Raw genomic sequence first — 576,716 nt, forward strand, 5'->3', positions numbered from 1 at the left:
GGGAAGAAGAAAAAAAAAGCAAGCTTCAGATACGCTGTGATTGGAAATCATCGGCATGGGAAGCTAGAGACAGGCTAACTACAAGTCGGGGGGCGTATGTGATTGGTTTGGGGAACATATTTGGCTTTCTCTGGTTGCTCCTGCATTGCAGGCTGACAGTCATTGATCAAGCTCTGAGATTTTTGGACCAGTTGCTGCAGAGCTTGTGGCTTGGCTTATGAGCCTGCTTGCTGCCGAGGTCGTGAATCAGAGTTCTATTGATACATATATAATCTGGCCCTTGTTGGTTGTTTATTCAGTCTCTCAATATGCACCAGACTGATATTCGTGGTCTCTGGGTCTAAATTCCTTATCTGTAATGTTTTATTTTTTTGTATAAGAAGAATACATTTACTCATTTTTTACTTGTATAATTTTTTTAAAATTCTGAAGCAAAAGGGTAGAAGGATGGTAATTGTCATTCCTAATGCCTATGATGGGTCCTATTCTTATTTTACAGTAGAGGGAACTGAGACACTAAGAAGTTAACCTGCCCAAGGCCACATTGTTGATAAAAAGCAGACAGAATTTAATTCCAGGTATATCTGATCCTAAAAGTTACTTTTCATTGTGCCATGCTGCTACTTACAAAAGCATAGTGATTCAAGCATAGTGATTCTAACATTAGAAGAGAGAACAGTCACTACCACTCACACAGGGTAAGCCTAGACATGTTGGATTAGCACAATACTAGCATCTGTTAGTACAATATTAGGATCTATCTATCAGCATGATATTAGAACACAGAAATGGTTGCTGCCCTTTTTCAAATTGAATTTATAAGATTATAATATAATAGCCTTGGATGAATTATTACAGTCTGACCCTTTGTATTTCCAGAAGAGTAGCTTTGGCTTTTGGGAAAAAACAGCATTTAAAATGCAGTTATAACCAATGAGCAAACAGGATAGTATGAAAACTTTATGTATTTTTCAAATAATTCCTTTCAGAGAACAATCTACCACCTACATTGCTGATGAAATAGTGTGTACCAATAGCTCTTCTAGGATATGCTAATGAATCCATTTCTTGTAGGCCGAAAGCAGGATGTGAACCACTTTACTTTTTCATGTGCAAATAGAGCTAACCTAACTTTGATTATCTTGTTGATCAAGAGCTTGTAAAAGTGTTATATTTACCTCTGGCTTAAGGAGTGCAAACCAGTACTTGAAGGGCTGAACTCTTCTCTTTTTTAAAAATCTTTAATTGGAATCACAGGTTATCATGACCTATGAATTAAAAAAAATAAAAGTAATTTTTATATTAAGTAACTGTAGCACTCACCTGAGACAACAGATTAATATCTATAATTTGTTTTCTATTTTTCTGCCTTGAATATTACCTCAATGATTTACACAATAATCCCAAGGTTCATAACATGAAATACCACATTAAAATCATCTGGAGAGCTTAGAAAAGTGTGTCAATGCCTTCTTCTCCACCACACACACATCGAAAAAATTCAGATTTAATTGGTCTAGAGTCTCTGCCTCAAAATTTTTTAAAAGCTCCCCAGGTGATGCCAGCAGGCAGTGTGAGTTGAAATCACTGCTATAGACCAAAATGGTTAATATGAAAAGGATTTCATGAGGCAGTCGTTCAGTTTGTTTGCCAACATCCATCCCTCTGGGTCCTGGAAGGTTGAATCTACCCCTATCCACCCAGAGCCAGTCCTTATGGTGTGCACATGACCCAGTTCAGAGTAATCCAGGGCAGAGTGGAGACCTCCCTGAGAAGTTTCTGACAGTCGATAGAAATGTACCGTCTTAGGTTCAATAGCAGGGGGCCTGCAAATTAGACTGACAAGAGACAGATTATAAGGAAAAAACACCCCGGAAGTTTATTAATGTGTGCATTGCACATACACATGGGAGAACTCAGTGATGACTAACTCAAAGGAGTGGTTGGAAACTGGGCTTCTATAGCATGTTAACAAAAGAGAAAGAAATCTGTGATGGAGAAGTGACAAGACAAAGGAAAAGGGTCTTAGGCTTCCAAAGGCAGCAAACTGTGGGAAGGCAAACACATGGGGAAAACTAAGAAGGCAAAGGCTAGTCAGTAATGTTTGTTATACAGATTCTTCTGGTGCCATCTCTGGGCAGGTAACAGTCTATAATTATCTCCAGTGATTAAGAATTGTTCTGTCCTTCCTAGTTGGAGGGAGGGGGTGTGTGCAGAGAGTTTTCCTGTCTTTTTCTCAACTGCCTTCATCTCAAAATCATCCATATGCCAGATTGGCATATTTTAGTGTGCCATATTCTGAATTCTTTCAGAAGGAAGTCCTCTTTTGTGACTGCGGGCTGTAAGGACAATGTCAGGAATGGCTTACGGCAATTTTATTACCACACGGAGGGATTTCTCACCAATAGAAGAAAAACCATGTTAACATACAAAGACAAACAGAATCTAGAGTTGGAGAAAGAGCCCTGATTTCCATTTAATAAATATTTATTTATTATGTGTCTTGGCTGGTGACAGATGACTGATACTGAGTGCCTGGATCAATCACTAGAGTTTCTACTAGAAGTTCTATAGTATTAGCTTAAGTATTTCATTCCATTTTGAGTCAGGCTTCTATTGCTTGCAATCAAAAGTGTCCAGAAAAAATATAAAAATCATTTAACATTTTTGTAACATCAGAACCAATTTTTGAAGTCCTAGAATAGCTCACCGCTTCCCAACTCCTATTCTTCCAACCATGGCTTTAAAAATCTCTCTTTTTTTTTTCTTTTCAGTGAAATATAACGTATACAGAAAAGTACACAAAACACTATGTGTAACCACCACCCAACTCAAGAAATAGAATTTTATTAGCAACCCAGATGCTCACTTGTTACTGTTTTCCAATCGTTAATCCCTATGCACCCATTGAAGGTAACCAGCGTTCTGACTTTAGTGATAATCAGTTCCTCACATTTCCATATAGGCTTACCACTTAAGCATGGATGCCTAAAATATAAAATTTTGCCTGTTTTCATGTTTTATATGTTGGGAATCACATAGTACGCATGTATTGTGTTTGGCTTCTCTCTACATTTGTGAGATCCATCAATGTTCTTGCAGGTAGTTGTAGCTCATTAATTTTCATTGCTGTGTAATATCTTATTGTATGAATATGTGACAGGTTACTTACTCATTCTACTGTGGATAAACATGTGAATTATTTCCAGTTTTTGGCTACTGTGAATAATGCTGCTGTGGACATGCTTGCGCATATCTCTTCATACTCACGAGCAAGCATTTCTGTTGGGTACGCACCTAGCAGGAGAATCATAGGTGATAGAATATAATTCTGGTCAACTTTAGGAAATACTGTCAACCTGGTTTCCAAGTGGGCATAACAGTCTATATTCCTTCCAGCAATGGAAAAAGAGTTTCTTTTGCTCTACATCTTCATCAAGACTCGACATTAGCTGCCTTCTTAAGTGTGCCTATCTAGTTAGGTTTTCAGGAATTTCATTTTGGTTTTAATCGAAATTAACATCATTACTAAAGAAATTAAGTACTGGTAGTTTACTGACCATTTGGATACCTCTTTGTTCAAGTCTTTTACCCACTTTTCTACTGTGTTGTTACAGCATTTTCATATTGATTTGTATGGAGATGCTCTGTATATCTGAATAAAACCTGTTATGTTGCAAATACATTCTCCCAGTTTGTCTTGACTTTTCACTCTCTTAATGGTCTATTTTGAACAGAAGCTCTTAATTATAATGTAGTCTTACCAAACTTTGCCTTTACAATTAGGGCTGTGTGTGTATGAGTGTGTGTGTGTGTGTGTGTGTGATGTTTAAGAAATCAGTCCCTATCATAAGTTCATAAAAATATTCTCCTTTATTATTTTCTGGAAGAATTGTTATGGCTCATACATTTAGACATAATATCCCACTGAGTTGATTTTTGTGTAAAATGTAAGGAAAGAATCATTTATTTTCTTTTCTATGTGAAAATTCACTTGTGCAGTACCATATGAGAAGACCCATCTTCCTCCACAATACTGCAGTGGCATGTTTTTTTGTAAATGAAGCGCACGTGTGTGTGGGTGTCTGAGATCTCTATTCTATTTCATAGGTTTATGTTGTGCTAACACATAGTAGCCTTAATTACGATAACTTTCTCATAAGTCAAAATATCAACTACACAAGTCCCTCCACCTTGTTCTTCATGTGTGTTTTGGCTATTCTTAACCTTTTGCATTTCCGTATGTATTTTAGAGTCAGCTTGTCACTTGTACTGCTCCCCAGTTAAGTCTCCCCTAAAACAGAGCTGATTAGGATTCTTATTGGAATTATACTGAACCAATAGATCAATTCAGGAAGAAATAACTTTTTTATAACATTGTAGTCTTCCAGTCTATGGGCATAATATACCCTTCTGCAGGACTGCTTTAATGGCTCTAATAAAACGTGATTGTTTCCTGCGTGGTGGGCTTGCACATCTTTAGTTAGATCTAATCCATGGTTCTTTTTAATGATATTTTAAATAGTAACTATTTTATTTTATTTTGATTTTATTTATTTACCTGAGAATTAGCGAGCAAGCAAGCGTGAGAGTGGCAGGGAGCTGGATGGAGGGGACGATGGGGAGGATAGAGAACCTCAAGCGGACTCCTTGCTGAGTGTACAACCCAATGCTCGATTTCCTGACCCCGAGATCATGACCTGAGCTGAAACCAAGAGACCGACACTTAAACAACTGAACCACTCAGGCACCCCTTAAATATTAACATTTTTAAAAATTATTTTTTCTGATTTTTTGCCAGTATATAAAAATGCAGTATATTGAGTGTATATCTAGCAAAGTTGCTAAACGCACCCATATTTCTTATACTTTATCTGTAGATCCTCATGGATTTTCTACAATCACATGCATATTGACTATGAACAATGATAGTTTTAGTTCTTCTTTTCAAGTACTTATTCATTCATTCATTCATTCATTTTATTTATTTGTTTTACTGGCTAGAATTCCAATATAATGTTGAATAAGAGTATTCAACATAAAAGTATTTGACATAAAAGTATTTGACACTCAACATAGTAAAAATATGTGATATTTTTATTTTGTTTCCTATCTAAAAAGGGAAGCTTTCAATATTTTAAATATAATGTTTAACATAGGCTTTTCACTAACGTTTTATCATATGAAAGGAGTTCCTTTTACTTCTAGTTTACAAAGTGTTTTATTCACAAAGAGATGTTGAATTTTATCAAACACCTTTTCTGTATTTATTGAGCTTATGATATAATTAATTATTCTCCTTTATTCTATTAATTTGGTTTTTTATACTGATTGCATTTCTAATATTAACTCAATGTTTAATTCATGAAATAAACCCAGTTTGGTCATCATGCATAATCTTTTGCATTAATATTGATATATTATCTATGTGTGAAGTAGGTCTTTAATTTCCTTTCTCATTATCTGCTTGTAAGGTGTGAGTATCAAGATTACTCTGGTCTCAGAAAACACGTTGGTGTTTCCTCTTTTTGTCTTCTCTGAAAGATCTTGTGTAAGATTGACATATCACATCCTTAAATGTTTGGTAGAAGCTCGACTAGAATTTTCCTGCCAGTATAGTAATCTATTGTCATGCCAAGTTGGCTAATCTTGTTCACATCTTCTACACTCTTGGCGATCACATATACACACACAATTTTTAAATCTGTTCTGTTACTGAGAGAGGTGTGTTAAAATTTTCTGATTTTGAATTTTAGTTTAGTTACATCAATTCATGCTTCATATATTTTGATGCTACATACTTATACATAAATATTTTATATCTTCATGGTGGATTAAAATGCTTAAATTGTGAAGCATACATTTTACTTCTAATAATGCCTTTTACCTTAAACTGTCCTTTCTCTAATATTTTTACCACTACCTTAGCATCCCTTTGGTGTTTGAATTTTTTCTATCTTTTTATTCTTTTTGCATCCTCACATTTTAAATATCATGTTTGTAAATAGTACAACATTGAGTTTCTTTTAATTTAGCTCTTCTACATTTAATGCAATTAATGACATATTTGTGCTTTATGTAGTGCTTTCTATTTATCTTGTATTTCCTTTCAGCCTTCATTTGGATTTTTTATTTTGCTCTCTATATTAACTAATTGACCCAGGCACTCCTATAAATTTTTAATATTTCAACCTCATGAAAAATAATAAGTATAATTGGATAAATAAAGCATGTTAACTCCAATATGTACAAGTCCCTATGTAGCTCTTCTACTGTTTCTATTGCTTTTTTATAATACTTTTTTTTTATCCTGTTGCCTGCTCCCTCACACAAAATTGGTAAAATTGGTAAAAATAACTTAAGGCCTAGGATGCTGTTATCCTCCTCAAGAGATTTACAATTAATTACTCCAAATTCCTGGGAATACTGGCAATCCAGGATCACCTCCAAATGACCACAGACAGATGATTTTTAAGGCTGGTGGTAGTCCCTCAAAATGCTTATCTCCCTTCTAGTTCTCCTTTCTTTCTAAGCTGTAATGCTTGGTTTCTAGGCTGATGATGAACAAGTAGTTCACCACTGTCCCTGCTTGGTGGGCCCTGGATTCTCATCTCTATGCCTTTAAGTGCTTATTCTAGGCTGCAAAACCATGGGCCAGCCACTTCATTTCTGTCCATAGGGTAAAAGCACCCCACTACCTAGCCATTTCCCTAGTTCTCATCCCTCCCCCAGGTCCTAGCCTGGTAATTCATTATTGTTAACTGTGAGATGCCCACATGCTTTTTTAATTCTTAAATAGCTTTTTAAGTTGTCCTAGAAGGAAGGTTGATTAAAATTGTCTTACATATCAATACTAGATGACCGATTTAGACCCAATGTTTCATATGCTTAGAGAAATTCTGTTCACACAAAACGTAAGAACCTCATGGGTAAAAGTATGACTGCTTTCAGAGGAATAGATTATACATTTTAAGAATAAACCCTCCCAAAAACTCAATGTAAATTTTTACTATGAGCACTGTGTCATAGAAGGGACAAGATGCATGTCAATGACTGTTAATATCAAATAAATCAGAGCTACTAGGCTCTCAAATCAACTGATTGCCAAGAGTGAGAGTGAGGATGAAAATGTTCCAGAAAAAGCACTTAGGAAAACACGGCTTTTTCTTTTTATTATCTAATTAATTTTGCATATTTTATTTCCCAGCAGATATGCAGTAGCACAAGCTTCAATTTATCATCAGTCATTTAAAAAAATGTGTGAAAAGTAACCCATAATAATTTTGAGAAAGGTTCTGAGGAGCTTGCTAGGAAAGCAGAAGAGCCATTTAATCCCATGTTCAACATCAGAGGCCCATCAGGGCCCTACATCAGCAATATATGGCCCCTTGGTGAGATCGAGGGCAAAGACTGTTTTGGTATGGCCTGCAAACTATGAATGGTTTTTATATTTCTTAGGATCTTGTGCACACACACACACAAATCAAAGAAGCATATGTAACAGATATCATATATTACCTCTTTACAGAAAAAGTTTACTGATCCCTATTCTATATCATCTTGTCAAGACTTGTGAAGATCCTGAGAATTTTACCCTATTTGCAAGCTAACAGTTTAGCCTGCTATAGTTTCGTGAATGGTGGCAAAAGACATGAGATCCTAGGGTCAGAAAGAAAAGACATATTTCACATGAATAGCAGTCAGAGATAATCAGCATTTGCATCAGTTCTCTAAGCCCCAATTCCCACAAGGCAACATGAAGAGAGCCACATAAAACTTGAACATACAGTGGTTATGTTACAAGAGAGGAATTTAGGGAACCCGAGCTTAAGGAACCTGAACCTTCTATAATGGGCAGTGAGCATACCTGCTCTCTGCTCCCAGGGAGACATTATCTCAATCTTCAAAGGCTGGTTGCTATGCAAACATTAAAAAAAAAAAAAAAAAAAGTCTGCCACAAAGGCAATGTCTCTGTTTGCAGGATATGTAGAAACACGAAGGATCCATGGAGAATTGTCTCTCAATAAATCTAAACTTGGTATCTATAGCTACCACCTTCAGCATGTTATGATAGCTTTATCATTCCGAAAATTGACCTGAGCCAGAAAAGTATTATTTTCAGTATTCTCTTAAAAAGCAGAGGAAATAATATATAGAGAGAGATTTCTAAAGGCAGTTTAAAATCCTAACATTTAAAAAACTATTTTCAGCTACTTTGAAATTTCTAATATTGAGAAGGTTTATTTCTGATAGGGTCCAGTAACTGATAAATTTAATTTACCTTCTAACTAACTTCTTAACTGACTCTTAACGTTTTCTTTAGTGGAGGCACAATTTAGTGTTCAACTTTTAATATTACAGTCCAAATGTTTTTTTAAAGTTATCCCAGAATTTAATGAGAAATACACATTTTAAACAAAGATACTTAAACATGTTTGGAACATTTTTAATATATGATCTAACTGGTATTATAGTTTTATTTAATTTCTAGAATTGGAGCCAAATAAGTAGTTTTTTCACAGCACTATAAATGCAAAGTGTTTAAGTAAAAATTAAGATGCAGTTTAAAAAGAAAAACTCTTGATAAAGTTTTACAAGGCTATAAACTAAATAGCATTTAGTTAAATATTTAACAAGATGCATTTATTGAAAACAATAAGCTTTGTGATATTCAGAATCTTTTAGAAAATCTTGGTCATGTTTAAATGACGGACCTGGGATAGTTACAATTCCCTCAGTCCAATACGAGACGTTCTTAACTACTAAAACCAAAAGTATGACGTCCAGTCTAAATTGGCCTGATGCTTCTATTATATAGGCCTGAGCTGCAGAACTCTGGAGAAAGCAAGATTAGTTTAAGGCAATATGGAATCTCATGGTTCCAGCTAGGACCTCTCTGGTGGCTTTGAGTTCCTAGCCTACTGAACAAAAGCCAAAGATAAGATTTGATGTCATACTAGCTAATTTTACAAAGTAATTTATAAAAAGCTTTAAAATATATGTGAAACAAGAACATAAGCTAACAATGTCTTGCGTGGCTGGTTGCTCCCCACTACTTAATAAGTGTTACTGTTTATTTGAACTTGTTCAATCTCTTAGTTTAATTTGGATTGAACCAGAAATCCTTTTAGCTTAGAACTGAGTCTGAGCTAGGTTCACATAGATTATTTCTATATATGCAAATAATAACTCATTTGGATGTCCTTAAGAGTTTTGAGGATCTTCATATACCTATTATCTTTTAAATACTCTATTAAAATATCTATTATAGGTTTTCTAAGGCAAATATAAAGTCCATAGAAATCAATTTCATTTCATTTATTACAAGCCAAAGTTTATCCATGAATAATTTGTTATAAGAGATGCTGGAACTTCTGACAGTATTTGATACGGTGTTTCAGATGAAGTGAGCACATGAAATTGAAGGACGGTTGGAGAGAAGATACTCTCTAACTTTTTATGGTACATATTTCATGTCTGACAAGATACTGTCCTTTACTAATAGTACTTTCCTACCCATTGACTTTTAGGGCCACTGAAGGAAGAAGGAAATAATAGTCATTTAAATGTTAACCACATTTTTGTTTGACGACCAAAACTGATTAGCTTCATCGTATTCACGATCTATAGTGGTTCCTAGAAGGATGTTCACACATACATCTTTGCAAAAAAGAAAAAAAAGGCTGAGCTATTTGTGAGTTACATTTAGCTGTCATTATAAATTTACAAAGCAAATGACAACATATGAAATAGGCTTCTAAGCAATTTGCAAGTTACCTACAACATGAAAATCATAAGTAAAATTAAAACCTACGTACAAAAAAGTTATAAAGTATAAAAATTAACCACAAAATAGGAAAAGTATTTGCAACACATAATAGACTAAAATGTTAATTTCTTTAATTTGTAATAAGTTTTACAAATTACTGTACTAAGGGAAAAAATGCAACTATCCAACAGAAAAATAGGCAAAGGATATTAACAGGCAGTTGACAGAAAAAGGAAAACAAATGGAATCATGCTCAACTTCACTCATAATTAACTAAATGTAAACCAAATTGTATTTTCAACTATTTGAACAGCAAACATGAAGTATTCGGACAATATACAATGCTGACAAATAGTCATTGATTAAAAGGTAAACTGACACAGCTTTTTAGAGGGCAATTTTGCAGTATATATCACAATTTAAAATGCTTGTACACCATGAACCATAATTCTGTAATTATAAATGTACCCAGTGAATAAGCTCTCAAATATTTTACAAGATATATATATTCCTATGTATTTATGGATCCATCATTGGTAATAATAAAAACTGACGTGCATGATGTAATTATCTATCAATTAAATTAGTCTGCCTGGTTAAATAAACTATCATATACCCAACCAATGCAATATTATTACATTAACAATAATAGTAATATTAATATAACATATATGACACATAATGTATTTTTAAATTGTATTTTGATATATATCATCGACATTGAGATACCTTTTTAAACTAATGCCTGCAAAAGAATTGGTTTCCATCCTTTCTACATGGTATTTTAACTTTTATAATAAAATACAACACTAAAACGTTTGTTTTCCTCACTCAAGAAACTTAGCAAATACCTGAAGAGATGCTAAAGAACCTTAAAAATAATACCATTCTTGGTACAACCACTTTCCTTGGACAACAGTTTGTCCTCTATGGTTTGTCACCTTCTATAGATAGATGATGATCTACCAAAGGTCAAGAACATACCCCATGAACCAGCAATATCCTCCTAAGTATAGAACCTACAAAAACTTACACATATTCACCATGACATGTATACTAAATTGTTCATGACAGCAATGTTCACAATAGCAAAAACAAAAACTACCTGGAAACCACCAAAATATTCACTAACGGTAGAATGGCTACATCAGTTGGGGTATACCAATACAAGGTAATACAACACATACAACAACATGGATCCACTGTATAAACATAAGCTGAAATGAAGCAAGATAAAAAAAACAAAACAAAACCCTGCAGTATGAACCTAATTATATTCTGTCTAGGGATATATATGCATATAAAAAAACAAGGAAATGACTCTCAGTCTATCTGGAAGTAGGATACAAGGGTTGCGAGCTGGAAGGGGCATATTGGGGGCTTCTGGGGGCTAGGTAATGTTATGTTTCATAACTTCGATGGTGGCTTATACAGATATTTGCTTTGTAATTTTTATTAAAAGGTACATATATGTCTTAAACGCTTCCCTATACACACACACACACACATACACACACACGTTACATGTCATAATGAAAACTGCAAAAATAAAACAAAGCATTCAAAACTATCTGCATCAAAACCATGGTTCGCATGGACCAACACTATTCCAAAGGGTATCTTATTCTAGTCGGCAAGGAGTCAAAGGCTTATAGAATGAATTCTAAAGTTTGGGCATTTATAATCCCAAAATAAAGTACAGAAAGACCGAATACAAAACTGTGTCCAAACCATCACAATCAGTACCAGTACTAAGAACAGATTTTGTATTTAGATGAGAAGATAGAATTTCTGATTCCTTCTTCAGTATTAGATCTTTAATATTCATTCCTAAATCAGTTATAGGTCATTCCTTTTTAAGAATATTATATTTCCTGATGAATTTACTTCATAAATTGCAAATCCTCTTAAACAATCATACTAATGTATCCTTTTTATCATCACTGCTCATATTCACCTAGCCTGCACAGAAAGAATCCGAAAGCTGAACTAAAGAAGTACCATGCAGCATATCCAGAGACTTAAACTCATCTAGTTAAAAAAAAAACAAACTCTCTTCTGAATTAATGCACAATATTCAAATATATGGTGGTAGAGATGGTGAGGGAGGAGGAAGGAAAGATATGAATTGCTATAGCATGTGCACAGCACACACACACACACCATTTTAAAAGGGGAAACCCTTTTAAAATGTTAGCTATGTATTAATCTTGTTTCATGTTAGGTACACTTTCAGTTTCCACATTCAACATAACTACCATTTTAATAATAGTATTAGGATGTTTTATAACCTTTTATAATACATATATATGCATATATATATAACATGCATACACACACACACACACACACACACACACACACACATATATAACCAGCAATAAACCCTTTAAAATGCATGTTTCTACCCACTGGCGGGACTCCTCAACATAGAAAATACCAGAATTCCACAGGTTTCGGCTGTCCACATGAATGCCCAGTAAAAGATATTTCCCAACCTGCTATGCATAGTGAAGTGCCTAAATCTTGGTCAACAGGATCCAAGCGTGCATGCATGTGTGTGTATGTGTGTGTGTGTGTGTGTGTGATTGCATGTGCTGTGTGGTGCTAAGGAAGTTGCTTGTTTTCTACTCTCTAGTTCCCCCTTCCCACTGACTGAAAAGTAGCAAGAAGTGAAGCAAGTGCCTCTGACCCAGAGGTGAGAGCCTCCTTCCTGATGAGACGGCAGAGCTGCGCGGTGAGCTTGAGACATAACATTTCCGGACTGCTGTCTGAGTAAAAGATGTATGTCAATCTTATTTAAACATTGAAATTTGAGGATACTGTTAAAGTATATAAGTACGTTAGAACCTAAATACTCAGTTAAATTACTTGTAGAAAATTGTTAAATCATTGTCTCATACAAAAGCAAAAATAAATGAGTTAGGGGATTAAAATTAAAACCAAAAATCGAAAAATGTACATATTAATTTTTTGTACATGAGCTTGTAATGGCAAACACCGTCTAAACATTACATCAAAGGTAAAAACAACAAAGAAAAATAGTGAAATACTTGATAGGAATATGTTTTTTAAATAATTGAATGTCGACGCTACATGCACAAAACTACAATGCAACTGACAAATGGAAAAGAACCAATTTAGTTTAAGGTTTATACATGTGGTACATAAAAAGCTCTTAAAATCGATAAGCAAAAGACAGAAAATGGCAAAGAACGTTGTATAAATACTGTTTGTTGGTTGCATAGGAACGAACTATGGTTGACTTAAAAGGGAAGAACCAGATGCAGAAAGGATAAGAGAAGTAGTTCCAAAGGGTTTTGGTAGCACGAACTATTATACAGTTTTCCCTCCGTGTTGTCACTGGAACAAATGGGCAGGTGTCTGGAAGCAGAGGTGGAAGATGGCATAGAGAAGGCTGGCTGGGGAAGTGCTCAGGAGATACACCCAAAAGGAAATGGGAAAGGCAGGACTGGGCAGAGGGGGAAGCAGACTCACAGTGAGGATGCAGCTGAAGCCTCTGCCAATCCTATGGGGGGGGGGGGGGCGGGTGCGCTCATTAGAGCAATCCCAAATAGAAGCAAGGGCCCTTGTAATGTCCCTTTAGCCAGTCCTGCCTTGGACTGCCCCCAGGCAAGGCAGTTCTCTAGTGAGGGAGGCAGAGAAGAATAAGCAACTAATAGCCCCAGCAACTGGACTTATTTTCTGACTTTGCATCACACCATTCAAAATTAAAAACTCTCAGAAGAGCCAGATGGCACATTTGTTAATGTGCTCTCAATTTGGCTGGGGTAGGCAAGGTTCTTGAATATTATATCCTTCAAAACTGCACAGAGAGGTCACTCCCATACCCCACAAAAAAAACATATGTATGCTATTACCAGAACAGGCAGAATGGAAGCCAGACTTTCAGGATACAGCAACACCCTACTACAGACATCAATAGGCAATTGATATGCATATATGTATGTACATATGAATGATTTATATTATTAATAAATTTTAAAAAGTTCACCTTTACCAGCAATCAATGATTGAAAATTAAACCGTTTTTTTACTAATCAGACTGACAAAGATAAGAAGATCCTTCTCAGAATTTGTAAGGGTGGTGGAAGACAAGCACTCAAGTACAATGCTGATAGAAGAATACATTGATATAAACTTTGGAAAATCAATTTTGCAACGTATGCCAAAAGTTTTATAAATACACATACCTTGCAATTTCACTTCTAGGAATTTATCCTGAGGAAATAATCAATTATGAAGAAAGACATATGCACAAAGCAATTCAGCATTGCTTGCTATATTTATAAAAGAAGGAAATAAACTAAACATTCAAAAAATAGGATAGATTCAGTAACTTACGATAAATCCAAATGATGCAATATTATGAAGACATTAGGAATCATGCAGTTGCAAGATATTTATATACACAGAAAGATGTTCATGTTATTGGTAAGTTTTAAAAATTACTAAAAATAAAAAAATTGTTTAAAACCAAAAGGTAAATATTATTTTAGGATGATGGCATTATATTTCCCTTCTATTTTTCCTATGACTTCTATATTAAATATATATTACTTTTATAATTAGAAAAATAATTAATGGACCTCATAAATATGAAATTTTTAATTTATATTGTAGAATTTCAAGTCTTTGGAAATTGGTAGAAAAAGAATTATACTTTCAGTTAAAATTTCTTAAAAAATTAAAAACAGTTTTTGACTAACCCAAGAGTTAACTTTCGGGGCCAGGTCTGAAGCCTGATATGATAAGCCCAGTTTTAAGTAAAAACATTACTTGTACTGTAAAAATCTGTCTTTACCTTTACAATCATTAGTTGTTGTTGTGGTTTTTTTTAATTGGAATATTGTACCTAATAGTTTTGGCCCACCTTTAAAGGAAGATTAAATTGCTTGGAAAGGGCCCAGAGGAAAGTAATAAAAATAATTATGTACTTAGAAATTGGGCTCTATAATGACATGTAAGAGGAAATCATTTAGAAACTAAAACAAAAAGTAACCTTACATTTTATGGGTTACCATAACCTCTGAAGAATAGGACAAGAAACAAAAATTTGAATTATTAAAACCATAATTTAATTAAGCCATTAGGAAGAATGATCCATTCTTAAATAAGTATTTGAGTGTTTATTACATGTCTAATACTATGGCTATGAGAGGTTGTGATCATTATAATGTGTTACTAAAGAAAAAAAATGTTTTTTGGGGGGGTGCCTGGCTGGCTCAGTCGATGGAGCATGCGACTCTTGATCTCAGGGTTGTGAGGTCAAGCACAGTGTTGGATGCAGAGATACTTAAAAATAAAAAAAGATGTCTTTTTAAAGTGTTGATGGTAGAATAATTATTCTATTTTTCAAAGTAGTGGCTTACTTCATAATCCTTAAGATCCCTTCCATGTTTATGTTTTGTTTTTTTTTATTTCAGGCATCCTAAACAATTTAAAAAAATGCCTCAATTATACTTACAATTTTTTGAAAGTGAAAAATGGATTAATCATTAATGAATAGAGGATAGAAAATTAGAGATTTTTCATGAATAGTGAATTTAGTTATGGGATACATTGCAATATTTGACTCCATAAAGGGGGGAGGCAATTAAACTATAAGGGTGCATATTTTTTAAGTGTTGGTGTGTTATGTTGTTAACCTCTATTTTTTGGAAAGTATAGTAAATACAGTGAATACAGACAAAACATTACCATAGCATACTTTAGTATGTAACATACATTTAGTATATAATGGCTTTAGTAACAAACCAGTAGCTTTAAAAGGGCCCAGTAAAAAGAATAAGTGGCTTTACGGTGAACATGAAACAGATCCTCAGTCTAGGGTATTGTTTGATCTTCCAAATAAGTGGGAGGAAAATGATGCTAACAACTGCTTTAAAATTACAAACTCTGCAACAGAAAAAAGGAGCTCACATACTACGCAAAAAATCACTTAAGGGTGCCTGGGTGGCTCAGTTCGTTAAGCAACTGCCTTTGGCTCAGATTATGATCCCAGGGTTCTGGGATCGGGCCCCTCATAGGGCTCCCTGCTCTGTAAGGAAACCTGTCTCTCTCTCTCCCTCTGCCCACTGTTCTTCCTGCTTGTGCTCTCTCTTTCTCTATCAAATAAATAAAATCTTAAAAAGAAAAATCACTTAAATGCCTCTCAAAAACAAAACAGAAAGCAAAATTTTAAAACTAAATAGGACACACCCACAAAAAAGACATAATTTAAAAGTTTTGACTGAGTACTGTTTCTCTTTTTTTTTTTAATAAAATATTTAATGTTTGTATACATGAGGGCTTAACATGTGTCTGGCACTGTTCTAAGGACCTTACAGGTAGTAAGTGATGTAATCCTCATAAGTCTATGAGGTAGCTACCATTATTATCCCTAATATACATGGGAGAAAACTGAGGTACAGAGGTCACACTAGCCCAAGTCACATGACTAGGAGCCAAGGAAGCTAAGATTCAAATCCAAGTAGTCTGGCCAAGGAGACCATGACTATAACCACTAAGTCATTCTGTAAAAATATTTGCTTCGTATATTAATATTTGACAATTTTGAACTTCAAAGTTTGCAAATGTTCACAGCCTACAGAGTTATAAGTATTAAATCAGTGCAGACAGAAAATAACTTTTCCAGTACAAAATCTGAGTGAAAAAGATTTCCTTGACTAGCTTTATGACAAATACATGCATAGTGGAAATAGGAATGGAAAGAGATTGAGACTACATTCATTTTAAATGTGTTTCCTATGAATGTACTACTTGAATAAGATTTAAATTCAATAAAACCTTGAGCTATCTTTTTTGAAAAATATAACTTAGAAATATAAATTTGGTTTAAAGATTTTATTTATTTATTTGACACAGAGAGAGAGACAGCCAGCGAGAGAGGGAACACAAGCAGGGGGAGTGGGAGAGGAAGAAGCAGGCTCCTAGCAGAGGAGCCTGATGTGGGGCTCGATCCCAGAACGCTGGGATCACGCCCTGAGCCAAAGGCAGACGCTTAAAGACTGCGCCACCCAGGCGCCCCTAGAAATATAATTTTTTTTAATGATTTTTTATTATATTATGTTAGTCACCATACAGTACATCCCCGGTAGAAATATAAATTTTTAAAGAAGAATGTGAGTGAGACTTGAGTAAGGAAACAAAATTATGACATTTACAACATAAACAATCTTCTCTAGGGTAACTTATTTTTCATGACAGGACAATAACTTTGTCAAGAAAAATACCACTAACCTAACCTGCATGCAGAACACCAGCTAGGAAAAAAGGAAAACCATAACCAGGTGGAATATGAGTACACACAGCACATCCAAGTAAAACTCACTGTAAAAACAACAAAAAACTCCAAATGCTGATTTTAAAGTCTCGACATGGTTTTGTACCTCACTTGTTCTAAATCTGTAGATATGAAGAGTTGTAGATCTAAACATCATCTACGTCTCCTTCTAGAGTTTTTAGTATCTGTTAACTGAGAGGCTTGGAATAACAACCTAAGTCCCTTCTAGTCCTAAAATTCTAAGTACATTCAATACATACTAGTAAATGCATTAACACACACAATGCCACAGGCTGACTTTTTGGCAAAAGGGGAAAGTGAGCAAAATAATGGGGGTACTCCATCATGGCACTGACAACTAGTCTGTTCTCCTCAATGTTAGTCTCTAAATTGACACATGGTAAATCTGATAACCAATTGTCCGCTGACAGTGAAATAACAGAGACCTCTCCTGACAGGGTTTCTACAAGTTTCACATGCACATTTTGATTCTATCTCCTGGAAACTTTGCTCTCCCCCATTATCCTCCCATTGCGTTGGCTAATATATGTTACTAAATTCACTATATTATCACTTTTCATCTTTTTTCATCTCTTGGCCCAATTTAAGTCAGCTGATCTTACTTCAAAAATGACTTCCTCTGGTTCTCCTTTCATCCCTCAGGCCACTCCTTCTTTTATCGAGTCTTTACATGTTGGAATTACACAAGGCTGGACTCTAGGTCTTCTTTTTCTCTATACCTATGCTGTTCAGTATGGTAGCCACTAGTTCATGGGACTATTTAATAAACTCAAGAAAATAAAATTATATATTCAGTTCCTCAGTTGCACTAGGTATTTCAAGTGCTCAATAGGCACAAGTGGCTCATGGTTATTGTACAGGACAGCATTGATATAGAACATTTCCACCACTGCAGAAAGTTCTATTGTACAGTGCTGCTCTATACTGTATCCGAGTGATCTTACTGATATTCATGGTGTCAGTTATCATCTATTTGCAGAAGACTCACACATTTGTACTCTGTGACACAAACTTCTCCTTCGAGCCCAAGACTCATGTAGCAAAATAGTTTCTTAACTTTTCCATTTGGATGTCTCAAAAGTACCTCAAGCCCAATATGTTCTAGACCAAATTTCTCATATTCATCTCTAAACCTAGTTTTGGAACGTTCTTTTTCTCACCAATCTAGCCCCAGGTAAACAAGTAGAAAATTCATCTTTTATTCTCCTTCATTCCTTCAATCCATTTCCAAGTCCTTTAGTTACCTCTGAAGAATCTCTCCAATTTTTCCCTTTACTCATCTCCCATGTATCCCCCACAATGTAAAGTTTGATTACTACAGCAATCTCCCTGCATTCAAATCTTGATTTTGGCTGAGTGACTCGGAGAAGTTACTTAACCTTTTCTCCTTAACCAAGTTTTTCATCTGTAAAATGGGGGTAATGCTATGATTTTCTTCATGGTGCTATTAAAATAATTAAATAAGATTATAAATGCAGAGTTTAGCACTGAATCCAGGGCATAGATTCCTCATAAATGTTAGCTACTATTACTGCTATCATCCCAAGTCTAGATTACTGAAATTGTATCTTGTCTTTCTTATTCTTGCTCCTCTCCAATCTTCTGCCCACAATATAACCAGAGAGATTTTAATGAAGTTAAATCTGATCATGTCCCCCTCTATCTCCCTAGAAACCCATTAATGGTTGTATAAGGCTTTAAAAATAGATGGATTCATCTCCTATCCCTCTCATCCCTTGAGCTCTATGCTTTAACCAAACTGGCTACAAGCTCCTTAGTCAGGCCATGTTCAGTCCATGAGGGCTTTTGCTCACAATATTTCCCTTTTTTGAATTGCCCCTCCCCCCTGCAAGTTATCATCCTTCAGACCTCAGCTAAAAAGTCACTTCCTCCCTCACTAAGTCTGGTCCCTCTATTTTGCATTCTCATTGTACCATGTTTCAATCTATCCTAGAACTTCTCAGTTTGCAGTTACCCATTTATATGAGTGACTACTATTTATTACTACACATGTATTTGTTTCCTCCCACAGACATCTCAGACTGAGTTCCTGATATGCCTCCTACTCAAGTCTACTCCATTCACCATCTCTTCCACCTCAGAAAATAGTAACACACTATTCTTTCAGTTACTCAAGCCAAAACCCTTGCATTCTCTTTCACGTTCCACAACTATCAGAAAATTCTATTGCCTCTCCAGAATTCAACCATTCCTCCCCTCGGGGGGGACCCCTGCCCCCTTTTCACTGCTACCCATCATGGTCAAAGCCATATCATCACTTCCTGGATTGCTGAGTTGCCTCTTGACACATCTCCTTGTTTCTTTCTTTGGCCCCACCATTTACGTTCTTGTATATTTACAAGTCAGTTAGATTGATACTTTAAATATATGTCAAATCATGTCATTCCTCTACTCGGATTCTCAAACAACTTGCCATCTGCTAAGTAGTGAAGTGACCTTCCCTCCCAAATCCATATGTGGAACCCCTAACCCATGTGACTACACTGGAAATAGTGCCTCTTGGAAAATAAGATTAAATGAGGTCATAGGGGCACCTGGGTGGCACAGTCGTTAAGCATCTGCCTTCGGCTCCAGCGTTCTGGGATCGAGCCCCACATCAGGCTCTTCTGCTGGGAGCCTGCTTCTTCCTCTCCCACTCCCCCTGCTTGTGTTCCCTCTCTCGCTGGCTGTCTCTGTCAAATAAACAAATAAAATCTTAAAAAAAGATTAAATGAGGTCATAAAAGTGGGGAGCACTGACTCGATGAAACTGGTCCCCTTGTAAGAAGAGGCATCAGATTCCTCTCTCCACCAGGTGAGGACACAGTGATAAGACAGCTGCCTGCCAGCCGGGAAGAAAGCCCTTACCAGAAGCTGACCATGCTTAGACTTTCTAGCTTCCAGAACTTTATGGAAATCAATTTCTATTAGTTAAACAACCCAGTCTATGGTATTGTGTTAGGACAGTCCAAACTAATATACCATCTCATTCAAATTAAAAGCCAAAGTCCTTCCAAAAGCCAAAAGGGTCCATTCTGATCTACCATGCCCTCAACCCCTAAAATCTGACATAATTTCCTTTGATTCTCCCCATCCCTTAAGCAGGCCTGTAGGCCCCACTGGCCTATACGCAATTCTGAGAACAAGTCAGGCATGCTCTCACTTTTCAGTTTTTGTTTTTCTTCTCTTTGGAACACTATTTTCCCAAATATTCCTATCTCTCACTACCTCACTCAAATGTCACCTTCTCAGTGGGGCCCTTCCATGACAAATTTTGCCACCTCCATCTCCCACACACATCCCATTCTCCTTCCTTCACGCTCACTACTAGTGCGCTATATATTGCATCCATTTAACTTTATTGCCGCTCTCCCCCACTAGACGACGATTTCCATGAGAGAAGCGACTGTCTGCTTTGCTCACTGCCATATCCCCAAAATACAGAGCACCTCATAGTAGGTGCTTATCGTTTGTTCAGCTCAATGAATGTTGAATTCCAACAGCTACCAAATTAGCTTCTGTACTACAGAGATCAGCTACTGAGGCGGCAGTGCCCCAACAGCAGCTGTACTGCTTAACGGACCACTTGCTTTTTCTGGCCTCTTCTGGTTTTCTCCTAACAGTAAGCTGGAGAGGGACTTTAAAAATGTGCCTACATGATCTGAGAGTGGTTTCTTCCTCTCTCCATTTCTACAACAGAAATAATAAATTTCGAAGAATTTCAGGTCAACTAAGATCACGGGTGTCACAGTTTCTTTAAAACTGTCTGGTTGCAACTTTCTTCACAGCATTTCCAAACAACTCTGCAACCTCGATGCTCTTCGGTCATACTTCCCGGGTCTGGTAAAGGAGGGTGTTTATCCCCAGAAATAAAACTTTAAAATCCATAAATACAAATAAATAAAAGACAAGTGATGGAAGAACCCATTCGTTGTCGTTATCTGCTTTTATCTAAATAGAATCTAAAAATAGATTCTGCTAAGAAAGTTGCAAAATCACTCTATTCCCCTACATTTCACAGAAGAGAAAACCGGTCTGCAGAAGAGAGGAGGAAAACAGGAATTCTTCACAACCTAAACTGCGCCTAAAGTTCTCTGTCAGTGCTCCACGGTTAGTCATGGCTCTACGGTTAGAAATTGCTGTGTATCCGCTTTTGAGCTGAGCTTCCTATCATTTTTGGATATGCCTCAAGTTAAGAATCGTCTTGAAACGAAACGGTATCACAACTAAGCTCCCTTCTCACCTTCAAACATCACAGCTTTTAAAATAAAGGTGTCATCGAAGTGTGGACACACCCACTGCATCTCCACTGGAGTGTTTCTGGTTATGCAAATCTAACGCGGCCAAGCGGGGAGTCGACCGCCTCAAAGGCGGCTCAGAGGAAATCCTGCCTCCCCCTAAGGCTCAGGCCTGGAGCGAGGGCGGGCAGTTGCCGCCGGCCCGAGCTGCGAGCCGACCTCGCCGGGGGACGCACCTCGCCCGCCACTCCGGAAGCACCTGCGGACCCGACGGGAAAATCCCCGGCATCACCCACCGGAGCGGGGGACGCCCGGCAGCTCTAGCACCGCCTCGGGTACCACACGCCTGAGGTGAAGCGGCCCGGTAGCCCTGCAGCATCTCGCGAGATCTCGCCGGCTCAGCCCAAGTACTGCGAGCTCTTAACTTAAAAAAAAAAAAAAAAAAAAAATTAAAAAAAAATTAAAAAAAAAAAAAAAGAAAGAAAGAGAGAGATTGGAGAGAGAGAGAGCGCTCCTGAAGCCTCCGCTGTGGTGGCAACTGCCGCGGGAGCATCAGCAATCGGCGTGCGCCGAGGCAAGACTCGGTCGCCTGTTCGCCCGCCGGGCCGGGCGCCGTCCGCAGCCTGCTCTGCCCAGGCCTGGGCTGCCGGCCCATTGACGTGCAGCCCCAGGGGCGGGGAAAGAGGGAGGCGGCCGGGGGGCCCGCTCCTCTTCGCCGCAAAGGGGGCGGGGGAAGGAGGTGGAGAGGTGGGAGGAGGGCGACGGAAGAGGAGGTAGCGGCGCGGTGATCCCGGCGACGGCTGTGAGGCGGCGCGCCGCCGCGCCTGCTCTTTGATCACGCTGCTCGTGCTGCTTGCGCTGCCCGAGGCCCGGCACGGACTGGACCGACGCGATCCTCGCGCAGGCAGCTCTCGCGTGGGGTTTGGCAGAAGCCCGGGAGGGCCGGGCCGCCGAGGGAGCGTCTGCCGCGCGACACTGCGGGACCGCGGGTGGGCGGGCTGAGGGGCGGAGGAGCCGCCGACCCCGCCTCCCGCGTGCTGCTGCCGGAGCCGCCACCGCCGTGGCCCCGCCGAGGCTTTAAACAGCGGGGCCCGCCCCGCGCCCACTGCACTCGCGCGCCGACTCGACTGCCGGCGGCGTTTGTGCCGGTCCGGGCTAGCGGCGGCGGGCGGGCGGAGGGGCGAGCGATTCCGTCACCTGGCGTTGCGGCCGCGGACACCGCCGGCGGGGGGCGCGGAGGGCGTGCAGCCCACGACGTCCGCCAGGCTCTCCGAGTCTGCCGGGGGTCGGGCGGCGATGGAACCGGGGCCCACGGCGCCCTCCTCCGGCGCCCCGAGGCTGGCCGGGGTCGGGGAGACGCCGCCAGCTGCCGCGCTGGCCGCCGCCGGGGTGGACCTGCCCGGCGCGGCCGTGCCCTCAGCGTCGGAGGATGCTGCGGCCGGGAGCCGGGGCGGCGGCGGGGTCCGCGGTGAGGGCGCCGCGGCGGCTGGGGACGGGCTGGGCAGACCCTTGGGGCCCACCCCGAGCCAGAGCCGCTTCCAGGTGGACCTCGTTTCCGAGAACGCGGGGCGGGCTGCAGCGGCAGCGGCGGCTGGTGCCGGGGCTGGGGGTAAGGAGACCCCAGCGGACGGGAAAGCTAGCGGCGAAAGTGGGCCAGGCAAGGGCAGCGAGGAAGCCAAGGGCCGCTTCCGCGTGAACTTCGTGGACCCGGCTGCCTCTTCATCTGCTGACGAGAGCCTGTCGGATGCGGCGGGGGTCGGAGGCGACGGGCCCAACGTGAGCTTCCAGAACGGCGGGGACACAGTGCTGAGCGAGGGCAGCAGCCTGCACTCGGGCGGTGGCGGCGGCAGTGGGCACCACCAGCACTACTACTATGATACCCACACCAACACTTACTACCTGCGCACCTTTGGCCACAACACCATGGACGCCGTGCCCAGAATCGATCACTACCGGCACACCGCAGCGCAGCTGGGCGAGAAGCTGCTCCGGCCCAGCCTGGCTGAGCTCCACGATGAGCTGGAAAAGGTGAGCTCTCCCAGCCCTCTCCCTGCAGTCTTCTCATCAGCCCTCCCTCATTCCCCAAGCGCTGGTCCTCGCTGACCGCGCGGGATGTGGCCGCCGGCTCGCCTCGGCTGAGGTGGCGGGAATGGACGTGCACGACTTGTTGGCATCTCTGCAGTCAGCTGTCAAGGGTGGAATTGCGGAGGAATGTAACTTAATCTCTTAGAAGTTTGCAGCGGGTTAAGCTAGTTAGGTAATAGAAGAGAGACTGCATTTAACAACCTTCACCGTCCACTTGTGTATCTGGTGTACGCTTTCTTTCTCACCCACGCTTAACAGTCACCATCCCGCTGAGTGACAGTTGTGCTTGTGGGCCCTGAAGGGAATGTGCGGGAGGTTTAGGTAAGGATGTCTCTAGGGAGAGAGTGGAGAGCACCTACCATCTGTGTCCTTTTTGAAGGTTGTATTGTATAGCTTATGTACACCCATTAGGGGTCCCGAGAGTGAGAACAGTAGTGTTTGAAGGGAAAATCTTAACAGGGTGTGTTTGTGGTCTATGAATTATTAAAGCTCAATTCCTGCTATCTTGAATATGCAAAGGATTATACAAATCTTGGGATTTGCTCTTCCTTATGATAGCATAAATCTGTTTTTTATTATGTAAACTTTTTGGGAGAAGACTATAAAAAGTTGGGGGAAGTGTAAAGTAGGGGGAGGGGAAGGAAAGAGAAACAAGAGAATTGGTTTTTTCTGTGGAGGATGTCTAGAAAGACCTTCTGGGGTCTTGATTAAGTAGTTACACTTTGTGAACAGAAAACCATCCCTAAAACTCTATTGATTTCCATAGTTCTGTTTTTTATGGCCACATCCGATTTTTATTTCTTCAGGATATAAAATTATTATTTTGAGAGAACCTCAGTGCTTTTGAAACTTGATTAATATTTAACTTTTATGAATTGGGATTACATGACGTCTGCTTCAACAAGTGTAAAATGATTACGCTGATGAATTTTTATGAATGCAAAGAGTTGGTACCATGTAGGCTCAGATGTCGCAGCGTGGAAAAGTTTAAATACAGAAAGTATGTAATTTCTTTGGATGTGTTTATTTGGTTTCATACACTTCTTTCATACAAGACTGTACTTGTCTTAGTGTTTGATAATGTAACATTCATACAGTTTGAAATAATTACAGAGGTCCCAATCCTTACAGCTTACTGATTCTTTAAAAGCCTGACATCATTTAGCTTTGGATAATACTACTCCTGTTACTCCATTATGGTATTTTGTCATATCAGAAGAAAAAGAATTTTTAAAACACTTATTTATACTCTTGTACTTTCTTTTAAACTTATTTTATCCTTGCCAAGCTCCAAATCTTTGTAGAGTAGATGTATAACTGGTAATTTCCCTTTCATTATAGCATTTTTATTATTAAAATTATCGTAAGCTGTATTTCAGATGGATTGCACCAAAGCCGAATAGTTAAGTAGTAACGCAGTCTCTATTTACCCACAAGTTTTTAAAAGGGTTTTTGAATTGAAGGATATTATATACCTTGAACTTGTAAACATCCTAGGAAAGTTTTTATTAAATTCCCTGAACAACAGAGCACTTCAGGTTTTCCAAAACTTGAGGGTTTTTTGTTTGGGCGTTTTTGATCAGTTTTCAGTGTCTTAAAAAGAGCATTTGTATTGTTAGCTGTGTAGTTGAAGCAACTACCCAACCTGTGAGCCTCATCTTCCTCGGCTTTCAGGGTTGTTTTGAAGATCAGAAAAGAAAAGGACATCAAGGCCCATGTTCAGTGCCTAGAAAATAATGGCTTGTGTAGTTATTATTTTGATCTTTGTTGGCCTTTCAGAAAGTACACAAACTCTAGGGTTTCAATTTAGATTCTCTTAATTCCTACATGATGAACGTAGTGTATAAAATGTTATGTTCATAGGTCCATTTATGCAACAGGTAGTGTAATGAATTCTTTGTAGTTTTTTTTACCTTCTGCACTTGGGTTCTTTATGGTCAGTTAAAAAGGTTTATTAGATTAACTAAGCATAGAACCTCATATGGAAGATAATTTTTTTTAGAGTTTCGCAAATGGAGTGAAGAAACATTTCGTATTCAGGAGTACAGATTTGAATATAGAGACTAACCGCTGTCGAAGGAGAGCAAGAGAGGTTCTAGTATAGTTAGACTAGATCCCCAAAAGTTGTTCCTCGCCCTGTCTAGATTTACTTCTACCTCCATAAAACCTATTCTAACGCTTCTAGCCCTCAGTGAATCCTAATATTTAGAATTTTGTAACATTTAATTCTAGTAATTGATTGATGTCACACAGTCTGTTTTGATCACTAAGTGCTTCAATATCCACCTTAACTGGATCTAACTCTGTGCTAGGTTCTACAAAAGAACAAAAGAAGTAAAAGAAAAGCACTCTGGAAACTTGTTAGGGGGAAGGACTATATAGTCTTTCTTCTTCTTGAATTCCTTTCTTTACCCGCTACTGTGACTTTAAAGTTTTTTCCTTGAAAATCCAAATGAAGGGCACTTCCATGGTGCATCTTGCTGTCTTAGGCAGCCATTGTAGAGCCAGGACTCATGAGTTTTCTATTTATAAAATTTTTATTGGAGAGAGGTGTTTCTTAAATGTTGGCCACATGGCTGTTGGTACTGTGGGATGATGGAATGGTTAGCAGACCCTATACTGACTTTGTCTAGATATATCTTAACCAAGTGGTTGCACAGATAATATAGTTACAAGCTTTATTTTCAGGGCTATGTGAGGAAAGTGTAGGATACTAGTAAAGATATAAACGACCTAATTTTAATTGGGGCTGGGGAGGCCTTTTTCAAGAAATGTGGCATTGAAGCTAAAACCTAAAGGATAAGTTAATGATAGGGCAGAACAACATTTTAGGCCAAAGAAAAGAGTGTATGTAAATATAGTGAGAGGAGAGAGTGGTATGTCCAAAGAACTATAAGGAGGCCAGGAGAAGATGTTATTATAAATATAGTGGCAAGTTATTGAAGGATTTTTCGTGAGGTAGCAACATGATCTGTTTTGTTACACCATCTCTGGCTGCTGGATAAAGAATGGATTGGCAGGAGCAACAATGGAAGCAGGGAGACCCAAGCTATTACTAAGTTACAGATAATAAGAGTTGATGGCAGAATGAATCACATGCAGGTGGATTGAATGTGGGAGTGAAAGAGGAGCTGATTCCCAGTTTTTGGACTTGAGCAACTGAGTAGATGGTGCTACTATTGAGATGGCAAATACAGGAGAAGGGCTAGATTTGAGAGGGGAAAGAAGTAATTGTGTTTGAGTAGTAGTTTATAAGACATCTTAGTCCAAGAGTCATTTTGAGGGAGGAGTACAGAATACATGTTTTATCTATATAGATGTATGTACGTATGTATATACACACGTACATATGCATGTACGTGTGTATATGTACGGGTGTATATACGTGTATATCTAATACAAAGAAGTGTGTGTGTGTATATATATGTATAGAGAGAGAGTCTAAAGTCTTGGACTTGAAAAATGACTTCGGGAGAATGGGTAGATAACAGAAAAGAAACAGGGTCTGGGATTAGGCATAGAGAATGTGTAAAAGTTTGTTAGAGGTTGAGGAGACACTAGCAAAAGGGAAGTGAGAAGGAGCAGCTAGGCTGGTGAGAAATAGCCAGGATAGCAGTGTCAGGGAAGCTGAGAAAAGAGTTTTAAAGAAGGCAGAAACTCTTCAAGGCTCTTACCAGGAATTAATTTTTTTTAATCTTTTTCAAAAAATAAGTCCAAACTACTGATTCTTGCCCTTACAAGGAGAAATTTAAAAGTGGAGGTCAAACAAATTAATATTTGATTGGCAACTTCAACACGTATAATGGAAAGTATGATGATCAAATGTGGAAAAATTGAGTGGTGGGCAATCCATAATAGCTTCTACAGAATTTAAAGCATTATTAAAACAATTTTAAAGGTAGAATTACCTTTGCACAGTTGTCCTTAGTCAAGGCTGGTGGTATGTCATCTTTGCATATGGCCTCTCTGTTACAGCCTTTCTCATTAATAAAAAGAGAGAGGAACTATATCTAGTGTCTTTTATGTCTCATTGAGCTTGTTGATTTTGCATACAATTCCTAAGAAACAGGTCTTACACATATTTTACTCATGATAAAATGGGTTCATAGAAGCTGAAGAAATTGCTTAATGTCACTCATAGAAAGTGGTACAACTGGAAATCACACCCAGGGTTTTCTGACTCTAATGCCAGGACATAGTAGCTTCTCTTTGCTTTCTCTTCTTCCTACCTGTCCCCTGGACCTGCTCTGAGATGGCAGGGATGTTGAGGAGGACACGTTGGGAATTACCATCATCATCCCTCTGCCCTGACTTCATGAAAGTGGAATGATGATATAACTGAGAGAAATGAGGAGGAACACTTGTGATAATGTAATTAGCGATGAATATGACTGTCGCTTTCATAGGATCTGAGCTTGTATTTTATGTATCTCCGTACATAGACCAGGTACTTAATAAACATTTGTTCACTGAATGTATCAGGGTAGGCAGTTCTTCCTTCTTAAGAAGGACTTTAAATAAAACATTAAACAGTATGTTATCTCCACTAACTTGTGTAGCTGCTTCTTTGAGTGGGCTGTATTGATTCTGGGACAAGAAATTTCACACACTACTAATGACTTTATTACAGAACTTGGGTCCTTGAAATTTCCTGAAGGAAAGAATAGGTCACATCCCGTGAAGGGGGGAGGAGTAGAGGAGTTCCAGGACTGAATAAAGGTAGGACCCTGATAAGAAATATTTGCACATGGCAAAGTCAAACTTGAAAGATTCCGCACTTTTGGCAGGGGCTTCACCGTGCTAAATCCATGCCATCTGAGGTGAAGTGTGTTTTATCCAGAATGCTGTATGGATAGTCGCCCAGGTATATACCAACTGCCCGCCTGGGTAGAAGGAAAAATAAACTTTGGGATTTAAAATGTGGCAGAACTGTACAGTGCTATCATAATTGATGTCTTCTCTATGTGTATTTGTGTTTCCATACTCACATTCCCAGTCCCATGAGACTGGAATAATGTATCTTGGTTCTTATGTGTTGTGTGTTTGTTTTAAATAATTTTTAATTACATGTTTTATATAAGTGTTTGGAAAGTCCAAAGTACTAATCCTTTTGGTTCCATGATGAAGAGAAATGAATTTAGTTACTCAACAAAGCCTTACTGAGCACCAGCAATAGCACTGTTTTATCTGTTGGAGATACAGCTATGAACACAGCCAGGTCATGGAGCTTTCATGCTGGTGGTAGGAGTCAGTAAGCAAATAAGTTAGATGTAAGTACTGTGAAGAAAGGTAAAGGTGGATAGATGGTGCTGGCCAATGTGCTGTATAAGGGTGGTCAGAGAAGGCCTCTCTGATGCTTAACAGACACAAGAAGGGAATGAGGGCTCACCCCTTACAAATACTTGGGGGAGAAGAGGCAAGCGAATGACGAACATCAAGACCCTGAGGTGGAAGCGTGCTGGACGTGACTGAGAAACAAGGAGGCCAGCAAGATGGGAGGAACAAGAGGGAGAGTGATAGGAGAAGAGGTCAGAACAATAGTGAGGAATAAACCTGAGGTAACAGTGTTTGATATGATGAGAGGTGTTGAGATGCTGGGTGTGTTTAAAAGGTGAAATTGTTGGAATTTATTGATGTTTTGGATGAGGGGTATACAGAAAGATTAATGCCAGGGTTTCTCTCCTCTTTAGAATGGAGTTGATATTTATGGAGATGGGGAAGACTGAGAAGAGCAGGTTTGGGAGGTGGACTCGAGTTGGGTTTCGTTCTGCAAATTAGTTCCACTATGGGGCAAACACTAATAAAATGACAACCACTGGTTTGTGAAATAATAGTATTTAGGAAAATGGGTTTTAATTTGTAGCATAAAAATGTGCTTTTATACTTCAAATTTTAGGGAAAGCCATGAAAACCAGTAGTTTGTCAAAAAGGGTACAAAAGGGTGGGCAACTAGTGGGTCAATTCCAGAAGGTGAAAGAGTGACCGATGGACAACAAGGAAGACAACTTAAATGAATTATTCAAGTTAAAAACGTATCAGTGATGGGGCGCCTGGATGGCTTAATGGGTTAAGCGTCCATTTCTTGATTTTGATGCAGGTCATGGTCTTAGCATTGTGAGATGGAGCCCAGCAGTGAGCTCTGCTCAGCAGAGTTTGATTGAGGTCCTCTCCCTTTTCCTCTGCCCCTCCCTCCACTTGCGTGTGTGCATGCGTGTGTGCTGTCTGTCTCTCTTTCTCTTTCGCAAATCTTAAAAAAAAAAAAAAAGTATCCATAGTCTCTCATTTAAAATATGAAAGCTGGGGTGCCTGGGCGGCTCAGTTGGTTAAGCAGCTGCCTTTGACTCAGGTCATGATCCCAGAGTCCTGGGATTGAGCCCCGAGTCAGACTCCCTGCTCAGCCAAGAGCTTGCTTCTCCTTGTGCTTGCTCTCTGGCACGCACACTCTTTTCTCTCTCTCAAATAAGTAAATAAAATCTTAAAAAAAATATGAAAGCTGTCATCTGCCACTGGCTACTTTATCCTTTGATATTTTATTAGAATCTGTATTACTGCTTTTTAAAAGCTATTATGAAAAACTTAGTACTGATGGAGAACTTGAGGATGTCTATTTAGAAGAAATCTGAAAAGCAAAAAATAGCTTAGTGGAATGTTGTCTCTCTGCAGAAGCTAATTTTGGCAGGTGATTTGTAGTGCCCTTGGGCTCTGAAATTTCCTTGCTTTAAATTTTCACTATACTGTTCTTGAACATTCACTAATTAGATATTCACTTAGGTTAAGAATCATAGAAACATCTGGGATGGCTCTTTGTTAGGTTGGTGTGAATTAATTCCTTCAACAATGTGGCTTCTAACAGAGTTCAGTATGTGAGTCATTTTGGAGCATTTGGAAGGTACTTGGCTTTTTAGGGTAGGCTTGATTTTTCCAGTGGAGATTTGAAGGACCCATGTGGATCCTGACCTTCCGCACCATCATTTTACTTAAATCTTGTTAAAGTTACTGGTAACCTCTGCCCTATTATCAAGTCCAGAAAAATACCCTCCCTCCCCTGCCTTGTCCCTCAGCAGAATTTGATTTTCTGTTGATCTTTTCTTTCCTTTGGCTTCTATGGCATCATTTCGTCTTTTAACTTTGTGGCTCTTTCGGCCCAGTGTCTTATGCGGTCTCCTTTATCTCCAAATTGGCCATCTTCAAGGCTTGATTCTGCCTTTTCTCCTTCTCCTGTCTTTCTTTTTCTCTTCCTGTGCTGTATGATCTGTAGGCTAATGAATTCCAAAATTTTGTGTCCTACCCACATCCCTTTGCTAACTTCAGGACATCTGCTGGATTTTTTTGTTTCTTATCTCAAAGACACCCTGTACTCAAAAACTTAGGATTTTCTCCCTCCCCTTCCAAAAGCAAAACAGCCCAGGCCTCTTCCAGTGTGCCCTATGTCTGCACAATGGTACCACTATTCGTTGTGTTACACAGGTGAGAAGTGTATGAGTCATCCTTGATGCTTTTTCTCTTCCTTCCACATCCAGTTTATCATTGAGTTCTTTCTGTCACCTGTATTTCCTAAGTATTTTTTTCATCTTCGCTGCTACCATTCCTAACCCAAACTGTAGCATGTCCCTCTATAGCCTTCTAACTGGGTTCTCTGTATTCACTGTGCTCTCCCATCATTATTGTGCCCAGAGTATTTTTTATTTTTTTATTTTTAATTTTTTTTAATTTTTTTTTATTTTTAAAGAGTTTATTTATTTATTTGACAGAGATAGAGACAGCCAGCGAGAGAGGGAACACAAGCAGGGGGAGTGGGAGAGGAAGAAGCAGACTCACAACGGAGGAGCCTGACGTGGGGCTCGATCCCATAACGCTGGGATCACGCCCTGAGTGGAAGGCAGACGCTTAACCGCTGTGCCACCCAGGCGCCCCCCAGAGTATTTTTTAAAACAGAATTAATATGTTATCTCTTGGTTTAAAACTAGCCCTGCATTGTCTAGGTCTGGCCTACCTCTTCCTGAGTGTTCCAGTTACTCAGTGTCACAGTACTTCCTTTGCTATAGGGCCTTTGTACATGATACTGTCCATGAACTCTTCCTCCCTTCTCCCCCATACACACACTGTTAACTTTTCAGTTTTAAGAGTTTGCTTCAATCCTATTATCCTCAGAGAGGAAGCTTTTATCCTCTAGCTAGGACAAACCACTTTTTCCCTGAGATCCTTTATTTCAGTTAATAATAGTATGTTTATTAATGTGGTTATTTGAGTTGGCTTGTGTTGACTTCAAGCTCCATGAGAAACAGACTGTGTGTGTCTGTGGCTGCTTATCATTATGTGTCCCTAGTACCTTGTATGTAGGCTTGAGGTAGCAGACCCTCAGTCATTACATTTTTAATAATAGAACTCATTCTTTGTAAATTAATGGACTACAAAAGAAAAACTCTTTGACTTACCTTACATTTGTTATTTAGAGTCTCTAGGACTTTGACAGTCAGATTACCCTGATAACCCACATTTGGAGTTTAAGAAGCAGAAGAGCTCAATAGCCTGTCCAAAATCATAGGACTTGGAACTGCCTGAGTCAAGGTTGGAACTTGGAGCAAATGTTCTGACTCTCAGTTGGTGCTAATTCCAGTATCCTATAGTTTAATACTGTATAAATTCTTGTTATTTTGTTTATTGTTTTCTTTTTAAAATATCCATGAGAGTTGTTTTTTTAGCTCATTGAAGATAATGTAGAAAAGATTTGGATTCCTCGGTTTTATTGTATGAATGTATCTTTTTCTAGTCAGAAAATCTTCAAAAAAATTACATAAGGAAGTTTCTTTTTTAAAGAGATTTTAAAAAGATTTTTTTTTAAAGATTTTTTTAAAAGATTTTTTTAAAAAGATTTTTTTTTTTTTTTTAAAGATTTTCTTTTTAAGTAATCTCTGCACCCAACATGAGGCTCAAACTTAGAACCCCCGGATCAAGAGTCTCATGTTCTACTCATTGAGTCAGCCAGGTGCCCCTAAGAAAGTTTGTTATAAATGGAATCTTACTAAGTTTTTGCTTATTTCCTCTGCCTTTCCCAATACATATGCGTCTCCCAGAAGACCTACATTTTTAAATGTTCTAGGGCTGTGCTTTATGATACTGAAACCAGTAGTCATATGTGGCTGTGAAACTAAGTCTAAATTTAAGTTAAAAATTCAAGTTTTCAATTACCAGAGCCAAATTTTAAGTGCTCAAATACCCACATGGGGCTAATGGCCACCATATTGAACCACTGGAGAGCTGGAACATTTCTATCATTACAGAAAGACCAATTAGTGCAGTCAAGGGAAGTGATATTTAAAGGGACTTTTTTTCGTTCTTTCATTCCTCCTTTCCTTTCTTCCACATTATATAGTAACTACTAGTTTAAAATTATTAAAGTCACATTTTCTTGTAATTTTGCACGGGATCCTTCCTGACATAAAGACATTTAGACATACTAGTCCACCTGTGAGGTTTTTGTTGAATCTGTGGAATGTACCTATTTCCATCCAAGAATGGAAATCTGGGTCTTTAATTAGAAAGGCTGTGAAGAATTTCTTAATATTGTACAAAATGTTGAAGTTTCCAAAGCACTCTTAACTTATACATCTATATTTGGTCTTTAGATCTATCTTTGGAGGAAGGTTTTAAGAAGGTCTTAGAGTAACAGTGTGATTTTACAAGACTGTGATTTGCCTAAAGCCCCACAACTAATACTGGGTGAGGCTGAATCTTATTGAAACTAGGTCTCTCTATCCCTGTCCTTTTCTTACAGACCTGGATTTCCAAATTTCTAAAAGAATCACCTGGACAAAAATTACAGACTCCTCTCTACCAAAAAATATATGTAGTTTTTAAAAAGCCTTCCTGGTGATTCCCAGAGAGCCTGGTTTGAGAACCTGGTCCAAGAGCATGTTGAGAGTCTTACGCTTCGGTTATGTCTGTAACAATAGTACATCTGTTACTTTTTGATGTGGTGATATTCAATACTCAATAACCGTATACTGAATTGCATTAAGTTACCAATTATTGGATATCTTCCATGTTTCAGGAGCTTTCTATAGTCTGGGCACAATAAACTTCCAAACCAGGTGAATTATAGATAGACAAATTCAGAGGCTGATAGCAACTTGCCCAAGTCTCATAGCCAGTAAGTGATAGATGGCTGTTTTTAAATTTGGGCATGTTAATGGAAAGCTTATATGTGAGGTATTAGGACAAACATGAATGTTGTTTATTCAGTGGCCTATTAAAATCCTGTAGGGAAGTCAGACATAAGTACTAAAGGTTAAGTCTGAATCCTGAAGTGTTCATGTGGAGTAGTTGGACTTAGATACCACCTCTCTCTCTCTGTCTCTCTCTCTCTCTCTCTCTTTTTTGAAAGACTTTATTTGAGACAGCGCGTGAGTGGGAGGAGGAGCAGACGGAGAGGGACAAGTAGACTCCACACTCAGTGGGGAGCTCAATGTGTGGCTGGATCCCATGACCCTGAGATCATGACCTGAGCTGAAATCAAAAGTCAAATGCTTAAGTGACTGAGCCACTCAGGTGCCCTGTACCTCTCTTTTATAGAACCTAATGGTTTCAGACATAAACACTCAGGCTCTGTTATTTTAGAAATGAAGCTTTATGATAAATTACTTTCAGCACTGAATTACCTGTAAATTTCTAGAAGTAATAATAGGCAAATTTGTAAATTTGTAGGCTTGGAGAAATTATTAAACTGCCTCACCTGTTTCAATCCCAAATATTTGGAAGATTTGCTGACCTGAAAAAAGGCTGATCTCTTAGTTACACAAAGCAACAAGAGTAACATAAAGGCTTTCACATAAGAGGGACTCACTACACCTACACTTGTGGACTGTATAGTTCTACTTTATACACAGTTATAACAAATATGGTGCAAAGTAAATTAGAAGGGAAAATTAACATGGCAGAGGTGGATCCCCAGATAGCCAGCCTGTCACAGAGACAAAAGAGAAGAAAATCATGAAAAGCAGAAACAGAGTTCAGTAAATAGCAGTCTAGAATAGCCCTTTAGAATGGATGCACCTGAGTTTTGGTTATTGTAGCCTCTCCATCCAGCATAGTGCTGGCACAAAATTACAACGGTGTTTTATTTTTTAATTTTTTAAAAACTGTTTTAAAAATACAAAAGAGAGTCAATGAACTACACAATTTTGGGAAATTTCAGTCTCAAGTCATCCTAGAGTATGAAATTTTAAGAAGCTGAAGATTAATCCTTTTTAAAACTAACACTTTAAAAATGTACTCCAGGGACTTCATTTTGTACTTTATTTAAAATGTTTGTTATTACTTCATATGAAAAGAAAGTATAGAAGCTTCGGAAGATAGGGAAAGTCTACAAAATTTTTACGTTTTTATGTGCATTTTAAAACTACAGTTTTTTTTTTATTTGACTCTTCCCACCTAACATTAAATAACTAATCATTAGTAAATAAGTAATCTAAGTTTTCTGTCACCCACAGTAATCTTCTGTCTGAGTGAGTGGGTAATACTCTCATACATGTACCCATATGATTTATATACCGTAACTTGCATTCTCTCTTACAGACTTATTTAGTCCATTTAGGTATATTGCAGTTTGGTTGTTAACAGGCTCGGTATTTTTGATACTTGTTCACTGTTTCCTTATTTATTTTGTGATCCCCTAATCCTCTTTTCCTGACAGTTTTTGTGCTAATCAGATATTTTTTAGTATTCCCTTTTAATTCTTCTCTTGACTTTCCAGCAATATATTTCTTTGCATTATTTCAGTGGTTGCTCTGCTTAGAGATAATACTGAATTTCTTCAGCTAAAATATAAGAACTTTTAAACAATTATTTTCTTAGTGCTCTGGTTGTCATAAATTAGAACCCCCAGTACAGTGTTGTACATTTTGCTTTCAACAACCATATGGCTTTAAAAACGAAAAGAAAAATAGATGTATGGCCTTTTATACTCATTTATTTCCATTTATTTTTATTTCTTCTTGTAGATCCATGTTGCTGGTACTGTTTTCTTTCCTTCAGTACTTCTTGTAAAGGAGGTCAACTGGTAACAAAATTCTTTTTGTTAGTGGGAAAATGTCTTTATTTTACTTTTGAAAGATAGTTTTGCTGGATGTGATCTTCTTGGTTGACAGGGTTTTCTTTCAGCCCTTTGAGTATGCACCTCTACTTTCTTCTCACCGCCATTCTTTCTGATAAGGCCATTAACCATATCATTTTCTGTTTACTTATGACTTTCAGCATTTGTGTGTAGGGCTGTTATTTTGTGTGTATCCTTTTTTGGGTTTGTTAAGTTTCTTCCGTCTGTAAGTTAATGCTTTTCACTGCTTCCTCCTGCTATTTCCCTTCTGCTATTGAGTCCATCTAGTGAACTTTTCATTTCCGGTTTTGTGATTTTCAGGTCTAGAATTTCTAATTCTTTAAAATGCAGCTTCTGTTTCTCTGTAGAGATTCTCTTTCCATTATTCACGGATATCATATTCATCTTTAGTTTTTTAAACTTATTATAGCTGTTTTGAAGTCTTTTTTTTTTAAGATTTATTTATTTGAGAGAGAGCGAGAGTGAGTGACAGTAAGCTTTGGGGGGGGGAGCAGAGAAAGGGAGAGAATCTCAAGCAGACTCCCTATTGAGTGGGGAACCTGACCCTGGGCTGGATCTCCGGACCCTGAGATCATGACCTGAGCTGAAATCAAGATTTGGATGCTCAACCAACTGAGCCACCCAGATGCCCCTGTTTTGAAGTCTTTATCAACTAAATTCAACATCTGGACCTACTTGGCATTAATTTCTAACAATTGTTTTTTCCTAATTATGAGTTACAGTTCCCTGTTTATTAATACTTGGAAGTGAAAATTGAACATGTAGATAATACATTGTAGTGCCTTTGGGTGGTGGTGGTGGTTTTATTTTAAGGATTATTGTTTTTGTTCCACCAGGTATTTAACTGGGTTCAGACTGCAAACTGGTTCCTGTTTCCCAGCTATGTGGTAGCTGATATATCTCTGCTTTGTTTTCTGGTTTTCAGCTGCTGCTTTTTTAGCCTTCCTCCTTGGGGTGGGGAGGGCTCCCCTATACCTGTGTAATTTAATGCTTAGCCAAGATTTTGGGCTTAACCTTGACATCATTCCATTTTTTCTCTGGAGATTGCCACTTAATTTCCAATTCCTCTCTTGGCTTTGGACTGTCTTTTCGGATATTTCTAGTTACTAAAGCTTCCATCCGTTTGAGTTACACACAGTTGGGGAATGGTCTCCATTGATAAAGGCATCATACTGAGGGACTTCACCCAGTGCAGCTGCATCTATCAAGAGTGTATCCTTTCTGGTGTTCGTTTTTTTTTTCCATCTGCCCTAGGTTCTTCACCATGCATGTGTAGTTGAGTTGTCAGTCAGGGATTTAAATCTTGGCCTTTCCACTTCATACTTGTGTGACCCTCAGAAAAAGGACTTGCCCCCTTTGATCCTTGGTTTCCTTCTATAGAAAATGAGAAAGATGATAATAGTGAGAAGTACATGAAATACCAAGTGCACACTGTGCCCTAACTGTAGTTTTTTGCTATCACGTGGTTCTCTATATTGCTTTTCTAATATTTTACCCACGTGCGATGCCACTGGTCATGTACTTTTATCTTTGACAACTTTTGGTCCTTCTTGTTTTAAAAATAAAACAATTTGAAATGTAGATCACAGAGTCATGTTATTAATTGATAGTGGGAGGTATAAGTTTTCTGGTAATTTGAGTTTCAGATTATTTGTTGAAGTTAGCAAGTTGTGTGGGATTTGAAATAATGCATACATGATGCTGTTTTTAATGCACAGTGTTGTAACTCAGTCTTGAATGGCTAGTAAAGAACATGATGGGTTAGGTAGAGTACTGAATTCTTTGACTGTAATCAGCAGTTCTGACTTGGTTCATTGTAAAGTCACATGGTCACACCATCCACTTTTATCTGTGGCACTTGAGTTTTGAGCTTTGCATTAATGCCACTGGATATTAATAGACCATTGTTAACCAGAGCAGATTGGATTCCTGTAAAACAATACTTTGTTTTGATAAAGTAGTCTGTATGGGGAGCATTACACTGAATACACCAATCACCGACAGGACGGATAGGAAATGTTGGTAGCTTTGGGATGATATAATTGGCTAGTACTTGATGAAAAAATTGTTAGAATAAACCCAGCCACTTGGGCATCTAAATGTGCATATATATACATCCATTTTTAGTTACTTATTTGGCTGCTTCAGGATATTAATTTAATACTTTAGCTTATCTTAGTAGTAAACAGATGCTTTTAAATTATATGAGAGATTTTTGTCTTTAAAGTGTCCTTACTAATAGTTCAGAAGTTTGTTTTTAGGATTTAAATTGCATTTTTTGGGAGAACTTCAACGTTTTTTAAATGTAATTTTGGGTTTTATTTAATTCAGTAATCTGCTTATAAACAAAGAATAATCCTTACTTATTAATAGTGTCCTGCAATAAAGATTTTCACTCCTCTGCCTGTCATTAATGATGATTTGATCTGCTTAAATAAAGCCGGGTCCAGAAGTTTACTTTCAGACCATGCTAACTAACATTAACCCTAGTTGATGTAAAGTGCTTATCATTTGTCACTAAAGGAAAGCATGAAGAGAGGAAGCTATCTAACCTAGTAGGCACATTTTGCAGGACCAGGTAAGTTGCAAAACTTTTTAGCAGTTTGATCCTTAACAATCAAAGCCATTATTTGCACTGTGTCGTACTAAGTTGCTGGTGGTGTAGTTGATACATCTTTTACCATCAGGCAGAATGGTGATCCTATTTGTATGTAACAGGTATTGTTTTTTATTTTTTTCTTCCAGAGGTAATTTGAAGCCCTCCTAATACCAATTTATAAGAAGCTATATAGTAGAGTCTAGGTTAATGCTGTTTTGTGGTATTTATTTTCACATATTTGTTCAACACCTGGTTATTTAAGTGTACAACATGGGACAATTGCAGAAATAGATTGCTTATTGGTTGTTTATAATAATAGCCAAAAATGTATTGAGTAATTATTTATTAACGTGAGGCAATGCACCACGCACTTAAAACATGTTCTTTTTGAACCTTTTTTGAAGTCTTTTTTTTTTTCTTTAATTGTGGACCATAGCAGAGGAAAACACAAAGCGTAAATGTATAACTTAATCAAGTAAACACCTACGCAGTCATCACCCAGATGAAGAAATAGAACATCATTGGTATCCCAGACACCCTCCATGCACCCCTTTCAAGTCCTCCTTCCCCCACGGAAAGTAGCTGCTGTCCTAACTTAAGTTGATTATTTCTTTGGGACTTGGTTTTGATTTTTTTCTAAATGCCTTTTATCATCTTTATGTATTCCTGAAGACTCTTAGTCTAGTTTTGCCTGCTTTAAAACTTCCTATAAATAGAATCATACAATGTATTTTTATCTGTTATCTTTGCTCACTGTTATGGTTGTACTTATAATTCATTCATTTTTATTGCTATCCATCTTCTACTGTGTGAAATGCTACAATTTATTCTGCAGTTGTGGATGTTTGGATTATTACTTGTTTTTGGCAATTATTACATAGCTTGCCAAGTGAGATAAATTTGGCAGTTAAACAGTGCTGATACGAACATTTTTATACAGGTGTCCTATTGCATATAAGTATTTTACATCTATAGGGTTGTACCTTACAGTAGAATTGCTGGGTTGAACAACATGCATATTTTGAATTTGAAAAGATAATGCCCAATTTTCTTTTCCAAAGTTGTTTACCAATGTAGGGTACCACCAGCACTGTATGAGAGTTTTTGTGTTCTTTCAATCATCGTGTTTTTTCATTTCATCTTCTCAAACAGTATGGAGTTGGCATTATCCTCTCCATTTTACAGATGTGGACACTGACAGCCAGAGGGTATAATAACTTAAATAACTTGCCAGAGTTTACATAGCTACTGAGTAGCAGAGCTGGAATTACAACCTAGATCTGAATCAGAGACACTTTAAATTTCACATCTACCATTTTAGGACATTATTTGGAAAACAGAGATGGCCTATGAAGACTCATTATTCATTTGCTTTGTCTTTGAATAAAATCATAGGCAGGGTCTGTGCTCTTGTGGATGCTCCATTTTTATTATTTTTTTAAAAGATTTTATTTATTTATTTGACAGAGATAGAGACAGCCAGCGAGAGAGGGAACACAAGCAGGGGGAGTGGGAGAGGAAGAAGCAGGCTCATAGCGGAAGAGCCTGATGTGGGGCTCGATTCCATAACGCCGGGATCGTGCCCTGAGCCGAAGGCAGACGCTTAACCGCTGTGCCACCCAGGCGCCCCAAATGGATGCTCCATTTTAACACATATTGAAGAAGTAGAGGTGGATGCATAGATTACAAGAGCTGTGTAAATAAAAAGGACAGTCACAGAGTGCGATATGTGCTATGAAGACAGCACAAGGGGCACTGATGAGAAGAAACTCTGTTGGACAGCCTAGAAAGGAGGAGGCTACATTTAATCTAAGACCTAGAGGATGTGAGGGGCACATTCATCTTCAAAGTGTGTTACAGGCCAGGGGAACAACAAGCAAAGTGTCCCCCCGGAGAAAGTACTATTAAACCAGTATTTCAGCAGTGAAGCAGTATTATATCACATTAAATATTTTAGTTAGAACCCTGTCAATAATTTTCTCACTTAAAGGATCAAAGTTTGAGGGTGTATAAGGCATGTACAAAAAATTTTAAGCAAAATTAATAGATATAGGAAAGTGGTCTGTGACTGGATAAACAGAGTAACTTCTAAAACCGGCTAATACTTACCTTTTCTTCAGTTGTGTCAACTCTTACACTGTGTGTGGTAACAAAACATGGATGTGTAGGTGGCCCAGGGGTCAAGAGGTTACAATTGTAAAGCATATAAAGGATGAAAGAAACTTGTATGACCTGGAACATTTAACGGAAAGGGGTTGCTAGCTGGAGCAGGCAATGTGGTTTTTAAGTGGAAAAAGGAAGTCCTAGATAATGTAGAAACTGAGTGATAGGCCTATTACCTTCCATACCACAATAGCCTTCAAATACACTTCCAAAGTTAAATAACACACGCAGCTCTATCTAGTACATAATTTCATATTTAAACATTTGACATGCCTTCCCAGATAGATTATGTCTGGATGCTGGCCATTCTTTCTCCTCCATAGGTGGTCCAGTGCAGCTGTCTGTAAGAATCTTGTAGGGCAAAGAGTTTTGTAGATACTGTAGACCCTGAGGGGATTTCTACAAAGCACAAACAGATTTAAATGTAATCCCCTGTGGTGCCATCCAGCGCAGCTTCTGTCTTTGTTAGGAGGAGATGTCAAAAGCTTGTTTAGATTTGGAAAGCAGAGGAAGGAGGGAAAGATGAAACAAGGTTGAGGGGTGAAAACGGCTGGGGAATTGTGAAGTTTGAGCAGACCAGTTTCCTGAGTTGGGTGATTTGTCTGTCTTTGTCCCCGTGCCCAAAATACTTTAATTGGCTCACTGTAATATGTGGACTTCTACCATTTAGAAGATTCTCTGCACTGCCACATTAATGGCTGCATGATTTGGGTTGTGTTAACCTCTCAAAAGACTTTCCTCATTTCTTAAGATAATACTTGCCTCTCAAAGATGTGCCAGTTTAGGGAAATAGGACATATAAGCATTCAGGAAAGTGTCTGACACACTGGTTTTTGGTAGATGGTGGCTGTTATTAAAGTAAGCCAGAGAGGGGGCGCCTGTGTGGCTCAGTCTGTTAAGCATCTGCCTTCAGCTCAGGTCATGATCCCAGGGTTCTGGGATCCAGCCCTGCCAGGCTCCCCTCCTCAGCAGGGAGCCTGCTTCTCCCTCTCCTGCTCCCCCAGCTTGTGCGTGCACGCCTTGTCTCTCTCTCTCTAAGTAAATAAATAAAATAAGTTAAGCTAGATAGATTATGAAGGTCTCATATACTAAGAATTCTTAGTTTAATCCCAAAGGTAATGAATAAACAGGCCTAGATTATGTACAATTTATATTTTATAAGAAACTTTTGTTTGTTGAAAGCAGGAAAAACTGTTTCATTGTATCTGGCACGGTTAGTAGAAAAATTCTGATGTATATGACAGTAGACTTGAATTGATTGGGTTAGATTCAGTGCCAGGGTTCACCTCCCACAATATACAAAATCAAACTATTTTCTTAACCCACAAACCAATTCTCATCCAGAATTGAACTCTTTGAAAGTAATTGGGAAGAAACCATTACCTCTGTTATATTTTCCAAATGTTCATGTGCTTAGAGGAAATAGTAAGGGGATTGCTCAGAAACATAGGGAAATAAAGGGAACTAAGTGTGCTAAGGCTGCTAAGTAAGCTTTTCCATCTTGTTTTGCTTTTAGTGCAAACATTAATATGGGATAGAATTTAAAACTTTTGGAAGGAATTATTGTTTTAGTCTTATTTATGTGAGATCTCCCTTAATATTGGACTTCTGACATTTTTGATGGTTGTAATTAGCAGAATTTTTTAGCATCTAGATGGTGTGGTCTGCCAGAATAATTTGGAATTGCACAACTTAAATAAGGGTAAACATTTTTGCATATTTTTAAATTTCTGTATTGTTTACCCTAGCTACTACACTGTACCTAGCACCTTCTTCTGAATAAGTAATTGTTAAATGCATTAAAACTTAATAGCTGTGTATTGACTGACAACTCCCACCCCTGCCTCCACATTCTTTTCCTGTTCATGTTGCATTTTTCCTGTCACTTTGGATTATTTGGTAAGGTTGGTTTACTTCATAAGAAGGTACATCAGTTGTGATTGAGATCCAAATTTTATTTCATAGGTTAAAATGCTAGAAAGCAGTGTAGTTCCCTAATCTACATTTGGCAGGGTAAATGATTATTTCACTCCTATTTTGTGGCATCAAGAAAATGATAAGTTAGTATATATAGCTTTGTTTTACTGAAAAACTAAAACTCTGTCATAATCTGTTTTTTTTTTTTTTTTTTTTGCATCTTTATCTTCAGTGAATAATCAGCCTTGGGTTTTTGGTTTGTTTTTTGTAAAAGAATACCTGTGTGGGGGCGCCTGGGTGGCTTAGTCGTTAAGCGTCTGCCTTTGGCTCAGGGCGTGATCCCAGTGTTCTGGGATCGAGCCCCACGTCAGGCTCCTCCACTGGGAGCCTGCTTCTTCCTCTCCCACTCCCCCTGCTTGTGTTCCCTCTCTCGCTGGCTGTCTCTCTCTCCGTCAAATAAATAAATAAAATCTTAAAAAAAAAAAAAAAAAGAATACCTTGTGTGATCCTCACATTAACTATGTAAATTAGCATATTATTCTAAGAACCACTTTCTACTTGCAGAGGTGATGCTAAGAACATATTTTGTTCCTGTAAATCAATGGACCTTTACACAGAAACATAGACTCACAATGGGTCCATAAAACATGATCAAGATTTAATGCAGTATGTATTTCAGGAAGGCAGTAGGCAGACAAAAGGAAGAGGATCTCTAGTTGCAAGAGCAGTTAAGTGATGCTCACTGGCACGGGCTTTAGTCTTCCTGTGCTGGGATAGGTCAGAGCTTCTCAACAGGTGCCACGGGAACACTGCCTGGGCACTGAGAGCTTGTGGAATCCTTGGAAACTGCTGCCCTTGCTCTGATAGGTCAATGAGTGTGTAATCTTGTTCTTGTTGAGAAGTGGTCAGGCATTGAAAAACCAGGACACCTAAGAATAAGTTTCCTAATTCTTTTGAAATACATAACTATAGGTGAGTCATAATCTCACATTTCTAACATGGCACTCACATTCAAATTTAAATTGCTATATTACAATCAAGTTGTATCAGCTGGCTTTATAGCCTCAAGATAGAAGTGTCAACTGCTTTCTGCTGTTGCGCTAATAAAAATTGATCATTCTTTAGAAAGCCTCAAGACACCAAGGGGATGGTACTGGTAGGCAGGGAGTATTACCAGTATTACCTCTGTTTTACAGATTCGGAAAGTTACTGTTACAGAAAAGCAGCGACTTGAAATAGGGTTATTATTGAAAAGGACCCTAACCTTTTTTTGACTGAGTTAAAGCATTTAATATAATAGTGGCTACTTTGGTATAGTGGAAAATGCCCCACATTTAAGGTAGAAGGCTTGCTTTCATCTCTAGCCTCTACTATAAAAACAAGTCTAGGAGGGCTGGAAAGTACCTATTATGGTGATTGATAAAATTGATGTATAAATATTTGTTAAATGAATGAGTAGAAGATTGTAATTGTGATTTATGCCCAGAAACAGCTTTTTGTAAATGTAGAATCTTCAAATAACAGAAGAATGTTAAGGGTTACTTTGGACTTTTCAATATATTAAATATAGTTAAGGGATCGGAACATTTCTCTTTTTGTAGTGTCCATATTTGAGCATCCTTAAGTCTCCCTGGAAACAGCATTGTGGCAGCCTTAGGCCTAAAGAGACACTTCAGTCCAGCTTTGCTCTGTTCTTTAAAATACGAATAAAACAAAATAAAACCACAAACATTATCTTTTGATCATTGAGACCTGAAATTATTGAGCAAAGACAACTTTTACCAGGTCTTTACCAGTTTAACTGTAAGAATTGCATTTGTGTTAAAATGAATAGATTGGTAATGAACAGTGCTAGAAATGTGCTTTATTAGTATTTTAACTATATTCAGAGGTTGTACTGTTTAAACAGTCTTGATGTTTCTCTGCCCAACAATAAACACCTTTATCCACTTAACTATGCAAAAAATGTGATCACAACTCATTCTTAACTACTGCACAGTCCTCTTCCATGAGTATTAACATCCTTGTCTGTATAGTTGTAAAGACTACCTATGCTACGTTTTATTCTGGAAATGAAAATTTTATGGATTTAGTGACTGGAATGTCCAAAGAAAGAGAAAACACTGACATTTTAATGTAACGTGAACTAAAGCATTTAACAGTGAGAAGGTCATTGATGTGCACATTTGGGAGCTGAGAAGGATGTACACAGGTAACAGCCTTGCACTCCAGGTTCCAGAGCTAGTTTAAAGCAGTATTAAAGTTTTTAATGGCAGTTAGAAAAAAAAACAACCTGGTCAAGTATTTTTTTTTCCTAAAGCTTGATTTTTTGGTCCAATATTATGAAAACAAATCTGGTTTCGTCGTATGTTGTCTTTAAAAATCTGAAGAAAATTCTTCCATTGGGGGAAGAAACAGTAGCTTGGTTACATAAGATTTTTCTTTTCTTTCTTTTCTTTGTTTTTTTTTCCCTGAGAAATGATCAAACTCAGTGTATTATAGGTAGTGATTTCTCTTTGGTCAGAATCGAAATAGGACATTAGATATGTAAAAGATCATTTAAATGGGTGAATTAAATAACAAGTTTAATTGTTGGAGATGGAAGCTGAACAAATTTCATAGCAATTTTTAAGACATCCATTGAGGAATCTCACATTTACATTATAAAGGATTTTAATTATTAAGACCTTACTGTTTTTCTTGTCAAATTCTTTTTTGATAGTTAAGTGCTCACCAAAACTGATTCAAGAAAGAGAGATCATTTCCTTCTTTTCATTTAGAGGAAAGTTGCTGTTTATAGCATTGACAATTTCTTTTTCTCATTTGGTAAGAATTAGAATAGAAAAAAAAATGTCCATGTGGCAACATCAATATTCACACTCAGGTCGCACACTCAGAGGGTAGATCTGAACTGCAAATGAATAGGAGTCATCCCTCATTACTTACTATATAGATAGTATTTAAAGCTATGGGTTGTGTGAGATGGTGAGATGACTATAGAAAGAAAATACAGAATGAGCAAAGGATCTGGCTCTAGGACCAAGTGTTCCTGTGTAGTTGCTGGGTAGAACAGGCTCAGAGAAAGTATGGCATTTCAAGAAATGTTTCAAGAAAGAGGGAGTAGTCAACAGTGTCATATGCCATTTTGTAAGTCCAGTGGGACAGAGACTGAAAGATGTACATTAGATTTGGCAGCAGAGAAGTCTTGGGATGTCTTAAAACTATTTTGGTGTTGTGGTGGGGTGAAGCCAGCTTGGCAGTCACTGAAGAATGTGGTATAATATTTCAGCAAATTTGGCTGGGCATTTTTTGATGGTAGAGGTGGTTGTGTATTGAAGTCATTGTATAGTAAGAAGTTCACATGGTTAAAGGAGAAAGAATGATCTAATTGAGGTGGAAATTTGAATATACAGGGGAGAAAAGAGATTACCCATACTGCAAAAACTCTTTTTCCTCTACTCTCTGCAAAGAAATAATGGCTGTGGAGGAGGCCAGACTTCCTTTTCATTCTTGTGTTTTCTTTTCCTTTTTTTTTTAAGATTTTTTTTTTTTTTTTTTTTTTTAGTTTAAGACACAGCGCACACAAGAGAACGTGAGCAGGGGGGAGGGGCAGAAGCAGGCTCCCCGCTGAGCAGGGGAGCCGGATGTGGGGCTCCATCCCCGGACCCTGGGATCATGACCCGAGCTTAAGGCAGACACTTTAACTGTCTAAGCCACCCAGGTGCCGCCTCATTCTGCTATCTTCTATATCCTCAGAAAAATGTTCAACTCTTCACACTTTCTCTCTGTGAGTTTCTCTTTTCATTCTGTTTCCATAGCTTACCCACTTGCTCTTTATCCCTGGCCCCTCTCCTAAATTCCAGTCATGAATTTTTAACAGCCTGATAGAACTCTTTAATTGTCTCATGACTCCTCAAATTCAGCATGTCTAACTGAATTAATCATTTCCTTTTCAGGCTGATAATTTACTAGTATCTCTCTTTCTTTCATTTAGAAATGCCTCCAGTTACTGAGGGCCTAAACTCTCTGGATCGTTCATTGTTTTCTCCATCTCTTCCTCACTTCCCCATTCTGTTCATACCCCCATTCTCAATCCCTGCTTAGGAGACTCAGAATCACCATGCTGCTTTTGGAAAGATTTTTCTCCCCAAATAAATCAGATTAATTTGGTTCGTTTGGTCTACCTCATTTAATATGGCATTCCCCATAAAATTCATTCATGTTATTGTTCTTGAACTTTTATCCATTATGTGAAAAACAGGAAAAAACACAAACCAATCATTGAAACCGTTACGTAGGTTGAAGATATTATTTATTTATGCAGCTTTGTATCAACATAATTTTAGTTCATAATTAAAAATGTGAAATTTTCCTTATTTTAAGGTTTTTAAACAATTTTTTTGTATGTAGACAAAATACCACACTGTTTCCTTATTTATCCTGAATTAATGTATTTAAAGGAACACAGTATGTGTATTCTACTTTGGTTTCCTGTTCTTGCAGGAAATTAATACAATTTAACCCAGTTTTGTTATATTTAAATCTATTGATTGAAACGTAAGTAACAAATACTTGATTATAATTTTTAAATTGTACTTTAGATGTTAATAACAAATAGTTTTTTAAATAGAGCTATTGGAATGTGGAGAGGAAGATAAACTTTCATTTTGTGGGGACTCATGTTTATTTTAAAATACTGCTTTCATACGTGCTGGAAAATCTTCACTTCATTTTTTGAATACAGTTGTTTGTAGTATAGTGGAAACTTACATAATTGTCTCTAGATCTTCAGCTTTGTGGTGGAATTCTGATAAGCACCCACAGCAAAAATTTTAAGATGCCTGCATGCTTTTGCATTGTTAAAAAAGACACCCACATTGATACTTAGCCTTAGAAAAGATAGCCTATGATGTATATGCATCTTTAATAGAAATGGGAAGGAAGAGGTCTTTTTGTGCATATTATAGACATATTTTCTTGTAATATTTGGAAGATTATATAATATTTTAAGCTTTTTTTTTTTTTGAGATTTTATTTATTTGAGAAAGAGCAGGAGAGTGGCAGAGGGAGAGAAAGAAGCAGATTCCCCACTGAGCAGGGAGCCCAATGCAGGGCTCCATCCTAGGACCCTGGGATCATAACCTGAGCACAAGGCATATGCTTAACCGACTGAGCCATCCAGGTCCCCCAAGATTATATAATATTTTAAAGTCTTCATTTACAAGTTAAACGCAGAACACTACATATCCTAGAGTGAAAACCAAGAAACTTCTCTCTAAAGTTAATTGAATTAACAGGCAAAAATTTTTATTCTGGTTTTATTTTAATAATTGAACTATTGAATCATCAATGCCCATGAGGAGTCTTTTTTTTTTTCTTTCTTCCGTTCATTTGGGATCGTCACTGATGTTCTGCCATCTAGAGCACCTCCAACAGTGGAAGTAAAGCCAAAGTGGGATGCTCTGTGATTGAACCACATAGGCCCCTGGTCACATATTTTCCCCTACATATACGTATTTCTAACAATTACAGTTACTGATTTCCATGTTTATACCAGATGCTAAGTGAGGAAGAGGGATAAATAGACAGATAAATCAACAGAAATGAGGAGTCCCACTCCGCAGTCTGATATGAAAGAAGAAAAAAAAAAATGACCAGAAGTAGTCATTTCAAAAGTAAGACCTAGCAGTTCCACTCCTAGGGGCATTTCCACGATAAGTGAAAACTTATGTCCACACAAAAACTTGTTCACCAGTGTTCACAGGAGCATATTTCATTGTCGTCAGAATGTGGAATAGGTTCACATGTTCATCAATTGATGCATGGGTTTTTTGTGTTTTGTGTGTGTGTCTTTTTTTAAGATTTTATTTATTTATTCAACAGAGAGAGAGACGGCCAGTGAGAGAGGGAACGCGAGCAGGTTCCCAGCAGAGCAGGGAGCCTGATGTGGGGCTCGATCCCAGGACCCTGGGATCACACCCTGAGCCGAAGGCAGATGCTTAACAACTGAGCCACCTAGGTGCTCCAATTGATGCATGGTTAAACAAATGTGGTATATCCATACAATGGGTTGTTTTTTGGCAGTAAAAAGGAGTGAAGTACTGAAACATGAAACATTGAAAATGTTAGCCTAGGTGGCCACATACAAAGGCCACATATTATATGAGCCCATTCCATGTGTATGACATGTTAGAATAGCAAGTCCATGGAGACAGAAAGTTGATAAGTGATTGCCAGGAGCCCGAGAAAAGGGGGAATGAGAGTGACTGCTGATGGACTTGGAGTTTCTTTTTGAGATGATGAAAATGTTCTAAAATTGGTTGTGGTGATAATTGTACAGCTTGGTGAATATACTAAAAACCATCGACTTTTGCACCTTAATTGGTGAGTTGTGTGATTATATGAATTATATCTCCATAAATCTGTTAAAGTATAGCAGATTGGAATCATTGGAATAAAGTATAGCAGATAATTTTTGTTAACGGAAGTGGATAGTTCCATATACCATAAGCTTGGAGCATTCCTCTTATAGTACAGAAATTATTGATACAGTAGAAAGTAGTTAGAAAATTGTGTGTTAAGGGGCGCCTGGGTGGCGTAGTCGTTAAGTGTCTGCCTTCGGCTCAGGGCGTGATCCCGGCGTTACGGGATCGAGCCCCACATCAGGCTCCTCCACTAGGAGCCTGCTTCTTCCTCTCCCACCCCCCCTGCTTGTGTTCCCTCTCTCGCTGGCTGTCTCTCTCTATCAAATAAATAAATAAAATCTTTAAAAAAAGAAAAAAAGAAAATTGTGTGTTATAATGGAAATTATTATCATTTGTGTCCCTTACAATCTGTTTTTAAAAATCTTTCAACTATCAGGAGTGATTAACATTAACATTCATCTTTAAGTTCTTAGTGATCTTAGAATGGCTTGTTTTCCAAGTGTTTCACATAATTGAAGTTATTGCCATGTCTTTGAATCAAACATGAGGATTAGTTGAAAATTTGATGGTTTTTTCCTTGTCATTAAAAAGCCTTGGTAAAATAATTTTCAAAAAATATAACAAAAGAGATTATTGCATCTAACTTACAGCCTTTCTTCTATGGCTTAAAAATCTAAGAATTAGCAGTCATTTAGCTATATAAATATGGAATCTAAGAGCTGATACATGTTGATACATATAGTACCAATACATTAAATGGACTTAAATGCATGTACTTGGCTAACAGATACTGGTCAAGGGAAAAAGGGAAGTTTGGATTATGATGTAGATTTTTGTCTCCAGCAACACAGAATTTGATATAGCTCATTTCTAAATACACATTAGGAATTCACTAGAGGGACGCCTGGGTGGCTCAGTCGTTAAGTGTCTTCCTTCGGCTCAGGGCGTGATGCCGGCGTTCTGGAATCGAGCCCCACATCAGGCTTCTCTGCTGAGAGCCTGCTTCTTCCTCTCCCACTCCCCCTGCTTGTATTCCCTCTCTCGCTGGCTGTCTCTCTCTCTGTCAAATAAATAAAATTTAAAAAAAAAAAAAAGGAATTCACTAGAGGGTATGAACCACTGGAAATGGTTTTTAAAAAGTATGGGTAGGAAATCTTGATGGTAATTTTCAGGATTAAATAATAATTGATTTAGTTGGCTTTTCTTCATTTAAGGAATGATGTTGGAAAAAGCTGTATTTTGTTCCCTGCTCTTTATATATGGGTAAGGAAGAACTATGGAGGTAGTGTCAGGGACATGATTCTAGATCTAAAACATTTTCTCTGCCCCAACATCTCCCTTCATCCTGGTGACCTGTTTTTTAACACACTATTACTGGTTTGGAAATTTGTCATATATCTTGAGTGTGTTGGGACTGATCAAGAGAACTAAGGGGAGAGAGAGAAGGGGAGAATGTAGAGAGTGAAAAACTAAAAATACAATGAGACATGAAGCGTTAAAACCAGTTCATGTCTGAATCTAAGAAAAATTATGAAGAGAAAAATGAGCACTGAGTGGCTGACTGAATGCAGACATAGAGTGAGTAAAGGCAAGAGTTAGGAATGAATCTTGGGATCCACAGGAATCCTTCTGTAATGGACTACAGAGGGAAAACTGTGTTAATTGGCGATGGACTTCTAAATTATTAATGTTGAAATTTCATTTGTGGGAAGGATGCTAACCAGAAACTATAAAGTTGTGGCTAAAGAGACAGGTCTGAACTGACTTACTTTTAGCTAAGCGTGTACTTATCCATTTGTTCTCCACATACCACTGAAGTGTAGTTAAAATTTGAAATTAAAACGGATTTGTTGTCATGATAAGATTTAAATTTTTTCAATACCCAGTAATTAAGGTTTTCTTCCATTTTATTACTTTACTTTTTTTTTCTTTTTTTTTTTTTTTTAAGGTAAAGTGTACAGACATCCTTGATTCTTGGAAATCTGTATCCTCCTAAACATGATTAAATGTATTTAGTGATATTTGTCTTAATCATGTGACTTTAAACTTTAAATAATTAAGCATAATTCACATCTCCTTTTCTAACCAGGAACCTTTTGAGGATGGCTTTGCCAACGGGGAAGAAAGTACTCCAACCAGAGATGCTGTGGTCACGTATACTGCGGAAAGTAAAGGAGTTGTGAAGTTTGGCTGGATCAAGGGTGTATTAGTATGTACCTATAGATTGAATTATAGACTTACAGCATTTCTATTTGTTATGAAATCTTCCTAATGTTCTCATCATTTCTTAAGAGAGCTCTTCTTTTTTTTATGTGAGTGTTACGAAAGACCAAATTAATAATTTGTACCTTCTTTTCTTGTGAATATTAAATTCAGTAAAGGAAACAGGATATATGTATTAACAGAATCATATTATACTTGATTTCCTCCAAATTATATTTTATTACTTCTTGTAAATCTCACATATTGTCATTTTTCAGAAATTACATATGAAGCTATTGATGGGAGCATCAGAATCAAGAAAGCTGAGCAGGCAGTAAAGCTGAAATATTCCTGCCCCATTATTTTTAGAAGAGAAATGTATGAAAGTTAACATGGAACAGAATGAAGGAGAAATTCTCTTAAGTGTTGAGGTCACTTAACTAGATAGGTTTAGGTGATTAAGTTTCAGATGTACTTCTGTTTTCTGTGTTGGAATAGGCACTAAGGAACTGAGTGGGGGAGACCGGTAGACTAAATGACCTCCCACTGGGATTTTGGGAGCACTTTAAATTAGAATCATGTTGACATTTAGGGGAGAAGCAGAGGGGAAAATCCCAGTTCCAGTAGTAAATACACTGTTTAATCAATAGGGTAATTGTGAAGCTCCAGGTAGTGTTGTTTGCCTGTTCTTAGATTTTAGTGTTTTAAACGACTGTGTTCTATGTATAAGCATAATACGCCATAGTAAAAGTAAATTGGAGAAACTCTCTCAAATAGTTCAGAATTTTAAAAGATGTGTGAGGAGTGCCTGGCTGGCTCAGTCAAAGGAGTATGCAACTCTTGGTCTTGGGGTTGTGAGTCTGAGCCCCACATTGGGTGTAGAGATTACTTAAATAAATAAATAAACTTTAAAAAAAGAGAAAAGGATATGTGAACAATTAGATTTTGTTCTGACATACTTTGTAATACTTAAATCTTCTGAAGAAATCATGAAATAAGGATGTTATTAAAGAATAAGCAAAAATTAAACTTAGTTGCATTGATAAATAGGAATAGGAACTGTTTTTTAGGATTGAAGTATTAAAATATTTCTTTTACCTTGTTCAGTACCTTTTGCTGTTTCAGATCATTTGATGTGTTATTACACTTAAATTGGCTCACATTTCAGCTCTCATTAAGTTCTTTGAAAAAGTATTACAAAGGAAGGATAAGAGATTTAAAATGACTTACTGTAGTTTTAAATGGATGTTGTCCTCCTTTTGGCTAGTTTTGCATTACTGATGTATTATATTTGATCAGTTGCCTTCATCTGGAACTTGTCCTCTTTTCTTACCTAGGTACGTTGTATGTTAAACATTTGGGGTGTTATGCTCTTCATTAGATTGTCATGGATTGTGGGTCAGGCTGGAATAGGTAAGCAAAGTTACATACTGTTTGATTCATTTGAGAGTGAAAAAAAGGAAGTAGCCATGTGCTTTTCTAGGCTGCGAACCTCATAAAATTCAAACAATTGGAATTACTCTAAGCTATTTTCTCATTTGTATCAGATTATTGTCTTAATGTTACTTTTTTCAAAATTTTGAATGGATTTTTCTAAAATGGGATAAAAATAAGGTAATTGTTAAATATAATGTAAATTTTGTATACTAACCAGTTGTAGATAAGGCAGGTTGAAATAAATAAAAGTATTCTCATCTCTTTTCTTTTTCCCTAAAGGTCTGTCGGTTGTTGTAATTATAATGGCCACTGTTGTGACAACTATCACAGGATTGTCTACTTCAGCAATAGCTACTAATGGATTTGTACGTGGAGGTAAATTCAGTCTTTTCACATCATTGTCACCAGATTACTCTTACTAAGTAAATTGAGGGTTAAATTTTTAGATTATTTTTATCTTAAAAAAAGTAACATAGGTCTGTATAGGTGAGAAAGTTGCTACTAAGCACTTTCAGACTAACATTAGAATACAAAATTTAATTTTGGCTCATACACAAACATGTATGCTTGAAATTACTTAGGATGTTCATTGTATTTGGTAGCAAGAATGGAGCTTCTGACCTGATTTCTTCTCCGTTGGACCGTCCCTTACCTCCTTCCTGGTTTTAGCCCTTGGATCAGTAGCATGCATCGTTTATTTGGTCAGTATTATATAGGTGTAACCTCATTCCTCCCCCTTTAGGGAAACTTAGGCAGAGTTCTTTTCCCACGATCTGACAGCTTGTGTGAGTTACACCTGGGACTCTGAATCCACACTATCAACTCTGGCTCTCTTCTTTGGGTGCCCTGAGGCCTCTTTCATTGAAATCCACAAGATCTCCCTTGTGAGATTTCACCTTCCCAGGGAAAGCCCCCAAGAGACCAGGAGAATGGCCTTGGGACCCCTGTGAACAAGAAAAAAAGAATTGTGTTTTCCAAATCAAAACTCATCATTTAGCTGGAGTGAGGACATCCCTAGAGAAAGGAAAGAAAATGGACTTTACCAGCTCCTATATAGGCAGTTGTCAGAGCAGTCAACTGAGAAGAGAATCTACTTGTAACATCTGCCTCACCTGCTTTACAGATGTGTATTTGACATTATACATACACAATTTCTGGTTTGTCTGCACCAGGTTTTTAGAGAACTAGATTGAACCTTTCATTGTTCTTCATTGTCTTCATATTTCTTATATACCAGAAGATCCAGATCTCTGTGGCCCTGGGGGAAGCTGGCAGCAATATGACCATGCTGAGCATGCGTGGCTGTTGGCTGAACTTGTATGTGCGCACGAGTCTAGATTGAGCTCTATTGGGGTGTAAGATGTGGGTATGTCCAAAAGAGTTAATCAGACAACACTGAGAGATTCTTTTTGGCTTCTTATATACTGCGCCCCATGCTTCATATATTTCTGCTGCTGTTGGGGAATGGTAGTCCAAGAAGAAGGGGATGTGGTAGACAAAGCAAATTATTGAAGTATTTCTGCTTATCTTCAGGCTTTCCAATCAAGGTTGTAAGCTGCAGTGGGGCATGAAGCCACTGGTGCCATGAACCCCACAGATTATTCTCCATGTGAACTCAGACTTAGGGGAAGCATAGATTTCCCTGCATTGTGACTAACAAGCCATTGCATCTTTCAATACTACCAGTAGTTTTCATATGTATTCATAAATACATCTACCTTAGAGACTTTGACCACGTACTTTGAAACTAAGCTACAAGGCGTTCATTTTTCACTTGTCAGTTGGTAACTTTGGAAATCTGGCTGATCATTTACAGAATACAAGCAAATTGTATCATCATCTGCAGTGAAAGTTTTTTGGAGACTTTCTTCAGAGACTGTAAGCCCCTTTGTCACCTCTTTATCTGCTTCATGGACTTGGACAGCCCTAATGGGATTTATTTTGGTTTCATGAAAAAACAGTATTTTCCCCATATGAGAAAGTAGATACAGGTCTAAATCTGGCAAGAATATACTGCACTCTGATTCTATAATGAAAGTATTCGTGTGACTTACACATTTTATCCCCCAAAGTGCATGTTGCTTAGTTCTGTATGCAAAAATTATGTATAACAAATGACCAGCCCAGTAGCAGTGAGCCCCGCTAGTACCCACATGGTATATTTTCATTCAGAAGAACCAGAGGACCTTGGAAAAATGATTGGTTCCAGATCTGGGCAGGAAATGTACTATAAGAGCCTAGACATTTTTTCACATTGGAAAGTAAAGAAGGTGTAATAAAGGCTACTAGTTTCAGGTCAAAAGGACCCAGGAGCCAACTTGAAGAAGCTAATGCTACCTTAAGTTTGGATAGTTTGAACAGCAATACTTACTACTAAAAATAACTAATTTAAATGAAGACATAATGTATGATAAAATCCTTAAGTTCACAGACACAGAACCTATTTTTTACCTTTGAAGAATGCTAGGGAGCCAACTTGTTATGAAAATTGATAAATGTGAAGAATCTCCTGTTGAATCAAGTTTTCCTGAATGAAAGTTTCCTTACCTAAACTTAGTGTAATCAAGAAATTGATGAGATTTTTTCTTTCATAATTGTTCTACATAGCAAGAGAAGGAAAGAAAACAAAAATATTCCAACTTTGTAAGCTCTTTACTCAGTTAAAGTATCTGTGGAGTATTGTTTCCCAAGAAATTGAATCTGAATTATATCATGCCTGTAGCTCCAGGGAGCATTTTATAGAACATACAGAGGAGAGTGGAACTTTTAAATAACACTGTAGCATCATGACAGCAAATTACAGACTAGGAATCTCTCTGGAACAAGGAATTTTTTTTTTTTTTTTTAAGTTGTCTCTACACCCAACGTGAGAGGCTCAAACCCACAACCCTGAGATCTAGAGTTGCACGCTTCACTGACCAAGCTAGCCAGGCACCCCAGGAATCCTCCTTGTTTGACATAATTTTCCAAGGAGAAAGAAAGTGTGGGAGTTATGGTTTAAAACAAACTGTAAGAGACTCATTGTATAGGTGTGAGTTTGTTTGCCATTTGTAACAGTAAACTGCTTTGTCTTTTGGTGGGGGTGGGACTAAGAGTGCTAGGTTTGGATCTCCTCTAGCCCAATTACTGAGGACTTGATTTTTACTTCTTTCAAAACGACTACATAGGGAAGAGAGGAATAGAGCTAGAAATATCCACAGGTCAGGATGCCAAAGGCATAGATTGGAGAAATAGAGGGATACCATGGAAATGGTGATGTCTGGAGATCCGTCTCAATTTTCTATGAACTGGAGGTTGATTATTAAGGGAATTAATAAGGAAATATTTTACCTAAAGGTTGTTGCTCTGTATAGTAATTTCAATTTGGAGAGCTCCTTTTGAACTTGCCTAGTTATCTCGTTAATGTAAAGAACTATTTTGAGGTAGCATTCAACAGTTTATGTTGATTCTTAATCATAACATTTATTTGTATTTTATTAATATTGAATAATATTTTACTCTCAGTTTATAGAGTATGTTTCTATCTCTTTGGCAGTATGTGAAATACATACTTTTCCTAGTGCTTTGTGTTTTTTGCCATAGGAGAAATTTAACTTTACCAAGTTACCTTAACATTGGCTTTAACAGTACATTTTAGAGATTAAACAGCAATCTAGAAAAGTGTAGTTGTTTTTTTTATATGAAGTAACTGCCAGTTTGTAAACAAATATAATTGTCCAATTATGAAGTCTAGGATAAAAATAATATGACAACATTCAAGGTTTCTAAAAAAAAATAAAAAGAGTCAACCCTTAGAAAATAAAAGGTGCGTAGTCAGTCTCGATTAGTTTTTAGTAAGGATTTTTGGGTACTAAAAGCTACTAGCAGGTTAGAGAATCATATCGTCAGTTTTCTGCCTGCACAGAAGAAGAATAGCAGTGCCAAGTAACTTTGGCAGGTAACTCTTACCTTCATCTCCGCCATAGTACCTGGCCTAACAGACAGATACGTTCTACAGATGATTGTAGCCTGCTGAGAGCCCAGAGCTCTGTACGATTGTGCAAATCCTTCTCCGTGTTTCTGAGAGCTGGGTTTTACAGAATTCACCTGGGCCACGTGCAGCAGGTTCTCCAAGAGGGTGCTGGCCAGCAGTCACGTTCACTTAGATCTGCATTTTCTAGATGTCTCAGACCAGAGTTCTTCCATCCTTAAATAATCTGTGAATATGGTCTCATCTGTGAAATAGTAAATACTAATTTTTTGAATCGTGTTGTATGTGCTGAGCATTAAGTTGAAAGCAGAGTTAGTATACTTGCAAATAAAAATCCAGGTTACATCAAATTTAGACAGGTAGTTCTGAAAATGTAAAATTAATATAAACCTGTCTATTCCATGACTAAGATGAAATCAGCCATTCAGCAGATAATCTTTGAGCTCCTTGTGATAGGCACTGGATTTGTAACAATGAAAGTCAGAGAAGATCCTGTTTTCTTGGAGCTGTGTTCAGATGAGAGTGGCAATTATTTTTTGAAATCCAGCTGCTAGGCATGCATGATACATGAAACATAACTGTTAGGCATGATAATGTAGTCTTGATATGGATAATCTATCCATCAGACTTAATGCAACATTGTTGTTGGTCACATGTATAATTTGTATGGAGGAAGAGAGCAGAAATGACACAATTATACTCATTTTTTCAACTAATTTAAATTTCACGCAGATTTTACGGGTGGATCTTTTTTAAGTGTATTATGTCAGAATTGTCTTTATATACTTCTCTATCTTTTTCATTTCTCTGAAATAATTGAAGACCTCTTCGTTCTCTACATAGGTAAAATTAAACATTGAAAGTAATACTAATATTTTTTGCATGGATTGTAAGTGACAGAAAGTGCTTTCTGTATTGGTAGAATCAAATTATCATTGATTGTCAGATTTTTTCTTTAGTCCATTATATACTATTCAATCCTGTCATCACCAAGCAAGGAGTTGTAACTTAGAATTTAGCTCCATGATTCTTTCCTTTTATTGCCAATTTCTTTCAAATAACAGCTTTCCAGATCAGTGAAATACTTGAAGAAGCTATAATGAGCAGTTCTTTAACAGTTGTATTTTGAGATTTTATTAGACTTAAGCATAACATTGTGTTTTCAGTTTAGTAAAACACTACTTATAAACAGCAAGTAGTTGTAAATAATTTTTGACTTGGGTTTTCTCTTTGACTTATTTGGTGGCATTTCAATTTTGCCAGCCTTTAATGATTAGAAGTACTGCAACTTGTTTCCGAAATTGTCTGCTGCAGAATTAAGGCAATATGTCCTGACTCTTCAAGTTTAACTTTTTTTTTTTAATGATTTTTTATTATATAATGTTAGTCACCATAGAGTACATCCCCGGTTTCCGATGTAAGGCTCGATGATTCATTAGTTGCATATAACACCCAGTGCTCCATGCAATACGTGCCCTCCTTACTATCCATCACCGGTCTATCCCATTCCCCCACCCCCCTCCCCTCTGAGGCCCTCAGTTTGTTTCTCATAGTCCATAGTTCTTCAAGTTTAACTTATTCAAGTGATCAGTCACAATGATAATATAACCCCCACTCCTAGTCTGAGGATTTCATGTTGGTTAACACATGACGTAATAATGGCAACAGAATAGAGGAAATTTGACGTAATAATGGCAACAGAATAGAGGAAATTTGCCCAATGTTAAGATGCAGACAGACTATTGTATATTGGTAGACCAGGGTATTAGAATGTATTTCCTAGAATGATAACCAGAATGGGTATTGGATCCAGTTGGATCCCTTAGAACTCTGTTGTATTCTCAAAATGGTTCCTTCAAATTTTACACAAGGTGGCTTTGGGTAAACTGTTTAGTGAGTGTACAGAAGTAGGTGGTTTAGAGCTCTAAGAATTCTGGTTTATTTTCTAATCATACTAGATGAACACTGAGCAACAGTTGTTAGTTTATCATTGATACCTTTATTACATTTTTGTTATTTTCACCTTTTCATTTTTTCCTCAATACACCAGCAAAACCTTTATTTTACGCAATTTCCACAGCTATTGTAAAATACATAGATGATTCATATTACGTATATTGATCATTTCATCCACAGGCGATACAGGATGTCTGTCGCAAACTTTTCATTTTTCCCTGTTTCGTGGGTAACAACTTTTTGAGGCTTTTTATTAGAAATTTTTATTTTTATTTATTTATTTATTTATTTTTAGTGTGGTTGACCCACAGTGTTACCATTAGTTTCAGATCTGCAACTTAGTGATTTGACAAGTTGATACATTATGCTATGTTCAGGAGTGTAGCTACCATCTGACTCATTACATCCTATTATAATATCATTGACTATATTCCTTTATGCTGTGTCTTTTATTCCTGTGATTTATTCTTTCCATAACTGGAATCCTGTATCTCCTTCTCCCCTTCACCCATTTTGCCCACCTTACCATTTCCTGCCTTTTGGCAACCATCAACTTGCTCTCTGTATTTATAGGTCTGATTCTGCTTTTTGTTTGTTCATCTGGAGGTTTGGGGGGGTTTTGTTGTTTTTTTCCCCCCAGATTCTACTTATGAGTGGAATCATAAAGTTCTTTTGTCTTTCTCATTGTGACTTGTTTCATGTTGTGCTGCGTAGGTCCATCCATATTGTCTCAAATGACACAATCTCATTCTTTTTTATGGCTGTGTAATATTTCATTACACACACACACACACACACACACACACACAGACTCATAACCCTTCCTTACCCATTTGTCTACTGATGGACCCTTAGGTTCTTTCCATATCAATTCAGTGTAATTCCTATCAAAATTCCAAGGGCATTTTTCACAGAAATAGGAAAAATTATCATGGAACCACAAGAGACCCTGAATAGTCAAACAGTCTTGAGAAAGAACAAAGCTACAGGCACCTGGATAGTTCAGTCCATTAAGTGTCTGCCTTCGGCTCAGGTTATGATCCCAGGGGTCCTGGGATCGAACCCCACATTGGGCTTTCTGTTCAGTGGGAGCCTGCTTCTCCTTCTCCCTGCAGCTCCCCCCCCCCCGCTTGTGCTCTCTTTCTCTCTGTCAAATAAAATAAAATCTTTTAAAAAAAATAAAAAGAGAACAAAGCCAGAGGCATCACACTTCCTGAATTCAAACTATATTTTAAAGCTTTCGTAATCAAAATGGTATGTTAATGGCATAAAAAGATGCATAGACCAGTGTAATAGAATTGAGAGCCCAGAAATAAACTTACGCAGGTATAGTCGTCTAATATTTGACAAAGGAGCTAAGAATGCTCAATGTGAAAAGGATAGTCTCTTAAATGGTGGTGGGAAAACTGGATATTTACATGCAAAAGAAATTGGGCTTCTATTTTAAAAATTAACTCAAAATAGAGTAAGTACTTAAATCTAAGACCTAGAACCATGAAATTCCTAGAACAAAGCATAAGGAAAAACCCCCTTGACATTGGTCTTGCTAGGGTATTTTTTGGATATGACACCAAAAGCACAGGAACAAAAGCAAAAATCAGCAAATGGGACTGTGTCAAACTACAGTCTTTTTTTTTTTTTTTTTAAGATTTTATTTATTTATTTGACAGAGACAGCCAGCGAGAGAGGGAACACAAGCAGGGGGAGTGGGAGAGGAAGAAGCAGCCTCCTAGCGGAGGAGCCTGATGTGGGGCTCGATCCCAGAACGCTGGGATCACGCCCTGAGCCAAAGGCAGACGCTTAATGACTAAGCCACTCAGGCGCCCCCAAACTACAGTCTTCTGCACTGCACAAGAAACAGTCAACAAAATGAAAAGACAACCTATAGGATGGGAGAAAATATTTGCAAGTCATATATCTGATGAGGGATTAATATCCAAAATAGAAAAGGAACTTTTATAACTTAATAGCAACAAACCAAATAATCTGATTTAAAAGGCAAAGGACCTGAATAGACATTTCTCAAAGAAGACAACAAGTTCATGAAAAGGTGCTCAAGGACACTAATCATCATGGAAATGCAAATCAAAACCACAATGAGCTACCCCTAGTACCTTTTAGAATGGTTATTATCAGAAAGACAAGAGATGATAAATGGTGGTGAGGATGTGGGGAAAAGAGAACCTTGTGCACTGTTGGGAATGAGAATTGGTTCAGCAACTGTGGAAAACAGTATGGAGGTTCCTCAAGAAATAGAACTGCCATATGATCCTACAGTCCCACTTCCTTGGTATTTATTTAGAGGAAATGAAATTACTATTTGTTATAGATGTTTGCACCCCCATGTTCATTGCAGCATTACTCAAAATGGCTAAGACAGGGAAACAACCTAAGTGTTCACTGAGAGATGAATAGATAAAAATCACACACACACACACACACACACACACACACACACACACACAGAATGGAATATTATCTAGCCATAAAAAAGGAGATGTTGCCATTTGCAACAGCATAGATGAACCTTGAGGGTATTATGCTTAGTGAAATAAGTTAGAGAAAGGCAAATACTATATAATGTCACTTGTATGTGAAATCTAAAAAAGCCAAACTTCTAGAAACAGAATGTAGAAAAGTGGTTACCAGGTGTTGATGGGTAAGGGAAATGATAAGATGTTGGTCAGACTTCCAGTTATAAGAAGTAGTTGTGGGGATCTAACATACAGCATGCAGACTATAATTAGTATTGTATACTTGTAGTTCCTGAGAGTAGATCTTAAATGTTCTTACCGTAAAACAACAACAAAAAAGGGAATTCTCTGTGGTGAAGGATATATTAACCTTTAATTTTGGTAAACATTTTGTAACATATACGTGTACCAAAACATCACATTGTGTATCTTATACAATGTCATATGTCAGTTATATTTCAATAAAGCTGGAAAAAATTAATTGACCCTGCATATGTAGGTCTATCTCCGGACTATCTGAAGATCTGTCCTTAATCTAATACCATACTATCTTGGTACTGTGGTTTTATAATAATTCTTGAAGTTGGGTAGTATGGCTCCTTCAACTTTGTTCTTTTTCAAAATTGTCTTGGCTATTCTAGTTCTCTTGCCTTTCCATATAAATTTTAGAATTACCTTGTCAATTTTTGCAGACTGTCTTGCTGGAATTTAGATTGAACTTGTGTTGAATATAGAGATCAGTTTGGGGAGAATTAACATATCTTGACTATCAGGGCTTCCATTTCATAAATATCATTTATCTCTCTTTAGTTCTTCAGTTGTCAGTACACAGATCTTGCAGATATGTTTTGATTTATACTTAAAATATTTCCTGATTTTTGGTGCTATTGTAAGGTTACTGTTTAAAATTCTAGTTTCTTACTGTTTTTTACTGTTAAATGGAAATATGATGGGTTTCTGTATATATACCTTGTAACATTTTCATATTAGGGTTATCCAGAGAAACAGCACCAATAGGATGTGTATGTATATATAAGGAAAGATTTATTTGAAGGAATTGATTCACATGATAATGGAATGGAAGCTGGAAGCCCAAAATCTGTAGGGCGGGTCAGCAGTCTGGAGACCCAGAGGATAGGTGATGCAGCAGTTCAAGTCTGAAGGCCGTCTGCTGCAGAACTACCTACCTCTTATCGCTAGGGAGAGGTTTGGTTTTGTTCTGTTCAGGCCTTCAGCTGATTGGATGAGGCCCACCACGTAACAGTGGGCAATCTGCTTTACTCATAGTCTATCAGTTCAATGTAAATCTCATCTGAAAACACCCTCACGAAACCACGTATCAGAGCACCAGGGCCAAGCAAGTGGACACATAAAATCATCCCCTCACAGTGTCACCTTGCTAAATTAACTTTTATTTTTTATTTTATTTATTTTTAAAGATTTTATTTATTTATTTGAGAAAGAGGACGAGCAGGGGGAAGAGGCAGAGGGAGAAGCTGAGCAAAGAGCCCAACACAGGACTTAATCCCAGGACCCCGGGATCATGACCTGAACCAAAGGCAGATGCTTAACCAACTGAGCCACCCAGGCGCCCCCAAATTAACTTTTATTTTGACTGGAGTCCATTACCTACCCTTCAAATTTTACCTTATTTTATATGTGTTTTTCTACCTCATAGTTGTATTAGTTTGTATTTTAAATTGAATTACTTTCACATTACTCTTGGGCAGAAGTTCATTTTGGTAGAAGACGTGTCAAAATTTGATTTTGTTCAGAGTTTCTTACCCATACCTGAGGCACTGAGGATGTGCTAGATCACGTGTTGACTGTGATTTTTCAATATCATATTGGACAGTAAGATTTCTTGTGCAGTTTTTATCAAGGATGAGCAAGAGTTATAATAAAAGGTGAAATAGTTCAAAGGAAATTAACTTGGACAGGTTTGTTGGTGTTTCTAAAGATAAAGTTTTCACATTAATATAGAGCATTTAGTCCATGTTTACAGATAAAAAGAGCAAGTGCTAAATTGAATCACATGTAGCTTTTTTTTCCCTTAGCGTTTTATTGAGAGATAATCAAAATACGGCATCGAATAGATTTAAGGTGTTACAGCATAATGATTGGACTTATATTGTGAATAAGTTTCCACAATAGGTTTAGTTAACATCCATCATCTCACATAGGTATAGGGGAAAGAAGAAAAACATGTTACTTCCCTTGTGATGAGAACCTTTAAGAGCCCTGTGTGGTTTAAGAAATGTCTCTTTTGTGGCGTAATTGGTAGTCAGACATCCAGAGTGCATGTTCAAAAGATACTAAGTACTCCTCCTCCCTTCCTGCCTAGTTGCGTGGGGGGTTTTGTCTTTGTGTATTTTATTTTGAAGGTGCCATTTAATTTGAGTTCAATTCATTTGTTCTGAACGTTCATAATAGCTGTATCTGATAATCCCATTTTCTATAAAGATTGATGAGTAAATGTAATCTTTTTTTTTTTTTTTAAGATTTTATTTATTTATTGAGAGAGAGAAACAAGCAAGGGGAGTATGAGAGGGAGAAGCAGGCTTCCTGCCGAGCAGGGAGCCCGATGCCTGGCTTGATCCCAGGACCCTGGGATCATGACCTGAGCTGAAGGCAGATGTTTAACGGCTGAGCCACACAGGTGCCCCCTAGTAAATGTAATCCTAATCAAAAATTGCTCCAGACCATGCACATTCACATTGATTAACTATGGGTTTTTCATTTTTATGCTTCTTATCGGAAAAAAAGTAAGATAATATTGATTAATGCTTTATAACAAAAATTGGCAGGACAGAGCTCCCTGAAAAGAGGTTTCAAATGCACTGACTCCTGTTTAAAAAAAGAAATAGGGTAAAGTTGATTTTTTTTTTTCATTGTCTACTTTGCAAAAACCTTTGTTACCCTTACAGCATTCATGAAATTCTGTATTTTAGCTAACAGCCGAGGAAAAAGATTTTAGTATTTTGCCCAGATTTGAAATAGAGTTTTAACAGGGCTTTATTTTTCCCAAGGAGTTTTATATTAATTCTTAGAACAGTAAGATATAGATGAGGCAGTCATTTTAGTGATGATTTTACTTGTAGGACTAACCAACACATCACTTTGGTCTTTTCATGGTTTTATCCATCACCTATTGCTTAAAGTCACTACTTATCTGAATCTCTGTGTCCCTATGTAAAATGAGGAGTTTGGCCTGATGACCAAAGAATTGCCTTATAGCACTAGGATTCTGTGAGGATACACCTAAGAACCACAGAAGTGAATGGAGAGGAGGGAGGGTGCTGGGTGGTGATGAAGAATATGGTCACAACTCTGTTCATTTGCAGATGTTTGATGCTAATCCTAACTTGGGTTGGGTTCTTTGTTTTTACAAAAAAAAACATGTAGATGGATTTATGGATTTAATTGCTTTTTTTTTTTTTTAAGATTTATTTGAGAGAGAGGGAGAGAGCCTACGTGCAGGGGTAGGGGCAGAAGGAGAGAGAGAATCTTGAGCAGACTCTCCCACTGAACATGGAGTCCTCCTCAGGGCTCCATCTCATGACCCTGAGATCATGACCTCAGCCACAATCAAGAGTAGGATGTTTAATCTACTGAGCCACCTAGGTGCCCTGATTTAATTGCCTTTTAAGATAAACTTCAACAAAAAAAAGAAAGAAAGAAAGAAAAACTTTGATTTAACACTTGGTCCAGCTTAAAAGTAACTTTTGACTCCTTTCATTATAAGCAGTGAGTTGATGAACTTGCTTAAGACCTATTTAATCTTCTCTTGAAGTCTAGCACATGAATTTTTCTGCTATATCATTTTGACTAGGGTACAGTTTTTAAGTTTTAAAAATGCTAGTTTTTGACCATAGATTTATAGTTTATTAGATCAATATTATTAAAGTAAAATTCACATGTAGTGAAATGCACATATATTAAGTTTACAGTTCTATGAGTTTTGATAAGTCTATAAACCTAACTCAAACAAAATACATACTATTTTGATCATACTGGAAAGTTCTTTTATGATCATTCCCTCACCTCTAGCCCAAGAGGGAATTATGTTCTATAGAAGGTACTCTTTTTGTGTCTCACCACAATATGGTGCTTTTGGGATTCGTCCATGCTGTTCTATATGTTAGTAGTTACAGTGTAGTATTACTATACATTACTCAATTTTATGATTGTCTGCTTGTAGTAACAATAAATTATTTAGTAACTATTGCGGGACATTTGAATTATTTTTAGTGTGAGGCTATTATAAATAAGCTGACAGGAACATTTTTGTACAAGTCTTTGTGGTTGTATGTTTTTACTCATGTTGGGAGATTACCTACAAGTGGATTTGTTGATTTGTGAGGTACTTGTATGTCTCATTTATAAGAAATTGCCAAATGGTTTTCCATAGTGGTTGTACCATTTTATACTACCATCAGCAATATATGAGACTTCATCAGCAATATATGAGACTTCCAGTTTTTCTACGTTGTTACCAACGCTTGTTATGTATTTTTAATTATAGCTATTCTTGTGGATGATTAATTATGGTAAGCAGCTTTACATGTGCTTATGACCACATATATCTTCTTTGTAATATAGTCAAATATTTTGCTGATTTTTAAATTGTGTTATCTTTTATTTATTTGTAGGAGGTTTTTTAAATATATCCTGAATACAGTTGATTCGTCTAACAGATGTATTGTGTGTTTTTTCCCCCAGTTTTTGCCTGGCCTCATTATTTTTATAATTTTCTTAATTTTATTTTTCAGAGTGCAGAAGTTTACTGTTTTAAGGAAATCTAGATTCTTGAGTTTTCTTTTATGGCTAGGGCTTTTATTGTACTGACCTGAAATCTTTTGCTTATCCCAAGGTTTATGAAGATACTCTTTTTTGTTTTTGTCTAGAATCTTTATAGTTTTAGCTGAGGTTTTTGTCTGGTTTCTTTCCTCCCTACCTCCCTGTGTAGGTATCCACTTGGTCTAGCACCATTTATTAGAACAGTTGTCTTTTCTCTTTTGAATTAACTTTGGTGCCATTGTTAAAAAGCAATTGTCTGTGCTGTATGCTGTTCCATTGATGTTTGTTTCTCCCACTTATGGGAGAATTATGGGAGTAATTATGCCGATTACTATTGATTGCTTACCTTTATAATTTCTAAGTTTTCCAACTTTGTTCCTTTTCAAGATTGTTTTGGTTCTTCTAGGTCTTTTGCATTTCTACCTGAATTTTTTATTTAGGTGTACCAATTTCTTCTAAAAAAAACAAAAACAGAGAACCCATAAAATCTTGATGGGGTTTGGTATTTCAGCCTTAGAAATCGTTTTGGGAAGAATGGGTATGTTAACAATATTGAATCTTCCAGTTTATGAAAATGGTGTATCTTTCCATTTATTTAGATCTTTTGTTTCTTACAGTAGTACTTTATATTTTTCAGTATATATATTTTATTAAATTTACCCTTTTTAGTGTTTCATATGCTTTGGTTATAAGTAGTATTTGTAAATTTTATTTTCTATGTATTTGTTTCTTACATAGAGAAATAAAATAGACTTTTGTGTTTTGATACCATTACTCTGTGATCTTGATGAACAGACTGTTACCTGTGAATAGACATGGCTTATACTTTTTCTTGCCAATTTTTAGGATTTTTTTATTTCTCTCTCTTTCTCTCTTTTTCATTTGTTGAATTAGTTAGGATTTCCAGTACAGTGGTGAGTAGAAGAGATGAGAATAGACATCCTTGCCCTGCTCTCATTCTTAGGTAGAATAAGTTCAGTATATCACAACTAAGAAGATACCTGTGGGGTTTTGAAGATGTCATTTGTCAGATTGAGAAAGTTATTGTTCAAAATTGCTGAGAATATTTATCATGAATGGATATTGAATTTTGCTATGCTTTTCCCACATCTTCTGAAATGGTTATATGGTTTTTCTCCCTTATTCTGTTACTTTTACAAATTATATGGGTTTTTGAATCTTAACCTAGCATTTGTGGGATAAGCCCCACTTGCTCAGAGATAGGCTTTCTGCAACATTTTATTTGCTAACATTTTGTTAAGGATTTTTGAGTCTATGATCCTGAGAAATACTCATCTGAAATGTTTTTTCTTTCTAATAACCTTTGTCAGATTTTGGTATCAGGATTATGCTCATTTTAAAAGGGATGTTGGCCAGCATTTCCTCTTCCTCTTTTTTTCTGAAAGAATTTAAGATTGATCTTTTCTCCTCCTCTTCAGTAAAGGTATCTAGGCTTGTAGTTTTTTTGAATGTGTGTGTGTATTTGTGTGTATGGAGGTTTTTATTACAAATTTAATTTCTTAGCTAGGTATAGGATTTTGTCACTTTCCAGTTCTTACCACAGCTTGGGCATCCATTTCATCTGAGTTGTGTTTCATTGCAATAAATTTATTGTATTACCTTTTAACTTCTTAATGACTGTGGGCTTTATAATTGTATATCCCTTTTTTCATTAGTGATTTGGTTTATGTTTCCTTTTTTGTTCTTGTCTTGTTCATTGTCTACCAGTTTTGTTAATGTTTTTGCAAACAACTTTTGGCTTTGTTTATTTTCCTTTATTGTTTTTTTGTATCAGTGGTTTCTGTTCTTTTTTATTACTTTGTTTCTCTTTTAGGTTTTATTTACTCTTTTTTCTAGCTTTTTTTTTTTTTTTAAGATTTTATTTATTTATTTGACAGAGATAGAGACAGCCAGCGAGAGAGGGAACACAAGCAAGGGGGAGTGGGAGAGGAAGAAGCAGGCTCATAGCGTAGGAGCCTGATGTGGGGCTCAATCCCATAATGCCGGGATCATGCCCTGAGCCGAAGGCAGACGCCCAACCGCTGTGCCACCCAGGCGCCCCTCTTTTTTCTAGCTTCTTATTAGATCATTGATTTTATATCATTTTAATACAAACGTTTGAATAAGTTGCTCTGTAATTTCTGCTTTAGGCATATCCCACTAATTTTGATATGTTGTATTTTCATTATCATTCATTAAAAATACTTTTTAACTTCCCTGTGGTTTACTCTTTAACCAGTGGGTTACTTAAAATATGTTGCTTAATTTGCAGATATTAGGGATCTTCCATACATTTAATTTAATTCTGTTGTGGTCAGTAGTATTCACTGTATCATTTCAGATCTTTGAAAGTTATGGACACTTATTTTATGGCCAATAATCCATTGTTAATCTTAGGCTCTTGATTAACTTAGGGTTTCGGTTATTGATGTGAAATTTCGCAAGAGCTATAGGGACTTATATCCCCAAATCAATATGTAGTAAAAATGGAACCTAGTGTATATAGTATCATTACTTAGTCCTCTGGTGTCTGACTCATTTATGTCCTCTACACTCAGGAGTTGCAGTAGTTTATGGCCATATTATGAAACCCCATGAGGAACTTTTTTTCAACATTAACTTCTGTGTTTGCTTGACAAATGATTTTTATTTTTTTAAAGAAAGTAGTTACTGTTGTCAGTTGATGCCTTTTAATCACTCATAATTCTTCATCCTTCTTGTCCTCATTTCAGTGATAACAAAAAGACTGATTTTTGTTATGCATATTGTATGATAAGCACTCTGAGTTTAAGCCCAGTTCTTCCCTGCTGCTGGTATGACCTTGGTCAACTTACTTAACCTCTCTAAGCCTTCATTTTGTCATATGTAAAATGGAAATGAGAATAGTATTTAGCTAGAATTAAGTAAAATGTAATTTTTTAGCAAAATAGAAATTTTATATTCAAGATAAATACCTACTTTATGCTTGTTGGTAAAAATACCGGACCGGTCTCTCCAAGTGGTAGGTGTTTAATACTATCTTTTGATTTTGATGAAAATCAAAAAAAAAAAAAAAAAAAAAGGAAAACTGCTTTTAAAACTGATTGCCTCTAGGAAGCAGGAGTAGAAGTGAAACAAGGCAGAAAATGTTTGCTTTCCATCAAAAGTGTAGTGAGATTAGCAGATACTCTTAGATTTATTATCCATGCACTCTTTATTGGAAAAAAATACAAATCTTTTAAAAAATAACAAAACTAGGTGTGAGGCTTTCAGGTTTAGGTATTTTAAAGTGTAGAAGATTTAAAAATAGTTCTGAAATGTCAGAATTTGCCTACTTATATTCATCATTCCCAAGGTGAATTTCCCCTTCCCGTTATGTTTTGCCATATTAAATGCACCTTAAGATATATATATTTTCTTCTTAGTAATAAAAAGACTTGAAATCAAAACTAAAGCACATCATGAATGAATTCTTCGTTTTTATAGGTTCTATTGGTGATGTTTCGCATTCTCAAGTTGTTTTTTTTTTAAGTTTTTATTTATTTATTTGAGAGAGCGAGTGAGCGTGAGTGGGGGGAAGAGCAGGGGAGAGGGGGAAGTGGACTCCCCACTGCAGGGAGCCTAACTTGGGTTAGATCCCAGGACCCTGAGATCATGACTGAGCCAAAGTCTGTCAGACGCTTAACTGACTGAGCCATGCAGGCACCCCTCATTCTCAAGTTTATATTGTCAATTGTTGAAACATGAGTCATTGAAAGATTTCTTTTTTTTTTTTTTTTTTAAGATTTTATTTATTTATTTGAGAGAGAGAGCAAGCCAGAGCACAGGAGCAGAGGGGAAGGGTCAGAGGGAGAAGCAGACTCCCCACTGAGCGGGGAGCCAGATGCCAAGGCTCTATCCGGATTTCACTTAACCTTTCATAGTGACCTAATTTTCTCATCTGTGAAGTCAGGATAAAAAATATGTAATTCGTTGTGGGTATTGACATTAAATGAAATAGTTTAAATCAATTTTGTGAATATATACGTTAAATATAGTCTTGATATCAGAGTATTCCAGGGATTTTCCTTGTGATTAATTATAATGGATTTAATGTCTTATGTGAAGATCTTTATTTGATATAAAAAATTTGTCCTTATATAAGTCCATTAGAATTTTTCAGTGTTCAAAAATATATCTGGGAAATTCCTAAGCCATTTCATCTGATTAAAAACCATAAGACCAATCATATCAAATGATCAGGTTGCATTTTTTTCTTGAGGATTTCCAAGGTGGTTGAAATTATTAATTGGTGAAATAAGTAACTAAGGAATTTTTGGGTGGATGGATTTAAAGTGTAGAATATTTTTAGATAGTTGATAGAAGTAAGTATAAAATGTACTAGAGTATTTCCAAAATGAAGTTTGCACACTTAGTACTTTATTGAAATATAGGATTTTTTGTTGTATATGTCTTCATTATACTAGGGGAACAGGAGAAATACCAAGCTGTTAAATGGCATTTCATTATATGGTCTTTTTTTTTTTTTTAAGACTTTATTTATTTATTTGTTAGAGACAGTGAGAGAGAGAAAAAAAAACACAGGCGGGAGCAACAGCAGGTAGAGGGAGAAGCAGGCTCCCACTGAGCAGGGAGCTTAATGTGAGGCTCAATCCCAAGACCCTGGGATCATGACCTGAGCTGAAGGCAAACGCTTAACTGACTGAGACATTTAGCTGTCCCTCATCACATGGTCTTAAGAATTAAACAATTCGTCAGTATCTTAAAAAAAATGTATACAATTTCATGTAACTTCATTATTATTAAAACTAAGTTTGATTATTACTCAGAGGCCAGAAATAAATTAGAATTTTAAGAGAATTCTAAGAGATTCCAAGTAAGCATTAGATTGACTGAAAATCATAATACTGATTAATATTTAAGTTAGAAAAATACTTGTTTCGTGATAGTTCATTTAATGTCCTTGTTGACTGTTGCATTTAGGCAGGATTTATTAAAATATTAATTGTATCTATTTAGGATACCATCTTATGCTCGCTGTTCTTTGCAATTTCTTGGGAAATTTTTTTGAGTTTTAGTATTCATGTTACCCACAAATTACCATACCAATTTAGGTTATTGAAATTATCTCAACTGTGATTTTAAAAGTTACATTAAGATTAAAACCATTAGGAGATGATATTGGTATCTATGAATATGAGCAGGCGACTTTTGTCCATTCTAGTTCTAAGCTTTAGAAGAGGGAATAGGGATTTTAAAAACCGGATATTTTATATTTGATACGGGGTGAATTCTCAGGGTGTTGAGAACTGTTAATGAATGAAGTGGGTTGTAAAGAATTCTTTGGGGATGTTTCTTCTTGAAAATATGCTCACCCACTTGCTTATTAATTTGACAGTTGTGCTTACTGGAGGCATGTGCTTTCTGAACTCTTTTGTGTAATTAAAAGGATTGTTTGACATTTAAATTCCTAACTTGAGTATTTTTGGTTTTTTTTTTCCTTTCCTTTAGGAGGAGCATATTATTTAATATCTAGAAGTCTAGGGCCAGAATTTGGTGGTGCAATTGGACTGATCTTCGCTTTTGCCAATGCTGTTGCAGTTGCTATGTACGTAGTTGGATTTGCAGAAACTGTGGTGGAGTTGCTTAAGGTAATTTCCGCTCCTAGACATTGGTTTCCCAAATCTTTATTGAGGGCTTAGGTGCCACTCCCTGTATTGGATCCTAGGAAAGCAGTGATGGACACAAAACATGTCCTTCAAGAAGTTTAGTGTAGAAGATAGACAAAGAAAGTAATGATGATACATTTTCAGAAGTAGGTGGTTGTAGGAGACCTTGGCAACACAAAGGATAATCACTTAACTTACTCCCACCCAGGAGGGGGATCTAGGTGTTAGCAAGCAAGTGGGAGAGGTGGGGTGTGCTGTGAAGGGAGTGGGGAGAAAAGGAAACAAAGGCCTGGAAGGGGTAGAGTATGGTGTGTTTTTAAAGAAATTCTGTAAATATTTCTATGCGATTGGAGCACAAGATAGAAATTTAAGACTAGAGAGGGAAGAAAGGGTCAAATCAGAAAGGTATTGTTTGCTGTTAAATTGGGGTCTTAATCTCAGTTGGAGTTAGGGGCTGGATCATGATCAGATTGGGGCTTGAAGAAACACCTGACCACAGTATAGAGCATGGATCCGAGGGATCACAGGTGGAGAGGGAGACCATTTAGAAAGTTGTAGCTATCCTGGGAAAGGGATGTTGGCATACATTCAAACAATGACCAGTGTGGCTGGAAGATGTATGGGTGAACTGGAGAGATTCTTAAAACGTTAAATGAGTGGACTTGATGATTACTGGGATATGGGAAATTAGAGAAAGAGAAAGGAGGATTTCAGGTTTATATATAGATGTACATATAGAGAGATAGTGTATAGGTTTATATATAAATAGATTTCTGAGTTGGAGGTTTAAGTGGAGGGTAATGGCATTCACTGTGAAATAGCAGCACAGGACAGTGTAGTTTAGGATGTCTGATTGGAAGAACCAGAGGTATATCCAAATAGAGCTGGCCAGGAAGTAGTCGATAATACTGCTCTGGAGTTTAGAAGAGGATTTGTTTGAAAAGAGTCATTGGGATGTGTGTAGTTAAAGCAGTAGAAATGAAATAGGATTCAGCGTTATTAACTGAAAGCAGACCTGAGAGACCCCTGTAGCTGTTCACCCTAGCTTAGGTTGTAACTCTTCTTCTGTGGTCGTATGCCATCCATTAGGAGACGTAGGGTCAGAGAGGGACTGGCACTTATGTTGGCATTGACCTCTGGATATGCCTAAGGGATGGGGAAAAGCAAGGGCTGTAAGAAAGCAAAAGTATAACTATTAAGAGTTAATATTCTTTTGATATTTAATTTAGCATGTTTTTAATGTCACTGATATTAAACCACAAATATTTGTGCTTGTTAGAGTGGGAACAGTGTGTGTTTTTGGACAACTGCATGAACGTGTATTCATCTCTTTTTCTTACGCAACATAAAAGACCATTAAAAACTTGAATTGGCTAATCACAGTAATATGAAATATATTGCTTTAAAAAAATACTGCGAGTCCTGCTTAGGCATATTATGATTTTTATTTGCTTGTTAGCGATTTCATTTTTGATTTATTGAGTCTGTAATTGAATATAGCATTATTAGATTATAGGTTTGATGTCTTGAGTTTCTTGAATAGTGCCTCAATAGTACGTAGTTATTTATTCCTTTTTCTTAGCCTCCCTATTCGTTCCTTACATTGGCATTTATTCCACTTCTTCGTGTAAGAAATTCTGATGTCTCTGTAATGTTTCCAAAACAGTTAAAGAGTTTATCCGAATAGCTAAAATTGTTCATTACATTTATAATTCTGTTTTTCTAGGAACATTCCATACTTATGATAGATGAAATCAATGATATCCGTATTATTGGAGCCATTACGGTGGTGATCCTTTTAGGTATCTCAGTGGCTGGAATGGAGTGGGAAGCAAAAGTAAGTAATGGACTCATTGGACTATCTGTACATATTTAACATATGAACTTTTAAAGCTTTTGTTTAGGGACCACTCTAAAGTGTGGTAATATTTTTAGATTTCGAAGATTCCTTAAGTGGCCATTTTCAGAGAAGTTTATTTATCATATATTTTCTATCTGACAAGGCAAGGAATGTGTGGAGATAACTGTCAGTCTAGCATCCACTTAAACACAGTACTTTCTAACTTCAAACTTCCTGCCCCCTCTCCCTTCCCATCCTTTCCCCTCCCCTCCCTTAATCTTGATTTAAGTTATTTAGAATCACTCAGGTCAATATGTTAGGTAGCCCAAATTAAACTCTGGGTTTTGTAATTCAGTTAACACTTCAATTTCTAAAATAAACACAGGGGCAATAAACGTCAAGCTATTGACGTTTATTGCCCCTAAGAGATAACAGAAGCTCATCTTGCTCCTTGCTCTTGAAGTCTCAGAAATCATGGCTACCAAAGCCAGGGCCAGTGTTTCTGGGGAAAATTGCTGAAGTCACATGTTAACCTGTAGGCAGAGCACCCGGCCTTGTTGCTGTGTCTTTGAGAGAATATTCCTCAGTACAGCTCTGTTTTCCTGACTAATGCATATCCAGAAAGATCCTGCTGAGGGTGTCCAAGTCCTTCTAGGGGTCTTCATGTTTCCTTTTATAAATCATGTAAGAGCACATATTTCTGCTATATATGAACCATGATAATATTTACCAGATCAAAAATTAGGAAAGTTGGAAAGAATATTTTTGCCAAGGTTGTTTTTTAAGTCATTAGTATATAATTAGCATACAATTAAATCATTTACTTACACTTTTAAACATTTGACTTGACTGAAGAGAATAGAATTTCATACTACCTGGGACAGGATTAGCATTTAAGCAGTTTTTATTCCGATGGATGGCACAGGTTTTCATGAGTATCTGCCTAATTGTATTGCAAGGTGAAGAGTGGAGGAGGAGAGGTGGGGGAAGGGGGCAAAACAGTGAAGGGAGTCAAATGTATAAAATTGCAGTTATCAAATAAATGTCACAGGGATGTAATGTACAGCATGGTGACTATAGTTAATACTGTATTGCATATTTGAAAGTTGCTTTTTTAAAAGAGTAGATCTTAAAAGTTCTCATCACAAAAAAAAACAATTTTTAAACGATGTATGGTCATGGATATTAACTAGACTTATTGTAGTGATCACTTTACAATTACATGTGTATAAATATTGAATTGTGTGGTACATCAGAAACTGATAGATTGTTACATGTCAGTTACATCTCACTAAAACAAAACAAAAAGGGAGCAGGAGGAGAGATGGTAGTTCTCATAGATTGTTTCTTCCAGTCCCATTGCTACTTTAATCCTCCACCTGGATATTGTCTTCTTTCTGTACTTATTCTTCTTTTCCTGTGGCTGTCAGACATTCAACATTGTGTTTGAACTTGGTGTAAAACTTTTGTTTGTAGCAAATACGTTCCCCATGTCAAGATGGTACTTCCATTGGAGGGGGGCAGTAAATAATGATAAAGGTTGAAAAGCCTACGGTGTTGTGGAATTTATAGTGCTTTGTGATTTGTGGGATGGCATGCACATCTTTAAGTCATTTCAGAAATATCTGGCAATATCCTTACTTAGGCTATCCGTTTTTTCCCCAGTCTATTGAACATTTTAGGATAGTTCTTTAAAGGTTGCTCATGTAGTGTAAGTTTATTGAGCACCTCAAAAAGCTTTTTGATTTTTTGAGGCACTGGGAAAACAAGACAAATCCCTTCAGTCACAGAAGTTATACGGTAGTGAAACTGAATCAGTGTAGAGACATGAGAGAGCTGATTTTGGTTTTTCATGTTTAAAATTCCAGGCTCAGATTGTTCTTTTGGTGATTCTACTACTTGCTATTGCTGATTTCGTCATAGGAACATTTATCCCATTGGACAGCAAGAAGCCCAAAGGTTTCTTTGGTTATAAATGTAAGTAAAAAAGATAGACTCTCTTTTTAAAGGTGCGTGTTGTAGCATTTTATTAGTAAACAAAGTTAGTACATTGTAGATAATTTGTAATATAATTGATTTTGGCGGAATGACTCACACTAATTGACCATCCAATTTAGTATTGTTTCCTTTATGTATGTTACGGTCAGAATAAAATACCACTTTTATTTACATCTTCTGTTTTTCATTCTTAGCCTCAAAAGGTGATAGAATGTAGAAAAATCAGTGCTCCTGAAGAAACGTGCCCTTGTTCTCTGTTATTTTGGGAATTTGTAATCGAAATGGTGACTTTTATGCTCACATGGTTTTTCCATTCTTTTAGTTGTATTTCAACACAACAGTAAAAGTACCTATACCTGTGAAGGAAATACTCATGGTATAATGGCAACTTCAGTTTTTCTATAGTTTGCATTATACATTGTGAGGATTTTCCACAGTTTTCATCTTTGTGACCTTTTTCATTCTGCCTCTGATTGTCCCTGCTGGTGAAATTTACTTGTCATTTGTTACTTCCTTAAGTCTGTATCTGTATCTGCGCCCCCATCACCATCCCCCGCTTCCCATCTCATGGAACCACTCTGCACCTGTATCTGCACAGGGCGAAATGCAGCAGGAAGAACTCTTGCATTAGCATCAGAGAGGTGTACCACTTAGGCTAACAGATGTGTCTTCAGGTGACAAAAAACAACTCAAGAATCTCCTTGCAGCCCGAGAGGAAGAGGCCTACCTGCGGTATTCCCCAGTTGTTCAGCCCAGAGCTACTCATACAGATCTGTGAAAAGATACAGAATGTACATCAGTGCACTTCTTCCTTCACCAAGTCTTACTGGGGGGAAAAAAATCAGCTGACCTGAACTGTGGATCCTAGAGACCTAGTTGGTTTACATTCTGGTGTAAGCTTCCTAATCTTCTTGCTCACAGTTAACAACATACAGTCCTTGATCATTTGTGAGTAGCACTGGTTTGGCTTCTCTCAGACACTGACTTGCTGCATGGGTAGTTTAGTTTTCTGACAGGAATTGTTTCAAGGTTTATACCTTAACCAGTGACACTCACCCAGTATTTGTGCCTGCTGGTCCTGGGTTGATAGTGTGATATCTGTTCTTATTACAAGTGCTCATACCTACTTCTAAACTGCACTTTAAATCTCTGATTTTTTGGATTGGGGGAAGAGGTGTTTGCTAGGCATGCCAGAAGTGAAAGTTAATAGCATCACTTAAGTAGATATTTTTTTATATTTTATGCTTTCATAAATTATATTTGTGACATTTCTTCTCCTTACAACTTAAATTTTTCTATGTTATAACTTTTTTTGAACATTTCTTTTTGCAACTTAATTTCTAAAAGAAGTGTTAAAAATTATAGGGGATGATTATTTCTAAAAATATTCCTAGTAATTGTATATTTTCTGTTTGTGACTTCAGGTGATTTAAAAATAGCTGCAAATATCTGCTAAACCACATTTTTCATTTCCTTCCCCCCCCCCCCAGATCCCTGGTACCTTATAAAAGTGTTTGCATGGTTATCTAGTTTAGTCATAAATATTGTATAAGTAGCATATCTGGGTTTTTCTCAGTCTGAAGTAAATAAATCTAAATAGACTTCAGAATGTGACTTTTCTTTTTTGGTGGTTGGTATTGCTTTGCTGCCTTCTCATTCATTTTACTAAGGTAGTGAAATACTTAATGGCTCCAGTAGAAGACCTGGTGCATGGTAGTTGTTCAGGGGATCGATGGATGGATGGATGGATGGATGGATGGATGGATGGATAAATGACAGTTAACTGGTTGTTTCAGTATCAGGGCCCATCAGATTAGATGGAAACAATAGGACTAGTTGAAGCTTTCATTATTGTTAAAATGGAAGGGGACTTTACCTAGTTTGCCTTAGCTAAAATTATATGGAAGCCTGATGAATAATTCAGCATCAAAAATTAAGCACGTCACCACAAGGAAATAGAGAACTGTACAGGTAGTATGTAAGTTGGATGTAAGAAAAAAAAAAATGGTTCCAGATTAGTATGATGTTTTTTATTTTCCTACCTCCTTTCCTGCTTCCTTGACTGACCCCAGACATTGAGAAGTTTATCCACACTTTGACTGATATTTGTACTAGTGATAACAATCAAGTTAGAGGTGCTTGAAACATAATTAATAAGGTATACAAAATAGTAGGCATGACCCAGGTCAAATCATCATTTAGATTATAAACTGTTCCCTCATATATGAAAACAGACAATGCCATGCTTCCACTAGGAAGTAGTCAGTAGTTTACCAGTTACTTGAACTGAAGAAAAGCTAGGGATCAAACACACATAACACTCACATATGACCTAAATTATAATGGTCTAATCTGCTTTCCATTAATTACCAAAGATATTTTGTTCTGCACAGCTGAAATATTTAACGAGAACTTTGGACCGGATTTTCGAGAAGAAGAGACTTTCTTTTCTGTATTTGCCATCTTTTTTCCTGCTGCAACTGGTATTCTTGCTGGAGCAAATATCTCAGGTGATCTTGCAGTAAGTATTGCAAAGTACTATATCAACTTTGTGTAAAAAATGGTATACATATATTTATTTTTAAAGGTAGACTTAAAATTTTTTTCTTCTCTTCTAGGATCCTCAGTCAGCCATACCCAAAGGAACACTCTTAGCCATTTTAATTACTACAGTGGTTTACATAGGAATTGCAGTATCCGTAGGTAAATAGCCTTATATTTCTCTTTCAGAAATTTCACGATGTATATACTTTAAATATTTATTTCCATGATACTATATTTTTAACTTTTGATTTCAGAAATATTTCAATAAAAAGATTAAGAGTTGCATATTTTAATTCAGAAAGAGTTTTAAGTAAGCTAGTAGTGATTTTACAGATACTACCTAAACCCCCAGATGCCCTATTGTTTTTTCATCTAGGATCTTTATGAATTAAAGTAAATTAAAAATTATGTAAAGTCTTCTTTGCAAACTCTTAAATTTGACTTAGATATAATTTATAGAAAATATAATTCATATAGTAGAAGTAAATGCATTTTACTCTGTGATCTTCATAAAATTTTTAATATTTTTATTTATGGTGGTTATTTTATATTTGCATGCTAACCTTACTACATATGAAGATCGTTTGAAGACATTTAAGCAAAGCTTGGCATTTTTTTACCAAAAAAACTGATTTTGGTAGACGTGACATTTTATATTGAGTGAAAAGTGTTACTGAAGTCTTAATAAATTGAAGGAACCTGGTTTTCAGCCTTTTCCTGCATTCATGAAATCATAGCATTTTAAATGAACTAGAAAGGACTTAAGTGGTCAAGCAGTCTCTAAATCACTGTTGTATACATGAAGGAGTGAAAGCGTAGAGATTCCCTACCAGAGATGACTGACATTTGATTTCAAGAATTGTGTCCTGGCAAAGAGGGATTTTATTTTGTTTTTTAGTGAATTCTTTAAAGACTCTTAGTAGTTGTTTTTTTTTTTTTTTTTTTTTTTTTGGCTGAAACATTCCCAAGAAAAAGTAAGTATTGATTTACATATAATTTACATGCAGTGACTGATGTGACAGATAATTTTTTTAAAGATTTTATTTGAGAGAGAGAAAGTGAGCAAGAGAGGGAGAGAGAGCATGAGCAGGGGGAGGGACAGGGAGAGGGAGAAGCAGGCTCCTCGTTGAGTGGGAGCCCAAAGTGGGACTGGATCCCAGGACCCTGAGATCATGACCTGAGCCTATACACACAGACACACACACAGACACACACACACGCACGCACGCACGCACACAGGCAAAACTTCTATATATATATAAGCTTAGCAAAAATATTTTTGTGTTCCCCTAAAAGTTTCTGGCTCAAGAAAATTTAGTTTTAATTTACAGAATGATATAACTGATTATGTTTCAAATTGGAAAATAATTAGTCACACCAAATGTTTTCTGTTTGTATCTGTCTCTCTGACTGTGAGCCATCACACTTATTTCATTCTGTCCATATTGGCCCTTGGAGCAATAGGAGTAGCCCTTCCTCCCGAACACTCAGCAGCAGGGTCAGTGTCTACAGCCGTGGATGTGTAATTGGTTCAGAGTAAGGGAACCTTTTTCTCCCCATCGCCTGCGATGTAGAACATCAGAGTAGGAAACACATAAAAGCATAGCTGCTGTAGGATAGACAGCGCTCTTTTCTCCCCTCACCCCAGTTGGTTTCACAAGTACCTTTAAGGATACATGGTTTTGCAAACACTGCTCCGAGAGTTAGATGAAGAAATTTTTGAAGAAAAGAATTTGATACAGTCTGTCTAGTCATTAAAATATTCTGCCTTGTTGCAAACTTAATTTTCTATTTGTTGTTCACTTTTGGCTGCAAGGTTTATAATTTTTACCTCCTATAGGGTGAGACAGGACTGTAGAAGTGCTTCAAACGTCTAAGGAATGCTACTTACGAAAAGTTGCACATCATATGTTGTTCCAAATGATGAAGTGCTTTTTTCCAAGAAAACTTTTTAAATGTCATAGTATGGAAGTTTTCAATTTCGCACCAAAGTAGAGTGCTTTTTCTAATGAACCATCACTTACTTTCAACAAAGTTATAGAAGTAACAGTATATGATTAATCTTGTTTCACCTGTATTCATTCCTTCTGCCCCAATGGTTATTTTTAAGCAAATCTCAGATATCACGCACTGTCTTATTATCAGGATAGACTTACTTGAGCCAAAGGCTTAAAAAGAATTATAATTCATTAATGTTCAAACTGTTTCCCTTCACAGAAGATTGACATTACCGGAATTCTGATCTTTGGCATGTTTCACATATAAAATACTTGGAGTATGGGAAAACATTTCTACCATTTGGAACTCTTCCACACAGTGTTTTTATATTTGCTTGACCAAATAGTTTTGCTCATGACCATTTTCCCCAACTATATGTGTGGGGCTTTTAAGTATGCTTGTGTGAAATACTAGTCTTTGTAAGATTTTGTTTCACTACTTAAGTATTGGGGACCATGATGCTTTTCCAATTCTGTTTAAGGTAAATCTATTTAAACTGTAAATGCTGTATGTAAATGCTAAAAATGTAAATACTGTTAACTAGTTCATTTTCAGTCAGTACCATAAATTCCTTTATAGATATATGTAATTTTGAAATGAATATAAATTTTAGTTGTATTACTTGTTCTTATTGTCCCTTGTCCTTCAGGTTCTTGTGTTGTTCGAGATGCCACTGGGAACGTTAATGACACTATTGTAACAGAGCTAACAAACTGTACTTCTGCAGCCTGCAAGTTAAACTTTGACTTTTCATCTTGTGAAAGCAATCCTTGTTACTACGGCCTAATGAACAATTTCCAGGTGAGCCTCATGTTTATGTTATACCGACATTGTATATCTAGGGGTCAGACTGCCGTCAAATCTGAGCATTCAGAGTACAGCACTCACTTAGAAGGGAGGACCATTGTTACTTTTTACCCAGATAGCTGTTTGGAAAGTCTGTAGATAAATAATTGGGTAAATAGATAAATATTGAAAGGGTAAAATCTGAAGCTGTTCAAGAGCGAAAGGGCTCCCGAAGGTAACACTTTTACGATCGGGTATAATATATAGTATATATACATAGTGTATAGCTTCAGAAAGCAAGGAAGCATCTCACACGTGGTCATATTTGTTGGGTCTATTTCTGGATTCTCTGATCCATTCTTTTGGCATTTCCATCTATCAGTCCACCAGTATCATCCATTCTTGTTTAGAGTAGTTACGTGATAGGTCTTGAAGTCAAGTAGATTGATTCCTCCCACTTTATCCTTTTTCAGAATTGTTTCAGCTATTTTAGTTCCTTTTGCTTTTTTATGTACATTTCAGAATAATGTTTATCTACAAAAAGTCCTGCTAGGATTTTGATAGGAACATATTAAACTTGTGTATCAATTTGGGGAGAATTGACATGTTCACTTTATTGAGTGTTCCAGGCCATGAACTCAGTATGTTTCTCTGTTTATTTAGATCTTCTTTGGTTTCTTTCATCAGCATTGTGTAGTTTTCAGAATACAAGTACTCGACGTGTTTTGTTAGATTTATACCTAAGTATTTCATTTTTATTTGGAGTATTATTTTTTTACAGATTTTCTTTCAAGTAATCTCCACACCCAGTGTGGGGCTTGAACTCACAACCCCGAGGTCCAGAGTTGCATGTTCCACCAATTGAACCCGCCAGGCCACCCCTTAAGTTTTTTAAATGAGTTCAGTACTCAATGAAATGAATTCAGTTTTCTAATTTGAGGTGTCTTCATAATTGCTTTATATTATAACTTCCCTTTTAAAAAAATATTGGTGAGTATCAATTGTGTTAATAGTTAGATAAGGCCATGTAGTCATGCTGTGCTAAACTCCCATTGAACAATAGAATTAAATTCTTAATGGACGCTTGAAAGTTTGTGACCTTTTAGAACATATGAGCTATGTAAAAGATAATACTACTTGTCCAATAGTTAGAGAATATCAATCTTTCTCCTTTTTATTATTACCTCTCTAAGGTTCTGAAACCGAAATGAAATTTTTGTAACATTTATGGGTTTTTACGGAGAGGATTATACTAATTCAAAGTGAAAACTAAAAATTTTGATTCTAGTGTTTTTACAGTTTAGTGTAAACATAAACAGAATAATTGAGAGTTTACTGTATTCTAGAACAATATACATTTTATGTAGAATACTTAAATTTTGTAATAAAATTTGTGACTTAAATTTTTAATGCCTTTTTGTAAATTTTCTCTTTTAAGCAATTGACTGCATTTTCAGTGGTTATAAATATTGAGCCCAATTATGTAATAGAAGTTTGTTTGTTCTAGTCACAAGACTAGGCATAGTCTTAGGAATGAAAGAAAGTATTCATATCCAGCTAATGATTCAGGCCGTTCTGACATTGATATTGTGTATGAAATGCGCAAATGTTGATCTCTGCCCAGTGACTGAAAATGCCAATCAGATTTCTTTGTTGTTACCTTAAAATACAAAAGTGTGTTGTCTTCATCAAGTCCGGTGTGGACTCATTAAAGTTTAGTTTACATAAAGCTGCTTTTCTAATAAAGCTAAATAAATTTTTAAAAAATTTTTTAAATGCTTTCTAAAGTAAGATTAAATGGAAAAAATACTGTAAAAATACAAATTGCTTGTCATTTGATGAAGAATGGTGTATAGAGCATATCTGAGGAGCCTGTAATTTAGAGTCTGATATCGAAATCTATATAAAGCCATACTTGATCACACTGTTTTGCATGTAACGGACTTTTCATACTCAGGAGGAAAAGGGATCTTGGTCACCTTACTTGTCTTAAATTTTTAATTTTACATATATAGTCTTAATGTTTCTGAATATAGTTGTACATTTTCGTGTCCTCTGAAACCTTTAACCCACCATTGCTTAATAGATATTGTGAACCTGTTTGCTCTGTCAGTCAAAATCCTTCATACCCAGACTTACACCCCACTGCCTTCTATCCACACTGAACTCCAGTGGTTGCATGTTTGTACATACACGTGCATACATGCTTACCCTACTCTCTTGGGCTTGTTTTGTTTTGATTTGGTGCTTTACTCTGCTGGGAATGCACCTGCTTTTTTCTTTACTTTTGTCCAAATCTGCCTGCTTTAAAGGAGACCCAGTTCCATGAAGATTTTCTTACACCACAAGTCCTGAACACACACACAAACACCCATACAGAATCTTACTATTCATTTTACTTGCCACTATTCTACCTTTTGTTGGACTTTTGTCTTTTTCCCCCTTACTAAGAGAGAAGACCTGTTTTTGTTCTCTTTGTTTCCACTCTGTATTCTGGACAACACTGGTGTTACCATTATTTACATTTATTATCATTGTCCTTGCTACTCATATTTTATCGCTACATGGTGGGAAATGCAGAAGTTATTGAGTAAATATATAACTAGAAAACAAGAAACTTGGCAAATTTCTAGAAGCATACTGTTTAGAGATGCTAAGCGTAGAGCATTATTTAGTTCAGAGATGATGGAAGAAGAGAAAATGTACTTTTTCCTCAAAACTTGACAGATGGAAGGTTATGGGTACATACAATGCTTGTCGTGTCTGTTTGCCTTAATCCAGCAATGTGTCATGTTCTCTGTTCCTTGCTTTCTCTCTTCATTTATCTCCTGTCTTTGCCCTTATCTTTGAGGTCATTATAGACAGGCACAGAATTTTGTGTTTGATAAGTATATATAGCTGAAATCCAGTCCGCTCATTTTTATCTTGGTCCATCTTATGTGTCCTTTCTAATCTCCTTCCCTATAGACAGGATTGGCAATGCTAATCTGGTATAAACAGCTGTGAAACACAGTGATTGTGAAAAACACATGGCATATACCTAACCACATTGTTACTAAAGGGTTGAATAGAAAATCATCTTTTCAAGATTTTTTTTTCCCCTTGAAATGCTTAGAGAGGACAGTGCTAATGTTGATTAACACCCTTTAATGTATTCTTCATTATTAACACTGAGTCTTTTGAAAGATACAGGGGGAGATATTAAATGGAACAAGGTGGAATTATGTACACTGGTAACCAGATTAATGCATCATGGCCAGGGACTGTGCCTATAGTGAACTTTACATCTGGTTTAAAGTATCAAATTACAGTCAAGTGTAAAATAATCACTAACACCTTAAACCCAATTTCCTTATCTCCTTGGTGTCAGTTGGCACATGGTCTTGGTCAGTATAAATGAAAAGCAGGGCTGCCTGGGTAGCTTAGTCAGTTAAGCTTCCACCTCTTGATTTTGGCTCAGGTCATGATCTCAGGGTCGTGAAATGGAGCCCTGCATAGGGCTCCAAGCTGGGCAGGGAGGCTGCTTAATGTTCTCTTTCTCCCTCTCCCGCTGCCCTTCCCCCCACTTGGTGCTCTCTCTTTCAAATAAGTAATCTTTATATATACATATATATATATACACACACACACATACACACATATATATATATATTAATGTATATATATATACTATATGTGTATATATGTGTGTGTGTGTATATATATTATATGTATATGAAAAGTAAATCTCTCCTAAAGAAGTAATGAATTTAGGTGATGGTCACTGTTCACTACTGGTGAAATTTATAGTGATGGGTCAAGTTGACAGTACCTGAATCCACCATCTTTTCCACCTCAATTTTATTTTTTCACAGTTTTCAAAAATATAAAGGAACAGTGCAGTGAATACCTGTATACCTGTCCCTTCACTTAAATTTACTAGTTGTTTGTATTTTACCCCATTGCTTTATCTTTGTATATATGTATAGTCTTTTTCTCCTCAACCATATGAGAACGAATTAAACACATCATAAAATGTCCGTCAGTTTGAAGTTTTTGAGATAGTCTACATGAGCACAGTGTAGTTATCCCGCTTAAGCAATTTAATGTTGACAAAATACTGTTATCTAAATGTATATTCCATCTTCATTTTCCCCACTTGTTTCAGTAATGTCCCTTACAGCTATTTTTCTTAAATCCAGATGCAATCTAGGTCATGCATGGCATTTAGTTATTATGTTATTTAAAAATCCTTTAATCTAGGACTTTCCAGCTTGCCTGTTTTAATCTTCCACGACATTGATATTTTAAAGAATTCGAGCAAGTTACTTTGAATTTTGCCCCTCAGTTTGGATTTTTCTGGTTGTCTTCTCATGATCTAAGTGATCAGTCCATTTTTTTAAAACTTCATTAGGGAAATGTTTGAACATGTATGAAGATTGAGAATGCAGTGAAATTTAACATACATTTTCCAGCTTTACCAATCACCAGTGCTTGGTTGACTTTGTTTTATTTACAACTTCCTACTTCCCAGATTATTTAAAGACCAATCATAGACTTAGATCCTTTCAGGTAGAAATATTTCCACATTTAGCTTTAATATTTAAGATCTCTTTTTAAAAAGAAAAAACATAACCACAGTACCAATCTACTACCTTAATGTCAAAAAAGAAAAAAAAAAAACCCAGAAAGAAAGAACCTACCTGACAAGAAGTGTATTGTACCATCTTGAAATATTCCTGCCAATAAGTTTGTACTTCAGTCTGATCACCTGTCGGGGTCTATCAGTTGATTAGAAATACAAAGGTGAGAGCAGCAGGTTAAATAACACAAGCCGGAGGTGCAGTCAGCAGAGTCCAGGGTGTGAGGCTTCTACAGGACAATGACCTAAAAATAATAAAATGTAGAGGAAACCAACAGTGAGCCTGTGGATTGAAAAAGACTTAAGAGACATATCAACCAAATTTAAGGTGTAGTCCCTTTGTGGATCCTGGTTTAAACAAACTATTGAAAAAGGCAAGAAAAGATGGACAGGTTGGGGGAATTTGAATGCTAATAGGATATTTGGTGAGGTTAAGGAATTGCTTACTTTTCAATCTGGGACAGCGGCTTTGCAGTTAGAGTTTTTTAAAGTGCTTTACCCATCAGAGGAACGTACTGAAACATTTATGCATTAAGATGTATCTGGGGTTTGACTCAAATGATGTGGGGATTGGTTCATTATGCTATTCTCTCTGCTATTGTATATCTTTGAAATTTTACCAAATAAGAAGATTGAAGGTAAGGGCTCATGGTAAATCTGTTTCAGAAATTTACAATGCACATAACTATTATTCCTGTTCATTATTATCATATTTCCCTGATATTAGTTTCCTTCATTAGCATAATAAAGATATATAGTATTGTGGTTTTTTTAAGTGGTTTGTAAGACTTAATTTTCCATTTTTTTCCCTTTTTTAAGGTAATGAGCATGGTGTCTGGATTTGCACCATTAATTTCTGCTGGTATCTTTTCAGCCACTCTTTCTTCTGCATTAGCATCCCTTGTGAGTGCTCCCAAAATATTTCAGGTAGGTATTTTCACATTACAGTCTTTATTGAAGGGGAGTTTATAGTAATACATACATATGGTAATAAATCTGTATATCTAATTCTGTTACATTTCCTACTAATATTTATGTTTCTTCACTAGGCTCTTTGTAAGGACAACATCTACCCAGCTTTCCAGATGTTTGCTAAAGGTTATGGGAAAAATAATGAACCTCTTCGTGGCTACATCTTAACATTCTTAATTGCCCTTGGATTCATCTTAATTGGTTAGTCATATAAATGGTGTGCTAATATGGATTTTGGAGTATTTACAGTATTAGCTCTAAACATTGAATTATTAAATTATAAATAAAACCTTACTTTGCCTAGTAAACAAAGTTTCTTTGTGATCAATTAAAAGAATATATAGAAAATACTGCAAATAATAGTGCTCAGTACATACTTGCTAAAATTATTACCATTATTAAATCCTCATGAGAGGGAACTTCTAGGTTCTTGTCCCTAAAACAAATGAGAAAATAGCATAAGGGAAAGGATTTCAGAGCCCCCTTCTTCCACTGCTGAAGATGACAGTGGGCTTTTATTGAAAGTCTGAGGATACCACCATGTGTGGAAACTCACTCTCGTGTAACACTGCTAGATATCTATTTGTTAAGGCTACTTTGGGGGAACAAGTTAGCAATGTTGAGTAAAGTTTCTCACAATCCAGCAATTCTCTTTAGGAGTATTTACCCTAGAGAAACTTGAATATATACCCAAAGAGCCATATGCAAAGATGTTTTCAGTGTCATTAATTATAGTAGTGAAAAATGGAAGCAACATGAATAGCTACTAACAGAAGAATGAAACTGCAGAATAATATTCAGGAGTAAAAAAAATGAATAAAATTAACTTTCATATATCTATATGAATGACTCTGCAATATAATAAATTACCAAAACAAATTGCAGAATTATAAATATTGTGTGATATTATTTGTCTAACTTTTAAAATACCCAAAATAGGACTGCCTGCTTGTGGACTATATATGTGTTTAGTAAAACTATATAATATCATTGGAAAGAATATACCAGCTTTGGAGGAGTTGAGGTATAAAGGTTTCCAACTGAGGACCTAAGGTTTGATTCTTGAGAAGTAAAATATACAAAGTATGTATGATAAAATACAAGTCTTCATTAAGTCTGAAGGGTGGATATTCCTTAGGCTGTCATTTAAAAGTTTAAAATAATTTCATTTTTTAAAAAGTCAAAAAATACCTAATGTTTCAATAAATATACGTCGTGTTTCTTTTGCAGCTGAACTGAATGTTATTGCTCCAATTATCTCTAATTTCTTCCTTGCGTCATATGCATTGATCAATTTTTCGGTGTTCCATGCATCACTTGCCAAATCTCCAGGTGATCTTACATTTTTTTAAAATTTTGTAAATGTACTAGTGTCTTTGATTTTAGAAAAAATAAGACTTTAACATTTTAAAAGATGTTATTGTGAATGTTTAGCCCATTAATGCTCAGTCAGCCTTTGCAGTTAGTCAAATTGAGTTTTCGAAGATCTCTTTATCATGAAGTTTCCCAGTAATATACTGTTTCTTGTCTTCGAAGCATGTAAGAGCATTGATCTCAAATTCTTTTTTTTTTTTAAAGGAGAATCTTTTTTTTTTTTTTTTTAAAGATTTTATTTATTTATTTGACAGAGATAGAGACAGCCAGCGAGAGAGGGAACACAAGCAGGGGGAGTGGGAGAGGAAGAAGCAGGCTCATAGCAGAAGAGCCTGATGTGGGGCTCGATCCCATAACACCTGGATGATGCCCTGAGCTGAAGGCAGACGCTTAACCGCTGTGCCACCCAGGCGCCCCTGATCTCAAATTCTGACTAACACTTCAGAAGAATTATTGTCCTTTTCTTTTCCTGTTTTTGTTGATTTCTGTTTCAAGTTCTGAGAACATTATTATGGTATTGTCAACCTGCCCTAAAGAATATTTTCAACACAATAAGTTGCTACTGGAAAAGGTCTCTTGCAACTGAAAAAGTGCCTCAAACACTTTTACTGGGGGCTTTTTGTTATAAACCATAACAACAGTTGGGCATCAGGGAAAGAAGTGAAGGAACAAAAAGCACTTTTCCTTCTAAGGACCTAAAAGCCTCTCAGAACTTTAGGAATATAAATTTCAGAGGTGTCTGTGTGGCTATAAAGGCAGCACAAGGGATGTTTGTACTGGCCTCTTCTTTATCTTGGCAGTATTAATATCAGTATCCTGGTTGTGATAGTCTAGTATCATTTTGCAAGATGTTATCATCAATGGAAATTAGGTAAAAGGTCCCCAGAGTTTCTTTAGACTCTTTTTCATAACTTTGTGTGAAATTGAATTTAAAAAAATATAAAATATATTAAATTATGATTTAAAAATATTTTTTGGCTATGGAATAAAACTTTTAAAACATAGTCTTCAGCAATTTTTTTAGAGTGAGCTTAATTCTTAAATACTTCATCAAAAGTACATTGCTATACTCAACTGTTAATTTTTCTAGCAGGTGGATTAACTTTTAACAATTTTCAAAAATATTCTGTTTGGACTCTTCTGTATATTCATTAGAATAAGGATATGTCTTATGCTAAAATCCAGAACATAAAACCACACTATTAAGAGCTGGGTTTGAAAGCTTCTTTCAGTCTTTTGTAGTTTTTAACCATTCATTAAGATAGGCTGATTTAAACTTTTTTTGTTGAAGAGTTTATTGAATACAGAAACTAGTAACATAGAATAAGACGGAAGTAAAAATATGGGTTCTCTTCATGGCCTTCAAAAATTATGCTCAGTAACGCTCTATGACTTCACTGTTACACATTAGCTTTAGACTTACTATTTAAGTGACCACAAAGAAAGTTATTTGGTGCGTACATATGTACCACTGTCTAAAGCAGATAGGGTATTTGAGTGACTTCAATGTATCTGTTTTATTTGTGATTGTTAGGGTGGCGTCCTGCATTCAAATACTACAACATGTGGATATCACTTCTTGGAGCGATTCTCTGTTGCATAGTGATGTTCGTTATTAACTGGTGGGCTGCATTGCTAACATATGTGATAGTCCTTGGGCTGTATATTTATGTTACCTACAAAAAACCAGGTCAGTAATTTTTTACATTTATTATTTCAAGCTAGAAAATATCTAGAAATTCCTTGTTACTTTTCATATCTAAGCATCATCTTTTGTGTACTTGAAAGGTGCTTTGTAAAACCTAAAATACTTCATTTCCAATTACATGTAGTTTTAGTGAAATAATTACCACAGGGCTTTATTCTCTGGAATTCCTACTTACCCATAAATTAAATTTAACTCTTCCTACTTAAAGAAAAATGAGAAATTTGTATTATTAACATATTGGTGGCCTCAATATACTTTAAAAATTTCTTTGAAAGGATTAGACTTAGTGAAATCGCTCCTGTAGTAGCTGTTTGCCTAATAAACATAATGTGTTACTACTGTAGTCTTAGTACCTGCTGTGTAGTCAGTACCACAGGATTTACAGTGTATTAGAAAGATGTGGTATCTTCCCTGTATAGCAGGGAAGATTTGACAAAGGTGTTTTTAACTGGGAAATAAAGATTACCCAGAAGGTGTCTCACTGATAACTATTGGCTGTATCTCCACATAAGACAATGATACTCGGGAATGTTGGGATTGATCCAGTGTCGTATGGTGACCTCTAACTCTCAGGGAAGAACCAGTGAAAAAGGTTTGACAAGTTTGGGCCCCAAAAGAATAATTTAGGAAGAAATTACAAGAGTGGTTGCAGTGTAGTTATGTGAAACTGTGAGGAAACATTTTGTAATCCAGATATGACACAATGAGGTTTTGGATAAGAGTGCTGGGTTTAGAAATGAAATGGACAAAGAAGGTAATGTTTTAACCATCTTAGAAACAGTTATTTCTCTAAAATAACAAATGTCTAAAATCATATTTGGTGTCCAGGCTGTTTATTCAATACAGAGTGAAATTTGCCTGTTCAAATAACTTAAACTGTTAAGTACTATAAATGGTACTTGCAGAGTTTTAAAATCTTTCAGTCAGAGATCTGCCTCTTTCCCATTAGCCTCTGGCTATATAAACAATAATTTTAAAATTATTTGTGGAACTTTCTTGAGTGGCATGCACGGCATGTCTGCAGCCCTGTCACCTTAGTTCTTTCTGCATACTTTAAAAGCAATTATAGTTCAGATTAGCATTATCATAGTGTCATGCTATGGACTTGAACTATCGAAAGTTCTGAGTACGTTGGTTTATTTTAGCAATTGATTTTTTAAGTCTCAAAGCGCTGTTTACTTCTCTATGTCTCAAATTGGTTATTGATTGTTGGTTAATATTGGTGTATTGCTGCATGAACACTGTCTTCCCACAGATGTGAACTGGGGATCCTCTACACAAGCTTTGACTTACCTAAATGCCCTGCAGCATTCAATTCGTCTTTCAGGAGTGGAAGACCATGTGAAGAACTTTAGGTGAGCAGTAAGGTAACATAGAATCACACCGTAGGTGGCAGTCAGTTCTTTACTTACCATTCAGTAGCATTTTTGTCTGCTGCTATTTCATAAGAAATTTCCTGAAAGCATAGATTATTGTTTTTTGTTTTGCTTGGACTTTGCTTGGGCAGTTTGTTCAAAAAGAAGGATGAGATTTCTTAGTTATCAAAAGTTGACAAAGAGGTGAATTATCTAACTTACAAAAATGTTATGAGAGTGCAAGTGTTGGAAATCTCCCATCTGAAGGCTTTTAAGTGTCAGCTCTCAAAAAGTGAACCGTTTCTTCCTCCTGTGGCCACCGAAGTTCTCTAAGTCTAGAACTACTAAGGAGAGTCGAAGTTAATTTACCATCAGTAAAAATCTTTTGCTTTGTTTTGTTATAGGAATGGGAACATTGAAAAAAAATGTTTTATTCCAAAATAGGTTTTTAAATCTTTATCAGAATTACGTAAACATAGTTGAGAGAGGAAAAACTTGGGTTCGTCATGAAAATCCGTAGTTGCCCAAATTCTTGTGTTCCTCTTTGTGACATACCACAGGCAACTACTTTCAGCTCTTTGCTGATTCATTTAGTAATTACTTGATATTCCCAAACATCATAGTGGTTTTGCCCTACTTTTGATGTTTTAGGCCTTATCTGTAGATGTCCTTCATCCGCATGTGGTTGCACACACATGCACTCTCCTCTCTATCCCATCCTCACAGTGTACTTTTAGGTCATTATTTTGATTATGGTCGTACTTTATATTTTTATAAGTTTTTAAAATGATTCCCGGCTGAGCCATGTAGTAAATTATATTGCTTTTTCTTTCCTGTACAGCTTTGTTTCCTCTGGAGCCTTTCTTTTCTTTTCTTTCTTTACTTTATATGTATCACCATCTCACCCTTGAACAAACTTAGCAAAAGATGTTGTTTTCTTAGCTTCGTAGTTTCTGTTTCTTTGAAGTGTCTTTCTCACTGTTTCCTGTTTCTTTAATTTGGATTCTTAGATTTTTAGCTTTGTCTGAAGTAATTGTGGTCCATGGCTAGCAAAACTCTGCATTCGTAGGTGGGGCTTGTCAGTGAAGCCCTTAATGTAAATTACTGGGGCTTTACTGGTTCTTTGAGAAATTTAAGTCATCTTGAAGACTTTCTTTTTTTGATATGATTAGATTGACCAGAAAAAAATATTTTAATATTGTGCTTGTTGATAAAAGAGTTCTTAGGTGGGAAAGGAGGTCGGGAGATCTCTGGATTCAGTGTATAAATATTTTCTCACTCCTCCCCTGAAAAGTAGCTGCTTTTGCCCTTAGGTGCTGCTGGTGTCTCACAGACCAGAAGCCGCCGCCTTCTTCTTCTTCTTCTTCTTCTTCTTCTTCTTCTTCTGCTTCTGCTTCTGCTTCTTTTTTAATTAAAAAAAAAAAAGCCTTTAATTGAAGTAGAGTGGACATATAATACTGAATTAGTTTTAGAGTCACCTGGCTGGCTCAGTGGGTAGAGCATGATCTCAGGGTCATGAGTTCAAGCTCTATGTTAGGCATAGAGCTTACTTAAAAAAAAAATAATTTAAAAAAATTTTTTTGAAAAATTAAAAAATCTAAATTAGCTTAAGGTATACTACATAGTGATTTTACCATTATATGCATGATGAAATGCACACCATGGTAAGTGTATTATAGTATTATCAACTATTCCTGGTGCTAAACTTTTCATCCCCAAGGCTTACATTAAAACTGAAAGTTTGTACCTCTTAATCCCTTGCACCCATTTTGCTCATCTCCCCAATCCCCTACCCTTTGGTGACCATCAGTTTGTTTACATTTACGAGCCTGTTTCTCTCTTTGTTGTTGCTGTTGTACTAGTTTGTTCTCTATGAATCTGTTTCTCCCTTTGTTGCTGTTCGTTTTCTCTTACCTTTTAGACTCCACATGTAAATGAAATCATATGGTATTTGTCTTTCTCTGGTTTATCTTCCTTAGTATAACACCCTCTAGGTTCATTCTTGTTGTCACAAATGGCAAGATTTCATTATTTTTTATGAACAAGTAATATTCCATTGTGTATATATACCACATATTTTTCATTCATTTATCTCTCACTGGATACTTCGATTTCTTCCATATCTTGACTATTGTAAACAACACTGCAGTAAACAGATGGGTGCATGTATCTTTCCCGATTAGTGTTTTCATTTTCTTCAAGCAAATACCCAGTAGCGAAATTACTGGATCCTATGGTACTTCTCTCTCTGTTGTTTTGAGGAACCTCCATATTGTTTTCCATAGTGGTTGCACCTATTTACATTCCCCAAACACCAGTGCATGAGGGTTCCCTTTGCTCCACATCCTCACTTACTTTTTGTCTTTTGTACTAGCCATTCTGAATATTATGAGGTGATACCTCATTGTGGTTTTGAGACCCTTTCTGGCAAATAAGCCCTAACCTAACAGAATTGGGGAGGATACTTGTTCATCATAGTGATGGAAATGATTTGGTTCTATCTAGTTGTTTCTTGTGCAGAGGTTAAACCAGTGCTTCTTGCTTTGGTCTCTTTACTACATGGCCCCTGCCACTTCCAGAGGTACTTACTACCTCTAACTCATTAGGTATTTTGGTGATTTTTTTTTTTTTTTGGTGTGAAATCAGGTAGCTTCACAGCTTGTTCATAGGCTTTAGGATTTAGCCTCTTCCTGATTTGTCATATCCTTTCTTGTTCTATCTGCTTTCCAGCTTTCAGTATTTCCATACTACTGTGTTTTCTCCTGTCCATATTTTTGTGGGTTTTGTGCCTTAAAAATCCCATTATACAATGGCGTTTTTGGAGGAAGGAGTTAAAATGAAACTGATGTTTACACTCTGTCATCATAACTCGTTGTCATCTCTAATATATTTCGTACTATACTTTTTTGGCATGATACAGCTTTACCAAATTAAGCCTTTGTGATAGATTTACCATTTAGTAAAGATAGGGACTACAAGTTAATTAACTGTAGTACAAGGTTATGTTAAAGTGTACATTAAACTACCATGAAAAAAAGCTGAATTATGCCGCGGCTCTCCAAGACAGACATCACTGTTACGTGATTGTCCAGAGGCGCCTGGATGCTTTATGGCAGGCGGATTTGCTGCACTTGCTCATTCAGGTCCCACATTCCCTGCATCTTGTCAGTCTGCCATTTCCTAGCAGGTGTTTTTGTCCATGTGGTCAGTCATCACCACATCCATGGCATAGCTTACAGGAAAGGGAAACAAAGTGTGGAGGGTAGCCAGCTTCCTTTTTACCGACTTCCTTCTGTAAGTCACTCAGAGGGTCAGTCGTAAGCTACCAGGAAGGCTAGGAATTATGTAATTTCAACATGGGGAGCTATTTAAACTGCTAAAGCTCAGATGGGGAGACTGAGCAGTCTGGGCCATAGGGAATGAGGTCATGTTTGATTCCTCCAAAGCCATTCTTCCAGACAGGACTGGTTTTTCAGATAGCTTGCTAAAATTCTAAATAGGTTAGTTTTTGTTTTGTTCTATTTTTTATAGTCTTTATTCAAGTTTTCATGCTTATTTTATGAGGTTAAGAACTACCCTAACATTTCACTTAGTGGTTAAGTCAGAAGTTTTAATTTATTTACTTTTTGTTAAAGTTCGTTTTAATTATATAAATTCTTATTGTAAAGAATTTTTGGTAATGTTTGAACTTATAAAATGGATGCTCGAATATTTTTTCATAAAATAGCATTGATTTCCATTTCTAGTCAGCTAAAATCAAGAGTTAAGCATATGTGAAAGTCATGCCACTGTCTTGTGTCTACAAAGGCAATTGAATTTAGTTTTGATTTTCATCATAATTAATTAGAATTAAAACTTTTACTTCAAATAGAAACCTTCAAATCAACCGTAGGTGATTTTTTGGATATAACAGCTGTCATTAAAACTAAGCCAGATTAGAGAGGGCTGATATTATGAATTAGAAATCACTATGATGTGATCAAGCTAAAAAAGAAGGTGACCTGTTTGTACATGAAGGTAAAGCCATGCTCAGTGAAAGTTTTGTGAACTCTGTGAAAGAACTGGAATATTTATTACCTTGAGAAGATGAGGGGCACCTGAGTGGCTCAGTTGTTAAGCGTCTGCCTTCAGCTCAGGGTGTGATCCCAGGGTCCTGGGATCGAGCCCCCCACATCGGGCTCCATGCTCTGCTGGGAGCCTGCTTCTTCCTCTCCCACTCCCCCTGCTTGTGTTCCCTCTCTCGCTGGCTGTCTCTCTCTCTGTCAAATAAATAAATAAAATAAAATAAAATTTAAAAGATAAAAAGTTGTTACATATATTTAATATAACTATTATATTTCTTCCTGTAATACCTACCAGAATCTTGATGTATAATATTACCTGTTATTTTAGAAGGACATTTGGCATGATCTGGTTTCTGCATTTCTCCTGTGCTGAGAAACCCTGGTTAAAAGTCCTCTTCTTTTGAGAATACTGTGTCCTGTGTCCTGAGGGCAGTTGCATGAAGGAGATTCTAGTGTAATAATACATTCTTAAGAGAAGCAACTTAGAAACGTGTCCATGTTATCAAAAATCTCAACTTCTCTAATTTTGTTTTATTTTTTAATCTTAAATTAGGCCACAGTGTCTTGTTATGACAGGTGCTCCAAACTCACGCCCAGCTTTGCTTCATCTTGTTCATGATTTCACAAAAAATGTTGGTTTGATGATCTGTAGTCATGTACATATGGTAAGTGTTTGCATTGCTTTTTTATATTAAAACGTTTTTTGCTCTCTATATATGATTTGTAATTTGTGGGGGTTTCTGGGTATGAAATGATTTGACAAGATAAATCTGTTGAGTTTGGGGTTTTTTTGAAGTTATTTTCTTCAAAGTATTACAGCCTCTAAACTGTCTCAAAACCTTATTTTAGAAAAGATTTTAGAATTTTCAATCTTCATTTTTTTTCTTATTTAATAGGAGATTTTACCAAACTATATTTCTCTTATAGAATGGTTTGGCTAAGAAAAGTAGCTTCTTGATAACTAAGGAGTCTAAATGAATTACAGCATGTGTATCTTCTTACTAATATTTCTCATACTTTTCTGAGAACTCTGGGAACATTTACTACCAGAAATAAAAAGAGGTTCGAGGAGGTAGATGAATTGTGGTAAATATCTAGCATCCAGTACGTAAGAAGAGCAGAGTGAATGCTGAATTTCCAAGTTCGAACACTGTTAATTGCCTGTTCATTTGTGTTTTAACCACAAGTACTAACATTATTAAAAATAGTGGTAAACTTTTCACCCAAAAGTGGTTTTCTATTTTTGACATCTTGGCTATTGAAAAGAATTGCTAGATGATGGGTCGCCTGTTCTGCATGAGAAATAGGAGTATTTGTCATATTAGCTTTTGTCCCAAACTGTTCATCTCGTTAGAAATGTGTATTGGATGACCTATGTCTCAGCTCCTGCTAGAGTTGCTCTTACGCTTGTATAGTCGCAAAGTCAAAGCCGTGTCTGGCAGAGAACATGGGGACACTGGCCCCAGGTCCCCCATTAGGACCTGTGAAGTTTTTCAGCTTGTCTCCAAGTTGATCAGTTCAGGTTGGGGTTTTGACCACAAGAAATTACAAATTAGGCACCTCCCAGGAATAGCAAATTGTATTTTTCCTTTACTTTTTCATGAACAATTAAGGCGTTCTCTTAAACCTGCTTTTAGATTTTTGCTTTATATACATTTGCATATGGCACATTTTATGTGTTGCTTGCAAGGATCAAAATAGAATTGGAAGTTGAAAAACCTCATTTCCTTAATTCTCTTCATCATTTAACAGAAGTATGAAGAAAAAAATGCATTTATATTTTACAGCAAACTTGCATTTTCAGTGATATTTTCAGCTTCCTGAGAATTAATAACTCAGACATTGGGGACAAATTAAAAATAAGCTAGGAAACTTCCGGTAGAAAAACAGAAGGCTCTTATTTTTCTCCATGTGATCTCTTGTCCATTTTCAACAATTTCTAATTTCTCTCATTTACTTAGTATATTGAAAAACTTCCTATTTATGTTTCTGTGTGTATTTCTTCCTCTTCTCCCTTTTCATGGTGCCTCCTGTGCTTTAACTCTTCCATTAACCCTGCCTTGTCATCATCTTCAGTGCTATGGAAAGAATTCATTGACATGAAAATGAAATGTTTTGCCATACTTCTCTCCCATCCCCAAGGTTTAGGCAGCTTGTTTAAGCTAGTATAATGGGGTGGTCTTCATAAATGTGGACTGTATTATCTTTCAGTTAAAGGCATAATTAATATTCTTATCCAAAAGGGCCCTCGAAGACAAGCCATGAAAGAGATGTCCGTTGATCAAGCCAAATATCAGCGGTGGCTTATCAAAAACAAGATGAAGGCTTTTTATGCCCCAGTACATGCAGATGATTTGAGAGAGGGTGCACAGTACTTGATGCAGGTAAATACATTACACCTTTCAAATAACAAAATTCGAGTTTTGTGTGACCTTTTAAAACCTTTTGCATTCTAGGTGTCATTCTTCATATTAATAAAAATGGTATATCTTTTAAAATATCTTTATTACTACTAAGATTTGTGTAATCTGAGCGCTTAAGGAACTACAGAGATAATGCGCTGTTAGCTGACAGGGGGAAAACCTGTATGGAAATTATCTTAGCCTATTTCCCTAAGATATTCCCCCCTCATTTTCTGCTATACTTCACTGGGTTTTGTTTTTTTTAAGTGTTAAGTAATGGCAGTCCTTGTGTAATATTTTAAAAATTCTAGTTCCTTACTGTATTTCTCACTATTTATTTACTAAACTTAGACTTCACGTTCAGTTTTGTATATGACACAGTGGTTACATGGAGTTTGGAATTAGTCCTGGATTTAAATGCTAGCATCGCCACTTCCTTAGTATGAATTTTTGCTGAGCAAGTTACTCAGCTTCTCTGAAACTTCATTTCCTCAATCAGCCCTAAAGGTTGTGGGAACAAATAAGTGGGTTGAGATAGTGTTTGCCATCCTATTTTCATAAGAAACCCTTTCTTCAAAGGAAAGCTTAACTGGAAGCCCATTCACCTTGCTAATTGTGGAGCTGCTTTGTTAAAGCAGAGGTGGGAGGCTCAGAGTGCTATCACCTGTGCCCCTTCTGTTTGAAGGTTTCACGTTTCTCACACTTGACAAGCATGAGGGTAAGACTATCTTAGGTGAGCCCCAAGAATAATACGGGGTGGAAGTGGGCTTTCTGTGGCAGATACCCTTATCATAAACTACAGTAATTAAGACATAGTGGTACTGAAGTAGTGATAATTAGATTAATGGAATAAGACAGGAGAAATAGAGCCACTCATAGAGGAAATTTAATACATGACAGAGGTAGCACTAAATCCAGGATGGTCTGGGACAATTAATTATCCATGGAAAAAAATAATGTAACAGATCCTTACAAGGACTACACAAAAACTATTTCCAGATGGATTAAAGACTCAAAATACAGAATACTTTCATGACTTGGACTAGGGAAGGATTTTTTAAAATGAGACAGAGCAAATTGAACTATGAAGAAGAGATAAGTTATTCTTTGGTTAAAATTTAGAACTTTGTGCTTTTAAAAAAACCAAAAAACAAAAACCATGAAAATGAAAAAGGAAGTCACAGACCAGAGAGATAACATGTTACTAGCAAAATAATATGGCCCAAAACATGAAAATGAAAAAGGAAGTCACAGACCAGAGAGACAACATGTTACTAGCAAAAGAATATGGCCCAAAAGTATATATAAAGAAATAGTGTAAATCAGTAAGACGGGAAAAAAGGAGCAAAAATAAAGGAAAAGAAGAGGAGACATAAATGGTAAAAGTAAAAAATCAACACCACAATACACATTTATTCCATACTCGTTAGACTGACCAGAGTTTGTTCTTTTACTTCCAAGTCTTAGGAGCAGTGAGAGCACTTGGCAGTCTTTGCACTGCTGTAATAACAAAGATGGGACAACCATTTTGGTCAGCAACCTGGCATTGTCCTGCAGATTTGAACCTGTGGGCATCCCAGGACGTCCCATTCTTATATGTGTACCTTAGAGAAACTTCTACATGCGTAAAGAAGGTTCTATGAAACTACGGAGTAGCATTATTTGTAGTAGTGACAAAGACCTGGAAGTAACTTCAACAACCATCAATCACAGGTGTAAAGATCATGGTATAATCATGCGGTGGAATTCTACATAGCAACAGGGATAAACCTCAAAAACAAAAAGTGTTAAGGAGAATAGCAAGCTGAAAGATAGCAATGTGGAGATGCTATGAAATTTTAAATTATATATAAATTGAAAAATACATAAGTATGCCTAAATAATAGAATACATAGTAAAAATACAAAGAGGGCATGAGAAGGAAACATAGGGTGTTTGAAGTGTGTTTGTCATGTTTATTTTCGTTAGGTAGTGGGTATATGATTATTCACTTTTCTATGCAAAATTTTTATTATTTCAAGTAAAATCCTACCTCTGGTCATAAGGTTGTTTCTAGTGGGTAAATCTTACTTGCTTTTGTACAATTTATAGGCACATTTCTATAACATTTCTTTATCATGTGTTTAATAAATGTGTAGGAAGTGAAGGAAAATACTTCCTTAGAGCAGTGGTTCCTGAACTTGAGCGTGCATCAGAGTCACCTGGTGGACGTGGAGGACAGAACACTGGGCCCCACCTTTGGAATGAGTTAGTAGGTCTGCAGCGAGTCGGAGAGTTTGCCGTTCTGTAACTTGTCAGGTGCTGATGCTGCTGCTCCTGGTGTGGTCTGGGTCCTCCATTTCGAGGACCTCTGCCTTGGAGGGTTTCTGTAATAAAAATGACACTGTTGATGAGAGTTAGGGTCCATTATCCCCATCACTCTCCTCCACCTAACATGCTCACCTCAGGGGGTCTTGACCATTTCAGCAGTGTGGGCAAAGGTGGGATGCATAGAACAGTGGTATTCTGAAACTGCCCTATAGGCCCGGCATATACAAGCACTTGATGAAGATGCCCAAGAGGTTGACTTTATTCTAGTGGCATAGCTGTCTGTGTAAAATAAATTTACAAATAAGAGAATCACTGACATCATAGTGTAAATTGTCACTGGCAGTATTAATCCTCCTTTGTACCTTCTGGAAATCTGTTACATCAAATGGCAAATGTCTGTATGTCTGTTAGAGGTTTATAATCTTTGTCAAAATAGTTTTTTGTATGTTGATTTGTTCAGTGACTTATGTTATAGTCCTGGAGATGCTGTTTTTAGATGGTTTTCTTAGGCTTTACTATACCTTCCTCTCTAACTTTTCATTTCTCTGTCTCTCTAGTTATCTAGTTACTAGTTACTAATGATAAGCATTTATTTATCTTTAAATTAGCATTTACGATCCAACTTCCACAATAAAACTTGAGATTCACTTTTTTAAAAAGAGGCACTCTACCAATAGCTTGCTTAAGAAGCCCTTTGGCAGTGACACATTAGCACTGCTGACTCGTTTGTGTATTTGGGTTTTTCATTTCTTTTTTTTAATGGCAGGAGCCACTAAACTGTCAATCCAATTTTAAACCTTCATTCCAAAGAGCAAAAATTCATTGTTCTTATTGAAAATTCAGATCACAGATTATGATGGCCATTTAAATCAAGTGGATATCATTCAGAGTCTCATTATAGACATAACTCCACCTTTTTCCGGGACAAAAATAGCCTAGAGGTATACTCTGTAATATGTACTGAGTGTTTCTGGCACCTTTCCCCGTCATCAGCTATATTTTGAGGTAAACAGTAATTTCTTCTAAATTACTCTAAAACAAATAGACCAAAATAATTTCCCATTGCCAATAAGACTATTTGAAATATAAATTATGTCCAGATCCTATAGCCACATCCTAAATATATATTGAGCCATGAGATAATAACTGATGATAATTTAAAGCCTATTAGGTGAACATTTTAACCATCCAGGACATGGAACCAAAACTCTACAAGTTTTCTTTCGCACTGATTTTTAAAGTAATAACAAATCTCACAATAGTACATTTAACTACATTTAAATAGATAACCATAATGTTTGGAAATGTTTTTACTTAATAGTGAAATGCAAAAATAAAAGCCATGTACCACTGTGGACGTGAGTGGTTCTGCTGCCGTAGGAACAGTTATGATAATGTCCAGAAAAATATGATAACAAACTAAACACATTTCTCATCAGCAAATTCTGGTGGAAGATGCACAGAAAACATTGCTAAAGAGTCAAAGAAACAAATAACAGTAATGTTTGAAACTGGAGATGAGCTTCAAAGGATTGCATTCTGCCTAATTGGTTTCAATTATGGAATTCCATAAAAAACCTGATTTTTTATGAACTATTAAAGGAATCTGTTCCAGAGAAGACATATTTTCAGGGATAAATTATTCTTTAAAACACAGGATGTTTTATGGAAACTGAAAACATTACTTCTGACTGAATAGCTACTTTGATTAGAATTTACAAAGGATTTAGGGATGAGTGATACATTTGAAATTTCTTTACTCAGTCATTCAAGGGAAAGTTATTGAAGTAATGAAGTTGAAACAAGAGCCTGAGGGCCGCAGGATGTTATTGTTAATTTTATAAATAAAACATTTTAATTATAATAAGATTGTGGCAAACGTTTGTGATGAAAAAGAAAATAAAAAGAGAATAATAATGATATCATTTTGTGCCATCAAGAAGTTACTGGTTATTTTGTGGCTTAGTTCTTTAAAAAGCTCTAAAACTTAAAGATGTTTCTTGCTTTTCTTTTACCAGACAAACAAACTCAAAACTGTGTGCTTAGTGGCTGTCTTGGTACCTAACAGATAATTGTAAAAAAAAATGATTATTTTTTATCTGTCCTTTAAAGGCAAAGGGTGGTTTTTAATATTGAGTGGAGAAAAAAAATCTTATTTTTTGAAAGAAACTTGTACATGGAGAGAAATTTTTTGAGGATGGATTTAATCTTTATATGGTTAAGAATATTTCTAATTATACCAAGTCCTTAGGACAGTGTCTGGCCAATGGTCAGCACTTAATATATACTTGAATTAAACTAATCTTTGCACAACATGATTTACAATATGTCATGTTTAAAAACTTGAGTGTGGGGTGCCTGGCAGACTCAGCCAGTAGAACGTGTGGCCCTTGATCTCTGGGTCATGAGTTTGAGCCCAGCATTGGAAGTAGAATTTCCTTAAAAAATAAAAAAAACAGAAATGTGACCTCACATCATGCACAGAAATTGACTCAAAATAGATCAGCGATATAGGAGCTAAAACCATAAAACTCTTAGAAGAAAATACAGAGGTAAAATTTCATGACCTTGGATTTGGCAGTGTATTCTTAGATGCAACACCAGAAGCATGAACAACAAAAGAAAAAAGTAAATAAATTGGACATCATCAAAATTAAAAACTTCCGTGCATCTCAAAGGACATTATCAAGAAAGTGAAAGACAACCTACAGAAGGGAAGAAAATACTTGTAAATCATACATGTGATGAAGTTTAATATCCAGGGTATATGAACTTCTAAAACAGGAAGAAAAAGACTGACAACCCAGTGAAAATGGGCAAAGGGTTTGAGTAAATGTTTCTCCAAGGAAGATCTAAAGATAGTTAATAAGCTCATGAAAAGATGCTCACTATCGTTAGTTATTAGGGAAATGCATATCAAAATCACAATGAGAGAACATTACACTCCAAGGATATCTATAATTTAAAACAACCCCTTCTTGCCCCCCCCCCCCCCCCCAAACCAAGAAATCACTAGTGTTGCTGAGGATGTGGAGAAATTGAAGTATGGGCATTGCTGGTGGGCTTGTTGCATGCTGTAGCTGCTGTGTGAAACGGTTCAGTGGTCCCTCAGCACAGCGTGGGGTCTGCATATGACCAGCAATTCTCCTTGACATACAGGCAAAGAAATTGGAGCTGGGTTCAAAGAGATTGTTATTTTTGTATGCCAGTGTTGATAGCGTTTCTTACTAGCCAAAAGGTGGAAACAATGTGAGCATCTGTCAACAGATGAATGGATAAACAAAATGCGCTATTCACGAACAGTGGAATATCATTCAGCCACAGAAAAGAATGTAGTTCTGATAGATGCTGTAACGCAGATGAACCTGGGAGACATGATGCTAAATAAAATAGACCAGTCACCAGGGACAAACACTGTATGATCACACTTACTGAAACATCGAGGATAAGCAAATTCAAGTGACAGAAGTATATTAGCTGTTACCAGGACCTGGAGGGAGGCAAGAGATGGGTAATTACCTCTTTTGTGGTTAGAGAATTATTGTTTGGGGCTCAGAGAGGGTTTGCAAATAGATAATGGGGTTCGAAAATCAGTGTGTTTTACTATCTTACAAAAGAAGAAATTCATGGAATTTGGGGATATGTTAAGCATATTGGATTGCAACTCTAGATGGAGTTGCACAAAAAATAATTTGATAGAAAAGTTAAGAAGAATTTAGCCACTTCTCAGGAGAAACTTGTGCATGATTGGTAGAAAGAAGTCAAAATTTAGTGTTGATGTGATTCAGAACTGCAACCAATAATGCTTGTCTTCCATTTGGACTTTTGCTTCTGGGTGTTAATGGATATCAAAATAGATACCTAAGAATACCACTCTCATTATGATTTATATGAAAGATTAGATATATTCTATTATCTTTTTCTTATTAAAAAAATAGAAATTTTGGCAAATCATGTGAGTATGAAAGTGTCCATTTAGAATTTTTAAAGCATTTATCTTCCATTTTTGTATATGTTTAATCATAAGCAATAGGTGATTAATATATATAGTTTATTAAACCTGCATGTATTGGATGCTCAAGAATTTTTGCTGATAGGGGTGCACAGTTTAAAAATGTTTATAGCCTGTCCATTTGAAGGATTTGATCCTTTAAAAAATGGTTTGCTGAATAGTTTATCTTTAAAGTTGTATTTTTCCTGTATTTTAGGCTGCTGGTCTTGGGCGTATGAAGCCAAACACGCTCGTCCTTGGATTTAAGAAAGATTGGCTGCAAGCAGATATGAGGGATGTGGATATGTACATAAACATATTTCAGTAAGTATCCTTTTAACTCAGTAACTTGGCTCAGAAAATGAAAACTTGAACTGGTTTTTGAAGCCTTCACTTGTTTGTAAAGGCTGTTTCTCATATAGTCTCTTCTAATAGAAGCATAAGAATGAACAGATGGGGTTATCTGGTTTTCGACTGATGAGCTATTAAAATTTTTTGATTGATCTTTCTATGTCTCTTCATACATTCAGACATTCACACACATGTGCACACTCTGGCTTCCCATTTAAGGTAGGAGGCTTTCTTGTATCCTTGTAGCTATTGTAGAGCGGATTTCCTCAGTGTTGTCAGACCTGTCACCTTCTGTTAAATCATTATAATATCTGGAGCTGAGAAAGGCGTATCATCACTGATATCACCCTCAAGGTTTCAGTTTGCTCTCCTCGGAAACTGACTTTGCAGTTAATTGTTTGATTTGTGCATTAGCTCATTTACATTTCTTTTTTTAGCGTACTTATATGCTTTGCTTTTCTACCCTCTTGAGTGTAAATTCTGAGTGCTATTCACTTCATAGTGGTATTTCAAATGAATGCTATTTATCAGCGAGCGTAGTTTTGGTCTACATGACTTCAGCTGCCTTTGTATGGATTGTCTAATGCATTCTTTTTATTTTTTTGTTACTTTGTCTTTTTTTTTCTCTTTCTGATTTTAGTCTGTTTGTTACAGTTGATTTTTTATGAATGTATCTGTTTTATCCACCACAAATGTTTTTTGGAACTGAGTTATTTAATAAAAAGAATAAAACTTCTTTTTATTTTTGCTAGATTTTCTTCTTAATTTTGAAGTACTTCCTTTTCCTAATATTCTGGCATTTGCTTAACAGGTCTCTTTATCTCTTTCATACAGCTTTTTAAAGAATAAAGATGCCCTTTCACACCACCGTTGTTTTTTTTAAGTTTTTATTTTAATTCTGATATAGTTAACATACAGTGTTACATTAGTTTCAGGTATAGCATATAGTAATCCAACAATTCTCTACATCGCTCAGTGCTCATCATGATAAGTGTACTCCTTAATCCCCATCACCTCTTGCTCCCATCCCCCTAGCAACTCCCCTCTGGCAACCCTCTATTCTCAATAGTTAAGAGTCCATCATACCACTGTTCTTTTTTTTTTTTAAGTTCTCTCTCCACCCAATGTGGGGCTCAAACTCACAACCCTGAAGTCAGGAGTCACATGCTCTCCGCACTGAGCCAGCCAGGTGCCCCACACCACCATCCTTGATTGAAGAATAATTTTTCTTACTACAGCTGCTGGTAAAATAGAACTGTTCATTCATCCTTATAAAGTATTCCCTTATGTACAAACAATTGTCCTTTTTTTAAAAAAAAATTATATTTGGCAAAGGAGCTCTTACGACCAGATTCAAATCTTATTTCTCTGAAGTTTGATCTGATTACCCTTAACTCACTCGAGTTACTTCCCTTACTGGAACTCCTGTTGGAACCGTAATTACTTACCTGTACCACATAGGATAGTTTTGTTTTCATAGCTACCTTGAAATAACTTTGAAGGAGTAACCAGATGTCGTACTTTACTTTTTAAAACATCTCTTTGTATTGATTAGTAAAGTATACAATGAGTAAGTTTTCCCAAGTAATTTGTAAATGGTTTTAGTAAAATTAAAGCTCTGTTGGATCTTCAGGTGCTGCAACTACTGTTTAGCTTTGGGGTTATTACTGTTTGTAAGCATGATTTCATCCAGCTTTCTAACTCTGTCCTGTGTATTTTTGTATATATGGGGATTCGGAAAGGAAGGAGAGTGCAAAAGAAAGATTAAGTCATGTGGGCTGTCCTCCATGGGCTGTGCTTTTCCTTTCTCAAGATGAAAGACTAGTGAGATGCAATTAAAAGATAGGTAAAAGAATGCTCTCTGGTTTCCAGGGCCATGGAGACTGATGGCAGTTTTAAAGCAATGATATTGCTTATCCTTTTATCTTGTGACACTTCAGTTTTGGTTGTGATTATAAATACTTTGAGCAATTGAGGTTTACTGTATTTACTGTGCCTAGTGACAGCAATGGAGGGTCTGAAACTCCAAATCAGTTTTTATAGCTTAGAGAAATTATATAGCTTATAGAAATCCCTATAGTTGATAGCAAAAACATTTAGCTATTTTAATCCAAAGGAAACTCAGGAATCTGTATTTCCTGGCTTTTCTTTAATCAAATCGATTTTAATTCACTTGTGATTTAGTAACTATTTTTTAAATACTTATAGTTACTCTTCTCTAGTGTTAGGTCTTTCGATAATACAGCTGAGGTAGGTTAATATGTCCATTAATTTCTTTTTCTAATGAATCTCTTCAGACCTTAGTTAATTCATTATGGGAATGAGGCCAACATTGTCTCCCCATGATTTAAAAAAAACAAAACACCAATAAAAGACCTGTTACAATAGAACATGTTTTTCTGTGTGTCAGTAGGAACCAAAATTTGATTTTTTTTTTAGCTTTTAACCTTTTCTTTTTGCTATATATAACTATAGATTATGTATCACTTTTTTGTATATAATGAATATTCGTTGCTTACACAATTAAAAATAATAATGAAAGATAAAAGTTAAGCCTGTTACACTCTGGGGAACAATCTGAAGTTTAGGAATTTGTGATTCTTGCAGTAGATTTGAGAAGAACTTGCATCTACATGATTCATGGTCTCAACAAAGTTTCCAGCATTGAAGTGTGGTTTTAGAGTTGCTTTGAGGTTTTAATGTACTTTGTGTGTGTTATAGGATGCTCCCATTTGTGTTTAAAAAACTTAAAAGGACATATGAATACATGCCTGCAATTGCATATAAAATCTTTGGACTACTTACTAAACTGTTTTTGTAAAAATGTAAGAATTGCTTTAAAATACACTGGCTCAAAAATTAAAAAAAAAAAAAAATACACCGACTCCTTTCAGAAGTGATCCCTTTGGACTCTCCAACCTGTTCCCATTCTCAGTAGAATCTCTTTTGTCTTCATGTATTTATCTTGACTTTAAGGGTATAAGCCTAAATAAAGTATGGTGGGAATACTAACATTATTTTTCTATAATTTTAGTTTGTTTCTGATACGATATGATATTAGTACAGGCACTGCTTTTAAATGGCTGGTGTGGGTCGAGTATCAGTGCTGTAAAGATCTACACTTAGGAGGTTTTTAAGAGTAGTACAGAAAAAAGGAGAGGGACTGGTATAGGATTTGAAACCAACATCATATGGGCCTCACTGTATTTTTAAAAGCACATTTTAAGCTGAAGGAGAAATCATCTCTTATTGCCTTCATTTTATAGAGGAGGACACAAAAATTTTTGTGATTTTGATTTTTTTTCCCCCTCTTATAGTGACGCCTTTGACATACAATATGGAGTAGTGGTTATCCGCCTAAAAGAGGGTCTGGATATATCTCATCTTCAAGGACAAGGTAAATCTTGCTTGAATCAGTTTTTTACTTTAAAAATAGAAGTGACTTTGTTAGCAAAGTATGTGTCATTCTCACATACCCGTCAAGTCTGTCATGTACTTACTGTATGGCATGTGAAGATCGGATCTGTTTGGCTCCACCAGTTTGTACCAAACTGGATGATGGGTGGTGATTGTTAACGGAGAGAATAAAATTCAATCTAAATCATAAGCTTAAGAGAAACAAGCATTAGTTATGGTTTTAGATTGGCCAAATTTTAAAAGCACGTGATAAATAAAATAGAGGATAAAATGTTAAGGACTGCTGAATCATCATTTTCATGTTCACGAAGGTCATGCTTTTTTATAGAGTTATAATGAAAATCTAAACTTGGTGATATCATTTACTCTGTCTAAAGATAAGACCCTATGAATTATGAATCATTTTTCAACTTTTTCATTTTGAAATAATTATAGATTCATCAGAAGTTAAAAAAAGAAATAGTAGACAGGTCCTGTGTACCCTTCATCTATTTCTCTCAATGGTAACATCTTGCATATCTATCGTTAATATGTCATAACCAGGAAATTGACATTGGGACAGTTTACTTACCTTATTCAGATTTCATCAGTTTTACTTACACTTGTGTATGCATGTGTGCATGAACATGTGTGTAATTCTCTGCCATGTAACACATGTGGTTGATTCATATAACCACCACATTCAATTGCAGAACTGTTCCATCACCACAAAGATCTCCCTTGTGCTACCCCTTTAAACCCCCAAAGACTCTCTGTCTTTCCCCCATCATTAATCCCTGACACTAATCTCTTCTCTAACTATGTAATTTTTAAAGCATTTAAAAAAAATGTTTTTAGATGAAGCTTAAAATCTAATTAAGGTGTACTGGTTACTTTTGCCCACCTTAATAAAAACTTTGGAAAATTCCATAGCCTCTAATGATTTTCTAGTAGAAAATATTTCTAGTAGAAGTATTATAAGCTGAAGAAAACCGCATACCTAATATTTTACCCTTATCAGTTAATTAACTCAATCATCCAAAATAGCTAAGCCTGAATAGCTGAGCGGCACATCATGAACTTTTGTCATTTGTTTATGTATTTAAGCGGTTGTAATCCTCCCCCGCCTCCCACCATTTCAAGGGTATTGTGCCGTTTTGAAAGGAACGCTTTGAAGTCTTTATCCATGTAACACAAAAGTATGGCTTGCTGAAAATGCATTTTCTTCCTCGGGAGTAGGCCTTGCAAAACACTGTTTCCATTCTCTCTTGCACTACCAGTGATGGAGGTTTAGGGTACCCGTTAGCACCACATAATTTGTAGTGTTCCCTTTCACGCTCAGCAGTATCACAGTTTGACTAATAAATTTTATGTATGGTTCTGTCATTTACTGAGATTTCAATGTGACTGGAACTTTAAGAAAATATTTTCGTGTGCTTATAATCATTATGAAAATTGTTTTGAAGTTCTTGTTACTCATCATCAGGATTTGGAGACGGGAATTTGGTTCAGCACAGGAGTAAGAGCAGAGGCTGTGGGGTCAGAGCGCCTTTGAAAATCCCACCTTTTTCTCTTAGTACAATAGTCGTGTAGCCTGGGCATGTCTGTCACCTTCCAAGCCTCTGTTTCCTCATCTCTTCAGACATGATCGCTGGGGCACCTGGCTGGCTTAGTCAGAAGAGGGTGCAACTCTTGATCTTGTGGTCATGAGTTTGAGCCCCACGTTGGCTGTAGAGACTACTTAAATAAAACTTTAAAAAAAAAACCCCAAATTGTACTTACTTCATATGGGTCGCAGTAAAGACACAGCTTGTGAAGTTGTTAGCATAGTGTTGGTACGTCTGGTAATGTCGTTTCTCTTACTTTCTCTCATGAGACACGCTAATCCATCCCGAGGATTACGTGTGGATGGTCCATTGTCATAGGTGTTTGTCTTTGTGATGCATGTTTTCATGGTGGAAGTTAACTGTTGACTAACTCCTTCCCAAAAGATAGAAAATGGGAAAAGTGCTTTAAAAATGAAGAAATGGGGGCTCCTGGGTGCAGTCGGTGGAGCATCTGCCTTCGTGTAGGGTTGACCATAGGGTCCTGGGATCTAGCCCTGCATTGGGCTCCCTGCTCAGCGGGGAGCCTGCTTCTCCTCCCTCTGCAACTCCCCCTACTTGTGTGCTCTCTCATTTTCTCTCCCAAAGAAATAAAATCTTTTCAAAAAGGAAAAATAAAAATGAAGAAATGGTACTTTTACCATGAGCTTATCCTCTGGCTTCAGCTCTCTAGTCCGGAGTATAACTTTTCAGTGTCGTCTGTCACCTTACATGTATGTGAACACTTGTCACATTATACAGTTTTTACATGTGTAAATGACTTTGAGAGTAGAATTCATTCACATTTTATACATCATTCTTTTGTCTAACACATTCTTAAGTTCCTTGAATCTCACTCATTACGAATTCCCCAGCACCTGATTCAAATGTCTGATGCTTAGCCATGGCTCAAGATAAATTTGAGTGAGTAGTCCTTCCAGAACAGATGATCACATATGTTCACATAAGAAATCATTTTTTGTAAACTTACTATTTCATAATAAACTTTGCTGTGAATTGTCATTTAATTAATATTATACCATGTTGCTTTCATTAATGGTTAAAACAAGATTTAGATAACATTTTGATTACTTTCATGTCCATAGAAGAATTATTGTCATCACAAGAAAAATCTCCTGGTGTCAAGGATGTGGTACTAAGTATGGAATATGGTAAAAAATCGGATTTAGATACTTCAAAACCATCTGATGAGAAAGCTGTTACACACAAAGGTAATTTTTATTCAGACGAGAGATATATTCATGGTAATGTTTAATTTTGGGAGAAATGGGTTTTATTATGTAACGTGTCTTACTAAGTAAGCCCTTCTCTAATTTGTACTGCTCATTTCTAGTTGATAAGGTAAAATGGATGGCTACAAAATGACTAGTTATTTTTCAAGTATTAAAGTAGATTGTACAACAGAAAACATGCCAGTTAATTACACTCATTTGTTCTTGTATGTTTTTATTTATACTTTGAACAACTTAGCTTGAAGCATAGGTTAAATTTGAACTTGGAAAGAAATGTGGTAATTTGAGAGTAATGCAGTAGAGCATAAGATAACCCTGAAAGGAATGAAATTGATAAAAATAATCTACCTAATTTTTCCATAATTCAAGATATTTAAATACCAGGGATTTTATTTATTTGCTGAGAAATTCCGAGTATTTTTTACATCTACTGCACCTGGAGTTGTTGAGGTAAAACCATGTAATAAAAAATGAAATGCAATTTTATTCCACATTTAGTCTCTTTGAAGGAACGAGCTGTTGGTATTTGGTTACTGAACCGTTAGGCCGTACTTGCAGACCATGTTACCCGTGGTGGCTCATGTCATTAAGCCACACACAGGTTTCTGAATCTCATGAGGCTTTCAGATAATTTCATCCATATATCTATGTCACGTTTATGGAAAGAGGGATGACTTCCAAATCTTACTCTCCCACCCTCACTCTCCTACCTCTGATCAGTCCAGTATCTCCATCTGTCTTAGCCCCAGCTGGCACACAACAAGAAAAAACTGCACTGTAAATCATCAAACCATATCATACGTTTTTGATTCCTATCAAACAATTACATTCTTTTTCTGAAATCGATTACCTTGGACAAATCCTGTCTCTTTGAAATTGATCTTTTCCAGATTATGCAGAAACATTGCTGTTGCTTTTTATTTCTCTGCTTTCTTACCTTGTATGCTTAGAGTAGTGGTAGTTGAGGCTTTAGTTGACACCCATTTTCCCTTTAAGTTCTTTGCTGTCTCGATTATAATTTTTTCCTCTTTCATCTCAAAACTCTATAATAAAGATTTGATAACTGTTATGTTCCTGCATTTATTTTTATTTTATGGTATACATGCTTTCATTTTCTCCTACTTTTTATTTTTACTACCATTTTCTTTTTCCTAGAATAGTTCCTTTCTTTACAGAATCTGTTAGGAATTGATAGGTAAAACTATGATGGGAAAGGAAGAAGTAGTTAGTACATCAAGCATCTACTCTGTGCCTCCCACATTGCAGTGGGTGGTACCCGTATGTTAGCTCATGACTGCATGTCACAGTCTTGTGAAGTCATTATTGTACAGAGTGGGAATCTTCTTGCCTTTTTATTATAAAAATATAAATACCTTTAATATCTTTAAACACCTTAGTGTAAGTCATTTTTAAGTGTCAGGATTTCCTTGACATTTTTTTGAGCTCTTTGAAATGAATACACAGTGTGCCCATATATTTTTATTATCATCAAAGACAGATAGTATCAAATATCTACTTTATAAGAACAAAAATATTTAATCCTATAAAATCAGATGTAATCATTGAAATGTTTTTGTTCCATCGTAGGCATAAGAAATTAGTGTTCAAAAATAGTATTTATTTTAGTTTGTGTTTTTCTCTCTAGCCAGTTATTTTAAAAATTAGCCTAGAAACTGTAGAAAAGTTTATATAATTTGAAGTCTTCAGACTTCAAGCATTCTTAGTAATTATTACATAATTATAATAATATATATTATATATATATAACATGATATATATTACATGTATTACATATACTATTTGAAGTCTTCAGACAATCATTCTTGTGTAATTATTACATAATACTAGATGTTTGGCATGTCTGTCTTGGTTATTGGGGCACACAGAAGGCAAGGGGACAAAAAGAGTGCCCTTTGAATGCTTACTTTGTGCTAGGCACTGAGATGAGTGCTTTCATGCTTGCAGCATAATGATCTGAAGAGGTAGGTATCCTTCACCTTTCTTACTAACAAGGAAGGTGAGGAGTTAACTAGTTCAAGCTCACACAGCCAGGAAAAGAATTAAAGGTAATAATACTGGAATCCTGGGAGCCACTGACTCAAGAGCAGTGAACTCCTTTCTGTCCAAGTCGGGAGTTCTCTATGCCTCAGACAACGAAAGGAAGCTTATATGAAGAAAAAAACTAGGGAGATTAGGAAAACCGTTAACTCAAGAAAATACTTACAGATATTGAAATATAGATGAGCCAGTACTTGCGTGCATATATATGTATATGCATAAACATATATATGCTTATATTTTATGTATATATATATATATATATATATATATTTGTAGACCTGTATAACCTGGTATTTTATATAAACCAAAAGACTGTCTCTGATCAAATTCCTTATTATTTCAAGTGATTAACTTTTACAAATACCAAGTATCCATTATATGTTTCTAAAATCACTTTTCAGTCATTTGCACAGTGATGCAGTGGCAGTGATTAAAATATAGATATTATCTGCAATGTCCTTTTTTAATGTCATATTTCTATTCTATAAGCCATAGTTCTGAATCTTTTCAACCGATTTCAAGTATGAAAATTTTAAAGTTTAAAAATCCTGTGGAAGTTTTTATCAGTTTTACAGGAATAAACTTTAGGAGTGAGTGTTAATCAGTGGCCCTCTTGGAGGGGGTCTAAAGATATGTTTGCTTTTAAAAATCCTCAACATTCAGTGTAGACAATACCTATCTTCAGTCTTGATTATTTTTCACAGCCTGTCTCTTCATACTGTGCTTTGTTTATAAATGTGCTCTATTTACATTTTCATTATTTTATTAATATAAAGGCAATTAACTTATATTTTGTGTTTTTTAAACATAATCTAGATGAGGAAGAGGATGGCAAGACTCCAACTCAACCACTGTTGAAAAAAGGCAGGCATTTTTCATCATTTTATTTTAATCCCCTTTTTCATACTGTTAACTCTTTAACTCCAACTCTGCTATTTTATTTTTTTACCTGAGTTTTTATTTCCATGGCGAGGTGATGTTACAGTTATTTATTGAATGCAGATTAGAAAAAAATAATCTTTAGTTCACCTAAAAAAGTTAAATCATCCCAGGGAAAGGTATTACATGAAAGAAAAATTATTTTAAATCATCTTAGCATTTCTGAAATACTCAAACCCTGATTGTCAATATTAGTTTTTTTATTTTAAACTGCATGGTTCAGATGATAAGCAGAGACACTGAAATGGGTCTCTTTGCCGGTGTCACTTGCATTCTTTACCATCAGTTGTACCCAGCCAAGCCCTTAATTTTGATACTAATATATTTTTCATTTCAAAAATTACAATATTTCTCACAGCCCTGCTGCGTTTGGGAGATACACAGTCATGTCCCCGTGCATGACTTTTATGAGAAGGAGATAGAGGTGAGAGTTACGGAGCAGTGTGGTTTGGCAGCCATATTATGTCATCATGCAAAATCATTCGTCATGTTTGCGTGCATCATGGCAGCATGAGAAGTGAATGACACATCCTGCAGAAGTGATCGGGTCTCCTCCTTGGATTCCTGCTGTTAAAAATTTAGTGTAGGAGTCTCATAATGGTCATTTGCTTGCTCATAGAGTCAGTGCTGATTTTTTTTTTAATTTTGTAATTCCTGGGACTATAAATGGGAACTCCCTTGGTGTTTTATTCTTGAGACCTGCAGCAGACGGTGCCCTTCCAAGGAGTTCCCACCATCTTTCTGTGCTTCAAAGAAAGATGTGTCGTTACGTGGCTCTTTTCTTTGGGCATCACATACCGAGGGGACAAGTTAGGTCAAGATGAGGGTGTCCTTCTTTATACTTGGAGGTTTCACTGTGATAATCATTAGATTGTATTCATTTGTCTTCCACTTCCTTCTGTCTTTTATATTATTTATAACAACATTATGTGTAAGAAATTTTTTTGATCTTTATATTATTGAGGAACCACATTACAAAAGAAATATGTTCACAGAATAGGCATAAAATTAATTTGTCCAGTTAGCCTAAAATGGCTTCTCAAAAATTAAAATCTAGCAGTCAGTTACAATATTCTTGATTGGTATTTATGATTCTCTTTCTTTCACAATGCTTCAAAATGTTAGAAATTAGACAAGATACTTTGGATGAGTTTAGCTCTTGTAAAGATATATTTATCCATAACCATTTTTCAAAAAGTACATTTAAATTTTAAACAACTGAAAGCTTGTGATGGACTCCATATACAATTATCTGCATTATAAATATTTAAATACACAAAAGTTAGGAAACTATAGGAATTCAGCAAAAGGGGCTTAATATTTATCTCCCTTACATCTTATTTTTCTGTTTAATCCTTTAGAATCCAAAGGCCCTGCTGTGCCCTTAAATGTGGCTGACCAAAAGCTTCTTGAAGCTAGTACACAGTTTCAGAAAAAACAAGGGAAGAACACTATTGACGTCTGGTGGCTTTTTGATGATGGAGGTAAGGTTGTTAATATGCTTTTTAGCAATTTTACATAAACTGAAGTTGTGGGAATGGTATTGAGAAATGGCGTGTATGTTTCAGTCACAGACAACATTCCCCAAAGCAAGAGGATTGATTTCAGAATCAGGCGTCAGGCTTAATTGTTATCTCTTCAGTGTCCTTCACTTTGGAAGTTGACCAGTTCTTCCTTGAGCTCATGACCTTAACATTTTTTTAAATATTACTGACCATTTTTAGAATGTCACTAGATTTGAAGTACCATTTGCTCTTTCATCATAATTGGTTGAAGTTACATCATTTTGGAAGAAATCTCACAGCAGTGATGCCTTGCTCTTCTGTCTGTATTTCGTCAGGGGGCTCATGATGTTGATTTGCCTCATCATTGGTGAAGTTCACTTTGACCACTCAGTAAGCTGGTTTTCACTAGATCTTGAGAATGAGAAGTGACTGTTTCCCTTTGTGTAGTTACCTGTATTAGGGGATGGGAAGGTACTTTGGGGTTATGTAAATAGGCCATTATTACTGCAACTTTTACCACCCACCATCTGTAGCCTCCGTTGATGGTTTTGCCTCTTGCTATTGTTGGTGTGGTGTGTTTGTGGTTGTCAAATGATGATTTTCCAATCCTGTTAATTCTTCCTCATTTATTAGTTGACATTTTATTGTAAGGAAGGAAGAGCCTTCTCCTTATTTCTGTCCTTGCGGATTCATCGATTCCCATTGTATTCAGTAGATGATTTGTCATTCTCATGATTTGTTTTGATGTTCACATTGTTCCCGTATTTGGCTAGCAAGATCCTCTGGAGACTAACTTGTATGTCTGCTTGTGATTTCCCCGTTGTTTTTTATTTTCTGAAATAATGAGATGTTCTAGGCTCACTTTTGTACTTGGCCTACACCAGCCATTGAATCACCATCTGCCCAAGGAGCCCAGATTGCTTTTAGTGGAGAAAAATATTTAGGAACAATGATCATGGCATTAAATACGCTTGTGGCTACTAGGGTGTCCCTACTCCCCCAGGCCCTCTCAGTGGACGGGTCTCAGAAACACACATGTATATGTTTGTATATGTAGGTATAGATTGAAAACCAATTCCAGTTCAACACTGCAGGCTTCAGTCTAGCTTCTCCCTTGTTGTATTTCTCATTTCAGAGAGAAACCTGGCTTCCATTAGGTTCAGTGAATTCTCTCATTTCCTTATTCCTTCTGTATGTGACTGATCTTCTGACTGCCAGGCCACTCTCCCCATCTCACTGCCTTCCTCACATGGGCCTGACTCCATTGGGCTTTCCTCTTTGTTCAGGCCTACCTCATGGCTTTTTGACCGAATTATTAAGAAAGGACGGAAAGAAAAATTGTGTTTAATGCTGAGTTGTAGTAAACGTGTTTTTAGAGATTAAATTGACTTAAAAGTTCTTAATTGAGAAATTAACATATAGTAAATGATTTTTTATTTTTTTGTGATTCAGGTTTGACTTTATTGATACCTTATCTTCTGACTACCAAGAAAAAGTGGAAAGACTGTAAGATCAGAGTATTCATTGGTGGGAAAATAAATCGAATAGACCATGACCGGAGAGCGTAAGTCTAACTTAAATTGAAGAGCATTTATCTTATTCCAGTATATATTTCATTATTGCAGTACATTACAGTATTTATTTGATAGGATAAAACAGAGACAATCCAGAAAATGTCAGTCATGTTGCCCTGTTCTATACCGAAGCTAAAAATTCTAGCTAAACGAATAAAACCACATTCTCTCTCTTTGTGTGTGTGTGTGTGTGTGTGTGTGTGTGTGTGTGTGTGCGCGTGTGTGGAGTAATAGACCACATTCTCTTTAATTTAGTCTTCCTGTTGAAGTTGTAGGTACTTAGTGCTATTGTTTTTTCCTATGTTGACATTTTAGAAAGTACTAAAAACTTGGAGCATTAGACTGTTAAGCACCTTTTTAAATCAAAATCAGGGATGTGCCCCCAAATTACATATTCACATGTGAGATACATTTTGTAGACTTGCAGACAACAGAAACGCAGAATGCCATTGTCACCCACTGATTTCCCCTGTGCTGTCACCATTCTAGTTCTGGTTCCAGAGCCTCGCTAAGTACCCCGTGTCTTGTCTTTGACCTTTTCAAAGCATATATTGTACACACTGCTCCTGAGCTCACATTTGGAAACCAGAGCTCTGATCATATGATTCCTCTGCCCAAAATACTTTCAGTTTCCTCTCTGTTACATACCATCGGAGGTCTGTCCTGTTCCCCCAACTCTGCCTTAGACTTCATTTTACAGTTCTGCACCTGCCCTAAACACGCAATTTCAGACTCGTATTCCTTCCTACTCTTTCCTCATCTCTACTAGAAATAGCTCTTCTCTGTGGAAATGCTCCATCCTTTCACGTCCTGCATTGCTATCACTTTCTTCATAATACCTTTCCTCTTTTTTTTTTTTTTTTTTTTTTACCCATGTCTCCCCATCGGTTATTACCCTACCTTCCTGAATAACAACATACTTGGTACCACTCATTGCGTTCTGGGGCTTATTTTATATTGATTTTCGTATCTTTGATTTGAGGTTTGTGGGCCCTAACACAAATATCTACTACACACGTAGTAGATTTATACTGGAATTCAGCGAAGTGTTATCTCAAACAGTGAAGTATGCAAGAAATAGTAGAAATAATTTAAAAGTTAAACCTGTAGCCAGTCTGTTTTCTAATATCTTAATTTAGAAAACTCATTTTATTGAAGATAGAATCCTGTTTTGCTAACTGCTTTTCCTGTATGTATGTTTCCACTTTCTATTTTTGCCTCCAAGGCTTCACTGCCATCTCTGCCTCCAAAAACATATTTCTTTATTGAAAACTCAGAGGCTTATTGGAGCCCCTTTTTCATGTCTGTCCCAGTCTCCCCACCTCAAAATTCTGTGAACTTTATTTGCCATCAGTTATAGCCTTAGTTTGGCCCCAAAAAGTCCTATTTAGACCTTGAGATATGCATTCTTCATGGATGGAAGAATAATCCAAAAATAATTAAGCTTACAAGTGTTTACTAGTTTTTGCTGAAATCCATATACTTGCCAATATAATTTTGTCTAAAAAAGTCTTTACTGAGGTAGAGCTGACACACAGGGTTACATTAGCTGCAGCACAGCAGGGTGATTCAGTATGTCCGTGTGTCATGCTGTGCTCTCCACAGTGGCCGCTGCCATCTGTCACCAGGCAGCGCTAGGAAATACCACTCACAGTTCCCCGTGCTGTACCTTTCATCCTTGCGGCTTGTTCGTTCTGTAACTGGAGGTCTGTTTCACTCCCCGTGAAAAAAATTAAATTTAAAAACTAGTTGCCATTCAGATTTCATTATTAATGTCTTGCTCTACCCGTTCTTTATTGGATACTAAGATGAGATTCAGAGAAAGTAAAAGAATGTAACAGGAGACTCTACTCAGGGAATTTAGATGTCTACTTAGGTGAACATACAATGTGAATTAAGTCAGATGGACTCTGTTTAGCACCTGATACAGTTTTCCTATAAATCATGCTTTTTCAGATATAGTGATTCAGCCCTAAATAGAATAAAAATACTTGCGTACAGCTTTCGTGTATCTCAATGCTATTCATTTTTGTTTTAGGATGGCTACTTTGCTTAGCAAGTTCCGGATAGACTTCTCTGATATCATGGTCTTAGGAGATATTAATACTAAACCAAAGAAAGAAAAGTAAGTTGTTGGATCAATTACTCTGTGCAAATGTCTGATTCTTTTATGGGTGGCCTACTCAGATATTCCGGTAACAGATCATTCAGCTTCAACTAATTACCTGGGGTTTTGCCTGCTGTTAGTTAGATGTGAAGTCAGCGCTTTCTAATCTGACACTGACGGTTGGCATGCCTGAAGCAGATCCCAGAGGAAGTCTGAAGGGCTTTCAGTTTTCAGAGAATTCAACTACTGTTGTATAAGTAATTTCCGAAAATCCCAATGCCACAGAAATGCCACATGGTTCTTTAAATTTCCACTGTTCATGCCTGTATCCATTACCACCACTCAGTCCCTACTCCATGTTATGTACTACTTTTTACTATTTTGCTTTATTACTAAAATAGGAGAATCTAAGAATTTGCCTATAATAGTTACATTCAGAATTCTCAAGAGTCAAAGAAAAGTATACTCATGGAATATTCTACCTGAAAATGGTACATAGAGGATGTTGTAAATATGTATATATTTATACTAACAGGCATAATTTTAATTATTCTCAAATGAATGTTGAATAAATGATGAAACTAGTGTAAAGAATTAAATAGAAAATAACCAGGTATACTTGGTAAGGTTATGATCAGGGAAGGATTTATTTCCTTTTATAAAATAATATAAACCAGGAGCTTTGTATGAGACTTGATACTGAAAAATGTTTTTCACATTCATAGAGGGTTAGAATGTTGATGTTCTTTTACTCTCTTTTACCCTATTAAGTATCTGGGGACCTAGAGATTAATTCTGCATCTTAAATGTTCAGTATCTGCCCACTCCTCTCTTCAGAATAGTCTAATACCTTTTCTACTACCGTTCCTCTTTATATTCATTGGTACTTAAACTAGGAAAGCTTTTGAGTATTTTGAGTAAAGGAGCAATACAATTTGACATATTGCTCAAAAGGATCACGTTAGCTACTGTGATGGAAATGTACGTAGGTTGAGGACGGTGGGCATAGGAGCAGGGGGTAAATACAGAGAGGTGAGTGTGAGCAGTTGAACTTGGAATTCTATTATGTGAATACAGTTCTAAATTTCTTATCAGTTTGAGAAACTAGCAGTTGCTGTTTTCTGAATAAGTTGCCAAAGTGATGGTTACAAGTCAGGGTAGGGAAATGAGCATAATAGATGGAAAACACTACTTCTCAAGGTCTAATTTAGCATTGGAGATCTTAGTGTTAAGGAATTCAAATTGAGGTTAATTGTCAGTGTTCTTTCTGTTTTTTTTTTATTAAAGTATTGTAGCTTTTGATGAAATGATTGAGCCGTACAGACTTCATGAAGATGACAAAGAACAAGATATTGCAGATAAAATGAAAGAAGATGAACCGTGGCGAATAACAGACAATGAGCTTGAACTCTATAAGACCAAGGTAGCTGTCTCTTCTGCTTTCTTTTCCTTAATATTCCATGGATTTTTTTTTTTAAATAAGGAAGTCGTCTTGTAAGTATCAAGAACTGTCGTTTGTTACAGGAGGAACCAGTTGTGTAAATTCAGTCTCCTCTAAGTTGGATCTGTATGTGAACAGTGTGTATAAATAATTAGTTCTTTTTTTTTTAAATTATGTTAGTCACCATACAGTACATCCCTGGTTTTTGATGTAAAGTTCCATGATTCATTAGTTGCATATAACACCCAATGCACCATGCAATACGTGCCCTCCTTACTACCCATCACCAGTCTATCCCATTCCCCCACCCCCCTCCCCTCTGAGGCCCTCAGTTTGTTTCTCAGAGTCCATAGTCTCTCATGCTTCATTCCCCCTTCTGATTACCCCCCCTTTCTTTATCCCTTTCTTCTCCTACCGATCTTCCTAGTTCTTATGTTCCATAGATGAGTGAAACCATATGATAATTGTCTTTCTCTGCTTGACTTATTTCACTTAGCATTATCTCCTCCAGTGCCGTCCATGTTGCAGCAAAAGTTGAGAACTCGTTCTTTTTGATAGCTGAGTAATATTCCATTGTATATATGGACCACATCTTCTTAATCCAGTCATCTGTTGAAGGGCATCTCGGCTCCTTCCACAAGTTAGCTATTGTGGACAATGCTGCTATGAATATTGGGGTGCATATGGCCCTTCTCTTCACTATGTCTGTATCTTTGGGGTAAATACCCAGTAGTGCAATGGCTGGATCATAGGGTAGCTCAATTTTTAACTTTTTTAAATCATTAGTTCTTTTCTAAATTAAGGGACAGGTATTTTCATTACAGCAAAACTCTTTTAGTTTCTTATTGTTTACTTATAGTTCTGTGAACTACACTAAATTCCGCTTTTCAAATGGTCCAGGAATGACTTTGTCCTGTTTCATTTCAGACCTACCGGCAGATCAGGTTAAATGAATTATTAAAGGAACATTCAAGTACAGCTAATATCATTGTCATGTAAGTACTATCTATACTCAGATTTTCTTGAGCATTCATTTTAGGATCATGCAATTAGGATCAATTTCCATACCAAGTACATACCTATATAAACCCCAGTAATGACTTAACTAGATAGAAGGAAGAAAACGCAGACTTTCGTTAATACGCTTTGCTCTAAGCATATGGAGAAATCATTTAAGGTAGGAGGAAAGAAAAGCAAGAATCTAAGTAATTCTTTATCATAATAGTTTATTCTGGAATTTTTCCTTTATCTTTTTTCCCACCTTTTAAAAATTCCTTGGCTTGAAGGACAGTACAGCATAGGCGTTAAGCATATGCGAGGTATGAGGGCCTCAAGTTAAAATTTGGACCCTAGGGTGAGGTGTAGGACACTTGGCTAGCTCAGTCAGTTAGAGCATTTGACTCTTGGCGTTGGGGTCGTGCGCTCGAACTCCACATTGGGGCTACGTAGATTGTACTTGAAATAATTTAAAAAAAAATAAAATCTTAAAAAAAAGAAAATTTGGACCCCAGCCAACATCCTCCTAGAAGTAATACCATAGAGTTGTCTTGGGGATTAAATTTAAAAAGTGGTTCCTGTCTGAATCTGCAGCCCCATGTTTCCACACAAAAACATTACATACAGACGTTTTGTCTTCCATGTGGATATAGATACTATCTGGCTTTTCTTTCACTAAGTCAGATTAGCTACATGTTACTTGAACCCAAATTTTCTCCATCATGAAGCGGGGGTCCTTAAATAGGTTAAAAAAAAAAATTTCAGGCCTCCAAAAATATGGCAAATGATGAAATAAAGTAATACCAAAGGATTGTTATTTTGATTAACAAAAAACAAAACAGCAGGAAATTTCAAGTGTTGCTGCTGCTGATCAGGTATCTGTAATGTAATATGTTAAAACCTAGAAATCTAGAGAGAAACACTCTCTGGAGCAGCTGATTACTACTACTACTATCTACAGATACAAATGAAAGCCCAGAAAGATAAAGATACGAAAAGCTGAAAACTAATATGTAGAATTAATTATGTTTCAATCTCATTTATCCATGTGTGGTTTCTGCTTTCTTAATTTAGGTAGAAACATCCCTTTCTCCCAGAAGAATTCTGTCCTTATTGAAGAAGGGGAAATGGGAGGTTTAATGTTAGATACCAAATGTGTTGCAGTTTATAGAAATACTCATTTCTGTTCTTATTAGATGAATTTTTAAAAATCTTTTGTTCAAACATGAAAAGGGGGGAATAGTGATATGAGTATAGTGATTGCTACACCATGTTCATAATTTGCCTGCACTCCAAAATAATGTGTAAGCACTGTACTTTTTAGTTACTATTATTCGTGACTCAATATATAATTTTTATTACATTTTATTTTTCTCAGCTTAATGCATTACCTAATTTTCCTTTGCTTTTTGATACCAGGAGTCTGCCAGTTGCCCGGAAAGGTGCTGTGTCTAGTGCTCTCTATATGGCATGGTTAGAAGCTCTTTCGAAGGACCTACCACCAATTCTCCTAGTCCGTGGGAATCATCAGAGTGTCCTTACCTTCTATTCTTAAATGCCCCAGTACAGTGGATAGCCCTCCAGATGGTACTTGAGTGCCTAGTGAAGTCACTGAAATCTTCAAAGACACATTAACATGACAATGGCGAACTGTGACTTTTCTTTCACTTTTTCATTAATTTGAAAGCACACAGGGACGTTGCTCCACTGATATGTGTATGGAGACTTCAGTTCTAGTCAGTTCTGTATTTCAGTCTTAACGAATGATGATGATTCCTCGTTGTTGGACTGAGGCTCACGAGAGTAAAGTTTTCCTTTGCTACTTGAATAGCAATAAAAGTGTGTTATTTTATGATTGATGAAAGAGTACAAAAAGCCTTTAGCCTTGAGGTGCCTTCTGAAATTAACCAAATTTCATCCATATATCCTCTTTTATAAATTTATAGAATGTCAAATTTTGCTTTTAGCTGTTATTTCGTTTCTAGTCTCTCCCACCTTAAAATGAAATGGACACTGCTTTTCTTCTTCCATTGACCAATTAGTGTTGAGTACTGTATGTTTTCTATTACTTTTATAAAGGTATCTGTTAGATACTAAAGGTGAGAATTAGGGCAAGTTAATAAAAAATGCGAAAAAAACAAAACAAAACAATACAAACAAAAATGGTAGCCGAAAGGTTAGGTTTGTCTGGGTATGTATAAAATGTAGATCTAGGGAAAAAAGACCCAATAAACCTTTCTTTTTTTTAAATCTCTAATTGGCTGTTATTTGTATTTTTATTTGAAATCTTAGAGAAGGTTGAAGATTTATTCAGTACTTCTGTATACCATGCTGAAAAATCCCCTGTTGTCATTCTTTAGACCAAAGTCCTCAAAATGATTTGTATCTATTAGAAGAGAGATCTGTCCTAATTTATAGTTTTCCTCAAATCTTGAGGGATTTTTAAGAAATGCTAAAAGATTTTTCTCGAGGAAAATTAGACAAAGCAATGTCATTAAATAGAGTATTTCAATAAACAATATGTGGAATTCCACTATACACATCCTTTATAAATCATTAAAATATTTAGTGTTTCATCAAATGGTTAAATGGACCACTGGTTTCTTAGTGAAATGTTTTTAGGCTTAATTCATTCAATTGTCAAGTACACTTAGTCTTAATTAATATACTCAGGTTTGAACAGATTATTCTGAACATTTAAATTTAATCCATTCTTAATACTTTAAAACTTTTGTGTTAAGAAAAACTGCCAGTTTGTGCTTTTGGAATGTCTGTTTTGACATCATAGTCTACTAGTACAATTTTGACAGTGCATACGTACTGTTACTAAAAGCTTTATATACAATTATTAATGTGAAGTTTTTCATTTTTATTCAAGGAAGGATTTCCTAAAAACATTTCAAGGGATATATGTCTACATATCTGTATGTGTGTATGTATGTGTGTATGCATACACAGATGCATATGTGTATATATAATGACATTTATGTTGCTGGTTTTTTGCATTTAAAAGTGATCAAGATTCATTCGATTAACATGTTTTGGTTTCAGTAAACATAAGTTCAAAATTAGATTGAAAGAGACAGGTTTCACAGAGAACAGTGGTGATCATTTGAAGGGCATGTAACTTCACACAGTTACTGTTCAGGGAGGAACGGAGAACACACCCTTTACAGTGCTGTTCAGTGAGTTCATTGGTATAACTTTCGGTGGTGAAGACTATATGCAGTTTTTCATGAATCTGGATAGATAGCGATAAAATCACTACTGTTGTCAGTAGTGCAGTATTTTTGCTGCGTGAGCATACACGAAATGAATAGAAAAGTGGGGATCTGATAATAATTTTGAATTTCGAATGTTAAAATGAAGTAATTGTTTTTCCAGGTTTTTTTTTCCCCCTACATTATAACTCACAGCGTTGTTCCATTTATTGCAGGTTTTGTAGTGTTTTGGAGGAAAGACAGTAGAAATGTCATCTTATTCAGTAAACAATACCGTGTTTGAACTTTTTAAATGGATAATAGGGCATGAACTGAGTGCTGCTATCTTGAAATGTGCACAGGTACACTTATTTTTTTTTTTTTTTTGAATTTTTCCCATTCAGGAAACCATCATTGTGATCTGTACTGCAGGAACCAAATGTCGTGCATCATACATATGTGTATAAAGTACATAAAATATATCTAAATATGCATAATGGGGGGGTAATATTGTCTGTGAAATAATGTAAGAAACTTTTCACTTAAAAAAAAATGCATTACTTTCACTTAACACTAGACACCAGGTCAAAATTTTCAAGGTCGTTGTAGTACTCTAATAAAGTTCAGCACTTCTTAGAGAGGCTAGCTAGTGTTGAAGCTATTCTAGTTTATTTTGTTTATGCTGAATTTGATTATTTTCATGCCAAAATGTTTTTTTTTGAGTTCTAATCATTGGTGATAACTTGGAAATAAATATGCAATGGCATTTGACAGTTCGTTATTCCTATAGGTGAATACTCATTGGGTTTAGAGAGAATGGTGGTGTTAAGCTGATGATTAACGGTTAATTAAATCAGATATTTATTTGTTACATTATTTCATTTGTATTCTAGGTTTCCTTTTACATTCTTTTTGTATGCTTTCTGACATTACATATTTTTAAAAGACTATGGAAATAATTTAAAGATTTGAGCTCTGGTGGATGTTTATCTACTAAGTTTGAAAATGTCATATTTTGATAATACTGTACTATAACTGTCACACAAATGCTTTTCTAATGTTTTAACGTTGAGTATTGCAGTTGCTGCTTTGTACAGAGGTTACTGCAATAAAGGAAGTGGATTCATTAAAACTATTTAATGTCTACTCTTCTATTTTGTCTGTTTTATAAATCTATGGCAACTTCGTGATGTGCCCTTATTTATATAACTGTGATTTCACGATGTCTGAGTTTTTTAGTGGCTTTTACGTTTAATATGCATACCTTAGAAGGTTGTTTGAAATTGTGCACTATCTCTAAGCCTTTGAAATGATCACTATTGATATTTGACAGTGTGATTGAACCACAGAAGATGCACCTCATTTTGATTTTTTTAAGAAGTGATCTTACTTTCCTAATTCTTTTAAAACTATTTTGGGGCCAAATCATGCATTTAGGAATGAGGAAACTAGACTAAGATGGATCCATAGTCCCTGTCTTTCCTTGAGAAGATTTTTGGCTAAGCTGATTCACGGTTTTATAAAACATTTTCACCTTCTCATTTGAACATGATGGTAGGTGTGTTATATATGCAGGACAGTTACTTTTCTCTTTCTTACTCTTGGGAAAGCAACTTGGAGCAATGTAGGGAATTCCCCGGGGTCATGTGCTCAATCAGTGAAGAATGTTGGCCCAGAGCCCAGATCCTTCATCTCCGGGGATATCTCTATTACGAACTCACGGCTGCCTGATCCATAGTTGAGGGAGCTGCGATAGACTGGCCATTTCCAAACTAGTCATCCAGTATTGCCCCGAGTGTGTGCTCAGGTAATGCGAATTCCAATGAGAAATAGATTGGCTGCAGTCTGGCTTCATAGATCTGAAACCAAAGGTACGCATCCATTGCATGCTCTTTGCTTCTTGCTTACCTTCCAATAATCTATTCAGGCTAGTGGCTTCTTTGGGGAGTTAAAAGAGAATCAAGGGCAGTTATGAATGCGGCATTTCCTGATATCCGAGCATCCAACAGTTTTCAAAACAGAGATGGAGTTCACCTTCCAGCCAGCAGGTATTTTTTGTTCCTTCACCGGGAAAAAAAGCTAAATGTCTCTGATATAATTCTGCCTTTAGGTATCAACAGGATGGTTGTAGTCTCCAAGCAAATACGTGATAGTTTCATGCTTGACTGTTTAAGTAAAGATGGGAGTTTAAGTAAAGATGGGAAATACTCATCAGAAAGTATGGTTTAGTTTAGCTCGTTTAGGTAGGAGATACACAGAATGTGTTGGTGCGTTAACTAGATATACTTGTCTTTGTAGACGACCGAAATACCTAAAAGATCTAAGTCCTGTCGCTCTTTATGGAATCTGGAGACGGTGGTCGGACACCCCTTTCACGCGTGATAGGCATTTCAGGTAGGCTATTAAATGGGAGTGTTGAGAACATAAGCCCATTTTCTCCTCTTGAATCTACCCTTGAATTTTGTGTTAGACAAGAGTGAGCAAGTATTGTTTGAGGGAAAATGTGAAGGCCTCTGAATTGGTCCCCTACCCCCCTCATTGTGCATCCTTACTTGTGGCGGCTCTACTCCTAGATCAGGAGCTCATCCCCAAAAACTAGCATCGTGTCCACACATACCCTTTGTTCCACTCTTCTCAGATACGAATGCAAATTAGCAAGATGTTCTGACCACAGCTGCAAAGGAAAATAAATTGTACTTTTCTGATCCACAGCATAGGATCAGTGATCCGTGGACCCTGAAAGCAAACAGAGAGGCCCGTGACTCAATACTGCTCGGAACCTCATTAGATGACTGAAGTTTTTGGGATGGGGGAGAAACATGGAGCTTTTGTCCTAGAAGCATTCACTTACCCGGTCTGAAGGGAAGCAGTTTACAGGGCCATTCTATGTCTTCTATCTAATAACAGATAAACCAGAAAAGTTTTAATATTAAGCAGACAGTGTTTTTGACTTACATACGATACACATCAAGGCATATTAACCACTTCTGTGAGAGACAATTTTACTTGCTCTTTTATATATACGTTTAGCCCCCAGTTAAACCATTTTTGAAGGATGTAGTTACAGTTTAAAAAGGAGCTATAGGAGTTTATCTGAATGACCAATAAGCCACAGGTTATTTTTATGTTAAGCCTTCAGCATTTTTGCTTAAGTCTAGACAACTCTCCTTTGAGTTCCTAAGAAACTTCACTAGTTAAGAAATTTAAAAGATGACAGGGATAATTTGGGAAAGGGGGTGGGGGAGGGTGGAAAGTTAGGCTCCAAGAAAGATTCAAGGATTGTGAAAGATTGGCCTCTTCACGGCTAAAAGCCTTGCACTCATACTTCCTTCTGGGAAACAGTGGATTGTGAAGAATGGAATTAATTTTTTTCTCTGAATTTTAAAATCCTTTGATCATAATCTGCATCTGTGAGCTACATGGTACCAATCTCAAAGGTATACCCTACATCCTTGGGGCAGTCTGTGACTTTCCCGTCAGTACAGATAATCCTTTGTTTACTGTCTATGCACCTGTGAGTTCAGTGTTATTGACGTAAATTTCACACACGGGCTTTTTTTCAGAAAGTTGATAGTAACGAAGCACAGGTGTATTATGAATTGAAACACTAACTAGAACAGTGGTGTGCTTCAGAATCGCCTGGAGAGTTTGTTAAGCCCTACCGTACTCCTGCCGAACTCCTGTTCTGAGTGAAATTCCTCCCCTTCATATCCTCCGCTTTTCAGGTTAACTCTCCCTTCCTTATGGCTGCCTTTGCCCTTCACGCATGCCCCACCGCCTTTCTTCCACAGGGTACCCCTATTTCCATCTCCCCTCATGCCAGCTGTGATCTCAAATAATGACCTCCCCTCCAAATTCCCCACAGTTTTCCTTTTATATTAATTAGACGTTTGTCAGTAGCAGGAATAGAACACAGAATAGGCAAACAGAAAAGGGAAGGCCAGGAAGACAGCTGAGTTCAGGGACTCCGAAAGCAGAGACTCAGAACAGCATCCTTAGGGCTCTCTCGATCTTTCCTTCTCTCTGGTTGGCCTCTCTAGGCTTGACTTGGCTCTTCAGGTAGTGAAGTCTACTCTTCAGTAGACAGGCTCTTGACTGTCACCATGGAGAGGGCTCAATGGCTTCTGAAAAAAACAAACAAAAAAAACAACAAGAAGTTCGGCAGCAACTGTAGTGGAAAAATGCTATATTGGCAGCAAGAATAACCCCGTGTATGTCAGGGGCCATACTCTCTCCCTTGGGTTTGCCCTTAGAGTCTGGGGTTTATGTGGTCCGGGAACTGAGGGGAGGGCCTCAGATGTGCGCTCTGCCCCAGCTGCCTGTTGCTCCAGGGGCTCGGCTGCCCTGGCTCCAGCAGTTGATTCCAAGGTGGACAGCTCTACAGGCCAAACCCCTGAGCTGCCACCACCTTTACTAGGTTCCCAAAGCCCTGCAGCTCAACGCTTACTATCTCTTCCCTCCCCACTTTCCACCCCAGCCCAGCAGCTCCACAGCCGTGCCTTTGACAACGTGCACAACTCGAAGTGTGTGCTCAGAGGGCGCTCGGCAGAGCATTCCTGACCCCCCCCCATGCATCGCAACTCCATTTGTGGCACCCATTTTTGTCTTTTCTCCTTAGAGTGGTATCTCTCTGGAACTCCTACCTGTGCCATGGGGCAGGATCTCCCCAGCCCCAGAATAAGAACCACCTTTTCTTTCTCTTCCCTTTTACTTGATGAGCCTTCATGAACAGGAAAATGCAGAAAAGCCCAGCTAGTAGTCTCTAGATCACAGAAGTGTTTGCTTTTCCTGCAGCATCTAGAAATGCAATAACCATTTAGAAATGTAATAGCAGACAGTCTTCCCTCACTAAAACAGACAGAAAACAACTGAAAACAATCTGGCTAATTTTCTCTATTATGTTGCCTTAAATCTCAACAGGTCACCTTATTACCCTTGAATACCAAGTCCAACAAATCTAAGAAGCATGGTGCAGGATTAACTTCTCTTTGGGAAGATACTCATTAGTCCCCAGACTGAGGTGGAGAGAGGCAGAAGTCTGAAATGTTTTGGAGAAAAAAAATCAATAGGATTGAGTGACAGGTTGTCCTATGTGTTGAGCACGAAGATGGAGTCACTCTTGGTGCCTTGATGGGTTGAGTATTGTCTTCTTCCTCCTAATTCAGGAAAGGTAGGGGAGAAAAGAGGATTCTCATCAACTGAGCACTCCCCATATGTGACCTCTTTACATATTTTAACTTATTTAACTCTCACCAGACCCCTCTGGAGTGGAAAGTATTCTCCTCATGGTAGAGTTGAGGAGCAAGGCTTAGAGGAGCTGTGATACAATGAGCAGCTGAGTCAGGGCAGGAACCTGGGTCAGCTTCTGGAAAGTCTCCTCCACACTTCCATTTCCTCTCACAGGGGGGGCCTTCCAGTACTTTTATCCTCCTTAACTTCTCTGAAAAAACATGGTCTCCTGTAGTAAATAGAAAATCATATTCCTTTCACTGAACTATACCGATGAGTTTCTTCCAGGTCACATTTTAAAAGTTCAAGAGATTGGGGAGCCTGGCTGGCTCAGTTGGTAGAGCATGCAACTCTTGATCTTGGGGTCATTGACTTTGAGCCCCAAAGTTCAAGAGATAGCTCTTGTTTATCAGTTATTCTAGCACAAGTTCCTCCAACAGAACAGGTCAGCTCTCTGTGCAGCCTGAGCTCAACATGCAGCCTTCTGCCAAGAAGCTCATTTTGTGCCATGGTTTTACAAATAGAAGAGTTACTTTGACATTTTGAATTACTTAAGCCTGTTAGAGGTATGAGCATGACTTTTCCTTTATAGACTGTTATTTGCAAGATAGTGGTATCTTTGGAAATTAATGAGTATCTCCATAGGTTGATACTTTATAGTGTACTTTTATAGGATTGTGAGAAAAAAAATTCCATGTGATTTAGGGGGAGAATTAAAACAGAGCATTGCTTCTCTGCATTTGTTTCTTCAGTCATGACACCTGAGAAAGTTAATGGACTTGTAATAAATACATTCAAAAAGTATGTCTCTTCTAGGAAACAGAAATCCAATCAAGAGATGAGAAAAAAATGTAAAGAAAGGAAAGGAATATATGAAATATATAAATTTTGAAATTATTCAAGCATGCTCTACTTAATTGCTAAAAAAATTTTCAATGCATAGGGATTGACATTTAATGAAGGATTATTAAAATCGACACAGCAAGAAGTAGAAAACTTAAGTAAACAGGAAGCATGAAATGAACTGAACATAATTGAAGTACCGTCTCCAAAGAAGTTTCTGGTCCCACTCATTTTACTGGTGAGTTATTTCATTGGTTCAACAGCTAATTGTCCAACTTCCTGACCCCCATATCTTATGTTAATTCATATTTAAACACCTCATCCTACATGAACACCTTTTCCCAAACCTGCTTGGCTTCCTCCTTTATCCATTGCCAAATTCCTTCTGCAGCTTCTGAGCCTGTCCCATTGTTACTTGATTTCCCAATTAGATTGAGTAACTTCCTTAATACTTTCCTATCTGCAGTGGCTTATCTTAGCTGGGGGCAGTAGGTTTCAATACAAGATTTTTAATGAAAAAATCAGTTATTTGAAGGAGAAGGCTGATGATGACAGGGAAGTGGATACATGGCATTAAGGCATGGAGCCTTACTAGGAATGGAGCTTTCTGAACTGGTGCCTTGGATCAGGGCTCTCCAGTCCTAACAACCACACACTAATGATTTGCCTGCTGGAAAATGTTTCATGTATGCTTGAATTCTTGAGGCCCAACTTAACAATAACTACTATTTCCATTTGTTAATCTGTTTCCTTCATGCTAATCATTAGGATATCATTATTTGAAGAAAGGGTCATTTAATAAGTGGTTATTGATTCAGTGAATACTTATTGGTGGTTTTCTCCCTAATACTTAGCACCCGCCTGGCACATAGTAGGTTGTCAGTAAATATTTATGGAGTAAATGCATAGAATCAACTTGCTTAAAAATAGGGTCTGATTTTCCACTATGTATGTCAATCACTTGTATAAAATGTAATAATAGATCACCCCCTCACTCGAGGTTAAGAAAATGCACACAGAATGTTGGAGCAAGGCCTGGACACTGGCGGTATGACGGGGTCCTCTCCTACTCCCTTTGCATCTCCTCATTCTGCTCCTAGTCTATTGGGCCATTTCCGATCATAAGTAACCTCTAAAGACAAATACTTATACAAATATTTTATGAATTACTCTATACCAAGTAATGTTCCAGGGACATAAAAAGGAAGAGGACACTTTCCCTGTCCTAGAGGAATTCACAGACATCTGTTGTATATAATTGCAAAGCAATGCCAAAATCCAAGAAGAGAGAAGCACATTTTTTTTTAATGCTCTAGAAAAACACTTGCTGGAGAAAAAGGTCACAACTATTGGATATTATGGGACTTAAAATTACACATCGATACCTTTTCCAGCTAGCTGAATGCAAGGAAACAGAGGGGTATGGATGCCTATCGTGAAGGACCTCACAGTAACAGCTGGCAAATTTTCCATGCGTTATCTCATTTAATCCCCAAATCTCCAACCCCCGTTTTACATATGACACACATGCTTACAGATCTTAAGCGATATCCTTGCCAAGGACCCTTATTTCGACCTCAGAGAAAAATTAGGTGCGGTGTACTGCAGGTGACATAAGACGAGGAAGCTCAGAGCCAGCAGCTGAAGAAGGCACACGTGCAAGCCCAGGAACCCGGCCTTCAAGAGGGGCCTTCAAGTTCCCAACACCGAAGCTCACATGGCCCAGGTCAAGCATTTCCGAGGCTGAGCCTCGGGGAGGGGAGCATAACCTTGAGACCCTTGCTGCGCAGCCTTGGGGGAGAGTTGGCCTAGAGCAGGTGAAAGAGCAGGGTGGGGAAAGGAGAACCCACAAGGGAGCTGAGGGGAAGGGAGCAAGGAGGTGGAGAGTGGGGGAGGAGACCCGGAGGAGGAGTGGGGTGGGGAAGAGGATCTGAGGAGAGAGCAGTGGTGGGGTGGGGTTGGGGGTGGTAAGGGATTTGGAAGGGGGAAGGGAGGGATTAACCAGAGAGGTGGAGGGGGGGGATTGGGGAGGGATCCGGCAGAGGGCTGCCGGCGAGGGAGATGAGGGAGGGCAGCTGGTGGGCAGAGGAAGATTCCCTGGGGAAGAATAGGGGAGGGGAGCTGGGGATGGGGAGCTGGGTGAGGGGCGCCCTCGCTGATGTCTTCTTTCAAAGGCCCCTCCCACGCGACGGGAGCCACGAAGCAGGCGCGAAGAGGAAGGTGGGCGGGGAGCAGTGGCGCTTGTGCGCCGCGGCCAAGTCCAGGAGGAAAGGGAGTCAGTGTTTAGCTAGGAGTCTTAAGTGTTTGCTTAAGGGATTAGTCACCTGCTCGGCCAAGTCCAGGCACCGGCTGTTATCTTAAACGCTCTTTAAACGCTCCTCGGTGGTTTTTGTTATTTGAGGATGATTGAACAGTCCCATTTCGGTCTCACAGGTGTCCGCTGTTTTGAGAAAACTTTGCGCCGGGAAGTCCACGAATGGAGGCAAATCCTTGTTTGTTATTAAACCTCCAGTCTTTTGAGAGGTCCTTTTCCGAGACAGGTGACTCTGAGGTTCGACAGAATCTGGGAGTCCTCAATGGAGCGGGGATTCCTGCTTAACCAGGTCACCCCGACTCAGGTGCAGACCAACAGAAGAAATCGTAATGGTTTATTTCCTCCCTCCCTCCCTCCCTCCCTTTCTTTCTCATGCCCTCTCTTCCAGCTACTCAAACTGTAGTCCTGACTTCATTCATTCCCTTCTCTCTGTTTGACGTTTCTCAAGTTTCACCCTTTTGTGTATTTATTTGGGAGGGGGTAGTGTTTTGAAGAAAAGAACGTGACTTGAAAATATTTTCTCCTTTTAAAAACAGTCTTCCTTATTCTGACTTGAGTTTTATTAAGCGGCAACCCGAGGAGGGAGGACTCGACCGGGTGGGGAATGGGTGCGGCGGGGTCCGGGCTGCGTGCTCCGCGGATGCCGGGGCCCTGCCATCCGCGTTTACCCCGACAGGAGCTCCCCCGTGTGGCTCCAGGGGCGAACAACTTCTGTGACTTGAATACTTATTCCGTTCTCATTTCAGGTTGGAAGGCGGGAGTCGGGCCCTCGTGAGCTGACAGAGGAGACGCTCTTGTTCTCTTTTCAGCACATTCTTGCCTCCCTAAGATTAGAAAAGGTTTCCAGCTTTTCTCAGGCTGACATGGACCCTGGCAGAGGAATTTAGTGACGTCCAATTTTGAGTAACCGAACTCCGACCTGGGAAATAATTGGGGGTAGAATGGGCTACTCTTGCCGTGCAAATGGGGGAAAGGGATGGGGTAAGACTTAGGTGATTGAATACACTAGGTGCCATTTTTCATTATTCTTTAATCTTAGAATAGCCCAGCTTGAGTAGGAATTGTTCCATATTAGGGAAGAGTAAATTGAGGTTCTCAGAGGCCCAGGGTCTAAAAATGACGTAGCCAGGGTTCAAACTGTAACCTGACGGACTCCAGAACTTTGCACTAATGAGCGCTCCTACAAGAGGGGAGAGTTTGCTACTTAATTCCCTCTCCCTAGAGATGTCATGCTTGAGAGGAAGTTCCTCATGTTTCAAGTCCAGTAACCTTACATCTGTGTGACTCATCTGAGTTATGCGAGGATGTGGCTTCTGATCTCGGAGTTGCTCAAGGATGCTGCTTTTTCATATTTAATCTTGAGAACAGTGCTAGGAGATTATTTTCTTAATTTCAGCTTTATCGAGGTATGGTTGACAACAAAAATTGTGAGATATTTAAAGTATACATTGTGATGATTTGAGATAACTTTTACATGGACCAAATGATTAATACATTTATCATCATCATCATCACTATTATTGATAGTACATAAAATGAAGTGAGGCTGAGGGAGATTATGACAGCAAATACATTTTCCCCCCATCTAGTTCTGTGAAATCCATTTTTTAAAAAGATTTTATTTTTAGGTAATCTCTGCGCCCAACATGGGGCTCAGACTCACAACCCCAAAGATCAAGAGTCACCTTTTCTACCATCTGAGCCAGCCGGGTGCCCCAGTGTGAATTCCATTTTGATCCTCAGGTCAAGGTGTCATACATCTGCTTTTATAGACTAGTTTTTAAAATTTTTTCTAATGAGGATGTTAGGTGATACCTAAGGTTACATTAGGAGTTAGGGCTTCGACATATGAATCTGGGGGAAGACACAGACATTCAGTCCATAACAATCACTTTAGAAAATTCAGGCAAAAAACACACTTGTCTCCCAAGAGATTCAGCAAAACTTGCGGCTGGCTGGCTGCCATTGGCCCCTCTGGGACCATGAACTTGTTTTTGTACCAATCACTTTGACTAGCCAGGCCAGAGCCATGTGATCAACCCCAAAGCCAGGAATGGGTCAGCTCCATCAAAATGAGAGTGGAAGAAAAGGAAATTATGAGCTCTCATCAAGGAAAAGGGGCAGGGGCAGGGCAAGTGGCAACTAGCCCACAGTGCAAGGCCACAAGACAGGAAGGTTGCATGCCAGGCTCTGTGTGACCAAGGACAAGTCAGCAAACCTCTCTGTGCCCCTGGCATCGCAGGCCAGGTCACTGGGAAGACAAGGGGAGACATAGATGTGAAACCTTAAGAATTAGCACTCATGGAACTGGGTGGAAGGGACTCTTGGCATCAATGCTAATGGTGAAGCAACCATGAATCCTCTTTTTTTCAATGATTTTTAAATTTATTTATGTGATACAGAGAGCAGGGGGCGGGGTGGTAGGCAGAGGGAGAGGGAGAAGCAGATCCCCCACTGAGCAGGGAGCCTGATGCGGGGCTCCATCCGAGGACCCCCGACTGAGCCATGGGGGGGGCACTGCTAAGTATTTCATTCTTATTGATGCTATGGTGAATGGAATTTTTTCTTAATTTTATGTTCAGATAGCTCATTACAAATATATAGGAATACAATTCATTTTTATATATCGAGCCAGTATATTTTTATTAATCTTATAACAGTTGGGTTGTATTTTTGGTACTTGGAACTGAAAGAACGCTAACCAATCTTTTTCTCTACACTATGCCATAACTGGCTTCCCGGAAGGTGGAGATGTAAAACTATATTTAATGGTGTATCCCAAGAGCTTTCATGTGATCTTGTTTGATCCCCCTCATCTTGGGAGGTGTGCAAGGTGGGTATTTTTATCTACATTTTCAGGTGCAGGAAACTGACGTTTCAGAGGCTAAATGATTGAGGCCGGCCTCAGTAAGTTGCAGATCTGGGACTGGAACCCGGGTTTTCTGACCTCCAGTCCAAAGCCCTTTATGAAGTGTGGTCCTAAGAAGCTCACCAGGCTCGACAGACGTGCTGTCCTGATGTGCCGGGAAGCAAGTGCAGAGCACGGAGACATTATCCCACATAATGACGTCGAAGTAGGGCCTCAGAGAATGGGTTCCGACGCAGTTGAAACTCAAGAGATGGAATTCTAGCACCCACCGTAAGGAAATATGATTACTTGTCAACTGCAGAACCTTTTTTTTTTTTAAGTCTTAATTCTAAAATGTATGGAAAATGAAACTTCACCCCACCACTCCAAAATGGGTCGGAATATTTGTGGCAGATAATGTACACTATCTTAGGAACTGTACAGACTCTGAAACTGCAAGGCCAATAGCTAAGGAGGCCAATTTGGCATTGCATTTTTGTAATAAACATAATTATAATGAAAGTTGAAGTAAAGGAAATTCAGAAGAGTATGTGCTGTACTTGGCATCTATTGAAACATTGGAGTTAAGGCCCGTGAGGGAGGTCCATTACTTGGCTTGAATGTTGAAAAATTTCTTTATAATTGCTCTCTGCTGTAGGTCATCATTTTTTTTTTAATTTAAAAATGGTTTCAGCCATGTTTTCAGTAGGGCTATGACAAATATAACCGCATGCATTAATAGTGTCTGTTAACTTAAAAGGAAGAATGGTTACCAAAGTCTCCATCTTACTCTGGAGTCACATTCAAATAGTGGCTCCACTTCAGTGATAAATGTATTTTAATTCTTATTCTTATGGGCATGGCAGATAGAGATGGCGAGTAAGCAGAGCTTACGGTTTTGATTGTCACATCTCCTGTCAAGGGCTTACTTGGTTCACAACTGGAATACAAGTCTCCTTGTGCCTTGCCCAAAGGAGCTGGAGGGCTGTAGGCTATTTCATAATAATTTGTAGTAGGGAGAGGTCAGGGAAGTCCTCATTCCTTAGAGCCCTCCCCTATTGCAACTAGCATTTTCTGATGACTCCATGTCTATCTGAGAACTAGAAATCCCGTCTGTGACTGCATTGTTGTCCATGAAGATTGTAGAGAAGGAAGCTTTTTGTATTATTTAGATATATGTGCACATATCTCTTCATCTCTGTAAACCAACCATCTGTGATGATGGCGGAGGAGGCATAGATAAAACATGAAACCCATGTTGAAGGCCAGGCTAGTACTCAGAGGGACCATCCACTCAGCAAGGAAGTCCAGAGGTCAGGGCAGAAGCCTGAGGTAAAAGAGATAAGCCGTGCCCAATCCACGAGCTGGCAGAGAGAGTGCTTACGCCTCCCCACTATGTCAGGTCACAGTGACAGCCGACCGAATGGGTCAAAAGCTTCCAGAAAGGCCCCCAAACTGGAGTTCTCTTAGGGGGACAGCCCTGGTACTGAGCATGGGTCCGAAGGTCAGGAAACCCTTGGACCCCCATTGCCACCAATGAGGAGTTCCCTCCTTCACCAGTATTGGGGAGGCAACCAGCCTCCTGAGAGCAGAGAGGTGACCTTCTCGCTTACTTTCTCCATCTTCTTTCTGTCCTGTGGGGCTGGAAAAAAGAACCAGAAAGAAAGAAACTTCTTCCCTTAGGTAATCCTCCTCTTTATCCTGCACATAGCAGAGAGTGCAAGCTCCTTATCTCCCCACTGCCTTAGGACAGTTCCTTGCTACAAAACTGATTCTCTATGGATTTTGTTAAGATGAATTTAATCTGCAATCAGTCTTACTCACTGTGCTTCTGTTGACTTTAGGTCAATGACAGTGACAACGTAGGGTGGTTATGTGATGCTTTTCCGTGTAAAGCGTCCACCTCTCTGTTTTTGATCAGGAAGAAGTTATTTCTTGCCTATTCTGAGTATGGGTTAAAAGTGCATTTGGCAGTGAAAGATACTCGGCTCAAACTGGAGAGGCCATTTCCTTAAGAGATCACAAAAGGCTGAGCCAATGGAAAGATCCCTCAAAATTTTTTACATGCCAGTTTACGAGAAAGCAAATGCAAATAATTATCCAGAGGGAAAAAGTCTCTCCAGTGCAAACTCGAATAAGTACAAATTAAAGCAAATTTGAAGTGCCATTTACATCTACTAAATTAAGAAACATCTTTAAATGATAATCAAATATGTTAATGTGTTCGTAGCGAATCTAATTTATTTTTACAGCTGTCTTGGGAAGCAATATGACAATGTTAGTATCTACCAGTAGGGTCTTAGGGAGCCCATCACCACGATATAAATGGTGGCTCTGCACCTGAAAGTGTTTATCTTATAATCTCTGCTCATGGAGTTTTGTTTGGTTTTTTGTTGTTGTTTTTTTGTTTTTTGGGTTTTGTTTAGTTTTGTTTTGTTTTTTCTTCCTGAAGGACATAATGCAAAAGAAGTTAAAAACTGTATGTGAAGATGAGGAGGACTTCTAGCTCTGGTAATATTACAGACCTGGTTCCCTGAAAACCTTCCCACTATACACACCTTGAAATGATAGGTGAAATGTAATAAATACAATAAATAATTAAAATAAATCATGTATCAAACTGACTAAATTTCAAAAATGACTTAAAAATATATGGTATAAGCACACACAAAAAATTGTACACACAGCATGATGACATTTAGGAAAAGTCTTAAATACTAAGTAATATTACATACTGCTTTTGATACCTACATCTATAGGAGAAGTATAAAGTCAGCCCAGGAAGAATACCAAATTCACACTACTGGTTACCTCTTGGAGGGGGCTGGCAGTATTATATCAAGAATGGGCTTTCTACCATGTCTTTAAATTTTCTTTTCTTTTTAATTTCATTTTCTTAAAAACAAGAGATCTGAAGCAATATGGCAAAAAATGTCAAGATTTGACAAAAGTAGGTGCCGGCTAGAAATATTTTATAGTAAAAAAGATATTCGTTCTAGTGACGTAACAATTAGAAACATCCTAAATGTTCAATAAATTTTGGAATGATTAGATAAATCATGTCATTTAAATTTTGAACAGCAATTATTCATTGATTAATAATGAGCACATGAGGCATATGGTGTAATCAAAATAAAACCAGGCAGTTTTGTAAACACAGTCTCCATAGAGAGACTCGTTCAAAGAAGTGTCACTCTGAAATCCAATAAATTATTGGAAAACCAACCCCCATCTTTTCTGATAGCTCTCAAACCTTTATTAAGAGCTCCTCCATTCTTAAGCACGGGAAAACCTCTTAAGACTATCTTTCTGAATCTCTTATTCTTACTGCTTCACAAACAGATTAGCTCCCTGGGAAGCCACTAGCCATCCTTCCTCCATATTTTGAACATGACTCCAAGACCATCTTTTCTTTCACTCTTCCTTAGGTTCTGGGTTTATTTATTTGTTTTCTATTGCCAGTTGTTCTGAGCCCTTTTCAATATCAACCATTCAAGCGTGTCCCAAAGCCTTCCAGTCTCCCTCCTCACCACCCATTGTCTCCATTCTACAAATTACAGGCCCTGGAACTGAACAGTGGCAAAGACAGAATTTTTGACCAGTGGGAGGAGGGGTAGGGCAGAAGCCATGACACATTGAATTCACAGTGTATGACTGTAAAACTATGTTCGTAAAGACGGGGGAGGGACTTGGGATCTACTGTTGGGCAGAGAAAGTTCCCCTATAAAACTCAAATATATTATGGAGGCACCTGGATGGCTCAGTCGGTTAAGCATCCTACTCCTGATTTGGGCTCAGGTCATGATCTCAGGGTCATGAGATCTAGCCCATGTGGGCATCTGGAGCTCAGCGTGGAGCTTGCTTTTCTCTCTCTGCCCCTCCCCCCACTCATGTGCGTGTGCGCGCGCGCACGCACACACACACACTCTCTCTCTCAAATAAATAAATAAATAAAATCTTTAAAAAAGAATTCGAGGTTAGCACTTATTTTTTTAACACGTTAAATATATCATTCCATTATTTTCTGACTTTTATTGCTCTCGTTTAGAAACCAGTTGTCAAGCTATCATTCCTTTCAAGATGATCAATATTTTTTAAGGCTTTTTATTTCATTATATATATATATATATATATATATATATATATATATATATATATATATATATAACAGAAAAATATATTTTAAAGATGGGATAAAATAAAGACATGTGCAGACAACAAAAATTGAGTTCTCCAGCACCAATCCTCATAAAAGAAAATTCCAAAAGTTGTTACTTTGGGTGGAAATAAAGTGAATCCAGAAAGAACACTAGTGTAGGAATAATTAGAGAGAAAAGAGAATGGTTAATATATAGTAAGCAATGACCAGAAAAATAGTAATATCTTGTGTAGGTTTTTTTTTTTTAAAGCAAGACAGAGTTTAAATAAATAATTTTAATAAAAATTTGGATAGCTTCCAAATAGGAAGAGTGAAAAACAATATGAAAAATACTCAAGGAATCCAAAGAAAAGCAAGGATAGAAAAAGAAACTCTTCCTAGAATAGCAGGAACAGATAGAAAACCCAAAGATGTAATTACACTAAAGCTAAATGAATTGCATCCACCAGTTAAGAGGGGAAAAAAAATGCCCATTGGATACACAATAACCCAACCATATGTTGTTTAACAAGAGACATGTCTAAATGATAAGGATAAATAGTAGTTGAAAGAAAAAGGATAGAAGTGTTGTGTATGTGGTAAAGTCTGAAGAAAAGACGACTAGTGTGGCTTTATCGATATCAGACAGAAGGAAGTTGTAGGCAGAAACTATGGTTGTTGGTTCCTCTTAAAAGATAAAAATGTTCAACTTACAAGGGAGATAATAACTTAAATTTTACATGCATTTGATAACATATTCTCATAATACATAAAGTAAAAATCGGCAGATTTCAGAGGAGAAATAGGCAAATCCATAATCGTATTGCAAATTTTAATTCACCTCTCTGTAATTGGCTGAAAGAGCAGAAAACTGCAAGGAAATATGCAAAAAAGAGAATATTGATGGAGTTACGCTTGGTCTTTTCTTTAAAATGCTTTGCCTCACCAACACCTGTTAGCCTGGCTGTTTATCAAATAAACAAGAAACAACACGTATCGGCGAGGATGCGGAGAAAGGGAACCCTCGTGCACTGTTAGTGGAAATGCAAACTGGTGCAGCCACTGTGGAAAACCCTACGGAGGTTCCTCAAAAAATTAAAAATGAAAACACCACATGCTCCAGCAATTCCACTTCTGGGGATTTATCTGAAGAAAAGGAAAACACTAAATTAACAAGATATATGCATTCCCAAGTTCAATGCAGTATTATGTATAATAGCCAAGATATGGAAACAGCTGAAGTATTATAGACAGATGAATTAATAAAGAAGAAATGGTATACATATACATATATACAATGGAATAGTATTCATCCATAAAAAAGAAGAAAAGCTTATCATTTGCTACAACATGGATGGACTTTGAGGGTATTACGCTGAGAGAAATAAGTCAGAGAAAGACCAATACCGTACGATCTTTCTTGCACGTGGAATCAAAACACCACAAACAAACAAACCCAAGCTCACAGATACAAAGAACGGATTGGTTGTTATCAGAGGCAGGAGGGTGGGGGGCATAGGAGAAATAGGTGAAGGGGTCAAAAGGTAAAAATGAGAAAGAAAACCTTCCCCTAATTTAAATTTACAATTACAGTCAAACAAGAAACAGAGGAGCTGAGCTGAAGTGTCCACAGCTTCGTGTCTTAGGGGACTCTAGAAGTTGAGGTTGCCTGTTGCTAAACATCTCAGCATCTGTGAGTGATTATGAGCACGGGGCGGGGATGGGGTGGGGGGGAAGAACATGGGGATCAGGTGTTAGCATTTTTTCCAAACATGATCCTTCCTGCTTTCCCCAATAACTTTGGTTTTGCGAAGTCCCCTGTGCCACTCTCAAGTAAACGACGCTGTCTCCCCTGAGAGTGTGCCGTGGCTTGCCACGGGCTGTGTCCACCTTGATACCGGCTCCAAGAGGGGGATGGCCCCAGAAAAGGGCTGGAATCTCAGGCTGGCATCCTGTCCTGTGGTGGAGACAAACATACTTCCAAAGATGTGAAAAACCCCGCTTGTTCTAAATCATTTTGCTTTCTGCCTAGGATGTGAAAAGTGGTTCTTGTTTTCTGTGAGGTGGTGTGCAGCTTATCCTGGTATGAGGTAAAGGCAGTTTCTATTATTTTATTGTCTGCGCAAAATGAACTGTCCCCTCCCAAAGTATTCCACGGGAGTCTTACAACTTTACTTAGTATCTGAGGAACACAGCCAGGGGTCGGAACAGTTCCCCAGAGACTGAAACAACTCTTAAGTGTGGAAGAGAATCATTCCAAGATGAAAGATGTTTCCCAGTGCCGGGTGAGGTGATGGAAAAATAAAAAGTCAGACAAGTATATACACAAATGTAGAAAGGGCACCTCTTCTCCAACTTCACACAGTACTCAGGGCTTGCTTTTGCAAAATGCCTTTCATACACACTGTTTCCAAAACCACTTTACAGTTAATGAAAAGCTCTGTATTAGTCATTGGTTGGTATGCCATAAAACGTCATGGCAGAAGCAGAGGAAAAAATTACATTCAGGAGATGACACTGCTATCAGCTGTGTGGTGGGGAACAGTCGATGATCCAGGGCTGGGGGCAGAGCTGACCAGCTGGGGCTGATCTAGACCACTGACCGCACTCTTGTGGGGTCTTATGCGGCTGTCAAGCAAGGATATCTGCTTTTCGAGCAGTAACCACAAAGACTGACTTCTCAACGTCTCTCTGGCATCTCCCACCTCCCTGTGCCCCCCGTCTGTCTGATTCGGAAGGCAGGGATACCAAACCACACACAAACGGCCACTCGTTAGGTCAGTTTTGAGTATAGCGATCCTTCCTAATTGGCAGTTTCGCTTCCCTTGGTGTTAATTACCGCGCTCCGGAAGCAGGTGGTCCTCCTTATGACCTATGACCGGGAGGTCAGTAGTAGGCCGACAGCACGTCACAACGCCTGCGTCATTCAGCTCCTGTCCTCCCGCTGCGTCATTCAGCTCCTGTCCTCCCGCTGAGGCGTTTTATCGTCTCCCACCACCACAAGAAGGGTGAGTACAGTAAAATAAGATATCTTGAGAGAGTGACCACATTCACATAACTTCTCTTCTAGTACAGTTGACCATTAAGAACACGGGGGTTAGGAGCCCCGGCCCCCAGCGCAGTGGGAAAATCCTTGGGTAACTTTTGTGTCCCCCGAAACTTAACGACTGATAGCCAACTGTTGGCTGAAAGCCTTACGGCTAACTGAAACAAGCAGCACGTATTTGCGTGTTCTGGGGATTCTATACTGTGTACTTCCCGTGAAAAAAGCTAGAGAAAACAAAATGCTAAGTCCTAAGGAAGAGAAAATACATTTGCGGTATTGTACTATATTTATATATGAAAAAATCTGTGTACAAGTGGACCTTTGTAGCTAAAACACGTGTCGTTCAAGGGCCAACCATATAGTATTGCAACTGTTTTATGATTATTGTTTAGTCTCTTCCTGTGCCTAATTTAGAAATTAAACTTTATCATAGGTGTGTATGTATAGGAAAAAAGATAGTGTATGTGGGGTTCAGAACTATCTGTGGTTTCAGACATCCACTGGGGAGTCTTGCAACATATCCCTTGGGGATAAGGGGAAATACTGTATAACTAAGAGAGTGCAAGCTTTGAGGACAGATACCCATGGTACAAAATTGGGGAGAAGAAGAAATCTGACTAATTTTAGCCAAGACTCATAATCAATCTCGAGCCACCTCGGTCTCCAACAAGAGACTGTCAAACAGTGAACCTATGTAAAACAGTTTATTCTGGAAGCTGAAATAGCAACTAAATTGTTAGTTTTCCAAGCTAGAGGAGTTTTCACGGCTCTAAGAGCAGTTTCTCTTTGGTGATTGTGATATGAAAACGGTAGATGGCGATGTTGCCCTTATTTCGGACGGGGAGGGGGGGGCCCGTGGGCGCCAGTGAACTGAAGCAAGGACTTTAAACCCTGAGGTTAAAATGTTTCAGTTGTGTTAGGAATGTACATATTGTATCCCACTGGAAGCGAAAGACTTTCCCTCAACTTTTTATGAGCTTTTTTGTGCCTTTTTGCAGTGTTGAGGTTGTGTTTTTATCCTGCAAGCTGTGAGCAAAGTAGTTGGTGTGGGGAAGGAATTTATGCAATCCCAGGCCTCTCACTCTGACCTCCTCATATATGCATCAAAGGGGGCAGTCAGCATCTGACAAAAATCTATCCAGCTACCAGTTTTGAAAAAAGTACTCGGGATATTTGTTGGGAAGAAATGGTACACAAATTGCAGAGTTGAAACACCACAATAGCAAATTTCAGGAACTAATGATAGAAAAGCAATGGCCGTAAGGATGTTGCAATATATCCCCCATTTACTGTTTGCTACGAGCTAGGCACTGTGCCAAGGACTGTACTTGTCTGCTATTACGTAATTCTTAGAAAAATCTGTTAAGATTGGTATTATTACTCCCATTTTACAGATGAGGTCACTGACTTTTAGAAAGCTTAAGGATTTTGTCCTGAGGTTTTACAATTAGTCACTGCATTGGCCAGAATTCAGTTTTAAGGCTGTCTATAACTTTTTACTGGCTTCCCTGACCTATAAAAAGAATTTCTTCCCCTTTTTAAAAGCCAGTGAAGATAAAGGCAGGTTTATAGCTTTCAGAGTGAACCTTCAAAATTTAGATATATAAATTTCAGTAATGGGGAATAAAAAAGTTGTGGAGTCACAGGAAATATGTTTAAATTTTTAGAGCCTTCTATATCCTACCAAAAAAGTGTGTGTGTGTGTGTGTGTGTGTGTGTGTTCAGATCCTCCTTGGCCAGGCTGACTAGCCACTTGACCTGTAGTTGAGGTAGCCTCAGACTCACACCTGACCTAAATGGTGTGCTGAGGCCCCTTTCCAAGGTTGGCTGCATGAGACAATCGAGGCGAGTCCAGATCTGAAGCCAGTACATTATAAAGGTCGGTGGTGTATGGATTTTCTAAAGTAAGGCACATCTTTTTTTTTTTTTTTTTTAAGATTTTATTTATTTATTCGACAGAGATAGAGACAGCCAGCGAGAGAGGGAACACAAGCAGGGGGAGTGGGAGAGGAAGAAGCAGGCTCATAGCGGAAGAGCCTGATGTGGGGCTTGATCCCATAATGCTGGGATCACGCCCTGAGCCGAGGGCAGACGCTTAACCACTGTGCCACCCAGGCGCCCCTAAAGTAAGGCACATCTTGCCCTTCGTGTCTTTTAAAATTCAGCAAAAGGCAAAACACACAAAGGAAGTGATGGAACAGAAGGGGAGGCTTCCCGGGGGCTGCACGTTGACCAGTGTTCTGCTTTGGCTTCCTGCTCTGTGAAATGAAAGATCTGGACTCAGCCATCTCCAGGTCCTCCTGGGGCTTGCATTTCTGTGATTCGATCCCCCCCGCCCCCCCGGGCGGTGGCATGGTCCTGTGAGTGGAAACCCTGAGTGCTGGCTGCCGCTGTTGTAATGCCGTTCCCAGGCGGTAACAGCCGGGGTTCACAGCCTCCTTGGAGAGAGGCATCACCTCCCCGTCCTCTTTCCTCTAAGAAATCAGTTGTGTGCCAGACCTCAGGAGGTTCCTTTCACAATCCACAGCTCAGAAAAAAACACAGGCCAGTGGTGACCACAATGTTGAGGGAGCCCAGCAGAGGCTTTGCCAGAGCCCCGCTGTTGATCCTGGCAGCGTTTCTGCCCTGATGTGGACAGGGCACAGCAGACGAGCCTCCCAAACTCTGGCTTGCTGTGCCTGCTCCCCTGCTGTGCAGTCAGGCCTGGGTGTCTGAGACGCCCCGGGGGAGCCAAGCAGCTTGCCTCAGGCCAGAGGTTTGCGGCCTGTGCCCATGGGCTCCTGGGCACCGGCCTTGAGGTGCTCACACGAGCTTGTGCCTGCGGGTCTATGGCGGGGCTGGAAGATGATTGCCAAGTGCGGTCAGACTCTGGGCCGGTCAGGTGTTAATGAGAACTGGAATATTGCAGATCATACCTGAAGTGTATGTCATAACACAAACGTAGCAGGAGCACATGAAGTGTTGGCTTGGATTACCAGCACCTTGCATTGTCCCTGAGGCTAGGGAGGACTGTCAAAGGGAGCTGGAGGACAGAGACAGCAGCGTCTGAGCTTTTAATTGCAAAGCCTTGGGTTCAGGTGTTTTAGGAGCTTGAGACGATCAGCCACAGCAAGTACCCACCTCACCTCCACACCCCCACCCACTAGATAAAGATGCTGCTGGCTGGCTTAAGGGGTTGCTGAGGAGAGAAAGGAAGTGAGAGTTTGAATTGACCATGCACATGGTAGTGGAAGGGGAGGGAGGGCTCTGAACCGGAGTCTACCCCTGTATTTCCTGGGCCAGACCTGGGGAGGGAGTAGTAATATCCCCTGTGGGTTTGGTGGTTCCAGAGGAAAGTGACCCTGTGACTTAATGACCTGAGCTCAGCGTTGGGAAGCAATTCCCTGTCTCTTGCGTGTTCTGTGAGGCCCTTAGACCTGGGGGAGGTTCATGGAATCTCCAGCAAGCCCAGTCTCATCCTTCTAAGTGCTGTGAGAGAGCACCCGGAAGTTTTGGGGGCCCTCTGATGAGGGCATAGTAGAGAGCGGGAGGAGAGAGCCTTCAACTCTTGGGGGCCATGGCTGTCAGGTAAGGCAGGGACAGGAGGAACTGCATGGAGAGGGAGGCCGGGAGGCTCTGGACGTGTCAGGCCATGTGGAGGGCTGGTGGCAGCCGGGTGATGATAGGAGGACTGTCTGCATCACTGGGGATCAGGCAGAACAGCTCAAGGCTGATACATGGGCTGCTGTCCTCTCTGCATGACACAGACCCTGCTCTTCCCTCTCTCATGCCCAGGGTTTTGGCAGTGAGTTTGTGGGGATAATCTTGTATTTTGTCTTAGAACTTTTTGAAAAATATACTTGATCATCCTTCTAGTCCATCTGCCTGATCTAATAACTCCCCTGGCATAAAACTAATCTGGATCTATTTCTTCCTAATAGAAGGTATAGGGACTTGTCACGCTTTGCCCGTGGCTGCAGTTTTTGTTTTTTTTTTTTTAAGATTTTATTTATTTATTTGACAGAGAGACAGCCAGCCAGATAGGGAACACAAACAGGGGGAGTGGGAGAGGAAGAAGCTGGCTTCCAGCAGAGGAGCCTGATGTGGGGCTCGATCCCATAATGCTGGGATCATGCCCTGAGCCGAAGGCAGATGCTTAACGACTGCGCTACCCAGGCGCCCCGTGGTTGCAGTTCTGAGAGAGGAAAAGTCCCACTTAATATTCTGTTTTAAGTAGGTGTATTATCACCATTTTCCCCAGGAAGAAAATGAGGTTCAGAGAAGTGAGGTGCCTCGCCCTGGGTCACACAGCTCTTGGTAGCACAGGTGTACTTCACTCTCCAAGCCTGCCTGTTTGTTTCTCGAGCCTCTTCTTTTCCATCACACAGCACCCACTTCTTTCCGACCAGCCTGAGTCAAACATCAAGTTGTCTATAAAGAGATAATCCAACATGGAGTAACTTTTCAGTGTCTGCACACCTACACAAAGAGAAGACAAGACACAAAGGAGAGACTCCCCCCAATTCCAAACAAAACAGAAAAACTCAAACCCCATAAAATAATAACCAGTTCTCTCCATGCTTTATCCACAGGCACCCCAAATATGTGTCCCACACTGAGCTCATTTCCTTCCCACACCGGCCTGCTCTTCCTCCTGTATTTCTGAACTTGGCTGTTGGCAATACCACCCAAACAAATGTCCCCCCAAATTAGAAACCATGTTGTCATTTTTTTTACTTCTTTCTTTCTAACCTTCCTTTCTGCTGGCTTCAAGTGATCAAGCCTTCAGCATTGGAATCCTTCTTAGGAAATCCTTTCCTTTTTGTTTATTTTTTCTGCTGACTCTTAGAGAATGGTCTTCAGACTCTTATTTTGCTGAATTTTGCTAAAATATCCCCTAAAATGGTTGTGGAAAACTATGTAACCCCCACACATTACCATTGTAACCAAAATGCATTTGGTTACCATGTAACCAAAAGCATTACCATGCTTTCCTCTAAAATGCCTTATCATCCTTTCAAATATTCGCAAAGATCTAATCCAACATATTAGGAATATTGACATTTGGAAAGAAAAGCATTTTGTTACTCATTATTATTCTTTAAAATGTAGCCAATAAGGGGCGCCTGGGTGGCACAGCGGTTAAGCGTCTGCCTTCAGCTCAGGGCGTCATCCCGGCGTTATGGGATCGAGCCCCACATCAGGCTACTCTGCTATGAGCCTGCTTCTTCCTCTCCCACTCCCCCTGCTTGTGTTCCCTCTCTCAGCTGGCTGTCTCTATCTCTGTCAAATAAATAAAATAAAAAATCTTAAAAAAAATGTAGCTAATAAAATTTAAAGACTAGTAATTGGTACTTACTATCATTGGCTTTACAAAGTACATGTTTCAGTAAGTGGGGTTGGTACCACTGGGTGTCTGTGTGAAAAATTGGAAACTCCTGTTTGATGTAAGAAGTAACTCAAAGTTATCAGAGACCTAAATTTAAAAATTGAAAGTTTAAAACTTCTAGGAAAAGGTGTTTGTAACCTTGCATTAGGTAAAGTGATTTTAGATGTGATACCAAAAGCACAATACATAAAAGAGGAAAATTGATAAATTAGACCTAAAATTTTTGTTTGAAACACACTGTTAGAAGGTTGAAAAGACAACTCACTAAATGGGAGAAAATGTTTGTAAATCATATATCTGGTAAAAGACTTATCTCTCACAGCCTTATAATGAAAAACAATAAAATGTTGATAAAGTATTTGGATAGTTCAGCAAAAATAGATACATGGAGGGCAAGTAAGCACATGAAAAGATGCTTAATGTCATTCAGGAAATGCAAATTAAAACTACAACATGAGGGGCACCTGGGTGGCTCAGTTGTTAAGTGTCTGCCTTCGGCTCAGGGCATGATCCCAGAGTCCTGGGATCAAGCCCCGCATTGAGCTCCCTGCTCCGCTATGAGCCTGCTTCTTCCTCTCCCACTCCCCCTGCTTGTGTTCCCTCTCTCGCTGGCTGTCTCTCTCTCTGTCAAATAAATAAAATCTTAAAAAAAAAAAAAAACTACAACATGATGCCATTGTATGTCTATTAGAATGATTAAAATTAAAAAAAAAACAAACCAGATCTGCCAGTCCTAAGTGCTGGAGAGGATGAAAACAGCTGGAAGTCTTATGCATTGCTAGTGAGGATGGAGAGCCGTGGAAAATGGTACAGCACACCATTTGGCGGTGTCTGTTTAAACATGGACTTGCCACATGGCTCAGCAATTATACTTCAATGTATTTACCCAAGTGAGAGGCAAACCTGTGCTCACACAAAGACCTGTATGCAGATGTTTATAGCAGCTTTATTCCTAATGGCCCCAAACTGGAAGCAACTCACATGTCCTTCAACTCAACAGATATACTCAATGGATAAACTGTGGTATATCCGTGATATTCCTCAGCAAGAGGAATGAATTATTGATGAGCACAGCAAAATGACTGAAGTCAGACCCCAGAGGCTGAATGATGCTGTTGTTAGGAATTTTCAAAAAGATAACACTGTAAGGTTAGAGAATACATCAGTGGTTACCAGTGGTTGGGATGGGGGGAAGGAAAGACTCTGAAGGGACAGCACCTGAGAATTTGGGGGGTTGGTGCAGATGTTCTCCATTTGATTGTGGTGGTGGATACATTTGCCGAAATCCATAGACTTGCAAACTACAGAGAATTTTACTGCATGTAAATTTAAATATATATGTATCAATGCACATATATATGGACTGCATCTTCTTTAGTAACTGAAGTTTTTATGTCATTCCTTCTTTTTAAATACTATTTCCATTTTACCCCTTCCACGAATTTTATCCTTATGTAATATATTTTATACTTGAAAGTCTTTATTGATAACCCAGTTATACTTTTCCTTTAGAAATTTAAATTAAAAATGAAAACATTTAAGAATTTTTCATGTGATCATAAGTCTATATGCAATTTTAAAATGCCAGTTAGAGGGGTGCCTGGGTGGCTCAATCAGTTAAGCATCTGCCTTCAGCTCAGGTCATGATCTCAGGGTCCTGGGATCAAGCCCCATGTCAGGCTCCCTGCTCAGCAGGGAGTCTCCTTCTCCCTCTGTCCCTCCCCCCAGATTGTGTTTTTTCTCTTTCTCTTTCTCAAATAAATAAAGATCTTTAGGGAGCCTGGGTGGCTCAGTCGGTTAATTGTCTGCCTTTGGCTCAGGTCATGATCTCAGGGTCCTGGGATCAAGTGCTGTGTCAGGCTCCCTGCTCAACAGAGAGTCTGCTTCTCCCTCTCCCTGCCACTCCCCCCTGCTCATGTTTTTTCTCTCTCTCTTGCTCTCTCTAAAATAAATAAAATATTTAAAAAAATCTTTTAAAATAAAATGTCAAAGTTGTTTCTACCATTAATACTATTTAGAATAGACTAAGCAGTGGAAATATACATTTCGGTAATTAATAGACGTAAGTTTATATAAGAACACATTTCCATAAAAAGCAAACATGTTTTGGAAACGTATCTCCTAATGAGATGGATGTTTACGTTGTGAGCTGCCCTGTTTGCCTCTCTTCCCTCCCTACCCCAAGCCTATTCACTCAGGGACATTATGCCATAGGGAGATTCTAGGGGGTGAGAACGATGCCTGTCTTTCGTGGGATGGGAGAAGGGAAGGTGCGTCAGTGCAGCCACTGCGGGCGTGTTCTCAGGCTGACTGGCTTAATGAAGGTGAACGCGGGAGGGAAGGTCGGCCTGAGGAGAGCTTGGAAAGACTTGGCTGTTTCCTGCCTTAGAGTTCTGCTTTCCCCATGTCTGCCTTGGCCTTTTCTGCAACCCTAGTCCCTGGCTTCCCTTCATCCCTGCTGACCGAGTGGTCAAACTTGTGTCTCTGAGTGCGAGGGCGTTCACTGCCCACATTGCCCCTCTGCCTTGTCCCCCTCTGCTTAGCACACTGTCTTTATCTACTCTCTCCACACTGCTGAGCTGCTGTCTTCGTGAGCTGGGTCCAGTCTGTCCTTACCTGCCCCCACCGCTGCCCTTCTCCCCCGTCTCCTCTTCTCGTCTGAGCATTTTCAGAGCATGCTCCTTAAATTTCTCGGGTCTGGATTCCTGTGCCAGCAGAGAGCCGGTCATGTCCCCGGCTGTTGGGGAATACCAGAAAATTAAAGGTCAGAGAAAGGGAAAGAAGAATACCATTATTTCTTTCCAAATCATCATAAAATGTTTCACTGTGGAGTAGAAAGAGACCGAGAGAGCCTATACCTATCAAACATAGGTTTATAGGACCCCAAAATGATTGGGTCTTGCCTGTGTGGCATTTTAATATTTTTATGAAACGTATACACCAGATGTGGGCCTTGCCTTTTTGGGCTGTAAAGTCTGATTGGGAAGGGGCCACGTGTGTGTTCTCTGCATTTCTTCGTGCAGGGTGGGCTGTACGTATATATTAAATGACAATGAATTGCCAGAGGGTTAGGCTGGTTTGTTAGTCTTGGCACTCGGGTTAACCGTGGTGATGTTAATAATGAAATTCCCTATTTGAACACAGCCCCTTTTCATCCACAATATGACATAATGTGGCTTTGAAGTCTCCTTTCATGAGGGGGAAGACAAAAGAAATGTTAGTTTTAGCAAGTTCCAATACTGTGTTTCCCCGAAAGCATCTCTTAATTGTACTTTCATGAAAAATGTTGAGTTGCAGCAGACAGGGACCTTTCCCATTCTGTCCCGGGAGGAAACGGAATGAAGCGTGTGGATTTGCACACTAGCTTTAGCCTGCCTGGGAAGCCTGCGTGCCGTACCCTGGTGTCTGAATCAAGTTCTTGCCACCAGAAGAGGCCAGCTAGGTCTCAGAGGGAGGAACATGTCATGGAGTGACAGCCTCAGTCCCTGCCTGCCATGGTGGAGTCAAGGTCCAACCGCAGAATGCCTCTCAGTTCGCTGTTGCCCCCACACGAGGCTGATTGACATCCTGACAGTCTTTCAGGTTCATTTAGTATAAAAATCCATGGGTCTTTATTCCATTTGGAGTCTCCATGGGCTCTCCAGGTAATGTGTCACAGACACCCTGAAGGCTTTCGGAAGCCCTGGGGCTTCCTGGCAAGGTGAGTGAGGGAAGCCAGTAACAGAGGCCGCCGCAGGACTGTGTGGGTTCCTAGCCATTGTCAGCCACCTGACGTTCCTGCTGGTCCCACACCGAGAGCTACTCTGGGCCACACAGCCACCGTGGATGTCCCAGACTGCTGGGTCTCAACAGCTCTGAAGGGCTCAGTGCATAGGAGTGCCAATTCTGTCGATGGAATGAGTCTGGAATTTCAGGTAGAGCAAACTGCTGTCTTGGAATGGAGAGGGCTGTATACAGATGGGTAGAATGGGGAGGTGATGCAAGAAAGAGCTGAGTGTTCAGCAATAAAGAGAGGAAAGACTGCTTCCTTTTTCTTCTAGCCACTGGGTATGGTGCAACCTCCATTACTAAATGTCCTCAGGAGAAAGCGAAGGCCACAGAGAGACATTCTAGTGCCCTGCTTTGGCCTTGTGGCAGTGGCAGCTGGGAAGAAAGAGGTAGATCTGAAGAATGAGGGAGGGATGGGAATGGGGCCAGGTTTCCAGTAGGGTGGTGGTGTCACTGCCTTAGCCTTTCAGGGCCCTGGTCTGTGGAAGTAGGGAGGATACCGCTTTTCCGGGAGAGAGAATTGTGCTAAGGGGCCAGGCAGTCCTAACTATATGCCCAGCATCTGCGGGGGATGTGGCCCATTGCTGTGGAGAGAATGGCATGAATTTTTCTTCTGGGCAGCCGTGGCAGGAATAGAACCCTCGCCTGGATCATGTCTGTGCCACCTCTGTGATTTCTACCTCTAACCACAGGTTTCCTTGAGAAAGAATTGTAGCCCTTTGAAGAATTGTAGCACATTACGTATTTATTTATCCTTCCCCCATAGTCACTCTGAATGTCATAGGATACGCTGGTGAAGTAAGCTGTAAGAAGTTGCAAGTTTTGGAGTTAAGGAGTGTAGGACAGAAACTGAGTCGAGACCAGAAGTAGACTTGTACACTTAGGTGATGTTGGGAGGGACCATAGGAGTGATCTGGATACAACGCCTTTATTTCTTTTATTTATACAGACAAGGAAAACAAAATGAAACAAAAGGCTTCTTCACAAGGCCAAAGCAGTAGGACAATCAGAGCAAGAATCCATGCTTAGCAGGTGCCCATTCAGGGGTCCATACTCTGCTGTGTGTGTGCCTGTGTGCACGTGTTGATGAGAGAGAACGAGGGAGGGGTGGAGATGGGTACCCATGGGCGACAGAATACCCATGCACATACTTTTAGACTGCTCTATACTGATCCTTAGCAATGACACATTTGGCCATTGGTGGCCTCTCTGATCTCGTAATACACACAGCGCCCCCCCCCCCCCCCCCCCGCCTGGATGTGGTGAGGGACAAATGCAGCTACGCCTGCTCTTTTGGCCCCTGTGATGAGGCTGACTCAGGGACTTCACAGGCTGCCGGCTAGCTTAGGGAATAGTCCTTTCCCTGGAAGAAGGCACTGACTCTCAGTACAGGCTCGTAATGCATGGCCCCTTGACTTTCGATAGGAGGGACCCAGACTTGTCCCCACTCTGGAACTCTGGGATATATGGTCTATGGGGTGAGCAGCAATGCTTGTTCTTGTTCTGAATGGGACTGTATCATTCTGAAGCTCTTCTGTCCTTCTGAGCTGCTCTGGCCCCACCAATTTTTTGTAGGAACAGACCTTATTTGACATCACGTTTAGGGTCTTGTCTTCCAAAGACAGATACCATGAAAAAAGATGTGAAATGAGCTTATTAAACGTCTATTACCTAACTGTTTAAAAACAATTTTAAAAAATCTCCTATGAACATTTATTAGAGATATTAATGCCGACCCAGGCACAATGAGCATGTGCAGGACCTCACCACGCTGCATCTTAATTATGCTTGGTTTGCACCAAGGAATTGAGATCTGATTCTTTCCAAACTGTGCTATTGGCTGACCTTACCGGGATTAGGTCATTAAACACCAGTAATTCTTCACCAGATCCTCGGCAGACACTACACGTTCGAGCAATTGTTTTACTTTTCCTCTTTGCTGAAGCATCTGTTGTAGGTGGCATTGTTTCAATTCCACTTAATTGACAAATTAAACTTTCCCACGAAGGAAGAATAGTCCCTAAAATTTCTTGAACTGCCCTGGCTTCCTCTGGGCGCACTTAGGAACACAGCCTGGTAAAACCTGAATGGTGACTAATGCTCCCAAAATGGGCGTTCTGAATCTTGCACGGTGGTCTCCCTGGTTTGCACTGGGGGCAGCATCCCACATACCACAAAGAATATGATATGCAGATGGAGATGCAAGCCTCTCAAGGCAGGGCCAACTTGTGGGCATATTGGATAAATGCTCAGAAATGCTAGCATTTAAACCTCACGTTGTCCCACAGCTTATTGCTGGAGCCCCGCAGTAAATACTTCCTCTACTCAGAAAACATCGGCATGCTTCTCATTAGTGACGAGTTAGCCCAATGTCTTTATAAAATGTGCTTTTAAAAGTTAATCTCATTTAGGGAAGTTCTCCCCCTACTTTTTTTTTTTTTTAATAGTGTTTTCTTTTCTTTCTTTTTTTTTTTTTTTTAAAGATTTTATTTATTTATTTGACAGAGACAGCCAGTGAGAAAGGGAACACAAGCAGGGGGAGTGGGAGAGGAAGAAGCAGGCTCCTACTAGACTAGGAGCCTGATGTGGGGCTCGATCCCAGAACTCTGGGATCACGCCCTGAGCCAAAGGCAGACACTTAATGACTGTGCCACCCAGGCGTCCCTTAATAGTGTTTTCTGACTCCAACTCATATGTAAATGCTAAGACATGCATTCCTGCTGGCTTCATTCAGGAACACCTCCTGTTCCAAGGCAAACGTGGCAAATTAGGCTGTTCAGGTATTGTACTTTGGCTTCTTCTTGCATGTGCCTGTTTTTTGGGTTTTTTGGTTTTGTTGGTTTTTTTTTTTTTTAGTTGTGTTTTCTTGTGTTCTTTTTTGTTTTTGTTTTTTTTGTACCAAGAATGACAAGAAAAATAATTTATAATTCTGAAAAGTTTTCAAAATGAACTTTTAAAGCAGAAAGCCCAAACCCACCCTGGACTGACTAAATACCATAGGCTCCCAAGATACATACCTTGATTTCCTTTGATGAAGGTGTAATTTGGGTGTGTCCTTAACAACTTCACCTGTTCTAGAAGGTTTATGGAGGGAGGGGCTGGTAGGACGAGGAAAGGGAGCTGACATTTCTGGGTTGGCAGGGATTAAGTGTTATTTGGCAGCTGTCTGACCACTGAGGTATAGAAAAAAAATTAGCCAAATCATTGACTAAATTAATTTTGACACATAACAGTAAAGATAGCTGGAGGTCACACCAAAAGAATTTGTTCCACCTCCTTTAACCATATGGAGAGAAGTGAGGGACACAGTCATCTGAGTGTCTTGGTGTGAACGTGGTGGAGTGTTAGCTGCAGGAAGGCCCGTGGTGAGCGGGAAACGGAGGCATGGGCTGAGCTCCTCCCCTGTACCTGGTTTGGTGCTACGAATTCTAAATGCCTTATTTCCTCTAACCCCAGCGGCAGTGTTGGGGACATAAATCATCATCTCTTCGTTGTCACTTAAGTGAAAAAATTTGCCAAGGTCACAGAGAGAGCACATGCCATAGCTGGACCTCGAACTTCTCTTGTCTAATTCTGAAGCCCATTGTGTTTGTTTTCTTACTGCTTAGGGTTAGCCCAGAAACAAAACAAGAAACCTCTCTTCATATCCAGTTGAGAAGAACTTCTTCATTCGGTGATGAAGACCATTTAGAACTCATTTTTTCTAGAATGCCCAGCATTTACCCACATGATACCCACAAATTCAAATCATTGCCCCCCCAAATTTAAATAAACAATGTCAAGAGTAGTTTTCATACTTAGAAATAATGCTGAACTATTTCTCCTCCCCCAGATGCACTACTGTAGACTGGATATTTGTGTCCACCTTAAATTCATTTGTGGAAACCTAACCCCAATGGGATGGCACATAAAATAAATTTTACCTTCCACTGCCAGCCAGGAGAGAAGATTGTTTCAGATCTTGTGCTGAGCCAAAGGGGAGCTGTATTTTACTTTGGTTTTCCAGTGACTTCTCCCCAGAACTGCTAAGGAGTTAATACTTTCATGCATTGCTTTTTAATGGTAATTTTGGTGGGGGGCTGGGGAAAGAAAACCATAAAACCATTCAGGAATCCCGTGACAGGTGTTGCACTCCTTTATTTAAGGACCATAATTTCCCAACCGGATCTCTAACCAAGTTTTGGCAGAAAGGCCTCCCTCTGGCCATCCCCCAAAGTGCCTTCCCATGCCTTTGAGTGAATGCTTCATCGAGGAGCTGGGAATGTAGGCAGATTGCTGAGTCTCCTACAACACGTAAGCCAAGTCTTTCTCTCAGAATTTGACAAACGGGGTATAGACTCTTTTTTGCACATGTAGGATACACAGAGAAGTTCTTTAAGTCCCCATGTCAAAATATTTTCAGAACACAAAAACTCACCACTTAAAAAGGCAACACCGCAATGGAAAATATGGTCATCTGTTTCTCGTTATTTTCTTATCTGTGTCTCATCCTTCATTTTGAGAGGTGCGGTTTTATTTTTAGACCCTTGTCTCTCTGACTTGAGGCTCTTACTGTGGTTTTCCGTACATTTTCACCACTGTTTTCATCAGCGTGCTTTTCACGGGGTCTTGTTTGGGTTATTTACCTGGCTGCTCAAGTGTAAGTGTGGCTGGCTTACCCTGCGCCGGCTCTGGGATCAGAGCACGTGCGTGAGGCGTGTGGCATTTGCAAGCAGCGTTTAGGGTTATGGCCGGTCCACTCAGCATTTCCCAAGGGGAACATATTTTAGTATCTTTTTTTTTTTTTTTTTTTTTGAGCTGTCCTTGTGGTAGGTCTGATTCATGACTATCAGAACTGGAGTGAATTTGTCACCACCTCTTTTGGAAGAAATGTCTCTTTATTTGGGAGCAGGTTGGAGGAGGAGTTCATTTTGCTGCTGGTGTAAGATCCAGGATCGGAGAAGAGACATGGAAGGCTATCGGGATAAGTACTAATTACGGAATTACTAATTTGCTTTCCAATACAAGTCCTTTCTCTCTTCCTGAAGTTATGAGTACTGTTTTCTATAATTTGTCTTATTTTGCCCATTCCCAGATCTTTCTGTTTTTCTTTTTCCTTTTGAATGTATTACCACATGGTGGTGATGTTTTTCTCATCCAGATTTCTTGAATGTCTTTTTTTTCTTCCTGTACAGGGTATGGGAAACTGGATGAGTGGTGGCACTTTGTTTCCAAGGGCCTGGTTCATGTTCTGCCTGGGAAATGGATGGCTAGAGCAGGGCATGATTCTGAAAGCAAAATGGCCCTTGGGAAAATCTTGGGTTTGGATTACATTTTCTTTGCTTAATAAAGTTTACGTGACTTTCTAAATATTAAGAATCTTCATTGGAGATGAAATACTTTTTCTCTCCATTTATCAGATAATTTCAATGCTAAATACAATACAAAATAGCAATGCAATGCTAAATACAGTCCAAGCTGTATTTCAGGACAATAGCTTGTTGGTGAGAAGATATATTCTAATGGGACTCAAATCAAACGGATGGTAACAACCATTCAGGTCTCCAGCTTGGAAGAAATCTATGGCAGTTTAAAGAAATTCATTGCACCAGGCCCTTTACCCTTTGTGGAGCTCCCACCAGGGCACCTAAAAAGGGACACACTGAAATTGCCTAGTGTTTTTGCAATGCCACTGGTTCAATGATAGTGAAAGCTGTCCCCACAGGGGAGTTCTGTCCCAGTCCTGACACAGGACCACAGTGGCAGTTTTGGGAAGGTTCATTCGCCACTCAGAGAAGCTCCTTATCCCGGCATCATCTTTGACTCCCTATTTTTCCTTTACTGTCCCAAACCATTCTCACCAGCAGATTTGGTGGACTCTACCTTACATACGTCCAGAAGCATCTCCTTTCCACCATCTCTGCCATGTCCCTCCTCCCCCGGATTACTGCACTGACTTCCTCTCTGGCTCAACTTCTGCCCTTGCCTCTCTGGGGACAGTTCCCAGAGAAGCTAGTTTCCAGGGGAGATCAGATCATTTCATGTCTGCCTTCAAGCCCTGTAGTGGCTTCCCATTTCACTCAAAATAAGATTTAACTCTGATAAAATCCAATTTCTCTCTCTTTTTTTAAAGATTTTATTTATTTATTTGACAGAGAGAGAGAGACAGCCAGTGAGAGAGAGAGCACAAGCAGGGGGAGTGGGAGAGCAAGAAGCAGGCTCATAGCAGAGGAGCCTGATGTGGGGCTCGATCCCAGAACACCGGGATCACTCCCTGAGCTGAAGGCAGACGCTTAATGGCTGAGCCACCCAGGCGCCCCCCAATCTCTTTATCAAGGCTTCCAGGTCCCTTCATCTCCCCACATCTCTCCAGCACCCCCACTTTCTATCTATTTCTCTGCATTCCACCATATGGCCTTCTTGTTCCCATGCACTTGCCAAGCTCAAGTCTGCTTTGAGTCCTCTGCTCTTTTTCTTCTCTCTGCTTACAAGTTCTTTCCCCAGATTTTTGTATGGTTGACTCTTTGTCATTCAGCTCTCAACTCCGCAGCCCTGCCCAGCTATTCTCCCCGGGAGTCTTCACAGAGTTTTCTGCTTCCGTGTCCTTGTCCCTGCCTGGCATTTTCTTGTTTACTCTTCGTAGTTCTGGCCTCACCTCTAGCACATAGAGTAGATGACATTGGGATCTTGGATATTTTTTTCTCACCAGATGCTCAGAACTTAAATGTCTGCACATTGCAGGCTTTTAGTACAGTAAATATTTTTGAGTGAATGAAGAAATCAAGAAAGAATACATTCTCAGTAGCACATGTGGAAGATGGTAAACTGGAGAGGAAAGGTCTTACTACCTTTTACGTACATGCTGCATTGTTTTCTCCAGTCTTCGCTAACGTGTTCACTTAAGAACTGTTTCACTGCTTAGCACGTGCCAGCACTGTTCTAGGTCATGTCAGTACAGCGTAAACCAGACAAGGCCTGTGCCCTCACGGTCATGATATTTTAGACCAAGGACACAGAGAGCCCACATATCCAGGGCACCAGATGGCTGTAGGTGCAGTAAACTGGATTAGGAGAAGGAGTAGTGTCTGGGCAGGCCTGAAGATCTGCTATTTTAAAACAAAGAGTCGTTAGGAAAGGCTTCTCACAAGGGAACATTCAAAGAGAGCAAGATACATGGCTGTCTGTGTGAAGAGAGTTCCCGGCAGGGCTTGTCCGAGACCCTAAGCAGAAGTCACCTGGTAGCTTCTACGAACAGCAAGGTTAGCAAAAGCAGGAATGGAGTGAGCCAAGGGAAGAGTGATGGAAGTCAGAGCGCTAGGCATGGGAGCAGGGCACGGGGCACCTTGGGGGCCTGAGCATAAGATGCTGCAAGACGGTTTGAACGGAATAGAGAAGTGGTCAGAGTTACATTTTTCAGAGGTCGCTTTGGCTCCTGTGCAGGAAACAGACTAGCAGGGACAGGGGTGGCAGCAGGGGGAGCAGCTGGGAGCCTGGGCAGTAATTCCAGTGGCAGGTGGCAGCGGAGTCAGCCCAGGCATTGGCAGAGGCAGCACTGAGAGGTGCGGACGTGCTCACATGGTGAAGTCGGCGCCCACGGGACGTGGTGGAGAGTGTGAGCAGAGAGGAGTCAGGGCCACTCCTTGAATTCGAGACTGGACGGGCTCAGGGGCCCCACCCAGCCCTAAGGATTCATACATACCTGACATGCAGTAGAAATAAACTCTCACATTTGAGAGGTAGACATTGCAAAGTCTCATGAACAATGGAATGAGCGCCAGAATTTATAAACACATTCCCTTCATCTGGACTGCGGGGTTGAGCCCGAGGAGCACGAGAAGTCACACCCAGTTGGGTTCTCTCCAGCAATTATCTTGCTTTATCCCATGGACATTGAGTTCTTTAAATGACCAGATTTACCTTTTTGTGGCTGCTACTGAAAGCGTAATGCTATGTTCTATTGTTTTTGTGACATAACAAATTCCCCCAGCACTTAGTGTCTTAAACATTTTAGTAACTAATCGCTTAGTGGGTCAGCAGTTTGTCCTGGGCTCAGCTGAGTGGGTTTTCTTGCCTGGGTTACGTACGTGGCTACAGTCATCTGGTGGCTGTTGGTTCAGCCAGGTGTCTCCAGCAGACTAGTCTGGGGTTCCTCATGTGGAGGCTGGGTTCCAGGTGGTACAAGAGATCTCAAGAGCTGGCCTCAAAAGTTGGATCATGTCCCATCTTCTGCATTGTCTGGGTCATAGCCAGTCACAGAGCGGCCCTTGAGCTTCTCTTGATAGGATGAACTACAAAGAATTTGTGGCCATTTTTAATATACCATATGCCAAGTATGTGGCTTGGAGAAAGTATACAGGAATTGATTGTACAAATTTTGTATTAACCTCACTTTTGGCTCCTTTTTTGATTCTATGCTTGTTTGCACTTTATTTCACTTCCTGCCTCTTTATATTATCTTTTATACACATTATGAAACTCTCTTTAATACTGTTATTTATCAGACCTTACTATAATTTACAATTGGCTTTTTTATTTCTGTATCTGGGACGCTTTGTTTCCAAGAAGTTTCCCCCTAGCTTTGTGTGAATTTCTGTAGCACTTTCATGTGATCTCACCGTTAGGAGTGCAGGGAGCTGTTATCTGGTCTGGCCAGCACTCTCTCCGAGGGCTTCCTCCACCTTCATGTGATGAAAAGAGGGTGTGCCCGCGTGTCAGAGCGGCAGACAGGAGTTGCCTCCGCATGCGCCATGGGAACACTCTCTGCTAGTTTCGTCTCTGTGATTTGATTGATGGACTTTCACACCCTTGTCCTGGAAAGAAACGAAAACCCCAGAGCTGGAGGGTTTTGGAAGAAACATGATCTTTGTGGTTTGCTTCTTCTCCCAAGTAGCTGGAAAGTGAAACAGATCCAATTGTAAAAATGAACACTGATGTCCTTACCAACTGGAAAGATCTGTCATGATCAGGTTTCTTTGAGGGTTTCCTGCTGCATCTCCTGATGTCGAACCACCAAGCCAGCTTTCGGGGGAACTATTGTGTTTTTGATGACAACCTTCTTCAGTTTCTCCGTTGGCTTTTCTGGGCATGGGGGCCACTGAAACAAGCTCTTTCTCTAACTATAAGAAATGTATTTTTATTTTTTCATTTTTTAATTATTTCTTAATCTGATGTAAAGTCGACACAATGTTGTATTAGTTTCAAGTGTACAACATAGTGATTTAACAACTCTACACATTATGCTGTGTTTGCAGCAGGTGTGGCCCCATCCGTCACCAGTGCTGTTACAGTATCATTGACTGTCTTTGCTGTGAGGTGCCTTTCGTCCCCATGACTTACTCATTTCCATACTTGGAAGCCTGTACCTCCCACTCCCCTTCACCCATTCCGCCCACCCTCTCCCTCCCCTCTGGCAACCACCACTTCTCTGTATTTTTGGGTCTGTTTCTGCCTGTTTGGTTGCTTGGTTGGTTGTTTTTTAGATTCCACATGTGAGTAAAATCATATCTTACTTGTTCTTCTCAGTCTGACTTATTTCACTTAGCATAATACCCTCTAGGTCCATCCATGTCCCAAAGGGCAAGATCTTTCTCTCTCTTTTTTTTACTTTCCTCCTTTTTTATGGCTGAGTAATATTCTATCGTATGTATGTAAGATATATACACATATCTTCTTTAATCATTTATCTCTTGATGGGAACTTTGGTTGCTTCCATATCTTCACTCTTGTAAATAATGCTGCAATAAACATAGGGACGCATATATTTTTCAAAAGGAATTCCTGAATCATATGTTAGTTCTACTTCTGATTTTTTGAGGACCCTCCATACTGTTTTCCATACTCGTTGCACCAGTTTATATTCTCACCAACAGTGCAGGAGGGTTCCTTTTTCTCCACATCCTTGCCAATAGTAATTTCATTTCTCTTTTCTTTTTCTTCCATTCTGACAGGTATGTGATCTCTCATCATGGTTTCAATGTGCATGTCCCTGATGATTAGTGACGTTGAACATCTTTTCATGTATCTTTTGGCCATTGCCTTGAGTTCTTTGGGAAATGTATTTTTTTAATAGTCATTTTTTTAAGATTTGTTTTTAAGTAATCTCTACACCCAATGTGGGGCTCAAACTTACAACCCTGAGATCAAGAATTGCATACTGTACTGTCTGAGCCAGCCAGGCACTCCTGAAAATATTTTTTTTAAAAATCTGTAAAATGGCAGGATTTGGATCGTAGCTCCCCCTCTGTCATCAGTACTTTGGCTAAAACCTCTGCCCACTCTCACCTGAGTTACTACAATAGGCTCCCAGCTGCCTTCCCTACTTCCATCTTTGCCCCCCTACAGTCCCTTCACCTCACTGTAGCCAAAGTGACCCATTAATGGATCCCAGATAACCAGTGTTCTTATTTCTCTCCTCACTATACATTAGTTTTGCTTCTTCTAGATTTTCTATAAATGCAATCATTGTGTGAGTGCTGTTGTCTCTTTCACTCACCATGATATTTTGAGGGCCATTCCTGTCATTGTGTTTATCAGTAGTTTGTTGACTTTTATTGCTGAGTAATATTCCATTGTATGAATATGACAATTTATCTGTTCTCCTACTGATGGGCATTTGGAATTTTTCAGTTTTGAGCTGTTGCAAATACAGATGCAATGAAAAGTCTTGTACGAGTTTTCTTGTGTACATTCTCATTTGTTCTGGGTCAGTACACAGGAGTAGAAATGCTGGGTCATAGAGTAGGTATAAGTTTAGGTTTATTTTTGTTGTTGTTGTTTTTTAAGTGGGCTCTACACTAGACATGGAGCCCAACATAGGGCTTGAACTCACGACCCTGAGATCAAGACCTGAGCTGAGATCAAGAGTCGGTTGTTTAACCGACTGAGCCACCCGGGCACGGCTTTTTCATTTTATAATAGTGTCAGACCTTTACCAATGTGATTGTCACATTTTATATTTCATCCAACAAGTTACAGAAGTCTCATTGTTCAACATTTGGTATTGTCAGAATTTTTTGAATTTTAGCCCCTCAGGTCAGTGTGTGATTGTATCATATTATGATTTTAATTTTCATTTCTCTGATAACTAATTATGTTGAAAACATTTCCATGTACTTACTGGTTGGTTATGTATTTTCATTTGTGAAATGCCTGTTCAAATATTTTGCTCATTTTAAAATATTGGGCTATCTTTTTATTACTGAGTTGTAACAGTTCTTTATAACTTAGGCCTCAGTCCTTGTGCAATATGTGCTTTGTGAATATTTTCTCCTAGGCTGTGGTGTGCGTGTTTATTTTCCGAATGGTGTCTTTTGATGAGCAGAAGTTATAAATTTGGACAAAGTTTAATTTATTAACTTTTTTCTTTTATACTTTTGCTTTATTTTTTTGGCTTTTATATTTAGATATGTGATCCAGTTGGAGTTAATTTTTGACTATGGTGTGAGGTGGGGGGCAAAGTTAATATTTTTAAGATGGCTATCCAGTTATTCCAGGACTATTTGCTGAAAGTACTTTATGTTTCTTATAAAGACTCCTTATAGAAATTCTGAGTAGTTATGTTTATTGCTTTTTTATTGCTGCTGTAGCAATGTATTATGGACTTAGCAGCTTAAACAGTACAGATTTCTTACCTTACAGTTCTGTAGGTCAGAAGATGGGCCCAGTATTATCACCAGATTAAATCAAGGTGTTGGCAGGGCTGTGTTCTTTTCTGGAGGTTCTAGGCGAGAATGTGTTTCTTCGCTCTGTCCAGATTCTAGAGGCCACTCACATTCCTTGACTCCCATCCCTGTCGTGGGTTGAGTTGTGTCTCTCAAAAAGATATGTTAAGTCCTAAGACCTGTACCTGTGAATGTGACCCTACTTGGAAATAGAGTCTTTGAGGATGTGATTTAAATCTAAGATAGTATGAGGTCATCCTGGAGGAGAGTGGGCCCTTAATTCAATATGACTGGTGTCCTTATAAGAAGAGAAGAGACGCGGAGACATACAAGTGAGGACCAGTGTGTGATGACCGGTGGGGACCGAAGTGCTCCAGTTGCAAGCTAAGGAATGCTGGGGATTTCTCGCAAGCTCCCAGAGGCTAGGAAGAAGCGAGGGAGGATTCTCTCTTACAGGTTTCAGAGGGAACATGGCCTTGCTGACACTTTGATTTGGACTTCTAGATTCTGGAACTACGAGATAGTAAGTTTCTGTTACTCTAAGCCACCCAGTCGTGGTGTTTTGCTACGGCGACACCCGGAGACCAGCACAGCCCCCTCCTCCCCCCATATCCAACTTCAGGGCAAACAGTGATGGATCCAGCCCTTTTCCATGGCTTTGCTCTGGTCCTTCTGTCTTCACACGTCCCCGTGATCACAACCAGGAGGCTTCTGTTTCAGTCCCTTTGGGCTGCTACGACAAAATACCACAGACTGGGCGGCTTATAAACAGCAGCGATTTCTCTCTCACAGTGCCGGAGGCTGGAAGTCCAAGATCAAAGTGCCAGCAAAATTCATGGTCTGGTGAGGATCTGCTTCCCGGTTCTGAGACAGTTGTCCTTTTTGCTGTGTCCTCACACAGATGAAGAAGACAGTCGAACTTTCTGGGGTCTTTTTATAAGGGCTCTGATCCCATGTGTGAGTGCTCTACCCTCCTGACCGAATCACCGCTCAGAGGCCCCACCAGCTAATACTATCACCTTGGGGATTAGGATTTCAACATATAAATTTTGGGGGGATACAAACATTCAGTTTATAGCAGATTCTCTGATTCTCTGCCTTTTGTTTTTTTTTAAGATTTATTTATTTGAGAGAGAGAAAGAGAGTGAGCATGAGCAGGGGGAGGGGTAGAGAGAGAGGGAGAGAGAATCCTCAGCCAGGCTCCCCGCTGAGCACAGAGCCCGAGGCAGGGCTCCATCCCAGGACCCTGAGATCATGACCTGAGCCGAAATCAAGAGTCAGCTGTTCAATGGACTGAGCCACCCAGGTGTCCCACAGATTCTCTGCTTTTAAGGGCTCATATGATTACACTTGTTCACCTAGATAATTACGATAATTTCCCGATGTTAAGATCCTCAGCCCTAAGCATATCTGCAAAGTCCTTTTTGACCTGTAAAGTAATCTATTCGCAGGCTCTGGGTATAGACATTTTGGGGTGCTATTAGCTTGTCTATCATAACTTATATTTTTTGAATCTTCTGTAGCAAATTAAAATTTTTTTTTATATTCAGGAATTAAAAACAAATGTCATTTAAAAAAAAAAGGTTCTCATTGGGTTAAAAAAAGGAGCCAAAAAAAACTCTTCCCATGAAACATATAAATTAATATTAATAAGCTTCAACCATGAGATTGCGGTTTCTTTGTTGATTTGTTAATGTATATGAATATTAGTTCAATTACCGTGTTTGGGTTTACCTATTAATCCATTTAATGTTAAGTTTATGATAGTTATATATTTGGCCAAGCATATATTTCAGGGTGTTCCTTAATGTGCTAATTTTATAAAATGTCTTTATTATATGGGATGTACACCCAACAACTTCATTATGAATAAAGTACAGGTTTGGAGAAATTATATCATCCTGAAGTGACTTCAATCAGTAATAACTTTGTTTTTATAAAGGTCACCTGGTAGTTCCCTGGGTGTTTTTGTTTTTTAAGGAAAATATATTCAACACTGATTAAGTAATTATTCCCGCAGTATGATATAATTGGAAGTTTCAGATTGTCTTTTAAAGACAACTTTTTTCTTTTTTTTTTTTTAAAGATTTTTATTTATTTATTAGAGAGAGAGAGAGAGAGAGAAAGCACATATACAAGTAGGGGGAGCAGCAGGCAGAGGGAGAGGGAGAAGCAGACTCCCTGCTGAGCAGGGAGCCCGACTCGGGACTTGATCCCAGGACCCCAGGATCATGACCTGAGCTGAAGGCAGATGCTTAACTGACTGAGCCCCCCAGGCAACCCCAAAAGACAACTCTCTAGCGATCATTTTAAAAAGCAGTTATGGTAATGTCTTTATGAAGATATTGAATATACATCTGTAAGAAGAGTCAAAATAACCAACTGTCCTGACATCCTGCAACTGAGGAGCTGTGGCCTGGGAAACATAATTATAGTACAGTTTCACTCGAAAAGTGCTGGGTCTCAAAACAATTTAGGTGACCCTGGAGACGGCATGCTTTGGAAATCTGTGTTAAATGATTTAAAAAGCGTAGAACACACATAGGTCAGAGACGCACGCAAGACATTTAAATAAAATTGGTTGATAAAATGTGAGTGTGGAGAAACAAATATTAAATCAATATATTATTTTAGATAGGATGCAATTTTAAAAGTTAGATAACTAAATCAATACAGAGAAACTAAAATTTATTGTTTTATACACTTCCTGAAATTTATAGACTAAATTTAGCCCCACACTCACTTGTTCTCTCTCTCTGTAACAGTCTCTCTCCATTGGGAAAGGGGATCTTGTCTTGCTCTTGGGGTTGCCTCATATTCAGGGGTGTGTGTGTGTGTTAGTTTCAGTAGGAGGCGTGATTTGTTCGCCGGCTGGTCAGGTGGCTGCTTTGGATGGAGTTGGGAACAGGGGCTCGGAAACACAACGCCTTGCCTGGCTCGCTCTGATTCCAGCCTGATTGCAGTTTCCTCTTTTGAAGAGGGATCAGGCATTCGGGTTTCTTGCGGTAGAAATAGCGCTCAGGAGGACCCCGGAGGGATGCGCGCACGTCACTAGCTCTCCCTTCATCCGCCGCTGGAAGAAACTTCAAGGAAGGGAGGGAAGTGGATATTTGTAGTATATGGAAAAGATCTACGCCGTCAAGCAAACCGCTTTCATTATCAATAGCAAAAGGGAGCTTAAAGATACATAGGCTTTCAGGGACATGGTTATCTTTCCCCTCTTTTGTTTTTGCTGTGAAACAAATACAAGGGCAAAATAAGACACGTAAAGCAGATAAAAACAAATTTAAAACGGACACCAGAAAGCATTTTTTTTTTTCCTGTTCTGAAGACTGTTGGTGTGTTGCAGGGCCAAGGGGACTAGGGTGAGAATTAACTGCCAGGTTGCTGGACAGAGAGATAGCTGATCCAATTGGCCTCTGGAGAAACTGGTTCTTTAAGATGTGAACTGGCTTTGTTAGGCCAAATGCATTTATTCCTTCAGAAATGTCTTGTGTAATTATTTATTCTACACAAAGCTTCACATGCATGTACTCAGCCCCCGGCTCCGTTGAGCAGAATAGTGCCGGAAAAACAGTGGATGACAGCATGGAAAGAAATTTAATTAAAGTGGCTGACACAGAACCACAGCTTTTGATTCATCTCTCTTCTCCTTAGCTGGGCTATTTTCACTCTTCTGGGGGCTGTTGAGCTTAATCCTTGGGGATCATGAATGGTTTCTCTCATTGCCGTTTTTCTCGGTCCTTTGTGGGACGCAGGAAACTAGCTCCTGGGCAGAGAAGGCCCCACCTTCCTCCGGCAGGTGCTGCAGAGACAAAGGGGCCTGTCTGTGGTTGACATTTCTAGGACTGAGCCCAGCACAGCCCTGCCCGCCGCCATCCTGCCCCAACTAGAGTGGTGTGGAGGGGGTGGGAAATAGTGAAAAGAAGCGGGTTCACAAGAGTTTTGAGTGACCCTACCCTGGCTTAGTAATTCAGGGCGATAGAGGGCACAGCAGATGGACTGAGGAAAACGTCAGGCTTCCTTCCTGACATCATGAGAGTTGGTCTGTTGTATGCTCTATGTCGTAGGCCATGTGCTTGGAGATTTCCATACTTGCGATGCTCATAACAGTCCTAGGAGTTTGAGTTCTTAAGATGCGAGCAATGACTATTCTGACAATGAAAGTAATTGACTGTAAATAATTGCCTATAAGGTTAGCTCAGAAAATTTTGGAAACACTGAAGAACCAGGCTTAGAAGACAGAATGGATCCTGGGATCTGGATGACAGGAGGTGACCCAGAGTTTCATTGGGGGGCCCTTTGGTTGAACTTGAGAACTATTCTTTACTCTTGTTTTGTTGTGGCCAAGGTCACATTCCAAGGAGAGAGACCCCAGTGGTGGCAGGTAGAGACCCCTGACTGTCTGTGATGGTGGCTGGGTAGTGACCCAAAGCGCACCTGGTACTTTGTCATAGGAATTCCTGGGAAAGGGTGATGCAGATGGGGCCACACACAGAGACTTATAAAGCTCAGCAGAACTTGGCTAATTCCACCCAGTGAATGAATGGTGGCCTGGATACACAACCAGTTCTTTTTGCCTGAAAGGTTACCCTTTTCCCCGTCTGCCATGCCACCTCTCGGGTCTGTGGGTGGAAAGCAATAAAAATTGGAGGCTGTGAAGGGAGAAGATTCATTTTCTTAGCAGATAAGCCTCAAGATACTTTTCTCAAATACCTTCCTATCTAGGCAGCTTTGGCACTCTCTTCTGGTTTTACTGCCACTTCTCTACTTTTTCTTTCCCTCAGGTGCTCTGATATTTCCTCTGATTCTATTTCTGCATAGTAGAGTTTCCCAGGGCTTGGTCCTCGGTCCTCTTCTCCTCGTCAGCTCTCATCCATACACCAGGGACCCCTCATTAGCTATTGACTATATGGTAAAGTCCAAATGGTACAGCATGACCTTAGGGTACCTCACACTTGAGCCCCACCCCACCCAGCAATCTTGTCTTTTGTTCTTCATGCCGCCATCATCAAGGTCCACCGGCCTGTCTTCTCCTGTTCCAAAGCCATCAACATTATCACTTCCAACATTTGTGCCTCTTCTATCTTCCAGGTGCTCCTTCCTACTCTCTAGCTTGAATCCAAATCTCTCTTGTTCTCCAAGGTCCAGCTCGAGTCTGACCATCCCCAGGAAACCGACATCGGCAGCTCTGGATTTCAGTGACAGCTCCCTTTGCCAAGATAGAGTCCAGGCCATTTGTCTGAGCTATTCAGTTCGGCCCTTAACTTCATACCAATTTATAATCTTCCCTGCTTGTCTTGTTTCTCTGAATTGACCATCAACTTTTAAGGGCAAGATCCCTTTAGGACTGGATAATAGATGTCCAACAAATATTCATGGAGTTAATTTGTTTCAAACATAAGGACTGTGTAAGCTCTCTGTGAGAAGAGAAGGTAATGGGCTTTCTCTCCCACCCACAGCACTACAAAAGCGGTGGTCGGGCCAGGTTTGGATGAGGACGCCCTCACGGGGAAAATCCAGATGGCAGTCAGCCTTCCCAAAGAGCCTCTCGTTTGGCTCTCATCCTGGATGAGATCCATGAGGCTTCCTAGAAAGGGGCAAAAAAAGCAACATAAATCAAGAAAGTCCTCTAAAGAGATGGGAAGCTATTTCCAGAATGATCTCCAGAAATGTGTTCAGATTGCCAGTAATATCATTACCGTGTAACCACCCCTCCGTGGACAGGGTCCCGTTCCCCCGGGCAGTTCCTCATGGTCTGTGCTGGTTCATTACTACCCAAGGTGGTGGACCCCGGAGAGTCTTAGAGTCCTGCGCCTCCCTTTATTCATTCATTGAGCATGTTCTGGCCTTGGCCCTGTGATTGAACCAGAATGTGACTTAACGAAGATGTAGGCTCATCCCAGGTGCTGGTGCAGGGCTATGGTCCTAGGCCCCTGCGTCAGGTCCGATACCTGCACACACGCAGGCTTGAGGTCTGAATCCACCGCTGTACAAGCAGGCTTCTCAGCAGCACGGGAGTGCCCACGTCCTAGTCGGGTGGCAGGAAGGGGGTAAACCTGGGAGCGGAAACCACGGAACCTTAAGCAGGCCCAGGGGTTGCTTTTCTGACACTTTTTCAGGAGTTGGCCATTCCCGGCATATACCGCTATTTCATTAGTGCAACTCACGCATGGAGCAGTAGTTGTCTGGGGAAGGCTATTAATGTTCACTTTCCCTATGGCTTGCTCTAAAAATCATGTAAAGCGTTTTCCTGTTTTCCTTTGGAAAATGTCTACACTACATCCTGACATTTAATCTGCAGCCCTAACGGGGGTGACTAATGGGAGCTGTTGGTTCTTGGCTATTTCAAAAGTAAGCCAGCTTAATCTAGTAATATCTCTTTTAGGCTCACAGGAAAAGGGGGGGAAATGACAATTAGCTAACACAAGCAACTAGTGTGCTTTCTTTAGGCACACTTCGTAAAACAACTGTGTATTTGTTTTCAAAGTTTTGAAGGCCTGGTTTAAATAACATATTTAACCCTTTGAAAGCCTGGGCTATCGAAGGCTTTTAAGGCAGTATATGGTTTGGGGTGGGGGGCGACTCTGTGGCGGCCAGGGTCTCGGCGTTCTCGTGCGCTCACAGATCTCTGGTCTATAGGAGGCTGGGAGCAGTCGTGCCGAGGGCGGGGTAGACAAAACAAAAACCGGTGTTGGAATCGTGCTTGGAAAACATTTGTGGATTCAGTGCGAGCCAAAACCATGGGAACTGGACTATATCCTCAGGGTTTAAAAGAGATCCAAATGGGCTTACCATGCAGTGGAAATATGAATAGCACCAGACGACAAGCGGGCAGCCAGGGCTCCGGTCTCACCTCCACGGAAACGAGCAATGCAATTAGCTGGGTTACAGCTCCGGGCCTCAGTTTCCTCAGGGGTAATATGAGGAGGCTTCTGAAGGGCTTTCTAGCTCTGACATTCCATGACACTAAATCATCCTAAAAAAGGATTATCCTATGTCTGTGTTCTCTTTCATGTCTGGTTTCCGAGGGCTCTGTAGATGGGAGTCTGGCTGTGTCTGTGGCCCAGGCTTCCAGGGCTGTAGCCTGTGACTCTAGAAAGCAAAGAGCAGGGTGGAGATCATACATACACTCGTGACCACACTGGGACTTCTAAAGATTCCCTGGAGGAGCAGACCATTTAGGAGACATGGCCGATGCTCTCTCTCTGGATGCAGCCCTCCAAGTCTGTGGGAAGGTTTCAGGGCCCTGCTTAGGAAGGAGTTTTGTGTGAAGATGGGGGCACATTCTCCTGCTAGTGGCTTTGGTTGCAGCAGGAGGAAGAGGACGAGGAAGAGCGGCTGACAGTCACTAAGTGTGGGCTCTGGGCTGGGCCCTATGTTGCCCACGTAGCCTGTCCTGTCTCACTCTGTCCCCTCAGCCATGCACGAGGGAAACACCGCCCTAGGAAAGAACTCAAGGCTCAGGGAGGTTGGGTGGTCAGAGGAGAAGGAATTCAACACTGGTGTGCTGAGTGACGTCAGCATCCTGTCTTCTCCGCTTTTATTACCACCAGTTAGACATTCACCACCAAACAAAAGTGCCTTGCACAGGACGCCAGGACACCTGGGGGATTTCTACCCACCAGGGCATCCCTAAGTGGGTCGATAGGATCTCAGAGGGGGCTTCAGATCCAAGGGAGCCAGTGAGCCCGCCCCACCCCCACATGCCAATGTGAAGGTTTCTTTCTTGTACCTGCAAGGTGATTCGGCCTTAGTGGTTGATGTGCTGAATTTAATGAGCTGAATGTACATTGTGTTTTAGGACTCCACCGTTCCGCATTGCTGAAGGGGTTTTCAAGGAGAATTTGGGTCGGAAACACATACTTCTTATTAAGCGAGAAAACCGTAGCTTTGTACTTATTTGAGAGCAATCGTGGTTTAAAAAAAAAAAAAGTAACCAGTGGCTAGATATCGAAGGCAGGCTGGCTGAGATTGCGAACAGGGCTGTCCCTGCTTGCTTCCCGTGCAGTGTTAATGAGTCTCCTCCATGTTTCCCCGTCTCCCAGAAGTAAAGATGCCTAAAGTTCCTATCTATATCTATCTATGTATTTATAAAGATGGTGCTATGTTTCAGTCTTTCCCAGTGGATGTCTTTCTCCCGAGACAGCTTCCAGTAATTGTCAGAAGGTCCCAAAGATGTGTGATTGAGACCCTGTCCAGAGTCTTTGGAGCATGAAAGAAAGTGGATTTGAACACATTACGTATATTCTCTTGTGGACTGTTATAAATCAGGACTACAAATGAGCCACAAGGGACACGGAAAGGAGTGAGTGGAATTGTCTTTCAGAGAGATGGGAAATTTTAAAATTTCCAGTTTATTCTTGTGGAGCATGAATATTTCTGTACCATTAAATTGAACGGTCTGAAATTGCCATCCTGTAGGTCAAACACGGGAAGAGGTCAGCAATTCCTCATGGTTCATTTTAACGTAGGAATTAACCTGCTGTCCTTGAAGCACTAAGGATAGGAATGTAGAGGTTTGTTAGGACTCAGATGGATGCTCTGTCAGTTTGGCTGTACTTTCCATGCACCACCCCAAACATTTACTTTGTGAACGAAGAAAGCAATGAATGCAAACTAAAACCTCGGGTTACTTAGAAAGGACAGACTGTGATGAACGATCCTGTTTGGTATTCCCCGATCGTGCAAAAGGGCAGGTGTTTGAATTTAGAGTAAAATCCCTGGATTATTTTCATTGTTCCTGTGCAAACATGACCGTCCACTTTCATCCGCCACAAGTAGGCAGCCAAATCAAAAAAGTATTAAGTAGAACTAAATTTTGAAAACGTCCAAGTCTAAATGCCGATGGAAAGAGAATTCATGTCTCTCAAGACCAAATTACTGCTTATTATTACTAATAACATGTGCCTACTGGATTCAGTATATATATCTGGGCTTACTTTTGTGTAACTCAGCCAAGAAATTTCTGGGGGACGTTTTATGAGAATGACAAAATGATGCAAAATAGATCATTAGCAGCTGGTTACCAGAGAGACACAAATTAATCACGGCTGTGTCAGTGCTCGGGGTAGAGAATTGTACTAAGGCAGCCAGAGTGCCTGGGAAGGTTCTTCCTAGGAGTGTCTTGGGGTAGTCATTTCTTTCCAGAGTGTTCTGTGGAAAGCCCTGGATGGTCTTTTATCTTTACTGTGTAGAGCGCCTGGTGGTGCGGATTCTTAAACTTCCTTTAAGAGCAGGTTAAAGGGAAACTTAAGAGCGTTGTTGCTCACAGTTCAAAGTTAAGAGTCGAATTTGGTTCCCGGTGATTGCACATTACGAGCACTCCTGCCGTCGCAATCCTGGATGCCAGACAATCTCTGAACGCCTGCGGAGCTAGAAAGCACGCCCTGAGGCCAATCCCTTCCTTGCGGATAGGCAGAGGGCAGCACTGAGATCAGTCGTGATATTTCCTTGTTTTCTCATCCTTTGCGTGAAAAAGTTGAGCACACAGATTCTCAAACTTTGCATTGAATTGACTTCTGAGACATTTCTGTGCTCGTTTCAACAGTGTATCATATCAAAGAAAAAGGGTTCAGTTAAGCGACGTGTCTATCTAGCCACTTACCCACTGAGGGACCTCTGTCACACTGCAAGAGACAGGAAGCTTCGGATTCTTTTGGATGAGATACCGTTTAGCCTGGAGTTTGCTCACTATGTACTCTTGCTGGAAAACTCGAGGAAAAGCGTTGAAGGAGAGAACGTGGTACTTCCTCACAGGTGCTTTAACGCAGTGGGGCTCACAGCCCACATGGGGATGACATGAAGAGACTCTCTGGTCTCTAGAAAGATGGGGAGCTCTGAGGAATCTTAGAATCTGTGGGGAAGGGAACGACCTACTGCCTCGATTTTGTCCTCTGCTTGAAGAGGACTTTACATGGTCGTTGTCACTTGAACACACCTATGTCACAGACTGGACAGCATTCTCTCATTTTCTGGTAATTGTGCCTGGCTCTCGTCGGGCACTTTCATACAGGTCTCCATGGGCAAAGCCCCCAGTGCCTCCCACCAGCGCAGTGGAGGTTGTCGTCTCACAAAACACTCAGCCAGCCAACTACCCCAAAATAAGCTTTATTGCAAGAAAAGTGTCATATTTGATACATAGACCTACAAAAACAAACAAGACCAAAAACCATAAGTTTTTCCTCACAAACACTTGATTACAAATTTACACTGTTTCTTTTTTTAGGTATTAAGAAAAACAAAACAAAACCCCCAACTGGATATAATTGGTTATGAATCTTTGGTCAGCACAGGTGTGAGAGGAACAACCCGGAGCCTGCACGTGCTTTGGCCATTTCACATATGAGGTTTGGTCACTGGTCCAGGGACAGGTTCTTGGGTTGAGAAGTACGCGCGGACGTCCTTCTATTAGCACGTCCTGGTACGGAATCTTTTTAAATGACTAAAGCAAACTAAACATCAATTCATTGTACAAACATCTCTCATACACAATAGGCTATGATAAAACGAGGCATATGGTGTATAACTACAGTATTAATGAAAATTCTAAAAAAAAAAAATGGATTAAAAAAAAACACAACATATATTCCTCGGCTGTACTGCATGATTTGTTTGCACATATGGCAATCCTGAAACAGCTTGAACATCATAAATGCACCATGAATCTAAGACAGCACCAAACACTACAGAACGCCGGGCGTTCCTTTGCAGAGGACCGGCCGCGCCCCGGCGGCCTCCGGGGGTGCGGCCCCCCTGGGCGGGGATGAGGTGTTGTGGGGAGCACGCGTGCTTCCGCGAGGTTATACGAAGGAAATACAGTACGGTTTGGCCTGCAACGCTACTGTTCTCACAAGCAGTCAAGGTATTTTGCTACAGCGGTTGTGCTTCATCTTCGGTTGCCTGGTGTGTCTGGTGATGGGGACGATCGTTGTCACCACGAGCTGCTCTGGCTTCCATCTCCTTTCTGAAGGATCTAATGACCTTGCCGTCCTTTACGTTACTGATTACACTGCCCTTACAGCTCTGGGAGGCTTTCTTTAAAATCATCAGATGGGTACCAGTTGGACCACTGGCAGAAAACCAAAGGAAACCTCTCTTGAATCTACTGGATTTTTAAAAAGCACCTCTAAAAGAAATAGCTCAAATTTATAAATCTAAAGAAAAACAAGTGAGTTTCCCTTTTTGTTTACATAGTTTGTTCATTTCTCCATATATTACTGCATTAAAAATAAATAAACATCTATATTTTTTTTAATTAGCAACTATAGCAAAATACCCAAAGTGTTACAGACTGCTAACAGGAAAAAAAAAGCTCACATTATTTTTGTGCATTTAGTGCCATATGTTGATCTCTTGAACATTTAGTTTTAGTTTCCTTTTAATATATTTTAAAGTGAAGTTATATAAAAAATACAGTAACCACGGTTGCCTTTGTACTCAAATCTTTGGCCATACCAGAGTCTCAATTACCCCTCCCTGTGAGGGTCAACCTTCTGCAGTCTGACACAGGGAGGAAAGATACAAAAGTTGTCTTTTTTTCCCTCTTTGCAATTAGTCACGGATTCTCCGAGGCTTCTGCAGGCTGGCTGTGCAGAGACTGGAGCCTGGAACCGAGTCTGTAAGGATTAATAGAGCTGAATCTGCAGCCTCATTCTGAGCGCCTCTCCCAGCTCCCCTAGGAGGTAGTCATCCTCATTGCGGTCTTCCAGTTTCTTAAGCTCCTTCTTCTTGTAGAGAGGGATGCTAGTGATTTCCAGTGTGTACGTGCCGGGCACGGGCTTCCTCTTGGCCGTGTGCAAGTAGCTGAGCCCATTTCTTTGGTGGATGCGGAAGATGCCCTCGTCGTTCCCTTGGGAGATGACGTAGCGGATGTGGTTGTTTAGGGGCTCGATGGCGGGCATGAGTTCTAGGATGTGCTCCTTCGAGCCAAGGCCAGAGAGGTTGAACTTCATTCTCATGGGGCTGTCCATGTCAACGCTCTCCAGGCTGATGTGTTCAACCTGGAGAAAGAGCAGGAAAGGATGTGGGAAGAGATTGTAGGGCACACGCAGAGGACGGGGAGGGGCTTCCTGCTGGGGCTGCAGCCACAGGGGTGACTCTCTGTGCTCTCCACCCCTGTATGCCGCCGTCAGCCGGGGGCAGAGGTCAGTGCCACAGAGCGTGGCCTGGAGATCTTTACAGCCTCTCATTCACCGATCCAGGTCGAGTGACAGGGCTGAGCCTACAGACAGCATTCACATTTCAAACTATTTTTGATGAGTTTATGGAATAGCAAGCTTATTAATAAAAAAATTATTTATGATTGTAATTTTTTCATTTTAATGTTTTATTATGTTAGTCACCATACAGTACATCCCTGGTTTCTGATGCAATGTTCCATGACTCATTAGTTGCGTATAACACCCAGTGCTCCATGCAATACGTGCCCTCCTTACTACCCATCACCAGCCTATCCCATTCCCCCACCCCCCTCCCCTCTGAAGCCCTCAGTTTGTTTCTCAGAGTCCACAGTCTCTCATGTAATTTTTTTTTTTTTTTTTTTTGGTTGGATCCTAATGTAGATGTGCAGCTCTTGGCCAACAGCAGGATGATCCCCAGGGCGATCTGCACTCTGAAGGCCCGGCTTGATTTGTAAGGCTCCCACAACCATGCGTGCAGTGTGTTTACGGGGAGCCATTAGTGCAGACAGAGCGACCCGCAGAGTCCTGGGCTTGGGTTTGAATTAGGTGGTAAAAAACCAGCGGGGCAGGACCCAGATAAACCAAATCTCACTTGGTCAGAGGGGTGGGAGGTTTTAGAATGCTATTTTTCTTCTTTAAGATTTATTTATTTGAGGGGGGGGGCAGAAGTGAGCAGGGAGAGGGAGAGAGTATCCTGAGGCAGACTCCACGGTGAGCACAGGGCTGGATGTGGGGCTCCATCCCAGGACCCTGAGATCATGACCCCAGCCAGAACCAAGAGTCAGCCGCTTAACCACCACCCAGGTGCCCCTAGAATGCTATTTGTTAGGCAAAAATCTAAAGCTTTGAGTGGATGCCTTTAAGTAGGAACTTGGTTCTGCTGGCACATAAGTGCCCGTCAGGGGGTGTCTGGGTGGCTCAGTTGGTTAAGTGTCTGACTCCTGATTTCAGCTCGGGCCGTGATCTTGGAGTCATGAGATTGAGCCCTGCACTGGGCTCCATGCTCTGCATGGAGTCTACTTGAAATTCTGTCTCTCCCTAGCTCTTTGTCCCTCCACCCACTTGTATGTGTACTCTCTCTCATTCATGGATAGATACATACATACATAAATAAAATCTTTAAAAAAAAGTGCCCATCAGTGATCAGACAGAACCCTGTCCCCAGTATCACAGCGGGAAGGTTTCATAAGCGAAATTTCTGGATTTGTTGTCAGGGATACTTGATGGATATCTGAATCGCCATGTTTAAACAGCAGTTAGTACATCAGTCAACTTAAGGTAAATCTAATACTGGCCTGCTCATTATTATAAAGTAGAACCACAGACATTTTGGCTAGAGAAATCTAGCCGTATAGATCAGAAAAGTTTCAGAGGCCCAGAAAATGAAGCAAGTCACCCAACCCACACAGCCAGTTAGTTGTTGCCTAGAGTTTTTTTGGTGGGGGAATTCTGCAATAATGTTAACTGAAGAGGGAGGTGCCACCCTGATCTTTGGGAAAACCACCACCATCTTTGGATACCAGGTATTACTTGGGGACATTTACTAATGTCAGCCAATGTTCCAGGCGCTTCACAGTGTCAACTCGATTTTCTTGTCAGCCTTCAAAGTATCTTTTTTTGTTTGTTTGTTTGTTTTTTTAAAGTAGGCCCAGCTGGATTTAAACTCACAACCCTGAGATCAAGGCCTGAGCTTCAATGAAGAGTCAGACACTTAACCAAGTGAGCCACCCAGGCACACCCCAAGGTAAGTATTTTTATCCCCATTTTACAGGTGAAGAAATTGAGGTAGAGACAGGTTAAGTGTACATGCCCCATGTGACACGGGTAATGAGCAGGGAGGGTCAGGGAACATTCGGAACCACACAGTCATGGTCCTCCCTTTTAACTACTCAGTTAAATGCCATCAACAGCAAAGAACCACCAGCAGGCTGTTCAGATCTCCAGTTCCTTACAAACACACTATTTGGAGATAATTTTTTTTATGGAAGGAACACTTACAAATGTCACAGAATATGAGAGCTGGTTGGCTTGTCTAGTGAAAATTTAGATCAGCCTAGTGCTACAGTTGTTTAAAACACAACTGGACAAATTTGAAATAACTTGTTTTTTTGAATCATTTCAAAACTGCTATTTCCTAGATGGCCACCTTTTCTTTCTCTGGCACAAATCAAAAACAAAAACATAGGATCTGAAACCGTGAATCTTAAAGTGTTTTTCCCCCAGTCCTTGTGTTCTGAGCTAATAATGCCACTCATTTTAACGTGTCTCTGCCATATTGTGTCTGTAAATTTAGTTATAACATCACAAGAAAGGCTGAACTTCGCTGAGGCTGGAGCCTATGTAAATCCTGTGACGGGACAGAGCGAGGTGTACTCACAGCAGTGGGTTCGGGTTCCCCAACACTTCTCTTCCGTCTGCCGTCTTTCTTAGAGTAGCCGTTGATTTTACACTCATAACATGCTTCCGGGGACAGAGCATTTTCCTCGTCGACCTCTGCATCCAGGGACAGGTACTGCCCTTTGTTAAATCCCACTCCTGAGACACAGTGGCTATGTGCAAGGAGAAGGCATGGTTAGACTTTACCATTAACCGTGACCACAGTTTTCCAATGGTAGAGCAGAGACTTTTCAGAGACAAGAAACTACCAAAGTAAACTCCAAGCTCATGAACATGAAAACCTAATACTCTTGGTAACTCTTTCCTCCAACACTTAATGCATGAGGTTCTTCCTCATTCTGAACGTCAAAATTCTGAGAGTGAGCTCCAGGCTTCTCCAATTTTCAATCCTAATTAGACTGAAACACTCAGGTGTAGTTAAATCAGGAAGGTTAAAAAAAAAAAAAAAAGCAAATTATGAATTTCCAAAGAGAACGTTAAGGGAGTCTCTGTTGCTTTATTAAGGTGGAAGCCTGTGCTTGGGCTCTTGAGAAAGCTCTCTGCTTGAACACTTGAGACTTCTGAGCTCCCGTTGTGGACAGTCAGAGTCACTGAGTTGGCTCTAAAGGGTATTTGTCTGGACCAAGACTTTGGTTATTAGGTACCAGTGGTAGACAGATCAGTCCCCACCCCTCAGTGCCTGACTCACTCACTGCTCCTTCTGGGGAAGGTGACCCTGACTGACTCGTCCGTTCCCATCTTCGGTGCTGAGAGAGCCAGCTGCCTGCATGCAAGGATGCTGGCAGCCAAGAGCACTTGCGACGGCTCACTTGGGAGAGGGCCATTCGCTGGAAGGAACCCAGCTTTGTGGAGACGGTGCCACAAGAACCAGGCACCTCCTTTCTGTGCAGTATAAAGCCAGATGACCAAAGGGAGGGACAGACTCCTTCCTTAGGGAACACTGGGCAAGCACTTGCCTAAATTCATAGAGAAATCTGGGGCGCAGCCATTTCTACTCGTACTTTATAACCCAGGTGTCAGTGACAACATAGGAGCGCCACTTTTAAGCATTTACTTGTCTCTGGCCTTGAGGGATCTGACTGAATCAGTTCAGGCTGTTCCGAGGGGGAAGGCAGTGCTACCTGTATAAGGGGAAGGAGGCAAGGAGGCGATCCTGCTGCACTGACCTAACCCAGGTACCTTCCTGGTGGCTCTTCTTCCCAGACCCTAAGTCCTCTGAGCAGTGCTTTTGCCTCCTGGGCTCTGAACCACCGTTCACTTCCCTGCAGCGCCAGGACCACACCTGCTTCCTTGTGTGCGAGGCGGGGGCGGCCTTACCCCTGTCCCACTCTGTAGTACCCGGGCGGGCAGCCGCACAGGTAGCCCCCTTCCGTGTTGGAGCAGCCATAACTGCACGGGTTCTTGGAGGACGAGCACTCGTTGACGTCGTGGCAGGCACTGGAGAACTGGTCAAAGGAGAATCCTGAGGGGCAGACGCACTTGTAACCGCCCAGTGTGTTGTAGCAGGAGGCAGAGCCGCAGGCGCTGGGGTTGGAGCACTCATTCTCGTCTAGGGGGACAGAGGAAGAAACTCTTACGTGGGAGGCGGGGGGCCATGTATGAAGAGGCTGAGTCTCACAGTGGTGACGGTTTTACGGGGAATATCTCTAGAACTATATTTAGAAAATGTTTATTCTGATGGCTGATTGGCAAAAGTAAAAAACAAAAACCAAAACACCAAAATACCAAACCCCAACAAGTCCGCCTAAATCATGGCTTTAAAAAAGCCATGCCCTACCCTTTTATATTTTCTGTTTGTGCTGTTTCTCAATATTATGGTGGCCCTTGGGGACAGACATTTGTAGTCTCTCTACTGAATAATCTATTCTTTGCACCAAAGGTTACTTCAAAAGCCTGAATCTCAGATCCGTGGAGCTAGAAAGTAGATTACTAGTTTCCAGGGGCTTCAAGGAGGGAGAAATGGAGAATGTCTGCTTGTGGGTATGGAGTTTCTTTCTGGGGCAGTGAAAATGTGGCGGTGATGGCTGCAAACTCTGGTGAGAATATACTAATCATCACTGAATTGCATGCATTTTGAAAAGATGAATTTTATCGTATGTGAATTCCGTCTCAATTAAAAAAAAACCCGTATCTGGGTATACGTATATTCTCCCAGCAATTCTCAAATTCATTCTATATGGGGAGAAAATATGTATAAACATTTAAATATTCTGAATTAAAATAACTGAAAGAAACAGTAACGGGCTCTTTTGACCCAAAGATCTAGGATGCTTTTAGCTACTCGAGAATCCATTAAGGTGCAGACCATGTCTTCCAAGAGAGGTTTGCACCCAGCCATCAGCTGACATAGGTTTTACTTGTTTAATAACTAACCTGCCACTGTAAATTCCTGCCTGCAGGATAATAATAGGTTATACTTTCACTTGCTCTTATTTTTTACAAAATCAGAGCCCGACTGTGCTTTTAACTTTGGAGATAACAATTTTGCTCTTAACTGTCTGTTCGATATATAGCATGTGGCTTGACTCCTTTGGGCTTTATTGTAATCCACATTTCACCCTAGGCACAAGTCACATGTGCTCCGTGGAATTCTTTCTGATTCTTGTGACTCCCCTGGAGCCCAGTGCATCTGTTTACCTAGCATGTGACAGGTTTATGTTTCAGCTCCCGTGGGGAAATGGCCCGTGTGTACGTAGACGACACAGCAGCCGGAGGGAAGCGCCCGTCTGCAGCAGCGCAGCATGATGGTGAAGGATGCAGACCGAGCCTCCCAGCTGCGCGGCTGCCGAGGCCTCTCACACGGGAAATGTGACGTCGTTGAGTCCGGCTCCCAGGTTACTGAGAGGGCGGATATTCTGAGGCAACTTCTGTGTCATGACTATAGTTTCAGAATTAAATTAGGCCAACAAATAGAGAATTCTGGATGTAAAACCTACGATGATTAATTTGTGCAAGTTCTCAGCCTTCATTTCATGGGGAGAAAGTATTTAAATGAATTCTTAATCACTAGGCTGCCTATGCCATAGATATAACTGCTGTTTTATTTCTAAATCCAAAAAAGACTTGGCATTCTGCCACAAAGGCTTATCTGCTCTAACCGTTAACTCTGACATTTATATCCAGGATTCCTCTCATAACCGAGAATGTGAATTAGGTTACAACTTAACAAAATGATCCTGCTATGAATATAGTATTAGACATTGTGTCTAATTATCAGGCAAAACCAATTGAGTAAATGGCATTTACATACTACTGACAAGAACATTTAAAAATAAGTAATGTTTTTCTAAGTACCATGACATACCTCATATTTGTATGTTACAAATGTACATTGTGGTATATTTTTATGGATTTAGGTCATCTCACTTTGAAAATATGTTCATGCTTGATACATACTTTGAGCTGACTCGTGCTTCACTAAGCTGTGTTCAAATTATTTAGAAGTGACCACAGAAGCAAACAGAAGTTAGTGAACACTAATAACCCAAAACTTCACTAATACATAATTTTTCTTCATATCCAAAGGTTAACACTTATTTTCAATTATGAATAATTATAATGCTTGTAAACATCTGAGAAACTATACAGTCTACGTACCAGAATGTTATAAATGTTCCCTGGCAAGTGACTGGAAATACTTTCAAATATTCATTTGAATTAAAACCTTTTTTCAGTATTAACATAAAGAACTGTCATTTCCCTTAAGTTGGCAGTAGTATTAACAACGTAATATTAAATTATCCGATGCATTGATTCTGAACACTTTTGTCCATTTACTAAGAGAATCCAGATAAATCTGAAATAGTTCATTCTGCATTTCCCCCCTCAATCATAGGAAATGACTAATAATATTCACACAGGCAGTAACAGATAAAAATAATTTGTGGTCTTTCAATTTGCATTTTATCATAATTCTTGTTCTTTTGAAAACTCGTTGCTTTTATTATTTCCTGATGGTTTAATTCTATCCCTGCCAGATAGTTGGGTTAAAATTCCAACTGGAATTATGTGGATTCAAAGCAAGGAAGTCAGCAATTAAAGTAGGCACCAGCTAGATTCCTCAGCCCTGCACGGACGACTCTAGAACCTTTCAAAATAAATCCCGGCTGTTAAACTGTGCGAGCTGCTGTGGGGTGACCGCTTTGAGGACGTGCCCACTCAGAGAATTCCCCCCAAGGGGAATTAGGATGTACCATACAGCCTTGATTTTGAAGTCAGACCAATTTAGTGCAAAACGGTACAGCTATTTTTGCACTCCATGTTTATAGGCAGAAGCTTCAGAAAACTTAATACTCCATATGTGCTTTTTTATACTTAGGATCAGTTTAAAAATGAGAATTCTATTTAATAAGCTGACACCTATGAAATATTAGATCACCCTTTTAAGATCCACAGAATTAACCAAGAAGTCCATGTTATTTATGAGACCCTCCACTTTTAGTAAGCAAAGCAATATAATTATTTTAAACTGTTTTAACAGCTGACTACAAATGCACTGTTCTATTCTGAAGAGCGTGCCTATACTGTGTTTATAAATCAATCAGGACATGATGACTCAGCATTTTAATGTGTGTGTGAAGAGAAAAAGTAAACTTATGAAATCATTTTGACTGCCTAACTCATCATCTTGATAATCCCTGGACACGTAACTTCTTGATCACGAGTGGTTGTTGCATTTCCCTGTGCGAGTGTCTATTTGTGGGCTGACAAAGCATCTGTCTTTGGCCTTGCACAAGACCACAGCATCTCTGTGACTTTCCCCAAGTTGGCTTCCCTTCTTTGAAATTCGTCTTGATTTTCTCTTCTCAATTCACTAAACTGTCATTAGGAATTTCTTTTGAGAAGACCACAAAGGATAAAATCAGATTAATTTATCGAGTGGATGCATGGGGTAACTGAAATCCCCGTAGAGGCGCAGGCAAGCCCCCGCTGGCTCCCGGCGGGACCACTGCTCCCCTTCGGGCTCAGCCGTGCGAGCATCTGATGTCCAAGCGTGTAGGACGGCAGCTCCACGCAGTGCATTCAGATGGAGCCAAGCAATCAGGCCTCTGCTAAATAAATCAGCTGGCTATTCAAGTACAGAATAACGTTCTCTTTGATCAGTCTCTCCTTAAAAGGAGAGTTTCCATTGGCTATTATCAATGCCAGGATATTTATTTTACAAACAGTTTTGTCCGGAGACAAATTCAACAGAATTAGCTGTGACTAGGTACTTTTTTCTACCTTCAAATACTTAACCTTCTTCGCTAAATCTGTGCGAATCTGGAGAGCACAAGTGACGGTCCTTATTAAGCTGATCTGAATTCATTTAGATTTATCTGAGGGAGATGGACGGGCAATTCTTCAACAATCTAAAAAGTTATGAAAGTCATCATGAAAACCCCCTGACCTTGGCAGGTGAAGATGATGAATCTTGACACCATCTTCAGAAAGTTAAAATTACATCTAGTAGAAAATTATAATTATGAAGCTTGAGTTGAGTTACCTTTTAGGTACTTAAAACATTTTTATTCCGGATATTTTCAAACATACACAAGTAGAGAGACTAGTGTCACAGATCCCCATGCATCCGTCCAAAGGACTGGTGTTAAAGTCCTAGGATTCAAAGGCTACACTGAAACATCGACCTTTGTTCATTTTACACAAAGATACTTTAAGGTAAGAAAAGCAGATGCTATGTAACAAGTGAGAACTCACCGACACACTGATTCCACTGGTAATGCTGAATATACCCCTGAGGGCAGCCACACCTGTAGCCTCCCAGGATGTTCTGGCAGCCATGCTGGCACCTGTGGTTTCCATCACATTCATCCACATCTGCAAAAACAATCCCGGCAGGATATTTATGCACCCTTTCCTCTACTGTTCTTAAATGTACTCCAAACGCAACCTGGGTTAGCTATTATCAGGGTAACTAATAAACAAACAAGACACACACAGAGGCTGTGAGTTTTTCCAAGTCACATGGTTCTTAGCGGTGATACAAAGAATGGTTCTGAGATAAGAATCCACCTTATTCTATTTTTTTTTTTTTTTAAGATTTATTTGAGAGGCGGGGGAGGGTCAGAAGGAGAGGGAGAAAGAATCTCAAGCAGACGTCCTGCTGAGTATGAAGCCCAACTTGGGGTTCAATCTTACGACCCTGGGATTGCAACCTAAGCCGAAACCGAGGGCCAACGCTTAAATGACTGAGCCACCCAGGCACCCTTATACTGTCCACCAGTCCATCCCCTGTCAATTCGTGAAATAACTTCAGCAAATCACCAACAGCAACCACAAATGTTATACATTTTGGATGGATTAACTGCATATGGTGTGATTTATTTGGTAGGTGATATAAATATATTTGCATTATATATTCCAATAGATTCAAAAGTGATTCGGACATTTAATCGTCATGTTTGAGGGGGCACGTGAGTGGAACGCTAGTTAAGTGTCTGACTCTTGGTTTTGGCTCAGGTTGTGATCCCAGGGTCATGAGATGGAGCCCTGCATGGGGTTCCATGCTCAGGGCAGAGGTGGCTTGAAATTCTCTCTCCCTCTCCCTCTGTCCCTCTCACTTATGCTGTCTCAAAAATAAATAAATAAATCTTAAAAAAATAAAATCCTCATGTTTGGGAGGATGCAAGCACTACAGAGATACCTTAAAAAGTATAACTGTTTTGCATGCAAAAATTTTTATTACCATTCGAAATTAGATGCAAAATTTAAGTACTTAGATATGATGTGGAATTATTACAACATATGGAATTTCTTTGTCCATACAAGCATACTCTTTTGGAATAACAACTGAGGCTTTGAAATCTACCCATAAAGAGTAAAATAAAATTGGCATGTTTGATGTGTGTATAACAAATTTATATGGCTACTTAATACATGGTATCTTACGTGGATGGTCTCAGGCTGAACTCACACGTGGCAAGCAGCTGTGTGTTCAGACTTTAAAAGTTTCAATGACTTGAAATACAAAATGTTAAAATGGAAATCTTTAAAACTGAATTTTTCTTGGCTACAAATTAGATTTATAAATGTCTTATACTTCTTATAAAGAGTATATTAAAAACAATGTATTTCTAGAATTCAGAATCACAAATTTCTAAGAATAATAAAGGGGGACTAAACACAATGAAGACTTAAATTGCAATAGTTTATAAAAATAGAAGGGGACGTACATAGTCTTATAATCTCTGGCATGGGTACTTTGTAAGATTCCAAGTCTTCTACATTAGCCCTCGCAGTGGAAATACTGGAGAACAGTATAATATTTTGTTGAGTATAGACAGATTCTTATTTTATTCCCAGTTAAATATTTCCTGGACTTTATAGGAAATACCTATTGTATTGGCTTGATAGAAAATGCCCATTGTAGAGAAGAGAGTGAATAAGGGAGTTTCAGAACAAATAAGACGGAAATAGCCATCGCTTTCCCGTGCTTTTCATATATTTTACAATTCTGATAATTGTTTTTCTTACACTTTCACATATTTAGTTATGGAACGAAAGTCCACTTTTTTTCTGATCTATTTGTACACTATTGTATGCCATATGAGCTACAGAATTACAGAATTCCTTTTCAGTTTTTTTTTTAGATCAGTAATTAGGTAAAGACTCCAGTTACTTTAAAAGCCAGTTCATATAGAATTTTTGTTCTATCCCACTGAAGTTTTCCTCTGCCCCCCAAATGATATATGAAAATCTATGAGCGAAAATCAATTGCCGAGTTCTATTTTGTTCAATCCTTTTTTCCTTTTGAGATGATCTCATTTCCCATTTAGTGGCTTGGAAGTTAAAATAGTTTGCTATATTCAATTAAGGATTTTTTAGCAAATAAACTCACCTTCACAGTTTAGTCCAGTGGCATCGAGAGAGAACCCTCTTTGGCATTCGCAGCTGAAACTTCCAGGCGTGTTCTGACAGATTCCCTTTGCTCCACAGAGTGAAGGCTGAGATCCACATTCATTGTTGTCTAGCAAAGCAGGAAGGAGGAGTGTCAAGCTTCCGAGTCATTACATGACTCAGATTTCACTACATGAAGTGAAAAGTGAGGCATGAAAGCCTAAGTTCACTTATATGTGAAAACTTGAGGGAAATGTATGCCACAATCCACTGTCAGGTTAGAGGCAAAAGTGGCAAGAAAAATAATATTTCAAGAGAGGTGAAATTAGAGACGATCTGGGGTCAACTGCGTACATGGTTTTTTATGAAGCAGACTCAAAGTCTCTTAACCTTGGTCTTCTAACATAACGTAACCTACCATGTCCATTAGCACGTTCTAAAAATCACAATGAGCCCTTACTCATATTTAGTCTGAACATATATGATTATGTTCCCAATGCAATGTAACGGTCCTGTTTGGAATATGCCTACTGTGCGTGTGCTTGGACCTTACAGTTCTTCCTCTGGATACTGTTCCTAGAGAAAAACACCTACACTATTAGCAACAGTTCCAGACCAGTCATTACGCCATACTGGTTTCAAATGTCAGCATGGAGCCATTCAATATTCTGCCATTTTGAGTACACTTTTTATGCATCTACCCACAGTCTGCAAGCCCTCCCACGTGCAGTTGGGTCTCACCGATGCAGGCCGTGTGGTGCTGCGTGAAACCAGGTGGGCATTTACAGGTAAAGCCTCCCAGCGTGTTGGCACACAGGAACTGGCAGTTGTGCTGTTTGGTCTGACATTCATCAAGGTCTGAGGTGAAAGAGAAGCCAGTGAAAATGGGTGCAGTTGCCTGGCTCTGCGTCCCCGCCCAGGAAGCCACAGGATGCGGGCATGTTCTACTCGGGAGCACTTTGTCTAGGGCTCTGCTGGACGCTGCTCAGGCCCCCACGTGCCTATGGCGAGCAGTTTCTTCTCCCGCCTCGGCAGCGTCGATACTACGGTATCGGGTGGCTACTCTGATACGCAACACAGAGTTCTCTTAAAATAGAAACTGAATGGGTGAGTCACGGTGGTTTCCTTGAATTATTCTCAAGGTGAGTATCCCAAGGTTCTAGTGCTTGCATTTAGTGCACAGCGTAGTACATGGCTGGTCACTTATTTCTCTTAAGGGCGGGGGGCAGTTAAGTAAAAATAAAACAGAAGCTGGAAATTGGTGAAGGTCTGAAAACAAGCACTGAGCCAGGCTCTGAGGGTCCAAATGAACACAGCGCCATGAAGACCAGAGGAGGCAAAATTATAGCATCTGTGATTCCGGTCATAAACGGAACTTAGATTTGGACTATACTAACAGAAAACTCGAAATGTGATTGCAGTTAGATTAAAACTTAATATGGGAGAATATATTTAAATAAATGTACGAGCACTAAGAGATGTATGTAACACTAATTCATGATTTTAAAGCTTAATAAACACACACTGTTTGCACTCACAACAACATGCAAAATTAAACTGACTCATAACGGTTCGCTATACAGATCCAAGAGAACGGTACTGCTTGCTGTAATAATAATAATTATTATTGGGTATACCTCGGAAATAAAACTGCATCTTCTTAAGAATAACCTGTATGTCAAACAGTTAGTTAGACAGGAATTTCCTCAATCCAGTCATTTCATCCGGGTGAGGTTGACAATAAAGCTGAATATATGAGATAGCACTGCAGCTACAGTAATTGTCTAATTTAGTTTGAGAATCACTTTTAATACCTGTGCAAAAAAAAAAATTAAATTCACCCATTCATTTTCAATCTTCTGCAGTAAATGTGTGATAAAGATAGTTGAGAGGAAATAAAATCCTAGCTAAGCAGCAAAAGCAATCTTATTTCAGTTATTTGTTTCAATCTCTTCCCTCATCAACATTTTTTGTTTTATTTAATTTCATTTAATTATCAGTTTGTGTGGTCTGCTATTGAAGAAGCAAACAGCTGTCATGTGGGCTTTAATTCTCCCTGCCTCCTACCATGTGTCCTCTGGTAGAATTTTCTGTGAATGATCAAGTGGTCACTAGGAAGATGTGCTTTAACGAGGGCAGTGCAGGTGGAGGGGTCGCTGACTCGCTGAATTTGGACGCGCAAGGAGGGAGACACGAGGGTCAGGAGTGCCGGAGACGCCTCCCTCACCTTTGCACGTCTTTCCATCCTCTTGCAGGACGTAGCCCCGAGGACAGGAGCACTGGTAAGTCCCCTCAGTGTTCTTGCAGATGAAGTTGCATGGTTTTGGGGACTGGGAACATTCATCAAGATCTAAATGAAAGTGATGTCAACATTAAACTCTTCGTTTCAAGCAACCACTGGTCTCTTTCCTCCCTCCATGTTCTTGCTTCATCTTTTTCCTTTCCACTTCGACTTAAAAATGAAAAAACAGCCAGGGAGAAATGACACACAGAAGTTTTCTCGAAAGTAACACACTGGTTTACTTTGTAAATCAATCTATGGTTCTTGAATACATGTAATACCTGGACCAGGGGTGCAAAACCCCACTGCATTCTGTAGGTGTACTCTGTTTACAGTTTGACGACCATTCTCTTAAAACTAAGAGTTTCTTTCTTCTGACATACGGATCTGAAAGATGTCTCTTAAACTGAGCTGACATGCCGAGCACCGTGGGGTCCCACAGGCTTGCCACCCATGAGTCAGGCCCATGCTGCTCCCGGGCTGGCAGCCAGACCGCACACACACTGTCAGCAGGCTCTCTTGCCCTCTGTCTTCGTCTGGTCTTTATTTCCCTCCACTCCCTCCCTGCAAGATGCTCGGGGTTTTAAATCACTGGATCAGAGGCCACGGGCGCCTTTCAAACCAGCCCTCTGCGCGCAGCTTTCTCCTTGCAGGGTTCAGTAATGTCTCCCTCTTTTCCCCAGCACACGGCACTGTGCCTCGTAGATTTTACAAACTCTGCTCACATCCTGAGGCAAAACAACCCTCCTGAAGTCATCTTCCTTTGAACGTGCTACCTCTTTTCTGCTAAGACTGATGGACAGCAAACCATCTCTATTTCCTCGTCAAACACACTGGTGGCCGCCCCTAGAACTCTGGAAGCGCGTCATCAGTAGCCTGTTCTCAAGGACTCTCATGCCCAACGGAGACAGTCAAATGCTTACTAAGGGTCGGTTTGGTTTTTCTGAACCTTTTCATGCCAGGTGTGTTTATTAAAATAGGTGCTTTAATGGCATATCATGCAAGTTGATTAAATATGGAGGAGAAGAGACTTTTTTTCTTCAATGAAAACTAAGTCAAATGCTTTGTAAAGACTCATCAGACGCAAGCCCCCCACTCCCTGCCCTCAACTGGTATAGAATGGTGGGGGTGAGACCATAAGAAATTAAATTAGAAAAAGAGATAGTAAAAATGTCGAAGTATTCTGTCCTGACACTGCTTTGAAACTGCAAATTTTACATGAGGCCTCACTTGTGTATTTTATGCAGAAAAGCAGCACAGGGGAACAGGCACAAAGCGCTCTCTACATGTGCTAACACACGGGCTCACCGTCAGAAGCCCTCTTCTTTCGTCAAGAGACTGACAAACGAAGGTGCACTTATAATTTTAAATTAAAGTATACAATGGTGAAATAATATTTTTTATAGTTTTTATGCTTCCCGACTGAACACTTTCTGATGAACTGTTCTGTGTCCTACATTATTGGACAAGGACAGCTACTGTGATATCAGGAACCACAGTCCTGAAAGGAACGGCATGACCGCATAAAAGGTACATTGCAATGTTCCACGGTAAACCTACGGCATCGCCAGCAGTGACTCTAGGAAGCAGGAGTTGGCCACCCCCAGACGTGCAGACCCGCGCCTCACCTACACACGAGGTGCCGCTGATGTCCGTCGTGTAGCCAACCTTGCAGAAGCACCGGAATGAGCCCATGGTATTGATGCACTGACCGTTGGTGCAGAGGTTTGGCATCACCTTACACTCATCAATATCTGTGGGCGAGAAAGAAAACCCCAAATAAAAATGAACACACTATATATATATATATATATGCGAGGACAGAACTGGTGAGAACGTAAGAGAAACGAAGGGAGTGACACAAAGTAACTAGCAACCCACATTCACGACAGAGCTCGGTACCTCTTCGTCAGGCCGGCGAACGGCAACACGGAAGGGAAAGTAGAACATTTATGGAAGAGGTCCATAAATGGAGGCTCTCTTGAAACCCCTGCTTCAGTCTACTCATTTTTAAATCTAAGTGTGAGTTACTTTGGCAGGGTGTAGAAAGCCACCTCTCTGACATCCCACTAATCTGGGATTTGTGGTGATTCCCACGCCTGGACCTCACCGCCACACTTGGATTAGACTCTCTGAAGAAAGGGTTTCATGAGCAGAGTAATCAGGCTCAGGGCCAACAGTCTGTACACTAATAGAAGAAAATGTTATTTTATCGGGTGGTTGCACCCCACCCCCCCAAAAAAAAGGAAACAAAGAGGATAATGGATCAGAGGCTAGAATTACCTCCAAGGTCACAGCCTTTAGACATAAACTCCTTAAATGAGGAGTGGACTCAGGGAGAAAAAAAAAAAAACCCGGAAACCACTAACCAACTACGAGACTTGCTGGTTTGTACATATGTTGCAAACAGACTGTGTAATTGTGCACACTCAAATAAGCAACACTTTACTTAAATAAAGCAGGTATAGTCCCGGGGTTACAGACATGGCCGTTGGGGTCAGACAGGTATGTTCCACTCCAGGGTCCATCCCTTAGAAGGGGTGTGATCTCAAGAAAATTACTTATTGTTACCTAAGCTTCATGCTTCAGTTTCCCAATAAATTCTACTCTTAGATTCGGTATGAAGGTTACATCTTTTAAATCTCTCAATCATTAGCAAAAAAGCATACACAAACACATATACATAGAAACATTTTAGCCATTCTATCAGTTTTTCACTTTTCCTTCAAATTAATCTGAATTAATGTTCGCTGCCTTGAAAATGTGCATGACTTTTCCGCAGCTCCTCACCTCTTCCATCGGTGGTGTATCCTGGGCCATGAGGACATATCTTTTTGTACTGGGCCGTTCCGGGAAGCGGGCAAAGCTCACACTGGTGCCCCCAGCCTCGCCCCCCATCACAGCAGCATTCGGACTTCGTGACAAGATTGCGGCTGCTGGACGCCATCTGACACATCGTCTGCAGCACCTCGGCAAAGCAGAGTCCCTGTCGATTGTCTGAAATAACAATGTCGGTGAGAAGCATCAGTGACATGGAATGGACCCTTCATCCTCATCTTCAGATAAAGGACGACAATATTTTTCTTCCCGGCACAGACTTTTTTAGAGGTAAGTATTCTTCCCAATGAACAGCCAGCATACTTCGGACAGCTTCACAGCTACAAAGGTGCTGGAGAAGGAATCCACAGTGTGTTCCTTTACTACAGTTTACTAATTTCAACAGCAAGTGAGATCATGCGTAGGAAATAGATTTTTCTTCAACCCATCAGCAACTAGCTGACAGTAAACTACCATTCCCGTAAAACACACACAAAAACCCCGAAATTAGATTATTTCCCTTTATTTTTAAAGATTTTATTTATTTATTTATTTATTTATTTATTTATTTATTTATCTGTCAGGGAGAGGGAGAGGGAGAGCGCACGTGAGCAGGAGCAGGGGGAGAGGCAGGCAGAGGGAGAGGGAGAAGCAGGCTCCCCGTGGAGCAGGGAGCCGGACACAGGGCTTGATCACAGGACCCTGGGATCATGACCGGAGTCCTGAGCCAGAGCAGACACTTAACCCACTCAGCCACCCAGGTGTCCCAAATTATTTTCCTTTAAATAAACAAATGAGTATCAGGATTTGATTTTGAAAACTAAATCCTGGATGATGTTACAATCTTGGTACACATTCAATCCAGTCTCATCTTTTCTGCATCTGCAAGAGTGTTCATACATTTGGACAAAGCAGATTTTTTTTTCTCTGTACTATAAATAAAGGAATTTCTCTGCTGTAAATAGGCAAATAAATCTATAACATGGTTTTATGAACCATCCTTGTGAAACCTTAATAATATGAACAGAGAAGTACATTACGGTATGTAAGCGGTCTTTTCTATTGCCAGAAAGATTGGTGGTTAGTAAGGGTCTGGATTGAAGACATCAGGAAAACAAAATTTATTTTCTTGACTAACAATTTCCTAGGATTTAATGCAAAGACATCACTTGGAGAAGTCTGATACAGCTGAAACATGCTGTTTTTATATCCAATCAAGTGATGAGTGCTCTTATTTCTCTGTTTGCCTTAAATTTTACTACTCCATACTTTTACACCTGCTCATAATTACCTGAAATGATTTATAATGTATACATTTTAGCATTAAAATACAACATAATGTCCGAGATTTATACTTTCCACAGGAAAATATTTTGTAAAACATTTTTCTGTACCATAAAATAAAAATTAATCTTCACTGCATTTTTGAAATGTGGCGTTTATTTTAATATTACTAATACAGCAAAGCTTACCTCACACAGCAAATATTTTCTTTTGGAATTAAATCATCTCCTGATGTAAGTTTTACTAAAGTCATATTTTCCGTAGAGCTTAATTAATCTGAATTTTGGAAAGACTCTTTAAGATGGCTATTTACATTACACATAGATGTGCATACAGCTCACATGCACAGAAATAAATCATCTGAATAGACGCGTACGTTCAGGAAGAAGTATATGCATTACTCAGAGTGGGGGCTTTTGTAGCAGACAAGAATATGTACGTAGAGCTCTTCTGGGATGACATCATACAACAGATGTTTTATTTACCAGGTAAAATACACTCAGATGTCACTTACCAAGGCATTCGGTGCCTGAGGAACTCGACTGGAATCCTTCATTACACTCACATCTGTAGCTCCCGACAGTGTTCACACAGCGCCCATTTTCACAAATGCCTGGCTTGGTCCTGCATTCATTTTCATCTTTGGGAAAACAAATAGGGTGAATAATGAGCAGACTGTAAAATTACCATTTACAAATTATCCTTGAGTGGGTTATATCTTATTTAAAACGTCCTCATCAAAATACTAATGTGATGGGATAAAAACCAGTCATACATGAAAATGGGTTTATTTTTAACTCCATCCTTCCAGGTGGGTTCTTTCTTAACAAAGTGTTTCTCTTTCTGTTCCCTCCCCACCCTGGTGGGGAAAGGGTGGTGGTTGACGAAAACTGGCTTCCACAAGATGTAAACTTGCCCCACAACACCAGACAAGCTGGGAAAGAACTGTGGGGAAGAGGGTGCTGGTTACACAGCAGGGGGAGGTGTTAGGGAGGGGTAGAGAGTAGGGTAAAAGCCACACAGGCGGGGAAGAAGGGCAAGCTCCCGGACTTTGAGTAAAATCGCAGGAGCAGTTTGGTATGTGAAGGCGACTAACGGGAGAAGGAATTTAGGGTGTACTGCTCTTTTGGTTGGTAATAAATTAGAACAAAACTGCTTCATTAAAATCTCCTTTGTCCTTACTGTATTTGATATTCTGTAAATTTTGCTTGGGGCTTTTGTTTGTTTGAAGCTCTGTTATTATGAGCATAAAGGAGCTCATAGTGAGATATTTTTGATAAACTGCTTTCATCTTTATACTTTTTAAATCTTTGTTGATATTTATTTTGCTTGTGCTTTCTTTTTATCAGCATTTGCCCTCAATGTTTTGTTGATCTTTTATTGTCGATCTTTCTCACATTCTGATTTGGTACCTTTCATACAAAAAGCACCAAACTGGATTTAAATGGAGTTTTCAAAAGTACATCCGCCTTTTAACCAGCAGTTCATTCCTATCTATCGTGACTGCTGATATGTTTGGATTCTTACCTTTTTATTTTGTTTTACATTTACCATGCTCTTGCCCTCCTCGCTCAATATTTCTTACAATAGTCTAGATTTCTATGCCCTCCTCTTATCTCCATCTCATGTCTGGAAGTTACAATCTTCTGTCTTTTCGGTGGTAACCATGAAACAACTTCAGCCATACTCGAATACTTTTCTATAGGTTTCAGAAGTCTCTGGATGAGTTCCTTCTGCTCTCTCCTGGTGCCACCTGCCACGCTGACATGATCTATACTTTGGTTTGCTAGATCTTTTCTTTAATGTGCCATCAGTATCTGTGTAAACCGAATCATGAGGTTTCCTGGTTCCTTGGCTTACCATTGCTTCATGGATAGAAGTCTGTCCTTTTGGATTAATAAGACAAAATATTGGAGTATCTAGTCTGGTAATCACAGAGGATATGTGGGTGGCAAATTCTCTAGAATACATTTCTGACAATGTCTTTTTCATTTTCTTACTAGATTGAGTGTAGAATTTTAGTTCAAAATTATTTTCCCTTAGAATGTTTGGAAAATATTGCTCCACTATTTTCTTTTACCCCATGTTACTGTTCATTTGCAGGAAGTCTAGTTTTTCTCTCTGGAAGCTTTAAGGGTTTTCACTTTGCTCTGAGCATCCTAAAAATCACCATGATGTGTCTTGGTGAAAATTTCCTTCCCTTTTAGGGGAAAAAAAAACTAATTATGGAAATTTTAAAGTATATACAAAAATATTGAGCTAAGTTAATAGATTTAAAAAACTGTGTAGCGTCTGTTATTTCTAGAATCTGAGGGTTCAAGGTCTGCCTTCCTGATCTACTGCTATCCCTGATGTCATTTACCTTTATTTTGATTTGCATTTCATTGTCCGAATTGTTTTTTTTAAGCAGGGCTCTTGTTGGACATACTGACTGAGCTCCTCCCTGTCTGATGGCGTACAACAGAGCTTTTATACTTGGAAGATGGCTAGACAGGTCTGAAAACTTTAGGTTACTTTTGCTCTGCTACCACTGGCGTGAGAATTCGTGTAAGAACTTGAAGAAAGTAGCTTGATTTTTTTACTACCTTGTACGTATTTTCCTACCTTGTACGTATTTTCCCTTTTCAGCCCTGTTGCCTAAAGCCAACAGGTCTTTTCTGATAACTTTTTTTCTTTTTTCTATTGTTGAAGTTTGTAACTTCGTCTCCTTTGTTGAAAATTGTAACACCCTAATACAAGTTAGGGTGTATCTTGGTGTGTTGTTGCCCCACCTATGACATTTTGATTTCTGGCATTCCATGTTTTATCCTTTGAAAATTTCTCGATCACATCAGGACGGCCAATTAGCGACCATGGCATTGTCCACTGCTCTTGTCTTCGTGCACTCAGCTGTCTATTCAGCGTGACACATTAGAGACAAACAGGACAGGTCTTACTTTAACTCATGATTCAAATCTCGAATGGGAACTGATAACTCCCTTGACAATCTTACTGCATTTCTTCGTACATCCGTGCTCCCACTTTCTACAATGACTACTGCACACGGAGACGAGAACTCGTCCATCTCTCCACTACCAACCACCTGTATGGCCTCGCTTTCCACTGCTTGTCTTTTTCCACAAGTTAAAGATTCTCTGGTTTTTCTCAAAGGCAAGTCTTTGCACTTGTACTCTAGATTGCCTTCCAAAGAGTTCACACTTCTCCTTTTTCAATGAGCTATTCTTTCAACACACAATTTTCTCATAACTTCCATCTTAAAAAACCCATCTCTTTTAATAATGTCTTATACCTCTAACTAGTACCTCATTTGTGTTTCCCTTCAGGATAAATTTATTTCCTTCCTTTCTTCCTTCCTCCCTCCCTCCCTTGTCCTTCTTTTTTTTCCTCCTCAGTGCTCTGATTCCTATTTTGTTCTATTTTATTTCCAGCTTTACTGAAGTACATGAAAGGATTCCTCTGTCGAGGACCCATTACCTCACATATTTGCCCTTTTTCTGCGTGAGAATATTTAAGTTCTGTTCTCCTAGCAAATGTCAATTACACAGTACAGTGTCCTCCGCTATCGTCACCACATCACACATTAGATCCTTAGACCTTATTCATCTTATACCTGTAAGTCTGTATACTTTTACCTGCCTCTCCCTGTTTCCCCCACCCTCAAGCCCCTGGCAAACATTTTTCTCCACTACTTCTGTGAGCTCAGTCTACTTACTTTTATTTTTTTAAGACTCCACATACAACTGATACCATGTCTTTCTCTGTCTGGCTTATTTCACTTTGTATATTGCCCACTGGGTTCATCCATATGTTCTCAAAAATGACAGGATTCCCTGTATCCTCTGTACATTTTCTTGATCCCCTCATGCACTGATACACATCTAGGATGTTTCCACACTTAGCTACTGCCAGTAATGCTACAGTGAACAATGGAGTTCAGGTATATTTTTGAGGTAAGGCTTTTGTCTCCTTTGATATATACCCAGAAGTGGGACTGCTGGATTATGTGGTAGTTCTCTATTTAATTTCTTGAGGAAACTCCAAAATCCATACCTAGTGGCCTTAGCAGTTTACGTTCCCACCAACAGGACATCAGGTCACAGTGGACAGAATCCCCTCTTCTCCACATCCTTCTCAACACTTGTTATCTCTTGTCTTTTTATGATTAGCCATCCTAACAGGTGTGAGGTGTTATCTCATTGTAGTCCTGACATTCCTCTACCTCATGACTGGTGATAAGAGGGCACCAAATCTTATTGCTCCTTCTCAATGTCTTGCTCTGTATCTCAGCAGCATTAGACACAAGTGGCCACTCTCTAGCTGCTTGAATAATCCATCCTTTTAATCGTCACGATCTAACACTGACCGGAGAACTTCCTCTCTTGCTGGCCACTCAGTTTCGGTTTTCTAAATATTTTCAATCACACGAGATTTTGGAGTGTTCAGAGCTCAGTCACTGCCATTCCACTCTCTTCGCACTCTTGGTGTCCTCATCCAATCCCGGGATTTTTCAATGATGACCTGTTTGCCAATAATTTACAGCCATGGCTTATGAACAGATCTGTGTATCTAATGTTACCACTTGGGAGGCTCATACGTTACTGACAGTTAAGTTGGTCAAAACAATTTTTATTCTTCTGTGCCTCCAACCACACCTGTTTCTTCCTGTCTTTTTCCTTATCAGGCCATAGTTGCGTCATCTGGTCATTTATGCAAGTAAACTCCGGGGACTCATCTTCTCTACCTCTCTTCCTTCCTCCACCATATCCAATCCATCCGTGCGCACATTCTGTTGACCATCTCCCAGGTACATTCCGAGGCTGAGTCCCCTTAACCACGTTTTTACGGTGTATGGCTTTTATTTGAACTTTCTTCGGCTCTCATTTGGATCAGTAAAATAGTCGCTCAAATGCACCCGGCTTCTACTCCTAACCCCTCACAACGCATTACCCACTAGGCAACCGAAGATCTTTTAGATTGTAAATCAGACAATAACAACAACTAACAAAAGAAACTCTACTATAAGCCAAGCACTGTTCTAAGGGTTTTATATGAATTAACTAATTTAATCTCCCTGACAAGCCTATGAAGTACGTGCTCTCATTATTCCTATTTGTGTTTAGAGGACGAATTTGAGGCACGCAGTGAAGCCAGCTTGCCCCAAACGCAGAGCTAGGACATCCGAATCGAGGTTTCCCATATTCATCATCCATATCCGGGGCCCGCACAGTGCAGGCGCCACACCGGTCTCTTGACCGTGGCCTGCAACGCCTTTGCCTACGTTTGGGCCTCACCTCAGGCCGCTCTGCTGGCACAAGCTCCGGCTACGCTGGCCCTTGTTCCGGCCTCAGATGTCTTTGCTCTTACTGCTCTTTCCTTTTCCTTTCCAGGCCCCAGCTCGAATGTCACCTTGCCAGTGAAGCCGTCCTTGAAAATGTCTTCTAAATTAGCTCGCGTTTCATCATTAAATCTTACTCAGAAAGATTCACTGCTATATGAAATTATCATGTCAATGATTTGTTTGATGCCTGTTTCTCCCTGAGCAGAAGATACACAGCTTGAGAGCACAACAGGGGCATGGAGTCGGGGTGGGGGTGGGGGACAACCCATCCTTCTAGTTTATTAGGGTGTTCCAGGAACTGCACACACAGCACGTGTTCAGTAACGTGTAACTCAGTAAGTGACTGTTCTGTAATAGTTTTCCACGGGGGCAGTGTGTTCTTCTAATATACAGATTTAAATATCTTCTACAAGATACTCATATACTCAAATATATTTCAATTTTTTTTGTACTTTTTTGGGGGCGGACTTCATTTATGCAATGTTGGATTTTTTTTGTCTTACACCTGTATGATTTTCTTATTAATCACTTCCATATCCACATCTTTACTTGTGTTTTCATCCTTTGCTATTTTTTATTAATTCTACTGTGACTAATTTCTGTGATTTTTTTTTTCTGAGCTCTGCTAGATCATTCTCTCTTGATATTGCTTTATCTTCATTTTCAAGCTCTTTTATTATAATTTTTATTGAATGGTGTCTCTGATAGATTATGAGTACAATTGTCCTAAACTTGTCTTCTTCCATTCCTGAGGTGTTTGAGTCTATTTTTGTTTGTATTCCTTTCTTCTCCCCCCAACCCTAGTATATATACCTCAGTTGCACTCATGTGTAATTATCCATCTTTGACTGATTTTCACTATTTCAGCTATTTGCTGAAAAATAATGCAGCAGAAGACCACCCACTGCTGAGCTGGCGTCATCTACAGCTTCGGTTCACTGTTTTATAAGCATTCTCTCACCAGACTGGTTATGTCTCCACCCATGGGGCATGCATACCAAGTTTTTTGGTAATTTAGGAGGTCACTGTGGCTCTGAGTAAAGTTCTTTAAGTCTTAGTTTGTCAACTGTGTTTTCCCTCTTCATGCCGAATGTGGAACTGGGCTTCTACAGAAACATTTCAGGTTTCTCTCATTCACCTGTATTCCCAATCTACTCAAAGACTGCTCGATGATCTCTTAAATTGGGGCAATTACTTTGAAAGAGGTCTGTATTCTGTTAAAGTCTAAAGAAGAATATGTCACTGAGCCTCTTATGTGTTTTTGATTGAAATTTTATAATATTTGAAAGATATTCTTCAGAGTCGGTATTTCAGACCATTCCTCATTTAAATAAACAACCCTCTTCCTTCCTCTGCTGTATTTCTAAATCTTCAGGGGATGGGGGTGAGGGAACACTTTTTTATTCCATCATCTTAAAAGCAAAGCCTTTATTCCCTTCATTAATATTTCAAAATTCATTTTGAAATAAATTTTATTCATTTCAAAATGAAGAGCCAGCAGTATTGTCAAGATCTTCATTAAAATTTGATGCTCTTGGTAAAATTTTTCTATTTATTAGGTTTTTCTATTCATTTGTTTATTTAAAAAATAATTACTGAGCATAGTATATTGCATAGTCAAATTTTGTCTGCTGTATCTTTTAAGGGGTAACTATTCAAAATGTATAAAGAACTTATACAACTCAACACCAAAAAAACAGACTAAAAAATGGGCAGAGGAATTGAGTTCACACTTTTCCAAAGAAGACATACGGATGGGCAACAGACACATCAAAAGATGCTCAACATCACTGATCATCAGGGAAATGCAAATCACAACCACAATGAGGTATCGTTTTACTCCAGTGAGAAGAGCTAAAGTCAAAAAGACAAGAAATAAAACTGTCGGCAAGGATGCCGGAAAAAAAGGAATCCTCAAACTGAGGATTGGTGGGAATGCAAACTGGTACAGCTACTGTGGAAAACAGTATGGAGGTTCCCCCAAAAATTAAAAATAGAAATATTCTATGAGCCAGTAATTCTACTAGTGGGTCTTTACCCCCCCCAAAAAATGCAAACACTAATTTGAAAAGATATATGCACTCCTTTGTTTACTGAAGCATTATTTATGATAGCCAAGATACGGAAGCAACCTGAGTGTCCACTGATAGAGGAATGGATAATGAAGGAAGATGTGGGACATGCACACAATGGAATATTATGCAGCCACAAAAAAGACGAGGACATGCCATCTGAGACAACATGTAAGGACCTAGAGGTTACTATGCTAAGTGAAATAAGTCAGACTGAGAGAGAAAAATACCATATGATTTCATTCCTATGTTGGATCTAAAACCACAATTGAATAAACAAACTCAAAAAGCACAACCAGACCTATAATACAGAGAACAAACTGATGGTTCCCAGAGAGGAGCAGAGTGAAGAGGTTGGGCAAAATGGGTGAAGAGGAGTGGGAAGTATAGGTTTCCAGTTATGGAATGAAAAAGCCAGGAAATAAAAGACACAGAGTCAACGATATTGTCATAGCAATGGTAACCGATGGTAGCTACACTGGGGGTGAGCTCAGCATAATATATAAACTTGTAGAATCACTGGGTTGTATACTTGAAACTGATGTAACATTGTGTATCAAGTATACAATTAAGAAAATATTTCATCTGTGACTGCATTTTTAGTTTTCTTTATAGAGGTTTTAGATTTCCTACGTAATTTCCTACATAATTTCCTCTGTAATTCTTAAGCTTGTAATATTTTTAGTTTCTAATGCATTTGACATTTGGGGGATAATTTTGTTGGATTCCTGTTTCACTGTACTCAGCATTTTTATTGTATTATTTTATGGCTTTATCTTTCATTCTCATTCTGACATTTGTAAACACTTTTTATTTATAATAATATTTTGGCTGTTTATAATGGAATTTCTAACTATAAAAACATGTCTGCATAAAATGGAACTGTGCTACAAAGAGTTTTCTGATGATCAAAGAAAATTCTGCAGAAGGTTCAGCTACCAGCATGGTATCATGAAAAGCCTGAGGATCAGAAATGTTTTGGAACCTGCATCTTCTGCAGCACCTTTTAACAATTAAGAAATTCCAAATGTATAATGCTGCCCTAGGTCTTTTCTTTGAAAAAGCAAATACATGGGATCATAGAATATTAGAGCTAAAACACACCTCCTCCTCCCACCCAAATCATGCAGTTTCTCACTCTATAGAGGAGGAGACAGAGACAAAGAGAATTTAGCCTCTTTTAAGTCACCCAACTCACTTATGGCACATCTGGGACCAGAAAACTGGGTTCCTGTTATCATGACAGTGCCCACCCCCTTGCTCCCAGGAAATGCACAGATAAATGTCATGACTGTATAATATAAAATTCAGCTGGTTACAAAAATAAAAATGTTTTCAGGCATAAAAAATAAAACACATTTTGAAGTATGTTAGCCAGATGAAATTCAAACACACATATGCAATCAAAGAATTAAAAAAAAAAAAGGAAATGAAAATGAATCTCAGGCACCATAAGAAGGCAGGATGGTTAACAGTATCTTTCATACAACCTACTCGTACCCGTTCAAGCATGTTAGCATCCGCACTGTGCGAGACTCTGAGAAACACAGGCGAGTTTGTAAACATGACTCAGGAGTCAGGGTCTATCTTCTAGGTTTTCGGATCTTGGGAGAATAGTGCTTTTGAAGGAACCACTGTGTAACTGTTCCTCTGATGTTATCTATTTTTAGCTTTATTAAGTAGTATATATTGAATGAAATACCTAATAGATTAAGAGAAACTATGGAATCGAACTATAGTCTGATCGGTTGTTGCAGACATTTAAAAATTTATTAAATATTACACATGTAATTTGTGAATTCCACTCTTTTGTAAAAAATTAAAGTTGACAGATAGGGTTGATTGCTTTAGACTAGCACCCTCTAATCTTAGTATCTTCCCTGGAGGTAATTACTTCTGTGAAGTGGGGTTTATCTTTAAAAAAATTTTTTTGTGTATTTATTTGCTTACATACCTACAGAAAACATAGAGTATTACTTATAATTTTCTCTACGATATGACACATTATGTATTATTCTATAACTAGACATTTAGAGTTTTACGTTAGTACCTACACACACACATACCTTACTCCCCTTACCTGCTCGGTGGCATCTCACAGCACCAATATGCCATGTTTCACTGTCTTCCTGTGATGGGCATTTGAGTTGTTTCCTAGTCTTTTTTTTTTTTTTTTGGTAGTTACTATGAACAAAGTTGTAGTGAATATCCTTGTTATCTCTCTTCCTGTGTTAGATTTACTTTTTCAAACAGCTTTTTTGAGCAGATATAATTTACTTACTGTAACGTCTGCATGTCTTAAACACATAAGCCAGTGATTTTTAGTAAGTTACAGAGTTGTGCGGTCATCACCACAGTCCACTTTTAGAAGTTTCCATCTCCCAAAGAGATCCCTAATGTCCTTTTGCAGCCACTCTACATTTTGGCTTCTAGCACCAGGCAATCACTGATAGATTCGTTTTTAAGAAATCTTATTTTGTGATTTTTTTTTCAAAAATAAGAAATTATTCACTATCTTCAAATGTCCCTCCAAATAGCACCACCATTTTTGAGGGACTGGAGGCTAGGACTATAAGATTCTTAATTCAAGGAGGGGGAGCCATCTCCTCTCAAGGAGGAGGAAGACTGTGGACTGCACTGTCCCCGGTGATAGCACCTTGGGGAAGAAGTGCTGAGATAAATGGGCCAGGCGGCCGCAGCCACTGTATGTGACAGGGGACTGTGACATGCACCATAAAACCCGAACATTTTAAACTCCAGAAGACACCTTAGAGATCTGGCCCCACCTCCTCCCTTTACACATGAATTAACTGAGGTCCAAGTATGTTACAAACAATATGGCCAAGTCACAGCGCCATCCAGCCTGTGACACGCCTCTGGAGATGATCTGCCTCTTCCTCTCCTCGTTGATGGAATGATCCAAAAACCAAGAACACGCACTCATACTTTTACTTTGCTAAACAAGCAGAATTGTCTCAAGCAGTTGTCCTATACTTCTCAATTAAGTGCTTTCGATTTACAGGACACAGGCTTCCCTGGGACTGCACCATCCAAACCTCATTCTACCGGCATGGCCCCTGAGATGGAAGAAATCCAGCTATAGCACAGCCTTGAAAGAGCTAGGAGAAGAGTGGGCTGGAAGTGAGGATGGTTTGGGAATAGTGCTGTAACTCTGTGTTGAGGTAGGCAACTCAACTGAGCAGAGCCCGCCCCGCGAAGCCTTACCGACACAGCCCTCTCCGTCCGGCCGTCGGGCCATCCCGGGCGGGCAGACGCACATGAAGGTGCCGATCACGTTCTTGCACATCATGCCTCTGGACTCACAGTCATGGAGCCCTTCGGCACATTCATCCAGATCTAGAAAAGATTTTTAATAGGACAACAAAATTCTCAGGAGCAGGCTACTGTTCCAAATGTTCAAGTCTTAGTTTTGGTTTTCTGGTTCTTAAAACGTTACTGTGTGACAGGGAAAGGAGGAGCCATGTCTCTTCCAACTCTTGACTATATTCTAGATTTATTAAAGTTTCGGCATTGGTCCTAATGACAAGAAGTTTAGGAAAGAACTGAATGGGAAGTCATGAGCGAGGGAGATAAACCATGAGAGACTCTGAACTATAAGAAACAAACTGTGAGGGTTGCTGGAGGGGAGGGGGGTGGGGGGATGGGGTAACTGGGTGATGGGCATTAAGGAGGGCATGTGATGTGATGAGCACTGGGTGTTATACATAACTGATGAATTACTGAACACTGCATCTGAAACTAATGACGTACTATATAATTGGCTAACTGAATTTAAATTTTAAAAAATGTAGTTAAGAAAAAAAAAAAGTTCAGGAAAGGACAATCTTTGCTTTAGTAAGAGCCCAAGAGTGTGACAATGGTGGGCCCTTCAGCCCATCTTATCTGTGACTTGCTCGGGCAGACCATCTAGATGTGGGACTCTACCAGCAAAATGTTGTCAGATACATGGCTGTAAACTCTAGAAGAAGACAGTGGAGAACTATAAAATCATTAAAATACATTCCCAGTGTGGCAAATAAAATGTTAACTGTTCTCTTGTCTTGTCCGTGGCCTTACCTTTGCACATCTTCTGGTCTTCCCTGAGGGCGTAGCCGATCGGGCACGTGCATTCATAGGACCCGAAGGTGTTCATGCAGCGGAAGGCACAAAGCAGCGGGTTCTGGGCACACTCATTGATATCTGATCAAGGAGACAGGCAGGCATGTACTGAGCGTACAGTTTTAAGTGCTTGTTTACACGACACTGATGTATTTACTCGGCTGTCATGGAGAAAGCAGTAAGATAACAGAACTCCCACTACTGGTACGGACAAGTGGGTACCTAATAAACTCATCCTCCAACAAATAACAACTATGAACTCTGAAAAAAAAAAATACAAAAACAACTGCCTGAAGTAGTTTCTAGTGATGGGTTGAAACTCAGCAAACAACAAGCAAGTAATAAGTTCCTAGGTTTTTTCTTTGTTTATTTTGTTATTCTGAAATTACCCTGTGCATGGCCATAGTCCTGGCAGCAGCAGCACCCGGAAGCTAAATCTTCAATGGAAACTTCCCAAGCTTCTATCCAGAGCAGTCAGGGGAGGGAGCTAGGGGCAACCAAGGCTGCTCAAGAGTGAGGGGGAACCCCAGATAGGAGAAGGCCAGAGATGGAGACACACTATTTTTTGTTTTTTTGCATAAAAGCCCAAGTTGCTGACTTAACCATGCATGTGTGGGGCAAAATCAAAGAAGCTAGCCACACTGGGGCTTATAGAACAAACTGAAATCAGAACCACTGTCTTCCACAGGCCTGACACTCTGCTTTTATGTTCATCCAGGTTAACTGCCTGCTAAGACAAAAGCATCAACGTTCTTAGAAGTAGTACAACTGATTCCAGAAGAAATCACTCACAACATCCATGGTATAATCCCAAATTAACCAAAATGCCGAGGGGCCAAGAAAACAGGATGCCAACTTCAAGTGAAAAGTACCACCACAGATGCCAACTCCGAGGTGACTGAGAGGCTGGAACTATCAGACAAGGGCTTTACGGCAGTCACTGTAACTATGCTCACCGGGTAAAGGAAGAGATATTTGTGATGAACATTGTCATCAGTAGAATATCAAAGCAATAGAAGTAAAAGCTGAGACATTAAAAAAAACACTTTCTATAGAAATGATATTTAAGAAAAGTATTACTTGCCTTCACAATTCATCATGGGCCCTGGCTCAAAGCCTTCATTGCAGTTGCATTCAAAACTTCCAATAACATTGGTGCATGTCCCATTCCCACATGGGTTGCCGATCGAACATTCGTCAGTGTCTGAGAAAAGAGGAGTAAGAAAGTGCCAAACGATTTGCAGAGTTTTAGTTTAATATGCGGATGCCCATGAATATCCGTCTGGCTGTCACACAACTACAGGATCTCTACAGGGCATGCCTGACTCTACACTCCTTGGCCTTGGCTGGCTGGTCGGCCTTGATTCAGTGCACGGGAGCCCAAAGGATCAAGTGTGCCAAGCTCTGAGTCCCCAGACAGCCATGTTTTCCCTAAAAGTCACAAACCCAAGAGCTACAAGAGCAGGTACGGAAAGTCCTAACGTAAAATGGACATCTTTCCCATCACTGGTTTTGGCAACTGTCAAGCTCTAGGGTAGGCACACCAGAGTCTGTATATTTGGCTGAAGGCAGAGGTTGGGCAACTCTCTCCATATTCACATAAACCAGACCTACTGGAAAATATAAGATGGGAGAAGAAAAAGCAGTTACTAGCTACTGATACTGGCTCTGTAACTCCTACCACCACCCAGGGTGCCTGGAATATTAGAACCAGAATAGAACTTTCCAAGTGTGTAACGTGGAGGCAGCACTCACCCACACAGCGTACTCCAGTGTAATCCAGGTTGTAACCCATTGGGCATTCACAGCGAAAAGACCCGTCTGTATTGATACACTGACCGTTTGAACAAATGCCTGGGCTCTCAAGGCATTCGTTGACATCTAAAATAAAGAATTATCCATAAACTTCCTCAATATAAAAAGATATGTCAAAACTGTATCTATTCAACAGAGACTTAAAATTTATAAAACATGTGAACATTCCTTTTACCAGATAAATATGTATTGTATTTCGCATACAGTGTAGTCTCGTGATAAATATAACGCATGTTATATATAATACTGTATATATGTTAAAAATATACCATACGTTTTGTAGTAAAATATGACTTAAAGAATGTACAATAATTTACTTATATAGAAAAAGATCATAGGAATAAAATACATCAAACCACACCTTCACGAGTATCATGAAGACTCGGAACCGTCCCGTGGCCGTAAGGACACAAGTCCTGGAAGGCAACTATAGAGAGGAACACAAACTCCCCGTTACTGAAGGGTCTCAGCTATCGGAGAACTTCAGAACTGATTAATGGTATACGTGAAATTAGACTTATTTTTCATGTACAAAACTGCTTTTTAACAAGAGTCTTATTTTACTTTTATGGTTTCCTTCAAAAGCAACACTGCGTCTATTCAGAGAAGGTCACCCAAGCTTGCCCAGCGCCTTCCGGGGTGTCGCCTATCAAGGGCTTCTGGTTCTGTCTGTTTACTCATTTTTTTTTAAGTGATATATATATATTTTTTAAAGATTTTGTTTATTTATATATTTATTTGACAGAGAGAGACAGCCAGCGAGAGAGGGAACACAGTGGACGGAGTGGGAGAGGAAGAAGCAGGCTCCCAGCGGAGGAGCCTGATGTGAGGCTCGATCCCAGAACGCCGGGATCACGCCTTGAGCCAAAGGCAGACGCTTAATGACTGCACCACCCAGGCGCCCCTGTTTACTCACTTAATGCGGAGCGGCCAGAGCCCCTCTGCCTGGACACACGGGCGCTACCTCTGACCTAGAGAGCAAGCCAGGTCCGAGCCTGCTGGGAAGCACCCTGCACCTCTGCTGCAGGAACCTAAGACCTGGGAGGCTCTCGGTCTCATACTGCAAATGGCCCTTGTGCTGACTCAGCTCCTGATCATTTATGTAAGATTCTGAGAGCGGCAGCCCAGGATCTGATCCCCATGTGGGACTTTTACAGCAGTTGGGAATATAATTTTCATCCCCTCCTTGCATCTCCTGCCCTGCATCTCTCAAATTCATTCCTTTCTTTTGTTTTTTGTTTCTTTGTTTTTAAAGATTTTATTTATTTATTGGACAGGGAGAGACACAGTGAGAGAGGGAACACCAGCAGGGGGAGTGGGAGAGGGAGAAGCAGGCTTCCCGCAGAGCGGGCTCACCTGAGCCAAGGGCAGACACAATGACTGAGCCACCCAGCACCTCTCAAATTCATTCCTTTGAAAGCAAACACTACTAACCTCGGCCGGGGGAGGGGGGATGAAGTAACGGGAGGAACTCTACCTGCTCTCACAGGTGCTGCATGATCAAGTGGAGACAGAGTCCCTCAGATGAGGGTGTGCAGGGAACTTTACAGTTTATACGTGAGGGAGGAATTTCACTTTCAAAACACAGTTAAACCTGCGCAAAGCAGTATTCTGCGTGGTGGCTCTCACCTTCGTCATCTTTGGGGCACAGCTCACAGGGGTCCCCCCAGCCCTCTCCCGGCATTTTACTGCAGCAGCATTTGGCCTTGGTGGTGTTGAAAGCTTTGGGTACGGAACACTTTCCATTTTCAAAGTTCGTGAAGCAGAAGCTCTGGCGGGTATCTAGTCAAGAAAGCAAACATCACAGGCCTCCTTACTGGTCATGGAGAAGGACAGAATACTCTGTGTCTAACTGTTTCTGACGGAACATTTCTCATCGGCTGAACACAGGAGGCAGATTAGATTCGCAGCTGAAAGACAGGTCTGGAAAACCTCCGTGGCCAGTTTCACGTGCCCATTTACACTGGCCTGTCTATAAAGTTTGTTGTAATTATTTAAAATGTTTAAAATGGTTTTATAATGCCCCTAGGAAACTTGAGAAATTATGCTCGGTTTTAAAATGATTTCCGTATCTCTTCTTCTACTGTTACACGATAGCCTAACAAAAACATTCTACGTAACTTTCGGTAAATCCATTCACATTAAAAACAAGTCATACACCAGTGTGTATGTAGTACAAAAAAATCTATACCAACAACAAATGAACAGTGAAGCAATAATAATAATAATAATAATAATAAGTGAATAAAAATACTAATTTTTCAGTATGACATTAAAAAATGTGGAAACAAAGCCAAAAATTCAAAGTACCTTAAAAAGTGTCTGGCGCAGAGTTTTGAGACCTATATTTTTAACTTACACGTACCTGCTGCAGACATGTGCTTTGTAGTGACCACCACTCGCATGAGGGTTTACTGCCTAGCTGTCAAGCTCCTAAGGGCAAATGCGGACAGAGAAGGCGTTCACAGCTTACCAAAGCACCTGCGTCCATTATCAGACAGCACGAAGCCAGGGGGGCAGCTGCACTGGAAGCCCCCAGGAGTGTTGGTGCAGGAGCCAAAGAGACAGATGTTGGGATCTTCGTCACATTCATTTATATCTGGACAAGAGCAGGAGAATGTATTCATTTAACAAAATCAATATACTGTTCAGTCTTTAAAATAAAGTTTGTCCTATAACAATCTGCCAGCCACAGATTATTTAATATGAAATGAGAGTACATAATGTGTGTGTATAGCAACTTCTATAAAAGTAAACTATTATCGCTTCCAAAGTCAAAGATTATATCCAGTTCCCATCAACCATACAGCCCAGACAGACACCCAGGCAGAACCCCAGCTCCCTGCAACTCATCCCTGGGGGTGTGTGTGTCCACCTGCTTACCCCACGGGACCAACTCAATATCCGACAGGCGTCACAGCCTCAACGGGTCTCCCTCTCTGATGCTCCTCTCCGCCATCCAGCTTAAGATCCTGGACTTGATTTCTCCCCCTGACTCCAGATGCCCGAAGCATGTGACCTGGCACTTCCACCTCCTCTGGGCTTTCGAACTCAACCTCACCTGCTCCGGGAATACCATAAATCTCCTAATGGACTGCACGTCCCCTTGTCCCCTCACACTGCCACCAGGCTTTCTAAAACACACATCTACTTGAGACTCTGTGCCTATGGAGCCAGGGGGACTCAGACATGGTTTGAGAATTTCATCATTTCCACCTCACCCCAGAAAGGTTCCTTCAAATAAGTATGGATTCCTACCAGTGATATCTGTTTTTTTTTTTTTTTTTTTGGTTTTTTTTTTTTTTTATCATCGGAAGTGCTTATTTGGTGAGTTATTTTGCCAGAGTGAGGAAATATTACACAGTTCCGGCCACATTAGAATGTCAGTTCCACAAGGACAGGACACATCTGTCCCGGTCACTGCCGCACTGCTCAGGCTAGCACGGTGTCAGGCACATACTATATTTTCCATTTATATTTGTAGAATTTTTGTGAGTCATACCGTACCCTTTCTTTAAAACAAAACAAACCCTGCCGTGTTCCACACTGTCTGCGGGACTGAGTTCAATCTTCTGAGCTGGCCACTCATGGCCCCTTACCACACTCTGGTTGCCTGCATTCTCCAGTGGCCTCCTCTGTCCTGTCCCTTTGATTAGTCAATTCCTGTCCAACGTTTAGGAGCCACCTCAAATGTCACCAGTCCTTTGTGATGAGCTTTCTTGACTTGCCGTCTTTTGACCACCATCATCACAGCTTCACCCTGTGCTCCCACAGTCTGAACCCACCTCTGGCACGACATCTGTCACACTGGATTCCAAGGATGTCTTTACAAGGCAGGTTTACTTACAAAATAGGTCTTTTCTTTTATGCAGTAGGTTACCTAAAGGCACGGACTGTATCTTTTTGGATTCCTAGCACCTAAAAGGTGCCAATCGTTCACTGTAACACACTGAAAGGTGTAATGAATTTGTGTGAGTGTGTACATGTGTGATACGTGTATGTTTGTGTAAGTGCTGTATAGTCATGTTAGGCATTTCATCTGGATAAAACTGGTAGAAAAGATTCCAGTCTGAAGAAAATAGTCTTACAGTGAAGTTAAGTGTTAAAGATCATTTTTTTCAGACATGCAAAATAGGAATGTTGCTAATGATGGATAAGGAAAAAAATACTTCTGCAGTTGACTGAAAGGTTACTGAATCACAGATTTTTTTTTCACTGAGAGAAAAGGTAGCTGAGCCTTTCTGATACAGAGAAGTGCATGTATGTCTTTCCCTTCTAATGGCTGACACACTGCTACTGTCATTGTTCCATAAAGGGATGGACTACAGGGGTAAAGAACTGAGATTAAATAGAGAATAAAGAAAATGAAAGAAAGAAAGGATCTTTTACTATTCAAGAAAGTTGTTATTAAGATGCTTCTAGTCTCTATTATTTTTTAAGGATTAAAAACACCAAACAGTTTTACAATGCACTCACTACAAGAGATCAAGAAAGGGAAAAGATATAAAGACCAAACTGGAATGACTTGGGGTATCCATTATATGAAATCATATGGTCTGAAAATAATTAAGTTTGATGAAGTAAACGGTCTCCTTCACTTCTGTCTATCAGCATCCCTGGAAAGCGAACAGTAGAGCTACACAGAACTTTTTTATTTTAATTGGATAACTCAAAGGCAAAAAACCCCTCAGCAATCATTTCATGTTAGAAGAATCACACTAAGATGGTGCTTCTGAATTTCAACAAGACTGTAAAAAATAATTTGTATAAAAGTGAAATTAAGTAACTGCAAAAAGGTCAGCCTTCATCATGTTCACCAGGCAATTCTGGGACCCACTTTTGATGTGGTTACAGCGTTCTTGCATGCTGGAGGAGTTTCAGCAGAAAAACATCTGTTATGACAAATGGATTAATATTTTCTGTTTTGACATGAGGCCTTCCTAAGGAAAAAAATGTCTCAACAGCATGGTCAAGATTTTCTGCTCCACATTTCTAGGACTCTAGACACCTTTAATAGCTGTTTTAAAGTTGGTTGCCAAAGATTACAATTTTTGTAGACTCTCTTTAAATTCCGTAGAAAGTCTCTGTTGACATTTGGAAAAAAGATTAGAGTGCACTGAAAATTCTTTGACTGGTATAACGTTTCTGTTAATGAAAAACCCCACGTCCCTAACTGCTTTGTTCCCACCACTCCACCTTCACATCGATTCTGATGGTTCAGCAAAGCACATGTTGGCAGCTCTGTGCTGAATCCTGGGGTCGGCCTGCTTGCCGTGGTTTGGGTTCAGTACCCTTCCATAGGGTCTGGACCGGGTCTTAGACTCAACAGCTTGTGGACCTGAGAACAAGTGTTAACCTTACCGATGCAGTTCTCGCTTTTCACTTCGTACCCTGGGGGACAGATGCATCTGAAGGACCCTTCCAGATTCTGACAGGTACCGGGAGAACAAGAGCCAGGGAGAGCGACACACTCGTTAGTATCTTTAAAGAGAAATGAGAGAAAAAATGACTTCACTATGAGGTAACTGTTGCCAAATGATGTTAACATGAATTCAACTTGGTCCCTCTGATCTGTCAGGTCACTACAGACAAAGACGCCCTGAGATACTCTTTTGACATCTTGGGTATTACTCATTTGGCAAGAGCCTGACTTTCCCGATTTGTTTCATCTGTCTCCTTTTATGGTGACATGGATAGCCCCGAGCTCTCTTCCAATAAAAACATTTTGGACAAGTCATTCCCAATTGTTGGTGTATTCCTTATACCCAAATTTCCCATGGTATTTTATATTTTGGTCAAGTGATCAGATGATCAAGTGAAATGTGAGAGAGTTTCCAAGTATGTGTGTGGGGGTGGGGGTGGGGAGTCACATCATTATTTAACAAAACAACACAAAGACTGTTTACTGTGTAGAGAGTTACCTATACAATTCTTGCCATCTGGAGTAAGTTCATAACCTTCATTACATAAACACTTGAAGGAGCCAATTTCATTGAAACACCGTCCATTTCTGCACACCTGACCAAAAAAGGAGCTGCACTCATCTATATCTGTAAGCAAATAGGAATGAGCTTTTCAGAGAGAGCCCTTACATATGTATTGTGTTACCTGTTCCAACGTAAAAGCATATTCACCGGCATGCATTTACAAATACGCGTCACTACAATCCTCATCAACACAGAGAAAAATAGCTCCTACTGGAAGCACTGTGTGACTAATAAGGTCACAGAGATCCCTATTGTATTTCAATGCCAAGTTTTGATATTAATAGAACTCAAATTTATAGCCAGATAAAAACTGAAGGTTTATGGTGAAGCTTTCCATTCTTTTCAAATGAAAAAGATTTCTTTCCCTGGAGACCAGAAGGTGTACAGACTTAACCTGATGGCCTAGTTTGCAGATGACTGTACCTGGAGGTAAGCTAACTATATTCAAAGCACAGATAATGGAGCATATTAAATATAGAAAAATCAATTACGTTAAAAATACTCTAGAAATGCTAACATATATTTTGCTGACAAAATACAGAACTTGAAAGAAAAACATCTTCAGTTTCAGTGAAACTTAGGGTTGGCTGCCTTGGAGTAATTACTCTATTAATTACTGAAGGTTTTTGAAGGCTGTGTTTGGATCAGAGCTGTATTGGTGTCTTTAGTTCTTCCTGGTTGTACAAAGGGTCTGAGAAACTATAGATAAGAACGTGGTAGTTGAAAAAAATGTCCAGTCAGCTCCAAATTTTTTCACAGTGGCAGAATTTGGAAAAAGAAAACAAAACAAAATGGGGGTGCTTGGGTAGCTCAGTTAGTTAAGTATCTGACTCTTGATTTCAGCTCAGGTCATGATCTCAGGGTCGTAAGACTGAGCCCTGCATCGGACTCCGTGCTCATCACAGAGTCTGATTGAAATGCTCTCTCTCCCTCTGCCCCTCCCCCAACTCACGTGCGTGAGCAAACTCTCTCTCTCAAATAAAATAAACAAACAAATAAATACAAAAACAAAAACAAAATTGAGAGGAGCATGTGCTGGTGTAAACCAGAGGTCAGAGGTGGGTCTGAGCTGTGCTGATCCCACAACGGCAGGAAGCTGGAGTCGCCATCACATACCTCACAGGGCCCCGTGTGCGAAGGCATGCTGGCTGTGGGCACTAGCACAGTGCCTCATGCGTGCTAAACCACACATATGGTCAGCATTTGTTTGTCCTTCCTCTTGCCATGTCCTCCACTGACTTAAGCGACCTCCCCTACTCACTATTAATTGTTTTAATCACTGTTGTTTAGGGGCAAATGATAAAATTCTGTACAATGCATAGCAGACACTTTCATTTTCCCCTGAAAATTTATGGTTGTTCAAAATTAAAATCAAGCAGGTTTCTGAGGGCTGATGTGGAGACCTGACCCCTAGTCCACCCTTTCTGTGGGAAGAGGCATCCCTGGTTTCAAAGAAAATGATGTTTCAAGACACAACATGTTTTTAAGTTGGAGACTCTGTCAGCATTTGAATATAAATCAAGAATGCATTATTTGGAATGCTTGGAATAGCACTGAAACAATGACAGGTCTATCTTTGATCTCATTTAAGGGGTAAAAGCCACCCTAAACCATAGAGCAATCCCAGCAGATTTCCCAGCATCTGCATGCCTTTCCCCCCCGCATCGACCGGCTGATGGACAGAAGTACTCTACACAGCAGACTGTCTTGTGATTATTTAAACCAGTACTATGACTTTAGTTAACTGGAAATTAGTCAATGTTATTACATATCTTTCAGCACATATTTGTTTTTTATGATAAAAACACTTGATTTAGTCTTTGGTTTTATTCCTTATTTCAGTATATGGTGTGAACATGAAGTAGTAGCAACAAAGGACTGAGTACTTACCCAGGCAATCATTGTTATGAGTGAGTTCAAACCCTGGGTAGCAGAGACAGTTATAGGATCCAACCGTGTTTTTACAAGTTCCATTTCCACATGGATGCCGCTCACACTCGTCAACATCTACAAAGAAACAGTGGCTCCAAGGAATTCAATTTTTAACTAGAAAAACATAGCTGGTTAAACATTTACATTTTTTAAAAATTACTGACTCACTTAGATTTTCCTCATTCAATACTTAGGAACCTGCATTTATTTCAGGGAAATGAGTATGAAATAGAGAAAACTCTAAAACTGTAAGACGAAGTGCTGCTGAGTGACTTATAGGCTCGTATAATACTCAGAGCTCAGCTAAGCAAGCATTCCCTTGGCGTGCATGTTTTAATGAATGGGTCTGCTTGTCAGTTGTAAGGAAACCAATCGTTTGCAACACTAAACAATTTGTTCTATTCAACCATTATCAACACCACTCCCTCAGAAATTTACACACCTTACTTTGATCAGTACAACAAAGGCAAATTTTAGTTTCCTGAATTTTATAAATAGAATCCAAATTGAAGAAGTCTACTAGAACTCAGTATTATTAGCCCTCCAAAAATGGAATTAAAAGTGTGTTTAGAAAGGTCACCCTCACATGAGAGAACAGATTCCCTAGACAATGAATTCTAGGCTGTTGAAACTCTTCTATGCAAAAAAGGGTACTGTTCCTTAGGAAGAAAGCTTTGTTTAAGAGAGAGATTATCAAGAGGTCTCACTGACTTTTACCATCGACAAATTATTAGGCTTGAGGGCATGTTTTCTCCATACGAATTTCTGAATTAAATCTCAAATATTTTTTTTTAGCAAATCATGTTCTCTTTCACAGAGTACAGCCAGGAGAAGCATGTATGAGCAAGCATTCTTAGAAAGTTCATGCAAAGAGGGCTAGATCCTCTATCTGTCCTTCGTACAAGCCTCCCCTAGAGAGTTTTCCCACCACCATGGCTGAGGTCCAAAGGGGAGCTCTTAGGAGGCAGCAGATGAACAGAGACGTTCTCTGCGTGGTCCTTGTGGTACGGATGGCTCATAAAGGAAACCGGTCCTGTGGTCCTGGAATCTGACTTTACTGTTCATACAGGTAGTATCTTCAACACCAAAATAGTAGATGCACAAGTTCAGCTTTTACTAAACTGAGGATGTGTTACTTATAAATACCCAAGTTTTAAATTTAATTCTCCTCTTTTAAGTGCAATGCATGGAGAACTCTTTTGGCTTAGCTACAGCCTGCTGTTGACATCAGACTGAAGGAGTTATGCTGAGTTCCAAGGTTGGGCTCCAAGGTGGCCAGCCCATCTGCCTTTGAAATCTCCTCACGTGTCAGCTCAGCAAGCACTTACTGAACACTATCACTGCTCAGACAACCATTACACGAGCGACTGGGACATTTTAAAGAGTTTTGCTACATTTGCTTCTAAACATGTAAGGAGTTAAAACAAAAAAGCAGCTGGTAAGTCCCATGTATTCTGTGACTTGGGGAGAAAGTGTATAAATATATGTATATGTGTGTCTAAATATTTATTTCAATACTATTGCTCTTACTACTACTACTCCCTTGCATTCTTGCGGCTGGACAGGTTTTCTCGAGTGGGAACAGAGAAGGGGAAAGGGCAGCTGGTGACTGTGGTGACTTCCACAGAACCGTGAGTGTCCCAGAGTGCATGAGAAGCGTGTGAAAGGCATCTGAGCAAAAAGGTTGAAACAGTGAACCAAAGAATATACTGTGGTGTGTCCCTGCTCACAAATTTTACACTGAATAAAGGCATGAGCTAACTTTTTGCGAGACTGTTTCTGACAAGAGACGTGGTAGTTAGTCACAGCAAGGGGGCGACCCATAAGCTCTCTTGGAGTCTCAGTTCCCTGCACTCCTGGAACTAACGTCCTCCCTCTTACCCATGCACATAGTCTGGTCCTGGGAAGCCTTAAAGCCATTGTGGCAGATGCACTGGTAACTTCCTTGCAAATCAACACACAGGCCATGACTGCAAACATTAGGAATTTCTAAACATTCGTTGCGATCTAAAACAGAAAATAAAACACATGTTACACATATCTGATTTTCATTAAGATTCCTTCATTTTTCTCACAGGCCTGTTTCTAAAGCCTGCTATTAATTATTACAGACAGGCTGAAAATGAACCATAACAACAGCTGAATCAAAAGAAGCGAGGCTTGAAAATATCCAAGACTTAAAAAAAAAAAATTGGGCCATTTTTCTATGCTGATTGGTATCTCGAAGATACTATTTTATTTTAGGTCTAATCCTAGGAGAATCCATTGAAGGGATTTCTTTTTTCCTAACAAGTTAATCTAAAATATATGGTGAAACAGACTCAAGAGGAATGAAAAGATTTACTCGGAAACTCTTGTCCAAATTCTGAGAATAGATTTTGCTAGGAAAGCATGGCCAACTGCTCGGTGGAGGGACGGGGAGAAGGCGGCGCGCGGCCTCTCACCTACGCAGGCTCCGTTGGGGGAGAGCTTGAAGCCGGCCGCACACTCGCAGCGGTAGCTGCCCGGGCTGTTGAGGCAGTCCGCGTGCCGCTGACACAGGCTGTCGCCGTTGCTGCACTCGTCGATGTCTGCAAGAGCAAGTCCACTGTAACAATTCCCTTATTGTGTTAGTACTGCCTTCCCTCCACCAGTGTGGCGACCCGCTCCTCAATGCTGTAGAACTGTACTCCCGTACCAATCGGGAGACCGTCAAAAACCCACTTGTGTCCCCCGAACTCGTCTGGCTGGGGCTCACGCATGGTTCAGATTACCTTCGCAGACCAGGAGCAGGTCATTGTAACTGAAGCCCGTGGGGCATTCACAACGGAAACTGCCAATCTGGTTGATGCACACGCCGTTTGCACATATGCCTGGGATCTCTTTACACTCATCAATGTCTGAAAGTGAACAGATTCGGTCACATGGACGCAGTTCTGCTTATTTACCACAAAAAACTTTGACAATGCTACATGTATGCTGGAATGAAAATACACACTCAGCATCACAAGAATAAATTCTAGAGTGGTATGATTGCTTTTTTGGTTTATGAAAGCATACAGGCCATAAGATAGACTACTTTTCTTTGAATAGTGTTGTAGCTGATCCAATATACCAAGGGATTTTAGTGTCAATGTAGCAAATAAACTTCCTAAGGAATCAAGCTTCTGCTTCAAGTTATGCTTCAGGCTCCCCTAATGGCTGCTACTCACCTAACGAAGAAAGCTAAGTTTTCTTAATTTTATGAACTTTGTTACAGATGCATTGACAATGGAGACTTAAAATTATATTACTAACTTAATCTCTGAGGAAGAAAAGTAGAATAAACAACAGAAAGTACATCCAGATGAAAATGATCAGTATAACTAATAATTCTGCAAATTCCTAAGTAGAAAGGGACACTGCAACAATACACCAAAAATGTAAATATATAGCTACAAAAAAAAGCCACTAAAGGGTACAATAAAGTGGACTATTTTGAGTCACGTAATACAATATTAAAGAGGAGGAAAACTAAGGTTTAAGCTTGATATGTAGGAAATCTTGAGATAGTCCGTTGTACATCATAACCCGATCACCAAAGTATGCTGACAGAGTACCATCCTTATTAACACTTGGGGAGAGTCTGTAAATGTGTTAGTTCTTTCTTGCCTAACTATATTAGATCAGAATCCAGATTATTGTATTTTATGGCACTTTAAACTTTAAAAACGCCGAAGAGACTTTTACACAATTTCTACCTTTATGTATTAAGATAAACATAATCTGGAAAAACTTACCAACAGCTTTTCCGGTGTGAATGTCAAAGGTGAATCCAGGGATATTTCCACATATGGTTTTAAAGTCAGCTTTAAAATATAAATGAAGCAAATACACTCTTAAAATTCTCAAACTCCTTTCAAATAACATTTTGCATAAGTATTATTTGCACTGACAAATATATTTTATACTACTCACAACCGGATATTTTAATTTCAGTTGTATTTATTTGGTAATAGTACCAGCTTCTGTCAGAAGTAGATTTTAGACATTCTTTACCATTGTTATCATCACTAACTTTTTAATGCTCTTACAAGTAAATCATTACAAGTTTCAAAATATCTACTGAAGGCATTTTAATTCTTTTGTTCTTTGGATACGCGTGTCTTTAACAATGATCCAGTTTCTACACATTGAAAAACCAGGTTAGAGTACAAGTTTAAAAAGGGATTATAAATTGCACAAAGGCAGAGGCAAGCAAAAACAGTTGTCGTAGTGCGAAACAGATGAAAAATGAATGAATGAGACATGAATTTTGTCTCATCTTTTTTTTTTTTAAAGATTTTATTTATTTATTCGACAGAGATAGAGACAGCCAGCGAGAGAGGGAACACAAGCAGGGGGAGTGGGAGAGGAAGAAGCAGGCCCACAGCAGAGGAGCCTGACGTGGGGCTCGATCCCGCAACGCCGGGATCACGCCCTGAGCCGAAGGCAGACGCTCAACCGCTGTGCCACCCAGGCGCCCCTTTGTCTCATCTTTTTAAACGTAAAAATGTCTATTTTGCTGGAATGTGAAATTTGAGGCATCAGAAATAATGCATAATGGTATAAAACAGATATTCCTATCACATAATTCAGCAAACTAATAGAAATTTAAGAGAATTTTCCTTTTTAAGAAGTAGATTCCTTCTGATGCCCACGGTGACACACGTGAGTACAGCTCCTGAAAACAGTGTTAGGTAAAACACAGAGTGCAGACCGTATGTGACGTGCTATCAGGGAGGGACTGCGTACTTCACCCAGCAAAGCTCACTGAGCGTCCACAACATAGACTGGCACACTCAGATGCTCAATTCTGCAGTCTCCAATAGCTTGGCAATGCAGAAGTTGTGATTTATAGGGATCCCCTCATTTACTGCATAACCATATTAGTTACTGTCATTTTTAATCTACATACAAGGAATCAGGTTCAGAGAGGAAAAATCATCTACATAAGATCAGATAGTTAAGTGGCAGAACTTCAATATAACTACAAACCTGTCCTCCTCTTAAACCTAAGCCCTTTACTTCCTCTTACAAAAAGTGATGTTTAGGGGAGCCTGGGTGGCTCAGTCAGGTAGGTGTTCAACTCTTGATTTTGGCTCATGTCATGATCTCAGGGTCATGGGATCAAGCCCCACATTGGGCTCCCTGCTCAGTGCGGAGTTTGCTTCTCTCCCTCTCCTGCTGGCCCTCCCCCTGTTCATGCTCTCCGTCTCCCTCTCTCTCTAAAAAAAAAAAAAAAAAGAAAGTGCTATTTAATTCCCTAACCCAGTGATCTTCAACTTCCAACTGACGGGAGTTCTTGCAGAATCGTAAAAATGTTTCCATTTGTTTTTTCGGAGCACAGCTATGGTAAGTTAGTTACGAAAATCCATTTGTCCACTGAATTAGAGCCAGCGAGAAAGGCTCCATAGGGCAGTTTTCATGTTTTTCCTTATTTTCATTTCATTACCTCATTACTTATATCATCACATTTGAATCAATATATCCTAAGCAATGTCTGGCAACAAATGCATAACGATTGTTTCTCATCATTTGTCCCATTGGTGCGACACTTAGATTCTACAGCTATTGAAAGTAACTCTCCACACCATTAATGAACCTGAACAGGCAACAGCTTTAGGACATTTATTTTTTTGTTCTTGTAGCTATTATCTTTTTGTTTTTCTTTCAAAAGAATCTGTGCTTGTGAGAAAAATCTTACCATGTACAGACCAGTTTTATTTTCTGTCTAAAAATTTCAGATAAGTTTGGGGAGAAAAGGATGTATAACAAACATGCTGGCAATAGGCTGTTTTCATGTGAAGTCTGCTCATCAAATCCATTTTTTGCATATTTTTCAAGACAGGAACCAAAACAGTACTTACTGAATTTGATGGACTTGAAATTACCACAGGTTTTAAATCAAAATATGACACCTTCCCAGTCAAGCACAGTGACACATGACAGATGCTCAGTAAACAGCTGCTCGATGAGTAACTGCGTAACTCACCAGCACACTATAAAATAACGACCTTCGGCGGACCAGCACTCTGAACGTTCACTCTTTAGCAGTGGGGCTTATTTTCAGGATGCAGATTCCTCCTCAAAAGATATCTCAGAAATTAGCATCTGAATCCCGAAAAGGGCCACTTGGGACACGGAGTCGTATGACGCCCTTGGGTATTCTCAGCACTGAACATGTCTGGTTTTAGCACACATTTGCTTTTGCTCAACTGTCACACATACGTGTCAGCAGCCCAGCCTGCGTGCTTACCCGTTCCTGGGGTGGGGCACGGCTCGCACGGTTTGTTCCAGGCTTTGCCCACATTGTACGTGCAGCAGCACATCCTCTTCGTCACATTAAAGGGCAATTCGTTCTCACAAGTGGTTCCATTATAGCTTCGGTAGCAAAAGCTTTTCCTCATGTCTACGTAACGGAAAACAAGCCAACCAGTCAGAGCGGGAAGAAGCTACTGATGAAGTCCACGCACCTGGAGACACCAGCTTTCTTCTTTAGTAACTCCAGAATATTTCTTGGCCATCTGGAGGCATCTTAACATAATCCTTCAAGTTGAACATAAATCATGCGTTGACTAACCTCGCTCTCTCCTGCTTTCAGATAAGGGGTTTCCATTTATAATTTTCTTGGCAAACAAAACTAACAGATACTTGTTTCTCTACTCAAAGGTATTGATTTAATTTTAAAAGTAATACATATTAAATTTTAAACATTCTCTTATTTGTAAATAATGTTCCCCTGATGTGAATGGAAAACACAAACTCCTTAGGAATAGGTTTAAGTGTCACGTTTGATGATGTTTTGTATCTAAGACTCAAGCTTATGACTGTGGAACTATATATTCAAAGTACAAAAAAAAATGATGCAGAGCCAGAAGTTTATAAGCCTGTGAAATACTTCATCATTCATCAACACTTAGTTTCCAGATTTTCTGAACAATCATTCTGAGACACGAGCGCCCGAGCGCGTGACCTCATCCCAGTCCGAGGCTTCACGTACCCATGCAGTTGTGGCCTCCGTTGACCTGCATGTACTCAGGCGGGCAGATGCAGGTGTAATTTCCCAGCGTGTTGTAGCACGTCCCAGGCCCGCACACACCGGGGTGCGCGAAACACTCATCGATATCTACAACAGGCAAGGAGACCCGTTAAGTCATAAAGCTACTGTTCCATGAATTTATATGATTTAAACTACTAAACAAAACATATGGCTGATTTCCCAAATCCTTATTTAAAAAAAAAAAATTTAGAATTTAAAGCAGTTCTACCGAAAAGACCCCAAAATATGCATTTACATGACACAAAGTATGTCTTTCTTTAAAAAAAAAAGTCCACAATAGCTAAATCGTGGAAGGAACCGAGATGCCCTTCAACAGATGACTGGATTAAGAAGGTGTGGTCCATATATACAATAGAACATTACTCAGCTATCAGAAAGAACGAGTTCTCAACATTTGCTGCAACATGGACAGCACTGGAGGAGATAATGCTGAGTGAAATAAGCAGAGAAAGACAATTATCATATGATTTCTCTCATCTATGGTACATAAGAACTAGGAAGATTGGTAGGGGAAGAAAGGGATAAAGAAGGGGGGGTAATCAGAAGGGGGAATGAACCATGAGAGACTATGGACTCTGAGAAACAAACTGAGGGCTTCAGAGGGGAGGGGGTGGGGGAATGGGATAGACTGGTGATGGGTAGTAAGGAGGGCACGTATTGCATGGTGCACTGGGTGTTATACGCAGCTAATGAATCATCGCACTTTACATCAGAAACCAGGGATGTACTGTATGGTGACTAACATAATATAATAAAAAAAACATTAAAATAAAAAAAAGCCAATATTAAAAAATACAGGTGATCAAAAGAAATTTTTTTCTGAAGTGGCAAAAATAATATGAAAGGCACCCGTATTTTTTTAAATTGAAATTTTACATTCTTCAAATGGAAGCACTTGAAAGCCTGCTGTCCTCTTGTCATTTAAACTCAAGTTTAATGCTGACTTTGAACACAGTTAGGAAAGCCTTTATCCTTTTTGTAAATCTGAGAAGAGTTGTCACACAATGGCACATTAGTTCCGGCTGCACAACTTAGTGATTGGACAAGTTTATACATGATGCTGTGCTCACAAGCGTAGCTACCGTCTGTCGCGTTCCATCGTTATTACCGTATCAGTGACTGTACGCCTTACGCTGGGCCTTTTATCCTGTGACCTCTTCATTCCATCACTGGAAGTCTGTACCTCCCTCTCCCCTTCAGCCCTTGTGCTACTCCCCTCTGGCAACCATCAGTTTGTTCCCTGTAGTTACAGGTCTGATTCTAAGGAAAGCCTTTCTCTGTACAACTCTGTTCAAATTAGTAGCCATTCAGGGATTCTAGAAGGAGCACAGCTGCTGGTTATTCTACTTATTAAATCATATTTCTTCTAGAAACATTTATCTAATGTGTTCTAAAGGGAAGGTCATAATGGAAATAATTCTATTAACATGTTTAATGTTCATTTTCGGAAACACTTATTCATTCATTCCACAAATAAATGCCAACATCCTTCTGTAAGCTAGAACTCACAACTAGAAAGACGACTAAGATGTGGGCCTTGTGTCAAGAAGCCTTGTGTCAAGAAGCCTTGTGTCAAGAAGCTCCCTGGCTAGGGGGAGAGAGGCCCCTAAAAGGATGACTGCTGTGCCACAGGAGAAAGGAGAGGATGGAAGCAAGAAAGGTATCTGCATAATCTTTGAATGTCTTCATACAAAGCTTCCTAACATTTAAAAATTACTGAAAAACAGTAACTGAAGAGTTGCATTGCAGTTTACCTATTTTCTGTATGTAAAATAGAACTCTTATCCATATTTGAACCAATAACTTATTTGATACTGATGTTTTTACACTAACCCAGCTTTCTCCAATTATAATCAGCCCATGCACTCAGAGAAAAATCATAGTAAATTATAGCAGTTAAGCTGTAAATTAATTTATCTATCACCATACAACTGAGCAGCAAGGGTGGGACAAGGTAAAAGCTATGAACCAGGCTAACAGATCCTTTGAAAGAATCTTCTCCTGGCCTGACCGTAACTGTGTTCTAAAGAGTGCTAATAACTTGAAGGTGTCCAAGCAGCTCGCCTTCACAGATGCGGGTTTCCTCGCTGAGGTAGTAGCCTTGTGGGCACTCGCACTGGAAGCTTCCAAAAGTGTTGATGCAGTTTCCACCCTGGCAGAGGCCTGGTAACTCTTGGCATTCATCGATATCTGCAGAAGGAGAGAGAGCTCACTCACAGCAAGTACCGCCATCAAAGACCAGGGTTACTGTTACAGCTCTCCAGTGTGTGATGCTGTATGGCCTGCAGACTTCCAGGCCTTAGGTTTCTTCTGACCATTGATTTTTTTTTGCTTTGTCATGCAAATTTGCTAAAATCTGAGAAGAGTGCTAAAGCAAGCTGGGGATGACAATACAGAGAGTTTCTCTGCAGAGCAATCAGACATCCAATCACTGTCATGGGTCCTATCCAAGTTACAACGTGTTATTCAGCATCCTGGTAACTGACTGTCCCACTGTCATTTTGCAAAATAATCTTGTTTAGGTTGCTCCACACTAACTTTCCTACCAGCTTTTGTCTTTATCTTGTTTAAATCTGGGTGACAATTAGAGGTGCACTCACCTTCTAAGATGATGGTGATGGGGTTGGGTCTGAAGCCCTCACCTCCGGGACACAGTGTGTAATACTCAGCTACAAAACAATGGGAGAGAAGAGAGGTGACGGCAGTTCAGGGGGAGGAGACAATGAAGAAGCATGTTGCAGTTGCCAGACTCAAAACACAATCTAAGAGAAGAGAACTGCATTCTTTAGTGCCCTTTCAAATACATTTAAATGTACATTACATTCTACTTGAAGTAACGTCACTACTTCACAAGTTACACACACATTAGAATAACAAAAACATCTGTTTTTGATTAAAGAAAAAGCTTCAAAAGCAATTTATATTACAACTTTTTTGGCTAGTAAATAAAACCTGACTCAACCATTCCAAAGTTTCATCTGTGTTCGCATCAGAACACACGTTTCAGCTGCAGACATTACACGACTGACCTGCAGAGTACAGCATGTCTATGAACCTGAACTGTAACAATCCCTGAGAAGAGCCAGGAATGGTCTTCCTTTGTGATCCCAAGGAAGACTGGCAGCAGCACCGTTCACACTGGATTGGGGTTAACCATTGTTTTTTCTTTTTATCGTATCATGAAAAACAGTAAAAAGAAAGCATTTCCCATTCCTTTCATATCGAACACTCTGGGTGGGTTCCAGCATCATCACTGAAAGCGTGCAAGGTCACCCTTTTACCCCATGCTGTTGCCCCACCCCCAGCACAAGAAGAAAACAGCAACTAGTCTTCAGCCGCCGCTTTGTTCCCTTCCTCTTCTCCGGCGCTATACTCACTGCTGTTGACAGGGGGGCACGTCTCGCAGGGGTTCCCCCAGGCCTTCCCCAGGGAGCAGCAGCAGGAGGAGCGGCTGACGCCCACCCCGATCTCGGTGTTGCAGGACAGACTCCCGTCTCCTCGAGGCCCGAACTTCAGGTAGCAGTTGCCCACTCGGTTGTCTGCAGAGCAACACAGGACCTTAAACCTGTTCGAGCCTTAGCAAGAATTCCTTTTCAGTGAGAGGCCACGCAAGTGATGAAATTCAGCTTCCACACATTAACGTGAGACATTCATCTTAATCTCCAGCACAAAACAATCTCTTGCTTTAAACATTTTCAAATTGTGTTGTAGGAATTATTAAAGATAGACTTTCCTATATTTAGAAATCCATACAGATCACAGACTAAACAAGATCACGAGAAACTGCTCATTTGGGGAACTTTTGGGCCTTCACTAATAGGAATGTAAGAAATTTTTGTCAGAATCAATCTATAGCATGAGTTTATCAATAATGGAAATAAAATTCCAGATAAGTCTACTTAAAGCTGTGCATCCTATCAAAGAAATATCGACAACCCCATCTCCTTCCTCTCTCCCCCATTATCTGGTTTCATTTCAGTTTGCACAGAGACCTTTGAGAATTTTGGGCAAGGCAGTCAGTAACAATTTTAGAGAGGATACTTAAGATATCAAAGAATTTCAGTCTTTCCCTTGTCTCTATCCATAATTTTCATCTAGATCAATAGTTCCATGACTTTAAATACTGTGCTTTTGCTGAGAACTCTCCAATGTACAGTTCTGTCTTTCATCTCTTCCCCAGAACCCTAGACCATTCTGCCAGTTGCCTGTTTGATTTCTCCCCTTAGAGACCCAACAGTTACTTTAAAGTTAACATATCTAAAATCAAACTCTTGGTACTCCTTCCTCCACATACAAAACCTCCTCACCTCCACTCCTCTCTTGGGTCTTCAGCATTTTCAATAAACACAACTCCATTTTTTTCAGTTGCTCAGGTCCTAAACCTTGGCATCAGTCTTTGACTCCTTATTGTCATCCCGTATTCAATCCAGTAATAAAGTCAGTCACTTCTGTACCTGGAACGTGACCTCTCACTACTGCCTCCATCACCACAACCTGAACCAAGCCACCGCCACCTCTCTCCTGGCCCACTGCAATGGTTCCCTAACTCAACTCTTGACTTCAGGCCTTGACCTGACGACAGCCGACTTTTCCCACCATACCACAGTAATCCTTCAGAAGTACTTCCAACGGCTCACCTTCTCAGTCAGAGTAAAATTTCAAGTCCTAAGTACGGCCTACAGTGTAGTTTTCACACCTGGCAGCACATGAGAATCACTGGGAAAACTTTAAATTTTTTTTTCTCTTTTTTTTTTCCATTTTGTTTTTTGTTGTTGAATCTCAGGTGCAGAGAGATGAGCTAAGTCTCGGTTCTGCTCTTACTAGGTTTGCATTCATTCATGCTTCCTCCTGCCCTCCCTCCCTCTCTCTCTCTTATCCTCGTCCCATACCCAACCATCTGAATGCATTTAATAATCTTTTTGTCTGTGTTCTTGCAAAATGAGTATTTTTGTTTCCATGAGCACATAAATGGTATTTTGTCATAGACGTCATTCCATTTTTATTTATATGCAATTTGTCAATTCTATAGGGTGCCCAATTGTCATTCTTTTTAAATCTATCTCCTCTCCAGAAATGGTTTCTAAGTCCCTGGTACCACAAATAACGTGGCAGTCAATGTCTTTACCCATGTCTGTGTATGGGCCTGTCAGTTCCTTTCTTTGCCGTCTACAGCTAGGGGAGAAACTGCTGGTTCACAGAGTTTCCATATTCTTTGCCCTCAGTATCAGGAAATATAGTCACTATTATTTACCATCTGCATCCAGTGGAACTTTTCAATTTTTTATAATAACTTTGATAAATAATTTATAGGGAAAAAATGCACAGTGAAACAACTTTACTAGAAATTCTAATAACAACTTTTATCATCTCTAATTCAAATTCTTATTCAGGTTTTTTTGGTTTTGGACCAGATTTTCTTGGTTTTGGAGAGATACAAGCCTGAGAAGGTCCTATGAACCTAATTACCTGCCCATCGGCTGCCATGCATGAACCTGAAACATACCCATTTTGTAGAAACTGATTACACATTTCAAACACATCTTTAATAGCTTCTAGCTTATTACTACTTCTTGTTCTTCTTTTTCTTGCATCATTAAAACACAACGTCTGAAGACATTTTTGACAATTGTGACAGCTCCTCATTTTGATGAGAGGACAGCTGTTTGCTCCACAAATAAAAAAAGTTTTCATTTTTAGATTTATCAATTGGATAGTCAGCCCAATGATCTTTCTACATCCCATATTTCCTTTCAATAAGCTTTGTCTAAATACCTGTGCCTTCATCATTAGTCCACTTACGGACCAAATCACTTAAATCCTGGGTATAAAAGAATACAGAGACCTGAGAGGGATGACTCGGGTACTTGCCAAATACTGCATGTTGAGGTTCTTCCTACTGACTAAGAGATGAGAAGACCGTATTTCCTCTGTCTACAGAAGTCTACTATTCACTCACTCTTTGATTCTTGAATTTGAAAAATCTCATCTAGATGTCAGTCTCTGAAGAGTCGCAGCCTGGCATTAGGTTTCTGTGATCAATTTCACCATCACTGTTAGAATCGAGACTGGAGTCTATGTTGTACTCATCTCCTGATCCACCTGACAACTGGGAAATGTTTTTCATGCCCTATTTTCTTCTCTTTCTCCTATGGCCAGAAAGTGAAAACTTCTGAACTCTCAAGTGTGTTCAATACATGCTAAAAGAAGTTTCCAAATATAGTGTCTCCAGTGTTCTTTTACACCTTCTTGGAAGATGATGCCATCCCCTGGGCAACACAGTAGGAAAACTGAAGATTATTGAGATGGTGACTTTTTTTTCACGATTGTGTTAATCCTTCTAGGTGATGGCATGATTTTCCACTTTATTATTTTCATCTTCATTTTTAGCATCATTGGACCTAACTAATGAGTAATGATGAAATAAAACCTAAAATAATGGCAAAAAATTTTAAGACAAAGAGAAAGTAAGATCACTACATCTCATAATGCATCTTAGACTTAGAGGAGGTTCTAATGGGCCATTATGGTATTTGTAAGATAAAGAATGAGTCTCTGTCCTCTGGAAGAACTCTAAGAAAAAAATAAGGCCATGAAATACCACTCCATACAAACAGAACTGCTCTAAAAAGAAACTCAAAACCTAAGTTGATGATATGCTGACAGTTAATCTGGGTACTGTTGTCCAAGAACATTCTCTGCAAGGCTATCCTGATCTCTACTTCTACCATCTACCGGGAGAAGAGGGTTCCTTGAGGTCCATGCTCCTACCAACACTTTACATCATCCAGGTTGGCAAAATTTGCCAGTCTGTTAGGTATAAAGTGATAGTTATACAGTTGTTTTGACTTTTTTCTTATTACTAAAGACTTTGGGCATTTGCTTATTATGTCTGTTCACTTTTGCAGCACTCCCTTTTATCAGCTGCCTGTTTGTAGCCTTCGCTCCAACAAAGTTTTTAAGCAATACTGAGGCCCCAGTGACTCAATTTCTGGGAGTGAAGCAGAATCAGCAGATTTTTACAGCTCCACATGGGATTTTACTGTGCGGCTAGGGTTGAGAGCCACTTTGCCATCTAGGCTATTGCTCCTTCTTTGACGTCTTGAAAGATAAACACAACAAAAGTAACCATGTATATTGGTCATCGGGAGTTTGTTAAGAGAAAGGACTATTTTGTTTTCAAATCAATTGCAGCAAATACTTACCACAGTGCATCACCATGAAAGTGTAAATATTTAACTCTATCAAGTTCTATTTGTTTTACTTACCAACACAACCCACACCAGTGGGGTTCAGCTGGAAATCAGGGGGGCAGTTACACTCGTAGCGACCAGGAGTGTTGACACACAGGCCGTTCACACAGTTTATGGGATCTGCACACTCATCAATATCTAGGAAAAGCATTTAAAATGCCCACATGAACATCTTTACTTTCTCTCTGCATACTGCTGTTCCCAAGAATTTGGTGGAATCTTTGGAAGTTATTAAAGATCTCTGGGAAGTCCTCAGCACAGTGAAATAGAGATCAAATCCTTGTATAGACCTACAACAGGTTCCACAGATCAACCACATGGTATTCAGGATAGTATCATTTAATATCTTTAATAAATGGTAATTAGATGTTGGGATTCAGAGGAAGAAAAAAATGTTACCACCTGCTTAACTAAAATGATGTATGTATTTATGTACATATATATGCACATAGATACATTTATACAAAGAAACAGTTTCCTAGTTTCATGTTAGATGTTTAATATTATTTATATAAAAATGTATCAATTCCATAGTTAAAAATAAACGTGTCAGAATGTAATTTAAAAAATATGTAACACAAGGTATAAAGCAGGCTAAGCAGAGGGCTGAGCAGAAATTTGAGGAATTTTTATACTTAGGAAATTTTATACTTTCACCTCAACTAATAAGAACAGAGTCAAGCCCTTTACTGGCCATACCTGTGCAGTTCCCTCCGGTTCTGTCCAATTCATAACCATCATCACAGATACAATGAAACATTCCAGGCAAATTATTACATGTTCCAAACACACAAATATTTTGGAAAGAGCATTCATCAATATCTGAGGATAGAAAAAATAATAATCTCTTATGTACAAAGACATTTTGATTTAATTTATATAACCTTAATAAATTTTTCTATCTCCCCAGATGTTTTTATGCAGTAAAAAATTTTCTTTTTCTTTGACTAGGTAGACCACATAAATGGCAAACACCTAATGTTCACCTATAGAGCAAAGGTCTAAAAGAAATATTTTACTTTACTGAGCATTTTAACTGTCTTGGGTTATACTATACTTAAAAAAAGAAAGAATTCGCCTAAGGCATAAAAATAAAAAACTAAATACGAACATATCAATGGAAAGAGACTGTAAAAAATTAAACATAAAAAGAATTCCAAGATTCTAATAACTTAGTACAAACATGTTTTATAAACATCTACAACATACCAAGTATAGGACATATTTTAAGTATTAAAGATATCATTAAAACTATTTAACTTTTTAAAAACTTTTTTTACTCTGCAATCTAATCTGTTTTCATAAACTTAGTTTTAAATAGGGAAATAATTTTTTCTAATAGCATGTAATAAGATCAACCATTGCTCTACGTTCTCACAAATTTCATTAAAATGTCTCCATTGAACTGAAGTCATAAATTCAGTTTATGAAACTCTTCCATGAAGCTTTAACTCAATCAGTAGAGAAGTTACCCCTCCTCATGCATATGAAAATGAAGGCATATATGTGTGTGTCCAGCTGTAGAAATAATCTATACTTGTACTCGCAGGAAGAAGATGGACATTTCTGTACACAAATGACCTCAAACTCTGAGAAGGCAGAGAGGGCATGGGATTTTAGGCCAGACGAGATCAGGCACGTTAACACACTGTCTAGAGACAGTTAGGGATGAAGTTTAGAAAGGTCTGCTGGTCATTCATGACAGTTAAGAAATAATGAGTTTCAACTATATTAGATTTCAAGTGTGTTTCAAACTTTGCTTAAAAGACGAACTGATGTATCTTTTCTTGTGTTGAGGCTATAAACACAGTTATTCTCTGCATACAAATGAATAAGTAAGACTCATTATAACTATTTTATAATTGAATGGTGTTAGTCTAGAAGTGGAAATGGAATTGTAATATCAGCCCTCCTCATATGCATTTTACTTTTAAATGAACTTTATTAGAAATAACTTCCATTTAAATAATGTAATACTTGTATATACTTATATGGACACAAATGAAGGTATTTTAGAATACTGTCTTGTTTTTAAATTGATGCGTATTCAGAAATTCAAACTACAGAAAAGTGTTGACAGCAAACAGAAAGCAAAGAAAACAATACGTAAATAAGGTAGCAAAAGCAGAAAATCGCTCAGAAATCCATCCAGCCAGAAGGAATTATCATTGATGAACATCATTCCAAATACTGCTGTATCCATAGGCACAGAGTGAAGCTGAAACAATTTCTATGCAGAAGATCAATTTGTATTTATCTCCGTAGTTTCTAAGATACTTTCTAATGTTAAGAATTGATAAAAAACACTAAAAATTGATGCTCTCTTCCCCTTATGTTAAAATTCAAATATAATTTCGAGACAGTATTGATGGATTCTATTGCCATGAATGATTAAGAAAATTAGCATTCACATATGCTTCCAACTCATTTTTGTTATTTCTATGATTTCCACTTTTTAAATGATTATGGCATTTACCATAATCTCTGAAGTAATTAGTATTTACTCTTAAAGGAATCAGTGAGGTTTTTACTGCAACGCTTACATTTCTCTCTTGAAAGGTTGTGTGGCACTGCTAAGTTTTTTTTTCCCCAAGAAGGGAGGGCCCACAGGTGTTTTCTCTGTGCATTATTCCACATGTGAGAATATGCCTATTGTTTTCATAACTGCTGAGGTAGAATATCCTCACATGTGTCCTCGGGATTTTGTGGGCCTCGTTCTCGTGTCTTCTGGTATTGAATGCTTCCGTTTTGTTCGTGACTTCCCTTTTCCATCTAGAGTCTGAAGAATCCTTCTCTATGACTTAAGTCAAAAAAAAGTAATAAGGCTAAGTCTCTGGTCTTATGATTTACCTTTTTCTCTAACATTCAGTGCTTTCTTCCATTTCAGGGAAATGTCTGGCTGTTCAGTACTTTTTTCTATTCATTTAGTTTGGGCTCTCTACTTCAGAGACACTGATTATACTTTCATTTATGGTCTTCGTCTTTTCTCTCATAGTGTTAACTTCTTCCACCTTTCTTGTTCCGACTTTCCTGTTCACCTCTTTTTGCGCATTTTCTATGCTGGTCATTACGTTTTCACCTCTTACCTTTTCTGTTTTCAGCTGCTTCTATTGAATAGGTATCTAATTTTGCTGTGTTTGTTTCCCATAGCTCTGCAATTTCTCCTTTTGCCTTTTCTTGTTTTTATAATCTCTTTGAACTTGTTCACTCTTATTTATGCTCACATGAAGGTCATCTATGGGATAAAGTACCTGTGGGAAATGTGCTTTCATTCCTTGGGTGGTTTTAGTCTACTCTGGGTTGGTTCTCTCCTTCTTGTGTGTTCTTTTACTGTTCCACATGATGCCTGCAGACTTGCTACTGCTTACTTTCAACTTGTGTACACGCTACTTGGTCAGACCTTTTATGAGTTTTTATATACTCTGATACAGTTTAGATAGAGTGTCTGGACAGCCTCCCCTCTTTATCTGGGTGTTATTTGGAAGAGAAGTTGGGGTACAGACTTTATTAAAGTTGCTCTTCTGTTAGCCTAAGGTGGGGAAGGAGTGAGGACGAAAATGGGAAGAACTGCCCTGGGTGCTGTGTGCTCTTCTACTGATGAACCTGGCCTCTCTTCTCTCTTCATACATGATACCAAATGGTCTGTATCCATGTTTACTCCATTGATGGAGTCCTAGCCTGTCGCTGAGGAGCTTCCTCCAGGTTTTATATTCTCCCATTTTAGGTGGAGAATATTGGCAAACAGCCAACCGCAGCAAGTTTTTGGGCTCTACAGAATTCTGAGAATTCCTGGTGAGAAGTTGATGCTGAGTGGAAAATGCTGATTAGACAGTCAATTCAGAGGGGCATATATTTATAATCAGATGGGAAGAGGCCTCAAGAAATTAACTTAGTGAATACAGGAGAAACTCTAGATGAGACAGGTCTTATAGGGAGAGATATGACAACATCAAGGAGAAAAAGGCAGAACCATGGAACTACATTTCTGGGATCTCAAAATTTGGCATTTAGCTAAAGTGGAGCAGGGTCTCACTGAGGATGAACTACTTGTGTGCCCCTTCTCTGTTGTCCTGGCAGGAGGTGTTTCCCATATGAAGCAAGTACAGTAAGTATAAACTACCTAGCCTCACCTCAGGGAAGGCCTGGGGAGAAGTTCTGGAAGGGCCAAGGCTGCAGATAAAGGAACAGAATTATGAAGGGGAAATTATTAGGCACAAAGAATTAATTTTTTGGAATTTTATGTTGGCCAAAGTATCTGGCTACTGCTGACTTGTTCCTTTTCCCACCAACTCTTGTCAAGTTGAAATGAGTAATAAATCATGTAATCCCAAAACCACATTGACTCACATTTTCTACTAATTAGCTTTGGTGCTTACAAGAAACCAGGACTAGGGAAAAAAATTAAGCTCACTCTACAGTGGCCTTATACGAAATGCATTAGATTCTGCTCAGTCTAACAGGTCAATGCAGAGGCATGAACGCTTTCAGTTTCTAATATCATCTTCTCCAGGGTTTACTATTCATTCTCTTGGTCTGATTCTCTAAGACTTGGTGGGTATGTATTGAACCTTCCATGACCTTTTAGACACACCTTCTTCTTCAGTATCACTTCAGGTAGTGAGTTGGAGACAGGCTGTACTCTGAGCCATTCTAGATTGCATGATTTCTGTTGGGTTGACACTGGGGAACTGTGCTCATGCGTGTGCATGCATATCTGCTATTTGTGTTCATGTGATTAGCCCCTAGTATAGGGAGAGCCAGTAATCTGGTTTCATTTTATAATCTTTGCTGAGCATTTAGCCTGAGTTACTTTCTTAAAGGTTTTCTATGAATCACTAATTTTGTTAAAGCCTTCTGGTTCATCATTGTTTTTAATCTTTTTCCTTTCTTCATGGGTATTTTCATGTTCTCCAAATGAACACAGTGATGGGCCCAAACTCCATATAAAGTGAACTGAGTCTCTAAGAGTAAATCCACATTCTTTTTCTTGGAGAGCTATCACACTAGTCACAAGTCCCATTTCTAGGAAAGGGGGATGATGTCACCACTTAAGGGCAGGACACACTGCTCTTGGGCAAAAGGTGCAGTCCTTGATGAGTCCCTGGGGAGGACTTCCAGTCCCAGACAGACAGACAGACGGCAGACTGAAACATGAAGGTAAATGCCCAACACAAGCTACTGAGGTTTTCATAAACACATTACGTAGCAGTGACTGGGGGAGATAGTATCTCCTATTTTTAAAAAGCTCAATAGTTTTTCCACATGTCATTCATTTAGTAATACAAAAAAAAGAAAAAAAAGAAATGGTTAAAAAGAAAAAAAAAAGGAATGAGCCAAACTTGCAAGTGTTGGCTCTTGGCCAGGAAAACTTCATAAGAGATGAAAGCCGCCTTCATCCTTATTCATTCGGCAAAGTAACCCACGCTTCCCTGAACGACTTTTATATGTGCAGCATGTGCTGTGTATTCTGCGTCCAGGTGGAGCCCGTTCCAGCCCTTTTTGTGGTTTCATGTGCTGTAGCTGATCCAGCTTGGAAATGAGTTAGAGTCGCAGGGACCCACCTTGGCAGGACCTGCTGTCGGAGGCTGGAGTAAAGCCCATCTCACACTCGCAGCGATAGGCGCCTGGGACGTTGAGGCACTGCCCGTTTTCGCAGAGGTTGATGTTTTCTGCGCACTCGTCGACATCTGTGGGAGAAGCAAATGACATCTCTATCAAGCTCCCGGTGTCGTGACATGGCTTTTCCTTGCTCTAGAACTGAGATAACGTTACCGACTTGAGCGGGTGCTCAGGAACATGAAACAACACTCAGTCATAGTCCCCTAAACAAGGGTGTACAACTTGCTAACAGAGCTGTTTAACCAAAACCTTCACATTCAATTATCGCCCGATAAACAGGAAGAGGGCAGGTGTCTCTGTGGATCTGTCTTAGTTCTCTTTCATGCCAAATTGATGCATCAGTATTATACCAACATCACTGACGACAGATGACCCAGAACACTGAAATTAATCTTAAAAGGGCGTCTAAGATTATAATGTTTTCAATGAACGAACAACTTGTTTTGTTACTAGTTCAAGTGTGTTTAAGGAAATTGGAGCTAGTCTAGGAGAGTTTTTTCATGTCACTATGATTGTATTAAAATACTGCTCTCTTAATTATGCAAATAAGCAGGATTCACAGACCTGACAATTTAATCCTATAAAATGGAAAAAGAGGGTAGCGCAGAAAGTAATGTTTACGGAGGCCCAGTATCTGCCAGGTAGAGTGCTACGTGCTTGTGGTGCACGTTTTTGTTTCGTTCACCAACCCTGTGCTGGTCAGAAGAGGAAGAACCTGGGGCGCCTGGGTGGCACAGCGGTTAAGCGTCTGCCTTCGCCTCAGGGCGTGATCCCGGCGTTACGGGATCGAGCCCCACATCAGGCTCCTCCGCTATGAGCCTGCTTCTTCCTCTCCCACTCCCCCTGCTTGTGTTCCCTCTCTCACTGGCTGTCTCTATCTCTGTCAAATAAATAAATAAAATCTTTAAAAAAAAAAAAAAAGAAGAGGAAGAACCTGAGGCTCAGAGCAGCCCCCGCAGCTGGTGCAGCATCTAAGTGTAGCTGCGCCCAGCACCACAGCCATGCCCTTCCCTTCACACCCTACGGCAGAGAAATGCTAAGAAAGATGCAATAAGCTAAGACTGAAAAGTAATGAAACTTTAAATATTACATAAGCATGTTTTCTTAAAGAAGCATCTGAAAATGATGAGTCGGTGTCTTTGATGTCAATAATTAGAAAAAAATTAGAGTCTGTCTTTTAACTGGGGGTTTAAAGTGTGTGCTGGTTCAACTGATAAAAACTGATCTCCACAATCTTAAAAGTATCATACTTTATGTCCAGCAGGACAAGGCAGTCATTCATAGGAGTATAATGAGGAGATGTCTTATTCTTAAGGAATGCAAAAACGAAGAGCAGCTCAGTAGCAGCTAATGTTTACTGAACTCTCAGAATGTGTTTTCTTAAACCCTTCACTTGTGTGATTTCATTTCTTTCTTTCAACACCGTGTGACGACCTGAGATTCTGACGAGCACGTGAACTAGCAGTGACTGGATGGAACGTATATTGAATCTTAAGGCACTGAATAGTTTTCCCTCATGTCATTCATTTAGTGATAAAAATCGGAATGGGAATCCCCTCCCCCTTTAACTACTGTTTTCTTCAAAGAGGGCAATCTTATGGAGTATTCCATGAAAACCATGTCAGAGCACACCTCGGCACTCTCACCCACCTGAGCAGGTAAAGCCATCTCCAGTGAACCCTTCGGAGCAGGCACATCGGTAGGAGCCTGGGGTGTTCACACACTGAGCATTGATGCTACACTGGTGGGTTCCATTTGAACATTCGTCCAGATCTGCGTGCCAAGAGAACAGAGTGATCAAGTCTCAAGTTCAGAAATGAAAATGGATGGGGCGCCTGGGTGGCTCAGTCTTTAAGTGTTTGTCTTCAGCTCAGGGCGTGATCCCAGGGTTCTGGGATCGAGCCCCTCATCAGGCTCCCTGCTCAGCTGGGAGCCTGCTTCTTCCTCTCCCACTCCCCCTGCTGTGTTCCCTCTCTCACTGGCTGTCTTTCTGTCAAATAAATAAAATCTTAAAAAAAAAAAAAGAAATGAAAATGGAACCTTTAAACACAAGATTTTCATTTGTCTTAATTTAAGTGTACAGTGGACAAACAGGATTTGTTTTCGTTTACGTGCAAGGTCACAATTCTAATTCTCTAAGATTTCAGAACCAAAATCCAAAATGTTCGTTCTACAAACAGGGGGCTAAAATGATTAATGAAAGTATTTGTGAGATATCTAATAAGCTAGAATTTTAATGGTTAAAAGGTAAACCAATGCTAGATTTCCTTCTAAATTCTACTAGGCACAGATGTGATCACCGGTTCTTTTAACCCTAAAAAAGGGTCAATTTCTAAATTCAGGGACTGAATTTCAGAGCAGGAAAATTAGCAAAGAGTTTTCAAGTTCCTTTAGCAGATGAGGAAACCAAGATCCAATTCTTGATCTCACAGAGTCTAGTCTAGTAGAAATGACACATGCTAAACACAGAAGTATTGATTATGTCAAAGAGGTTATATGTCCTGTGAAGAAAAGGGAATAAAACGGGCCTCTCATTTGGGCTGTAGGACCAAGGAAGGTCCCACAGGGGAAGGAGTTCTCAGTGAACTTCACACTGGAAGGATGAGTCAGAGTTCGCCTGCTGCCCAGAGGCAGGGAATGGTATTCCTTCTGGAGGGAACAACACATTTTGAGAGGCTGAGGAAAAGAGCTTGATGTGATAAAAGACACTGAGGGAGCCAGAGTGACAAACCACAATGTAGGAGCTGGGGCTGATGGGCGCTGAAGCCACTGGGAGAATGCTACAAGGTCTCGTAAACCCATTTTATCCTAAATTTGAGGATTCAAACGACAACTGTAAAGAGGTCAGATTCATGGGTTAAAAGATCTGTCTGGCTGCCATGTGGAAAATGGATTACAGGACGAGCAAGGCCATGAACAGACATAAGGATGTTCCTTTTGGGTCCATCAGAGAGAGACAGAGACAGGGAGGGAGGAAGGGAGGGAGAATGGCTGAGATTAGAGCAGAGGGGTGGAGACGGAAAGAAGAGAATGAATTTGCATGATGTTTTACAGAAGTACCCAGACACAGTTAAATCTTCTGTATTTTGCAATAGTTGGCCAGAGTGATGGATGGATGGACAAGCACAAAAAAGGCAGGCTGGAAAAGAGAAAACCAGTAGCCCGTGGGGCCAGAAAATAGGAATGGGGATATGGCTGGAAAACAAAACAAAACAGAAAAACACCTGTGAGATTAATGGTAAGAGTGATGGCTGGACCAAAAGTGGGTAGCTAGTGAACTGAATGATGCCATCAGGGAACGTTACTTAACAAAGTTATTTGGAAAGTGTGATCATTTATGTTCACAGTCAGCTCCTATACACTAGGCAAGTATAAAACCACCGAATGGCTAAGAGTATACTCCAGTTAACTGATGTTATTTTTAACAGATCTTAAGGCTCTCCCCTTCAATGCTTACTGCCGACTTACAAGGTTTTAGTGAGTAATCCTGGGGAGGTCAGTTTAGCTGGTTTTATTTTCTATTTTAAGTTGACCTGGATAATTCTAACCAGTTGGAACAATGCTTTGTTGGTAAAGCATGTACAACAGGGAGTGTAGGAAGCAGGCTACGTATGGCAGCGAGGGCGACAGCCAGCCCCCCTGCCTCACAGCCAGAAAAGACTTCAGAGACCCCAGCTCAGCAACTCGAAAGCCTGGAGAACGGCAACTGTCCTTCCAGTCCCCTCTGTCCCAATCAGACCTCCTGTAATCCAGCAAAACCTTTTGCTTTCTCTGGAAGAGGAATTCTATTTTTCTAGTAAGAGGCTGATTATGACCAGGTACAGACTCAGATTATCTGATAAAACCTTTCCATTTCCTTCACGTGTTTCACTGGGTTTTACGTCTCACTGATTGCTGTGTGAAAAGACTGGAAAAATACATTAGTCATTTTTCATCATACATCTGTTTGGATTTCTGGCCACACACCAAATAATTTTTACCGAAGAACAACGCATTAAAAAGCAGATGCTGAGGCATACTGCTGTGATGTGATAATTTATGCCAAGGTTAAAGGAAACTCGTAGGCAGGAATTACCTTGCAACTAAAGATAGTCTTTGATTTTCAAAAGAATAAATGAAAGGCAAGAGTGTATTCCTGTTAAAGTACGTGGGTTAACGACTGTGCAAAGAAGAGCCTCTAAGAATTCTGTGTCTTAGCAAGGATGTTCACATTTGCAAACTCACCAATACATTTGATGCCATTTCCAACCCAGCCTTCTCTGCAGCTACACTTGAAGCTCCCCGGGACGTTGAGACAGGAGGCGTGCATGTCACAGTTGTGGGCACCAATTTCACACTCATCCACATCTGAGAAACCACAGTTAATACGATGAAAATTAAACACAAAGCTAATTAATTCTACTTCCAAGTATAATTCTGCACAGGTAAAATTTTAAAGTTAACATGGAAATATCTAAATTGGTATGGAAAAAAACCACTCACATCATTTTTATTTTTAATTGTGTAGGCACTGACAAGATTTGGAAGTTCATGATCCAAGTCAAACAAGTCTTTCCCTACTAGAGAAAACTGCCACTCACTTTCTGGTAGCAGAGAGATACTCCCCCTAGGGAGATACGTGTGTCTGACCCTCCCCACCTCTCTGCCTGGGCCCAGACAAAACTCCATGCAGAAGGTCTGATTACAAGATGTCAAAAGAAATCGCATTTCCAAAGTAAGACTCTCCTTTCCTATTAATATTTCTCATTACATGTTTTTCATAAAGATGAAAACAAACCTGACTTTTAAAATAAGTAATAATTCTTGTCATTTTTAGAATCAATACAGTATAGTATAGAGTTTTTGAAAACTATCATTTTAGTGTATATTCATCTTTTATTTATTTGAGAATATGTAAAAATATTCCCTGGAAATTTTATCTGGAAAATGAACAGAAGCTTTTACCAGTACATATGTATATACACATATACACGCATAAACACAGACTCACAGGTATATACATACTACATATACGCACACACACATGTGTGTATAAACTACGTAGCTTTGGTTCTCCAGAGCTTTCTAGAATGGAATAATCTTTTCTATCCAGCTCAATGATTACATGTCGAAGATGCTGCAATCCTGTGAGCTCACATACGTGTGCACATGCATACGTGCATGCACACACCCACAGAGCGACAGGCTTTGCATCAACTTTCCTAGCTGTGAACACACATAGCATCCTCTCTTCCTCACTCGCCTGTCCCTAGAGGTGTCAGGTTAAGTGCCAGGCTGTGGTCCAAGCCACCCACCACTTGCCATGAGCAAAATGCTACATGACGGCTTTAAATTGAACAGCGAGGAAGGCCTGGTCCAAAGCACTCACCTTGGGACTTCCCTGCCCATTTTATGCAAAAGCTCAAAACTTATTTAACAGAGAAAGGAAACAAAAGACAAAGTGGATAGGGTGAGCAAAGAAAGAAAGTGAAGAGAGAAAAGAGAGGGTCAAATGGGGCCAAGGCAAGAGGCGGCAAAAGCAAAGAGAAAGAGAAGGGGAAAAAAGAGACGAAAAGATGGGGGAAAGGACGGCAAAGGGTCTAAATGGAAGTCTGCATTAATTTTGTCCAGTTAGAGGAACTGCAAAAACAACAAGTGGGATGGCTTCAGGTCTGTGATACTCTCTCCTTATGTCTCCTGTGTGGGCAGCAGGCCTCCTAAGAAAGCGAATACTCCGAGCGGCAGCCGCCGCTCAGCAGCCACACAGGACCAGACTGCACGCCCCTGCCCTGCTCTGCGGGCGGATGGCAGCCAGCTCTGTGGCAGTGCGGCTGAGACACTGTGCCACCAGAGAAGACAAACCCATCACACGCGCTGCTCTGGGGCAGGTGCTCATCACACAGTCACCCCCTGGTGCAAAGAAACCAATGATGCTGAAGGCTGGCTTCTGAAAGAGGAGAAGCCAAAGCACAGAGGGTCCTAGTTTGGGACCTACCTGTGCATCCTGTGGTCCCCTTCTTCACGGAATAACCCAGCTGACAGTGGCAAATGAAGGATCCCTTGGTGTTCTCACATTCCCCAAACATGCAGATGTTTGAATTTAAGTCACACTCATTCACATCTAGAAAATTTATTTTCAATAGTTTGGTTAACACTTGTTCATCCTAGGAATTTGAAAGATTTCTTTTAAACTGAATAGTGTAATATTGAAATACACATATAAAAGTTAAAACATAATCTATTTGCAATATCATTTTCTAGAATTATTTTCCAATAATTCTTCCATTTCAGCTTTCACATTTTGTAATACAGAGGCTTGAATTTTTAAAGTAACTGAAAAAGCCCCTTCCTCTCACGTCTATATGGATGTGCACTTATGTGCATGCGTGTGTGTGTACAGATGTGTGCACAGCATTCATCCCGTCTTTATGGTACCCACCAATGCATGTTTTCATGTCCATTGACGCCATGAAGCCATCATAACACAGACAGCGGTATTCCCCGGGAATGTTGGTACACTGGCCACCATCACAGATGTCAGGATTATTTTCACATTCATCAATATCTGATGACAGAAAATTAGCATTAAATAAAAACAAGAGTGGCTTTGAGTAAGCTCAGATACTGTATTTCCCGTCCAGATCCACTCCCAACATCTGGAGCGAGAGTTGTGAGGTCACATCAGTGAGTTGTGCCAAGTCTGCACACTGTCCGCTCTGTACCTGCGCACGACCTCCCGTCCGGCATCAGGGCGTAGCCCTCGCTGCAGCTGCACTCATAGCTGCCTTCTGAATTCGTGCACCGCGTGTCGCAGCCTCCATTCATGATCATACACTCGTCGATATCTGTGAAAACAACATTGCGGCCACGTTACTCGTCAGGCCTACTTCCCTCAAAAAAAAAAAAAAAAAAATAGGGAAATTTTCTTCTCTTTAAACAGATAATGCTTAAATGGCTTTGGATTTCTCTCCCCACTATTGTGTTGGTTTATCTTTATACCACTGGTCTTCCTTAGCTCTTTCTACTTCCTTTTAGATAGCATTCTATTGGACGTGTAGCCCCAGGAGCCTAAGATTACAGAACTCAGAAACTGGAGTTCAGGGTGTTTTCCATGATAAAACCAGAGACTCTTGTGCAAAACCACAAAATGATAGCATCCTACAGCTCTGTCCCCATTCTGAGATTCGTGTTTAGCACAAAGGACTTCCATCGGCTTCATTATAATATGTTCAGTGCCAGGAGCTGTCCTAGACTGATCTGAGAAATACAAGTAGCAGACCCGTTTGGTCGACACTCACCTGTACAGCCCTGCCGGTCTGGTGTGGCCTGGTATCCGGGATTACAGGAGCATTGATAGGTTCCAATCATGTTCACACATTTTCCATTTCTACAGAGACTGTCACTCAGGGAGCATTCATTTATATCTATAAAAAGATACACAGCATTAATGTCTTTGCAGTAACCACATCACTCAAAGTATCAAGAAATGCTGCAAGTGACTACTGGTCCCCAAAGTGGTTTGCGTACTTCACGGGGAAGTAAGATGATCTCCTGGGGTGTTCAAAGAAAATACTGGAATCTGTATTACTACCTAAGACAGCACCGTCCAGCAGAACTCTATACACTGATGGACCGTTCCATATCTCTGCTATCCAATACATGGCTGCTATTGAGCATTTGAAGCATGAAAAAAATGATTAAGGAATTGAAATTTAAAAAATGTTTTTAATTTAATTTTTTATTAAGTAATCTCTTTGTCCAACATGGGGCTCAAACTCACAACCCCAAAATCAAGAGTTACTTCGTCTACCAACTCAGCCAGCCAGGTGCCCGAGGAATTAAATTTTTAATGTTACCGAATTTTAATTAAATTTAAGCAGCCGCATGTGGGTAGTGAACATGAGACCATGTGCATGTAGCATATGCCAGATATAAAACTTACTAATACTTACTAATATTTAATATACAAATTTACACTGGCATGCTCACCTGGTCTTTATTAGATGGTCAAGAGTTGCCTGAATAATGTGGAGGATCCTGAGGGAAGCAGGCTGGTTCCCCAAGTCACAGGGCTCAATACTGGGGCCCGCGCTGTCTGTGTGCTTCCATCTTACTGTGTTTAGTGGGCCTCAATACGTAGACCTACATCACCTACTTTAAAATCAACTAACCCTTATAAAATAGGCAGGTGCCTTATAAATAAACTTCTGTAAAGGTCTGTGGAATCAAGTAGTGTTATTAATGCAACTACAGAACAGCAAGAAAACGGGAGCATACAAGCTACTTGTGAGACACAATGTAAAGGTAAAAACAATGACAATATAATCTGGTAAAACAAGACCTTCACCCCAAATTCTCAAAATTACCAAGAAGACTATGTGACATGTGGATTTATATCTATGATCATTAAATACCTATTTCATTAAATGTGCAAAAATAGGCATCTCATATTATATAATACACCTGTAAGGGGTACTTTTTTCCAGCTATAGGATCCATGAAAACTAACAAAATAAACTCAGGTTAGAAACAGGTCTCTGGGGGCACCTGGGTGGCGCAGTCGTTAAGCGTCTGCCTTTGGCTCAGGGCGTGATCCCGGTGTTCTGGGATCGAGACCCACATCAGGCTCCTCCGCTGGGAGCCTGCTTCTTCCTCTCCCACTCCCCCTGCCTGTGTTTCCTCTCTTGCTGGCTGTCTATCAAATAAATAAATAAAATCTTTAAAAAAAAAAAAAAAAAAAGAAACAGGTCTCGATTCACTGCATTACCAAGATGAGCAAGTATCTTGTCATCACCTCTATGAAACAGTTTTAGTAACACTATTAAAATGAAAAATATTTAGGGGCGCCTGGGTGGCTCAGTCGGTTAAGCATCTGCTTTGGCCCAGGTTATGATCCCAGGGTCCTGGGATCGAGCCCGGTGTCAGGCTCCCTGTTTAGTGGGGAGTCTGCTTCTGTTTCTGCCTTTGTCCCGCCCCCCTGCTCATGCACTCTCTCTGGCTCTCTCTCTCAAATAAATAAATTAAATCTTAAAAAAAAAATCTTTAAAGAAAAAAAACCTTTTCAATTTACCTTTTAAAAATGTCTGTTTAGTGTATGATTTAAGATTCACCTAATATGTTAGCAAAACAATATAAATAGGGTTTATAAATAAATACATGTCTAGTGGAAAGGTATGCTCAGAATATGTTTTGAAATGGGGGTGTGCCATCTGTTCTGTTTTAAACCATTTTATTTGCTGACACTTGTAAGACAGATTTTCTGTGAAGAAAATGTCTCCTGGCTACATCAAGGTTTTAAAACCAATATACTAGAGCACAGTAGTCCCAGAGGCCTCCGTATACATTTGAAGAGCAGTAGGATGGAAGGCGTCAAGACCAGCAAGACCAGCTGGGGTTCTCACGTCACCCCTGCCACCCCTGCCCCTCAGCTCTGCCAGTGAAGAGACCAGGATCTTTCTGTGATGACAGACACGGGGGTATGGAACAGACTCTGAACGAATGACAGGTAGATGCACAGATGAATGCACAGGTGAGCCATGAGGGAGCAGTCCTTCCAACAGCAGCAGCTTTCCCACTTCATCCTCTGTGGGGCAGGGAACTGCATGGCCTGGGACAGGGTTTGACACAGGTGTGCTTGTCATTGAATAGTGGGAAACCAGGACAACGCTGGCTCCTCTGAGTGTGTCACTAGGGCATTCTCTAAGGACACAGCCTGAGTGCAAATAAAGGAGTTCTGAATTTTCAACTTTCAATCAGCTAGACTGCCTGTGCCCAAAACAAGTCTGTCAGAACTGACTGCTGATCTCTATGATCTTCACCAGGTGAGCTGGGTGAGTTTATGTGCTAATGAGACAAACTCACCCACACAGTCCTCACGTGACGGTGACAGCTCGTGTCCCAATGGACAGTCACACTGAAAGCTGCCCTCAGTGTTCACACAGGTGCCACCCCTACAAAGGAGAGGGTTACGTTCACATTCGTCAATGTCTGAAAGGTAAAAACGTGAGATCCATTAAAGAACTCTGAGGGAAAAATATTCACGTATACAGCATGGGGGAAAAAATTACGATCTGAGGGAAGTGGGACTTAAATGTAAGAGACAGGTTTCAGTAGAGGTGGGATAATGTTCTCCCCACTTTTTCTACTACCAGTAAATAAATGGTAAGTTTTTTTCTTAAAGACAGTGAGTGGCCAAGGATTTGACTTGTATGAAACAAGCAGGCTCACAAGAGATAAAAAGAAACACTATTTGCTTCACACCACCCTAAATTCCAGACACCAGATATTGCTATCTGTATCACTGATCAGAGTAAAAGGAAAATCGTAGGCTGATCACCTTTTATGTCTCATGTGGTGAGTCCTGTAAGTCACTAAATATGGACTAAAACATAGGCAGTACCAAAAGAGTTTGTAATAACACACACAAAAATAAATTACATGGGATCTGCATGCCTGAATATAAATTTGGGGTCACCACACAAGGTCATGCATGTTAAATGAATCCCTTGTGGGCAGTAGTCTGTGTTGATTTTAGATTCTATGAACAAAGAGAACCCAGTCTCGGTATCTCACTGCCACTAAAGGCACCAAGAGGCTGGGGCTCCCCAAAAGTTATCTAGGAGCAGATTTCCTGTCTGACACTGAAGTCTGTTCTGTCGCTCACCACAGCGCCTTGCCAAGCATGCTGCTAACAGCTGGGAGACAAGCCAAGGTCAAGCTCTCTGGTTTGGAGACGGGACAGGAAGAGCTGTCTTACCCATGCAGTTCTTCATCATCATGAACCCACTTTCGTAGCCTTCGAAGCACTCACACTCAAAGCTGCCTGGAGTGTTGACACAGATTCCACTTCCGCAGAGGTCGGGAGAAATCCTGCACTCATCAATGTCTATTTCACAGGGTTGAAAAGAAATGAAAAAAGAGCATGAGAGGAGCAGCTATGAGAGCGCGGTGAGACAGGTGTGGCCGTCCCAGGGAAGATGCCGGGCACATGAGGCGCTGGAGAAGTCAGCGGCCAGCAGTATGAAGCTATGCGCGCTCTGGAGAGCAGCTCAAGGCGCACAGGGCCTTGAGCACATTCCTTTCCCCAACTGCCAAAACTGTCACGGCCAACGGGCAGGCGGTGCATTTGCCTTTAAGAATTCTGGAATTGTGGATTTCTCTTTGTGGCTTAGAAGTGGTAACAGAGGGATGAACAGAGAAACTGCAGTGTGAGCCAGACAAGTGAGGCGGCAGATGGGGAAGCAGGGGACACACGAACAAGGTCCTGCACACGAAGTGAGAGAACGATGATTCTCTCTACCAGCCGGTGCCCACCGTGGTGGGAGTCCACTGGGGCTGCCACCTCTGAGCAGGGGTGGCTGGTGACCAGCGCACCCAGCCAGCCTCAGAGGCAGATGGCGCCCACCCACCTGGAGCTAGAAAGGGCACATACATGGTGGGGCCGTGAAATATGCTCCGGTGTATGTTTTCCTGTCACGTTCAGATGTGGAGAGGCTACTCGTTTACTTCTCAAAATAAAAATGAAGAAGAATGATGTGCTTGTTGCTCTTTACATACTACAGAAAATAACAATCTTCAACGGGAGAATTTATATTATCAAAAACAAGATTTTCTGAGAAATATCCCATGCTTGTAACTGAGATTTTTTTAATAGAGAAGTCATGTCTATAAAATATAATTGAGAAAACATGACGTACTTAATTTTTTTTTTTTGTCCCAGTCAGAAAAAATGCCTTTGCTGGCATCTCTTTATTTTAATTCTGAAGTTCTTTGATCACAGGATTTATCAGTGGGTAACTTCTACATGGTCTCTTGCGCGTCTCAGTCTCAGAACGTTCGTCAAATGCCTTCTCCCAGCATCTGGTCTTTCTTTATTTCCCTAATTACAGGCAATACTGTAGATATGCTTTTAAACAAAATTCTTAACAACATTCGCTGATTCAATTAGGCAGCTAACAATATGCATATTGATTCTCTTACTTGTTGTCTATCAGTATCTAGAGATTGGTAGTTAAGCCATTTGAAGAACAAAGAATAAACTCATTAGCAGAGCATGGACACGTTCTAGCTGACGTGATGCGGTGGGAGCTGCACAGTGTGGAGTGTGGATTCTGGAAGGAGATCCTAGTTCTATGAAGAGGCTTGGGAAAATCATTTCGTTTCTGTGTGGCTCAATTTCCACATCTGTTAAATGGGGAGTACAGTACAACCCACCTGCTAGGATTAAGTGAATCAGTATCTGTCAAGTGCTGAGAACAGGGCCTGTCTCATACAGTGCTGCATCCATGGAAACTGTTTTCTGCTAAAAACTGGTATTTTTGGAGTAGGTAGCTTTGAACTTGTCCTTGAAGCCTGTATAGAAATTCTAACTTGAGGGGCCCCTGGGTGGTACAGTTGGTTCAGCTCAGATCACGATCTCAGGGACTTGAGATCAAGCCCCACACTGGGTTCCAAGCTCAGTGAGAAGTCTGCAAAAGTTTCTCTCTTCTTCTGCCCCTCTCTGGGCTCACTATCTCTCTTTCTAAAATAAATAAATAAATCTTAAAAAAAAAAGAAATTCTAACTTGAAAGAAGTGGAATGAATAGTAAGACAAGAGATAAAGTGTACAGGTGAAGAAAAATAACGTGTTTCAGAGAACAGTTCACTGCAGAGTGGCTGGACTGCACAGGTTGAGAGTGCAAAGATAGGTAGGACGGGTGTGATTAGTGAGGGCACCAACAGAAGATGGGCTTTAAATTGTTGTGAAGAATGGCAGCCAACAGTGTCCCACTGTCCTTTCACATTATCTACCACAACACTGCACTATGACCAACAAATGTCTCTCTTACACAGTTAAAGGAGGCGAGTTTCAGAGTCATTTAGGAACTTGGCTAATTTCACACCAAAAATAGCAAGTGGAGTCCAAACTGGAAGAACCCTGTCTTCACCCAGGTTTAAAACTGTAAGTCTCTGAAAGTTGCTTTGTGGGAAGTAATACATGATGGTTGGTGAACATGAAGGGTCAGATTGGACAATCAATGGGATGGAAGACTCTGGAAGAATCTGCCATGCAGTGAATACTGCCATGTGTTGCCCAGTTCCCCCTTCAGGAAAGAAGGACTTATTCACCTCTCCCCCCTGCTGTTGGGGAGTTTGGGGGCACAAAGCCCTGAGCTGTAAAGTATCTTCAAGAAATGCCTCAGCGAAGAGGACCCTTCCTCACACCCGCACCCCTTCCCTGGGTAGATGTGTCCAAAGACTGACCATGCAGGTCCATAGACGCCTAGTTCTGTTGCCCTAACCCAAGACAGTTCTGACGGGCCATCCCAGATCCAGAGCTCCCAGTGGGGGTGGGCTGAGGGCCATGCTGGGACTGAGGGCTGCCCAGCTGCCCCCTTTGCCCACTTCTGCTCTCATCCCTTCCTTCCCCTAGGTGCTGATCCCAAGAGCAATCTCTGGGAAACTTTCTGCACGCTAATCTCTGCTCAGAGTCTATTCCCTGAGGAGCCAAGCTGGCACCTGCAACAGTCTTGAAGAAAGAGTTTAGTACTTCAAACAGCCGCTGCAGGGGAGACTACACATAACTTCTTCCTTGTCTGAGGGAGGGAGAGATCAAGACTAAGTCTGAGGCCTCGATCCTGAGTGATCCTGATGCTATTACTACAGACAAGGAAGTCGCGAGGCAGAGGAAGGGTGGGGATGGGACAAAGGGAGGCACATGCAAGTGTGGCAGTGGCACTCAGGCAGAGGAGAGGACGGAGCTCGCACTGAGGAGTCCGCTCAGCAGAGCCCGCTTGTGAAGGCACGGGGGCACGGGCAGCTGTGAGAGGCAGAGGACTCTGGAAAATGCCAAGGGCAGGAAGGATCTGTGAAGATGAGAGAAGAAACATCGTTGGCACAGAAGGATGACCGACACAGGGAAGTACCACAGAGACCAAGATAGAAGAAAATCAAGGAGGGGCTGTGGCTAGCAGAGAGGTCATGGAGAATATGCATCAAGAAAAAGGTATTTTTTTTCAACTTGACAAAGGTGTTCTGTGAGAGAACGTATATGTGCCTGAACGAGGGAGGGCAAAAGTGGAAATTACATGGGCTTACAAAGCAAATGGCTCTTCAAGAGAGAGAGGTGAGAGATAAAAGCAAAGGAAACGGGGTGGTAGTGTGAGGGAGAAGATGGTGGAGGAAATGGTGTGAACGTGTTTTCAGGTCCAGGGAAATAAACAGGAAAGGGAAGGAAGTACTGCAGAGAGAGGAGGGAGCCCAGTGACAGGGCTGGAGCAGGAGCAGCAAGGGGGAGGGCATGCAGAGGAGTGGAAAACCCTGGAAGAGGAAATCTCACTGCCAGAGAGAGGGGTGTGCAGGAAGGGATCTGGCCAAGAGAGTGGAAGTCAAGAAGGAAGTGCGGCAGTGAGCAGGGGTCTGACAGGGCATGTGGGTCAGAGGAGGTCTAGAGGTGGAGCAGAGAGTCACTCAGGGGTGTAAGAGGTGAACGGTGTTGCAGAGCAGCTCTGAGTCCGGCTGAAGGTGAAGGTGTGACGTGCAGGAAGGTCCTCCCAGACCGGACACCTGAGAGTCGAGCAGGAAAGCCACGTGGGGGGTGAGGAGCTGGGGCAGCAGGGGAGATGGACAGTTCGGAAATGCTCCGGGGATGGTCTAGGCGGGCAGCGACGTGGGGACTCCAGTACCTCGCAGTACGAAGCAAGGAAGGAGTCAGAAGCACATTTCAGTGGAGATCAGGAAGCAGCAGCAGGGGTGAGGGCAAGAGGGAAGGAAAAAATTCAAGGAGGAGATGAATAAAGAGAACTGTGAAATAAGATCTTGGAGCTACAGTTCAAGGGTCTGGAGTAATTTATGTAATGTCATAGAAAAATCTGGACTTCCTATCTTTTCAAACTAAAGGGAACAGGTATGGACAGGGATATATGGATGGCGACAGGAGCATAATTAAGAAAACTCTTCACAGATGAAGCAAATAAGTTACAACTGCTCCATTACAAACTCTAAAATTCTTAATAGGTACTGTGTATCATTTACACAATCAGTGGTTGCTCTAGTCTTCAGCGTTCATCATCCTGGAAACCGTGTTCTTCTGTTGTTCCTCAGGTAAAACAGAGCACTTCCATGCTATTGCGCAGCTCTCACAAGAGCTGGTTTGGAGAAGTGATTCAAGAGCAGGGGAAAGAACCCAAAAAGCTGAACATGGGCTTTTTCGAAGGCAGTACTTTCCAACAGAGCAAAAGAAGAGAGTCAGGGTTTGTCAAATACAGCGGAAGAGCAGTCTTACCTGTGCAGTTTCTTTCCTCCATGTCCAGAGCAAAGCCGCTGTTGCAACGGCACTTGAAGCTGCCGATTGTATTTCTGCACTTGCCATAGGTGCACATCCCAGGAAAAGCCTTGCACTCATTAATATCTGAAAGCAGAACAAAGCAGGAATGGAGAGCCGCTTGATCCAAGAGTGTGGGTTCCTTGGTTAAAGCTGAAAATCTGTCATGATGGAAAATAATGTTCCCAAGTCCAAACGGGGGCCTGCAACGTCAGTGATCACACGGATGCCAGAGAGAAAGTTCCACAAGGGAAAAAGGTTCTGCATTTTTTTAATGCAGGGTTCTGATCTCTTTCTTTCTGACCACTTGTTTGGTAAGGTTTAGGGGGGATAGGGAGCTTTCTGCTACAGCAGGGCTGCATCTGGTCAGGCTGCGCTAAGGAAAGCAGAGGTACGGGGTGGAAGGATGTACAGAAAGTGAGATTAGTAGTGTGTTTTACATCTGTACTTCAGTACCAGCCTCTATAGGTGATTTATATTTCTGGGCCATAAAGCTGGCCACAAATCATGTTTAACAAAGAAAATAAAGTGACAAATTACATGCTTAAAGCAAAACCAAATCTGAGAGAAAGTGGGAGGTGAGCTTTGGTGCAGAGAGGTCAACGCAACGCTGAGAGTTACCTTTGTAAAATGGCCGCCCTGTAAGAACGTCCCCTCTGTTAGCAAAGCCCGGCCCCCGGGGGCACAGGGTCTCATACTCCTTGGTGCCAGGTTTGGGGCATTCCTCACACTCCGTGCCCCAAGCTGCCCCAACCGCACAGCAGCAGGCATCCATGCGAAACTTTCCGGGAACAGGATGGACACACTCATCTTCATCCCACTTCAAATAACACTGCTCCATGCGGATGTCTACACGGCAAGTGAAATCACAGTTTGAGATGAAGGTGTCACATTCATTCACCATTCACATATTGAGCTTCTGCTCGGGCCCTGGCACAATGCTGAGCTCTGGAGATAGGATAATGGGTGAGAGACAGAGTCCCTGACCTCCTGGAACGGACTCCGTAATGACAGTCACTTAAAGAGAGCAGAGGTGGGTTCCTCAGTATTACTTTATTCTCACAAGACACCTTCAGGAAGGAAAGGTACCCTTGTAACCAAACTCCTACATATCATCATCCACGATCCCTTTTTTGTATTACTGACTTCAGAAAGAGTAAGATTATTTTAGTGACGGATTCTTATTGTTCACTGAATTGCTTAAAGTGGCCTGTGACCAGTTCTGTCCTGTCCCAATCAGAGGCAGTAAATGATCAACCCTAATCTATTTGCCAACTCGGGACAACTACTAAAATAGCTTTATAAAGGGGAAAAACGGTTTTTGCTTTTAAATTTTTTTTTTTCCCTGTCATATTTACCTTTGGCATCATGGTTTTTGTCCTGCAATATGTAAATTTGCCCTAGTCAGGGACCAAATTATTTGCTTAAATGTCACATTTTCCGTTCAACGTTGAAACATAGTAGGATCTTAGAAGACCGACAAGAGTTACAAGACAGGCTAAATTTGCATGGTCCATAAATAACACATTTATCTGTTAGTCAACAGAGCTGTTGGTCCAACTACAAACATTTGGCTATACGGATAATGAAATAAAAAAGGTTTTTTTAAATCAAATTATATGTTTTATTTGATGAAAGGATTTCAAGACAGTAAATCTTTTCCTACACTTGGAATTGTTGAACAGAGAGTAAGACATCCCTGATGGAAATATAAATGTAAACAAATAAATGTGTTTACTATTTTAGCTGCTGTCAATACTGATTCTTTCAAGCGCTCAAGCAAAGGTAGCATCAACTTGAGCAACGTCCTCTAGCTTACAGTCATGTACATTTCCAAGGATGGTAGTTAAAAAGTTCTACTTTTAAAGAAAGAAATCACTGTGGTAAATTTTCATTCTGATTTGGAAGACTGAATACAGGTATTCACAGTAGGTGATTCTGCCTTATGTGTCTGCACCAACACCAACCCCAAAGCCACGCTCTCTACCAGTGTGAGGTACGACAGTAATCCCCGGAGCCTCATGACCTCAAGGCACCCAGCAGCCCTTCTCAGTCACAGCCAACCCTATCCAACACTGTCGCCAGGGACGTAAGGACCTTAAGATACACACGTTTTATTTAGGTACCCTGGGAACGATGGACTGAATCAAACTATTTCTGAGGTCACTGAAGTAGAAGAAGCAAGAGTAGCTAAAAAAAATAAATAACTAAAACCAAAAAGACCCCCCAAAACCCAAAAAGCATTTGAACTTAATATGTAAATTTATGAGAGCCTGGCAGAGTATTCCTGTGTCTTTGCTACACAGATCCGTATCAATATTTGCCTCAGGAATCAAGACACTGTTCACCAGCCACACATGGCCTGGGAATGTTTTTACTGCTTGGGCAGAAATTAAAATATGTATTTGGAAACCTGTGGATAGTTTACGTGCTCTAGAGTTTGCTGCAGTCCTCACTACACCTTATTATTACCTCTTTCATTTATCTTACCTGCCTGGTCCCTGAAAGGATTTGAATTTGGACCGCTGATCTAGATCAGTTTCTATCAGAGCAGTTTATCACTACTACTCTTCTCAGGATATTTCACATGTTCAGTTGTCAGTCTCTTCTTGAAACTTCCTCACATCCCCAGCCACAATTCATTTTTGTAGCATAATTCAAGAAATGACAAAAACATTTAACCAAAGTACCTGGATGAAGACTCCAATACATCCTTTTAAGAATATTATAAAAGGTGTGATTTTGAGTGATATATCACTGGGAATTTATTTTGTTGAGTAATAGTTTACAATCACTGATATATCTTCATATATAATATCCCTTTGTTAGAGAAGGCAATTTGATGTTATTGGTCATTTGACCCATACTGATGATATTATTTGGCATCTTCAAAAGAGACTTTACTTTTTTCTAACCCTTTTAGATAATTTAATGATAAAAATCTGAAAAGAATTTTTCTTTATTATTAGACTTTGGATATTATAATTTCTAACCAACTCCACATGACTTCATAGTCATACTTTGTATCCTAATTTAAATATACTATTAAAAATAAGCTTAAAATGAAAGTCATGTTAATTATAATGACTCTGTACGGTGTTGCAAATATTTTGTACTAGCAATTTTAAAAATCACCGATACATGTGGGGAGCCTGGATGGCTCAGTTGGTTAAGCGTCTGCCTTCGGCTCTGGTCATGATCCCAAGGCCCTGGGATCGAGCCCCACGTGGGGCTCCCTGCTCACCTGGGAGCCTGCTTCTCCCTCTCCTTCTGCCCTTCCCCCTGCTTGTGCTTGCTGTCTAATAAATGAACAAAAGATTTTTTAAAAAATAAAATAAAAATCACCAATACATTTAAATACCTTAAAGATCTTTGAATATAACACTGTCATTACTCATGCTTTGTCTACAAGCTCAAATTTCAAATACCAACCTATATAAAGTTATTTTACAAACTAAAACTTACTATTCCATAGCATATTAGAAAAGAATCCCTTAAATAAATAAAACATTATTTAGATAAAATATAGAATTAAGAAAAGTTTCTTTTTCAATCATGAAACTCAGATTCAGTTAAGCATGACCCTGAAAATGATAAAGTCAACTAAGCATTTCTGCTTTTATTTTTATGTAGGTATTTTAAGTAATCTCTATGCCCACAGTGGGGCTCAACTCATGACCTTGAGATCAAGTCACATGCTTCAAGAGGTAAGAAAGCCAGGCACCTCTTAAGGCATTTCTATACTAATGATGTTGAAAGAAAGAGCTTCCTCATTTTAGATCTTTACAAAATAAAGCATTAAGAAAATTTAAACTCTAAGGTAGTAAAGGAAGGACTAGGATCGAGCAATGTTTTTAAAGAGAAACAACAATAACCTCGCCTATGACCTTCCCCACTGTCTTATCTAAGAGTATAGCTGCTATGAACTGATAAATGTTGACTCCAAACACTAGTCTTCAATTTTCTTTTATGATCAAAATATACATAGTTCTCTTATTCCACTGATTGGTGTGAAAGACTGAAACTGCCTAAAATATCTGATTACAGAAACTAACTTTTGAGAGAGTTTTTGAGCAGTACCAACTTTCTATATTATACAGAATCCATGTCACTTAAACCCATTCACTTTAAAAATTTCCTCTAGTGATTTCTCCCCACCAAATATTTCATGTAAACCCAGTTTTCCAGCTATAGACCAATGATTTTGAAGTGTTCAATGCCCAAGAAATAAGAAAAATCCATTTTTGATTTCATGCATAAAATACATAAAGACATGAATCTTACCCAAACACACACGGCCAGTTCCATCCAATGTAAGGCCTTCGGGGCACTCACAATGAAAAGATCCTTTGCTATTAACGCAGCGTCCATTTGGACAAACGCCAGGAAATACCTCACACTCATTAACGTCTGCAGGGAAATACAGTGAGCAGAGGGATAAAGATGTCAGAAATAGAAAAACCAGGTGTAGTCTTCCCATATAGCATATTCAATCTGTAATACAATGTGGATTATTACTTTAGTTGAACAGAAATATTCCACAAGGCAACCACCGGGTTTCCCAGGTACCAGCTGTGAAAATGACCACAGCCTTGCCCATCCATAAAAAAGCCCAGACACGCTCCTTTTCCAGCTGTTTTGTGCCTTTATGCCTAATGATGTCCCCATGAAAAACTACCCAAGAGCATAAAAAAGGAGAAATGGGGAACTCTAAGCTGTTTTCTGAGAATATTACTCTAAAGTATTTTTTATTACATTGAGTATTTTTACTGCAATTTCAAGGCTTTTAAAAATGATAAATACCTCCGGGGGAATGAAACATGAGAGACTATGGACTATGAGAAACAAACTGAGGGCTACAGAGGGGAGGGGGGTGGGGGAATGGGATAGACCGGTGATGGGTAGTAAGGAGGGCACATATTGCATGGTGCACTGGGTGTTATACACAACTAATGAATCATCGAGCCTTACATCGAAAACCGGGGATGTACTGTATGGTGACTAACATAATATAATAAAAAATCATTATTAATAAAAAAATAAATAAAAAAAAAAATAAAAATGATAAATACCTCCAAAGTGGATGTTCATTTTACCTGCTGCTCTAAAGACTTACAGTATCATCCAAGTATACACTCACCTTCACAAGAAACACCTTTAATCCTGGCAAACCCTCTTGGGCAAGCTGTATCTGTGACAACAACGAGATACATTTTTACTTCATTATAAAAGAAAATTAACTCTTTTAAGCTCAAGAAACAGTATAATGGAATCTAAGTTGAACTGAACAGAAACTACAAGCTGGCATCTTAGAGCCCAAGGACTCCAGGTGCCCTCCATTCAATTCAGGATGGCACATGACACACTGTACTAACGCCCGTCAGTGTTGACCCATACTGAGATTCTCAGTTTTCCAACAATTCATTTTTGCTCTCACGATGTCAGCTGAATTACATGTAAGCAAGTAAGAAGGTTTAAAGGAAAGAGACATCACATTCTATTTGGACACATGGAAACAAGGACATGAGGATATTGAAAGTCACCCAGTAGCTAAATTCCAGAAATTCCCTTTCCTGTCTAAAATGCTGAGAAGGTCTGCTTACAGTAAAAGGATAAACCAAATACATATTTCAACAAGTGAATAAATTTCAACAGAGAAGACATTTTAGGGAGGGTAATGATCTTATGGAAATATACAGGGAAACAGGTGCCCGCCTAGCTGAAGGAACAGCTTTCCAGTGAGAAGCCCAGAAGGAGCTCTTGGGCAGGCCCCTACCTAGTTCACACCGTTCACAGGGGCTTCCCCAGGCAGCTCCGAGTGTGGCGCAGCATTCAGATTTCAGAGTGGCTCCATTGATGTTCACCTCACAGCGGTTGTCCTGGATGTTGAGCCAACACGTCCCTTTCAGGCTGTCTGAAAAGGAACAGGAAGGGATGGGGAGCTCTCATCTCTGAAGATAATACAATTCACTCATACATGACAAAGGCAATTCCTACAGCAATTAACAAAAGCATTATTTTAAAAATGTTTTAATGTATATTCTTTGAGCATATTTATGTGTATGTGTATTTTAAATACAGTATATTACATACACATAAATCAAATAATTATACCATGTACATCTCATAGGATATGACAACTAATACGATGATCTCTACTGATATTCTATGAGTGCCACTGTTGCCTAAGATTTCATGCTGGTATTTACAAACTCAGTGCATGACCATGATAAACCATTACTTGTGTGAAAAACACAAATAAGATTGATCGTTTATGATAAATGTTTTGATACTTCAAGATTTTACCAAATCAAATTCCTTCAATAATTTCCTTTTCTTGCACTCCCCTGCCAATATACCACACACAATTATATCCTATTACAGGGAAACCAGTATTTCTCTAACTGAACATAATTATTTGATGAATAATTTACCAAAAAATCGACAAGATAAAGAAAAGAAACATCACCTATAAAACCACCACTAAGGCACACCAGGGCTAGGGCATGATGGATTTTCTGTCAGGTGTTTGCTTATACATACGAGATGTATAACTTTGTCTCTAGTTCAAAAAGGACTCCATGCTTCCGGTCAACTATGTGAAGAAGTAGGAGAGCCAGTATAAAAAGGATGTGTAGCCAACCACCTAGCGCTAACTACTCTTCCATTTTTGTCTGTCTCCACATCACACGTAAATGAGGATCCTCCTTCGGTGATCGCTGCAGAGCGGATTTTGGAACGGTCACAAGGAATGCGGTCCAAGTGAACAGGGCCAGTACAAGTCGGGTCAAAGAAATCATACCCAGAGTTCCCCTTGCAGTACTGTGGCTCCCAGTTCGGGGTGCATAACATTACCAAGGCTCCTGTTACAATGCAGGTTCATGAGTGCGCAGGTGTGCAGCCCAGGAGCGCAGCCCAGGAGCCCGCATGTGACAAACTCAGGTGAGTGCAATGCAGGTGGTGTGTATGACAGTTCGACAAAAACTTCACAGCATACTGTGGTCACAGCCTTGGAGAACAATGAAGAAAAAGTATATTCCTATAGTATTTACCTTAAAATTCATTTCATAATATGGGTGAAGTTTCACTGCCAAATTCAGCAGTAAAAACAATGCATAATGGGAAACAGAGAAAGAGAACTACAATGAAATTGGCAGGGCCAGGAACGAAGAGGCTATAGTTTCTGATTCCTTACTGGACACAAGCAGGTAAGAGGAAGCCCCCTGCAGCCCGAGGCCTTGGGGTCAGAGGCCAGAACAAGCCAACTGCATCCCTGACTGGACACAACAAAGGATGGGGCCAAGCCGTGGAGAAGACTTGGAGGCTCACTACACTTTCTTCTGCTTTGAGATTCAGTTTGGGTGAAAACAGGGTGCAAATGAGAAAGATGTTCTCATCAGACCATTTGTGCCAGGTCTCAAATTACAGGCTTTTTATAGGCTTTTCACATGTTTGTTTACTTACTTGTTAAAACAGTTTCTAAGGTATGGATAATTTGCAGATGAGAAAATGGAGGCCCATGGAGGCCAACTAGTTTACCCAAGGCCACCCAGCTAGTCCAGTGTCCCCATCACAAGTCCAAGTCACAGTCTGATTTCAGAGCCTCCACTTTGTAACGTCATGCTACTTCCGGCTGGTATGGTATCAATGCATACATGGTACAAAATGCAGTGATACACATGCACATACATACATATTCATCTCTCTCACTCTGTTTTTCCTGTGTGTGTACAGACACACACACACACACACACACACACACACACACACACCAGCTGTAGTTATGTAGCTGTGTGGTCGGGGGCTGGTTAAGAACTCTGAAAAGAATAAAGCTGGCTAAGCAGTCTTGAGGGTAAACATTGGAAAAAGACTTCCATTATCTAGGGTAGTCGGAGAAGTCCTCACTTACAATGTGAGCTCTGAGTGAAGACTGTAGGGTGGCACATATTGAGAAAACAAAGATAAGTCAGAGGCTACAGTAATAATCAAGAAGAGACATATTGGGAGTTTGGATTGGGGGGGTAGTGGTGGTGAGAAGCGATTAGAATATGCACAAATGTCAAATACAATAAATAGGAATTGCTGATGGATTCAATGTGGTGTTTGAAAAAAAGGGCATCAAAGATGACTCTAAGGATTTGGGGACTGCTGATTGGAAAAATGGAATTTCCATTTGCCAAGACAGAAACGATTCTGGGAGACACAGGTTCAAGCCAAAAGGTAGCAACTGTGTTTTAGTCATGCTAAATTTGAAGTATCCGTTGGACATCCAAATGGAGACAGTGACCAGACAGTTGGAAATACAAGTCCGGAATCGGGGGAGGTTGAGGAATGACAGATACATCTGAGGGTCAATGTAGAGGCCATCTATGTGGGACTGTAGACAGAAAAGCCAAGAGGTTCAGGGCTGACCAGGGAGGCACTTCAAGCTGGAAGGCAGGAGGATATGGAAGACATAACAAAGGAGACAGAGAAAAGCGGCCAGAAAAGTGAAAGGAGAAGAAAAGACCAGAAATGGAAAACTTCTTGAGAAGCAGTGAGCGAACAGCACTGCTAACAGTGAAGATAAGAAAGAAGGAAGGCCACTGTATTGACACCATGGAGGCTACTGTCCTTGTCATATCCATGGAATCGGAGAACAGCATGCAGACCCAAGCCAAAGGTGAGGAATATTGGTCTGGATTACAGGGAGCCATCGATGTTGAGCAATGTCATGCAGGAAAGATTAATCAAATATATTATTCTATTATATTTAATAATTTTCAACCAGAATAGTCTTTGCCAGCAATTTACACAACAGTTTAAGTTTAATTTATACTTAGGGAGTTTGCACAATATATTCTAAATCTCTAAACATGCTAAGTGTGTATCTAGTTCCTATATGCTCTAACTTAATTTTAAATTAGTAATCACACTGGGGAATTTTTATTCAGTTCTTAACATAGACACTTGGCTCCTAGGAAAGAGCAGTTTGCAGGCTGATCACCAATTAGAGCCACTGTCAGTCCTATTAAAAAATTTTGTAGTTTTTTCCTGTGCATGTTGTATGATCTACTTCCTTTTTAAAGCTAGAATTCTGTTTTCAATGAAAAAAAGATATGACGTCTAAAATTTTAAAATATTAATTTCTTTCTGAGCAGCTCTAGGCTGGGATATTCAAATTTGATCACAACGAATAAAAACTCATAACACAACGCTGAGAAAAATACGGCAGTGTTTAGTTGCCCAATATAATGACTTGGGAGTAAAAAGCCTTTGTTCTTTTTTCATTAATAAATACAAGGTAAAAGGCCAAAATAATAAGAGTCTTTAGGATGAAGCAAAAACTAAGATACCTTTGATGCCCAAGTGGCATATAGGTTTAATTTTCTAGCACATTAATTGACATTAATTGACAACTGACATTAATTAATGCTGAGTTCATTTCCTTTGCACAGTAAAATGACTCTAACTCATTTGGCAACTGCAGCCTAGCAAAAATATTTCTGCCTCACCTGATCCAACCTCTGCCCTTCCCCCAATGGAATTCTATAAGAAAAAAAGGCCCCAGGCAGACGGCAGTCTATTTCCTAATATGGAGAGCTGAGCAAGGCTCGAATTTCACCAGCTGCACCTCACTGAGAGATGAAGAGCTGGCATTTTCAAATCGCAGGTTTTCATTGTCAAGTTTGTACCTGGTCATTTCTCTTCACATAACAAACTGGTCCTCTATCATCCAGCTAAACATTGTTAGCAGCAGACATTATACCAAAAAATGCTACTGTCTTTGGCAAACATGAAACTGAAAATTCATATTGGCTGGATAACAAACAAAAATTGCCAATTTATCTGGCACTGTGCAAAACTAAAATACCTTCCTATTTGGAAACACAGATTGAGTTTACTTTAAAGGTGGATACCAGCTAATCGTATGAAATGTCGTATGCCCAGCTAACGGAGCCACAGACACGAGAGGCAGGACAAGTGACTGGTCCAGTTCTTCCCCTTGCATGTGCTCAATTGCTTCTTACAGTGACAGATCAGACTATCTTATACATGTCCTACCATCATTATCACAACCTGACTTTCAATGTTTTGAGACATATAAAAAGATGTCAGTTTGGAAGCTCTGGAATCTTTCTCCTTAGGGAGTTCCAAAAGCAAGAAAGTTCTCTTTTCCTCCTTCGGCCCTACACATTTATGATTGATGGGTGAAAGGAAAAAATAATAAATTCCTTCTATTTGTTTAAAGTTTAAAATCCTCAAATTCTTGTCCCGTTAACGAGTCCAAACTCTATCACATTTTTGTTCTGAAGCTTGCATATGAAAAGTATGCAGGAGGGATTTGAATGTATTGGTACTTAAGGCATTCTCAGGGTAGTCAACATAAGTGTGTGTGTGGTATGCAAATGCTCATAACTTACAGCATGACACATGCACTCATATGAAAGGAACACTTCTTAGAAGCTAACAAAATTCAAGAGCCTGCCCATTTATGCTTTCATGTTTTACTCCTATCTCGATAATGAGAGCAAACAACTAAAGTAACTCCTAATTACTAGCTTCCTGTGATCATGTTCTGTTTTCATCCACGGTAAGACTTGCGGTCTCCACTTAGGTTGGCAGTGAAACTGATACACCAGCGATATGCAGGAATCTTACCAATACAGATCAATCCTGTTGAGCTGAGTTTGCTGCCAGGAGAACATTCACAATTGAAAGATCCGAGGTTGTTCCTGCAGGCCCCATTGACACATGGGTTGCTTTCACATTCATTTATATCTACAATCCAGAAGGAAAAGATTCTGTTAGAACTGCCATGTGTTTCTGGAAAATATTATTCCAACAAGCCGTGCTATGCCAGAATGTCTGGTAAACTTGGCTCTTGCAATTTTAATATGGATCTATGAGGCATAAAGTGAATGGGGAATGGAGACATGAATTTTACAGCGTGGGTACACACAGACACGACTAGGGGCTCAGTAGGACTACAGGAATCAGCTCAATATTGCGAAAGGGGTTAGTATGTTACTCGTCACTATTTCACTACAACTTTACATAAATTGGATTGATTTCCCCCACAATAAGATATAATTGCCCTGTGGGAAATATGAATTCTAACTGCATGGAAAGCAACATATATATTCCCAGGTACAATACGCTGCGCACAGACAAAGGTTGACTGTTCCTGTCATCTGTGGCTCTGGGAGGTTTTAGAAGAAAGAAAAAGCCTGTATTAGAGACGATATATCACAAGGCTGGCTTTCACTCCAAACTCCTGGGTACAAGTCAGGAAATAAGGGATGAAGCTTTAATACTGACTAGAGCATTCTCTGCCAGGCCCCTCTACCTGCCTCTCTCTTCAGCCTGTTCACGTTTAGACACATGGTGGGGAGAGTCTGTTAAAGCACAACTGACTGTGGTAAAATAAAAAAGGAGAAAAAACTGTTAATCGCTTAAAACAGACCTTTACTATCATTAAGCTGCTTTGAGTCCTTAATCAAATTAGACCACATAATCTAAACAATTGCTATTGAGGGTCAGAAGTAAACAGAGCACGCCCATGTTCTCAAGTGGTAACTAAAGCAAATCTCAAGCCAACACAATTAGTTTAACAGGAGTTAATTAAAAATAAATACAGGCTTCACTCAAAGTAATAGAAACAATATCCAAAACTGACTCTCAGTATAAATTCAACCACTCCATTGAAAGAAGGGATGCACAGATTTCTTTCTGTACTTGGTTAACTATGGGAAGCAGGTCAGCATCCCTCAAGACATTTTGTTACTGTTGAACACAAGGTTTCTGAGCTCACCATGGCACTTTTTTCTAAACACCTCTTTGAATTAAATAACAAACACTATACTGAGGAAAAAATGAAAATAACTAAAACGCTGTCATGCTTACTCCTGAACATCTCAAGTCAAATAGAAACCAAACTGGTCTTGAAAAGGCAGGGCTCACTACTGATTGGCAAGTCTGTGGACTTGAAATGCATATTTAAAAATCAATGTGGGAAACAGGTATATACTTTGCTACTTCAAAATTACTAAAGAAGTACACAGGTACTAATTTAATTCTTGAAGCAGAAATAGAGGAAATACGAATGCATCTTTTTTTTTTCTTCAGGTTGTTTGTACCAAGAAATCCTCTTAAAGGAAAAATACAAGAGCAGGTTTTATAAATACAGCACAGATTTGGAAAGAAAACATCTATTCCAGAGTACTGGAATTCTTTTAGTAAAAACACAATGTAAAAAGGGAATCAGCCAAAAAAAGAAAAATAAAAGGAGGAGATAACTAATCTGAGGACAAACTATATATAATTCACCTATTAATTTCATTTGTAAGAAGCTCCCCAAAAACAAAATGTCAGTATCATATATTTCCAAATTCCTATACTAAATTAAGCAGTTATGAACTCCAAAACTATAAACACATGCAATGACAGCTACAAATATCAACTGTTTAATTTTTCTTTAAATACAATGTTTTTATGTTACAAATGTCATGGAACCAGGAATTGAAACAGTTCACTGTACATTCCTGGAAATAAACTTCAAAGCACATCTGGTTTACATTTAACTAGTTATGTCACTGGAAACACAATCTAAACCACAGTGCTTGCTGTAAAAATGTTAACTTTCACAGACTCACAGAGCTCAAACAAAAAAAGTAAAAGAAATTTTTTGTTTCTTCAGTCTGAAATATCAGAGGATCTTTATTATTACTGCTATTTATTATATATTTAAAATAGCCTGTTGAAAACATGAATGACAAGCAAAATTAGTGACTGTAGTAAATATATACAGAGAAAGCTAGAGTCTCCAGTGAATCTGCTAATAATTCCTTACCTAGTCTTTGGAAATTATTTAGAAAGAACAGAAAAAAGAGAAGTGCTTTGGGCAGACACATTTACTGTGTGAATACGATGGCAGAAATAAGAAGACCCAAGCGAAAAAGAGATTTGTGGCCTTTAAGTCTTTTTTTTAAACCACTTAATAAAATGCAAATGATTTAGCAGTGGGAAGAAAGTGAGAAATAAGTTATTTGGTTAGGTTTCTCACAATAAATCATTTTTATTTCCACCAATGTCATAAGGCTAGAGCCAAAATATTTCTCTGCCATTTCTCTTTTATTTACATAACATGAACTTCTTTCTTATGAATGATAGATACATATTTCATATTAAAGAAAAGGCTTAGATTTATCAGGAAAAATTATCCCTGGACAAAAATAAAGGGCACTCATTCTAATCAACACTGTTGCCTGATTTGGTACTGATGTCCTCATGTGTATATAATCATCCGATGTTGTATTATTAAACATCATTCGCTCCTGCTCTTCAATTGTTCCTCTAGGCAGGCGAGTCCCTGCCTTTGATGTATGTTTTGGTATTTGGGCTCTTAGTACCCTTCAACTCCATTTTACCTGTTAAAATGGTGGGGATATGCTATAAATGTCACTGACAATTCAGTGTAAAACAGAACTTGGACCCAACCAATTCAAAGACAGTCCAGTTTTCCCCATCATGTGCTTCTCTCACAACAGCACCAAAGGGCATTGTGACTGTGGGCAGGGAAATAAGTTCATCAGCTTCCCAGTTAAACCAAGAAGGTGTCCTAAGGTGCTCTAGCTTTCAGTGCTTGACATTTAACAGAAGCTTATCCTCAAAAACATAACAGATAAAACTGATAAAGGGCAGTGGGAAGGAAGTGCAGAAAGTCGAGAATAAAGAAAAAAAAATACAACCCTTGAAATCCCTTCTCCCATCCTCCAAAAAAATGTATGGAGGAGCTATGGCTGAATATTTTTTTAAAAAGTATGTATGTCTTGGAGCAATTGTGAAGGATGACAGGTGTCAGAGGGGGATGGGAATGGGTGCTAGGAAACATTCTAGATGAGAACATTGGCAAAGCCTGAGCTATGTTGAAAAGACAGCTTTTCTATCTGACAGAAAGATCTTCAAAACTCTTTAAGTTTTGAAAAAAACTGCTCAACTATGGAGAAGATGAATCTTCAAGTACTTTAACTAGGACTGAAGTGAGGGCTCTTCTTTGAGGAGCTCCTCCAAAAGGACAGTTATCAGGACTAAGTTTAGAGAAAGTGCATTTTATACTGAGGTTCCCTTATTTTTTTCTTTTTTTCCAGGCTAATTACTGTTTTTCAATGGCCCCTTCAATTCAATCCAAACTTAGAACTGCACTTTGTAATTGTTTCATTGACTTCAGCTGAGTCACTTGTGTCCCGGCATCTTGGTCAAGTCCTAACTTGTTTCTGTTCACAAGAATGCTTTGAAATGAAACAGTAAGATGAAGAGAATGTTAACATCTTCTTGCATCATATTACTATTGCTGCTTTCCTGGCTATGGAGTCACTAAGAAATAAATACTTTTAACAGATAAGGAAAGGTCTATCCAAAACAATTAAAGATGAAATCTTTTTTTTTTTTTTTTTAATCTGGCAGCAGTATCTGGATTCGAGAATGTCATCAGACACTTGTACGGGCCTACACAGTGAGACTTAAAAACAACAATAGGTAGTAGCGATAAAACAGATTATTTTGGAATACACAGCACTTTGATCAAGAAACAAAAACATAATTGAATGCATGCTGCTTGCTTAGCTGGTATCTCAGCGGAAATGAGGCCTTCTGTCATTAAGTCACTCACATAATGTCCCTTGTACAGAAATGTAGTTAGAAGAAAATAAGGAAGTTTTTAAACAGTGAATGTGATCTAGAATCCCAAACGATAACTTTTAAATCATCAACCAGAAAGGACAACTTTCTTAGACTATAAATTTATGTAAGGTGGTCCTTCTTACTCAGGCCCCACATTTTTTCTGGGCCATTCGCTGAGGTATATCAATCATGTCTTAAATAAATTGCCTCAGGGCTGACTTTGCCATTACGATTCAGATTCCCCAAGGCCAGTGTGAATGTGTCACAGTAGTTTTTAAAAGGGGAAAAGAAAACAAACAAAAATATGACATTTAATCTCAGCAAGTAAAACACACTGGCTCTTTTCGCTTCTTTCCCCCCTGTAAACTTCAGTGTTTGTTGAGATTTTATCGAATGGACCAAAACCTATTGATAGATTTGTAAACTGGGTTACGTACATGCAATTTCTTTCTTTTTTTAAAAGACTGATTGATTGATTGATTGATTTGAGTAATCTCTACATGCAACGTGGGGCTCAAATTCATGACCCCGAGATCAAGAGTCACACTCTCCACCTATCGAGCTGGACAGGTGCCCCAGTACATGCTATTTCTATTTAGACAATACTCTGTTTACTGTCCTGTTTCATCCATGTACTTGATGAACATCTGTGCCTCTCTAGGTACTTGCGACTCACACCTAAGACGAGGAAGGTGGCTCTTACCTTCACACGTCTCTGTCTCCGTCCTGAACACATACCCGGGGGGGCACGTGCAGCTGTAACTCCCCGGCGTGTTTCTGCACAGGCCATTGTCACAGAGCAGTCTGTTGACCAAGCACTCATCAATGTCTGAAAGCAACCATCGGAAGAGAGGAGATACGCAGAGTGAAATGAACAGCCCAGTGACCAATGAGGTCTTATTTTTGTTTTCTTCCCCTCATCCCCTCCTTCATCTCTCCTTTTAAAAAATTAATGTATTTTTACTCGAAGTATAGTTGACATACAATATTATATGAATTTCAGGTCTATAACATAGTGATTCAGTATTTATATACATTATGCAATGCTCACTGTGTAAGTGTGGAACCATCTATCCGTCGCCATACAAAGTTTTTACAATATTGACCACAGTCCCTATGCTGTACTTTTCATCCCCATGTCTTACTTATTTTATAACTGGAAGTTGGCACCTCTTAATCCACTTTGTCTATCTCACCCAACCCCCCACCACTCTTGGTCTTTTTGTGCCCAAAGCACGTTCCTCGATCTTAAGCAAAATATATTCAGTTTTACTCACATGGAACATTCCTATGCTGGCAGCTACTGTGAAAATGTTTTGAATTCTCTGGAATGAATATATATATATGTGAGTGTGTGTATGTATATGTGTATATATATGTATATATATGTGTATATATATATACACACACACATTATATATTTGTGTATATATATGTATATACACACACACATATATTATATATTTTAAAGCACCAATGAAATATTTCGGAACATTAAACTCACTTGCCCATATATTTATTTATATGTATTAAAAATAACATGATTTTTAAAAACTTTTTTCTGATTAAAACTTTTAAAAAACACATTAAATAGCAGCTAAACAAAAACTGTTTACTACTCTATTCATTATGTTTTTACTTCAGAAATAATTTACTTTTAATGGGAAATTAATGATCTATTTTATATATTCCTTTAGTGGTCTAGAACAGCCTAGAAAATATCATCCATAGCTTAGGTTTAAGAAGCTTACACTGAGTTTTATCTTTTTATCCACATTCATTTTTGCAAATGTAGTTAATAACAGAAAGAAATAAAAATTGCAGTTTGAAGAGAATAGTTCCTTCAACTTACAGTTTTAGTCTTGCAAATAACAAATGTATGTACCTTACACCAAACAATATGCACAATATATGTTGTGAAAATTTGGAACAGAGATTAGAAAAATATTTGCTATGATTCCATCAGCTCTGATAAATACTATTTTTTGTGTTTTATCTGATTTTTTCTCCTTTGGATGTTATGTTTTTGCTCTAATTCTGAATCTTGATTTTTAAAAACTAACCTTATATTTCAAACATTACCATAAACTTCCCCATGATTTTCTGTTGCATTAAGTGGCTATATCACAAATTATTTACCCACTAGTCCACACTATGGGTTAAAATGTGCCCCTCAAAAAAAGTTATGTTGAAGTCATAATGTGACCTTATTCGGAAACAGGAATGTTTTAGAAGTAATTAAGTTAAAATGAGATCATGAGGGTAAGCCGTAATACCATATGAGTGCTGTCCATAAAAAAGGGGAAATGATGTGAGACACAGCAGGAAGGTGATGTGAAAATACATAGGGCAAAGATGGACATGTGGCCACATTGGTGCATTGACAAGCCAAGGAACATCAGGACTGCAGGCAAACACCAGAGGCTGGAAGAGGGCAGGAGGGGTCCTCCCCCAGAGTCCTTGGAGAGAACACGGCCCTCGGGACACCTTGATTTTAGACCCTTGCCTTTACAACTGTGAGACGAGAAATTTCTGCTACTTCAAGCAACTCAAATTTTGGTACTTCGTTACGGCAACCCTAGCAAACTAAAACTGAAATTTGGATTCATTTTTATTTTAAAATGTAGTTTCAATTATCGAAATTATGCATATATGTACTTTAAAAAGTAAAGTAGCACCACGAACCGTGTTCAGTGTATAAATGCTCACTGAATCTCCCTGTTTTCAGCAGGGTGCCCGTGTGCTCAACTGCACTTGGGAATTATGCTGGAAGCAACTTTGCTTCTGGTAAATATAAGCTAGCTGGTTTACATATTTTTATGAATTTCAATAATCTTTCTCTGTGAATATTAAAATCTATTATAAGTACATAATATTTAACACAGACTTATACATCTATCTGTATATATGTCTTCAACTCAAGATCATATGAATATATTCAATAATAAAAGCCAATACCACAAGTGCAGAAAAATGAATTTCTTTCTAATTACAACCATCAAGACTTGGATGTAAGAGTCATCAATGATTAGATGTAACAATTATAACATATGGTGGATTAAAAACATTCATTTTATAAAAGTGGACTCAAGTACTCTATAAAAAAGTCTAAATTCTTCACAAATTCTTGAATATATGAACTATGTACTTGAGTTTTTACAAACATTCTCTTATAAATTACAAAAAGAAAAACCGATCTCAGTAATCATGTTTGGATAAATTGTTAGCAACTAGTTGTTTCCTTGTAAGTCAAAGTTTTCTCAACCTATAATACTTTATTTTCTTAACTTAAGATTATCCGTACTACCCTGTTAACTCTGAAGTCCATTTCTTAGTGAAAAATTACAGGATTAGGATACATGCAGAAATACAACAGGCCAATAACTGGGTATGCACCCATTCATTTGGGAAAAGAATGATTTAAATACTAAATTATGCCACTAAAACTTTGTTACTGTGTAACAGAATTGGGTGGATTCCAATATTTTTATCTCTTTGTACTAAGAAGGAAACAAGAGAAACTGTCAGAGCTGCAGTTTTACTCACTTATTTGTATTTTGATTTCTCTTATAATCTATGAAATTAAACTATACACAAGGCTCTTATATAAATATAGCAACTTACCAATACAGTTTCTTCCAGAGGCATCTGGTTCATAGCCACTGTTGCAATTACAACGGTAACTACCACGTAAATTTTCACAAATTCCATTGGCACATATATCGGGATCCAAAGCACATTCATTGATATCTGCATTAAACGTTGAAAGCTTAATACTCACAGACATTTTATTATTTGTTGACACATGAAGGCCTAATAAAGATTCAACATATGAAGTGTGTAACTCTTCAAACCCACAATCTGCCTGTCTTTCAGTCAGGGAAAGGAAATGAAAATAAGGAATAAAAGAATGAAATTGAGGGATGCAGGACAATTCTTGGTAAGTTAAAAGAAAAATGAAGGGAACTGGAAGAAATTCAAAGGACTAACCCATGTAATGTGCCAGTATTTATGATAAAATAAAGAAATTTATAGGCTGTTGGCTTAAAATCCAGAGGAAAACTTAACTGGACAGGTATTATAACCATCTAATTAAAAGACAAACATTTACTAGGGTGACCTATATAATTTTATGGTCCCCAAAGGCATAGAATATTTCTATTTTATTATCATTTTTATAGTCAACTAAGTAATATGATACTTGATAAATGTTTCTCATTGTTGATAAGTTGAAATTAATGGAGAGGACTGTTCAAATGTGGATGCTTGAGAACACAATGTTTTACAATAAGCCATGAACCAGCCTACTCTGTCAGCCATGGGCAGCAAGACTTGAGGATGATGTGCTTGGATGATCAACCTAGTAGCTGCAACAAGTGGTTCTGCAGCGAGACCATACTAAGAGGGGATGAAAAATAGTCACAAAATCAAATTTTGGTCCCTATGCTCAAATTTTAATCCTAACAATTGTGTTCTGGAATTTGGGAGACCTTAGCATACTCCAGAAATGTCAGAGTTTTCGTTTTTGGGAGAAACAGCCTTGTGAAAGATTGTTTATTTATTCTGGTTACTGATGTTCCTCACAAAGATGCAATATTGCTGTCAACTAATCAAAAATCTTCTCAAACACAAAAGGAGAAGAAAATATATGTAAAGTGAAGACTAACAGAACCCCACAGTTTAAAAAAAACTCAAAAGAAACTATATGTATATGCTATACATACATAAAAGAACATTAAAGTTATAAACACATATTTATTTAATATTCGAGGTTTCATAGTGTAATTTTGTGAATATTGCTAATCTTAAAATAAGAAAATGTCAATGAATTTCACTTCCTTAGTTAAATTTAGAAACATCTCAGTATTCTTAGGCATAAATAAATCTTATTTTTAGGGTAGCAAATGTCAAACATAATCCATATCAAATATCTCTTAAAGATTTTTTTAAAATCATGTCAGCACCATTATTCAATATTTTTCTTTAAAATGACTCACTTTTTTTAAACCTAAATACCAACTTTAGTCTCTTCTTAAAGCCACAGTACCCACAAAACTATGGGTGTAGTCTGTTAGGGACATTTTCAACAATATATATCTAACAGATAAATATTTATCTATTATGAAAAATGTGCATCTATGTACCACTTAATAAGCCTAGCTTATAACCACTGTTCTAAGAGATAATTTATCTTATTATTTTACGCTGATATATTTTTAAAATATTAAATACATTCATATTCATGTTCTCATCATAAAGCTAAAGTTACATAACTACTGCATGAGTGAGAATTGAATAGTTACCTCTTCCATCCACAGTGATCCCTACTCCACTACTACAAAGACCATGGAATTCAGCTAGAAGATAAAAAACAAAACAAAACACATAAATTAAAAACTCCAAACTGTCTCTCCAAACATGAGTCACTTCCATCACTGCAAAAGTACCATGAAGAAAAATTACTGGCAATAATTTTTAAAATGAAAAAATAATTACTATTTTCCAGCACATGATTATTTTAACAATTCCAAAATCACAGATAAGCATAAAAAAATAAAAACACTAGTGATTATCACTCTGAATACAGTTAATATACTGATAAATGTTACAAATATTTTCTACATATGGAAACTTCAAAAAAAAATCCAAATTGTATTGTAGAGAATGTTTTTTAATTTTTTTTCTCTCAATAATAAAATCATACTAGACAGTACTTAGTGTAATAGCATTTACCCTGTGTCTGGAGTTACTCTCACATTTTACATCTAATAATTTATTTAATCCTCCCAATATTACAAACTCGATATATTTGTTATTGAAGTGTACGTGATACACAATGTTAGTTTTAAGTGTACGACATTGTGACTGGACAATTTGATATGTTCTGTTGTGCTCTACACAAGTGTAGCTACCATTCCTCACCACACAACACAGTTCCAATACCCTGACTGTATTCCCAGTGCTGTATCTCTTGTCCCTGCGACTTACTCAGTCCATAGCTGGAAGCCTGTACCTCTCTCCCCCTCACCCATTTGGCCTACCCTTTCACCCCCTCGCAACCATTAGTTTGTTCTCTGTATTTATGGGTCTGCTTCAACTTTTGTTTATTTGTTTGTTTTGGTATGAGATTCCACATATAAGTGAAATCATATGGTATTTGTCTTTGACTTATTTCACTTAGCATCATACCCTCTAGGTGCATCCTAGTTGTTGCAAATGGCAAGATCGCATTCTTTTTCATAGCTGAGTAATATTCACAAACTAGATACCATTAGTTCACCACTGACACCTGAGAAAATTGGGACAGAGATGGAAGTGACTTGCCCAGATCATAGGGGGTTAAGCGGGGAACAGGCTTGGATCCTCTGTACTGTGTCATATACATTTCGTGTTAATATTCCATTTAAATATAGACTATTTGATATTTTTTTCTCAGTTACCTGGATATACCATATTTATTCAAGCAACCCTTTAATGATGAAATTAGGTTTGTCCATCTTTTAGCAATTACAATAAATAATATAAAATTCAATTTTATCACTAGATTAATCTCTTGGAAGTAAAACTGCTCAGAATTTATGCCTCTTTTTAAGGCTTCTGCTAGTTTTCCTCTCCCTACATGTCCCAGGTTAGCCTTCTATCAGCAGTATGAGAGAGTATCCATATGGGCAAAAGCAATCATCTATACTTACCAATCTAATAAACAAAAATGATGTCTTATTTTAACTTTCTTCTAATTTTAGCACATTCTTTCATGTGGTTCTCTACCATTTGCATTTGTACTTTGTGAAATCTTGTTTGTGTACATTGCTGTTTTTTCTATACATGATTTCAACTTTCCTTACAGATTAATGCAAATTCCTTATAAATTAAGGAACACATTTTTCCAATTTAAATGTGTATTTTAGTGTTTGGTTTCTGCTCTGAAAGTCCTTTATTATTACAAAATAACAAAAAGTTAATATGCTCTATCTATAAGAGATTATTTTGTTAAGGTCTAGTGTGGGGAGCTAACTTTGTATTTTTTCTAATATTTATCAACAATATTCATTACTTATTTCAATCTTTCCTCACCGTCCTAAATGGCATCTTTACAGTACCCAGCATTCCCATTTAAAGTCACATCTGTTTCTAGATTTCAGGTTTTATTAATTCACTCATCTTTTTATCTAGTCTTTGTACTTCTTTTGTAATATGCATAATTAACTTCAATATTTTTAGGGCAAGATTTCCTACATAAACTCTTTTTTTTTTTTTAAATGTCATGGTCAGTTCTTTCTAGAAAAACTCAGATGCTTTGCTGAGATTTGAACAATCCACTTAGGATTTTCAACAGAATTACAAGCCATTTCCCTTTGCTAGAGTGCATTTCTTCAACCCTCTACCTGGAATGTTCTTATTCCTTTTTTCAAGAGCAAACTGAGCAGACGCCCACCCCCACCCTCGGCCCCGTGAAACCTCCCCAAGTTTCCCCAGACCACTTACTGCTCCTTCCTCTATGCTCTTCCAGATCTCTCTCTCTGTCCTTTAGGACTAACCATACTTAACTGTAGTTTATATGTTTGCCTGTCTATGCTCGCAACTATTCCCACTTTAAAGAAAAAAAGAGATTGTGTTTATTTTTGAATCCCTACTGTACTTACACAAATTCAGTACAGATTTTGTAAAAATGTGAATAACCAAGAATCACAGAATAGTCAAAGAATTAGACCATGCAATATGCCTGTATTTGTGAATAAATCAGTAAAAATATTTATTACTGGCTGGAACTACTGACAGAATGCAGCCTAAGACCATGCTGTGGCAAGATGAAAAATAAATAAAATCAGGCTCTTGCGAATTTATTATAACCTTGAAAGTAACAAGTGGCTTTTATGCTATTCATCTTCACAATGACACAAAAGACTGAAAACAGTGAGGCTAAGGTATCCACATAAGAAATCTGTTGTAACAGTCCTAATTAGGTCAGCAAATACGTTCTTCTATTCCCTGTGTGTACTCAGCTCAGAGATCACAGGTAAATACAGGCCAAATCTCATTATATGCCTCAAATACCAACACAGATTTGGAATTCTTCAACTGAAAACGGAGCCGATGTATTCTTTGGCCAAATATCTTCTGTCACCTTTCCAGATTCTTTACCAGATGTGAAACTGGCAAATGCGACTACCTGAATTTTTAGCAGGGCAGGGCTGGCAGGGTTCTCCAAAACCGTAGTCGGGATTGGCACAGCAGCATTCAGACTTGGTCACTGCACCGGGGAAAGGACGGACACACACTCCCTTCTTGATTCCACCGTAGCACGTACTGCGCATGTGAGTATCTAAGGGAGGTAGAAGAACAATGATTTGAGATGCAATTAGAGATAAAGAGATTTCGAAACTGAGGGATTCTTTTAACTTCAGTGGCTACTAGATGGGAAGCTTCTAGAGGGCTCCTGACACTTTTCTTTTTCTTTTATCCTTAGCATATAACAGTGCTCAGATATTAACAAATGTGTGTTGTTGACAATTCTTTTTTTTTTTTTTTCTTTTTCTCCATGAAGTTTTATGCACTACACAAGCATTCATTATCACACTCACCCTCCAGGCCTTTTACAGAAGCAGGTATAACGCCACCGTTATAAACATCACTTTAAGCTCTCATCACTGGCTACCCTATACTCCAAATGACACACGTTATTTCTATTTTGGAAGTTCTCAGGAACAATGAAGTGCAGTGAAGTAAACAACCTTGAGAGGACACTACTTGGTTGTGAAGTTTCTTTTTTTTTTTTTTTTTTTTTTTAAGATTTTATTTATTTATTTATTTGACAGAGATAGAGACAGCCAGCGAGAGAGGGAACACAAGCAGGGGGAGTGGGAGAGGAAGAAGCAGGCTCGTAGCGGAGGAGCCTGATGTGGGGCTCGATCCCAGAACGCCGGGATCACGCCCTGAGCCGAAGGCAGACGTTTAACTGCTGTGCCACCCAGGCGCCCCGGTCGTGAAGTTTCTTATTTCAGCTTTCTGAGTTAGAAGGCCTTTCTTGTCAACCCCCAGTTGACTACCATGAACTATGTTTTAATCCCAGACTCTCAAAACACCCAGTTATAAAAATGATAGCCACTGTTATTCGGCCTAAGCATTGTGTTAGTTGCACTGCAGGTATCATCTTGTTGAACACTCTGATCGACAACTCCGTAGGACAGTGATCATTGTCCACATTTTATAGATGAGGAAGGCAAAGTTCAGGGGGATTCCTTAAGTAGCTCTAAGTCCTAGACTACCCGCTGCCCAAGCTGGAGCTCAAACTCAGGCTGTGTGACTTCCAAAGCTCTTCCTCTACCCGCCATGTCATGCTATGTCCCAAAGAAGCATATCCTGCTTGGGCTCTCGTTCTGAATTCTCATAAAATATGCTACAACTTTATGAGACAGTAAATGGTGAACTATAAAAAACACAGATAATCAGAGAGGCCAGAGAAGCAGCACAGCTTTTAAACGCTACACTGACAAAGTTATTCACAACTTGTTGGAAATAATTTGATCTGCTTACCACACAGAGTAACCCACTGAGTCACCTACTGCTTTCTTATGATCTGGTGATGTTTGTCATTAAAACAGTGAGATTTATAGCTGCACTAGACGATGAGATGTGTGAACGCTCACATGGAAGAGGACATGAGATTTACCACAACAACTCCTACAGAGAGGACATGTTGTCCCCTTCTGCTTCTGCTGAGACGGAGTTGAGCAAAGTCAGCACAGAGCTACATTTAAGAGCAGGACTTGACTCAAAGACAGATATGCACAAATAGAACATAGTTTGATTTACAATATGATTTTTGTGAGTTCTTAGGACAACATCTATTATCTTGAAAGGCATCACAGAATGGTCAAATTTATTTCTGCATATATGTTGAGAAGATAAACCTCACAGAATTTTTAGAAGCAAGTTGATAAGAAGCCGATGGTACTCGCTGGAAGAGTACTACTGCTCTGGGTTACAGATTATCTGAATTGTTCAGAATACGCAACACCAGAAAAACAAAGTAACATAACATATGTGTAGGTTCCGGGGACATGGATTGTCCTGGATTCTGGTCCCTGTGGGATGGACCTTACTTAAAATATTTAACACTTGCCTCATCCACTAAATAAGGACAGAGTTTACATAATAAATGAAAGTTGTTTGTTAAGCACTAAGCACAGTATTTAAGACACACAGGAAATACTCAAAAAACATGGTGACTACCTTATTTCTCTCTTCTATTTTTAACGAGGACAGTCAACCTTTTCCTGCTAAAAGGTACCAGACTGGAACCCTAGTTTATTATAACTAAAACACTGCTCACAGGCGAACAGGGTAAGAGGCATTGAAAGCACCATCACATAGATGTTTTGGTGGGGGCAGGGACCGAAATACTGCTGAGCTGTGTATTTTCTACATTATCCAATTCCTCCATGACTCTTCTTACTTAAAGAATAGAATTTTTTTAAAGGATTTTCTCAGATTCTACACACCACTGGTAAAGTCTGTATGGTTGCAAAACGTTAATTTCATTTTATTCTTCTTTCTTTGGCGTCAACTTTTTTTTTTTATTGCTTCAAGTAGCAACTCTAAGACTATGCTCTAGATGGGATGCTGCTATTCTAATTTAATAAAATAGTAATAACTGTAAGAGCTAACTTATTGGGTATGTGTTAAATGCCAGACACCATTCAAAGCTTTATACAAATAAATCTAATAATGAGGCAAGGAGGTACAGAGAGGTAATGTAGCTTGCCTAAGGCCACAGAGCTAGTAAGGATCACAATTAGGAAAAAGAAAATTAATCTTTTAGCTAACAGAATGTCAAACAGTGTTGATAAAGATGTTGAAATACTCCTAAGCTAACGTTAGAGGATGTTAAAAAGGAAACTTAAGCTGAAATCCCAAGATGCTAAATATCAAATAACAAGGTGAATTTTGAGACTACATACTGAAGGCAGTGGATACGGAAAATGACTTGCCAGGTCTCGAAAACCCTCCAAATTAAGAGAGGATTTTTTGAGGAGTAATTCTTTGGCAAGAGCTGGATTATGAGTTTGGGGTGCTTCCATCCTCACCACTGGTCCAAAGAGATGAACTTTACAGGAAGCAGGTTACAAGCTTTGCGCCCAGCAGCTCTGCCTGGGATAACTATAGGCAAAAGTGAGTGGCTGCTATTCCTACTGAAGGGGCAAGTGACATCTACCTCTATTCGTAAAGTTAACAGGGCAAGGATGGCATGTCATTTGGATTAGATGTGCGCTACATAAAGAGAGGGTCCTAAAACAATGGCATGGAGGGATGATGGGACAGCAGCAGGCAGAGCCTATCTGGACTGCTAAAGACCAGAGAGAGGGTGAGAGGGCCCCCAGGAGAAGAAGGCATGTCTGCATCTCAGGAAGGGCAGCTGAATGCTTCTGGAGGAACCATGAAAGGAAGGGGTGCTTTAAACATTGGGGAAGCCCAGAAACCTTGAAGCTATCCTAGGACGGTCACCAGTACGTCTGCCTTCTCACCTCTCCTCCTGCTCTTTGACCCTTGTGGAGTCAGAAAACATCCTGCTCAAGAATGTCTGAGGTTGTGAGAGAAGTTGTAACTTCAAGTCAGGTTCAGAATATTACTATATGGTACCGGGCATTCTAGTTTCTAAATTTAGATTGTTTTCGTTAGATGAAGCTGTCACATAAACTTAAGAATAGTAAAGTTATAGGGTTGCCTGAGTTTTCTTCCTTACTTATTGGGTAAATGGCTTCAACTGAACAATTTTAAAGATACACTTTAAAAGGACGGGAGAGACCAACATATAGTTGCCTTTTGTTTATGCCCTGCCTATAAGTCATGCTTCTTCAACATACTAGTTACAACAGTTTAATTTTCTGAAAATAAAAACCCTTAACTCAGTGTCTAAGGAAACAAAAACAAATATACAAAAAGGAAATCTAAAATTGAAGTGCTAGGGATTAATTTCTAACATCAACAATAAATGAATCTCAGAAGTGTCACCAAAGGCAGAAGAGATGAAGAAAAAATACCTGTTATGGGAACAGCAATATATATAATTAGACACAGAAAAAATAGTATTTTTATTTTGAAAAGTTTAATTGACCACAATTTTGAAAACCTGGAGGCTTTGCAACAATGTATTATAACTTTTCCGTATGTGGAAGAGAGAATGAAGATTTGTGTTTGATACACTGTATTCCTCATAACTTCTCATACGTTAGTTGCTTAAAGGAAAAATAATTTCTTCCTCCAAAACTGGAGGAAATCATAGATTTCAACGGAATCATTTAGGTAAAGGTAAGGGGCAAGTAAGTATATTAAAGCAAGTGAAAATACTTGAGCTCTGGGAAGCAGGAAGGAGCGACATTCTTCTGGCTGCTGTATTTAAAATACCCTGAATGAAGTGCTGACAATCTTGTAAGCTGAAATAAATCCTAGATTGGAGACAGTGGATGAACTTAAGTGGACAGATTATTTCCATCTGCTTTTGCTTCCTTCTCCGCTCCCCCCACCCCCGCTTCGGGATGCAAATGTTTTGATTCCCATAGGGAAGACTAAAGTATTATCACCTACGTTTAAGAACTTCATTTCTCTCATCTATACTCTTAAACCAAGGAGTATGTCTGCCTTTTACTGAGTCACCCGAGAAATAGAGGGTGCATAATGGCTAACGCACCCTGGGGGTCTTATGAAAGCCCTCTGGAGAGAAAACTGCATTAAGGGTATTTTTACAAGTAATTCATTCCGCTGTTATCATTAGGACATATGGTTGGGTTCTGAAACGCCAATGACATTTTTGATTTGCCTGTCCCTTTAAAGCTGATGCTTGCTAACCCTGATTTGCATGGAACCCATTTGGCAAAAGTACCCTTTTAAAAATAGCAAAGTAATTTGGAATGGTTTAGAATAAAACATATATTCTCTCTCGTACTTTCCCCTTGTTTCCATAGTTAGCTGCACAGTGATGAGAAAAAACTATGCGAAAACATTTCTACCTTTTGATATAAATCCAAGTTCTACAGAAGTTATTTACATTTTGAGTGTTTGAGTAAAAACAGGGTTTAAATATAACCATAATCCCCATTTCATATCTTATTTGTTATAAATTACAAAATCTAAAGCCATTGTACTTAGAGACTCAGTTGGCTAACACTGTCAAGGATCCTGATTTAAGGGTGATTTTCTTTTTCTTCTGCAGCATTTTTGACTTGCATCTCATCAGAGCTTTCTGCTAGGAGCTTGCTGGGCTCCCTGTACATTTTTTAAAAACCATTTTACCAAGGTATAATTCACATACCTAAGAATTCACCTGATTAAAGAATACAATTCAATAGTTTTGTTGTTGTTGTTTTGTTTTTTAAGTATATTCAAAGATACACATAACCATCACTAAAAATGATTTTAGGACATTTCACCACCTCAAAAATGCCTTTAGGGACTACCCCCTTATCCAGCACCCCTACCCTCTCTGCTCTAAGCATCACTAATCTGCTTTGTCTCTATAGATCTGTCTGCTTTGGACATTTCATATGAATGGAATCATACACGATCTGGGCTTTTGTGAGTGGCTCCTTTCACTCAGCATGTTTTCAAGGCTCATTCATATTTGCACATTTGTCAATACTTCTTCCTTTTTATGACTGAATACTTCTCCACTGTACAGTTATACCTTTGTTTTTCAAAGACCATTTGGACACTGGGGCCATTACAGAATGGTTCACTTACCAACACACACGCGTCCGTCCACACCCACAGCCAGGCCTGGGGGACAGTCACAGCGGAAGGATCCTTCGTTGTTGATGCAGTGTCCATTCATGCAGATTCCTGGGGTCTGGCATTCATCAACATCTGCCCAGAGGGAAGCACAACCCAGGCCATTACTGGGTAAATCTAACCTTATTACAGAGTTTACCAGTTGTCACCCTTCTAGACTGTCAACCTTTTATTTTCCATTTTATAGTCTGTGGAAGGACACATAGATGTGATAATAAATCTTATATCTAAATGCAGCTTTTTTTTTTAAGATTTTATTTATTTATTTGAGAGAGAAGGACAGCGAAAGAGTGCATGAGCAGAGCAGAGGGAGAAGGAGAAGGAGACTACCTGCCGAGCAGGGAGCGTGATGCAGGGCTCGATCGATCCCGGGACCTGGAATCATGACCTGAGCTGAAGGCAGACTCTTAACCGACTGAGCCACCCAGGTGCCCCAGTGCAACTCTTTCAAACGCATTTTCAGAAAGACTGACTGAAAGTTGCCTCACTTTACCCATTAGGGAAAAAAAGAGCCTCACACACTCATTTTTCATTATTTATCTGCCAATTCTGTTAAATACTAAATGATATTTAATTCAAGTTAACTAAATGAAACAAATTCTAAAACTAAGGTAAATGTAATTACCTTTTATTTACACACACATAAAATGCAAGCTAAAGAGAGATGCTGTTTTAATATTAAGTTGATCAATTCATAATAACAAACTATGGGACCACCTCTCTCTCTTTTTAAAGATTTATTCATTTATTTTAGAGAGAGAGTGAGCACGGGGCTGGGGGGAGAGGGGCAGAAGAAGAGGGGGAGAGGATCGCAAACAGACTTCCCACTGAGTGCAGGGCCTGACGTGGGGCTCAATCCTATGACCCCGAGATCGTGACCTTAGCCGAAATTGAGAGTGAGGTGCTCAACCGACTGAACCACCTAAGCGCCCCATGGGCATCTCTCCTAATTTTTAATCTGCTCGAGTTTTTCAAATGTTACCCAACAATAAATGGCTTCCCTGTAAGATGAAACAGCCTTCAAAACACAGGGCCACCAAACCATGAGCATCTCAAGATTTGCAGATTACAATATCTGTAGTAAGGAAGTAAATAAAAAAAAAAAAATCAAGGCAGCAGAAACTGTTGAGGTCATATTTATATGTGTATAGAAGTTTTTTAGGAAATGCTAAAATAAAGTTACATGCTGTAATGTAACGTTACACCCTGCAACATAACACTAAACTCAAATTCTGTGTTAAATCCAAATCAGCTAACCTTGAGATGACATTTCCGGCATGAGTTGAAATAGCAGAGCTACAGCATTTCTACTGAATACCGTACTCCCCTTTCTTGCATAGTCAAGAAACTATTTTTTATTCAGAAATACAAGAATCAGTCTTGGTCTTTCTTTCTCAATTCTCCCTGGAATTTACTGAAACTACAGGAATTGGTTATAAGTATTACTTGATATTCCAACAAGTTTGTGCAATGGAAGGTAGAAAGGATTCAAAGAGTTGATTTCATATAAAAGGAGAAAACTGAAAAAAACTGCAAAATTTGTTCCACCTTACTAAATTCAAATTGTAAAGATAAACTAGATATAATCTTATTTATTTTCAAGAGGCACTTCTTTTGCTTACTAAAGTTGTCGCTGGAGTTCAGCCTACAAAATGGCTTTATAAACAAAACTGATAGGAACACTCAAAATTATTTCTTCACTAAGTCAGTGTAAGATTTTTAGATAATGATATAGTCATGATCTGTAGATTAGTTTATGGAAAGTATGTCATACAAAACAAGTAATTAATGATAGTGGAAAATCTAGATCTCAGAGCACAAAGATGAAAATCTTTTAAGATTTTTTTCTTCCTCTTTTTTATTTAGGCAAGGGGTACAGAGAAGTTATTTCTACATTGTCTCTTCCAGACTTGCTAGAACCAATCTGTCATTCCCTTAATTTTTCCTACACCATTATTATTTTTGTAAAGATATTACTGTTCCCTAGACCACAATGTGTGTTTTTCTAGGGAGCTTTAGACACCTGCCTTACTGAATTAGCAAGAGATGTGAATAATATGAAATCCACATGAAGAGACTAAAGTAATTCTTGCATGATTCATTCAAATAAAAAAGATGGTTTCAATCATGGTTACTTTCCTATCTCAAAGCCATATACATACCAGTACAGTAACGCCCATTTGGAGCCAAGACAAATCCTGGTTTGCAGATGCACTTGAAGCTACCATCTTCATTAATGCACATCCCATTCAAACACATGTTGGTAGTTGTACATTCATCATGATCTGCAGAAGGAGAGCAGAATGACTTACACCACTGGTCTTGTGGGAACCAGTTCCCCACCCTTCCACAAATAACCACCAATCATATTCCACTACATAAATGAGCCATGTGCTCATTGATTTTTTTTTTCTAATATGAATGCCAACCAAGTGAGAGCAAATAGGGTGGAGAATGTGAAGGGCCTTTGGCATAAGGGATATAAAGGAAAAGAATTAGGTAAATGTTGTGCTTAGTTGTTATTAAAACCATATGAGACATGCTTTACTTTGATTAGCAAAAATGTTTATATGATTTCGGGCGATGGGGGAGTTTCTTCCATAAGAGAGAATAGAACAATATATAAACGTTACTGAGAGTGAAATGGTCCTGACTTTGATTAGTGGCTGAAATATTTCTGTGGGGTACTGGTATCTACTGCACTGCCAGACATCACCAGCACCTCAAATTTAGAGATCTGATTATCACATATGCAAGACCTTCTTATATTCCCCCAGACTGGAGGTCAGGAAGAGACCTTTTCTAACCTGTTGGTGTTGTTATGGCAAAATGTAAAATCCTGTAGGTGCTAATAATTGCCAGGGAAAAAAACCCTGCTACTTATAATTAAACATATACCATACAGAAAATTCCCAGAAGCAACAAGTTATTCATTCTTATACCATTTCCAAACAATTTATCCTTTGACTTTAATGGTCTCATGTTAAATGCATTTATATTTTACCTAAGTCATCTGAAGAATTCTCACATATGTGTTGTGCAAGCTTTCATGGAAATAGCATATATGGTTCTAAATAAAAATGTATATTCTTTAAAAGTCTTTTGCAAGAGAGCAGGCAATTTCCATACCAACACAGTTTTTTCCATCTGTAGTTAATTCAAAGCCGGCGTTGCAAATGCACTGGAAACTTCCATCTGTGTTCACACACCGACCGTTTTTACAAAGAACCCCATTCTGGATGCACTCGTCAATATCTGGAACAATGAAGGATGGCCAAATATTATTCTTTTACAATAACCACAGGTAAAAACAATAAGATAATAAATGTGATGTTCGATATTCTGTTTATTTTTTACATGTAGTAACTAAGATCATGTTGCTTCTTTAGCCAAACTTCCATCTCTCACCAGTTTTTTTTTGTTTGTTTGTTTTTGTTTTTTTACAGCCTGACTTAGAGGAGCTGAAGAGGAAAGAAAGAGGAAATTGGGCTGGGGTGGGCGGGGAAGCTGGGAGAGGGTGGGCAGTGCAGGGGAATGACTGGTACAGCTGTTTTGGACACAATGGTCGAAGACGTCCAAAGTAAGAGCAAGCTGCTGAGTAAGATTATAGTCATTTCAAACTACCTGGGTTAAGAGCAACATGATGAAGACTTTGTGGTGAGCTCAGCCAAGCAACGACCCACGGAGGGATAGGAAATGAAAGAGAAGACAAGCAGAGTCATCTGCAGCAAGAATTCTGTGATGAATCAGCATTGAGAGGGTTGGGAGGATGGTGGGTGGCGAGGGCAGCAACAAAACTGAATCAAGACGAGGCCTGACTTGGTGTTGGAGTATGTGTGAGGTTCAAAGAACAGAGTAGTTGAAAACGACCATAAATCTTAAGCTCCGTTAATCAGAGAGCAGGAAGGCTACTGATGTTACTTGGAGAAAGGAAGCTGTGATCGAGGGAAGGAAGATAAACTGAATTTTCTGCAAAGCCAGATATCACGTTGCCAGGGTTATACACGCAAATAGTGTTTATGCATAAAGGAAGCATGTCTGAGGGGAGTATAAAATAAATCTGTAGTAATAGAACAGCACTTACTTCATTCCACGTCTTATTTTAATAAATTTACTTTTAACCTCAGCAGCCGGGGTCACTATATTTCATGGAACATTTTCATATGTGAACGCAAACTGCCTTACCAATGCATGCTTGCTTAGTAGGAGTCCTCTGGAATCCAGCATGACATTTACAATAATAGGATCCAGGTGTGTTAACACAATCTCCATTAGTGCAGGGATTTGATGTGCATTCGTCAACATCTGTGAGCAGCAAAAGAAACCATTACAGACTTCACTCCATTCCTAGAAATGTTTGTTTAAAGTACATTTAGGCCTTCCAAATTTGAGAGAAGGCCAGTCAGTGGTAATAGTCTAAAGAGCGGAGTATTTATAAATGAATGAGAATTCCTTTCTTCAAATACAGAGGCCAGTCTAGAGATTTTCAAAATTATTGCCTATTGGAAAGTACAAGGGAATTTGCTTTAATCAAGAAATAATGATTTTTCAATTTGAGAAATGCACAATGATTAAAAGTTCTGAAAAGGTTTTTTTCCCCCTTTTTTCCTTTTCTTTTTTTTTTTTTTTTTTAAGCCGACTCTGGAAAGACACAGCCATGAGTTCTAAAAGGCTCCAACACTTATCTGTAGTAATCTGGGCAAGTTAAGAGCCTCCTCAAAGCCTGGTACATTACTGGAAACCCAATGAAAGATGTTTGAAGATAGATATAGATTCAGGCTGTCAATTTCACGTTTTAAAGAAAGAAACTGACAGATTGTGGAATTTCTTTGTTATTATGTGTTGTCCTCAATTAGATATGTAACTATATATGCAGTGAGGCTTGGCTGTTTGAAATAACAGACGGTGGGACAGAAAATGGAAATTAATTAAAGTCTATTACATTCAGCAGCCTTGGGTTTCTTTAGGACCTTAAAATGGGCACAGAAATTTTTTTTGCATAAACCAAGTGCAATGCAAATACTAGTTCTGATCGTAAATGTGAGAAACATTACTGTTTTTCATTCAAGTTCTCCTAAGGCTTGATTAAATGCTACAAATCCATCGCAGAATTCAGGGACTGCAAGACCAAACGGTAGACTGAACAGTCTGGACTGCTCACAGCCCAGACAAATTACACGTGCCAGAGTCAGAAAAAGTTAAATTCATCTTCTCTCAGCAATGCCCACTAAATATAATTTTGAATGCTAGTAAATTAAAAACCTTGCTGGCTGGTGAGAGCATAATGGCTTGCCATTTCATATACAAGTAGAAGCTATTAACATATACAATTTCAGCTAAATTGGAGAGCACAACAATCAAATGAATTCACAGGTTTACCATTTTAATAAACAGATTACTCCTTTCACAGATGTTCTTAAAAAAGGGACTGTAATCTATCAAACTCACCAACCTCATTTATATAAACACTCAGATGAAATGCAATTAAGCCCTCTCTGGTAAAGGAGGGGAACAAAAAAAAAAAAAATCTCATAGCAAATTAAATCAAAACAACAGAGAATAACAGGATTAAATGCTTTTTCAATTCATCCAAGGGCACCTTCAGCCCATTAAGATTCACTTACATTTAAACTTTTGGTTGATAACATCAGTTCTACTGAGCCAAAGGGATGAAGCAAAATGAGAAAAGACAGAGTTTAGAGAGTTAGTAAGCATATAAAGAACACTCAGTGGACTTTCCAATAGGAGTTATAACCTTGAGTTTGCAGTGTGGAAGACAGCTTAAATTCTCTGGTGTACTTCAGACCGAAATGCAACAATTAAAAATGTGTTGTGATCCCCTTAGAGATCATAACCCATTGCTAACAGCAGTTTGTCTTATACAGACATAAAAGAGTTTCAGAAATATATTTTAGAGTAGAACTCTCAGGAAAAGGAGAGAAAAACATGGTGAGTAAATTAAAAAAAAAGATGCATCTTTTCAGAAGTTCTATTGTAAAGCTCATTGTAAAGCACAAATCTAGTGAAGAACAGGACACCATGCACCCAACCCCCTCTCTTGAGGTAAACTTTCCTGGAAGCCAGGCCACTTTTCAGGGCCTTTTCCTTCTTTGAGAACCTGTTCCTGAGGCCCCTCAGTGCTAGGACATCTTTGTCAATTATTTTGCCCTTACAGCCATAATTCATTTTGATCTCCTTAGCCCCTTAGAGATCATACGAAAGGATCAGTACATAGAATGATACAGTAGTGCACTTATAAATTTATTTCTTCTTTAGAAGGGAAAACATTTACCAAAAAACTGTTAGTGAGTTTAAAATCCATGACTTTCAAATCCCATTTGTTTCAGGGGATTACTGTAAGACTTTAGTTGTAGACTAATCACAAATGACCACTGCCATGTTCAGAAATGTACATTTCATGGCTCTTGATTCTGAGGTGTCACGGCCTAGTACTTCCAACTGATCTCCTTTGTTTCGCCTTCTGTAGAGGAACAGGGGTACTTAAACATTACAGTCTGTGCCCTTTGGTTTCTTCCCATGTTTTCATTGGGGACTGAGTATTTTTAAGCAAGATTCATAGCATTTTTAAACTCCTAAAATAAATGAAATAATTGAGAAAGAGTCTGATTATCAGAATGGTTACATTCTCAGATACTATTGGGATAAGCACAGTATTCTTACAAAATACTACAATAGAAGTAATAATAAAGAATAACAGTATTCTTATAAAATACTTGGAAGGTATTTTATATGCTAATTTAGCAAACACTTAAATTGCAAGGGCTCTAAGATTACCTGTGCCCAACAGAAACAGGAATTATTTCTTACTATCCCAAAATACAATTATTTGAGTTGAAACTATTGCTAACAGCAGTTTGTCTTATACAGACATAAAAGAGTTTCAGAAATACATTTTAGAGTACAACTCTTAGGAAAAGGAGAGAAAAACATGGTGAGTAAATAAAACTGTTTTCAGGTCTCGAGAGTACTTCTTGTAATACCAAAATGGAGCTGGTTTTCCTTTTCTGGTGTGTGATCTTTTACTAGAGTTATTACCTTTCATGTTATGACACTTCATTAGTATCTAACACAAGTTCCCAAATAGCAATGGCAATTTGTTATTCCTCAAAACACAGTGCAATGAGTTACACCTTTATCTCATGCTCCTATAATTTAAAATGCTAGTTAACTTAAATTCTCTTAACTTTTTCTGATATCCCAACTTATTATTTATAAAGTCAAACTCAACTGATCAGACTTAATTCGCTAAAGGAACCCTTGTTGCGGAGGCTGGTTGGAAGCATGACTACAGAAAAAACTTTTGATCCTTAAAGACAGTTCATCTTTATACCAACAGTTCACAAAATCCCCCGGAGTACAGGTGTTTTATACTAGGTAGAATAAAGTGCACCTGGGTGCCAATGTGAAATAAATGGTGGTCTTTGGCTAATTTGCAGGAAAGATTAAACTTTAAGCCTGATTTTACTTGTTGGTTAGTGAATCATGCAGTAACATGTGAATGACAAATATTAATAACAACACAAAGAAAGTCAATCCAATTTCAGTTTGATATACTGTAATTTTGTATGTATCTACGAGAAGATATTTTATATACTATATACTTATAAATCATGTTTTCTGGTAGGAAAGTCAATTTATAACAATAAATATAATTATTTATTATTATAAACCATTATAAATGTATTAAATTAATAATAAATATATGCATATTTCATGGTGTTCCAAAAAATACCACCTGGTCTATCACTTAAACAAGTATCCAGAAGTATCAGCTAAGCGAGGGCTGCTGCATATGGTTATACCCTACATAACCCCAAGGTGTGACATTTATATAGATTATGTGAATGGTCCCTCTACAGTTGTGGAGTGAGAAACCTGTGTAACTGCACATAAGGATCCTGACTTAAGCCTTACTTAATCATTCTCAACTGTATGTAGTTTAGAATGATTGGTTTTTCCAAAACATCATATTTGGCTGACATTTTCCTTCAAAGTCATAGTGCAGTTAAAACTTTTCAGTTTATGTGGTAAAATTATGATACTCTCTGTTCCTGGTCTGTCATCTATATAACAGAAGATCTGAACCCAAATCAGGTATTTAGGGTTATGCTAATTACAAAGCATATATTATCATTCGTTAAACTACTCCTAAACTAAAACTACTCTCAAGATATCATCAAAATGTTCTTCATTATAAAATCCCATAGATTTTTTGGCCCTCATTACATTTGATTTTTCTGCGTCATTTCGCACTTGCCACTACTTTTCTCTTCAATGGTATCCTTGCATAGCTTCAGGGACATAATACTTTCTGGATTATTTTGCTGTCTCACCAATGCTATTATTGAGCTTTCTTTAGGGGACTATGTTGCTGTGGCATAGGATTCCAGCCACGGTGCTACTGTTATTTTTCCACTCTTGCTGTGGTTCAGCATGGGTGACAATACTCACCCTCACGGTTCTAACAACCACATTTATGTCACTGATGCCTCGGTCTGTAACTCCAGCTCTGAACATTCCTCTTAACTTTAGACCTTTATAACTCAATGTCCTAGATACCAAATACTCAACATGTCCAAAAGTGACTCCTATCTCTTCCCAATCCGCACCTCCCTCTGCACGGTGACACCACCACCATATATCCAGTGCTGCTCAGCTAAGAAGGCAGGCAAGAGAGAGACAGACACAGAAATCACAACATACAGGATGGGAAAAAGTGGGGGATTCTTGAAGGGGGCTATCTCAGCAGTAGGTTAAAGGAGCATATGAAAGACCATGCACACAGAAGAGACAGCTTGGAAATTCGCTTTGCTTCTGAAGACTTTTTTTTTCCCCAGATGATATATAGTCTAATTTGTTCCTATAGCTTAAAAGCTATGAAAAAACAAAGAAGGATTAAAGAATCTTGAGCTTACCTATGCAATCCCCGTTTGAATCCTGCTTATACCCCATGTTGCATTCACATCGGTAGCTAGACACAGTAGGTATGCAACGTCCATTTAAACAGAGATTAGCGTGGTGCTTACAGATATCTATTGTCTGGTTCAGAATAGCTACAGAAAATCAAAGCACAAGTGGTATTTCAGCATTACAACATGCAATACTTTAATTAAAGTTGATTTTTTAAAAGGATATTTAATAGTCCATTCATTAAGTGTACCTATGAAACGCTCACATTATTCTGTATTTTACTGAAACTTGAATGTTAAGGATCTAAAAAATATTCCTGAGACACATGGTTTAACTTGCATTTGTTAAGTGATACATCTGGAAACTTTGTCCATAATGATGTCTTTTCAAAATTTCAGGAATGTTCTACTGTACATTTGAATGCTTTCCTTTTTTTTTTTTTTGGTAACTGTGCTGAATATTCAGATATCGTAAATAGGCCATATGCCAAAAAGAATAAACATAACACTGTAGGACATCATTAAATATTATTAGCAAGAGCAGCTCTTATAAAAAGAATGAACTTAAATGTCAAGTATACCAATGCCAGTTCTGGCCTGAAGCCCAAGTTATTCAACAAAAAAGGGTGAGGAAAAGAAAGATATTTCATTAAAATATTTGGATAGGCACAGAGCAAGACTTATTCAGTTTATCTCAGTTGAGAAATGGTTCTGGAAAATAATTCAAGGGTTGTATGAACAGGGCAGCTGCAAACGGCCAAATGAAATACACTGGAACCAAAAACATGCTCTTTAATGGCGTCATCTGGAGTGGAGTATGACCGTGCTCTCATCTTTATTTTCAAAGAGAACCCGGGTCACTCTTCTTTTCTCCAATTTAGAAAGTTTATGGAACAGAAAAATAATATTTTCCTAAGCATTTTTTACTACTACCTTGTATTTCAGACCCTGAAAGAGGTTTTACACACACACACACACACACACACACACACACACACACACACACACACACCCTTCTGAAAAAATGTTAGGTATTATAAAATCATTTAAGGCAGAAAAATAAAGAGTCTACACAAAAAGTGAACACTCACTTAGTCCAGTGATGATGGGCCCCTGTCCCCCGGCCCCTACACCAGCTCCCCCAACTCCAGGAGAAAAGCCATTGCCTCCAGGGATGGGGATGAAGCCTGTCCCTCCTGGGCCATAGCCATTGCCACTTGGGGCAAAGCCATTTCCCCCGGTGCCTCCAGGTCTGGAACCAGCATTCCCTGGAATCCCTCCTATTGGAAGCCCATCCATGCAAAGTCTGCGATATTCCTCTAGAAGAAAAGAAAGGTCAGTTAAACACAGATAGATGTCCTATGCCATGATAAAAGTAATCTGTATACTGTAAGAACATTTTAGCTTATCTATATTATTTGATCTGAATAAGTAGAATATTGTATCTTGATCCAGGTTTCCAGTGCTAGGAGTAGCAGGGAGAAGTATAGATGTTTCAGAAGAAAAAAGAAAAAAAGAAAGAAAAGAAAACCTATTTGCCATATCTTAACTAAGTTGCATAACCAAAGACCTGTCTATATGTTCAGTCTGAACTCATAAAATTCCAGATACAACTATGAATGCAAGAAATTTACTTAGGCAGGTGAAAATTAAAGCTTTCAGTAATTCATTCTGTAGATTTGGTTTTACTTGAAACTTCATCAATAGTGCACCTACACATTTTTCCCATCTCCTTTCTTTGCCTTGAGGGATTAGTATGGCTTCAAAATAATAATTTTTTTAATATGTGGATTTTAACAGAAGACAGTGTTTAGTTAGCTTTTCAATCCACACCTTATTTATCCAAGTATCAAAGCTGAGAGGAAAAAAAGCAAGACTATACCTATCTTATTTCTCCACCTGTTCTCAGAATTAGGACACTAGTGTCAGTAGAAATGAAAATTATTTAACTCAAACAACTGTTTCAGTATTAATATTATATTATGTATTACTAGCGAGACCATTAGTTTCCAAAACTATATACTATGCATTAATGGTGCTGTTTTTTAAGTTTTTATTACTCAATTTTGATGTTTTATAGCTTAGAGATTTTGAAAGAATGGGTCTTAATCTTTTTCTCCATAACAGTACATATAGATACATATCTTGATAAGCATAGTGCAAAAAGTTTAATTATTTTCATAATACTATAATTTAACATAAAGAAAATATAAAAATAAAACATATTGATGTGCCTTTATGTGATTGATAAACACTAATCCTAATTTACCATTCATATCACACTAATAAGAAGAGTTACTTCTCATTCATCCTAATTTCCTGATATAGCCTCAGTTATATGGTTAGGTAATACAGCAAAGTCAATGAGAAGTATCCTCCTACCCTTTTATTCTTAACATTCAGATCATTAGAAAAGAGGAAATATCTTCAAGGATTGGGATACTAGAAAATAGGGGCACTCCTGAAATAAAATATAAATGAAGTTATTCAAACATACTCAAAGCTCTGCAATGAAAGATCAGGAAATTTTAAAACTGAATTGAAATATGTTCAAACAATATTTAAAAATACTTGCACAAAGACAAGTTATAATCAGCTTTTGGGAATTTTCCTGATACTAATAAAGTGTATAAACTGATCCCAAATAAACAATGCTGCCCCATCCCTCATGAAAACACCATAGTCATACTGACGGCAGTGCTAGGAATACACATATGAGTTGATTTCAAGGAGAAGAACAAAGGACACTAGGACACTACTGTCATTGATTTTCCTAACACTGCCTGTCCTGGGGAGACTAGCAGTTGGCCGCTCACCAGAGCCTCTGACGGGACAGGCCTCAGGAATGGTTCCGACGCCCCAGCAGCGGCCAGGCTCACAGCAGCACTGCACTTTCGTCATTCTGCCCGGGAGCTCTTGTGCACAGCGACCATTCACCAGGCCCGAGAAACATGTGCCTGTTCTTTGATCTGAACATGTGGAAATACAACAGAAGGCATGTGAGAATTATTCCAGGTTCTTATCTCAATTATTTTACATATCAGAAGAGGCTACGAGAAGGGAATTATTCTACTTATCTCTAATGTATCTATTTACTGTCTTTGTCTTTCTGATGTTTGTTCATTTATTTACTTATTTACTGAGCAAACATTCACTGAACACCTATTCCATGCCATATCCCATGGACATAGGAAGGAAAGATGTGAAGCAGGTATGTGCTATTACACTAAGAAGCCAAGCCCAGTCAGATCCAGAGCTTGAAGGAAAGAAAGAACCAAATCCCAGCCTAGATTATCCAATCCCCAGTTGCCCTGCAGATGCACAGTATTATTTGCCACTGAGAGTTTATGGTTGTTTGTTACACAGCAATACCTGACTGATACAGTTGCTATTCTAGAAAGGGTGATCACAACAGCTCCTCTGAGACAGGGGTATCTGAGCAGAGATGTGCATAATGTGAGAGCATGAGCCACTCAGTTATCACAGGGAAGAGAAATTCAAAGAAGAAGAAGGGGATGTGGCCAGAGAAGGAAACACAAAAGGGAGAGTGGAAGACACTGAGCTCAGAGAGCTATCAAGGGCAAGATCATGTACAATCCTATAGATCATGAGAGAAGGACTTTTGGATTTCATGTGGAGTGCTGCAAGAGTCACTGGATGCTTTCAGTTAGAGGAAAGGTAATGGTTTACATCTTTAAGGAGATCTCTTTGAATGCTGACACTAGAATGCAGGAATACCAGTGAAGGTAATCGGCGAGGGATGATGGCAGTTTGGATGAAGGCGGCAGCAGTGACAATGATGAGAATGGTCAGATGGCAGACATATTTTAAAGGTACAGCCCAGGGGGAACTTGCTTGGGAGTGGTGTATGAGAGAGACTCTTGGAAATTTCCTAAGTCTTTGACTTAGACAGCTGGGATGGGAAGACAAGCGGGAAAAGCAGGATTAAGGGACTCAGGACAAGGCTTCTCTTTAAACTGTGTTACATTTGGGATGTTGAATATAGGAGCCTGGAACCCAGAGGACTAGTCAGGCTGAAGGTATATACCTACGAATGACCTGTGTATACATGCAGCCATGAGGCTAGTTAGACATTTTCAAGAAGTCGGGGCAATGGATTATGTCAAATGGTGATGACAAGTCAAGTCAGGTGAGGACCAAGCTGTAACCATGGGGCCTGGCAGGATGCTATGGCGAGGAGATTGTGCATTATCTTGCAGTGGTGGGTGTAGAGCAGTTAACATGATCAAATAGGACTATAGTAAACATCACTCTGCCAGCAGGGTAGAGAATGGATCGAAATGGAAGATAAAGGCTGAAAGACATCATTGAAAGAGCATGTAAAATGCAAAGCTGCATAGGGATAAAATATTAATATCATCTATAAGCCCAGTGGGCTTAAACTGAAATTGCCTTTAGTGTAAGCAATGAAAAAAAACTGTGGGTCTAGTTCATTATATATTATTCAACTTTTATCAAGAAGCTTCCAAGAAGTTTTTCTATGCCTACAAGAGGAAGTATCACAATAATCAGGAGCTGCATATTAATAATGCAGATGAAACTATTAATAACAAAAAATTCCAATAGGCAACGCCTAATTTTTTATACTAGATACAGAGTTTAAAATAAACTTATTGTTTTCGCAAATGGTCTGTAGTATACCTCAGGTTGTTTCTAAGCAATCATTCAATAAGTGAATTGGCTTTAAGGTACTCCCTGTAAGAAGCAGAACACCTCCTTTCACTTCCCAAAAGAAACCTAATATGCCCAAAAGCCAAGTACTAAATTTGAAGCATGCATGCATACTTGAAAGCACCACAGACATTTCCTAAATTTCACAAACTGGGCTTGAACAGACTGTCACCGGGAATAAGTTCACAGGTAGGTTTCTGTGCCCAAAAATGATGCAGGAAAATAACTTTTGGAATATTTATTCCAGGAACCCTGAGTATCATATTCCTAGACCTACCCAGCTGCTACATTCCTCAAGAACAGGATATATAAATTCAGATAAGAAAGTCCTAAACTCTTAATAATTGTGGTTACAAAACACACTCAGGTTACTACTACAAAGTAGGCTGAATGTATTTCTCTCAAGTCTTCTGCAAGGAGGAGGCTGTACCAGAAAGTTTGACAAAAATAAAAGACAAAAGTCAGAAGACAAAAGAACAAAAAGCACAGCCTTGAATCAGAAGATTTAGGTCTTCCAACAAAACCCTATTTAATTTTGCAACTATACTTAATTCTTCTTCCTCATGGAACAGGATTAGTGGCAGAATTAAATAAAACAATGTTTGTTCTGTTTCCAGCAGAATGGTGGATTAGCTATCATGAATGTCCCTCCCAACTGAAACATCCTGTATAAAATATGAAAAAATATTTAAAAAAATACATCGGCCGGCTGGCATGAAAGAAAGGGAAAAACAGTCTCACAATGAAGTGAAAACAGGAATCTTAAGAGGTAAGTGCACAGCTAGGTTTCAGCTTTAGAGCTTCTGCAAAGCTCTGGAGACTTCGAATTTCAGCCTTGATAGTTCCATAGGGTCTAGAGCATAAAAGATAAAATGCCCACATTCTCACTCCCAGCACAAAACTTCACAGGAAACTCCTTCATAAACTAGGGGCCCCAAAGAACCATATCCTTAGTACAAGGCTATAATGTACAGGTGGACAGCTAAGAGACCTGCCTGTCTATACCTCAGGACTGAGTGGAGGTAAAAAAACATCTCTCCTAAGACTCTCCAACCACAAGCTCTTCCTCAAAGAGACAGCTTTGATGTCTCAATTCATAGTTGGTTTGTGGCCTGAAAAACTTCAAAGGCAGAACAGACTACATAGAGGTCCTCAGGTAGGGATACCAAGCAACTGGCAAAAGCCCAAACGGGATCCATGAGGACTTAATATTATGCAGGTCTCAGAGGATTCCCATAGACAAGTCCCAAGACATAGGAGTAGCTAACAACAAGATAAATAGCTAAATAGATGAGTAAATAAAGAACACATAAAGAGACAAGCCTCCATGAACAAAAGCGGCTGAATAAACATCAGATATCAGATACAGAATGGTCAGACTGATTCTGACAATGTGTAATTATCTGCAACGACAATTCATTAAATATTAATTATAACTAATTATATTTAATGCTTAAGGTAATTAAAATCTAAAAATGTGAACAGGTAAAAAGAGTCCATAAACCATGAAAGAAGGACTTAAAAAAATTCAGTGAAACTTCTATAAATGAAAATGATCATAACTGAAATAAAATGTTTAGTAGATATATCATATAGTATCCTGCACATAGGTGAAAAGAGAATTAGTGAATTCCAAGATATATATGAATAATTCAGTGTAGTTCAGAGAGACGAAGAGATGGAAAATATTTTTTTAAAAAAGGTTAAGAAATATGGAGGTGAGCATAGAACTTTCTAACAATGTTGCAAGACAATCTCAGATCTAGGAAGTCCAATAAATCTAAAGTGGGGAAAACAAAAAGAAATCCACAGTTCGCCACATCACTGTGAAACTTCAGACCAACACAGAAAAAGTGAGGAAGTTAAAAATGGCTAGAAAGACAGATTTCCTGCTAAGGAATATTTAAACCAATCACTGGCTTCTTAATGGCACTAATCGATGCTAAAGCACAATGGAATATTCTGTCTTCTGTACACTATGATAAAATAGCTGTCAACCTAAATTTCTGTACCCTAAGAAACCATCTTTCCAAAGAGAAAATTAAGGTGATTTTTCAGGAACACACACACACAAAAGAGAATTTTTTATTAAAAGATTTTGCTAAAGGAAATTTCAGAACAGGTTCTTTTTTTTTTTTTTTTTTTTTTAAGGTGGGCTCCACGCTGGGCACAGAGCCTGAACTCATGACCCTGAAATCAAGACCTGAGCTGAGATCAAGAGTGGATGTGTAATTAAATGAGCCAGCCAGATGCCTCTTAGAAAAGTTTCTTCAGGCAAAATGAAGAGGATTCCAAAAAGAAGGTTTGAAATATATGAAGGAATAATGAGGAAAAATAGATATATGGGTAAATACAAACAAGCACTAAAATATTGCACAGTAATAATAATTAATTTGTTGCAAATACAGACTCGCGATTGGCTAGAATTTTTAAAAGTTGGGAGGGAGAGACCAAAGTGTGACTATTCTTAATATTCTTTTATTGTTTAGATATGGGTAAAATACAGAATAATTTTAGACTTTAAGCTACATATGCATCTTAAAATACTTGGATGACCACTAAAACCACAGAAGAAAGTTAAAAAGTGTGGGGAAAGAGGGAAAAACAGCAAATAAAAAAAAGAGCAAGAGGAAAAAGTAACAAAGAAAAAAATAGGAAGCACAAAGAAGGTAATCAAAATGCATACACATCGGTTACTATAATAAATACAAATGGATTTAAATCTCAATTTAAAAGACAAAGATTTTCAGACTGTGAAAAAAATTTTTAAAAATTTATATTTAGGTTGTTTAGGAGAGATACATTTACAACCTAAGGAAGAAAAAAAATTGAGAGGAGAAAAAAACACAGCAGGCATATATTTAAACCTTCAGTGCCCACTCACAAAATGTAAAACACAATAATGAGATAAAATAAGACAAAAACAAAGTATTTAGAAATAGACCAAGAGGAAGAGTCAACAATTTTAGAGAGTCGATATATATTGAAAAAAAGGCTCAACTCACCAGGAAAACATAATACTCATCAATTTAGAGACTCATCAATTTGCAACATAACATCAAAATACAGAAACAAAAACTTGAAAAGCCACCTGGAGAAACTAAGAATTCTATCACAGTGAGATATTCACACAACTCTTTCAGTAATTGACAGATATGGTAGACAAAATTCAGTAAATAAAGAAAAAATGAACAGCACAGGTAACAAGTTTGATCTAATGGATATATCTATTCAACAATTGGGAGAAAACATATCTTTTTCAAGATTTTCACATGGAAAATTTGCAAACCAAGGAAACCCCATACACTAAACAACTCATGAGTCAAATATAGTATCAAACTGGAAATAAGGTAGTATTTATAAAAATGAGTAAGGGCTCATCAGGAATCCAGGTGGAATCCACTCCAGTCCCAGACTATGGGAATCTGCAATAATATTGTGAGAGGTCCACAAATCTGTATTTACAGTGAACATTGCAATACAAGTATAAAATGCCTCACCATATGAAGCCACTACTGTGATTCCCATATATGGACTGTGTTGTGACTAATAAAATACAAATTCATTTAAATGTATTACTAAATACCCAGTTGCTTTTCCACTATGCCACTTCTCAAAGATACTGAATTATTACCCTGTGTGGATCTAAAACGCATCTTTGTATGTCAAACAGGGGTTTTCAAATTCAATAAATATAAATAACCACTGTTCTACACAGTTTGGAAATCTGTGATCAGTCCTAAGATATGTACTGGAGGAAACCATGTCATTTGTGGGAGGGTGGAAGGGCAGAAAGAGTGGATCAGAAAATAAATCTTAACATTTTTCATAAATTCTACACTTAGTTTCTTCTAATAACATCAGGGAGGCAGGCAATCTACTTCCAATCCTGTGTGTCAACAACATACCAGGATAAGCTACAGATCAATTTGATGCATCATAGTTAAGGTATCCCCCAAAATACATTTCAATGCAAATCAGGGGTTCTTTCCTTTGCATATCAGAAATTGCATGGTCCTTAGAAAGCACTGTGTTGAAAATGTGTCACACAGAAGAATATCTGGAATAAAAAAGGGGCACCCAAAAGAAGTATGAGCTGTCTAGGCATACTATCCCTTGAAATAGGGAATTATTAGGGACAAAAGCAGATGAGGACAAATCCTTCTGATGCTTGGTGTATGTTTAACTGCAGGACTGATATGCCAGAAGTAATGAAAACAAGTCTATTTTTCTAACAATCTATCATCCTCACTGCATTTCTGAACAACGTTTACATGAAGTCTCATTTAAAGCCACACTGTGGAAGAGGAAGCAATTCATCTTCTCTGATTAAAATATGAATCTATCTTGAAGCAAAATAACGGTACTCTTATCAGAGTGTTTTCATGGTTGACATTTACTCGGAGATTGATTTGAGAACTAATGGTTAATTAGACGATGTGATGAAAACCTTGTAAAAGCTGGCGATTGTGCCTCGAAATAAATACATCTCCTGTTGAACGAATTCTGCTCATTAAAAATGAAGGATTCAGCAGGAAAACACCGATAAGGTGAGCTCAGGTTAGAACACTGGTGATCCTAGGTGTTGGGTAAATAGCAGCCATTGTCTCAGGCTTTATCCCCTGATCCTGGAGGACTGCACCTGCCTCTCTGATGGTCCGGAGCCAACCTGCGTTCTCCTTGATTAATTCTGCAGATTCTTGCTATTTCTCAAATACTTCCATGTAGGCTTTTATGTTTCCATTACGTAAGACTAACTAGAACCAGGAACAATGAAAGAAACAGAAGTACTGTGGCTCCTAGGTTTGTTGCTTCCTTTAAAATAGTGAAGTGTTTCTTCCTTACCATCTAACCTTTTCTTTCTAGGACCTTTCTTCTTAATTAAAACTAGTATCTCTGTTCCACCAGTTGACTTGTATGTGATTCTGAAGTTAAAAGTAAAACACTACTCGGTGTACTGATGCATCCCTGTCTCCCCTTTTCCCTCTAATTAAACATTTTGAGGCGTTTTGGGTTATCCCTCAAGTGTTTTGTTGCAAATACGCACCTGCTCATGTGATAAATGCCCATGGCCACACAGGGAGCTACATGGTAACAGCATATCCTGGCCATCACTCTAATAAATCATTGTATGAAGACCTTTCTCATTCCTTTTAAAAAGTTTTTTCCTCCACTGATTTTCATCTCTGGTCTATGGCCCTGCTCAAAAATCTTGATAGGCCCTCACTACCCTCAGGATTAATCTGAAGCTCCTCAGCATAGAAGTTATACGCAAGTAATGAATCATGGAATTTACATCAAAAACTAGGGATGTACTGTATGGGGACTAACATAATAAAAAATTATTATTAAAAAAAAAGTTAAGAACCTTAGTAACCAAATCTTAATTTCAACCATCTTTTTTGTTTCTTCAACTATTTCCTCTCTCGGCTCTCTTTCACAGATAAACTCTTCACACCCTCTCCGGAGCCCGTTGGACACTTTCTGTCTCTGTAGTCTTGCTCATGCCTTTCTTCTCACTTGGCACACCCCTGTTCCCTTTGTGCAGCTCCTTCCTGTGTGCCAAAGTCTACATCAGTGCCCATTTCCTCAAGAATTTTTGACTTACAGAATCCAATGCCTACAAAATGATTTGGCAGTTAATCACCCATAGCCTGAACCATTTTCTTTTATTATTATTTTTTTCACATTTACGTTTTCAGGTTTTATTTTCTTAAGAATATTCCAAGACAATATTGTGCACTGAAACTTTTGAAAGGCTCAAGAAAATGTCCTAGGATGCTGTGGTCATAAGATTTCTACATGCTTCCTCTCATTTCCTGAACTTTACTGGCTTTGCTGCTGACTGATACTTTCAAATCTCTCTGCTTAGGGTCCCTGCTGGTTCCGTGTTCAGAAAGGCAGCAGGCTATCATTTTGCATACAGAATTTGCTCACTGCTCTTATCAGTTCATTAATTACTCATTGCCATCTGGCAGTCACTCTCTCTGCCTATATTACAATGTGGAAATTAGGTATTAAAAAAGCTAGAGTATCCCAAAATGACACAAGGGTCATTAAATTGTGCTATTACGAATGCTTCTAAGAAAAAGATTATTAGGCATGTTTCTACTCCTTTGAGAAGTGACATATGTTAGTACTCTATGTTGAAAAGAAAGCTCTGTCCTGGATATTTAAAAAAAACTTGATAAAACATATTAGATCAAATTACATTAAGCATTTGACTTTTATATTTAGTATAAAGTAAAATGGGAAAACTCTCCTACATAGAAATTAAAATACCCAGCTAAATTCTTCTGCCATATGAAATTGTTTTCCTACACATAAAAGAAATAAGGCAGTTTACTGATGCTTTATAATGTGGTATAGACTCAGTATACTTTTGTTAACTAGAATAAGAAATTGGGGGAGAATTCAGCATATGCCACTCTCAGAACAGAGCTGCAGAAAACATGCAGTTTCATACTCAAGAAAAAGTTTTGAGTCCATCCCACTCATTATTGTTAGTATATATGTGGTTACAAAATAAATAGCATGGACATATCCATAACATACATAATTTAATCATGAACAAATTCAATGTAAGAAAGTAGGAGACTCAGATTTTAAGAAATCAAAATCAAAGATCTCTTACACATTAAAATGTCAGATTTGTTTTTTTCTCATCTATGGAAAACACATACTTATTTTAAATGTAATACATTTACTCAAAAACATTTTAAGCTGCTTACTTAATTTTAACAGTGGCATGTATTGCAATGAGCACTGGGTGTTAAAGGCAAACAATAAATCATGGAACACTATATCAAAAACGAATGAAGTACTGTGTGGTGACTAACATAACATAAAAAAAAAACACACAATGGTTTTATAATTCTGGGGAGCCACTCTTCCTCCTTAGGGGTTCTCCTTTGTTCCTGGGCAAGGATGTTGACCCTGGAATGGATGGGGACTTATGCTTAGCATAGGACTCACTTTGCCTCAGCTCTCTGAAGCTCAAGCAGGCTCTTATCTCAGGGGCATTCTGCACCATCACTCAGGGCCACCACATCACGTCTAGTAGGACGCCAAATGATGCAAGCAGTTACTAACCAACACAAAACTCTCACGTTCAACATCAACTCCTTCATCCATTTGATGGTTTGTCTATTCATTTCTAGAAGATTTACTAAGCCCAAACTTCTATACAAGGCACCGTGTAGGGCTCTGAGGGAGCAGCATAAGGCAGGACGAGTGGAGCTCACGGTCTGGCCAACAAATAATGCACATGTGTCTGTGTAATGTGACAAAGCCAGAAATGAAGGAAATGAAAAATATCATGGGGCGGGCTGATTAATTTTGTCCAAGAAGAAAATGTGATATCTAATTGGGGACTTAGAGGATGAGTCAGGTTTTAATGAGCACAGAAAGGGGATATTCAGATGCTTCAGAAGAAAGGATACTGTGGGCAAATGCAGGGCAGTGTGGTCATGCGGAGCAGTGACAGGAATGCGAGTATGTGGCAGCAAGTTGTTAGCAATGAGCCTTTTTTTTTTTTTTAAAGATTTTATTTATTTATTTATTTTAGAGAAGGATAGAGAGCATGAGCAAGGGGGAGGGGCAGAAGGAGAGGGAGAGAGAGAATCTCAAGCAGACTCCATGCAGAGAGCAGAGCCTGACACGGGGCTTCATCCCAGGACCCTGAGATCATGACCTGAGCTGAAATCAAGAGTCAGGTGCTTAACTGACTGAACCACCCAGGCGCCCCAGCAATGAGTCTTGAATACAGGCTAGTACCAGGTTCTAAAAGGCTGTGAATGTCCAGGTAAAGATTTAGAACTTTTCAGAGACAGGCAAGAAATAAAGAGAATTTATCATACTTCCATGGTAAACCAAGTATCTGACAGCAAAGAAAAACAACCTCTATAAATCACTGGGAATCTTGATCTTGATTATCTGAATATAATGAAGAATATGCCTCCTTTTCAATGCAAAAAAAAAAAAAGTGAACACAAATTTTGTTTGACTAAATATTTAGAAATGTAAAAAATCAAATATAAAAAATTAATTTGGAAATATGATACAAAAGACTAACATTTGTGTCAAATTCTTCCTTCTGACTAGTTTGCTTCTCTTCTCACCCCTTACCACCTCCATTCTAATCCATTCTCAAAGGCCTTCATTTACGTCACCTACCAAATAAAACATATACACATGATGTGGATTTCCAGAACTTCACAATAATAACCTCACTTACTTCTCCAGCCTCCCTTTTTCTTCTAGTCATGTTCTAGAACATAAGTTTCCTGAAACTAGGGTCTACGGCATGAGCCAATGATGTTCAGTGATGACTCCCAAATTGGTATTCCTCCCACACCTTGGATTCATGCCTATTTCAAGCTGATGGATATGTGTATGTACATAGATTATTTTCCTACACAGTTTTAGAAAATCAAGCCAAGTGGAGGTAGTTCTACTAGTTTTCAACTCTCATAGACCTATGACTTCAAAATTAAATTAGATGAATTAGACTTACATGCAGTGAGTCAATGGGCACACTGACCCTAAAACCAGTTAATTTTCTCCATTTTCTAGACTTAATAGTTCACATAAAATGTCTGACCTAATGTAAGACAGGAACTTCGATGCATTCATAAAGAACAAACAACCATCATTCAAATCTTATTACTCTAAGATGGGAGAGGGAGGCCAGATGCAGACATCCCACCTGTCAAAGCACATTGTCAGCACACTACTGGAGAATTCACTCACCCTAGAGACTGATATCGAGGCACAGAGTCTCCACCCGCTTGAAGTAGCTAAGGAGGCAGTGTGGTGTGGGAGTAACACAGGTGCAGGAGTCGCAGAGATCTGCATTAGAACACTGGCTCCATCTACTGGCTTTGTACCATCGTGTTTAAGTCACTTAACCTCCCTGCACCTCAGATTTCTTTGTCTGCAAATCTGAATAATCACGAACCTATCATACAGAGCTATTATAAGGATTAATAACATACGGGTCCAGTACAGGCACATCCTTCTTCTCCTCCTCTTAATAAAAATAAAGAATGTTTTTTTGCACACTTATTAGAAGAAACTGAGGTATAGAGGGGTCAGTGGCTTGCCCAAGGTACCACAGTTGTGAGCTAATGAGGTAATACAGATGCGCAACGCCTTACCCATGGCATGTGTTTCATAAATGGTAATGATTATTTTTACTACAACTACCTCTGTTTTTTCTATTATGGCCACTGCTATTCTTCTACTAGTATTTACAATGACAATATAGTATTCTGAAGGCAGAATCTACGCCTCTCACATTCACTGGTGGATGGTGGCCCTAAGTTTAAGTTTTGCTCAATAATGGATGACCCAGACCATGACTGAGAAATCCTGTTTCATCTTTCCAAACAAAGGAAAACGTACAAATATATTTGGCTTTACTTTGAATATACTTAAAACACAAAATTAAAGGTGTCAATTTCCTTTTTGTAATAACTCTTTTCACTAGAATAAACAAGCTCTAAGTAAATAAGATATTGACTACATTCCTGATTCATAGCAATGAAAGAAGCGTTAATTACTACATTCTGTCTCCCAAGGCAGATTTAAGAAAATATCTTTCTCCTGCCTTTGTGTCTCTAGCACTGGGCAAGAGCAATGTCTTGAGGAAGTCTTTCTTCATTTCCAAAGTGACTTTGATAACATAAAACAAACCCAGATGGCTTCTGAAACTGAAGTCTTTGCAAAGAGCACCTGGTCTATCAATCCCTCAATAGCGGTGCCGTTTATTTTAAACAACCTTTTCAGCCATTTTCCCAATGGTTTTATAATCGTTGCCATCTTCATACATGTTTGGGCTATTCTGTTATTATAAGAAGCACTGTATTGTGCCTTCAAAAATCCAAGGCTTACCGATGCACCGAGAACCATCTGTTGAGGTTACGTATCCACGTGGACAAACGCAAAAATAGCTTCCCACGGTGTTGGAACACTCGCCAGTCTCACATATCCCAGGAATGACGCTGCACTCATCGATGTCTAATCAAGGGAAGGAGGAGAAGATGATTGAGAAAGGCCTCCATTAAAAAAGCTTGTAGAGGGATTTTTTTTTAAAGAGTATCAGAGCACTCATGGTTGATTAGGTCAGATCATATAACCCTGAATATACTCTTGTTTCAGACCCTGAGGAATTTCTCACACATATCTATGGGAACTGAGATGAAAGTAAACTCCCATGAAAGTAAAACAATGCCAACTAAAGCAAAACTCTATATCCTTTTCTCCCCCCGACAAATGCAATTTAAATGGAAAATAAGTAAAGATGTCAATGTTTTAGTTTCTATTCTATATCAATTAGGAAATTATTCTACTATAGCCTTTAAAAAACATGTATAGGGATTACATTTTAAAATGTGGAATAACAGAATACATCTAAAATTTACAGCTGGTTTTCATGTTAATTATTTGAAGCAATGGATGGTAGCAAGTTAATTTTTTTTTTTCTATTTGGCTTCAGGACATGTTTTTGTATTTATATTTGAATATGGGTATATTTGACATTCTTGGAATTAACTTTAAATTTAAAATAATACAGAAACATGGCAGAGGGCAAAACTGGGGTTGTCCAGTTTTCCTATTGTACCTCCCTGCACTTAACCCGTTGTGCTTACTCAATGCCTGGACTAGTCTATTCCCTTGCACATTCATGAAAGGTCTGCTTTCTTTTAAACTTTCATTTAAGCAGAAAACCTGGCCATTTATATAAGCATTAATGTGTTTTTCTTTTAGTTCAGTAAGCAGAGAGAGGTGGAAAGTTAAACAAAACTACAATCGAGTACACCGGAACCTAATTGCTAATACATTTAAGAGGAAATGAGCAAATTGTGAGGGAAATCCAGCCACAGATGCCTAGGAGTTGGCCATCTTCTTTAAGGCGCAGAGCTAGCAAAGACCACTGAATACAGAAAAGGATTTAAAAGTCATAAACATAAAGATTACAGAAAAGCAAACCTGAGCTTTTAGTTTCTTTTGAGTTTTTTTAAGTTGCATATTTATTTTTTAATGTATCAATAAAAAACAAGAAAAAATTATATTCTTGTAAATATAAGGAAAGAAATTTTAAACCCTACAATTTAAAAAATGGTTGGCAATGCCTTTCTTGAATTCCTCCATTGATCTAATCCTTTTTTTTTCCCCCATTTATTCTGACAAGTTACTCTTGCCTACAGGCTATGTCATGAAATAACTATAAGCCTGTGTGTCTTCTTGGAATGTTCTCATATAAAAAAGTTACCAGATTCAGACATTCCCTGAAATAATATCTTCATTTGAGGCTTAGCAGTTAGCCACGGAAGGCACAGTGGTACAAATCAAAATTGACCAATTCCCTAAGAGAGATCAGAATTCTAACATGAATTGACTACATGAGAAGCAAGTCCATAATGCGGTGCAGTTACCATATGATTTAATCCAACAAAATGGAACCATGTGTGCAAAATTAGGACCTACTGCATCTTGTGTTGCTATCTTAGTACCGTGCATCTTAATAAAATCGAATGTGGATTCAGAATACAAAGGAAACTAGAAGAGCTACGCTTTAATCACCAAATGCACTGATCGTCACTTGAGGAGAAGGAAGACGACAGAAGAGCAGTACAGAGGGGAGACAGCCCAAGCTGCCTTCTGATCCTCTACAGTCATACCAATAGTCAAGGCACTTATGGAGCCCAGGATTGATCTAAATTCTTAAAAATTAGAAACCTTAAGTCCTTCATTTAAGCATTAATTCTTCTTTCCAAGCATTTCCTTTCATAATAAAGAACTTCTTTGTACTCTACTTCCAAATACTGTCCCTAAGAACAAAGAGTAGAAAACTAAAAGATGTCTGACATTTTTCTTTTTTAAGGAAAAAAAAAAAATCTGGAACAGAGAAGAACACATGGAGTGATAGTAAATTTGTGGTTTTTGTGTTAAATATTTTAGTGTACAAAAACTCCATGTTTCACAATTCTTAGAATTAACTAGGAACCTGAGAAGGTTGGATTCCAAATAACTGTATGAAAAAGGCTCATACTAAAGCATTTAGGAATCTTATATGAACAATGGGAATGTGTTTCATTTTTGGGTAGACTCCCACCTAAATTTTAAAAATTCAGTGCTTTTTTTTTAATTGATCAAAACACCCTGCATTTCAATGCAGTCATGCCCAATATTTATCCATCAATTTAAATTTAAATTTAGCATTAATACTTATGGTAAGAAGGATGTGTGCCTTTAGCTCTTTTATAATATCAGTTCTTCAAGATCATATGTCACAATCAGATTTGAAAGCAGTATCTTTGCGAATATAAAGCATATACCGCCTGGCAAGATACACAGAAGTATGTCTAAGGCTGGTAAGTCTATTCACTGAAAAAGGCAAAGTCTTAATAAAAGGAGTTGGTTTCATTCATCCTCAGCATATATAATGTGCCACCAACAACCTTCCCTTGAACTTTTTTTAAGTTTATTTATTGGGGGTGTGGGGGCTCTTGTGTGGCTCAGTACTTAAGCATCAGACTCTTGGTTTTGGCTCAGGTCATGAACTCAGGGTCATGAAATTGAGCCTGGCATTGGGTTCCATGCTCAGCACAGAGTCTGCTTGAGGTTCTCTTCCCCTCTCCGGCCTTTACCCCACTCCCATGTATGTGCTCTCTTTCTCTCTGTCTAAAACAAAAATTAAAATCTTTAAAACTTTACCAGTTTGGGTGGCTTTTGTCTGCAAATACCAGAAAAATGACTCTAAAAGGACATAAACCAAAAAATTAATAGCTTGCATATCTGAAGTTGATATGGCATGGACATCAGGATTAGTTTAAGTCAATGTCTCTTGTTCAGTTTCTCTGAGATGTGTTCAACTATGCCCTCTATGCTTTGATTTTGTCCTTAGGCTGTCTTCCCTGATGGGAGCAAAATGGCTGTCACAGTTCTAGGCTCGACCTTTGACCAGGACATCTAGTGGAAGAGAGGGTGTCTTTTCCTGTGGCTCTCTTTTAGGAGGGAGGAAATTTTTCCCAGGAGCACCCAGCAAACCTTCCCTTTTGTCCTAATGTTCTGAGCTATATTCCTCTAGCCAGGAGAATATGCTGGTTGGCAAAGGTCTGGAATCCTGAACCAATTACTGTGGCAAGTGGAATGCAGTCAGCTTTAGACTAATAAAGAACAACAACAACAAAAACAAAAAAAACAGCATGGATGAGTACATCTGAAAAGAAAGCACAGCTGAAGCATGGAAAGTGTATCAGAATGGGTAGGAAGTTGATGGAAGATGAGCTTAGCCAGTTAGCCGTAGGCCGAATCCTAGAGAGTCTTCCCAAGGACTTGGGCTTTTATCCTGAGGTGATTGATGGTGTCTATGAAGGAGTTTAAATTAAACAAGAGCATTACATAAGCAATTCAATATTTTAGAAAGACAATTCTTGTGCGTAATGTGGACAGATAATGAATCACCTAGTGATTAATGATGAGAGCATGGAATAGGGTTTATGATGAGAAAGAGAACACATTTTCATGAGATAAGAGGAAGGAGAAATCAACAGACTTTGCTACGGGATAAATTAGACTTCTAGACTGATTAACAAGGGAGATAATGGTAGTGCTATTAACAGCGAATGGGACATGGAGAGAAGAACACATTTTAAGGTGAAGCTAGGTTTTTGGACTTTTTGAACTTGAGATTTTTGAGAGAAATGGGCAGCAATTCCAACTGCATAGCAACAAATTGGAAACTCAATAAAGACGTAAGGGGTAAAGACGTACATCTGTGATTTATCACCAACTCAGTGGATTGTGTTTGAAGTTGTAGCAATAAATGAGATGTGCAAAGGAGACATGTAAATGAAGAGAGTTGAATTTAAGGAGGGAAATTATGAGAACCACTACATTCTAAGAGAAAGTCAAAGGAAGAAAAGCCACTATAGGAGCCTGGGAAGGAAAAATTAGGGAGAGATGAGGAAGAGTATGATGAACGAAGTCCAGCATGGATACTGTCAAAAGGAGAGGGCTGTTTAGTGTGCCATGGAAGGGTAAAGAAAGAGAAGGGCTGGAAAGTACTTGGTAATGTGAAGAAGCTGAACATAGATTTTTTTTTTTTTTAAAGAAAATTAGATCTAAGCAAAACCATCTGACGGATTTGACTGCCAAACCACAGAACCTCATATTTGTCAACCAACATTTACAACATTTACTGTAAATCTTACTCTAAGCAGAATATAATGAATAATTTGGTAAGTGGTGCTAAGTGTGATCTCAGATATCACTGAATTCTAAGAACATTGCCCTAGAGATTCTGTCAATTCTAATATGGACGTCATACTATAAAGTAGTCCATGTAACAATTATGTTACAGAGAACTTAGAACAAATTAAACAAGAAATTCTGCTTTAAAAAAGTCTTTGTATTTTCTTTCCATCAGTGTCAAGAAATTATATATACGTGGTCTATTCTGTATAATTTTTTTGGTATAGGAAAAAGTATATTTCCATTTTACACTGAACTTCTATTAATTAATATGTTATTTAAATTTATGACTGAATTTTAAACAGAATAAACTGCTACCTACTTCAAGCTTTTATAAGGACAACAGGTATTACAGAAATGGTAAAATAAGCTATATTGGAAAATTAATGTTTGCTTTCCCCTTTTCAGATTTTGAATGGTGTGTATCAACTGTTGTCAGAATTCCATCATATATACATAAACAGTTTTACTGAAATATAGTATTTTATGGTGGTACAATTCACCCACTTACAGTGCAAAATTCAATGGTTTTTAGTATATTCACAGGGTTGTGCAACCATTGCTACAACTTAATTTTAGAATATTTTCATCCCCTTAAAAGTACCTCCATCCCTTCAGTAGTCACTCTCCCTACCTTCCTGTAAGCTCTAGGGAGTAACTCACCTACATATAACTAAAAGATCTACAACTCTTATTAACTAATCTGTCTCTATAGGTTTGCCTGTTCTGGACGTCTCATATAAATGAAATCATAAAATATATGGTGTTTCAGGACTGGCTTCTTTCACTTAGCATAGTGTTTTCAAGGTTCATCAATGTTGTGGCATTCCTTCTAATTGCGGAGTAATATTCCAGTGTATGGATATATCACATTTTATCTATTCATTCATCAGTTAATGGATATTCGAGTTGTCTCCATTTATTTGGCTATTATAGACAAAGCTACTATGAACATTTGGGTACTAATTTTATGTGGACATGTGTTTTCATCTCACTTGGGTATACACCTAGAAAGGAAATCGCTCAGTCATAAGGTAACTCTATGTTTAATTTATTGAGGAACTGCCAAATTGTCTTCCAAAGCACCTGTAGAATTTTAAATTCCCACTAGCAATGTATGAAGGTTCCAGTTTCTCCACATTCTTGCCAAGACTTATTATTATCTTTTATCTTGTAATAATGTGAAGTGGTATCACACTGTAGTTCAGGTTTGCATTTCCCTAATGACTAAAGATGTTCAGCACATTTTCATGTGCTTATTGGCCTTTTACATTTCTTCTTTGGAGAAATATCTATTTAATTGCTTTGTCCAGTTTTTAATGGAGTTATTTGCCTATTAATAGTTGAGTTGAAAGAGTTCTTTACATACATCCTATATCTGATATGTAACTTGCATATGAATTTCCAATATGAACTTTAGAACAGACTACACATTTCTGCAAAAAAAAAAAAAAAGCAACTCAGTATTGCAACAGGGATTGTGTTGCATCTACAGATCAATTTGGGAAATACTATCATCTTAACACTATTAACTATTCCAATCTATAAGCATGGGACATCTTTTCATTTATTTAGAACTTCTTTAATTTCTTTCGAAATTCACTTCCTTTGTTAAATATATCCCCAGCACTTTATTCTTTTCGATACTATCATAAATGGAATCCTTTTCTTAGTTTCACTTTCAGAATGTTCACTGCTAAGGTATGGAAGTGCAATTGATTTTTATATATTGATACTGCATAACATCAATCTGGCTGAATTCCTTTATTGGATCTAACAGTTTTTTAGAGGACGCCTTCTTCACTTCAGTGGATACCTTATTCTCTTTAGTTGACATCTTCTCCACCAAAGGCATGTCATCTGCACGTAGATAGTTTTACTTCCTCTTTTCCAATCTGGATTCTCTACTTCCTTTTTTTGCCTAACTGCTCCTTTAGGCAGAAGCATTCGTTCTTTTGCCAGGAAGTATGATGTTAACTGTAGGTTTTCATAAATGCCCATTATCAGGTTAAGGATGTTTCTTTCTATTCTTAATTTGTTGATCATTTTTTTATCATGAAACGGTGTCAGATTTTTTTAATGCACTCTTTGCATCTATTGAAATGACTGCATGGCTTTTGTCTTTTATTCAATTATTTGGATGGTGTATTACATAATTTGATTCTTCAGAGGCTGAACCACCACCCTACATTTCCAGAATATGTATGTGTATATAACAAGAATATATGATCATGATGTATAATCCTTTTTATATGTAGCTGGATTCCATGTGCTAATATTCTCTTGAGGATATTTGCATCCATATTCATGAGAATATTCATCTCTAGTTTTTTTTTTTTTTTTTCTTGTTTTCTTTGTCTGGCTTTAGTATCAGTGTGACACTGGCCTCAGAGAATGAACTGGGAGACATTTCTACCTTCTCTATTTTGGGGAAGAATTTAGGAAATATTGATATTAATTCTTTGAACGTTAGGTAGAATTTATCACTGAAGTTATCCGGGCTTGGGATTTTCTTTCTTGTGGGAAATTTTTAAAGTACTAATTGGATCTCTTTACAACTGCTCTACCATGTTACTATAATGCATTGTTATCATCTATTCAGATTTCCATTTCTTCTAGAGACAGTTTTGGCAGTTTGTGTCTTTCTAGGGACTTGTCCTTTTTGTCTAAGCGGTCTAATTTATTGGCATATAATTGGTCATTGTATTACTTTATGGTAATTTTTTTTTTAATTTTTATTTATTTATTCGACAGAGAGAGACAGCCAGCGAGAGAGGGAACACAAGCAGGGGGAGTGGGAGAGGAAGAAGCAGGCTCCCAGCAGAGGAGCCTGACGTGGGGCTCGATCCCAGAACGCCAGGATCACGTCCTGAGCCAAAGGCAGACGCTTAACCGCTGTGCCACCCAGGCGCCCCTACTTTATGGTAATTTTTGTTGGTCAGTAGTAATACCTTTTTTTTTTTTCATTTCTAATTAATAATTTGGGTCTTCTTTTTTCTTGTTCAGTCTAACTAAAGGATTGTCAATTTTGTTGATTTTTTCAATCAACTGCTCCTTTTGTTGACATTCTCTATTGTTTCCTGAGCTTAATTTTCCTTATTTTCAGTTGTCTTTAATACTGTCTTCCTTCCACTTGCTCCAACTTTAGTTTGTTCTTTTTTTATTTCCGGGGTGGAAGATTGGGTTATTGGTTTGAGATCTTTCTTTTTAATATAGGTGTTTACAGCCAAAGAGTTCCCTCCAAAGACTACTTTAAGTGCATCTCACAAGTTTGGCATATTCTGTCTTTCATTCATCTCAAAGTATTTTCTAGTTTCCCTGTGACTCTTCTTTGTATCACTAGTTATTTAGTAATCTGCTGCTTAATTTTTATATATTTGTGGATTTTCCAAATTCCCGTCTGTTATTGATTTCATTTAATTCCATTGTGGTTGGGGAACATCCTTTGCATGACTTCAATCTTTTTAAATTTATTAAGCCTTGTTTTATGGCCCAGCATATGGTCTGTTGTGGAAAGTGTTCTATGTGATTTCAAGAATACATATTCTGCTGTTGTTGTGTGGAGTGTTCTTCAGATGTGTACGAGATCTAATTAGCTTATCATGTTGTCCATTATTCTAGTTCCTTGTTGATCTTCTGCCTCACTGTTGTATTACTGTATTCATAACTGAAAGCAGGGTATTAAATTTTCCACTATTACTGATAAACTATTTCTCCCTTCAATTCTGTCAGTTTTGCTTCATGTATTTGGGGATCTGTTGTTAGGAGCATATGTATTTTTATAACCATTATAACTCTGATGGATTAATCCTTTTATCACTAGGACATGTTCCTCTTTACCACTAGTAACATTTTTTATTTAAAATCTATTTTGTCTGATAGTTGTTTAGCCATTCTGTTTGTGGTTTGCATAATATATCTTTTTTTCATCTTTTAATCTTGAACCTATCTGTATTTTTTTATTTTAAAGTTTGTCTTCTGTAGACTATGCAAGGTACTGATTGGTCAAATGTACTTAAGCCCCTTAGCCAGTTACTGCTGGATATGCACATGGCATAGAGGATGTTATCACAGTTCAAAGAGAATGGGTTTTTTTGCCCCATGTATTGCCAAGGAACAGTAGTTTGGAAGTCCCCTCTCTGATCTCACTTGAGAGGGTAGAGCTTTGGGCATGCGTGTAATTTCACATGGGCAGGAACATCTGTGCTATGATTTTTAAGCCTGGCTCCCTAGGAGTTACTCCTTGGTCAGAGTAGCTTAAATTATTCACTATTTGGTCAGAGGTTGTGTTGAAGCCTTTTGTATCAGTGAGGCCTCTGCCCTGCATTGATGGGTGTGTGTGGTGATTGAGGAATGCTTTCAAGTCTGACACTCTGTTCCTGAGTGGGTGCAACCTAGCACATACCACAGCCTTCTCAAACCTCAGAGTTGACTGGGATCCTAAGAGGGCTCTTCTGGACTCTTTCCCTAATTCTCTCTATTAAATTTCTGGCTGTGCTACCATTTTGCTTGAATCATTGGGTTACTAGCCTCCTCTTAATTGTCTCCCACCAAAATTTCTACTGTGTATGATAGTGCCCTTAGGTATAGAGTACTCCATTCTCTGTTCCAAATAAAGTTGTCCCTTCAGGCAGAGCTAAGGATCTCTTAGTCCTCATGATCTGCCTTTTCCTTGGGCACTGCAGGGATATTGGTGCAAGGACTCACTTTACCTAGAGTGATGCATCTGCTCTACCAGCAGGTATTAGGGAAAGGAGACGGCAGCTCCTGTATTCTCAGTATACCCCTTCATGAATGGAACGTCTGCTCTTTGAGCAAACTAGAGTTGTTGCCCTTGGACAACCACTAGTGGTACAACCTGGAGTATACCTCCCACCTGCCAGTGGAAGCTGGGTATAGAATGAAAACCAATCCTCTCTCTTTTTCCCACCTGGGTTAGAGCTTCTGAAAATGGAATGGGGGAAGGGAAAGGGGATGAGAAATACCAGGAGCCTGGCCCTCTATGAATTTATTACCTATTTTTTAAATTTATTTTTTTATTATTTTTTTGTTATTAACATATAAAGTATTATTTGTTTCAGGGGTATAGGTCTATGATTCATCAGTCTTACACAATACACAGTGCTCACCACAAACACATACCCTCCCCAATGTTCATCACCCAGCCACCCCATCCCCCCAACCCCTTCACTCCAGCAACCCTCAGTTTGTTTCCTGAGATTAAAAGTCTCTTATGGTTTGTCTCCCTCTCTGGTTTTATCTTGTTTCATTATTTGCTAAGTGAAATAAGTCAATCAGAGAAAGACAATTATCATATGATCTCACTGATATGTGGAATTTGAGAAACAAAGCAGAGGATCATAGGGGAAGAGCAGGGGAAAATGAATTTATTATCTATGAAGGAGTAAAGTATTATAATCTAGTACAGAAGTATAATCTATTACATAAATGTAAAACAAGGCACAATATAGTGGATCCCACCAGAGGAGACTAAAAATATACTATCTCAATTCAATTATGAGAACAAGGAAAAGCTCCTGAAGGACACAGTAGTAATAACCCTAAAGCATGGAGCAGAGCTTCAGTATGGAGAGAAGATGGCAGAAGTTCTTTCAGACAGAGAAAACACTATGAGCCAAAGTACAGAGGTTACCAATTAAAAAGTATGGCTGAGGGATGAACAGTTTCCCATGAGCTGAGAGTATTTATAAGGGAGTGGAAGATACAACTGGAAAATCAGAATGCCATTCTCAGGAATCTAAACTTATTTTGTAGCAATGAGGAGCACCTAAATCACAAAGCAGGGAAAGAGTAAAAATTTCACTTTTGTTGGGAATTAAAGAGTACACTTATCACAATGAGCACTGAATAATGCATAGAATTGTTGAATCATATATTGTATGCCTGAAACTAATGTAACACTGTATGCTAACTATACTGGAATTAAAATTAAAAACTTAATAAAAATAATTTTACCTTTGGTAAATGTATCTGCCAATGTTGATGAAGAACAGGGCTAAGGTAAGAACAGGGCAGGGAGAGCAGAGGTAATAACATAGTCCAAGCTCCAGTTAATGAGGGGGGACTAAGAAAGGAAACACTAAACGGAAGAAACATCCTGAAAGTAAAGGCAAGACTAAGAGAAAGGGACAGTAAGATTTCATTACTGAACTAATATTAACAAAATTAGTAAAATTAAGGAAAGATATTTTTGGGAAAGTCGATGGTTTCATCATTAACATTCTGAGCTAGCAGTATCTAGAAAATAGCTGAAAATCCAGGGTAGATCTTTATAAAGGGATCGGCAGCTATGGATAAAGATATTTGAAACCATCAATGTGAATAAAATCAGTTAAACAGAGAATATAAAGAGAAGAGAACATAAGAGAAGATGCCAAAGACAGTTTCTTTTTTTTTTTTTTTTAAAGATTTTATTTATTTATTTGACAGAGATAGACAGCCAGTGAGAGAGGGAACACAAGAGGGGGAGTGGGAGAGGAAGAAGCAGGCTCCCAATGGAGGAGCCTGATGTGGGGCTCAATCCCAGAACGCCAGGATCACGCCCTGAGCCAAAGGCAGATGCTTAACGACTGCACCACCCAGGTGCCCCTAAAGACAGTTTCTAAGAGGACATACTCATTTGAAAGAAGAGATGCAAGTGAACATAAAAAAGAAAAGAAAGGTCACCAGGATTACTGAAAAGGGATTTAATTTTATTTTGAAAAGCAATTTAAATTTTTTAAAGATTTATTTATTCATTTGAGAGAGAGAGAGAGAGAAGAGCACTTGTGAGTATAGGGGAAAGGGAACAGGGAGAGAATCATCAAGCAGACTCCATGCCGAGCATATTGCCCAATGTGGGGTTTGATCTCCCAACCCTGAGATCACGACCTGAGCTGAAACCAAGAGTTGGACTCTCAAATGACTGCACTGACCCAGGCGCTCCTGATTTAAATTTTAAAGAAGTCAAATGTGACAGGCAAAATAATGGCTCACCAATGATGTCACAGTCCTAATCCTGGGAATCTGTGACTACGTGAGTTCATATGCCAAAAGGGAATCAAGACTGCTAATCCCTCGGGGAGATAATCCTGGATTATCTAGTCCTGGGTCCAATGTAACAGAGTCCTGGTAAGTGGAAGATGAGGCAAATGTGTCAGGTTCGAAGAGAGATTTGAAGATGCTGCACTGCTAGCTTTGAAGATGGAAAGAAGCAGCCAAGAATGAAGGAAATTTCTAGAAGATGGAAAAGTAAAGAAAATGAATTCTCCCCTAGACACTCTGGAAGGAATATGCAGACCTGCCCACACCATCATTTCAGCCTGGTGAGACCTATTTTGGACTTCTGATTTCCAAAAATATAAAATAATAAATCTGTGGTTTAAGTCACTAAATTTTTGAGAATGTATTACAGCAGCAGTAGGAAACTAAGACCTCAAGGAATGAAAACAGGGTAACCAAGAATAGTAAATGCTATGAGGGATTCATGAGAACAAAGGCAATTTTACAAAAGGATAAGAAATAATTGGTGGAGTAGAAGTTGAGATCACTGGTATAGACTTTTAGGAAACTTTATAGTGAAGAAGGAAAGAAACAATACTGACAGGAGAATAAAGAGACAGAAGAAAGAGGTTTTGTGTTAATTTGGTTTAGGATGGGCTTGATTGTAGATAAGAGAGAAAGTCAGGAAAGAGAAGAGATACAAGCTAGAAACTGAGCTAATTAATGGCAAGAGTTTGGAGTCTAGAAAGGTGATAGAATAAAGTTCAGAGCTGGAACATTATGCTCTGGAAAGATGCAAAGATACTTCATCAAAGGCAGGGAAAATGGAAAATAAGGATGTAGTAAGAGAATCTGACGTTGAATAAGTTCATGTCAAATAGCTTCAGTTCTCTAGGTAAAATAGAGCACCGATGTTACAAAGCTTTCATGTGCACACAGAAAAGTCACCTGGACAGCTTACTAAACATGCAGATTGTGACTTCTAGTCAAGACGCTCTCTGGAGCGCCTGGGTGGCTTAGTCAGTTAAGCATCTGCCTTCGGCTCAGGTCGGGATCCAGGGGTCCTAGGATTGAGCCCCACATCCGGCTCTCTGCTCAGCGGGGAGCCAGCCTTCCCCCCTCCCTTTGCCAGTCCCCCTGCTTGTGCTCTGTCCCTCTTTCAAATGAATAAAATCTTAAAAAAAAAAAAAAAGAAAGACTCCCTGGTACTCCCCTTCTACTACAAACACATAACCATGACAGATGACATACAAAAAGAGGAAACAGAAGACCCAGCTGGTTCCAAAACACAAGATAAATGTTTCCTTGGACCACAAATAGAATTGCAAAGCAATGAGTAGAGCTGAAACCAGGGGTTTGCTGGGCTTCTTCCCCAGCTGGTGGTGGTGGCCAAGAAATCGAATGATATTCCATGACAATGTGGTGTGGTAAACACTAAAGAATGAGCAGTGCAGGGTGAAAGGGAAACACAGAAGAGAAACGGGTCAAAAAAGATTTCCACCGGACATTCGCAGTCACACTAAAACACGTTAGATAAACAGGCACACACCAGAGTATGAAGATGAAAATGGAATACTGTTTTCCAGGCAGAGGGAAAGATGAGGCAAGAGGGAGCATGATTTATTTGAGGAACTATGTGAATGTTAACGGGCCAGAATCACAGAGTGTGTGGAAAGAAATGAAGCTAGAGAGGTAAGGAGAGGATGGTCATTTAGGAACTTTATCAAGAAACTGCGGGACTCAAACAGAGGAGTGACATGGCCAAACATGTCTGGAAAGATCACTGTGGCCACAATGTGAAGAAAGGACCGCAGTGGAACAAGTAAGAGGTAGGGAGATCCCAAAGAAAGCGCAGTAATTGTCTCACTAAAAGAGACAATGGGGATGAAGGCACAAGAAGAGTGGATAAATTCAAAATATATTAAACTCAAAATACATTTAGGAAGCACAATCCACCCAAAAGTCTTGGTGATAAAGGGAGGGAGGACACCTGGGTGGCTCAGCCAGTTAAGTGGAAGACTCTTGGTTTCAGCCCAGGTCATGATCTCTAGGTCCTGAAACTGAGTCAGGCTCTGTGCTCAGCAGGGAGTCAGCTTGAGATTCTTTCCCTCTGTCCCTCCCCCCACTTGGGTGCATGCGCTCTCTTAAATAAATAAACAAACAAACAAACAAATAAATAAATAAATAAATAAAATCTTTAAAAAGAAAGTCCTGTCAGGAGAGGGAAGCATCAAGAGTGGCCCCCTAGATTTAGGATTGTGAGGAGGTATATGGGAAGCACTGCTAAGGGACACGCAGGGTAGGTGTGGGGAGCTACAGACCCAGTCTGTGCATGTAGAGGCTGAGGTAACCGGGGTGGGGGACAGGACGACTAGGCAGCGGTGCAGGAAGGTAGGAAACAGGAGACAGATACAGGCACTCTATTTGGAGGGGAGTAACTGCATGTAGATGATTTTTTTTCTTCAGGTATGTTAGGAAGATAAGGAATGGGGAAAGTCCACCTGGTGATCTTGATGAAATTAGTTTCACTTGACTAGAGAGGATACTGCACAGATGACAGAGGGTTCTAGAATAAGGCAGAATACAGAAAGTAGAGCTTAACTGTAGATACTTCCAAGGTTTGACGTGAAAAAGAAGGAAAAGAGAGGGCAGGAACTTGAGATGAAGACGGAAAGGTAAAGATTTTTTTTTTTAGGATGATGGAAAGCCTCATGATCCACTGTATATTACAGATGTATGTATAGAGATGTTGTCTATCATACACTGTCAATATTTTTGTGTCATCTAACAGTTTTACTGTAGTACGATTATATATATTCCTTCTTGGTCCCTCTCTCTTCTTGTTATTGATCTAAGGAAGTACATTTACAACAGTCTGGGTGTTAACACTAATGAGCACTAAAGGGACTTCTCACTTAAGAGGTTTTTTGTCTGTTTAGGCATGATAATGGCATTTTTTTTCTTTAAGGTTACTTCTGAAGCCATGTAATGAATGGTTCCCTTTTGGCCTGAAATCAATACTGCATCTTTCTAAACACTAATTTGGAGTAACTCAGGCACGAAATAACAGCGGCAAGAGGCAGTTCCATCACAGTGTTTTTTAACATTAAAACAGCTGGAAAGCTATTTCTATTTCAAAAGACGTAGAAATTACTGATAACATAGTCAAACAATATAAGCTTAAATTTTTGGTCTGCATCCCCAAATATTTCTTGGGAAGCGTAGCTATTTACCAGCAGTGGCTTTTCCTCTCCTTTTTCTCTTTTTTTCAATTTACTCAGGGTAGACACATTTTTTGCCCTTCTCTAGCCCAAGATGAGTAAGACCAAATCGTTTACAAGTTCTAAAATACTAAAGACTTAAAATGAGGATATTGAGCTTCTGTAGGAGAAAATTCTTAACAACTAAGCGGTGAGCTGTTAAAACTATGTTCTCCAGAAGCTTTATTTCTTCCCATCCTTCTTGCCTTCCACAATTACCTGAAAAATGTTCAATATAGGGAAATTAAAATGAAAGGCTCCTTTAATGTTGGGTAAACCTACAATTTCAACAACACGAAAGTCAGGAAATTCCAAAGTTAAATTTACTATAACCATTTGGACTTGGCAAAAATGCAAGAATTTAATATTTTCTGTTCCCATTTTTTTCTTGTTAAGCATCAGTATGTTGAGATATAATCATAAAACCCTCAGGATTTCAAAAAGTATTTTGGCTTAATGCAGTAAGAACCTTAATTTAAGAAATCTTGATCTTTTATCAATAATCTAATGATGCATCCAGTTATTTATTTTTAATCTTCTGAATAAATGGCATTAAAAGAAAAAAGAAACCTGTCCTACATTCCATAATAGAATTATCATACAAATATTCATTAATCTCTGTGCTTTTCATACTACTGCAGGGGAGAAAAACTTTTCCCTTATTCCCTTCTACATTCTTTGGCTGGCTTAATAATTAACGTAAGAGAGATTAATAGGAGAAAAACTAATTTCTTATGTAAGGGAATCCATAGAAATAGGAGACTCAAAGAAGTGACCAAAAAAGGCAGCTTTTTATACCTTTTAAACAAAGGAACATTATTTGTGAAGATCCGAGAAAGGGGCTGGGGTTTGGAGTAGCAAATTAATGACGAAATAACAAAGTTTGTTTATATAGCTTCTTGGCCCTGAATCTTCCGTCTGGAGATAAGGATGCCTTCCACCCTCCAGGTTGGAAGGGGAATTTATTTCCTGCTTTCAAAGGTATAAAAGAGAGTCAGAGTGTCCCTCTCCTACTGCTGTTTCTTAAATTAATTTTAATTCAAAATAACCAATATGCTAAAGTGGTATTTTTTTGGGGTGGTCTGCCCTGAATCCCATCATTACCATACAAAGAAATACACCCAGGGTACCCAGGTGGCTCAGCCAGTTAAGCATCTGACTTCTGCTCAGGTCATGATCTTGGGGTCCTGGGACTGAGCCCCGCATTAGGTTCCCTACTCAGTGGAGAGCCTGCTTGTCTCTCTTACTCTCCCTCTACTCCTCGCGCCTCTCGTGCTCTCTCTCTCTCTCTCAAATAAATAAAATCTTTTTTTTTTTTTTAAGATTTTATTTATTTATTTGACAGAGAGAAAGACAGCCAGCGAGAAAGGGAACACAGGCAGGGGGAGTGGGAGAGGAAGTAGCAGGCTCCCTGAGGAGGAGCCCGATGTGGGGCTCGATCCCAGGATCCTGGGATCACGCCCTGAGCCAAAGGCAGATGCTTAACGACTGAGCCACCAGGTGCCCCTCAAATAAATAAAATCTTAAAAAAAAAGAAAAGGAAACTCAAAAAAGGTGGTATGCACTTTTTACTAAGTGCATTACTAAGACATACTATGTACAATTCTTATAAAGTTAATCCTCAAATTGGTACAGTTATATTTTCTTGGATTTGGTTGATTTCCTTATTCAACTGGGAGGTTATATCCATACACGTTCAGTTTACATACATAAGTAACTTCAAACACACTGAACTATACACACGTATCTGTGTATATGCACAAAATGGTCATGTAGGTGTGGATGTGTGAGTCAGCCTGGAAAGTACACACTGTGATCCGCTCATGAGGGTGGTGGAGTCACATAAATTTAATCAGACATCCACCAGCACTCTCTGCATGAAGTAGCAGATTCAAAACGTCTGACTGGATAGGCTCACCAAGACTGTGACAAGACCTCACTGGGGTCCCACCATATCTGGGATAATGGAGTACAGACACATTCACATTACACACTTAAATGACTGCTTTATGGTACAGGACAGAATTGCTGCTTATTCAGAGGAAGTTACCTGGGCAATTTTCAAAGATACCAGAACACCTCAGGGGTCCTTCACCAGGACTGTGAAAGACCTTCATGTTTCAATTCCCTTTTCCTTACATTACTCAGAGCACCTGTTTGATGTTTTATGCAAAAGTCAAGTATAAGTCATGAAGTTATAAATGTTTTTAACAGATTCATGTAAACTGATAGAATATATAGCAATGAGTATTTGAAACCACTAAGGTGAAGCACAAAGCAACTTTATTATCTCCCACTGCCATTTTGCAGTTTCTTTTTACCCATTCTTCCTTGACCCTAAGAAATCTCATGAAGTTCCCACAGGTTATCCCATCCTTTTTGGATGAACAAAATCTCCACTCGAATCCAACAATCACACAGCTCTAATCTCTCATGCAATTGAAACTTCTTCTCCTCCTCAGCTTCAGCCTGTCCGGGGCTTATAAGCCTTCAGTGATGGAGAGAACATGGTTGTCTTTTGTCTTCTTTCTTCTAACTCCTACTTCCCTAACTAGTAACAAGCATTTTCAAGTTTGCAGGGGAAGGAGAGAGGATAGTTACTAGTAACAAAGATCTTACTCGGATGGTGAAAGTGTGATCTAACAGACTTTTCCTTTTCAGTCTTCTCTCTGGTTCTTTCTCATCTCCTGGACCTCTAAGTGTTGAAGTATCTGAGAACTTAGCCTTCGGACTTCTCCATCAAAACACTCCCTTTATGTTCTCATGTATTCCCATGCCTTTAAATATCAACTGTAAGTTGAAGGCTCCCAAATTTATAATGTCAGCCTTGACCTTGCCCCTGAACTTGAATGGTACATGCAACTACAAATGGCTACCAGGATGTCCAGCAGGTATTTCAAATTAACCATTTTAAAGCAGAGCTCCTGATAACTTTCCCCCCAACTACGTTCTACCCATAGAACATACTTCATCTCAGTTAATGGCAACTTTATCCTTACAGTTCCAAAAACCTCAGAATTACTTGATTCTTTTCTTCTCTTACTCCACAAGCCACCTGTCAATAAATTCCGCTGGCTCAACCTGCAAAATCCATTTGGAATTCAACCACCTCTCATCACTTTTGCCAATAAACCCCTGGTCCAGGCTACCATCACAGCTCACTTAGACTATGGCAGCAGCCTCCTGACCGGTCTCCCAACTTGCACATTTGTTCCCTTATTATCTTTTTACCACTCAGAAGCCATAGCAAATTTTTCAAAATGAAGGTCAAATCTGTCACTCTTCTGTTCGGCTGATTAGTCTCTTCCATGCCATCCTGCACCAGTCACACTGGTCTCTGCACGTCCACTCTGCACCTTGGGGATCCCCACGTCTCAGGGCTGCTGCCTTGGTTGGTTCCTGGCAGCAATTCTTTCAGTTTGGTTCCCTCACCTCCTTCACACCCCCATCAGCCTTCTATAGGCTCTCATCCTGCTTTGTTTTTCTGGTGGTCTTATCACATCTGACAGTGTAGATTTTAGTTGTCTATTGTCTGTCCCTTGTTTCTAAAGTAACTTGCACAACAGCAAGGATTTTATCTGTTTGTTCACTACTCTATTCTCAGAGTACTGAAGTGTGCCAGGAACTCAATAACTATTTTTCTTTCTTTCTTTTTTTTTTTTTTTTTTTAAGATTTTATTTATTTAGTTGAGAGAGAGAGAGAGACAGCCAGCGAAAGAGGGAACACAAGCCAGCGGAGCAAGCCCAATGCGGGGCTCGATCCCAGGGTCCTGGGATCATGCCTTATGCCGAAGGCAGACGCTTAATGACTGAGCCACCCAGGCACCCCTCAGTAACTATTTTTCATTCAGAAAATATGCCCTCTGGGCATGGCACCTACAAAGCCTAAGGATTTTACTGATATCTTGGGAAATCTCCCAGTGGTGCGGGTCTCCCACTTCTTGCCATCCATCCTGGGACACCTCCTCTTTCTGGCCACCTCCAATTCTCCCACCAGCCCCAGGTTACTGACAGTTTATCCCCATGCTAGGGTCAACCACTCTGTAGGAGTCCACACAGGCAGACACCATCCCAAGACCACATAACCCATTTCCTTTCTCTGAGGTCCTCGCCTGACGGATGGGAAAATGTATCCTATGCCTTTCAAACTCAGGAAATGCAGAACTGAGACTTTTCAGAGATGAGCCAGGCGCCACAGATATTCGTCCCTCCAAAACTCTAGTTCATGGACAACACTTTTCAAAAAAGATCCTTACTACTGTTCTCTTTGATCTCTTTAAGGATCTTCTCTTTTTACACAGCCTGGAGGTGAGGGATGAGTCACTGAAGGCAGAAAAATCTCTCCTTCCTCTTTCCCCCCTTCTCTTGTCCCTTAGCTTACTCCTATCACTCACAAGTTATGCAAATGATAAAGACAGCAGTTATATATAGTATACGAACATTCCTAAAAGAACAACATAATGAAATTGTAATTACCTTCTTAAAGAGAAGAGTTTAGAATACATTATATTCATGAGATCTGCACAGATTCTTGACTCTGGGCAGAAATATTAATATTCTATTAACTAGCAAGTACAAATAGATTATATATGCTAGTACAAAAAAGGAGTTTTGTAAGATGCAATATAATTTGTGAATAAAGAAGAGACCAAAAATATTCCAACTTGAAGCTACAAGGAAAATAAACATATAGAAAATATTTTAAAATGTAAAATCAAACTTCAACTAAATGCCAGAATGCTATATTTCCTGTTTTTTTTATTAATGATGAAAAATATTTTTTCTATCATGGTAAATTAAGGCAAAATATTCCATGTGGGAGGAAAATTATGATAATCTAATTTTGAATAGTTGTATTCTATGAGTTTGTTAAGTTGAATTAATTTTCTAAGCCTACAACAAAATATTCACAATATGGTTTTACTAAAGTATTGGATGATAACTTTTTTTAGCAGACTTCAAATGTTTTCTATTAAAAAATATCTTAAAGAGCCTCAAATCCGTTGTGCTTATAACCCAACAGAACAAGAAAGTAACCCACGATATTTTTTCTAAATATCACTGAGAGTGCTTTCTTATATGCCTTCATGTTAAAACAGAACCTACTTATGTCTAAGCATACAGCAGTAATTTTAGAAAGAATTTGCTCATATTTTTATTTTTTTGAAAAATTATATTTTAAAAACAAGACACTGACTACAACAGCATGCACCTCCCTTTTCCTTAAAGGGCTGCACTGATCCATGTCCCATAGTTTAGAGGGAGAGGCATCAGAGTAAAACAACCTGGAATGATGTTAATGATGTTCAGAGAATTTTCTTTCTTCTAATTTCAGGAACTATCAGGTTTCTAACTGCAGTCTAGGTGATAGTAGACAAGATTAGAAAAAAAGCAGTACTATAAAGAAGGGTAGGAAGAACAGAAGGTAGTAACTGAAAAAAGGTAGACTTGCAAAGAAAGATAATAGAGCTATATTTATTTTGATCATAGTCGGCCATTCCTTTCCCCTTGGAATTCTCTGACAAACACAATGGCAACCCAGAGTTCCTGTCTGGAGTACATTTATTTTTGGAAGTCAAATAGCTCTCTGATGGTAATGATAATAAATTTGACAATGTCATTTCCCAAACTCTAGTCATTAAGGAGCCACATTTCTATACCTATTTCTATATCCTTGAATCACCTATATTACTTTTTACTTAATACATTTCTATTTGTACTCATTTTAAAAAGTTAACACGGAAAGATTTTTAGGCTAGCAAAAATACTCTGTCTGACATCATAATGAGATATACATATCATTATACATCTTTGCAAATCCAAAAAACATACATTAGAAGTAAACCCTTATGTAAGTTATGGACTTTGGGGATTAACAGTGTGTCAGTGTATGTTCGTCAATTGTAATAAATGTACCACTCTGGTGGGGGACGTTGATAAAGGGAGAAGCTACCCATGTATTGAGTCAGGGAGTATATGGCAAATCTCTGTACTGTCCTCCCAATTTTGTTACTATCACTACTCTAAAAGGATAAAGTCTTTATAAAAGAATTAATATTAACTTTGTTCTAACCAATATTTTCAGGAATAACATCCATAAACACACATTTTTTCTTACAACTTTTTAATATAACTATTAAAATAAAATGTGTGAATGATCCATCATCTAGCCAGTCACTAAGAAAGTAGCTGCAAAATTACTAGGGGACAGACTATTTGAAATAGGGCAAGAACAGTCATAATGAACAACAGGACTTGGCAAACTATACCCATTGCCTGGTTTTATAAGTAAAGTTCCATTAGAACACAGCCACACTCATTTGTTTATGTATTTATTATCTATGGCTGTTTTTGCACCATGGTGGCTAAGTTGCATATCTCCAACAGAGTGACTTCCATATCTAAAAATATTGATTATCTGGCCCTTTACAGAATAAGTTTGTCAGCCCTTGATCTGGAAAGGTTCTGCATTTAGAGTACCTCACAAGTGTCTTGAGGAATGGGCCTTAATTCAGAAAAATGAAAACACAAAATCTTTGGGACAAAGCAAAAGCAGTTCTAAGGGGGATGTTTACAACAATACGAGCCTACTTCAAGAAACCAGAAAAATCTCAAATAAACAACCTAACCTAACCTAACAGGGTTAGAAAAAGAAAAACCAATAAAGCCCAAAGCTGGTACAAAGAAGGGATCATAAAGTTCAAAGCAAAAATAAATGAAATAGAGACTAAAAAAAAAACCCCAAAACCATAAAAGATCAATGAAACCAAGAGCTGGTTCTTTGGAAGTATAAACAAAATTGATAAACCTTCAGCCACATGCATCAAAAAAAAAAAAAAAAAAAAGAGGGAGAGAGAGAGAAAGGACTCAAATAAATAAAATCAGAAATGAAGGAGGATAAATAACAATTGACACCAGAGAAAAACAAAGGATTACAGGAGAATGTTATGTATATGAATTATGTAATAGAATTAAGAGAATTATATGTCAACAAATTGGACAACCTCGAAGAAATGGATAAATTCCTAGAAACATACAATCTTCCAAAACTGAAACAGGAAGAAGTAGAAAACTTGAACAGACTGATTACTAGTAATAAAGTTGAATCAGTAAGCAAAAAACTCCCAACAAACCCAAGTTTAGGACCAGATGGCTTCACAGGTGAATTCTACCAATAATTAACAGAATTAATACCTATTTTCCTCAAACTGTTCAAAAACATTGAAGAGGAAGGAAAACTTCCAAATTCATTCTATAAGGACAGCATTACCCTGATACCAAAGTGAGACAAAGATACTACAAAGAGAACCACAGGATAATATCCGTGATGAACACAGATGCAAAAAATCCTCAACAAAAAATGAGCAAACCAAATTCAATGATACTTTAAAAAAACCATTTACCATGATCAAATGGGATTTATTCCAGGGATGCAAGGATGGTTCAATATTTGAAAATCAATCAATGTGATACATCACATTAACAAGAGAAAGGATAAAAACCAAGTGATCATCTCAACAGATGTAAAAAAAGCATGTGACAAAATATAACAACCATTCATAATAAAAACTCTCAATAAAGTGGGTTTAGAGGGAACAAATCTCAGCATAATAAAGACCACACATTAAAAAAAAAAAAAAAAACGCAGCTAATATCCTAGTCAATGGTAAAAAACTGAAAACTTTTTTCCTAAGATTAAGAACAAGGTAAGGATGTTCACTCTCACCAGTTTTATTCAACATAGTACTGGAAGTCCTAGTTGCAGCTAAGACAAGAAAAAACATAAAAGGCATCCAAATTAGTAAGGAAAAAGTAAAACTGCCACTATTTGCAGATGATATGATACTACATGTAGGACACCCTCAGGTTTTAAACTGAAAAGCTATTAGAATTGATAAATGAATTCAGTAAAATTATAGGACACCAAATTAATACACAGCAATCTGTTTCATTTTTATTCACTAAAAATGAAGTAGCAGAAAGAGAAATTCAGAAAACAATCCCATTTACAACTGCTCCAAAAAGCATAAAATAGGTAGGAGTAAATTTAACCAAAGAGGTGAAAGACCTATACTCTGAAAACTAAGTCACTGATCAAAAAACTGAAGATGACACAAATTAATGGAAAGATATACCATGCTCATGGTTGGGAAGAATTAGTATCATTAAAATGTCCATACTACCCAAAGCATTCTAAAGACTCAAGGCAATCCCTATTTAAATATCAATAGCATTTTCATAGATCTTCAACAAATATTCCTAAAATTTGTATGCAACCACTTAATAAGACTACAAATAGCCAAAGCAATCTTAAGAAAGAAGAAAGAGCTGGAGGTATCACCATATCACCATCCCAGATTTTATGATCTACTACAAAGCTACAGCAATTGCAACTGGCACAAAAACATACAGGTCTCTGGAACCCGGAAATAAACCCACACCCATCTGGTCAGTTAATTTATGACAAAGGAAGCAAGAATATACTGGGGGAAAAGTCTTTTCAATGAATAGCGTTGGGAAATTGGACAGCTACACGCAAAATGAAACCAGTCCACTTTCTTACACCACACACAAAAATAAAGTCAAAATGGATGAAAGACCTAACTGTGAGACCTGAAACCATAATATTCATAAAAACACAGGCTGTAATCTCCCAGACATCACCCTTAGCGATAGATTTATGGATATGTCTCCTCAGACAAGGGAAAACAAAACAAAAATAAACTAGTGGGACTATGTCAAAACAAAAAGCAAAGGAAACCATCAACAAAGAAAATGGTAACCCAGTGAATGGGAGAAGTTATTTGTAAATGATATATTTAATAAGGGGTTAGTATCAAAAATATATAAAGAACTTATACAACTCAACACCAAAAAACAAACATTCTGATTAAAAAGTGGTCGGAGGTCCTGAATAGACATTTTTCCAAAGAAGACCTATGGATGGCCAACAGATGCACGAAAAGGTGCTCAATGTCCCTAATCATCAGAGAAATGTAAATCAAAATCACAATGAGACATCATCTCACACCAGTCAGAATGACTAGTATCAAAAAGACAAGAAATAACAAGTGTTCATAAGGATGTGGAGAAAGGGAACACTTGTGCATTGTTGGTGGGAATGAAAATTGGTACATCCACTGTGGAAATCTCCAGTATGGAGATTTCTCAAATATTGATAATAGAAATATCATATGATCCAGTAATTCCACTACTGGGCATTTACCCAGAGACAACAAACAGAAACACTCATCCAAAAAGATATGTGCTTATTGCAGCATTATTTACAATAGTCAAGATACAGAAGCAACCCAAGTGTTCATCAACAGAGGAATGGATAAAGAAGAGTGGTATGTATACACAATGAAATATTAGTCAACTATAAAAAAGAATAAGATTGAAGTAAGTCAGATAAAGACAGATACCACATGATTTCATTTTTATGTGGAATCTAAAAAACAAAACAAACAAACAAAAAAGACTCTTAAATACAGAGAATAAATTGGTGGTTTCCAGAAGGGAGGTGAGTCAGGGGATGGGCAAAATAGCTCAAGGGGATTAAGAGGTGTAAATAAGTCAAGGAGATGAAAAGTACAGCATAGGGAATATAGTCAATTATACTGTAATAATGTTGTATGGCAACTACACTCATCCTGGTGAGCATTGAGTAATGTATATAATTGTAGAATCACCATGTTGTGTACCTGAAACTAATCTAACTCTGTGTATCAACTTGAATTAAAAGAAGAAATGAAAATGGAACTCAGCATTCTGGTGAGGTTAATGTAACAATGAAAGCCCAGTATGTCATTTGGGAAACTACCCTCAAAAATGTTGCATACTCCTTGTAAGAGAGGATTGGAAAATGAAGGTCTACATACAAGTTTTAAGTTAAATTGAAACATTAAAGGATATATTACTTTTATGATCCTCATTTTTATCCTGTTTTGTTATTAACTGCCAAATAATACTGATTTTGCTGAATCAGACCTTGTTACTATAATTCTTGATACAGACTGAGAACTAAATGATAAGCTGTTTACTTCTATGATAGAACTATTACGGTATTCTATCACAAATAGGAGAAGAGAAATTTTGATTTACGATCACATAGTCCTGGTAGCATTTCCAAGAGTCTGGAAGATGAAATCTTATAACTAAAGAACATGTTTATACTTCAGATAATGGCATCAGCTATAGCTAGTTAAATCAAGTCATACTTAATTTAGTATGACAGTAAACAGATGTTGGTAAATATTCCCAAACTGTCTTTTGCCATTCACCAGAATCTAGCTATGCTGGAATATACAAACCCACAATCAGCCTGGAATTTGTCCTATATGTGTTGCTACTAGACTGGGACATAAATATTCCTCAGACAGTCTTCATAGTCAAACTGAAAAAGACACATTAATATGGGGGAAATGTGAAACTGCAGCACACTAGGAAAACCAAAGCTTATAGAAAACACAGCAATTCATCTACTGCTCATATGATGACATTAAAAGAAATGTGTTCATACTATTAACTAAATTTATTTGTTTGTTTATTTTTACTTTTGTGTCCTTGAAATGAGGACTATTCAAAGTAATTGTCTTCTGTAAAACAGCAGATACTTAGAGAAACGATATACCTGACATTTGATGAATATAGCCGTGGCCTGCAGCTACAATTTTCAAAATCACTAACACTATCCTTAAAATTAATTGTACTAAAATTTAGCAAAAGCAAAGTATAGATGAGAAACACTTTGCAATATGAGAGGGATGCGTTAAAAAAAAGAGAGAGAGATTCCTAGATTGGGACTAAGAAAAAAAAGATAATTCAAGCATGATCACAGTTTTATTTATGTTTACTAAATGAAAGCATCTAGAAGAAATCATCAGCCCATAAAGTTTTTCTTCAGTTCTTCACACATTTTTCAAGGCCTGGGTAGTGAATGACGCATACTACAGGAGGTCAGTAAGTAACAACACTTGGAAGAAATGCAGTCCTGGGTCTAGGTATTGTATTTCAAGTTTTGTTACATTTTTACTTGACTACGGCAGGATATTTCTTTAGAGTAGACTAATTTCCTTCAGGCACTGAGCCATGGTAATTTGTGAGATAACTTTTCTTTCTCTCTCACTTTTTTCAATAGAAGCTGAAGATACACATCCAGAATATTATGAAACTAGCATTTTGTTTATTTTGGTCTGCATTGTAACTTTTCCATTTCCATTATGAAACAATTACTGGTTAAGTAAAATGAAGAAATAAGGAGGCATATTTCAGTTTATAGCTTTTTTTCCCCTAAAGGCAAAGTTCAAAATGTTCATCTGATCCTTTCAATCCAGGGTAGAATAGATTTTTCTATCACTAACACACACCTAATTTTAAGTCTCTCGGAAAGGTGTTTTGGAGGCTCTCAATTTTTCCAGTGATCTTCAGCAGAAATTGAACTGCAAGAATCATGTAAATTACTTTACCATGCCTTTTTTTTTTTCATATTTTTTTTAAAACAAGGATTTAAATATACAATGGCACTGAGGAAGCAATATTGGTTCTCACCATTTAGGAAATTCTTCCTGAGTCCACTAAAATGCAATTTCCTGACATCCAGTCCTCCAGGTCTCAAATGTCCATTTCTGTAATTTAGATGGAACCGAGGCTAGGGATAAAGCAGGCTGGCACCCCGTCAGGAATTAATGGATAATCTTAAATCCCCAGTTCCATGTTCCCTCTTCATGACGATGGAGTTAGGTCCACTTAATTGTTTACTAATACTTTCATCAGAATAGGCAACTAGATGCTCTAGTGGGTATTTTTTTTTTTTAAGAATTAAAAGAGCTTATCTATAGCAGAGTATACTAAAAGTCATAACTGAAATGTTATATTAGAACTCTTTTACAATTCTTTTTTTAAGAGATCAAATCACATGATTTACTGAATCTTTTACAACCCATTTGTGCTACCACTGCCTTCTTTAAAAAAGATCAAAAGTGCCAAAAGCTTTTTAACTTATATAATGCACATAAAAAGCTTACCCACAAAAGACCGTCATTATCTCTACTGTAGAGATGAAGGCACTAATTTGCTCGAGATTACACAATTTGCTCGTGGTGCAGCTGGAGCAGAGACCCTAACGTTTGGGTACCAAATCCTGGGCCACTGAGTCTCTCTGCCTATTTATTTTCTGAATTGTAGTTAAAATGTACACTGCCATTTCTCTCCACAATGTCTTCTTGCTATTGTAATAAAAACTTTAAAACATCAATTAAAAAAACAAAAAACAAAATGTGATCTGAATATTCCTAATTTTGATTCACCACCCCAAGTCACACGCTAAATATCTTTTTGTTGAATGACTTTCTTTCAGAATATGGATTTTTCACAGACTTCCTATTTGTAACAATGATGTTACCCACTATGTCTCAAATAAAGAACTCTTTCTCCTCCATGCTTTCACATAAAACTATGTGTGCCACTTTCCATGCAAACCATTTTGTTCAGGCTGAAATTTAGGGAGTGATGTCACTTCAGGAACTCCCTAGGAAACACTGCTGTTAACTGAGTAAGACTGTCAAGATAGTATCCAAGTTATTCAAAGTAGGTGTTTTAATAGTGGAAATCATTTGTGGGAAGAAACTGAAAGAGTTTAGGCTGGCAACTCCTGATAAATATACTAGGAAGTAATATGTACTAATTTTGCCTCAAATGTCAGCTCTGGGCTGCTGTTTGGCTACTCCTCTGAACGCCTATCGCTCTTCCCTACTGGTCGCACTTTCTTAGATGTTCTGCTTTCCATATATGAAACACAGAAGGGCTTTCTAAAAGTCAAGCCTGGAAACCCACTGCTAGCCTGGCACCTGGTCAGTATGTCCTTCCCAAATGGTTTCTAAAAGCACAAACGCTGCAGATTTCCATTTTAGCTTTTAACTTTTCATATATATGCTCCAAATTTCTAAGCTACTCAATGCTCTGCCTCCCAAGGTAGAAGCATCATGACAAGTAGATTCCTTAGTGCAGAAAACTCCTACTATCAATTCATCTGATTACAAGTAATTGTCTATTTTATGGGGAGAGAGAGAGACACCAACCCCACTCGATATCACTTTTGCTTAGGACACACAGGAAAGTATGACAAGTTAAGACAGGTTTTGATTCTCAAAAATAAATAAATAAATAAACAAACAAACAAATAAATAAATAAATAAGAGGCATTGTGCAAAGTGTCTGAAAATCAGATTATGAGAAACTGGCTCGGCAGCAGGAGTTACAAAGAAGAGTTGAAGACAATTTAGTTTTAGGCACCAAGGTATCACAAGGAAATAATCAAAAAGAAGTTTCCATTATTGTCCCTGTGTTAAAAAATTCATAATTTTGTTCCTAGGGGCTAAAGTGTGCGGAACTGAGAGAAGGAAGGCTGGGGACTAAGATCGGGTTAGCTCAGGAAGATAAGCTTTAGCGATCTTTGCCAGTTTGTTAGCATGACTCAGAATTAATCCTGTTTTCAAGGAGGTATTTAGGTTGTTACATGCTCCATCCCTTTTACTGGTATGTCTTAAAAATAAGATTGAATACAGAAAACAGCAGTCAAGATAATACCAAGCTCAAGAGTTGGTCATGTTCAGTACATGCTTTGAGGGAAAATGTAAATAAATTGTAATGTTTGCAAAACAAAAACAAACAAAAAAGATATGCAAATGTTTGCAGTATCTTTACTTCTGTATGATTTCTTAATCTGTATAAAGAGCCCAAAACCACACGGAAGAGAGCTCAGGAATAATCTAGAAGATTGAGTTAGCCCTGTGAGTCAGGTTAAGACCATTGATCACTCAGCAGATGCTTCTCAACCAATCTGGGGGGCAGGCTGGCTAACACACAGGCCTGGGAAGAGGTAGAGGTCACCCTAATTGCAGAGTATTAGGCTCTTTGTTTCCCCATCTGTCACCAAGGAGAACAAGGCTCCAGCATGGGACCACTGCTGTGACCTAAGCTACTTACACAGACATCAATCATAAGCGAAATGTAAACAAGTCACCTTTCAGAAATAAGTGGATCAAAAAAGAAGATAAATATCTCTTTGAAAAATCAGAATGACCCTGACTCCATGGTGTAGCTCTGTCCCTGCTGAGCAAAGTAGGGGAAACACTGGGCTCTGCTTTGAAGGAGATACGTGGGACAACAGTGTCCAGAGTATATGTGTCTGCAAGTATGCTGGCTAATATTCACAACAGGAAGAACCAGAGAAGGACGCCCACCAGTGGGAAAGTAGATGAACACACTAAGGTATATCCACATAATGGGATATAATGGGTTATTCACCTTAAAAATGAATTAGAACAACGTGCAACAATACAGATGAATCGTAGCATCATAATATTAAGTGAAAGAAGTTCCACAAAGTACTAAGCCTTTTATTGTAATGTTTAAAAAACGGAAATAGGGGCGCCTGGGTGGCACAGCGGTTAAGCGTCTGCCTTCGGCTCAGGGCGTGATCCCGGCGTTATGGGATCGAGCCCCACATCAGGCTCCTCTGCTATGATCCTGCTTCTTCCTCTCCCACTCCCCCTGCTTGTGTTCCCTCTCTCACTGGCTGTCTCTATCGCTGTCAAATAAATAAATAAAATCTTAAAAATAAAAAAAAAATTAAAAAATTAAAAAAAACGGAAATAACACTAATAATAATAAATGGAAATCTACAGGTGTAAAAAAAAAAATCTAATAAGTAAAGAAAATGTGGAATCCTGGTTTCAAAGTGATGGTTATGTTGTGGGAGTGGGGGCAGGTAGGACAGCACCCTGGGTAGATGTGGTTAATTGTCTTGGTCCCACCTTTTCTTTTTGGTGGTTTAATGAGTGTATGTTATATTATTGAAGATATTTAACTACATAAAAGCAGGCTATGAGTAAAATAATAATGAGAATATGTCCTGAAACAAATACTATGATTAATGTAATTGTGTACACCTGAGAAAGGGACAATACATGCACAAATATTTTTGTCTGTATGTACCTATTTTTGAAAAACCAAGACAGAGAAGAATCTCTGAAATAAACAAATGCAAACACCACAGAGTAGAGACAAATGGGTCTGCTTTTTACTTTGAAAAGTCCTAACCCACCTCAATGCAAAGAAGCAGCCCATGTTTTGATACCTAATTTCACTGGGCCATGCAGCTCATTTGCAGTTCATAACCAGAATTCTACCAGATTTTTATTTAAGATGATTTAAGAACAACATCTCCTTTCTTCACAATATGACTACCACATACACCCTTTTAAATAATACTTGTATTTTGGCCAGAAGCAAATTATAATCAGCTTTACTGTAATTATCACCTCTGACCTATCTCTCCCATACTATTTTACTTCTATTTCAAGTCGTCAAACATATTTCGATGAGATTTTTTCCTGAACAGCAACTAATGACGACGATTAAAGTCAAACATATTTCATTCAATGCTCCTAAATATTTACTGATGTACTAAAGTAACAGGATTTTTTTTTAAGATTTTATTTATTTATTTGACAGAGAGAGAGAGAGAGCAGAAGCAGGTAAAGCAGCAGGCAGAAGGAGAGGGAGAAGCTGCCCGCTGAGCAGGGAGCCCGATGTGGGGCTCCCTCCCAGGACCCCGGGATCACAACCAGAGCCAAAGGCAGACGCTTAAACCACTGAGCCACCCAGCTGCCCCTAAAGTAATAGTTTTAAGAGTAAGTGTAATTCTGCTCAAACCCCAGATTTTTATTTCACGCTGGATAAGCATTAGATATGCACATAGTGTCTGCATGGCAGCATGGAACATGGACATGTTGAGAGTTCCGGGGACAGAGGTTGTGATGCCCCATGACTAGGGTCTAACAGGTTGTATGCACTGTGTCAGCCCACCAGGAGGGAGATAGGGGTTCTGCTACAGGAATTTGTTGAGAGCTTCACAAAGAAAGCAACAAATAAATGAGCCTGTTTTTTACCTTCCTCTGTTTTAAATTTTTTGAACAAATAATACATCTACACAGTTAAAAGTCAAAAACTTATGCTACAGCACTCAATGAGAAATCTCTTTTCCATCCTTTTCTCCCTCAAAATATTTTCACCCTCAAAATACTGAATGATGCAAACTTTCTAATATCCTTTCACGGACATTCTATGCATACACAGGCAAACATATGCACTACCACATAATGCGACAAGCAAAGAGAGAACCATAATCCTGTTGCTGCTGCTGACTCCACGAGCTTCTCCCTATAAATGCAATCTGTGGGCTGGGGTATGTGCTGCCAGGTCATCCTCCTGTGTTCACTCAACGGCTCTGGCTGAGTGAAAACTCAAGAAAATCCAGCAAGGCAGAATCCTGGTTCTGCAGTTTGTAACCCACCTAACTTTGACGAAGTTATTTAGCTTCTCTGTGCTTCAGTTTCCTCATCTGTACAGTTGGTTAATAATAGCAACTGACCTCACACCACACTCGGATGATTTAATAAGAAAACCCATGTACAGTGGTTTAAATGTTGTCTATAATATATTAAGTGCTCCATAAATATTAGCTTTTGGGGCGTCTGGGTGGCTCAGTTGGTTGGACAGCTGACTTCGGCAGGCTCCTTGCTCAGTAGGAAGCCTGCTTCTCCCTCTGCCTGCCTCTCCCCCACTTGTGCTCTCTCTCTGACAAATAAATAAATAAAATCTTTAAAAAAATAAATATTAGCTTTTATTAACATATTTTGGTGTGATCTATACTGTCATCAGACAAAAATTATTAAAATACAATGTAAAAAAGGGCTGTTACAGAGGAATAACTTATTTGTTATGGGGCAGACAGTAGGTTTGAGTTTAGCAGACTGGGCTTTCTTATTTAAGGGAGAGAGAATTTATTTTTTAATTATAATGTTGTAAATTTCTTTTAAGAAGGATTTAAAAATGATACTTCTGTGTTTTCTAAATTGATGACCTAAAAAGTTTTATGTGTTTCCAATATTTACAATCTCCCTACTTAAATATCAATTTTAATATGTAGTTTACCTTTTGGACAATGGTCAATGAGTTTATTTATTATTTATTTTAAAATTAATATACTTTTGGTAATATGAGTAAAAGAAAGCATTTTTCAATTTGGGACAGAAGTTTATTTTCCACGGTTTATCAAAGCAGAGTTGGAATAGCAACCAAAGATACTGTGCCAACAAGGTTCATGAGTTTCATGAGCATAAATAAATATATTTGTTGTCACAAATCTCAAACGACTAAAGCTGTGGTAATGGAACAAAGCTGAAGACTCTTCAGAATAAATTGCAAACAACTATTTGACATATAAAGAGCCATTGAAGGGAAGCTTTCCAATACAATGATGCTATTTTCCTGCCTTCCATTTAAGCCAGGAAAGAATAACCACCTCCAAGAATGTTAAAGAAGGTATAGTCTGAAAGAGGGGGATCATGCAAGGACATCTGGCACCTACTTGTGCTTTCTCCAAGTGGACTGAAATCCAAAATAACATATTTTATCATAAAAATGAAAAATGCCACAGCCTTCTAATATACAATTTCATATTATATTGATGTGTGCTACTTCTCTTCCTCATTTAAAATAAACGGATATTTGGATGAAAGAATCTTTGAATAAAGTAACTGAAAAAAGCCTTCTCTTTGGATGTGAAGAAACAGTTTATTCCACCAACGGATCATTTTCCCCACTGTACAACAGAATTCGGAAAAGATTTTGGAGCCAAACTGGCCCAGGAGAAATAAGACTTGACTTCAGTAGGCCTGAGAGGCTTAACAATATCTGAGACCATAAATGAGTGAAGGGGGAAAATAACTGATTCTCCTTTAGAAAGACAGACAGACAGACGGGCACATACACACACACACACACACACACACACACACACACACACACACACACACAGAGTATTCCTTTATGCTCTGGGCTCAGATTCTCAGATAGAGAATCCACCCAACCACTGATATAAACCAAAAAGAAGTCTCAATACAGATACCTAGTCATGTGTTTTAGACATTAACTAAAGAGATGAATGCTACTACACCATTTTTTTTTTCATTTGAGTATAAACTATATATGTTCAAACTCGCATTTTCAGCAGAACAAGCCTTTCAGGATAAGATTCTAGCTGCGAAGATATCCCAATGAACAAGCAGAAGATGCCAAATTGCACTTAACTATTTACGCTCTTTGTCTTTGAACGGTAACCAGAGCAAAATAAGATTATTAAGCAAATTAAAAAAAAATCAGATGAAGGAAAAATTCTCGTAATATGGGACACTGGACTCTTTCTAAATACAATTTTAACTCTGGCCCCACATTTTAGCTTCTTTGTGGATGTTCAACCCAAGTCAAGGAAATTAACTTGTTATCCGCCATACTCCCAATTACTCAATATATATTTTTAGGAGCCTGCGATATAGCAGGAACAGTTTCAAGCTTGGGGATACAGCAATAAACAAGACAGAGTTTTTGCCCTCAAGAATCTTACCCAAGTGTTGGGAGCGAGATGGTCAACCAACAGATATCCACCAAAAAAAAAAGAATAACACAATCTTTTAAAGTTAATAAGCTCACTTTGCTGCTAATGCTGCCACCATTTCCCCAAATCACTCAGATTCAAAACACTGGTTAGCTTTCTTATTTCTGGACAGACACAGAAACTTAGAATAAAAAAGATTTTAGAAAAGTTCATTGCCCTATGAACAGAAATCTAGTATGTGCCACAAGAGAGAAACAGAAAGGACATCATTTTCATATAAATCTTCCAATACTACCGTATTTTATGTTCACCTTGTAATCTACATAGAAAACTAAAATATCTTACCTTGACAGTTGGTCAAAAGTAATTGCTATGGTTACATTTTTATTTAGGGCAAATACTAACTTTAAATTTATGTCAACATTTTTACACTAACACTGTATAAATCATACATAAACTGACTATAATTCAAAGCTGTCACTGAGTGTAGCAATAGTTTACAGTCTTTCCAGATACATTACGCTACCAATTACATGAAATAGTTTTATGTAAGGAAATACCACTTGATCTTTTACATAAAAGAACACTATTACTTAAGGAAAATTGATAATAGTTACTTTTAAAAACTATCCAAATAAATATGACTTACTCACAAAATAAAGGCTTCATAAAACCTTTAGTTTTCAAATTCTAATCACCACTTCTTCCAATTCTGCTATTCCCCACCGATCCCATATATTAAATCACATAATTCTTTCTGGGCAATGGCTAAGTGGATTTGGCTGCCGGGACAGGAAGTAAGGAAGGAAAGGACTGGATTCGGGCTCTGGGTGGTGCCTACATTACATCAACAGCTCCCTTTCCTAAAGAACACAGACAAGTGTGAATAAAGAGTTGCACTGTCTCTCTCCAAACTCTGCCTTGGCTCTATATGTTGTTTTGATGAAATGCGATGTGGAAAAGGCTCATTCTATTTTCAGCTAAGAAGAAATATATTGTTTGATGATTAATGGAAATGTCACAACCACTTTCATCAGTCAGTGCCTGTGCCTTCTCACCTACAATCAAACACTGTCTTTGTTCCTAAGTCTACCACCCTTGGATCTAGCCTGGATAGTATTTCAGAAGTAAAAAGTGAAGGAGAATGACAAAAGGTTGAGCCATAGAATCAACCCCCAAAGAGGCCAGGAAGGAAAATACAAGAAATAGCAAGGATACAGCAGCATAACCCAGACCTTCTGCAAGTCCCCAACTCGCTGGTCCAATTTCGGGGCTCACTTAATTTTCCCATCTTGCAAGTATTTTTCTTAACCGTTCCAATGTAAGCAGACATTGGTTATCAATATTTATTATATTTAAAAGCCATAAACTGTATGGACATTCTTCCTAAGAGTTTCAGGGAGAATGTATTGGGTCTTTAATATAATTAGCCACATTTTATTACCTTCTCTTTTGGGGGAGCATGAAATTAAGCTGAAATAATGTAAACTGTATGTAATTATGAAGATTAATTTAGAGCAGACTAGAAAGGCAGTAGGCTAAATACAAAATATAGAACAATACATGTTCCCCGGGTCCATGGAATGATTTCTGGTGTTGGAACCATACCATGTACAGCCATGCCTCTACCTCCTGTCCAATAAAATAGTTCCTATTCCCGTTTGTCTTCTGTAATTAAACTTTAGATTTTTACCTTTGTCCCACCATTTTTTCTACAGAGAGGGACAAAACTTTTTACGACCAAACAACAAAAAATAAGCCCCAAATACTGCCTTTTGGAAAGGGAAAGAACAGAAGACTTAATTAAGTAGATAAATGGGTCTAAATAAACTTGTGATATTTTCTTCACAGGAACAATTACAATATGTATTTGCTAAATTTAGTTTACTCGACTAGGAAAACACTCCCAGATAAAATCATAACAGGCACAGAAAATCAAGTTCAGATTTACTGAATTTCCCATGTAAGTTCAGATACACATTCTTCCACCTCAGGTAAGCCAGACTGCCAAAAACAAATTTCTGGAATAAATTTTTTCTAAACTTTGAGTAGATAAGAATGCTTATGTCACAAAAAAATGAAAAGAGATACAGTATTTGTCTCAAGAAAATTAGTTTAATTGGAATAAATTGATTTAAGTAATCATTCTAAAGATAGATATTATACTTCAATACTACTGGAAGTATCAACATTATTCTAAGTATCTATGTTAGGAAAGCTAGACACCTTTAGCAGCTTCTTGAATTTTGTAATAATGATAAAGCTTTGGATCACACATAAATATGCCAAGTGATTTTATTCTATATGAGGAATGCTTATGGAGTTCACACTTCAAAATTATATTCAATTCACATTCAATATCATAATCACATTCCAGAAAATTATTATGTTTTTGATATCTTTATTTGAGTAAGCTCTTCTTCCACAGGATACCTGCTGTGGTAATTTCCAAATTCTCCTTGAGTCAATAATACTGGTTTTTTAATTTGGCAGGCAGCCGAGAAACAACATTCAAAATACTTATTTAATAATAAAGAATTCAAAATACTTATTTAATAATAAAGGACAGAGTGCCAACTTCTAATGTATCATTTTACACCAGACACTCTACTTCACTCAGAATTTTAATCTTTGATATAATTTTGTAAGTGAACTGGAAAACCACTCTATTAAGGAAAAATATAAAGGGCTGGATATTCCCAATCCCACTACAACAGAGAAACTGAGATAACAAACCCCTCATAAAATGTTCACTGGCTCTTTCCAAATCAAACACATTAAATACACAAACTGATACAAAACCACTCTATGCCTTCATACTCACATTAAAATAAAGAATTGTAATTATGATTAAATCCTTCAAAATTCAAAATGAAGTTATGACTTTCTGGGATTCGGAGTCATCAGTAGCCATGTCCCTGAAAGTACAGACACTCACCTTCACACTTCTGAGTAGTTTCACTCTGCTTGTGACCAGCAGGGCATTTGCATTCAAAAGAGCCCACTGTATTGATGCAGTTCCCTCCCTGGCATATCCCAGGAATCGCCTGACATTCATCAACATCTGCAAGAAGAAAGCACTGTGAACAAAGATACCACTAACTTCCAGAGTATCTACACCTATTCCTTTAATGTAATGTACAAAAAAAGATCAGTTGTTCTCAAGAGCATGGTATAATGGGCATTGGGACCGCTTTGTATGCATATATTTTAATTCATATAAATCATGTATGTTAAAGAGTTCCTTTTCGTTCTTGTTATTTTCTTTTGAAATTTCACTGTTTATTAAGAAAATCCATCCCTATTGTTAAGTGGACAACCAATCTCTTGCTTTGATTTGCTGCAGAACACTTCTGGGTGTGTTCACTCTCCTGGTGATGGGTACTCGTCTACCTCCATCTTCTCACCACCTCAGAGCATGATACAATGAAAGTCTCTACCGTGTCTCTTCATGGAGTTGCATAACTATGGACTGTAAAACTCAGAGACTTTTCATCCCTTTGCTGTAGACTCAGAGCAGAATTACTATATCACGCAATATATATACACCCAATATGAGTAAACAGTGCCCAACAGCCAAAATGCCTTCATACCACTAGCAATCCATATACCCAACAAGTAGTTCACAAACCTCTATTGTCCATGAGGATTCTTTTTTTTCCCGCCTGCTAACACATGATATAAATATCCAAAATCCTAATTTTCTTTGGTCTAATAATTGTAAAGGGATATTAATTCTAGTTTTCACTTCTCTAATTACTAATTACTTTGTGTGTTAGCTTTTAAATTTCCTCATCTGAAAGTTGTCTGTATCCCTTAAACAGTGTTATATTGAATTTATCATATTCTTTTTTTTTTCCAAGTTTTTATTTAAATTCTAGTTAGTTCACATATAGCTTAGTTTCAGGTGTAGAATTAAGTAATTCAACACTTACATACATCACCTGGTGCTCATCACAAGTGCGCTCCTTAATCCCCAATCCCCATTGCACCCATCTCTGGTAACCACCAGTTTGTTTTCTAGAGTTAAAAGTCTGTTTCTTGGTCTTTTTCTTTGTTCATTTGTTTTGCTTCTTAAGTTCCACATATGAGTGATATGGAATTTGTCTTTCTCTGAATGACTTATTTTGCTCAGCGTAATATTCTCTAGCTTCATCTACATCACTGCAAATGGCAATATTTTGTTCTTTTGATGGCTGAGTAATATTCCATTGTATATATATAACACTTATTCTTTATCCATTCATCAGTTAGTGGACATCTGGGCTCTTTCCATAATTTAGCTATTGTTGATAATGCTGCTATAAACATTGGGGTACATGTACCCTTCGAATTAGTAGTGTCATATTCTTTTTCTAAATTTAAAACCTTAAACATGGCGATTATCTTCCTCACCCTTTAAGCTTTATCCATTTAGGAACCGAAAATCTTAATATTGACAAATGAAATCCAAGAATCTGTAATACAGATTTTCAGACCAATAAACGTCAAGAGTCTACGAGAAATGTTAAAAGAAGTTCTTTAGCAGGAGGGGCGCTTGGGTGGCTTAGTTAGTTAAGCATCCAACTACTGATCTCAGCTCAGGTCTTGATCTCAAGTTCATGACTTCAAGCCCTATGTTGGGCTCCACAGTGTGGAGCCTACTTAAAAAAAAAAAAAAAAAAGGAAGTTCTTCAGGAAAAATAAAAATGAGATGAAAATTATGGTCTACACAAAAACCAAAAAGCACTGAAAATAGTAAACATGTTGACAAATTTAAAATACCTATTTATTTTTAAATAAACTTAAAGAGGGGCGCCTGGGTGGCGCAGTCGTTAAAGCGTCTGCCTTTGGCTCGGGGCGTGATCCCGGCGTACCGGGGTCGAGTCCCACATCGGGCTCCTCCGCTGGGAGCCTGCTTCCTCCTCTCCCACTCCCCCTGCTTGTGTTCCCTCTCTCGCTGGCTGTCTCTCTGTCACATAAATAAATAAAATCTTTAAAAAAAAAAAAAAAAAAAAAAAATAAACTTAAAGATAACTGGTTGTTGTTGAAAACAGCAACAGCAAAATAATAGTAATGTGTTTTGAAGATTATAAAACACAAAGAAGTAACTAGTATAACCACTATAGCTAAAAGATTAAAGGGGGAAAGAGAATACTATTGTAAAATTATTACATTGTAAGTGAAGTGACATAATATTATTTGAATATAGACTATAGAGTTAAATATGTAAAGACAAACACTAAATTTTGTAATTTTAAATAAAACTAATGTTTTATAATGTTAAAGAGGTGGAGTTAATGATCCGATTATGGAGATAAAATGAAATACTAAAATATACTCACCCTAATACAGGCAGGCAAAGAGGAATAAAGAATAGATGGGACAAAAAAGACAAGAAATAGTAAGGTACTAATTTAAACTCAATAATTTTGATAATCATAGGAAGTGTAAATGGTACTAGTAATTCAATTAAAAAGGCTGAGATTGCCATAATTGATTTTTTAAAAGATATAATTTTATATTTTTTACAAGAAACCCACTTTGAGAGAGATAGCTTAAAAAGGAAAAGGATGAAAAGATGCATGTACTCAATCAAAAGAAAGCTGAGGTGGCTAAGTTAATATTGTACAAAGTAGTTATCAGAACAAGAACCATTACCAGGGATAAAGATGGATATTTCATAATGACAAAGGGGTCAATTCATTAAGAGGACATAATGATGTACAATGTATATATGCTGATTATAAAATGTTAAGCACCCAGAACAAAAAGTGACAGAACTGAAAAAAAAAAAAAAAAAGAGAGAAATCTACAATTAAAGCTGGACATTTCCATATCCCTTATTAACTAACAGAACAAGTAGACTGAAAATCAGTAAGGATACATAAGACTTGCACGATACTTTCAACCAACTTGTCCTAGTTGACATTTATAGAACAACCCACCCAACTTCAGTAGGATACATGCTATTTTCAAGTGCACATGGGGTATTTGACCAAGACAGACTATATTCTGAGGCCATGCAAAAAGGCTCATTAAACATAAAAAAATTATGTTAAACTAGAAGTAAATAATAAAAAAACATCTGGGATATCCTCCAACATTTGGAATTTAAACAATATACTCTGAAATAATCCATGGTTCAAAGAAGAAATCACATGAAAAATGAGAATACAGCATATCAAAATTGGTAGGATGCAGCTAGAGTGGTGCTTAGAGATAAATATGTAGTGTTAAAATGCTTATTTTACAAAAAGAACAAAGTCTAAAATTGGTTAGCTAAGTTTTTATATAAAGAAATTTTAAGAAGAAGAGCATATTAAACCTAAAGTAGACAGAAGCAAGAAAATATTAATGATAAAACAGAACAACTGTCAAACAACAGAGATAATCAATCACCACAAAACCTGGCTCTCTGGAAATACAAGTAAAACCAATGAGATCTCTCAAGACCAACCAAGAAAAAGGAGAGAAGAAAAGATCAATATTAAGGAATAAAAGTGGGCACATCAATACAAATTCTATAGAGATTAAAAGGATCAAATGAACTAGTTTGACAACTTTATGGTACTAAATTCAACCACGTAGATAAAGCGTACAAATTCCTAGAAAGACAGAACTACCAAAGCTCACTCAAGAACAGATCATCTGAATAGACCTACATCTATTAAAGTTAATTTCATTCATACTTGAAAATCTTTGCACAAAGAAAACTTCAGGCCTAGGTGGCTTTACTACTAAATCCTTTCAAATACTTAAAGAAGAAACAATACCAGCTATACAAAAATTCTTATGAAAAAGAGAACAAGCGACTCTAGCCCACCCATTTTATTGGGCTAGCATATAGTTGACCCCAAAGAGAGACAAATACATTACAAGAAAAAAAAAAAAAAACACAATAATACATTTTTGGAATAGGCACACAAAAATTCTTAGCAAGGCAACTTTAGCAATACATAAAAAATTATTACATCATGATCAAGTGAGGTTAATCCCAGGTATTTAAGGTTGCTTAAACATTCAAACATCAATCAATACAATGAGAAAACACATGATCATATTCTAATGTGAAAAAAGCAAGTGACAAAATTCAACACTCAGTCATTACTTCAAAAATCTCAATAAACCAGAAATATAAGGGAACTTCCCCAACTTGATAAAGAGCCTGTACCAAAAAAAAAATAATAATACATATACATATATACATGGAGAGATATATGGAGAGAGAGAGAGAGAGAGGGAGAGAGCATGCACGCTAGGGATGCTTGGGGGGCTTAGTTGGTTAAGCATCTGCCTTTGGCTCAGGTCATGATCCTGGGGTCCTGGGATCGAAGCCCACATCCATCAGGCTCCCTGCTCAGTGGAGAGTCTCCTTCTCCCTCTTCTCTGTCCCTCTCTAATGAATAAAATCTTTATAAAAACAAACAAAATATAGCTAACAAACTGTAGAGTACTGAGAAAACTCTCTGGATTTAGAGTTTTTGAATCCATCATTTTATACCCATGTAAATTTCCCTTAATTTCTCTCCCTGCAAGAGGTAATACTCCCTAATTCAGTCTAGTGTTATGAGAAATAAACATGGTTCATAAAAATATTAGCTTATGCAAATTTATGTTATCTATTAAAATTGACAGGCTAACATACTTACTAATATATCTTTAATTACAAAATACTACATAAGCTCACTGTAATAACCTTCAAGATACAGAAAAAGAGAAAGTTAAACAGATATTGATGTAACTTAGTCTGTTCTTTATGACTTGTACTCACAAACACATTCAGAGCATCAGTCAGTTTATATAACAAGAATAAGATCACACTCTATGTGTTCTGCATCTTGCTTTTTTTTGTTCATTATGATTATTTTGTGGATACATCTCTAAGTCAGTATACATTGATTTACCCTATTATTTTTCATAAGTTCACAGTTCGCTGCATCTTAGAGAACGTAAATTAGAGAATTTAAGCCTACAAAAGAGCTTAGCATCTTTATTATTTCTTCCTCACTTTATCTGTCCATAAGAAATTACAGTAGCCCAAAATATTTTATACTGAAATTAAGGTAGATTTCATTGTCTTATTAAAGGATATCTGATCCAAACAAAAAACTAGAATGAAATATATAGCAAGAAATTTATATACCAAACTGTTTAATTCAGAACATTTCAAACCACATTGTTTTTTAAAATGTACTACATTTCCACCCTCATTACAGTGTGGTGTAAAACATCCCTAGAAACCTCTTTTCCTGGCAGATAAATCAGAGAAAGAATATCATGATATAAGCTAAAAAATGGGGCCAAACCTATAAATCCCTTAATACTATTCATAAAATCTTTGACTACATATTTAGTAGACTCAGTAATTTTTCAAAGGAAAAAGCAAAATCAACTTTATGGGGCTTAATTTCTAATTGCCTAAAAAGTATTTTCCTAGAAGGAAAAATAAAACCTTTATTTTTGAAGTACCCTAGACTACTCAGCCATACAGAATTAATTTAAGGTAGATCAAGTTAATCATTAAAATGAAAAAGAAAAATTTTACAGAAATCTTGCAGAAATAATCAACTTAAACCTAAAAACATACACAAGTGCTCTCTATAAAAACAAAAAAAGCAAGCCTCAGACCTTCAAACTACGCAAGAATTTCTACATTTTCGAAGTGCTAGCATAAGAAACTACTAATGTCTGAATAGTTTTCCCGTGTCCTGATTATACAGATGTGTTTCTGTTCATTCCTTCAGTTCAAGCACAAACTATTTCTTTAAATGTTGAACAACTTCAAATCACACGTAATCATTTTATACAATGAAGCTAAATCTTTTTTCCCCAAATTTTTATTTACGTTCCAATTAGTTAACATATAGTGTAATTAACTTTAAGTTTAGAATTCAGATAAATCTTTTGAAACTTAAACCTTATACAGGCCCTTCAGTGTATGTCTATTAATTAAGGTTATAAATAATGTAGCAAGGTAATGGTAATTCTAGTTTATGAACTCATTTATTCTCCAACTTCTTTAAATAAACTTGCCCTAAAAGATTAAACTGATTAGGTAAGTTAGCATATTATTTTTAGTTCATATTAAAATGTGGAAAAATATCTTCAGTGGTACAGGCATATAAAGATGGTTCATTTAATTTATATCTGTGGGTATTAAGGACCAATTCCTATTATTATGCATTTAATAGCACATGCTTTTTTAAACTTTGCCCATCAGCAAATTAGATCCATTTTTAAAATTTATATGAAAGAAATATGAAAGAAATTTCTATATGAAAGAAATTTCTATATGAAATATTCGTATACTCCGCAGATATTCACACATTACTTGTATTTCTAGGAAAATGAGTATCAGCCATTACGAATAGTAACTGAAGAACAGTCTGTCTCTACCTGGAATCTGAGAACTCTGGGGTATTTTGGCAACCATTCAACATGGTTTCATTTCAGAACACCTATTCATGTATTCACAAAATTCAAATGCTAAGTAAGTGATCAACTCCACAAGCAAGTGCTAGTAAGCTACTACCTGTAGGACTCTGTGTTTGGAATGAAAAGAACAGAGCATGCTTCTCTGTCTCAATCTTCCTCACCTCATTGGAGATAAATTCACGGTCTCCCTCTTACTTGTCTGACTTCGTTCCATCAGTAACAAACGCTCCCTCCCTGAATATGCCTCAAGTCTTCCCTTTGCCTGTATTCTGGTTTCATCCTCCATTATACACCATCTGTACTACTACAGCAAACTTCTAAGTGGTGTCTTTGCTTCCACTCTGGTCCCCCTATTATTGATATTCTATAGACCAACTAAAATAATTTCATTTAAAAATATGTCAAATCAAGCAGAGGTCATTACCTCAAAAGTGTGCAAACATTGCCACACTGTTTTCCAGTCTATATGAGTTGCTCCAGAGAAGTCTTAGACTCAGGGGTACCTCCTTTAAAAAAATACTTGCTTATTCTGTTTTATTTTGTCCGAGGGATTCCATTTATCCTCTATTTTTATTGAAGTTTTGTGCCTTCCAATACACAGCCTGATGTTTTTATCCATTTTAGAAAATCCTTCTATTTTATCTCTAAGACTCTTTTTCAGCTCCTTTCCACAGCTTCCTTTAGTTGGACCTCACCATGTATCTGATTCTTTGTAATCATTGTCTAATTACTGTTCCCCAACATTATGATTTGTGATTTCCTCTATCTTTACTTTTGTCACCAATATTTTTTCAGTTTTATGCATGTTTGTATGTATATATGTATTATTTCTTTTTATTAAGTAAAATTTCAAATCCTTCTTCAGTTTTTTTTTTTTGAGTACTACCAACCCACTTTTTTTTTTTTTTTTAAGATTTTAGTTATTTAACAGAGAGAGACAGCCAGCCAGAGAGGGAACACAAGCAGGGGGAGCGGGAGAGGAAGAAGCAGGCTCATAGCGGAAGAGCCTGACGTGGGGCTCGATCCCAGAACACTGGGATCACGTCCTGAGCCGAAGGCAGATGCTTAATGACTGCGCCATCCAGGTGCCCCACTACCAACCCACTTTTTATCTCTGATTGTCTTTATCGAATTCTTATAACTCTACTTTGAGCACATTTTAAAAGGAAGACCACATTGATTTTCCTTTCCTGAAGCTAAGAAAGAAGTGTATAAATCTTGTGTTCATTTGGGTAATTCTTCCTTGAAGCATGCCTCTTCCAAATATTTTTCTCTTTTTTTCAGTTGTTACATGTAGACCTTTTTCCTTTATTACCCATCTTTAAATGGGGCCATTTCCTGCTGAAGCAGAAGTGGGGAGAGCCCAAGAAGAAACGAGTTGGTTTGAAAGAAATTTCTATATGAAATACTTGATAGTACCCACGCACCAAAGTCTCTCCCACTTTTTCTTTTTCTTTTTTTTTTTTTTGCCTTTGTATTAATTTTCAACTTCCAGGTGGGGGTGTGACCCTATACTCTGCCTTTTAAATATTCTTTTGAGATGCTCACCAGTTGTTCAACTTCCTCTGAGGATCTGTAGTAGACCTCTCTCACTCAGGGGTATTTTCTGCCTTTCCAAAAGGAGATCCACGGCCTCTGAAGAGCCTCAGAATGCTGATATGCAGAGAAAATACTCAGAAGATTCTCCCTGTTCCAATGACTTCCCAACAGTTGCAAGTGTTCATCACTGCTTTCAACTGGGGGGAGTAGAATTTAATTTTAGAAGATCTCGTTTTCTATTATTTATTGCTAGTTTTTCTTCAGTTAGAAGAAGGAGAATATTCTATGTTTAAATAAGAGTTGTGATGAGCACTGGGTGCTGTATGGAAGTACTGAATCACACCTGAAACTAATATTATACTGTATGCTAACTGGAATTTAAATAAAAACTTTAAAAAAAGAGAGAAATGTATGGGAATGGCTTGTCCTTAACTCAATGAAACCACACTGTATATAATTCGTCTTTCAAGTAACATCTTCTGTCATTAAGATATAAGCATTTGCAAACACATGTGTAGAAGCATATGGGAATAGCTGTACTGTTTATCTCATTGAAACTACATTGCATATAAACTGTTGTTCAAATCACATCTTCTTTCACTAAGCTGTATGTTTGTAAAGTTAAGTGTAGAAGTATAAAGGAATAGCCCTGTGGTAACCTCATTGAAGTTTCACCGTGTATAATGTGTCTTTCAAGTAACATCTTCTTTCATTAAGATATAATACACAACACACCCATATACCACCACACATTATTTAAAAAAAAAAGGCAGTTTCTACAATTAATTATGTTTTAGGTAAATTTTCTGGATTGTATAGGAATGGCTTGTTTTCACACAGTATGAATAAAAGTTAAACTTTCTAATGATCTAGTTAACTAGATCAATGTAGACTGCCTAGATAAATGTGTTTTTAATAATTTATACTAATCAAATGAACCAAATCTCCTTTCTATTTTGCGCTATATAGAAGGCCTGGAAATAACATTCTCCTGAGGGCATCTTCCTTCCAATCTACGACTGAGGGGCGACCCATGCCCGTGTGGGTTCAGAGGACGGTCAACCGCTCTACATTTTTCATGCGCAACCTGAGTAAATGAATTAGATATTTCTGAACACTGTAATCGTTTGAAAAAAACACAAAGCGCCATTGGTTTGGCAGGGACTGATTTAGGGTCTATACTGCTGTCTTTATTCAAGTCCTTGTCCTGGGTCCTAGCTAGGTCCTGACTCTGTCACGTACATCTGATTTCTTGTGCCTCCCAAGCTGCATGGAATAGAACAGAGGCTCAACGTCAGTCTGTTAATATTGTCCAGGATGAAGCAAAAGACACAATTTAATGAGCAAATTACCCTAGGTAATCTACTCAGTATTAATCTAGTAGATCTATATAGTATTTTCTCTTTAAAAGGAGTCTATGTAAATTTTATGGAAATCTATATATGAACAGTTATTCTGTTTATTACCAGATATTTCATGTCCTCTGAAGCCACAAATAAGGTAATTCACTAATTGTATCAACTACAGAATAACATTATGTTTAGAACGTCAGAAATGTCCTTTCTTGGCTAATATGAACTACACTTTAGAACCAATATTAAGCTATTTGCAGTCATCTTCTATGCATCTGAAATCTATTTTTAACTCAACAAAAATTTTTAATTATACGATCAAAAAGATCACTATTATTTTTAAAAGTATGACATGTATGTATCATGTTCTATCATGTCATTTTTTTTCATGCCATGAATCTTCCCAATCAACTTGGCAGAATATTTGGGAAACAGTCTAGGAATTTAAAGGGAACATGAAATCACATTAAGATGCAGTCTTAAAATAGCCTGAACCGAGGATTAGTATTTAATTGAGAGGCTTCTGACTATGCCATGATTTTGAAATAAAGCAGAACTTTTTAAACTTGCTTTTCCAGATATTTTAACCATGTGGCAAGTTTCATTTTGCTGCTGTTGCTGTATTTATCCATTATATTTTTAGGCAAGTGGAACTGAAAAATTATCTTCACTGCATAAACAAAATCAAATAAATAAGCCTTCAGACATTACTAAATCCTGAAGGTTATTTGGGAAATTTGAGATCAGATCCTACATTTAAAAAGTGTATTCAGAAAAACTAGGCCTCTCGGACAAAATATAAAGGTAAAGAAAAAAAAAAAAAAGCCTAAGTGCAGATGTAGAAGATGAGGAGAGTCAGTAATTTGGGATATTTTAGTTGAAGTTAAGAGTTTCTCTCAACTGGACTATTTTCACGAAATAGGGGCTTCTGATGTATGTTAATCTTAATCCCATTTATTAATTCAAAAGATAGTTACTGAGTATCTACCACATGTCAGGTACTCTTCCAGATGCCTCAGAGATATTAAAGAATAAAAGAGATCTATCACCCAAAGGATCTTACACATTCACTGGCGGTAAAGTTAAAGCAATAAAGACAATAAATGAGCAAGAATATCAGAAAGGGATACGTGCCGTAGAATAAACAGAAAGTATTACCTCAGTAAATCCAGTCAGTACTAGTCTAGATCCATATAGTAGTTTCTCTTTAGTAGGAATCTATATAAATTATATAAATTTTATTGTATTCTTATCTAATTGAGGAAAGCTTAAAGTATGGTAAATACTATATAGAATATGGTACATCTTCTATAAAAATTACTTTATCAGAAACTCTATAAAATCAGACTGGTAGTTGTATCAAAGATAAGAGGATTTTATTACCCACAGAAAACAGCAGATTATTATTATTATTTTTAAAGATCTTATTTATTTACTTGAGAGAGAGAGAGAGAACAAGAACGGGGAGAGGGGCAAAGGGAGAAGCAGACTCCCCATTGAGCAGGGAACCTGATGCGGGGCTCAATTCCAGGACTCCATGATCATGACCTGAGCTGAAGTCAAACACTTAACTGACTGAGCCACCCAGGCACCCCGAAAACAGAAGATTGAAAATGACTTTTACATGGTTTCCATATTAGGTCTGACCTGTGACAGATAAGAAGCCAAGAGACAAATCACGAAACCATTCAAAGTTCACAGCTGACATGTAGGTTTATCCTTTGGGCATCCCTATAGTTCTTATTGGGACAGTTTCGATAGAGACCAGTTTTTAACATTAACTTTTACAGAACTACAAAACTAACAAAAATCTGTCAGGCCACTGTTAGAGATATGTTTACCAAATTACGCAGAGCACCTAAATGATTATTATTCAGTGAACTGAAGCTATAGGCAGGCTTCCCAAACTATAACTCTCATTTGGGTTTTAGGACACTGGACTGGCTTTCTGCAATGTGACATTTACAGGGGTTGAGTAGATAACATCTGTGCCTGTGATCCTGGTCATTAACATCAATTTGAAAGACCTCAGGAATCTAACTTTGTATGTGATTTCATGATAACAAATAAACCCAACTCTTCAAGTCTCAACTATGAGTAATATCATTTCTCTGAATAATACAAAAGTCATTTTTCATTTTCCTGTGATCCTACTGCCATGAGAGAATTCATTATAGAGCTCTTGCTAAACTCTAAAAATGGGTTTAATATACACATGATATCAGAAAAGTAGCCAAAAAAGGGTAAGAATTGTGGTGGCTGAAAATTAATTGAAATAATTATCCAGTAAAAATGTAACAATTTACTTTGACTACTTGGGTTGAAGTCTACTACTGTAGCATCCTCAGGGCCCCAGTCTAGTCCTGATACATAAAACATACACCAGGATGTGGTTTGGAAGACTGCTTGGAGACCAGACTGTCACCAACTGGATATAAACTCTTCAATAACTACGTTCAAGGACAGAGTTTACACTTTGCCTCTACAGACACTATTAATAACAATGTCAGGCAGTTCTTTTCTCCCTGTGACCTGAGCCTAGATTCCTATCTCTTGAATGAGATATTCAAGAGTATTTCCATGTGTATAGTTTGAGGGGTTGTGGTAAGGAGAGTGTAGTGCCTCCCGGATGAAGATCTGGGAGTGGCTTGTCCTCTGATTATATAAGATATTTTAATCAATTTTTAAAAAATTTTCCCCAGTTTTTCATAGTATCTCCTCTCTTCTCCATTTATGTCAAGACCTGAAAAGTGATTATTCAGTAGGTGGCTAATAAGAAGGTTATCTCTAGTCACGCTTGCTAATGAAGCCCCTCTTGGAAGTGGCAGGAGTTTGAATGGTATGAGTTAAGAGCCGCAGACCCTCCGAGCACAGTGAAAGGAGACCCACACAAGTCTGTGCACATGGGTAGATGGCGAACTCACCTTGGCAAGCTCCAGTGCGGATGTTGGGGATAAAGCCCCGTCGGCAGGGCTGAGGCTGGGCAGGACACATCTCACAGGGGTGGCCCCAGGCCCGTCCGATGGTGGCACAGCACAGAGTCTTGGTGCAGACAATGCCTGTCAGCTGCCCTTGGCACATCTGGTTGTTGACCTGAGTGAAACAAGGGCCTGTCCTGTAATCTGGAATGTGAAAGAAGACAGAAAGACAGGTTTTACGACCATATGCCAATCTTACACCAGTAGCTCCAAATACATATAAAACAGAGGCGATTTCTTCTGACTCAAGTGTCTCAAGACAAAACGCTGGAAAGTTTCATTTTGAAAATTCCTAATTTTTCAATCATGAGGACTGCATTAGGAGATTGCAATGTATTTTACACTAGACACTGTAAACGGGTGGCTCAAGGGCTGTGTCTGGGACACAGATGTGTTTTCTTGGCCTGAATTATGTTCTGAAAGAATTTAAATTAGTAGCCATCATTCTTAAATTGGAAAATTTCACATGAAATTTCTATTTCTGGCTTTTCTTGAAAAGTTGGAAGATCTGGCCATGTGAGGCATGCCATTTTACACGGCATGGGGGAGAGAAGTGGGTCCTTCTCTCTGACACCAAGCCCCAGCCACTCCTTATCCCGGCAGTCTCCTCTTACTAACATCCCTCACCTGCACGCTGCTGGCACCTGCTTGCAGGACTCCCTCTTTACCTAGCAAAGATTTTCTTTCCTGACTGTGTGGACACAAGATCAGAAAATCGGAAGAGAACCAATAATGATATATCCTTCCATACCACAAATATATTTGAGGAGTCTAGTATGTCTGTAAACATTAAGTTCTAACAATCTGATTTTTGTTTCTGTGTCAGTCTGTTTAGTGAACCCTGTAGATGATCAGTATTTACTCTTTTAAAGCAGAACTCAATCATTAATCAAACAGTTTTTAATTTGAGTGCTGTTGTTGCTGATTTGAGAGACAGGAAATCAGAGAAAGGTCAGTTTCGTGAAGACTGACTAACGAAACAACTCACATTTGTTTTAAAATTACAACAGAAATATGTGAAAAGGGTTTTTTTCCACCCCTTTCACAGAGACTGTATGACTACAGTTTATTAACTCTTGGGACTGTAAGACGATAGTCAGGATTTCCTGATAAGCCCTCATGCAAATGATATAATTCCATCTGAAGGGGAAAGCCAGAACAAGTTTATTTCAGATTTCCAAGAACAAAACAATCACACCTTCAAAGAAAGCAGAGTCAATAATGTTGGTAAGATTTTTATGAAAAATGTACTGGGAAAAAGAAAACTTGGATAGGATTTAACATTCAAAATGCTAAGCTAGAAAAACTTTGATATCATCTAAATGCTATCATGTAACAAAAACACAAAACCACATAAAACTTTTATTTTTTTAAACAAAGAACAAGGCTTTCTCATATAGAGCAAAAGAATATTTTTAAAGATTAACATACAGAAAAAAACCCTAAAATAGGTAACGTTTTTAGCAAGCTGCTTTAACACTCTGTTACTCTACAGCTGAACTTCAACAAAAATAGCTCATTTTAATCCCTTACATAAGAACAACAGATGTGCTGGCTGCAAATCACGTTTCTGAAAAAGACAATCTTTGCAGTATACGTGTAGATATGTCAACCTTATAAACAAGCATGTTTCCCACACCACAAACTGCCAGGTTGTAAATTTTTTAAACCTATCTATCGTCCTTCACACAATCATTATTTTGCCATTTTAAACAAATATTAGACTCATAATAAATTAAATCAAGTTCTGAACAAGTGGGAAAACTCTATTTTTCATAAGAAATATAAAACATTTATTTTTCGGTAATTCTTGCATACATAGCTATGTTCGCTTTTAGGATTCCCAGAGAGAAGCCTCCATACCCTCCCTCAGGATCCCATCCTTAAGTACACCAACTTGTCAGGAAATTCCTTCCTTCCACTAACTATAACACCTTTTTAAACTCATGTCCTCTCAGTCTGCTCTCTTTGGAGAAGAAAAATATCTGGACAAGGATGGCTGTTTGTCCTCTGAAATGGCCTTTCATGTTGAAGGTTCTAATCAAGCCAATCCCAGACTTCCTTCCTGGGAAAAGGGTTTACCATTCCTTATTTCTTTTGCCTACACAGTATTTGCCTCCTTACAAACTGTGCTGAATCTATTTTCTTAAATCATTATTCTTGGCTTTCTGGTAGGCAACTGGTTAGTTTAAAATGTAAAATTACGGCATTACCTACTTACTCAAGAATTACCATCTTGTAAAATATGAACAGATGGGCGAAAGGGGATGTAAATATCTTGATCAGATTAAAACATCCTGTCCCCAACTCGGCTAGCATTTTAATTATGGTCAAAGAGCCACGAAAGAATTTCACGTTACTGACCATGCATTCTTGTCATCAAGATTTCAGCGTGGGGAAAATATTATTGTACGCCACACTACCCATTTGCATTTAAGGACATCCTCGTATTAGCAAAATATAAAAGGAAATATAAAAATATATAAAAATATAAAAATATATAAAATATATAAAAAATATAAAAAATATAAAAGGAAAGAAGTGCTTATCACTTGGGTATGCTGGAGCCAGTAGGTTGGAGGTAGGTATTTTCCTCATTACTGTATGACCAAAAAAATGTTAAAAAATGGCCTGTGAAACACAAATACTTTTATTTTGATTTTCTAATATCGAACTACAATATAGCATCTTTTTTTTTATTAGTTTCAGAGGTACAGTTTAGTGATTCATCAGCTGCATATAACATCCAGTGTTCATTGCATCACGTGCACTCCTTAATGTCCATCACCCAATTACCTCATCCCCCACCATTCTCCCCTCCAGCAACCCTCAGTTTGTTTCCTAGAACTAAGTCTCTTATGGTTTGTCTCCCTCTCTGATTTAGGCTTTTTTTTTGTTTTGTTTCTTAAATTCCACATATAAGTGAAATCATATGATAATTGTCTTTCCTTGACTGATTCATTTCACTTAGCATAATACCCTCTAGTTCCATCCACATTGTTGCAAATGCTAAGTCAGAATGGCTAAAATTAACAAGACAAGAAACAACAGATGTTGGCGAGAATGCGGAGAAAGGGGAACCTGCTTACACTGTTGGTGGGAATGCAGGCTGGTGCAGCCACTCTGGAAAACAGTACGGAGGTTCCTCAAAAAGTTAAAAACGGAGGTACTCTACGACCCAGCAATTGTACTACTGGGATTTGCCCAAAGGATACAAACATAGTGATGCAATATAACATCTTAACTTGTTTTTTTACAGTTCCACTTCTATTCGCGTTAAGTAGCTGGTGCAATGAGAAAACTCATCAAGAACTGGCTCCTTACTGCTTTTTTTTTTTCCAAACAACTTCATTATGGTATCATGAATATAACATATATTCACCTGTCTTAAATGTACAACTCAATAATTTTTAGTAAATTTATTGAATTGTGTAGCCATCACCACAATCTAATTTTAGAGTATTTGCATCACCCCCAAAGATTCCTTGTGCCCATTTCCAGCCCCAGTCAACCACTACTCTTACTGTCACTATCAATTTGGCTTTTCTGGACAGTGTAGACAAATGGAATCATATAACGTGTCTTTTCTGCCTGGCTTCTTCGCCTTAGCATGATGTTCTTGAGGAACATCCATGCCACAGCATGGGTATTTCAATCCCTTCTACTGATGACTAGCATTCCACTGTATGGATATGGATACACCACATCTGCTAACCAATTAGTGGCCATCTGCTGGGTTGTATGGTGAATTTACGTTTAACCTCTTCAGAAACTGCCAAATAGTTTTGCCAAAGTAGCTTTACCGTTTTTTATTCCTATCGGCAATGAATGAGGGTTCCAATTCCTCCACATCCTTGCTAGTATTTTCTTTTTTATTATAGTCTATGTTACCGTTCTACTTTAAATAAATACAATTGAATATATTTGGAAATTTTGATAAAATTTCATAAGTCCTCTTAAGATGCTAGACAGTGCTAGATAAACAAACTGAGCATTACTATTGTACAAACAACCTGATAACCTCTGAAGAGGTTTCCAGAAGGTAATAACAGAAATAGGTCTGGTGGAGGATTGGGGACTGAAGGAATTCTTTGTTGTTGGCATTTATTTTTTTGCTTATTTTTTTATTTTACATGTTTTGCTTTGTTTTATGAAAGACACACACATTTCCAAAAGCCAATCAATGGGAATGACCCAGTTGAGAGGGAGGGCTTATAAGTACCAAAAACAATAATAATTTCTAGTGAAGATCCCTGAGGAGTCAGCCAGAGAGTGAAACCAGAATGTGTGAAGGAGTTATCCTTAAAAGGAGAAGAAAAGCATTTCTCTGGTAGCCTGAGAAAGAAGGGCGCGGAGACGGGAGAGTATTTATGGAGTAGATGGACAGTGAGCAGTGTCCTCTCCCACATCTTCTATTTCCTTTGATCCCCATCCTAGGAGATGGGGGTCAGCTGTGAAGTCAGATATTTGAGGCTGGGATGGCATGGCAGATCCCAGGCCAGGGAGCTGACATATGAACCCAGTGGACTCCCAGGTGGCATTCAAGGCTTCTCTATGGCAGATGATCAGGATGGACTGGTAGTGGGACCAAAGTGTCTGCTTGAGGACTTTCTTTAGCATCCCTAAGCGGCGGAGAGGCTCACTCAGAGGTTGGATTCATCAGGGTTAGAGTTTCATCTGTCAGATGTGAAAAAAAAATCAGAATGGCAGACTATGGAATCTATGCTGGATGAATAGGAAATGAGAAAAAGGAGGACTGATAAATTAAGAAGTGGGAGAAAGCAGTAAGATCAGTGGGCCAGGTGTCTCCAGGAGGCTTCCCATGAGGAGGGAAAATAGTCACAGGGACAGCAATAGATCAGCTGCCTGTGTGGCTGAAGCATCATTCATTTAACTGCCAGCAGAATGAAGGAGAGGGCACAGTGCATCACTTAGGGAAGACATCCACACATACTGTAATGTAAAGGTCACCCTCTGGAGTTGTGCAATAGATGGCCCTCTTAGAGACCTTTCTACTATAACTGCTACAACAATAATTCCAAAAGATGTCCAGAATCCATTGAATTCCATCCATTCCCACGTTAGCATACAAAGACTTGGCTGGTCCTAGAAAGTACAGGAAAATACGTGGAACTTCCCATCAAGCTGCACAGCATTTGGAGTTAGGCAAGAAGGCATTTCCATTCTCAGGAACCAAAGAAATGCAACATGTAGTCAAATGATCACACTGTGTGGGAGCTGCAGATATGAGTGTCACGAAGAAGTGTAGGCTGTATATAGCTGGTTTAATGATCCTGGCTCTGGGACTGTCTCCTTTCAGTAATGGCGGGTTTTTTGTTGTTGTTGTTGTTGCTGTTTTTTAAGATTTTATTTATTTATTTGACAGACAGCAAGAGAAAGAGAGCACGAGCAGGCAGAGCAGCAGAGGGAGAGGGAGAAGCAGGCTCCCCGCTGAGCAGGGAGCCCGACACAGCGCTCAATCCCAGGACCCTGGGATCATGACCTGAGCTGAAGGCAGACGCTTAACTGACTGAGCCACCCACTGCACCCAGTAATGGAGTTCTTGACAGAGCAATTATAAATAATGTTTTTTTAGTGCACCCTATCACGGTTTTAACTGAGAACCTAGCTGGTGTGCCAGCTAAAATCTTTGATCACAGATATAACTGGAGCATGCAGAGAAGGCAACCCCAAAACTTATATGGGATGGTACAACTGTTACCTTAGTTTAATACAATCTGCCCTGAATGTCCACAGACCCACACTTCATGCTGACCAAATATTCAGAGTTAAATAAACTCAAATAACTGAGACAGTAATTGTCTTCCTCGATGGAAAAGCATCTGTCAACCTCAGAAAATTTTAGAATTAAGTACAGAAATGTTTAAGGGAATCAAAGCCATTATATTAATATTGTTGTTTTAAGGAATCTGCAAAAATTATGTACCTATAATGTTTAACAGCTTTTGCCCTATTCCATCAGACTGCCTTATAACCACAATTTAAAATAAATAATTTAATGACCTATTTAGAATGATTTTTTAAAATTTAAATCCTAGCAGCCAACATATAGTACAAGAATGATGGTTTTTTTTAAACTTAAAATGAGACTACTCTTATACACAGAACTGGACCATTCAAGTGAACTTATAAACTTTTAAGTTAAATAATTTAGTTTTTAGTTAGCTTCAGAAGAATTATTTGAGTACTTGCAAAGGTTTCTAAGTCACACAAGTGAGGTACTTAAAAATTACATGCATTTAATATAAAAAAGCAGTTTAAAAGATATGGAGGTGTTTCATTAAGTATTAAATTGGAACCAAATATTATTCAAAGGCCTCTTAAAGTGACTACTAAAATCTGCTCAATTAATAGAGATATTTATAAACTGGATTTAAAAGTTCAAAGAATACGCCCTAAGGAACTGAAAGCAGGGTCTTGAAGAAATATCTATACATCCAGGTTCACACAGCATTATTCAAATAGCCAAGAGGTGGATGCAACCCAAGTGTCCATTGACAGATGAATGAAGAAACAAAACACATACAGTAGAATACTACTCAGACCTAAAGAGGTAGGAAATTTGATGCATTCTTCAGCACAGATGAACCTTGCGTGAAATTAACCAGTTCCAAAAGGAAAAATATTTTATGATTTCACATACATGAGATATCTAGAGTAATCAAATTTCTTGGGACAGAGAGTAGAATGGTGGTTGTCAAGGGCTAGGGGGAAATGGGATTAGGAAGTTTATGTTTAATAAGTACGGATTTTCAGTTCTGCAAGATGAAAAGAATTCAACGGATGGACAGCAGTGATGTTTCAAGACAATGTGAAGATACTAATGCCACTGAATTGTACTCTGAAAAAATGGTTTACAGTGGTCAATTCCATGTTATCTGTATTTCACTGCAATTAAAAATACTTTTTTAAAAAGCTCAAGGAATAATCAGGATTTTGAAAGTTATATTTAAGTAAAGCAAATTCTTTTTTTTTTTCCCAAAGATTTTATTTATTCATTTGACAGAGAGAGAGAGACAGTGAGAGAGGGAACACAAACAGGGGGAGTGGGAGAGGGAGAAGCAGGCTTCCCGCTGAGCAAGGAGCCTGATGTGGGGCTCGATCCCAGGACCCTGGGATCATGACCTGAGCCAAAGGCAGATGCTTAATGACTGAGCCACACAGGCGCCCCAGCAAACCCAAATTCTTAAGACCATAATAATCTTTGAGTATTTTTCATATACACAGTCACCACAGAGGGCACTGACACAAAGCCCCTTGCATCACTGACCACTTGCCTTGTGATGGAAATTTATATTGTCACAATTGATTAGAGTGCACACAACACTGCATGGGTATTCTTGAACACACTGACTGACTACATACTTGGACTCTCCGTGAGGTAAATTCTGAGTACTAGAAATGCTGGGTCAAGTGTCCAGTTTGAAAAATATTCAAACATACTCAGAACTGCTCTCTGAAGAGAGGCTGATCCTTATACCTTCTCCAGCTGAGTAGAGGCAGCTGGTTTAAGTTTTATTCATTTAATGGGAGAAATATGGTATCTCATTGTTGCTGAATTATGAACTCATTGTCCCTATTTTTTGGCAATGAATGGAAGAAAATTAACCCTGTGGCAGCCACTTCATATTATAAAACCCATTCTATAAATTATCTCTTTTTATTCTGAAGTGCAAGGAAAGAATTTTCGCCATTTTTACAAAGGAAAAATTAAAAGTCAGAGAAAAAGTTCCATGTGGAGAATGAAAGAGCTAGAAAAACATGAAACAGAGACTGAACTTGAAGATCAGTCTCCCTCCCAAGCCCTGCACCATTCACACAGTGTTCACTAAACCCAAGACACGCATCACCACACCCTCGGCTTCTGGTAGCTTTGCCTTCTCATAACAGACCAAAGCCCTTCACCATATTAATGAATACTGTCAAATTCCCCAAGTGCCTCCTGCCACCCCCAGGTATGATCTCCCAACTCCCCAAAATTCTGCAAGCCTCATCTTGCTTTGCTTTGGTTCCCAAAGATGAATCTCCTAGCCATGTTCAATTAGGGAGAGATTCTGTGTACACTGAAAGAAACATTAAAGACTTTTGCTTCTGCAGATAAATGAGTGATTATTTTAACTACCACAGTTGTACTGCATTTTTTCTCTAACGTAATATCGTTATTTAGGATCTCAGTGGAAACATGGACTCAGTAAAGAAGGACTCTTTTCACCATTCTCCAGACTTTCAAAGCACAAGACTACCACCAACATCAAAGAGCTCTGGAAGAATGAAGAGGCAGGAAAGATAATTAGGTGCTGGCCAATGATGCAAACAAAATTGCTATCTTTGATGTCATGTTTCATAAGGATGAAGGCCATCAAAGCTGTGGTCCTCAAATTCATGACCTTGAACTGAAAATGCATTCTCCCAAGAGCACAACCAATTAACTTACTTTACACATAACAACAACAAAAAAAAGCTAAAGATTAAAAACTAAAAAGACTATTTAAGCAGAAGGATATTGTCACTTTTGAAGAAAAAATTTAGACAAAAATATTTTGTCATGAGTAATAAGGGGGTCAAAACCATAAATGATTAACACAAAAGGTGATCATATGCAAGTCAAATCCACAAAGTACTAAATTTGAAGATGCCTAAGAAAAATATATAGTACAGTTCATTAGGCATGAATAATTTCAGAAGAAAGTGCTATGTGCTCACAAAACATTTATCCATTATCAATAAAGTCAGATACAAAATCAAGGGAAACCAATGCTAGAACAGATCTGATTTAACTCCTGATTCAAACACAAAGAAGTCACCAGACTCAATTACAGTGGCAGGGAATAAAATGTTAGGCACAACTTGCTGACAGCCTTTATACAGTAATATGGATTCAATGTACTATTTTCTTATTGAAATTTCTGCTTATATCAATTCCTGCCCAGCAATAAAGCAGCCATGCGCACGTTACTGAGTCAATCAAACCTAACAAATCACAGTCATCCCAGGAAATAAGACACACTACCTGCTTTATGATTCTGTCCTGACAAACAACTTCCAGTATAACATCGAACTAGAAAGGCTGGGATTTCTCCTGAAGAAAGAGTGAACGCCCTGTGATTCACTACTGGGGTTTAATTATTTGGGAGTTGTAGGGAAATCTAAAGAACAAGGAAGATCATTGATCATATGGCCTTCTAAGGGGACACGGGTAGCATTTGTCAACAGATTCATCTGACTTACAAATGGGGAGGCCTTGCCTCTGTGACTTGCTGCATGAAGAAGAGCAAGTGGTCAACAGATCTTGATGGCACTGGTGGTCCAGCATGGGTGGTGTTGTGCACTCATGAAGCAGGTCATTCCTGGCTCTCTGGTTGGAGGCTCATACATAAGCACCAGGAGAGGCTCAAGAGCAAAGGCATGCAACTGTGACATTTCAGCAGAAAGGTCAGTACTATTATACCAGCTCAGTAAAATAAAAATGAACATATCTCACACAACCAGCAAGTTTGTAATTGCTGAGAACCCCATGAAGCCTGACTGGTATGGGTACTAGGGGAACTTGTTTCATGGATATACCAATACAAATGAAAAGATGAAAGTCTGTGGTTCAAGAAAGTAAACCCTTTTGATATTCAGACTCAACAGAAGAACAGAAAAACAAATATTCACTGTTTCAAGCTAAATTAGTTGTTTAGAAGATCAGATGGAAGAAAAAGCTTACAACACAGCAAAATTTCTAAAAAATTAAAATCTTAAATAAAAGATTAGACCTCAAGGACAGAGACTAGAAACCAAAATGTGAATACTACGAATTCCAAAACAAAATTTAAAAAAAGAAATAGAGAATAAAGAAACCATACGAAAAAATTTCCTAAACTTTGATAAAAAGTAGTTTTCACCTTCGGATTAAAATGGCTTATGGTGTCAAAGACAGGAATAATGGGGAAAAAAAAGCATACTCCAAAGAAGAGCCTCATGAAATCTCTGAATCTCTCAACCTTAGATTAAAAGGAAAAACTCCCTCTCCATTTCCAGACAGAACAAAATAGGCTACCTACAAAGGAGACGAAATAGCCTGGCATTAGTTTTACCCTATGCGGCATAAGGAGTTAAAATACAGCGAAACAACATCTACAGGTTATTAATTTGTAATTTTTGAGAAAGGATTCTTCAAATAAAAGTCATATGATAAGATAGAACTTAATAACAGCCTGAAATAATGTCAAGAACTGGGAGGGTATGGGGGGTGTTTGTTATAATGAGGACTTAGAAATGGATTATTCCTAAGATCTTCACTTGGGACTGGGAGATGTAAACATATAAAATGTTTCAGGGCAAGAGGAACAGGTATTCTTTAATTTTGTTACTGTACAAAAGTTGTGAGAGAGCAACAGAAGCTTCAATATAATTGTGAAAAATAGGAAGGTAATCACTAGTTTGATGAAAAACATAGCATTTCTTAAATCAATTAAGGAAGAAGGGTAGTGGAAATAAAGGCATAAAATATAATTGATTAGCACTAAAAACAACAGATTTAAAGAGAAAAACCACAAAGTATAACTACATATACATAAATGGTATTGAAATCACAATAAATATGAATACGCTTAGTTTCTAATCAAATAACTTGTTGATCTGATTAAAATAACAAAATTTGGTTCTATTCTGTTTACAAGAAAACCATCAAAATGAAATGAGAAAGTGGAAAGTAGACGGAACAAAAAAAAAACCAGGAAAATCATAAATGAAATAAAGTAGAAGTATCAATAATCAATATCAGAGTGTTAAAGAACAAAAGGTATTAAGTGAGTCAAAAAAGAATATTAGTAAGGTTAAAAATAGCAATTCATTAAGAGGATGGATTTATACACTAAAAACTAAGTGAAACACCAAGAGGTGTTTCTAGAAATACAAGGAGAGCTTAAGGGTATAAAGGAGACCCTTTCAAAATTGACAGAGCAGGTGGACATAAAATAAATGAGAGGAGCACAATCAAAAAGCCTGCCTTAACAGCTAGATTTGCAATTTTGTAGCACATAAACACAGGTGTAATACTCTTCTTTTGTTTTCATAGCACATTTATTAAAGTGATCCACATTGTTTCAGTGACATTCAGTAGATTCCTGGGGTGTCTGTTGAATATTTTCTCTTCCACAGTGTGAAACTCTGAAACATGGCACAGCTCCTTGCATAGATCGATTTTAGGTAATGTGGTTGGTTATACTCGCTAGAAAAGAACAGCATGTGTTCTTTTATTAAAGGGATCACAACCAACTTTTTAAACTGTAGAATCTGTGAGATGAAATTCAGTATCTTAGAGAGAGAAATTTTAGCAGTTATACAATTTCACACCAATGTGGTTTGTTGTAATCTATAGCTGTGCTGTCCAAAACAGTAGCCACTAGCCACATGTGGCTTTCTAAATTTAAAGTTTAAATTTAAATTAAATTAAATAAACATTCGGTTCCTAATCATACTAGCCACATGGCAAGTGCCTGAGAGCCACATGTGGTTAGTGGCTACTGTACTGGCAGCACAGAGAACATTTCCACCATCGCAGAAAGTTCTATTGATGCACACTTGAGTGGCAGTCTCCCAACACCATGGGCAAGCGGGGAATGAGAAGGTGCCTGGTACTGAGACAAGAGTTCTTTATAAGAGGTTTGCACAATGCATTATTGCCAACATTTAGGCTCACCTGTACAATAATTTCATTTGGTTGGCATTAATAGCTTTCCTTTACAGATAATGATGACAGTAGACACAGACAGGTTAAATGAAATTGCCCAAAGTCACACAGACGATGTATAACAAAGCCAGAATTTAAATGACAAACATACCTGACACCAAAACCCATGATCTTAACCACTATACTCTGCTACCTCCCAGTAGCATTGATAATAGTGTATGTATGGGAGCAGCTTCTGTGTTTGAACATTGGTTCTTGCTCTGCATTAAATGCCCTTTTCTGCATACATTTATTCTTTCCTTTGTTTTAAGATCATAACCCTTTTATTCAGCTAATAAATGACACTCAGCTTATTAAATGCTTCACTGGCACTTTGATATGCCTCCAAAGCAAGCTACCATGTTTCAGAGGGCTGCACATCTGCCTGGATTTATACTTTCTCCTATTGTAGTGTGCAAATACTTCTCACCTATGGAAATTCTGTTTCAGCAGACATTGCATGGCATCACAGCCCAATCTATTTCAAATCACAGCAGCTTAGCTTCTGTTCTCTAAGCAGAGGGACTCCAAACAAGTATCACTTAACACCAGGAGAGGGTACAGAGCTGGGGTGGGATATAGACAACGCTAAGTGTCCATGAAGCCAGAGACAATATCTACAGAACATGGAATCTTTACCATTCCAAATAATCTGCAGTGCTAGGTAGGTGCTGGGCTTTACTGTTCACTTCCTGAAAGGTATCCGGGTCATACTAGATGATGCATAGAAGTGCATTCTGAGCACTGTAAAGTATTATCTAAATTTATTTGTTTCCAATAACAACTTTTAGTCATGGAACACCTTTTGAGACGACTTGATCTGATCATGTAATTAAAAGAGGAAATAAAGTCCAGAATGCTTCTGCAACCGGATCCAAGTCAAAATGGTATGATGTAACAGCTTCGGCCTCCTGACTTACTCTCTCACAATACTCACCCAAAACGGTAATTAGAAGCTACAACTGATGGCATCTAGGGTGTCAAGGACTTTTCATGACAAAATTGCTGAGCTGAGATCCAGAAGTCTGGTCTAACTCAGTATTTCCCAAAATGAGGTCAATGACACACCAGTTCCAGGGAATAGTTAAAGTATTATGTCAAAGAGGGATTCTGTGGTCAAATATATTAGAGTTGAACAAAGACAGAATGTGTGTGTGTGTGTGTGTGTGTGTGTGTGTGTGTGTGTAACTACAGGACTTTTAGGAGCCCTTAATGTACTTATATGCATTATCAACTGCCAAGAGGAGACTATAGTAGGCAGTATTCAAAATTTATTTGCTCGTAAAATATTTTTATTCAATAGCATTCCTCAAAACTAGTGTGGGATGAAACACACTTTGGCAAACACTTATCTAACTTTATCAGCAGATGAGTCCCTTGTCGTATCCTCAAACATGGTTGCCTGAAATAGATTTAATAAAATGATATCTTTTGTGTAACTGGCTTTCCTCCAGGTGACATCACTACCACCATAAATATCACAGAGAACTTTAGAAATTTGTGACATGATTGTAGCACTCAAATGTTCTTAGCAGTTGCCAAACTATTGTCTGGATGACTAATAGCATTTAGAATACTTAAATGATCAAAGTTCAGAGGTTCTTCTGTTATTCTTCTATACATCAAAGATCACATCTATTCTCCTAGGACCTAAAATCTGATGACCCGTAACTGGTGACAGAAAGCAAAGCACGTGGTCCCATATTCCCACGTAGGATTTTGCCAGTAATGCAAGACAGAGGAAACAGTGACATGTATATAAAGAGACAGAGACAGAATATAATTATATTACTACTATGAATACATTACAAATTTTTGCTTTTCTGATCATCAAAACAACATCATAACATAGGTACTATCATTATGCCCGTTTTAGATGAAGAAACTAAGGTAATTTGCCCAAAGTCACAAAGATAGTTAAGTGACCAAACCAGGAAATAAAAAAAAAATGTGATAAAGATTCACACAATTTGCTTTCTTGAATTTCTTTTTAAAGCTACTGACAATACTGAGGTGAGGTATCTATGATCACTCCACATAGTCTGGAGATATTCAAGTAATTTATCTTCTATCTGAAAACCTCCAGAGGTAAACTCTCCTATTTTGTGGCTCTAGCATTTTATATACATAAAAGCACTTAGCATAGTGACTAGAGCACAGGATTGCAGGCAGACAGTTCTAGATTCACAACCAGAACTCAACTTCACAAACTACCTGCCTAGAGTCTTGAATAAGTTCCTCTAACTCAGCTTCTTTATTTGTAAGGTGAGTATAATAAGAGAACTTTATATCACATGGATGTGAACATGTCAAGAGATAAAAACGTCAAGGATTTAGCACAGTGCCTGGCTTTCACTAAACGCTCAGCACCTGGTAGCTGTTCTTCTGATTGTGGTTGTTGTGGATATTCGTAAACATTATAGAGCACTTTCTAGTTTACAACACACTTGCCTAAGCTTGATTTCACTGCGGCCATTACAGTGCCACCGTAAGGTGAAAGATGAGGAAAGCAAAAAAACCTGCATAAGCCTCACTGTGGCTTTGTTCCTCATAATTATATATGGATACAATTTTCTCGGATGTGAAAGCTGGAAGAAACCATTTAAATGAATACCAGGATCCTTCCAAGAAATAATATACTTCCTTACAGAGTTATTTTCTCTATTATTCAAGCTCCCTCTTTCCCAAAGATCTGTTTGGAATCAAAGCCAGATTTCACAGCCTGAAAATTAATACTGTGCAGCCAGAAATAAATTATTTTACAAAGAGAAATACCAGACCCACATCATTTTTACTCAGTGAAAAAAAAAAAAAACTCCCTTTCTACCTCGCCAGAAAGTACAATGGACAAATATAAAAGCACAACGTTTATCCATTTATGTGGTCTGTAAAATAGAGCACCCCTTTTGATTCATGACTCTTAGCCTCTATTCCAGCCGTACTGCTCTGGCAACAAAAGCACTATCATCAATTTGTGATTAGCCGTGACATTATCTGGTTTTCAGATTATCTGTTTGTACCCACAGCCTCTATCTCCTTGCCAGGAGACGATGCCTCGTGCCACTGAGAGCAGGCCCACGATGGGGAGGATTGATGGCAAAGAATACATCGAGATTGTCAGCGTCTGAGCTTATGGGAGAGGATCCGACTGCCTAATGATGAACATCAAAGAAAACCCCAGTTAAATGTCCACATGTTTCCAAACGTTGCTAACATTCCAGATATAGAAAAACATCCTGATGCTTAAGTAAATTTTGAAATTTCCAACCAGATGCTCATAAGGTTGAGTATGCGTCTCTGATTGCCTTCAAAATTTAGAATATTATTTTTCTTATTATTTTATATTATCTATTTATATCTTCTATCCATTCTTAGCAAAGGAAATCAAACCTAACATTTTCTCCTGGAAAAAAAAAAAACTTCTTGAGTTTCCATAGAAATTTACTCAAACATTTCATATTGTCTTTTTTGGTATATCAGGCATGTGCCTACCCCATTTCTACTCAGAAAACAAAATTATTCCAGTTCCTGGGTAACTACAGAATGCCTATCTTCATTTATAGATGGGAAAAAAGAAATCCCACAGTTCTTCCTTAATTAGTCATACATTTTGAGGGTTAACTCAACTGACCAAAATAGAACCAAAGAGTTCTATTTTAATGACTCTCAAGTTTGAACAGTTGTGATCCGCAGGTATGCTGTCACTGTGTTCAATACTGTTTCATTCTACACACAGACTCCCAAAAGAATGGATTTATAGAGTCCATGAAAATCATGGTCGAAATATTATTTTGAGCCATGCAGGCAAAATGTTAATATATTTGTCTTGAGCTGCATCCAAACCCTATTTCCCATTTAGGAGAAATCTGCATTGTGTGAGTTTCAGGGGGGAGGAAGTGATGTGGACACACATTTAGAATTTTTTTCCTCATCAGCAAGAAGACAGCAGAGGCAGCTAAGGACTAACTAGGAACTAACAACCTAATACCTTGGCTGAATTTTGTGCTGACAGCTTCTGCTGGCTCTTACCTACTCTCCAAACTTGCTTCTCTATACAACCCATCGATTCTACATCTACCCAGTGCCCTTCTATGACATCTTTTTTGTTACTATTTTTAATTCAGTGAGTCAGATTTGGTTGGTTTGTGTGTTTCTGCAACCAAGACCCCAACGGACAACAGGCAGCACCTTATTCGCAGTGGAAATTTTGAATGGAGATTTAAAATGTTAGCTAAACTTTAAGGGCTCTAATGTAACTTTTCCATTTATGCTCTTGTAGGCAGGGAGTGAAATTCATAAGCAGCCATCATTCTTTGCACCTGTGTCTAAATTTTGATTAGAATTTTAGAATATTAAAATACATTAAAAATATTCTGGGGGTGCGTAGGTGGTGCAGTCAATTAAGCATCTCACTCTTGGTTCTGTCTCAGGTCATGATCTCAGGGTTTTAAGATGGAGCCCCCTGAGTTGGGCTCCTTGCTCAGTGTATAGTCTGCTTGAGACTCTCCCTCTCCCTTTCCCCTCCCCACTGTGCTCCCTCTCTCTCAAATAAATAAAATCTTGAAAGAAAGAAAGAAAGAAAGAAAGAAAGAAAGAAAGAAAGAAAGAAAGAAAGAAAGAAAGAAAGCAAGCAAACTGCCTGGATGGTCTGACTCTCTAACTCAGCTGGAACGGAGCTGACAGTCCCAAAGCAATCTGTTCCATTTGGGGCAGATTTTCTGAATTTTCACTAACTCTTTTTTTTTTTTTAAGATTTTACTTATTCATTTGACAGAGGGAGAGAGAGAGAGAGAGAGAGCGCATAAGCAGAGGCAGAGGGAGAAGCAGACTTCCGCCCTTAGCAGGAAGCCCGATGCGGAGCTCGATCCCAGGACCCTGGGATCATGACCTGAGCCAAAGGCAGATGCTTCACTGACTGAGCCACCCAGGTGCCCCTGAATTTTTCATTAATTCTATATTAAAACTTCAGTGAACAACTCGAGACACGTAAGTCCATGGGATACATAAAATATAATGATTTCAACACACAAAAGTATTCCAAGCATTGAAAGATGAGTTTCCTGGGGGAAAAACATCAGGGAATTTAAATATTTTGTATGAATTGATGATTCTCAAAACATTTTACAAAAAGTGATAATAGCTGGGAAAAATTTGAAAGTATATAGTAATTCTCATCAATAACATAATCCTCCTAATCCAGCAGATGAATCTGGTTCCCAGTAGAGGCTCCTTACCGGGATTTCAATCCTGCTATCGTGTCTGACTTGACTGCTATGAGGTAACATTTTCCACCACATATGTGAGGGAAGCCTGTGAGTGATTGGGCTGTTTAACATACTCTCAGAAACTGAACCTCGTATGGAATGGCCAAGGCACAAAGTGGGTGAAAAACTAATTGTTTAATGTAGAAGTTCATTCTATGTTTTTAGATTTTTATAGAATTACAGCTTTTTTTTTTTACATATTGTTATATCATTCATACTTGAACATATTCATTCTCATTCATGTTCTCTCTCTGTTATTCTAGGTTCTTTTAAATTATTATTACTTAGGCATTAAGCAAAGAATATTAACTATTTTAACATACCTAGAAATGAGACACTCACTTTTTAAGCAGAAATCATAAGGGAAAGAGTACTAAAAAGGAATTAAAACTAAAATCTTCCATATAAGAAAGATCACCATAACCCAAACTTCAAAGGCAAGGAACAGTCTAAGGGAAAGCTACATGACAGAAATATATGATGTACACATATGTGGATATGTATGTGTGTATATACACATGTACATTAATTTTTATGACATTTTTATATATATACATAGGGATATAAACTCATATGCCACAAAGAATATCCAGAATACATAAATGCATACAAATGAACAAGACAAACACCTGTAGAAAAATAAAAAATATATTCAAAAACAGTTCACAGAAGTGAGTTAAAGTGGCTCATAAAATATGTGCAAACTCAGCCTCAGAGAGACAAAATTAAAACAATGAAGTATCATTGCATACATATCAAACAGGCCAAAAAATATGTGGCAAGCACTGTTCTAAGCACTTTACATATTTTATGTCATTTAGTCATCAGAAAAACTTTATCAGGCATGATTATTACCCCCTCATTTTACACGAGGGAAGTGAGCACAAAGAGGTCAGGTAATGGGGCGCCTGGGTGGCACAGCGGTTAAGCGTCTGCCTTCGGCTCAGGGCGTGATCCCGGCGTTATGGGATCGAGCCCCACATCAGGCTCTTCCACTATGAGCCTGCTTCTTCCTCTCCCACTCCCCCTGCTTGTGTTCCCTCTCTCGTCAGCTGTCTCTATCTCTGTCAAATAAATAAATAAAATCTTTGAAAAAAAAAAAAGAGGTCAGGTAATATCTCAAAGTCAATGAGCTACTGAGTGGCAGCCCATGAAAGCCCAGCTCTCATCCTAACAACACTAAGTGCTGGACAATACTGGGTAAGACAGTACTGGTTAAGAGAGGACTATGTTCATGGTCAAGTGATTGTTTTGGAAAGCAATCTAAAAATACCTAGTAAGGTGAAGACGTATATGTACAAGCCTGGCCATCCAAGAGAAACTCTTACACACATGCACGAGGAGACATTATAGAGGAAGATCATCACAGCACTTTTTTAGTGGGACAAATGAGAAAGAATCTCAATGTTTATCAGTAAAAGAATGGGAAAATAAATTGCTTCGCATTTATGCAATGTAATATTTCACAGTAGTTAAAATGAATAACTAGTTCCATATGCATCAACAAAAACCCCTCAAAAACAGTGTTGAATGAAAAGCTGGAGAATACAGGGAGATTGACAATAGTTACGTTCATTAAAAATAGAATATTTATGTTCATTAAAAATATAAACGACATATACTATTTATGGAAGCACTGAAAGTAGTAAGTATTTAAGGAACACGGACTAAATATACAAGTTCATGACAGTGGTTACTTTTGGAAAAGGAAGGGAAAAAGGAGGGATGAAAAGAACACGAGGAATTTAAATTTTATGTGTAAAGTTCTATTTCTTTTAAAAAAGGGAGAAAGAATAAGAAGTTATCTGAAGCAAATATTTAAACGTTACTTTTTATTTGGTGGTAGGCACATGAAAGATTTCTTGAAATGCCTTTTGTTATATTCCAGACTTTTGAAATTATCCTAAGTATTATACTTAAAAAGATCACTTAATTAAGAACAGAGCATTCCTAAACAACTGAGCGATCAGGGGAATTCCATCCTATTTTCTGGGGCTAAATCAAACCTAACATTTAAGTATGGAATTTATTTAGAGGCATTTTGCAGAGTTTATTTAACTGCAAGAGATCAGACCTATCTCACTAATGCCCTCATATAAAAATAACTTGAGGGTTAGAATGTGGTATATATCTGCCCTATATTCTTTTACCCTATGATTTTAATCCTTAGACTTTTCTCTTCGAAGAGCTGTCAGCGACAAGTCAAATCACAGAAGAAATAAAATACAGTTGTTTCTGTGAATGCAGAAGTCTTAACATTACAGGCAAGTCTTCTGAAGAGAAATTCGTATATCATGCCTTCTTACTCCAGACAACCACAGATCTACCCTCAATGGAGGACCACATGAAGAACTTTGACCATCTAAAGATAACCCCACTGACAATGAATTAAAATATTAAATTATAATTCGGAAATATTTCCAAAATATTGGTCATAATTAACACATTAGTACTTTTAATGGAAGACAAATAATAACCCAAAACAATGACTTTCCTAACCAATATTTAATTGCATAAAAAATTATTATTCACAAAACCCCAGTCCCATTGTTCTTTCATGTCTGCAAAGCAAACTCACCTCTCTCTTATCTCAGGGCATTTTCCTATGCAGTCTCCTTTACCAAGAACTTTATTCCTCCAACTCTGAAAACAGCTGGTTCCTTCTCATCCTTTAGGCCTGTGCAAGTCATCAGTGCTACTCATCAATATCCATCTTTTCCCTTTATTTTCAGGCACATGGAAAACTACACATGACTGCCTTCTTTAAAATTACATATAGCCATGTCCTATAACTTTCTGTGGCCAATCATTGAGAACAGATGTCATTTCCAGGCAAAAGCCTTTAAGGGCCCATGTATAAGTAACTATATTGTCCTTCTTTGCTTTGGTGACCAGGGAGGCATGTGTTGAGAGGGAGTCTCCTTCACTCTGAATCTCTGAGTAACAATGACAAGCAAAACTCCCCCTGACAACTCACACTGGATACTTGGTTATGTAAAATGAAAAGTAACCTCTGTTTAATTGCGTAGACAAACCACAGAGATTTTTATGGTTGGTTGTTACAGCAGCATAACCTACACCATCTTGATGAATGCAAGGTCTGAGAGTAAACAGCATCTCTTGGGAGAGGAATTTCTTATACAATCATTTGAAATCCCTTTAATCCATTATCTGAGAAACCTCTTCAATTCCTTCAGAGCATTTATCACAATATGTATTTTTTAAATGTATTGTTTCTTTGTTTTAAATTTTCCCAAACACACTGTGAGCAACATACAGAACAGATTTCAAATGTCTTGGTTATAGTGGTTTTTCTTGGACTACCATAGTGACCGGCAGATGATATCTTCTTAGTAAATATTTGTTAAGTGAATGGATATTTCACTTTGCTTAACTTAAAATGGTATCTTAGGTACTTTACAAATTATGACACACAGTTAACATGCTTGTGTAAGAAATTCCAATGATGACAGAGTTAAAACGCACAGTAATTTCTCACAAAACATATAAAAATTCTAAATCTGAACCTCCTTGTGACATACAAACTAAGTATTTTACATCTGGGACACAAATGCTTCAATTTAGACCACATTGATACTTATCATGAAAAAGGAATTTCAGATAACCTCTCACACAAATTCACATAAACAGGGAGTAGACTTAAATTGACTCCACATATAAAAGGTCAGAAAAGTTATAAAAATGACATTTTACTGAAATTGTAAAGAGCACATATATTAAGCTAAAGTCCTTACTTTCCCACTAACAATTTAATAAATGTTTCAGTCATATTTATGACTGTTTTATTTTCCACATATCTTTTGTTGCCAGGATAAAACCTTAGGAGTTCATGCTTCAATAAACCCAGACTCAAGAATCTGTTACAAAAATGAATTTAGGGCTGGCATCCACTAGAGTCCTAAATCTTCTCATTCAGCTGCCAAGGTATAAGGTAAAAATGGTTGCTGCATTAACGATATTTGTCAGTTGCCATACTTTTGCCAATGACTGTATATCAACCATGGATTATTGGTGAGCTGCAATGTATTACATATTTTGTGGTGGAGTTTAGCGTGCCTGAAGGGCTTGGCTCAATAACATTTCAAGATCTTTCTTCAAACAAGGCAAAATGCCAGTGCTACAAAGCAAATTTGGACTAAATATGTTAAAAATGAATATTTCCATATAATCATGCTTGATCAGAGTCAACAATGGCAATTATGCCTATGGCAATTTAGCTTAGATTCCTACTCATTACAAACTGGACCAAGAGTGCCTACAAAACACCTGATCACACTTTATTTGGAATATTTGTTCTTAAATTATTTAGCTCTGTTTTCCTCTGATTTGATTTTTTCTCTTTTCCATGTTTTCATCTCTTATTTTCATACCCCTCATCTAAAGCATCTTTTTTCTTTCTATTCTACTTAAGAAATGTTTAATGCACTCAGGCAATGCATGCCCCTTATACCATAACGAGGTTAAAAACCCTGAATTTCTAATACAAGTGTTATCTGTGCCATGTAATCATGAATGAAAAATAACAAAATTATTTTTAAAAGGAAAAGAATTATTCTATATAATGATAAAAATATTAACAAATAATTATAAAGTACTTAACATGCAGCAGGCATTTTTCTAAATGCTTTGTGAATAACTGTTTACTCCTGATAGTGAAGTATGTGTGATTATTATATTCAATGAACATATGAGGAAACAGGTTCTTAGGTTAGGTACTTTGTTTAAAGCAAGATAGCAGTGTACACAAAAGGGAGAGAGAGAGAGTGTGGGTGGGAGTATGTGAGTGTGTGTGTGTGTGTGTGTGTGTATGTGTGTGTGTGTGTGAGTATGTGTATGTGTGTGGGGGAGTGTGTGTGGTAAGTTATTATGCACAGCAAGGAGAACAATACAGTATAGAAAAGCAGTACAGTAGGTAAGAGTAGACTCTGGAGTCACACAGATCTGTGTTCTAATCTCAGGGCCATCAATTTACTAGATTCCTGACACCAATTTAGTGAACTAATTCATGGAAAGAGCCTCACCACATAGTAGGTGCTAAGTAAAAGATAGCTATTTATCATAACATTATAAACATGACTTCAATCATTTTCTATTAATGGTCAGCATTTTCCAAGCATTGTACAAATAGCATGCATTATTTTTATCATCAGAAAAATTAGTAATAATTTTATTATGGTGACAATTTGAGATTAGAGCCATACCCAGAGCGAGTATTAAAAGGAAAACTGACCCATTTCAAATCAACCTTATTTCAATGTATGTCAGCCATCTTGATAGTGAGAGAGGCTTATGAAAAAGAAGTGTTGGTCATGAGAATTTTCACTGGCATTTCTGCTGAAGGCAAAACCAACACTCCTGGGATGAATCATGGAAACCACAGCAAATGCAAAAAGAACCAAAGCAAGAGAATAATAAAAATCTCTACCCATTTCTTAAAATTCCATAACCTCTTCAAATAGAAACTGGAAAACAAGAATTTACTCCTTCCTACTTGAAAATACTGGATACATTACAGAGCAGAAACATCAATGCGAATGCCCAGACTGAGACATTAGGTATAAGTAGTAATGCATATACGATCACATGGATTTAAGTACTCAGGGATACGCTTCATTTCTAAGTTCATTCATTTATATCCAGGTATACAATTTAATATTAGCAGTGACAAATACATGCACAATAGTAATTTTTCTACTTTATGGAATAATGACTTCGGTTAAAAGTAAACAGGTTACTCATTAATTCCTTAACCATCAGTGATGCAAAAATCTTGGAATGTATCTTTTCCTTACAAGTACAGACTGCTCCTGAGTTTTTGTTAATCTATTTCCATAATTGTTAGTGAACTGTATGGTGAAGACCATATGCCACTACTTTCAATATTTAACTAATGAGGATTACACCTTACATTCAGAGCAGATGGTAACATGAGGTTAACAGAGATAAACTCATGTTATAAATTCTGAGTTAAGAAGGCAAGGAGAAAAAATTTTTAAGTTGCAGTTATGAAAGCATACATACACTCTGTACTAGCTTTAAAACTGTCTTTTACAAGTTTAAATCACTTTTTTAAAGGACAGCAAGCTATTTAGTTTCTAAAGCATTACTGGAATTTTTTTTTGAGAAAATACTTATTTTTCTGCAGTGCAACCAAATGTTCTTAGGACCTGTAAACTATGCATACGGCATTAACAGACCCAGAGATACTGTGATTTACTGAGAACAAAAGCAGGTTACTGGCAAGAGCACTGCTGGCATGCTTCCTTGCAAGATCAGGTGGTAAGGGAGCTTAGGGAATAATCACATTGTGTCCACACAGGAACTGGAGCAAGTGAAGGCTGCCAGTGCTACTATGTCATGAATGCTACCAGAGCCCGATACAAGCTATGAGCCTAATGGCATTGGCACAATGCTGTTCTGGATTTCACAGACAATATTCTTACTCTTTAATAACATTGAATTTTTTCTTCCGAAGTCACTCCAACATTGGAAAAGCGTGATTTTCTAATGTCAAACATAGGGGAGAAAAATAAAACCACAGTAACAAACCAAGAAAAAGCTGGTCTTGATGAAAAAAGGAAATTTGTCACCAATATTAAAGGTGGCAAAAGTCACCTCTGAATGATACGCTTTTTTTTCTCCACCTGAACCAAGAGTATTCTAATATTTAAATTCTATTGAGGGAATTAATAAAGAGTTTTTCTAAAAAAACCGTTCTTTGAGCCATTCTATCATACCCTTTAGCATCAACAGCATGATCATTTTTTGAGTCATGTCTGACTTACAAATTTTCTGCAGTTATTATTTTATAATTTGAATAGAGTTTTTCATCTCCTAACATCAGTTAAAGGGATTGAGATTCATGCCTAAATGACAATGGAGTTTGCCTTCCCTCTCATTTTTTCAAAGTTAGAAATGCTCATTAAAACTGCAATTATTTAGTGAAAATAATGTTAACATGTGTTCATTCAATTTTCTTTCTCCTAGAAGTCTTCTTGTGTTTCCTTAAGTATCGTTTTATCACCCACTGTCACCTAAAATGTCCTCATTTAAAATGGGGAAACACTTTTATTCAGCCAAGAATCATGTTTTTTTCAATGCCCAATAGCTGCCTGTTTCTAAAAGTCAGAAGGAAATTAGCCATGTAGGTAATAAATACTTTCAAGGAGACCTCTGAATTACACTGCACCTGTTCTCCATGAACAGCTAGTCACACATAGCTACATGCAAGAGTTTCCATGATGTCCAGTACATATTTAATAAAGAAGGCAAAGGTTGCATTAGAATATAGAAATACCTTATCTACTGGTATATATGAAAAACTGCTAGATTAGACAAAACTCTACTGTGAAATAAAATTAAAGTGTAAAAAATTACAATGTCCAGTGTAATGTACTGTAATGAAAAAGAATACAAAAGCAAGCAATAGAAGTAAGTCTACATTTAACAAACATTCCCTACGCGAGTACTACATGGCTTTCATCATCTTAATTACTAGACATCTAAGCATACAAAGACAAAACATGAGCACTGGCCTTAACACCCTCACAGTCTATTAGGACAGACACTGACAAATACGGAAATGGCAAATATCAGATGTCTACAGTAAGAGCAATGGGACAATGCAGTGGGAGGACTGGCTATCAGCCCTAAATTCTAGACATGAAGCACTGCAGTTGGAAATGCAGGCAGAAGAGCAGCAATACAAAGGCACAGCATGAAAATGGATGACATGTTTGGGAAGAGAAAGTGACTTCACTGTTGGAGGAGTGGGATGTATGTTGGGGATGGGGAGGTTGGGGAAATAATCAGTATGAAAGAAAAAGGGCAATAATGACAGGCATAACAGCCAACAGCTTCTGAGCACTCAATAAGTTCCAGGCACTGGGGAAGCACTTGGCATGCATTGCATCGTGGGAATTTCCGGACTCCCTAATGAGTATTAACCTCACTTATGACCTAAGGTTTGGAACATGAATGGTGAGCAGTCACACATAAAGGGCTTTCGATGTCAAGTTGAGAAATGGGGACTTTACCATCTACTAATAGGAAGCCAATGAAAATATTTGGTGAGGTTAATACTTCAGAAAATTCCTTAACTGGAAAGGATGAATGAAGAAGAATATCAACTCTGAAGGCTGGATGATACTCAAATAAAGGTGGCTGCTGAAATGGACCAGCAGAGAGGAAGGGGCCTGAACTAAGGCAGTGGCACTATACTTTAGAGGAGGGTGTACATTCGAGTGGCACTGCAAATGTGGAATGGACAAGACTTAGCGACAGATCTGGGGATGGGGTGATAAGTGTCAGGAATTCCCGATGAGGTTTTTAGCTTGGATGATGGGGTGAATGCCGATGACCTTATCTGACAAAAGGAATATGGAGACAAAAGCAGAGTTCTGGGAAATGACAGTAGGTTTGGTGTAAGACATGTCACACCCAACATGCCAGTGGGACAGTGAAGACAACTCTGCTCAGTAAATAGCAAAAACGGTCTGAGACTCAGAGTATAAGCTGGAGACAGAGATTTCAGAGGAAGAGGTGGAAAGTAAAAACAAGGGATGAAGTGAAATAGCTAAGAGAGAGGAATGGCCCAAGAAAAGAATCAGAGAGAAATAACGGTATTCAACAAAGACCAAAGAAATGCTTTCTTTAATGACTGGTCAGAAAGGAAGAAAGTTGATAAATCAGAAAATAAAATACTGAAAGGATGAACTTTTGTACCCAGAAAGAATGCACAGAAGAAAATAGCAGCATGAAGAGCTCTATTAACCTGGTCCCCAGTGAAACAACCGTAATTGTTAAAAGGTATTTTCAAAACTAAATATTTTAAGTCTCTGAATATTGTCCTCTGGGCATAAAGCAAACAAAGACAACTTATTCAAGAAAACCTATTCATCTCAAGAAGAACAGCAAGGGTCTATGTCATTTGAGCCACATTTTGCTTCCTCCCTCTGAAGCCCTCAGTTCAGTGTGAGGCAAGCTCCAATACAGGCAGGTATGGTCAATAAAATGGGGCTCCCTCTCCCCTTTGGTTCATAGCCAAAAGCTACAGTATCTCCCCAGAAGGTGCACGCTGCCAGTATTATGCCCCTCAGCTATGTGTTACAGCAGCTAACTCCAAAACAGTGTGGCAGAGAGGTTGGGGAACCCCTTTCTTTACCCAGCCCATCATAAGGTGGAAGCTCTACCCTGGGTGTGGGAGGCCAAGAATACTGGGGGCCTTTGTTGCCATCACCCCAACACACTGGTAGTTCAGAAATTCAGTGCCAGGAGAGGCAAGCTGAAAAGACCAGAGGCTACCCTGCCCACAGAGCATCCTACCCATAAAAGACAATGTCACTCTCAGAGAGACCACTGTTCCCACTTCCAACCCAGAGCAGCAGCTCAGAAATTTTTGTCCAGAGGGAGAGGTCACAAGAACAGAGAACTCTGAAACTCCCCCCAAAGGAAATGACTTTATTTGGAACAGATAAAGCAGGGAAGTTCAAACCTAAATGTATGTTGAAAACAACAGGGATGTCAGTGGTAAGCAAGTTAAGAACAGGCTGGTAGCTCTAGGAGGGGAACATTCTAAACCACAGGCCAGCTAGTTTACCAGAGAGAACCAGATGAGAGACTATTTAAGAGTCCTCCTGGAGTCAGAACAAACCTTAAAAAACGGGCCTCAAAAACTACTCCTGGAAACGGGCCTAAATTTAATTGGATTGGACTGTAGAGCAATATATGCCCCGGGCATTGTTGAAAAAAAAAACAATCAGTGGGCAATTACTGGAGTCTAATAGTTGGATGTGAGGCCAACAAAAGCTGACAGCTTAGTAGAAAGATGAAGAACAGTCAAAGGGAGCCCTGCTAAAATAACTGTCATTTCATGGTGACTGTGCATGTGCCTGACTGTGCCTCTAAGGAGTAACATCAGAGACTACACACCATAGGGGCAACAGATCTCACTATGGGAGTTCAGTCACTAAATAAACAAGTAAACAATAACATCAAGCCCCTGGGGATGCATATCAAGAGTTGCTACAGTATGTTCTTTTAAAAGTCCAGTTTTCAACAAAAAATTATGAGATATGCAAAGAAACAGGAAAGCATAATCAACAATACACAAGAAAAAAAAAAAAAAGCAAGCAACAGAAATGGCCTGTAAGAGGACTCAAATGTCAGGCCTCACAAAGATTTTAAGACAACATTGTAAATATGTTCCAAAACCTACAGGAAACCATGCACCAAAGCTATGTATGATGATAATGTTTCACCAAAGAGAGAATATCAACAAGACAGAAATTATAAAAGAGAATCAAACAGAAAATCTGGACTTACAAACTAAAATAATTGAAATGAAAAATTCCCTAGAGGGGATGAAGAACAGATTTGAATGGGCAAAAGGAAGAATCAGTGAACTTGGTGAGAGATCATTAGAAACTATGCCATTTGAAGAGCGGGGGGGGGGGGGGGGAATGAAGAAAAGTGAAAAGAGCCTCTCAGAGAAATGTCTGACATCATTAAATACACCAATAGATGCATAAGGAAGTACCAGCAGAAAGGAGAGAAAAGACCAGAAAAAAACATCAAAAGAATTAATAACAGAAAACTTTCCAAACTTGATGAAAATTACTATTAATCCACATCTACAAGAAGTTCAACAAACTCCTTGTAGTATAACTGCCAAAAGATACACACTGAAAATTTTACAGATAAAGAAAAAGTCTTGAAATCAGCAAGAGAAAACCAATTCCTCATATTTAAGGGAACCCCAATATATCTAATAGCTAACTACTTATAAGAGACAGTTGAGGCCACAAGGCCATAAGACACTTGAAAAAGAAGCATAAATTAAATCTAAAGCAAGCAAAAAAAGGAAATAATAAAGATCAGAGCAAACATTAAGGTAGTACAAATGAGAAAAATGAGAGAGAAAAATCAGTGAAACCAACAGTTGGTTCTTTGAAAAGATAAGGTTGGCAAGACTTTAGCTAGGCTGACCAAGAAAAGATTCAAGTTATAAACATCAAGAATGAAAGAGGGGAGGGGCGCCTGGGTGGCTCAGTCGTTAAGCATCTGCCTTCAGCTCAGGTCATGATCCCAGCATTCTGGGATCGAGCCCCACATCGGGCTCCCTCTTGGCGGGAGGCCTGCTTCTCCCTCTACTACTCCCCCTGCTTGTGTTCCCTCTCTCGTTGCCTCTCTTTCTGTCAAATAAATAAATCTTAAAAGAAAAAAAAGAATGAAAGAAGGGGAATTATAACTGATATTACAAAAAAAAAGATTAAACAGTAATACTATATGGCCATGAAAAGCAGTATGCTAACAAATGAAATGTGTGAAAAAGAAAAATGCCTTGAAATACACAAACTACCAAAAGTGACTCTACAATAATTAGAATTTCTGAATGTGGGGCGCCTGGGTGGCACAGCGGTTAAGCGTCTGCCTTCGGTTCAGGGCGTGATCCCGGCGTTCCGGGATCGAGCCCCACAACAGGTTCTTCTGCTGTGAGCCTGCTTCTTCCTCTCCCACTCCCCCTGCTTGTGTTCCCTCTCTCGCTGGCTGTCTCCATCTCTGTCAAGTAAATAAATAAATTCTTTAAAAAAAAAAAAAGAATTTCTGAATGTATCAATAACAGGTAAAGGGGTTGACTTAGTAATCAAAAAACTACCCACAAAGAAAAACCCAGGTGGCTTCACTGGTGAATTCTACCAAACATTTAAGTAAGTATTAATACCAATTTTCCACAAACTCTCCCACAAATACTAAGAGGAGGGAACACTTCTTAATTTATTCTATGAGACCACTAGACTCTGATATTAAAACCACAGATATTACAAGAAAAAGAAAACTGCGGAAGAATATTCTTTGTGAATATAAGCACAAAACCCTCAACAAAATACCAGCTGAGTTTAGCAACATATAAAAAGGATTGCACACTATGACCAAGTGAAATTTATGCAAGGAATGCAAGGTTGGTTCAACATATGAAAATCAATCATTGTAATACACCATATCAATGGACTAAAGAACAAAAACAACATGATCACGTGAGATAGAAAAAGCATTTGACAAAATCCAACACTCTTGCATGATAAAAACATTTTAAACACTAGGAATGAAGGGAATTTCCTCAATCTTTTATAAGAAAAAGTAACCTTTTTTAAAAAGATTTATTTATTTATTTCAGAAAGAGAGAGAGAGAACAGGAGCAAGAGAGGGAGAGGGAGAGAGAATCTCATGCAGACTCCATGCTCAATGTGAAGCCCCACGCAGGGCTTGATCTCACGACCCTGAGATCACAGCCTGAGCAAAAACCAAGAGTAGGATGCTTAACTACTGCACCACCTGGGTGCCCCGAAAATGAGGTACCTTTATAGGTAAAGGCCACAAAAAACCTACATCTATACCACATCTAATGGTGACAGATTGGCTGCCCTTAAGATCAGGAATAAGACAAGAATATCCACTCTTAACAGCTCTATTAAACACTTATCTGGCAACAAGTTGGCCACAGGGCTGGCATCCAAATGAAAAGAATAAGACTAAAGAGAGTCCTGGTAGAACGGAAAAGCAAAATGCAAGTCTGGTACTATAAGAAACCAGAAGAGGCAGGAAGAGCCCAGCATGAGAAGCCCAGAGTGGGGAGAGCACGTTAGATACATTAATGGAAATGTGCCTCCCCTTGGGACTCTGGGAATGTGTCTCCCCTTGGGACTCTGGGAAGAGGTCCACACCAATATGAGGATAAATACATCAAAATGGTTCCTGCATGGCCCCACAGGGACTGGGAAGGTACTGGAGGGTTTGGCCAGGGCTTCTGCAAAATCACATATATACTCCTGATCATATTTAACTGATAAGCAGAAAAGCCTTTAAACATCTCACCACAGTTCTGGGTTTAATTAATGAATATAATACTTTCAATTGAGACTCCCCAAAGTTCCTTCTTCACTTTCTCCTCTCCTTCGGCACACTCTGCTTGCTGTTCTTTCACCCCTTTGGGCTCTGGCTCTAGGTTTTTTCCTGAAGTGCCATGTGCCTGAAAAATGCTGCTCAGTATTCCCTGGCCCCAGCCAAGCCCTCCAAACTGTCTGTTTATCACACAGCTTTTCAGATACCACCTACTTCACAAATCACTCCTGAAATAAATACAAGAAAGACGGAGTTCTTCGGGTCTCACTCAGATGCAGAGAAATAAACTATACTTATTTAGTTTTGCAGAGTTATCAGTGAGAAGAAATACATAATTATATATGAGAAATGAATACTTAGGAATGCTAGTAATTATTCTAAAAAGAGGAAGTATTATAAAGTACTACATGAAAAGTATATGAAAAATATGTAATGTTATCCCTCTTTGTACATCTCACTGTAATCCACACTACTATAATCTCATGGCAATCTACAAAACTAAAATGCTATCATTGACTATAGGGTTTAACTTTAGCAAGATCTGATGTCATAAGGGTGAAACAAGTGGGATTTGTCTTTTTAAAAAAACTAAATAAAATTTCAGTCTTCTACATATGATTTTAAGAGACTATCCGGATTATTACTTAGTTAACCGTATAGTAACCAAGCCAAGATTTGAAGCTATTCTAAATATTAATAGCTCAGTTTTGCCGCCTGCAGGGAATGTTCACTTCTTACTGAGCTCACTAGGATTTAAAAGTATGTAATATGGGGGAAAAAACTTAAGATAAAGTTGACTATTTTTTTTTAAGACTTTATTCATTTGAGAGAGAGAGAGAGGGTGCGTGTATGAGCAGGGGGGAGGGGCAGAAGGAGAGGGAGAAGCAGACTCCCCACTGAGCAGGGAGCCTGATGTGGGGCTGGATCTCAGGACCCCAAGATCATGATCGGCTGAAGGCTGACACTTAACTGATTGAGCCACCCCGGCACCCCAAACTTGACTATTTTCAAATCCAATTTTGCCACATCAGGGGGAAGCAAAGTCTACCCTAATAATGGAATTTTAAGACATTATATATCCAGGGGGAAATTTTATACAAAATGGCTTCATTTAGAGCTCTAAATGTAACAACTGAAAGAATGGATAACATTTTGGAGCTATTTTAAGAAATGATTCCTCAGATTTGTCTAACTATAAAAATGTTTCAGGGTATTTTATAAGGACTTCATGCTAAAACAGTGTTTCACAAACTTCATGTTACAGTGGAATGATTTTGGGGACTTTAAAAAATGTTCATGCCTGGGATTGGGTCCCTCTGCTCCAGAGATTCTCACAAGTTGATCTCAGGTGCAGCCTCAATGTCAGGATTTTTAAAAGCCCCCTAGTGATGATATGCAACTATGGTGAAGGTCTTTGAATTCAGAGCAATGAATCTGAGTCTCCAAAAGAGAGGCACCAGAGTATTTTTTATTTTAAACAAAAGGAGATTTTTACGTCCAAGAAAAGTAGGTAAACGCTGATCTAGCCCAATATCCTCATTTTTCAAACAAGAAATTACATATAAATTGACTTAAGAACACAGTTGCACAGTTAATCTCTTAAATTCTAATTAAAATCTCTGTTACATTCAGAACGTAATTCTTTTTTTTTTTTTTTAAGATGAAAATGATCTTGCTCAAGATCTGGAATGTGCCTTGTAGGCCATTTCTAAATCAGATGAAGAATTCACAAACATTCAGCATCGCCCATATGGAAGAATTTTGCATGCATTAAACCATGACATTAAGTATGGTCATGGGAACCATAGAGTTTAATCCACAGAAATAAGACACCCATAGAACTAGCATTTCTTTGTTCAGTAATGTGCACTAAATAAACCACCACAATGTTACTTGTAAATGATAACTGCAGTGTCCCAGATTACGTCATCTTCTATCAGGAGCCCTTACACCTGGCTTTCTGTGTGGCTTGAAATAGACTTCAGGTTAAAAACATTTAAATGTGATATCAACTTCCAAGAAAATACTGGGGTTTGAAGCCATACCACAGAATCTTCCCTATCCACAGCTAATACAAACAACAAAAAAGCAAAAGCTACCAAAAAAATTTACTCTCAGTACCTCAAGTAGGATATAGGCACAAACTCCCACATAGGATTTGAAAATGGCAGCCAAGGAATGAAACAGAAGATGGTCATAACCCCTCTTCCCCCACATGATACGCAGAATGAGAATGATTCATCAGAATTCTAAGAAGTCTCATTGATTTCTCCTGGAGAGCTAAGTGTGAGTTCAGCTTGTAGAGAAATCAGGGAAAACCCGGAAGAGTAAAAGTCCTTACCTAGCAACAGAGCATCTTGTCAGAAAGCAGAAAAACAGAGAGGATCAGTGGTGGGGAGGACGATCCTCACCACACAGGGTCAATTATCCCCAGCATTCAACAGGAGAAGAGGAGACACAAGGAATATAAGGAAAAAAGATTCTTAGACAGGAAGAGGCTGAGCTGAAGCCTCTTATATTCATCATGGGGAGGAGGGGCTATTGCTGGGCAATGATGGGGGAAATGGAGAAATCCAATGCCAAGCATGATTCTCTGAAAGCAAAGGTACGGGCACGGTGGACTTCAGCTGATATGGGAGCAATCATCTCCATTTCAAGATTCTCCTCTGTGAAAAGAGAATACTGCCATGAGCAAATGGAATGATCCTGAACAAGCCATGTAAAGAAGAACCTGAGAACATGCAGAGCTCAGACCCTTTATTCAAAGCTGTCCAAATCCCAGTTGAGGTCTTCCGTCCCTTTTCTGGGCTCAGAACATGAAGCGCCTGAAATCCCTGGCTCTCCAACAGGAGCAAGGACAGAAAGACAATTCAGGCCATTTTGGAAAGGAGAAAAGTAAAATTCACCTACACCAAGTTAGTGCAAACAGAAGTTTTGGACAGAGCTGCCCATTTTAAGCAAGCAGAAGACAAAAAGAAATGGGACAGGAACTATGTAACATACTGTGATTAAGTATTTTCATAAGGCACAAAGCAGATTAGAAAAACAAAAATACTCTTTTACAAGAAAAAACTATAGTCAAGGAAATAGAAGATAATCGCATATATTCTTTATGCTAAAGAATAATCTGTTAAGAACTATATAAATAAAAAAAAGGCTAGTAGATGGAAACAAAGTATCAAATAAAAGGGAACATGTCTCAGCTAAAGAAAAAACTGAAGACAAAATAAAAACATCTTAATTATAAAACCATTAAATTAATTAGAGCAAAACAGAAGAGATACAGCTAGAAAAGAATTACTAAGATCAAAGCAATTAAAGAGCAAATAACAGCTCACAAGTCTAACCAAAAAATTAATACACTGAAGTAGTGAACCTATTGAAGTAGCAGAACTATCCAAAGATATAATAGTAGAAAATTTCCTGAAAATTAATGAAAAACACTATGATTCCACATCAAATGATCATACCAGTTTCACTAACATTTGCAAAGAATAAGTGATACACATAATTATACAGTAAAAATTGTTCATGTATCTGAGAAAAAACATCAAGCATCTTAGCAAGGGGGAAAAAGTATCAGGCTAATTCAGACTTATTTATAGCACATTCAGTGACAGAAAATCATTGGATATCTATAAAAATATGAGGGGAAAAGTATAAATCCTCAATATCCACTAATTTGTGCTGGAGTTCAATTATAAGGCAACAGGTCAACAATCTACCAGTGAGAAAGCACTCGCGAATCCTTCCTAGGAAAAAAAAAAAAACCCTCATGATGACAAAATCCAATCAACCAACAGGTGTGGTGGAAAAAAAAAAAAGAAATAATAAGGATACAACACATACTCCCCTCATACTGGAGAGAGAACAGAAACTGCAAAATGTTAATAAACCAGGAAATGGCTAAGTATATTAATCAGATTTTAAGGTTTAAAAAATATTAACAATATGGAAAGGAGATTGGTACAATGCTGAGTATAAAATAATTCATGTTTTAAAAAATTTCCCACTAACTTTGTAAGGACAAATCTCCCAAAGAACAAAAACAGGCAAACAGAAAAAAACTCTATGTGCTATGACACTTTGTTCAACATAAATTTAGTTTTTAACTCCTTGTGAGGATTTGGTTGGTATGACTGGGAATAATAAAAAGGTATTCCTACAATTTATCTAATGATATTTCCTGGCTCCCTGACGATTGATTGGCTCCTTGAGACATCCATACTGATTATGGAGACAGTGATTAGTGATGAACTGCTTTCTCAAAGTCCCAAAATAAAGTTTCCCAAAGGTGCAAGCATAATGACTCAGGAAGTGTCCCTCACTGTTTCCCTAACTGCTACTGAGTACGGGTTTAACTCCAGCAAAGTATTCATAAAGCACTACTGTATTTCCCCACGGAAGAACTGATTGGATTATATTTATTATAATATCAATACACTTGTTGCATATCAGTGGGCAGCATCAACTAGTTTTGTAAAAAGTATTAAATTCGGATTTTAATACACACGTCATTTTTCTACAAGCAGATAAAAACATATACCTGGCCAGAGGCATTTATCTTGAAACCGAAAGCTAAATTGGTTTGAACAATTACTTTTACTGTTCCATTTTTAAAAATGGCTTTACTGAGGTGTAACTGATATACAATAAATTGCATGTATTTAAAGGGTACATGTTTTATATATAGTGAACTCACAAAATCATCACTACAACTCCAATAATGAGTATACCCCCTCCCCAAATTGCCCCTGCTTCTTTACAATTCCTCCATCCTGCCCATCCACACACCTCTCCATCCCTTAGGCAATCACTGACCTTTCAGTTACCACAGCAGTTTGGATTACCTAGAATTACATATAAATGAAATCATAGTATCTATCTTTCTGTGTGCCTTCTTTCTTTCAGCATTATTTTGAGGTTCATAAATATTGCATTTATCAATAGTTCATTACTTTTTATAAATGAGAAGTATCCCATTCTAGAAATATATAACAATTTGCTTATCCATTCACTTGTTGATAGACATTTCGATTGTTTCCCATTTGGGGGCTATTAAAAATAAAGCTGCTATGAGCCTCTAGTCAGAGCCTCCAGTCAAGTTTTTGTATGGATACATACATTTATTTATCTGGGGCAAATAACTGGGAGCGAACAGCTAAATCATATAATACGTGTATGTTTAAATTTTTAAGAAACCGACAAACTGTTTCCAAGTAGTTGTACCATTTACGTTCTTACCAGCAACGTATGAAAGCTCCCCATAGTAATATTAATATCTCACTGTGATTTTTGTTTCCCTAATGACTGATGATGTTAAACCTATTTTAATAAGTTTATATGCCATTCACTGGTCTTTGCTGCAATGAAGTGTAACCACAATCTTTGCCTGTTTTTCTAATTGGGTGGTTGGTTTTCCTATTATTGAGTTTGGAGATTTCTTTATATATCCCGCGTCCAAGTCCTTTAGAAGACATATGATTAACGAATATCTTCATCAGTTTTTTGTTTGACTTTTAATTATCTTAACAATGTCTTTCAAGACCAGAGGTTTTTAAATTGTGATGAAATCCAATTCATCAATTTCTCTCTTTTTTTGGGGGGGTGGTATTCTTTGGGTGATGTATCTAATGATTTGTGCCTACCCCACATAAGGATCTTCTGTTTTCTTCTAGATGTTTTATTGTTCTAGATTTCACATTTAGGTCTATGATTCATTTTGACCTAATTTTTATATTTAGTGAGAGATATGGATCAAAGTTAATTCTTTTTGCAGCATATGGATATCCATTTATTCTAGCACCACTTGTTAAAAAGACTGCACTGAAATACCTTTGCAACTTTGTTCATCTATGTATTTATGGGTATACGTTTTGGGGTTCTCTATTTGTCCATCTTTATGCCAAACTCTCTTGATTACTACAGCTTGATAATAAATTTAAAATCATGCAGTTTAAGTCTTCCAATCCTGTTCTTTTTAGAATGTGCTTTGGCTTTTCTAGGTTCTTTGCATTTTCATATAAATTTTATAATCAGTCTCTTAACTTCTCCAAAATTGTTGTGATTTCTATCAGAATTGTGTTGAACCTAATAATTATGGGGACAAGAGGCATCCCACAATATTGAGTCTTCCAATCCATGTACATAGTACATGGTATAGTATATCTTTCCATTTATTTACATCTTCATTAATTTTGCTTGACAATGTTTTATAGTTTTCAGTATACAAGCCTCAAGCACTTCATAATATTTATGGTACTGTATATGGCACTGTTTTTAAATCAGTTGATCACTGGTAAAGAAATACAACTGACTTACATACGTTGATCTTGTGTCCTGCAATCTTGCTAAACTTATTTCCTACATAGACAATGAAGTCATCTGCTAGTAAAAGTTTCACTTCTTCCTTTCCAGTCTCTATGACTTTTACTTTTATTGTCTTATTGCCCTTCTAGAACCAAAGACTTCAATGTTCAAAAGAAGCGGTAAGAATGTCTCCTCCTGCTTTGTTCTTGATATTAGGGTAAAAGAATTTTGCTTTTCATCATTCAGGGTGATGTCAGGTATAGGCGTTTTGGAAATGCCCTTTTATCACACCAAGAAGTTCTTTTTTTTAATTTTCTAGTTTGTTGACAGTTGGGGGGAATAGATTTTGTCAAATTTTTTTCTGCAGCTATTTAGATGGTCAAAGGATTTGAAAAAATTGTTAATATGATGAGTTACACTGATTCTTAATATCCTGGGATAAAAACCACTTGCTTATATTACGTTTTCAAAGTACTGCTGATACACTTTGCTAAAATTCTGGTAAGTTTTACATCATGAGAAACATTTTCATGTCATTTTTTCTTGAAGTGTCTTTTTCAGTTCGGGTATCAAGGTAATTCAACTTCACAGAATGAGTTGGGAAGCTTTAATTCCTGTTCAGTTTTCTAGAAAAGTCTGCATATAATTGGCATTATGCCCTCTTAAATGTTTGGTAGAATTCACCACTGAAGCCATCTGGGTCAGCAGTTTTCTTTATGAGAAGGCTTTTAAAGACTCCATTTCTTTAATCAACATAGAGATATTCATGTTTATTTCTCCCTGAGTGAGCTTTCTGATTTGTGTCTTTTAAGAAATTGTCCACTTTACTTTTATTGGCTTAAAGTTTTTCATTATATTGTCTCATTACCCATTTAACATCAGTGAAATCTGTAGTGGTATCTTCTCTCAACATTCTTGATATTGATAATTTGTGCCTTTGCTTTTCCCTGATCATTGTGGGTACAAACTTTTCAATTTGTTGATCTTTTCAATGAACTAGCTTTCAATTTCAATGATTTTTTCACTTTTTCTCTTTGGTACTTCATTTCTTTCACTTCGACTTTTATTATTTTTCTTCTGCTTACTTTTGGTTTAACTTGCTCTTTTGCTTCTAACTTTTTAAAGAAGAAGCTGAATTCACTTAGTTGAGACCTTTCTTCTTTTAACATAGACCTCAGCACCATACGCTTCCCTCTAAGTACTCCTTTGTGGCATCCCCAAAATTTTTATATATTGTGTTTTCACTTTTATTCAGGTCAAAATGTTTTCCAATTTCCCTTTTGATTGCTTCCTTGATCCATGGGTATTAGAAATGAATTACACAATTACAGAATGTGTTTTGCAGGGATCTGTTATTGAATTCTGATTTAATTCCATTATAGAGTGAGAACACACATTGCATAATTTATGGAAACTTGGTTTATAATTCAGAAAATGATCTCTTTTGCTACATGTTCCACATGCACTTGAAAAGAATGTATAGAGTTCTCTGCTATCGTGTGAGAGTATTCCATAAAAGTCAAACTCATCACGTACATTGATAGTGATGTTCAAGTCTTGTCTCTTTACTATCTCCTTCTCTCAATTATTGAGAGGTGCTGAAATCTCCAGCCATAGCAGATTTGTCTATTTCTCCTTGCAGTTCTATCAGTTTTTACCTTATGTATTTTGAGGCCATGTTATGAAGTGTGTGAACATTTAGAATTATAATATCCTTTTAAATGATTTATCATTATGAAATGACCTTCTTCATGCCTGATGCTACCCTTTGCTCTGAAATCTACTTTCTTTGATATTAATTAAGCCACTCAAACTTTCTTTTGATTAGTATCAGCCATATACCTCTTTTTCCATCCTTTTGCTTTTAATCTATTATTATCTTCTAATCTAAGTAGATTTCTTATAGGCAGCATATTGGATATTGGTTTTTTATCCTAGCAATCTCTGCCTTTAAATTGGATGCTGAGACTGTTCACATTTAAGCCATTACTGATACAGTTACATTTAACTCTACGTTTTCTAATTGTCCATTTATTTGCTTTATCTTACTTGGCTACTTTGAGTATTTTTTTATTCCATTTTATCACCTTTTGTTGACTTATGAGTACAATTCTATATTTTTCAGTAGTTGCTTTAGGGCTTAGAGTACACATCTTTAATTTACCAAAGCCTGTCTTCAAGTAACATTATGCTACTTGGCAGTATAAGAACCTCCCAGCCTTTGTGCTGCTCTTTCATTTCACCACATCTGCCAGAACTCCACAGAAAATTTTAATTATTTTTGTTTCAACATCCAATTGCTTCTCAGAGACTTAAATACTAGGAAAAAAAATCTTACATATCTACCCAGATACCTTTTTGATACTCTTTATTCCTTTGTAGGGATTCATATTTATATCTGGTATTTTTCCTTTGCTCGAAGGACTGCCTTTATTTATTTATTTATTTATTTTGCCATTAACATTTCTTGAAGTGCAGGTCTGCTGGTGACGAATTCTTTCATCTTTTATAAATTTAAAAAAGGTTTTATTCTGCCTTTGTTTTTGAAAGACATTTTCCTAGATATAGGATTCTAGGACTTTTTTTTTTTTTAAATTTCAGTACTTTAAGTATGCTGTACCAGTGACTTTTCACTTGCACTGTTTCTGACAAGAAATTTTTTTGTGACGCTTATCTTTTTAAACTTTGTATAAAAGAGAGTCTTTTTCTCCAGCCGCTTTTAAGATTTTCTCTGTTTACGTAGTTACGAGCAATTTGATCATGTTGTCTCTTGAGACAGTTTTCTCAGTGTTTCTTCTGTTTGGGATTCTTTATCTTCCCAGTTCTGTTACTTTATAGAATTCACCAAACTTGGAGAATGTCTGCCATTATTTCTTCAAATATGTTTTTTCTTCCACCCACTCCTGTGGTAACTTCAAATTCCATGTATACAGTTCACCGGAAGCTCGCCAATATGATCCAATATTTTTAAAACTTCCTTCTCTTTCATTTTAATTTTCATTGCTATGTCTTCAGGTTCACTTATCTTTACATCTACAATGTCTAACCTGCCATTAATCCCATCCAGAATATATTTCACTTGTGATACTACAGTTTTCATCTCTAGAAATTCAATTTGGATTTCATATCTCTAACATTTTGAGTCTTTCCTCTGGCTTTATGGACAAACAGAATATCCTTATAATAACAGTTTTAATCTTGTAGTCTGCTAATTCTAACATCCATGTAGGTTCAGGATTGATTTTGGTAAACTGATATTTCTTCTCATTATGATCACACTCTTCTGCTCATTTGTAGAAAATGTGTGAATGATACCATTTGTTTAGATGCCATATATTGTGAATTTTAACTTACAGAGTGCTTAGTATATTTGTATTCTTACAAATATTGTTGAACTTTCTTCTTGGATGTTTGATCCTTCTGGATGTTGCTTTTAGGATTTACTCACCAGGACTAGTGATGCTGGTGTATCTGACACAGTTTCTTCACCCTCCATTCCTTTTTGTTTGCCACTCCAGAGTAACCTCTCTGGAGAACTACTTTCTAGTACAGAAGTCCTTCATAATCTCTCTACCCAGTGCCTGCTGAATAAAGGGTAGCCTCTCAACTCCGGCATTCCAAACTTCATACATTAAGGTCCAAGGCCATTTGCCCAGCCTCATCTTCTATGCTTCTGTTTCACTCACTGTGTCTTACAGCCTCCATGACAAACAAGCCTCCATGAACATTCAAGGTCCTCTACCATGTCTATACTTTTTTTTCATCCTATTTCTTCTACTTGGAACCCCAGTGCTTATCCAGTCAAATAACTGGTGTGCCTTGCATATCAGTATATGCACTGTGTGGAGAAGGAACACAAAGGCAACTTCAGATAAAAATCTCTGCTCTTAACAAGCTCACTGCCAGGTAAGTAAGCAGTCACAGCACAGTGATGAAGAGAGCTATTCTAGAGGGATGGAATACATGACAGGTAGATAAAAGGAGAGCATGCCTAATTTTTGCCTGAAAAGTAACCTGAGGCAGGGGGTGTGTGGTAGTCAAGGAAAGCTTCACAGAGGAACCGTTCTCTGACCTGTTTGAAGGCCTGCCGCAACTTCCTTTTATTAGATTGAGCAACATGCAAGTCTACTGATTACAAGTATCTTGAGCAAAATAATCTCTACACATATATCAGTTCTACTGCAAAATGCCCAGAAATAGACCTTGTGTACAGTGAAGGCAGAGACTAAGACCAAACAGACCAGTTAAATAGTAACTACTGACAGCACCACTGGTATTTATAGCACAAATATGTCAAAACAATATAAGTAGGGTCTAAAAGTTCAACCGCATAACATGCAAAGTAATGGTAATGACAAATATATCTTTCAATTTATTGTGTATTATCACCAAAAAACCTACAGAAATTAAAACAATGAAACTTAACCTTGTTCACAACCGATGGCCCCTGATCTGATACACTCCCAGTAATCCGGGAATTATCGCTCTCCTTCATCAAAACGATTTTTGTCCAAGAAAACCTATCATACCTTGTTTTCGTTTTCCACCATGATAGCTTATCATTCACTGAGTACTTTCTCATACCAGACCCTAGCTAGGCACTGTATCTCTCATTTAATTCTCATACCAGGAAGGTGAGCCTCTCTTAAAATATGGTTTGTATGGATCGGAGAGAATAATCACATTTCCAAGATCATATAGGTCTTAATATTCAGTTCTGATTCTGACTACACCCTGTGAATTTAAAACACAACTAAATATTACTTAGAGGATGCCTCCCATGTGCCAGGCGCTCTGCCTCTTATATATCAGGAGCTGAACACATTGCTGCTTTTAATCTTTCCAACAATTCCATGAAGCAATTGCAGGTCCACAGTCCTTTATCTAAAACCCTTGGATGCAGGCACCACTTAGGAATTTATAATGTTTCGGATTTTTGAAATACAACTGATTCTTGAACAACAGAGAAGTAAGGGGCACTGGCCCCCGTGCAGTTGAAAATCCATATATCACTTCTGACTCCCAAAACTTAACCATTAGTAGTCTACTGCTTGACCAGAAGCCTTACGAATAATATAAACAGTTGATTAATATGTATTTTTATGTGTATTATATACTACATTTTTATAATGAAGTAAGCGAAGAGAAAATAAAATGTTATTAAAAATCATAAGAGAAAATTCAGTTACAGTACTGTAGTATATTTATTGAAAAAAACTCACATATAAATGTAGCTGCAGAGTGCAAACCTATGTTGTTCAAGGGTCAAATGTATGGAGCACACATGCACATTTTATTATTATTTTTGGCTAAATACTACGTAACATTTCTTTATATTTAATTCATGTGTATGTGTGTCTGTGGTAGCTCTGCCCAGGTTCCACACCAGTTAATCTCTAAGGCCTTCCAACCTAATGTTGAAATAGGAAAAGAGGAAAATATTTACACAATTACACATACGTAAAACATTTTAATATTTTAAATGTTCTACTGCAGGCTTCCCTGCCTCTAGGCAGATAAACCAAAAAACAAGGAAATGTATAAATAAGGGGCACTTAGAGCTAAAATAAAATGAAAATGCTCACTGCTTTAATTCAAAGGAGTTTCTAAGGTAAAGCACTGAAGTCTAACAGGCTGCCAACACATTGGATCTTACTGCACACATCTAAACAGCAGAGGTTTAAAGCAAGGATTGAGAAGCGGGAACTCCGGCTTCTCTCAGATCAGATCAATCATTGACTATCTCTCCAATGCAGACCTTTCCTTTCTAGAACCAAGTGTCTCCACTCCTAGTCTCAGCATGACACCTTCCTTTTCCCTCATCCTTTCTTTCTTTCTTCTCTCCCTTCCCTTCTACTTCCCACTGTCTGCTTTTTTGCTCTCGTTTTCCTTCCCTTGTGTTCTTAATGGCATTCACGATAAGGATGTCATCTGAGCTAGTGCCAAAAAGTAAAGTTCCCACAGATCTTTTGGTATTTCTCTGATGCCCATTTAAGGCTAAGTTTAGCTTAGAGAGTGCGAGGTTATAAAATGTTCTTAACAGTCTAATGAGTGCAGAAATGTGTGTGGGGGGGGCGCACGTGAGTTTGACATCTGTAGTTGGTAACATTCTCTCTCTGTTCCTTCTAATTTCTTTCTTCCTAAATCTTCAGAGTGCAAGAGAAAGGCAGACATTTTATTTCAATCAAACAAGTTCAGCTCAGTGATTGTGGTAAATGGTACTTAAGTGTGGAGTTTAAATAATATTATTTAGCATAAAAGTCAACCATGATGTTTCTTGTAATATCAATACAGGAATTAGGCCAAAACTGCTTTTTCTCATTATAATGAGTTATATTTTTTTTCATTCAGATTACCTGCAGGAAGACATTTCTAATTCTCAGTTATCCAGGAAGCATTCCTGAGCCCTCAAATAAAGTCGTCCCTTACTCTTATTATATTATTTGCATATTATATTCCTTTTTAATGTTTAAGTAGATGACCACTACTGTTCTTTAGTTTTTCATTAACAGAGTTTATACCATTTGTCTTTGTAGTTTGAGCTCCAACTACCTAGCCTAACACTTAGTAAGCACTCAAAATATACATGAAAATTAATATTCATAAATGAATTTACTTCATTTAAAAATAAAATTACCCTCCTATATAACCTAACTTACAGTTAAAAAAGCAAAAAGAAAATCTCCATAGCACTAGGGGGGAAACTGTAGATATTTTTAAGAATTGGGAATAAAGAAAGACTTTCTACAAATAATACCAAAGGAATAAATCATAAAAAGCCTTTTTAGAGGGAAATAAACAGATCAAAAGCTTTAAGTTTTCACATACTCAACAACTCAGCAGTTGCATTTCTAAGAATAAAATTGAGGTTACAGATTTATCTACACAGATTCTTATCATGGCATTGCTAAAATACAAATAAGCCAACGAAACAAAAAAGAAAATCTGGAAATGACCCTAAATGTCAACTAATAGAGAAATATAATTATGGCAGGCAGACAGCTATCACAGTAATTGAGTTAAAGGTTTTAAATTAGATTGTCTGATATCCTCTTTTTGTCCTTATACTTCCCAATGCTACCATAAGCTTCACCTGGGCAAAGTTCCCTCATCTACGACACCAAGAAAAAAACTTTACAAACATGGCATGATTGTAGAGAATGTAGATGCCTAGCCCTCACTGTTACAATATGCAACACAACTATTTCAATCTATAACATCATGTATTTCATAACACAAACGAGGAGCAGGATACAAGCAGATTTCACGTTACAGAAGGGTGGATTCCAGTAAGAATGGAAAGATCTCAATCTTCATAAGCAATATATGTGTAGTAGAAAAAAGGATTCAAAGCATACCCCTCAAAATTTTATAAAGTAATTCTGATTGGAGGAATTATGAATAATTGCATATTTTTATCCTATTTTTGAAATTATTTTATAATAAAAGTGTTTCTTTCGGATAAAAATATTACAATGGAAGGATTTTTTTTCTGAAGAGGACTGCTTATACATTTCTTGGAAGCATCAAATCCATTGTGTATAGAATCCTGCATAATATACCAGCTTATTCTCTCCCCGTGCTCCCCTGTACTCTTGGTCACACTAATTTGCTGTTACTTCATAGGCTAAACAAACTCACTATGCATACTTTATAAAAAAATTCCAAGACCATGGAATTAGTTAATTAATACATGCGTCATTTGTTTCTGAACACACTCAGGTCTGGTCTACCTAATTCCCAGAATTCAGGAAAACCCTAGTTTGCCTGCTTCCACTCTCGTATTTGGAGAATCTAGATATGGTCTGAGTAGGCTGAACAGCTGTCCCAGTTACTTTACTTCCTGAAATGTGGGTGGATAAACAAAAATATACAGAATAACTCAAGAGCTTATAATTAGACTACAAGTTGCCCATATGCAAACCTGAGGGGTAAGACTATGAGTGCCTCCTTTCAGAGAAGTTGCCATCATCATGTCCACTGAAATGGACTATAAGGGATGGGGCTATCCATCTGCTAAATGCCTAGCTTAGGCAGAACCATAATAATACAGCATTTGAACAATCAGGATTCTGACCATGAAACCCTGCTTCACAACTGGGTTGAGTGAGTGAGAACCCTATGACTGGAGCTATTCAAGCAGAGGATGAGTGACTCCTCCAAAAGGCTTTTAGACAATGAGATCATACATAAGGTTCTACAACTGGATGATTTTACGAAACTTATCCTGAAGAGAAATCCATCCATGTTTCATTTTACACAAAGGCTCGAAAGTTTATATTTCACAGACTCTCACATTTGATCTCACCTTTTTTAAAGTAGCTTCAGATTCACAAATGGAATTTTTCTTAAAAATGTCAGTAGATTAAAAAGTTAATCTCCAATCCTCCTTTTTAAGGTACCATTTACTGAAAAATGTACATAGGAAATGTCACTAAATACAAGGATATTTGAAATTTCACCAAGTTTATGCATTTTCTAAAAGAAAGTCATGTTTAAATGATAAAAAGTGTGTAATAATAATTTATGGATAATTTAAGAGTCTAGGATCTATTCCTAACACATGGTCCTTACATAAGCCTGAAGGAAAATTCAAGATTTCAACAATCAAAGTCAAAGAAGCTGAAATAGGGACTTTAAGCTGGCTGCATTTGTGATCAAGTTATCACAGTATTTTGTCCAGAAATACCTTAGGTAAATCCATTTCTTGCCTGCCCACCACGTCCCCTCCAAATTTCTACTGATAAATAATAAGGTACATTTTAAGTGTTTGGGGGGGAAAAGCACCAGGTCTTGATATATGATGTTAATTCCATTTCTCTGTATTCTCAGGTAAATATTAAGTACAATATTTATATTTTTTTCAAATGCCACGTATACAGAGAGAGAAGCCAAGAGCTGAGTCTGCACATGTGCCTTGGACACAGCTGGGTTGTCTGCCTTCTACATTAGCAGTGACCATAAGAACTCTTTCTTTAATGCTAAGTATAAAAGGTCATTGTACATAGCAGCATAAGTGAGAAGAGAACTCCAAAGAGGTTCAGCTTACCGAGCACCAAGACTCAAGTTAAATACCGTAATCATGCTAGCCACTCAGTTACCACTCAGTCTCTGTCTCCAGTCCGGAAACCAGTCTGCCAGAAGCCTAGATAGCTGGAAAAGCAGCCCTGTTTTATCGTATAACTGATCCCCAGAGGCCAATTTAAAAGAAAATTATATGTGTCCTATATTAAGGAGGAAAAACATCCCTCATTTTACAATTTTTTTTTTTAAGAGAACAAAGAACATACATTTGAAACTCGGTAACTGAAAAACACAATACGAACTTGCAATGTTAACAGGGCATGTGAGCCTATTCACTAAGCTCAACATAAATGAATTATTCCTTGTGTATCTGTGTCGACAATGTTTTTTAAGAAAAAGTATGATCTCTACTTTTACAGGGATTAGCTATTACACACTAAAATATTCCACTGAAAATATCTTCTAAAAGTGTGAAAGTTCATATTGGCAATACAGGAATGAAAATTATTAACTTTGGATGAAAAAAAAGTTTTAAGGTAGTAATTAAAAAGATTTTTAAGAAACAAACCCATGTTTTAAAAAATATCCTTCAGGCCAATTCATTAATTAATTTTTAATTTCTTCTGAAAACATGCTACTGTACATGTAAGATATATGTATGTCTTTATTGGATTCCCATAAATGTAGTAAAGAGTAACAAATCTAATGAATGGATAACTGTTGAAGAATGATGATGCAATGCCTGGAAGCCTCTGACTTGAAACTGCCCAATTCCTTTGCCAATTATGAATTGACCTTGAAATCGGCTTCAGATGAGAGAACTACAAAGGTCACGTGACTTTCAGAAAAATGAACATCATCTCCACCAATTATAATTATGTTTGAAATTTTAAACTAAAATATTTTGCATTCTGTAGTATTTAAATAAACTTAACATTATGTAGGAAATTTGTGTTACTCCATTCTTAACAACTTACCTTTTTATGCTAACATTTCATGATTAATTTTTCTTCCCAAAATAAAAGCATCTAGGAAAGACATTTAAATTTGCCCTAAGTATAAACATAAACTCTGTCATTTGTGGAATATATTTCAGTCCTAAGAAATCTCAATTACCTTATGAATAATATAAATATCATGAGGCATATACACATAGCAGTGTATGTTAAAAGGCTTCACACATTTTACTTTTCAAACTTTACTGTAGAATTCTAATTCCTCAATTTCTTCTCAAAATTTAACCCAAATACTAAGATGAAATTTTTGTCAGGGTAATGAGTCTAATTTTTTAAATACAAGGTTTCTTTGCAATTTAAAACCTCTGCATACATAAACCAGCACCACTACTTATCTGTAATATTTCAATTCAAAAAATCTGAATATTTCAATTCAATCTTTAATATTTCAACAGCTTCATACACTCTAATGTTCTGCAACAAAGAAAGCACTCTACAAGTTTAGATGCTATGACAAGCCCTGGGAAAATAAATTGAGGATGTATGTCATTATGAGTAATTATGTAATACCGCTTTTAGTTTAACCTTACTTTTACTCATACGGTTCAGTGTTAAATATTTATCACATTTTATAATATTAAACATCTTTGATATGCCACTGACATCCACTTGCTTCCAAGACACCACTAAGAGTTCATTTAGCACATTGACACTGGCGATTTCCAGCAGTCTGCTGATCAGGAGTTTAAGTGCTATTCATATCATGGTAAATTGGTTTCATATTGGCTTGAATGACCATTTACATGGGTAAAGTAGACAACACTGGATGCCTACTGAGCATCCATTCCTCCACTCCTTTTCTGCTGCCCAAGAGAACTTCCAGTGACCTCCCGAACTGAGATCACTTGGGTGGAGAAAACTCTCCAGTTGTTATTAGTTATGTCCCGTAATCTCACCATTCAAGTTATAGCCACCATCGAAGACGAATAAAAATATTATTTCATTAGAAGAATTTTCATTGGAAAACAAAAAAATCACATGCTTTTAGAACGAAAGAGACCTCTCCAAAGGGAGGTTCTCATTTCTCTTTTCTTACCTCTTTCGCACTGTGGACCAGTGAATCCATAAACACAAGCACAGCGGTTAGGTCCAATACAACGTCCACCATTCTGACACCCGTTTTCGCAGACAGCTGCACACAAACACAGCAAGAAGCTCATTATATAGTAAATCTCCAAGTACAGGTGACCACTGAACAACACAGGTTTGAACTGTGCTGGTCCACTCATAAGCAGATTCTTTTCGGTAAATACAGTACAGTGCTGTAAATGCATTTTCTCTTTCTTAGGATTTCCTTAATCACATTTTCTTTTCTCTAGCTTACTTTAAGAACACAGTATATAATACATATAACATAAAAAAATGTGTTAATCTACTGTTTATGTTATCAGTAAGGCTTCCAAACAACTATTAGTAGCTAGGATTCTGGGGATTCAAAAATTATACACAGATATTCAACCGCATGGAGGGCTAGCACCCCTAAGCCCTGTGCTGTTCAAAGGTCATCTGTACAATGTAGCATGGAGATCCAGTCCACAATGGATCTTACCTCTCGAACACAATCTACAGATTACATAACGCATTTAAATAAGTACATATAATGTATATTGAGACAAAAGCCTGCACAATTCATGTAAATCACAATGTTAGGCACACATCTGGTAAAAGTGTTTTTTTTTCTTTTAAACAAAATCACAAGGATTGGCTGGCTCAAATGCTCATATTGTCAGAATGTAACTATTCAATCTGCAATTTTACTTCTATTACCCCCATAATCAATTTTTGCAGGTAAGAAATTAAAATATGGGGAAATGTAGGAAAAAGGGGGCAGACAATAGGTAGCAAAGAGACAGGAAAAAAAGTGGGAATGTGATATGGAAAAATAAAGAGGATATGGCAATAAAAAGAAGGAAAAATCAGAGAATAAAAAAAAGCACACACTCCCCCAAGAAAAAAGACGGGTGGGTAAATAAGAAAAAAACTAACATGAATAGTGGAGGGGGAAATACTGTCAATTCAGTAGTGAAATATTAAGAGAAATTACTAATGTGTACAGAGTATGTACAGGATATAAAAGAAGGAAAACCTCACGGTATCAATAAATATTATTAAAAAATTAACCCCAAATCCAAAATTTTTAGGATGAACACACATAGCCTACACTGTTTCACTCTTTCCACTTGTCACCAGGGAGACCAGAATTCAGTTCAGGCTCTGTGGGCCCCAGCGAGCCAGAACTGACCCTGAGCGGCTCCCCTCCCTCACTGCCCCAGTCTTAGCAGCCAGGACCACAAAGAGAAGACCACTCTGTAAAGACCATTCCACACATTTCCTGAAAAATCACTATTCCTACAAACTCTCCTGATGGCAGTTGAATCCAAGAATCATGCCTTCTCCAAAAGAAAATACTGGTACTAAGAGCTTGTCTATCAACCCACCCACCTTGTTGAACATCAACACTGTCCTCACAGATGAAGAGGATTATATTCTATGACTTGTGCCCAAAAAACAGAGCTTAAAACATTAAAGTCAAGTGAGGGGGCAAAGCACATCTATGTGCACTTCAAATGAGCACGTACCAAAAAAGGGAAGCTCAATAAATAAACCGGTATCTAAAAATGCCACAGTGCGGCCATCTCCTTACCAGGAATACTGAGCTGGATTACCTATTTTCATTCAGAATGCTTCCAAGTGGCTTCTGTTCCGCTAACCGTACAAAATGAAAACATACTTTGAAACAAAGATTTCTTTATTTTAAAGCACCACTAAGCCAGAGGCTTTAAAATTCTTTGAATCGGGCTTTGCTCAAAAGCAGGAAGGATTCTATGTACGTTCGCACAAGTGCATCTCTGGAAGAATCACACCTTTCTGCTTCTTCACTTGTGCCAAGCTGAGCGCTGCACACACTTGAACTCATCCCTGTCTTGAAATATAGGCCGAGCAATAAATTGGATGAACAAATACAGAGGATAAAGGAAAGGAAATAAAGGTCATGAGAAGCGTGAGAAAGATGGGGGTGGACAGGAATGTGGAAGAAAACAAAAACCTGTCAGAGAACTCTCAGTGGTGTGGAACTCCATAGAAACAATGGCCAGCACTTGAACATTTCAAATGCTAAAAACACATACTGCAGAGAGGTAGCCCTTATCTAATGTAATTAATTATGATGTGAGAAATGTGCTTTAAATATCATCAAACTGTAAGAAATAGAAATGGAAGGCACTTTCCCTGACGGGTTTGCTCATGAGACCCGTGCTAGCCTTTAACACACAATTGGGAAAAAGCATTCAGGATTGACATTCAGGATGCATCCCTGGGTTAAATGGAGAAAGGGCTTCTCTCAGGGTTTTCCTAAACAGACTTCCAAATCCCAGGCAGGAGAAGAGGGCTAGCTACATAATCCTTAAATGTCTCCTGAAGAGCCTGTCCGGTACAGATGAAACTTAGTCTAATCTGTCTAGGTTAGACTGACAATGTCTCTACTCATTGCTTTTTTTTTTAATAGGAAATATAGTTAATGTTTGTAAAAAATTATGTAAACATACAACAAGGTTTTATTATTTTAAATGATTTAAATATTAAAAAATTTCTCTATTCTAATTTTTAATATGGTAAATATCAGCAGACATAGCCCACTTAAACAAAAGATCTTCAGGATCCTCAATAATTAAAAAAAAAAATGTAAAGAGCTCCCATAAACAAAAATGATGAGACCCACTGATAGAGCCATTTGCTTTTATTTCTAGTTCCTGCCTGACAGTTAACTCTTCCAGGACAGAGACCAGAGTTTGCTTGCCTTTGCATCCCCATCATCTACTGTAGAATTTGGTCCACCACAGACACTAAAAAACAAAAATCCTGTAATATGTCAAAGTTTTGCAGCCCTTTTCCCACTATTTTGCAAAGCAGAAAGTCAGAGTGAACAGACAAGGAGTTCTATTGTTCCCAGCACATCGTGATCATGTCATCTTCCTGATTCTCAGCTCCCTTGCTGAAAATCGAGTTGAAATATCCTACCTGCGAGGGGCTTGAGGATTAAATAAAATGATGTATAAAACAAAGTGCATGGTGGCTACACATTAAAAGTGTTTTACCAACTTTAATTCTCCTTCTCTTTTATTCTACAGAGTATTTGTATGAAAATAAGACATCGTCTTATTACTACATCGTCCAAAGTTTACACTGAGGAACAACAGCCAAAAGTGGACAATGCATATAAAAGTAGAATAAAAAAATAAATAAAGGAGGTAATTTTCCTTCTAAGAATGAGTTATGATGAAAGTTATTTTATGAAGTAGTTTTTCTTGCAACAAAACATAACAGAAATGGATATTTACATTTTAACCAGAGTTGGAAAGAAACATGAATATGCCTAAATTTCCACCACGGAAAGAAGGCTGACCACCCAAGAAGAAAGAAATGCTTACACCTGGTGTGGGATAAAGCAAAAGGCAATGGGGGAAAAACACAGGCTACGTACTCTTCATAGCAACTTCCCAGTGATCTTCATCCAGGCTTATTATCTATATAAAAATTCAGTCTACACGCTCCCAAGTTCCTATTTCCCTCAGCTCTCTCCGAAGATCTTAGCTCATACATCTTTCCAACTGGAAGTCTAACAGACTTTTTAAACTACCAAGTCCAACACAAAACTCTTGCCATCCCGTGTTCACAGCTCTGCCCAACCCACTCCCCCCTCAGTCACTCCCACTTCAGGAAATGACATGACCATTCACTCTGGAGCTCCACGCAAATCCTCCAGTTGTCATCATGAGTCTTTCTGTTTTTCTCCCCAGCACACTCCTCCATCAGCACACATTTCCTTCCATAGATTCTACCTCCAAATACAGGTCCAAGACAAGCACTTGCCACATCCTCAGTTATGCCAGCCCCATGCACCATCACCACTGCAGAAGTTAACTCGCCGTTTATGTTCCCTCTCACCCTTTCAATAACACAGCAGCAGCCACAGTGATTAATTTTTTTAAGTTAATCAGATCATATCACTCCACTGCTCAAACTACGTCAATGGCTCCACATGATACTTAAGAGTCCCAATTTCTTTCCTTGGTGGGTAAGGCCGTTCACCACCATCTCTGAACTCATCTCCCACCATTATCTCCTCTCCTCTCTTTAGGCACATGGGTTTTCTTACTATCTACAAAACATGTGAAGTCTGTTCCCACCACAGGTCCTGTGAATCTGCTTTTCCCTGTTCAGAACACTTTTCCCACTCCTAAAATGGAACCTTAAGGTCATCTTGTTTGCTCACCAATACGCTCCCAACACCCTGCACAGCATGGGGCTCACAGGAGTGACTCAGTAAACACTGCTGAATGAAATGAAAGAGTGCTTTCTAAGGAATGCTTTCCACATTTCTGGGAAGGGAGCTAAGCAGTTTAAATGTTTTTATAATCCTCATTTTAGCAAATGTATTTCCAGGACTTTTCTGGATTCACAAGCTGAGAATTGTTACACCTGCTTCCCTACGCTCAGTACTATAATGCCATCTCTGTGTCGTACAACTTAGCAAGTGTCTTCCTTACACCAGGTCTTGAGCTGATGTGTAGGAGGTGTCATACCTTGCCCTGTCGTATTTGCAGTGAATGGATTTTACTGGTTGCATGATTTTCTTCCACCATATGTTCTATTAACCCTGACTAAATGTTGGGCAATGACAGTTTTGTCTCATGAGATATTCAGTGAATAAATTTTCATATATGCTGCTCTTCTGACCCAGTGCTTTTCCCTTTCCTCTGACTGAAAAGTATGGGGGCATCGGTATGGTTTGGCACAGGGCAGAAGAACATAAAAACACCTTCTCCAGGCAGGGAAACTACTTTCCATCCCTTTACTTTCCATTTCTGAGCAAAGAGCAGGGAAAGTACATACTAGCTAGAACTCTTTCTGCAGATCTTCAGAAAATACAGACACACACAGATATGCCCCAAACATATACAACAGCTGAACTGAGACTGAAAGTGGCTAGTTTCATGATAGATTGGAAGAAATGCTTTGAAAGATCAGTTGAGGTAAGGTTCTTCCACTGTTAATTCTAACGTAATTACGATTTTCCTCCCCTACAGAACAAAAGGCTGAGTTTCAGGAAGGATAATTGTGTCTCTTCTCTCGCAAGAGGATGACAATTAGATCTCCTAACACTTCTGTGTAGGTATAAAAAGGGTATAAATCCGCCTCCTTATAAATATTGTGTTCACATTGTTTTTTTTTTTTTTTAGTGATTATAAGCTCAAGTCCATTGTATAAAATTTATACCTAAATATTTGAAGAAAATATAGTAAAAAAATCATACATGAAAAAAAGAAAGTTTGCTACAATTTCTGTTACACTATTGTCCAGCTCTTTCCCGCTCTTTCCTGGCTAACCCTAGCCCAAAAAAGTTATTACATTGGTATCTCCTATTCCTGCAAGAAAACTGGCCTCAATGCAGTGTATTTTCTCAAATTCCTTAACGCTCCACTTCCTGCACTTGTCAGTCTCAGATTACCTTAACAGCTGTACCCATACCTGAAAGCTACCTACACAGGGGTCTGTAAACTACAGTCCACAGGTCAGATCTCGCCCACCACCTTTGTATTGCCCATGAGTTAAGAACGGTTTTCACTTTTTTCTTTGGTTGGAAAATCAAAAGAGCAATATTTTTGTGACACATGGAAATGGTATAAAATTCAAACTTTGGTGCCCCAAAATAAAGCCCTGCTGAAAGACAGCCAAGTTCCTTCACTTATATATGGTTTATGGTCACTTTTGCACTGTAATAGAAGAGCTGAGTAGTTGTGACAGAGACCACAAAGTCCAAAATATTATCTGGCCTTAATAGAAAAAGGTGGCTGACTCCTGACCTGAACAAAGTAATTTTCTTCAAATTGATTCACCTACTTATTTGCAATTACTTTAAAAGATAACTTCACAGCATTCATAAGTGGAAAGCTATATTACCCCAACTGGAAGGCACTCTTACTATGAACAACAACCCCAAGAAGATACCACTTCACAGCCATTGGGATGGCTATCTCACTCACACACACAAAAACCAAAAACCAAAACTGAAATAAGCGTTGGTGAGAATGTGGAGAACTTAGAACCCGTGTACGCTGCTGGTGGGAATGTAAAATGGTGCAGCTACTAAGGAAAGCAGTAAGGCAGCTCTTGACATTAAAAACAGATTTAGCAGATGATCCAGCAACTGTACTTCTGGGTGTGGTACTCAAAAGAACTGAAAGCAGGGACTCAAATGGATCCATATTCACAACAGCCAAAAGGTCGCAACACCTCAAATGTCCATTCATGGACAAACAGATAAAAACAAATATGGTATGTACACAAAATGGAATATTATTCACCTTTAAAAAGGAAGGAAATTCTAATATGTGCTCTAACGTGGATGAGCCATGAACACGTGATGCTAAATTAAAAAAAAAAACCTCATCTCAAAAGGACATATACGGTATGATTCCACCTATCTGAGGTAGCTAGAGTAGTCATATTCATAGAGAAAGAAAGTAGAATGATGGTTGCCAAGAGATGGGGTAAGGGAGAAATGGGGAGTCAGTGTTTACAGGGCAGAGAGTTTCAGCTTTGCAACTCAAAAAAAGTTCTGGAGATGGACGGGAGTGATGATTACACAACAATGTGAATGTACTTAATGCCACTTAAAATGTGTACTGTACACATAAAATGGTTAAAATAGTTAATTTTATGCTTTATGCATATTGAAAACATTTTTTTAAGTTTTTAAAATTCCAACAAAAATAAGATTAGCTTAAAGCAAGGTAAATATTCTTGTACACTGACTACTTCATCTTTCTATGTTAAAAAGGTTGACAAGAAATTTTTAGGGAGACCCCGAAGATTAGCAGTGAATCTAGACCCTGCCTCCAATGCAATCCAAATGAAATGAAAAGGAACTTTGTTACTATTTATGATTCAACGCTCTTTAATGTCATGTCCTTCTATTCATTCACACTTAAAAATACGAGGATTCTTAAAGGGTCCCAAAATTTGGGAAAAACAAACCTCCAGTGTTCTCCAGTGATATGTCATAATCCAAGAGCTACCATCCCCACATCCTTGTTAAAAAGTTATTTCTTAATTAGTACAGAATATTCTCTAGTAAGTGAAGAGAAGACCTTTACTGGAGTAAAGTTCCCTCTTTCACAACTAAATAGGATTTTTTAAAAAACATTACAGAGCCCTGCACTATTCCATTACATAATTAAATACATATGAGCAAAAGACAATTTATAAGATTGGCTCTCCTCGAGTTAATTTTGGGATAGCCTAAAGAGAGTGAAATCACAACAATCTTAACCATGTCTTCAGGAAGGTATTCATGTTTTATGGAGCAAGATTTTTTAAAAAAAGCAAGTCAATATTAACTAGTGGTATGTGTCAAATCTGAGGAAGTATTAGTGGTATTCAACATCAACACTCTAAAACCCAAACATCTCAAAAGAAAAAAAAAACTCCTATGACAAAATTTAGTTGTAAGGTATGGCTTACTGCATAAAGTTATTTTTTTAATGATCATAGGCTTTACAGGTCCTTCCATTTTGACTTACTATGAAATACCCACTAAATCAAATAATTTCTAGTAAGTGAAGTCTACCCCAATGTTCCTTACGTTGTCCACAGTAAGTTCCGATATATCCCTTCTGGCACTGGCAATGGTCATCCGCACAGGTTCCTCCATTCATGCACCTAACATTGCACTGTTGGACTGCAATAACAACAAAAAATATAAAAATATCAATCACTGAAATTTTAGTATCTGTGAGTTATAAAACTATACTAAATCTCCAATTCAATGACAAATAAATTCTACAGAAATGTTATGACCCACATACATACTTATTTGTGTAAGTGCACATGTGAGCTTACCTGTTACAACGTTATTTGGTAGGCATTTAAAATATATTACACTTTCAGTGTTGAAAGAAATCAGTTATGTGGTGACTGGTAACGTAGTTTCTAGGAGGTGGGAGGCACTTGTGTATCCATTCAGGATGCAGGGGCTGAGTGTCTGCCCTACGGGCTCAGCTCCCTGCTATAAAGCTAGATTCAGTATCTACCCTGGTGGAGCTAACAGTCCCATAGAGAGAGAGACAAAACACTAGAAACAAACATTACAATGTCATTATACATTGTGACAAATTCTCCAAAGGAAACTGTGTTGTAAAGGAGAATAGCCTGGAGCCAAGGAGGAACCTAGACAGGAGGGAGACAAGACTGTTCTGATGTGACACTTAGGGAGAGTTCTGAAGGAAGAGGAGCCAGACATCAGAAGTACCAGAGAGGAACCTCACAGGGAGAGGAACCAGCAAATCGAAAGACCCTAGGATGGTAGAAAGTTTCCTCTATTTGAAGAACTGAAAGAGTTATGTGATTATAGAGTCAGGCTGGGAAGAAAAGATCTTAGAGAGGCATCCTGAGGCCAGCCAGAAAATGCAAGGTCTCCCAGGCCATGGAAGCTTTGGCAATATATCCCAAATGTAAAAGAAGTCATTAAAAGATTTAAGTAAGAGAGTAAAATGATGCAATTTGCATTTTTAAAGGATTCTGCTAGCTGCTCTCCAGAAAACAGATCTGAAGAGGGCAAGAGGGGAAGCCAGAGAGCCATTGGGAGGTTACTGCAATAGTCTGGGGAAGAGATGAGGGGAGCTGAACCACAGTGGTGATAGAAAGGAGAGGATGTATTTGAGATGTTTTCCAACAGAACCCACAGGTCTTGTTAAAAGAGTCGACATGAGAGAAGGTGGGAGAAACTAAAGAGAAAGAGAAACAGTTGCTTAGGCACTGGGTTGACCGGCAGTGGCACTTGCTGAATCAAGAGAAACTGAAGTAGACTATGGGCAACAATGAATCAAATTTCCTGCTACTGAGTTTCAGACATTTACTATGCATTCAAGTGGAGAGGTGGAATAGGAAATGGAACCCGTGAATAAGAGACTCAAGGGAGGGATCTATTCTGGAGACAATTACTATGAGTTAGCAACATACTGGTAGTACTTGAAGGCATGTATGCAAATAAGTTCACCCAGGGAGGCCCAACTGTTGAGAATGCCAAACCCTGAGTGGAAGTCTGATGTAGAAGATGCAGATAGGAGACTAAAAAATAATAATAAAGAAAAGGAATACTGTAGCCACTGACACTGCACAAGCGAAGGGAAAAGAGCATTTCATAAAGAGGGTAAATAATGGTGCTAAATGCCTTGGGGGAGTGGAGCAGGATGGACTGGAAAAGAGAGAAACATTCCTGATGAAAAGGGAATACTACTCAAGGCCATTGAAATTCATGGATTCCCTATGAAATTATACACCATAAACTGAGGGTTGAACAAGTGAATGTTTAGCTGCCCAGGCAGAGGATTAAGAAGTTGAGCTACAAAATTTCTGCAGGAATTTTTTTTTTTTTTCTGACGGCAGTTATGAGTAAACTAAGACAACAGGTTAATGAAAATATGGGCAAGAATATCTTCCAGGTAGTCAGACCAGGAAGGCTCCTGAAAGCACGGGAGGAAATCAGCTAATCAGGGTGGTCAAGAAAGCCTGGACGAATTGTTAAGAACTTTGAAAGGCTGAGAAAATGACAGATTATCTTCAAAGAAAATGAAACTGGAAGTTTTTACACATAAGTTTCATCAGAAGACAATGACATTGGTCATATAAATCTTGAATCTTCAGTTTCTGAGTCAGACACATTCTCTACTACCTCTTCTGCGAGAAAATTTGGAGAGATAAATGTTAAAAATAAAACAATGTCACTCTGGCTTGAGGCAGATTTAAAATTTTATTTAGTTACTGAACAATGAAATAAACAGAATCTGCTTCCACCTTGTTATAATATTATCTTAAACACTGGCCTAAAAGACTAATTTTGAGGACCTGACAATCCTGAACTGGGTCAGGAATAACACAATTCTAGCCCACTCTTGTGATCTTATAGGGTTGCTGAGAGTTAATACGTGTAAAGCAAAGTGAGTTAACGTATGTTAAGCATCTGGTCAGTATATAGTATTTGTTGTCCTCCCAATCCTCTTATCTTTCTCCTTTAGTTCACCCACGAAACAGGACATGAACTTCAGGATTATGCAAAGGCAATAAATAGAGCCTAGGGTTGGGGCCTACAGGGTTTGTCATCAGAATACATGGATTCAAATCTACCCTGGGCCACTTAGTTACTTCACATGTGCCAAACTCCTTTCTCTGTAAAATGGGATAATAACAGTACCTCACAGTTTTCATGTGAAGATTAAATAAAATGCTATAGTCAAAAACAAAACAGTATCTGGCACAGAGTAAAAACCCAGTACATTACAGCCCTTATTCACAAAGACTTTCTTTTCTGCTGAATCCAGGTACTTTCACTGCATAGACGCATAGTTTCTGGACCAGAATTAAACCATTCTGCTTAATAAAATATCATTACCTTTTCCCCTTTAGTTGTTGGTGGCAACAATTAAGCCACTCAAGATTTTTACTTCCAAGTAAATACAGATTTAGTTAATGAAGAAAATAATCATCGATGTGTATCCTTGTTGAAAAGGACATTTGGTATTTATTCAAAAGCTTCAGAACAATGCAGTAAGTAAGGTCACATCTAAGAAACATACTTGATTTTGATCCACAGGTCGGTGATATCTGGCCGCTGGAACAAGTACACATGTTAGGACGGGAACAAAATCCATCTCCACAACTATTTCTACAAATTGCTGTAGAAAGCACAATAGGAAAGTGAAGGAATAATTAGGTAATAAACCACAGTTTACAAAACAAGAATGCTACAGCCAACAACAATAAACCTGAAAAACTAAGACAAAAAATACGGTATATGTAACATCTGATTTCAGATATGCAACAAAATTACCCATTGTAGACATGAGACTAAGTCTCACAAATATCCTTATGATAATGTGCAAACAAATGAAACTATTTCAAGTTCCATAATCCTTTAGCTCTCCTATCAATACAGGTCATGTTCTCCATTCAAGGCAGAGCGTTTATACACAGAATTTACCCCAAGACGACAGTCTGGGTCTTAGGAAGCTGGAAGGATTGAGGAAACCCAGAGGCCCTGCATACCCTCAGAAAACATAGCCCACTCTGGAAAAGACTTTCACAAGACACAGAAAATATAATATGGGCTGAGCTAGAGACTCCAGGCCCTCAACAGTTGGCCAAGCCCCAGGGGTTCCATGCACATTCCTTCCCAGCTGGTATCTGACCTGCCCCATCATCAATCTTTGTTCTCCTTAATAAATCCCTCTCTCCTTCCTCCAGCCTTTCTTCTCCCATGCTATCACCACAACCTAGCCTATTCCTGCTGGTCAGAAAAGCTGCTGTGACATTTTGATGGAGGGAGAGTCAGAGCCTCCTGCAGCTGTGACCTCCAAGGTATGAGGGTCATCACAGCAAAGAATGTTAGGCTCACTGACACAGCACATACCGTGGCTCCTCAAAATCATTAGCAGAGTGCCTTCAAATGGGATGTCTCTCCCATATTTACAGTCAGTTCATTTAAGAGCTGATATTTATCTCTATACCCAACACTGAATTCTTTATTTGTGCACAAAGCCTATGTGCTTTAATGCTCCATGACGGGATCCAGGAGGATAAGAGGACAGTCTGGGAACATCCTCAACCTTGCTAAAAACATTCATGCAAATGTGCATGTGTCTTTTGCTAGACAGGGGTCTCACAATTTGCAAAGAGATCGGAGACCCCCAATAATGTAAAGGGTGTGTTGTATAGAAGTGTGCTAACTCAGGATGCCTGAGTGGCTGTCAGTTAAGCATCCGCCTTCAGCTTAGGTCATGATCCTGAAGTCCACCATCCAGCTCCCTGCTCAGCGGGGAGTCTGCTCCTCGCTCTCCCTCTGCTCTTCGCTCTCCCTCTGCTCCTCCCCCTGCTCATTCTCTCTCTCACTCGCTCACTCTCTCAAATAAACTCTTAAAAAAAAAAAATAGAAGTGAGCTAACTCAGTCATTGTTTTTCTTCCCCAAACCACCTTTAGACATCCATGTAATATGACCAGCATCTCCATTAGCACTCCTTATAAATGAAAATGTCACAGATCATAGAGTGAAGATAGAAAACTAATTTTAGGCAAGAACATGGTTCCTGCCATGGAGTTGACTATTGATTTTTAAAATGTGCTACAGTTTCAGATCACCAATAATTTTCCAGTGACACAAGTCCACTAAAATACTGTTTTATTTCAAAGCTCCCTCACCCCCAGCAGGCTGACATTTAGTCTAGGCTTAGGTGATCTACCAAGTGCCCCTACCCAGATTCTAAACCCAAGGAAGGTCTCATGGCTGGAGACTGGTCATCCTCAGACAACAGATCCTGGTCATGACCACAGGTGTAAGCTCCATGCCTGTGAGCCAGTGAGAAGCGAGAGTGTGCTGGTCCCTCCTCCTCACACTCATCTCATACTATGAGATGCCTCACCTTACTAGTTTGCCCTCCTACCATCATGAAAACCACGAGACCCAGAAATAACAAAAGGAGAGGGAAAGAAGATATGAGTGTCAGGGTTTCTCTGATGCTGGGAGAAGATGTGCAGCATAGTAAAGAGTACATAGGATGAAAAAGGTCTGATGTGGAGTTCTTGCTGTGCCATGGACCCACTGCAAACTTAGAAAAAGACCACACAGCTTCTTTGTGTTTTGTTTTCTTCTCGGTAAAATAAAACAAAGGGATTATAGTGGAGTGTTCTGATGTCTTTTTAGGCTCAAATGCTATGATTTCAGGCCAACCCCTTCCCATTCCACTAATCAAAATGCACTTTGTAGCAAAATTTCACAAATTAATAAATTCTCCCACTGCCTCAAGTTCTAACAAGATTTAAAAAAAATGAAAAGTGAGAGAAGTCAATTCCAGTTTTTTGGAAACAAATATTTGCAAGTTCAGAAGTACTTCAATGATCTTTACAGGTCACAACTAAGGACACTAACAACAAACACAGAAACTCAAATCAAAATACATTAGGTTTCTGGTAGTTTGAGAAATACATTTTTCTTTTATTATCTTCACATCTTCATGAAGCCTGGTCAACACCAAACAGATTAAAATGAGAGGGTAATCATTTTTAATATCCTTCTATAAAGAAAGAATGCTGATGTATAAATGAAATGATTAATCCTTGGTCCTAATATTCGATTTGTGTTTTACTTATCTCTTTTTGTAAGCTGCCACAGAGCTTTGCCTTTTGCTAAATGGTGGAAATTCAGTAAATATAATAAATAACTTATCACCAGGAAATCCTAGAATGAAAATTCTTGATTTTGACTTGATACTGCTTTCAATTTGGTTATTACCTCCATATATTATCATTTTAAATGTGAAAAATAATTGAACTACTAAATTTAGTGGAAAATATTAAAATTCAAAATTTATGTGAGATCCATACAAGAAAATAAAAAGGCATTAATTTTTCCTCTATTTTATGCACTATTTTTACTCTTGGGTATTTGAATTACTTTTTTGATGTGCTAATATTTTTGTAGATAACTCTAAATGCTTGATATATATAAGTGATATATATATATACGTTTCTTGAAGATACAAAGGTAACTTCAAAATTTATGCTTTTTAGAGATTTATGATGCATGTAACTTCCAATGTATTTCATAGGTACCCAAATATTTCAAGTAGTAGGTATGTGGGCTATAATAGTCACCGTTGCTCTGAGATATCCAAAGTTGTTCTTCTAAACAAGAGCACAATGTTACTGAAAAACTTAAAGTAGTTAAAGCAGATACTCAGAGGGCTATATATGTATACATGTACATATATATTTCTACTTCAAATATTCTGGAAGGCTCTGTTCTCTGGAATTCCCATTCCACACCGATCCAATAAAATCTGACTTTACAGATTTTCAACACATACCATAAACCGATCCCTTCTTCTCGGCTGCTCTCCAACTCAATAATGGCAGGCACATTCATTACATTCAGTGAGTCAGACTTTCCACAGTGCCTAAGTCATCCCAGCTAGTACGGCAGGTGTGTGGTGAGTGACATTAGCCGTTGTAGGATTCTAGGAACCATGTTTTTAAATCAGGCAAAGTGATGCCCTACTGGCCTGTAAGAGTAAATACACCCTCCATACATGCCTCATGTAGATGATTTCTGTATTGGGGAAAAAAGAATGCAATACCCTTTCCTTCTTTTTAATAAAGGCTTATCATTAGAGAATTTATTTAAAATATTCATGAATCACTTTAAAGAACACAGTCATTGTTTCCCATTTTTCCGTCCCTACTGGAAATTGTGGGATTTTTTTAGGGTAGACAATTATAAGAAACAAAAGTCTTTACAACATATGGGATTTCATTTCTTTTTTAAAATTGCAATGAAATAACATGAAGGGTCTATCTCAAACCCACAAAACCAATAAATATAGAGTCAGAAATGCCACTACATCCTTATTATCCCTTGGCTAGCGTGGCTTGCTCTTTTTCTCTGTTCACGGTTACATAATTATCTTTTCCCTGGAGAACATGAAGGTCAATCTAAAGTCAAGATTGGCTCTAAATGAATGTGCTGTCTATGATACCTGGCTCTCCTCCCAACAAGACAAATGTGACTGCTAGATAAATACACAGGAGAAGGCCAGTCACACTTCAACTCAAGAAATTAACAGGCATGTGAAATAAGACATGCCATGGTCCATTACTATGAGGCTGGTAACTAATGACTTCTCCAGTTAGAACTTGGGAGAGCTAGGTACACAATCTGTAAACTAAATAAAAGAGTAAAACTTTTAAGGTCAGAGATACAGAACTTTGAAAGCTCTAAGCCTCACACTTTGGAAATCTACTGTATACTATGAGATGTGGGGCCTGTAAATCCTAAATTTAAATATCTTCAAAAAAAATTAAAAAGGTCAAGTCATTTGGGAAGAGTTCTTTTAAAAATTTTGTTGACCTGGGTCAACTCTAACTCCCTATGAGAGTTCCTTTCATATCTATGTTATGTAGCTGTTGAGATGAAACCAGAGATAATAAAGTGGTTTTGTACAAAGGCCTAAGAAAGCTTGATCTTCAAAAGGCCTAAAACCTCATGCAGTCAAAAGCCAGATAATTTACATAATCACATTGTGGTCTTATCTGGGCTCCTTTAGGAAAAAGTGGTTTTGAGTTATCTAGGGAATTGCTGTACTCCCCCTTCAGTTTGTATTAATAGACACAGAAAGATAAAACTTCCAAGTATCTTTGAAACCTTTATCATTATTGCCCTTCAACAGAGCCTAGAAGCGAAGTCTAAACTGATGTAAACCGGCTGCTTCTTCCCCAACATTCAAATGGAGCCTCGTCCTAATTATCACTGCTTTGTGGCCACTGGATTCTAACAGTAACTGTGTGTCCCGGACAACTGAATCCAAGAGCTCAGCCCAGACATGGGGCAAAGGCACTGCCCAAGCTGGGATCCCAATCAAGCACTCACGGACAATGCACTGGTTTCCTCCAGGAAGCGTCTTCCATCCTGGGCAGCAGTAGGAGTGGAACCTGGATCCGCACACGTTGGGCCTGCGATGGACAAGGAGGTCACACAGGCGCAGGGAAGTGTATGGTAACACATTAGCGTTTTTGCTAAGCAAAAACCCTGAGCGAGATTTCGGGACAACAAACAAACCAAAACTACACTTCAAGTTCTTGAGGCTTCGGGTGCAAACAGGGAAGTAAATGGGCTGGAATGGGGGAGGGTCGGAAACGTCTAAACCTTGCCTTTCATCTGCCCTCCCTTATTGCCTTTTTAAAGGGCGAAAAGAAACATGGAAACATATAATTTGCTACTACTCTAGCCTCCGGATGCAAAGAACAAAGGGAACACTCTGTTTCAAAAATCCTTGCCCTCGTCCCCAAATCCGTCTCTCCTTAATCCACTGTTACTTTGGCCCGACGTGTCAAGGAAGGCGCGTCGGAAGGCGAAGCGCTGGAGGTTGATGATTAGAGTGAACCATAAGCCCCGCACTCGTTCTCAAACAAAAGGCTCTGGAGCTGCGCCCCCGACGGTGGGGAGCAGGCAGGCTCCACGAGCCTCGACGCAGAGTGGACTCAAGCCCGCCCTCCGCCCGACATTGGGAACCTGCTCCCGCACCGCGGGCAAAGCCTGCGCTCTACCATCCGCACCGGGGGCCTTGGACCCAACCGCCCGAGGGAGGGCTTTTTGCTGGCTGAGCCGCGGAGGAAAAGGGGGAGGCGCTCCTGGGAGTCTTCGGGATTCTGGTGGAGGCGGCCGCGGCTCGAGCCGCCAGAACTAGGTTCAGGGAGGGGTGGGATGGAAAGCTGCCAAGCGCAGGATCCCCCCCCCCCCCCCGCCTCCTGCCCACCTACCCTCGGAGCACGTCCTGCTGTCCTCGCCTGCGGACGCGGCTGGCTGCCGCGGCGCCCTCCTCACGGTACTCAGGCACAGCGAACCCGCCTTCAGAGCCCGCCGCCGCGGGCCGGACCTGTTGCGGCGACGACTGGGGCCGGGGCGGCTTGGGCGGTGGAGGCTGGAGCTGGCCAGCCGTGCCCTGCGCCCAGAGCGCCACGCAGCCCAGCCACACGAAGTAGGGCTGGAGACACAGCCGCCGCCGTCTCCCCATCGCGGGCGCCGAGAGCGCGCGGACCAGGGTCCGCGGAGGGGGCGAGCCGGGAGACAAAATCTGCGCGGCCTGAAAAAAGTCAGGGTCTAACAAGCCCTCCGTCGGCTCCCAAGACTCCCTGGGGCTCGGGCTCCCTGCAGTAGTGGGAGCCCCGGACCAAGCGCCGGCCCCCGGGCTGCCGGCGGCACGCGGGCTCTAGCGCAGCGGACAGCGAGGCGCGGCGGCGGTACGGCCGGCAGCCCCGCGCGGTCCACGTTGCATCCCCCGGGCCACGGCCCCGAGCGACTCCGGGACCGCCAGCGGGAGGGGGCGGGAAATTACAAAAGTAACCCGAGCAGCCGCGGCGTAAAGTTACAAAGAAAGCGGACCTCAAAAGAAAAAAAAAGGGCCTGCACGCAGCGCCTCGGCGGATTCCCGTGCGCTCCGGGAACAGATCCTGGAAAGCTGCAAAAGTCACCAGAAAGAAGCCGGCAAACAAACAAAAGTCGCCCCCCGAAAGAAGAGGGTCTCCTCCCGGCTCGCCTGGAGTCCCGCGAGGCAGCGACGCGCCGGCGGCGGCTCAGAGTGGAGCTGAGGTGTGCGGGGCCAGGGCGAGCCGCCGGTGAGAGGGGCAGGAGACTGGACGCCAGGGAAGATGCGGCGGGCGAGGGCGCGGCGCGGGGGTTTTTGAGGCCCGGCGGGGCGTGGGGCGGGCCGGCGGGCGGCGGCTGTCAGTGGGGGCTGGAGCGCAACCGTCCACACGTGGAGCGCAGCCCCGACCCAGGGGCCGACGCAGAGTGGGCGGAGACAGAGTTAAGGGGCTAAGGGGTGGGGAGGAACAAGGGGAGCTGGGGGCTGGGGGAGGGGAAGAGGAAGGAAGGGGGTAGGGTGAAGGGAGGGGAGAGGACTGAGATTGGGGAGAAGGGGGGCAAGCCTGAGAGGAAGACCAGGGCTGGAAGAGGGGCTTGGAAGGAGGGATTGGCGAGCCCGGGTGCGAGAGGAAATGAGCGGGGGATGGGGGCGAGGTTAGAGCGAGGAGAGAAGTGGGAAAGGGGAGGGGGGGCCGGGGGCCTTGGGGCCGGCTGGAGGGGGCGAGGCGTTAGTCGGCTTTGCTTCCCGTCCCCCTCAATTGGCCGCTAGCTCTGTTTTGACTGTACAAAGCAAGTAGACGACGGGGGAGGGGGCGGTTAGGGGCCGGATTTGGGAAAGGAGGCAGCAGTCCCTTCCCCTCCCCCTCCGCCCTCGCCGGGCCGCGGACCAGGGACGAGGGTCTCTAAAGGCGCTTGACTAGGCTGGACCCACAGCTGAAGTTCCCTTCGCCGGGCAGAGGCCACAGGGTTGAGGAGGAGAACGGGTACTCCCCCGAGGACCCAGACCCAGACCCGGGGTGGGGGGACTCGCAGCCGAGCAGGAATAGAGACTCGCGCGGGACTTGGTCTCTATCTCAATCCAAGGAGGCCTGGCCCTCCCCATCGCCCTCGTACCCCCACCCCCCAACCCCCGGGATAGGCGTCAGTCTGTGGGACCCGCACAGGGGCTGGGCATTTCCAGATTGAAATGCGCCTTCCACCTCCAAGAGAGAGCTCACGCGGCCGCGGGGGGCCTCGGCTACATGCGGGCGCCGCGGTCCTGGGGAGTCCGCGCAGGGGGTGTGCTCAGGAGTGACCCCTGGCAGAGCTCTGCCGAGGTTTGCAACCAGCGAGGAGTTAGAGCCCCTGAAGTGGCAGGGGTGTGGCGGCGGGGGGGGGGGGGCGCAGAACTGGTAAATGGGTATTCGGGCATATCCTTGGTTCCTGGTTTGGACTCCTCATTAATGATTAAGCCCTAGCGATTGGTGCATCCAGGCTGGCGACCTGCCCTCTGAACCCTTAGAACTGCCTCTGCGTTCACCCGCCTCTGGGGTCTTCCTTTGTGGCCCTGCTCTCATGAGGTCTCTGTAAAGCCCTAATCATCTCTTAACCCATGGCACTGCATAATTAAAAATCAAACATCCTTGAAAACTAAGGCTAACCATCCAAACACAGTTTAAGAAACAGTACAAGAGGGTAATGTCTGGGTTATTCAGGCCTAGGGAACTTTACTTTAAATACATATGTGGGGGGGTGCCCCCCCCCCCGCGCCTGAATTGCCCAGATGTGTTATTTGGCAGCCAAAATTCCCTGAGAATTGGCATAACTCCCTTCTCTATTTTCCAAATGTAGTCAGACAAAGAGTCTGACTTACAACAGTCTCATAAGGCCTAAAAAAAAAGTAGGAGTCACATAATTCCATGTGAGACACCAATTTGTACAAATTCAAAGAAATTAAAGACAGTAATAGAGGTATTTGTCATGCACTGTGCTTCAAATAAATAAAACCATTTTAACTAAAGGAACTAAATAAAGTAACTATCTCCTGGCTGAAGGCCATATTTTAATTATACTCTTTAAAACATTTAACCTTGTTAAATGGGTTTTTGTTAATACTTATATGGCTTCAGGGTTCATTCCTGTCTGTCACATAAAATCCAAATGCTCTAAAATTTCATATGCATGTATCCTTTGACTCAACAATTCAACTTTTAGAAATCTATTTAAAAGACGTGCAGGCAAAAGAAATGAAATGATGAATGCATTCATCTGTTCATTGCAGCACTGTCGTAATAGCAAAATATTAGAAACACAAATGTCCCGTCAGTAAGAAAATTTTTGAATGTAGTTTAATACATTCAACGAAATACTATATAGCTGTAAAAATTGAATGGGGATCTCTGTACAGTCCTACGGAGTTAGCTCTAGATTATGCAATTTAGTGGGAGGAAAAGAGCCAAAGTACAGATAGAAATAGGCAAATCCATTGAGATAGAAAGAATAAAGGTTATCAATGTCTGGGGTAGGTGGGTGGGGAGAAGGGAATGAGCAATTATTGTTAATGGGTCCAGAATTTCCAAAGAATGATGAAAAAAGTTCTGAAAATTAATTGTGAAAATGGTTGTACAACATTGTGAATGTACTTAATGACCCTGAATTGTATACTTAAGTATGGCTAAAATGGTCATTTTATGGCATGCATATTTTACAAAAATAAAAAAAAATTGTACAAGGTGTAGGATATTGTTTATTGTATGCTACTTGATGGTGTGTGGCTATGGGTGCATTTTAAAAAATAGAAGTGTAAACCAAATCTAATAAAAATGGTTATCTTAGGGAAGAAAGATATTGAAGAAGAGAAAATGATGGGAGATAGATGTTTGTAAATATCTATCTTGTTTTATAGTTCTAACTTTGGAACCATGTATATATTTTATATAATTAAAGACAAAATTAAATTTAGAAAGAGCAATGCCTACCGGGGCCTGGGTGGCTCAGTCAGTTAAGTATCTGCCTTGATTTCAACTCAGGTCATGATCTCGGGTGGTGAGATGGAGCCCCACCCCACGCCATGTCAGGCTCCATGCTGTCTGCTTGGGATTCTCTCTCTCTCTGCCCCTCCCCCCACTCATGCTCTCTCTTTCTCTCTCTCTAAAAACAAATAAATAAAATCTTAAAAAGAGCAATGCCTAAAAATTTAGAACAAACTAAAACAAATGAACCTATTTCTCACACTGGTGGCATAACCAGAGGGAATAATTACTCAAGGCGTTACTTTAACACAATATGTGAAATGTACATCTTTAGTAGGATATAAGGATGAAATGAGCCAAATTCAAGAAGCCTGAAATTGTATTCAAAGGTGGTAATATGAGAGAGGAAGAGAGAAAGAGAAAGAGGGAGAAAAATATTAGAAATCATGATTTCAGCATAAGAGAATGGAGATACATAAAATAAAAAAAAATGTTGTAAGCTTCAATTGAATTATAAAATGTCAATATGAAATTAGAACTTATCTTTATCTTTCAAAAAATACTCATTTCCTGGTCCTACACATTGAAAAGACCTGGAAGTAGGGACAACCCAATAACAACAGACACCCTTTGTGCCCAGATTATGGTTCCTAAACACCAGTAAAAGGAATGACAGTTCCTTGGTTAAGAATCTGATTTCAGGTTTGGGGCATGATATATGTAAGATATGTTAAATCTAAACTATCTATCTTGTCATACTTGAAAGCAAGGAATTTATCACTTTGGGGATCATGTCAAAAGAAAACTGAAGCTAACACGAGAAAGATCTCACTGACCAAGGATGGGAAAATTTGAGCATCAAAAAGAAAAATGACCACAAAAGACTGAAATATATGAAATGTATAAATGTTTAAGAGTTCCAAATGATATCCCAAGTAAAAATTAATTGGTCACTTTTAGAGGTTATTAAGCATAGCTTATTATTCTAGAAATATTGATAAAATAATTATGTATTCTGCCTTTGCTGGAGAGACTTAAAGTATTTCTTTTTTTAAAAATTGCAATTGTAAACACAGGAATGATAGAAAAATCACAACTTCACAAACTGTAATGAAATAATGGATCTGAGCAACAGTTATCAATGACTGCTAAAACCATTAAGTCAGGCATTCCTACCTGTAGTCTGTTTTCTCCCCAGTGGACATCTGGCAATATCTGAAGACATATTTTATTGTCACAACAAAATGGTGTGTGGTGGGCAGAAAGGTCAAGGGTACCAAGGATGCTGCTAAATATCCTACACTGCACAAACAGTTCCCCATAACAAAGCACCATCTGGTCCAAGATACCAATTTATAAGAGAAACTCTATGTTAGGTGAACAATCAAGGGGGAACTTTTTAACAAAAGATTTAAGTTGTTACTATCAAAACCTACTGGTTAACTGTTAAGTTCTGAAAAACAGGACAATCAGACATTATATGTCTATTCAAATGGTGCAACAGGAGGCACAAAGAACCACCTATAAAATATCTTTGTCAAAAAACATAACCTGAATTATGTAGTCATCATTTTACATTTAACTTCCAGTGTTTAGGAACTGTAGAGGGTAGTGAAACATGTTAAATGGTATTGCAAGAATACAGTCAACCAGATCTAGAATATGGGAAATACCACAGGATCAATTTTGTTCAAATAAATGACATAAGGTTGCACCTTATCTGGGATTTTTATTTTAACATGGGTGTAAAATGACATTTTTGGGACAATATGGGGGATTGAAAGCTGATTATTAGATGTTAAAGATTTATTTTTCATTTGGGAGGGGTGTGACAATGATATTATGATTATATTTTTTAAAGATGGAGTAGATGTACTTTTCTCTATTCCTTTTGCTAAGTATACTTAGCTAAATATCCTGAATGTTGTATATATAAAAAGAAGACTCTAAACAGTGGAAGGAAGACAGCAGACTGGCTGGACCCCAGGACCTGAGGAGTGACATGGAAGTGAGTTCCCTGAGTTTTTGTTTTGCCTCATATATCCTGGACTGGGTGCTGAAGAAGCTGGAAACCTGGAAATGCCAACTGGCACAGACCAAAAAAAGCCTTGGAGAAAAGCCTGCACTTGCTAGCCAAAGGTCAGAAAAAGGATGCACTAGCAAAACAGAAAACTTATAGACAATAGCAGCTCTACAACTAGCCAAGCATTACAGTGGACATTTGATGATATCTGAAGACATTTTTTATTGTGATCACCCCTGCACCAGCAAAGGCCAAATGGAGAATTTAAACTTTCATCCTCACCAAGCTATAAAAAGGTGTTCCTCCCCTTCTCCCACAGTACTGTCAGAGAAGCTCAGATAATGAACCACTTCCCGTGACATACCCCAACGGTGCAATGCAGAAGCTGGACTTCCACTTCTACCTAACAGTAATGAACTGGCCTGTCCACTGGTATCAGAGAAGCCAGCAAGTAGAGGGTCAGGACTTTTATTATTGCCCATCCCCATGATGTCATGAGAAGCCACAAAGAGCCACATAAAGAGTAGGAATGAAGCAAAGGTCTCCCTCCCAGCCAGAGAGGTACAGCAGCGGTTTAGTGCAAAGTAAGTCCTCCCACCCCTCACTAGCAATCACAAAATGCTCCTCGCATCCCAAGTGTCTCAAAAGAGGAAGAACTTGGACTCCACCCCCACTCTTCCTCTACCTTCTGTGCAGAATCAGATGAGACTGTTAAAACACGATTTAATATAATCCAAAATTTACAACATAACACCCAAAATATCCAGAATTCAAATGAAAACTGTTCATCATGCCAAGACTCAAACAAAAAAAGAAAATTGATACTTACCAACCCTGAGATGACACCGGTGTTTGAATTATCTGCAGCCATGATAAAAAAAAGTTTTGGTGAGCATTTGTGAACATGCTTGAAACAAAGGAAAAAAGAGTAGAAAATCTCAGCAAAGAAGTAGAAGATATGAGGAAGAACTAAATAGAAGTCTTTGAAGTGAAAAACACAATAATCAAAATTAGCTTAATGGATGGAGTTATCAGCAAAATGGAGGGGACAGAGGAAATAATCAACAAACTTGAAAATAGAGTAATAGAAATTACCCAACAAACACAAAGAGAAAATAGAATGAAAAAACAAACCAACAACCAGTGTCAGGGACCTGTGAGACTATAACAAAAAATCTAGGCATGCCTGGGTGGCTCAGTCAGTTAAACATCTGATTCTTGATTTCAACTCAGGTCATGATCTCAGGGTCCTGGGATTGAGCTCTGAGTCAGGCTCCAAGCTGGACGTGGAGCCTGCTTAAGATTCTCTCTCTCCCTCCCCCGTTACCCATCCTCCCCTCTCTTTCTGTAAGACAAATGAATAAATCTTAAAAAAAAATCTAACATTTGCTTATCAGACTCAGAAGCAGAGAGAGAGGGTAGATGCTGAACAACTATTTGAAGAAATAATGGCTGAAAATTTGCAAAATTTAGCAAAAGAGAAACAAACAGATTCAAAAAGCTAAGGGAATCCCAAACAGTATAATCCCAAAGGAATCCACATCATGATTCAGCACAAACTTATGAATATTAAAGACAAAGAAAGCAGCAAGAGAAATGACATCTTACTGGTAGGGTAAAACAATTCAAATGAAAGCAGATTTCTCATCAGAAGTCATGGAGGCCAGAATGAATTGTCACACATTTCTCAAGTGCTGGGGAAAAAAAAAAAAAGAACTGTCAATATAAAATTCTACCACCAGAGAGAATATCATTCAGGAATGAAAGGGAAATCAAGATATTCTCAGAAGAAGGAAAGAAAGAAGATTTGTCTCCAGCAGATCTACACTAAACTAATGCCTGAAGAAAAATCTCTTAAAAAAAAAAAAGAAAGAAAGAAAGAAGGAAGAATCTCTAAAGAGAGAGGAAATGATAACAGAAGGGATCTTGGAATATCAGAAAAGAGGAAAGAACAATGAAAAGAGAGAAAATACGGAAAAATTTGCATGAATACAATAAACTATTTCTCTTGATTTTCTGAACTATACTTGATGGTTAAAGCAAAAATGTTAATATTGTCTCATGTGCTCCTCAATGTATGCAGAGGAAATATTTATGACAATGGCTCATAAAGGGTAGTAAAATTTCTAAACTGATAAAATGCTGATACAAGTGGACTGTGATAAGTTAAAGGGGTAGCACAGGGAGATCTTTGTGGTGAGGGACTAGTTCTCTAATTGATTATTGGTGTTTGCCCAAATGCACACATGTGATAAAATGGCACAGAACTATATACATACATTGTACCAATGTCAATATCCTGGGTTTTATATTGTACTATAGCTGCATAAGAATTATTAGAGAAAACTGGGTGAAGAGTTAACAGGACCTTTCTGTACTTTCTTTGCAACTTTCTGTTAATCTATATTTTAAAATAAATTATAATATCATTGGGAAATACAAGGGTTTTTGTATTTTACTACTTGACTCATTCTTCCCCATCTCCTTTATCAGTGTCATATTAAGAAATTTTGTTACATGGGACTGAAAAACAGAGGCTGATTGACTAAATGAAATGGCAGTGTTAAGCATTGTTAAAGCTGTGTACCTCTCTATCCGTACTTGGCAGATCCAGTAAGCAGAAAACCAGTGAGGACAGAGTTGAACTGAACAGTATCAATCAATTGAATCTAGGTGACATTTATAGAATACTTCAACTAAAAACAGCAGAATGCATTCTTCTCAAGCTCCCCCAGAATATTTACCATGATGGACCACTTTCTGGGCCATAAAACATACCATAACAAAATTCAGGAGAATGGAAATCATACAAAGTATGTTCTCAGATCACAATGTAATTAAACCATAAACCAGTAATAGAAAGAGAGCTAGAAAATACCAAAATATTTGGGTGTTAAACAACACATTTCTAAATAACATGCATGTCAAAAAAGAAATTTCAAGAGAAATTAAAGAATATGTTGAACTGAGAATAAAAATATAAATCATCAGAATCTGTAGGATGCAGTGAAGATAGTGTTTAGAGGGAAATTTACAGCACTAGATGCATACATCAGAAAAAAGAAAGCCCTGGGGCGCCTGGGTGGCACAGCGGTTAAGCGTCTGCCTTTGGCTCAGGGCGTGATCCTGGCGTTATGGGATTGAGCCCCACATCAGGCTCCTCCGCTATAAGCCTGCTTCTTCCTCTCCCACTCCCTCTGCTTGTGTTCCCTCTCTCGCTGGCTGTCTCTATCTCTGTCAAATAAATAAATAAAATCTTAAAAAAAAAAAAAAGAAAAGAAAAAAGAAAGCCCTAGTACTGATGATCTAAGTTTCCACATTAGGGAACAAGAAAAAGAAGAGCAAATTAAATCGAAAGTAAAAAGAAGAATATATTAAAAATTATAGCAGAAATCAATGAAATTGAAAAGAGGAAAAGAATAGAGGAAATCAACAAGGTAAAAAGTTGGTTCTTTGAAAAGATCAGTATAATCAATAAACTTTGGTTTCAGGCAAACCAAGAAAAAGAGAGAAGACACTAATTACTAATATCAGAAATAACAGACAGCCATCATTACTTATCCTGTGGACATTAAAAGAATAATAAGGAATAGTATGAACAACTCTGCTACAAATTTGATTACTTAAATGAAATGGACTAATGTCCTGAAAGACACCAGTTATCAGAACTCACACAAGAAGAAATAGATCATTTGAATCAACCTGTATTTATTAAAGAAATTGAATTAATAATGAATAACATTCCAAGAGAGAAAGTACCTGGCCCAGATGGCATCTATAAATCCACTGGGATTTTAACAAACATTTAAGGAACAAACGATATCACTATACTCTCTTCTAGGAAATAAAAGTAGTGGGAACACTTCCTAACTCATTCTATAAGACCAGCAGTCCCCTAAAATCAAAATAAGATATTTCAAGAAAAGAAAATTACAGACCAATATTACAAACATAAGTGCAAAAACCCTCAACAAAATAGCAGCAAACTGAATCCAATGACGTATAAAAAGAATTATATACACTTGTAACTCTTGGAGATGTTTTCCAGACATGCGATACCGGTTCAACATTTAAAAATCAATTAATGCATTCCATCACATCAATAGGCTAAAAATGAAAAATCTTCTGTCAATAGACTCAGAAAAAGCATTTCATAAAACCTAATATCCAATCATGAGAAAAACGCCTGGCAATCTAGAAATAGAGGGAAATGTTCTCGACTTGATAAGGAAGAAATACAAAGAACCTAGAGCTAACATGATCCTTAATGGTGAGAAACTGAATGCTTTCCCCTTAAGATTGGGACAAAGACAAGGATGTCCCTTCTCACTAGTTCCTATTCAACAATGTACTGGCATAAGTTAAGAGAAGGAAATAAAAGTTATACAAATGGGAAGGAAGAAATAAAACTATCTTTGTTCACACAGAACATAATGTCTGTCTAGAAAATTCCAAAGAATCAACAAAAAACTCCTGGAACTAATAAGTGATTATGGTAAGTTTGCAGGATACAAGGTCAATCTAGACAAGTTGATTACTTTCCTATATATCAATGAAAACTGACAAAAAAATACGTATATATCTAGCAAAATATGTACAAGATCTATATGAGGAAACTTCCAGAGCTTTGAAGAAAGAATCAAAAGAAGATCTAAATAAGTGGAGGGATGTTCCTTGTTTATGGGTAAAAAGACTCAATATTGTTAAGATGTTAGTTTTTCCTGATGTGATCTATAGACTCACCCCAATCCCAGTTAAAATCCCAGCAATTTATTTTGTGGATATCAATAAATGGATTCTAAAGATTATATGAAGAGGCTAAAGACCTAGAATAGACCACACAATACTGAAGAACAGTCAGAAGACTGATATTACCTAACTTCAGAATTTACTATAGAAGCTACAGCGATCAAGATAGTATGGCATTGGATATGTGGGTAGTTATATTCCTCTAATTTTGTCTATTTTGAAGGCTTTCATAATGAAAACTTGTTTTGTTTTCAATGGTACAGACTGGTTCCTGAGAGCCTTCATCATCTGTCTTTTCTCCACATTTTCTCCCTTTCCCCTAATAATCACAAACTTAATCCACACTCTAGGTTTTGTCAGTTCTATTGATTTTCTATTTTCCAAATCAGTAATTCCTGCCTTCGTCATTATTTTATTATGTTTTCCTTGAAAAATACATGCTTTAATTTTCTAGTTCTTGCTCAGATTTTTTAGTCCAACGCTTAATTTATTTGCTTAGATTCCTTTTTAATTGCTTAAATGTGTAAAAGTGTGATTGCTGTCTGAGCTCAACTTTAGAAAATCCCTAACTTTTTGATATAGGATGTACTCATTTTATTTTATAAACTTTCTTCATTTTGAATTTGAAGTATTTAAGAAGCTGTATAATTTTTCTGTGGCTAGACTTTCTATTTATGATTATTAATTTCTCATTCTATTGGTAGTTTATTCATGGATTATGGTCTGCTTATTACGTATTTGTGTATATATATTCAGAAATTATCTGTGTTCTTTACATGCCATTGGGTTTTGTAAATTTTTCAGGAGGCTTGCAAAGAAGGTATATACCCATTCATGTTATTGAGTTTGTGGCATCTCTGTTAGCTGAAGTATAATAATTATACTATTAAAATGATCTATGTATTGTATTGTATAGTTAATCTGTCAAAAGCCTACAAAGCCAAGTTAAAATCTACTAATGATGTGTCTCTCTCCATTTCTATTTATTTTCCTACAGTGTTTTCATTTCATTATAAATATACACATTAATGGCAGCTCTATCCTCATTGTAAACTGCACACCTCATACTTAGAAAATGTACCGGTATCTTTTTTGACATTTGCTTTGGACTCAATCTTTGTCATATTGGTATTCTGATTTCTGATTTCATTTTGTTACTATTTGTCTATTATGTTTTGCTTTTTCATACAATCTGAGCATGGAGGCTTCTTATATAATCAACTATTGTTTTGTTTTTATCAAATCTGATAATGTCTGAATATATCCCATTTACATTTGGTGTCAAAACAAATACATTTTATTTTAATTTTTTCATCCAATTTTATGTTTTATTTTTGGCTTTAAGTGCCTCCTTCGTCTTTTGCCTTCTTGTACATGGATTTTCTTGCTGCTAATTGTATTAAATGTATGTAGTGTGTTCTTTCCTTCTCATAATTTGGAAGGCTTATATCCTCTCTTTAGATATTATTATTGACACATGTATATATTCATATGTTTTATCTAACCACTCCTTCTTGATACAGTAGCTTTAGACAGTATTTGTTGATGCCCCCTTGAAAAATTAGATAATTAGCATACTACACTTTTTCCTACCTCTTCTCTTGCTCACTTTCAGATTTGGTCACTTGTCCTTGTAGCCTTATTTTTAGCTCTGGTGATTTCTCTTTATAACATATAAACAAAATACTCAGACTACCACTTGCTGATTTATTCATTTTGATATGATAATTCATTTATCACTAAGAAAGGTGAGAAAAGGAATATATTGTTTCTTCCTCCAAATTTTAATTACTATCTTCACAACTTATAATTTATCAAAATAACATTTCCCTTCCCTAATTATATATCCTGTAATAGTTTAGTCATTGTTACATATTTAAATTAACAACATATTTGCTATGATTTCTTTTCACTTCTTACTAGGGCAGAATACTTTGATGTAATTTCTTTTTCAAGAAAAATGCACTACTGTATATTTCATTATTTATTTGTTTTTAAAGCTGTCTGCCTATTGTTTGAGAATATCTACCTATTGACTTTATACTTGGATAATTACTCAGCTCAGCAAAAGGCATGATATTTTGGAGTCCTATAACCCTTTTGTTAGCTCTTTGTAGATGATTCTACATTTTCTAATGGCATTGAATGTGGTTATCAATCAGTATGTGACTAGCCAGACCTGGCCTTCCCACCTCCACTTCACATTTAACCTGATTTTTCTCCTTAGACAATACTTCCATTACTTTTAAAGCTTTATGTACTTACCTAAGACATATTTCATCATTTATGGGTTTTTTTTTCCATCATGGAACATGATATAATGTTTTTCTAAAGATTCAATTCTTACTATTTTCCAGAAATTTTTATTTTGTTTTCTCTTTGAATATATTTTCTATTCTGCACACGGAGTTCCTTACTTCAATGACACAGATTATCTTTGCTTTGGTCTACTCTCTGCTATGCACTTACGTTAATCTTCTTTTCTTCTACATTCATCATGGTTATCTCAAACCTTCTGTCTTTCTTAGTAATTTGATTATTAGTCAAGTCTAAAGTTAGTCATTTTTTTCTGTTTGGTTTGGTTTTGCTTCTACATTTTTTAGGTCTGTAATTTTTCTTTTCATTCAGCTCTGTTGTTTACCATCTCTTATTTAAGGTTCTCTGCTTTAATTAGGTTCATGTTTTCCTTATGTTCTTCCACAACACAAAACCTTCCTAGGGAAATTTCATCAGTTTCTTCAATTTTGATTTTTTTCCTAGGTAAGATGTGTCATCTGCGGCATGTTACAAGTAGCCTACTTAATATCCATTTTTCCCTATTTTCTAATTTCTAGTTCACTCATTTTATTCAGGGAAGTAATGTACCCAGCTAAAAGGTAACATTTCTAAGACTTACAGCTAGTGGTGGCTGATGATTTTCTTACTTTGCTGCCCACACAGAAACATTTAAATTAAATCTTCCCATATTTTACTTGTGCAGGTGCAATTTTTGTGTGTTGGTTCACCTTTCTTTATACTGACGGTCTTAGTATAATTTTCAAAAAATTTTTCATTCACATTTCCTGTATACTTTGCGTGTGCGTGTGCATGTGCGTGTGCGTGTGTGTGTGTGTGTGTTGGGGGGTTTGGACTAGTAATTTTGTTTTACTGCAAGGAGACAATTGGATTCAAGGAAAACTCTTCCTTCTCTCTGTCTCACTCTCTTTCCCTCCCTTCCTCCTTCCCTCTCTCATTTTGGGTTGCACAGTTTGAACTGTATGGCATGAAGCTCTGTCCTTTTCTTTGATTGATTCTGAGGTATTTTTGCTGTTTTGGTCCTATTTGTTATTCTATTATTATGGGTGGGGAAAGAGAGTTTCAGATGTTTTTATTCTACCACCTTAACTTGGAAGTCTGTACAAGTACTTTAAATTTTAATCAAAGTAATACAAACAAATGGTTACAAATCAAATCATGCAAAAATATTGTGATAAGAAACAACTGAGTTCAGCTTCACTGTGGTTTAACCCAAACCTTACTCCCTAGAGGCATTTTTTCCCTTTTTCTTTGTAAATGGAGGAAAAATTTACATACTGTAAATGCACTCATTTTCAGTGTAAAGTCTGATGAGTTGTGAAAAAGGCACATTCCCCTTTAAGCCACCCCCTCATTAAAATACAGCAAGACCCCCCCCTCCCCCCCATGCAACTTCCTGGTTAATGCCACCCTACTCCCCATTACCAAATGCAATCACTGTATGGCTTTCTTTTACTGTAGATGAGTTTGCCTATTGGAGAACTTCACATAAATTGAATCATACAGTAGGTACTCTTTCATATGGCTTCTTTCACTCAGCATAAAATTTTTGAAGTTTTTTCATTTTGTAGCATGTCTCAGTGTTTTTTTTCCTTTGTATTACTGAAAAGTATTCCATTGTCTGTTTATCTTGCAATTCGTTTATCCATTCTGGTGACAATGGACATTTAGGTTGTTTCCAGTTTGGAGCTATTATGAAGAAAACTGTCATGGACATTATTGTAACATCTTTTTTTTTTTTTTTTTTGTACACATCTTTTTATGTACGTATGTTTTCATTTCTCTTGAGTAAAGAAATAAAATTGGAATTTCTGGGTCTTAGAGTAGGTGTACTTTTAACTTTATAAGAAACTACTAGAACAGTTTCCAAGGGGTTTTATCATTTTACACTAGCTCTAGCAATATAAGAAAGAAAGTTCTGATTGCTCCACATCCTCAACAACATTTGATGTTGCCCATATTAATCTCTGCTATTTTAGTTATTTGTGATATATATCATTGTGATTTTAATTTGTGGTTTCCAGATAACTAATGATTGATGTTAAGCCTCTTTCATGTGCTTATTGACCATTTTTATATCTTCCTTCATGAAATATCCAAGTTTTTTTGCTGATTTTTATTGAATTGTTTTTCTTTTTTACTATTGAGTTAGGAATTGTGCATATATTGTTTTGTTTTTTAAGATTTTTATTGATTTATCTGACAGAGAGACAGACAGCCAGCGAGAGAGGGAACACAAGCAGGGGGAGTGGGAGAGGAAGAAGCAGGCTCCCAGCAGAGCAGGGAGCCCGATGCGGGGCTTGATCCCAGAACCCTGGGATCGGGCCCTGAGCTGAAGGCAGACACTTAAGGACTGAGCCACCCAGGCGCCCCAGGAATTGTGCATATATTCTGGATACAAGTGCTCTATCAGATGTAGATATTACAAATATTTCTTCCCAGCCTGAGGCGAGAATATGTTTTCTTTTGATGAAGTATACATCTATCTTATTTTATGAAGAGTGATTACTAGCTAAGAAATCATTACCTAACTGAAGCTAATGAAGGTACTTTCCTATTCTTTCTTCATCAAGCTTTCTGCTTTTATAGTTTGGTGTATGATGCATTTCAAGTTAATTTTGCGTAGAATGTAAGGAATGGGTCTATGTGTAGAATATAAGGAATGAATCTAGGTTCCTTTTTGTTTTTATACAGTCTGTTGTAGCACTGCTTGTTGAAAACATTTCCCTCTCCTCACTGAATGGCTTTGATACCTTTGTAAAGAATCACTACCATACTGTCTTGATTACTGTAGCTATAACGTAGGTCTTGAAAACGATTACAGTTCTCTAATTTAGTCTACTTTCAAAACTGTTTTGACTCCCCTAGATATACTGCATTTCATTTAAATTTTAAAATTATTTTATCAAATTCTACAGAAAAGTCTGCTGGGATTTTGACTGGAATTGCGCTAAATTTGAATTTAAGAGAAAGGATAGGAATTTCATCAATACTGGGTCTTTATGGAGTCTTACAATTCATGGGCATGGAATATCTATTTATTTAAGTCTTCATTAATTTCTCTTAGTGATAATTTTCTGTGTAGAGGTCTTAAACATATTTTGTTAAATTTACCCTATGTATTTAATGATTTTAATACCACTGTACCATTAATTTTATTTTCCAAATATTTGTTGCTTAATATGATAGTCAGTTTCATGTGTCAATTTGGTTGTGTTATGGTACCCACTTATTTAGCCAAACACTAATCCAGGTGTTGTATGAATATATTTTGTAGACTTTATAAATAATCTATAATCAATTTCCTTTAAGTAAAGATTATAATAATTTCAATAACTTGGGTGGGCCTGATTTAATCAATTGAAAGGCTTAAAGAGCCTTTTTTCTTCTTAAAGAAGAAATTCCAAATGTTGAATGCATCTTCATCTTCTGTCCAGGAGTTTCCAGCTTGCCCTTATGGATTTCGGACTTAACTAGCCAGCCCCTACAACTGAATAAGCCAACTCCTTGCAATAAGTCTCATACATATCCTACTAGTTCTTTTTCTCTGGTGAAACCTTGACTCTGAGACACTGAGTATATAGAAATGGAGAGGATTTTTGAATATTGACTCACATATTTACCATTTCTTCATTCTTTAGGCGGTACTGGTCTCACCCTAACAGGACACAAACCTTTGGTAAAGGAAATGCTTTCTGAGATTTGTTAGGTGACATAGTGGTGGTGGGGGGTGGGTGGCAGGACACACTTAATAAATACATTTTAGCATGCCTTCATCTCAAAGTCTGAATTCTTTCCTCTATATCATACCAAGGAATTTCTGGCATCTCAACTTTGTTTAGTGAGGACCATCGTTGGGAGTCTATAGCTTTGTTTATAAGCACAGCAAGAATTAGAACCATATCCATCCTCTCAAATCAAAGACTGAATTCAATTTTTCTGGAACACATACCTTCATCAAGACATGGTAAATTTAATTGACATTGTGTATCGGCAATCTTCATGGTCAAATTGGAAGTTTGGTCGTTGGCTTTGATAGTTCTTTGGCTCTGAGAGATAAAAGGTTATTTTAGCAAAATTATAGACATTTCTTAGGTTTCACTTTTACTTTTGACTGAAACTTAAGAGATTTAATCTAGGTGTTCTTTCCTTAACACATGTGAGGCCTTCAGAAGTAGCCATCCCATTTAGTAATCTTTGAATTCCTCATGTCTTTCATACTGTTAATTTGCAGTGGCAATGAGTTTCACCAAGTGCTCGACCATAAATGGTAATTGATAACAAAAAAACAATATAATGATTAGCTATTTGCCTTTAGCTCCAGCTGGGCCAAATTTCTCTACCAATTCCTGATATCTGTTACCAGAAACCTGATATAATCATAGAATAAGCTAGGATTCTTACTAGAAACCTGAAGAAACCATTTTAATCATGAAGTGCATCTATTACAAGGAACTTAGCTCACAAATGTGATAGGAATTACAGAATGAGGCTCAAGATACAAGCAACTCAAACAGGAAGTATAACTACTGTATTTTAGCAGGAATAGGCCTTCTGTCATCACTGGATATTATTGCAGCGATCCTTAATGATTTATATTGCCCCTTCATCTTTACACCATTCACTTCTGATTCAGAGTCCTGGATATCAATGTCCAGTGGCTGAGTTTAGGCACCAGCCCACATGGCCTCTAGGGGAGGACTTACCTGTCTGTCTTCCAGAGTTGAAGGCGTAGAACTGTGTCCCAGCAATACCGCACACAATAGGAAATACTCCTTAAAACAGAAACAGCTTGGGGCTCCTGGGTGGCTCAATCAGTTGAGTGTCTGACTGTTGATCTCAGCTCAGGTCTTGATCATAGGGTCAGGAGTCTAAGCCCCATGTTGGGCCATGGAGCCTACTTTAAAAAAAAAAAAAAAAAGCACGCAGGTTGGATAATATATAGCCAAAGGAAAACAATCACACACATATTTAAATAACAAATTTTTACAATGTCCCTACACTCCAAAAATGCATTTAATTCTGACATGTAATTTGGTAATTTTTTTGCCACACATCTGGTTTGTTTGTTGTCCTCTACCCCTTTTAATTTTTTCATTACCCCGTTGTATTCTATCAGTGTGATGATGAGAATTAATGCCAGCCTGATTCTCATGACTTTGCAAGTAAAATAGATTATTTTCCTTTCTTTTTATAAAATGTGACAATTTCTACTTTTCCTTGAGGTTCAAAAATGTCACTGGAGGGGTTTTTTAAATTCATCATGCTAAGTATTTCAGACAGTTTGTGATCTCAAGAATGGTGGCTTTCTTCAATTCTTTGGATATTCACTTCCCTCCACTTTCTCTGTTCTTTTCTGAAACACCTTGTAGTAAAATAGTACACCTTTTGGATGTTCTCAATCTAAATTTATTGAAACTTCTCTTCCATGGTAAGCCTCTTCCTGTTCTTTTCACTGTTGTGAGTTTATTCTTTTTTGTATTTTTCCTTTTCAGTCAAGTCAAGGGAGAGATCACAGCAAATTCTTATTCTTGGTCTTCCTGCAGGAAGTTGTATAGCATTAATGATAATCTCTTTCTTTGTTTAGTATTTGTTGGAAACATTTTCCCTGCTTGGCTATTATCTTTTACTTTTATAATTATGTTTTCTTTTTTTATTTACAAAAGTTTTTAAATCTGTCAATGTAAATTTTTTTTTCTGCCACACCATTTCTTCAAAACTTCGAAGGCACTGCCTTAAGTAGAAATTTGATATTTGTTTTGATTTTATTTTCTGATACTTGATGAGCTAAGTCCCCAACACTAACTCTTAAATACACTACCCCTTTTTAATGATGTGTAGCGTTTTATAATATATTCTTGTATGTATTAGGGTCTAATTCCTTTTTATGTACCCTGTTCCATTACTCTGTCTACTTTTATAACAATATTACAGTGTTTTAATTCCTTTAGCTTATCAGAAACCTGACGGGGCTCTCATTGTCACCAGTGCCTTTGCAACCCTCATTAGGTTTTTTTTTTTTTTTTCCACACCTCATGAACCTTAGGGGCACAATGTAACTAAATGTCCTCCTTCTCCTCATTGCTGCTACCAAAACATCTCTCCTTCAGTATGCAATTGCTTATAATTCCCTGTCATTTATTGAAGTCTTGAACTCCTAGATCAATCTCTTACTCTCCTATTCCACTGTCATAATTCTCATAGAATAACATTCATGTCAATAACATGGTCAACACCCTGGCCTCCCAGTTCTGAACTTCCTTATTTCCCTATAATCATCATTCCATCCTACCTCAGCTACTCACTTTCATGGTCACACATTAAACCTTACTAAGAGTAACTACATTCTCTTTGAAATCACTGTTCAATCTTCCTAATTACTCTCTGATCATCACTTGCTAGCCCAGCTCACTTACTATAATACCCCACTACAAAAAAGTTTTCACCATCATTGAAATTACCATTGGCCACCGTTTATACTTTTCTCTATCGTGATCTTCTAGTTCACTTCCTTCCTTAACCAGCTTACATTTCATGGAACTTCCATGCAAATACCCTCAACTACTTTGTTTCTCTATCCCCCTCACCTAGCAAACAATTAATCTTGATTAAACCCTGCATTTTGTACATGCTTCCAAAGAAGGAAACATTGGTCTGAAATAATGCAGCCCCGCAGAACTATCTGCAATGATAAATATGTTCTATAGCTGTGTAAATTCATGTTCTTACTTTCAACACAAATATTTAACACCTTTTCCATTCTTTTAAACCTTCTGTACTTCATCATATTTCTTCCTCTATTAGTTGATAATCCCACCCACTTATGCTTCATTGAGATGATAAAAGAAATAAGACAGGAACCCCTTCATTCTCATGACCAAATCTACTAACCTGAACTGCATCTGAACTTTTTTGCTTCAACACTTGCTAAACTGGAAGAAATGTCCATTTCCAATCAGAAGTCAACTTAGTGCTCTGGAACATGTCTCTTCCAGACTTAGGAAAAATTGCATTCTTCTGGCTCTACCATCTGTTCAGCCTGAGTACACCAGCATTAAGTTATCCCTCATCTTAAAAAAAAAAAAAATTCTCCTTTGTCTCTTGTCTCATTCCAGATACTGTGATATTTCTTTTCTATTCTTCACCACTGTCCTTGCTTCCTCATCCCTATTTATTTACTTACTTACTTAATGCTAAATAGCATTTGATAGCCAATTTATTAAAATAATTGACAACCATTTGCAGTTATGATCTCAACCTCTACTTCTAACTCAATACTGATGGAAGTAATCTGCTTCCTCTCAGAAGGGCTGTTCAAGGCAATGAGTCACTTGACGATTCTATTCTGGAAAAGAATTTCAACTCTTAGAACCTTCACCACAAGGAATTTTTCTTGTACTGAATCTCAGAGTCTTGGTAGGTTTCCCACTTATTGTCTTACCTTTGAAGTTCTAAACACCTCTTTGCACCTCTAAGCAAGCCTAGCCCAGATCTTTTCCAGGGATTTCTCATGGCCACTGATTTTAATTTGGTTCTATGCCTGTGTTTCCAGTATCCTTAGAAGTTATAGCTGCAGTGAGAATTTTTTCCCACTGTTTCCCAGGAAGAGAGAAGAGCAGGAAGTCAGAAGGAGCAAGTAGGCTGGAGCTCTGCTAAAGCTACAGCCACATCAGCAGCACCCTATATATTCTTTTTTTATGGGTTTTTATTAAAGATTTTATTTTTATTTATTTGAGAGATTGCAGAGAGCACAAGTGGGGAGGGGGGAAGGAAGAGAGGAGCAGAGGGAGAGGGACAAGCAGACTCCCCGCTGAGCAGGGAGCCGGATGTGGGACTCCATCCCAGGACCCCGAGATCATGACCTGAGCCAAAGCGAGACACTTAATCAACTAAGCCACCCAGGTGCCCCGGCACCCTATTTATTCTTAAACCCAGGCCAACTAAGATTTCTTTGACTACTATACAGAAGCTAGTCATTTCCAGTGCTGCCAAATGGATGCTAAATTGCCAAATCCAGCGGATACAATTCTGTGTTCATTTTATCAATTCCACTCTCTAAAAATAATTGATCATTCCCTCCTTCTTGAAAAATGCTTCTTACTTTTGCTCCTATAATACCCTTTCTGCCCACCTCACTAGTTACTAATGTCAGTCCCTTGCAGGCTATTCCTCTCATACAAGGTCTCTAAACAGACCTGGCAACTGACTTTCTCTAACTACATTCCTTCCCTAGGTGATATTTTCATATACTAAGAACATGCACTAGTTCTAGTTTTCCTTAATCTTCTCCCCCCCGCCCCCAAGTTGCTTTTGCTACCTTGGAATAAATTAGGTTGTGACCAATAGACATTCCAACACAAAGCAGCTTACAAAATAAGCGAACACAGAAGGCCTGTGTGTTGGTCATGGTTCTTAACTGTAGACAACAGATTCACTGAGCTTGTTTTATCAATAGAATGTTTATTAAAGGATGTGAGAAAGCATACACAATCATTGGAAGTACTGGAGGAACAGAGAGGCTGACCCTCCTGAAAATCTCCCAGAATCTTTCTCCAGACCTGTTTTTTTTCTGCTACTGACATTGTTACTGTCACCACCAGAACAATGCTTCCTCTACTCTGTTCTACTGTTCTGACTACTGTAGGCTCAGACCACGCTAGCTCTGCGGCCACACACTGAAGAGATGCCTTCACTCTGCCCATTTCCTCATGTGGCTCTATGGCGATCTAGTCCAGCTTTGGGTATGCTTGGTTGGTAAAGCGAAGCCATATTTCTTTATCCTTGAGACACAGGAAATTGAGAAAGGTGGTTTGTTTCTGTATTGGCAAGGCAAGATCCACAATTAGGAAACAACTTAAATCTAAAGGAACTCAGAATATACTGGGCACTCACACATGACAAATGTGCATTATAGAGGGGCTTAATAGCATTGTTTAAAAAGGGCTTTCATTTCTCTATTATTTTTCATGGTTTTGGTCACTCTTTTTTTCCTGTATGGCTCCATTAGAAGGGCTGCAGTATTCTAATTAGTGCGTCAACAACTTTTTGAAAGGCAACTTGGTGTCAGGCACTGTTCTAGGGGATGGACTCTTACCAAGAGAGAGTTAAGAGAGAGTGTCCCAAGTAACTTCCAAGCAAAACCAAGGACTCTGAAGCTTCTAGTAAAATATGCTTGAATTTGAAACAATCTCTCTGGTAAGCAAGTAGGAGTAGCTGATTGCTTTAAGCCAATCATGGGCCACTGCTGACCTGAGTGAGGTGACTTCTGTTGCAGCATATGGGGCATTTGTGGAAGGAGTAAAATCAAGGAAACAATGTGGAAGAAATGAATGCTGGGTGATGCCAAAGAGTAAATATCCATAGCACTCACTCTATGTACTGTTCATTCTAGATGAACTTAAGAACTTCATGGACTTCTATAGAAATTGCTTTTATCCAGTAAATAATTTTGGAACAGTTAGCATCTTTATAAAATTTATTCTTCCCATATAGGAATGAGGGGTATGTCTCCACTTCAGATGTTATTCTTTATTGCTTATACAAGTTTTATAGTATCTTTCACATATATTTCCTAGCAAGATTTTTGCCAGGTAGTTTTTACTTTGCTGTTATTGTGAAAACAACTTTAAAAATATTTTCTTTTTGGTATGTATGAATATTATCAATTTGTGTTCATTAAATTAAGTAATTTTTAATTATAATTTTATATCCTATTTATTTATTTTAAAAATATTGACATTGTGGAATAAATTTTATATTTAGTTTAGTTGATACTGCCAAAAAAAAAATCATTGTGTTTTCATTTCTAAAAAAAATACTTAACTTTTCCTTCTTATATTATTAAGATGGTACTAATTACTAGAACAATATATACTGGTTACTACATTTTTGCTATTTACTTAATTATGCTGATGCAAAATTAAAAGTTGAATAAGGTTACTTCTATTACTTCATTATTAAATACAGCTAACTGGTTGTTATTCTTTATTATCTTTAAATTGTATTTCTATTTTTAGTAAATATTAAAAAACAAACTGTGATCACTGAGCTAAAAGATATAATCTTCTACATTTTATCTATTTGACAAATAATATACGTAGAGGGTTCCTTATATGGAACAATCCTTCCAACCAGAATTTAAATCATTACATTCAATCTAAATACAGTCATTGTTATTACTCTCTAAATATCTACCTTTTAGATGTTTCATAAAACTTTTAAAGGGAACACATAAAACCTCTATTTGACACTCTTTCTATATCTGATAGAAATAAGGATAAGATTTTTAGGGATACATTAATCTTCTAAAATATTTGCATATATTACAGCTTTAACTTCTGTATTACTAAAATATTCATCTTTAAAATGCATATTTTCCACTTTTTAAGTCATCTGATTAAAGAAACCAAATCTTTTATTGCACAAAAAAACTTTAAAATACTACACTAACCTTTATATTATTTTCATTTTTGTATGCCTTTTCCATCCCAGTTTTTGGCACAATATGTAGGAAATTGACTTAACTTTTTCCTGAAACCATGCAAATATAGTCAGTAAAAACTCTATTATCTACTTTAAAAGTATAAATGAATAAGCCAGTTTTTGCTTTTGTTTTTGTCTGTCAAGCAAAGGAATTTCTCAGTTAATTCAATAAAGAGTATTTTCTTAAGAAAAAGTAGATAGATGCTAGTGATATGAAGCTGCTAAGAGACGTACATCTTTAATCTTTTTCTTAAATTTTGTATTATAGATTTGTTTGAATTTTTTCTATGCACTCCCATTTTCTTATATTTCCATCTCCCTTCCCTTCATCCCTCTGGAATAGTGAAAGTTTCTTATGAAAGTAGAATCCTGAAGTTTCAAATTCCCCATTTTTAAAGTATATTAGGCAATTTATGGACTCAATTTTTGAAGCCAATTGCAATAGTACATTTAAGATTCTTGGATGAGAAAGCCCTTTATAAATAAGATTTTCCTCTTCAAATACACAATGGTTCCCTGCCCAAATGAACAGAAATTTAAACTACTATGTTAAAGGATGTTCATTCTTAAGGTACTTATTTCTCAAAAGTCAGCTTTAAATCCCTTAATGAATATATAGAGCAAATAAAATTCTTTTTCTGTAATTTTTCTTATATTTGTATCAAGACCTTTTTAGTGACTTTACCACCAACTTGATATTTTTTAAGTTTTACCGAAGAAATTTTTCTAGTTTAATTCTCTAGGTGTTTCAAAAGAACAACATAGGCATGCCTAACTTTAGTGCTCATTAGATTTTTTTTTTTTTTCATTTAAAATACTGGTCATTCAAACATTTTGACCTCTTTCATGTAACGATTTTTTTTTGATGACTTTGGAAATGATATAAAAACAGACCATTACTGATTTTTCTAGAGTCACAATCAAATGCTTCTCTACTTTTTTCCCTCTCAGGCCTAAATTTTGCTTTGCAGACTTTCCAGGTTCTTAACTACCCAATTTTATGAACTTGTTTCAAACGCACTCCCCACCCCCACTCCAGCCAAAATAAGCCTTCTGCTTGGTCTTCTCAGCAACATTCGTGCCAGAATAAATCCTTGCTGTATAGTTACATTTTTATATAAAATCAAACAAGTCATCTTCCTCACTCCCAGCTCAGACATAATATTCCTTCACCCACACATCTTCTTCTTCTTCTTTTTTTTAAAGATTTTATTTATTTATTTATTTATTTATTTATTTGGAGAGGGAGAGAGAGCACAAGCAGGGGGAAAGGGACAGAGAGACAGGGAGAAGCAGACTCCCTACTGAGCAGGGAGCCCAATGCTAGGCAGGGCTTGATCCCAGGACTCCAGGATCATGACCTGAGGTGAAGGCAGATGCTTAACCGACTGAGCCACCCAGGCACCCCTAGATTTTCCACTCCTGTGAAAAAAATGAGATTTCTCTCTAGTCCTACATACTATTTCCTAGTCACAGTCCTTAGCATCATCACCCATCACTAACACAGATCTCTACAGTCACACTATTATCTTCCAATTTCTGCATGTGTCACTTTATCTAGAATATAAATTTTCTTTTTTCTTTAACAAAATGCATTGAAAAAAATCTATCCACTCTATATTATCTTTACTGGCTAATTCCTCTAGTATATATTCTCTTACTACCCTAAACATTAAGGCATAAACTCTTCCATGGAACTGCAATTAGTTTGCACTGACTTACAGGTTGCTTCTTACATGTGTAGTTATGTAATCATATTTTTAATTGATGAAAGAGAGCTCAACTGTCATTTGGACCAATGGCTTGGTGTCAAAAATAAAAAAACAATCCAGTATTCTTTTTCAAGGCTTTTGATATTTGTGCACTGTGTTCTGTGGCTGTTTCCTAAGTTGTATTAGTCTTTTCAATGGTTTATGTAGACAAATGTAAAAGCTGCTCTAATATATGGGAACTCTAATTTTTAAAAAAGTGAAAAATAGAAGTAAACAAGCCCTTAGGAGTCAAAAATATTAACACCATCAGGGGCGCCTGGGTGGCTCAGTTGTTAAGCGTCTGCCTTCGGCTCAGGGCGTGATCCTGGAGTTCTGGGATTGAGCCCCACATCAGGCTCTTCTGCTAGAAGCCTGTTTCTTCCTCTCCCACTCCCCCTGCTTGTGGTCCCTCTCTCGCTGGCTGTCTCTATCTCTCTATCTCTGTCAAATAAATAAATAAAACCAAAAAAAAGTATTAACACCATGAGTGATTTCCCAATGGAGCCACGTAAAAAAAGACCTATAGTTTAGGACTGAATGTCTGATTTCATGATTAATGAAGCAAGTGTAATCTATCTTACATATATTTACACTTTTGTGAAATGTAAGCTTGGATCATGTAGAGTACATAAATTAAATAGCAAAAGAAGATTCCAAGATGAAATCATTTTATTGCATAGGAATTCTTAATTTGTCAACTTTGAAATCCCAGAATGCTGTCTTTTTATTTTTCAGAATCCATTTGTTTGTTTTGGTGTTTAGCCCAATAAAAGATATCTCAGGAGATCATATTTTAGAAGTGAATGCAAACATGTGAAGCAACTTGATGGTGTGGAGTTTAAATTTAAACAAGTTTGTAGTATCCTGGTTTAGTTATGTTACCAATAATATAGACAAGTCATATTTTTATTAAAGGAAAAAAAAAGCTGATCTCAGAAGCACGGAAACTAGAACTGGAGGGTCACATGAATCTATAGAATCAGCTCTGCTAATTCCATACAGATGTGCTAGTGCATTCCTGTAAATTTTCAGACTGAAAAGGAAATGTTAGTTACACCCTTCCTCTTTACAGCCTAGGGTAAAATATTTCACATATTGTGCATATGTGTTACCGACAGAAAAAATAAAAGGAAAAAAATTAAGAAGTGGTCACTTTGGGGTTAGTGTATTACTATAAATATAAAAGAATAAGTATACTTAAAACCTACACATAATTATTTTGCAGATATCCATCCCTATATTTCAAAGTATAAAAGTATAATTTGTATTTTTAAACAGTGACTGAGGAAAATAATTTATTGAAAAAATTCATACACATTTCTAACATGCCAAGTAGTATAGCTGTCACATGATACGTTCACCTTTGAGGAATTGATAGGATTATACTTTACAGATATTGACAAGGGTATAGCCCTCACTAGAAGTAATTATACAGTGACTAAGATAGTACCCACTGCATTACCTGGAATCCTTGACTGCCATCTCTGTATTCTCCAGACAACTACATCCAAAATGGGGTATTAGCTGATAGGCCCATCTGCAAATGGATCAGTGGACCAGTGGCTGCTGGTTAGGTATTAAAGAAATCTTTAGTACTGTCATGTTTTTGCTTTGAAGAGGGATTTAGAAATAATCTAGTCCAGGAGAGGGATACTGACCCTTGTCTTCTCAGGAACTTTCTTCCCAGACAGCCTGAACTTGACTGTTGAATATTTCTCAACAGAGCACTATGAGTAGCCACTGCTATTTAAACAGAAAGGACACACGCAAAGAACACTGCTTATCTTTCCAGGGTAGTCCAGTGCTCTTATTTTCTGAAGAGTAAACCAAAGCTCAGAAAGTCTCAGCCAGTAAATGGCAGGAATAGAATCTGAGTCTCTGAATTTAGTCCTGAAGACTTACACTCCAACAGCTCTCCAGTGGAAAGATACGGAGTTTTCCTAATAATCACTTACTAATCAACTAATATCTAAAGGCAACTGAGATTAGCTGTCTTCTGTTAAAATATCCTACAGCGGGGAAAATCATTAAGCTAGCTTTGCAACCATGAATAGCAGTCTCTTGCTATTGGAAATGAGAAGTTTTCAAGGTAGTGCCAGGGAGGGTAGATGGCTGAGTCAAGGTTAAAATATTCCAAGGACTTGTAGACGGCAAGTCTTGGAAGTGGAGAAATGAAAGGGGGTTTAGAGGGTCATGTTCTAGGACCTGCATAAGGGTCTGTGCTTACAGCACAGTGTTTAAAGATAATGCAGCAAAAGCTGGGAGAGACTAGATTCTGTTGTTTAGTTTGTGGGAGCCTGTCAACAGGAAGTAGAGATTTACTCTGCACATATGTTTAGGTTTGAGAGGCATTGGCAGCAAGCCTTGTAACAATGTGCTAGGCAACACAGTTCCAAAAACTGGAATCAGCCAGAACAGGTTAGTGTAGGGGGAATGGGGGCTAAACATGGCTCATAGGCCCCAGGCTGACTTTGCCAGTCAACGGAAGTCTCAGGCGGCGGCTGCCTGGGTGAGTCAGGAAAGCTGAAGGCCCTGGCAAGTTGATTGAGTGCAGTGCATCCAAACTTCCTGAGGAGCAAGATTCTGGTCAAGACTTGGGACTAGTCGGTTCCGCATAGCCAGTCCAGGGCCCCCGCCAGAGACCACACCCCAGATTTAATATTATCAAGCCCTTGATATTCATAAAAATGATACATCTAGGAGAGATGGACATATGGATAGGACATATTGACAATCAATATGGGCGTTTGGTCCCTTACTCTGCTGTTATTTTTCTTTTCTTTTCTTCTCTTTTCTTTTCTTTTTTTTCTTTCCTTTCCTTTCCTTTCCTTCCCTTTCCCTTTCCTTTTCTTTTTCTGGAGGGGGGGGGGTTAAGATTTATTTGAGAGACAGAGAGTGGGGGGAGGGGCAGAGGGAGAGACTGAGAGAGAATCTTAAGCAGACTCCCCACTCAGTGCAGAGCCTGACAGGCTCCATCCCAAGACCCTGAGATCGTGACTTGAGCTGGAACGGAGGCAGACGCTCAACCAACGGAGCCACCCAGGCACCCTGTCAACTGTTCGTCCGTCCATCTTTCCTTCCTTCCTTCCTTTCTTTTTTTAATATTTTATTTATTTATTTGACAGAGAGAGAGAGCAAGAGAGAGAGCACAGCAGTGGAAGCGGCAGGCAGAGGGACAGGAAGAAGCAGGCTTTCTGCTGAGTGGGTAGCCCAATGTGGGGCTTGATTCCACAACCCTGGGATCCTGAACTGAGACAAAAGCAGACACCCAACTGACTGAGCCAGCCAGGCACTCCTCTGCTGTTATTTCTTGTTGGAATTTACCACTGACCACAAGGCAAAGAGCCCAGTGATAGAGTAAATACAACTTAACCTTCTAAGCCACAGAACAGGGTGGAGAAAGATGGAGGTAGGATCTGAAGGGGAAATGGAAGACAGTCAGCACTCACCTTTGAAGAGGATGTTTAGAAAGTTTTGCTATATGATGTGGGATTTAAACCACCACCCCAGGAAAATATCAGTGAAAATCAATCTTATCAGTGCTTGTTGGAATTATATGTGTTTGTGCCTGTGTGTGTTATATTTCAGGAAGGATTTTATTAATTTTACTTCAAGGCAGGTGCCACATGAGGTGTAGCCAACAAAATCCAGTTGAATTTGGTTACTTGTATCTGAGATACACTTAGCCAGCACTGTTTCTTTTTAAGAAATGAGAGGGAATTTTTCTCCCTTTTGATCTATTCTTAAAGAAATTCAATATAATAAATTTTGGAACTCTCTTACTATCACTGATAAAATTAAGACCTAAAATTAAATTGCAGCTCATGAGATATAGGTATTCTTGGACTTGTGAATAGAGTGTTTTCACATATGGCTCCCAGTACCTAAAATAGTGCATTGCACAGAGTTGGTTATCAATTTTTTTTGGACTATAAAACCAAATATATAAGTGAATAAAATGACTGACAGGTTCTTGATTCAAGCCAGGGCCTGCTTCTGGTGAGATAAGCACAGGGGAGTAACATGCCCCTCTCCAGAAGCCGAATTCCCCTTTATTTTGATCATTTCTTCTTGTGTTTCCTGTTCCACCGTATGGGGGTGGGGGGGAGTTGAGGAGGCATAGAGGCCTATGGTGCTTAGCCACCATAACTCCAGCCAGAAACAGACAGGAGAGGGGAAGCCTTCTGGAACTGCATTTAAGTCCAAGGAAATGTGTCTCATTACTCGGAGGACTGCCTGCCTTTCCCTTCCTAGGGGCACAAAGAACTTAGCCACCTACCATCCACATACAGAAAAAGAGCACCCTTGCAAACTCACTGTCTATGTTTAATGGAGGGAGCCAGTTCACTGTATATAGAAGTGGAGAGCAAAAGAGGAGGCTTTGTGAAGAACTGGCTGGAGTCTGATTTTCCTGTCCATGTAATTATACTACACTCTGAAAACTCTGCAACATAAAGACTGTATCTGAATATATGGACAGTTTATCTTTATTTAGAACTATTTCCAATCATTTACATTTTAACCTTCCAGTGCTTGTCTATGAAACACATGAAACCTACCAGTGCTTGTCTATGAAACGCATGGATCTTTGAACATACTTGGGCAATAGACTTTTCACTACTCCTGTGTTTCTTTCTGCCACTGATTTTTCATCATCAATACAGATGTCTCTGTATTTCTGCCAAATTATTTGATGGTATGTTAAAAACTGATCTAAACACTTAAGAATTTATTCTTCCGTTATGTATGTGTCAGAAGCTTTATGAAGCAATAAATCAACGTAGAAACACATGTACAATCTACAAACATCCTTACTCTTTTCCCCATGAACCATAAAGATTTCATATATCTTTGTCTAAAGACTAAGTTTTCAAGTGTGTGCTTGGGACTGAATTACCAGATAATGTTACTAATTTTATTTTTGTAGTAGCCCTTATACTTACTGCCTTACTAGCAATTATTGTTCAATAAGTTCATTTCTAGAAGTATCTATATTTCATGTGCAAGGTTGTAATTTGTTTTCAAAGAACTTTTAAATGCATTATTAATGTTCAGGCAATGGCTAAGCAAAAATTTCATTTGTATAAATATTTGTCAATTTCATTAACCTGTTCCACTTATATCAAAAGAAGGTAAGACTCTCATTGTTATGTTTTGTTTTATCTTAGAATGATACAACTCAGTAGAGACCATAAAATACTCTCTGTCTACAAACGTAAAGTGCTCAGATGTGAACATTTTAACATTTTTAATGCCAGGAGGCATTCTATATCAATGGGTAGTGTGTTTAATGTGATTGGAGTTCTATATTTTTTCAGTAGAAGCTGTTTTTAAATTAGTTGTTACATATTAGAATCAAGAAAATGTGTTACTCTATATTTTTTTATTGCACAAAACATATTGAGTACTTGGGCATTCTAATTTTTGTGAAACTTTGCAATACTTTTCTTCCCTTCTGTTTCCTCCTGTCAGTATAAATGACAATTTTTGAGGTTCAGTAGATTCAGTATGATGGACAGTATTTATTATTTTGTCATGAGACTGACACCCACCCATCTGGTTCTCATTTTGCAGATACTGCCCTTGAGTCCTGAGAGACTGCTCCTTTCTGATACGTTATCTTTTTTAGTCTCTTCTTCCATGAGGAGGAGTGAGTTAATCTATAAACCCAGAGTCTGGGAGAGAAGCTGCCAGGGGTGGGGAATCACAGCACAGCTTTGGTTCTGATCTAAAACACGGGGCAGGAGAGAGTAGGTTCCCTCATGTGGTCTAGCTCCTCTTTTATGTCTTTCCAGGTTGTTCATTTTCCTTCCCAGTAAGTTCATAAGGAAATATTACTATTCTTGGGGTTCCCTAACCACCTCTTTTCTCATTATGGGGGGCAAGGAGAAGCTGTATGGCATAGGAGCCTGACATTAAGGATAGCTACTCAGAGACAAAGAAGCCCATTTAACCTGTTTTCCAAGGTGTTGGTTTCCCCTGGGGAAGTCCTTAGAACAGGAGGAGTCAGGGGACACTAAATAGTTTTGATCACTTTTCATCTTCTCAAGGGAAATAAAGTACATTTCTTGAGAGATCATAGTCTCTGGAGGATGACAATCCATTTTTATACCATCATAATGCACTAATTTTATTCAGATCTCATGAGATCTTTGGTGAAGTATATGCTTGGACCCACCTACCAAACACTATTCCATATTTTCGACTTCACCAATTTTTCTGACCTGTCCAGCCTAAAAGAGCAACAATTCTACCAGGCACTCCTGACTAAGGGACTCAAGGCCTCAGGTTTACCCTATTATTAGAACAACTCCATCGTACCCACAGAAAATGCAAAATAATTCTGCTAATATGGCTGAGTCACAGGTGAGTTCACTTAAAAGTAGTTGACTTGGATTTTAAAAATACAAAGAGGCAGATCATTTCCGTTCTAAAATTTAAAGAGCTTGGGAGCTCATTCCCCCATCCTCAAAGAAAAAAAGTGCTGCACAAATGGAAAACCAGTGACTTTCCTTAGACCCATCAGAAAATTGAGATCATGGGGCAAACTGTCACAGTGAAATATGGAGAGACAAGGTAAATAGAGAAAAATCACAGTCACGTTTAGCCTACCTGGAGCAGAAGCCAGTGGAGCCATAAAATGGCAGGGACACTTAGGTGGTAAATTCATCTTGATCTAATTGACATTTATAGAATATATCACCCAACAACAGCATAATACACATTTTTCTCAAAATTATATGGAACATTTTGATGAACTGGTGGAATATGAGTTTGAACTAGCTTGAAAGACAAAAACTTATGAGGGCCCAGTCACTGGGGGGAGGAAGGGGTTCCCATACTTTTGTGGGTTTTACTTCCAGGAACCACACCGTGTTCTCAAGGTGCAGATTAAAGAAGAAGAAGGAGAAGAAGGAGAAGAAGGAGAAGAAGGAGAAGAAGAAGAAGAAGAAGAAGAAGAAGAAGAAGAAGAAGAAGAAAACAGAAAAAAATTCTGTCATGTCCTACCAGGAGGAGGAGAAAAGCAGCCATTCTGAAATATGCTCAGAGTACTCTCTGTAGCAAAGGCACAATGTCCAGGGAAAGGACTTTATCAGACCCTTATCTGACCTGGTGAAGGGCAATTAGCCAACCCAACTGCCTTTAGTCCTCCTGTCTTATGTCAGGGTAGGTTAAAAAAAAAAATGCTAAGAAACATTTCTGAGAATCTAGCTCAAGGACTTAGGCCCATTTAAAGGATGAGATTTAATCATAAGATTATAGAACACCTCCATTTCCCACATCTTACCATCACATTAATAGGGCTCCAGAGCATCAAAACACATGAGGCAAGAACTGACAGGACTGCAAGGAGATACAGACAATTCACATTACAGCTGGATGTTTCAACACTCCCTTTCTTCCCAGCAATGAGGAAATCAGTGAAGATATAGATGAACTGAATAGCACCATCAATCTACTGGATCTAACTGACATTTATAGAACAGAACAAAACAACACAATACACACTTTTCTCAAACTTGCATGGAATATTCACCAAAACAGACCATATTCTGGGCCATAAAACATACCTTAACAGATTTAAAAGAATAGAAGTCGTTCGAAGTCTGTTCTCAGACAACAATATAATTATATTAGAAATCAATAACAAAATCTTAGCGATAAATCCCAAAGTGTTTGGAGATAGACATATATCTAAATAACACAAATTGAAGAACTTTCAAGAGAAATTTTAAGACTTTTAACCAAATAAAAAAGAAAATAGAACTTATCAATGTTTATGGAATACAGGAAAAGCAGTCCATTTTTATAGCAATGAATACATACCCTAGAAAAGAAGGAAAATGTAAAATCAATAATTAATACTTTCACCTTAGGAAACTAGAGGGAAAAAAGAGTAACTTAAACATAAAAGAAGAAGAAAAAATAATAAAAATTAGAATAGAAATCAATAAAATTGAAAACAGGAAATCGATAGAGAAAAACCAATTAAACCAAAAGCTGGTTCTTGAAGAGATCAACAAAATTAATGAGACTCTACCTAGACTAACCAAGAAAAAAAAGAGAGAAGACAAGCTTAATAATATCATAAATGCTAAGGGTCAACTCTTCTGATTCTGTGGACAACAAAAAGATAATGAAAGCATATTATGAATAATTCTATGCCACAAATTTGGTAACTTAGATAAAATGGACCCATTCCTTAAAAGACACTAACTACAAGAACTCACACAAGAAGAAATAGATAAAGTGAACAGGCCCATATCTATTAAAGAAACTGAACCAATAATTAATAATCTTCCAAAACAGAAAGAACAAGGTCAACATGGGTTCACCGGTGAATTCTAACAAATATGTAATAAATAAAATACCAGTTCTCTACAATCTCTTCCAGAAAGCTGGAGCACACAGAACACTTCCATATTCATTTTATGAGGCCAGCATTACCCTAATATGTAAACCAAAGGCATTATAAGAAAGGAAAATTACAGACTAATATCGCCCATGAACATGGCTACAAAAAAGCTCAACAACATATTGCAAACTGGATTAAACTATGTATAAAAAGAATTATACACTATGACCAAGTGAGATTCATTTTAGGTGTGTTAAGGGTAGCTCAACATTTAAAAATCAATTAACATAATCCTTCACATCAACAGGCTAAAGAAAAGATACCATATGATTGTATCAATTGATTAAGAAAGCCCATTTGATAAACTCCAACACTTATTCATTATAAAAACTTTAACAAACTAGGACTGGAGGAAAAATTCCTCAACTTGATAAAGATCTACAGAAACCTAGAGCTAATATCATATTAAACAGGGAGAAACTTGATGTTTCCCCCCCTGTGAGTGGGGAAAAAGAACAGGATGTCCCCTCTCACCACTCCTATTCAACAATGTACCGAAATAACACAAGAAAATAAAAGGCATACAGGGCGGCTCAGTTGGCTAAGCATCTGTCTTCAGCTCAGGTCATGATCCCAGAGTCCAGGGATCAAGTCCCACATCGGGCTCCCTGCTCAGCAGAGAGCCTGCTTCTCCCTCTCCCTCTGCCTGCCGCTCTGTCTACCTGTACTCTCTATGTCTCCGTCAAATAAATAAATAAAATTTGAAAAAAAAAAAGCACAACCCAAGATATAATCTGGACTTCATTAAAGTGAAAACATTCTGCCTTAATTAAAAGAAACACTGTTCAAAGAATGAAAAGGAAAGCTATAGACCAAAAGAAAATACTAGCAAAATCCATATTTGATAAAGAACTTTTATCTAAAATATATAAAAAATTCTCAAAACTTAATAACAAAACATGTATTCACTCTTATCCAAAGGGAGATGACCTAAGGTTATCTTCTCAATCAATTCTTACTACAGTTTTCATATTCTGGCAGCCTAGGATTAAAGGACAAACATGCCTATTCTACTGTACATGGGGAAAAGTACAAAATAAGAACCCCTATTTCCATAAGGGAAGCATGAAAACAATATGCAGTGTTCCCATAGTTCATGTCCTATTAGTGGACAAAATTGGTTCAACCAATTACCTTTGCCCCAAGGTAGTGCTCTGGCCCTGAACTCCTATCCACAAAGTGGTTTAACAAATTTGTGTGGCTTCCAGAAGGGAAACTTACACAAGGTCTTACTTCTTTATGTCGACGTGAGGTCTCCAATTGAATAGTCTGTTGAGACTATTTATCAATGTGACATGTCAAGCAATTCTAGCATTATACCATTTTTAGGCCACATTTGATTTCTTCACTTTATGTATTTTGGCTTTTGAAGAAATAATCTACTTCTAAGATATTAAAAAAATCTAACATTTAGCAATCCTTAGAAATAAATTTAACATGAAATATAACTTCTATTAAGATAATATTTTATTAGAATACATAGAGTAAATAATAGAAGCCATATTCTTAGAGAGTGCCACTTTAATATAGAGATGTACTTTCTGTAGATACGAGGGAAGAAGACTGAAATAGATTGGCCCTGCACACAATTCCTTCCCTCCATTTTGTTCAATATTCTTTCAAAGGAGTAAAAATACTGAAACACTGAAATCCTGTTTTCACTTCATAATCTTATTCTCTTGCTTGTCCTTTCATAGGTTAATTTCTATTATGAGTTGGTCTGTGGCCTTCTTATTCAACTTTTTAAACTTTTACCACATATGGTATCATGTAATTACGATACTACGATTTTCTCTTTTTAAACTTTACATATTAAGTGCCGAACATATTATTAATCTCTTTGCTTTGTTTTTAATTAATTAATTTGGAAAGAAAGAGAGAGAGAGCCTGCATGCATGAGCAGGGAAGAGGGGGAGGGAGGGAGGGAGGGAGAGGGTGGTGGAGGAGGGGCAGAGGGATAGGGAAAGGGAGAGAATCTTAAGCAGGCTCCATGCCCAGCACAGAGCATGACACAGGCTCTATCTCACAACCCTGAGATCACGACCTGAGCTGAAATCAAGAGCTGGACACTTAACTGACTGAGCCACCCAGGTGCCCCCATTTCCTTTATTTTTAAACATTATGTTTCTAAGATTTATCCAAATGGGTATGTGCAGATATATCAAGTACCCTTTAACTGCAGTGGCTACTTCTAGTGTTTGATTACAGAAGATCTATCTTCTTGGTGGTAGAATTTTCCATTGATCGGATTTTTTTTCTTGTTATAACTGTTAAAAGATAAACTGAGATGAATTAATATTTTTAAGAGTTTACTTGAGCAAAAATCCATTCAAATTGGGCAGCATCCCAAAAGCAGACTTTCATAAGCACAAGGGAGCATGAACAAGGAAGTTATAAGATGTGGAAGTTATATGATGGTTATTGCAGTTACGTTCCTTCAGGAGACCACAAGAGGTCTATCAGTGAGATTACCTACCTAGCGCTGACCAGGTGATTCCTGACTGACTTGGTTTAAGATTCCATTTCTGGAAGCGCTAAAACGATAATTAAATTAAATGTCAGTTTGGTGACATGGGGCTTAGCATAAGCAACTTCATTTTGGGACTGTTGTCTTATTCTTAAGAATTCCCTCTTTAGATCACACTCTCAGCTTAACTGAGAGATGTGATAAAAAATAAATAAAATAAGAGATAAGTGCTACTCTCCGCTACTGCTGTGGAGTTCTTGCAGTTTTTGCTGAATCTGTGTGTGGCATTCACAGGTCACAGCATCGGGTTCACATTCTTCAAGTTCTTTGTTGCTTTTCTGACATTCTCCTCTTAGGGAGATCATTTGCTTCATAGTTAGCAGCTGCGAACAAGCACGTAAAGCTTATGAGAGAATAAAGTGTGCCAGAGAGACTGCTATGATTATTAGAAGCAGGATACTAACCAATGTTGAGGGTGCATTTTGAAGCCATGGTCCCTCAAACCCAAAGGAAGCAGAATCAAATGTATCAAAGAAAGGGCCCATTGAAGGAGTCATTTTCTTAAGCCAAGCAGCTTATTTACTGATCCTATGTAACGGAGTCTCAAGTTCTCCCAAAGTTTCCATCTAAGTGTGGCACCTGGTGTTGACTGTAGGGCAAGCACCTCGTTGGTCAGCTAAAAGATAATCAAGGACTATATACTATTATCAAAAACAGCTATGGCCAGAGGATTAAGGGACTGCCATCAGGCAGCTGTTGCTTTAGCAGCAGATTTTGTTAAGATCTTCAAGAGTTAAGGGGTTGCTCCCGATCATAGCTTCATTTGCACTTACTTTTAGCTAGGGCAGTAGGCATCTGACAAAGGAAGCAAATTTTGAATTAAGAATGTCACCTGGTGAGGTGCCTGGGTGGCTCAGTCATTAAGCATCTGCCTTCGGCTCAGGTCATGATCCCAGGTTCTGGGATCGAGACCCGCATCAGGGATCGAGCCCCGCATCGGGCTCCCTGCTCAGCAAGAAGCCTGCTGCTCCCTCTCCCACTCCCCCTGCTTGTGTTCCCTCTCTCACTGCCTCTTTCTCTGTCAAATAAATAAATAAAATCTTAAAAAAAAAAAAAAAAAGAATGTCTCCTGGTAATTTTGGTTTGAGTAAGTGGCTTGGGATTGGAAAGATGACAGTTGTGAAGGCCAGTAAAATGCAAGGATCTGTAGACCACACAGGAGGTTGTTTTCTGGTTACCCTTGCTTTGTGTCCTTTTTTTGCAGAGCCTGGGTACAAGGTTCCCCGGTTTGAGATTGTTAAGCAGAGACAGGAAATAGACCCCCCAGGTTTAAGGAGCCTGACACAAAAGAGAGTACGCTGAGTTCGTTCCAGAGAAACTGAGGCACTCGCAATCAGGGAGAAGTGTGTGATGGGCAGAACTGTAAGATCACCAGCACTGTGGCAAAGGCAACAGTCCTTGGGTGGGTGGATTGCCCTCCTTGTAAGGCCTGACAGATATGTGAACGATAGCATTATCTTTCCAGACCAGAGCACGGAAAAAGGTGGACAAAAGAATTATAAAGATCTTTGTGGAAGAACAATCAGGAAAAGGAAGGTCAGAGAACAAAGGAGGAATAGAAAAATTCATCTGATCTGACTTCTTGGGAGTAAGCGGTTTACCTGGATGTTGGCTACCTTGTTTCCTTGTCAACTTGATTTTGAGGTCTCAGCGTCTACACAGGACCAGATGTCAGGTGGGTCCTTATTCATTAGTGAGATGTGCACTTAGGTACTAAGACCTTCTTATTTGGCAGCAGTGTTAGTGGTCAAGAGTACTTGGGAGGGTGCTTCCCATGATTCTCGCTTTTACCAAAAACATCAGAATAAAACAGTAACTGTAAATGAAAGAAGACTTAAAAATGCTGATGGTAAAAGATCTGATGATAATTTATTTGATAAAGAAATGTTGTTATTTCTGTAGCATACAATAATTTAGAATAATAAGTGAACAGCGAGAGTATTGACAAATTTCCAGAAACTTCAAATAATTTCTGGAACACCTATATTAGTAATACACATCTCTACACAACCCAAGAAAGTTTATCATCACTTATTTGACAATGCTTCCCATGTAATTTAACATACCAAATAAATCTTAGTAGTTTAACATCCCTCTTTTACAAGGCGAGAGCTAAGTTTTTTGAGATTTTCCAGGGACACTGGGAAATCTGAGTTAGTTTGTGGGAAAAAGACTCCACTTAGAATTTAGAGAAAATGTCAAAGGGTTTGAACATTTGATTAAACACAATCATGCATCATTATGAAATAATACTGAATTATCTGTTTAACCAAAGGGACAAGAGAATATGTTAAAGACAAATGGAGAAGGTTATATAGCTGTAAACAAAAGTTAGCTCCTATAATATTGGGAAGACTAGGTTTCCTTCAGTAGTCAAAGACCTGATAAAGACCACATGAAGCATAGCAAATTATTTTGGTTAAGACACAAAATGTTTGCTGTCACGCTTATAATTTAAAAGGTAAAAAACAAACAAAAACCCTTTGTTTATAATTTAAGAGTGGAACAATAATATAAGAAAATTTGGTCTTTTTTTTTTTTTTTAAGTAGGATCCAAACCCAGTGTGGAGCCTAATGCAGGGCATGAACTGACAAGCTTGAGATCAAAACCTGAGGTGAGGTGAAGAGTTGGACACTTAACCTACTGAGCCACGCAGGCGCCCCAATTTGGTCCTTTTCACAGAGTGAAAAGCAAATCCTAACTTCGCACCAGTATACTTTTGACATTAAAACTCAACTTTTAAAAACATATACAACTCCGGGGCACCTGGGAGGCTCAGCTTGCTAAGCGTGGGACTCTTAGTTTTGGCTCAGGTCATGATCTCAGGGTCCTGGGATTGAGCACCTCCCTCCACCTTGGGCCTCAGGCTCCACACTCAGCACTGAGTCCCCTCAAGATTCTCTCTCTCCTCTGCTCCTCCCCCTGCTCATGCTATCGCACTCTCTCTCAAATAAAATCTTCAAAAAATAAAAGTATACAAATCCATTCCACTCTTAGCCACACATAAAATTATTTTCCCAAGATTACGTTTGCACAAACTTTCTACATTTTCACATCCATTTATATATGTGTATATTCTTCTTTACACCAACATACAGAGAAGATATTCAAGCCAGACGGAAATAAAGTTTCCTGTGTTCTAGATTTAGAATATGTGTCTTTGGAATGTCTTAGTAAACCCTTCCACAAAGCCTTTAGAATATTTTTCTTTCTCTTTGGGTACATAATTCCATTTTAGCTGAGGGGAGAAGGCCTTTTAAAAAGTCCCTATCAGACTCTGAATATCACCTTTCAATTTGGCCAAATGCTGACCTTAGAGCCGCATTTAAAAAAAAAAAATTCTATTGAATATATTGTTAGGGTTCAATCTAGACAAAAGTAAATATCCCTGGCAGTACTGAACAATCGATGGACACATGGGGCATTCTCCAAGAGGTGCAAAAGATACTACCCTCCCAAGATTCAGAGGCGTTCCCAAAGAGAACTTCGAGAAATACCATGAGACCTGGCAATAGCTGGTAGGACCCTATTCACAAATGGAATGCAAATGGCATTTCTGTCAGGCCACCTTTAACTGCAAATGGGGTGCAACAAACATTTCTGTCCAGCCACATTTGGGGCCCCCACAACGTGATGGCTGAGCTGTCTGCACACACAAATACCTGCAGGACCCAGCTGGGCGGAAAGCAACACCAAGTTCTCAGGACATAAAGCGAGTCAAATAAGAAGGCAACAGCTGTCCCTGGGAGAGAAACAATCAACCTCCAATGGGACCCAAAGCAAATCCACGAGTCACAATTCTAAGATCTAATCCTTACAAATATTTTTGCCTGCCAATTTGAAAGAAAGCAACAATGTGAAATTTTACCTTCCTTGACGGGGCCTCACAGGTGGAGATTTGTGAGAGCTGACTCTGAGAAGAATGCTCACCCTTTGCTGGTTTCTGCGTTTTCCTAGATCCTGGCTGTAGGCTCTGGGGTCAGCAGGGTGTTCTCGTGGATCGCATCCTGGTCCCCCAAAACTGTAGAGGAGCAAAAACAATTTTTCCTCTACCTTTTAGATAGAGGTAGGGATTGGATGAGACCCTTTGTAAATGGATAAGCTTATCGACGTGGCCACAACCTACTTGTTCAGCCTTATAATAAAATTTTATTAGCCCGATGTCTCACACCTGACTCACTTCAGCTTAAGTCGGACGCAGGGCTGCCGCAGATTCAGTCCCGCTTCAGGCCGGAACCAGTGCTGCCGCAGATTCGGTCCGGCTTCAGACCGGAACCAGTGCTGCCGCAGATTCGGTCCGGCTTCCAAATCGGACCTAGCGCTTCCCTGACCCAGACCTGTTTTCAAGTCAGACCCAGTCGGACTCCTGCCAGTTTTCAAACGCAGCCCAGAAAACGAAGTGCTCAAAGTCTGAAATCTCCTAATGCAAAAGCTACGAAGCCAGGATCTGAGAGGGACTCGTGCAGGGCCTCCAAATGTTCGGAGAGAACAGCGAGCTCGCCGACACAACAGGTACGTTCGTCTGGTTGCTCACTGCTCCGGGGGCCACTGGGGGTGTCCCTTCAGTTCCCCCTTCTGAAGCCAGAGTTGTTAAAAGCAAAACTGAGGTGTATTAAATTTTTTAAGAGCTTATTTGAGCAAAAATGAATTTGAATCAAGCAGCATCCAAGCTAGCAGATAGAGAGGAGCTCCAAGGAGATGTACAAAATGCAAGACTTGTAGGCAAAAAGGAGCAAGTATAGGAGGCAAAAACGCAGGTTGGTTATTGCATGGTTACTGTCCTTTAGGGGATGGCAGGGGTCTATGAGGCAGATTACCTAGCTAGCGCTGATGAGGTGATTCCTGACTGACCGGTTTAAGATTTCATTTCTGGTAGGGCTAAAACTGTCTCAGTTTGGTGACATGAGGTTTGGCATAAACTGTTCAATTTGGGGCCTGTTGCCTTGTATTTAACAGAATTACAGCTGCCATAATAATGACAGTGGCTAAAATTTGAGTCCTTACTATGCGCCAGGCATTATACTAAAAGTTATACAAATGGTTAACACATTTTTATCCTCACCACTATCCCCAAGGTATGTGTCTTCCTATTATTTCCATTATTTCCAAGGAAACCCAGGCAAAGAGAGGTTAAGTAATTGTCCGTGGCTTCATAACTGAAGGTAACAAAGCTAGGATTTGAGCCCAAAGTCTGTCTCCAGAGCAGGTACACGTAACTGCTGGGACAAATGTCTGTGTCCCTGGACAAGGTGTCGTGGCATATACGCACAGAAATGAAATAGTTGGATCACAAGGTGTGAGTATTTTATTATTTTTCGTGTCATTGTTCCAGTTTATATATTCCCACCCGCACTAAATGAATGTTATAGGCTGCACACTCTCTCCTCATGCAGAGAGCTTACCATAATATGCATAATCTAAACTAGTCATCTGTACTTGCTGACCATCTGAAGCCTAGGAGGTCTGTGTCTTCAGCTCAACCTAGCACACCGAGTATTTTTTTGTTTTCGCTCTATTATCTTTTTTGAAAATGGCTGTCTTTTAAATTTATCTCTTCTGTACTTAATTGTTACATGTTTGGGTAGAGAGCATTCTCAAAACATGAACGTTTTGAACCACCTGGACTTTCAGTTCTGTTCATCTTCTGCTATAACCACCAAATACGTCTTAAAACTCTTCTCCTCTTTTCCATGACCAAAGATTCAACATGTATATTTTCATCTTTTTGATGAATAAGACAGCGAGCTAGATACAGGGCGTACAAAAACAAATAAGGCAGAATTCCTCTCTGTGAAGACCTTACGAAGGAATTAGTCTTATAAACAACTAATTATAATGAAATGTGATAAGTACTAGAATGGAAGTATAATCAGATGCTATGAGAATATACATGACAAAGTATTTATTTTTGCTTTAGGTGGGGCTTGGGATGGTGACATATATGCTGGGAATTGAACACGAGTAGGGTTTTCTTAAACTCTGAGGAAATAGTGAAGGTATTTAGCAAAAGGAGGAATATAAACAATTTCTTGAAGGCCTGAAAGTTCGTAACATTTTCAAGAATCAGCAAGTTGGACAGTTCAGGCGGTGGATGCTGGGAATTGGGAAAAGAAATTACAGCGTATTAAGCTGAGAAGCCAAGTTGGCCAAAATGTTGGAAATGGTTGCCTGGGATGGCAACAGAGAGAAGGGAAAAAAGGTCACAGCTCACTACCACCTTGCTGTTTTGGCTTTTATTGATTTTATATACAGTCTAATTTTACACATCACTTTTCCCTTAAAGATTTTTTACCACCACAACTCTTAAAATTTATACCGCTTTTTAGACAATGACTCCTTTTTCCCCAGTATAATGACTTTTCCCCCTTAAAGTCCACTAAATAAGCATATTAAACAAAGTTATATTTTCAACATTACTGTTTCAAGCAAAGGCACACTTACAAATTTATTTTATACAATAGTTTCTAGTCAAAGAATATTACATGGAACAAATTTGAAATGCATGCTAAGTTTGGATGAACCCAGATGTGTCACTTTGCCTGTGGATGCCACGCAAGAGGAATAAAGCTGTATCCTCTTTACTCCTCCTCCTTCTTGTGTATGTAAACTGTTGCTTCATGCTTTAAAGCACGTAGTTTTCTATCCAACGACTCCAGTCTTTTCTATTATGTCAAAGCCTTCCATATCAGGTAGTTATTTTAGAGTTTAAGTCTCAAGGGAAAGAGAATTGTCAAGACCACACGATTTTGATATTGAATGCCTGCCCAGTATTCAAACACTTGACTTTCTACCACCCTTCAAAGAATGATACTTCACTCCTTCTCCTCTAGCTATCATAAATCTTTCTCCTTTGAAAATATAATAAAACTTCATTATGTTACTTTATATGTGCAGATAGTGTTCAGTTTCAGATTGATGATTTGTTATTAACATGTTTCTTTTATTGAGTTGATGTATTATCTGAGAAACATGTCGGTTTATTAGATTGATATGGACACTTCCATATGTAACAGCTTTTCACTTAGGAGCATTATTTTTAGGAATAGATTAAAGTCATTACAGAAGGAATAGATGCATTTGGATTCCCTATATGACCTCATTTGTAAGAGCCCAACTAATTAAAAAAAATTCCAGTCTACTGGAATACGTCTACTTCTGTAGATTCGCAAGATTATGCCTGTTGTATCTAGTTCCAAGAAGATAATTCAATTCTGACCCCTTAAGCAAAAGCAGATAATTTATTGAAAAAAATTACTATATTAGTTATTTCATCAAAGGATGTGCCAAAAAACCAGTCTGGAAGGGTAAGAGTGAAGGCTGCTGGGGGTCCCAATACCCAGAGATTCGGGACTGTCTTCTGTTATCTGTGCTGGCACTCTTGTCTGTCTCATTCTTGTCTATCCCTGCCTCACATTCCAATTCCAAGGACAGATATCTATCTAATTGGCACAGACTGGGTTATTCCTACACTTCAGTGAGTACTTTGAATGGGAAACAGTTTCTCAAAGTAGGTTTTTTGTTGTTGTTGCTAACTTAAAAAATGAGGTGAGTGTTCTCAATATAGGAAAAACAACAGATACCCACCAGATTCTAACAGTAGCGTACCGTCTACACGCATACACACACACACACACACACACACACACACACACACCTGTTTTCCTCCATATAGGAAAAAGTTTAAATACCCTCAGTTGACATAACAAATCTATCTCAAACAGAGCGTACTTGCAGCACTGTGGGGTAGATTAACTGGATGATAACCATTTAATGCGTTCGGCTTCAGGTCTGAAATCTATGGGTTTTATGTCAGCCTTGTCTCTGCAGCTACTCATAAAGCCTTACCAGCTGTTTATGTCTTCCCTGCACAAGGCTTTGTACGTGTTGTTGTTGTCATTGTTGTCTTCCTAAACATCTCTTAAATAGTGGTGGCCGTCTGGTAACATTCACATGGGACATAGATATTAGCCTTGGTCAATTCCCAGAGCTCCATTTGGGCAAACCATTACCAGTGCCTGTGAATCAGTATGCAAATGTCTCAGATTATTTTTCTTTAAAGAAATAGCAGATAAGGAGAGGTGTAATTCAAAATACCATCCATTGGAAGGACTGTCTTTCTCCACTGTCTTTTAGGGCCACAAACAAGTAGGATTGTAATTCAGTAGCAGTCTATACTAGCTGTTGGAGAAGAACATGGAGAACCACCTGAAAACCAAACCAGTTTTTCATCCTCAATCATCCAGTGGAAAGGTGTTGCTAGCGAATCTACAGATACAGATTTAGGAAGAAGTGCATCTCTTAAGTGATTGACACGACATAAATCTCTCAAATTCTTCCATGTGGCAGACTGCTGGCTATTCACCAAAATCATCATTGTTTTATTCTTCTTGCAATTATTTCTAGGCTATACCTAGCAGCTTCCTTTCTAGTGAAGTGTGATCATATGACTGTGTCTACCTCATGGAATGTAGGTAGAAATGGTCCCTACCATTTCAGGTTGAGACATTTTAAAAGTCTTGTGTTTCTTTTATAGTTTTTTTTTTTTAAATCTTCCGTGATACATCCTGGTAGATGTAGAGGATAACAATGCTCTAAGGAATGGCAGAGATTGAAGAGACAAAGATTCTGGATCTCTGAACCACTGTGTAGATGAATGCTGCCAGCCAGGAGCACCCATACTGGAACTGTCACATGAGTGAGAAATCTACATCTATTAGGTTAAATGCCTAAAGCTCTACTGTAAAAGTTAGTATTAGTTCCTGGGTTGAGGAATACTAATGTCTTGCATTTGGGTCTTCCTACTATAATGGCCTTCATATCAAGGGTCCGTGAACTAGCATAGGGATTCTGCCAGTGGCCAAAGATGTCCATCCAGGTATACACCAGTATGCTGGGAAAATAGTCACTGGAAAGGTTTGTTGTTCCATTGGCCTTGGCAGGTACTCCGTTTTGGCATTGGACCCCACAAGCCTCATTCTATCAGACCACTGTGACTTTATGGCTTACTGGCAGCTTATAAGGTTAGCTGTAACTCAGTATCCAATTCTGCCTAAAAGGTTCAGGTAATTCTCTTTCTTGTTTTTCACCATGCACATTACTTTATTTTGATTTGGAAGGCTGAGGGAAAGGACTAGAGAACATTATGTGGTGTTAGGTGTTACAGTATATCCTTCCTTAACATGTGTGATTTTGACTTTATTAAGGGTCTCTAAGTGTGGGGAGTTGGCTCAGAGGCCATGACGTAGTGTGGATAGCTCAATTTGGTCTCTAGAATATTTTTGGATGTGCAAATCCAGTAAAGCCATACTATCTATTGTATTTCTGTGGTTTTGTGATTAATAAACCTCAACTAGCGGTCTCTATGTGTCTCGCATTCTTGGAACTTGCATGATCATGCTGACTCTTGTTTGCTATGAAAACCAGGGATAATATTCTGCTTTTACAAGCTGGTGCTTTCTAATGGCTGGCATCCATTTTGATTCTTGGTGCCTGCATCCTGTTGGTCCCTGATAATAAAGATGCATGCTATACTTCTGCAACCATCTGGACTTGGCAGGTCAGAGTTCTTCCCATTCCTATTGATATCAACAAGCCCAATTATAAGGTTGAGGGCTAGATGGATTATGTGTATTTCAGAGGAGATTTTCCTATATATATGTATATATGAAAATACATGAAAAATAAAGATACATATCTCACATGGTTTTGACATATGAGAAATTTATATCTACTATAATAATTTAAAGTTAAAATCTGATTTAAAATATTTTAAACCAGATTGTTCAATTAAATATAACTAATGAAACTTTGTACTCCCAAGGCTCCCAGAAAGAAATATAAGATTGGCCATTATGGAAAACCACACTTTGCTGGTATTATTTGCACATGTTTTTGCAACTTTTAAAAGTTCAGTTGTTTGAATCTCATCTTTTCTGAATATTTGGAAAGAAGCTAATATTTCAGGGAGATGATAACCCATTACTCTGCTACTTACCTCTGTGTACACATGTACCCTACTACTAGATGCATGGGGAAGAGTTATAGATGGAACTGGAGGTCCAGTAAAAAGGTTTTTAAATCATTCTTTTTCAGTTAAGTAAGGACTTTATCATGTGTTGAGAGTCAGAGAGTGGGAAACAAATGATGAGCCTGAGGATAGTGGTGAATGGTTGAAAGTTTATGATTAGATTTGGGGAAGTAGGAATGGAATAGATGGGTAAAATGACTACCAATGTGCGATAACCCTTCCTTCTCACACAACTGAGAGATAATGATCTTGACTGGCATTGAAGCCAAGCTACCGTGAGGTCCAAGCTGCCTCTGCTGTACCATATTTTCTGCCCTGGATACCTTGGGCAGCTCTTTACATATCACTCCAAAGCTAGTTAGTTAATACAGTAATGTTTACTGCAGGTATTAGATGGATCTACCATGGTGGATTCCTAATGAGTGTTCTGTTTAATTGATATTCCAATTCTGAGTAATTAAGAAAAACGGTGAGGTAGTGGTTAATGCCCCGTGGTTGCAGTACTAAAAGTAAAGTGTCATAGAAGCCTTCCTTAGATCTGAGAGTGAATAGCGTGCACCAATACAACATGAAAAATCATACGTTCTGTATGTTTTTCTCTAGTGCTACATTAAGAGTGGAAGGCATGGGGGCGCCTAAGTGGGGGAGTCAGTCAAACATCTGACTCTCGGTTTTGGCTCAGGTCGTGACCTCAGTGTCCTAAGATCTAGCCCTAAGCCCTGTTTTGGGCACTGCTCTCAGTGTGGAGTCTGCATGAGACTCTCTCTCCCTCTCCCTCTGCCCCTCCCCCCTCAGCATGTGCTCTCTTTCTCTCTCTCTTTCTCTCTCTCTCAAATAAATAAGTAAATCTTTAGAAAAATGGAGTGGAAGAAATGGCATAACTTTGTCACATACTCAAAGGAGGGGTAAAAGGATTCATCTTCTCAGTATTGAAAATTTTTTATGATTTTTAATCACCAGATTTTTAATGTAGAACAGACACTTAAAGACTTTGTATCTTATCATTGGCATGACATTTTTGTCACTCAGTGTGGTAATTTGAAACTGTCATACAATATTAGTTAACACAAGATTTTAACAAACCTCACTCTTTTGTTAAGACAATGCCTGAGCTAGAGGATCAACTGTTTTTTGTTTGTTTGTTTGTTTTTTGTTTTTGTTTTTTTTTTTACCTCCAGGTAAGCTTAACACTACAGTAAAATCTGAATGATTATCATTGTCTTTCCTTTTAAAAAGGGTTTGTTTCAAGGGCCAGATATGGCAGTAGTCTTTGACAATTCTCTTCAGGTTCAACTCCAGTCAGCTCAGATCTTTTATAAAAACTCCAGCCCTCACTAGGTCCCTTGAGAGTGATCAACCTAAGATCTGTAATATGAAACTTCTGTGTAAATTGTTAACTTCCCCCAGATGGGGCAAACCACAGTGTCTTTTAATGCACTAATGGTATCACAATGCGTAAACATCAGATGCAACTGCCTGCTCACATTTGATACCAATCTGGTATTATAATAAAGGAATTATAATGTAGGGCACGAGGGAAATCCCAGTACATCCTCACATCCTGCTTACTACTACTTCATGATTTCGTAAAGGCTTCTTTCAATCAAATTCCCCTCCCAGGCTTGAATAATAGGATCATAACAAAAGATAAGGAAGAAATTAGAATTTAGGACTCCCCAGTATTAATGACTAATGGATTTCCCATTTACCATTAAACACTTTAACCATTGCTTATTGGCTCATGGGAAATATTACTTTCCTTCTCAAACGAAATATAGATAATAAATATAATTTAGGAAACTTCTGTTTGGGATGTGCTCTTAGCTCATATTAACACTCTTGGAAAGTTATATAACTACTGGACTTTGAAAGACAAATGGAACTATTAAACACCATTTTTTTAATGCAACATTCCAACTATGAGATTTGACTATAAAAAAGCCTTCACAGTGTTGTATTCAAATGCTTTTACTCATAATTTTCTAACTTTCATCAATATTTTGTATTAAATGAAAAAATTAATACCCTGTACGTTCCCTAGGAACACATCTTTCTTAATTGTTAAATATTTCACAAACTTAAAATGTATGACTTAGAAGTGGCATATGACACATCTCCAAAGGCAAGAGAAACAAAAGATAAAATGAACTTGTGGGACTTCATCAAGATAAAAAGCTTCTGCACAGCCAAGGAAACAGTCAAAAAAACTAAGAGGCAGCCCACGGAATGGGAGAATATATTTGCAAATGATACTACAGATAAAAGTCTGGTATCCAAGATCTACAAAGAACTTCTCAAACTCAATACACGAGAAACAAACAAATCATAAAATGAGCAGAAGATATGAACAGACACTTTTCCAATGATGACATACAAATGGCTAACAGACACATGAAAAAATGTTCAAAATCATTAGCCATCAGGGAAATTCAAATCAAAACCACACTAAGATACCACCTTATGCCAGTCAGAATGGCAAAAATTGACAATGCAAGAAACAACAATTGCTGGAGAGGATGTGGAGAAAGGGGGTCCCTCCTACATTGTTGGTGGGAATGAAGTTGGTACAGCCACTCTGGAAAACAGTGTGGCGGTCCCTTAAAAAGTTAAAAATTGAGCTACCCTATGATCCAGCTGTTGCACTACTGGGTATTTACCCCAAAGATACAGACGTAGTGAAGAGAAGGGCCATATGCACCCCAATGTTCATAGCAGCTCTGTCCACAGTAGCTAAATCGTGGAAGGAGCCGAGATGCCCTTCAACAGATGACTGGATTAAGAAGTTGTGGTCCATATATACAATGGAATATTACTCAGCTATCAGAAAGAACGAGTTCTCAACATTTGCTGCAACATGGACGGCACTGGAGGAGATAATACTAAGTGAAATAAGTCAAGCAGAGAAAGACAATTATATGATTTCTCTCATCTATGGAACATAAGAAGTAGGAAGATCGGTAGGAGAAGAAAGGGATAAAGAAAGTGGGGGTTATCAGAGGGGGGAGTGAAGCATGAGAGACTATGGACTCAAACAAACTGAGGGCTTCAGAGGGGAGGGGGATGGGGGAATGGGATAGGCTGGTGATGGGTAGTAAGGAGGGCACATATTGCATGGTGCACTGGGTGTTCTACGCAACTAATGAATCATCAAACTTTACATCAAAAACCAGGGATGTACTGTATGGTGACTAACATAATATAACAAAAAAATATTAAAAAAAAAAAGAATTGGCATATGGATACACAATCTTCCAGATGCTCAAAGGTTTCACTTTTTTCCTCATAGTTTACAAAATGTAGAGGAGAGAAAAATTTTAAAAATATACAGTTGTAGAATTTCTGTTGCTATAGTATTTCTACAACAATTGCAAAAGGGAACTCTAAACACTTCTTATCTCATCTCCTTAGTAAACGAAATGAATCCAGAATTCCAGCTGTCCTTTTACGTCTTATAACTTCTACCGCATATATTTCAAGAATGAATTAACTCAGCACGATTAATATCCTTTCTGTTCCACATCTTTTAAGCTAAAGCCTACTGAAGAATTGACAGCTCTAAAAGATATTTTTCCTAAATTAGATACATTTATGAATATACTTGGTTCTAAGAAATGTTATCAGGGCTGTCAGTGAAAGTAGCTATCTTGTAAAATGGAATTTGGTGACGTATTCACACATGTTTCATATTGCACAATAACTTTCCTACTCCAGACCTCAGAGAAAACACCCAACAGCCGCTGCAACTTTTCATTCCTACCTGAATTACAGAAGAATTTTCAGAGAAGACAGGTTATTGCATATTTGATTCAAATGTCCATTTCTCTTTTGACATAGTGTATGATTTTAGGCCTCAATTTTAAACAAAACAAAACAAAAAAAGCATTCTAACACAAAGTTGAAATGTATGGAGGTCCAGAGGATGACAAATGTGAATTTTAGGTTTCGAGAAAGCCAAGAAGAAAAACAAGGAATTTTCCTGCAAAGAAGTTAAACCGAATGTTTGCATAGAAAGGTTACTACATACAGCCTGTGGGCGTTGTAGGATGTCATGACTGCCACTGGGTCAGACAAGATCCGTTCTTCTGAAAGGTGGTAGAGGATTGTTTCTTCAGTATCATTGACAAAGTATAGTTTAAAAATGTAGGAGTCCTATCTTCTATATTCAACAATATTTTTTCCTCACAGTGTGCTAAACTATTTCTGGCTTTTTTTTTTTTTTTAAGTATAGAAGTAAAACTTGAAGGGCATGGGTCCAAGAATAAGACTCTAAAAAGAAAAACTGAAGAATATCTTATTGCCTGCAGAGCGTGTCTAGTTATGGAGGGGGAAATAGCCATAGAAAACACCCACATTTATAAATTATTCACTCATTCAGAGTCTGTTTATTGCTTATTGGGTATAAAGAGCCTGACATTGAGGAGCACACAGTTGACTGCCTTGGGTGTACTGGTAGGAATTATAACTTGGTGACAACCTTTAGATAGCTGCATACACAGTGCTAAGATTTTACCAACCAGAGAGGCTTCTGGAAGAGGCAATATTTGAGCTGTGGCTAGGAGGTGCAGATTTAGCTGGGGGAGTGAGTGTTTGGAGAGGAGGATATTCAAAGCACAGTCTCCTCCCCTCCTCCAGGCAAAGCCTCAAGCACAAGGAATTGCAAGGCAAGAAGTGTCAAAGATTACATTCCTTTGGCTGTAGAGAGCTAAGCTCTGTATGGCCTTGCAGATGTGCTAAGATGTTTGGGCTTCTTCCTAAGTGAATGGACAGTCATTGAATAGTTTTAAACAGGAAAACGATGTGTTTTAGAAAATTCATTTTGGTGTTTACTATTGGGGAGTGAGGCAGAGGGAGTCAAGCTTCTGGAGGACTTCAGCGACTACTGCTTGCAATCTATGTGTGATATGATGCGGGTCTGCCCAAAGAGATGGACAGAAGTGGACAGCTTTGAGAGGATCAGCAGTGAGGGGAGAGGTAGGAATCTAGGTCTATTCCATATGTTGACTTTGGGGACCAGACTGATGGTATTACATCTTACTAAGAGAGGGAGAGCGGGAGAAGGTTGGGGCTCACCAGGGATGCTGAAATAGAGATTGCATTTGGGTACCATGCTGCCTTGCTGCACCTTCAGATGAATTCAGCTGAATCTGGCCGAGAGAGGCTAGCTGGCCAGGACCAAAGCTTTATTTCCGGTGTTCAATTTAGATTAGCAGAGGAAACTTGAATTATTGGCCTCTATGGAAGCCACTGACTCCAGAGGAGAAATTCTCCCTTCAGCAATGCTGGGCACTAGTCCATTTGGAACAAAAAATGCTGGAAGAGGAAAAGACAAAAACTTCATTTGGATATAGTAAAAGGAAAGAGGATATTTTAAAATTGACTAAAAAGAGAGGAGTTAATGCAAGTATTACACTCTGTAGCAAAACTCCATTTTATGTATAGTTATTAAATTGTAAAGAAAAGATATTTACATGGAAAGTTTATACAGATTTGAGTTTGCGCCTTGACTCACATGAGTTCACTTTGCAGCTTTTTTTCCCGGTCAGCTTGCTAAATGTAATGTTTGATTCTGGCCTTCTTCAAAAATTAATCAATAGTTTGACTAGTTTAGTTGTTCCATTTGTGGCAGCATTCCTGTACTTAATTACTTTTTATCTGTTGAATGACTGTCCTTTTTGGGCCACCTAAGGCAGGGAAGGTCTTCTGGGATCCATGAACTCCTAAAATTACGTATGAAGCTCATGCATAGGTAGTTGGAACCTTTGTCAAACAGAAAGTGCACTAGAGTTGGTGCTTGGGCCCGTGTGGGGTCGGGATTTTCCAGGTCTCAGTCATAAATCCTACAAAGCTCCCCCTCTCCCTTTTCTCTCACTTATGTTAGCTTGGGGCAGAAATTTTGGCTCAATATTATCTGACTTTTCTGACGTATTTGATTCCTGGCTGCAGGCAGAAGGGGCCTCTTTTAACAAAGCCATATATTTTTCCCTTCCCGCTTTCAGATGGCCCAGCCCTAACAAAATGGCTGTCTCTTCTAAAGTACGAAACAGTTTTGTCTCTCTTGGCTCTTGGTTGCAAGCAATGGAAAACAACTCTGTCTGATTTAAGGAGAAGGAATTTACTGGAAGGGTATAAGGTGGGACACAAGAGGAGGGCAGGAAGTAGGAGCACAGGGAGAGTCTCACCTCTAAATTGCTCTGGGCAGGGCACCGCCACTGGCTGAAAGCGTCCTGACAGTAAACCTATTATCACTGCCCATCTCTGCCACTGAACACTGCACCATAAACTTCATCTCTGTGTCACTCTTTGAAGGGACAAAAGCTGAGAAAAAAGAGCCTGGTGGCTGAGTCTAGGCACATGTCCCTATCATAGCTGCTGGTGCAGGAGGGGGTCTACTTGGCTTCCGTTGGCCCTTGTATCAAGAGATGGGTGGTACCTCTCATCAAGGCTCACATAACCAAGATTCCTTCCAATTGGAAGGGGTTTGTATAGACAACAAATGACAAATATTCACTAGTTTGCCCTTTTGGCTCCCTCTCTTTTTCTTTCTGCACATATTTACATTTAAAAATGTCTTCACCCAAATTAATGTCACTATTTCATAGACAGTTTAAGATACGCTTCTTCCCTCCCCCTTTGTAGAAAACCCATGGCAAGTCAGGCTCTAATCCACAATATTTGGGTGACGTCCACTTCCTCTAGCTTTGCACAATCCCACTTCAGAATCCTGCCACTGATAGCATGCATTACATCATTAATTACTACCAACAAACTTCCCCCCAAGAAAAGGGAACTTCATTAAATTATATAAAAATAGCCCTGACTCAACAGGGAAGAAATAAAATAGGTAGAGGCATTAGTCTTTTTTCTGCAACTGGCCATGAGGCAGTAGCTGGTATTTACGACTTTCTTCCTCCACCATGCATTTCTGTTTGCTTTGCCCTCTGCTAGCACCTCAGCTGGCTGGGATTCTTTACCCAGTGGGGTCACTCAAACCTTCATTCCTGAAGGATCTAAGCTTTTGGTGGTTCTGCCTGAATAGATTGCCAGAGTCTTTGATTAACTTTTAGCACTGGACTTGGTAATATGAGAAGGTGTTCTGTTTATTCTCCTCCCTGCTCCCATTGTATAACAGCAATCCTGTTTTTTTCTTAAAAATTAGAATCAATCAAACTAGGCTAAAACACTCTTTTTATTTCTTTTCTTTCTTTCTCCCCCCCCCCCCCCGCTTCCTTCTCATAGCATAAGGAACATGAAATGGCCCAATGAAAGTCTCAGCTCCATTAAATGTTGAAAGCTTTCCTCTCTTTTCTCCATACCACCGGAGTCTGGAAATGATGGGATGGAAAACAAAAATTTTGCAAGGTGTAATTACTAATGAAGTAATTGTGAATAGCATCACCTTTCCAGCCCTTGATTCCCAGATTAGTACAATTTGGTTTGGGGAAAAACAGAATCACTTACTACTACTTGCTGGTTCAGAACAGTTAATGCTTCTACAGAACTACAGGGTGAATTTTCAATGTATTTCTCCTACATAATGACTTGAATCAATCTTCACCAGGCTGTTTCACCTCTTTTTGGCTCTAGATGATTGGCACATGACAAAAGCAGCGTATCCACTGGTCATGTTTAATGTACAGTAGCTGCCTCAGTTGGAAGCAGTGTTGTATGAAACGTCCAGACCTGGCTTACCAGGACGTGAATAAATGCCCATTTGCTTTAATTCTGTGAATAGTAGTGGATCACACTAGAATCCTAAGTTCTCAGGAATTAATGTTGACTCTCAGTGTTTTATATTTCTCTGAGTATTTGGATACTTTTCCTTTCTTATAACACAGTCAACCTGCTAAATGCCGAAGGTTATACAGCTAGTAAGCGGTGGAGCCAGAATTTGAATTCAGATAGACTGACTCCTAAATACAAGCCCTTATCTCTGTATAATGCACCTCCTCTCTGAATTTGTCACTTAAGATTTTATTATCCTTTGAGGTCATTAATAAAGAAGAGCCTTGGGTCTGTGAAATGACCCTGTTCTAGGAATTGGGTGAGAGGTCAAGAATTTAATTTCTATTTTGGTGGTATTTTTTATGAGACCCAGAAGTTTTTTCAAGTATGTAAGTGAAGTAAGACTTTACTGGGTTATCCTTCTGTTTTAGCCCTAGAAACCCTGTGGTTGATTAATCAATGCAAAAAATACCTATATTGGAACTTTCTGATTGCTATCGTAACTACGCCTCCTTCCCCTTTGAGAATTAAGAGCCACATTATGGACACCTTACTGGAATCAGAGAAACTGATTCATTGGGCACTTTCCCCACTTGTATCCCCAAGAGAACTATCATGAAAATATTTTTCTAAGGTGCTGGTGCTCTTCTCACTAATGTATATCACAAACTTTGATTAAAGAAGTGAGTTCTAGACCCTCCCAAAGAACGCATAGAGCAGATTAAACAGTTCACGCATGGTCAGCCCACTATTGTCTTCCTATTTCTGGTCTTCACATTCTTTACTTTTTGGCATACTTTTTGGAATGTTGGTATCTCAATGGATAGGGTGTGGAAAAGTAAATTCTTATTATAACTATAGTTTTACTAGATAGAAAAACTTTTCAATTATAAATTTAATCAAAGAAAATGCATATACACATTTTTAAAAGCCAAGTAAGACAATTAGTCTTATGTCAATGAAAGCAGCCCCCCTTATCTACCCCTGTGCCCAATTTCTGCTTTCAGGGGCAGGGATTATCAACTACTAGCTCTTTTTACTGCTATATCTCCAAATAATATGCTTTCTAAGTAATTCAGCTCTCTCTTGATTTTTCAATTATAAATATTATCTGTCACTGCCAGTATAGCTGTAGCAGTGTTTGGTTAAATCGATATTGAATGTCTACATTCTTTTGACTACATTAATGTTGTCATAAGCTGAGCTTGTAGGGTGGTGATATTCTACTTCTTGTAAAGCTTTTCATTTTTTTTGGAGTTAATAATGAATTCCTTTACCATTTTTGCTTATTTTATATATACTTGTTACTAACAATCACCAAATTCTTCAGATCTGTGAACTCCTGACAATAAGGTCATAAGTCAAGCACCACAGATAATTTATCAATATCATTCTCTCTCTCTCTCATTTCTTTTCTTTTCTTTTCTTTTTTTTTTTTTTAGCAACATCCCTTTTGAGCTCTCTTTTCTGTGATTTTTGTTATCTAGACAAGCGTCACTTTTGTCATCCTGGGACTTCTTATCATTGTTAAAACTGGGACTTCTCTTTATCTTGCCCCTACATTGAATCTCTCTTTCTTGGATGTCATATCTTCCTTTTTCTTACTATTTTCTATCAGTGGAACACATCTACTGAGAAAAGGTTACTTATAGGCAAGTTTTCTATGATTCTTAACCTGAAAATGACTTTATTTTGCCCTTACGTTATCTTCTACTCTAAGGTCATTATGTTTTTTCATCTTTTTGGTACCTAATGTCGTGAAGTCTGTAAGGTTTTTGTTTTTGTTTTTTCCTTTAAGTCAGCAATGTGTGAGGTTTGTTAAAAAAAAATTTAAGCATACAGAAAACTTGAAAGAATTTTATAGTATATATCCATGTACTCTTTCCTAGATTCTGCCATAAACATTTTAATCTCCTTGTTTTTATCATGTATCTGTCCATTTATTCATCCTTCTATCCATCCATCAAATCATCTTGCTTTTTTGATAAATCTAAGGAAGTTGCAGAGATTAGATATTTCAGATTAAATATTCAGATATTTCAGATTAAATATTCAGATATTTTAGCATGCATATCAACTAGAGTTCAGTATTTATAGTTTTTGTTTTGTGGTAAAATTTTCATGTGATGAAATGCGCACTTCTGAAGCCTACCATTAGATGAATTTTATGCAATCCAAACCTCTATCAAAATATAGAACATTATCGTCACTATAGAAAGTTCTGTCATACCACTTCCAGTCACTGCCTATCCCTAATCCCTTGTGTCAACCATTATTCTGATTGTTTTCTCATCATACATTAGTTTTACCTTCTTTAGAACTCCATATAAATGGAATTCATTTAGTATTTATTCCTTTGAGTTTGAATTTTTTGAATCTGCATAATGTTTTTGAGATTTCATCAGTAATTGTGTGAGTTGGGGCCTCTGAGAAGCAGATAGACAAGATTAGATGTGGAATAAAAATTACTGAGGGAAACACTTGTGAAGGATAAAGGGAAAGGAGTCGGAGTAGGTAGGGAGATCCTTCAGACCTTAATGTGGGTCTGACACCTGTGATGGATAGGAGGCTTTAAAGAAGACTGGGTAGGGAGAGCCTCAGACTACAGAGCAGCTCCGAAAAGGGTTCAGACAGAATGATGGGGAGTCCTCAAGTCAGAGTTGCCTGCTGACGTAGTCCTGAGGTCTCCATCATTACACCTACCGTGTCCGGTCATCTGCTAGAAGCAACCTTAAGAAGCTGCATCCAGAGGGGCAGCAGTGGGGGCTGTTGGTGGTTATACTCTTCCCAGAGGGACATCTCAGCTGTGTCTACTCATGACCACCATGCTAGTGTTCCATTGTAGGAATAGAACACTATTTATTTATTTATTCTTCTAGTGATAGGAACCTAGACTCTTTCCTGTTTTGGGCTATTGTAAATAAAATTTTTATCAATATTTTCGTATCATTCTTTCTGTAGGCATATGATTTTCTTTCTCTATGGTAAATACCTAAGGGTGGAATTGTTAGATCACAGACTTAGGTATGTGTTTGTTTTTATAAGAAATGGCCAGAGATTTTCCCAAAGTGATTGTATAGTTTTTCACTCCCGCCGGTAACATGTGAGAATTATAGTTGCTCCATGTATTGACTAACATTTTGTGTTTTTAACTTGAGCCATTCTGGTGATTGGATAGTTGTATCCCATTGTTATTTTAATTTGTATTTCTCACGTGTGTCTAATGAGCCCTTTCATGTGCTTTTTGATCATTCATATATTTCCTTTCTGAAGAAGACCACTGGGTTTTTACTTTATTGAACAAAATAGTTTGTGGACCATACTGTCTCAACATATATTCCCCTTAATTCTCCTTCAAAATCTATATCACAAAATTAAGTGTGAGCAGAGAAGTTTTGGTTGATTAAAGTCAATTTTTTAATGATGTGAACTCTTAATCATTCTCTAAGAAACGATGTAATGTTCGTTTTTCAAAATAGCCCATTTACTTTTTTTTAGTGTGTCAAACAGCTATACGGGTCTCAGCTTCCATGTGTTCAATATAGAAGATAGGATTAGATGATTGCCACCCAGAGAATACTGCTGATTTAGAGCATAAGTCAGTGCCTTTCTGGAGTGGTCTGTTTACAGAACTCTGAGATGTGATCCAGGTGGGGGTCTCTGATCGCAGGCATCAGATACAGGAGGTTGTGTGTACTTCTACTTACTATAAAAGGAAGCTGCATGCTCTGTCCTGTTGAGAAAAAAAAAAATGAGACTCTTTTCCCCCCTTATTTATTTTTTTAAAAGATTTTATTTATTCATTTGAGACAGAGAGTTACAGAGAGAGAGCATGAGTAGGGGAGAGGCAGAGGGAGAGGGAGAAGCAGACTCCCTGCGACGTGGGGCTGGATCCCAGGACCTGGAGATCATGACCCGAGCTGAAGGCAGACGCTTAATGATCTGAGCCACCCAGGTGCCCTCCCCCCTTATCTAAATATTAGCAGTGGGCTACACTGGGCCAAGAGCATGGATTTTAAGTCAGAGAAATCTTGTTCTGAAACCTGATCCAGAATTTACCTACTTGTCACCTTGGGAAAATTACCTAAAATCCCTGAGCCTCATTTATTCTTATTTTAAAGTTATCTGTTGCTTTGAAACAAACCATCCTAGAACACAGTGGCTTAACACAGTAAGAATTCACTATTTCTCATAAATCTGTAGTGTGAATGGGTGGTTTTGCCTAATATAGGGTTGTCTGGGGCACTGGGATGGTTAGAAAAATCCTAAATGGTTTCATTCACATGGACAGCAACTGGTGCTGGCCCCTTATAGGTAGCTTAGCTGAGGTCCTAGTTACTGGTTATTTCTCCACCTTAGAGCCCTGCATGGATTCTTTTTTTTTCTTTTTTAGTTTTTGTTGTAGTGTTCAGTGATTCATTAGTTGCATATAACACCCGTGCTCACCACAACACATGCCCTCCTTAATACCCATCACCCAGTTACCCCATCCCCCCACCCCTCTCCCTTCTGTAACCCTCAGTTTGTTTCCCAGAGTCCATAGTCTCTCATGGTTCCTCTCCCTCTCTCATTTCTTCCCATTCAGTTTCCCTCCCTTCCCCTATAGTCCTCCGTGCTATTCCTTACATTCCACATAGGAGTGAACCATATGATAATTGTCTTTCTCTGCTTGACTTACTTCACTTAGCATAATCCCTTCCAGTTCCATCCATGTCTATGCAGATGGTGGGTGTTCATCCTTTCTAATGGCTGAGTAATAGTCCATTGTATATATGAACCACTCCTTTGCATGGATTCTTGGGCATCCCCAGAACTGGGTTCCAAGAAGGAGCATTTCAAGAGGGCAAGTCCTAATGTGCAAGCACTTCTCAAGCCTTTGCTCATTTTATGGGTGTGAGTGTTGCATTGGCCAAGTCTAGTCACGTAGCTAGCCCATAGTCACACAGGGGAAAGACTAGTGGAAAGTGCTTTATTGAAGTCCACTTTATTGAAGTTTACCACAACTTTCAACTTTCCTTAAGTATTCCTTGCTCTCATTCTCTGCTTACATAGCCATTTATTTTTTCCTTGATGATTCTATCTGCAATTCCTTCTATAATGCTATTTTCACAGTCTTCCAAAAATTCCCTTTTTTTAAAATTTTTTATTATGTTATGTTAGTCACCATACAGTACATCATTAGTTTTTGATGTAGTGTTCCATGATTCATTGTTTGCATATAACACCCAGTGGACATGGAGCACTGGGTGTTATATGCAAAAATTCCCTTTCTTATTTTTTGGTCATGATCCAATGTTTGAATAAAAGTTAAAAAAAAAAAAAGGTAAAGAAATTCAAATACATTTTTAAAAATTTAAAAGTAAAAAAAAATGATGTGAATATGAGATAAGGAAGTCTTAATTTTTTTTGTTCTTGCTTATATTAACATCTTAAATTATCTCAATATTAAAATTATATATATCTTTGAGAACACACAGCATCTTGATTTTTTGTTTTGGTGTTTTTATTTTTTACCTTCAAAACATTCAAGATGCTTGGAAAAAGTTTTTATTGGGGAGTGGTGATAATTTACTCTTCTCTTTATTTAAATTAATTTTTCCTAAGTTTGAAATTATAGAGTAGGGGCAACCAGTTTTTTTTCTGAAAGCTTTTTAAATGACTAAAAAGCCATATTTATTCACACTATACAATGATAAGGGGCTTTAATAATAGTGGGTATCACTGTTTAAGCACATTTTATTTTGAGGTGGTGATGGGGATCAATGGAGGTAGTGGATACTCAGTACATGTACTTTAGCAATAGGGTTTGAATGATTCAGCTTTGAAATGTATAGTATATATATTTTAAATATAACTTGCTGGATAATCTTAACCTCCTCCCTTACTGTTAATTTAGCTAAAACCAGCAGTAAATGAACTAACATTAACAATAAATTATCGTTAAAAACCAAGGTTAGGTGCAATTGATTACTCTGACCCATTCAAGTCAATGTCGAGGGTGCGCTGATAACAAGTCATCCTTCTTAATAGGTGAGAATTCTAATTACTGCTAAGCTATGTATGGGAATCAGTTGATTCAACACTTTTCTTGGGAAAGCAACATCATTCTTAACCTTATTTTTCTATTTTTCCAGGAAAACCATTAGAATATGGAAAATTCCAGCACTTACTATTATGATTTTTACTCCCCAACTTCTGGAAAAACTATTTGTGCTCAAAAAATATATTAGAAATATCCTAACTTCTGGGGTGGTCTGTTTTCTTTTTCTGTAAAAATACACACACATATACACACACGCACACACACACTCAAAACTGTCCAACCTTCAGTGTTAGGAGGGATAATCTACTTTGAGAAATTGGTTATAAAATCCAGAGAGCACTGGAATTGAATAGCTGTGAGATAAATTTTAATCTCACTAGTCAAACCGTGGCTTGTCATTGATGTCATCGTAAGTGATATAGCGTGTACTATGTCCACCACAATAACATGTTCATTGTTTCTGAATTCCAGTAATTTTTTGAAATATGAAAAAAAGTTTTCCTCTAAAACAGTGATTGAAGTGAGGCAGGGCAAACCGAAGTGATTTTGAATCCATTTTTCTGTGTGAGTGGGGACCCAATTTTAACACTTTCCAGTAAGTGGGTGGTCGTTTCCTCCTTTTTTTCCCCAGGAACTGAGCAGTATTTTTAGCTTTTTTTTTTTTCCGGAAGATTGTTTTAATGTTAAAATAAAACCTGGTGTATGCAATCACTCTGTTCACTGAAATCATTTAGCATATACACCACATAGATATATTTGATTTTTGAACGGCACTCTTCTCGGCATTCTTAAAAGAGAGGAAAAATTTAACTTTTGAATTAGTTAACAAAAAAACCCAAATGAACACTTTTAAATGAAAAATCAACATTTGAAAAAATCATAAATATGCATTCATTGTAGAAAACTTGAAAAACATGCTTAAAAGGAAAAAAAGGTAATTTGAAAGTTCCTGAGACCATGGTGCACTCTATTAATATTTTGGGAAATATCCATTAAGACTACTTTTAAGTAAATATATATAAGGAGTAGGATAATTTACTGCAATAATAATTTGTCTTTTGTTCTTTGGCTGTAGGTAATTTTCCCTTCCATATTCCAAGATAGTGGCCAAGTCTTTTTTCCTTACGGCAGGAAGTTAATAATGGCTTTTGTGTGACAAGGCCAGGAGTAAAATTTGCCAGACAAAGCAAAAACAGTACCCACTGAGAGCTTTTGTTCAAGGTAGATTCATGGAGCCATGGAATTGAATTGTCTAAGGAAAGGAGGACCTTCAGGAACTGGGCAAAAGCTGGGGACTGGAAAAGGTTTGGAGAGCTTTTCCTAGGACCCTATGTGGGGAAAGGTTTATGAGATCCTCTGTATCCTGCTGTTTCCCTGGACCCCAGGGGCTCTCAGGGCTTCTGGGAGACCAGATGGGAGGTGTCCCAGTGAGGCTGGGTACCAAGTACTGCAGTGCTTCCTCCTGGTACTGACCCATGGGCTCAAGCTTGGCATCTAACCAGCAAAGCCTCTGACTTCAAGACCATGAACACACCCCCAGTGACCATTTGGAACAGAGACCAAGAGGAACTTGAGACCAACGGTGCTTTCCCAAATGTCTCAGACTGCTTGTGACTCTGGGATTCTTACTTAAGCTTATAAAGAGGAGGAGGGACCTGTAAGCTTGACTGAAATAAAACTTCCACCGTTGCAGCAGGTGAGCATTTGAAGGAAATACCATTTTCGAGATGCATAGAATGTGACATGTTAAAGGAAAATTCTGAGCCACTGTACAGAAGAGTCTACCTGGATTGCACCCATGATGATTCGCTGTCTATGGAACTGCAGACATTCAATGTGGTGCCCCAGTAGTGACTGAGATGAAATTTCCTTCCATCTGAGGACTCAGGGAGTAATTTAAGCTTATTTAGGGAAAATAAAGAAACTGCTGTTTCTTGAAACCTAGCACAGTGGTTCAGAGTATAAACTCTCAATTGCTACATAGCTTTTGAGTCCCGTCTCTGCCAGTTATTATCAGTGTAACTCTGGCCAGGTGACTTAGCTTTTCTGTTCCTGGGTTGTTTTATCTGTAAGATGAGAGCAATACTAATACTCATGTCATAGGGTTGATGTGAGGAATAAATGAATTAGAACAGTAAGAACAATGTGGGGCAGGTAGTAAGTCAATAAACATGAGCTACTGGTGTTAACTTTTGTGGTTGCCTAGACTTGGTGCACATTTAGGACTGCCGATCACGTTCTGCAGTCCACATCTGCTCCAAAGACTCATTATGACCCCCAAAGGAGAGCTATCTGTTTTTGTCCTTGTTCAAGAATTGCTGGGGTGAGATGAAGCGGACTCTCAGAAGGCATCGTGGCTTCTGGGATGCTTAGGAGACAGTAATGAGAGTGAATTGGAGAGAATCTTATGAAATGTTTAGAAACCCCTCAGGGGCTATAAGGTACTCAGCAGAAGGAGCAAAAAAAGGGAAAGCACAGGCAGCCTTTTCAGTATTCGCCTATGAGGTGACTTTCTCTGGGATTCCTACATTACAAGGAACATGCAGAAGGCAAACTCTAAGAGCCCCATCTGTGCTTTGAATTTCCACAAAAACAACCACTGTTCTTGGAAAGTGGTGGGTACGCAGTGGCTGCTGTTGTTCTGAGTCATGGAGGTAAAGTCACGTTCGACATGCGGGGGGGTTGGGCTAACATACAGGGCCAGGAAATGGAAGACAGCTTGTGAAGGTGATGATAACTTATTGAAAATGGAGAGTGGTTTCTAAGGAAGTGCCATTTTGCCATCGCCAGTGCACGACACACACCCATTGGGAATTCACCTTGGGCATTTGGCTGAGCTGCAGCAGCAGGGGTGGTTTCTTGGTCCAAGGGATGGTGACTGATGGCAGAATTCCTTTTGCTGTTTCACTGTTCATGGTGCTGTTCTCTGTAGATTTTTGGTATAAGCATTAACAAGTTAAGGAATTCCTCTTTTATTTCTACTCTGTTGAGAGTTTGGTTTTGAATGGTAATGTATTTTATCAAATGCTCTTCCTGTATTTGCTGAGATAAACATAAGATTTTTTTCCTTCTTTATGATAGTGGTAAACTGTAGCAATAGATTTTATAATATTAAATCCAGCTTGCATTACAGTGATGAAACTCACTTGGTCGTGGTATAGTGTGTGGCGTGCATTTTTGGAATCAATTTGCTAATATTTTATTAGAATTTCTTGGGATTGGTCTATAATTTTCTGGTCTTGTGATGTCCTTGTAAGATTTGGTATTTGAGTTTCTACTAATCTCATGCAATGATTTAGAATCTTTCCAGTGTTTTAGTTCTCTGCAACAGTAAGTGTGAGAGAAACTTTACCTTTTTCTTGAATATAAGTTTAAATATGCCTGTCTCTTTGGTCCTGGTAGCAATTCCTTTTGTTATTTTTTATGACTTTTTTAATTATGTTCAGTTAGCCACTGTATAGTACATAATTAGTTTTTGATGTAGTGTTCAATGATTCATTAGTTATGTATAACACGCAGTGCTCATCACAACATGTGCCTTCCTCAATACCCACCACCCTGTTACCCCCTCCCCTCTGAAACCCTCAGATTGTTTCCTGGGGCCCATAGTCTTTCATGGTTCGTCTCCCTCTCTGATTTCTCCCCCTTTGGATTTCCCTCCCTTCCCCTATGGTCCTCCGTGCTATTGCTTATGTTCCACATATGAGTGAAACCATATGATAATTGTTTTTCTCTGCTTGACTTACTTCACTTAGCATAATCCCCTCCAGTTCCATCCATGTTGATGCAAATGGTGGGTAATCATCCTTTCTGATGGCTGAGTAATAATCCATTGTATGTATGGACCACATCTTTATTCATTTGTCTGTTGAAGGGCATCTGGGCTCCTTCCACAGTTTGGCTATTGTGGACATTGCTGCTATTTGTTATTATTAAAAGATTTTTAACTCCCAATACCATTTCTTTAAAGGTTAAATGCCAATCCCGGTTTTTATTTTTTATTTATTTATTTTTAAAGATTTTATTTATTTATTTCAGAGAGAAAGAGAAAGCAGGAGCAGAGGGGAGTGGCAGAGAGAGAGGGAGACGCAGGCTTCCCACTGAGCAAGGAGCCCGATGCGGGGCTCAATCCTAGGACCCTGGGATCATGACCTGAGCTGAAGGCAGACCCTTAATGACTGAGCCACCCAGGCACCCCCAATTTCAGTTTTTTTGTTTTTTTTTTTTAGAAGAGCATGTGACTCCTTTTTTTTTTTTTTAAAGATTTTATTTATTTATTTGACAGAGATAGAGACAGCCAGTGAGAGAGGGAACACAAGCAGGGGGAGTGGGAGAGGAAGAAGCAGGCTCACAATGGAGGAGCCTGATGTGGGGCTCGATCCCATAACGCCGGGATCACGCCCTGAGCCGAAGGCAGACGCTTAACCACTGTGCCACCCAGGCGCCCCCCCCAATTTCAGTTTTTAAAATGTTTTGAGTCCATTTCCTTATGTTATGATTTTTGGGGAGAATCAGTCATTTCATTCAAGTTTTAAAATTTGTTTCAAGTGGTTCATGGTATTCTCTCATGGTTTATTTTATTAATGTCTCTTTTCTTTGTTTGTATTTATCCTTCTCTATGCATTGTTTTAGAGCTTTTACCCTATTCTTTTGATCAGTCTTGTGAGAAGTTTATTTTATGAATTATATAGAAGGATTGCTTTTGATTTGTTTTCTATTGTTTCTTTTTTAAAAATCTCATTAATTTTCTTATAGCTACTGAACATACTTTAGAATTTTCTTTTAGTAAGGGCAATAGCTATCAAACTTTCGCAGTTGTGATTTGCCTAAAAACATTCTTAATTTCCTTCTTAAAAAATATTGGCTAGTATTATAATTCTAGGTTGACACCTATGTTCTGTGTATCGTCTCTTCACTATAATAGTCGTTCATTTGGAAATAGTACAGTTTTTGTTTTTTCTTTTTTTCTTTTTCATTCTGGTGGTTCTTAAGACTTTCTCTTTTTCTTTGGCGTTTGAAGTTTCATTATGGTAAGTTTGAATATTGATTTAATTTATCCTGTTTGGCATTTGTTAGGTTTTTTTTTTTTTTGAAGATTTTATTTATTTTATTTGAGGGAAAGAAAATGAGCATGGGGAGGACCAAGGGAGAGGGGCAGAGGGGTAGGGCAGAGTGAGAGGGAGAGAGAGAATCTGAAGCAGGCTCCATGCCCAGCATAGAGCCTGATGCGCGAATCAGTCTCATGGCCCTGAGATCATGACCTGAGCCAAAATCAAGAGTTGGATGCTTGACTGACTGAGCCACCCAGGTGCCACTTATTGTGTATTTTGAATGAGAGGATTGATGCCTTTCATCAGTTCTGGTACATCTCAAATATTATTATCTTCAAATAATTATTTCTGGCTCATTTTCTTTTTTTTTTCCATATGGAACTGTGTCTTAATTCATGTTAGACTTCTTACTCTATTCTAACTGTTTCTTATTTTCTCTTTTATTTTTTTCTCTTGGCCCCTTTATGATACATTCTGGATAGCCAGATCTATCTTCCATTTAACCAATTACCTTTTGACATAGGCGTAAACTAATATTAAACGCATATATTTATAATTTTTATCATTAAATTATTCATTTCTGGAAATTTTATTTGATTTTTTAAAATGTCCTTGATCATTTCTTATAGTTTCTTGATACCTACATACATTTTCATGAATGTCTTTTATGTCTGAAAACATGATGAGTATAAGGTTTTCAGAATCTGTGTCCTGATATTTTTAGTTTCTGAAATTCCTGTATTTCTGACCTTTCTGTTATTCTTCCTCAGAGAGCTTTATTTCTTTGTGTGGTTAGTTATTTTTGCCTATGATTTGCTCGTTTTTAAAAAAATATTTATTTATTTGAGAGAGAGAGCACGAGGGGTGGGGAGGAGCGGAGGGAGAAGCAGAAGCGGACTCCCCACCAAGCAGGGAGCCCCACGCGGAACTCGATCCCAGGACCCTGAGATCATGACCGGAGCTGAATGCAGACGCTTAACTGACGAAGTCACCCAGGCACCTCTGATTTGCTCATTTTTGTTGTCAGTGTATTTCTAGAAATTTTTTGAGGCCTTTGATTCAAATGAGTCCTCCAGATAGGATTATGTTTGCTTCAGCTAAGCATGTGAGAACATTACACTTTCTGGATCACTCGGCGTCATATTTATGGATCACTCTGCGTCATATTTATGGATTGGTAATTTTGGTCTACCTCAGTAGAATAGGGGCAGGTAGAAGAAGGCTACCTTCTGTTCCCATATTTTCAACAACAACTTCCCCACCCCCCTTTCTCAGGGTCTAAGTAGAGGAGAATTTATTTCTACTCACCTCCAAATAGTTTACAACTTGAGAGAACAAGTTTTTTTAAGCAGAGGAACTCTTTTCTTAAATTATCCTTTTTGACTAGGCTTTGAAGCTTATCTCTTATTTCTGCCTATCATAAGGCCATGAAAACCCAGGTTTGGGCAGTGTCTGGGAATTGTTCACTTCTCTGTCGGTGCATCTGTGCTTTTATGAAGATTTAAAAATCTTTATTTTTTTTTTAATCTAAGACTTTGAGTTGATTTCAGTAAAAGGGTGATCCCAGTACTTAACATGTTATGTCAGCAGAATCTAAACAACGTTGTGTATTTATCTTAATGTGTATAAGAAATCATACAACTAGCATGTCAAATCTGTGATTTTACTGATATTTTACATATTGTAATATTTTAAATATTGAGAGGTAGATTTAAAATCAACTGAAAAGTGGTATGTAGATCAAGCATAAATCAGAAATACCATTAATCATGCAACTGCTGTATTGACAGATGTCAAGAATAGGATAGCAGTGATGGTGAGAGAAGACTCAGAGACCACTGAGGTATGTTGGACAAAGTTTGCATAGTCACAGGATAGAGAATGAAGCCAGAGCAGTCACAATTAAGAGCAGAAAAATAAGCAACATTTCTCAGGTCTCATAGTTATACAAGCTTCTGGACCTTGAAATCTTCATCCACGGGTCACACAGTTTCACGTGATAACATGAATCACTGAAGGTCACATCAGAGCTTCTAGAAGTTCAGCAGCACCCTCCAGGTCCACCTTAAATGACTGGAGCCACTTCTAGGTAGGCTAGTGTGCTGGATTCCCCCTCATGAGGTGCCAGGTGCACCTCACCACTTTCAGTGCTGTATGATACACAGTATGACTACAGAGCACATGTTAGCACAGAACACTAGGCCAGGAACACAGCCCCCATTTATCACCTTCTCCCCAGCCTCAGCTGGCCAGATCTGGTTCAAAGATGTTTCTGAACTCAGTGCTATGGCATGAAAACAAAGATCAGTTACTCAGATGTCTCTGGCCACAGAGTCCTTACGTGAATAACTGAAGTTTGGAAACATAGGTCTAGTGCAAGTAGAGTTTGTCGGGAATTATGGATATCAGGCAGGATCTCAAATGGAAAAGATATCACATTCAAATTAGCATAACTGGAAGAGAGTTTATTTATAAAAGGGACTAATTACAAAGGTGTGCATATGGTGGTGGTGGTGGGGAGACACAAGACATAGTACAGAAACCTGGAGTTAGCAGAAGCAAGCTTTCATCACCCATGGAGCTGAATGCACAATGGGAAGAAGATATTACTGGAACTCTAAAGGAGATTATGTTTCAGAGAGCAGCCACCTGGAGTGGCAAAGTAACCTTCTGTCAAGGGACACAGGCTGTCCAGGGCAAATTAATAGCATGGGAATCAGGAAAACAAATATTCTGTCCTTAATTCCCTCCCACTCTCAGCTTCCTGCTGGCCAAACCACACTAGAAGCCAGAGGACTTGGGAGCCCATTGACATAATCCATCCTAGATAGTAAGCAAGGTGGAGAAGGATGGAGAGTCAATTTGGAGGAGGAATTAAGTGAAAGATTTCTGGCATATTAGAAGAACTGATCTATAATCCATGATTAGTCAATAACTGCATCAATTTGTAAATCAACTGAAATCTCTAATACTTCACATGTGTAATCATCAGGAAAATTGCAACACTCCTGTTTCAACGGAATTTATTTAGCGTGCCAATCACACTGATTTTCTTCACAATTTGTAGTTCAGTCTTTCTAATTTCACCTACTTTATTCTCTTTGGATGTTATTCTGATTATAGGTCTTTCAGAACTTTTCCAAAATATTCTAGTTTTCCAGGATCTCTGCCACTGGCCTATTTTTTCCTCCTCAAAATTTTTGAACTGCCTTGGATAAAACCCATGTGGACAGAGTATTTATTGATATTGGGTCATGCTAACTCATTTATCACTTCTGTCTTACTGACTCTGAACTCAGTGCAGTGGAGTATGCAGCCAGCTCAGAGGAATGCTCACTAGAGCTTTACCCTTTTTAGGAATCATGTTGGTAATGATTGTATGGTGACTTTTATTGATATAAAGAATTCACATAGGTGTGTAGGTAAATAATATAACTTCAAAAATTTTCTTTGGTAATGGGATTCTTAAAATTTAGACGATTTGAATATGGGACCATGTTGGGTTTCTGATGAGGAAATAGCAGTTTTTTGTTTTGTTTTGTTTGTTTAGGAAATGAAGTGGCACCAATATGTCATGTTGTGGGGAGGATCACATAAAGAAGAGACACAAGGGAGTTAATAGTTTTTGATTACTTACCATAGGCCAGTTGATGTGCTAGGTATTTTTCTTTTTTCTTTTCTCCTCCTTTCTCTTCTTTTCTCCTCTCTTTTTTTCTTTCCTTTTGAGAGAGAGACCGAGAGAGAGAAAAAAAGAGAGAGAGAGTACGGTGGGGAGGGGCAGAGGGAGAGGGAGAGAATCTTAAGCAGGCTCCATGGCCAGCATGGAGCCCAACACAGGACTTGATCTCACAACTCTGAGATCATGACCTGAGCCGCAATCAAAAGTCTTGTGACTCCTCCTGACTGAGCCACCCAGGAACCCCAATGTGTTAGGTATTTTACACATGCAATTTAATTGAGTCACATAAACATTACAAGTCAGATCATTTGTACTGACACACATATTTTGAGCTTCCAGAAAAATATTATTGCATAGCATTTTAATGTCTTTACAACCAATGTAAATATTTGAGGTAGGAGTCTCTCTACCCAGTGGAAGCCAGAAGTCCATTAGATCGAAAGGTCCACATGTCATGGATACGTGAAGATGACCAGTCCCCTGGGTAGTGTCACAGTCCCACAACATTAGCATGACCCTTCTTTGCTGGGTGGTGCTTCCAATCCATCACCACACTATTGCTCATTTCTTTTGAAACCCTCAGTCTAGCCACCTTGCTTCTTTACTTAAAACTTTCATTTCAATCATTGTAAGAGCACTTAAATTAAAATCTGAATCCTCAACACTTCCCTCTGAGGCTCTGAATGACCTGACTTTGTCTACTTCTCTAGCTTCACTCAGCATCATCTTCCCTACTTACATATTGTTGCCTGGATCATTCTTCCCAATGTTTATTCCTGAAAGTTCCTGTTCTTTCAAGTTTCAGATTAAGTGTCATTTTCTCAAGGAGGTGCCTCTTGTCCTTCCCCTTCAGTAAGGTTCCCTGGTATTTTCTCTAATAGCATCTTTCACTCTTCCGTCAACCTCCTTCCTGAACCTTGTAAGGATACATTTGTTTCTGTGACTGTTTCCCTCATGTCTGCCTTTCCCATCAGACTGTATGTTCCATGAGGTCTCTTTTGTTCACGGTGGTACCCGTATGCATGGCACAAAGCCTAATGGCTAACTCGTATAACCTGTCAAACGAGTAAATAAATGACTCAAGTACCTCCCTTTCCTCAAGGCATTTTGTGTTCGAGGCAGCCATGTAAGGAAATACTACCACTGCAGTGTGCTAAGTGCTGTGCTGGCCAAGAAGATACACGATAGCACACACAGAGCCCGTCAGGAGGGTCCTACATGCAGGTTCAAGCTTTTGGTCCGTTGGAAAAAAGAACGACATATTTCTTTTCAGAAAATACCATATTGAATATGTGATAACCTCAACTGGTAATAAGGAAGTGAATGGTAGAGGTACTCAAAGGTGATGAGGACAAGGGCACAGCCTTCCACACATTTGCATCAATCTACATTATCAAGGACAGAGTATAAAGGTAAACAAAATGAAATGCAAAATGTAATTAGGATCAAAAGAGAAGTATACATTACACCCTGTGGGTGGTGGGGGCTTGCTGATCACACTGGGAGGATTCTTGATGGAAGAGCCCTTTGAAGTTGACCTTGAAGCTGCAGCAGGACCTAGGTAGATGGAATGTAAAGGGAAAGATGCATCCCAGGCAGAAGAAGCTGGGTAAGAAAAGGTACCCAGTCAGGACACTATGGGCATGGTTTGAGGAAATGAGTTCTCCTGATTTGGCTTGAAGTATTATTCGTTAGGGTCTTTGGTAGGCAGAATTCTCCAAATTTAACCGCTGCCCCCAAGATTCCATTTTCTAATACTTGGACCCTGTGAATAAGAGGAAATATCACAATTGTGAATACGTTACTTTACATGGAAAAAAGGGACCTTGCTGATGTCATTAAAGTTAGTCCTTGGCTGATCTTAAAGAGGTTATCCTGAATTATCCTATTGGGTCCAATGCAAGCACGTAAGCCCTAAAAAGTGGAGAGCCTTCTCAGATGATGGCAGGAGAGGAAGGCAGGAGAAGTCCGAGACCGTCAAAGCACAAGAAGGGTTTAGTGCACCACTGCTGGCTTTGAAGTAGGAGAGGCAGCCAGCCAAGGAATGTGGGCAGCCTCTAGAAACTGACAATGATCTCTGGTCGACAGTCAGCAAGGAAATAGGACCTTAGACCTACAACTGCATGAGACTGAATTCTGCCAACAACCTGAATGCTCCTGGGAGTAGATTTTCCCTCAGACTCTCCAGATAGGAAAGGGTGGGCTGACGCCTTCACTTTGATCTTGTGAGACCCAGAGCAGGATCCCCACCTGAGCCTGCCTGGGTTTCTGACCTACAGAGCTGTGAGGTAATAAATTGGTGTTCTTTTAATCTGCTAAATTTGTGGTAACTTGTGGTTTTACACTCATAGAAAATTAATACAGGGGCAACTGTGGACTGCTTTAAATACCAGATTGAGAGGGCTGTATGTTGACTGGTGAGCGGTTGAGAAGCATGTCTCCAGGGTCCTGCAGCTCTGGGTCTGCGACTCCGGCCAAGATATGAATTAGTACAGTCAACCATCTGAAAAAACTTAGTTACTTCTCCCTTTTCTCTTGTTTAGTTGTGGCCATGGACAAAAACTGTAGTCAAGGCACCATAAGACATCTCTTTGGCTCTCCCAAAAAGTAATTATGTGGTATTTTTCCCTCTTCGAGGTGAAGTTACCTCATCTTAGGTGTGTTGAGGCTTATGCCTGAGTCTCATAGTTCTTTTTCTAAAGGAATGTCCAAGGGCAGTGAAAAAAAAATATCAGGGCTTTGAGGGCATTGCCTGACTCATTTTATTCCAGGTTTAGGAATCACTGTCTTCCCCTTCAAGAAAAATGCAAATCCTGAACCCCCAGCATGACTTTGGGAGAAGAATCAGGGTCAGGGGTCTTGCAGGCTTTACCTTCTTGGAAGGCCTTTAGTTATAGCTGCCACCCATAAGCTAGATTTGCAGGAGTTTGTCCTTCTCTACCCTTCTCAAATATGGACAAAGTCTCTTTCTCTTGTTTCCATTAGCATAGTTTAAACAGGCTGGATCTCCAGAATGACCAGGGAAAAAATGAAAAATATACCAAAGTATAAGCAGTATAGCCATTTTGTCGTGCAAAGCACAAACTCTGAGTCATTCACTAGAGCGCTCCGCTTTGCATCCTGTTTGGAGACTAATGCGAGCACCCATAGTTTCCAGGAGATGTCCTCACTGCCTGGCCCACATCCCTGTGGTTGCCACTTATCCTGATGCTTGCCACTCTGGCATGGTGCTATAAACATACCAGTATAAACATTATCTTCTAAACAAATTCACCATTTTTTTGAGAAATTAATCTTGATGAACAAAGACTTCATTGTTTTCTGATTAAAAAACACTATTTGTTAATGATGTTAATACTTGAAAATAGATTAAATAATAAGGAAGAAAATTAAAAATTCCAGAATCTCACCATCTATTTAATTTACACATGGATATATATTTTTTAAAACATGGGATATTGCTATTCAGATATTATCTTTCTTCTCTTAGTTATAGATTAGATAGCTTGACCTTTCTTCCATCAGGAGGACCAAGAGTTCTGGAGTACCTTCTCCCTCCCATGGGATCTTAATTCTTAGTTTGTAAAGAATCCAAGACATCCCTTCATCCGTCTCTTACGCCTCCTTTCTCTTAACACAGAGGTGCGACTTTGTTGCTGTGAACCTTAGAGCAGAGGATGCAAGCTTGCTTAATTTAGCTGGCATGATGTTTATGATGGTTTAAATACTTCTAGGTAGAAGTATGTGCTGTGAAATTCACACCTTGACTTTACCTACCTAGCCCCTGTGGGCCTTTGAGATTGTGACCATCACTTTAAAGGGATAATTGTAATCTAAGTAACAGGATAATCAGTCTTCTTATAGCATGAATTACTTAAATATCTAATAAGAGATTGTTCCTTTCATACAAACCCATTATCCCATTGCATGTTAGGAAAGAAATAAAAATAACGGTCCATTGTCAAAGGAGAAGGCCACAGCTGTGGTACAGATATAATTCACATCTGAAGGCCATGGGATGGTCCTTCTATTCCTGCATCTTCAGAATTCTCTCTCCACCTCCAAGAGAGAGATTTAAATTTTCATGTCCGCAGGTCTGTGTTAAAATACGAATGATTGGGGATAGAGTAACACCGCGACACCGATACTGAAGATTAATTGATTATGTCAGTAAATGTCATCGAGGCTATTGAGGAGGCCTGGATGGAATGATACCCAAGATAAAAGAACAAAGAAAAGGTCCAGATTATAATGCAGTGTCTGAGGTTACCGCCAAGCTGAGCCTCACAGGGAGGAACTTAAAGAGGGGAAATTAGTGAAAGGAAAGTGATCAAAAATGCTGAAAATAAATCTCACCTACTACACTGTTTTGCTTGAACTCAGTTCTGCTTCCCAGGCCTCTCCAATTTTTTCTTTGGCCTTTCTGGTCAAATGAATTATTATTCCATCAGCGATCATAACCGTTCCAAAGAACAAACTATCAGACACCACCCATCCAACCCTCTAGTTGTGAAATATGCCAGAATATTCTTGGCCTGGGCTGGGATGAATAAAGGGATGAGGAGAATTAAGTGCTGCTGACTGGAAAATGATACTGTAAAGGCAGCCAAGGAGGCATCATTTGCTTTTTGCTCAGGAGGTCATTCAGAGAAGACAGACAAGCAGATTCTCTTTCTCCTGCAGGAACTGGAGCCTTGGCGGGGGGGGGGGGGGGGTGCCATAAAGAGAGTTCATTAAAGCTATTTGATCTATAGTCTTATTTTTTTTTTAAATGATTTTTTATTATATTATGTTAGTCACCATACAGTACATCCCCGGTTTCCGATGTAAGGCTCGATGATTCATTAGTTGCGTATAACACCCAGTGCACCATGCAATACGTGCCCTCCTTACTACCCATCACCGGTCTATCCCATTCCCCCACCCCCCTCCCCTCTGAAGTCCTCAGTTTGTTTCTCATAGTCCATAGTCTCTCATGTTTCATTCCCCTTTCTGATTACCCCCCTTTCTTTATCCCTTTCTTCCCCTACCGATCATCCTAGTTCTTATGTTCCATAGATGAGAGAAATCATATGATAGTTGTCTTTCTCTGCTTGACTTATTTCACTTAGCATTATCTCCTCCAGTGCTGTCCATGTTGTAGCAAATGTTGAGAACTCGTTCTTTCTGATAGCTGAGTAATATTCCATTGTATATATGGACCACAACTTCTTAATCCAGTCATCTGTTGAAGGGCATCTCGGCTCCTTCCACGATTTAGCTATTGTGGACATTGCTGCTATGAACATTGGGGTGCATATGGCCCTTCTCTTCACAACGTCTGTATCTTTGGGGTAAATACCCAGTAGTGCAATGGCTGGATCATAGGGTAGCTCAATTTTTAACTTTTTAAGGGACCTCCACACTGTTTTCCAGAGTGGCTGTACCAACTTGCATTCCCACCAACAATGTAGGAGGGATCCCCTTTCTCCACATCCTCTCCAACAATTGTTGTTTCTTGCCTTGTCTATTTTTGCCATTCTAACTGGCGTAAGGTGGTATCTCAGTGTGGTTTTGATTTGAATTTCCTTGATGGCTAATGATTTTGAACATTTTTTCATGTGTCTGTTAGCCATTTGTATGTCTTCATTGGAAAAGTGTCTGTTCATATCTTCTGCCCATTTTTTGATTTGTTTATTTGTTTCTCGTGTATTGAGTTTGAGAAGTTCTTTGTAGATCTTGGATACCAGTCCTTTATCTGTAGTGTCATTTGCAAATATATTCTCCCATTCCGTGGGCTGCCTCTTAGTTTTTCTGACTGTTTCCTTGGATGTGCAGAAACTTTTAATCTTGATGAAGTCCCATAAATTCATTTTATCTTTTGTTTCTCTTGCCTTTGGGGATGTGTCATGAAAAAGGTTGCTTTGGCCGATGTCGTAGAGGTTGTTGCCTATGTTCTCCTCTAGAATTTTGATGGATTCCTGTCTCACATCGAGGTCTTTCATCCATTTGGAGTTTATTTTTGTGTATGGTGTGAGATAGTGGTCAAGTTTCATTCTCTTGCATGTAGCTGTCCAATTTTCCCAGCACCATTTATTGAAGAGACTGTCTTTTTCCCACCGGATGTTTTTTCCTGCTTTATCAAATATTAGTTGCCCAAAGAGCCGAGGGTCCATTTCTGGGCTCTCTATTCTGTTCCATTGGTCTATGTGTCTGTTTTTGTGCCAGTACCATGCTGTCTTTGTGATCACAGCTTTTGATCTATAGTCTTATTGTGCATATTACCTAAAATATTAGAAATATACAGTGAAGCTATTTCCTTTCATAGTTTAAAGTTTTTCTGGGTTATAGTTTAAAACATTTTGTTCCCTTGGGACATTTAAAGAATTTTTGGTGAAACATCTTAATCTTTTTGAATATTTCCTCTAAATTGGATTTGGTTATTTCATTTCTAAATTGTATATTAAGAAGAATGTTTTTAGAGCTCTAATTTATGTAATTCTAGCTTGGCTTTCCTGGGGATAAACCTCTATGAAGTACATTCTCCAGATTTTAAATTATGATTTTATTATTTTTATGTCACATTTGGTTTTCATACAGTCTTCCACAGTCTAAGATGAACATAGATTGTGTTTCTGTAATCTGCAATTATCCTTGTGTAATAAAAACGTTTTTATTTCTCATTATCTTAAAAGTCAATCAAGCAACTACATTTCTTCAATTGAAAGTAAGTAATAACAATGAAATTTGGTTTGAAAGTTAACTTTACTCAGGGCTTATTTCTCCGAAAGGTCATTTCTTCTGAGCATTTCTTTTACTTCCCATTGAGGTAATATCTTTATTCCGTAACTATATATGTAACACTATGGAAGGCAAGTTTTGATGCCCATTATAGCAATGAAATAACTCAGTTACTGGCAGCAATAATTCAAAATATATTATAATACATTACAGGAAAGATTCAGCTTAATTCTTTACATTAAGGAGGACAATATAACTTAGAAGGGAGAAAAATTTTCCCTTACCTCCTCTGTATTATTTTCGGACACAGGACGAGTTTGTCATATGCAGTGAAGGACTTCTGTTGTAGAGGCTGCTATGTGCTCACTCAGACTTGCTCCCTCTTCCAGGACTCACAGCTAAATGCTGTATCTCAGTGTTCTCTGAAGTTTGATGTCACCAGACAACTGAATTCTGTCTAATAGAACATGGATAGGATTAATGTATGACTTTCAGGCTTGCTCCATTTAAAAACTCTTCTACCAATTCCCATGCTTACTCTTCGAGTCACTTTCCTGAGTGCATGCAGAAAATCCCACAGGGAATTCCCATGCCTTAAGGAACGATAAGAAAAGCCTTGGTTGCTGAATGATGCTGGCCAGGAACTCAGAAGTGGAGTCTGCATACAGGAGATGAACTTACATTGTACACATGACTGAGATTTGCGGAGGTATTTCTTACTAGGTAATTTACTACCCTAGCTAATATGACTTAGAACAAGGGTTAGAATCTCTGATATGAAGTTCTGAGATCTTGATTTTTTTTTCTCAGTAAACTTACATCAAAGTCAAAGGAACCAGGTTTCTGCACGACTGTGGGCAGTTCAGTCTTCTATTTCCAAATAAGATTGTGAAAGCTGGTAAACATAGACAAGTTAAAACATTCTCATCTCTTAAGAGTCAGAGACAATTTAAAAACATAGAAAACATATCCTAGATCTAAGTCAATATCAAGAATTACTTAAGAAAAGGAGAAAGGCAGCTAAATAAGTTATAGTGATAGTAGTAACAAATACTATTTAATAGTAAATTGTGTGCAGAGGAGTATTAGCCTAAATCCACCCCCTGCATGTGGTGCACGAAAGGAGGTGGAGTAGCACTTTACAGAATGCCATTTGGTTTTGAGAGGCATCCGGAGCAGAGCACGGAAGGGGAAGCCTGTCTGGGTGTTCTTTAAAGGTATCAGCACACTTCCCACCTCTCCCAGCATGTAGGTTCCAGGTTTGGTTTCTTTAAAGAGGGGCAAGAACTTAGAATTGTGAAGGAACCTAAGCACATAATCTTTCTGCATTTTTGTTTCAATCTTGTGCACTTTTATCATTTAGGACTACATTGACAGTATCTTTTTATAGTGACTTGTCTTTATAGAAAAGCTGCCTAACCAGGTTGTTTTCTGAGAAACAAGGATTTTTGTGTTCATTGCTCATTGGTTTACAGAATATTCATCAACACTTCGCTATGGCAATCACAGGTATAGTAGATTTTGTAGCAGAATGATTGATTCTTGCTGACCACCCACGGGGAAGTAGCAGAGCTTGGCTTTGTAGCCGTGAGTGTTCAGCCTGCCATGGGCGTTGTTCGCGTCGTTTTACAGACGGAACACTGAATCCGGACAGCGGGCTCAGAGGAGCTGGGGTAAGAGAATGCAGACACGTTTTGATGGTGCTCACTCTACCCGTAGGGTCCCAGCTCCCTGACACTTCTTCCTCCAGTGCTCAGAGCATGCCTGGGAGGTTGTCCCACCTGCTCTCCTCTGAGGGCCACATGGATCACCTGTTTGATTACTGCCCCTTTCTACCTGATTCTGCCAAGCCAGACACCATTATGTCAGTGGACACTGACATGGCTTCTGTCAAGTTCTGCGAATCCTAACGGTGTCCTGCTTCTCTTGAAGACAGTGGTTACCTGTCAGGTACTGTTCCTATCAAGTGCTGAGGCTTTCAGGGTATCAAAGCTGTGCTGTTTGCAAAGTGTATACATAAAATGCTTTCATGCCATATCTTATGGGAATTTAAGTGAAATAACTCCTTCAGGCTTTGACTATAGTACTCTTCCTCTCCTCAATGTGCCCCCAGCCCGTGGGCAAACCCATCTCTGTATAAACAAGGATTAGGGCAGCAATTCAGATGAGGCTGGGTGAAAAGGTAGACACCAAGCCCTTTTATAGAAGTCTATGTGTTTTAATTACTAATGTGGGTCAGGATTATTTCCAAGACTCTAGTTTCTCTTTAGGATTATGTATTTTCCAGGATTCATCTCAGTTTTTCAAGCAAATATACTTAGATTCAGGCTTTCCTGTTCCCAGAGACAAGCACATTGTAAGTTGGTGATGACACTGGATAATCTAAAAATCAGCAAGAAAAAATAAACATAATTCACATACAAAAAAATAAAAATAAAAATAAACTTAATTATAACATGACTATCTCCTGAATAAAGCCTAGCTTAAATTAAGATAGTATTCAGTTATCTCTTCCTGCCTAAAGAACTACTCCAAAATTCAGTGGCTTAAAACAACAACCTTTTTATTGTATTATGATTTTGTGTATCAGAAATTCAGACAGGCCTTGGCTGGGCAATTCTTTGTTTCTACATGATGCTGACTGCATTTACTTGGTGGTATTCAGCTGATGACCAGGTTGGACTGGAGGATCCAAATTGCCTTCACTTATTTGCCTTGGGCCTTAGCAAGGATATCTGGAATGCTACTCTCACCTGTTCCATTCATCTGCATGTGGTCTCAGGGCCTATTTGTTCTCTGCAACATGTAGCTGGACTTTGCAACATATTTCAAAGTGCATGGTAAAGTAAATGAAATACTTGTCAGTGTATAAAATTTACATTCACAGATATGTATATATATGTATACATGTACTGTATTATGTGCATATATGATACATATCTTAGGTATGGTGTTTGGTTGCAAGAAATTTTCATGTGATCCCTTCAGTCAATAAAATCTCTGGTATCAACTGAATATATGGATTGTGCTTAACTTACTGCTGCTACATGAGTGAGGCTCACTTAATCCTCAGAAGAGCACTATGAGATATGTATTATTATTGTTTTAATTTTAGAGTGGAAGAAACTGAAGCTTAAAGGCTAAAGTGAACTGCCCAAGGTCACACAGAGAGTGATAGCAGGTATTGCCTGTGGTTGGTCCTTTGCCCCACCTCTGGAGTGTCTTGCTTGGGGAGGGTGCATGGTAGAGCCTCGAGTGAATAGAGTGGGGATAGAAGGTGGTGGGTGATGGGGTCTCTTTCTATTGGGGCTAGAGTCAGGCCTTTTAAGGGGCCCAAGGGCCAGGACAGGAGGCAGCAGAGACTGAAATCTTGGTAAAAGCTAGTGAAAGCCCCACTCTACCCCTCCCGCTCAGCCACAGCCATCTTCAGACATTCACAGCTAGAAGATAGAGCTTCTTTCAGGTCCATTAAAAGACATAGGAAAGATGAATATATGACCAGTATCTGTACCAGCTCTTCAACAACGACCATTCCAGAGAGACTCGTGGTCTAAACATACTACTTTTGGCACACTATCCAAGTTGTTTACACTGGCTGGACCAGACACATGAACCAACATGGATGTAATGATGGCTTGTGCCTTGACGTAATGGGCTTGAAACACTGATACGTATAATAGTTGCATTACCCTTTAGTCTTATGTGTAGAGAGGAGGTTTTTAAAAGACCATTCTAAGTGTGAGATCTTACTGTCCCCTGAAATCTCTAGGATGAGGGATCCCAGGCAACATGCTGGCAATTAGCAAGAGGTGGGTGGCCTCATTTGGAGTCTGCATATTCAGATTTTATTGGGGTTAGGGAATGTATACATGTTACCCATGAATCACGTGTGATCATGAAAGTCAACACCAGGGAAGGCTGATCTATGAGGGCTGCCTAGAGTGAGGGATAACAGATTTTTATGCTGAAAAGCAGAAGATATTGTCATATTGTTATGAGCTTAGGAAGGATGACAGGAGGGGTAGAAGATGCCTTAATTTTAAAATAAATTCAGAGTTTTAGCTATTACATCGTTCTGGACATTTTAATGTCTGTATTGAAGCCGTTACTTCCAAGGACAGAAAAACTAGCCCCATTAAATAAAAATAAAAGAAAATGGGAGACAAAATAATGTTTTAATATGACATTTTAAGAAATAGCTGTGTTTGTCCACTATAACTCTATATAATATAGCAGTAAAGGACGGTTTTCAATGATCAAATATATGAAATTGTTTAGAAGAATGGTAAATACTTTGAAGTCCATCACAGGAACAAATTTATACTATTTGTATTTTCAAAATTTAATTGTCATATTACTTTCTCAAAAGTTCAAATATTGAACTCCTTAAGTGTTATGTAAGAAAAGAACGGGGGCACCTGGGTGGCTCAGTCAGTTAAGCACCCATCTTTTGATTTCAGCTCACCTCAGCTCGTGATCTCAGGGTTGTGAGATCAAGCCCCGGTCAGGCTCCGCACTCAGCAGGGAGTCTGTTTGAGATGCTCTCTCTCCCTCTCTCTCTGCCCCCCGATGTGAGTGCGTGCACGTGTGCTCTCTCTCTAAAATAAATACATCTTTAAAGAAAAAGAAATGAATAGTCTAAATGAGTAGTTGAAATAGACTAAATCAATAAAATAAAACTAAAATATGACAACCACTAATACCTAAGATAACTGTTTTTTTTTCATTTCTAATCCAACTTTCTTTCATATCTTCATGAAACCCTCCTTCCTCACTTCTAGTAGCATCATACTTTTTATGTTTGAGTCTCATTTTTAGTATAACTTTAGTATGATTATATCTGCTGAGCATATATCATGTCTGATATTTCAATTTGACATTGAGGCAGAACCTAGCTATTATAAATATCTCATAATGATAACCTCTTTTCCATTAGTGTCTTGGGATAATCTGTCATTGCATAGAATTATTATATTTAAGTACAGTCAGAACAACATTAAGACAGTGTTTTATTTCTGTGAAACATCTGCATCTTCTCATTCACAGTTACTTGCTGGCTCCTTATTTATTTATTATTTTTTAATTTCCCAGAGGATAACTGTGGCAGTTGCTTCTATATTTTCCTGTATTTTCCTAGTGATAAATCCCAATCTACTTACTCAAACAATTTCATATCGCAGTATGTTTCTGATGTTTGTTCAAATGATATTTTCCTTAATTCAGGAAGTCAGGAAATAAATTCTTCCTGCTCTTTTTGTTGATATAGTTTACTATTATTTTATAACTGGCTTGAAAGTAACATTTTCTTTTTAATTGCTAAGGAAGAACATCATGTGCACTGTTATCTCTACATAAATTAGAATCTCAGGATTTGCACAAAGGGAGGCGTGTAAGTCTAGAAAGGAATGGTAACATAAAAGTGGCCACCAGAGTGTTAGTCTTCATTAACCTAAAGGGGAAGAAATGACCCAAAAGCAAAGGGAAAGAATAGAAAGGCAACCAGGACTCAAGGGAAGGGAAGGTTTACAGCTTTTAAGAAAAGGGATGACAGGAAGAGAGGGATGGGAAATCTTGAACAATTCAGATATCCCCATTACAGTTTTTGAAATTTATTTAAGGAAAACTAAGCTAACATTTATGAAAATTTTCCTTGAATAGTCATGATTTTAGGATTATCTTCACTCTCCTCAACTTTAATTGTTGTAAGTAGACTGATCATTTCAAAAGGAAATAGAGCTTTTGTGGAACAGAATAGGAGACTTTGGTGACTTGTAATTCCTCAGGCAAGAGAGGCAAGTAGAATTGGCAAGGATGCTATTGACAGTTAATTTCAAGGGGCACAATGGTATAATGGAAATGGCGTGAAGTAGTTCTTTAGCTGTCCTAAGGCACAAAAGATTTACATGGTCTGAATAAATTTACATTGCAGTGCCACTGAGCTAAAGAACTACTTCACGCAGTACTATCTTATATAAGCACCCAAACACAGTTGGGTAAATTAAACTTGCTGGGCCTCAGCTGCCTCTGATGGAAAAAGAGAGATTTGGTCTAAAAAACCCTTTAACGTCCCTTTTTGCTTTTGCAATTCAAGAAAAATGCTTTTCAAAGTCTTATAAGAAAAGGTTGCAGATCTTTATCAAGATGATGCCATGCATTTACAAGATGCTCTGTTAGAACCCTAAAATTATAAGGAGCTCATTTAAAGAACTTACGCTCAGTGGCACTGCAATGTAAATTTATTCAGACCATGTAAATCTTTTGTGCCTTAGTGCTTATATAAGATAATACTGCTGGGAGGGAGGTGGACCGGTGGTGGGGCTGAGGGCTGAGAGAGCAGTGGGTGGCGGGTGTGGGTGCAGAGCTGTGGGAGGCCACTGGGCTCTGGCTGTGATGCAAAGGCCACTGCAGGTGGCGAGCTGCCTCATCCTTGCCCTCTTGCCCTGGCTGCAGCCCGGGTCCTGGCACCTGCTGCCCAGGGGCCTCATGCTCCACCTGGCTTATTACCAGGACATGTGGAGACTGGTGCAGGACTTCCTGCCCCCTGAGGTCTGCTATTTCCCAAACCCAGCAGCCATCTATGCCAACAATGAGATCAGCCTGCTTGATGTCGAATTATATGGCTTGGACTACGACTACACTGGCCCAGTACACAGCCACTCTGCACCCCAAGATATTACAGTGCCACCTGTGACATCCTGATTGATCCCCCACAGGGGATCATGACTAGAACTCCAGCTTTGCCATCTAAGGCCTCCACTAGACATTCAGAATGACTAAAATAAATAACACTGAGGACACTAAATGCTTGCAAGAATGTGGAACAACAGGAACTCTTATTCGTTGCTGGTGGGTGTGCAAAATGGTACAACCACTTTGGAAGACAGTTTGGCAGTTTCTTATAAAACTAAATATACTCTTACCATAGCATCCTTTAATCATGCTCTTTGGTGTGGACCCAAATGAGTTGGAAACTCATATATACACAAATACTTGCATGTGGATATTTACAGTAGCTTTATTTATAATTGTCCAAAATTAGAAGCAACCAAGATATCCTTCAGTAGGTGATTTGACTAAATAAACTGTGGTATATACATACAATGAAATATTACTGCTAAAAAGAATGAATTATCAAGATACAAAGATGTGGAGGAATCTTAAATACATATTACTAAGTAAAGAAAAGCCAATCTGAAAGTCAACATACTGTATGATTCCAAACATATGACATATGGAAAAGGAAAAATTATGGAACAGCAAGATCAGTGGTTGCCAGGCATTAGGAAGGTAGGATAGATGATTAGGTAGAACACAGAGGATTTGGGGGCCAGTAAAACTATTCTGTATGATTCTGTAATGGTGGATAAATGTCACCATACATTTGGCAAAACCCAGAGAACTATAATACAAAGAGTCAATCCCAACTTAAACCATGGACTTTGGTTGATATTGGTACCAGTGTTGGTTCATTGATTATAACAAATACGTCCACTCTGATGAGGAGATGTTGATAATGGGGGAGGCTGTGCATGTGTGAGGGGAGGGCACATATGAGAATTCTCTGTTCTTTTCTCTCAACTTTCCTGTGAATCTAAAACTGCTCTATAAAGTATAAAAAGAAAACGTCTCCATTTTAGTAAATGGGAATTCTATCCTCATTCTTGCTCAAAAATACAAGAAAACAAAAGCCAACTCCAGAGTATTCCTTGTAGTCTACTCTGTTCAGATACCATATTCTATCTATAAGCATATTCTATTTTGTATTTGAAATTTACTCAAAATCCACCTACTTCTCATGACCTCCACTGCTATCACTGTAGTTCAACCCATCACAGTCTGTTGAATGGACTATTAAAATTGCTCTCTAAAAGGTCTTTCTGTTCTACCTTTGACCCACTCTTCCCCAAAAGCCATCAAAATGTTCCTTTCAAAATAGTTTACAGTGGAGAAAGAATTCAATAAATGTAGGAAAACATTTGACAAAAGCCAACCACTATTCATGATAAAGTCTCTCAACAAACAAGGAATAGAAGAGAACTTCCTTAACCTGAAAAAAAGAATTTACTAAAAACCTATAGATAACATCATACATAACAGCAAATTATGGAATGCTTCCTCTCTAAGATGGGGAACAGTACAAGGATATCCACTCTCACCACTTCTTTCAACATTATATTGGAGGTAGTGCTAAAATTAGGCAAGACAAAGAACTGAAAGTCATTCAGATTGAAAAGGAAGAAATAAAACTCTCATCATTCACAACTGACATGATATTTTACCTACAAAATCCTAAGGAATCCACAAAAAACTGCTGTAAGTAATAAATGGATTCAGTAACTTTGCAGGGTACAAGAAAAATATGCAAAAAATCAATCATATTTCTATATACTGACAATCCTAAAATTAAGAAAACAATTCCATTTACAGTAGACTCAAAATCGATCACATTATATTTCAGTTCAGAAACCTCCAGCAGTTCCTCTTCATACGTAGAGTACAATTCCAACGTGCTCATCATGCTTTATAAGGCTCAGCAATGATCTTACTCCCTGTTACTTCTCTGACCTCGTCTCTTTCATCATCCCTCTCATTCACTCAGTCCCATTGGAATCTTCTCTCTTTCTCCGGTATGGCCGGTGTGCTGCTTGGAACTCTTGCTTCTCAGATAGCCACATGGTCTGTTTCTTCACTTCTTCTTGCTGCTATATCTTTGCTCAAATGTTAGCGTATTAGAGACGGTCTCTCTCATCACCAACATAAGATGATATTCCCAGCTCCATCCACCCTCATTGCTATTTATTCCCTTATCTTGCTGTGTGCACACGTACACACACACATACACTTTCTGTTTATTATTCATGACATTTTATTTTGAAAATTTTCAAGTTTATAGAAAAGTTGGAATGGTCAACCAATACCTTATAGTGTTCCCGTAGTTTTGCCTACATCAGTGTACATTTTCCAGGAACAAGGTCATTCTTTTAAATAATGACAACCAAATAATCACAGTCAAGAACAATTATATTAATCCAATGCTGTTATCTGATTTTCAGTCCCTATGTCAGTTACTCACTCATTCCAGTAATGTTGTTTATAGCTGTTCTTTCTTCCGTCCAGGATCCTAGAAGAATCATGCATTTTAATTTCTTTAGTCATCTTCAATCTAGAGCAGTTGCCCAGCTTCTTTTTGTTTTTCATGTTATTACAAATTTTGAAAAATACCTTTTAATTTTAATCTGTTTAATTATGTTCTCATGGTTTGAGTCAGATTCAACATCTTTGACAGGAATATCACCTAGGTAATGCTTCCAACTCACATTAGGAGAATGTAACGCTGGTTCTAGGTTTTCCTCATTTTCTTGCTTATCTTCCTTTTCCTCATTAGAATATAAACTCTATGAAAGCTAGAACTGTGTCTCCTTTGTTCACTTTTTATCCCTTGATCTCATAGGTGCTTAGTAAATATTTATTGAGTGAGTAAATGAGTCCACAGCTCACCATTTTTGTCTCCAACAGTATAGAATAGCTGAATGCCCCAACTTGCTATCAGGCAGTACCAGGCAGAAGAACCACTAATCCTGTTCCCCACATTCTGAGATTGTGAGCGGTCCAGGATGGGGGAGTGCCTCAGAATTTGGGATATCCATTTAGAAAGACACCGTTTTTCATGTGTCCAAATATATGTATAGCCATTTACTTATACTTTATATCCATTTGCTACTGTGCTAACCTATTAGGTGCATTCTAAATGTATACATACAAGTTTTCTTACCGAAAAAGTAAATATAGATAGAAGTTGTATTTTCTTTCTAGACCCCAGTGACTTGTTTTCCCCATTCCTGGGAAGAGCATAAACGTCCCTTTCGGAGGTCACTGTTTTCACCTGTCCTTGAGCTGAGACATTTTAGTGTTTTGAGTATCCATAAAGTCTCTTCACTGATAAGAATTTTGGGAGGGGTCCCAGAAGTCTGAGCTGGCTTCTAGACAATCAGATGTTGTGTTGTCCTATCAAATGCCAGCCATTTTGAGGCCTTTGTTAGGGATTCCTAAAAGTTGCTCAAAATCGATACTATTTAACATAAAGATGATCTAAATACCAATTTTGACTCCTAAATATTCAGACAGGAAATTTCTTTAGTTTTTGGAAAATGGTAAATTCTCAGAGGATAGTCCTTCCAGACCAGGCTTTAAATGATGCAGTTCAGAATGTTACCAGGAATCTGAATCATCTAGCACGCCTTTGAAAATCAGTCCCATAATTATCTGAAGGGCTCCTTTAATTAAATCCATGTTTCAGGATGCTTAATCCAAACTGAAACATTCCAGAAGTGTACTTACCGAAAATAATATATTGTGAGCGTTTAAACCCCTGGTGCTTTAAATCAGCTACACTATAGTGGGTCCTCCAGTATCAGGGTCTTTGTTCCTATTTTAAAGTTTCATTTAAGAAGGATACCTTACCTAAGTGTAGTAGCAATTTATGTCATTGTTTCTTTACACAATTTTTTGCATGGTATGTCCATTTGTACCTTCCTTTTCTTGTGAAATCACGTGAAATGTGTCTTTAAGGCTTTAGTAATTTACATTTTCAATGCATTTTAAAGTTATTCTTTACTAAGGTTCTGTGATTTAGGGCACAGTTACTTAATGAATAATCAAATCACCTTTGAAGGTGCAAAGACAATGCTTCCAGAAAGGTTGTGATTTCCTTGTAAAATACAAATTTTCTGGAAAGGTAGGATTTTGCTTCATCTCCTCAATCACGTGTCTTTCAGTATTTTCAATGATATTTATGGTGGTTGGTTGTTCAGTGAATGCATTGTGCCATTTGTTTAAATTAAAGAGATGGTTCCTTACTCTTTTCTACAAAATATTCTTAGAATTTAAAAAAGACAGCTTAACATTTTGAGACTTCAAAAGGTATTGATATACTATTTACTTCAAATGAGTGTATACCTCTTAAAGGGAAGAAAAGTTCAGTCAGTATTATAAATTATGTTTGGCAAATGTTATTGGAGAACATTTAAGATATTTTAGCAATAATTCCTGTTCAGTCTTTTATTTGGGACACATTGTCATTTTCCTTGTGAGTCTGTGAGTGATTAAAGGTCTTTTGGCCCATCTCATTAGACAGAAATTGTTGACCCTATAAACAAGACATTTTAAAAGACAGATGTGTGGAGATTCATAAGCAAAAAATTAAAAAGAGACCATGAGTTTAAAAGCATACATACACACACACACATACACACACACACATTTTTCATGTATAACCAGCAGCTGTAGTAGTTGGCATGGGCTCTGGGTGTGCAGCATTAAACTTTACAGTTTTCTAAGCATCTCAGGTACCTTTTTATACCATTCAGTTGTATCCAGCTTTCCATTATTGTTGGCAGGACATCCTTTGGAATGTCTGCGCTACTCAGGGGATGATTTGGTGCCAGCCTCTCACGGAGAAAGAGACAAAAAGGAATCTGTAATTTAAATAAAAAATAGTGGAATAATAAAATTGGCAAGGAGGCAGATGTCCTTAAAATCTTCATGTCCTGAACAAAACTCAACTTCAGAAGGTCAGAGCTTTCCCAAAACATTTAAAAGCTCTTGCTCTCTGATAAGGATCCTCAAAGAAAGATACCTTCCCTTAGCCTCAGTCAGAAGTTACTTGGATTACTACGCCAGTAGAACATCTCAGAGACATCTAAGCAAATACTTTTTAAATTAAAAAAACTGGCTTTGCTCAAAGTAAACTGAGACAGAATGGTTGTGAATATATTTTCCATAGAAGCACCTGCTTTGGGTGCAACTGCACATAGAAGGATTTTGGCACAGGAAATTGTCTAACCTATTCAAGGGATGATATTTTGGATACTGTTCATGGCACCTTTTAAAGGCAATTTTTAGTGTTCTGTCTAGACTTATGTTCCGAGGTCAGCACACAGCCTTAGGATACTGTTCCTTGGTTGAAATCAGAGAAGAGACAAGGAAATTCAAATTAAAGCCTCGCCCTCTTTGGTGAGTCTGTGCCTCAGACTACGGGGCTTTTTGGGAGAGCCCTAGTGTAAGAGGCCAAGTATGTCAAGATGAGCCAAAACTAATTGCCTTTGCAACCAGGATTACCCTTGTAGCCTTGTAATACATTTTAAAATCTAGGAAAAAATAGAACAGTGCCAAGAATAGTGTCTTTGATGATTGAAACATAAGAGGATGACTCAGGTCATTTGATAAAATTATATCTCAATTATCCTATCTCGTTTGTGAAGTATATATGTATGTATGCTTTTTCTGGCAACATTAAACACCTTTTGAGCCTAGATATCTTTAGAATTACTAATATCGGGCACAACGTGGTAAAACACATGTCCCTCCACAGGATACTTGAAATACTAACGATAATTAGTTGTATCTCCTAATAATGTGGTGTCTTGTCACTTGATGGTCATGGTGGTACCAAGAATGCCCTTCCCCACCAGAGCTGGGCTCTACCTGAACACTACCCATCCAGTGTTGTGATACTCCCTTATTCAACTCAGCAGTTAGAAAGTTGTAGCTTGAGATGCATTTTCTGTGAGATTCTTAATCCAAGTCAAACAGATTTGAACATGTAAAATGAATCTAAATGAAAAAATTGTATGCCTTTATGAACCATTCCATTGAAATTTCCCTGATATTTAAAGCAAACACTGATTATCTATGTTATATGCACTGGCCATGTACTTTACTTTTTAAAATCTGATTTAATACTTTCTCCAACCCCATTTTACATATGGGTATACTTAAGCTAAGAGTTAGCTAATTGCTAAGTAACTTGGTCAAGATCATCCAACTACTAAGTGCTGGGTCAAGACTTGTATCTAAATCTAACTGATTCCAAAAGCCATGCTTTTGAATCATGGTTCTATGCTCTTTATTTTTTCTTTGAAATTATCATCAATATCCAAGAAGTTTATATTTCTCTAAATCAGATGCTTTTTTTTTTTTACTCTAAAAGAGTGTGCGAAATTATGTATGTGTATAGATATATGTCCTTCTTCCAGGAACATGGAACATAACCTGTCAGGTTCTCGTTTCACCTGTAACTTGAAAATGATTAAGAACCCTGAGAAAGCAGTCTTTTAATAACTAGCAAAGATTGTCTCCATCATTTAAGAAGAGAATCAGGTACATCACTAACACCTTTTTAAGAATATGTAATGTATGTGCAAATTACACATGGACATGTGAATAAGAAAAATGCATTACTATTACTACTCTTTATACCGATAACAGTTTATAAGTTGTTGCAATTATGGTATTCTTCACATTTTAGATGTAGGCTATATCATGTTAAAAACTAGAAAGAAACTTGTGTTCCAAATTAGAAGTGATGGAAAATATGTAATTTATGTGCAGAATGTTACTTGGAAAACATATGTTCTTCATGTTGTGTACATTAGCATAAAGGGAAAACATGACATTCTTGTGTGGAGAGACATAGCACTACACAAAGAGGAAACTGATGAAACCAAAGGAAAATAATTGGTAAATAATGAGTGTTTCTGTGATAAACCAGATGTGTCAAAAATAGTAGTTAGTATTTCTTCTACAAAAAAAATTAGGGGAAAAATCAAGTTAAATAGTGCTTTAAGATATGTAGAAATGATCCTCACTGAAGTTTATGAGGAGTGATAAAGTGTTGTTTTTATGAATTATGCCAATTAATACTGGCATTATGTTGCATTTCTTGTTCCAATCAATTTATAAATCTAAGAAATATCCTCTACGAGATGCCCTCTCTCTTCTGCACCTTCACATTTTTCAGCCCCTTAATAACCTTAAAGATATTGACCTCTTTTTCCTTCCTTTCATATGTACTATGAGTCTAGCTCATTACTTCAGTGCTCTTGCTAGGGTTATCGGTAATCTCCTTGGTGCTACCTTCTATTGTTAATTTTCAGACCATGTCTTAAATAGTGGCTTAGAAGCATTTGACACTATATTAAACATGTTCTTCTTAAAATTCTCTTCTGTTCCCAGAGCACCACATTTCCATGGTCTTTCTTCATGTTTGGTCTTGGTTTCATTTTAATCTCTGTCATTGGCTCCTTTCTTTTGCCAAATTTTTAAATGTTTGTGTTCCCCAGGGTTCTTTCACTAACCTTTGTCTTTTCTCATTCCATATTCTCCTCTCTCACCCTTACATACCATTCCAAACCCTGGTTTCAACTACCACCTAAATCATGAAAACATTTTTGTTGTTATAAAGAGGACCATTTCATAAAGATAAAGGGAGTGTCTTCATCAAGAGGACATAAAAATTTCCGAAATTTGGAGCGCCTGGGTGGCACAGCAGTTAAGCATCTGCCTTCGGCTCAGGGCGTGATCCCGGCGTTATGGGATTGAGCCCCACATCAGGCTCTTCCGCTATGAGCCTGCTTCTTCCTCTCCCACTCCCCCTGCTGTGTTCCCTCTCTCGCTGGCTGTCTCTATCTCTGTCGAATGAATAAATAAATAAAATCTTTAAAAAAAAAATTTCTGAAATTTACACACCTAATAGAGTTTCAATATACAAGGCAAAATTTGATGGAACTGTGATCAGAAATAGACAAATGCACAATTTTAGTTAGATATTTCAACACTTCTTTCTCAGCAATTGATAGACATAGACAGAAAATTAGTAAGTATGTAGAAGACTTCAACCAACTTGACCTTGACACCGACATTTATAAAACTACTCACCCAGTAACAGCACACCACACATTCTTTTCAAGTACACACTGAACATTCACCAAGCTAGTCAGTGTGCTGCACTGTAAAACAAATCTCAATAAGTTTAGAAGGATTGGAATTATAAAGAGAATGTTCCCTGGCCAAAATAGAATTAAGTTAGAAATCAGTAACAAAGAAATATTTGGAAAAATCCTCAAATATTTGGGAAATAAACAACACACGTTTAAATAAGCCATTGAGCAAAGAAGAAATCATAAGGGAAATTAAAAAGTATTTTGAACTCAATGAAAAGTAAAAATACAACATATCAAAATTTATGGATTGCAGTTAAAGCAATAGTTAGAAAAAATGTAGCTTTAAATGCTTATGTTAGCAATGAAGAAAGATCTAAAATCAATGATTCAAATGTCTACCGTAAAAAACATAAAAAGGAAGAAAATTACATTCAAAATCAGTAACAGGGAAGAAATTACGAGAAAAATCAATGGAGAAACAAAGAAAAACAGAGAAAATAAATGAAACCCAGAGCTAGTTCTTTAATAAGAAAAATAAAATTGATAGAAAGTTAGGTAGACTGAACAAGAGAGAGAAGACACAAATTACTAATATCAGGCATGATAAAGGAGTAAGCAGTATATATCTTATGTTAACAAAAATACTAATATAGCAACACCATAAACAGCTAAACAACTGTATGTAATAAATTTGACAACTTAGATGAAATGGAAAAAATTTTAAAAGATGACAAGTACAAAAACTAATATAAGAAGAAATAGGAAATCTAAACATCTCTATATTTATCTAAAAAATTCAGTTCATCACTCAAAACTTTCCAGCACACACACACATGCACACACACCAACACAAACTCTAGGCAAGATGGCTTCACTGGTTGATTCTACTAAATGTTCAAAACGAAATTGTACCGATCTTAGTAACACTATTTGAGAAAATAGAGGAGTTGGGAACATTTTCCAACTCATTTTATGACTTTAGCATTACTCTGTGTACAAAACCAGATAGTAAAAGAACAGAAAACTTCAGATAACTATTTCTCCTGAATTTAGATATAAACTTCATAAAAGCAAAGTATACTTAGTAATGTATAAAAGGACCATACATTACGATCATGTGGAGTGCGTTCCAGGAATCTAAGATTTGTTTAGCTTTTGGAAATCAATATAATTCATTCACCATATTAAAGAGTATTAAGGAGAAAGTCATATGACCATATAAATAAATTTTACTTGGAAACGTATTTGACAAGATTCAACACCCATTAATTTAAAAAAAAAACTCTCAGCAAAATAAGAATAGAAAGGAACTTTCTCTATGGGAGGAGATATGATAATAATTTGACAGTTATCATTTTACTATGTACGTGCATATCAAAGCATAATGTTGTATACCTTAAATATGTATAATTTATGTATAAAACCTTTAAATCTATACCAATGTAATAAGTAGAAAATATATCATTTTAATTTTTAAAATTTGTGATGATAAACATGGTTTTCTAATTTTTACTGGCCAATTCCATTTCTTTTCATTAAATACCCCTCTTTACTTTGTCTCGTTTCTATTGAGTTCTTAATCTTTGTCTCTCTGATTGATGAAAGCTCTTTATATATTAAAAAACTTAGATCTTTTGTATAATAAAGAAAGAAAGGGAGAAAAAAAAGAAAGTTTCTCAGGCTGAAACAGGCATCTCTGAAAAACTTAAAGCTAACAAGTGTGTTCCCATAAGATCAAAAATGGCAAGTAGGTTTGTTCTGAAGACTTCTGCTCAGTATTGTATTGTAGATTCTAGCCAATGTAATAAAGCAGGACAAAGAAGTGAAAGGCGTACAGATTGGAAAGGAAGATTATATAAGTAACCCGAAAGAATGTACCCCCCCCCCAAAAAAAAGCTAGTATAACTATTGAGTGCATTTAGCAGAGTTGTAGAATACAGTATCAAATTGCAAAAATAAAAATCATACATTCCTATTAATGGCAATAAACAAATGGAATTTGAAATTTTAAAAATATAAAAACATTTAAAATATAACATTTCAGAAAAAAACATAACAGCATATGGCAAATCTGTACATTGGAAAATATGCCCACAAAAACCCTTAGAGAAATTAAAGAATGTCTAAATAAATGTAACAATATATCATGTTCATGAATTGGAAGAGTTTATATTGTTAAAATGTTAGTTTTTTAAAAATTGATCAATAGAGTTTATGCAAATCTGCCCAAAATCCCAGTAGAATTTTTGGGGGTAGCAATTGGCAGTCCGATTCTCATATTTATGTGGAAATGTAAAAGCACTAAAATAGGCAAAACAATTTTGAACATGAAGAACAAAGTTGGAGGACTTATATTAACTGATTTCAAGATTTATTTCAAAACTGCAGTTATCAAGAAAGAGTGGTGTTGGTGTCTGGATCGTCATATAGAACAATGGAACAGAAGAGTAATTCCAGAAAGAGATCCACCTGTCTGTGGTTATTTTATTTTTGTAAAAGACTCCAGTGCAATTCAAAGTGGGGAGACAATGTCCTTTCAATTAATGATGGCGGAACCGAATATTCATTTTGGATGGATAATTAACTGTAAGCCTTACCTCATATTGTACTCAAAACTAATTCAACACGTGTCTATACCTAAATGTATGTGTTTGTTTTAAACACAATGGCAAAATTAACTTGCCTTCAAAATGCTGTCTTCTTGAATATAGATCAGCTTTTAATATAACCAGCTTTACCAGCTCACTCCAAGAAAAGAAGCTAGATGACTCTGACGCCTGAGGCTGGGTCATAGTATGTGCGACATCTTGTTTCTGGCTGTTTCACTGAAGGTGTCTGAATCCAGCCACTCTATCATAAGGGAGCTCAGGCCACATGTAGGTGTTCTGGCCAATAACCTCAGCAATGATCCCAGCTAAAAGACAGTATCAACCACCAGACTATGAATGAATGAACCTTCCCATGCTCTCATCCTTAGCCTTCCAGCTGCCCCACTGACGCTGAGTGAAGCAGACACAAGCAATCCTCACCAGGCTTGGCTCAAATTGCAAGTCATGAGCCAAATGCATGTTGTTGTTGTTGTTTTAAGCCACTAAATTGTGGTGTGTTTTGTCATGTAGCAGTAGACAACTAGAACACTGTACAAGCTAAACTATAAAAAATTCTTAAAAGTGAATATAAGAAAAATATGCATGTCTAGGGTTAGGCAAACATTTCTTAAAGGGGCACCAAAATGTAAACATAAAAGAACAATAGCGATCAATTGGTCATCAGCAAAATGAATGGATTTCTGCTCTTCCACAGACACTGTTAAGAAAGTGAAAAAGGAAAATTTGTAATGCAGAGATCTGACCAAGTATTGATATTTTCTAGATATTAAAGGTAGTAAATTTTTCTGTAGAGGGCCTTCCATGAACCTGCAATTTATATCACATATGTAATTTCTCATATTCTGAGGCTATTCCTGGATATATGTAAATTAAAATTTTGCCAGAATATAATATAGAAAAATGTTCCAATAGAATCAACTCTTTTAAACTCAGCTTTCTCAAATATAGATAAAGCATTCTCTTTATTGTCTACAGGGAATTGTTAAGCGTGAATGAAAGAAGTATTTTGTTTTCTCCAGAGAACATCTACATACTAATAAAATATTTTATATGCTTTTTCAATAAATAGCCTAGACTAAGGTTTCTATCCCTGATGACAGTCCAATCTCTGGAGTATATCCTCCTACTTTAAGCCTCAGTTAAAGGACTAATTTACATAGTTCATGGACCAGGATTTCTATACAGAATTGTGAGAACCTCTTATAAAAGCTGGGCAAAAAATTCAAATCAATTCCAAATGTTTTATGCTTCACTTAGTGTTTATCTTGAATTTTTTATTCATTACTGAGAAGAATTGGCTGTGTATACATAAAGAGTAATATCTTAAGTGTCTAAATTTTAAAATGCATGTGCCTTTTGACTGCTGACAGCCTAGTCTAATGGCATTTTTAATTATATTTTTATTACATGCTATTACGAACTGCTTACATTTACTTTTCATTATTATGCAGCTAGGCATTTCATATTGTCCATTGTTAATATATGTAACAATGTGTACTTTTCTAGGAATAGAAATTCTATCAAGATGAAAATTATAAATGACTATGTACATGAAAGTGGAAATAGAAAATTGAAATTTCACTTGGTTCTAGGAATTCTGGAGAAAAGAAGCATCTATGTTCAGTTAAGAAGGCTTTTAGGTAATTTGTTCAGTGAATCCCTACAAAACTAAAAGCTTCAAAAAAAGAGGCCAGATTAGAAGAAATTACACTTACTGTTTCTAGGTTGATGGCACACAAAAACCTATATATATTTTTTAAAGATTTTATCTATTAATTTATTTATTTGAGAGGGTAGGGAGAGACAGAGGGAGAGGGTTAAGTAGACTGTGCACTGAGCAGAGAGAGAGAGAGAGAGAGAGTGCAGGGAAAGGGGCAGAGGGAAAGAATCTCAAGCAGACTCCCTGGAGCCCCACTCAGGGCTTGATCCCAGGACCCTGAGATCATGACCTGAGCTGAAATCAAGAGTCTGAGGCTTAACTGACTGAACTACCCCGGTGCCCTCAAAAATCTCATATTCTAAATATCTGAAATATGTTTTTCCAAATCAGTTCTTGTTTTGGTATGCTAGACCCATGATGTAACTGGTACGTATGCCATAAATCTAGAATTTATACTAATTTCTCTCCTTTTACTCACTTGCCAAATTTCATTGGTTACTGTCTTGATAATATTACCTCTAAATCATTCTTGAATTCATCTCTTCCTTTTCATCAAGTTCCCCCTTTTTCTTCTGAATTATAATAAGTTTTTGAATAAATTTCCTAACCCTACCCATAACCCTAAATCTATAAGGCCAGGTTGCTAACATAAATAACGGGCAATGAGAAGGCTGTGAAAAACAAGAACGTTTAAGCTTAATTAAACACAGCAGTTGCTAATCAACCTCATTGATTGTTCCTGTGAAGGGCAATTTTGCAAGTTCACTATTTTTCCCTGCCCTCCCTTACACAGACACACACAAACACACACAGGTATATACACACACTATAAGAAATCTCAGGAGTTCTTCATTGGCACCTGCGCTCCTCCAGAAATAGTGTTCATCCTCTGTCATGTTCTTTTCCTCAAAATGTTACCTTTATGTACTATATCTGTGAGATGCTGAGGGTTTGGTTAATGGGAGATACAAACAGGAAATTAGAACAATGGAAAGAAAGTGTGGTCGAGGTATTTATTGCCCTGGAGCCTCCCTGCATATTTTGGCTATGTCCCTATACTAAAGCTCGCAGGTCCTGTCAGATGACTGTTGCCACAATTTTCTGTGCTCCAGTGACAATGTCCCTTTGGCCATTCTGACATCCTTTGCCAGTCTTGGTAGCTAGAGTCACGGCAGAGCATACAGCCAGGATTGCCATGCTCAAAAGGGCCCTATACTTGGAATTTAATGCTCTGTAGTTGCCCTCTTGAAGTTCTTAACAGTTTTGTCTTAGAATTTGTGGGTTTTTTTTTTTTTAAGATTTTATTTATTTATTTGAGAGAGAGGGAGAGCACAGAGGGAGAGGGAGAAGGAGAAGCTAACTCCCCGCTGAGCAGAGAGCCCGATGTTCAACTTGATTCTAGGACCCTGAGATGATGACCTGACCCTAAAGCAGACGCTTAACTGACTGAGCCACCCAGGTGCCCAGAATTTGTGGTTTATAAGTGAAGTTCGATGGGACAATGGAGCAAGCCTTGGGGGCCCAGAATCTCCAATCAAGCATGGTCCTGTCACCTACCACCTCCCTGAATATCCTGAACATGTTCTCAGCTTGCCCAGTCCCTGCTCTCCCAGACCCTGACCTCACATGGCTTCCCTCTCTCTACACCCACCTAGTGACTGTTGTTGCAACCCACTGCAAGGGACTCTCCACCCCACAAGGCCACCCTTCCCCAGCTACTTCTGCAATCATTGCTGCTCCCTGCCCATGATGGCATCTGGGTGCAGACCTGAGAGAGGGCTGGTGCTGGGGGGACATGGTAGTGGTTGTCCCCACCCCAGACTACGTACCATAGGATGTTCAATAGGTGACTCAGCAGGGGTGAGCCACTCACCTGTCCCTAATCTAGGTGTTGGATATATTCCAGCACAGATTGTAGTACCTCGAGTGTTGCTCATCTATTATGGCTTGGGGAGGTGGACCCATAGGAAGAAGAAATTGACTTTTCCAGCCTGACCAGGCATGGCACATTGGTCTGGTGGTTGGCAGAAGGACAAACCTAGCAACAGGTGGACTTCGAATGTCAAGCCATAGGGTGGGTTCTAGGATGATGTGAGAGTCTGTATTCACCTTGTGAGTGGTCCCATGCCTGAAGGAGTATGATATTAAATAGCAAATAAAAAGCACAATAATGAGTCAAGAGAGTGACTATGGAAGAAAGGAAAAAGTTTGGTATTTTAGTAACTTCAATGGTAACTTCGCGCCCCCCCCCCCCAGCTTTTTAAATAAAGGATGCGTATTTTCATTTTGCAAGGGGCTCTACAAATTATGTAGCTGATCCTGCACGGAGTCCTGGGTTCTATTAATTACATGAGGCTCAGGAGATAGAACTTTGAGCCATGTAAAACAGGAAGTTTGCATTGATACTGCTGTGTAAGTCAGGGCCATGAGAAGGCCACACTGTCAAAGGAAGACCAGAGAAAGAAATCCATTGCAGCAAAGGAGCCGATAAGGAAAATCTTTGATCTCAGCCTGGGCTCTGGGAAGAAAACAATAAAATTTTCCTTGAAATATGTTTAAAAGATGGGCATGTTCTCATTCAGATTTTGGGTTTGAAATAATTTCACTTTGAGTTTAAGGTAAACCCCAAATCAAGAAATTTACTCAGTGATTCCAGAGTGGTAAGGCAGTGCCTATAGGCCCTTGACAGTAGCAAACAAAAATCCTTAACTCAGACCCAGCAGGATTTCCCTAGAGAAAACCCAAACTTTCAAACATGAGTTCACAACCCAAAATTATAAAACATAATGAGGAAGAGTAAATAAAAATAGGATGGAGTAAAACAAAACAAGAATATTTAAGTTATTTAAACATATGAAAAATGCATAAAAATCTGAGCAAGGATAACATATTGCAGAAAGCAAATGTAAAAACACTTACTTGCAAAATAACTAGGTAGAACTTCAACAAATAAAAATATACCATGAAATTTAAAAATAGGAACATAACTCTTGAAGAAGTAACATAGCAGAGTAGACATAGCTGAAGTGAGAATGGTTAAACTAGAATGCAGAGCTAAGATATTGACTAGAAAGCTACAGTGAAGGAGAAAAAAGATGGGAAGAATAAAAATGCCATTAAACAATGTGCAGAAAAGAATGAGTTTTGATATGTGTTTAATTGGGTTTCCAGAAAACAATAGAATACAGAGTGAGTCAGTTTCAAAGAGATAATAGGTGAGAAATTTCCAGAACTGGTGGAATAAAAGAGCACAGGAATCACAATGAATACCGGTAAAATATAAAAAAGAATATACATCAAGATATGATGTACTAAAACTGCAGTAAAATGGAGGAAAATAAAAGATCTTAAAAGCACTCGGAGAAAAGCAGATTATCTGCAGATAATCTGTTTGGAGTGATAGAATTGTCAACAGAGTGGAGAACAACCATCAAGCTAGGACTTCATATGGTTTTAAATTATCATTAAAGAAGAGTGTTGAAACAAAGCTATTTTCAGACTAACAAGGCAAATGACTTATTCCCTATGGACAACGTACAAAGGAACCCCCAAACAATACATTTAGAAGGAAGGGAAATAATCCCAGAATGCATGTCTTAAACACAAAAATTAATAGCAAACATATAAATTGAAAATATGTGGATAAAATTTTATTTTAAATGACTATATAAAACAGCGATGATAATATCTATTTGTGGCTTATTTAAAAAATAAGAGAGAAATAAGATAATGGGGGGCGCCTGGGTGGCACAGAGGTTAAGCGTCTGCCTTCGGCTCAGGGCGTGATCCTGGCGTTATGGGATCGAGCCCCACATCAGGCTCTTCCGCTATGAGTCTGCTTCTTCCTCTCCCGCTCCCCCTGCTTGTGTTCCCTCTCTCGCTGGCTGTCTCTATCTCTGTCGAATAAATAAATAAAATCTTTAAAAAAAGAAAAAAAAAGAAATAAGATAATGGACAAAAACAACATATAAGTTAGGAGTGGAATAATTTGAATTAATGTATTTTAAACTCTTTATATTACACTGATTACCTTTAGATTTTATTAAGCATCTATCATTAGAGATTAATATGGTCACTTGACTCAAAAAATTAAATGCAGAGCAAAAGCTATGAGTTCTAAAATTGTCACTCAATAGAATAGTGCGGGTGTTCATTTATGTATCAGTTTGTTTAAGCTGTGATGCCCAATTGTTTGGTCAAATACCAGTCTAGATGTTGCTGTGAAGGTATTTTTATATGTGATTAACATTTAAATCAGTAGACTTTGAATAAAGTAGATTACTTTCCATCATATGGGTATACCTCTGCCAGTCAGTGGAAGGCCTTAAGAGCAAAGACTGGAGTTTTCTGAAGATAAAAGAAATCCTTGGGACTGCTACCTGGAAACCCTGCCTGAGTTTCCGACCTGCTTTCCTGTGAAATTTGGACTCTAGGACATCTACTCTTACTTTGAATTTCCACCCCGCTGTTCCACTGTACAGATTTTCTACTTACAGCCATCACCATCTCTTAAAATAAATCTCTCTTTCATCAGAATGAGACATTTTAATATACTTACCTCTCAGTATTTCAAGTATTCAGTAGACCAAAATTGCTGCAGTTGTAGACAACGTGAGCAACATAATTAACAATAGGATCTGGCACCTACACAGTCAGGATATGTATGTTCTTCTAAAGTACACATGGAATGTTTACAAAAATGGGCTGTAAGTTAGGTTAAGGCACATCTTATGATCTTCTGAAAGAACTGGTATCACAAAGAACACTTTCAGACCACAGCACACTTTTAGAAATCCATTATAAATACCCCAAATATATTCGATTAATTCAAAACACAGTTTTTGGGGGCACGTGGGTGGCTCAGGCAATTAAGCACCTGACTCTTTTTTTATATAATAATATATTTTTTAAAGATTTTATTTATTTATTCGACAGGATAGAGACAGCCAGCTAGAGAGGGAACACAAGCAGGGGGAGTGGGAGAGGAAGAAGCAGGCTCATAGCGGAGGAGCCTGATGTGGGGCTCAATCCCATAACGGCGGGATCACGCCCTGAGCCGAAGGGAGACGCTTAACCGCTGTGCCACCCAGGTGCCCCTATAATATTTTTTTATTATGTTAGTCACCATACAGTACATCCCTAGTTTTTGAGGTAAAGTTCCATGATTCATTACTTGCATGTAACACCCAGTATACCATGCAATACATGCCCTTCTTAATACCCATCACCACCCTATCCCATCCCGCCCCATAATGCTAAGCGAAATAAGTCAAGCAGAGAAAGACAAGTATCATATGGTTTCACTCATTTAAGCACCCGACTCTTGATTTCAGCTCAGGTCAGTATCTCAGGGTCGTGAGACCAAGACCTGCACTGGGCCCTGCACTGGGCCCTGCACTGGGCATAGAGCCTGTTTCAAATTCTCCCTCTCTGTCTCTCCCCCACCATTTGTGCTCTCTCTCTCGAAAAACAAACAAACAAACAAACACAAAGATAAAAACAAAAGCAAAAACAAAAACACCATTTTTAATAACTCAGGAATTAAGGAATCAAAACCAGTAACTATTTAGAACTAAGTGACAGTGGAAATACTAATCAAAATTAGTGGGATATTGCCAAGGTCCTTGTAATTTATAAACTTCATTAAATTAAATGAATTAAAAAACTGAAAAAATTAATGAATTGTTAAAACTTGAAAAGTTAGAAGTACAACAGAATAAATGAAAAGAATAAGGAAAAAATAAAGCAGGAAATGATATAGGAAACAAAAATTGCTTTGGATTTATATGGAATTAACATGCTTGTTGGTCAAAAATAGTTGAATACTAGCAATTATGGTTTAACCTAAATACAGTAGAGACAATTATCAAAGCCTATTCCTTCGGGAATACAAGTAAATGGAAAGAGAATGGCCATTGGTAAGAATGAAGCAAAGCGAGAAAAATATCTTCTTGTTACTTGCTGTCTTGTGTGACATTGAACAACTTAAATTTTCTGACCTTCGATTTTCTTAATAGACAAACATGAACAATAGTAATTATCTTCTAAATATTATGTAAGAATTTAATGAGACTTGTAATATGCTTTTGACATATGACTTATAATTTGTTACATTTAGTGCCCTTCCCTTTTTCTTAAAATACAAGCCAGTATGTATTCATTCATCCATCTGTTCTTTCAAAAAGCAGAAATACTTGCTAGGTTTTACTTCCTATATTAATTTAAAAGACAGTATCTTTAAATCCACTTTCTATAGAGGAACCTGAAGGAAAATAAATTGTGAATGCAGAGGATTTTTCCAATGCTGATCACATTTATAATTGACATCGTTATGTTGAGTCAAATTACATTTCTAAGAAGCTATAATGCCCATTTTAGCAATGAAATACCACTCCTTGTAGCATTTTACTATGGATTAGGAAGACATAAAGGGGAGAATACAGAGCAGAAAGAGAGACCCTCAAATGTGGACTTAAATCAGGAGTTAGATTCTAATTCTGTGCCAATTGGACAGGCTTCCTCCTGTCTTCACCACGCAGCTCTCCATATGTCTCCAATTTTAAACAAAGCCACTCCCAACAGGAGCTCTACCTCAAAGAAGCCCGAGAAATGGCTGAGTGTCAGTCTTCAGGGGACTTAAAATGCATTTGCTCTGACAGGATCTTGAACACCTGCAGTTATTTCAAAGGAATTTTGATCCAACAATAATTCACATAATTTATCATCTGGAGATGCCAAAAATTCCTTGAAAAACTGTGCTGTAGTTAGTAAAAGGGAGAAAAAAGGTGGGGGGAGTGATGGTGGGTGGCAGTATTTTCACATAGGATGTTTTTACGAGAATCATTAAATTCTTACATTTTTTCCTCCCAAGTCTTTGTTTCCTTGTAGTTGAAACATTGACCATTGACTTATTTTTGGAATTTTATTGTGTGTTTGCAATTTACACATACAACAGGACTATGCATTTATTCTAAGGGATTTGGGTTTTCAGTTTGGTTTTTATCTCAAGTGAGAGAATACCTGGGAGTATCATCTTAATTACACTGATTAATTTTTAGAAATTCCTTGATTTTCCTTCTAACAAAATCACGCTGATATTTGAAAATATATAGTGAATAAGTGAAGATACCTGTTTAATCGGAAAGAATAAGCATTTGGATTCTTTATAGTCACAGTTACAAAATAAATGTCTTTCATCCAAATTGGGGCACTGAACAAGCTGGAGGAGAGGAGATCCTATGTTGTGATTCCCTTTGTGAAAACAATCAGAAGTGCTCAGGAAAAAAATCTGTGGGGAGGGAAGGGCAGTCTATCTATTGTGAATTGTAGAGCACCAACTTCCACGGAGAGAAATTAGGGAATTATCGGATCCACTTAGCATTCAGAATGAATAAGAGAGTTAATGCTTTCATAAGCAGACGAATGGCAAAGTGGAGATGATTGGCACAAATCTCTAGAAAGGCTCCAGGTCATCTTTATGGAAGTCAATTAGAAAACATGCTTATAAATGTTAATTTCTTCTAAAGTCACTTAATGAGTAACTTTGTATTAAATGGAAATACTAATATTAAATAGAAGGCAGTTAGTGCTGTCCTCTTACTAACGTTTTAAACACAGTAACACATTAATAATATTTTGAACCAAAAAAAGTATTGATTCTATTGTGAGATGTTTGCTCTCCCCTCTCCTAGCAGCCCCTGATTGAGATAAGTATAATTTCTCTGTTGGGCTGGTTCTCAGTGAAACCACCGGGCACAATATTGTAGCTTTCAGGGTGACAGGGCTGAGTTTCTTAGAGAAGTAGAAGAATCTCTACATTATCCCATTCTCAGGTTTTTTTCTGTTTAACAGAATTCATGTTTCATAAAGCTCGATTACCAAAAATCTGTGTCCTTTTAATCAGGTTAAATACCTGAAATAGTATTTCTGATTCTTCCTCCCAAAAAACAGTCTTTCATTGATTTGCATGAATCCATCAGGATTCAGAAAGGGTGGTTAAACGATGTAGTGTATGCAAAAATAAAGTGCCCATTTTCAGATTGGACCAACTTGCTGTAGAGCTTATTGCCAACATCGTTTTCATTTAGCTCTTCCAAACCTCAAGATTTGGCTTTCCTGCTTGGAAAAAAATATAATTGCACGACCATGCTCCTGGGAGACTTTGTTCTGCACCTCAGAAAACCAAGTTACACCCATAGATGTGAATGAAAGAGCACAGATGGCCTTAATGGATCTCTCTTCCAAATGGGTAAAGGGAATTAGGCAGTGGAACATTGAAGCAACATATTTAAACAAGCATTTCTTCTTCATCTCCGCCCCCCGCCCCTTTCTTAAGTCCAGATTGATTGACCTACCAGAGAGCAGAATTGAAGAATGTTGTGGTTTTACTTGGGAGGTGGGTTCAAAAGCTTTTTGCTGCTAAATAGTATGGATAATTTTTATTTTATTTTAATATGGTAAAATAGACTTCTCCTGAGTAACCCTTTTAGCAAAAACCCAGTCCAACTTCTCAGATGGATACTATTGAATCAAATGCTCTAAGTTAATCTTCAGTTTTTTGGCTTCAGAAAAAAAATACTATGTCCATTTTGAAACGGAACAAAGTTTAAACACAGCTTCTCTTCTGCTCCTGGGTGGTTTGACACAATTCTAAACTAAAGACTTGTGCACTCACAGCATGACCAAGATTACCTCCCCCCTCTCCTGCTGTTTCTTTATGGTGGCCCTTGATTGCAAACCTGCTATTACAGCCTTCTGGAATCCTTAACCCTTTCAAAGTAGTTTTTTTCTTCCCTGTCTTTCTTAGTTTGCTCCATAGTTCAGGTGAAAGGTTCTCAGAACTTGTAATTTTTGTAGACCTGTCACACGCCCATAATGTTCGTAGGCTTCCATGGTGCAACAGTAGAGTTTAATAATGTTAATTGTCGAATTGTGTTCTTATTGTTTATTATGGCCTGCCTTAGAGTAAATGAACAAGAGTGTTGGGGCCAGACAACACTTTGGGGCCAGACAACAATTTGGGTGTAAATTTGAGCATCTCTTACTAGCTTTGTGCCTTTTGCAATGTTTTGACCTCTCTGATTGGGTGTCTAATCTGAAAAAGAATTGAGAATGGAAGCTACCTTCAAGAGTTCTGAAGAGTAAATGAGTCAATCTACACAAAGCACCTAGAACTGAGCTTGTCACATACAAACTCAGTAAATTTGAACTCTTAATGACTGAGGGTAGAATGTGACTCTTCAGGTGCGGGAAAGAATAAACTTTTCAAAATTTAAATGATTCTCAGAATCCTGTAAATGATTGGTTTAAACGATCTAGCCACATTGGTGTATGCCATTAAAGACATTCAAGGTATTTAAGATTCTTTATAAATATGGTGTGAATAGAATTTTTAAATTTTTATAGCTTTGAGAAGTAGGTAAAACATACCTATCATAAAACAATTGGTCATATGAAAGTATTTTCCAAGAATTATTAATAGATATTGAATGAGAATGTTCTGTCTTAGGAATGTGAAATCCAGTGATACTCAGAAATAGGCAGGGAAATAGCTTCCTGCTGCCCCATAGTGGCAGTTGGTGTCAGTGCAGTGTCCTCCCAGCAGGTGGCCGGTGGACTTCAGGAGAATTACCCCTATGAGAGTGCTACAGAAGTAAACACAACTTGCTCTGGTCTCATCTGTATAGATGATTGGGGAAATCAGATGATAGGAAAAGAAACAGGATCCCACCCATAGAAGAAAAGAAATCAAAGTGTCAGAAAGCCATCCTGGGAAGTATGTTGCCTGGGAAGATGCCATTAATCCAAATGGCATGAGCAGAATGACCCTAAATTGCTTGTGAGTCTACATGCATGGCTGTGCATATTGGCCCTTGCAAATCTGCTCATTTGTTCTGTCTGTCTGTCTATCTATCTATCTATCTATCTATCATCTATCGGGTTTATTTTTCAAGTAGTACCATATGTGTGGCAGTACCCAATGTAGGTATACTTGGAAAGCCGTTAATTTGTTGACACTCCAAGCTATGATATTTGAAGAAAAAGTACCCTGGGCTGAGGTTATAGGGCAATTGTATGCCACTAAATATCGCAGCTGCATTAACCTCTTGTCTGCCTTCCTGAGCAATTCAGCTCTGCCTCCAAACTTGCATTTCCTACTTGGTAAGCAAAAGTTATATGATTAACTAGACTACCCATTCTTAGAAGGCAATTTGTGTTCAACTACTGTTTCTAGAGAATATTCCTTATCCATGCCAAACAGCTTTTAAAAGCATTCACTCTTCATATGCAGGTCTCCCTCTGATGGGAGTCCCAGTAGGTAGATTTTTTTATTCATCTCATTGAAATTTTTTAAAAGATTTTACTTATTTATTTGACAGAGAGAGAGAGTGTGCATGCAAGTAGGGCGGTAGGCAGAGGCAGAGTGATAAGCAGGCTCTCCGCTGAGCAGGGAGCCTGATGCAGGGCTCTATCCTAGTACCCTGGGATCATGACCTGAGCTGAAGGCAGATGCTTAACTGACTGAGCCACCCAAGTGCCCCTCATTGAAATTTCAATAAGGTATTAGCAAATTCTAGATATTGGTGTCTCAAATATTGCCTGGCTCTGTTCTTTCCAGGTTTTTAAACTTGAATTTCACCGTCTTCATTGTTCCCACCTCCATGATATTGTCCGATTTGGTCCGTTTTGACCCTGCAGTATCACTGCCTCCCCCATGCCAGGCTTATAATCTCTCCATTCTCTTGATGCTACCAAACTCGAGCACTAATTACATCTAACTTCTGCCACAGCCTTAGAATTTACCCCTTGCACTCAAGAAGCAGTTAGGTAGAATAGAAATAGTATGTGCTTTGGAATCCGAGCAATCTCAGTTTGAATTCCAACTTCACTGCTTCCTTTGCTGTGTAATCTTTGGCAACTGATCCTAATATTCTTCATCTTAAAATGACAAAATAATAATCCCTTCAAAGAGTTTTCTTACATAGAATCCTACGTACTGTTAGGCCCAGTGTTGATACTTACTAAATTGACAGTTTCCATTTTCTCTTCCCTTCTCTGTGGAGGATTTAAGAGCGGGGCAGTGAAAGCTCTTGCCTCAGTCACAAGTAGTAAAGGAGTGAATTTTAAATTATAGGGAATTTAAAGTGTAAGTGACAAAAAGATCATTTGCTTGGTATTACATCAAGTGCTTAGAACTAAACAAAATGTCAGTGATAATACATTTCTCCTCTAAAAAATCCTCTGTTGGTATAAGTGCTAAAGAATGGCTGCTGTTGTTACTGAATTTCAACAGTAACTGCAAATTATAATAGCTTCAAATTAGCCCATTTGTATTATCTTTTAAAAAACATTGCACACAGACATTAATCCAGAGAACTTCCCCTTATGCACTTTGCCCCTGACACATACAGACCAGGCTATGTGCCTTTGTACCTGAGTGTATCCATAGCAAGGACATGTTGGAAGTGTTCAAGCATGTTTCAGGTACAATTTGGATCTCTTAACCATGTGATATTATGTATTCTTGCATTTAAACAGTAGATCTGAAACAAACAATGATAGTCTAGGGTCTATGAAGATTAAAAAGCAGAATTTGAATTAACTCCATTCTGTCAATCTAGGTGAGCATCTGGAGTTTTTGTGTTTCAATTTTTAGAAATTACTGTGAAATAAGATTTTTATGAATCTCTGCCAAACTTATGTTTAAGACTATAGCTGCCCACAGACTCTTGGTTCCTTCATATGAAAAAAAAATTCAAACTTAAAATTAATAAGACATCTTTATCAATCAACTCAATGAAGAGAGATGAAAAAATCTGGCTATACTCATCACTGACCGGGAATACGCAAAAATCTCAATTTTGACAAAGCTGCAAAAATGGAAGCTCTTAACAGAAACTTTAATGTTAATACTATTGTGGTGGACCCATATGTGTAAGATTTCCCCTTTTTCCAAAAATATGTGTAAAAATATTAAAAAGCTTATCCACATACATGTATATGCATGTATATGTGTGTGTGTGTGTGTGTAAATATATATTTGCTCTATCATAGTGCTTGTGTTTTTATTTCTTTAGTGGCATAATTATATCACAAAGCTATAGGAAAACATCTTAGTTGCTGCTCTTCTTTCCTATCCACTACATTATTTATTTCATTTCACGGTTTCTACTGAAAATAATTTTGTCATAAACAGGAGGTGGTATTAAAAAGTGGTTCACTTTGCATATCACTTGTGGCATTCACCCATCTTAACCCCAGGTCTTCTCTCTTCAGTTCTTTTTTTTACATTGATGGAGTTGTATCTTAAAGCACAGATCTGATCATGCCATTGACTTGTCCAGTATTTTGGGGGGCTTAGTCTTTTGTGTAGAATGAAATCACATTAAACTCCGTTAGTATGTGGCATTCATGTCTTGCTACCTCCTTTAGAATATTATCTCCCTATCTTTTTTTTTTCCCGTATCCCCTACTCCAACTACTTGCAAGTCCTCACATAGGTCTTCTCAAATCCTATCTCCTCTCCTGTGCTTATTGTCACCCCAGCTGGAATACCCCTGCTCCTCCTCTCTGCACATTTTCTAATCCCACACTGGACTAGAATCAACTCAATGCTTTTAGAACTCCTTTCCTGATGATCTCAGGAGAAAAAAAAAATCATGCTCTTTTACTGATTTCTTATAGCTCTTTGGGTAATGAGGATTTTCTTCTTCTAAATTCTCGTATGCCTCATGGTATTTGTACATTTCTATTTTTGTAATAATCTGTTCATATTTCTTTTTTTACTCTCTTGAAGTAAATGCCCCCAGAAAGCAAACCTCCTATCTTATTTGTCTGGTTCAGAAAACCATCAAGGCTGCTTGGGTAAGCATGCTGCCTCTTCTGCTTCCATTTTGCCTTTTCTGCACACCCTGAGATCTTCTAGCGTGTGATCTGAGAAATCCCTGAAGTTGAACATACAATTGTGTGTTTACATGTGGAGCTGTTACACAAGTGAGCTGAATTCAAAGGGATTTAACAAGCCACCATCCTTTCAGGCACGTCCAGTGGACTAGTTTTTCTTGCTCTTGGATAAAATGTTGGCAACTTCCATAGATTTTCTGGTCCTTTCCAATTACAGCTACACTCTTATTGCAGAAATTGAAAATTTCTGAAAATTCCTGAAAATTAAATTTTACCTGAGTCCTTTGCTACTGGAAAACAGTGATGGTTAGGAAATCCCCCCACCCCCACCCCGCCACCTCTTTTGTGTTCTGGGAAATAGCTTATTGCAAATTACCATCCTTCCCCATAAGACTTTGAGAAGACAAATGGATACCTCCTTGTTTACCTATGTCAAGGCCAGACTCTGTCCCTGCTAATCTCATTCATTCTTTGCCTCATAAATGATTAGCTGAACCGCTCGTCTCTATTGATCAGTAGGAACAAATCCTTTGCTAATCAAACTTTGGTTAACTTTCTCTCCTTCCTCTAGGCCCCTGAATTTCAACTCATCCTCAGCTTGAGCCACATACAACCTCTCCTGAGAATAGGCTGGCTTCAGAGTAAAACATTCTCTGATCTGTTCTCTAATCACACTGCCCTTTCATCCCACTTCCCAACACCTGTTTTTTTTTCTAGCCTTGTTTACAGCTCCCTAAACCAGAAAACTCTTCGCCTAAACCTGGAGATTCATGCAGATCTTATTGTCAGAGTGTTCTCCCCCACTGCAGTAATTCTCCTGCTACTGCAACAGTCCTTTTGAATAATTCTCTTCTTACAAAATCCAGATTTGTATTTTATTTGACATTCCAGTCCAGTGTAACACTCAAGACTGCAAACTCTTCTCTGATTTAAAGCATCCTTCTGCCCCAGCTTGTTACTGCTTTGATCTGGAAGTCCCCTTGGCTTCTTTTCTCCTTACTTTGTCAACTCTTCACCATTTACTAGCTGAGGTTCTGGCCCTTTCACGGCTGGCCAACAGGATAGACTTTGTGAAAGGGCCTTCAGCTGATATCATTGGGATTTGGTATTGGTGATCTCTGGACCTTTTCTTTTTGGTGCATTTTTGTGGGTTTCTTCAAAAGTTTCTCCACGGGGAATATCCAATGCCATCTTTCCTCCTCCAGCTGGCCATTTTAGCCTCCTGGCCTCAGAAGTCCACCTTTCTGTTGGGCCATTTTACTCATCAATTTCCTGCCCCCCAAACAGTACTTTTGAATAAAGTCCCTTTAAAAAGAACCCCAGGCCAGTTCCATCTGTGGTGATGCTTCTTTGGAGAAATGACATTCACTGTAAATGCACCATGTCATTTTCTGTCTGCTTCATTCCCTCCGTGTCTTCATATTCTCAGTCATGAGCTAAAGCCTAGCTCATTGTGTCTCCCAAGTCCTCTGTGTGGACCCCTTATATTATTCTCACTTGGTTCCAACCTTTCCTCTTCTCTCCCCCTCCCTACTTAGAGCAATAAGGAAAATACCTCAGTCCCACACAGTCTTACCTTGTGATAGCATCCTTCTCCCTCAAACCTGTATGACCTCAAGCTGCATGATGAGTGAAGGACTCCAAAACCGGTTTTTGCAAATCCTGCAAAACCTTAATTTGGAATGGTATGGAACCTTAATTTGGAATGGTATGGAACCTTAATTTGGAATATGCAGGTTTGTGACACTTACCTTTGGGTCTTCGCCAAAGCTATGCAGAAAATACTTTCCTACATACATTTTTTTTAAAGATTTTGTTTATTTACTTGGGAGACAGAGAAAGAGAGAGCATGTGTATACATGAGCCAGGGAGAGGGGTAGAAGGACAAGCAGACTCCCATCTGAGCAGGGAGACGAATATGGGGCTCTGTCCCAGGACCCTGGGATCACGACCTGAGCCAAAGACAGGTGCTTAACCGGCTGAGCCACCCAGGCATCCCAAATGGGTTTAAGTGTATTTTTTTTTCTGGAGAAATTTGGTGAGAGTGGTCATCAAATTCTCAAAATGATCTCCATCCTGAAGAACAGTAAGGCTGATCAGTCAAACCTGATAGCCTGCCTGCCACACACTTTTCACATCTTCTGTGTTGTTCACTCAGCTTTGGCAGCTCTTATCCTTTCTCAATTTAATATACTTCTGTTTATCATTCAAGATTTGGTAATGATGCTCTCTCTTTTCTAAAGCCATTCCTTTCACTCCTCCCTCAGAGCAAATTCCTGCCTTCCGTGTACTTTACCACCAGCTTTAGCCATACTTCTCTGTATAACACATCACTTTTAATGAATTTTTCAATTTTAATTGTAGTAGGGTTAGCATACAGTGTTATATTAACTTTAATGAATTTTTAATTCAGCAAATACTGACTAAGTGCTCCATATGTGCTGTCAGGCTGTGAGCACTCAGCAGGGAGCAAGGCTGGTACAGTCTTTGACCTCCTGGAGCATTGTTTCTCCTGCTACATCAGGAGTTCAGGGAGGGGGTTTCTGTGTATTAATCTTTTATCCTCAGTAGGTGCCTTATGAGAAGTACTCAGTACATTTGTTAAATAAATGAATGAATGAATGGACACACAAAACCTTTAATGTGTTGACTTTTGTGATCCTAAATGTGACAGGCTCATTAAAACTGATCAGGTGAAAAAATCAATGTGCAGAAATCTGTCACGTTTCTATACATAATAATGAAGCAGCAGAAAGAGAAATTGAGAAAACAGCCCCATTCATAATTGTACCAAAATAATAAGATACCTAGGAATAAACTTAAGAGGTGAAAGACCTATCCCCTGAAAACTATAAAACATCTATGAAAGAAATTGAAGATGACACAAAGAAATGGAAAGATATTCCATGCTCATGGATTGGAAAAACAAATATTGTTAAAGTGTCTGTACTACCCAAAGCAACCTAGATTTAATGCAATCCCTATCAAAATACCAACAGCATTTTTCATAGAACTAGAACAAATAATCCAAAAACTGTATGAAACCATAAAAGGCTCCATCTGGCCAAACCAGTCTGCAAAAAGAAAAGCAAAGCTGGAGGTTTCACAAATTCCCAACTTCAAGTTTTATTACAAAGCTCTAGTAATCAAAACAGTATGGTACTGGCATAAAAATAGACACATAGATCAAGAACAGAGTAGAAAGCCCAGAAGTAAACCCACAATTATATGGTCAATTAATCTTCAACAAAGCAGGAAAGAATATCCAATGGAAAAAAGTCTCTTCAACAAATGGTGTTGGGAAAACTGGTCAGCTCCATGCAAAAGAATAAAATTGGACCACTTTCTTACACTATACACAAAAATAAACTCAAAATGGATTAAAGAACTACATCTGAGGCCTGAAACCATAAAACTCCTAGAACAGTGCACAGGCAGCAACTTCTCTGACTTTGGCCGTAGCAATTTTTCTAGATATGTCTCCTAAAGCAAGGAAAATAAAAACAAAAACACACTATTGGGACTACATCAAAATAAAAAGCTTCTGCACAGCTAGAGGAACAACCAACAAAACTTAAAGACAACCTAATGAATGGGAGAAGATATTTGCAAATGACATATCTGATAAAGAGCTAGTATCCAAAATACTAGAGAAGTTATACAACTCAACATCCAAAGAATAAATAATCCAAAATGAGAAAAAGCCATCAACAAACATTTCTCCAAAGAAGACGTACAGTTGGCCAACAGACACATGAGAAGATGCTCAACAACACTTATCATCCAGGAAATGCAAATCAAAAACTGTAATGAGACATCACCTTACAACTGTCAGAATGGCTAAAATCAAAAACACAAGAGACAACAAGTGCTGATGAGGATGTGCAGAAAAAGGGACCCTCATGCACTGTTGATAGGAATGCAAACTGGTGTAGCCACTGTTGAAAACAGTATGGAGGTTCCTCAAAAAGTGAAAAACAGACCTACCCTATGATCTAGTAATGGCGCTACTAGGTATTTATCCTCCAAATACAAAAACACTAATTCAAAGGAATACATGCACCCTTATGTTTATAGCAGCATTATTTATTTCAGTCAAATTATGGAAACAGCCCACATGCCCATCGTTAGATAAATGGATAAAGAAGATGTGGTGTATATATGCAAGAAATATTATTCAGCCATAAAAAGGAATGAAATCTTGCCATTTGCAACATCATGGTTGGAGCTAGAGGGTATAAGGCTAAGCAAAGTCAGTCAGAGAAAGACAAATGCCATCTGATTTCACTCCTATGTGAAATTTAAGGAACAAAACAAATGAGCAAGGGGAAAAAGAGAGAGAGACATCAAGAAACACACTTTTAACTCTACAGAACAAACTAATGGTTACCAGAGGGGAGGTGGGTGGGTGAGGGAATGGGTGAAATAGGTGATGGGAATTAAGCAGGGCACTTGTCTTGATGAACACTGAGTGATGTATAGAATTGTTGAATCATCATATTGTACAGATGAAACTAATGCTATATGTTAACTATACTGAAGTTAAAATTTTTAAAAATCTGATCAGGTGAGAAAACAACTGTCTCAGAAAGAGGAGAATAGGCACATGAGGCTGGAAAGGGGCTAACTTTACTTTGAGGACTCAGGATCTACTGGTCTGGTAGCTTTTGTGGTCTTGGGGTGGCTGCTGGCTCCTGAGGGTGTTCCAGAAGTTCAGTAGATTTTTGTCACACTCTAACATCTGAAACTACAGGACATTGTTTGTTTTAAAGATTTATGTATGTATGTATGTATGTATTTATTTATTTATTTAGAGCAGGGGTAGGGGCAGAGGAGAGGGAGAGAGAATCCTCAAGCAGACTCCCTCCTGAGTGTGGAGCCTGGCGTGTGGCTCGATTCCAGGACCCTGAGATCAGGACCTGACCTGAAGTCAAGACTCAGCCATTTAACTGACTGAGCCACACAGGTGCCCCTAAAACTACAGGGCATTGTTAATAAATTGTAACATTCTATTCATTCAACAAATACTGTCTCCAACATGGGAAATGAGCACTTGGCAATGGTGATGATTCAAGAAAATTAATAAATCAAATTGTTTATCTTAGAGGAGTTTACAACTTGATGAGGAAAAGGAAGGCAAAAAATGAACTTTATGATATAAAACAAAATATATGTTATAAGGAACGTGTAAGTAATGGTATAGGAGGTACCAGGTAGAAAATAATCACTTGGATTATGATATAGAGAGAAGAAAATCTTCACAAAGATAATGCCATTGGACCTGACACTTAAAAACTGTATGAATTGTGAAAATCAGAGTTCTTCAGGCAGAGAAGAGCAGGAACAAAAGCAGAAAAATGGGAAAGTGCAGTTTATATTAATTGACTTGTGAATATTTACATGGGTCCTTTTTTCCACATGAAGCATTTCCCATGTAGAGCTTGTCATTGGATTCTAAGTACTCGACTTTAGTCTGTAATTAACAAAGTGATGTCTCAAGAGCTTGTGATGCCCCTGATGGCCCTATAGAGCCATCAATCTGGGATGCATGTGAAGACTTAGGAAGCCTGGGGCTTGTCCCTGACTTTGGTGCCTGCTCTTAATAGGAAAAAGAGTATGTGGACAAATTTCTTGTTTAAAACCAACTAACTATTTGCAACACTTTTCCTGTTGTAGCTAAAGTCTTATGTTTTAAAATTTCCATTGCCTTTACGTGTAGATGCACTAAAGCCAGAATCTAGGTCAGTATGTTCTTGGGATCACATCTAAACTCTGGGACCACCCTCTGCCCTGCCTGGGAAGGGTCACAGCTTTATCAGTCACATACTTGACTCAGATTCAAAATACTTTTCCTCTTAGCTTAGCTCTTTTCTCCCACATTTATCTGCATTCTCTTGCATTGATTTCTTCGCATTTTTGTCAACCACCTCTCCCTTGGCTGGGGGGTTTTGTTTTGTTTTGTTTTGTTTTGTTTTGTTTTGTCGTACTTCAACTTTGTAGGCTGCCTGCATAAAGCCAGGAAAGTGGATGTTTGCCTGGTTTATTTCTCTCAGTCTTTAAATCTCCATGGATTGCTACTCAACTGATAAAGCTGATTTGCTTTGCTCATTAGCCCCACTGTGGTGTGGCAGTCATTGGACAAATTTACACTGTTTATTTCATGTATCCTCATCATAATCCTACATAGATAATACTAGTCCACGGATGAGGAAACTGAGGCTCAAAGAGATTAAGTAAATCCCTTTGCGAGGGTCCTGGCAGGACATTCAAGACTTCTCTGCCTGCCTTTGAAGCCTCTTCCATCCTTGAGTTTTGAGATGTACAGTTTAAGTTGAGTGTATTAAAACACTTTGCCTTAAATAAGAAAAAAAAAGGTAAATAATTATATAAACTTTAATAACTGTTTACAATAAATAGTTATTTTGTTTGGACTACTATTACAGATCGTCTCCTCTTTTCACACATTTCATCAGTCACTATGCTCAGGTGACTTGAATTGTAATACAGCTCAGAAATGGCTAGACTCATAGGCTGAGCTTAGAGGCTCTCTTCCTCCGCACATCAGAAAATCAAGGACAGGGAAGGCAGAGTCATTGCCTGAGGTTATACAGATGATGGCAAAGTGTGACTAGAAGAAGAGTTCCTGACCTTTACTACACAGGACTCTGGGCTACTGAATAGCATACAGAAATTCTTATTTTAACAATCTTAAGTCTTCCCATCCACACACACAGGATGTTTTTCACTTATTTATATGTTCTTTAATTTATTTTACCAATATATTGTAGTTTTCAGTGTACAAGTCTTTTACCTCCTTGGTAAAGTTTATTCCTAAATATTTTATTTTATTTTATTTTTCTGTATGCCCTATGCTGTGCTTTTCATCTCTGAGACTTATTTTATTATTCTTAAATATTTTATTCTTTTTGATGCTATTGTAAATGGGCTTTTAAGAAATTTTTCCTTTACAGATAGGTCATTATTAGTGTATAGAACTTCAACTGATTTTCATGGATTTTGCATTCTGCTAGTTTACTGAATTTATTTATTAGTTTGCACAGCGTTGTTTTTGTTTGTTTGTTTGTTTGTTTGTTTTAGACTTTAGAGTTTGTTATGTATAAGCTTATGTCATCTGGGAACAAGTAATGTTAATTCTCCCTTTCTGATTTAGTTTGTTTCTTTTCCTTCTTAATTGCTCTGCTTAGGACTTCCAATACTATGTTGAATAGACATGGCTGGAATGGGCATTCTTGTCTTGTTCCTGATCTTAGAGGAAAAGCTTTCACCTTTTCACTGTGGAGTATGATGTTGGCTATGGGCTTGTCATATATGGCTTTTATTATGTTGATGTATATTGCTTTTATACCATTGAGTGTTGTTATCATGAAATTATGTTAAATTTTGTCAAATGCTTTTTCTGCATCTATTGAGATATGATCATGTGATTTTAGTTCTTCATCCTGTTAATATGGTATATCACATTTATTGGTATGTGTATGTTAAACCATCATTTGCATCCCAGAGATAAATCCTACTTGATCATTGTATGTGATTCTTTTAATGTGTTACTGACTTCAGTTTGCTAGTATTGTACTGATGATATTTGGACCATCTTTTTCATTTGTTCCTATATTTGGGATTGTCATTCTCTTTCTCTTCTCATGTTTTCTCTTTGGCAACCATCACTGTTCAATTGTTTCTTTAAATACCAATCTCAATATATTTCAAATTTATTTTTGTTAATTTCTATAAAATATATTTAAGTTGGCCTCTATTTATTCTTTGATGTGGTTTACCTGTATGATATCATATCAGTATTAGTGACCTTTTTGGAATTATCCCCAACACTTGATTTTTTACCTATCCTTTTAAGTTTCTCTATGTTACTTCCTAGGTATTTAATATTAGTTTTCATGTTGTCATTGTTATGTAATTTATCAACATCCAGCTTTCATTTCCATAAAATAAGCATTGTTGGTGTTTTCCATCTTTTGTAAGTACTAGCAGCTAAGGTGCTATGGCTAAAAAATGAGCTGTGGGTTCAACATCTGCCTCCATCATTAATTAGCTGGGTAATTTAGGCAAGTTATTTAATCTATCTCTTCTTCATTTTCCTTAACATGAAATATGATAATAATGATCCCACTTTGTATATTTCTGAGGATTAAACAACATAACACATTTAAAGCCATTTTTGAAAGCTGCATTCCCAACTTAAAAATCTATTCCCAGACATTCATTTGGACCATATCCAAAGAAGAAACTGGCATTCTTCCTCTCCATGTATAGATATTTATATCTTTACCACAGTGGTAAGAGCTATATTTAGAATTCTTCATAATCCTAGCACTACTTTATCAATTTTTTTTTTCATTTTTGCGTAATAGTAATCACAGGCTGGTTATAATTTGGAATTCTTGTTCATGGAACAATTGTTATAAATATTTCCCATGGTGTTAAATTTCCTATGTATAATTTTAGTGCTATGTAATACCATCACAAGTTGGTAATTTGTGATTTATCTTAATCTTTTCCTTATTATTAGATATTTACTTGGTATAGCAGAAAGTGCATGGATTTTGGAATGAACATAGTTGATATGAATGCTGGTTGAGCAATATTGGGCAGACTATTTAGCATGTCTGAGCTTTAATTTTCCTATCTATAAAATGGAAGTAATTATTTATATCTCCCAGAATTATTTCATTTTTAAAAATGTACAGACAAGGCTATAATGTAAAGTAGTTCCCAAAATACTTCTCTTCTATCCCACCCCAAAATAGTTTCTACCCATCTCTACTGTAATTTTTCATCAAATATTTTTCTTTTTTCTTTCTTTTTTTTATTTTAAAAATTTTGCTTTTTATTTATTCGACAGAGATGGAGACAGCCAGCAAGAGAGGGAACACAGGCAGGGGGAGTGGGAGAGGAAGAAGCAGGCTCACAGCGGAGGAGACTGATGTGGGGCTCGATCCCAGAACGCTGGGATCACGCCCTGAGCCGAAGGCAGACGCCCAACCGCTCTGCCACCCAGGTGCCCCATCAAATATTTTTCTTAAATCAAAGATAGGTCTGACAGTATTTTAAGAGAACAATTGGACTGGATATGTTATATTTTACTAAGAAACTAGGTTATCAAGTCTAAACTGAGCCCAGTTAGAAAAACCTTTCAGATGTTGTTCTTGTGTTTACCTTGAAGCTCATAGCAAAAACCAAAAGCAAAAACTGTTTTCTTATTCATATTGTGTTATGTAGCTATCTGATTTAACAATTTTCTATTTTATTATTTTATCTTCAAATACAAAGATAGTGGCAGATTTAGAAGTTTGTGACTCTACCCACCTATCTCTTCATATATGTTCTAATAGATTAAGGCAACTTTCCAATAGATTAAGACAATTTGATTATCCTTTATTTTTAACATACAAGAAATTGCATCAGACTATTTACAATAAATTCACAATTGGAATAGGTGATAATTATTCAAATCTGTTTCCTTACTTGCCAAGGGTGTTTTGAGATAATCATTAATTTTCTATGTCATTTCTCAGAGGCATTTCCAATTTCAGAAATAGCTTTTGGAACAAAAGGAAAAAGATTTACAATAAGCTAAATTCCTGGAATTTCAAATGCAGTCACCAAAATATGAGAAGTGAATTTTGGATCCTTGCCAAATCATTGCTATTCAACCTTATCTTTTCTTTTTTATGATTCTCTCTTAGAATATCTCATTGCTTAGGGCATTGAGTAATTCTCCTGGGTAGAGTTCTCCTCCTCATCCCCCATTAATATCTGACCTAAAACACAAATGGCATTGAGCTAGGAGTTCATAAACTATATCACATGATACATTTTATTGGTGAGATGACATTAGAACAAAATGTTTTCATATAAAAATATGTATAAGGATTGATTCAGGAAAAGTCCTTGCAGGCTATTAAACACAGAAGTTTAAACACAGGCTATTAAACATAGACATTCTAGAAGGTATGCTCCGTGGATGGTTATTTGAAAGACTGAAAGTCCAATTTAATTGGGATTATGGTGATAATAGTATTTATCATTAGATATGAATTAAATGTTAAAATTGTGCCCGAAATTTTTTGTTAAGCTTCCAAACTGGCACTGTTGAGAGTAACCACTGTGAGGGAGGAGAGGTTATAAGGACCAAAGCTCAGCTTCTGTAGCGTTCTCTGAGCTGAACTTGGAGTGACTTTCAACTGCCCTCTCCAGGGTCTATCTTTCAATGTTTTAGCAGCGAGTGCTGAATTATTGACAGAAATTTAAGATCCATGTTTCTGAAGATAAACTCAGGCTTATATTTTCTTTTCTTTTCTTTTTTTTTAAGATTTTATTTTTATTTATTTGACAGAGAGAGACAGCCAGCAAGGGAGGGAACACAAACAGGGGGAGTGGGAGAGGAAGAAGCAGGCTCTTAGGGGAGGAGCCTGATGTGGGGCTCGATCCCAGAACGCCAGGATCACGCCCTGAGCCGAAGGCAGATGCTTAAGGACCGCGCCACCCAGGCGCCCCATCAGGCTTATATTTTCAAACTCATATTTCAGATACACAAGGGTCAGAACTCATGTGACGCTTAGGGCGGATATACTATCTTTTCTGAATTATTGGTAGGGCTTTTTGTTTTGTTTTGTTTTTGGTCCAGGTGGTTTTCAATTACAAGTGCAAGGAAGAGGTAGCATTCAAGTGGTGTGATCTCAGGGGTAACTAGGAGCCCTTCTCCCCCTCCCAGCTTACCCGAATTTCCCCCATCTGTTCTCTTGAAATTTCCTTAATAAAGGACCTAGATTTAAATTCCACACTTAAAGATAAGAGAAGTGGGGATTAAAAACACAAATACTCCCTTTGAAAGAGAACATATTGACTTAAAGTCACACTAAAATATCTGATTATATCAGATCTTGACTCAAAGCAGGTTTTGTTGTTTAGGTAAGAGGAGAAGGAATGAGCTTCATAAAAGGAAATATGTGTTAGTGGAGTTTTAAAATGAAAATTGTTTTTACTTTTTCACCTCCCTTAAGCAAACTCATTTTAGCTACATTCAACCATTTGGGTAAATATAGTACTTCTCTCTTTTTTCCCCGTTTGTTCTGAAATACTGGATGATTTAAGTGCATCTCAGTCTCCTATTTTGGGAAAAATTATAGAATAGAACACTGAGAGTATGTATTTGGTATTGTTGAGCTTCTGCCTGCCAATCTACAAAGTGTGATAAAGAAGCTTATCAATGTCTAAAAAGGAGATCTTTTTTGAAATTCACAAGAAAGTAAATTCTGCAAACTTCTTTATGTTCTTGAGAAAGATTCCAGAGCAGATTATTAAAAGATTGGCTGTAGGAGTTCCAAAAATAAGTCGTAATTACTGGATTTATGAAAAAAGCATGACTAGCTTTGGACTCATTCCCTTTTTTTGGACTGTGGGTTAGAGGTATGGTATGGCCACAGTACTCCCTAATTTCAGTAAAGCATTTGAAAGACTCTCAAAGTACTAGATAGAGAAATTTGAGCTGAAAAGTTGTAAAGGTAGGTGAATTTGTAACTTGGGGAACCATGTGCAAAGGTCACTGATTAAAATTAATCTATGTTACCCTTTACCCTGTCTGTTCAATACTTTCAACTATGTCCTCAGTAAAGTGGTAGATGATTTGAAATAGCAGGATGATCTAATATACCAGATGATGAAATCAGTGTTCAGAATTAATTGGCTGGCATTCTATACTGTCAAACTTATAGTTAATAGGAGTAATTTAGGACCCCAATCTCACTGTGCATACTTACGATGTATTACACCTGGCTTAAGAGCAACATGTGTGAGAAAGATTTATAATAGAAGTACTATATGCACAGCAAGCATGATGACAGACTTGTTCTGCTCTGTGCTGGTCAAACTATATAGTATGGTGTGTTCAAGACATGATGTCACGGGACGCCTGGGTGCTCAGTCAAGCGTCTGCCTTCAGTTAGATCATGATTCCAGGGTTCTGGGATTGAGCCCCACACAGGGCTCCTTGCTCAGTGGGAAATCTGCTTCTCCCGCTCCCTTTGCCCCTCACTCCTGCTCATGCTCTCTTTTTCTGGCTCTCTCTCTCAATAAATAAATAAAATCTTTATCTTTAAAAAAAAGAAGACATGATGTCAAATTTTAATTGGTACAGATAAGCCATACTGTGTCCAAGGAGAGAGTCTGAAGTAGTGAAAAGACCTTATTGTTTATATGAGGAAAATTTTTTGTAAGTGAAATTTGGAATTGCTCTCTTCTTAATTCACTATTGTATGGGTGCTGTCATTTGTTGCAGAGTCATGCAAAGTTTTTGGAATTTAGTCAATGTTGGGGAAGGTAATCGTTTCTAGTACGTTTCATTCTCTCTCCATCATGGATTCTGGAAAGTCAGGGAAGACAGCACTGATGAATTAGAAAAATCTTTGTTTTCCCAAAAATGAGGACAAAAGAAAATGCATGGATCCACTGTATAGCAAAAAGCAGTAGAGGAATCCAGATTTTAAGTTTCGGGTTGAATTGTAAGAACTCACTGAGTAACAGGAGTCTGATTTCTGTCTCCCTCACCTCCCACAGTAATGGTAATTTCCAGTTGATCTTTTTTTTTTTTCCTCTATATTATTCCATTGTTAATCTGAAGGCTGTCTGCATACACTCAGTATATGTTAAATGAAATTGTTAGTTAATGTCTTTTAAATTTATACCAAGTAATAATGAAAAATAGTTTTCAAAAGACAAAAGGATTTATTTTTAATACAAAGACTGTAGAAAGGAAAACCTGGAAAGCTTGAAGTGACCCATTCCTGGAGCTGCAAAACCAAATTCTGTTTTAAAAAACCAAAGTCCAAAACATTTTGGCTTGGGTATTTCTTTAACCTCTGTCCACTTAAAGGAGTTTTATTTAAAAATATAATTTGGAAGCACGTACTAGCCACTTCATAGCACAAAAAGAAACAGAATGGTGAAAAATAGCAGCAATTATAGAATTTGTCGTTCCAGAGTCTACAAGGTAAAGTATTAGCAGCCAGAAAGGATAAAGTTACATGTCCTTTTGTTGCTGGCACCACTAAGAGAGGAAAGAGAAACTGGGAAAGGAAAAGGGTAAGGTCTTCGCAATTTTGTGGCTTGGGTTACTAAGCACTTATAATAAATAAGGCTTAAAACACAAGCACATCATCTAAGACAAGTATGTATTAAAAACCAGAAAGAACCTTTAGGACTAAATCACTGTTTTTTTCCCAGAGACTGAACTAAATTACTTTGTAGGAAAAATACTCTGAATGATCTGAATGATCAAATAAATCATTCAGATCATTCAGAATCATTTTTGATTTGACTTGATCATTCAAATCTTTCAAAATAGTTATATTTGTTTGTTTCAGCCATAACTCTTAAAGTATGTGATTGATTGGTTGATAAGATAAAACCAGATTGAGTGGGAGCCAATTTAAAGTGTAAAAATGATTTTTATTTGTTTTTTTTGATATTTAAGTAGTCATCAGGGTAATAAATTAAATGATTGACCTAGATATTAAATTCTTCTGATAGTTACTCAATCTCCCTAAAAGAAAATGTTTTGCAATTTATCAGGAGGTAATTAACCTATGCTTATAATATAGAGAAATTATTAGCCTTCGGTGTGATCAAAATGAATTAAAAGTGGTGATATGAGAGAAATTCTTGTTATTACCACTTAGCTAGTAGGATCTCCAAAGCAAATGAAAATAAATGTGAGCATAGCTTGCCACTTTATTTTCATGAACTAAGTATTTTTGCTTCCTGGAAATTGCAAGGTCTGCTCAGCCAGAGGAAGGAGAATTAGTGGAAAACTCCAGTGAAAATCTGTCAGTGTGAGAAAGTGCAAAGGTAAGAATGTCGTAAAAACCATTGAAAATAATATTGTCATATCAGAGCAAGTTTCTAACTCAGTTGTTTTCATTAAAAGGCATTGGAAACAACACATGGAGATCAGCTATGGTGACTACTTATCTCAAGAAACTTCATTCTTACCAAGTGCAAATATTATAGGGGACAGATTAAAAAAAATCCCCAAAGAGAAACTACTAGACTTATTCTTGGATTGTCAAGAAAGAAAGGATTACAGACAAGACTCTGAGAAATGATGAAAATGTTACTGTTAATTAAAAATTTTTTAACTTCCAGATGTTTCAGGGAATTTCAATTTCTTAGAAACTGTGGTAAGTTTAGGAAAGCACCTGTAGAAGTAATTAAATTTAGTGGAAGACAGATGAGAAATTTGCTTCAGTTTAAAAATCACTTGTTAAATGCTTAGTGAACTCATATAATTTTCAGATGTGCAGTATTGCAAAGATAAGTGTTCAGTAGTTTATTGATCAATAGGTGTCTTGGATCTTAAGGAAAAAAATCATCTTGTGAACATGCAGATAATTTTCCATACATCTTCTTCTTTAGTATTTAAAAAATGGTGAGAAATACACACAGGAAAATGTAGAAAATATAAATGTACAATATAACAAACATTTATGAAGTCCACTCATATGAAATTCCTCCCATGTCACAAAATAGAACATATTTAATACTCAAGAAGTATCCCGTGTACTCTCCCTGATCACAGCCACTTTTCAACTTTTGTTAAAAATATTGTCTCATTTTCCTTTATAGATTTGCTCTTTCAGTATACATGTCTAAACAATATAACTTAATCTTCCCTCTTTTTGATATTTATGTAAATGGAATCATTATACATATACATATATATATATATATATATGTATATATTTTTTTTTTTTTTTAAACTAGGCTCCACACTCAGCATGGAGCCCAACACAGGGCTTGAACTCACAGCCCTGAGATCAAGACCTGAGTGAGATCGAGTTAGACACTTAACTAACTGAGCCACCCAGGTGCCCCATAATATGTGCATTTTTTTTGATTCTTGCTTCATTTGCTGAATCCTATGTTTATGAAATTCATCCATGTTTGGGGGAGTATCTGGAGGAAAAAATATAAATTCTGCATAGTATTCCACTGTATGATTATACCACAATTTTTTTTTTCATTCAACTATTATTGGACATTTAGTTTGTTTTTTTAATTTTTTTGGCTGTTATGGGCATTCCTTCATGAACACTCCATATATTTTAGGTCACATGTGCATGTTAATCTAGGAAATATACCTGGAGTGAAATTGCTGAGTGAAAGGATATGCACACTTTTAATTTTGTTAGGTGACTCCAACTTTTACCCAAAGTGGTTAAACCAATGGACATACATTGTATAAAAGTTCCCATTTGTCTCTATCCTTGCCAGCATTTGATTTTGCCAGACATTTTAAGATTTGCCTAATGAAGAAATATTGAAATATGGTATCTCATTGCGATCTTAAATTGCATTTCTATACGGAAAAGTTTGGACACTTTTCATTTATTTATTGACTCTCTGAATTTCTTCTTTTAGATGTTTAAGTATTCCATCTATTTGGGGAGGCGTCTTTTTGTTTTCCATTTTGATTTGTAGGAGTTCTTTATATATTTATGATACTAGTCCTTTATCAGTTTTAAGTACTGCAAAACAAATAAAACAAAATCAGTTGCTTGTGTTTTCCCACTCTCTTTGTTGTATCCATTGACGAACAAAATTCTTTTTTTTTTTTTTTAAGATTTATTTATTTGAGAGAAAGAGAGTATGAGAGCCAGGGAGACGGGCAGAGGGAGAGAGAGATATACTCCTCAGACTCTCTGCTAAGTGTGAATCCTAATGCAGGGCTCAATCCCAGGATCCTGAGACCTGGATCTGAACTGTAACCAAGAGCCGGCCACTTAACCAATTGAGCCACCCAGGGGCCCCCATTGATGAACAAAATACTTAATTTACATATCATATTTGTCAATATTTTTCTTTGAAAATATGCTTATCTTCCCACTTGAGATGCTTTCCCTACTCTATAATCATTAAGGTATCTTCCTATGTTACCTTCTTAAAGCTTTCTCTTTTCTAGTCTCTGAAAAGGTTTGTGTGAGAATCGAGTTTGTTCCTTAGATTTTTGGTAAAATTTGCTGAGAAAGACATTTGAGTTTGAAGTCATCTTTGTGGGAAAATTGTGAACTATATACTCCCTTTATTTAATGATTATAAAACTGTTTAGGCTTTCCACAGTATTTCTTTTTGAATTCGTTTCTTTCAAGTTATATTTTTCTCAGAATTTTCCGATTTCATCTGTGTTTCCAAATTTATGGTTAAATTGTTCATAACATTCTTTTCATGTCTGAAGCACTTGCTGTGATGTATGTTTTAAAAATCTTACATTTGAATATTTATTCTCCTTTTCATTGGTCCTTATAATCTCACAGTACTTTGTCAGCTGTTCTTTTCAAAGAACACACTTTTTATTTTTCTCTATATGTTTGTCCCCCTTTTCTTTTTTTTTTTTTTTTTTTTAAGATTTTATTTATTTATTTGACAGAGATAGAGACAGCCAGCGAGAGAGGGAACACAAGCAGGGGGAGTGGGAGAGGAAGAAGCAGGCTCATAGCGGAGGAGCCTGATGTGGGGCTCGATCCCATAACGCTGGGATCAAGCCCTGAGCCGAAGGCAGACGCTTAACCGCTGTGCCACTCAGGTGCCCCCTGTCCCCCTTTTCATTAATTTTGGGCTTCTCTTTATTTTTTCTCCTTTTTTGTTTACTTTCTTTGGATTTATAGTATTAATTTTTTATACATGAGCTATAGACTTAGCTCATTTATTTTAATTAATAATTTTTGATATTAACATATTAGGCCATATATTGTCTCCTAAAAACTACCTTAGATGCATCATTAAAACTTTGGTATATTGTGTTTTCATTATTTTCTGATTAGAATGTTTTATAATTCATTTTATAATTCTTTAATCTGTGTGTTATTGAGATTTTTTTTTTTTTAAGAGGGAGAGGTAGGGGCAGGGGAGAGAGAATCTTAAACAGGCTCCCTGCCCAGCGTGGGCTCAGTCTGGGGCTAGGGCTCAATCTCATGACCTGGGGCTCAGTCTCAAAACACTGAGATCATGACGTGAGCCAAAATAAAGAGATGCTTAACTGACTGAGCCACCCAGGTTACCCCCCCTTTTTTTGGAGATATTTCTTATATTACAATATTACATTTTTTTCAAACATTATATCCCAATATTCTGACAGTATAAATTTATTTTTGTAAATAGATAATCACTTTGACACAATTATTGAACTGGAGAAAAATTAAGATGGCAAATTAGAGAAATTAATTTTCCTTACTTTGGCTTGTTACATACATTACAATTTTTAAAATGTAAAGCTCAAACCACATGAAACCCAGGATTGTACATTCACTGATTCCGTCTCCATTGGCTCCATGCATCTGCCTTTCTGACTTTCTTTACCATCCATCTCTAATTCCTGAAATCTGCCATATGGGCCCCCTGAATATCAAGGTTAGTTATCAGTAAAATTTTTTACGTGCTTAAACCTTTTTAATGAAGATTCCCTTTACCCTCATCTTATTGCTGAAACCTGGCTCTTACCTCAGTGGAGACTGTTCTCTCTTCCACGCTTCTTTACAACTGGGCCTGGAAATGTAAGGGCCTCTTTGCATCCTTATCAATATTTCATGACCATATTTCTCACCTCGCTTCTTAAAATCACTTTGATTCTCATACCATTAAGCTCTATCAGATGTTTTCCCTCTTTGTTGTTTCCATCTGTAGTTCACTTGGTCACTCTTTCATAATTTACAAAAGTTTTCATTTCTTGACTCACTGCCACTTTCTCCAACACCACTCATTATAATTTCTGGTGAATTAAATATTCTCATAGGTGATCTTTCCAAAATTCTGCACTGTAAGTTTCTTCATCTTCATCTCTCTCCTCCATTTGTCTTGTCACCTACTGTACCTTGGCTTTTGGTCTTATGGTCATACCCTTAACCTTGTTACTAGTAATAACTGCCATCCTTCCATAGTATCATTGTTAAGCATCTTACTCCCCCATAACTACCTCCTCAGTTCTCCTTTATTTTCTCCAGTTTCCTAAAGCAAAGATTGTTTATGTTCCCTCTATATCCCTTTGGCCCAACTGTGTTCACCTGAAGTCACAGTTCCTAGCATGCTGATGGCATTCCATCTCAGTAACTTGTGCCTTTTGTCTTCTCTCTCTCTTCTTTTCTGAGGACTTGCCCAGGAAAAAAAAAAAAAAAAAGAACTTCTCATAGGAATTTCCCCCACTATTTGTAGTCACATTTCAGAAGTTTAGAGGGTTGGCGTATAACATCACCATGGGAAGCCCTCAGCCAATGGGCATAGTCAGTGAATAACGTCCCAGTCTCCCTGTCTCTAGTAGGACAATTCTGAGGCATATCCTATATAGTTTTCAGATTGTTCCCTGTGAGTCTGAACCCCAGTTTCCCAGCTTACTTGAATTTACTTGTTTTTTTCTCTTACTACCCCATTTCCTCATTTCCTCACTTTGCGCTTCCTAGAATTGCCCCACAAATAGACTTGCCTGCATGCATGTCCTTGTCTCAAGGTCCCTTTTGGGGAGAACCCAATCCAAGATATATAACAACAACAGTTTTTTAATTCCCTCTAGGACCTGCATTTCTTTGGTCCTCACTGCATCCTCTCATGTTCTGGTTTCTGTCCCTACTCATTTTAGAGTTCATGGAACATAGTTATATTCACTCCCTTGTATGTGGCCTCTTTCCCGTGCTCTTCTTGATCTTGGTCACATAGGCCTAGCCAGAACTTAACCCTTGTTAAATCTGACTTAGCCTACTATTTATCCCTTTCTCTGATTTATTATGTCAAATCCAGAAGAAAATATATTCTACTTATTTGTTCATAAGTCTTTTGCCCTCTACTAGAATTTAAACACCATGAAATCAGGAATTGTTGCATGTTTTCCTCATTCATATGTCCACAGTGCCTAAAAAGGAGGCAGGCCCATGGTAGGGACTTAATAAATAGTTGTTGGACAGCTGAATAAGGCTGGAGTCACCCCCATAATGCTCTTTTATAGGAAGTGTTTTAGGCAATATGGAACTCATAGTTATCTGCGGATGGTTCCTGAGGACAGCATCCTTCCAGATTTTTCCTTTCTTCCACTCTCACCTTTTTCTCCTCATATCGACTTGTCATAGGTGATATCATGACTCTGAAAAATTGGTGTATAAAAAGGATTTCTTTGACCAAAATCTGGTATTTGGGGAATTATTTTCAAATCTTTAGCATCTGCCAAGGTGATTTTCCTCCCTCTTAGAATGGATCAAAGCATATAACCAGTTTAGAATATTTCAGTATGTGTTTTCAGTTGCATAAACAAAGAATAGCACTGAGTCCAATTGACTTATAATGCTCTTTTCATATGAAATAGTCATAATTTATTGTATACTGTGTAACAAGCACGGCCATAAATGCTTTACATATATTGATTCATATATTATATCAGCAATCCTATGAGAAAGATGTTATTTCAGTTTCTATATGAGGAGGACGACTTGTAGAGAGATTGAATAACCTTCTTGAAGTAAGGGGAAAAGTAGACCACATGCTGAACAGGGAGCCTGAAATGGGGCTTGATCCCAGAACCCTAGGATCATGACCTGAGCCAAAGACAGAGGCTTCACCGACTGAGCCGCCCAGGTGCCCCCCCCCCAAGCAATCTTTCTCACGTGTAGAGCCCCTGAATCATTATTACCTTGTGTTGCAGTAAAAAAAAACGTCGGTGTCTGGGTTCCTCCCTAGACCTACTGATTGAGGCTCACAAGAGCGGCAGTCTATAACTATGGCTCTATAAGTAGTTTCCTAGGTGATCCCCAGAATCTACGTTGTGCTGAGAAATTACCTCATAATAGGGTCCCTCATATTTAAAATAAAGGTCTTTGGGTTGTCAGAAATTGAACAGGTCTAACCCATAGTGAATAACAGCTTCAAGAGTAGGGTTAATTGGTGTGCCATTATTTTTATTTAAGAATGAGCACATTAAATAGTGTCTTTGTTGATAAAATGGTTCAGTTTTAAACGTGCTTCTCGGTCAAAAGGGGAGCTTCTAATTGATTTAATACTTCCACTGACAGAAGTTCTTGTTGACCTGGAGCTTGGGCCTGAGTCTTTATGACATTAATCTCAGAAAGTATTGTTCACGTGGAGAGATTCATTAGGCTTCTCTTGAGAAAAGCCAGAATGCAGTTACTTGCCATCATGTAACTCTTCCATTTCGGGGGACTGTTTTAGAGAAGCAAAGGTCATGTGTGCAGCTTTTGTCAGCAGACTACAAGAGCCTCTCAAGTGTTTGCAAAATATTCGGATATCTGGAACCCTTGATGACAGCTCTTCAGTTGTCCCCGAGGATTATCCTAATTCAGGTTTACGAAATGGGTGCTCCGCAAGAGTAAACTGTCAGGATTTGTTATGATCTCAGTGACACCAGCAAATAATGATTACACTTTGCATAATGTGAGTTCATTATTGTCAGTGTTTTTATATGATCCTTATAAGAATTCTAAGAAGTAGATATAAGGTTATTTGAGAAATAAACACAAGAATGCAAAGAAGTTAAATGCTTTGCTTAAAGCAACACAAGTCACAACAGAGCCAAAAATATCACTTTGTCTCTTGATATCAGTTCCATCTCATTCTGCTTTCTCCTTGAATAAATCACACAACCCTGAGAATAACTTCTTGCACAGTAAAGTGTGGGTAAAGGAATGAGGCATTGAAAACAACTTGGCGTGGTAGATAAAAGATGGCCACCAGTTGGCTATTCTTCTCCTGAGAGGGTAGAATGTATTCCTCTACTACCTTTGTTTCTGGGCTGGCCTTTGTGACTTACTCAAAAAATAAATGAAGTGGAAGCCCTATTCCAGGACAAGGTTGTAGCTTTTGCCTGACCTCTGGAACATGCACTCTTGCAGCCTTGAGTCACCATATAAGAAGTCAGACTACTTTGCAGAAACCATGTGGAGAGACCCTGAGACTGACTGATAAGGGAGAAGTGCCCAGCTGAGCCCAGCCATCTGGCCATCCCCACCAAAATGGCATCTGAGATTCTCCAGATCTGTCTTGCTCTTAGTTGATGACAAATGGAGCAGAAGAGTCAACAGTTGAGTCCTGCTTGGATTTCTATCACACAGAATCACGAGCCAGAATAAGGTGATTGTTGTAGCCACTAAGTTTTGGGGCAGTTTTTTACCCAGCAATAGATAACAAGAACACTACTGAAAACACTGAAAGAAGAAACAGTAAAGGAAGTGCTATTGAATTAAATATTAAACACTCAGTAAAATCTCCAGCTGCAGTGTTTACCTAAATATCCATCATTTCTTTTCCCACATGAGCTCTACTCTTTAGGCTATAGAGTCACAGTGAACTTTGGCCTCTTTTAAACTCTAGTCAGTAAAGCATAGGTGTTTTGGGTGAAGAATAAACCACATACACCTTGGTCCTCTCTACCAGTGATTGGTCGCCATTCCATGACTGTCCTTCAGACCTCCTGTGCATCATGTTCTCATCTTACTCAACTGCTGTCTTCAGGGAAACTCTCCTCACTTTCCCAGCAACTTGAATTTCTGAATCTTCCTATCTCTTATCATCAGTGACTTCAGTATCAAATTCTTACCCCTTTGACACTCTGCTTTTCCAATTATCCAACCTCCTTAATTCTAGTTAATGTCTCTCCACTTCTTTATATCCATTCACTGATAAGAGTTGTCTTTGACCTAGTCATTCTTAGGAAGCAGTCAGTCTCCTCTCCATTTCCACTCCCTGACTGTAGTCTCCTTTCTCACACCACCAAAATGTAGGTATTCTCTAAAGTTTGCCCTTAGTTTTCTTCTTTTCTCTACTTTATTTTCTGTTTTAGTGGCTTCCTCATTGCCTTGAAGCTGATGACCCAGGTCAAGATTTCCCATATCAAGTTTAAAGTTATGTGGTCCTGCAGCAAAACCCCTTCTCTTCAACATAACATCTATCTTACTTTTCTTCTCTTTTCCTAACATCCCTGTTTCTATAAATTTCACAACCAGGTTTTTAACTCTGGACTCTAATCTCAAACCATCTAAATCCTTTCCTTCCTGAATTTGACCTCTTCAACTTCGTCTGATTCCCCCTTCTCTGTCCTTTTCACCACTCCAGCCATATGGCACTTCCCTTAGTTTCTTGAGTAAATCTTGCTCTCTCCCAACTCTGGTCCCTCCCACATGCAACTTCTTTTCTTTCCTAGAATGCTTTTCCTTTCTTTACCTTGCTCCCTCTTACTCATTGTGTATGTCCATGTTACTTATCTCCCTAAGAGCCCTTTCCTCTTCATCTTTGCTAACAGACCCCTACTGCACAATTTTACTCAGATACTGGTCACACATGCACTTTATGAGTACTTCTCCATTTGCGAAGTTAAATATTTATTAATAATGAGCACATTATGGTAATTCTATTTTTCCTACCATCGGTTGATTTGGGCATTAGCACATGGATGTGTTTTAGTCAGGGTATTTTCAGGAGACAGTAGCCATATCAGTTATTTTAATAGATTTAATATACTGATTAAGCAGATATTGAAGAACTGGAAAGGCAAAAACAGAATGTTCAGGGACCATGCAAGAAGTAAGTGTAGTAAGAAGCAAAAAGAAAAGGTTGGAATTATTGAGCATGGACATGAAGAGATGGGGATCCATGGAGCTTGGCCCCAGACATCTGCAGAGTAGATTCTGGCTGGCTGTAGTGTTAGTGTTTCTGGAAGAGTTTAATGAGGTTGAAACAAATTATTTTGCTGCTCCTCCAGGAGCAAACAGCTGCCAGTGGACTGAAGAAACATTGTTGGGGTTACCCTGACAAGCACAGAAAATAAACAGGAAGGAAAAAATTCCTTTTCTCTCCTCCAGCCTCGCAGTCCCTCTCTAGCACCCTCTATTGACAGAGCATAGCAGGTGGCAGGAACTCCTTCCCAAGCCATGTCCCACCAGTATTCACTTTCCTTTCATGCCTTTTTTTTTTTTGCCATTCCTCTGGATTGCCCCATACACAGATTCTTCTCATAACTTCATAGTGCTTTCCATCCTACACGGTCCAGCTCACCACCTCCTGCATCCATTATGTTTTCCAATTTAACATGACCTTTTCCTTCTCTGATTTTGCATGCCTTTCCAATAATGTTTATGTTCTGCCTCCTGTTATAATGAGTTATGTACATGCCTTCACTCAGACATTAAAAGGATAAGATTTGCAGTCAGACAGAATAGGGATCAAATCCTGGGTCCATTACTGAGGGTTCTGTGTCCTTGGAGAAGTTATTTAAACTCTCTAAGTCTCAAGATCTGCATGTGTTCATTTAGGGGCACTAGGTTCTTGCGCAATCTCTACTCAAAAAAATTCCTTTAATGAATAGAGTTAAAAAGATTTTGGTATGTTTTAGTGATCCTTTAGGCAGCATCACAATATGTCTCAATAAGAATTGTTTTGCACAATATTCTTATGTATTAGTAATCAAGACATAAGCATGTCACTGGAAGGATTTCTCTGGAAACCTGGTGGATTAAAGTGGAAATGGAGTGTATTCTCTACTTTCTTGAAGAGTTAATACCACAGATTCCTTTTTATTCTTGCACAGATTGATGGACTGAAACAAATGGCTCGTTTCAAGAATGATAGACTATTAAGGTTCTAGCCATTGAAAGTTTCTACAGAATAATGTTGAATGTATTTTCACCAGTAAAAGTCCAATTCCTATCATCTGTAGATTTATAAATCATAAATAAGTCATAAAAATTTAATACAGGTTAGAAGAGAATGTAACTTGTTATGTTTTGTGTGTAACACATATGCCTAGAAGAGTATGAGGAGAAAATACAGAATTTGGATAATGTTGAATTTGGGGAATCCAAAGAAATCCTGTGGATTTGTTGCTTAATCTTTTATCCCTTCAGAAACTTGCTATTAATCATTAGAAATAGGATTTTGCTAACATCGCTGCAGCTGTTTCAGATTGGAAGTGGTGCTGTCCCGCCGAAGTCTGGTTCTGTAAGAGCCTATTGCATTTAACAACAATGGAAAGGGTGGGGGGTGGAATATCACCAACTGGACAAGGGCCAAACTGAACAGGAATTAAATTCCTGCTGTTTATTCTTGTTATGGACAGAAAAAAGGTCTAGGCAAAATAATGAAAGTTTTGCCTAGTCTAAAGGGAATTTAATTTGCCTAAAAGCCTAAGGTGTTTCTAAAATATGGTGTGGTGGGGTAAGGAATTAGGGTAAAAGAAAGTTTTGAGGATAGATTGGAAAGAGAAGGATGTCGAATATTGGAACCTAAATTGTGCATGCACAGTTGAATGGGTCTTTGAAAGCAAAGCTTAAGTTTCTCTGTATGCCTTAGAGTTTTTCGAGAGTGAATTGCATCTTTCCTAAAAGCAGGTTTAACCTCTAGTAATGAGGATATAATCTAATCTCCTGCAAGGACTATATTAAGAAAATAAAGGTTGTATTATTCCACATGGTTTGAAAGTGAATGGAAATTCTACCCCCAGCTCCATCAAGATTGGCTTAACCACCAATGTAAATTACTCTTATTTGGTTATTGATGTCATATGCTAATGTTTTTGAAGCAAGAACAGACAAGCAGTTCAGCTTTGTAGTGAAGCAGACATGGGCCTCAGTACTGTTCCCAGCATGGTGATCATGAGAAACTTCCTTCATTCCTCAGCTTCAACGTCCTCATCTGGAAAGAGCAATAATGCATAGGTTGCAGAGTGGGAGGGTTTTTTAAGTGCCTAGTATAACGCCTGCAACACAGGACACCCTCCATAAGTGATAACCAGTACTGTTATGTTTTTCTTGTGTTGAGATCTGATTTATACATCTAAAGAGGCTTTGACAGAAAGGAAATAACATATTTCTACTATACCTAAAATGGCAGAAGTTTAATGAGTATTCCTCTGTAGAATAAGCAGTTTTCACCCACTTTCACCCTGAATTCATGCATAATTCTGAGTTACAATCACTGTAGTTATTCTTACTTACTTTCTCTGTCAAGTCAGCAGCAGGGAAAGCAAGTTTGACTCTTCCTTCAGCCTCAGATATTCTTAATATTGTTATGGAGAAACAACAAAAAATGACCAGTACTAGCTTGGCAGTCTTCAGAGGGGGCAAAACTATTAGACAAAAAGGTTTTCTAAATGTGATCTTTATTTTGAAACTGCATTGGAAATTATAGAGCTTGCCTCTTCTGTTCCGTTAGCCCCCTGAAGTTAATTGAAGCTAAATTACATAGTGCAAGTTAGACGTGGAGACTCCTAGGAAATGTTCCCCGCTCTCTATAATGTATTATTCTACACGCCAGCTTTGAGAATTGCAGAGTTGAGTAATTAAAGTTCAGCTGGGTCATAAGTAAGGTGACATGATATAATTAATTCTCTGCAATTTAAAACAGGTCACCTTTCCTTCGAGTTCTTGTTCCATCCCAATGAGGAAGAGCTAGGAACAGATGGGGGTGGGGGAGGATCCACCAAACATCCAACTCTGTGTAAACAGAATGATTTTTATACACCGTCCTGACTCATGTATGTGCCCAAAGAAATAAAGGCCAAGAAGCAACTTCATTGCATAATTGAAGAAATCGATCTTGTTAATTGTCTTACTATGGCATCCCAGTACCGCTTCCTTGTTCTCTTCTTTATTTTTACTTAATCATAATTATTCATTCTTACAGAGAGAAGTTTTAATCATATCAAAGTCATTTTTCTCACCCTTTTTCGCCTCTCTCTCTCTCATCCCATGGTTGACTGGAAAAATGAATAAATAAGTTCCTAAGAGGCTAAGCCCAGGACCTTTTGATGATACAGAGGGAATCCAGATGTTCACCGTGGCCCCCATCTCCTATAAAGGGTTTCATGGAATTTGTTGCTGCTCATAATATGTCTCCTAAAAGAGGAAACTTTTACAGGTTACATTAAATTAAGTTTCTACGTTGTGTTTCAAATAGCGGATGAAAAGCCTATCTTTCAGTGCTGACTGGATTCTGTATGTTCTCAAAGAGGCACTTTCTCCATATGATGTCATTTAAGACTGACTTGTATTTGAGACCATTCATTTCTTTTCAAGGCTATCCTTTTTGTGCCTCTGACTATTCATATGGACACAGTTCTGCTGGCCTTTAAGAGGAAGGTTGATGCCAGGGTCGTCACCAGCATCAGAGATGGAAGGATGCAATTTTGTTTGATGTGACTTAATTTAACACCATGGAAATCACCTTTTTTCTTGACTAATTTCAGAAAAGTATGTCTCAGAGTTGAAAGAGGCTACTTCTAAAGTTTTTCAACTTTAAAACGGGTATTTTAAAAATTCATTTATGAAATATGCCTGTGGTGATGAATAAGAACATTTATTAAATCCATATACATTTGACAATTCTTCAGTATCATGCACTGTTTCTTCATATGACCCTACCCCTGATGGGAAATAACTGAATGAGAAAGTGGATCTTGCCCCATATCTTAATAACGTTAAAAAACATGCATACAGGAAGTTTTAAAAATGAAATTCTTATCATTTCCAAGGTTAAGTACCCAGACTCTAACCTGTAGATACTCAAGCCCAATAAATAAAAGGGCAAGAGTGAGTAAGCTCTAAGAAGTCCCTGAAAATAGAGGGTAGGATAGAGATAATCCCCAAAGCAGGACATGCCTACGTTGGAAGAGGAATTTGAACAGGAAAGTCAATAAAGTATATTAGTTTAGTAACTGATTTCAGGAGACAAGTCATTCTGAACCCCTGTTTTATGGATGAATGAAATTCTGAAATTTGAGAGTAGGTCTTCATGAATTTCAGGGCAGCAACTAGCAAATAAAATCACAGCTGGAACCCTTGCTTTAAAAAAAGTCTGGATTTTTTTAGTGGGTTAATGGTAGCAATTCTTAAGATAAAAATCTTTTAGAAATGTAAGGTTGGTTTAAATTTTATATGTTTGCCTAACTGACTCTGGAAACTTAATATATGGTATGCTATTTGAAGGAAAAAAAGAAAAAAATTAAAAGAATGTATAAACTATCCAAGGTAAAACAAAATCTCTGTCCAAGTTTTTCTGAAAATATAGGTTTTGTTTGAAGAATAAAAGGTTTCAATTATTACACTCTGGCTTTGCCAAGAGAGCAAACACAAGCAGACAGTTGAATTTATGAGACTGTCAGTGTCATTTTACCTAAAACAGAACTTCCCTCCCATATCTATTCTCACCCTCTGAGATATGGGATTAAGATGCTATTCTCACATTCTGGGATAAGGGATTAATAGTTCTCCACTGTTATTTCTCATTCTTTATAGCTCTATTACAATGCTCCATTGAGAATATAGTATTACATGTAAAACTACAGGAGAAATCTCATCAAAGAATTAATGAACAAAAAGACGTAAGAAAAGAAAACTCTGTGAACCGCAGAATATATTTATAAAGTCTTCATGTCATTTTCTGGAATACTTTATATGATTAGAAATAATAAAAGGAGGAGACCTGGTAGAAAGTAATTTTTGTACCAGACGTGTCAATCACATGGATTGTGCCCACAGCCCTTGCTGAGTGCAGCCGGGGCTAACTACGTTCTGGCCCTGAGACCCTTTTCAGATGACCACAGCTGGCTGGACCAGGGCTGGGCATCGGACCCAGGGGCTGCTGATCTGTAGATGGCGCGGAAGCCCGTTACTTGGTCAACCGTGAAAGGCACTCTCCAGATAGGGACAGTAGAAATCATCTCGCCCTATCAGGTGCTTTTCTCTCAGGAATCGGCCTGAAAAAATGAAAATCCACTAGACAGCAATAGGAAAGTAAGTAGATTGATACAAAGGGAAACAGATATATTCCGAATAGCTTTGAAATGATAATGTGGCTGACATACTCAAAGCTGCCTGGGGTCCGGAACACCATCAGATCCAGTGTCAATGAGTCCAGGCTTAGATTCCTGCCAAAATTTGCTAATTGTCACACATATCCTTGTAACAAACCTCCGTTGCAAAAGCTAGCCTGAGCAAGTTGTGAGTGCTGGCAGTCGAAGTAACCTTAACCAAGCAGAAAGGGAGAGGACAGCAGAGCAACATTCACAGAGCATCTTGGTTATGTAGAATGCCGCTAGGTGCTGGGGAACCAAGGGGAGCTTATTGTAATTTGCTCTGATTCGAGGGATGGAAAATAAGCCAGTAAATAGTATGAAGTCAGCTAAGTGCCAAATACTTGGTATTTACCAAAAACCGTATTGGAACAAAACAAGTTAGTACTGATATTCTAGTGAAGAATGCAAGTTTGGGGTGCCATTTACCTGAATACAAATCCCAGCTAACTCTGCCATTTATTGGCTACGTAGATTTGGCCCAAGTTATTTAACACAGGGATTCTCAAATACTCAGACTGGCAGCATCAGCATCTCCTTGAACGTTAGAAATGCAAATTCTCCCTTACACCCACCTAGTCAGAAACTGTGGGGATGGGAACTAAACCATTTTTTTCTTTTTATTTTTTAATAATAAAAATTTTTTATTATATTATGTTACTCACCATACAGTACATCCCTAGTTTTTGATGTAAAGTTCCATGATTCATTAGTTGTGTATAACACCCAGTGCACCATGCAATACGTGCCCTCCTTACTACCCATCACCAGCCTATCCCATTCCCCCACCCCCCTCCCCTCTGAAGCCCTCAATTTGTTTCCCAGAGTCCGTAGTCTGTCATAGTTCATTCCCCCTTCTGTTACCCCTCTTTCTTCTTCCCTTTCTTCTCCTATCGATATTCCTAGTTCTTATGTTCCATACATGAGTGAAACCATGTGATAATTGTGTTTCTCTGCTTGACTTATTTTGCTTAGCATTATCTCCTCCAGTCCCGCCCATGTTGCAGCAAATGTTGAGAAATCGTTCTTTTTGATGGCTGAGTAATATTCCATTGTATATATGGACCACATCTTCTTAATCCAGTCATCTGTTGAAGGGCATCTTGGCTCCTTCCACGATTTAGCTACTGGACAGAGCTGCTATGAACATTGGGGTGCATATGGCCCTTCTCTTTACTATGTCTGTATCTTTGGGGTAAAAACCCAGTAGTGCAATGGCTGGGTTATAGGGAACTAAACCATTTTTATGTTAACACACTGTTCAAGGGATACTCGTGCACATTGAAGTTTGAGAACTACTGTGTCACCTGTGTCTAAGGATCCTGGTTATGTGTTATTACAAAGACTAAATGTTATATGATGATGGGGTCTGAAAATGGCAACGAATTTATTGTTGTTATTACAATTATTATGATTGAAGTGCAGAGAAGGTTGTACTTGAGCTGAGTTTGGAGGGTGGGTAGGATTAGATAAATACAGAGAAAAGATAATTCCAGGCGGTGGAAATGTATACAGTGTTTTCAGTGGTCAGATTTTATTTTCAAACTGGAGTCAGGCGGCTTCTGGGCAATGTTTGCAAGTGCACAGATCTGGGTTCAAATTCCGGCCCCACAAATTGCATCCTCTGTGATCTTGGATGATTTACTTAAGTGGAATAAATTTACTTAAAACTGGGATAGTACTTCTCCCTCCTTTATGGAAGATTAGAAGAGGTAATATGTGTAATATGCATAACAGAATGGTTGGTATTTACTAAATATTAGCTGTTCCTGTTATCATTATTATCTCTTCCTTGCTAAATTCTTTCTTATCTCTTCTGTTTTTTGTTTTGTTTTGTTTTGGTTTTTTTTTTTAGATGATTAATTTCTCCTCATCCTTCAGGACTTTGCTTGAACGTTTTCTCCTCAGTGAAACTTTCATGATTAAATACAGTAAATAATAAGCTCTCTCCCCATTCTCTATCTTGAATCTTTCCTTCTTCCTTTCTTCCTTCCTCCCTCCCCCTTTCTTTTCTTTTCTTTTCTTTTTTCTTTTCTTTTCTTTTCTTTTCTTTCTTTCTTTCTTTCTTTCTTTCTTTCTTTCTTTCTTTCTTTCTTTCTGTTGTTTTATAGTTCACGACACAATGTTACATTGCTTTTAAGGGTATAGCATAGTGATTCAATGACTATATGTTATGCTATGTTCCCCACAAGTGTAGGTCCCATCTGTCACCACGCAATGCTGTTACAATACCAGTGACTATATTCCCTATGCTGTATTTTTTATTCCCGTGACTTACTTGTTCTATAACTAGAAGACTATATGTCCCACCCTCTTTTTAAAAAGATTTTATTTATTTATTTGAGAGAGAGCAGGAGCAGGACAGGGAAGGGGCAGAGGGAGAGGGAGAAGCAGATTCCCTGCTGAGCAGGGAGGGAGCTCAAAGGCGGGGTCTCCATCCCAGGACTCCCGAGACCATGCCCTGAGACAAAGGCAGATGCTCAACCCACAGAGCCACCCAGGCGCCCTTGTCCCATTCCCCTTGACTCATTTTGCCCATCTTCCCCCTGCCCTCCCCTCTGTATTTAAAGTGTTCTCCCTTTAGCAAGCAAGGAACTTTGATTGTGGTATTAACTTTTAGAATGGTGCCTGGTATGTGGTAGAACTCAATAAATATTGGTGTGGTTTTTTTTAAAGATTCATTTAAGAGAGCGAGAATGAGCATGAGTCAGAGGCAGAGGGAGAGGGAGAAGCAGACTCCCTGCTGAGCAAGGATCCTCAATAAGTATTTGTTTAATAGATGAATGAATTATTCTCATTGATACAAATGTCCCTGAGGAGTTGTATCTACCAATGGGATTTTTTTTTTCATCTATGGGGTTTTTGAGCAAATATGCAACTTGTATCAAACTACATTCTCCAAAGCATCTCCATTGCACCTGTGGCCAAAGACAAATGATGAAAGGGACCACCTAAAAGAAAGAGAAATGGAAAAATGCCCTTTTCCCTGCACTGTGATGACTTGGTCACTGTGATCAAAATGAAGTCATCCAGATGTATATTTACTGAAGGTGGCAGCCTGCATGTTTGATTTTTATACATCTTTCTGTCTCTCTTTTCCTGTTTAGCTTATTCCTCAAACACACGTTCATAAGTTTTCCTGGAAAGGTGTTCCTTTGTTTTAGCAAGCAGCAGTGATTTAAGTTTTGTTAATTCCTATTGAAATTTCTGAAAGCACAAAATCAACAAATCTCCAGGAAAGGCCTTTTTGAAAAGCGCATATTTAGGGGAGGTATTTATATCCTACTATGGCTGAGAATATTTCTTCTATTCTTTTCATTCCCTTTCTTACAAAATTTTGCAAGATTATCTTAATAAATGCAGACCACTAATATATTAATACCTGTTACACGTTCATGGTTACCATAAGAGTACATGTTTGGTTTCTTGAAAGATTAGTATATAGAAGAATATACACTGGTTACGTTATTCTGAAGAACAGAGTAAAAAAAAATACATTTTTAAAAAAGTTTAAGCGAAGTATGAAAGAATATATATAGGGAGATCTTTTTGTTTCTTAGCAAATTGTTTTCAGAAACCCACCTTACTCCAGTACATAAACAAAGATGCTGCTTCTTACGATGCTTATTGTCTTCCACAGGTAGGCTGTCTGAGGTGGGCATGTGCAACTGACGTATTCCAAGTCTCATGTTGGAAATATGTCAGCCAATTCTCAGAAGCTCAAGGCAACGTAGCAGGAGGTAGGAGTGGGGCCTGGTAATGCAACCTCCCACTGGGAGGACAGACACTAGAGAAATTGGGGGTGGGTGGTTGCTGAGATGTTTTCTGGAATTTGTCCTGTGCTCAGAGAGCAGTGTGGCCAACTCTGTGCAAAGACCCTATTTCCTAAATAGGATCACATTTATAGTTATCAAGAGTTAGAACTTGGACCAGTCTCTTTTGAGGGTCACTATTTAACTCATTGCATCCAGATTCCCCTAATTTTAACATTTGATACAACCGTGGTATAATCCGCACTTCAAAAATTAACATTGGTCCAATACTATAAGCTACAGATTTATTTAGATATCATTAGTTTTTCTACTATGCAAGAAAGCATTATCTCACCAGGCCTGAGTTGCTCAAACCTGGCACATTCCAAAGAAAAACCTATCTTCAGTACTTACCTTCTGCTAGTTCCTAGAATATAACCTCTGATATTATGTTGATGGGTCTTTTTACTGGTGATGTCAATCTTCATTACTTGGATAAGGTGGCATTTCCTAAATTTTTCCACTATCAAGGTTTTTTAGGATTTTTTTTTTTTTGCTTTGTAATTAATAATAATTGCTTGTAGAGGATATAGGGACAATACTTTGACACTATGAAAAATCATCTAATTTCAAAAACTGACAACTACTGCACATTTGAAAGAAAGACCATGTAAGCCCCCTGAAAAGTTTTGTCAGGGTTAATGCAATTCAGGATCAAACTCTGGACAAAAGGAAGAATAGAGGGAAACTAGGGTACCTGGTGGAGTATGACTTTAGAACTTTCACATAGGCTTGAGGTGGGGAGCAAAGCAAATTCAGGAAATACACACTGTCTAGGAAAGAGTCTGAGACTATCTCCTATAGAATTTCCTTGGGGCAAAGCTCGGGTGGCCCTCAGGTGGTGTGGCTGTATTTACTCTCTGGTTAAGATTTGGTGGAGGAGCACATTAGTGGTTCCACAACAAGAGACATTGCTTTTCCGTGTGTGTGTGTGTGTGTGTGTGTGTGTGTGTGTGTGTGTGTGTTAAGGATTGTATTTATTTATTTTGGAGAGAAAGAGAGAATGCAAGCGGGGTGGAGATGCAGAAGGAGAGGGAGAGAGAGAATCCAAAGTTATGAGCGCAGAGCCCAAAGCAGGGCTTGAGCCCATGACCAGCGATCCTGACCTGAGCCAAAACCAAGAGTTGGAAGCTTAACCAGCTGAGCCACCCAGGCGCCCAGCTTTTCCATGTTTTTAACCAGCTGTGCACTCACTGAACTTCAAAGCACCCTTTAGGCTATCATTCCTCTTCGGTGTCACTGAGCCTGTGCTATCATGAGTCATATAACAAGCTATTCCTAGCACCATTTTAACTTGACTAGGCCTATCGTGACTTCTAGGAGTGGCTAGTAGGAGGGCAAAAGGAGGGGAGCAGAATAATTTCAGATGTTGGCATAACTGGAAGATTTTAGAGATGAATGACCAAACATGAGGTTTTGATTTTGTTTCTTTTGTGATTGGCTGCCTTCCCCATTATTAAGAATAATGAAGCATAATCCTCAAATAAATACATTTTCTGTTAATATAACAGGTATTGGGTGTCTTTAGGTTATACAGAAAAAAGAAAACATTTTGGTAAATCATTCAAGATTGAAATGACTCCACAATGAGTATTTCAGATTTGTTTCTTTGTAATTACTCTTTAAAACTCAGGAAACTTATCCCGTAATCAGTCAATCACAAATCAAGATCCTATGAACCAGGAATCATGGCTTTCAAAACTTATTGGTTTTTAAATAATAGAGATCTCCTCTTTTTCAACATGTCAAAGATAAATGGAAAGAAGAGGAAAATTAGAAGTTTTTTTTTTTTTAAATGCATATTATTCCCTTCAGGTGGCCTGAGAAAGAAAGGGTTCAGTGATACAAATTGGAAAGATTTTTTTTTTTTTTTGTCTAGGTTTTTGGTAGGACCCGCAATTTAAATTCCCACCATGGATCACATATATAATATTTATAGTTTTGTTATATCTTTCATTAAGGAGATGATTACAAAATGCATGCTCTTAATCTTATTTTAATTTCTCCAGTGCTAGTTTGGCAAACAAAGCTAATACTGTCATTTTGGATGCAATTAAGCTATCTGATGAATGCTATATCAAAATTTGTTTGATCTAATTCCTCTTGTTGGCTCAGCTGATAAGTTAATTTCAAGTGATTACCATGAGGACAAGCATCACAAAGCCTTATCCTATTGTTGGAAGGCATGTTCTTGGCAAGAAAAGCCCACATCTGTGAAGTCTAGAAGCGTGTCCTCCTTTTTTCTTCTTTCTTTCTGAGATCATTTTTTTTTTCTGTTGCATTATGCCTAACTGCATATCCAGTTGGAATTCAATCCCTGTGGCCTCAAGTACTTGCATTTGGATTGATGGATGGGTTTGAAACTGTTATCTGAGATCCTTTTTGGTGCTAACATTTTCACCGTTGGTTCCCCAAACCAGTACCTCTTCTGGGCCACGTTTCAGTGTCAATACAAAACTACTGATCAAGAAGAGAACTAGTGATTTTCTATAGAGCAGCCACATACCCCCAAATTCTAGCCACTACAAGTTTGAGTGAGTTGTTGGTGTATTTAAACATCTCTTGTTTTTTTCATGGAATTTCAATGCAACCTCTAGAAAATCACTTAATGAGACTGTTTTCACTGATAAAATAAAGGGAATAGAATAGAAATAGATCATTTCTAAGATGGTTTCAAATTCTGAAAACTTTTGAATTGAAAACTTTTGAATACAGTGCATCATTCAAGCATTTATCCCAACTGTATTATGTTTATTCTAGAAGATGTTGTCTGTTAGTATTATCCACTTGATGTAAATGATTTTTTTTTTTCAAATAATGATCTCATTGCAGCTACAGTTACTTACACTTATAGGAGTTATCCTAAGCAACTCATGTATTACTGACCTTCACAGATTTGCCTTTTTTTTTTCCCCATGGTATTGTAAACTGCGTTATCAGAGAGTATACATCGTACTTGGAACGTTTTTGGAATTCAAGGAATGTCTAGGAACAATTTTTAAAATATGAGTACTTCTTCTTTTACACCATATCTGTTCTCCATTTAGCCATACAGAATAATATTTCAGCTTATTAAATATGCCGCACATTCCCCTTCACTTTTAACTTCCAAAATAATCTGAAAAGCACCAGCATCACCACAAAAGAGGACTGAATAAAGGAGTGAAAGCCCTTTGGATTTCTTTTTGCAACAAACAAACTACACTTCTAAAAACCCTGTCATAGATGTAGGTACTTGTTAAGATTTTGATATTGTGTACTAAGAATAGTTAGGAGAAAGAAAGTTAAAAAAAAAAAAAATGGAGACACCCTGGATGTTTGAGAGTCCTTGGACAGAATTGTATCAACTAAGTTCAAATATCAGTGGTGGGAAATCTCTGGGGCCCAACTCATACACATTCTCCCTTTAGAAAGTGGACGTCTGGTGACTGCAGCTTTTGGCTAGAAGCAGTTGCCCCGGGAGTTTTAACTACAATTCCACAGGATTCCTTTACAGGCTTTTTATGGTCTTGCTTCTGTCCTCCTGGCACTACATAGGTGACCTACAGTCCACACTGATACTGAGTGAGATCTGGCTTGGGGCCTCTGTTCTCTTCCCCTTTTCTGGTGCCCTCTGGAGTGCAGCCTCTTCCCCCACTGTACATTTGTCACATTGAACCATCTCAAATAGCACCAACAAAGAAAATATTCTGCCTTTCACTTCTTTTAATTGCTTCACTTCCCCTTAAATGCAACATTTTTTTAAAAGTGTATTTACTTAAGTTATCTCTGTACCTAACGTGGGGCTCAAATTCATGATCAAGAGTTGCGTATTCTTCTGACTGAGTCAGCCAGGTGCCTCTCTTTTTTTTTTTTTTTTTAAAGTTATGTATTAAGATTTCTTAGCATAATTCTTCTTAAATAAGGCATTTTTAAAAAGTTCTTTATCAGGATTTCTTAGATGGTATGTGGTCAACCATTCTAGATTCACAGACATTTGCTGGAGTAACCACTGCATATGGTTTCAGATAGCTTCTAGGATACTTAAATGTACATATTTACTTAATATAAAGTCTTTTAGATCGATGATATGGACTGGTCATAACAAGCCATAGGCAAATGTCATAACTCACCACACTTATCACATTTTGTTTAATTACCTTTTTTTCAATGGCTGTTTTACTAGCAATACCATAAGCCCCTTTAGGTCAGATGCTGTTTTGTTTTGGTTTGTCTTGATTTACTCCCATATCCCCCAGTGTCTGGGAAACTGTTTAGTACATAATGAGAACTCATTGAATTCTTATTGGTGAATGTTGGTGGATGCTGATATTCAAATAACATCAAAGAATGGTGAATGTTTATTGAGACTCCTATGCATAACACAAATAAGAACACTGGTGGATTATTAAAGAAACTCTTTAATGCATGACTGAGCTGGAAGAAAATTAAGAGCCTCTATAAGGTGGTTTCTCCTCAGCTGATATGCCTGTCTTTTAAAGCCCAGAGTCTGAGTTATAGGTGAGAAATGGACACAAGACAAAGCCTGGTGTCAAAGCAAGACTAGAGGTTAAATAAAAAAATTTCTACATAAAATCAAATACTCCAAAGGACACCCTCTTCACTAATTCATTTACCTGCCTCACAACAAAGAAACAAACAAATAAACCTAGGTCCACGGAGACAAAAAGTGGTGACCTACACCTTAGCTCGTCTTAGAGCAGAATGAGGAAAACAACTCCCCTGAGAATTTTTAATCCCAGTTCTCTTGCTCATTTGGTCAGGTCAGAATTTGTGCTGCCTTTGTAATTCTAAACAAAACAAAACAAAAACAAAAATTAAAAAAAAAAAACAACCCAGAACTTGAAAACTTTATTTAAAGTGATTCTAGATTGATAATACTCTCTGATGTCTGCCAGAAGCAAATGTTGACCAGCTTTGGAGAAAATAAATTTTAAAAGCTTCAAAGAATTCTCCCAGATTATGGTTCAAAAGTACATTATCTCATCATTTAGAAAGTCACTAATTCACAAAAAACAAATTATTAAGAGTGAGAGTCGTGGAAATAAAGCATAGAATCAGATTTACAAGAATTGAGATGTTAGAGATAAAGACTACAGGATATAAAGTGTGCTCACTATGTTTAAATGAATAAAAGAAAAACTTAAAAGTATAAGGAACAAAAGAATATAAAATTTAGGTGGTCGTGTTTAGAAAGGAATCAGATGAAATTTCTAAAAATGAAAAAATTTAAACTAGAAGCTTACTGGAATGCCTAAAGGGCAGATTTGGCACAGCTAAAGATAAATCATCAGCCAGAAGACCGACGTGATGAAAGCATCCAGGATATAGCACAGAGAGGGAACCTAAAGAAACTCTATGAAAGAATTGTGGAGAGACATGATAGACAAAGCAAGAAAATTCAGTGTACATCTAATCACAGTTCTTGAAGGAACAATAAGAAAAAATGACTGAGAGACTGTTTTTTTCTTTTTAAATAGCTGAAAAAAACTAACAGAATTGATGAAAAATACCAACCCATGGATTCCAGGAACCCAACAAGTCTTTTTTTTTTTTTTTAAAGATTTTATTTATTTATCTGACAGAGATAGAGACAGCCAGCGAGAGAGGGAACACAAGCAGGGAGAGTGGGAGAGGAAGAAGCAGGCTCATAGCAGAGGAGCCTGATGTGGGGCTCGATCCCAGGACTCCGGGATCACGCCCTGAGCCGAAGGCAGACGCTTAACTGCTGTGCCACCCAGGCGCCCCCAGGAGCCCAACAAGTCTTAAATAAAAATGATTAAAGCAAGGAAAAATGTATACTTACTCTCATCAAAATAGAGAATACCAAAGGCAAAGAGATTTTTTTTCTCTAAAATGTTTTTATTTCTTACTTTATAATTATTATTTTTTAGATTGTTAGAAACATCTGTATTACAAGTCTTGTTAAACATGACAGTTTTTTAAAGCAGGAGGGAAGAAAAGGGAGAAAGGCATCATTTGAGTAACACCTCAGAGCAGGGACTCTGGAACCCACAGCTGGTATTCAAATGCTGGGTCAGATCCTCTCTAACTGGATGACATTAGGCAAAAGGATAAGCTGTCTATGCTTTAAGTAATTAATTTGTAAAATAGGAATCACAATTATAGTACCTACCTTATACTCACTGTGTTGTTTTGAGGGTTAAATAAGTTAATACTTGTTAAGTGCTTAGAACAGAGTCCAGCATGCGACAAATGCTAGATGAATAGCGTTTAAGTAATAAATAAAATCTAAAAATACAACAGAATAACAATTAGCTGACCTCTCAATAGCAGCAAAAGAATATAACAATAATATATTCAAAATTATAAAAGAAAATATCCATCTAGAATTGTGCACCCAGAAAAATATTTTGAGAAATGTGTCAAATAAAAGTATTTTTAACAAAACAAAGAGAAAACAAATAATTCTGCCAGTCCATGGACTCTTTGCTAAAAGTTCTTCTAACAGATGTACTCAAGGGAGAATAAAAGTGATTCCAGAACAAAGGTTTGAGATGCAGTAAGCAAGGCTGAGCAAAGCAAACGGTGCAAGGAAGAATAAATCTAAACAAATGTGGTTTAAGAAGATATAAACAATTTCTTAATCATTATGGGATAAAATACTGAAAAACAATGGCATGTAATTACAAATGAGGCGATAGGAGTTAAAACATTCTGATATCCTCTTCCACTTTGACAAGAGGGTAAAACATTGCCTAATACTACAATATGCAAAAGATAAGTATGCAAGTTAAATAAGCAAGATAAAATTTTTAGGGGATCCTAGAGAGCGCTGTATTCAGAATAGAAATAAAGTGTAGAATAGGAAGAGACAAAAGAGTACTTGTTTGCCTGGAGTAGAATCAATCCTCTGCAGAACTTGAAGCCAGACCATGCTTCTACAAGCCATCATTGCAAGGGGCAGGACAAGGCTCGCACTTTCAAGTGATGTCACCTGGGGGGAGTCTGTGCCTGCATGGGTGGGAGTCATCACCGGCTAGAACTGACCCCCTGCAGACCCTCAACACTTGCAACTTCTGTATCACACCCTGTTTGCCTTGGGATCCTTGGGCTTAATGATAATTAGCCTTTCATTTCTGGTCAAGTCAGCCACCACCAAAAGCAGAATTGGGAAGGCCATCCTCATCCGCCAGATTCTAATTCCATATGACTTTGTGTGTTGCCTTTTCTGATTGCTTCTTATTTTCTGAAGTCTTCCATCTCTTCTGTGACCATTCCCCTCACATTCTTGCTTTAATTAAAACCTATTCTACGTGATCTTGCTGCTTTTTCAGTCCTCTTCAAGGGTAGGCAAAATTTTCATTTCCATACTCTTCATATCACTGGACTCTTCATATCACCAGTTGGTAGGTATCTTTTTACATCATCGCTGATATTTCTGGACCATTCTTTCTTCCTCATCCACAGACCCCTCTGTTTTTGAATCACAGTCATCAGTTGAAATCATTTACTGCTTGAACTAAGTGCAGTTATCTACTGTTCCTTTCATAGGGCCATACCTATTCATTCCTTGAAAAATTTTAGTTCCTAGCTCACTGTCTACAGTTCCTATAAATGTAAAGGAAATCTCAGTGGTTTATTTTTTTATTCAGAGTTCGTTGTGGGATGGCGGAGAAGAGGGAGGCCCTGTTCCATGGGATCATTCAAGTATCGAATGATGAAGCTCTTCATCATTCAAGATGAAGGCTCTGCCAGCTTCACCACCTGATTTCCAAGGTTATCCTCATGGTCAAAATCTTAGTGGAAAAGAGAATAGTGTGGTGTCTAAATGGGGTGTCTGTCTGACCAGATGGGGGCCTCCAAATGTGGGGTGATGATTGGGTAGAAGCCTGTGGCACGGAAGGTGAAAGAATTCACCTGAGGCAGGACAAAGGAGAGAGAAGTTTACTGAATACACCACAAGGGAGTGGTGGGCAGGACAGCAGAGGAGAGGCTGTCTTCCAGGAGGTAGTGTGTGGGGGCTGTTTTTAAAGGGGGGAGATGAGGACATATGGTGACCTATGGAATCTTCCCTTTTTTGGTAACTGTGCCTAATTGTAAGTAGTCCATTGGTCACTTAGGGCTTGTGGGTATTTTGAGGTGGGCTCCCCGATGGGCCTGTCTGTATTCCATCCCTCAAGCCTGTTTGCCTAAAAGCAGCCTCTACAAATAGGATCATGGAAAAGGTTTTTCTGATGCAGACAAGGGGGGCTGGGAAAGGTGGACTGGATGAGAGTGCCCAGGAGGAAGAAAATGAATTATGAATAGCTAACTAGCCTCTTCTTCTGCCACCAGCTATCTGGTAACCCAAAGTCCTGCCTGCTCATTTACTGCATCCATTACAAAGGTCAGGATCTCTAGGTGCTCTTCTGCATAGCACTATTCATCAGGTTTAAACATGGCTCCTGAGACCTATAAATGAGACAGATTTATGGCCGCTAGCCCTTCCAGGCCATCCCCCAACACACACACACACACACACACACACACACACACACACACACACACACGCTCGTGCTCTCTCTCTCTCTCCCCAGTGGTGGAGCGGGGACAAGATAATTACAATTCACATTTCCACTTTGAAAAGGGAAATTCATAACAATGATAAAAGCCTGAGGGGTAAGCATTGTCAAAGCCTTCTGCCCTGGGTGAATGGAGTTCCTTGATTAGACCTGCTTCTGCTCTGCGGAGAGAACGCTTTTGTTCATAGTTCTTTGTGACCTCTAGTTCCACTTTCTGGGAGGTTTGTCCTTGCCTATTATCTTCCATGGCCACAACTGAAGTGGATTTAGGGGAATATGACTTCTGGGGCTGTAAAGCTTTTGTAGCCACTCCATTCTGGCACAAATGTGGGACCCCAAGGATTGTTTTGTGGCCCAGACATTCAAAGCCGTTTTCAATTGAGGTTTGTCATTTCTTTGTCAATATAATTTCCTTGAAAATTTAGTAGGCTTTGGATTGATTTGCTTTCATTAGTTTTATGTGTCAGTAAACACAGCCGCATCCTTTCCAGGACAGAATGCTAGAGCCTGGTGTCTTTGTTTCTGTGCCTGCAGGCCTCTCTCTCAACAGAACGGCATTGACTATGAAGCCGTTAGTTTTGGGGGGAAGGCCGCAACTTCACCTGATCCTTGCCAAAGGGCTGAGTTTTAATGGGGCTTTGTTGTTCAGGGCTTTTTTGCTCTTATTTCTTAAGTTTGGAGTTCATAGCAATGAGCTTTATAAGCATTTTGAAGCCTCAAATCTCTATTCCCTTTTGTTACTGCTTCTAAACCAGTTCTTACCTAAGTTTATTTCTTCCTTTTGGAATATTGCTGCACGCATCTACTCAAAGTCAACACACACTTCCAATATTTTTCTGACCTTCTCACCCAGGACCAAAGGTTCAGAGGTAGTCATTTGGCTTTATAGGTGGTAGAAGATGTAAGGTATTGAGATGCTTTGTCTCTGCATAGCAAGGGTCTGTAACTTTCTAGTGTCCCAATAGGTCATTGTCACTTGGCCATTAAATGGATGCCATATGTTTCTATTGCGATGCGGACCCATTGTGGTTGCAGGATCATCTTTCATTCATTATATTCCCCATAACTATCATACTCCAGCCACCATGGCCACCCTGTGGCTCTCAATTGCCTCAGATACTCTCTGGATTTAGAGCATTTGCATTTGCTATTATCTCTCTGGGTTTAGAGTGGTCTTCTGCCAGATATTCTGTGTCCCTCTTGCAGTTCTTTACTCAAAAGCCAACTTTTTCTGTGGGCCTTCCACAGTCAATCTACTACCCGTTCATCAAATCATTATTTTATGACTCGTTTTATCCACAGTTTTAGCTAGTGTGACACCTTCAAACTGACTCCTGTGTGCTTTTGATAGGATCTCGCTGATTTTGGAAAGCTTCTTTGTTACTGGCACAAAAATGTGTCCCATTAGGAGTTCTTTATCTCAGTTTTGAAATTAATATTTCTCCAAAGAGCCTGGTCTTTTACAGGATGGAAATAAGAGATTAAAATCTGTATGCTCTGGGTACTCATTGCTACTGACATTGCTGTTAGGCTACCAGTAGATAATTAATTTCAATTTAGGGAACTATTTTATAATTAGTTTATAATTTTTCAAGAAATAATGCATTTTCATGATTTGAAAGTTAAAATTATATAGAAATATATACACATGCTCCCATTCCTGCTCCCTCCAGCCTATTCCTCTGCCCTCCATAGATAACTACAGGTATTGATTAGTTTGTTTATGTCATACTTACCCCTTTTCTATATTACTCTGTAACCGTATCCCTATAGGTAAATAGTCTTAGTAGTTTCTGATTTATCCTTCCATTGTTTCATTTTGCAAGCACACGTATGTACACATTTTCCCTCTTCCTTACACAAAATGTACACAAGATGGACACTCCTCTGCACTTGGATATATTTGCTTGGAAGTGTACGTAGGCAATCTCTGCATCGGTGCACAGAGGTCTCCCTTTTTAAAAACCACATAATATTGAGTTGAATGGCTATATCATAGTTCATTGGATTGATTATTTATTGCTGGACACTTGGGCTTTTTCCAATCTTTTGCTCTTACTAACATTGTTGCAACAAATACCCTTGTGCATATGTGATTACATACTTGCATGGGTGTATCAGTAAGATCAATTCTGGGAAACGTGGCTGCTGGGTCACAGATATATCTGAAATTTTGTTAGAGATGGCTAAATTATCCTGCATAGCAGTGAGGCCATTTTTTCCCCACCAGCAATGTGAACTTTTGGATTTTTTGCAAAGTTGGTAAGAGGAGGGCACGTATTGCATGGTGCACTGGGTGTTACATGCAACTAATGAATCATCGAACTTTACATCAGAAACCAGGGATGTACTGTACGATGACTAACATAATAAAAAAACATAAAAAAAAAGAAATGGTACCTTGGTGTATTGTTTTATTTTACATATAATATGAGTCAGATGGAGTATCATTTCATGTGTTAAAGGGGCATTTATTTCCCCCATGAATTCTCATATCTTTCTCTTGTAGGTCTATCAGGATTTTTTCTCTTTTCTCGATTTCTAGTGGTTTTTCACATTTAGGAAAATTTACCTTTGTGATAGTTGTTGTACAGGTTTTTTTCTCAGCGTATTGTCTTAAAATTTTCTTATGATGTTTCTCCCCACACTCTTGACATGTAGAAATTTAATTTATGTGTTTTCATTTGTCAGTCTTTTCTCTCTTTTTGCATTTTATATCACATTTAGGAAAGCCTTCCCTAGTTGAAGGTAATATGGAAATTCACTCACATTTTCTTATCATATTTTATGTGGTTTTCTTTCAAAAATCTGTATCTTCATTTTTTTGAGTTTTTACTGGAGTATGTAATGGGGTGTCAGTCCAACTTTTATCTTTTTCCAAGTGTTTATCCATTATTCCAATCAATGCCAGCTATTAAAAAGTTTGTCAGCAGGCTATTGATACGAACAGGCAGATTTATCATATTCTTATTTCCCATATGTATTTTTGTCTGTTTCTAGAATTTCTATTCTGTTCTATTCATCTACCTGGTTATTCCTACTCAATACAATACCATTTTTTAAAAAGATTTTATTTATTTATTTTTAAGTAAATTTTGCCCCCCAACATGGGGCTCAAACTCATGACCCCTGAGATCAAGACTTGCAGCCTCCACCAACTGAGCCAGCCAGGCACCCCAATACAATGCTGTTTTAATTGTTGATATTTTATAGTATGTCTTAATGCCTATTTGGGCTAGTCCTCTCTCCCTGTTCCTTTTCAGACTTTTCCTGGATATTACTGGTTTTTTTTTTTCCATATTAACTTTAGAATAAAAATTTTAAGTCTAGAGAAAAAAATCTTTAAGCATTTTTGTTTTTTTCCTGAACTTCTTTTTTACTATAAGATATTTGAACTTAGATGGTTAGATTGAGTGTTCACATCTCAGCTCTTGAAGTTCCTAACTGCTTAAAAACAGAGGCTTTTCTGGTTCAAATCCAAAAATAATGATTATGTAAAACCGATCTTTACTGAAGGCACTGTGTATTCCTGGTACCGATGATTCCAGATTTTTCAACTTACAGACTTAAAAGCTTTCTGGAAGCTTTGTCTGTGGTGATCACTTGTAAGGAAGGGGTTTACTTTGCAAGATCACTTTGTCTGCCTTTTGCCCCAACACTGTATATTTCCAAGTTTTAAGCTTTTTAAAATAAAACTATTTTCTCCTAAAATGATTAAAAGTGCTCTAGGGAAGAACCACTGGTTTGGAGGTCTGTATACAATTGTGTAATTTCTGGCTCAAATGATTTCTAGTTTGCCTGGAAATTTAACAATAGTCCTGAGGTTTTGCACATTGAACAGACTTTGAGCTCTTCAGCCAAGGAGTCCTCAGTGACTGGTTTGAATATTCCTAAGGGAGCTACACCTGTGACTAGAAGTGGAAGAATATATTTGTCTCACTACAAAAGACTCCATCCTGAAATTTAAATTGTATTTTCTTAGAGAAATTCCTTGAAAATATGTTAAATACTTTATTAATGTGCAGAAATAGTGCCATCCAAAAGAAAAAAAGCCCAGAAATATATGAGGTAAAGTTCTCATAATAACTATACTTCACCCACATTGCATATATATAATTTTTGTAATTACTAGTTACACTATTAAATAGGGTACCTCAATAGACATTATGTGCAATGTGGGTGAATTTGAGTTTATTATAACAATTCTAATTTATACATTTCCTGACATCTGTGATATTCTATGTAGTTATGGTGAATGTTGGTTTCCTTTTGGTATTTTTTTAAAGGAAAGAAAAAAACACAGAAATTTTAAAAAGTGTCCAATGTCTAATTATGTTTGTGTGTAAGAGGTTTATGGAACTTTTAATACTTATGTGTGTGATGAGATTTCACACTATTATTATTAATTCATTTATTCAGCCCCTTTGTTGAGAGCTTCCTCTGTGTCAGTGAGGCAGGCACTCAGGATGAAAAGATGAAGGTAATACAATTCCCACCGTCAACAAAAAAAAAGCCAAAGTGCTGGGGGGACTTGAGTTTATAAGAAATAAATACAAGAAAAACTGATGACAACTTTTCAAGCACTCTCATTTAATACTTAACCCAATGACTGAAATCCTTTTATAACCTCCGTTTTATAGATGAGGATTATGAGGAATTTGGGAAAGTCAGATATAGTGGAGATATGTTCAAAACATTAGGACAATAGAGAGTAGTGGGGAGTTTGGAGAAGTGGGGTGTGGCGGTCAGATGAGTCTTTGTGAGAAGCAGTTTTAGTAAGCAATCTGACGGGATCTATGCTAGGTAATAGGGTAGCAAGAAGGCAATCAAGCCATATGGAGAGTACAAGCTAAATATCACATGTTGGTGGACTGGATATGGTTGAGTCAAGAGTAAGTAAGGTATTTCTCTGTTTCTTGCTTATATAGATAATTGGTAGGATGAAGTGATTAATGGAAATTATAACTGTAGAAGGTGAAATGGGTACAGGGAGAAGAGAGTTTGCTTATCTAAATTATAGCTTGGGGTTTTTCTAATTTAGGATTTGTAATTCTATAAATATTTTGCTTTTTCATTGTGCATTTAAGAAAAGACCATTAGAAATGCTTTAAATGCTTTATTTATTTCAAAGTATAAAAATATCCTTATAGAATACCTAGAATTAAGGTAGGGATAAGGCAGTGAAAAGAGGCGAAGTTGGAGAAGGCTTTCAAGAGGCTCTTCTGCCTCTGTGGCACCAACAGTGTAAGAACTCACCTTCTTCTTATGTCACAAGGGTCAACTGGGATTAATATGCAGGAGGAAAACAGGGAGGTATGAGGTCCTATAAGGGTTTCTGATCTGGTTTGAGAAGTGCTGAGAAAGTGTTTCCCTGAGGGAGCGTGATATTTGAATTGAGATCTGACAAATGAGTCAGAGTTAATGCGATGAGAAGGGGCCTTGGTGAGGAGTGCTCCTCACTGTTGGGGAGGTCCGACCAGGGAGGAAGGAAGAGGAGGTCAGTTGGCCAGAGTGGTTACAGCAGTGTATGGATGGAGGGGGTGAGTTACAGGGGGTGAGGCCAGAGTAGAATGATGTGTGAGGCCTCCGGAAGAATTTTGCTCTATTTTAAGATCAGTAGGATGTGGGGCGCCTGGGTAACGCAGTCGTTAAAGCGTTTGCCTTCGGCTCAGGGCGTGATCCTGGTGTACCGGGATCGAGTCCCACATCAGGCTCCTCTGCTGTGAGCCTGCTTCTTCCTCTCCCACTCCCCCTGCTGTGTTCCCTCTCTCGCTGGCTGTCTCTCTCTGTCAAATAAATAAATAAAATCTTTAAAAAAAAAAAAAAAAGATCAGTAGGATGTTACTGACAACAGGATAACATTTTTGTTGTTCTTGGTTTGTTTTTGAAAAATTCATTCTTGTTCAAGTGTGGACAAGAATTAAAAGGAATTAGGGTGGACGGTGGTGAGTCCTCCAAGAAAGCAAGAAAGGTGGCTAAACCCTGGGTAGCCTGTGGAGAAAGATATAGACAGATTCAGAAGCTATTTTTAAAGACTTGAATTAACAAGGCAACCATAGTGGTATGGAAATAATGTGTTAGAGAAGTCCTTTTAAAAATTCTGATTTATTGCCTAAAATCTGTGGAATAACGCTAATAGAACTGAAAATGTCTTCCCTGATCTTGGCATTCCATCCAATTGGTTTGTTCACTTTCCTTTCATTCTTACATGATTTCTGCATATGTGTACTGTAGATATATTCTAGACTTTCTACTAGTCTGTCTTCAATAAAAAACAATTTCTCCAAGTAACATAAAACTACAGTTCTTTAAAATTAATTGAAAACTTTACAGTAGTTTTCTTGGTATAAGGCAGATATAGTTTAAAGCTCAGAAAGGAGATTCCGAGTTTAGCATGGAAGGATCTCAGAATAATGTATTCCAGATGAAAACACAGAGAGACTGGAAAGCCTGAACCCCTGAGAACTCTCACTTCTCAATTCCCTTTCTGTCCCCTGACCTCATCTCTCGACTGTGTAAGTGAAGAATTCCTCCAAATTTCCAGATTTTCTAATGCATTTCCTGTTATTTCTTCAGAATTCCCAAGTGAGAAAGAATCTTGCAATCTTTGCCTTCTTTTTTTCCCTTACCAAACTTGCCTGTATGTATCTTTTGAACAACCATCTTCTAAAACTGGATTGTCCAAACCCTGGGTTCACATCCTGTGCCTTCCCTTATTATTTCTCTTCCAACTTGTGAACCCTTTCTTTTGGTTATTCATATTTAACCAACTTCATTAAGTCTTTCTCATTTTGAAAGATTTTTTGTTTACTTGTTTTGGGCCCCCAAAACTCAATCATGCATGCAAAAATTTTAATGATGATTGAGAAATGTCTCTTAACAGATAGTCAAAGGCCAATGAGGTTGGAATGACACAGATTCAGCTACAGCAGGAAAAATAAATCCGAGTCACAGAGCGCCAGCAGGGATTTCTGGAGGTGGACATAGAATCAAGAAAATAATGGTGCTGAAGTCAGAACATGATTATGCCAGTACTGTCCCCCCAGGTTTTTGGCTTTTGTGGTTTCATCAGATCAAAATTCCACTGTAGAGAAAGCAGAAGAGGTGTGTATCTGCTTCACTTTCAGGAAAATGAAAATTTTAACATTACTTCTCCATTTTCTTGACAGCAGAAAATTGAACGTAGATAGATAGTATGTACACATGTGGGTGATGACTAAGAGTTCATCAGTACGTAACTGCTTCAGGCCCAACCCACTTCTAATAATATAAAATTGGAAGATTTTGCCCTCAGTAGTGGTAATTGGTCTTAGAGAAGCAGATTGAAATAAAAGGAAGAATGTAAAGTGGTAAAATGCCTTACCTGTACAGCACCCCCTTCCCAGAAGGGGGACGTGCATGTTGGATCTGGGGGAGCAGGGCGCCCTTGGTGTGCCTCACTGGAAGCTGTGTTCTTGGTGATTGCCATGGCATTGAAGGAGACCAAAGTACAAAACACTAGCTGTCATCTCACTTGAGGATAATCACATCATAAGCAATCCAACACAGGCTTTTGATGGGTGAAGAAAAGCATTTTCATGGCTATTATTTTGAATCGTATTCCAGAAATTCCATTGTGAATTAGCTGTTTGTTACTCAGAAAGCATTTTACCACAAACCATAATGCAATTTAATGTATGTAATTATAGTTCCACTTTTTAAAAAAGGGTTCCAACTTCTACCAACCACCCAGTGAAACATTCTTTTCATGGCAAAGCATCGTAATTTGGAAGAAGAGGAATATATCTACCCCTTCCTGGCAGATTGCTTACCAGCAAAGAGAACAGTGACTGGTGTAGAGAAGGTGAGCAGATGGTAGTGTTCGAGAGGTCATCCAGCTGCTCATTTCTTCCTTCTGCCCAGTTTTTGGGAGTGTTAGTCCTGGAGCTGATGCTCATGGGTGGGTCAGTAAAGGACTGAACTGGCCCAGTAAGAAGGTGAGGGTCCAGAGTGAGGTAGACAACCCCTGAAACTAGCAATTTATTAATTTGCAGTGAGGAAAATAATTTTCTAGGTTTTATTTTAATAAGAGATTTTTTTTCCTATATTACATAAAGGTAAATAAGCTTCTGTTAAGTAATTCTCAACACAGATGCTGTAATATGAGGGCTGTTGTGGAATAAGAGTTAGCCTGCAAGAGTGGATTCCCTTCCTACTGTTTGTTCATGGAAGGGGAGAATGCAGGTTTATGGAACATTTAGGAAGAGATTTAGGGAGAACAGGAACCTTTATTGAATCAGCAGCAGTGTGCAGTAGCCATATTTAACATTAATAATTTTACATGCACATGCACATACATCTTGGTTGGATAAGTTTCAAAAACCTCATACACCAAAGCTTTGCTTAAGCTGGTTGTCTGCCCCATGGGCCATGCCTTCACTATGGCAAGAATGTTGATGGGTTTCTATATAGATGAGATAACATTTGGGATAGACTTTGTTCTAAAGCTGTCCTCCAGATGTCCAATCTTTAAACCTGCTCTAACTTGTTTTCAGGATTTACAATATATTAAAATGATTATAATTTTATATTCTTATATTTTGTAGGAAAACATTTATAAAAATTTAGTCCTATTCCAATCTGAAAAATGTAAGACAATTCACAGTACAAAAGCAAAGATGCTGTAATAGTGTCCAGAAAAAACAGTTTTTAACATATATCAACTTTGACATGTGTATTTCTGATAATTCTCTAAAAATAATAAGCGAATCTTTTGATGATGATAATAATTTTCCTTTATCCATGAGAAATGCACTGTAGTGTATAGATGGAATTAACTCATCATCTTTAAGTCTTTCATGTTTATATATATTTTCTTCCTGACAAAAACAGACTCTTTTGAGACACATTCCATGTCAAATTTACTGTATACCTCCCATGACTTTAAATACAGTAAATTATCAAATAATATTAGTTGAAGAAGTAAATGTATCCTTACACTGATACCTGCTTCCTTTTATGTGTTTGTGTTATGGCTAACAGAGCCATTCTCCAGACCTTAAAATACCCTACAGGAAATGACAAACTAGAAAGTCCTTAAGAAGTTTTCATCACCATTTTTCTTCTTAAAATTTTGCACTCAGGTGTACTTCATAGAATTTTCTACTCTCTCTTTCAATCAAGAAAATATATTCACTCCAATTTCTTTCCCATTTGACAAATAGATTTAATTTGATAAATAATTGTAAGCTTTTACAAAGCAGCCTTTAACTTTATATATTACAAAAACATATTAAAATCCATCCACATTTGGGTTGGCGATGTATCTTCTTGATCTCTATCCTAAAGAAAACATAACCAGTCAAATGTGTGATTTACTTTCATAATTTTGCCCCAAATACAGCTGTTCTTCATTAGTGTATGCATTTGCCAGATCCTAGGGTAAATTTCCAGATAGTAGTAATTAAAAAAAAGTCCTTTCTTCTTTGGGCTTTTATAAAAAAAAAAAACCAAAAAAAACAAAAAACAAAAAACCAAACTGATTTCCAGACATTATTGCAAAGCCAATGATCTTTCATCAATTTCCTTATACAAATGTGAATTTTTGAAAATGTTTGATGATTTATTTTGCCATCAAATCAATAACAATAGTGTAGGTGTTATCCTCATATCCTCATATCCTATCCTCAAAATAATGAGCATAGTTGTAGTAAAGATCTAATTACAAGAGGACTTGTCAGGGACAGGCAGACTTTATAGAGCTTTGTCCAGTCACCTTTTGGACAAAAAGCAGATGAATTTTCTTTTTATCTTAGAAGTTTCTCCCTATGAAGAGGCAAATACTTCTGTGAAAGTGGTGCTTAAAATTCTCAGCCATTTTGATTTGGGTGTAATAAAGGAAAACAGGTTTCCATACATCTATAAAAAGAAGTATCCGCTAAGATGAAATGAGTAAACAAGAGGACCTGTAGCATGGGAAGCTACAAAGAACCCAACAAGAGAGTCTGGTGGCCAAGGATAAATGTCAAAGACTAAGTCTTATATCAGTTATAGCTGTCAGAATCTGACCATTGTATTTACTCTAATGGCCGCTCTCTGATATAAGTTAAAAAGTTAAATAGTAACCTTTATTAGGAGTTACATAAAAGATGCTTGTTATTTAAGAACCTGGATTTCAGGGGCGCCTGGGTGGCTCAGTCGTTAAGCGTCTGCCTTCGGCTCAGGGCGTGATCCCAGCGTTCTGGGATCGAGCCCCACATCAGGCTCCTATGCTGGGAGCCTGCTTCTTCCTCTCCCACTCCCCCTGCTTGTGTTCCCTCTCTCTCTGGCTGTCTCTCTCTCTGTCAAATAAATAAATAAAATCCTTAAAAAAAAAAAAAAAAGAACCTGGATTTCAGTGACTACAGACCAAGAAGAATAAATGAAAGTCATCGTTGAGTGACTGTATCACATTTGGGAGCAGGGTCCTGGTGTGTATTAATTGTGTGGTACGTAAAACAGTTCTAAGGAACAACTGTAGAGTAATGGCAAGGGCTGTGATGAATGCAATTCTGTTGGGATGCAGCTCTGGTATTGCAGGAACAAATGCCAATATTCTTTCCATACGGGGATTAATTACATGGTCAAGAGCTGGAATTTACAAGGAGGCGTATTAAATAAAATAGCAGGCAAGCTTGAACTGCATTCCCACAAAAGCCATAAAATGGGAATACCAAGAGAACTGGCAAATGTAATCTTTCACCTATTTTTCTAGGCACAGCTGTCCAGATACAGGTTGGGGAGATGGAAATTTGTGAGTTGCAAACTGTGCCACTTTGGAAAGATTCAATATGAACAATTTTATGCAGCTATTAAAACAACTGTACCTTTGAATGGGAGTGTCTCAAGTGCACTTGAATTTGAGTGGAGACAATATATATATTTTGCCGCTATTGACATTTCCATTCCCAAAGGGAATGCTTCCGTTTATTCATTGGCTACATGAGCTCAACTCATACATGCAGCCTCTAAAGTCATTGGAGAGCCAATGAGTTCTTCTGCAACCTGGCAGGCTTCTGAAAATGCAGTATGGAATTTTCAACAATGGAGGTCAAAACACAGAATGATATACAATAACTTCAGCTGCATAACCTGATTCAGTTCAAAAATCTTTAAGGAGCTACCCACTCCATTTAGAATTAAATCCAAACTCTTCAGTCTTGCCTCCAAATCCTTGTGTGTGACGACTGCCCCTGCCTCTTTCCAACTTCATTTCCTAACCCCCTCTCCTCTCTCACTACAGGGAGACACACTGGCCTCCTGCCAGTTCTTCAAAAGGCTCCTTCCAGCCTCCTGGAATGTGGTCGCCTCTGCCTGGAATGCTGTTCCCCCTGCCCTTGGTATGTCTGTCTCTTTTTTGTCCTTTGGGTCTCAGCTTACTCTCCTGTTCAAAGAGGTCTTCTCTGACCACTCTTTCCAAGTTATGTTTCCTAATTTTATCGGAGTTCCATCTTGGTTACTTCCAGAGAATGTATCACAAATTATAATTATTTACTTCTAGAATAGCTCCCACTCTGGACTGCGGCCGCACTGAAGATTGAAAGTAGGTGTGTGTCCTCAGTGCCTGATGCAGGGTCCCAAGAGTCTAACACTGCGTTTTAAAACTAGGTCATGATATCCGTGCTGTGAGATGCGATGAGCGTGAAATAAATTCAGTAGAATGGAAATATCAAAGTGCATTGCACTGGGTGAGATAAGTACTTTTTAATGAAAATACAGTTTCCGAAGTCAGAATGTGTGTGCGTGTGTGTGTGTGCACGCGCACTCGTGCTGCATCATGATATAAAATGTGAGCCTCGGGGGGAAAAAAAAGTCAAAGCCATAGGAAGGTATGTTCAAAAAACATTTGTTGAATTAATGACTTTTATTTTTTGAATGGAAGTGCCTGTCTACAAGTCTTCCCAGGCAGCAGACTGTTCAGAGTAGGAAGTTGCTGATGTGTCTTTTCAAAGGTGCTAGAAAGTCTCTGTCCTCAAGAAATGAAAGCTTGTGCTGTTTCCATCTGAAATTGCTTAAATCTTCGCTCCTTGGCCTCCCTCGCTGTGTTGTTTCCATGTTTAGTGTAAAAGTTGCTGTGACATGCAACATTAAGGACTTACTGATTACATATAAGTTAATATTCTTAAGATCCTTTCTCAAAAGGAGGTTTAGATGGAAGGAAGCCTTGAGGGGAGGGCATGCAGCCTTCAGGGAACACAGGAACAAGGGAATGGGGACATATTGTCAGGCGTGAAGAATATAAAAAGCACACGTTGCGGTAGCTCACTCTAAGTATTTGTCTACTTCACGATCTGCAAAAGCAGGGTCCTCATGCTTCATGTGGTCAGCCAGAAAGGGATAGTGGTAGAAAGGAAACCAAAGTGTGTGTTTTAGTTATAGGAACCGATCTGCTCTAGTCCCATTGAGCTGTATCTGGTTAGGTCACTTTAATTTAATTTAATTTTTTCATTGTTTGGTCACTTGTTTTTAGTTGCCATGTAGAAAATGCATTCCACACCTTACAATGATATTCAGGTATATTTGAAAATTTCAGTCGAGCATCCACTTGTGAAAGAAAGGAGAATGGAAAAGACTTTGCTTCTATTCAGCAGTGTAACTCATTTCAGAGGCTTAAGAATTCCTTCTAGCCAACATGGTTAAATTTAAAATATTTCCAAAATTCCTTACAGATCAGGAAGAAACAAAATAACAAACAAAAAATTTAAATGAAAGCATTGTCATGGAATTGGGAGCTCAGTATTCCATTTTCCTTTGGAGTTCAGCTTGCTGGGGGAAGTCCTTGTTCACATTCCACCCAAGCGACCATCATCCACACCCACTTTCTTTTCAAAGGAAAACATTTACTTTTGTGACTTGGTCGTAATGAAATACAAAGGACCTCTTTGTGTGTGAAAATGAAACTGGGTGTGAGCCTTTTAAGGAAAAATTAAAGAAGGATGTGTATGTGGGGGGTGAAATCCCCAAGTCTTTCTCAGCTGTTCCTGCCTACCTCCTACTTAGAAACCAGGCTGCCCTTCGAGGCAAGGCCCAGATGTTGTGTGTCAGGGAGCAGAACAGCACCTCCCTTGGCTCACAGATGAGGTGTTCAAACAGCACCAGGCTGAGACTATTCACAGTACTAAGGTACAGCGCCCAGTACAGAGCAAATCTCAGCTGGGCAGCATCTAGCAGACGCCTTCTACAAGACTGATGGGTATCTTCCTGGAATGTTCTCATCCTGTTTAGATTTTCCAAGTAGAAGGAGAGCTCAGCTAGGAGTAAAGCAGATGGGGATAAACTAGATGAGGTGACCCATCTGTGCCCTGGGAGAAACGTGGGTGGGAATGATGCATTTTTGAATGCAGTACTTCAGGAGGATACATCAAACACTACGAAATATAAAAAGAAACAGCACCTTCAAGGCAATTTCTGGAATTGGCTAGGAGATTTTAGGAAGCTTACTCCCTAGCCATCCCCCCACTTTCCACCCCTTCCAGCCCTCTTCCAGTCTTCTGCTTTCTCTCTGTCGTCCTCAGTTACTCCCAGCTCACTAGATCTTTCTTCTCAGCCTATAAACCCTTGTGGTCTAGCCTATCTTGAAATCAACATTCATTTCTCCCCACCGTCTTCTAGCTTGTGCTATTGTCCCTTTTTTCACTGGCAGATTTCTTAAGCAAGTGGTTTGTACCCCTGCGTCTGTTTGTTCAAAGCCACTGAAGTCCCACCATGGTACTGAGACTATGCTGTGGAATTTCATCAAATAACCCACTGTGCTTAAAATTCACAGATCTTTTCTCAGCCTCGTATTGCTTGTCGTCTCTGAAGCATTTGACACAATCCCACTCTGCTTTTTGAAAATTAATCCTCCCTTAACCTCTTTTAGCTTCTTTCTTTCCTTTTATGCTGTGATCGGTTGACCTCCTCTCACCTTAGCACCGGTCTATCTGTATCTTTTATTTTTCTAACACTCTACACTTTCTCTGTGGTATGTCCTGTGACTGCTGGATTAATCTTTGATTAGGCTATACTTCTCACTTCCCCCTGGCCCTGCCTTCTGTCTTGGACTTCCATTCTCACCATATCAGCCGTAGTCATTGAAAGCATTTAATTGTATGATCCCACCTCTCCAGTCCCAATCTTCAGTGGCTTCCTGTCTCAGGCAGTCAAAACTAAAGTCCTTGTGAGCTGGGCTAGGCTATTGCGCTGAGCGGAGACTCCTGACTCTGTGCAGAGTTGTTCACAGTGGTCTCACGCTGTCAAAGCCTACCTCAGAGAATTCACACAAGCTGCTTTCTCTCCTTAAAATGTCGTGTTGGGGACTCGCACATCCTGCTTCCTCTCCCTAGAATGTCACGTAGGTAGCTTTCTCTCCTGGCTGCAGCATTTCAAACATATCCCTATTACTCCCTCTCCCTCTTTCCTGCTTTGTTTTCCCCAAAGGACTTCTAATTATTTAACATATTAATTTTAAAATTTTATTTTGATTATTTTTTCCTCCCCCTATGAAAATATAAGCTACATGAAAATAGATATTTTTGAGTGCTTTGTTAATGATTGTATCCCCAGTGCCTATTACAGTGCCTGGTATATAGAAGATGTCCAATAAGTGTTTATTGAATGAATGAATATTCAAATACCTTTAATGTTGAAAATCAATGACCACATAAGTATGGATCTATTTCCTGGCTTTCTATTTGGCTTCATTGATCTTTGTGTATCCTTAGGCTAACAGCACAATGTCTTGTGGTACATCAGTATAGTAAGTCTTGAAATCAGATACTGTGAGTCCTTCAATTTTGTCCTTTTGTTCCAAGATTGTTTTGGCTTTTCTAGTTCCATTGCCTTTATATATCAATTTTAAATCAGCTTGTGAATTTCCTTAAAAGGCCATCTAGGATTTTGATTGAGATTGTGTTGACACATATCTATCTATCTATCTATCTATCTATCTATCTATATCTGTAGAGATCCCATTGCACACTCAGTGAAATTGCTAAAATTTAAAAGACTGACAATACTAAGTGTTGGTAAAGATATGGGGCAACTATAGCTGTTATTATTTTTATTATTATTATTATTATTATTATTATTATTATTATTATTTCTTTTAAAATAAGAAAACCCACAAACCTTTCTCAAGCACATGGCAAGATTAAAAAATATTCCAAAATTCAATACATGTTTTTACAGATCTCCCCTCCCTCCAAAGAGATGGAGAAACATTAGATAAGAGCAGTTTAACCTGAACTCCAAAGCAACCCAAACATCCATCAGCAAGAAACTGGAAAGACAAATTGTGACATAGTCATATCCTGGTTGAATCCTTGTCAGCAACAAAGAGGAATGAGCTACTGATAAATAAATACAACGTTAGTAGCTCTCAAAAACATTTTGAGTGAAAAGCCAAACACAAAAATGTACATTCAATATGATTCCATTTGTATTCCATTGCTGGAGGAATGTAAGATTGTACAGCCACTTTTGAAACCAGTAGAACAGTGTATTATGAAGTTATACATACACTTCCCATAGGACCCAACAATCTCACTCCTATATATTTACCCCCAAATATGAAAATATATTTTATATGCAGGGTTGAAAGTGTTTATGAAAACATTATTCATAATAGCCTCAAACTTGGAAATGACTACCAGAAGTTGAATGGATAAGTAAATTAAGTAATATTATGCTTTTTGATAAAATGAGTGAAAAAAGGACAGAATGTTAATACACTCAACAACATGAATGAATCTCAAAAATAGTGTGCAAAGTGAAAGGAGCTAGACACATGAAACCACATACTGTATGATTTCATTTATATGAAATGTCCACAAAAGACAAGCAGGTGGATGAGTGGTTGCTTGGGGCAGAGGGTGGGAAGTGGATGTACAGTAAATGGTCATGAAGGATCTCACTGGGGTGATGAAAATATTCTACAAATGATTTATGGTGATAGTTGTACAAGTTGGTAAATATATTAAAAAATCACTGAATTGAACACTTGGAATAGGTTTTATGATCTATAAAATATGCCACTCTAAAGTTTTTTAAAACTTTATTCTGAATTAATGATAACAAACACAATATAACTATACATTATGTGATTCCATTTATATGGAAGTCTAGAAAAAGCTGAACTATAGTTAAGGAAGGCATATCAGTGGATGCCTGAGGCTGGAGGTCGAGGAATGAGGTGGACTACAAAGAAGCTAAGGGAAACCTTTTAGGGTGAGGGACCTATTTTATATTTTGATTTGGGCAGGGGTTATATACCTCTGTACACTTAATAAAATTCACTAGATTGTGCACTCAAATCAGTGAGTTTTATTGACTCTAAATTGTATCTCAATAAAAGTGAAAAATAGCCCAAATAATACCTGTATGTAGCTAACTCTGCAATTTTTAATTTTTTAAGATTTTATTTATTTACCTGTTTTATTTACAGTATAGAGAGAGAAAGAAAGTGAGTGCATGCATGCAAGTGGGGATAGGAGCAGAAGGGGAGGGAGAGGGAGAGCAAATCCAAGACAGACTCTGCACTGAGTGTGCAGCCCTAGATGGGGACTGGGGCTTGATCCCACAACCATGAGATCATGACCTGAGCCAAACCAAGAGTCGGACACTCAACTGACTGAACCACTCAGGCACCCTTCTGCAATTTTATTTCTATTATGTTTAGCTAAGACTGCATTTAGAAGTTCTAAGTTCTAAAGCCTTTAGTGCTTACTTAAGATATATTTGATTCATAGGACCCTAATGATTCAGATAAGATGACAGAGTAAGGGAATTTTCTGAAGATTCTCTATCAATTTTTATTTTTATTTTTTTAAATAATTTTTATTATGTTATGTTAGTCACCATACAGTACATCCTTAGTTTTTGATGTAGTGTTCCATGATTCATTATTTGCATATAACACCCAGTGCTCCATGCAATATGTGCCCTCCTTAATACCCATCACCGGCCTATCCCAAACCCCCACCCCCCTCCCCTCTGAAGCCCTCAGTCTATCAATTTTTAAAATTAAATTTTAGGGGTGCCTGGGTGGCTCAGTCAGTTAAGCATTGGGCTTCAGCTTAGATCATGATCTCAGGTCTGGGGATTGAGCCCCCTGTTGGGCTCCCTGCTCAGTGAAGAGTCTGCTTCTCCCTCTACTCTGCCCTCCACCCACTTCTTGTGCTCTCTCTCTCTCAAATAAATAACATCTTAAAGATAAATTAATTTAATTTTAATGAAATTATCAAAAGAAGAAAATAAGAAAACCCATAAACCTTTCTCAAGCAAATGGCAAGAATAAAAAATATTCCAGAATTCAGTACATGTTTTTACAGATCTCCCCTCCCTCCAAAGTGATGGAGAAACATTACGTAAGAGCAGTGTAATCTAACCTAAACTCCAAAGCAACCCAAACATCCATCAGCAAGAAACTGGAAAGACAAATTGTGACATAGTCATATCCTGGTTGAATCCTTGTCAGCAACAAAGAGGAATGAACTACTGATAAATAAATACAACGTTAGTTGCTCTCAAAAAACATTTTGAGTGAAAGAAGCCAAACATAAAAATGTTCATTCAATATGATTCCATTTGTATCAAGTTCAAAAACATGCAGAGATGAATCTATGAGAAAAGAAATCAGAATAGTGGTTGCTTCTGATAGG

At 38.3% G+C, this 576,716-nt stretch overlaps 2 protein-coding genes and 1 long non-coding RNA gene across 4 annotated transcripts; 1 reads left to right on the forward strand and 2 right to left on the reverse strand.

The window, feature by feature from the left end:
* Positions 1-361: 361 nt before the first annotated feature.
* Positions 362-21,733, reverse strand: LOC113261678 (uncharacterized). The gene is made up of 2 exons (XR_003318480.4): positions 21,339-21,733; positions 362-1,268 (listed from the first exon to the last, which is right to left on the reverse strand). It is a non-coding gene; the product is annotated as an uncharacterized LOC113261678 (long non-coding RNA).
* Positions 21,714-124,625, forward strand: SLC12A2 (solute carrier family 12 member 2). Of its 2 annotated transcripts, XM_026507877.4 has the most exons (27): positions 21,714-23,361; positions 50,724-50,843; positions 52,174-52,249; positions 52,553-52,648; positions 70,964-71,103; positions 72,848-72,958; positions 74,830-74,938; positions 77,353-77,480; positions 77,578-77,662; positions 80,151-80,302; positions 85,728-85,835; positions 85,958-86,081; positions 87,111-87,212; positions 88,789-88,944; positions 90,218-90,317; positions 94,935-95,046; positions 96,625-96,765; positions 103,302-103,408; positions 106,753-106,832; positions 109,521-109,646; positions 112,545-112,592; positions 114,029-114,151; positions 115,625-115,736; positions 117,785-117,871; positions 119,141-119,276; positions 120,222-120,289; positions 121,710-124,625. In XM_026507877.4, the coding sequence occupies exons 1-27, from the start codon at positions 22,630-22,632 to the stop codon at positions 121,843-121,845; spliced, it is 3,615 nt and encodes a 1,204-aa protein (XP_026363662.1). In that variant the 5' UTR covers positions 21,714-22,629; the 3' UTR covers positions 121,846-124,625. The 2 variants fall into 2 exon arrangements, with proteins under 2 accessions (XP_026363662.1, XP_044243301.1); XM_044387366.3 differs by lacking the exon at positions 112,545-112,592.
* Positions 124,626-172,779: 48,154 nt separating this feature from the next.
* Positions 172,780-412,178, reverse strand: FBN2 (fibrillin 2). The gene is made up of 65 exons (XM_026507878.4): positions 411,925-412,178; positions 411,035-411,117; positions 406,193-406,291; positions 403,204-403,299; positions 395,596-395,691; positions 348,235-348,432; positions 335,941-336,066; positions 299,916-300,041; positions 288,146-288,298; positions 286,421-286,648; positions 285,336-285,473; positions 280,585-280,704; positions 279,529-279,654; positions 278,562-278,684; positions 276,352-276,474; positions 270,785-270,937; positions 267,918-267,971; positions 266,239-266,364; positions 263,318-263,443; positions 258,595-258,714; positions 253,730-253,867; positions 253,094-253,144; positions 252,238-252,363; positions 248,575-248,802; positions 247,915-248,040; positions 243,408-243,536; positions 242,513-242,638; positions 239,950-240,075; positions 239,374-239,496; positions 239,091-239,216; positions 238,647-238,772; positions 236,897-237,019; positions 234,323-234,445; positions 232,615-232,740; positions 227,753-227,875; positions 227,069-227,191; positions 223,181-223,342; positions 222,404-222,472; positions 221,868-221,993; positions 219,744-219,869; positions 219,000-219,152; positions 216,502-216,570; positions 215,497-215,622; positions 215,188-215,313; positions 214,625-214,750; positions 212,702-212,818; positions 210,746-210,874; positions 210,186-210,305; positions 207,298-207,423; positions 206,454-206,606; positions 205,186-205,251; positions 204,765-204,890; positions 204,094-204,213; positions 202,968-203,090; positions 202,116-202,247; positions 191,995-192,120; positions 190,170-190,376; positions 189,008-189,133; positions 187,326-187,448; positions 185,840-185,956; positions 185,100-185,228; positions 182,960-183,079; positions 178,580-178,811; positions 177,243-177,414; positions 172,780-174,685 (listed from the first exon to the last, which is right to left on the reverse strand). Exons 1-65 carry the CDS (start codon positions 412,176-412,178, stop codon positions 174,311-174,313), a joined length of 8,733 nt encoding a protein of 2,910 aa, XP_026363663.2. The 3' UTR covers positions 172,780-174,310.
* Positions 412,179-576,716: the final 164,538 nt, after the last annotated feature.

Source organism: Ursus arctos, unplaced genomic scaffold (assembly GCF_023065955.2).
Source record: "Ursus arctos isolate Adak ecotype North America unplaced genomic scaffold, UrsArc2.0 scaffold_5, whole genome shotgun sequence".
Classification (NCBI taxonomy): Eukaryota; Metazoa; Chordata; class Mammalia; order Carnivora; family Ursidae; genus Ursus; species Ursus arctos.

Coding starts and splice junctions, on each gene's coding strand:
- SLC12A2 (XM_026507877.4), top strand. CDS start 22,630: ATGGAACCGGGGCCCACGGCGCCCTCCTCCGGCGCCCCGAGGCTGGCC. Junction 114,152..115,624: donor GTGGCTTTTTGATGATGGAG/GTAAGGTTGTTA, acceptor TTTGTGATTCAG/GTTTGACTTTATTGATACCT. Junction 120,290..121,709: donor ACAGCTAATATCATTGTCAT/GTAAGTACTATC, acceptor TTTTGATACCAG/GAGTCTGCCAGTTGCCCGGA.
- FBN2 (XM_026507878.4), bottom strand. CDS start 412,178: ATGGGGAGACGGCGGCGGCTGTGTCTCCAGCCCTACTTCGTGTGGCTG. Junction 227,192..227,752: donor AACCGGAGGGAACTGCACAG/GTATGGCCAGTA, acceptor TGCTTTTCCTAG/ATATTGATGAGTGTGCAGAT. Junction 189,134..190,169: donor ATACACCACCGATGGAAGAG/GTGAGGAGCTGC, acceptor TCTCGCCCACAG/ATATTGATGAGTGTAAGGTG.